The sequence below is a fragment of the Myotis myotis genome, unplaced genomic scaffold (genome assembly GCF_014108235.1).
Source record: "Myotis myotis isolate mMyoMyo1 unplaced genomic scaffold, mMyoMyo1.p scaffold_m19_p_6, whole genome shotgun sequence".
Taxonomy (NCBI): Eukaryota; Metazoa; Chordata; class Mammalia; order Chiroptera; family Vespertilionidae; genus Myotis; species Myotis myotis.
Window position 1 is genome coordinate 5,334,985 of NW_023416368.1, and position 570,802 is coordinate 5,905,786.

Here is a 570,802-nt window from a genome sequence, read left to right on the forward strand (position 1 = left end):
TCCTTCACCGCCCCCTCTCAGGCTCACCGAACCTGGCTGAGCTGGCTCAGCACATATGGCACCCAATGTGGGGCTGAGTATGCCATGGCAGTGCCTGCTCACCACACTTTCCAAGGCAGGTGGGCGTGAAGTCTCGTACCCATTTTACAGAGAGGAAAGGAGAGGCCTAGAGAAGTGAGGTGGCCATTCCATGTGTTGGGCCAGGGGTTGGAATCCAGGCCTGAGCCCTTGAAATCAGCAGATGCTTCCTGGTGACTGTGTTCATGATCTTGTGTCCCAGCCTGCTCGCTGCAGGGGACAGGTGTGCATGCAGCCATTCTAAACACGGTGAAAGGGAGAGGCCAGCCGGGCCCCGAGAGGGGATGGGACAGAGCCGGGCTGAGACCCCGGGAGCAATGCCCCAGAGCCTTAGAAATGAAGCTGAAAAGACCTGACTTATAAATGGAAAGCATTCCCGAGTCCCGTAATCATCCTCCCGCTTTTCCTCTCTGTGTGGGTGTTGGCGATTCCCAAAAGCAGGCTGCTGGGGGCCGCGGCCAGCTTTGGAGGCTCCTACTCTGCCCCTTTCCTGGCCAGGGGCCTGGGCCGGGCTCCCCCTTACACTCAGCCTCAGAGAACAGACGCCCCCTCAGGCCCAGGGTCGGTTCTGCCGTGGGCTCCTGAGCTGCCCGCTCTGGGCTCTCCCCTGGATACGCTGCATATATGAGTGAGTGGATGGTTGGACACAAGGACGGAGGGACAGGTTTTTCACAAGCCCCCTTCCCAGGGGGACCTCCCCTGGCCACCCCAGTGGGATTGCCGCACCTCCCCCATCTTGGCGGCCCCCGTCTCTGCGCTTTCCTCCTTACACTGTCCACACCCCGCGGGACTCTCAGACCTTCTCACCATCACTGCCTCCCCCCCCCTCCCCACCCCACCCCCGGCATCAGCGCACGGGCTCCCTGAGGGCAGCGAGCTCGGTATATTTCATTCGCCGCTGGGTCCAGCACAAGCCTGGCCCCAGGCAGGCACGATGGTGCATGAGTGAGCCTGTCTGCTGCTTAGTCTATCCTCCTGGGCTTCAGGCGGTCATCCCCACAGGATGTCCACAGCCACCCCGTTTTCCAGCCATCTGCCTCCCCCAGAGCTGATCTCCCACATCCTCCCGGGAGCAGGAAACGGCTGCCACCTCCTGGCCGTGCCCCTCCTCCCTCCTTCCCCACTGGCCTCCTCTCTGGTCCCCCTCCCCCTCCCCCCCACCTCCCACCGACCTCAGCATCCTCTCTGAGCCCCCAGTGCTCTTCTGAAGACACCAGCCTGACCTTGTCCGGCGCTGAAGGAAACACTCTCAGCCTGGAAGGAAGCCTGGGTTCCTTAGCGTCTTTGCAAAGCCCTTTGTGACCTGGCCCTGCTGACCTCTGCAGCTGTCCCCTGAGCCTGCCCCACACTGAGTCCACCCCCAGCACTGCACCCTTTCCGTCCCCCTTCCAGGGCATCTAACCCCTCCGTAGCCCCAGGCCCAGACCCTCCCGCCCAGGGAGCCTTTCTCAGCCCATGGCTCAGTGAATAGCTCCTGGACCCCCCAAACGATGAACAGTGTGTCCACCTCCCTGTGGTCCCTGTGGTACCGTGGGGCAGGGACACCTCTCTGCCCCTTTCTGAAGCCGCTGACCCGACAAAAGCCTGGCACTCAGAGAGGCTCAGGTCATGGCTATTGATCTGAAAGCAGATGCAATAAATCGAACTGAGCCCAATGAGCCAATCTAAGTGATTGGCCCCATGAGAAAGCAATAGAAGGCAGTTTTAATCCTCATTTTGGATCCTCATGGCATCCAAGCCCCTCCTTTACAGATGGGGAGACTGAGGCCCAGAGATATTAAATATCAGAGTTCAGATTTCATCCTAGAACCTGATTCTCCCAGCTCACGACCTTTTCCTTCCTTCCTCCTTCCTTTCTTTCTTGACTGTGGCTGCAAGGACCGGCTGCCTCCTGACCTTGGGAAGACCCTGAGGCAGCATGGGGGAGGGAACGAAGCTCAGAGAAGTGAAGTGACCTGCCCAGTATCACACAGGCCCCCCCTCCCACCCCCCCACCCCGCCCCCCACCCCCAGACTCCAGAGCCCTTCTAGGGGCTGTGAAATGAGGCTCAGATCAAGGGGTAGGAGGTTGACCTAAAATAGCATTTTTCCTAGATTCTGCCTTCAGCCTGTGTTTACTTCCCAGTCCAAGCCACGTCCAGGTCTGGCTCGTGGCAGGACAGGCTAGTCCCCTGCTGGCCCGTCAGTCAGGTTCTGCTGCCTCCACGCTGGGCGCAGGCACCTTCAGAAGCCCCCCGGGTGTGCACGAGGCCGCGATGCTTGTCTGATGTCCCAGTCAGGCTAGCTTCAGGCAGAGACGCTTTTTTCTTTTTTTAAACAAACTTTAAATGGATATAGAGCTCTTTTAGACAACCAGTAGAAAATGGAGCAAAGGCATACACAGGGAAGTCACAAAATCAGACACCAATGGCTAATAAAAGCCTGGAGACGGCTCACCGGCACTGAGAATTGAGTAGCGGTTAATGACATTTTCAAGCAGTTGTCATTTTAAACCCATCAAAGCAGCAAAGATTAAAACCAGAGTTTGCAAACTCAGAACCTGCGGAGGCCAGGTGGGTCTCACAAACCGGGGGGTGGGAGGACCAGGAGGGCACAGGAGACCCAGCTGCCAGAGGGAGCCGCCCCCGCAGCTGGCAACTGGCAGCTGTCATAGGCTCCGGGAAGGGGCCGAGCAGCCAGATTGCCCCTCTTGTCAATCACAGATTGCCCCACTTGTCAATCACAGACTGCCTCACTTGTCAATCACAGATTGCCCCACTTGTCAATCACAGATTGCCCCACTTGTCAATCACAGATTGCCCCACTTGTCAATCACAGATTGCCCCACTTGTCAATCACAGTCGGATATCAGGTTTTCTTTATGGGTGGCAATTGCTTCAAAACCAGACCTAGTAAATCTCGCTCTCAGAACGAGCTGGATGAGTGCGCAAAGACGCGGGTGTGAGGGTATGCACCGCAGCACTGACTACAATCATGCCACGCAATAAGGCAAGCGTTACATAAAATGGAATACATCCCGACGACGGAACACGGGGAGCCCCTATAAAGGCGGATGTGTCCCCCAAGGTTAGTGCCAATGCCACCCGTCTCCATGGTGGATAAGGAAGAGAAGTTGCAGCGTCAGTAACCAAAAGCTTTAGACTTATCCAAATCGGACCAGGCCCCGTTCGCGGAAAGCAGTTACAAAATAAAACCAGGCAGGCTGCATAATATAAGAAAGAAAGGCCCTGGAAAGTAACCGTCTCTGCCGATGCAGCACTCAGAACCAAAGTGGCAAAGATGGCATCCACTAGTGATCAGGCAATGTGAGCAACCGTCCCTTTGAGAAAAAGGTTGTAAAAAAAAAAAATCTAAATGAATCAGCTTTGCCGGGGCAACGATGGGGACACTTTTTTTTTTTTTTAGCGCTATTGATTCTTTCCGTGAACATGGGGTGTCTTTCCATTGATCTGTATCTTCTTCAAGTTCCTTCATCAATGTTTTATCATTTTCAGTGTCCAAGTATTTCGTCTCTTTGGTTAACTTTATTCCTATATGTTTTATTCTTTTCATTTCTATTGTGAAGGGTGTTTTTCTTACTTTCCTTTTCAAATAGTTGGTTGTTTGGATATAGAAACACGACCGATGTCTGTACGTTGATTTTGCATTCTGAAAATTTACAAATTTTTTTCTAGTTGAGTCTTCAGGACTTTCTACATGTACGATCCTGTCATCAGCAAGCAGAGATAACTGTACTTCTTTTCCTGTTTGGATGCCTTTATTTCCTTTTTCTTGTCTAACTTCTCTGGCTGGGACTGCCAGTTCTATGTTGAATAGAAGTGGCGAGAGGGAGCCCTCTGGCTTGCACTGGGTCTTAGGGCGAAAGCTTTTCATTTCCCTCATTGATTTGAATATCAGCTGTGGGTAGCAGATGCCCTTTATTGTGTTCCTTCTAGACCTATTCTGTGGAGAGGTTTTTGTGTGTTTTTATGGCGAATGGTTGTTGGATTTTATCACAGTCATTTCCCACATCTATTGAGATGAACATGTGTTTTTCTCCTTTCATCCTGTTAGAATGACTGTTATCGAAAGGACAAAAGATAACAAGTGTTGGCAAGGATGCTGAAAGGAAGCCCTGTGCACCGCTGGCGGGAATGTAAATTGGTGCAGCTATTACGGACCACCGTATGGAGGTTCCTAAAATATTAAAAATAGAAGTGCCTTTCGATGTAGCGATTCCACTCCTGGGTATTGATCTGAAGGAAATGAAACCAGGATCTTAAAGAGATATCTATCTACACTCCCATGTTGATTGCATCATAATGTACACAACCCCCAAGTCCACCGGTGGATAAATGGATAAAGAAAATACGGTGTATGGGTATACAGTGGGATGCTATTCCGATTATTCCGATTATTTTCAAAGAAGGAAATCTCGCCATTTGCAACAGGGATGATCCTGCAGGATGTAATGCTAAGTGGCATGGACCAGACACAGAAGGACGAACGCCGCACGACCTCCCTCACATGTACGGTCTCTAAGAGTAGGACTCGGAGAAGCGGAGAGTGGAATGGTGGCTGCCAGGGGCTGGGAGGAGGGGCAACAGGGAGATGTCGGTGAAGGGGCACCATGTTTCGAGCATAGGTACGCAAGATGAGTAAGTTCCGGAGCGCTCCTGTAAGCGTGGGGACCAGTGGTTCTCAACCTTCCGGCCCTTTAAATACAGTTCCTCATGTTGTGACCCAACCATAAAATTATTTTCGTTGCTACTTCATCACTGTCATGTTGCTACTGTTATGAATCGTCATGGAAATATCTGATATGCAGGATGGTCTTAGGTGACCCCTGTGAAAGGGTCGCTCGACCGCCAAAGGGGTCGCGACCCACAGGTTGAGAACCGCTGGTGGGGACTCAGTCAGCAATATGTATACTTGGAATTTCCAGAGGAGATCGTAAGCATTCTCACCACACACGTGAAGGGAAGTATGAGAGGGGATGAGCATGGTCCTTCGCTGGATTGTGGTGACGCTTTCACGGTGTCTGTATATCAAAACACCAAGGTGTACACCTTAAATATATACAGGTTGTATTTGTTCATTTTACCTCAATAAGGATGGGGGGGGCCTCAAAAGGCCCACACCCTCTGAACCGACCATCGAATTTCCAGGATATGCATGCAAAACAGTCATGGGATACAGCCCTTGAGAGTTTGGCTCAGTGGATAGAGCGCTGGCCCGCGAACTGAAGGGCCCCAGGTTCTATTCCCATCAAGGGCCCATACGTACTCTGGTTGCAGGCTCAATCCCGGGCCCTGGTCGGAGTGCATGTGGGAGGCAACCAAGATACGTGTCTCTCTCACATCCATGTTTCTCTCTCTTTCCCCCTCCTTTCCACTCTCTCTAAAAATCAATAGAAAAAATATCCTCGGGTAAGGATTAACAACAACAACAAAAGCAGCCATGGGATGCAGTCACCTCTCTTTATTCACAACAGTCTGGTTTCCTACAACCACCCTGAACACATGCTGAATTAGCAAATACTGAACCCGCGCTCCCTGGGAAATACGGGGTTGGGGTCCTGTGAGCCGCTGGTCGCCACATTTTACCATGTGTGTAAAGACACCTTATTTAACAGGTAGTGCTAGTCATTAACAATGAGCGGCCAGAGGCACCCAATGAAGCTCACTAACACTTGTGTTTTCTCCTTCAGGCCCAGCCCAGCCCTCCGGAGCTTAGGATCAGTAGCCAGCATTTCAGTATGAGGGTGGGGCCATTTCAAGCAGCAAAACCACTGAAGCACAAAAATGTAGAAACCACGGCACTAAACAGGCCACAAAACGGACACTTGCTCACAGCGTGAGAGCCAAACCTCGAAGCCGGGTGTCGCCTGGTTCGTCCTCAGCAGGACTGTGTGCGCGCGCAGGTGACTCGCATTTGGGCTGCTCTGTGAATGTCCAACAAGGAGCGTAGCACACAGTAGGCCCTCAATCAACGGTAGCTTATGGGGTTTCCATCGGGGGTGATGCAAAGTTCTGGAACTGGATGGGGGATGGTTGCACCACATCGTGTACGTCCTTGCTGCCACTGAGCCACGCACTCTGAAAGGGTTAAACGGCCATGTTTATGTGGGTGTGTGCTTTACCGCAGTCGATCAGTCTGTGTGGCTCCCTCCCAGCTGCTGTTCGGTCTTTCTCTCCGGCCTGTCCAGCCCTAATCGTGGGATGCCTTTGCCTCTTCTTCCAGCTGCTCCTTAGGAAACTGCCCTGACCTTGAAGCTGACTAAGACAACTTGTTTTTTCCTCTTCCTGAAAGGCCCTCCCCCCACCCCTGACCTTCCACAGGGGCGGGGAAGGGCCAGAGGAGGCACGCTGACCCGCCACCGAACTTCACGTCCTGTAACTACGGTCAGCAGCCGGGGAAGGGAGGACCCCACTCAGCCCAGGAGTTTAAAGGAGCCCTTTGTCTCTCAGGGGAGGGGGGTGGTCAGCAGCCTGGGGTCCTTCTCGGGGTCTGAGCTAAGCCTGGCTATTGAACTGCCCCACCCCGGCCCCGGCACAGACTCTCCTCTGTCCAGTCATTCAAGGCAGCTGCCTAAGCCAAGTTCATCTCCCACTCCTGCCTCTTCCTTTTCCCCGGGTTTCCATGCCCAGGAGTGGCCCTGTCCCTTCAGCTGTCCACGTCAGAAACCCTGAGGCCACAACCTTACGGCCTCAGTCCAGATCCAGGACCCAGAACTCTCTGCCCAAATGCCCGGGGCCCACGCAGATGGCCCGAGTCCATCCTCCCGAGGGCAGACTGGACCGCTGGCCTGTGTGCATCCCCAGGCCCGAGGGGTGGACATTGCTTAGAACTTGGAAGCGCAGGCTGGTCATGACACAGGGGTGGCAAAGAGAGGAGGGCCAGCAGCCTCCAGGAGAGATGGGGTGGGCCTGCCTCCGCCATTCCCGGCTGCCCAACCTTCGAGAGCAGGAGGCAGGGCTGGTCCCCATCTCCCGGCCTCTGAAGGGCTTCCTGTCAGCTCCCGAGTGTTTCATCCTGTGTGTCCAGGACGTTCATCACACCACTTATCTCTGTGCCTTCCCGTGGCGAGGAGCCAGGCTTCCCACCAGGAGGTCTCCTGCCAAGAAGAACGAATGGCAGGAGATGCCCCCGGGCAGCTGTCAGCTGGGGCTGACGGGACCACCCAAGGGACAGCTCACACGTCAGCTTCCTGCACAAACTGAGGGAGCAACTATGGATCCTCCCGGCCGGACTCTGCCTTCTCGTACAACTGGTCAACCTGCCCCCCTTTCTCCCTGGTGTCTCTGCCCCAGCCAGCCTTCCCGGCCCATCCTCCAGCCCGAAGCCAGAGCGAACTTTCCAAAGCACTGGCTCGCTCCCCGCTGACACATCTTCAGGGGCTCCTACTGCTCTTTGGACAACGCCTGGACTTCCCGCCAGCCGGCCACAGCCCCCGCTGACCTCTCCCTGCCACCGCCTGCCCCACACACTAAACAACAACCATCAGCGCGTGCTCCCTCCCTGGGAGAGCCGGCCGTGCTCTCATGCCCTTGCATCTAGCATAGCCGTCACCTGCTTTTTCACCTGGAAGGTTCGCCTTCATGCACATCCATTGAAACCTGCAAGGGGAATCGTAGCAGCACTCCTGACGTCATAATGCGTGTGCTCCCCTAAAGAAGGCAGCTGCGAGTGTGATCTGCTCTCAGATGGGCCTGGGTGCAAATCCCAATGTACTGATTATTGGCTGTGTGACTCAGGCAAGGCGCTTAACCTCTCTGAATCTGTTCCTTCATCTACAAAGTGAGGCCTTGATATTGACTCACACGAGTGGTCATGAAATTTACATTGACCTGAGCTGTGCATGGACTTGACCCTCCTGCCATTGCAATGGCCCCGCAAGCGGTAAAGCTGTAGCTGTGACCACATCAGTGTTCTCTTCTGCACCCAGAAGGAAACATAGGTGGTGGATTCCTCCCTGCAACAGGGAAGATGTAATCCGGGGCATGAAAAACAGTGATGAGAAGAGGCACTATTTTCGTATCAGGTGAAATCAATAAATCCCAATGCTGAGCCCAGGATAATGGAATTTTCAAAGAAACAATTGCCGGGAGCCGGTCCATGCTTGCTGTTTTAAGGGACCTGGCATATATGGCATACTGTTCTTAATATGTTTGCTCACCTTCTTGGCACTATGTGTTTTAACCAAGGTCTCTGAGAAAGGGTGTTTCCCCAGGTAGGGATTTTCCCCTGAAGTTAGGGAGGGAATAAAACCTCTTAACTAAGTACCAGGCGGGTAATTAATCACTTTAACTACGAACAATCATGCTTAAGCTACATAATCTTTACTCCCTGGAATGGAGATAAGAAACGCCCTAACCTTTGGAATAGAGATTGATAGGATTGGAATCAACTGGTATAAATACAGATGTAAGAACACAGAACTTAGAATACAGAGCTTAGAACACAGAACTAAGAAGACAGAACCTACACAGAACCTACAGACAGAAGAACTTCGCTGGAGAGAACATGGCAAAAGATCCTGGACTGAACCTGACTACAGAAATTGGCAAGAGAACCTAACTAGAACCTGGTGACTGAACCTGGCTGGAGAACCTGGACAGAACCTGGCTGGAGAACCTAGCGAGGGAACATGGCTACAGAACCTGGCTGGAGAACCTAGCAAGGGAACATGGCTACAGAACCTGGCTGGAGAACTGGCTACAGAACCTGGCTGGAGATCCTAACCAGAACCTCTCTGGAGATCCAGACCAGAATTTGGCTGGAGATCCTGGCTGGAGGTCCTAGCTAGGCTGCTTATCAACTGAACACTGTCTCCGTGTCCTTCCTTCTTCACCAACTCCGTCTACGCCTTTGGGAACCCCTGGACCTGCTGGGGTTGGACCCCGGCAAACAATAACATATTTTTTAAGGTTTTATTGAGAGATAGAGAGATAGAAACATCAATGAGAGAGAAACATCAATCAGCTGCTTCATGCATGCCCCCTACTGGGGATCAAGCCTGCAACCCGGGCATGTGCCCTGACCAGGAATCAAACTGGTGAATTCTTGGTTCATGGGTCAATGCTCAACCACTGAGCCACACCATTTATTTACTACTTATCTATATTTTCTATATTTTTTCCTATAACAAGTATTGGGGGTTGAATTGCATTCCCCTAAAAGGTATTTTGAAGTCCTAACCCCCGACCCGGGGGTTGTGAATGCGATCTTATTTGGAAATAGTTGTGTTTTCAGATGTAATTGAAAGTTAAGATGAGTCATACTCGGCGAGGGTGGACCCTAATCCAATGTGACAGGCGTCCTTATTAGAAGAGAGGAGACACACGGAGAATGCCATGTGGCGGTGGAGGCTGGGATTGGGGAGCACAGCCAGGGAGCTCCCAGGACTGCCAGCAACGCCAAGAACCAGAGGGAAGCAAGGATGGTTCCCCCCAGAGCCTCCAGGGAGTTTACGGCCGGCTGCCCCCGCGCTCAGACTCCCAGCCTCTGCATCCGTAAGAAAATGTATGCCTGTTGCTGTGAGCCACCTGGTTTTCGGTCATTTGTTCTGGCAGCTCTTGGACTTGCCTGACTTGTGTATGAGAAAGCGCCGAAAGAGTTTTGTAAAAGGAGGGGGAGGAGGAGGAGAAGCTTGAAGTGTGTCTGTCTGCTCAGGGCTCAGCCTCGATATGCGGACAGACATAAATGTCTCCTTCGTGCCTCCTATGTTCCCTTTGTGCGAATTGTCCTTCCCTTGGTCCTGTCTCCCGTCCTCCCTGGTCAGCTGGGAACTGTGAAGGAGTCCCCTAGCTGGGGCAGCCAGCCCCAGGGGCGGGGGGTGGGGAGCTGGAGGACCTGGAGGTCATCTCCATGCCCTCTGCCCGTGACCAACCCACCACAGCCATTGGTAAGTCCTTCCTGCTGCTCCCAGCACAGTTTTCTAAAACACAGGACAGACCATGCCACCCCAAGCCCCTTCACAGATCGCCAATGGCGCCCAGTTCCTTGGCACTCCTTCAAGGCCACTCTCTAGTGCAAGCCAGTTTCTGGTTTATCCCCTAGTCTTCCACCCAGTGAGTCCTACAGCCCACTCCCCGCCGTCCCCCGCGCTCTCCACACGCCCCCCCCCACGCTCCCCCCCCCCCACTCCTGCCCGGCCACACCTCCCCGCTGGCCCAGCCACAGCCCAGGCCTCTCTAAGCCTCAAATGACCGGCAGGGGCCCAGGAGGACGGAGGGCGGGTCTTGCTCAGCTCTCCTTCCAGAAACAGGGAAAAGAGTGGGAGCTTTTCTGGGCTGACGGGGACTCTGTCTCCAGCAGGGGAGCAACATGCGTGGCTTCTGCTCCTCCGAGTGACCCCGACAACCTGGAAGAATCGCAGGAAGGGCTCTGGGATCCGCTAATTAGCTTTGGACGTCTTCCCTCAGGCCTGGCCCGGGACTGGCGCCCTTGGGTCCCCCTTGATTAGACACTGTGGCCCTTCCTCTGCCTTCCAAGTGCCTCCGCCCTTTCCTTCTCCAGGAGCAGGACGCGTGGTGACGAGGCTCCAGGTATGGGGGGGGGGCGGGGTAGGCCGGCAGAGGAGGCCCCATTTGCTCTTCTTTGGGGTTTGCTCCTCCGTTTGTCCAATTGGGTCGTGTTCTTTTTTTAAAATATATTTGTATTGATTTCAGAGAGGAAGGGAGAGGGGGAGAGAGAGAGAAACATCAATAATGAGAGAGAATCATGGATTGGCTGCCTCCTGCATGCTTCACACTGGGGATCGAGCTCGCAATCCAGGCATGTGCCCTGACCGGGAATCGAACTGTGGCCTCCTGGTTCATAGGTTGATGCTCAACCACTGAGCCACGCCAGCTGGGCGAGGGATCCAGTTGTTGAGCAGGGTTTTCAGGACGCCTTGGCTTGCTTCTCAGGAGCGGAAAGCTCAGCTGAGATCATGAAAATTACTAGGAAGGTGGGGAGCAGCGTGGGACACGGGACACTAAGCCCGAGGGAACTGTCGCAGGGGTGCTGCTCTCTGTCTCTCCATCCGGCCCGCCCTCCCGCCCACTGGAGCCGTTTCTCTGATGTGCTACGGGGATCTTCTCTCTCTGTTTGCCCCTCAGGACCCCTCATGGCAGCCTCTGTTCTCAAACCTCACCCGGCCCCCAGGCCCAGCAACCAACCCGGTCTCTTCATACCTGGACGCAAGAATGACCACCGACAGCGACCATGTGCACCCGTGGCCGAAGGTCTTTACGTGGGTTTTCCCATTTAATTCTCAAAATCACCCTCCATGGCCGGGTGTCTGTTATGCTCATCATAGAAGGGAATAGAAGCTCTGAGTGATGAACTAGTGGAGACGTCAGGATTTGAGCTCGGGCAGCCCAGTTCCAGGGCCTGAGAACGACTGGCCGCGCTCAGCTTCCGGATTGCTTCTCCTGGACGGGTGACCCTGCCTGGCCTGGCAGCGATGGCACAGGGTGGGAAGGCTCACACAGCACCCAGGGCTGCGGAGGGAGGGGCAGGCAGGGCTCTCGCTGGAACAGAAGCTCCTCCAGGACATGGGTTTTGTCTGTTTTGTGCTCTGATACATCCCAGGCCTAGAACAGCACCTGGCACACAGCAGGCACTCGGGGCTGCTTGCGGAATGAACGAACCCCAACATCTGGGCTTGTCCTTGCCCAATGAAGAGGTGGAGTTAGATGTAGCCTTCGGAGGCCACCTATGACCACCTCACCCTCTGCAGGGGCCGCCTCGGTCCAGTCCGGGAACACCCACCTACTCTGCTCAAGGCTGTGCCGCAGGATGCTAACAGCCATCGAGGCCGCGGCCCTGTGCTCCATATGGTGCACGGGCCGGGCCGCCGGCGTTAAATAAGACGAGGCCTGTTTCTTCTCAGGGGCTCTGGCCACCTACGGAGCCCTGTGACTTGCAGACGGCTCTTCCCTAAGGATCTGCCACGCTCCCGTCTTTTCCGAGAGCATCTCATGGGGCTAGCCGGGTGCACACTGTGCTCTGGGGAATGAAATGCCAGTCCGTGTTGTTGCCCTGAGTTCACCGAACATACAAGGCCCTGCTGTGTGCGCGGGGATGCAGCCTCGGCTCTCCCTGCTCCTCTGGGTTTAGAAGGGCCTCGCGGGCTGCCCGCCCTCATTACCCTCCCTGACGGTGGGAACTCTCCCGGGGAGCCATGGAGCCGCCAGGCCTCCTCCTCCGCCTCTGGTTGGTCTGGGAGATGGCGCTCCTTCCCACACTTGGGCCGTCCGGCCTCACCTTCTTTCACGCTGTGGTTTCAAGTGCAATTACATTTCCCTCCGCAGGTTCCAGGCAGAATGTTAAGCCCGACGACAATGGCGGGAGAGGGCACTCGTTGTCTTCATCGCGTGTTGCGAATCGGGAGGTCGGGCCTTGGACAAGGCCGTGTGAATGAATGGCAGTGAGACAGCCTCTGCCCCTTCGGGGTTCCTTCTGTGCCCCGGAGACTACACCCTCAAAGCCTTTCCTGGGTCCCTCTCAGCTGTCTGACACATGGTATCATCTTCCAGAACCTTCCAGGGCATGCTCTTGGACTTGGCTAGTTTTTGTGTTGTGTTTTTTTTTTTTTTCCTAAAGGGCATATGTTATTATAAAGAATTAAATCCGTTATTATTAAAAATTGCTTCTTTGTGCTCATTTGTTCGTGACCATTTACGCAAGCAAAAATGGTGAAGGTCTGAGTGTCCCGGTCACTAGAGTGTCCTGGTTTGCATGTCTGGTCTCCGTCTCTCCAGGGCCCCCTTCCCTCCCTGCCCAGCTGCCCCATCTGGACCTCATCAGGGGCCCTTCATGCCCTTGGACTTCCAGCTGGGTGGCCCAATGGGCAGCGCTGGCAGGGGGGCAGGAGCGTGAGGTCGGGACGGGTTGCCTTGGTTCTCTCCTGGCTGAAGGTCACACCCCCTCTTGGTGGCCCTCCCCACGCACCCTCTGAGCTCCACCCTGGTTCCCTCCCCTCGGCCTGAGGCTCAGACCCTGTGGTGTCCAGCACCTTGCCCGCACCATTGCAAACAGGGACTGTATTCACTCCTCTTTGGAGACCCTCTTCCTTGTACCATGTTTCCTAGGCCGGCACTGAAAGAGCCACTCAGCTTTCCCCTCCTGCCCACCCTCTCCCTCTCCCCTCCCCACCCCTCCCCGCCCCTCCTGGGAAGGGCCTGCTGCTGTCAGTTCCAGGGGGGTTCGTGATGCCGACTTGGGGGCAAGGGGGAGAGAGGGGAGACCCAGGGGATCTGTGCAGCATCGAGGAGACGGGGAAAAGAGGATTTGGAGAAATCCTCAAAATCACACACTAGGAACTCCCGTTATGGGGCTCGAGAAATACGAGTCAAGAAGTTCAGCTACTCTGAGGACCTGTCTGGGCTGCGTGGGGCTTCGGCCTCACCAGCGGGCCTGGGCCGTGTGGGCACAGCCCAGCCCTAACCCCAGGCGGGGCTTACCTTCCGCCCTCTCCGGAATGGCCGAATCTCTGAACCCCCCATCGTTATCCCGCTGCAACCAGAATAGAACCCCTCAAGCTAAACCTGACCCTAAGGTGGACCCAAGCCAGTGGCGTGTCCCCTCCGCAGCTGCGGGCAGTTCTCAGGGTCATGGGAAAGGCTGCCAGCTCTGCACCCTGCCAGGCCCGGCCTGGCCACACGCCTTCTCACTCGCCCCCACAGCGATGGGCAGGGCGCGAGCCGCGCCTCCCAGACGTGGGAAACGGCTGCGGGCACCCAGCGCTAAGTGCTGAGGCTGGATTTGAACTCCCCTCTGCCTGACTCTCAAGTCTGACCCCTTGACCACGTGCTGTGCAGAGACCGAGGCTGCCCGAGCAGGGACACAGGGACTGCCACAAGGCACCAGACACAGCCGGGGTTGGCGCACCGTGTCCTTGGCGAGCCCGACTCAGGAGAGAGGGGCTGGGAAGAACCTGGGGGGCCAAGGGGGGCCAGGACCAGCGTGGCCCGTGGTCCACAGAGTGGGTGCAGGCCCAGCCTGGGTGAGGGCTGGGGTGCAGGGAGAGGGAGGAGAGGCCGGCTCAGCACTCGCCCTCTCTCTGTCTGTCTGCCCTCCCTCCCCTTATCTCTCCCTCTTCCTGCCTTTTTTTCTCCCTCCCCACCCCCTTCTTGGAAACTGCTCTTCTGAGCCTCCTCAGAGCCCCCGTTCCCCTTCCAGGGTGGATCCCAAAGCCCCAAAGGACACCCATCAGAGAGTTGACTCCCAGGCCACATTTAGTGGTTTTTTTTTGGGGGGGGGGTGGCGAGGCCCCGGGGCCCCCCCCCCCCCAGGTGCTCTGCACAGTCACAAAGGCCTCCTTCCAGCAGAGCCAGGAAAAGCAGGGCTCCCAATCCCCCACAGACTAAACCTAGCAACAGTCAGGGTTCCCATGGCAACCCGCGATTTATTTTTAGTCCCACTTTAACATTAACATGATGTGAGGGGATCTGAGACTTACATTACTCTCTTTTAAACAGCACCCAAAAAAAGGAAAGAAAGAACGCGACTCTTTGTAAGGCGGTATGAACCCCTGGGGGGCGGGGGCGGGGGGGGCGGACTTGTCTTCGGGAAAGTCAGCGCTGGGGTGGCCAGCCAGGTCAGCCTAACCCGATGGAAACAGCTGCAGCCCCCCCACCCCCACCCCACCCCGCAGCTTCGTGGCCAGAGTGGGGCACAGCACGTACAGAGCCCCGTCACTCTGTGAAGGGCCTCAGCCTCCAGCTTCCCAGACGAGCAGAAAAAAGGAAAAGCATCATCAGGCAGGCGAAGTGACCATGGGACCTGGGATGGCAGCCCCTCGAGGCTTCCAGGCAGATCCTCGGGACGCAGGAGGGAGGAAGGGCTGGGCGTCTGCCCCGTCCCGATCCCGATCCTGAGGACACAGCGCTCAGATGTCCCCAAGGAGAAGGCAGGGCTGGGGTGGGCGGAGAAAGGGGCGGGGTAGGATGGAGGCCATGGAGGGGATGCAGGATGCTGGCTCTGAAGACGGGTTCAGCTGCTGCCCTATGTCCAGCCCAGGCTGGGCATCAGGCCACGGGGGTGCGGAGTCCGGTTCTGTCTCACGGATCTTGGAGGCAGGGCCGGCTCATTGTGGAAGGTGCTGTCCGGGGCCAGGGGTGCCCAGAGACAGAGGGACACCTGAGCTGGTTATAGAAGGGAGAATTGAGGATGAGTAGCTGCATACAGCAGGGAAGGCTTTACTAGGTGTCCAGCTGAATAGCTTGGGCCCCTCTCTTATAAAATTATCCTGAATCGGTTGTTTTTCCTGTCCAGTGAGGGCTCCTTATTCTTCTGATCATTATCAGTACCGCTATGGCCATAGTTCTGGCCATTTAAAATACTCTACCCCAGGCCAGTGTGATTGGCCAAGGAATGAGCACATGACCTAAGCACGGCCAATCAAAGCCCTTCCCTGGGACTGAGCTTCAGTCACCAGGGAGAGAGTGGCTTTCTCTCCCCAGGTGGTGAGCAGGGGCTTCTGAGACCCTCCATCCTGGCCTCTGGGAGATGCTACAGCAGCAGGAAGAGAAAACAAGGTCAACGGATAAAGAGGAAGAGACAGAAAGTTCACTGGCCAGCACCCACTTTGCTTCCTTCAGTGCTGGGCCCTTTGGCAGCAGCCTCTTCCGTTTAAGGACAAGCCAGTTGAGTTGGCTTCTATCTCTGATGATTAAGCCAACCTGGCTAATTCATATGGTTACTGTGATTTCTCTAACAAAAGGGGACAAACGCCAAAGACAGGAATGATGTTACTTGTGCTTCTTCTGTATCAGGCATCACAACTGGTGATGCTTTCCTGAGCTTCTAACCACCTTGGAAATGAAACATCAGTATTACCTGCAAGGAGCCTGGAGCACAGAGAGGCAAAGCAACTTGCCCGAGGCACACAGCCAGCCAATGCCACCGCGGGACTGGCACCCAGGGTCTTTCCGACTCCATGTTGAGCTATACCATCTTTTCTCCCTGGCCCCGGACCAGGGCCCCAGGGCCAGTTGTCTGAATATAGCCCGTGATTTCCAAAGTGTAAGCCATGGACAACCCATCTGGGAAACACCTGGGTGCTGACTTGAAACAGACCCCGGTGCTCTGAGTCCCAGACGTCCTGAAGCGGAAGCCAGTCCCTCCAGCATCCCTCTGGCCCCCCTACCACCTCCACACCCCCTAGCCCCACCCACACCCCTGCACCCACAGTTCCCCAAACACACCACCAGCTCTCCGGTTGCCGTGCCTCTGCTATGCTGTTCCTTCTGCCTGGAGTGCCCTCCCCTCTTTGTCCACCAATTCAGCTTGAGGCTTTGTCCGTCTTACCTCTCTTAACTCAGTTTTCCGTGACTCCCAACATGCCCCTCCCCAATACACACCTGCCTGGTCCTTAACCCAGGGCCGAATCCCTGGCTCCTTGCTCTGGTCAAGGATGTCGACTCTAAAGGGCCATATAGGGCTAAGGCGGTGATTACGCCCCCCTCCCCCTCCCGGTACAAACCCTCAGAGCCTCAGCGTCCCCATGCTGCCCAGGCGCTTGGCCACAGTGAAAGCCGATCTGACACAGCCATTCACTTCTTTGCCTTTAAAGGAAATGCCCTGGAAACAGGCTTTCTGATGGAGCGAGTGGTGGGGTTTTAGGCACTTGAGGTGGACGTCTCCAGGTCAGGGTGCCTCTGAGAAGTCTCCCCATCCCTGCACACAGTGAGAGCCCGCCCCCGGCCCCAGCCGGAGGGGGCCTGGCTCCAGCTGTGTGAGCAGGACAGGTGGGAGGGGGCTGAGGGGGGTGGGCGGGGAGCAGGAGAGAAAGCAGATCTCTGACCCCAGGGGAGTGTTCCCAGCGGGGCCTGGGCTGCAGTGCGCCTGCCTCCAATAGTTGCCTGAGCAAGGAGCTCCTCCGCCAAGAACAGGGGGACTTTTCCATCTGGACAATGTCAGGTTCTTGTCTAGTTCGGGCCCGGCGTGGAGGAGGTGGAGTGGGAGTGGGAGCCCAAGGAGCATCGGGAGCTGGGGGAGGGCTCGTCTCAGCCCCGTCCTCCAGCCCTGCACCCCAAGCGGCACTCCCCAGGCTGAGCCTCGAGGCCCATCTGTAAAGTGAGCCCGTGGACCGTATAGTCCCTCAGGAAGGTCCCCCCCAGTGCTGCCCATTAGACGGCCCGTGGTGTGAAGAGGGCGACCGCATTGTTGGGGGGGCAGGAGGTAGAGAAGGGGGCTGTCTACCAATTCCAGACCACGGGGACCCAGACATCTGAGGCTTCAATGAAGACTGAAGCATGGCCCAGCCGGTGTGGCTCAGTGGGTGAGTGTCAACCTATGAACCAGGGGGGTCACGGTTTAATCCCCGGTCAGGGCACATGCCCAGGTTTCGGGCTTGATCCCCTCTAGGGGGTGTGCAGGAGGCAGCCGATCAATGATTCTCTCTCATCATTGATGTTTCTAACTCCCTCGCCCTTCCTCTCTGAAATCAATAAAAAATGTATATTTTTAAAAAGACTGGAACATGGAGGTTTGATAAGCCCCTTGGAGAAAACTACCCACCCACAAACAAGGACTTCGGGGGCCAGGTGGTCCCGTGTTCAAATCCCAGCCCCAGCACCCAGTTTCTATGCGGCTTTGGGCGGCTCAGGTCTGAGCCTCAGTGTTCGTTTTCTCTCCCACAACTGGCCTGGGCCCTCCGTGGTCAGGGCCACATCATGACTTTTGTCTTTGTGACCCTTTACTCCATAAAAATGTATTCAAAAATGTATTTATGACGGCACTGGTGTAAAGATGAATGGGTCCAGAGTAGATGGTATATACACAATTTTACAAGAAATGGGGACATTTTTGTGGGCCCTACAGGTCCGGTGGGTCTGGGATGTCAGCCCTGGGTCCCGTGATGTTTCTAACAAGCAGTTGCAAGACTTCACATCAGCTATTGAATCAAGCTCCACACACCTGAGAGAACACCTCGTCCCTGTTTCTGGGGGAGCCCTATTGGTACCAGCGTTGCCCACAGCTGGACAGCATGTGGAGGGAGCTGGATGAAGTCAGGCGAGACAGGGGCTGCTGACGCTCAGTCCCATTAGACCCGGGAAGCCAGGCAGCGTGTGTTCTGGAGAACCACAACCTGGCTCAGGCACACATGGAGATGGGTCCAGGACCGGGGCCCTGCACGTGCCAGGTGACGCCAACTCTCGTTTGTCAACAGCCTTCCCTGGGCCAGGTCAGGGCCATACCAAGTGCCTCCTGTGCATGATCTCATTCTGCGATTGCTATCACAGCGTCCCGATGGGAAGCGAAGGCTCAGAGCGCGCTTACCCGCCCATCCTTATCCCTGGCTGCTCTTTGAGTCCAACAGGTCCTGACACTTCCTAGCAGTCCCACCTCTGGGCCTTCGCACATGCCAGGAATTCCCTTCCATCCACTGCATGCAAGCCAAGGTCAAGTCCCACCTCCTCCAGGAAGCCTTCCCTGACTGCTTTGGCTCCTATGACCACCCTTTCCTTTGAATTCCCTGGACACTTGGCATCTGTACCTTCATTTAATCCAGCAAAGTGTTTACCCTGCACCCACCCTGGGTCAAGCCCTGTGTTGAGCTCAAGGTGACTGGGTCATGGGCTGGACTGGCTGGAGCTCTCATCCTGCCGCCTGGGGGAGACAGGCACCTCATCTACAGAATGTGACAGTGCAGAGAGCCAGGGTTCAGGGGACGGGGACCCAGATGCTTGGAGGCTGAGAGGAAAGAGCCCCCACCTCTCAGGGGCTGTGACCTAGGTAGAGGAGGCTTGTCATTCGCCGCCTGGAAGAGAGGAAGGATGAGGGGACAACTGAGGCAAAGGCCCGGGGAGGAAGCCACACCGCTCTTTGTGAAGGTCACACTGACCTTGATTCTGTTCCTCAGGCTCACCGAGCTCACCCTGCCTCAGCATCCCCTCAGCGTCCAGCCCGCACCCCCTGCTCAGAGAGGCTTCCCTGACCCCCGCGACAGCACCTCTGCCTCACCTCGCTCTCTCTGAAACGGTATTTATGTATTTGCAGGTTCCTCGTCTGTCTCCCCCTAAAATGTAACTGGCACGGAGGAGCGGAGGCCTTGGCTATTCACTGCTGTGTCTGTGCTGCCTGAGCACATAATAGGTGCTCAATACATGTTTGTTAAAGAGGGATGGGGGCGAGTGGCCGGCAGGAAAGGAAGGGATGGGGAGAGAGAGGGGAGGGGGAGGGGGAAAGGCAAGGAGGGAGGAAGTGGGGTTGAAGGTGGTGTACCCGGGAAGATCCAGGAGGGAGCCGAAGATCCACTCACGCTGGGTGATTTGAGGATGTTTTCAGGGGCATGGGCCGGTGTGGGGAGCCAGCTGGCCTGGCGCTGGCAGAGGGGCAGCAGCTCAGCTGGAGGAGTAAGGGGACAGGGGTGCTGTGGGAGAGGCCGCCTGGGTGGAGGCGCTGTAGGGAGGCAGCTGGGGAAGCTGACCTCCTGGGGTCAGGTCCGGGGCGGACGGGGGAGAGGGGGCCAGAGTGGCCAGGGGAGCATGGCGGGCAAGGAGGTGAGCCAGAGAGCCCACAGGGCCCCGTCCGCAGGCCTTGTTCCAATGTTCGGCCAAAGCCCAGCTCAGGGCCACGCTGGGTCAGCGACCCCCCCGCCTTCCCTGCCCATCAATCCTTGGATCCTTGGGAGGAAAGGGTGGTTTGCCAGGTCCTATCTCAGTCCAGCATTGTTAAGATGTCACTCCGTGTCATCTGAAAATAGCAACGCCGCCTGGCCTGCCATGGAAACGCGCTGGCCTCCCCAGAGCTGCGCAGGCCGCCCGCATCCGCGCGCCAGGAAAGAGCCTGTGTGGTTTCCTGAGCGCCTGTGGGCCAGGCTCCACGGTAAGCTCATTCCAGAGGTGTTCACCGTCTGATTCTCGCACCAACTCTAGGGGGCGCCCTCTCCTTCTTCTCATCTTACAGATGGGAAGCTGAGGGTCAGGATGGTCATCACCTGCCCAGCATTGGAAAGTAGGGACAACTCTTACCTCCATTTTATCCGTCATGAACTGAGGTTCAGAGAGGTTAAACAACTTGCCCAAAGGCACACAGCGATAGAGAGGCAGGACCAGGACTTGAAGGCCAAAGCGCCTCACGCTCACAGCCAGGCCCTGTGTCAGACAGACGTGACCAACGTCTAGTCCAGTGATGGCGAACCTTTTGAGCTCGGCGTGTCAGCATTTTGAAAAACCCTAACTTAACTCTGGTGCCGTGTCACATAGAGAATTTTTTTGATATTTGCAACCATAGTAAAACAAAGACTTCTATTTTTGATATTTATTTTATATATTTAAATGCCATTTCACAAAGAAAAATCAACCAAAAAAATGAGTTCGCGTGTCACCTCTGACACGCGTGTCATAGGTTCACCATCACTGGTCTAGGGCCTGCCTTCTAGGTGCTCCTGGGGAGAATGGGGAGGCCTTTTTCTGGAAGGTGTTCCAGAAAGCTCAGGCTCGGCCACCCCTTTCCGTACACGTCCAGGCCTGCTGAGCCAGGTGTTCAGAGAGGTGAGGGTCTGGGCCTGGGTCAGACTCTCCCTCCCAGTCCTCATGGAACAGCCCTGGCCACACCTCCGTCTCGGACTTCACCTGCGGGCAGCACATCTCTGTGGCTGAAACCGCTCGGCCACCTCCCCTGCGAGGGACGGTCCTTGTTTGCCAGCCGCCTGGGCCTTCCACCGGGGGAGAGCTGCTGTGTCGTCGCCCGCCCCATCATTATTACTGTTATCCCATTTATGATAAGTACCCACCCAGGTGGCAAACACAGGTGGAGAAGGACAAGATCACACACCAGGGTCCGAACCCAGCTCCGGGTGACTGGACAAGCCCCCAGCTCTCCCAGCCGGTGTACCCTGTACGGGGCGGATGGAGATCCTCGCCCCAACGGGCAGGAGGCACTGGCTGAGGGGACGTGTATGAAGCTGCCCGGGAGCTGGTTGGAATGAACAAACAAACAAAGAGCGTGTCCCGCTGCCAAGCTGCTCCCCGACTTCCATGGGGCAACATATCAAAGGGAACAATGCAGAGAGGCCGGCACCTGGCAGGTGCTCTGTCCGCCCTGGAGCCTGAACAGACAAGCCGCTGTTTGTCTCAGACGAGTGTGGTGTTGGTGTTACACGTGCCTGCGGGTATCTAGGTGACGCCATCCTCGGGCCCAGCTCACTTGGGGTCACCGCCATTGTGGCAAATGCCGTGTTCGCTCGGGGGGTAGGTTAGGAAAGGGATCCAGCTTATCTCTCGGGCGTGGCGTGGCCCCTCCCGGGCCCTGTCTGCCAGCAGCAGCCCCAAAACAAACCTCAAAGGGATCTGCCAGCCCACCTTGGACACGTAAGTCACCGCAGCGCAATCAGCGGATCTGGGACCAGATCAGCAGCCCGGCCCAACCGCACTGCTGGCTGGTGAGAGAGGACAGAGACATGATTGTTGTTTTAAGCCAGCGGTCGGCAAACCGCGGCTCGCGAGCCACATGAGGCTCTTTGGCCCCTTGAGTGTGGGTGGCTCTTCCACAAAATACCACGTGTGGGCACGCACGTATAGTGCGATTGAAACTTTATTAAGTTAATTTTAGGGAACGTTGTGGAGTGAAAGAAGATGTAGTGTCGAGGATGGAGAAAGGTATGTTGAGATGGTTTGGACATACAGAGAGGATGAACGAAAGGAGATAGAGAAACAAGCATACAAGTGTGGATGGGAGAGTTGGAAGGGGTCGACCTCAGCGAACGTACCTCAATCAGATTGAAGACGTTTTTAACAAAGGCCAGCTTAGGAGCACCCTAATTAAGTTAATAACAATGTACCTACCTATATAGTTTAAGTTTAAAAAATTTGGCTCTCAAAAGAAATTTCAGTCTTTGATATTTGGCTCTATTGGCTAATGAGTTTGCCGACCACTGTTTTAAGCCATGTCGTCTCGAGTTGTTTGTTAGGCGGCATTACCGAGGCCGTGGATAGCTGATACAACACCTCATGGCTCCCTCCTGGGAATCTGCCTTCAGAAGCACTCACCAGCCACACAAGGGGCAAGGACAGGATGGTCTTTGTACCACTGTTTGTTACAGCAAAACAGCAAACTTAAATATCCAGCAGCAAGGAAATCGATTTACAAACCATGACGCGTCCTTATGGCGGAATTGTAGGCAACGAGGCGGAACAGGGCAGACGCCCACGTGGTGACATCACAAGGCCTCTGAGGCAGCTTTACGACTGGAAAAGCGAGCTGGAGAAGGGCTTGCAGAGTTTTGTGCCATTTATGTGAGAGCACGTGTAAAAATAAACGCTGGCTGCTTTCTACGAGAACCTGTCTGCAAATACAAAGACTGACCTCTTAGGAGGGAGCAGGGGAGGAGGGAGGAGGCCCTGGTGCCGTCGAGGAGGTCTGAAGTCTGACACAAAACGTCTTGCTATTCTCATCCTGTGGATTACTCATGTGAAGAACAATTCAAGTTTAAAAAGTTAGGCCCAGAGACAACGGGATGATGGACATGGTCCTCCAGTCCCCTCCCAACTTCCCAACATCTCCGCGTGAGAAGGTAAAGGGCCTGATTCAGGACTCCCCGCATTTAATTTTCAAAATCCCATGAAAGATGTACACCTGTGAACAGGTGCTTCACGTCCTTTTAAAAAATATATATTCTTATTGATTTCAGAGAGGAAGGGAGAGGGAGAGAAACATCAGTGATGAGAGAATCATTGATCAGCTGCCTCCTGCACGCCCCCTACTGGAGATTGAGCCCACAACCCGGGCATGTGCTTTTGACCAGAATTGAACCTGGGACCCTTCAGTCCACAGGCTGACACTCTATCCACTGAGCCAAACCGGCTAGGGCTGCTCCACAGTATGACTCACCAGAGAAATACAAATGTGAAGCCACAAAATGATATCACTACCTACTACTCCGATGGCTGAAAGGTAAAAGATGGCCAAGATCACGTGTTGGCGAGGAAATGGGACACCTGGAACCTGGAGACGTAGCTGATGGGAACGTTAAGTGGTGCAACCATGTTGAGAAAAAGTCTGGAAGTTTCTTTATAAAACTGTACCTACCCTGATCATGTGACCCAGCATCTCCACTTCCTGGGATTTGCCCCTGAGAAGTGGAAGCAAGCGCTCGCCTGCAGACCTGTACAACCTTCACAGCAGCTCTGTTCCTGGAGGCCCCACACTGGAGCAGCCTAACCTGTTTGCCAGCAAGTGAACGGTGGGTGAGACGTGCCATGTCCACACAGTGGGCACAGCTCAGCACTCAGGGGGAGCGGGCCACTGACCCGCATAGCAAAGCAGATGGCACCCGAGTCCTTTGGTCGCGTGAAAGCAGGTCCGAGCGGGAGAGGTCCATTTCTGTGGCGTTTTAGAAAAGGCGAAGCTAACTCCAAGCGGCTGAGGGGGTGTAGCCGTTACTCGGGGCAGAGGTGGGGGGACTGGCACGTAGGGGGCAGCAGGAAACTCCATTCGGAGAAGGAGATGTCCTGTATCTTGATGGGGTTGATGGTTTTATGAGCCGATGGGGGTTTGTGCAAACCCACTGAGCCGAACTCTTAAAACTTACACATGTGATTGTATGTTAATTATTTCCCAGTAAAGCTGAGGGCATGTGAAAGACTTAACCCGTCTGTCCCATCCCAGCTGCCTCCTTAACACGGAGAAAAGCAGCGCCCAGCACTTCCCTCGCCCGAGACACGGAGGAATTGTCCTCGCAGGAGTCTCGGATATGGAGCCAAAAACAACAGCCGTGTCCTATCCCAGGCCAAGACGTCTGGGGCTGAGAGCTGAGCTCAGCTCCCCTCCCCGCCCCGCCCTGCCCCCCAGCCACAGCCACAGCCACAGCCACAGCCACAGCCAAGCCAAGGGACACAGCCTGTGGGCTGCCTCTCTCCTCCCTGGGTCGGCCTGGCCTTCGGGGTCCTGCCCCTGACGGAGCCTAGGAGGTTCTCAGCATCGTGGCGGCTCACGCTGGTAACAGGCTTCCCTGGGTGCCAGGCACAGTGCTAGGTCCTTTCCACATTCCACTTCGTTTCCTTCTCCTGCCAGGCCCACATTACAGGTGGGGAAGCTGAGGCTCGGAGAAGTGCATGGCCCCCCGGGCAGGAATCTGGAGCTGCCTGACCCCCTCCCTCTCGCCCCAGCCCCGGGTCCACCTCCTCTCAACTGTCCCTAAGCTCCCTCTCCTCAAACCTGCCTGCGCTCCGATGCCCCCCACCTTCCCCGGTGCGGCAGGGGGACCAGGCCAGGTTGGGCTCCAAGTCCCCCCAGGCTGGCCGACCACCCTCCTGAGGCAGCACCCTTCTCTCACAAGCACCCCTGCTGAGGGAGGCCCTGGAGGAGGAAGGGAAAGGTGTGGGGATTTCTGGCCGCAGGGAGGAGGGTGCAGGGAGGAGGGTTCTGGAGGCCTTGGCGTCACATCCTGCCCTTCTCAGAGGCCAGGGGTGAGCAGTGTGACGTGAGCGTGGCAGGGTGTGGGGCGTGGTCGGGAGAGTCAGGCTCCCTGCATGGAGTGGGGGCCACTGGGGCCGCAGGGAGGAGGGTGCGAGGAGGAAGGTGTCTGGAGGCCTTGGCGTCACACCCACCTGATCTCGCCCAAGCTCCTGAGCAAACCCTCGCCCCCAACATCGGAGCCCAGAACTAGCCCCTGAGGAGGCCCAGCGTGAAGTGTGGCTGTGGCACGTGCTATCCGAAGGCAGCAAGCCCGGTAGTTACCTACGAGAGTAGGAATCCTGAGCAGCCTCCTGTGTGTCCTTAGGCAACTCACTCACCCTCCCTGATCTCGGGAATGGGCACCGTGATAGGGCCTGGGTGACTGAGTACTCAGTGGGATTCGCAGGTGCCTTTCTTGGCTCACGCTGGTCCTTCTGCCCCAAATCCCTTCCCACCTGTCTAGTGGCCGCTCAGCCCCATGAGGCCCAATCCAGTGTTGTCTTCCTGGAAAGCCGCGGGACCCGGGGCCGCTGGGTTATACCCGCTCTGTCGCCACAGCCCTGCCTTGCTGGGCTGCTCTGAGGTTTAAATGTGTCAATGCTCACAGGTACTGGAACGGCCCCAGCTCCTAGGGAGGTCTCGTCAGTACTATAGCAACCTTTGTCCTGGGTTCAGGTGGTCAGCCTCCCACTAGCCTGCCAGCTCTGTTAGGGGGCGGGAAGCTTTCGTCCATCCGCCTGCATCCCTGTGCGTCACCTGGCCCCCTGCGGGTCTCCTCAGTGTGTGTGTGTGGGTGGGGGGGGTGCTGGGGTCAGGGATAGCGGCGCTCATGGTCCCCCGAGGGCTCCCCATTTAGACCAAGTCGGTTTGTGTCAACGTAACCCTGGCTGGGCTTCGGCCTGTCAGACTCTGGGGGTGAGAAGAACAGACCACCGTCCTGAAAACACCCGATCATTCGTGTTTCCGGGACGCGCGGGACAGGCGGGGATAAATACGGTGGTTTATCGCAGGAAGGCGCGCTCGGCGGGGGAGTGAGCCACGTGCGTGCACAGCCCGCTAATTTATGGGGACCCGACCCAAGCGCCCGACTGAGCGAGGCCATTTATCTATTCAGTTGGAGGAGGGGTCAAGAGAGAGAAGTCGGAGATGAAGCTAAACATGGGGCTTGAGTGGAGACAGGAGCCCAGCGCCTCAGTGAACTCCCAGGGTGTCTTCATTCCCCGTGCTCTTAGGGGACGCCGCCGTGAGCCCCTTGGCGACTAGAAGGCTGGGGACGCTTGCCCAGAACAAAGTCCAAAGTGCAGCGAACGCCACCCAAACCTGCCCCGTGGAAACTCCGTTCGTCATGGGTCCCCTGCCTCAACTCAGACTCTTTTAACATTTCAGCGGCTTTCAATACCAAAATCTCGTATTTTATATGCCTGACTACCTTGCATTCCACTCGCAGCATTATGGGGAGGTTTAACTGTAGCCCCCAGCTGCCCCAACCCCTTTATTCTCTGGTCTATTCTCTCCCCCTCACTCACTGTGCTCCAGCCACACTGGCCTCCTGGCCAAGCACACATGCACCTCAGGACCTTTGCACGTGCTGTTTCCTCTGCTGGGGATGCTCTTCCAGATAGGTAGGCTTGCTTCTCCTCATCCTCAAGTCTCTCTATATATACTTGATATATATATATATATATATATATATATATATATATATATATATGTATATATGTATATATATATATATTTTACTAGCAAAGTCTGTTGAGACAAATCTAGTTTTATTACCTTTTTATATGTCTCTATTGATTTTAGAGAGAGGAAGCGAGCAGGGTAGACAGATAGAAACACTGATGAGAGAGAAACATTGATCAGCTGCCTCCTGCACGCCCCCTACTGGGGATCGAGCCCGCAACCTGGGCATGTGCCCTGACTGGGAATTGAACCAGTGGCCCAAGCATGTCAAACTCAAAGGCTAACATGGGCCAAATAAACAAGGTTTGAGTTTATGTGGGCTGCAAAAAAAACCGCAAGCTTCAATTTTCATAGAAACGTAGGTTTCTTTCGAAAAGTACAGTATAAAATAGAACAAGAGCAATGATAAAATTAATGCCTTCTTACATACCGTTATATTGGCTGGGCCGAAAAAATACTCGTTGTGGGCCACATGCGGCCCGCGGGCCACGAGTTTGACATGCTTGCAGTGACCTCTTGGTTCATGGGTCGATGCTCAACCACTGAGCCACACTAGCCAGGCACTGCTCTATTTTCAATAAGGACTTCCTGGAGCGTCCTAGTTAGACTAGCGCCCGCCCTAGTACCCCATCCAACCCTGCTTTGTCTCCAAAGTAACGAATGCCACCATATCTCTGTATTAATCTATTCCCTTATTGTTAGACCTGTTTGGGATTCACTGCTCGATTCCTAGTGTGGGATCCAACATGTGACACGTTGCAAGCGCTCACTAAATGCCTAGTCATGAATGGCTAGTGCTGGTAACTAATATTCCATGATGGCTTCATGTGTGCCGAGGTCAGCTTTGCATATCTACGTATATTGGGCGCCTCAATAAGACTATGTATGACGTAGACACTGTCTTCGGGCTCAGAGAGGTGAAATAGCTCGCCCGCCCGCGGTCACACAGCCGGCATCAGCGTTCAAACCCACCTTGGGCCATAGCCCGAGCTCTCAGCCACCCTCCAAGGGTGGATTTGGCCATGGACTTTGTTTTGAGAAGAACTAATCACACCCAGCCCAGGGCGTCCTGGGGGAAAGGGACTTTGATCTGAAAAGAAATACAGAAACCGGAGTTTAGGAATATGTTTTCCTGGAAGCGAAATGACTCGGGTGATTAAAGGGAAACTAAATCGCAGAAGCAGATTCCAGCTAAAACGAAATCATTGCCGTTGACAGGACCACCGTGTGCCGGGCATCCATCCGCTAAGAGCTGCACAGGCGCGACCCTGTTTAATCCTCCCAGTGCCCCGAGCGGCCCTCGCTGTTATTGTAACCGTTTACAGTTGAGGAAAACGCGACTCAGAGAGGCGCAGTCATTTACGGGAGGTCGCGGAGTTATGGAGCCACTTGTCTGTCTCGTTCCAAAGCCTGGGTCATCTCCTCTTTAACCTGCAGCCTCCAATACCTCGTCCTGTTAGACATCGAGCCCGAGGCTCCCAGATCTTACCATGCGCTTGGCGAGGGGGTGGTCAGAGTCGGGCTTATCTCTTTATTCTCAGCATGATGGCCAGGAGGGGTGGTGCTCAGTAAGCTCCTGCTGGCTGGCTCGATGAATGAATGAATGAATGAATGAATGAATGAATGAGTGAATGAATGAATGAATGAATGAATGAAGTGAAAGGGAGAGTGGATTCCAGCTGATCTAAAGCGTGGGGTAATGTCTCTGCTCCTTCAGGGGCCCGTGTGGGATTCTTTAAAACTTCAGATTCCTGGACCCCCTGGCAGCCCCTGAGTCAGAAAGGCTGAGGCCCAGAAACTGCATTTTTAACACATTTCCCAGCGGATGCTGACGCTCCCCAAAGCTTTGAGAGCCGCAGCTCTGAGGTGAGCTCAGCACCCATCGGAGCTGAAGCCCCTCTCCCACGGAGCCCCGGACTCTCCCGACGGGCATCTGCCCACTGCGCACACACAGGCCAGCTGGAGGCGGCCCAGGGAAACGCGCGAGAGATTACCAAGGAGGAGGAAGATGACTTATTAGGAAAGATGGAAGGAACCGAGGGGCAGCGCTGGTGTGAGGGAAAGCAGGAGCCACTCATAAATCCTGGGGGACGGCCTGCCGCCCCGCTGGGAGGCATCATATATCCTGGGCGCGGGCATTACGGGCCTAATGGGGGCAGGGATTACCCACGGGCAACTCGAGGGAGACATTTATAATGGACGACTTAAAGCGCTCGCCCATTAGGGTTCTGCAGCAAGATCCAATCTCTCCCGGAGGCCCTGAGGGAACGTCTCGTCCACTTGTACTTAAGCTTTCTTAAAGCTCTTGTTAAAGCACTGGATTCCTTTGTTCCGATGAAATCGCAAAGTTATCCTGTCTATAAGACAAGTGAAAATAAAGGGGCTCAGTTTGGTCCTCCCAGGAGCATCCCCACAGAACCCCAGGGCGGAAACCGCTGAGCTGAGCCACACTTGCACAAGGAGGGGCCCAGACTCCGAAGCATTGGAGCGGCTGTGCCAGCCTCTGGCGGCAAAGGGCCTGGCCGACGGGCACACGGCAAGGCGGCTCCAGGCTGCGGGAGGCCCAGAGGAGAACAGGCGAGTGTCCGGTCCGAGAGGTGCACGCGGCCAAATGGCGCAGACAACAACAACAGCAGTAATAATAACTGACACGCATTGCGTGTTTCCCTGTGCCGAGCCCTGCTCTCCCTCCTTTTCTGGCATGACCGTGTTTCATCTTCACCACAGCCCCGTGAGGGACTACTATGACTCGCATTTTAGAGGTGAGGAAGCCCGGCACAGAGAGGTTGAACCTGTAACCAAGATCACACAGCTAATCAGAAGAGGAGATGGAATTTGAGGCAAGGCTGTGGGCCTCTGGGACGTGTTTTTTCACCACCCCGTCGGGCTGCGGCTCCGAGAGCACAGAGTCTCGGTGAAGCGAGTTGGAGCTGCTCTCTTGCCTCCTTCGCATCCTCCTCCCGAGAGAAGCCGGGCTGTCCTCTTTAGAGCACGAATCTGACGGAGCCCCTCTCCTGCTCAAATACCTTCAGTGCCAGGCACTTTCCTCCCCTGTCCAGGTAGGAGGCCCTCAGACTGGAGACCGCACATCATTCTGGCCTGACCTCGTTTGTTAATACATGACCAATACTTGTCTATCCCCACAACCCTATGAACACTCCCACATGCCCATTTCACAGCTGTGAAAACGGAGGTCCGGGAAGTTGGACGGAGAGGTTGCGAGGTTGCCAAGTTCCCCCCAGTTTGAGAAACAGCAGTTCTGGGACTGGTCCCCTGATCTTGCGGACACTGTATCCCACTCACCTCCTGGTCCTCTCAGAAGGCACTCAGGTCCCTTCCTTGGGACAGAAAGCTCTGCCCAAGAGGGAAGGCACCACTTTTCCTCCCACAGCTCGGAGCTAACGCATAGGGTGTAACCTCGGTGGCTAAATAGTGAGGCAAGGAAAAGACCTTTGCCCCACTGTCTGTGACCATCAGGCTCTGCCCCAATGAGAAAGTAAGAGAGTGATGGAGAGGGAAATGGAGAGGGAGAGGGAGAAGGAGGGGGAGGGGGAGGGGAAGGGGGAGGGAGAGGGGGAGAGAGCAGATAAAAGCAGCTCCTCTGTGTCTGGTTGAACTCTCCTGGCCCTTAGAGCACAGTTCCAATGCCCTCTCCTCCAGGAAGGCCTCTCTGCAATCAGCCAGGCCAGCCGCGCCCTCCTCCTGCGTTGCCATTTCTCAGGGCGCCTCTGGTCCCCCACACGAGATCAGACCAGCCAAAATGGTTAGGGTTGCAAGTGGCAGAGCCTGACTCAGCTGGCTTCACCCAGAGCGGCATCCATTGGCTCCCAAGCCCGAAAAGCCCAAGGTGGGAGTTGGCCTCAGGGGCTCGACCACGTCATCTGAAACGGCACCCGGAGCTCTGGGGGCCTCTGTGCTGGCTCCAGCCTCAGGAGCCCACCCCCAGGGGGAAGATGGCCACAGCCCCCGGGCCCACCCTGTTCCCTGGCAGACAGAGCCCGTCTTCTCCAGGCCCTGCTTGTCTCTAGCATCCACTCCTGAACCAGCCACCAGGGGTGGGCACGGTGAGTGGCCAAGCCTGGGTCACACGCACAGAGGAAGGGACCTCCCCGAAGGCCAGTGGAGGTCCTCTCACCCGAGGAAGAGAGCAGAGACTCTCTCCAGGGCCTGCACCCGGCTTCCACCCTCGCCTCTGCTGTGTGACCTTGGACAAGTCACGCATGTCCCCTCCCGGTTCGCAGTTTCCTCGTTTACACAATGGGGGTGACACCCGGCCTCTGAGGACCGCTGGAGAGGAGTTAGGAAGTTACGGCGCATAAAACGCCTGGTGCAGGGCCTGGCACACCGGAGGCACCACGCTTGGCCGCCCCTTCCTGCTTTGGACACCCCGTCCCAGGCAGGGAAGCTCACGTCCAGAGCAAGGACGCTCCTGAAGGCCGGCTGCTGACTGCACAACACGCTCCCTGCTGGCAGCATCCGCACGTGTGAGCTGTTCCATCTGTCCTTTCTCCCAGGAAGCTCCCCCAGGGCGATGCAGCTCTAAGTGGAGGCCCCCAGAGGCGGGCGATCGCTGTAACTATTTTTTAAATGCGTGCTCACCGAGCCCCCGTGAGGACCTGTTGGAGGCGCCAGGGAACGGCAGGGAGCGAGGCAGACCAGGGCCTGCCCTCACCGGGTTCGCTCTCCCTCACAGATGCACCCCAGACGGTGCATGTGTGTGATCGCCTTTAATCCTCCCCAGGGTGAAGTGAAATGTCATCTCCTGGACGCCTTCCAATGTTATCATGCTCACTTCACAGGGGAGGAGACTAAGGCAGTGAAACCCCATCAGGTAGGCAAGCGAGTGGCAGAAATGAGGGATCTCTTCGCAACTCCCTCCCGCACGGAGCCCGAGTCAGAACTCAGGGAAGGTTAATTAAGTGGCAGCACCTACAACAATCAGATGGGCCGTCTTCCAGGAAGCTGGAGGGGAGCGGGAAAAGGACATCTGTGTGCAAAGTCAGCCCGCAGTCCGGACGAGCCGTGTCCAGTCCATACATGGAAATCCCAAAGCATGGGCCGCCCGGGAGGCCGGCGAGGGGCCCGGCGGTGCCCTGAGTGTCGGGAGGAACTGAGCCATCCACACCCAGCCTGGGGCTGAGAGCAGCCAGCGGTGTTGGCACAGGGGCCGAGCTGCCACCAGGCCTACACCTGCGCTTTGGGACAGGCCCTGAGGCCACAGAGAAGTCCCGCATCCCTTACCCAGCCCACCAGCCATCACCAGCCCGGTCAACAGGGAGTGTGAGGCTATACCACTCGCTTAGCTCCAATCCCTGAGCAGCTATGAAGGCCCAGCAGCTCACCTGGCTGATGTCCCAGGCAGGGATTGCCGTTAGCAGGGACTTCGGATCGCGGCAGAGCTAATTTCCTGGCTGCATGGCTTCCCCTCTGAGCCTCAGCATTCTCATCTGTATAGTGGGCATGTCTAATCCCTACCTCATAGAGTGAGGAAGGAATGGGGTGATCACGCAGCCACGCTGCACACATTACAACACACAATGCATGCAATTCGCGATTCGGTGCACATGAGGAAACAGGCTCAGCAACGGCGAGTCCCTGGCCCCACATCACACAGCCCGTCAGCAGGGCACAGTTCTATCTGACTCCACGGCAGGGCTCTGGCCAACTTCCCCAACACACAGTAGGTCCTCACTGCGTGCCAGGTGCTTGCTCTGTACACTTCCATCCCTAGCAGCTTCCGGCTTAATCCTGCCCGTGTCCTGTTGGAGTGCGAGTTCTGAACGTGTGGCTTGTGTTTGCTCCTGGAATGCCTTGAAAGACTTGGGAATTCAAATATACTTGTGAAATCCAAACAGGGGCCTTTATTAATGGCCCACGATTAGCGGAACAAATAGACAATAAAGTAGACAATAAAGGCCTTCCTGCCGTGCAGGAAGAAGGAAGAAATACAGGCTCTTTCTAGCTGCTAGAGGCTGCGTGGCAGCCCTGCGCTCAGGGGGAGGACAGGTATTCTTGGTGGACAGCCCCGGCTGACACATCTGTTCAAGACACAGGGTCCAGACAGAGAAGTTCTCATTGCACAACCTCCCCCCCTCCGCCACCCCCCTGCATGTTCTCTCTGCAACCACACAGCTTACCTTGCTCGGAGGTGAGAGCTTCCGAGAGCAGGCAGTGCAGCAGCCTTGCACCTGGCAAGGCCCAGAGAGTGAAGGTACCGGGACCAAGCAGAGGCTGCCTGCCCACATTCACCATCCGCCCAGAAGGCCGGAGCCCCACCCCTCCCGTGCATGGGGAAGGACTTGCGTTAAGTGCTAGGAGGGCGACAGAGAGAGCTGACCAGGACCAACTTTCCAAGGAGCGCAGTGGGTGTGCTGCCTCGGTTTCCCCAGAGTGATCAGCCGTGGGGACGCCCAAAGCAAGTTCAAGGTTTCCTGGCCACGTGCTATCTATCCCCTACCTGGTGGTTCCTGAGCCTGGCTCCATTCAGAAGGGGCATTTGCTGCCAGGGTTCTTTGAAAATGGTAGCACCCACCTTCGTAGCCCGAGGGGGTAAGCATTTAACTGGCCGGCCCATCTCCAGCTTAAGCCTTGAAGGGTCCCTGGTGACCCTGCAGACCCGGGTTCAAATCCCAGCTCGGCCTTTTCTTCCCTGATGACCCTGGGCAGCTCAGTTCTCTTTGCTGAGCCTCCCTGTCTCCTTCTACAGAAGGGGGACGGGGACAGTGGTGGCTCAGGGTGCGTGGGGGACACCAGACAGAATGTGCGTACAGGGCTGAGCCCGGGCCTGGAGCAGGACAGTCGTTTGAGAGACCGCGCTCTTTACGATGGCCACCCTGAGCCCTCCTGGTGGAGAGGACACCCTTGTCCCAGGTGGACAGAAAGGACGTGGGATGGAGACCCTCACACTTCGCCCTCGAGGCTGGACCTCTCCCCTGAAAATGGCTCATCTGTCCCACCGCTCCCCTGGACATTCCTCCTTGGTTGTTTAATAAGCAACTCACACTTGATATACACCAGGCTCAGCTCTCAGTTTCACCCCCACGCCCGCCCGACCTGCCCCTCCTACACCCTTCCCGTCCTGGTCCACGGTGCCCGGACTCCCACTCAGGCCAACACTCGAGACCACCCTTGGTTTTTCTCTCCAACCCATTTCTAATTCCCTTCCAGCTGTGTCCAGAATCCGGCCACCCCTGCCCCCCTTCATGTCCACCACCCTGGCCCAAGCGCGCACGTCTCTCTGGGGGATGATTGAAATGCCTCCGGACGGGCCTTTCTGCTTCTGACACCCCCTCTGGTTTAGCCTCTGCAGGGGGGCCGCAGCCAAATGAGGTCATAGGGTGGAGCCCTGAGCCCATAGGGTTGGCGTCCTTGTAAGAGACACCGGAGAGTCCACCAGAGAAGAGGCCGCAGGGGGAGGGGGTCACAGCGAGAAGGCGGCCGCCTACAAGCCAGGAAGCGGGCTCTCCCCAGAAATGGGCCTGAATCGGTGGTTCCAGCCCCTGGGACTGTGAGAAAATCCATTTCTGAACTTCCAGCCTCCCGGCCGAGGTGCTTGGCTATGGCAGCCCCAGCAGGCGGACACAGGCGCGGTGCATTTGAATTGTGGAATACAGATCTGGTTTGGGGCACCTGTTTGTTTGTTTGTTTGTTTGTTTTTAATTTTTTCCTTTAAGTGTTCGGTGCTCCTGTTTTTAAAAGGAGGGTTTGAATGTCCTAACCCCTGCTGGTTGGCCTCCCCCTCAGCATCCCTTGTTTCCTGCTCAGCCCAGGGACCCGGTTGGCGACTCTATTGAGATGGGCAGAGGCTTCAGCACAGGCCAGGCCGAGGCAGGGCCGGCTCCACGTGCAGGGCAGGGGCAGATGGAGTTAAACAAGTGGTCCCTCTCTTGGCCCCCAGAGAGCCCCCCACTATTTCCCCCCAGGGTGTGTGCTGGGGAGGGCTCGCTGGGCCGGGAAGGCCTCTCCTACCTTGCAGCCGATGGCAGCTCCGGGTCTTCAGCCCGCTCCTCAGGGACAGGGCCTCGAGACCCACCCGTGGCCTCTGGAGAGAGGGTCTCTGGATACAGGGTCTCTGGAGACACGCTCTCTCCATGGTGGCCTCGGTCAAGGCCCCCCAGCTCGGCCGCACCCTGGGCCTGGGAGCAGCAGGGCGCAGTGCCGGCTCTGCCCGTGTCTCCGGCCCCCGACGCCCACCCAGTGCGGAGCCTGGTGAGCGAGGAAATCCAAGAGGGTAACCAGAGTGGCTGCCAATGCCCAGGGGACAGGCTCGCCCCTCAGCCACCTGGCCCGCGGAGCCCAGCTGCCGCCCTCACCGTCCTGCCACAAAGCACAGGCGGGGAGCAGCGGGCCCGACGAACGCCAGCAGGCCCGTGGCCTCTCCACTGGGGTGGGCAGTTAGGGGTGTGGAGACAAAGCAGTTACCAGCCACCCTGGACCAGGAGGCAACCCCTTGGTTTTCGCCCCCGTAAAGTAGGGAGAGAAGGCCCTCACTTAAGTCACCCTCACCCTGGCCCTGGGGAGAGCACCCCAGCTCTGGATACGGAGCAAATGTGGGAATCAGGGGCGAGACGGCCAAGACACAAAGAGGTTAGATTGGATCTGAGTGATTAAGTGCCTGAAGGTGACATGGGACACTTCTGCAGGCAGTTCCCAGCCCAACAGCCACCACAAGTCATGTGGCCCCATCCAATCACAGGGAGGCCGAACACGCAATCCTACTGGGTGCACAGAAGGCAGACAGCCACACAGCCAGACCAGTATTAACCGTGTTCTAACCTAGAGCCCGTTCTCACTGGACAACACCAGCCCCTGAGGCTTTGGGGGTGACGGAAGTTGTGTAGCAGAGGTTACACAACTATATACGCTTATCAAAACTTATCAAATGGTACAAAAGTGTGAATTTTACTTTATATACATTATGCTTCAATAGACCTGACTTAGAGATGCGCACCAAACAAAACATTCATTTGACAACAAAATGCACTGGGCATCTGCTCCACAGGATGGACGAGCGTCTTCCTGCCACAAGCTGTGTCCCTCTGCAATGCAGGCGCGTGTGTGCATGCGGGTCGCAGGCAGTAGGTTTGCCGTTTTCATGGGTTGAAATCCCTTAGTTTTTGTCTGCTTTTGTTTGCTCTCTGGCATCTTTGAATAGTTGCTCAAAAATTTGTCCGGAGTTTATCATTGCCGTGAGTGGAAGGATTCATCTGATACAAGCTACGCCGGCAGGACCAGAGCCGGGTGTGCAGCGAGATGAGAAGGCGGCTGCTGAGAAAACGGCGCTGCCTGCAGACAGGTGGCGGATGAAGCCACAATAGGCAGCCAGGACTCCTGAGCACTCCCCTTGTTCAGATCTCCTCACATCGCACAACCTGCCGGCAACCCCGCTGGCACCCCGCCTCGTCGGAAATAGGAGATAATGAGTGTGTCCCACTTTTTGATAAAAATGCTTATTTATTTAGCCTTTCATTCCGCAAACATGAGCCGGGGCAGAGCCAGTGCAAGACGAAAACGCACAGCTCCTTGTTTAAAGAGTAGGAAAAAGGTCCTGTTAAAGAAAGGCACATAGTCAGTCTCGTCTTTCTTTGTGGTCTCTCTCTTGACATATTACGGTGCTTTTCATTTGCTGTTTGGTGTCACCCTCAGGGAAGAAATATGCAAAATTTTTTAAAATGCACTTTTTAAATTATTAGCATGAATTTGCTGTTCATCTTATAGTGTGTACCTCCGGTTTTAAATGTATACACCAGGGCATTAGCGTATAAATAAAATCACTGCAATTACATCATTTGTATTTTGTGGCTCATCCCAGGAGGGTGCCTAGAGTGAGCCACAGAGATCAACAAGTCACACATGGAGGTTGAAAGCAGAAAAAGAGGATTCTGAGCCCTCCCGCTACACACTCACCCTCTGCTCCCCCAGGCACTGGGCCAGCTGTGGAGTGCTCTGGGTCAGGGTTACCGCAGGGCGAGCACAGGAACTCACAGCGCCTGCATCCTTATTTGGGTCTGGTGACGTCCAGCCGGGCATCTCTCCTTCTCACAGTCCACTGCCCGACCCCACAGCAGAGGGGCAATCCTTGAGGATCAGGCTAACCTTGTTGAGACACAGCCACTGACCAGACTACTGTTGTGCTTAACCCAGGGTGGAGACCATGCCCACTGCAAGATACTACCAAGAGGGCAGGGATGAGAGGGGGAGGCTGGGCAGTGTCCTGGAGTGTCCTGGGCACCATGGGGCTGAGGAGGAAGTGCCCAAGAACCCCTCCTGAGAAGGTGACGGAAGGTGGGACTGCACATGAGTGGGACTCCGGTGCATGCACCCTCGTCCCCTGCACTTCACTTACAAACCACACATTCAAAGATACAATCAGCCCTTGCCGGTTTAGCTCAGTGGATAGAGCCTCAGCCTGAGGACTGAAGGGTCCTGGGTTTGATTTCGGTCAAGGGCACACGCCTAGGTTGCAGGCTCAATCCCCAGTACGGGGCGTGCAAGATGCAGCCTATGAACGATTCTCTCTCATCATTGGTGTTTCTCTCTCACTCTCCCTCTTTAACGCTGCAGCGCAGGGCTCTTCCGAGCACAGAGTCCCGTGTGACTGCGATGGTCATAGGCGAGACCTCAAAGGCAGGCGTCCTTGACCTTGAGCAGCTCCAGCCGGGCTGCAAGGCAGGCTGACCTCTGCTTGGTAGAGGGGACCCACGGGATGTGGGTGGAGACTTCCAGCCCAGCCTTGGGGTCCAAGGGAGGCCTCCCAGACAAGAGGCACCTTCGCTGAGACCCGGATGGTGCAGTGGCAAGAGCATGCCAGGTGGAGAACGGGGTGAGCCGAGGTGGGAGGCTGGAGCGAGCCTGGCAGGCTGGCCACCTGGAAAGAACGCGTCCTTATTGAGGGTGCTGTCCCCGCCCCGTCCCACGAGGAGTCCACTCTGCTTGCTGACTGCAGTCAGTCTCCTACTTATTACTGTGACATTAAATGCAGTCGCCTGATGACCCATGGGGGACGCTGGCCGGCGGTTGTTAGGGAAAGTACAGGCAGTGCTGCTTCTCCCGGCCGCATATTGCATGGTCCTCGGGAAACAGAACCCTTGGTCTCCCCACACACAGATGGGCTCTGCTTGCCAGGCTCAGGCAGGGGCACTGGGGCCACCAGATGCCCATGCGTTGGGTGCGTTAGTTCTCCCACCCCTACATCTGCAGCCCTGGCAGCTCAAGACCATCGTCACAGCCCTAGCCATTTCCTCCCCGACCAGATCTTCAGCCCCAGCCCTCCCAGTTCAGGGCTGGCAGGAATAAAGCCTCTTTCCAAAGAAGCACCTTTTCAAAGCCCAGATCTCACTCTGATTGGACTAGCGTGGGTCACATGCCCACATCTGAGCCAATTGTTGTGGGAGGGAGGGTCAGTATAGTGACTGGCAGGTCAGGAGCAGGGGGCTGGTCCCATTGCTGTTCATTTCCGGCCACAGGGCTGGTGTCGTGGGAAGAACACCGTTTGGGGATGAGCCAGACCTGGGTTCTAGTTCTGGCTTCTCTACTGCCGGTGGGTCTGAGGGCCACACCTCCCTGAGCCTCAGGCCCCTCTATAAAAACCCAAACAATAACATATAACAAGCTGTGAGGATTACATACATGACAAGTGCCTGCTAATTAGCAGCTATACAAACAGCAGTGTCTTGCACCCACACAGATACACAGCCTTTAAAAGCGCTGGCTCATGTTTCTGGAATGTCCTCCTCTTATCAGCACATCGCCTCCAACCCCACTTTCCCCACGTCAGCCCTAGTGGCTGCCTCCTCTGTGTGCCCTTGAATAGCAAAGGCCCAAGTTCAAATCTGCTTAACGGCTTTGCGCTCCAATTTCTTCGTTTGTAAAGTGGGCATCACGATACCCGTCTCACAGGGCTGTTAGGAGAACCCAGTGAGATCCTGCAGGCACAGCCCCCCACGTGGTGCTCAATGGAGATCAGTCTTTACACTCTCTGCCTCCCTCCATTGTGAGGCTCGCTGTCCGACGCCAGGCTTTTACAGGGAGTCCGAGCTTCTGCAGGGCACGGGCTCTCCTGGCCTCCCTGCATTCACCCACGAGCCCCAACCAGAGCCTGGTTTCAAACATGTTTGCGGGGGTGCTTGGCGGAAGGCCAGTGCTCACTGCAGGAAAGCTGCCTGCCTGCTGTGAGGAGGCGAAGCGGGCCATTCTCTGCCCTTCCCACTCACCCCCTTTCTCACCTGCCAGCTGCTGCCACCGACTGCCCTGGGATGGGATGGGCATGTCAGGAGAACCGTCTCCCCTCACTTCTGTGAGCCCTAATTCTTCCCCCTTCTCTATAAAAGTCCATTTCCGTGGCTTCCAGTCAGGACCCCTGACTCTACCACCAATCGTTTGGTGTTGGCTTTAGGAGCTACAAGTGAAAACCACAGCTGGTAATTACTGAGCCTTTTCTGTGTTTCGGGCCCTGGGTACAATGGGAGCCATTTTCTCTCTGATTCCTCATAACCACCGGGTGAGCCTGGATACCCTGACCAGCACCACTTTGCAGGAAGGTGCTGTAACGTGATCATCCTGCTAAGAGCTGCTGGGACCGAGATTTGAACTGCAGTCACCCAATAAGAGATCCCTCTTTTAACAAATACGCTCTATGCCTGGCAACATGCAATATGCATTCGACTGCACGGAGCATCCTGATTTCAGAAACATGAAACCCCACGCATCCTAACATGCGGTACACACACGTGCTACAGCCTTTCGCTCTGGGGGTTTGCTGGGGAGGAAAGGCTTCGCCCCGCCGTTCCCCTGCTCCTTCTGCCTGCTGACCACCTGGTGCTTCCCCATGCAGCCGGCATGGCGGGCAGCCCCTGCTGTGTCCAGGGATCTGGGAGCGTAAACTGCTTCTTTCGTGACAATGGTTTCTGTGTCTGCGTTTCTTACTATGCCCAGTGAAGACAAATCCCGGGTACATCTGAGGGTAGCAGGCCTGGATTCCACTCCCAGCCTTGCCACTCACGGGTAGTGGGACCTGTGCAATCATGTTCTCTTTCTTTTTTAAAAAAATAAATAAATAAACATTTTATTGGTTTTTTACAGAGAGGAAGGGAGAGGGATAGAGAGTTAGAAACATCGATGAGAGAGAAATATCGATCAGCTGCCTCCTGCACACCCCCTACTGGGGATGTGCCCGCTACCCAGGTACATGCCCTTGACCAGAATCAAACCTGGGACCCTTCAGTCCGCAGGCCAACGCTCTATCCACTGAGCCAAACCAGTCAGGGCAATCATATTCTCTTTCTGAGCCTCAGGCGCTGCAGTGAGAAAAATCGGGGTGAGGTTAATAAAAACTGCATCTTCGAGGGGCTGCTTAGAGGAATAATGTAAAGCCCGAACAAAAGAAAGCCCACAGACTCTAAATGCGGGACCGCTCCCCCATATGAGCTATTACTGCGTTCGCCCTCACTAGGAGCAGAGAATGCCCCAGTTAGAGCATAAAGCACATGTGGCTTTAGGTCAAGGCCTGACGGGATCACACGCCTGAGTCCTTAAAAATCAGGGATGTGGCAAAAGGGAGACCAAGGAACGTTTCCAACCAAATGGAGAGAACCACAGGGTGGGGGAGCCCCTGTCTGTCCCCCAAGTTCCCCTCACCCGCCCTGGCCTGTCTGAGGACTCCACAAGGATGGGGGTTGGAAGGTGGGAGGTGGGGGGCCAGGAGAGGAGACAAAATTGAGCTCCAGCAGTGTTATATCAACTCCCAGCATTCAATTGCCAAGGAGAACCGTCCGCGCTTAGCTGTGAGCACTCCTGGCTATTCTCTGCGGGCGCTTACGAAAATCCTCTCGCAGGTGAAGACCATTAATAACATCCAGAGTGGGCGAAGGGGCAGCGAGATGGGCACTCCTGGGCCCTGCCAGACATTGTGTAAATGAATGTTCCTCTTCAAGTGGCATGGAGTATCAAACGTCCTAAAAGGGCATGTTATTCTCCGCTCAGCAACTCCACTCCTAGAATTTATCTTAAGGATTTGCTCAGACAAGCACACTAAGATGTATATACAAGGCCATTCATCACAGTCGTGTTTATAATAGCAAAATACTGGAAATGATCTAAATATCCCATCAATAAGGGGTTGTCTAAATAAAGTGTTACATCCCTACTATGGAATGCCACACTGACGTCTAAAAGGGATGCTGCAAATCTACATGTGTTGACAGTGGAAAGATGCCCGGGGTACGTTGCTGAGTGAAAAGGGGGGGTGGCGGTTGCAGAACAGCACGTATAGCCACAGCGCCGTTCGAGCAGTTTGTGCACGTCCATAAATCTAGGCCGAAATGTGCAGCGAGAGGACGCTGCAGGGAAGATCACCAAAACGCAGACTGCCGTTGTCTCTGGGTAGTGATATTTGGGGGTTTTGCTTTCTTCTTTCTGTTTTTGTTGAAGATATAGACCATTTTATTCAGCAAAATTCCTGAAATGGAATCTTGAACCTCGGCACTGGAAAATTCTTTATGGGGCTGGAAAGTTTTTGGATGCGCAGAGCGGTGCTGTGCATTGTAGGATGTTTAGCAGCATCCTCACCTCTGCCCATCGTTGCCAGTACGGAGCCCCTGCCCCGCCCGGATGTGGCCCAGACCTGGCCAAAGGTCCCCTGGGAGGCGGGATCACGCCCGGTTGGGAACCGTTGTCCTAGGAGGCGGGGTGGTTGGCAGCCTGCTCCAAGGGAAGACTTGGGAGGGAGAGCAGGAGACACTGCCCACACTCCCATCGGCCCCCCTACAGGGCTTCCGTGGGGTTCAGAATCCTGAGCGAGCCTGGATGTACCTGGGGAAATTGTGATGAGGCCAAAGGATGCAGGCTCGATGCAGGAACAGGGACTTGGGGACCAGTAGGAACTCGGCCGAGAGATGGCAACATCGCGAGAGCGCTAAACTCACCGGCCTGTGAACTTGAGGCTCTGGCCCGTGATGTGGGGGCTGCTGAAGGAGAGCCTGAACAGCGTCCCGAGCCTTTAATAACCACACCGCTTGGTTACTTAGCTGTCCCAGGTGAGCCGTGTCTCCATCTGAAACCGGGCTCTGGCGTTCGTCAGGGCTCCGTGCCACCAGGGCCCTCTGACTAATAAAAATCACTAACACTTATTCAGATGTGCCAGGCCCTGCTCATTAGAAACCTTTATGTGTTACTTCCGTCATCTTCACAGCAACCCTGTGAAGCTGTGTCCATGCCCGTGGTACCCACGGGGAAACTGAGGCACGGAGCAATAAAGGAAGGCCCCGAGGCCCCTGCCTAATACGTGCCAGACTGTTTTCAGGCTCAATCGGGCTTCAGAACCTGCGTCTGAAGAATATTGGGGGGCTGCTGGAACCCCAGAGCAGGAGTGACAGCACCATCGGCCACTTGGCTGAACTGCCCCTTTAATGAGGACACTTGCCATTAATTAGTCCAGGGCTCTACAGGGCCCGGTACAACAGAAGGTGTTTCACATTCACTTTTTTAAATATATACATATTTTTTTAATTGATTTCAGAGAGGAAAGGGAGAAGGAGAGATATAGTAGAAACATCAATAATGAGAATCATTGATCAGCTGCCTCCTGCACGCCCCCAACTGGGGATCAAGCCCACAACCCGGGCACGTACCCTTGACTGGAATTGAACCTGGGACCCTTCAGTCCACAGGTTGACGCTTTATCCACTGAGCCAAACCAGCTAGGGCTTCACTATTTTTTAAAATATTTTTTTATTGATTTCAGAGAAGAAAGGAGAGGGAGAGAGAGATAGAAACATCAATGATGAGAGAGAATCATTGATCGGCTGCCTCCTGCACGTCCCCTACTGGGGATGGAGCCCGCAACCCAGGCATGTGCCCTGACCGGGAATCGAATCATGACCTCTTGCTTCATAGGTCAACCCTCAACCAATGAGCCACACCGGCCAGGCTACATACACTATTTTTTTTTAGCTTAAATTCTTTATTGTTGAAAGTATTACATATGTCTCCTTTTTCCTCCATTGACCTCTCCCTGGCTGCTCCCACCCCCCCACCCCCAGCACATGCCCTCAACCCCCTATTGTCTGTGTCCATTGGTTATACTTATGTGCATGCATACAAGTCCTTTGGTTGATCTCTTACCCCACCACCTCCCACCCTCCCCTGCCTTACCTCTGAGGTTTGACGGTCTGTTTGAAGTTTCTATGTCTCTGGATCTACTTTTACATTCACTATCTTTAACCTCAAACAGCCACATGAGACAAGCACTATCATTACCACTCACATATTACAGGTGGGGAAACTGAGGCCAGATCCACTGTTTCCTCCTTTATGCTAACACTGTGGCCCTTTGATCTCTATGTTGCCATTTTTCATGCCTCTGTTGTCCCATCTGATGACGGGGGCCAGGCCTGACTCGCCCCTCCCCTCAGTGCCCAACACTGGATGTGTGACCCTGCAGCGTGTCTTCATCACGTTGTTGGCTGCCCGGCACCTGAGCCTCTTTCCTGGGTTTGGAGACATGGCCACCGTGTGGTCCTGTGAGCCCTACCTCTCTGTACAGAAGCCGAAAGCCCCCCACATGTGTTTCCCGGCCCCTACAGCTCCACCAGCCTGTCTGATGACCCCACCTGGAGCAAAGGTATGAGTGAGGGACAGAGACCAGAAGTCCTTCCGACTTCATCTCATCACCAGGGTGGTGGCACCGGGGATTCGAGTGCTGGGCGGCAGTGGCATGGAGTTGAGAGCCTGGCAGTCCAGCGCCCCGTGCAGTCAGGGCGGCAGCCACGCTCTAACCAGCCGCGCCCTTGGGATGGCCCATCTGTGCCATTCTGCAGGCTGCCTACCCGTCCGTATCCTTGTGAGAAACCCCTTTTCTGCTTCAGCAAGCCAAGGTTTATTTCTGTGGTTTGCAAGAGAAGAGCCTTGGGTGGACAACATTAGGAGGAGGGGGAAGGAGGGAGGAGGAAATTCACGCCTCACCTTCATTCTGCAAGAACCACTAGGCCAAGTAAAACGTCGCAGTCACTTCCACTCTTACCACTTGCGGCGTCAGGAAGTGGCCGGCAGGTGGTCTGCGTGCAAGCGCTCACCTGTAGGAATCCCTAACCTGCGCAGATGTGGCCACAGCAGACCCAGGCGAGGGTGCGTGCGGCCGCTCTGGGGGACTGAGTTGGAGCTATTGATGGGAGATCCAGGTCCCATCAAACACCCATTCCAAGCTGACTTAATTGAATCATCTCCTTGCAGGTGTTCATGGGGGCCCCTTACTCCACGCACTTGAGTGGAAACTGCCCTCAACACCCTCAGTTCCGCGGGCTGTGGCCTGCATGGCCCAGAGCTTGCGGTGTGTCGGCCAGCTGGGAGTAAGGATCATGTGACCCTGGACATGGCCACCCCGCCCACAGGACAGCCCAAGGAGGTCCCCAGCACTGACACATCGGGCCGGACAGCTCAGGCCAGGAGGTGGAGAGGGCCCTGTTCTCTCCTTTCTTGCTCCGTCCTCATCACCCCATCCCTTGGGCCCTGGCCCGCCCTTGGCAAGGAGTGGTCAGGGAAGCCTCAAATTGAGGCCCGTCCTGGCCTCAGAAGTTCCCCTCCTTGCCCTGGTCCCTCATTACCATGGGCAGAGCCTCGACCCGTCCAGATATAGAAGCCGGTGCCCAACTGGAAAGGCTGCGACCTCACCCCAGCAAGGGCGGCTCAGCATGGGGGCTGGGGGAGGGCTGCCAGGGGCCCCCCCAGCTGGGAGGGGTTTCCAGATGACAATCTGAAGGGGGTCTTAGGGGGGAACTGTATGGAACACACTGGAGCAGGACCTGCCCTTTCCTGCTCCGTCCGGGGAGGAACGCGTCCCTCGCCTGCCTGTTGCCTCCCAGTGCTGAGGCAGCACCCTGGCAGCAGGAAGTAGGTCACAGAGCCAGTCCCCAAAAAGGAAACTGCCACCTCCATTGTGACAGGGTGCGAAACAGCCGCCTCCGCTGCTCCCCACGTGCCCAGGGGCAGAGCTCCCTGGGGTCCGCTATGCCCCAAGCAGCTTGCCTCTGCCTGCCCCGTGCAGGAGCCACCAGGAGCATCATTACAGGCCCCGGAGCTGGCCCCAAACGGGGGGGGGGGGGGGGGGGAGGGCGGGGGGGACAATGGGGACAGCAGGCAGCTGGCCTGGGAGGTGGCTTTTCCCAGAAGAAAGCTCAGGCAGGGAACCTCACAAAGACGCGTTATTGAGCCCTACTGGCGGGGCTCAGTGGTTGAGCATCAGCTTATGAACCAACCAGGAGCTCACGGTTCGATTCCTGGTCAGGGCACATGCCCAGGTTGCGGGCTCGATCCCCGGTAGAGGGCGTGCAGGAGGCAGCGGATCCATGGTTCACTCTCATCATTGATGATTCCATCTCTCTCCCTCTCCCTGCCTCTATGAAATCAATAAAATTATATATTTTTTAAAAAGAAGTGTTATTGCGAGCTCCAGGCCTTGCCCGGGACCTACTCGCATTCATGTCCTTCCTTCAGGAGCTGCTGAGACTCCGGATGAGAGTCGGCCTAAGCCTGGCATCCGTGCTGCCCTGCCCCCCCGAGCTGCCACAGAAATGACTGAGCCGTGGCAGGAGCTGGGCCGCAGCCGGCAGGAGCCGCTGCCACACGTCAGGTTCAGGCGGAGGATGCCAAGTTGTCTGGGGAAGCGCCCGCCGCGGTGGGAACGGTGTGGGTTGGGAGGCAGACTGTGGCAGCAGGCAGAGCTGTCGGAAGGGCCCACAATCTCGTTCTGCATCGTCCGAGCAATGGGCTATGGAGGGCAGCCTGCTCCCAACAGCCACTGCTCCCGAGCCCCAGTTCCACCGAGAGGAACTGCAACGTCCCACCGGCCTCAAAGGCCCCAGGGGCCCTGGCGCTGGCCGTCAGCGTCCGAGACAAGCCCTGTAGACCGCAGGCACCCGACTCCCGCCACCAGGTTCCAATTGCCTGCGGTCGCCCACCGACTGGGCCATCTCTCACGGTGCTGGGTACAGTGGCAGCCACGACCAGCCTAATCCCTGCGCTCCCAGGGCCTACGTTCTAGTGGCAGAAGACGCGGTGTATAACCGAATGGCACATGGGACCATGGAGACAAGCGTAGCAGGAAAAGGGGGCAGAGAGGAGCGTGCTGGGCTGGGGAGGTAGGACGCAAACAGGGAGGTGTGCCTGAGGGCTGACGACAGAGGCAGGATGCTGGAGCGGACGGAGGCAGGGTGCCGGGGTGGGCGGAGGCAGGGTGCCGGAGCGGGCGGACAGGCTGAGGGCGTGCTGGGGGAAGGCAGGCAGCGGGAGGGTGCTTTTTCTCCGGGTGCAAGGACAGCCACGGAGGCCCAGCGTGGGGAGACATGCGCTTTGTAAGAGCTCCCTGTGGGAGGAAATATAGGACGAGCCCCACCTGAGGGACCTGCCCCAAAATAACCGGACGGGACTTCTCAGGAACGCAAGGTCATGGCGGACACAGACAGACAGAGAGCGGTCCACGTGAAAGGGGACTAAAGTGGCCACGGAATGCAGTGCATGTTCTAGAGTCTAGACCTTTCTTTTGAGACGGTAGGCAGAACTCGAATGAGGTCTGTAGATTCCATAACAGTACCGTAGCGGTAGCCTTTGACCATCATCCTGTAGTGACGTGAGAGGGAGCCCCAATTTATAGGAAATGCCCACTGGAATGCTTAGGGGGAAAGGTGTGGTAGGCCGATGAGCAGAGCAAGGGCCATGGGCCAGCTAAGAAGGTCGCCAGGTGGAAAGCCCTGGGTGCCCAGCAAAGCACAGTTGTAGGGGGGACCTCGCCCCCAGGGTGACTCTTCCTCCCCTAGCAGATCGCTGGTCAAACATTGGGCCCCCTGACCTTTCCTCCCGAAGGTAACATCTAGGCTCCAGTTGTAGTTCAGCTCCAGGCCCGGAAAAGCTGCAAAACCAGACACGCAATGCCATGGCTGCCCTCAGGACCAGCTGCTCTGAATAGTGACCCCCTGCCCTGGCCCCAACCAGCCAGTCAGTGGAGATCTGAAAGGACACACCTGGAAAGCTGCTAAGTAGTCTATTAAGATCTCCCCCTGGGACCTCCCCTCAAATTTCCTGCCTTAAAACCCTTAGGATGGAGGACCCCATGCCTCTCCCTCCCGGGAGCACTCCCTCCCTCAGCGCCTTTCTCTTCCCTTCCCCGTCCTCTTCCCCTCCCCCTCCCCCCTCCCCCAGGCACGTTACCATCAACCCCCTCACTCCCAAGCTCCAAAGGCCCCTCCTTTACCTCTAGAACTTGTCCTAATCCCATTTCTTCTAGGAATTGCTTCTTCTACCTCTGAGATTTTCTAAGTAAACTAGAGGCCTGGTGCACGAATTCGTGCATGGGTGGGGTCCGGCTGGCCCACCCCAATCGGGGTTGCATTGGGGGGGGGGGCGATCGGGGGCAGGGCCAGTTGGGGGGAGGGGCCTCAGGCGGTTGGCCAGACAACCCCACCCCCTGATAGAACTCCTGATTGAACTCCCGGTTGAGGGGACACTTTGCATATTAGCCTTTTATTATATAGGATGTTCTCTTACCGTGTGAGTCTTGGCTCTGAATTCTTTCCTAGGTCTGGCCTGGTCCCACTGGGCTCACCCCCAGTGCTGTTCCTGCCTCCTACAACAAAGGGACATTGTGTCTGTAATGTACTCTCATATTTTTAAGAGAGAACCAAGATGGCGGCATAGGTTAACGCCGGAGTTTGCTGCCTTGAACAACTACTTCAAAAGTGAAACTAAAAAACGGAAGGGACATCACCCAGAACCACAGGAACGCTGGCTGAGTGGAAGTCCTACAACTAGGAGGAAAGAGAAATGCATACGGACACTCAGAGGAGGCGCAGTGCTGAAGTCAAATTCTGAGGTGCGGAGTGCGCGAAGCGGGCTGGCGGCGGAGGGCGCGGTTGGCGTTTTCAATCGGGAGGGAGTCGCAGACTCTGAGCTCCAGATACAGGCGAGTCTTTAGGGACCCAGACTCAAACGGGAGAAGCGGGACTGTCTGGCTTCGGTCAGAGCGAGTGCAGCTTTCTCTCCGAGGTTTGCAGCGGGTGCTGGGACTCAGAGAGGCAGAGCCCCTGGGGACAGGACTGAGAGCCGCCATAACTGCTCTCTCCGACCCACCCTGTTGATCCTGTGCGACCCGCCCCGCCCAAGCCCTGCACACAGGCATTTGCCGGATAGCCTCAGGCAAAGGCTAGATTAGCACCTCCCTAGAGGACAGAAGTTCTCTCACTGCTGACACAGCTGATTCTCATAGCCACTTGGCCTGGAGGTCAAACCCTCCCTGGTATTAGCTACAACAATCAAGGTTTAACTATAAGACTGCACACAAAGACCACTAGGGGGTGCACCAAGGAAGCATAACAAAATGCGGAGACAAAGAAACAGGACAAAATTGTCAATGGAAGATATAGAGTTCAGAACCACACTTTTAAGGTCTCTCAAGAACTGTTTAGAAGCCGCCGATAAACTTGATGAGATCTACAAGAAAACTAATGAGACCCTTGATGTTATATTGGGGAACCAACTAGAAATTAAGCATACACGGACTGAAATAACGAATATTATACAGACTCCCGACAGCAGACCAGAGGAGAGCAAGAATCAAGTCAATGATTTGAAATGCGAGGAAGCAAAAAACACCCAACCAGAAAAGCAAAATGAAAAAAGCATCCAAAAATGCGAGGATAGTGTAAGGAGCCTCTGGGACAGCTTCAAGCGTACCAACATCAGAATTATAGGGGTGCCAGAAGATGAGAGAGAGCAAGATATTGAAAACCTATTTGAAGAAATAATGACAGAAAACTTCCCCCACCTGGTGAAAGAAATGGACTTACAGGTCCAAGAAGCGTGGAGAACCCCAAACAAAAGGAATCCAAAGAGGACCACACCAAGACACATCATAATTAAAATGCCAAGAGCAAAAGATAAAGAGAGAATCTTAAAAACAGCAAGAGAAAGAAACTCAGTTACCTACAAGGGAATACCCATATGACTGTCAGCTGATTTCTCAACAGAAACTTTGCAGGCCAGAAGGGAGTGGCAAGAAATATTCAAAGTGATGAATACCAAGAACCTACAACCAAGATTACTTTATCCAGCAAAGCTATCATTCAGAATTGAAGGTCAGATAAAGAGCTTCACAGATAAGGAAAAGCTAAAGTAGTTCATCACCACCAAACCAGGATTATATGAAATGCTGAAAGGTATCCTTTAAGAAGAGGAAGAGGAAGAAAAAGGTAAAGATAGAAATTATGAACAACAAATATGCATCTATCAACAAGTGAATCTAAGAATCAAGTGAATAAATAATCTGATGAACAGAATGAACTGTTGATTATAATAGAATCAGGGACATAGAAAGGGAATGGACTGACTATTCCTGGTGGGGAAAGGGGTGTGGGAGATGCAGGAAGAGACTGGACAAAAATCGTGCACCTATGGATGAGGACAGTGGGTGGGGAGTGAGGGCGGAGGGTGGGGCGGGAACTGGGAGGAGGGGAGTTATGGGGGGGAAAAAAGAGGAACAAATGTAATAATCTGAACAATAAAGATTTAATAAAAAAAAATAAAAAAAAAAATAAATGCCTCCAGGGGCAGAAGATGCCTGTTGATTAATTAAACTCTGTAACCAGCCAAAAATAAAAATAAAAAATAAAAAATAAAAAATAAAAAAAAGTGTGTGTGTGTGTGTGTCTGTGTGTCTGTGTGACAAGAATGATGAATAAATATGGGGAACTGAAGAGCATACGAAAAATCTTTGTATTGTTCTTACAATTTTTCTGTAAATCTAGGATTTATGTCAAAATAAAGAGTTAAAAGGAAAAGGGGAGGCTGCTGTGGAGAGCTGGCTGTAGGGGAGGCCAGGGAGGGGCAGGGGGGCGTGGGGAGGGGCTGCACAGCAGAGCAGGAGGGAAAGGCGGCGTGGACCATGGGGTGGCAGTGGAGGTAGGGGGAGATGGCAAGGACTTGGGGGCTGAGGGAGGGAATAATCAAGCTGCATGGAGGTTCTTCCCAAAACGGGAGAGGCTGGGGGTGGGGGTGCAGCTTAGGGGGACATCAAGAATCCGTGACCTCGCCCTAACCGGTTTGGCTCAGTGGATAGAGCGTTGGCCTGCAGACTGAAGGGTCCCAGGTTCGATTCCAGTCAAGGGCATGTACCTTGGTTGCGGGCACATCCCCAGTGGGGAGTGTGCAGGAGGCAGCTGAATCGATGTTTCTCTCTCATCGATGTTTCTAACTCTCTATCCCTCTCCCTTCCTCTCTCTAAAAAATCAATAAAATATATTTTAAAAAACACACAAAAGAATCCATGACCACCCAGCCGGCCTGGCTCAGTGGTTGAGCATCAACCTATGAACCAGGAGGTCACGGTTCGCTTCCCAGTCAAGGCACATGCCCGGGTTGTGGGCTCCATCCCCAGTGTGGGACGTGCAGGAGGCAGCTGATCCATGATGCTCTCTCATCATTGATGTTTCTATCTCGCTCCCTCTCCCTTCCTCTCTGAAATCAATAAAAATAGATTTTTTTAAAAAAAGAATCCGTGGCCAACAATAGCACGGGCACCATAGCTTCGAATGCCATCTGCATGGCGATGTCCCGGGAGTGGGTTTAATGCTGTGGAGGAGGATGGCCCACACAGAGTCAACACGGAAGAGGAGAGGGGACGGGGCACCTCGAACATTTAGCAGTGGCCTGAGCGGAGGAGGGGAGTCTCAATGAGGGGTTTGCAATGGCCTTTTCGTGGCTGCTTCCCGTGTGTCAGGCACCGGGCAAGGCAGTTTGGACCATTATCTTTTCATCTTCTCACCACAGCCTTGTGGGGTGAGCATCACTAGCCCCTTTGGTCACACAGCCAGGAGCCCAGTCCCTTGAACCCCGTCTATCCCTCCCGGGAGAACCTGCCTGGGGGCTCTGTTCACCATCCTGTCTTGCCCTTCTCCCCGTGGGGCCGCAGCTGCTTTTTCCTGGCAGCTGGGAGGCCGTCTCCAAGGGAGGAAGCACTCTGTGAACGGCCCAGCCCCTCCCAGGACAGAGCCCCTGAGGGCAGGATCCCACCCACCCTCGCCCCTCTGATCTGGCCACTCCCGGAGAAAGCCATTTGGCTCCCGCCTCCTCCGTTTCTCCTGGTCTGGAAACTGCTCCCACGAGGGTGGGGCCCAGCATCCTCCCGCCGGGAACCAACCCCTGGATGGGTGCCTGCTCCCGCTCCCTGCCCTTATCGCTGTTGTTAGCAGATCAGTCGTCACCTCTGTGCGTCATCCAGACTGGGTGCCAGGCTCCCATCGCGGCCGGTGTTCCCCGGGCCTGGGGAGGATGACATTTCCATCCTCATCGTCAATAGGGGGACTGAGGCTCAGAGGGGAAAGGGACTCTGGCCCAGGCCACAGCCGGCAGTGGCTAAGCCGGGCTCCGGCCCACCCTGCATCCCCGTGCCAGGCACAGACTGGCCCACCGGGCTCCATCACACAGACGTTCTGAGTGGACTCGCCCCCCACCCCCAGGTCTGACCACAAACCTCCGTCCTCCTCTGTGCTTCAGGGTCATGAACTCAGGCCAAGCCGAAAGGCCCCCAGCCTTCGCTCCCCCCGCAACACCCCAGGCCCAGCCCCTGCTGCTAAGCTCTGGGTTTCCAGCATCCATCCTCTGCCTGCTCGGTTCCAGCCTCGCCCCACCACACCCGGCCTCACCCAATCCAGGGAATGGCCGGAAAGCTCTCGAATCCTGATTCCACCTACGGTCTGCTTCCCCTCCGGGCAGCCCAGGGCCTGGAGGGAGGAAGAAGTGGGAGGCAGGGGCCCTGGGGTGGGCGGGTGCGGCTGGGTGCAGCTGGGCCAGAGAACAAAGAGAACTACTTCTCAGAGAGAGAAGAGACTTGGTTTCGTGCTGCTCCAGGCCCAGACACATTCATCTGCGCTGCGGTCAGAAAAACAGGTCCGTTCAGCTCAATTCCACCGCCCGGGGCCGAGTGTCCACCCGGTAGTCAGGGCCAACTGCCCGGCAAACGGCCAGAGGGTGTGTGGAATTTCATTTTGTTGTGTCTTTTTGCATGTCTGGGAATTACTGTAAAAGCTCCAGCAACCGTCCGGCTGGTGTGGCTCAGCGGTTGAACGCCAACCCAGGAACCAAGAGGTGGCCGGTTGGATTCCTGGTCAGGGCACAGGCCGGGGTTGCGGGCTCCGTCCCCAGTAGGGGTGCTTGCAGGAAGCAGCCGATCCATGATGTTCCTCTCTCATCGATGTTTCTATCTCTCTACCCCTCTCCTTTCCTCTCTCTCTAAAAATCAATAAAAACGTTAAAAAAAAAAAAAAAAAAAAACTCCAGCAAACAATTTTGGAAATCAGGCGAGAGTCGGGAATGGAAGAAGACTGGGAACATGATAATGTCAAAGCTGAACGATGGGTGCACCAAGTGGGTTGTTGTACTGCGCTCCCTGCTTCTCTGGTATATTTGAAACATGGACGGATGTTTATTTCTCACTCATACAACGCCCAGTGCTCATGCTCCTGGTCCCTGCACCCCTGGGGGGCTTTTCTCGGATGGTGGTTCCAGGACACGGGCCCCTTCCTTCCTTCCTTCCTTCCTTCCTTCCTTCCCTCCTTCCTTCCTTCCTTCCGTGGCTCCTCGGCCGCCGTGTGGTCTCCAGGTTGTCCTGGAGTCATCCGAACACCACACTGGCAGAAGCAGAGGGTGGCTTTGCCACTACTTAGCGCCTAACCCTGGGAGTGCGAGCATCACATTGCATTGGTGGGAACGAGTCACATGACCACCAAGGGCTGTTGTCGCGTGTAAAGTGGTCACACTCATGCTGCTGCTACTACTGTCCTGACCCACCCCCACCCCACCACTCACCCCGTTTCACTTAGTCAGTCACTTTTATTATATGGGATGTATAATAAAGTCTCCACAGTAACTTCTGCCGGCACAGGAAACCCTCTCTTATAATCTTCCCTTTACAGTTTTTTTCTTAATATCGGCTTTTTTATTTTTCAGATAAATTCAGTGTAGGTGCATCTTAGATAAATAAATAATTTTACATAACAAGTTATCTTAAAGACCATAGACATGGCTGACTTTGAAATGCAGTTGATTGAATTTCAGCGTAGCTCAATTTGGAAGCAGACATTTATTGACCTTAGAGTTGACTTGGAAAACATTGAAAAAAAGCGATTAGAGACAGGAGTGCCAGAGAGAAGTGTTGAAAACGAACTATTGAGGACTTGGAATGCCTTTCCAGAAAATGGTTTCTGCTTAAAAACTTTGCAACAGCGTTACTCTCCCTGTTTTCACCCACATACGCTTGTGAATCTTTGTTCTCAGCGATGAATTTTCTTAAGTCTCGTCATAGGAGTAGCCTGACGGATGAAAGGAGTAGCTCGTGCAGATCTCTGAAGGTCACGAAATATAAACCTGATGTAAACTCTCTGTCATCAGTGATGCAGCAGCAGAAGTCCCACTGATCATATCACACGGAGTCATAAAGTTTTCTGTCGGACTAGCAGTGTACATGTATACACTAAAAAATAAATGTATTTTTCATCATCATTTACTGTGTTTTTGTCACTCGAATGAATTTTATTATTTCTTCAAGGTTCTTCACAGACGTACACCTTAAGAGATATCAAAGAGGCGTAACATGTTCTCAAAAAATTAGGGTTGGCACGCAGAAGAATTTTGAGTCAGAGATTTTGCTGGTTTTGGCACGCACTCACAAAAAGGTTGCCCACCCCTGTTCTAGGTCCTGGCCAGGCATGGGTGTATAGGGGAGACAAGGAACTTTGCAATTAGGGAGACATAGGTCAGACACAGGTCTAGCTGTGTGTTCGTGGAGAGACCCCTGAGCCTCCATTTTCTCTCCTGTAAAATGGAAGCAGTCGCCGTCCCTCCCAGGGTTGGTAGGAGGGTTGCAGGAGGACCCCTGTGAGCATGCCTGGTGCAGCCCAGTGAACGTTGGTTCCCATCCCAGAAAGCCCCTCCTCTTGCCGCCCAGTGATCCTGCTTTCCCTGCCTTTGAATCTTTTTTTTAAATACTTTATTTATTGTTTTTAATCCTCAACTGTGGATATTTTTTCCATCGACTTTCAGAAATGGTAAGGAAAAGGAGGGAGAGAGAGAGAGACATTGATGAGAGAGACACCCATTGGTTATCTCCTGCACGTGCCCCGACAGGAGCTGGATATTGAACCTGCAACCCAGGTACATGCCCTTGACCGGGCATCAAACCTGAGACCCTTTGGTGGGTGAGCCGACACTCCAACCACTCAGCCACACCAGCCAGGGCTAAATACTTTTTTTTTTTAGAGCAGTTTTACAACAAAATTGAGAGGGAGGTACAGAGATTTCCCATGTACCCCCTCCCCCACACATGCACAGCCTCCCCCATTATCAGTATCACCAGAATGATACATTTCTCACCAAGGACGAGCCTACATTGACACATTATTATCACCAAAAGCCTGGAGTTTACCTTAGGGTTCACTGTGGGTGCTGTATATCCCAGGGGCTTGGACAAATACTAATACATGGCATCCAGCCATCATTACAGCGTCATACATAATACCCTCACTCCCCCAGGAATCCCCTGTGCCCCGCCCATGTGCTCTCCCCACCCCATCCCCAGCCCTGGCAGCGCTGATCTCTTCGCTGTCTCCGCGTCTGCCTTTCCCAGGGTGCCATGCAGTTGGAATCTTCCGGTGCGTGCACTGCTCAGGCTAAGCCCGTCACTCAGCCATGTGCACTGAGGTTTCCTGCACGGCTTTTCCGGGGTCTGGAGGTGCCACGGTGTCCTTATCCATTCACCTCCGGCAGGACAGCTCGGTGCTTCCAAGCTTTGGCAAGTATAGATAAAGCTGCCACCAACATCCACGTTCAGGTTTCTGGGGGACACAGTTTGCAATTCATTTGGATAAATTCCGAGGAGCATGATGGCTGGATCGTGCGCTAAGCGTACGTTTGGTTTTGTCAGAAGCTGTCCCGCGAAGTGGCTGTACCGTTTCGCACCCCCACCCGCAATGAGTGAGGGCTCCCTTTCCCCGTGGGACGCGTGAACGGTGACTCTGCATCATCCATGGCGGTGGCCCCGGTTCCTTGGGCGGATTATTAAATCCTGGAGAGCAAAGGCCTACACAGTGGGTGCCCCCCTCTTCCGACCACCTCCCCCTTTCCGGGGCACAGCCCAAAGCTCGTGGTGAAAAGACAACCAGCTACCACCTTTGAGCCCCTACTGTGAGCTTTGCATTGTACATATATAGGGTGTCCCCCCAAAAATACATGCACACTTTTTTCTGATCACTCCATTGCTATTTCTTTTCAGATTTAACCCATTGGAGTTAATAATTATTCAAAGTGTGTATACATTTTTGGGGACACCCTATATTTTCTCATTTAATCCTAATTACAATTTTTTAAAGGACTCTATCGCCACTCCTCGGCTTTGCAGAATAGCCACCGACGCACTCAGGGGCCACCCCTTCATTCTGTCACCCCAGCATCTGCCTTCCTGTGCACCCTCGGCCACCCACTGTCCAGGCGCCCCTGAGAACTCTGAATCGCGTTTTTATCTCTTTGCAGCCTCCCCGCCCTCCAGCCCTTCCCCCTGCCCGCTTTCCCCAGAGGCTCCCTAACCCCAAAGGCCAGGAGGACGGATGACATCATCTGCGCTCCGGACCTCAGGGCCTAGTTTTCAGGCTATAAGTGGAAACGCTGACACTTTCCCACAGGAAAGCGCCCGCCTCGCGCCTGGGGATCTTGGCAGAGTCCACGGGCTCCCCGTGGACACACCATTCAGGTGCCCTTTTTAACCCACGGCAGACCCTCCCCCGGCTTCTTCCAACCCGGCAGTTTGGGAACCTGACGGACCTCAATCCATGTCCTGCTCCCCGTCTCTCCTCCTGCGTGGGCTGGGGCACGTAGCTTCCTGTGCACTTGGATCCTATGTCTGGACGGACCATGGTGTCTTTATCCATTCTCCTGTCTCACTGTTAAGTGGGGAAAATAACAGACGTCACCTCATGAAATCCTCTTAACAGTCTTCTGAGGTGCACGCACGGTCCCCATCTTACAGATGAGTAAGCAGGCACCGAGAGAGGTAAATAGTTGTCCAAGGTCAAGGTTAGTGAACGGTGGAGCCGGGCCTGGCTGAGAGCTCGTGGTCAGCAGGGCTCTGAACTGCCCTAGAGTGGCCGAGAGGCGGAGAGGCTTCCTGCAGCCCAGACAAGGCCAACCTGGGGGTTAGGGGGGAGGGTCGGGTCAGGTGTCAGGGGACGCCCAGCTTCCAGAACTGGCTTGGCCCTTACCAGGGGTGGGGCAAAGGGAAAGCTTATTTCTTGGGACTCAGATTTCCTGGCTGTAAAATGGGGGTGGCAGTCCCCACTCCAGCGCTGTCAGGAGGTACGCTTCCCAGACCCCCGCCATCCCCCTGTCACAGGCCGGGATTCAGCACCCCCACATCTCCTCTGTGCTGTTCACTCGTGGGGGTTTTTTTTTCTTTAAAGGGATCCCGATTTAACATTCAAATATATTTACTGGAAATATATTGAAACTACCTTCCGAGCTCTGCCTTCAGAAGAAAACCAGACACGCTCGCCGTACATGGAAGGTAGTTTGTACAGTGACTCCTGCAACTGAGTGTTAAAGACCCATTTTTGCTGACGGCCTCGCTGGCACTCACCCCGTCCTGACCTGAGGTTGGGGTATCTAAGGCCAGGTCAGGGAGCACTGTGCATCCTGCCACCTCCTTTTGAGCACAGAGCATGGGTGCTCGAACCCTGAGCTCCGCCTCCGCCCCACTGCCCTGAGCTGGTACCCAGTGGGTGCTCGAACCCTGAGCTCCACCCCGGCCCCCCTGCCCGGAACAGACATCTCCCAGGACACAGTGGCCGCAGCAGCAACCTCCAATTACACTCCATCCCTTCCCAGCACCGCTGACTTCGGCGGGAGGGCTGAGGTTGCTGCTGCCGTGAGGGAACGTGGCATGTGGCGTGGCAGGCCGCGTCCTGTCGTCCCTGGCAACTGTCATCAGCCTTCTGACACCAGGAAACTGCTGTGCTCTGAGACCTCTGTGGCTCCCTATTCCCCAGACGAGCAGGGCCACCTCATCTCCAACATCCTCCTGGCCCCCAGGGGTCTCCTCTGCCACACGCCCTGGATCGGAACCCTGCCTCAGCTTCATGCCCCTGGGCAGCGCACGCAGCCTCCCTGAGGGCCGGCCGGGAGGGCAGAGCCTCTGCTTCAGTGGCTTGTTGGGATCCTACAACAAAGCGTGCTTCCTGGCGGGCCCTCATGGCCGCCGCTCTCCCTCTGGCCGTCCTCGCCCGCACTTCTCCAGGCTGCGCTGGTGTCCAGCACGCCACCCTCCTTCCTGGCACCCCTCTCCCTCCCACCCCCCTGCTCAGAGTGCTCTTCCTCCACCTCCAGGCCCAGTGACCACCTTCATGCCCAGCTGTCAGTTTAGAATTGCCTCCTCCAGGAAGCCTTCCCTGACTTCAGAGAAGCCCCCTCAGAGCGCCTCTCAGATTATCTGAGCTCCAGTCCCACCCCAGGGCTCTCTCTATGCGGCCAGGAACGGTGTCCCTTGCCTTGCCTCTGTGGTCCCAGAACTTTGTACTGAGCCCGGCACAGGGCAGGAGCTGAAGGATTAGCACCCCCCAGCCTGGGAGGAGCAGCTGGGGCGTTCTCCCCTCCAACCCTTGCTCCTGCCGGTGCCCCTACAGTGCACGTCCTTCTCTTTCCTCTTCCCGAAGACGCACACCCCATTTGGTCCCATTTACAAGGCTTTTTTGTCACAATGGAAATTTTGAACAACAGAAAAAAAAACGTAAAGAAGGAAATAAAAGTCACCAACATCAAGAGATATGAATATCTCTTTAATGGATATGACAAAAACGACATATTAGGAATAGTACAGATCTGAAACCTTAAGTAGAAATGTCAGGAAGTCACAGATCTATAAATCGGATGTATAAATCGTAAGGTGAGTGCACTGGTATTTTTAGGCCAAAAGTTGACCAAAGGAGCTTACAGTGTCTTTAGCATCACACTCTTAATTTCATTACATACAATCATTTAAGGCTACGTTTTTCAAACTTCTTTGGAAAACAACATGTATGTGAGTCTCTCTCCGATTGTCCTAGTGCAGTGGTCGGCAAACTGCGGCTCGCGAGCCACATGCGGCTCTTTGGCCCCTGGAGTGTGGTTCTTCTACAAAATACCGACTTCTGCGCACGGGCCACGAAGTTCCAATCGCACTGTACATGTGCGCCCGCACGTGGTATTTTGTGGAAGAGCCACACACAAGGGGCCAAAGAGCCGCATGTGGCTCGCGAGCCGCAGTTTGCCGGCCACTGTCCTAGTGTCCTACAGCATGTGACACACGTCTTCCTAGTTTGCTCTCTTGGCTGACTCTCCCCTATGGTTGACCGTTTTCCTTGTGCAATTTGTATTTTTTTATTGGAAGCTCATGGGTTCCCAGGGCTGTGGTTTCTAGGGGAGTCGCATGCACCCCGGGCTGGAGAAATGCCTTCAGAAACCAGTTTTCCATTTGCTCTTTCTGGAGCGGCTGGGTTTTCGAGAGACCGATTTTCCGTGTTGTCTCGGTCCGGGCGTCCTGTATCCGTTGGATGGTGTAAGCTCAGTCTTCACTCACTCACAGGGTACAGGCCCGCGATGTCACTTTCTCAGGAATGCTTTCTTATTTTTACCCGGAGCCTGGAGTTGAGACCATATTTGGAGTGAGGTTTCCCAAGCCCCCTCCCCCCATGGAGGGCGGAGGCCTCAGGATAGGCGAGGTTATATTGGGGCAATAAACAAGCCCAAACTCTCAGTGGCTTCCCAGCTTTATTTCTTACTTCCTCTCCATGTCTGTGAGGGAACAGTGGGGAATTCTGCTGCGCGCGTCCTCATTCAGGGGCCCAGGCGACGGAGCAGCCGCTCTCTGCACAGACATTTAGATGCTCTGGAAAGATCTGAGGAGCCATATGAGCGAGACTGCAAAGGAAACGCCTCGCGGAGGTCCCTACTTTGTCAAGGCCTCTCAGTCCCCCGCCCCCGCCCCACCCCCACACACCACATGCGTGTCAAGCCACGTCTTGCATCCCAAAGGGGGTTTCCCTGTATTTAAGTTGAGCGCCGTGTTTTTAATACTTCTGTTGTGCATGATCCAGCACTTCTAGATGTTTCCATTGGTTGGGCTGAGGAAGGAGGTGTCAGCTCAGCGTGCCGGGTTGTCAGAATCAGAAAAATGGACACAGATTTCTTCAAGATTGGGAGCATGCTGTTTCATAACCCTTTTTCATTTAATAATCCTATATGATAAAAGGCTAATATGCAAAAATGACCAAGCGATGAAACGACCAGTCGCTATGATGTGCACTGACCACCAGGGGGCAGACACTCAACACAGGAGGTGCCCCCTGGTGGTCAGTGTGCTCCCACAGGGGGAGCACTGCTCAGCCAGAAGCCCTCAGCTGGGCTTCTGGCTGGCGAGCGCAGCGGGTGGTGGGAGCCTCTCCCGTCTCTTTGACAGCGCTAAGGATGTCCAACTGACGGCTTAGGCCAAGGGGAGCAGGCCTAAGCCATCAGTCGGACATCCCCTGAGGGCTCCTGGACTGCTAAAGGGCACAGGAGGACTGAGGGACACTCCCCCCGCCCCCGTGCACAAATTTCATGCACTGGGCCTCTAGTAGGTTATAATGATTTTCCCATAACCTTATACATTCTTTAGGAGCGTCATTTTTCATTGCTGTGCATTTAAAATTATGCACATACCACTCATTTAGCCAATCCCTCATATTGGACACTTAGGTTGTTTCCGGTTTCTCCCTATTTACATTAGGGACGCAATGAGCATCGTTATATGTAGAGGTGACTTTCAAACGCTAACACCTGGAGGGGCTGGATTTGGAATGGACAGTGGTCACAAAGGGCGTGTGGCCACAGCATTGTCCCCACTGCGTGTACATCCGTCTTCACACACACCCGAGATTTCTCCTGGCGAAGCTCCAACAGGCAGGATTCCTGGGTGGCCCAAAGGATAAGAGAGCATTTGAAGACTTTTGACACCTACTTTTAAATGGCTGTAGCCTGGCTCTCGCTCTAAGGGATCCCGGGTTCCATCCTCACAGCTGCTCACATAGTGGTGGGTCAGGAAGGCGCTGGGACGGACTTTCTCACCAGAAACTCCCTGGGCGGCAGGCTTGGTGGTTCCCTATCAGAGCTGATAATGCGAATGGCTAATGGGGTGTGGAGATCTCTGCAGAAGTCTGAGAAGGGGAAGCTGGAGATTGGAGCATCCAGTGCTGTGCCAGAGCAGGGAGGGGGTGTGGAGCCCACGGTCTGGGTAGGGGTGGAGGTAGGGGACCAGAAGCAGCCGGGTCAGGGTCCTCAAAGACCTGCCTGAGTTAAAAGCAGGTCTCATCTCTCCTATCAGGGCTCAGATCGGCTCCACTTTCAGCTGTGTGGCTTAAGGAAGTCCGCCCTGTTGAGCCTCAGTTTTCCATCTGTAACATAGGGGCGCCTCTTCCCAGAATTGCCGCGAAACACACTTTCAAGTAGAGAATGTGCTTACCCCCCAGGCCCGGGCCCGGCAGCCACGCCGAGGAAATGGTAGGCGCGAGGCAGAGGATGGTGGCAGCGGCTCTTATGGTGGGGAAGACAGACTTGTGAACGCCGGATGTTCTTCTGCAGGCTGAGCCTTCCTGCTTCCTTCATGGTGCTCAGAGGGAGGGACATTGTGGGGAGTAGAATTCCATAGTATTCATCCATAAATATCTGTCCTTGCCATGGCTTTCAAGGTACCCCACGTTCTGGTCCTGTCTCCCCCTCTGACCCTGTCTCCTACCACCCTGCCCTCCCTGCACAACACTAGCCTTCTTGCAATGCTTTGAACACATCAAGTACTCGTCAGCCCCAGGGCCTTTGCACGTGCTGTTCTCCCCAGCAGGAATGCTTTTCTGGATCTGTACAAGGTTCAACTCAAATGTCACCTCCTCAGGCCTTCCAGGCCTCTCCGTCTAAAATGGCAGCCGGTCCCTGCACACCATCCTGTCTCTCATTCTCTATTCCCTCAGTCCCATTGGTTTTACTTCATAGCACACATATCCTTATGCAAAATTATTTCACACATTTCTTTATTGATTGTTTATTGCATGTCACCACACAAATAAAAAGCACCCAGTAGAGTAGATGCTCAACAAATATTGATCCCCTTTCACATCTGATTTCCTTTCATTCATCCCTGGTTTGGCCGGTTCATAGCAGTGTGACCTTGGGCAAGTCCCTTCTCTCTGCCCCTCAGTTTTCTCATCCATATAATGGGGCTAACCATCCGTCATACCCGTGAGGGCGGATGGCCACAGCACAACGGTTGTGGAAAGGCCTGCTGCCAGTGGACCTGCCACTGCTTGCCCCTCCCCATGCAAATCCTCTGGATTGGGCGACACGAGTCACCTCAGAGCCTTAGCTTAGCATATCCCAGGCTGGGGAGGGGCTGCCATGGCCTGAGGCCTCTCCTACTTCTTACCCCATCACTCCACCCTGCTCCCCAGTTGGGCTGTCCACGGGGTTTCTTCAGGCCCCATGAATAATGAATGAAGCCTGGGTCTCTTTCGGAGCTTCTCACGATCCCTGGGGGGAAAGAAGTCTTTCTCCCTCTTGTTTTGATCCCCAGTCTTGGCCTCCCTCTCTGCCATGAGTCACCCCGTCTTTATCCTGCAGCTCATCTCGGCGGCAGCCTAAGGCCTCCCCGCGGAGCCCCAGAGGCAGGGCTGGGAAGAGTCTGCCCAGAGTGTGGGTGGCCAGTGGGCAGAACGGGCCTCGGAGTGGTGTGCCCAGGCTGGCCTGGATCATTCTAGAAGCAAGTCCAGCCCCCCTGCAGAGGCCAGGCAGAACCCAGTCCTCCCTAGAGGAAGCCTGGAGACGAAGCCTGGAGTGCAAACGTGTGCCCCGGGATGGTCCCTCCGTTACCCCACTGGGAGCCACGCACGGCTACTGGGTACTGGCCATGGGAGGGCATCATGCCGGACACTTCACACCTCTTATCTCATCCCTTCCTCTCGACCCCCTGGAGAGGTAGGGGTGGGTGGTCTCCTTATACAGCTCAGGAGGCAGCAAGCAGCAGATCTGTCTGGCTCCCCTTCCTCGTTCTTCCTATGGCACCAGATAGACAACACCAAGAATTCGGAGAAAGTTTATGGGGCTGCCCCCTGGGGAGTCACCGGGAGTCTCTCAGGCCAGGGCCTGGGGCGACATCAGACTAGAGAGGACCCAGCCTGCTCCCCATACCCTCCCCAGCCCACCAGGACCACGAAAAGACACGCCAGGGGTGATCCCACGGCACACACCCCACTCACCCCCACTTAGGAGCATTTATCCACCGCCCCAACTCCATGGGGCGCTACCTCTCATCGCCGCTGGGGGCGGTGCTCCCACCAGCCTTGCCTCCAGGGCTCGGGAATTTCCTGGAGATGAGACCTCATGAGAACAAGCATCTTCTCACGGCCTTTGGGCAAAGGGAGTGTGTGGGTGTCTTCATTAGCATTTTCATCTTTTTTTTTTTTTTTTTTTTTGGTATTTTACAAAATTCAACAACACATGGTGGGGGTAGGGAGAGGAAGCTCCAGGAAGAGAGGTCAGGTTTTATGAGGTCTGATACCCAAAAGAGAGATGTTTTTTAGACAAATCCAACCCCGGGGTCAAAGAAACTTTTCATAATGTTTTTAAAAACATTTTTATTCTGGCCCTAGCCAGCCTGGCTCAGTGGCTAGAGCATCGGCCTGTGGACTGAAGGGTCCCAGGTTTGATTGTGGCCAAGGGCACATGCCTGGGTAGCGGGCTCGATCCCCAGTAGGGGGCGTGCAGGAGGCAGCCGATCAGTGATTCTCTCTCATCACTGATGTTTCTATCTCTCTCTCCCTCTCCCCTTCCTCTCTGAAACCAGTAAAGAAACATATATTTTTAAAAATATTTTTATTCTGTGTTTTAATTACACAAGTAACATAGGAAAAGATTCACTTAGAACTTCAGACAGTCCTGAGGACACGGAGGTTCTGCCCACAGTCCCTCTCTAGGGCGCTGGGAGCCAGCCCATCCTGCTGGCCTTGATGAGCATCCATCCGGTGGGCTTTGGTGATTTTAACCATTTCCTCTGCCCTGTGAGCATGGCCCCGCTGGGGTCCGCCGTTTCCTCTGGTTTCCCCTTCAACTTGGGCTTTCCTGGGGTCTTCGTGAGAATCAGCGGGCGGAGGGTCCTCTCCCCTCCCCCAGCCCCTTGGCCGCCCCAGCTCCTCTGACAAGCCTGTGACAAGAGAGCACGCAGCACCCGGAGCTCCTCAGCGGCCTTAAAATAGGAGCTTTGTGTCCCTCGCGTGAAGCAGTCACGCTTGGTTTTGTCTGGAAACGGAGACAATGGGCCCTGCACACCGTTTCCCACTCTCGGGAACTAGGGGTCTCACACCCAAGGACGAATACTAAAGGTCCCTTCTGATCAGTGCCGAGGAGGGGGACTCGGGCAGAAGAGGGAGGCCTGACTGCACGCTCCCACCTCCCGCAGGGCATGGTCACCCTCCCCCGTCCCGGCTGCCCCCCAGGGCTGCCCCCCACAGGGCTGCCCTCCCGAGGTACCCAGTGTGGTTTGCCTGTGCACAGCTCCATTCCCCACAAGGTAACACCTCATATGTTCTAAGTGCTTTACATCCACAAGTTCGTTTATGACACAGAAACCCTATGAGGTGGCTTCCGCTATTATCCCCATTTGGCAGATGGGGAGACTGAAATAAGTCCCCAGGTGAGCACAGCTACTTGGTGGCAGAACCAGGACCAGGCAGGCTGTTCTCCAAACCACGACGGTCTACACTCCCCATGAGCACCCCTTGGAGGGGATGGGAGAACTTTTCATATTGATAGTGGTGTTAGCAATGAGGACTTACCCCACAGGACAAGAGAAGAGCCATTTATGAAGACTAAGAGGCATGGGCTCCAATCACAAGCTTTTCCTCACCCCAGGACCTTTGCACATGCTGTGCCTGGAATATTTCTCCCATCCTACCCACCCTTCCGCCTTTTGCCCTGGTGCCTAATTCTTCCCATGGTTAACTTCCTTTTACCTTTTTTTAAAATACATTTTTATTGTTTTCAGAGAGGAAGGGAGGGGGAGAGATAGAAACATCAATGATGAGAGAGAATCATTGATTGGCTGCCTCCTGCACGCCCCCTACTGGGGCTCAAGCGCACAACCCAGGCATGTGCCCTGACCAGGGATGGAACTGTGATGCTCAACCACTGAGCAACACTGTTGGGTTCCTTTTATCTTTTATGTAAGGAGTCAGAGTCACTCACTCTCGTTTTATTTATTCTTTCATTCACAAAATGCACATGACGACTATGCGCCAGGCACAATGTTATCGACAAGACAGACACAGCATCTGCCCTCATGAGGCTTATAGACCAGAGATGGGCCGAAAACGGTCAGCTAAGAGACCTGCACATAGTAGGTGTTCAGTAAACAAAAGGCGGATTTGGAGGAGCAGCTGAGCCCATGGCAATGAGAGGGCTGGGTGCCTGGGAGTGCATCGAGCTGGCCAGGGTGCTCGTCTGCCTCCCCCAGCCGCCCCCGTGCTTCCGGTGTCCTCTTTGCAAGATGCTGAGAACAGAAGCTGCCTTCCCCTTCCTGAGTCATTTCACAGAAAAATTACTTCCCCACTTCCCAGCTCCTCAGAGGGGCCAGGCTGCTCAGAGTTCTCTCCGCTCCAGTTGCCATGGCAGCCAAGGGGGTTTCACCCGCCCAGCATCCTATGAATTCCATAGATTCCCTCCATATTCTCTGAGGTCACTTTGTGCGGAGGCCCGTGCCAGCCCCGGGCACACAGAGGACACGAGGCGCTCCTGAGTCCCCGGAGAGCCCGTAGCAAGGAGCCTGGCAGGAGAAGGCTGGAGACTCTACTCACACGCTAGACCCCTGAGCCTGGGCCAGTGGAAAACCAGGCATTCACTAGCCTGGGGGCGGGAGCAGCAGACAGGCCATCACCCCTGCCCTATGGTATTGGTCACGTGGACAACCAGTGCGCGAGAGGGGGCTACACAGGCGTGCATGCCAGCAGGTGGGATCACTGGGGCACCTCAGAGGCCCACACTCAGTAATAACCTTTCCTCCTCCCCTGCTGGCAAAAACCCAGTTTCAATCGGACGATTCCTCACTAACTCCAGCAAGGGAGTCTGATTGATTGGAGTGCCTCAGGTAATCCCCTATTCCTTACCTGGAACTGTTTTATTTATTTTTAATATATTTTATTGATTTCCTTTATTGAAAGGAGAGGGAGAGAGAGATAGAAACATCAGTGATGAGAGAGTTCACTGACCCGCCGCCTCCTGCACCCTCCACGCTGGGAACTGAGCCCACAAGCCAGGCCTGTGCCCGGACCGGGAATGGAACCATGACCTCCGGGTTCATAGGTCGACACCCAACCACTGAGCCACACCGGCCGGCTGGAATTGTTTTAGGACCTGCAGATGACCCAATCCTGGCCAAGGGAACCTCAGGGGCTCTTGATAAAGTACCAATTCTAGAACTGCCCTATTTCCACACTGCCGCTTGCTCCATGAAATACATTTCTCATTGCTTCGCCTGCTTTTAGTTGAGTATTCGGTTACGTTCTGCCAAGCGTACACCCATAGAAACGGGCACCTTGGCAAGCATCGGGAAATCAGGGCAGGCTTCTGAGAGGAAGTGCTTTTAAGCTGGGCCTCAATGCATGATTAGGAGTTCACTAGATCAGCCAGAGGCAGGGAAGAGCAGGACAAAGGCCCAGAGGTCTGACAGAACAGGGTCCCTTGGTTCCCGGACCGGGAGGCACGTGAGCGTAAGTGACAGGGGCAAGGGGCGACGCTGGGGGGTGAGCAGGCCCTGGGTCATGGGGGCCCCACCGACCAGGCTAAAGTGGCTGGACTTTATCCGGGGGGGTGATGGGAGCCGCAGGGAGGGGTGCCGCTACTTTTCACCAGGGCCCCTCTGGAGGCGGCCTGGGGGGTGCAAAGGAGGCAGTGGGCAGGAGGGACGCGCCGTCCAGACCAGAAGGGGGCTCACTGTGGATGGTGGGCACCAGGGCGACATCAAGGTCCCCGGCTGGGTACCGAGCCCCCACGCCCGAGAGCTCAGAAAGTGGCGAGTTCGGATCACCTCGTGACACCTCGTGCTCGATTCATGCGGTGGTTTGTCCTTGCACTAACAGTCCTTGCACTCCCAATCGCCCCTGGCCTCACAGCCCCCCGGGGACCGGGCCTTGGCCCAAGATGCTCCCGACCTCACCTTGCAGCCGGCCTTCCTCACCCAGCATGCTCCAGGTACACTGGCCCTGCGGGCACCGTCGTAAATTGTGAATGACTCGCTAAGGCTGGGGCTGAATCCTTCCGCACCCACGGGCTCAGGGAGCCGGAGGCAGATGAATGGGCTGAGTGCGCCCCCTTGACTCTGCAGCTTCCTGCTCAGCGCTGCCGCCAGCTGACTTCCCTTTCGCATGGAGTATCTGGCGGAGCAGGGGGCCTGGGGTGGGGGGCCAGCCCCACCACGGGGACCTTAAAGCGATGGACCCTCTGACCCAGGGGTGGGCAAACTTTTTGACTCGAGGGCCACAATGGGTTCTTAAACTGGACCGGAGGGCCGGAACCAAAGCATGGATGGAGTGTTTGTGTGAACTAATATAAATTCAAAGTAAACATCATTACATAAAAGGGTACGGTCTTTTTTTTTTTTTTTTTTAGTCTTATTCATTTCAAACGGGCCGGATTCGGCCCGCGGGCCGTAGTCTGACCCCTCGTATCAGATGAGGAAGCAATTGATTGAGAAGCAAATCAGAATCTGATAGGTTCGCCTTGTATTGGGGACTCTGTCTGTCTGTCCACCCAAGGTTTTTTTTAATATATTTTATTGATTTTTTACAGAGAGAAAGGGAGAGGGATAGAGAGTTAGAAACATCGATGAGAGAGAAGCATCGATCAGCTGCTTCCTGCGCACCCCTACTGGGAATATGCCCTCAACCAAGGTACATGCCCTTGACCGGAATCGAACCTGGGACCCTTGAGTCCACAGGCCGACACTCTATCCACTGAGCCAAACCAGTTAGGGCCAAGGATGCTTTTAAGAGAGGTGACAAGCACTCTGGTGGCAAGTCAGCCCGCTGCTGGAGAAGGTGTTCCCCAGCGCGTGGGGAATAAGAAAGCAGAGGCTGCCCCCATCTGGCAGGAGTCGGGAATATAGGGTTCGTTAAAGAGCCCAGAGCCCGAACAGAACAGCCCCAAGCGGACACACCAGCTAGTGAAGCCACCTTTAATGACCACCTGCCCGGGCCAGGCTCTTTTCACAGACCATCGCATCTCATCCTCAGAATAACCCTGTGAGGGTCCGTGAGGCTCCGAGGGGGTTGCCACTCCGGCCAAGGTCACTGGGTCATTCAGTAGCAGAGCCAGGGTCAAACCCAGACCTAAAGCCCAGGGTCCCAGAGCCCAGGCTTTTAACTTTCATCTCTGAGCATCATATGAGTTTGAGCTTCTCATGGATGACCTTTGTTATGTTGAACTACGTTCCTTATGTACCCAATTTGTTGAGAGCTTTTATCATGAAAGGATGTTGAATTTTGTCAAATGCTGCTTCGATAGCTATTGAGATGATCATATGCCTGTTATATTTCACTAGAGGCCCAGTGCACGGGATTCGTGCCTTGGTGGGGGGTGTGGCCTGCGGGGATCGGCCACTGTGGGAGCAGCCACTCATCCCGGTCAGCCCAGCGGCACTCTCATTGTGGGAGCGCACTGACCACCAAGGGGCAGCTCCTGCATTGAGCGTCTGCCCCCTGGTGGTCAGTGTGTGTCATAGCCACTGGTCGACCGGTTGTTCTGGTTGTTCTGTCGTTTGGTCGCTGGGCTTTTATTATATAGGATTCTATTAATGTGACGTAGCACATTTATTGATTTCTGCATGTTGAACTATCCTTGCATCACAGAGATTAACCCCACTTGATCATGCTGTGTGATCCATTTAATGTGCCGTTTAATTTGGTTTGCTGGTATTTTGTTCAGAATTTTTTCGACTGTATTTATCAGGGACCTTGCCTGTAGTTTTCTTCCCTTGCGGTGTGATCATGTGGCTTGGGTCTCGAGGTAATGCTGCCTCACAAGGTGAGTTTGGGAGTGTCCCCTCCTCTTCGATTTTTTGGGGATAATCTGAAAAAGATTGGTATCAATTATACGTTAAATGTTTGGTATAATTCACCAGTGAAACCAGATCAGTGGAACCATCTGGCCCTGGACTTTTCTTGTTAGAATTTTTTGTAATTATTATTCCATTTCAATCTTCTTTGTCATCATTAGTCTGTTCACATTTTCTATTTCTCCATTATTCAATGTTGGTAGGTTGTCTGATTCTAAAAATGTGTTAATTTCTTCTAAGTTGTCCAAGTTGTTGGCATATAATTATTCATTGTAGTCTTTTATGAGACTTTGTGTATCTGTGATAGTCATTGTAATGTCTCCTCTTTTATTTATAATTTTATTTACCAGAGTCTCTTTTTTTCTCCGTCTAACTAAAGATTTGTCAATTTTGTTTACCTTCTCAAGGAACCACCTCTTTGTTTTGTTCATCTTTTCTATTTTTTTTTGTTCCCTATTTCACTTATATCTGCTCTAATCATATTATTTTCTTTCTTCTGCTAACTTTGGTCTTAGTTTGTTCTTTTTCTAGTTCTTTGAGGTGTAATGTTAGGTTGTTTATTTAAATTATACATTTTATTGCTATAAACTATCCTCTTAAAACAGTTTTTGTTGCATCCCTTATAAGTTCTGGTATCTAGTGTTTCCATTTCCATTTGTCTCAAGATTTTTTTTTATTTTCCTTTTGATTTCTTCTTTGATCCATTGGTTGTTCATTGATGTGCTATTTAATTTACATGTGTTTGTGAAATTTTCACCTTTCCTTCTGTTGCTAATTTCTAGTTTCTTACTATTATGATCAGAAAAGATAGTTGATATGATGTCTATCTTTTAGAATTTGTCGAGACATGTCTTGTGGCCTGATGTATGCTCAGGCTTAGAGAGCGTTCTGTGTGTGCTTGAGAAACAGGAGTCTTCTACTGCTGTTCAGTGGAATGTTCTGCATCTATCTGCCAGGTTCGTTTGCTGGGCCGTGTGGACCAAATCCTCTGCTTCCCTATTACTCTCTGTCGGGGCGGCCTATCCACACTGCGAGAGGAGTAGTAACATCCCCAACTATTACTGTGTTGCTGTTTATTTCTCCTTTCAGTTCTGTTAGTATTTGCTTTACATATTTTGGTGCCTTTCTTATGTGAAAAAAGTACACAGTATTTAATATATGTATATTTCTGTGCATATATTTATACATTTATATATTTATACACATTATATTTACATAACATATATAGGCTATCTATATCATAAAAGGCCTGTGGTCGTGATGCCTGTGGTCGGGACTCACCAGGAGATGCATTGATGGGTCCCGCGGTGGCCGCGGTGGGCGGGACTTCTGGAGCGTCGCGGGGTGCCGGCAGTGTCAGCGGAGTGTGCGAGGCTTCATGGGGCGGCGGACATGGCCCTGATGGCAGGTTAGGCCTAGGGGACCCTACACGTGCAGGATGTAATCATGTGCTGAGCCTCTACTTATATATAATAGCTTACCATATAGACTACATATACACACATGTATATGAGTACAAATGCATATATGTATATATAGTACAGTGTGTAAATAGTGTGTTATATGGTATATGTATACATATTATGTATAAATATGTTATAGACTACATATACTATATTATATATGTATACATATCCTATATAATAAAAGGGTAATATGCAAATTGACCCTAACAGTGGAATGACTGCTGGACCAGTCACAATGAGGGGCACTGACCACCTCTCGGTCCCTTTCCCCGACTGGCAGGCTCCGATCGCCTGATGGCAAATGAGGAACCGGGGGTGGATGGCAGGGGACGTGGGGAGTGCCAGGCCAAGGCCCCCATCCTGCTGGTAGCCCCTCACACAGAGCGCAAACCGGCGGCAGGGACGGGGCCAGTGAGCAGTGGGAACAACCCATCTCTCAGTCCCTTCCCCCGGCCGTCAGACACCGGTCACCGATGGAGAAGAGGGATGGGTGGCAGTGGAGGGCAGGGCCAGCTGCGGGCAGCCAGGGAAGTGGCCCTGATCGCAGACCAGGCCTAGAGACCATACCCATGCACGAATTTCGTGCGCCAAGCCTCTAGTATATAACAAAATACTATTTCTAGAAGAATATATATAACACTGGTAACTGTTGTTGCCTCCAGGAAGAGAATCAAGTGCTGGGACTTAACTTTCACAATATACATTTTCTGTTCTTCTTAAATTTTGTATCACATACTACCTATGCAAGAAAAATATTTAAATGTAAGGGATACCTCTGCTTCATAGAATGTCAGGAGATAGAAATAGAGTCACGTGCCCCCCTTTCCAAAAAATTGTGAAAAGAAGCAACTATGCAAGAGAATTGGCTCAAACAATGAAGTGTCCAGTAAAACCCACTATCGTGCACAAAGGGTCCCCCTGGCCGTGTCTGAGAGCAGAGGCGTTAGGCCCAGTCCCCTGCCCAGAGCATGGCCACATCCCTCCCCTTTGTGGGTGCCACGCTCGGATCACAGGCGCTGCAGGCCCAGCACCCCAGGAACAGCTCAGGCAGAATGCAAGCCTTGCCGGGCAGAGCCAAGGCTGGCCCTCGCGTGCGCGGGGCCGAGCTGATGTCCAGAATGCCTCGGGCACATTTACACTGCCCTGTGTCCCTGACTGGAGGTCAGAATAGCCCTGGTTTGATGCCATTTCATTCTTGCAGGTTGGTCTCTTTCAACCCGTAGCCATCCTTATTTCAACTTCCTTCCCATTTGTTCCAGCCCCTTCCTATGCTGGCTTTTAAATACAACTCAATTATTAATCTTTCTCTAATTGAAGCGTTCCTTTTTCCTTTCTAACTTCATAATACATTTATTCTCACCGCTCCCCCGCCCCCTCCAACTTTCCCATTTTCTATCTTATCTCTATTTGCTTTTCATGCAGAATCTTGATGTTCTGGGCCCAATTCCACTCTTGCTTCCTGGCCTGTTCAATTGAAAGCAACAAATATTGATCTCCACGCCACAGAGCACTTCCCAGTTGTCCCCAGCGCCGTTTAATGTGTCCATTTGTAAAGCTTCTGTCTTCCTGAATCCATTTCCCGTCTGATTAACTTCACAATAAGGGCCCGTTGCCACAGTCCCAGCCATCCTGCTCCTGGCTCTGCTCCCGGTGGCTCTTCTCCCCTGGCCTTTGTGCCCAGGTCCTTCTGTGCCTCTCAGGGCCGCAGGAGCCTCCGCCACCTGTCCTTAGCCCTGCTGAGAAAAGGAGATGGCCCTGGGAAACCGAGGCACCCCTAGGCACTGGGACATGAGGCAGGGATGTCGACAGCTTCTTAATCACAAAAGAGCACATTGATTGATTTCCTCCTGGGTCCAAAACCTATGTAAGAGAATGGCTTTTGTTTTCTGGTTGTTGTTGTTTCAGAATGTGAGAAGGCATTAGCAAATCATGTAGATGAGAAGGGACTTATATCTAGAATATATATTAAAAAAAAAAACAAAAAACCCCTACAATTCAACAAGACCAACAAAGCAAATCTTAAATGGACAAAGAATCTGAACACACATACACTAACCAAGCCCATGAGAAGATGCTCAGCATCATTCATCGTTAGGGAAATGCAAATCAAAACCACAAAGATACCATGACACAGACTCTATGATCATAACTTTTTAATATATTTTTTTTCTCTGGCTCTATTTTTGTTCATCAGTTTATGTTGTTCAGTATATTTTTATATAGGCCAATGCTCTATCCACTGAGTCAATCCGGCTAGGGCTAATCATAACGTTTTTAAAAATATTTTTTATTGCTTTTCAAGGGAGACGGAGAAAGAGATAGAAACATCAATGAACTGATGTTTCTGGCTGAGCAGCGTTCCCCCTGTGGGAGCGCACTGACCATCAGGGGGCAGCTCCTGCATTGAGCTCCTGCCCCCTGGTGGTCAGTGCACATCATAGTGACCAGTCGTTCCACTCTTCGGTCAATTTGCATATTAGCCTTTTATTATATAGGATTGATTTCAGAGAGGAAGGGAGAGGGAGAGAGAGATAAAAACATCAATGATGAGAGAGAATCATTGATCAGCTGCCTCCTGCACTCCCCCTACTGGGGATGGAGCCTGAAACCTGGGCATGTGCCCTTGACCAGAATGGAACCTGGGACCTTTCAGTCCATAGGCCACACTCTATCCACTGAGCCAAACCAGCTAGGGCTAATCATAATGTTTTTAAAAATATTTTTTATTGCTTTTCAAGGGAGACGGAGAAAGAGATTGAAACATCAATGAGAAACATTGATGGGCCGCCTCCTGCTTGCCCCCCACTGGTGATTGGGCCCCCAACCTGGGCACGTGCCCCAACTTGGAATCGAACCAGTGACCTCTTGGTGCATGAGACAACGCCCAATCAACTGAGCCACACTGGCCAGGCGATCATAACTTTTTAAAATGGAAAATAATAGATGTTAGCAAAGATATGGAGAAAGTGGACATCTCATGCATTGTGATGGAGAGAAATGCAAAACGGTGCAGCCCCTGGGAAAACAGTGCAGCGGCTGCTCGATAACTTAAGCATAGAATTACCATGTGACCCAGCAGCTCCCCTCCCGGGTATATACGCCAACAGAATTAAAAACAGGTGCGCAGACAAACACGTATACTCCTATGCTCACAGCGGCACTGCTCACGGTAGCCAAAAGGTGGAAACAGCCCAATGCCCAACACCTGATGAGTGATTAAACATTCATTCCTATGTGCCCAGGCCATTGGAATATCGGGGACACCTATCAGAACGGCTAAAATTTAAAATAGTGGCAATAAAATGCTGGAGAAGATGTGGAGAAATTGGATCTCTCATTCATTACTGGTGAGAATGCAAAAGGGTACAGCCGCCACTCTGGAAAACAGCAGGCAGTTTCCGCAATAGGTTCAACACTTATCCGACTCAGAAGGTATTTCAATATCCTTGAACTGAACGTTTCTAGTGGAAAATGAGATTGCAGACGTAGTTAGACATCTGGGGGCCCCGAGCAGAAACTTCCCAAAGACCTTCTCTCCCCAAGGGAAGCGAGTAGAAAGGAGGAAAGCGAGGTCTGGAAATTTACTCCAAGGAGGGGGAGGGAGGCAGCCGGCTGTGGCTGCCTCATTTCTGGCTCCGACTTGAGCTGGCCGCTCGCTGCACCTGGGATATTAAAGGAGCCGGACTCACTAGGAGACAAGCAGGATGCAACCGACTTCCTCCCACTTAGGTCTTCAAACCCACCGTCTGGCCTCGACCCACCGCCCAGCCATATCTCTGGAAGATCCGTAGCGATTTCTCTCAGCGTAAGCTTTGCAGGGTCTTCTAAGGCTCCCTCCCCTAACGAGGCCCTTTTCTGCCCGTCCCTGGCAGTGGTCTCTTTATGACTCCCCTGGGAGCCCTGCTCTGAAGGCCTCCCGACCCCTCAGCCTCTATCCAGTGGGAGTGACCGGACACAGAGCCCTCAGAGGCCTTTGACGCTGGGCAGGGGGCAATATAATATTTGTGTAAATAAGCAAACAAATAAAAATACAATTATGACATTAATGGCTCAGTGGTTGGGCACAGTTCCGTGCACCCAAAGGTTGCCAGTTCGATTCCCAGTCAGGGCACATGCCCAGGTTGCAGGCTGTCCCTAGGAGGGGGTGTTCAGGAGGCAGCCAATCAATGTTTTTCTCTCACATGGATGTTTCTCTCCCTCTCCCTTCCTCTCTCTCTAAAAATCAATAAAAAATATTTTTAAAAATAAAATCTATAATAATAAAAGCACAATATGCTAATTAGACCAGACATCCTTCCGGACAACCTTCTGGATGAAGCCAGGGCTGCGAGGGAAGCCCGGGTCGCCGGTGCCAGTGGGAAGCTGGTGCTGGAAGCCAGGGGAAGGAAGGCCTACTCTTGCACAAATTTCGTGCATCAGGCCTCTAGTAAATAAATAAAAAGCTAGAAATACTTTAAATCTTCCCCCAAAGCAGTGGTCGGCAAACCGCGGCTCCCGGGCCACATGCGGCTCTTTGGCCCCTTGAGTGTGGCTCTTCCACAAAATACCACGTGCGGGCGCGCACGTACAGTGCGATGGAAACTTCATGGTCCATGTGCAGAAGTCGGTTTTCGGCCTGGGCGAGTCTATTTTGAAGAAGTGGCGTTAGAAGAAGTGGGGGGTGTGGGTCGGTTGGGCGACGGGAGACACGGCGCAGGCGGGCCGCGGGATACACAGCATGGGGGAGGCCTGCGATTCATGCCCGAGTTGAGTGAGCCAGTCAGGCGGCAGTCCCATTGTGCAGTGGTTAGTGCTAATCGCGTCAGCAAATCGCGCGCGGGTGACAAAAGTACCTACTCGAAGCATAAAGTTACCTGTACTTTTCCAACCAGCTGCAAATCCTACAGGTATTTTTGTCATCAATTTAAGAATTGTAATTCTTTTGTGTTGGTGGCTTTATTATTATAAAATGAAACATTTTTTTAGGTGCCCCGTTTGAGATGGCTACAAAGAAGAAGCAAAGAAAAACAGAAGACGAAAACTGTGAATTTAAAATTGAATGTACCTACCTATATAGTTTAAGTTTAAAAAATTTGACTCTCAAAAGAAATTTCAATCGTTGTACTGTTGATAGATATTTGGCTCTGTTGACTAATGAGTTTTCCAACCACTGCCCCCAAAGCATCAAAGATCTAACAGTGTAAGTGTCCCCAGGCCCAGGTGACTAAAATCTCAGGACCAGCTGTACCCTGGAGGCGTTTGCTAATCTGAGTAGCTGGGAGTCGGAATTGCCCTTTTGTCAGCCACAAAGTGCTAGGCTTGCACAGTGTAGGATCGGTCTGCCTCGGGCAGGGAGTTGAGTAAGCCACCTTCGGTCTGAGACTCAGAGAGGCTGCCTTGTAGTAATCAGGGTGAAGCAGAAGGAAGCCAGCTATGGGATAAACTGCGGCCCGATTCTGTAGCACCAAGCCTGGAACTTAGGCTAAACGACCCCAAAATACTACATGAAGGAAGATAATGTCATGTTAAGCCTCAAACTATTTCTACAATTACTTTCTCAAATAAGGTGTAGAGGGGAGGTAAATCAAAGATATGAGGAGACAAGACAGAATGAACTAGAAACAGCAGAAACAACAGACTACAGAAATAGACCCGATGATTTCCAGATGCTGGAGTTCTCAGATACAGGCTGTGAAATACTGTATTTTATCAACTCCAAAGTGCCATTCATTGTAAAAAAAAAAAAAGAAAGAAAAAAGAAAAAAAGAAAAAGACATCATCTGATGCTCTATTAAATTAGGCTGCCAACCGTCACAGTAGCCTCTCATTGCTTTGACACTTGTTTCACTTTTCCCTGATTTCCGTTGCATTGCTTGGTGAATGGAGGGCAATCCTTCACATGATTTCAGTATCAAAATGTAATGCAGGCCAAGACACAATCACAGAGACCAGATTTACCCTCCCATCCGCAACAATTAAAAAATAGGCCAAAATGTAGGAAACAATGGCAGTCAAGACAATGAACACCAACAACAAAGGACCGTGGCTCTTAAGGGACAAGACACAAATGAGAGGAGCCCTGCAATGCCCTGACCGCAGTTCGGGGAGAGAAACCCTGGCCGCCTTTCTGAGGTGCAGGAAAGCAGCTGGGAGTAGAGTAGAAGCCAAGACAGCTGTTGCTTGCAGGACAAAGAACCGGAGAGGAGAAAGATTCTCAGAGAGAACTCTAGAGATCTGCAGAAGGGCCCCTCTGGGTAATGCAGCTCAGTGTTATCAGCATGTGCACCTGAAGACCCCCTGGCTGGGGAAAGCATCACCTTGAAAGATTACAGGGAATGGGCACAGAGCTCACACAGGGCTGGGAGTGGTGCCCATTTCCAGCAGCAAGAGTGGAAAACCTCATCACTCACAGAGCATCATGTGAATGTCTAAGAAGGCTCTTGCCTCGGTAGCAGGGGAAATTAACCCCAGATTCAATGCAGCCTGGTACTGCCTGAGACACATAAAGACAAGATCTGAAAGGATCAAACTGTTTCCAAGTAGCTGTATCCCAGAACGAAGCTCAAAAACATTTTATTTTTTAAATCTTTTTTTTTTTATTGATTTCAGAGAGGAAGGGAGAGGAGAGAGAGAGAGAGAGAGAGAGAGAGAGAGAGAGAGAGAGAGAGAGAGAGAGAGAAACATCAATGATGAGAGAGAATCATTGATCGGCTGCCTCCTGCGTGCCCCACACTGGGGATCAAGCCCACAACCCGGGCATATTCCCTGACTGGGAATCGAACTGTGACCTCCTGGTTCATAGGTCGATGCTCAATCACTGAGCCACCGACCAGGCTGCTCAAGAACATTTTAATGAACTTGACAATAGCCAGCACCCAACAAGGTAAAATTCATCACATCCAGGACCCACCTTCCTCAGCATCCCCACTGCTAACACCCCACCTGGGCCACCATCTTGACTACAGTAACACTTACAGTCGGTCTTCTCCTTCTCTCCTTGCTCCTAGCAGTCAGGACAGGACAGGTTATGCCGCAGTAACAAATAATACCAAAAACCCTAGTCACTTAACCAGCAAAGGCTTTGCCCCACACTCACCTCCAACACAGGCCTGGAGAGGGGCTGTGCTCATCTCAGCCCAATTGGCCTGAGATAACAAAATATCACACGTCGGGTAGCTGATAAATAACAGAAATTTATTTCTCACAGCCCTAGAGACTGGGGAGTCCAAGACCAGGGGGCCGGCATGGTCAGGAGACTTGTGTCCTCACATGGTCGAAGGGACCAGGGGACTGTCGGGAGCCTCTTTTATTTGGGCTCTAATCCTATTCCTGGGCACTCTGCCCTCATGACGCATCGCCTTCCAAAGGCCCACCTCCTAATACCATCAGCTTGCGGGGTAGGTTTCAACATGTGAATGGGAGAAGTTCACGCCATAGCATCATCATGATGGTTCCACGCCCCAGGCTGGCAGAGCAGCCTGGAGCATTGCCAGGCAGCGCGGGGCCCAATTGCCCTTTGGCCCTTCTGCCGAATGAACCTTCACTTCTGTTCACATTTCCATGGCCAAGCAAGTCACATGACCCACTCTGAACTCTAGCGGGTGGAAGGCTGCCATCCAAGCACGTGCCCCGGAGCTAGAAATTAATCTCAGCCCAGCGGACAGGGAGATGCCTGTAAAACATCCATCAGCTCCGGCTGCCCCTGTCCATTTTCTCAGGGCCAAAGCCAGAGCTCCCAGGGTCCCTACGAGGCCCTGTGCACCCTGGGGCGCATTACCTCTCTGATCCCACCTGTCCTGCTTCTATTCCCTTTCCCACTCCCCTGCAGCCACACTGACCTCCTTTCCGTCCTCAGACAGGCCGATCCCGCTGCTCCCACCTTCGCACTGCTGCTCCCTCCTGGAGGGTTCTTCCCCCAGGCACCCGCGGCTCACTGCCTCACCTGCTTCAAGTCTTTACTCAAAGTCACCTTCTCAATGAAGCCTACCTGTACCATCTTATTTAAAACTAGAGGCCTGGTGCACAGATTCATGCACAGGTGGGGTCCCTCGGCCTGGCCTGTGGGGGTCAGGCCGAAACTGGCTCTCCGACAAGCCCTGAGGGGTCCCAGATTTCGAGAAGGTGGTTCTCAGGTGACGCACCCCCGGAATCGGGCTTCCTCCTCTCTGGTTCTGGGTGTGTCACCCAAGAACCGCAGCTGCCAAGTCACTGCAGCTCGGCAGCCCCTGCGTTGAGCATCTGCGCCCTGGTGGTCATTGTGCATCATAGCTACTGGTCGAACAGTCGGATGGTCTCTTAGGCTTTTATATATATAGATTGCCACCCACCCTAGCCGGTTTGGCTCAGTGGATAGAGCATAGGCCTGGGGACTGAAGGGTCCCTAGTTTGATTCCAGTCAAGGGCATGTACCTTGGTTGCAGGTTCCTCCCCAGCCCAGGCCCTGGTCAGGGGCATGCAGGAGGCAACCAATCGATGTGTTTCTCTCGCATTGATGTTTCTCTCTGTCTTTCCCTCTCTCTTCTACTCTCTCTAAAAATCAATGGAAAAATATCCTCAGATGAGGATTAAAAATAATAATAATTAAATGAAATAAATAAATAAATGAAATTGCCTCTGCTCCCCCCCACCCCCGGCCTCCCCCTCACCCCTGGCCTCCCAGGCCCCATTAGCTTGTGTTACTTCTATTTTGTTCATAACACTTTTTGCCTTCTAACCTGCTGTACAGTTTCTTTATATCCTATGTTTTTGCTGATTGTCTACTTTCCCACTGGAATGTGAGCCACAAGGAAAAGGAGCTTTACCTGTTTAGCTCACTAATGTATCGCAAGCACTTCGTACAGTCCCTGGCACATATTAGTTGCTCAATAAACACTTATTTATACACGTGATCAATACTTATGTAAATAGATGCTAGTGAACACCTAACGCTCCCTGCACTTTGGGATTACACTCTGATAGACTTTATCTGAGTAGGCAAGGCCGAATGAACCATGACCTTCATCTCCAACACAACACACTGACGGGGTAACTAAGCAGTTAGACTCACTTGGGAACATGGTCAGTGGGAGGCACTGGAGATGATGAAACAATAATTGTTGCTCCTTGGGGACGGAGTGGGGGGGTATATAGGGGGCAGCCAGGACAGGCTGCCACCTTGTGGTTCAATGAGGAAGTGCACCCAATCTGACCAGAAAACTGTTCATTGACAGTATCCTCTACCTTTGGACACACTGAGGTTTTCCGCGAGTCTCTCCAGGCTTCTGTGAACAAGAAGGGCGTCACCCTGCGTGGCCCTCTCAGAGTCCTGCGGAGCATGTGCCCATGGACCTGAAATGTAACCCGAAGATTTTTGTGACCAACATGATCTTTCATAGATAGACTCAGGCAGCCACTCATTCCTTCAACAAACACTTGCCCAGCAGTTACGAGGGGGCCGGACATTCTGAGCAGGACGAGGCCCTGCCTCTTGGAGGGATGGGAAAACAGCACCCACTGCTTCAGCAACTATTTCCTAAGAGCCCGCTGCACGGAGCTGGCCTTGGCGGTGGTAATCAAAGGGACAGATAGGACTGCCCGCAGGGAGCCGACGTTCTGGCTGACAGATAAATAAGAGGGTGGCAACCCCTGTGTGAAGAAAGACACGTGGGAGAGAGATGACATTTCCACTGTAGAGAAGGCCTGGGTAGATAGGGATGGGCCAGTGGGGAGAACCGCACTCCGGGGAGAGGAAGCAGATGTGCTAAGTGCTGAGTGTTCTAGGAATGGAGAGGCCAGAGTGGCTGGAAGGCCGTGTGCCTGGGGGAGGAGGACAGGGGGAGGTCAAGAGGTCAGCAGAGGCCGGATCCTGCTGGGCCCTGAGGGCTGTGGAGAGGACTTGGCCTTCATAGATATGACCTAATTTGCCTTTCTAAAGACCCATCTAGCTGCAGATAGGGAATGGCTTCAGAGGGTAGCTTTGCGGGTTTGGGCTGCTATGACAGAATGTTACAGACCAGCTGGCTTATAAACAGCAGAAACTTATTTCTCACAGTTCTGGAGACGAGGAATTCCAAGATCGAGGGGCCGGCAATTTTGAAATTCAGGGGGAGCCCGTTCCCTGGCTTACAAATGATCCTCTTTTCGCTGTGTCCTCTCTCACCTGTGGAAGGGGCAAGGGAGCCCTATGGAGTCTTATAAGGGCACTAATCCCACCCAGGAGGTCTGCACCCTCATGACCTAATCACCTCCCGGAGACCCCCACCTCCTAACACCATCACATCAGGGGTTAGATTTTAACATGCAATTTGGGACGATGCCAGCATTCCGTCTATAGCAGAGGGGCGCCTACATATGGAGGGGAGCGAATGCAAACATTTAGAAGACAACAGTCCAGGCCTCAGGGGGCTCTTGTTCCAGTGGAAAGGTCATGGGTCAGGCAGCCCAGTCCATCTGAGTTCAGATTCTGGCTTCACCACTTTCCCGTATCATGACCCTGGGCAACTTCTCCAAGCTTTGCTTTTCTCACTTAAAAATAAGAAAAATAGCCCTGACCAGTTTTGCTCAGTGGCTAGCGTCGGCCTGCGGACTGAAGAGTCCCAGGTTCGATTCCGCTCAAGGGCATGTACCTTGGTTGCGGGCACATCCCCAGTAGGGGGTGTGCGGGAGGCAGCTGATCGATGTTTCTCTCTCATTGATGTTTCTAACTCTCTATCCCTCTCCCTTCCTCTCTGTAAAAAATCAATAAAATATATTTTAAAAAAATAAGGAAAATAATACATTGCAGATGGACTAGGCAAATTAGATAGAGAAATAAATATGGACTGTCTGGTGCTGTACATGGTAGGTGCTCAATAGAAGTCATATTATAACACACACACACACACACACACACACACACACCCCTTTCCAAAGGAGGAAAAAGACAGATGTGTCCCCACTGGATAAACACAAAGTAGAGATGGAGGCAGTAGCAAAGGGACCGGGCTGTGGTGGCCTTGAATGCCGACCTAAATCACAGGAGCCTCTGTGAGCAGTGGGAGCCAGTGGGAGCCATTGAGGGCTTCTGAGCAGAGAAGGATCATGAACAGAGCTTCCTTTTCACTTTTAATCCTCACCTGAGCATATATTTTCCATCGGTTTTAGGGAGATTGGAAGAGGGAGGGAAGGACAGAGAGAATCATCAGTGTGAGAGAAACACATCGATTGGTTGCCTCCTGCACGAGCCCCGACCAGGACCCGGACCAGGGAGTAGCCTGCAACCAAGGTCCATGCCCTTGACCGGAATCGAACCCGGAACCCTTTGGCCCACAGGCCGACGCTCTATCCATTGAGACAAGCCGGCTAGAGCAAACAGAGCTTCCTTTTAGGAGGAAGATGCTGTGGGCAGCCAGGGAAAGGGAGGAGCTAGAAGGAAGAAGGGCGTGCTCTCCTCTGAGATGCCACTTCTCTCACCCTCCTCCCCGCCCCCGAGCTCTGTCCTGCAGCCCGGGCACCTGGAACCTCGCTTGAAGGCCCGCTCGCTTACAGCCATGATCTATTTCACAGGCCCTGGTGTGCCCTGCCACTAAGCGTTTCCAGGTTCGGCCGTGCTAATTACGAGCATCTTGCCAAGCCAGCCGACCAGACAGCAGTCTTGGAGGGAACGCGTCTCGTTCCAAGTCCCCTGCCTTCGTCCTGGAAGGCAGCCTGGTTCCTTCTAGAGGCAGCGGGTGGGGAGCGGCAGGGAAGGATAGGCCTCAGCTTGCTGGGCTTGGCCACCATCCTGGGAACCTGGGATTTGGGAGCAGTGCAGCCGGCCAGCCGGGCAGACACCAGAAATCACAAAAAGACCAGGACCTAACTCAGGTTGATGGGTGCAGTGCCCCGCGGACATGCAGCCCTCCTCCCTTTGTCAACTCCGGTATTGATTTCCTAGGACAGTGATGGCAAACCTATGACACGCGTGTCAGAGGTGACACGCGAACTCATTTTTTTGGTTGATTTTTCTTTGTTAAATGGCATTTAAATATATAAAGTAAATATCAAAAATAGAAGTCTTTGTTTTACTATGGTTGCAAAGGTCAAAAAATGTCTATATGTGACACGGCACCAGAGTGAAGTTAGGGTTTTTCAAAATGCTGACACGCCGAGCTCAAAAGGTTCGCCATCACTGCCCTAGGGCCTGCCGCTCTCCGGCTTGCACAATGCACCTCTAGAACAGGGTTTCAGAATAAATCATCGAAGGCAGAGATGTGCCTCCTTCTCTGCTCTGTCTTCTCCTCGCCCCAATCGCGGAGAACGCCACGTTCCCAGAAGCATTTTGGACACAGCGACGCTTGGTGTGACGAGATCCCTGGGGAAGAGGTAGGGACAAGCACAAGCCCACCAGCGAGGACTTAGGTCCGAGAAATGGAGACGCAGATGGAGATGGGTTCATTCATCTCACACGCCTTTCCCTGGGGCCTCTCCACACTAGTCTGTGCCACACGCCAGGGGATTTGAGACAAAGAAGACCCATTCATGCTCCTTGGGAGCTCAGAGTCCGGCAGAGGAGCCAGCTCAATGACAAGGCAATAATGGCTGCGATGAGGCACGGTGATAGCCAGGGAAGAAGCATACCTGGGATGAGGGCTTCCTGGAGGAAGTGACATCCACGCTGGGCTTTGAAGGCTGAATAGGAGGTCACCGGCAGGCAGAGCAGGGAAATGACTAGCTTATGGCAAGGCATGTAGGTAGGGAAAATACAGAAGGTATTTTTCTCTGGAGATCACAGGTCGTTTCTATTGTTGGTACGGGAGGAAAGTGGAGGCAACTGAAGGGAGATGAGGCGGCACACACCAGCAAGGGCTACAATGGCCAGGACTCAGAAAGAGTGGATGTGCTTTAAGGCAGAATTAGGGTGAAATTAGGTTTGGGATTTGAATGCAGTTAAAGAAAACGTTAGATCGACTAATAGCAGAATAACAAAAATGTGCCCTGGCTGGGTGGCTCAGTTGACTGGAGCGTCGTCCCATCACCAGAAGGTTGCAGGTTCGATTCCCCATCAGGGCACGTAGGGAGGTTGGGGGTTCAATCCCCGGTCAGGGCACATGCTGGAGGCAGACGATCAATGTTTCTCTCTTCATTCTCTCTTTCTATCTCTCTCCTCTTCTCTCTTTAAAATCAATAGACATATCCTTGGGTGAGGATTTTTTTAAAAACCCATAATAATAAGGAAAAATAAAATGCATGTGCTTTACCTGTATTATCTCATTCAGACCTCAGAACAAGCCTAAGAGGTCGGGGTAATTCTTATCCATCTTACCGATGGGGAGGTGGAGGTACAGAGAGGTCAGTGACGTGGCCGAGGTCACACACTTGGCAGGCGGCAGTTGCCAGGGGCAGGAAGGGTGGGAAGGGGGTTAATGTTTACCGGGTACAGAGTTTCCATTTGAGAAGATCAAAAAAGCTCCAGAGAGGGACGGTGGTGACGGTTGCACAACGATGTGAATGTACTTGATGCCACTGAACTGTACACTGAAACAGGGGCTAAAACAGTAACGTTTAAGTCATGTATATTTTATTGCAATTTAAAAAGAAAGACAAAGGGAGGGTCTGGAAACCTGTAGCGGTTGCATCTTCACCTACGGCCGGCGGGGAGGGCAGTTTGGCTTTTGGCTTCGAAGGCCAGGCCTGCTGCAGGGAGGAGGTGAGCACCTGGGGGCACAGGACCGGCTGTGCTGCCGGGTGCCCCCGGGGGGCAGGTCTCCGTGCCTTGCCTTTCTGGGAAAGCCAAGGAAGCCGGCTGATTCACAGATTTCCTCTAGTGTCTGCCTGCTGCGGTCCTGCCTTATTAGGAAGGCTGGGCTCATGCAGAGGGTGAGGTAAAAGGCACAGCAAAGCCAGGCCTTTGTCACCCTTGACATTTCCAATCCTTTGACTTACAGACGTGAGTCAGGAGAATGTGCGGTGCAGGAAGTCACTCCGTGAGGGTCCTGGCGATGCTCAGATACCATGCGCCCACTGGTCAGCAAGGAAACTTCACTAAGAGGCTGTTACACAGGTGCAGGCAGGGCTGGGGGACCCAAAGGGATGATGGAGCAGGGCTGTTCGCACCCTCAGCGGGGAAAGTGGGTGAGGGAACCCTGAGGGAGCCAGCGTGGGGAAGTGCCGTTGGTAAGGATGCCCCCGCAGGAAGGGAGCTGGGGAAACGAATACCCAGACCTCTCCCCTGCCATGGGCCAAACCCAGCGGGCAGCCAGAGGACAGGGAGCCTGTCAACGAAACCCACACAGGCCAGCCTCGAATCAGAACAGGGTGGTGATGGGGTAGGTGCGAAGACAGACAGGAGCAGAGCAAGGGCCATGGGCCAGGTAAGAAGGTGGAAAGCCCTGGGTGCCCAGCAAAGCACAGTTGTAGGGGGGACCTCGCCCCCAGGGTGACTCTTCCTCCCCTAGCAGATCGCTGGTCAAACATTGGGCCCCCTGACCTTTCCTCCCGAAGGTAACATCTAGGCTCCAGTTGTAGTTCAGCTCCAGGCCCGGAAAAGCTGCAAAACCAGACACGCAATGCCATGGCTGCCCTCGGGCCCAGCTGCTCTGCGGCGAGCGCTCCTTCCTGGGAGCAGGGCTCACCTTTCCCCTCCTCCTCTGCCTCCCCCCAGGCCCATCACCTTGACCTTCCTCACTTCTAAGCTCCAAGGGCCCTTCCTCTGCCTCTATAATTTGTTTCCTAAGCCCATTTGCTTCTACAAATTACTCCTTCTACCTCTGTGATTTTCCAAGTAAATGTTCTCTTATAGTTTGAATCTGGGCTCTGGATTCTTTCCTAGCCAGAACTCAAGTACCGAGGCCGCTGAACCCAGGTCCAGTCTGACCCCACCTGTCTAACACCTGGTGCCACTCCCACTGCCCCCGCCAACAGTTAGACCTGGCAGAGACGTCAGTCCGAGGGGCAAATGGAGGAACTCATCCAAAGACAATCAAACCAAACTACGCCTCGGTCTGGCCAGGGCTGCGGAGCAGCGTCCTCTCCTGGATGACCCCACCCTCGTCCAAAGGCTGACCTTGGAACCCGGGTTAGAGGGAGCCCCCCCCCCCACCTTTCAGGCAGGGAGGGGAGCTATGTGACTTGTTGGAAAGAGCCCTGCTTACCAGTGTGTGAGCCTCGGCCAGAGCCCCAACCCTCCTGTCCGCCTGGTGACCGTACCTTCATTCGGCCCTTGGTTCAGCTACCCTCGCCTGAAACGGACTCATCAGGACTAGAAGGCACAGGATGGAGTGGGGAGCAGCCCAGCACCCCGAACTGCTGCCTGTGAAACACGCCTCCACCGCTGGGGGAGTCCTGAGACCCCTCTCACAGCCTGGAGGCCCCTGCTCTGTAAATTGGGTCGGTCAGCAACCTTTCCCTCCAGGAGTTGCCCTGAGGATTCAAAGAGCATTCCTGAAAAGAGGGAGACACTGCACCTGGCCGGGAGGAAGCTCCACGTTTGAGGCTGATGGCTTTGCGTTGTAACAAGCACCCACTGGCCCCCATTCATTCACACACACACACACACACACACACACACACACACACACACCCCTTACCCTGCCTCGCACTATTGTTGCAGATATTTTGTTCTTGCCTTTGCTGCGGTTTTTCTCTCCCTGTCTCCCCGCTCTCTGCCTGTAAGCCCAGAAGCCCCCCACCCCCACCCCGCTGCCCCCCGAGTCCCGAGGGCGTGGGCTGGGTTTACAAATGTCAACCCGTACGCATGGCCACGGGCTTCGCGTGCGCTTTCTGGCCAGAGCAGCCCTGGTTGGCGGGCAGTCCCGCCAGGCCCGTTTCACAGATGGGGAACGGAACCCAGAGAGGTTCGGCGACCGGCCCCAGGTGACCGAGCCGGAACTGGACCCGGGAAGTCCCCTTCCATCAGGCGCCGGGCCGCGGCTCCCGGAGCCAGGGGAGCGCCGCGCGCCCAGGAGTCCACCGGCGAACGCGCGGGGGGTGCGCGCCGGCCCCTCCCCGTCGCGGCGGCTGGGCGCGCGGACAAAGGCCCGGCGGAGGCCGGACGTGGGCCCGCCGGGCCGCGGCGGGGCCGGGCCCTTTAAGCGGGGCGGGCCGGCGGCGCGGGGGGCGGGCCGGGGGCGGGGGGCGGGCCGGGCCGGCGGGCGCGCTGAGCTCAGGGCGGCGGCGGCGGGGACTCGTGCTCGGCCCGGGCTCCCGCTCGCACTCGGCCCCCGGCTCCCGACCCGCGGCGGCGCGCCCCCCGCAGCCCCCGCCCCCCGCGCCCCGCGCGCGCTCGGCCCCGCGAGCCGCAGCCATGCCGCCGCGGCGCAGCATCGTGGAGGTGAAGGTGCTGGACGTGCAGAAGCGGCGGGTGCCCAACAAGCATTATGTGAGTGCGCGCGGCCCGACGCCCCCCGCGCCCGCGCCCGCGCCCCCGGGCGACCGGGAGCCCCCGGCCCCGGAACTTCTGCCCCCGCGCTCTCCCCACCTCGCCGCGCCGCCGGGTCTCCGGCGCCTCCCTCTCCCCTCCCCCCTCCCCTGTGCCGGGTTCTCGTCCGGCGCCCCATCCTCCCTCCTCGCCCCCGGGCCGCTTCTCTCACCCTGTCCATCTCCCCGGCCCCCTCCACTCGTGTCCTGCGCATCCGTGGAAGTCGGGCCCGGCCCCAGGCGACGTAGGGACAGAGGGAGAGGAGCGCCTGCCCTCGGGCCCCTCCGGGCCCTCTGGCCCTCGGACCGCAGGGACCAGCCACAGGTAGCCCCCCGGGATCGCCGGGTTCGGCCGCGCCCTTTCAGGGGAGCCGGCCTGAGCGGTGCAGGAGGTCTCTCTGAGAATGGGTGCTTGGAGCGCCTGCACCCTAAAAAGGTGAAAAAAGAAAGCAGCACCCCCCTCCCCCCAATAACTTCTGTTTTAGAATGTGGGAAAGTTTCTCCTGGTGTCTCCCTCTGCGCAATGCGACTCTTGCTTAGGGCTGGTGAGGAACTGGGGAAATGGGCCAGTGGGTCCATCCTGCAGATGGGAAGGCTGAGGTTCCAAGAGGCTGCGGGTTCTAGAAGGTGGAGCTGAATTCAGGCCTTCCCCGCCGCTGGAAGGCGTCCCTGGGGCGGACAGGGACCCGCAGGTGGGAAATGGCTTTCACAGCAGCCTAGGAGCTGAATCTGGGGGGGTCCAAGGGGCCCTGGGCCCACCTCAGAGGTTTGGGTAGAGGGATAATGGGGCTGTGGGAGGCCCCCCCGCCAGCTTTGGGGAGGCCTCCCTACTGGAGAGAAGGGGGCTGTGGTGTCTGGTGGTGAGAAGGGGGCCGTAGCTGTGCTAGCTGCAGAGTTCACCAGGAAGGAAAAAAGAGCGAGAGGGAGGAAAAAACCCTAACAAAGAGAAGTGGAACAATGAATAGCAAAGGGCGTTGGCTGCCAAATTCGGCTCCTTGGCCTCCCGGAGAGTCAAGTCGTCTTTGGATCCGTTTTCTTCAGAGGCTCATTCCTGCCAGGCAGACCCGCGTGCCCTCCGCGCTCGCCTGTGAAATTCTGAGAGGCGATAGCGGGGTGCACTGCGAGAAGGGGTGTGCTGTGTGCGTCTGTATTGTTATTGGCTGGGCAGCTGGTTATTCAGCCCTTCTCCCGGCGGTGGGAAGCTATTTCCTGGACCTGTGGCATCTTTAAATAGAGTAAAGTTTCCCTAGGCTCCAGGACTGGGCTAAACTGTCTGTTTCCCCCTCCCCCTTTGTGTGTGTGAACTGTTCCACATGCTGCCAGATCCTGGGTTTCTTGTTGGAGCCTGTTAGGTGTATAACCCGCCTTGCCTCTCTGGGTTAGGCAACGGTTTCACCCACATGGCAACAGGCGGACGTCTGACACGCACCGTGCTGCCTCCCACCAGACCTGTGAGCTGGCGAAACCGGAAAAGAAACAGCCACCAAGAGCTGGCACCAGCGGCCGCGCGCTCTCTCCCGTGCTTTCCCGTCCCGTGCCTGTCAGATGGGTCCTTGAGCCCCTTTTACAGATGGAGAAACTAAGGCTCAGGAAGGTGAGGTCCTGCGCCTGAGCTCACAGCCGGGGCAGAGCAGGTATCTAAATCCCAGTCTGTCGGGCCCCAAAAGTGATATTCCACCAGCGGACACCACTTCCCAGGCCCCACACCCGCACAGCTCCCCTAAAACGCCGGGAAGTCTGCCATCTCCTGTGACCACCCCGAGCTTTCCGTCTCTGCTTAGTCAGATCCCTTCCTGCCAGGTTTTTTTGAAGCTTCGGCAGCTTTGAGAGGCGTCTTTCTAAGCTTTCAGCCACTTTTTAGGGGCCTCTCAGGACAAGCCTCTAAATGTTCGAATGTGGATTGGGGTTCCAATCTTGGCCTCACAACTGGCTCGCTGTGTGGCCTCTCAGAGCCTCAGTTTCCTCCCCTGTCGGCTTGGTGGGGTGAGGGTGCCCACTTCCTAGGGGGAGGGACCATGTGACTGGTCGGCTGGCTTTCCCTAACAGTTAGATGCCTGCCTCCCCGCCCCGTGGCGTCCCTGTCACTCTGATTGGAACCATGCTGAAGTCACATGGGGAGGGCTGTCACCGGGAGCTTGTTTTTCTGTATGTGGTGTGGGTTTAGTCACTCGTATCGTGATTCAAGGTGGCCTCCCCTCCCTTCTGTCCAGCCCTTGGGTTCCCCGGATGAAGAGAGGCGATGGGTTGAACTGCGGTTTGAGTCATTCATCCGCAAGAATGGGGCAGATTTAATGCCGTGACGGCCGGGGGTTTGAACCCACCAGAAACTTCCACGGCCCCCACTCCTGTTCCCAGGCCATACCCACCCCACCGCCCTGGAAGGAGTGGGTGTGGGGGCCGCTGTTGGCATGGGTCTGCGCTTTCATTCCATGCCGTAGCCTCCTTTCTGAACCTGGCCCAGCCGCCCGGAGAGAGTGTGAGCAGGGCGTTGAACAGCCCTGGGCTCCGCTACCATCCTGCTGTGGGACCTGGGGCTGGTGAACGTACCTTTCTTGGCTCCATCGCCGATAATCTGTAAATTGTAGACACGGCACCTTGCCTCAAGGGCAGAATTTCTCAACCTCGACACGGCGGACATTGTAGACCAGGTAATTTTCTTGCCGTGCGGCTGTCCGGTGCGCTGCAGGATTACAACCGGCCCATCAGTGGGCCCGCGCTGCCTGTCACTGCTTGAGCCGATTCAGCAGAGACAGGGTTGAATCATCATGAGGGTTTATTCCAGTCCTGCCGGCAGCGTGGGAGAGCAGCGGGTCACCCACAAATACCTGCTCTGCCCCCCACCATGAGCCAGCTGCTTATCTTGGGTAGAAAGACAAAAATCTTTGTCCCAGGGGGAAGGGTATGCCAAATGGGCAGTTTATAGGTAATGGGGGTTGGAGATTTGCAATGGCCCGCAGGTATGCAAGGGCTGGGGGTCTTCGGAGGGCTGGTGGCTCTGGTTTCTGCAACAAGGTTGTTCATCTGTCCACCCTAATGGGCAGCTCCCTGATGGGGAGGATGGGCTGCATTTCCAGGTGAGCTCCCAGGTCCCAGCCAGACTAGAATGTGCCTTTTTAATCAGAACAAAACAGTCGCAGTTAACAGAGCGTGATTAAGGTTTCTTACAATTATAGCTGGTCCCCAGTGTCCTATTTCTGCCCCTATCGGGGTGTTTAGTAGCATCTCTGGCTTCCACCCACTAGATCAGCGGTTCTCAACCTGTGGGTCGCGACCCCTTTGGGGGTCCAACGACCCTTTCACAGGGGTCGCCTAAGACCATCGGAAAACACATATGTAATTACATATTGTTTTTGTGATTAATTGCTATGCTTTAATGATGTTCAATTTGTACCAATGAAATTGGGGGTCACCACAGCATGAGGAACTGTATTGAAGGGTCGCGGCGTTAGGAAGGTTGAGAACCACTGCACTAGCGGGTAGGAGCATCCCCCTCCCCAGCTGGGACAACCAAAAATGAGTCTAGTAGACGTGTTCCCAGGGGTCAGAATCACACTCCTCCCTACCTGCAGCCACTGTATGAGAACGGATAGGTCCGGCATGGAGCGCTCCAGGCGCCAAGACCCTTAATCCCCCAGCCCGCCCCCCCTTGTGGCTAGTCCGGCCGCCACCCCCTGCTCATCACCCGGCTGCCTCGGAGGGAACAGGTCACCGGTTCTGGAGATAATCATTGAAGAACTGGAGCTTGGGGCTGCCCACCGGGGCCGGGCCACCTCTTCCTCCTGAAATGGCATCGTTTCATGATCGGGGTGGCCTCCCTCCCATGCCCTGCCCCAGCCTCACCCACCTGTGGGCCCAGCCACAGGCCAGGTCTGAAGGTCGCAGGGGCCGAAGTTCCTCTGGCCTCTGAGATCCCAGAGGTTGGGTGGCGTTACTGTTGGCGATAAAATCAATGGTATTATTTGGAGAGGCTCCTCGGAGCCGCGGCCTTTCTCTGCCGGCACCTTTCCTGCCCAGAGCCAGGGCTTTCCGAGGGAATGGAGAGAACCTCCTGGCTGGGCTATCTTCTGGCTTGAGGGGAGGGGGAAGGGCCCCCTGTGGGTTTTGCGGGTTTTGCGGTTTTATTTGATTGCCCCATTTCCTGCACTGGAGTCGGGTAGCCGAAGCCTTGGCTTTAGAAGAGGCTTAGTCATCAGGGCCCCAGGTGCTGGCTCGCTCTGTCATGAGTTCCTTGGATGTTAAGAAGAGCATGGTGGCCCCATCTGTGGAGCTCATCTGTGGAGCTTCGACCCAGCAACCCAGAAGTCACTGGTTCATTTCCCGGTTAAGGCATGTGTGGGCAGGAAATGGGGGGGATCCTGCAGGAGGCAGCTGATCAGTATTTCTCTCTCATTGATGTTTCTACCTCTCTCCCTTCCTCTCTCTCTAAAAAATCAATAGGAACATTTAATTTAAAAACAAAAAAAGAAGAGCATGCTGGTAGTAGTTAGAGCAGCAATATTTATAATAGCTGAAATCGGATCAGTTGTTGTGGGCCAGACACTGGGTCAAGCTCTCTGTGTATTTAGTCATCACAACAGCCCTTTAGTTACATTGATACACTCTTTTATTTTTATTTTTTTTCAAAAAAATATATATATACACACACTAGAGGTACGGAGCACAATATTTGTGCACAGATAGGGTCCCTAGGCCTGGCCGGAGATCAGGGCCAATCTGGGCCTTCTGGCTGCCGGCTGGGGCCTCAGGGGCCTTCCTTCCCTGGCTGCTGGCTGGTGCTTTCCTTCATTCCCTGCCGCCCCCTAGTGGTCAGCACATGTCATAGCGAGCGCTAGAACTCCTGGTCTCCCAGTTGAACTCCCGCAAGGACACTTTGCATGTTAGCCTTTTATATATCTAGATTTTAAATCCTCACCCGAGGATATTTTTCCACTGGTTTTTAGAGAGTGAAAGGGAGACAGAAAGACAGAGAAATATCAATGTGAGAGAAACACAGCGATTGGTTGCCTCCTGCACAAGCCCTGAGGGCCCGGGTCAGGGAGGAGCCTGCAACCAAGGTACATGCCCTTGACTGGAATCGAACTCGGGACCTTTCACTTCACAGTCCGACTGCCCTGTCCACTGAGCCAAACTAGCTAGGCAGGGCAATACACTATTTTAAACATATGGGTACATAGAATAAATACCTACCCATCATCCAGCTGTGAGATCTTTTACATTTTGCCTTATTTGTTTCAGATCATTTTTGTTTTTTAAGAAGTAAAACATTGCGGATGCAAAGCCCCATGTGTACCCTCCACAACACTACCCCCCCCCCCCCATAAAAACAACAACAATGTCCTGCCTTTGCTGTTTATCAGTCCCATGCATTTTTTAAAAATCCTCACCAGAGGACATGCTTAGGGAGAGAGGGAGGGAGAGAGACCGGGGATCCAACTTACAATCCAGGTATGGTGCCCTGACAGAATCAAACCCACAACCTTGCGATGCCCACTCAACCAGCTGAGCCATTCAGGCTGGGTCCATGTACTTTTTTAAATAAATTATTAGCCCTGGCTGGTTTGATTCAGTGGATAGAGCGTCAGCCTCCGACTAAAGGGTCCCAAGTTTGATTCCGGTCAAGGGCACATGCCCAGGTTGCAGCTCGATCCCTGGTAGGGGATGTGCAGGCGGCAGCCGATCAATGATTCTCATCATTGATGTTTCTATCTCTCTCTCCCTCTCCCCTCCTCTCTGAAATCACTAAAAATATATTTTAAAAACATAGACCTTAGCTAGGATTTTTTTCTTTAACAACTTTATTGAGGCGTAATTACCATAACTTAAAATTCATCCATTATAAGTGTACAGTTTGCTGATTTTTTAGTAAATTCATAGAGCTGTGCATCCATCAGCACAGTTTTATAACATTTCCATCACCCCCCCCCCAAAAAAAATCCCTTGTGTCTGTTTGCAATCAATCCCCCCTCTCCCCACCTCCATACCTTTTCACGTTTTTGCCTTTTTAACGCTTCCAAAAGTCTTGTGGCGGATGTTTTAAAACTACATAAAAACATTACACTTTTGAGATCGATGTTGCTCCTGTGGCTCCAGCTCCTTTCAACTGCTGTTTAATATTCCACCCTGACTATGCGGCTACTTATTGGCGCTCCTATTGGGTGTTCTCAGCGGCTCGCTTCCTTGGAGCTGCTTCCGGGCACTGTTGCTGGGGGGAGGGGGGGTGCAGGGGGGGCTGCTGGGTCCTGGGGTTTGCATGTTCACCTCATTTACATACATCGCCAGGAACAGGTCTGTGGGTGCCTTTGCTCTGTGTCCTTGCTAACACTCTTGAGTTGTCAGACTTTTTATTTAGTTTTTGCCAATCTGGGGGGTGCAGGATAGTATCTGGTGGTGTTTGCTTTTCACACCTGTATCAGCCATTTGAGTGTCTTATCTTTTGCCCCCTATTTTGGGATATTGAGTCATTTGTGTTCTCTTAATTTGTGCGGATGTATTTATGCATTCAGGGCCCTGATCCTTCAGGGCGTTGCGTTAGCATTCCCACTTCCCCACTGTGACTGGAGGCTCAGAGAGGTGCGGGCACTGCCTGCGGTCACTCGGCGAGGAATGGCAGTGTGGGGACTGAGCGAGAGAGCTGTGTGTCTGGGAGAGGCAGCAGCCCTGGGACCCCCCCTCTGAGCCATGTGACCTTCAGTGGGTCACGTAAGCTTCCGGGCGCCAGTTTCCCCCTCCTGGCCCTTCCCTCACCCCCTGTTCCCTGAGCCTGGATGGGTGAAACGGAAGCCGCCGCCGCCGTCATCCTTTAGTCATTCTTGTTTCCGGGGAGCTCTGGGTTGATTGTGCCCCTGGAGTGATGGGTTGGCAGGCCCTGTATCTCCGACCTTGAAGCCTCCCTCCTCCCTTGGTCAGGCTCTGAGCAGCTGAGATTTGCAGGGCCGGTCACACCTTCTTAGGCATGAGTGGAATTCTCTACTGGTCTGTGGGGGGCCCCTGGCTGGCGAGCTCACGGGTCTGGAACAGACGTGAATCTGCCGCCACCTTAGCTGCCTTCTGTTTCCCAGCCACCAGTTGCCTCTCCCGGGCACCCCTGGCACCCCCTTTTGCAGCAAACTTGAGTGGAGAGAACTTGGGCATTAGAGACAAATATATCTGGGCACTTAACCCTGAGACTTAGTTTCTGTGTGTGTAGCATGAGTACAGGGTCTTCCTTCTAACACTGCTGTGTGCTTCTTCTTTGTTTTGTTTTTAGTATATTTTTCTTGATTTCAGAGAGGAAGGGAGAGGGAGAGAGAGATAGAAACATCAGTGATGAGAGAGAATCACTGATCGGCTGCCTCCTGCACGCTCTCCACTGGCGATCGAGCCTGCAACCCAGGCATGTGCCTTGACCGGAATCGAACCTCAGTCCACAGGCCGACACTCTGTCCACTGAGCCAGACCGGCTGGGGCTGTGTGCTGCTTCTTTGATAACATAGGCCCTCAATCTGTACTCTGTCCCACCTGCTAGGGGCATGGATGCCAGCTACTAGCACAGGTCTTAGGACCCACCGTGACCTTCAGGATGAAAGGCCTGGCTGTGTGTCCTCTAACAGCGCCCCTGAGCTGGCTGACCTGGCTGGGGGCCTGTGAGATGGAGCTGGTCATAGTGCTTACCTGCAAGTCTAGGGCGCTGCGAGGGTTGACTCATATCCCACAGAACCGCGCGTGAGGCCTCCTGTGTAAAAGGCACTCGGGCCTGGCCTGCGTGGCTCAATGGCTGAGCGTCGACCTATGAACCAGGAGGTCATGGTTCGATTCCTGGTCACGGCACAAGCCCGGGTTGCAGGCTCGATCCCCAGTGGGGGGCGTGCAGGAGGCAGCTGGTTAATGATTCTCTCTCATCATTGATGTTTCTCTCTTTCCCGCTCTCTCGGAAATCAATAAAAATATAAAAATAAATAAATAAAAATAAATTAATTAAAGGCCCTCAGTGGTGGTAGTCCTGAAAAGTAAAGGGTGTCCCAAAATTCACGCAAGATTTGAATTTTGCGTGAGCATTAACAACAACAACAAAATAAAGGCCTAATTTTACTTGGTTTATTGAATCAGATTCTAATATCTGTTGCCCTTTGATTTCAATCCCTTCAATTTGATAAGCATTACCAAGTACCAATGATGGCCCAGGAGCAGGGACAATGAAGACCAGTGAAGACCACGGCTTTGCGTATGTGCCAGCAAAGCCGTGGAAGCCATTTACCCGATGTGCTATTCCATACATAACCCTATACTGTATACTTTATGAATCAATAAAAAATGTACAATTTTTAATTATAAACCTGTGTTTTCTATCAAAATTACTTCTTGCGTGAATTTTGGGACACCCTTTAGTATTAATGACAATGGTAGCCATGATGCGAATCTCTGCCCCCTTCCTGCCGTCTGCCTTGGGGGTGTGCTAGGGGTTTCCATGTGCTTCCGTTTGAGAAGCCTTTATGGAGTGCCTGCCCCTCGCTGGATACACTGGGGGGTTGGGGGGGGGCGGGGGAGGGGGCGGGTAAGCCGTTAGCAAGGCAGAGCCTGTCCGCCTGCCCCACAGGTGTGTTCCTATCTGTGCTGTGTCACAGAGATGGTGCCCTCAGGGGACGGGAAGGCCCCACAGGCAGGTTTTTTAACAAAGGGTTATTTAATGCTGCTTTGTGCTTGAAAAATAGTGGACCTTCTCAGTCGTATATGCCACCCTGGTCCCTTGGGCTGTGGGTGCAAGGAGCCAGGCCCAACCCCACCTGATGGGTCGTCTCAGCAGATGTCCCAGCTGCTTCTCTTGCGCTCTGGGCACCTGCAGTTGTCTCACGATCAGATGGAGTAGGCCTTTCATATCGTCCGATTACCAAAATGTCACTTTAGTTCAAACTTTCGTGTGCCATTCCTGCTTCTGAAAAGCAGAGAAAGTGCGCCGGACAGCCGGTTCAAACCCCTGCTCTGCTACCTACCAGCAGCGACCTCAGACAAATTACTCACCTCTCTGTGCCTCAGTTTCCTCACCTGTAAAATGGGAATAAAAATACAGTAAAATCTCAATATAAGGGAGTAATTCAGGCGAGGGGGTGTCTCTTAAAGCTGAAAGTCTGTTATATCATAAAGTAGTTTTTCTGAATGCATATGTTAAAAAGTTGACAAATTACTTATGTAGACACGTTTTTTACTTATTGTAGACACGTTTGTGTAAGTAAAATTAAGTATGATATGAAAAGTTTAATTTCACAGGAAAGTTTTCTGTATGTATTGCTGTCATTTTAAATTTATACTGAATGGGTCTAGTAACTGTGTTCATTCACCAGTCACCGCAAGTAAACAGATGCACACGGCTGGGGTGTGGCTTAGCGTGTGTGGGGACATCGGCCGGCACGCGTTAAAACTGCTGCAGAAAGTCACACCACGCGACCGCAGAACCAGGTAGCTCACGCGACGTGGCGTGATCGTGTGCTCATCACTGGCCGAGCAGTGCTTACAAGAGGTGACTCCTGGGTTTAAATATGTAGGCTATCGTTGTAGATGTGTAATATTTATGTATGTCAGCAAAATTGCTCCATGCCCTAACCAGTTTGGTTCAGTGGATAGAGCGTCAGCCTGTAGATTCAAAGGTCCCGGATTCGATTACCGCCAAGGGCACATGCCCGGTTGCGGGCTCGATCCCCAGTCTGGGACACGCCGGAGGCAGCCGATCAGTGATTCTCTGCCATCATTGATGTTCTCTCTCTCCCTCTCCTTTCCTCTCTGAAATCAATAAAAAATAAATTAACCACAGTATTTTTTTTCAACATATGGCCTATTTGCTAAAATTTGTTAAAAATGACAGTGAATTAGTAACAACAACAAAAATAACCTGTTAATTTAATTAAAAGCAAATCTTGGTTAAAAGCACTTTAAAATTAACAGGGTGTTAATTTTCACATAGGACACACCAGACCAGAAATGTTGTCCATTAAATTCAAAGTCCGTTAAACCGAGGTCCGCAAAATCGAAGGCTTACTGTAATTCCAGTTTCATGGGGCTGATGGGAGGGTGAAATAGGCCTCCCGTATGGTAAGGGCCGATAACTGTGCGCTGTTCTAAGGCAGTGTAGTTGCACACTGAGGTGGTGTGCAAGCACAGGATCATCTGCCATAGTAAAGAATGGGTAACGGCTGACACGCCCATCAGTAGAGAAGAAGTGAAATGAAGTATGCTGCCGCATCCTATCGCCACAGCTAGAATGCCATCCGACGGTGAAGGTGGCTTCCGGCTCCTGTCATGGGAATAGTAACAGTAAGGGCTGGTTGCAAAGCGCCAGACAGGCTGGTTCCCGCCTGATGACAAATGAAGGGTGGAAATCTGCCTCCGTGAGCACAGACATATAGCTGAGAAAATATGTCACTTTTTTTTTTTTTGCTTGTCTGTGCTTTTCTGTTTTCCAAACGTTCTGTGAAGACACATTCCTGTTTTTAGTAAAAATAAAAATAAAAAAACCGCGTGCTCATCTGAAAAAAGCAGCGGTGTCAGGCTGTGGGCCCAGCCCGTCCACATCCTGTCCCCAGGCCTGCCCTGAAGCGGGGCTGGTCCGGCTCCTCCCGGGCCCGCCTCCCGGGCCCTCCCCCACTCCTGCCGCAGAGGGAGGTCTCTGCCTGTGGCTTTCCCATCTCAGAGCCCCAGGAGTGGAAAGAAATGAGTTTAAAATACCACGAGGGAAGGGCTGAGCAGATGCTTTTCCAGCTCAAATGCTCCCTGCTCAGCGGGCCCAGGCCCTCGTCTCACGGCCCCTGCAGCTCAATAGCGTTGGAAAGAATTGCATGCCTGAGTTCAATGCTCTTCAACGCCAAGGTCAGAGGGGCACCAGAAAGGTGGTCCAGGGTAGAGCTGTGTCCCACACCCCACATCCCTAGGCGTTTCATACGTCCTCTTCTCACCCACCCGGGGGTGCACGGAGTCAGCCAGCAGCACACCCTGCCCGCAGACGAGGGACCGCAGCAGTCACTGGACTTCACGTCCAGGACGCGCATATCCTGGGGCCATTGTGCCTGCTCTTTCCTCGGAGAAGACGCTGTGTTGATTTGCGTGACTCAGTTTCCTCCTTCCCCTGGGAGGGGAGGGCCAGCTGTGGGTCACTGCAGCTTCAGGACCCGCCAAGCATCCTGTCAGCCTGGTGGGTGCGGGCTGAGTCGCGAGCACCCGCCTGGCCGAGGGAGAGAAGGCGGGTCTATTAGGGAGGCCATGTGGCCGGAGCGTTGGAAGCGTGGCTCCTGCCCTCAGAGACTAGGTTCTGTTCTGGCTCCGTCATTCCCTCGCTGTTGGCCCTGAGCCGTCTCCTCTGGGAAGTGGGTGGCGTGAGTGGGGACAGTAAATGAGCTTTTGTGCAGAAGGCCTGAGGGAGGGTAATGCCCCGGGGACCCTGTGGTGGGGTCAGCCAGAGCCTGGGTGGTGCTGGCAGCCCTGCCCCCTGTCGGGACATGGGAACTGGCCGCGGTGATGGGCTCAGAAGGCGCGGTGTTCCCGCAGCTGGCCCGTGGGCAGGGGCTGGTGTGGCTCCCTCCTCCCGGATGCTGCCCCTGCCAGGAGCCCGCGGGCCCGAGCTTTGCCACAGCCATTGGCCCTCGCCCCGTTCTCCAAACTGCGGGGTGTCCTCTCCCCGTGCCTGCGGGCCCACGTGCAAGCCTGCGGGGGGTGAGCCAAGCCCAGGCCCTCTTCACGTAGTGAGGGGAGAAGGGGCTGGAGGTGCGTGTCCCGGGCGTGTGGGCAGCAGGGCTCAGGGTTGCCAGACTTACCAAAGGAAAATGCGGCAAGCCCAGTTACATCTGAATTTCGGATAAGCGTGCAGTATTAGGGACGTACACTAAAAACAAGTAGTCATTGTTTATCTGAAATTCAGATTCCCCTGGACATCCTATACTCCCAGAACCACCGCTTTCAAAAAATCAACAACAGCCAAGAAACTTTGTACTTTTTAACATCAGTGATGTTCCGGGAGAATTGACTGTACGAACAGAAGTCCCTCCAGGGCCAGGCACTTTCAGCAGAGGGGTGATCCGGGGATTCAGACCTCAGGTCCGCGGTCTGAAGGAGGCAGGTAGACGGGGCATTAGGTGCAGGGCTGGGCTGGAACTGGGGAAGGGAGCTGAGGCCGGTGCCCTTGGGTTCTGGGACGTAGGACTTGGAGAAGGTGGCACGGCAGAGGTGACGCCAAGCGGGTCACAGTCCCGGGAGGATGTTGCCAAGTGGAGAAAGGTGAAGGAGTTTCCCGGAGGGAGAACATGAGGACAGAGAAGCGGGAACCTTGGCATGTGGCCTGTTTGAAACGAGCAGAAGAGACTGGAGTGGTAGAGGTGAAGCTTGCTGGGTAGGTGGGGCCTGAAGGATCTAGAGCAGTGGTTCTCAACCTTCCTAACGCCGCGACCCTTTAATACAGTTCCTCATGTGGTGACCCCCAATTTCATTGTTACAACTTGAACATCATTAAAGCATAGTGATTAATCACAAAACAATATGTAATTATATATGTGTTTTCCGGTGATCTTAGGCGACCCCTGTGAAAGGGTCGTTGGACCCCCAAAGGGGTCGCGACCCAAAGGTTGAGAACCGCTGATCTAGGGGCTCCTGACTGAGCCAAGAACCACAAAAGAGTACAAAGCACGGACCCCACCCTCAGGAGATCCGTGGCCCCAGTACATGTGGGGACTGGGCTCAGGACCAGAGGTGTCCAAGATGGAAGTGCCTGGAGTAGTTGGGAGAAGCTGGTTCTCAGGGTACGCACCCGCCCCCTCACCCCTTGGGTGGGTAAGAAGGCCTTTCACGGGGAAGTGGAGGGGGCAGAGCACAGACCAACAGGGGAGGCTGGAGGAAGAGAGCACCTGTCCGTGTGGGGACAGAGAAAATCAGGATTCGAAAGAAAGAGGAGACTATGAAATCCAGCAGGCATTCTCAAATGTGGGAGGGATTGAATTACTCCAGACTTGTTTTGTTCTGGCCCTACGCCAGAGAGAGGCTGCGATGACCAGGAAGGCTTAATAATAATTCTTATTATTATTACTAACTTGCTATTCTTTATTTGATTGTTATTATGTGCTCAAGGCCATTCATGCATATGTCACTGAATCCACTCCGCAGCTCTCAGATAAAAAACACTAGTCAGGATTCTTGGGTTGTAAGTGACAGAAACAGACCTGGTTAACGTAAGCCGTGGGGAATGTGTTGGAGCGCCAGCTATGACAGGATCCAGGGGAAACTCAGCGCCCAGTCAGGGAAAGGACCTGGGCAGCTGGCCCCATCCAGGGAGTCAGAACACCACCAGAGGCAGGCGGCTGCTCCATCCCTCAGTCCTCACGGCCAGGCACAAAAGAGCCCAATTCTCTGTGTGGCCCAGCAAGAGTGGGATGTTTTGATAGACAGTCCACGTCGCAGGAGGGAGGGATAGTCCTTGCGGGAGATTCAGGGCACTATTGTTGGAAAGGGCGTGGAGCCTGGACAGGTGGAAAAAATGGATGCCTGCAACATGGGTACCATTATTAGCCCATTTCACAGATGTGGAGACTGAGGCTCAGAAAGGTGAATTTGCCCAGGTTCACACTTGGCTCTGCTGCCTGTTGTTGACTATAAATAGGGTACAGTCAGCCAACCCCAAAACTCGAAGGGAAACATTGCCTTAAAGCACATAAGGATAATAGTTTCTGTTCTGCTTAATTAAGCAGAATTGCACGGACCCCCTGCTTACTGCTCTGGCAAAGAAAACTAGGAACCCAGCAGTGGCGTCACCATTTCCTCCTCCCCAGCCAAGGTGTGAATCAGCAGCCTGTGGCTTCGGGCCACCCTTGGCTGCCAGTCAATTGCACAGATGTGGGGTTTTTGTTCGCGGCCAGGCCTGGCCCTAAGCCAGAGAGGCTGTGATGACCAGGAAGCCTCTGACCTCATAGAGGTCACCATCTGGAATGTGTCACCATAGCATAAGGCTGTACCGGGGCCTAGCATGGGGCTGTGGGGACAGGGCAGGGGTCTGAGCCCGGGACTGTCCATTTCCTGCTGGGACAGAGGTGTGCTCTGAGCCGGGCTCCAGAGCAGATGGTGGTTCTGGGGATGGGAAAGCTGACTGGTAAAGGGCTTCTTAATATGGGTGGAATTCAGAGGCTCCTTGAACTGGCAGGGGGAAGAGTATATATTTAGTCTAACCTCCAGCAGTAACTTAGCATAACCTTCGTTATAAATGGAGGCAACACCTCGGTGGTACTAGTGATACCTGTGACTTTGTCACCAATAGAAATTCACCAATATTTTCATGTCATTTTATGGTTGTTTCGTAAATCCCAGAAGATCATTTATACTCATCACTACTTCAGAATTGTGATGCTACTTGACCAACTGCTAGGTTTTGTTACTTATTGCAGTAATAAATGTGTACATATTTTTAAAATGTGTTTTTATTCATTTTTAGAGCAGAGAGAGGGGGGAAGAGAGAGAGAGAGAGAGAGAGAGAGAGAGAGAGAGAGAGAGAGAGAGAGAAATATTGATGTGCAAGGGATATATCCATTGGCTACCTCTTTCCCATATGCACCCTGCCTGGGGGTTGAACCCACGATCTGGGTATGTACCCTGACTGGGAATTGAACTGGCAACGTTTTGGTGCATGGGACAATGCCCAGCCAACTGAGCCACACTGACCAGGATGGTGTACATCTATATATATAAAAGCCGAAGTGACCGTTATGACTGGTCAACTGAATGACCGGTCGACCAGTCGCTATGACGCGCACTGACCGTGAGGGGGCAGACGCTCAATGCAGGAGCTGCCCCTGGTGGTCAGTGCTCTCCCACAGCCAAGTTCCAGCAGTCGGCCAACTTTCTGCAGTCCCTCCCCCCTCGGCTCCAGTCAGGACTGGGCGAGACAGCCTCGATCGGCCCCAATTGCCAGCCAGGCCTAGGGACCCCATCCGTGCACGAATTCGTGCACCAGGCCTCTAGTATATTTATAATTTTATTTTTTGAAACATTTTTATTATAATTCAGCATAATCAGTTTCACTTAAAATCCCAAGAGCTTTATTTTATCCATTTTAAATGATTCTGAGGAAGGGTCCGTGGGTTTCGTCAGATGCCAGAAGGGTGTGCGACAGAGGAAATAGATGAGACTTCTGGGTAGAAGTTCAGAATTGGGGCTTGGAAGCCAGGTGGCAGGGGTTTGGCCTGGCTCTGCCGGTTACCGGCTGAGTGTGGGACCGATTAAGTGACTTAACTTCTCTGTGCCTCAATTTCTTCGTCTGTAAAGTGAGGGTAAGAATAGTACCCGCTAGGCGTTATTTCACAGAAAGGGTTTAGAGCAGAGCCTGGCACATAAAAGTGCTGAGTAAATGTTACCTATTAGTCCTGCCTTTACCATCATCATCACCATTACACGGCTAATGGTGTGCATTTTAAGATATATATATATTTTTTTTATTGATTTCAGAGAGGAAGGAAGAGGGAGAGAGAGATAGAAACATCAGTGATGAGAGAGAATCATTGATCGGCTGCCTCCTGCAGGTCCCACATTGGAGATCGAGCCCGCAACCCGGGAATGTGCCCTGACCGGGAATCGAACCGTGACCTCCTGGTTCATAGGTCGATGTTCAACCATCGAGCCACGCCGGCCAGGCATGATGTGCTTTTTTAAAGGCAGCTCCAGATGCTCTGACACGGTGGTCTGGAACGACCACATGTTGAGAAACATACAGGGACTGGCCCAGGATGCACCCCTAAGATTTTAAGCTGTTTCCACCGAAGATTTACATATTTGGATATTTGGTGATTAAAACAATGTTGAAAATAGCCTACATGTGTAGGCTGTTGGGGACATGATTAAATAAATGATATATAGCCCAACCAATGTGGCACAGTGGTTGAGCATCGACCCATGAAACAAGGTCAGGGCTCGATTCCAGGTCGGGGCACATGCCTGGTTGCGGTTGCTGGCTTGATCCCCAGTAGGGAGCGTGCAGGAGGCAGCTGATCAATGACTCTCTCTCATCATTGATGTTTCTCTCTCCCTTTCCCTTCCTCTCTGAAATGAATAAAAATATATTTTTAAAAAGTAAATGATATATAGCCTTACAGTGGACTATTAAGGATCCTTTAAAAATGGTTTGTCAAAGAAATTTTTAATGAAATGGGGAAATACAGGTGAAAAAGACAAATCGTATGTACAATGTGATCTTAATCTCGAAAAATACCTCACTACTGGGCAGTCCTCGAGTTACGTCGGACTCGACATACGTCGTTTCATGGTTACGTTGCCATCTCCCATTTATTTATAAAAAAAAAAAAAAGTTCCGTCATTTCGACGTATGTACATAGGTGCTTTATGTTTTTTATTTATTTACCACAAGTAAAGGTCTGGAATTGTTATCTTTCTTTTAAATTTTTTTTACGGTTTCACTTCATTACTGCTGTGTCTGTGCTCCCTGTGAGTGACGTAGGTGCTTCTGTAGGTGGGTTCCGACTACAGCGAAAATCGCGTTATGTTGCGGTAGGAACGGATCTCCCACGTAACCAGAGGACCTACTGTGTGTAGAAAAGGGGTCTGGGAAGAAATCTGCCCAGAGTGCCTTCTCAGGTGGTGGAAACGTGGACCGTGGACCGTGGGTAGGGCCTTGGCTGCTGGTCACCCGCTGGGTTGAACTCCTACCTCGACCTCCCAGGGCCTGCATTTCCGCTCTGCAGCGTGGCTTGATAGGAAGCTCAGGTAGACAGTTGGTCATTGTGAGCAGTTGCATTGCTTTGAATTGTATTTTCATGGATTACCCCAGGTGTCTCTAGGCAGGAGAGGATGGGGGGGGGGGGGGGAGCGGAGTCAGGAACGCCCAAGAGGGAAGGAGGAAGGGACCTGCTTCCCTTGCCCCCACCCCCACCCCCCCACGCCATCTCAGGCTTGTGTATGGAGCTTGAGACGCCAGCAGAAAGTCCACACAGGGGCTCAGATTGGGGTGGGAGGAGCAGCCTCTGCCAGGTGAGGAGCCCGGCAGGCTATGGGTGCAGGGGTGGGCGGCCAAGGTCCCCGCAGAACCTGACCCCCTGGAACCATGTATGATTTCCTGCACCAAAAGGGGCTCCTTGGCTGTACAGAGTTTGGGACCCGTTTATGCAGCCCCCCTACTTTGTCTGGTGCAGGAATCCCTATCCCCCGATGACACCTCGACTAGGTAGCCGTCCTAGGATCTTAGAGCTCAGTCCGGTGCATTCACATCCACTTCTTTTCTCCTCCTTCTTCTGTCCCCAAGCCCCGACGGCAGAAAGACGAGGCTGGACTTGGGGGAGGGGTGGTTGTTTAGTGAGGATCCAAGACCATCTTAGCTGGCCTCTTTCTGCCTGTCACCCAGCGGGGGCACCGTCCTGCTCACCCCTCAGGACCCAGAGTGTTGTTTTTCCTCGAGCCTCTCCGAGCTCCACCCGCAGAAACAGCCCCTCTCAACCCCGCGCTCCCGTGGTGTCTCTGAAGTGCTGTTCGGGGACCTGTGGCCTGTGAGAGAATTCTAATGTCTTCTCTCAAGTACCTACTATGCGCCAGGCACTGTGCTGGGCCCTTTAGGTGAGAGCCGTATCCTGGGCTTTTCCCACCATGTCGCAGCCTGGGCTAGTTTTTGGCTGTTACATGCTGGCTGTGTGGCCTTGGGTAAGCCAGCCACCCTTTCTGAGTCTCAGGTCCTGTGACATAACATAAATGAAGTCCTTAGTGTAGTGTCCTATCAGCCCTAGTGATGTGGCCCATTTTGACTCTTTTTTTTTTATGTTTATTGTTGAAAGTATTACATAGGTCCTCCTTTCCCCCTCATTCACCTCCTTTGATTCTCTTTCATTACTTGGACAGCTTTACCCCTGCCACCTGTCTGCCTTGCACACAGTGGGTGCTCCTGTTGGCTGCCCAGTTCTCCCTGGGCAGCGCTGTTAACACAGACACAGGCGAGGCCCCGACTTAAAATCTCTCAGCTGTTTCCTGTGTTGTCCTGGGCTCCTGGGAGGGAGGCCTGGCAGCCTTGGAGGTCTCCGCAAGCCCTGAGTGCCTGCCCTGGAGGCTTTCCTAGAAAGCCAGCCTGCAGGTTGGTTTCGGCCGAGCCTGGGTCCCAGCTGCCAGCACCTCTGCTTGCCATTGGAAAGTTCCCGTGCCGCTTTGGGCCAGATGTGCGCGAGGACGGGAGTTGGCAGCCAGAGGTCCCGGCGGAGCTGCACGCCCGGACCCGGGTGTGTTTCCACCAGTTCCATGTTTAGAAGGATGGACGTGCTCGGCCGGCCTGCCCTGGAAGTGGTTCCCGCCGCCCGCCATCTGCATAAGACTCTGGCAGCGAGGGCTCCAAGGGCGGGCAGCCCTGTATGTGCGGGTACACAGGTGGGGCAGCCGATCGGCATCACAGCGTGGCAGTCCTGACTCTGCCTGTTAACACAGCTCATCTTGAAAGACTTGCGTTGGCCCAGGGGAGACACACACCCTCCGAGCCTCAGGTGCGCCGCCTGTGACTCGGGGTCACCAGTGACGGCCCTGCCAGCTGCCGGAGTCGGACAGCGTGCCCATCGCCTGGCGTGCACTCGCTCGCTTCCTCCTCGGCCAGCCCGAGAGAGCGGGTACTGTTTGTTCTGTCCATTGCGCAGATGAGAGAGTGGAGGCCCGGGCCGTGAAGTGACCTGCGACGTCACGCAGACTCTTCAAGCGACAGAGCCGAGGTACCCAACGACTCTGGAGCTAGTGCCTGCCCCCCCCCCCCCCCATGACATTAAAGAATGAGCATTATTTCAATTTTTGATTGACATGCGTTCAGGAACATTCCCGTTTCGGTTCAGCGTTGGAGGAGGTTTTATGCGCACAGAGGCTCTGTGGCCACCAGCACAGCCGGGGTGCAGGACCGTCCCGTCACCCCCAAGACCTCCCTGGGCGGCCTGGCTTAACGCAGTGGCTGATGCTTCCTCTTGGAGCTGCAGTGGCCCCCATGCCGCCCTTTTCTCCTCTGCCGTTCAGAGCAGCCCCGGGGGGGCAGGGGGGACATGGACTTGCCTCCCAGGGTCGGCCCTGCCTGTGTCCTCTGTCACAAAGCGGTTCTGTCTCCGGCGCCCTGGCAGCTGAGCTGTTCACGCAGCCGTTTCAAGAGCATTGTCACTCCAGACACCAGAAGACTCCGGGGAGGTCGTCGCCTTGATGTCGGACTGTGTGGCCCTGTCTTGGCTCTTTGTCCATCTGCCTGTCTGTCCATCTGCCAGTTTGTTTTCCACCAGACATTTCCTGAGGGCCCAGCGTCAACAGGCCCTGGGAGGACGGTGGCAAACTAGGCAGACCCAGTCCCTGCCCCTTGCGGGCTCCCAGGGGAGGGGTGCCAGTCCCAGGTAGAACAGCACAGCAGAGGAATGCGCGCCGAAAGGAGCTGACACCTGAGAAGTGAAGGGCTAAGCGGGCCAAGAGGGAGGCATTCCCGCCCGAGGCGTGGTGTGGTGGTGTGTGCAGGCACGGCGGCGGGCGGCACAGGAGATCCTGGCCAGGTCGGGGCAGGAAGAGGCCCCTTTAGCCCCGTGTGTGCCTCTGTGTCTTCCCCCGACAAGGCTGAAAGCTCCAGAAGGGCAGGGCTTCTGTCTTCCTCATTCACAGCCACGTCCCCACCCCTCGGGAGGGAGCCTGGCACGCAGTAGGCGCTCTGCCTGTTGGCTGAACGAATGAAATGTTTCCGTGAGCACCGAGACGCAGTTCGATTTTCACTTTAGAGAAAGCGCTCCCCCTCCCACTCCCAGCCTGGCTCCCCTCTGCACGGTCAGCCCCCCGCTCCACCGTCCACCTGCGCGTTCTCTGCGTGCCCCACGGACAAGGAGCCGAGAGACACGGCCCTAAACCGCAGCACCCCCTCTGCCACTCGCACCGCAAGCACTTGTGTGTGGGCCGCATTCCAAGCATTCACTTAATTGAAAAGATTGAGAGAAAAAAAGGAAAAGTTGGCAGCTGGCCACCCCCAGTGTGTCACTTGCTATGGCGCCCGAGCTTGGTGCTTCCTGAGGCTGACGTGGGGGCAGGAACGTCTGGCCTGGGGCCCGGGCACCCAGGGCCTGGCCTCGGGGAGCTGGGAGGGGGAGAGGGCATCTCAGAGGCTGAAGGGGCTGGGATTGACTCTGAAGTCACCCGCTTCCCAGCTGCATGACCTCAGGCCTGGCCCCGCCGCCCGCTCTGTGCCTGGGTCTCCTCCTCGCCACCCTGAGGGTGGCCCTCTGTCTCCATAAAGCACCCAGCACAGCGCCCGCGTGGCTGCACGTTCCCCAGCGTGCTCGCTGATTCTGTCTCGCGTCCTCCGTCACCTCGGCCCCACCTCACTCTGGCGCCCCGTGATTCCCTCCCAGGCCCCCCAAGGCGCCTTGGCACTTGGCAGCATGTCTCCGGGAATATCTCTAAAAGGCAAACACGTGCTCTCCAGCACTTCCGGCGGCAGCGGCGGGCTCTGCGGCGGTGGGAACTCAAACTCAGCAGGGGTGTTGCAATTCCTAAAAGAGATGGGGAGCACTGACGTACACAGGCCAGATGTTGGGCAGACAGCTGGGGAGACCGACAGATGGAACCGAGGGACCTCGTGGGCGCCACGGGACCCGCAGAATCATGTTTCCCATTAGTTAAGCCTGCAGAGCCCGTCCAACTGCCAGTGCTCTCGGCTCCTTCTCTCTCTCCTCCTCCTCCTCCTCCTCCCGCTCTTCCCCGTCCTCCCCGCCTCCCACCCCCTCAGTCCGCTCTCCCCGACCTTCGCCGGAGCAGCATATTGCAGGGAGGGGATCTGGAGCCCCGCCAGTCATTCACAGGCTGCTCCCAGGATCTGCCAACCGGACACCCAGCCAGCCCGGGACCTGATTGGGATGGGGCGGGATGGCACCTGCCGTGTAAATGGGTCTTTTTAAACTCCTGGGCACCCTGGGAGGGATTCCCGGGAGCCTTCTCTGCAGGAAGTGGGTGCATCGGGATCTTGTAGCTGCTGCTGCTGGCTCCGGGGCTGCACGTGCTGTGGTGTTGACGTCGCTTTGGCTATAGAGAAGGACAGCATTAGTTGTCCTGGGCTAGGGTCCTGCTGCAGGAACTGCGAGGCCTGGGAGCAGCTGCTGCCCCTCCGTGTGCTGCACGAGAGCCCGTTTTCCTCCCTCCGAATAGAAAGGGCGCTGCTGTTTCTCAGGCCCGGTTCCAGGCCTCCTCCCTGCTTGCTGCCTGGCCTCCCTGACCTCATCATCCAGCTATAAAATGAGCAACGGTCTAGAGCAGGGTTTTCACATATTTTTAAGTCCTGGAACCCTGCTGTCGGCCTGTGCAGGCCGAGGAGGACTGTGGGCGATGGAGGAGACCAGGCTCTGTCTTCAGGCTCCGCCGATGGCTGCTACGGCCATGGGGACCCCCGGGGTCTGGCGGTGGGGCCGGCAGGCTGCTGGGTGACACCCTCTTCCACATACAGAAGAGCTCAAAGTGGTGCTCCCAGTGGAAACCAGGGAAGAGGGCCAGCCACCTACCCGCCTCACCGGGCTCCTGGGCCTTCCTACAGGCAGGCCAGCTCAATTGCCGGCCTGATCATCCTAAGACAGCGGTGCTCAACCTGTGGGTCACGACCCCTTTGGCGGTCGAACGACCCTTTCACAGTGATCGCCTAAGACCATCCTGCATATCAGATATTGACATGACGATTCATAACAGTAGCAACATTACAGTTATGAAGTAGCAACGAAAATAATTTTATGGTTGGGTCACAACATGAGGAACTGTATTTAAAGGGCCAGAAGGTTGAGAACCACTGTCCTAAGAACTCTCCCAGCTTAAAGTCATGTGGGCAAGTCCTTGTGTGGGTGGTCCGGAGGGGCAGAGGATCTTGCCAGGAAATGTGGACACTGTCGTGGACGTAGAAAGTGCACCTCTGAGTGAGTCACTGTACCTCTCGGCCCCTCTGCTTCCCCATTTGTAAAATGGGGGGGTTGCCCGGTCATGGTGGCTCAGTGGTTGAGCGTCGACCTATGAACCAGGAGGTCACAGTTCGATTCCCCAGTGAGGGCACTTGCCCGGGTTACAAGCTCAATCTCCAGTGTAGGGCGTGCAGGAGACAGCCAATCAATGATTCTCTCTCATCATTGATGTTGCCGTCTCTCCCTCTCCCTTCCTCTATGAAAGCAATTAAAAAATATTTTTAAATAAATAAATAAAATGGGATTGATTTGGGTCAGGGCTGCTGGGTATTGAGTACACATCCTGCCATTCTGCTGCCCGTGACAGACATGGCTAATGGATCACAGAACTCTGTCTTGCTGATGCTCTTTCTCACAGCCCCAGCCCTGCTGCCCCACTGGTGCCCTCTCTAGGTGTTTTCTTCTGTCTCCCAGGTCATTCCAGGCCGCTGCCAGCACTGTAGAGCCAGGAGAGGGCTGGCATCTTGAGACTGTTGTGGGCTCATTGGCCTGTAAACAACAGAACTCCAGATGGAGTGAGAAGGGCAAGGAATTCCACTGCAGCAGCGCTGTCCTGGTTCCCGAGCCTCCTCCCGGCGCCATCTCGGCATCTTGGCATTTGGCATATCTGGGAACCCCCTGGACTCTATATTCTTTTTTTTTTTTAATATATTTTATTGATTTTTTACAGAGAAGAAAGGAGAGGGATAGAGAGTTAGAAACATCGATGAGAGAGAAATATCGATATGCTGCCTCCTGCACACCCCCTACTGGGGATGTGCCTGCAACCAAGGTACATGCCCTTGACCGGAATCGAACCTGGGACCCTTCAGTCCGTAGGCCGACGCTCTATCCACTGAGCCAAACCGGTTTCGGCGACTCTATATTCTTAATTTAGTGTTCTTGTTCAAATAGATTCGCTTTTTTAACTTAAATTATCTTAAAGGGAAACGAGCCGTCTACCGTACATGGAAAGCCAATAGCCCTTGCTAGAAACAGAAGGAAACTAAATACAAAGAAGAAAGAAAGTCAATGTGCTAACGCTCTTCCTCACTCGTGTTGCCTGCCCCGGGGCCTTCTGTTCATTCTTTTTTTATATATATTTTTATTGATTTCAGAGAGGGAGGGAGAGAGAGAGAGAAACGTCAATGATGAGAGAGAACCATTGATCGGCTGCCTCCTGCACACCCCACACTGGGGATCAAGCCCCCGACCCGGGCATGTGCCCTGACCAGGAATCAAACCGTGACCTCCTGGTTCATAGGTCGACGCTCAACCACTGAGCCGCGCCGGTTGGGCCTTCTGTCCCTTTAAGAAAAGAGACCAGCACGCGGCGGAGTGGGTGTTGAAAGGCCATTCTTGCCTCCTCTCCGAGGACAGAAGGGATGGCAGCAGCTCTCACTATGGACTCCCTGCATTTAGTGCCGAGTCCCTGTGTCACCTAACACCAGCTCCCGTGCCCCGAGCTCCCGCATTCCTAGACACATGGGGATTAAGGAAAGAACATCACCCTGAAAAGCCCTTGGACCGGACCCTTCCGCACCCCCACTCCCAACCCTCCCCCCAAACCAAACCTCTGGCCCCTGCAGCAGGGACCAAACTGTGATCCGTTGTCACGTGACCCACGCAGCGGCCCCACCCCTCCTTACTCACAGCACCTGGGAATTTCAGTCGGTCCTTTGCCAACCCTAGAAGCCCCACCAAATAGATTTGCAAAGCAGGGAGGTTGGAGGGCACTCCCCGGGGCCTCAGAGATTTCACTCACGGGCAGCAACACCTTCTCGTGTTTCCAAGTTCACATGATGAAAGCATATGAGGTCACCAGAGGTGGGGCCGCAGCTGTGTCATGGTCTCCTGCCCTGGGGGCCTGTATCCGTGGAGTTCCAGGGCCTCTCCCAGGGCTGCGGCCGTGGGCAGAGATCTGGGTCTGCAGGCACAGGGCATATTCGTTTATCAGAATCAGGATCTTGGTCCATTTCTGGCCCATCCACCGCTTCGCTTGGCCCAGGCCTGGCTGCTGGTGCTTTTCAAGGGCCTCCGAGCTCTGTTCTGGTTTAAATCTTTCTTTGTGGATGAGCTGCCCCCTTGGCTGTTGGAAATGGGACCTACGGTCCCCCGTGCTTAAAAGGGGACCGGACCTAAGGGCAGTGGAAGCCCCCATCCCATCGGGTTGGGTTGGACCTGCCAAGGGAGCTGAGAATGAAGGGTTGGGATGCATTCATGGGACATTCTCCCTGCAGTCCGGCCATAAGCCGAGATCCTAACCAATGTGGATTCCATTTCTGGAGCTTTAAAAATCATCTCATTGGTCTTTACACACACACACACACACACACACACACACACACACACGTGCGGCAGGAAGGACAAGCATCCCATTGTCCTGAGAAGGCAGAAGCTCAGAGTCAGAGGACTTACCCCAACGCAGAATGAGGTCAGGGCCAGGCCCCACTGCCGCTCCCTTCCTCCCACCCCCACACTCCCACCTCGTCATCAGCGGGGCAGACCAGGCGGTGCAGTCATCAGCTGTGACTGCGCCCAGTAGGTGCTCTGTGACCTGGAAGGATAGTGCAGAGGGACAGCCCCATGACTGAGCCAGGGCAGCGAGAGAAGGTGGCCTGGGGTTCAAGGCCACAGACATGTTTCTTCCTGTCCTCTTAGGAAAGTGACTTTTTTTTTTTTCTGATTGTAAAATACACTGTAGAAAATCTGGGAAATACAAGAAAGCTTCAAGAACAGAATTTTTTTAAAGTCCTACTTATTCTTAGTAACCCAGAGCAAACCATATATATATAGATCCCGGTGATTTATATACATACGCACATATATACAGTACAGTCAGTCTGCGTTGTTCGCCGATTCCGTGTTTGGGAACTTGCCTGCTTGCTAAAATCCATTTGTAATCCAGCATCAATCCTGTCACTTGTGGACACGGCATGTGCAAAGCAGCGAAACACTGGTATGGCCCACTGTGCGTGTTCCCCGCTGAGGCCGAGCAGGCGACGCTCTGCCCTCCTGTTTCAGCGCTTATGCTCTGAACAAGTGTCTTTTCCGTGCTCTCTGTTCTGCCACCTTTATCTTTACATGGTTGTGCTTTTTGTCGGTCGTTGCACTGTTTTAAACGGCCCCCAGATGTAGCCCTGAGTGCTGTCTATTCCCAAGCTCAGAGGGGCTGGGCTGGGCCTCACAGAGAAATACGTGTGTTAGATGAGCTTCGTTCAGGCGTGAGTTGTAGTACCGCTGGCCGTGAGGTCAGTGTTACTGGATTAACATACATTAAATGAGGTGTCTTCAGACAGGCGCCTGACACCCTCTTTCCCCTAGAAGCGTGGTCCAGTGTTCACTAAGTCAGTGTTTGTCAGACTCTATAGAACATAGCCGCACACGCACTTACATTTACATACAATGTGTATAATTTGCTTGAGATTGAGGTTACACTGTATTAGCCTGTCCCTTTTACCTGCTACAGTGCCTGAACTATAGGAGAATGAGCAGGCATCTCCTGCTGGCCCCAGTCCAGCTGTGCCCAGCTGCTGGGGCAGGGGTACGATGCCTGGTGCAGCAAGGCTGGCAAGGTTCGAGGGAACCTCGGTCAGGTGCCTGCACTCCTGGGCCTCCATCTGTCCCCAGGAAAATGTGGGGAGTGTTCGGCTGGCCTGGGGGTTTGGGCTCAGCCCCACCCCACAGCCCACCCCTCGCCACCAGTCCATCTCCAGGACTCAGAGGAGAAAGAAACCCAGACTTCTGGCCCTGGAGGCACCGAGCCTGAGAAGGAAACACGGGCTGGAGTCTGAGCTTTGAAAATCACACAGGCCTCACGGCCGAGGTGTAGGAAGGGGTTTCAGTGGTGGCTAATTCCTGTCAAAGCCTCCTTGCGGGGGGCCGGGGAGGGTGTGAAGCGGGGAACAGGAGGAAAACCTCCGAGGCCTGCAGACACCCTGTGGTCTGGGTGCTTCCTCTTTCCCAGAGGCAGTCCCAGCTGCTCCCTGGGACTCGCTGCTCTGGGCGGAGGTGGGGGTGGTGGGGAAGCAGGACAGTGGGCAGAGAGGACAGGCCACGGGGTGGGACGACCTGAGAGATACTGTCCGGCTCCCTTCCCACAGACCTCAGGCCTGCCTCCTATCTGCAAGGGCTTGACGTGGCGTCTGGGTTTCTTCCTCATGAATTCATTCACAAAGCATAGATTTTTCCGCCACGCTCAGCGCTGGGCGTACAGCACTCGGTGAATAAGACAGGCGTGGGTTCTGCTCTCACGAAACATAGAGCCTCGTGGAAAGCAGACTCTCAGGCAGTTGCAGTAAAGTGTACTTGACCTTGTGATGGGGAAGTGGGTGCCAAGGAGACATGCAGCAATGTTGGTGGGGAGGGAGCAGTCCTGGAGGGCTTTCTGGAGGAAGTAGCATCTGAGCTATGCCCTGTTAGTGGACTTGTGGAACGTCCCACATTCTGGATTTGTCTGATTGTTTCTTTCTGGTGCCATTTAGCCCATTCCTCTACCTCCTTTACTTCCAGTAAATTGGAACTTAGGTCAAGAGGCTCGCCGAAACTGGTTTGGCTCAGTGGATAGAGCGTCGGCTTGTGGACTGAGAGGTCCCAGGTTCGATTCCGGTCAAGGGCATGTATCTGGGTTGCGGGCACATCCCCAGTGGCAGATGTGCAGAAGGCAGCTGATCGATGTTTCTCTCTCATCGATGTTTCTAACTCTCTCTCTCTCTCCCTTCCTCTCTGTAAAAAATCAAAAAAATATATTTTTTTTAGTAAAGAGGCTTGAGATTCAGGGTAAACATTTTGTTGACAATATTTGTCAGAAGATGATGTATATTTCTGTCTCTATGAATCTGACTAGTCTGGGTATCTCATGTAAGTGGGATCACACAGTATTTGTCTCTTTGAGATGGGCCTGTTTCCCTTAGCGCAATGCCCTCCGGCTTCATTCGTGGCGTAGCATGTGTCAGCATCTCCTTCCTTTTTGAGACTGAATCATATTCCCTTGTATGGATGTACCACATTGTGCTTACTCATCCATCCATCAGTGGACACCCGTTAGTCCCACCTTTTGGCTATTGTGCATGAGGCTGCCATGAAGAAGCCTGCGTTACATTTCTTAACACCAGGCCGCTGAGCATCAGCTTGGGTTGAGCTGTTATCTGAAAGCCAGGGTTGCTGTGTTAACGATGGCTTTGGTGACAAATAACAGACGCCAACTCTGATCGGCTTAAACAGGAAAGCGAAGGTTCTGGCTTGTGTGGTGACACGTCCAGGATGCTGGATCGGGGCTCAGATGATGTCCCAGGACTCGGCCCCTCTGTCCCTCTCACCCTGCTTGCTTCTGGGTGCAGGTGCTTCCCACACAGTAACTCCTGGGCGGGGGGCCTTCTCCTCCCAGCAGCCATTGCGATGGGAAAGGGGTCTCTGCCCTGATCACGCCATCTGGAGTCCCAGAATGCAGTCTCCTCGGCCCATCCCTGAACCATCGCGTGCCAGCGACAGGCAGTGCTCTGGTTGGCCAGCCCTGGGTCACGTTCCTACCCCCTCCTGCGAAGATGGGAAGAGGGCGAGGGGTGGCCTCCAAGGAAATCAGGCGCTCTTACCAACAGAAGGGGACGGGGGACCAGATGAGCAGGAGCAACTGCTATCAGGGCGAGTGTGGCGGGCCCTGGGCAAGGCCCCATGGACGTTAGTCGTGGCGCTGAATTAGGGGAGGTCATTGTCCCCGTTTTAGAGAAAGGGACACTGTGTCCAGAGCGGTCGGTGCCCTGTGAGTCTCGCCCAGCAGCAGAACTGGCGTTGGAACCCGGTGAGTGTGCTCCGTCACCAGCCCCCACACCCCGGGCAGAGCCAAAGCCCTGGTCGGGACAATTCTCATTTAAAAAATTAGGTCTGGGCTTCAAAATGCAGACCATCGACTTGTGCTCAGAGGCGGGTTCCAGTAAACCAATTAGACCTGTGCTGTACGTGCAGGACTTTAATTTTGTAAACAGGGATCAGGAATGAGCTGTGTGAGCAGAATTTCCCCGTTTATGGGTGTGTGCTTTTTATTGGTTTTAAGAAAAAAATAAAAATCTTTGATGATGTCTTCTCTTTTTTTTCACTTTTTTTAATATATTTTTTTAAATCCTTACCCGAGGATATGTTTTCATTGATTTAAAGGAAAGAGGAAGGGGGCGGGGAGGGGCAGGGGGAGAGAGAGTGCACGGCTCCCATGGGTTGCCTCCCATACATGCCCCGACCTAGGATTGAACCCACAACCTTTTCACTGTACAGGACGAATCCACATTGGCTTTGTTCTTGACAGAGGGTCACCCAAGCTTTGCTTAAACACCCCCCGGGGATGGCAACCTCTGATAGGCTGGTTTCTGGCTGCTCTCCTGAGAGCTGGAACTGAAGTCCAGGGCTGACTCTGACTGGCTCTGACTGGCCTAGCTCAGGTCATGTGCTCACTCTTCAGCCACTTCCCGTGGATGAGGAATAGTGCCCACCTCCCCATCTAAGAAACTGTCGCCGAGATGGGCGAGGAGGTTCCGGGGAGAAAGAAACGGTGCTCCGAGTGGAAGAAAAATTAATCCATACCGGCAAAAAATAACATATCCACTGCACACGTGTTATTTATCTTCGTTCATGTATGTGTTGTCTTTCCAGCTGACCCTCAGCTCGTGGAGGGCCAGGGCCCCCCGTGGCCTCTAACAACACTGAACCCCTCCTTTTTAATCAGCACTTCTCTGTTTCCAAAGAACGTTCACATATATACATGTTTTGTCGTTGTCAGAACTACCCTATAACCACAGATAATTTGTGTGAGCTGGGACTGGGTTATGGGTGCTGATCCCTTAGCCCACGCGTGTCCAGGGCCACCAGAGTCCCCAGCCAGGCGCCCTTGGCCTCCTGCTGCCACCTCAGTTTGCCCGGGTGCGTCGTCAGTGCATTTTTTCCGTGAGTGCCGTGACTTGTGACCAAGGTTGGAACGTGGCCCTGCGGTTTACACAGTGGCTCCCCTCCTCAGCCCTCACACTGTCACACCGAGCAGACGCTGGTGGCCCACTTCACAGATGGAGAAACTGACACGCAGGGAGGAAATGATCGAACCCTAACTGGAGGACATGGTGTCATGGCTTAGCTTATGAGAAATATAAGGAGGCTAAGGCTCCTGTGCCTTCAATCAAAACCAAAGTTTTAAGAATGACTCTCATAGCCCGGCTGGCGTGGCTCAGTGGTCGAGCGTCGACTTATGAACCAGAAGGAAAGGGTTCAATTCCCGGTCAGGGCACATGCCTGGGTTGCAGGCTCGATCCCCAATAGGGGGTGTGCAGGAGGCAGCCCATCAATGATTCTCTCTCATCATTGATGTTTCTATGTCTCTCCCTCACCCTCTCCCTTCCTCTCTCTCTAAAAATAAATAAAAACATATATTTAAAAAAATAAAAAAGAATGACTCTGACAAAAAGAGCCAGCCCCATGGCTCTCTGAATCGAGCGGGGAGCAGGAAATCCTTGCACTGCCAACATTAACAGCACCTCCTGCGCTGAGCTGGGTGCTAACGCTTTCCCGTGCTTGGTGTCATTTAACTCTTTGCACAGCACTCAGAGGTGGAGGTCATTATACCCATTTTATTGAGGAGGAAGCTGAGGCTCAGAGAGAACAAGTAACCTGTGTCACGTCATACAGCCGGTCGGTGGCAGAGCTGAGATTCAAGCCCGGGTCTTTCTGACTCTGAACCTTGTGCTTTGCTCCCGAGTCCCTTGGTGTTAACACCTGTCTCCCCTGCTCCTCTCTGCAGGTCTACATCATCCGGGTCACGTGGTCCAGCGGCTCCACCGAAGCCATCTATCGGCGCTACAGCAAGTTCTTTGACCTCCAGGTACGGACTCGGGGCGTCCAGGGAGCTGCGGGGAGGAAAGACTGTCATTGGACTTACTTTCCGTTTGGACTTCAGAGCCCAGCCCCTCACCCACAGTGGGCGTACAGTGCTCTTTTTTCCCCCTAGAATTAAAAATGCCGTCCATGCGCCCGCCTCGGCAGCACATACACTAAAATTAGCACGATATAGAAAAGGTCAGCGTGGCTCCTGCACAAGGGTGACATGCAAATGTGTGGACATTCCTCCTTAAAAAAGAAAAAAGATGTCCATCACTTTGGGGACATATTGCTTTAGGCTTTGATCGTCAGTATTTCCCACATAAAAGAAGGGCTGCGTGCGGATGGCTCCAGAGCAGAGCATGACCTGGACGTCGGTGTGGCTTTGGCGTGCAGATCTTGAACTTGTGTTTTCTTCAAGGACTCGGATGTGTCCAGTCACATTTGGTGAATGAATGAATGAATGAATGAATAAATGAACCCACAACCGCGAGTGCCGCAAGTCCCATAGGGCACCCGGCCAATGTGGACAGCTCGGTGTCAGCTCAAAATGCAGTTCTTCAGAAAACACAGGCCCCAAGAACTTATCCAGCTTCCTGAACCAGCAAGTGCTCCCTGCTGGGTAGTGAGGGACCCCTGCTGAGCTGAGTGTCTCCCTTTCCTCTGTGCCTGGTAGGGTCCTTCAGTTGCAGGAAACCCTACTCAAACTGGCTTAAGTCAGTGGGGAGTTCTGGGCTGGTGTAACTGCATGTCCCAGGAGAAGAAGCCATGTGGGCTTCAGGCACCGCTTGATCCAGGGTTTTCCACTGTGTCCTTTCACCCAGCTCTTTCCTCTCGTTCTGCATTTCTGCTTCCATCGCGTTGGCTTTATCCTCAGATCCCACGTGGTTGCAAAATGCTCTGGGCACACCGTCAGCAGGAAAGAGGGAAAGGTCACTTCCCAGAAGTTCCAGCGAACACGGGGTTGTGTTTCATAGGCTCATCTCTAAGCCTGTCAAGATGGTGAAAGAATGTGATGGCCTGCACCACCCCTGGCGTCGGGGGTGGGGACTGGGAGCCGGAGAGAACAGTTGTGATCCGGTGTCAAGTAGGCATTGTTGGGCCGTCAGGAGAGAGCCCTTGTCCTCCACACACCAGCCCGTCTCCTGGCCTCACATGTTCTCTGGAAGTTGGGTGATGTTAACCACAGGCATCCTTGGTTGCACGGACCTCATCTGTCCCTGAAAATGGCAAACAGAACAGTCGGAGCCTGTGTTCATTCTTTCCAAGGGGGAGCAGGGATAGCCAAGTTCTCCTGGCCTGTTTCCGTAACTGCCAGAGTCACATGTGCTGAGAAGCAATGGAGACACCAGTGACCTCCGTGTTTGACATGTAATGCATGTGGTGATGTTTTGTGTTCACTGTGTAACGAAATCAAACAGGATCATACACAGATGATGTGTTTCTTCTGGTCCGCAGCAAGCATGCTCCGAATGTAAATAGACATGTGCGTAAAAGAGGGTCAGATTCCATCCACCATGGACTTGGCAGGAGCAGACGTGGGGCGGGGAAGGCAGACGATGGCGGTGATGCCCGGCGCCAGAAGCAGGAGGCACGGTCCTGTGTGATAATGACTGAGAGCCGCACCCTCGTACCCAGACCGCGGGTGTTTATGCAGATCCATTGCGGCAGGTCTTCGGTTCAGAGAGTGAGAATCGAGTCCACGTTTTGCAAGTGACGGACTTCTCACGCCCTGAGGGTCTGCATAGGGAGAGCTCTGGCCTGCGTGATGCCTCCAAGAGAGGACACAGGCGGGGGGCGGGAGGCGGGGGGCAGAGAACAGGGGCAGGCATGATGGCTCGCTTAGGGGTCACTGACACCCACAGCGCAAACACCACTCAGCCAGCTCAGACAGGAAGAGAGGAGGGGGCGGATTGATGGCAAGAGGCAGGTGAGCCCCATGGACCAGCAGGACGTGCAGCCCGGCCCGCTGGGGCTCAGGACCCGCAGCAGGGGACCCTGTGCAGGCCTGGCGGCTCCCGGCCGCGTGTCACTGTGGCCACAGGACCTGCCATCGAGCCTGCTTCCTTTTCCCAACGACCTCTCCAGCCCAGCTTCCTCCACTTGCCTGTTGGCCCACATCCCCCACACAGCACCTTCGGCCCCCGAGTGGAAGTGTCCTCCCCTGTTGTCAACGCACTGGGGTTTCTAGGTGCCGATTCCGGGCTCCGGGGTTGAGAATCCGATTGTCAGAGACCCGGGTCCGTCCACCTGACCTGGCGGCTGCGGCGGGAGAGGTGGAGTTGCTGGTGCAGCAGGAGCTGGAGGAGGAGGGCGGAGCAGAGGCGCGAGGAGGCCCTGGGAGCACCAGGGAAGAGGCAGGAGCGGAGGAGGTTGGCTGTCGTCAGCTCCCTGTTCCAGGAGAGCCCCGGCTTCAGACCTCGACTTCAGGGTGAGACAGGCTGGCTTCCGATCTCAGCCTTTTGCCCCTTTAGGTTTCAGCCTGGTGACGCCTCTGTATGTGTCTGAGCCTCAGTTTCCCCGTCTGCACATTAAGAATGAAAGCCCGTTCCGCGTGCACCTGGTATGACCCAGTTGTGCCTGGCCTGTCAGCTGTCATCTGCTGTCCCTCCGCTCAGACGGGACTTGCCCGAGGGGACCGTTTGGGAATGCTGGCCAGGGTCGGACCGCAGGCGCCCTGCCCCAGAGCCTGTGCTCCCTGCACCCTCCTGTTGTGACTCAACTTGCGGATTTCTACCAGAACTTCAAAGTGAAGTTTTTCCGCCCCACTCAGCATAACCGGTAATAATTGGGGGTTTGCTGTAGCGTGTATAACGGCCTCAGACTGCCCTCCTGAAAGGAAGTCGTCGAAAGACGGCTTCAGCCGCCTTTAAAGAGTCCCAGATGGGCAGCTGGACGGGAAAGGCGTGGAATTCCAGAGGGTCCCCTCTCCTGGACCCGCCGGCCTCCGGCCCCCGCAGCGCAGAGGGGGCAGCTGGAAGGAGTTAGGGCAGGAGTCAGCTGTTCCCAGGCCCAGGCGGGGAGGCCAGCCCGTGTGGGGCTGCAACACCCTCAGTTCGATGATTTCATGATTCCGTCCTCCCTTCCCCTCCCTCCTGTCTGGCGAGTAGCCTTGGTTTTTTGTGTTTTTTTTTCAAAAGAAACTTGGCTCTCGCAGACATCATCACTTCAAAAAAAAAGTATGGGGAGGGCCGAGCTTTCGCGGAGGAACAGCTAAGCCAGTGTGGGGCAATGGAAAAAGTCAGGAGACTTGGGGCCCAGCCACCTGTGCTGTGTGGCCTTAGGCAGGCCCCTTAACCCCTCTGTGCCTGGTGGCTCTCATCAGCCGCCTGGGGTGATGATCACAGAAACAGCCGGCTTTCTAGAGCTCGGCCTGCTCGGCCTCTGGATGCGTGACTCATGTAATCCTCGTGTCAAGCGTAGCACCTCGTGCAGATGGAGAAACCCAGCCTGGGAGAGGCCACAGGGTTTGCCCCAGGTCACACAGCCAGTGGGCGTCGGAGCTGGGATTTGAAGCCGGGCAGGCGACAGCACAGACCACAGGCTCAGCCGCTCTGCTGTCTGGGCTCCTAGTGGCTCCTTCACAAGGTTCCTATGGAGTTAAAAGCGATGATGTGTGTTGGGAAGAGGCAAAGCCACAGAGCCAGAGCAGATTAGTGGTTGCCAGGCGCTGGGAGGAGGGGAGAGTGGGAGAGACGGATGGGTACAGGGTTTCTCTCCGGGTGGATGAAAACGTTCCGGAATTAGATGGGGGGATGGTTGCACAACCTTCTGAATATACCAAAAACCATTGAATTGTATGCTTTAAAGGGTGAATTTTCTAGTATGTGAAGGGTATCTGAATTTTTTTTTGAAGTGATGATGTGTGTGAGAGCAGTTTCTGGGCTGTGGAGCCCTGAGCAAATGTCAGCTGTTGGGATTATCGGTAATTGGCAGGGTTTAGAGCAGGGGATGGTGCCAGTTTAATAGAGTGGGTAAGATCCTGGGCGTGGGTCCAAATGCTGCCACTTTCTGGTCAGGAGATCTTGTTTTAGTCAGAACTGTTTTAGTCGCAGATGACAGAAACCCAGTTAAGATGGATTATTCAGAAAGAACATGGATGAGCTAAACGCACCTGAGAGACCAAGGGGAGTTGGCGTCAGGTCTGGCTGGATCTAGGGGCCACCGTGTCAATCAGGACCTGCTGTTCTCCACTTGACTTTCTTCGTGTCCAGGCACGTGGTGGCCACCGGTCCAAGCTGTACCCGTGAGTTCCGTTCAGCGCCTTCAGGGAAAAGAGAATACCCTGACAGTTTAAGCAAAAGTCTCATTGATTCATCATGGGTCAGTCAGGGCCATCCCAGGGACGAGTGAAAATCAGCATCCCGCCAAAGTGTGTCACTGACAGAGAAGGCTCCCCAGAAGAAAGCAGAGAACTGCTTCCAAGGAAGGGCGGGTAGCTGTGGGTAACGGAGAACAGTCACTGTCCCCTCCGGTGCGGGCAGGGCACTCAGGCAGAGGGAACAGCCTACAGAGAGGCCGCCCGGGGTAAGAAAGGAGCTGGGCTCAGGCTCCTTTGTGGGGAAAGAGCCTTAAAATCAAACACTAGCAAACATGCCCCCTTTACAACAGTTCACTTTCTGATGTGATTGCCTGACTCTTGTCTCAGAAAACCTGGACCCTGATAGTCAGCCGTCACTACTGGTTGGCATCTGGCCACACGTGTCATGCACATGAGGGCGTAGACCATCGAGCCCCGGGCATGGGATGGGAAGCCCTGGGGTCAGGTCCCAGCTGCCTGTCTTGCTAGCTGTGTGGCCTCGGCGGGCCTCTCTGCCCCTCCCTGTCTGCCCTCGCCGGGGCCATCAGAGTGTGGCAGAGGGCGCTGGGGGTGATGGGGATGCCGCGGATTGAGGGCATCGCCTGGAGGTAACGGGGCTGGTTGAGTGATGTCGTTAAAGGTGTGGGTGACCATTTGCTGAAATGAAATGCACGGGGCCCGTTTTACGTCCTCTTGTTCGGTCCTCGCAAGCAGGAAGCGAGTATTGTGTCCACACCACAGACGGGAAGCTGGTGCTCAGAGGGCCACACGCGCCCGGGGAGCAGCGTGGCTGGGATGTAAGCCACGTGGGGCCGAGTCGGAAGCTGCGCCCGCTGTGTTCTTGAGGTCCAGTACTGCCTGCGAATCGCTTTTCAAAGATCGATTTGCCTCCTGGAGTTCTGCCTGGAGCTGCCCTCTGAAGGCTCATGCGGCATCCCCTGTCAGATGCGGGCAGTCTGCCCTACAGGGGGCTGCCCCGCGCCGTACACGATCCCTTCACGAAGGGGCCTCGGTGCCCGAGGGTCTCCTGTGCTCTGTGCCAGGCGACCTCTGCCCTCTGAGTTTTCCCACTGGCGCAGTGTGTTCCCAGGCCGAGGGGCATGGCCGCCACTGGGGCCAGGGCTTCCCTGGGGAAGCACAGCTAAGCATTTGCTGAGCCTGAGCGACTCCAGGGGCTCCGAAAGGGACGTCTGTCCTGGCCAGGGAGCTCAGGCTGGGCTTGCTTCCTGGAGGAGGTGATACTTAAGCAGGGTCTAGACCAGTAGTTCTCAACCTTCCTAATGCCGCGACCCTTTAATACAGTTCCTCCTGTTGTGGTGACCCCCAACCATAAAATTATTTTCGTTGCTACTTCATAACTGTAATGTTGCTACTGTTATGAGTCGTAATGTAAATATCTGATAGGCAGGATGTATTTTCATTGTTACAAATTCAACATAATTAAAGCATAGTGATTAATCACCAAAACAATATGTAATTATATGTGTTTTCCGATGGTCTTAGGCGACCCCTGTGAAAGGGTCATTCGACCCCCAAAGGGGTCGCGACCCACAGGTTGAGAACCGCTGGTCTCGAGTAAGGAGCTGACGCACAGACAGGGTGGGGGCAGGTGTGCGGAGGTGCAGAGGTGTGAGGGAGCGGGACGCAGCTCCGCATCTTGCAGAATTCCGACAGCGGGGGCACGGAGCCAGCTGGGTCGCTGCGCCTGGCAGGGGGCCCTCGGAGAAGCGCCAGCGTGTCCTGCAAGCGGGAACACTGCGAGCTGTGGGGACTCAGAGGGATGCTTCTTTTGGGAGGAGCCGTTTCTTAGGTCAGCGATTCTTCAGCCTTTTTCATCTCCTGGCACACAGAGGCTAATTACTAAAATTATGAGGCACACCAAAAAATATTTTTTTGCCGATCAGACAAAAAAAAATAGGTATAATTTTGATCTATTCATACCAGACGGCTATTGTTGTGTTGGCTATTGTTGTGTGTGTGTGTGTGTGTGTGTGTGTGTGTGTGTAAGCACACACTATTGGTAAAAAATATATATATATTGTTTTCAGAGAAGAGGGGGGAGGGAGAGAGAGATAGAAATATCAATGATGAGAGAGAATTACTGATCGGCTGCCTCCTGCACACCCCCCACTGGGGATCAAGCCCGCAACCCGGGCATGTGCCCTGACTGAGAAGGAAACCGTGACCTCCTGGTTCATAGGTCGATGCTCAACCACTGAGCCACATGGCTGGGCTGTTGTAATTTTTTTTTTAATTGGAAAATCTAAGGGAAAAGAGGTAAGTGTCCCTGACTAAATAGTCAGGTATCACACGTTTTAAAAGTTGTTGGGGCACGCTGCTTGAATATCGCTGTCCTAGACTCATCAGTTCACAGAGCCTACGCCGTGCTGCAGGCAGCGTTTTGATCTGCTCCTTCCTTTCTCCCCAGAGGAGGGACTGAGATGTGGAGACGGGAGAGGCTGTCCCAAGTTGCACTGTAAATATCCTTTGTTTCCAGTTTCGATTGAGATAGGACCGACCTGTCTCGCTCAGGCGAGTTCGACGACCATAGTGCACTTGTGAGCTTTGGGGACTGTCTGCCCAGAAGCCCCCGTGCTCCACCGCAGAAGCCAAAGGGAAGGGAGTGTGTCCTCCCGTCCCTTCTGGAGGCAGGTATAGGGCTGGCAGAACTGCAGAGTTCTCACTCCCCCACGCAGGTTCCCAGCAAGGCCCTGGCCAACACCTGCTCAGGGCGCACCAACCATATTTCTCCAAACACTGCCTTTGCCGGACCCTCCGACAGTCTTTTCGCCAGACGTTACCTTCTGAAATTGGGGTGTTCTACACGCTTCATGGAATGTGTCTTCCCTCCCTGGTGAAGAGCTGTGGCCATGGTGATGGCGTGTCACTGAGAAAATGCTGTCGTGGTCTTTTCCCACAGTTAGCAGTTCCTTAGTTTGTAAAGTAGGAAAAGGCAGTTCTGTCTGAGCCCCAACCCAGGTCCTGGGGCTGCCTCCTAGAATGTAATGGCTCTGCTCTTAGACAGTGGCTGGCTGTGTCAGCGAACCCCCTTTTCTCATGCATGTCTCATTCATTGATTCATCCCTTCTTTGCACAGATACCTACCAAGTACCTACCATGGACCAATGAGGAGGTGGTGGAAGGGGTCGGGCTGGGACAGTGCTGACCTGGCCTGGGGAGGGGCAGGAAGGATGAGAGAAGTGGACAGACTGGAGGGGTGCACGCGTGGCACAGGACACCAGGGCGTGCGTGCCCACAGTGAGACAGAGCAGCTCCTCATGGGGACGGAATCTCCACAGACACCCCGCCACGGATGTAGAGCCGGGCCAGGTGCATCGCCACGCCCGGCTCTGAGGACCCCCTGGCTCCCCAGCGCCCGCAGCTGTGTATGACGGTCCCCCAGCCTTCTCCACCGCCTGCCCTGGCCACCCGGGGACACGGGGCTTTGGGAGCCCGAGGGAACCACGTCCAGTCCGCCGCGGGCATGAACCACGTGCGGGCCCCACGGCAGCCTCCACGGTGTTTTCCTTGGAGAGACGTCTCCTTTCCCTCCGCCACAGGCTGGGGTCTTGAAAACCGCTGACGGAGCGTCCTCTCGTTCCTGCTGGAGGCTTGGGCTGTGTCCGTTTGACGCGGCTCCGTCTCCCCTCCCCCCTCCCCCCAGCCCCCACACTGACTCACTTCCTCCCAGGTTTCCAGTCCTCCTCACCCTGAGTGCTGCTTCCTTTTATCGTGTTGGAAGAGGCGCGTGGGATTTCTGGTTTCCAAGGACGGCGTCTGTGGTCGGACGTGGCGGGGCGTGCCTCTGTTCCTGCCGCTGCAGACAGCCTGGGGCTGGGGCCCCCAGGGAGGGGACGGGGTCCCCGGGGAGGGGCTGGTCTGTCGTAAAGCCTGTGGCTGCCGATGTGACAGTCCCCTGGATAGAAGCAGCGTGTGGCCTGTGAACCTGGACACACTGAGAGCAAAAGCAGAAGAGCTCCCAGGCCTCTGATCGCCCGTCCTTGCGAGCAGCGGGCCCCATTGGTTGGATGATACAGAAAATGAGGTGAGACCGGGTCTGGCGAACAGAGAGAATAAATGTCAGAGTCCAGCCCAGCGTGTTCACCACGATTAGCACAGGAGGCTAAATGGATGCAGGTGTAAAGTCATCAAAATTACGTGAAATTAACAGTTGAGTGCCTCAGCGGCAGGAGCCACATTTCACGTGCTCAGTAGCCCCTGGGGCCTGGTGGTCCCGTCAGGGACAGCGGAGGTAGGACGTGTCCATCGCGACAGCCAGTCCTATGGGACAGCCCAGCGCCGGCCACCGGGGGGCTCGGATAGCTGAGTGTTGCCAATCATAACATGCAGGCTTCTCGTGGAATGTTATTCGGCCTTAAAAGGGAAGCACATTCCAACACGTGATACAACGTGGATGAACCTTGGAGACACGCCAAGTCACAAAGACCAAACCCTGGGGGATCCCACTCACTCGCGACCGAGAATAGATGCTGGAGACAGAGTGGAAGGGTGGCTGCCCGGGGCTGGGTTTCACGGATAGAGAGCTTCAGTGTGGAGTGAGGAAGAGGTTCGGAGGTGACGGTGCTGATGGCTGCGTAACAACGTGAATGTACGTAACACCACTTACCACGTAAGATGGTTGAGGGCATGAACTTTATGTTTTGGATACTTAACAGTACAAAACCCACCCAGCCTCACAAACGACTCAAACTTGTTCCCAAATGACTTTCCGAAGAAGAAATCTATTCTGCACAATACACAGTACGGAGGATGTGTTACAGAATTGTCCACCTGAAACGGAAATCATTTTATTAACCAATGTCAGCCCAATACATTCAATTAGAAAACACAGATTTCTTATGGGCAGAGCACAAGGCGATTTCTCCTTGAGCCCCTAGGACAGTGGTCAGCAAACTCATTCGTCAACAGAGCCAAATATCAACAGGACAATGACTGAAATTTCTTTTGAGAGCCAAATTTTTTAAACTTAAACTATATAGGTAGGTACAATGTTATTAACTTAATTAGGGGACTCCTAAGCTGGCCTTTGCTAAAAATATCCTCAATCTGATTGAGGTACGTTCGCTGAGGTCGCCCCCTTCCAACTCTCCCATCCACACCCATCTTGTATACTTGTTTTGTCTATGTCCTTTCTGAAAACCGACTTCTGCGCATGGGCCACGAAGTTCCAATCGCACTGTACGTGCGCACCCGCACGTGGCATTTTGTGGAAGAGCCACACTCAAGGGGCCAAAGAGCCGCATGTGGCTTGCGAGCCGTAGTTTGCTGACCACTGCCCTAGGATGTCCCGGAGAGCTCCCCCCAGCATTCACTGCCACAGCACCCTGCCAGCGGGCTGTGCCTCGCTCTCCGGATGGGATCCGGCCAAGGACACGCTGGCATGAGGAGGCACCGGGTGAAGCTCAGGGCTGTCTGGCTCCCGGGGTAGAATCGCTGTGGTTAGACGCTGCAGCATTAACCCAGATCTGCTGCCTCAAATTAACAAGTAACCCTTCTGCGCTTCGGGCCACACTTCTGTGGGGAAAAGCAAGTCAGGACAAGGCGTGAGAGTCCTAGTGCACTTTCATGGTGCTCCATGTTGGCAAACATCGTCTTCAGTAAAATTAAGAAGGGAAAAGAAGATAGTGTTAGACAAATCCTCCAAACACTCCAGCAGAGACCAGTTTATCACCCTGCTGCTCACCTGTGTGTGGAATAGTGAACGTTCCTTATTTCAAGCCAATTTTTCCTGTTCACGTGACTCCAAAACTGTTTAAGAGCGTGGTCCCGGGGAAAGAGAAGGGCATTTAGATCAAGGTACTTGAACTAGCCAGATTCCCACTGGGCCGTGTGACCTGAGGCAGTTCACTGTCCCTCTCTGCTCCCCAGTCTCCCCATCTGTGACATGGGGATCATACATTTATTTCACAGGGTTATGAAGGTCAGAGAGAGCCATGTGTAGGAGAAGGCTTGTTAACAGCTGCCAGTCAGATGTCAGTAGGTATTGCTCATTATTATTCAAGACTAGAGGCCCGGTGCATGAAAATTTTTGCATTGGGGGTGGGGAAGGGGGGTGCTCCCCTGGGAATCAGACCTAAGCTGGCAGTCAGACATTACTCTGGCAGCCCAGGGGGAGCGGGCCTAAGCTGTTAGTTGGACATCCTTAGCACTGCCACCACTGCTGTGCTGGCCAGCCATGAGCCAGCTTCTGACTGAGCAGTACTCCCGCTGTGGAAGCACGCTGACCACCAGGGGTCAGCTCCTGCATTGAGCGTCTGCCTCCTGGTGGTCAGTACTCACCATAGCGACTGGTTGTTCTGCTGTTAGGGTCAATTTGCATATTACCCTTTTATTATATAGGATTAGTAATACAAATGTTATTAATCAGGGGTACTTGGCAAACATCTCCTAAAGCTGCCCCCCCACCCAATTTTACTCAGTTGCATTCATTGCTTTAGTCGGTTTTTATTGAGTGCCCAGTAGGTGCTGGTGTTGAAAAGTCAGGTCGGGTTAGGATATGCTGCTATGATAAACAGCCTCACTGTGCAATAACAGTAAAAAATGTTTATTTCTCACTTGGGCTACATGTCCATCAAAGGTTGTTGGGACCCTCCAGGACCCGCACAGGCAGAGAAGCCACTGTCTGGAGTGTGGCCAGTCACCAGGGCAGAAGGAAGTGGACAGTGGTAAATCACGCACCATTCACGGCTCTTCCGCCCCGAGTGACACCTGTCTCGGCTGCTCACATTTACTTGACGACTTCCCACCTCAAGGGGGTGGGGACGTTCACATCTGCCAGGTGCCCAGGAGAAGGAGGACCAGGTACCTGATGGCAGCGCTAATGACCCCACAGCCCAGCTTTAACCTAGAAGTCACCCTGCAAGTTGGTGTCACTTCCCCGGGACCCCGAGCAGTGATCTCGGTGATTTTGTAGATCAGATCAGATCTTTCCCGTTCATTCCTTCAAAGGTCAGAGAGGCGGCTCTTGTGCTCTGAGAGGTTTTTGTTTCGGGACCTCTGTTTCTGTTCCTCCTCTGTCCCACGGCAGCCCACGCCTTCCTCTCGCCGTGCTTCCGACACCACCCTGTAATGGTCCATTTCCTCTTCAGCCGCCTCTCTAATTGCTATACGCCCCGGGCCAGCAGCGCCGAGCACAGAGCTGTCTGTAGAGCCAACCTGGGGAACTCTCAGTGGGGCGGTGGGCGGTGTCATGATTGGGTCTCAGTGGCTTGGTCCTTAACACCACCCAGCAATTCTTAGGAAACAGGGTGGCCCGCCGTCCATGGACTTCCGGTGGCCCCGGGGGTGTTGTCACATTTCAGGTGCTGTGGCTGGAGACCCCTGGGAGAACCTGGAGTGGCCACGCCCAGCTCTGAGCCTTCACAGGTCGGGCAGCTGTGGGCGTGAGGAATGGCTTCGTGGAAACCCTCGGTCCCCTTGACACAGACTTACCCCGTTAGTGTGGGCCTCTGAGAAGCTGAGCAGAGCGAGCTTTAGGATGTCCAGTCTCACGTGTCAGGTAATTCCTTCAAATGTCAGAGGTGCGCGCATCATATTTTTTGGTATTTTTCTCCCTTGACAGATGCAGATGTTGGACAAGTTTCCCATGGAAGGAGGACAGAAGGACCCCAAGCAGCGGATCATCCCCTTCCTGCCAGGTGGGTGAGGCGCAAACCCTGAGACGGGCTGGGGGGGGTCCAGCGTTGCTCCCGGATCTCTCGGCGTGTCCTCCTTGGGGCACTGTCCCAGTGACCAGACACCTCACCTCTGGGAGCCTCAGTTTCTCCTACCTCTAAAATGGGAATAATGAAGCGCGTGAAGTTTTAAAACGAGTGGCATCTCTTATGGCTACTGTGTCATTTTTCTGTTGTTCCTTAACAAATTGCCACCAATTTAGCAGCTTAAAACGGCACCCACTCATTGTCTCACAGTTCTTTCGGTCGGAGGTTGCAGAGGCCTCCGCTGGGTACTCTGTTTTAGGGTCTCACAAGGCAAAATCAAGGTCTTGTCCGGGCCCAGGTCTTACCTGGAGGATCGGGGGGCAGAGTTCAGTTCCTGCCGCTCCAGGACTGAGGTGCCCGTGTCCTTGCTCGTGTCAGCCAGGCTGCCTGCATCCCCGTTCTGTGGCCCCTCCATCCTCAGGCCAGCAGTGAGGCATCGAGTCTTTCTTGGGCTTTAAATGTCTCCGACTGCCCCGGCTGCTCCCGCAGTGGGAGCTGCCTGCTTTGAGGGACTCATGTGATTGCGTCGTCCCCACCTGACTGACGCAGGATAATCTTGTAAAGAAACGGTGGCCTGTAGAGATCCCATCGTAGTCACAGGCTCAGGGGTCAGGTGGGCCATCTTGGGAGGAGGGGAGCATTATAGAAATTCCACCTGCCTACCCATCACAGACTTTCTGATGCCAGGTACCACTCCAGGCACTGGGGAGGCGTTAATGTAATAAAGGCATGCATGTCCCTTTCCTCCTGAAAAAATTCCTTACCAAAGGAGTAGCCTCAGGCCTCAGCTCAGAAAGTAGGGTATATCCCTCGCTGGTGTGGCTCAGTGGATAGAGCGTCGGCCTGCGGACTGAAGGGTCTCGGGTTCGATTCCGGACAGGGGCACGTACCTCGGTTGCAGGCTCCTCCCTGGCCCTGGTCGGGACACGTGCAGGAGGCAACCAATCGATGTGCCTCTCTCACATGGATGTTTCTCTCTGTCTTTCCTTCTCTCTTCCACTCTCTCTCACAATCAGTGGGAAATGCCCTCGGGTGAGGATTAACAAAAGAAAAGAAAGTGGGTTACACCCAAGCCAGTGTTATTGTCTCAGTAGCTACTCCTGGTTGGATGTCTGCTGTGCCAGGCGCTGGGCTAAGCACTTTACATTCATTACTTCATTTCGTCCTCAGAGCAACCTGGCAGGGTGGGCACTGTGTGCCCTTTCTCAGCTGCACACACCGAGGCTCCGCCCCTCTGTTATCTCGGTGAACTACCTCAGCACACGAAGTTCCATTTCTTCCTTTGCACATGGAGATAATCATGGCACTCCAATAACAGAGCTGTCACGAGGGTGAGGTGCGAGCCTGGCACAGACCTGGCAGCAGTCGGCACTCACCGTCATTTTTATGTACAGACCTTCAGCGAGTTGACACCACCCGAAATCACACGTACTTCGAGCTGAAGGGACCCTTCCGATCTTCCTCGTTGCAGAAGAGGGGGCAGGCCACACAGTGGGGGAGACTCCCGGGTCACCCAGGCGCCCAGCTCCGCCCCCCCCCCCAGGGTCCTGCCGTGGGCACAGGAGTGGGTTCTCCCAGATGCCGTCATGTCCAGTGGGCTTAGAGGCTGAGCAGAGGCATTTGCCAGACCCCGTCCACTGGGAGGATCACGTGCCTAGAACAGCGAATGTTTTCGTTCCTCCGTGGGGAGAGAGTGCAATCACACTGGAATTTTCTTTCCTATTGGAGAAAACGCGGAGTGCCAGCCGCAGCAGCCAAGAGTCCGGGTTCCAGCCCTGTGACAGGCGGACGACACCCACCCCGTCCCCGCTGGGCCTCCGGGTCCCCATCCATAAAACGGGGCGTGCCCCCTGCCTCACAGCTTCTCTCCCGGACACAGTAGGCTCTCAGTAAAGGCAGAAACAGGGTCCTGTGACATTCCTTCGGAATTTCTTGGTATTTCTTATCTTGGAGGCGTTACTTTTAAATGCTCAGCCTGAACACTCAAGTTGAACTGGGCTCTGAAATGTAGGTTTTTCTCGCCCCAGCCAGTGTGGCTCAGTGGAGAGAGCGTTGGCCCGTGGACTGAAGGATCCCAGGTTCCATTCCAGTCAAGGGCACGTGTCTTGGTTGCAGGCTCGGTCCCCAGCCCTGGTCCGGCGCATGCAGGAGGCAGCCAGTCGATGTGTCTCTCACACTGATGTTTCTCTCTCTCTGTCTCTCCCCCTCCCTTCCACTCTCTCTCTAAATATCAATGGAAAAATATCCTCGGGTGAGGATTAACAACAACAAAAAATTAAATGTAGGTTTCTCTCCAGAGCAGTGAGTTATACGTCTTACTGTCGGATGAAAGGCAAAACCAGCTCCGGAAAAGCTTCCCAGGACGGGGGAGAACGTGAGCCCACCCTCCCCCAAGCACTGAAAGCTTTCGTGCTTACGTAATCCTCTTCCACCCACGAATTCATGAAAATGCTGCTCTCAGGGCCTCGGCCCCGTGTCCCCGCTCACGGCACCCACTGCAGCTTGGAGAGGTCCCGCTGGGCCCCAGGACGCCAGGGGCATCCCTTCCCAGGCCACCTCTTCGCTTTTCCTCGACGCCCGCCCGCCGGGGTGGGGCAGGGACCTGTGGGAGCGGCGGCCCCTCTCCAGGGGTCACTTTCTGCCAAGCTGGCCACGTCAGCACAACAAAGCAAGTCTCCCGTGAGCACAAAGGCAGGGGGAGGGGGGCCGCCCTGTTCAGTCCTCCTCCCCGGCCGGAGCTGGGCCGGCCAACTTGGCAGAGGACGCAGCTTGAAAATTAAAAATTACAGTCTGGCCTGCTCCGCCGCGGAAAACAAAAGGCTGTTCTCTGCCCCAGCACCCCGTCCGCCCCGGGCGGGCTGGCCTGCAGCGAGGGAGGGGTGCACGTTCGCCCTCTTCCCGGTGACTCAGCCCAGAAACACGTCACATCAGATGCAGACGAGGGGTCAGGCGCCCTCAGCCTTTCACCCGGGAGGTACCAGCCACAGACGTGCTGGTCACAGCCCTGACCTGCGCCCGGCCCAAGCAGGAACTCCAGCTCTGCTGCCCATCCATGGCGACTTAGCTGGCGGGTGGCAGGTCTCAAGAAACAGAGCTGGGGCCCTAGCCTGTTTGGCTCAGTGGGTAGCGCATCGACCTGCGGACTGAAGAGTCCCAGGTTAGATTCCAGTCAAGGGCACATACCTAGGTTGCAGGCTCCATCCCTGGCCCTGGTCAGGGCTCATGCGGGAGGCAACCAATCCATGGGTCTCTTCTCAGATCAATGTTTCTCTCTGTGTGTCTCTCCCCCTCCCTTCCACTCTCTTTAAAAATCAATGGGAAAATATCCTCAGGTGAGGATTAGCAGAAAAACAAAACAAAACAAGAAAACAGAAGAAAAGAAACAGCTGGGTGCAGAGTGTAATGCAGTAGCACCTAAAACAGTGGTTCTCAACCTTGGCTGCACATTAGAATCACCTGGGAATCTTTTTAAAATCCTGATTTCTGGGCCTCCTCCTCCAGAAATTCTGTTTGTTATGGGGTGGGGCCACAACATTAGTAACAAAGAAACAGAATTTTCCAACAACTTATATTTTTGATATTTATTCTATATATTTAGATGCCATTTAACAAAGAAAAATCAACCAAAAAAATGAATTCGCGTGTCACCTCTGACACGCGTGTCATAGGTTCGCCATCACGGCGCTAAGCCCTGCGCTGGGTTGTAATGGAGATTGTCACTGTGAAGAGATGTGGCTACCCATTTCCCAGGGCAGCACGATTGGCACAGACTCCCCATCTCCCTCGCTGGCCACACACCTGACATGTGCCCAGAGACTCCTGTCCCACGGCCGCTGCACAGGGAGAGGAGTGAGGCCTCTGTCATTGTGTCACACACACCCCCTCCCGGGGACACTGGCGGAGCCTGCGCCTGTCCTTAGCTGTCAGCCCACGGTGAGGACACAAAGTCGGTCCCTATTGGTGCAGAGCCCACGCCTGCTGGGGAAGAAGACGTAAATCAATAGCGTGATGTGTGCCGTCAGAAATGACAGGAGCTCTCAATCCGGTGAAGTGGCCCTGAGTTTCCCCCCGGGGATGGTGGGTGAGGTTGGAATTTCCAGGCAGAGGGAAGGGGCAGAATCATGAGACAGCGTGGTGTGCTGGGCATGTAGACGAGAGCAGAAAGAAGGTGGAGGAGGCAGGAGGAGGAAGGGAGCCTGAGCTGTTGGGTTAGGGCTTAGCTGCGGTTCGCTGCACTGCCCAGGCAGCCTGAGAATCCCAGCGCTGGACAGAGGACCTCAGGCCCTCCGGTCTTCCTTCTCCACCGGGCAGGAGCACCTTCCTTCCACGGATTGGTCCCTGCCTCCTTTAACTCATCAGAACATTCCACCGGGCCCCCCTCCCCCAGCCTTTGCACTAGAACTGTGAGCCGGGCTTTGGGGGACCACGCCTGGGGTCATCAGGCCCCAGGGGGCAGTGATGATAGCCAGGGGTTTGGGTACCACTCTGGCCTACCAGAGGCATGCACCTCACACCCTCCAGTTTGCCGCGAGCTGGTCGCCGCTCCCTGCCAATGCCATGTGTGCTCTCATTCTCTGCAGGCAAAATCCTCTTCCGACGAAGCCACATCCGGGACGTGGCCGTCAAACGCCTGATACCAATCGATGAATACTGCAAGGTAAGCCCGAGAGCTGCCAACTTCCCCTGCCTGCGTCTGCCCTATGGGCAGGTTTTTTTCTTTTCCTTTCCTGGCTATAAGCTGCTTATTATGAAAATCTGTACAGTTGAAAGGAATGTAAAGAAATTAGAAAAAAACAGCCATCCGTGATCTTTCAACTCAGAGGCAACAAGGATGAAGGTTTGTCCATATTTTCAGAGCACATGCCCAGGTTATAGCCTTGATTCCCAGTAGGGGGTGTGCAGGAGGCAGCTAATCATTGATTCTCTCTCATCATGGATGTTTCTATCCCTTTCTCCCTCTCCCTTCCTCTCTCTGAAATCAATAAAAACATATTTTTAAAAAAAGAAAATAATTCCACTCACAGTAACATAGAAAAGAATAAGCTACTTAGGAATAAATTAACAGAAGAAGTTCGAGGTTTGTGCACTGAAATTATAGAACATTGCTGAGCAGAAGCAGCTCTGAGTGAATGGAGAGACGTGCCATATTAGGGAATAGAAGCCTCAGTAGTGTTAAAATGGCAATTCTCCCCTATTGCTCTACAGAGTCAATACAATCTCCGTAAAAAATCATAGTAGATGTTTTTTGTAGAAATTAACAAATTGATCCTAAAGTGTATGGGGAAATGCAGGGGACCCAACACAGCAAAAACAGTTTTGAAAAAGAGCAAGCCCAGCTGGCGTGACTCAGTGGTTGAGTGTCGACCTATGAACCAGGAGGTCACAGTTTGATTCCTGGTCAGGGCACATGCCCGGGTTGTGGGCTCAACCCCCAGTGTGGGGCGTGCAGGAGGCAGCCCATCAATGATTCTCTCTCATCGTTGATGTTTCTATCTCTCCCTCTCTCTTCCTCTCTGAAATCAATAAAAATATATGTTTTTTAAAAAGTAAGAACGAAATTGGAGGCCTAAACTTCCTACAAAGCTGCAGTAATCGAGACTGTGGTGCTGTCAGGAGGGTCGGCATACAGTCACTGGAACAGAATTGAGAGTCTAAATTCTTGCGAATTTATAGGCAACTGGTTTGCAGCAAAGGCACCATGAAATTCAATAGGAAAGAATAATCTTTTTAACAGTGTGGGTTAATGCGATATCCATATGCAAAAAAGCAGGAAGTTGGACCCTTACCTCACATCATGCAGACAGCATCAACTCACAGTGGATCACAGACCTAAACATAAGAGCGAAAACTATAAAACTTCTGGAAGGAAACAGGAGAAAACCTTCGTGACCTTAGTTTAGGCAAAGAGTTCTTAGATGTGACAGCAAAAGACAAAAATGGATAAATTTACAAACTTCTGTACTTCAGTGCCATGAAGCAAATGAGATGTGCCACAAGTTAGGAGAAAATGTTTACAAATCCTATTATCTGATAAGGGACTTGTATTGAGACGAGATAAGGAACTCTTGCAACTCCTAATAAAAAGACAACCCAGCTTATAAATGGACAAAAGCCTTGAATAGAAGGAAGCTATCCAGTGGTTAATAAGCACGAGAAAAGGGGTTCCGCATCATTAGTCATTCGGGCAACACAAAATAAAACCATAGGAAATACCTGCACAGCCACTAGATGGGCCGTAATCAGCAAGACAGACAAGACCAGGAGTGACTGAGGCGCAGAAACTGGAGCCTTCGTTCTGTGGGAAGCCACTTTGAAAAACAGCTTGTCAGTTTCTTCAGAAGGGAAATTTATCACATGACCCCCCCTAGGTGTATCCTCCAGAGAATGAAAAACTTATATCCCCAAGGAGACTTGGATGCAAATGTTCCTAGCAGTATTAATCCCTGATAACCCACAACTGGATGCAATCCAAATGTCCATCATTAGGTGACTAGATAAAACGCAGTGAAATACAGATCAAATGTTGCAAAGTGGGTGAGTCTCAAAAAACATGACGCTCAGTGGGAAAAGCCTAAATGTGGAAGAGTGCAGAGTGTATGACTTCATTCGTGTGAAATGTGCAGAGAAGGCAAAATGGGGGAGACGAGAGAGCCGATCGGTGGTTTCCTGGGCTGGGCGGTAGAAGTGGAGACCCGTTGCGAATGAGGTTGAGGGAAGTTTTTGAGGTGATGGGAGGTCCTGAAACTAGACTGTGGTGATGGTTGCACAACTCTGTAATTTACTAAATATCACTGAATTTAGCGTGCTTATAGCGGGTGGTTTTTATGGTACATAAATTATACATAAATTGGGGCTCAGCCCGTCTGGTTTCCCAGATGACCTAATAAATTTATAATCCCTTACCAAAAAAAATTTTTTTTAATAAATAATAATAAAAATTTTAAAAATGTGAAGGGGGGCAGGGAAGGGATCGATCCCCTCTCATGGCCAGAGACGTGGTGGGAGGGTAGACAGTCACTCTCGATTGCCTATCTGCTCTTTGCCAGTCACGACCTCGTTTCATCTCTCCGGAGCCTGGACAGGTAGGTTTTATTGTTCCAGCGCGTAGATGAGGAGACGGAGGCCCAGCAGAGTTACTCACAGTCCCAGTATTGGCGGGCTTGGGCGATGAATCGGGCCTTTTAGGCCTTCGCACTCACATACCACTTGCGGCCTCTCTAGAAAGTGAAAATTCAAGAGGCCAAAATATTTAAGCATGTATTTTATAGAGGCCGATATGCTCCGACTCCACTCTCCTTGGGAAGGGGTTGGGGGTGGGGGAGAGGGACAGGGACAGTCACTCAGGTGCAAGGACACTCCTCCCAGCTCAGAGACAAGTTCCCCCTCTTCGTCTTTGGACCCTTGAGCCACCTCAAACAGCCGGGAAGCTCCAGCTGGTACCCTCCCACGAAACTGGTCTCCGAGCCCAGCGTGCACTCTCCTGCTGCTCCCCCAGCCCACGCAGCTTCTCTCCGGAGTCCCGGTTCCCCCACCCAGGGCATCAGGAGCTCCGGACATTTGATTTGGGAAAGGAAGTGTAGAATCCGGAAGCGGTGAGGGATAGCAGCAGCTGCCTGCATCGGACTGATCCTGGGGCCCGACCGAGATCACGAATTCGCCGGGACCCACCGCAGGGCAGAAACTGCTGTTCTGGGAGCCACGTGGAAGTTACCACCCCTGGCTGTTGATGACGTGTAAGAGGCAGGGCCAATATTTTGGGATTTTGGTTTTGGCCAAATTCCCTGGGCTTGGCTGCAAGGGAACTGCCTTCCTGGAAGGAGGTGAAACAGTCCCTTTTGTCACAAGGTCTGCAAAGTCTGCATGGGCTTTCCCATAGCATTTGGTATCTGTTAATGCCATTGCTGTCGGCTGACTGGAGCCAACTCGATCTGTCACCGTTGCCTTCATTGACTAGAAGTGGGCGGTCTCCGGTAGGTCAAGGTGGATGAGGGCTGTAGATGTCGCAACAGCCAGCTGCCAGGTGTAGCTCACAATGGAAGAAACGCTCTGCTCCACCAGACCTATTAGGAAGTTACGGTAATTAACAGAGCGTGGTGTGGGCACACGGATAGGTAAGCCAATGGAGCAAAATGGAGAACCCAGCTCAGCTGGTGTGGTTCAGTGGTTGGGCATCCACCTATGAACCAGAAGGTATGGGCGTGCGGGTGGCAGCCGATCCATGATTCTCTCATCATTGATGTTTCTCTCTCTCCCTCCCTCCCCCTTCCTCTCTAAAAATAAAAATAAAAAAATAATGTGTTGTGTGTTTTGTTTTTTTTAAATATATATTTTATTGATTTTTTATAGAGAGGAAGGGAGAGAGATAGAGAGTTAGAAACATCGATGAGAGAGAAACATCGATCAGCCGCCTCCTGTACATCTCCTACTGGGGATATGCCCGCAACCCAGGTATATGCCCTTGGCCGGAATCAAACCTGGGACCTCTCAGTCCGCAGGCCGACGCTCTATCCACTGAGCCAAACCGGTTTCGGCGTGTTGTGTTTTTTTTAAAAAAAAAAAGGAGAACCCAGAGAGAGCCCCATGTGTGTTTGGACACTGATACTGACCAAGGCAGCCTCGCAGTCACTGAGGAGAGGTCGGGCGCCTTAGCAAGTGGGCCTCCACATGAGAGAAAACAAAACAAAGAACTAACCTCTCCCTCACCCACACACGTAATTCCAAGGAAATGAAAGGCCTGCCTGTGAGAGGCAGTGCCATAAACGGTTCTGAAGGAGTGAAGTAGGGAGATGGCTTCATAACCTCTAGGTACAGAAGGATTCCTAAAGACACAAAAGGCACCCACCACAAAATGATTGACTTCCGTGACTCCATTAAATTTAAGAACCTCTGTTCATCCAAAAGCCATGAGAACAAGACTCGGCCAGGTCCTGCCGCACCTGCAAGCATTTATCCTCCAGCAGCAACCTGAACAGCCCCTCCGGCGGTTCTGTAAGCACGCGACCTAGCCGCTGCCCATCTGACGCCGCTTCGCATGGACGTTTCCTGGCGACGGACGCAGTGATACGCTTGTGGCAGGATCAGGGAATCCTGACCGAGGTCCGGCAGGGAGACCTCAAGCAGAGGCAGAACTCGGAGGATTCGGGGTCCTAGACCCGGGGCAGCAGCCTGCGGGGCGTGTGCTGCTGGGCTCGCCACGTTCTGGTCCTGCCAGGGCCAGAGCATGAGAAGAGTTCCAGAACACCCCTCCTTCGCCAGTGAAGAAAATCACTTCTCACAGCTGAGATGCTGGTGGAGGAAGGCTCTGAAGGAGACTTTTCCGAAGTGAGGACTTGTGGTGAGAGTCTTACTTGCTAACGTGCTCATTCCCCATGAGGGGACTGCAGCATTAACTAGCCATCACTGGAGTGCAGCTTAAAGCTCACACGCTCACACACACACACACACACACACACACACGATTGTATGCCCATGCCTTAGTATTTTGATGATTTTTTTTCTAATTTCAGAAAGAGGAAGGGAGAGGGAGAGAGAGATAGAAACATCAGTATGAGAGAAAATCATTGATTGGCAGTGCCTCCTGCACTCCCCACACTGGGAATCAAAAACGACTGACCACGCCGGTCAGGCTGTCATAATATTTTAAAGTAAACTATAGCCAATAGAATAGTGTTTATCAGACTCCAGTCACTTGCGACCTCCTTTCAAGATTTTTTACCATATGCTACCACCTGTCTTATTAATATTTTTCTTTAACTTCTTGCAAAATATATCTTGTAGAGGACATTTTATATTAGGACCGTAAGAGAAAACTGGTGTCATGAGCCGTAAAAGTAGGAAGAAATAAAAATGAAACCATAGGAACAAAAGTTTTCGAATCCAGCCCCCTGCTGTTGCCGCGGCTCTAGCGCCTGGTCCTGTTCGCGGGCAGCGAGTTGGAGCGGTGTTTTCTCCTGGGGATTTGACGGTTCCGGGTCTCATGTGTAAGTCTGTCGTCCACGCTGAGGTGGTTTTGTGGGTGTGGTATAAAACGGGGGCCCAGTTTTACTCTTCTCTGTGGATGTCCAGCTCCCGCACCGATTGTTGCAGAGACTGGTCTCCCCCATATGCCTTCCTGGCGCCTTTGTTAACGATCCGTTGAGCATATGCGTGGATTTACTTCTGGGCTCTCGGCGGTGATTTTGTGGATGTGATAGCAGTACAGGCAACCAAAATAAAAACAAACAAGTGGGACTCCATCAAACTAAGGCTCAGCACAGCAGAGGAAGCCATCACAGTGACAGGGCGGCCTGTGGCATGGGAGAGAGCCCTTCTGCATCTGAAAGGCGTTCATCTCTAAGATGTCTAAGGAACTCCTGCATCTCAACAGCACAAACACTAACCACTGGATTAAAAAATGGACTAAAGAATCAAATAGACATTCTCACTATAAGAAGGTATACAAGTGACCAGCAGGTACCCATACCTGAACATGAGAAAGCTCTGTGCCACCCGTCACCCGGAAAGTGTAAATCAATAGCACAATGACTGTGACCTCACACCTGTTAGAATGGCTGTCTCTTTAAAGTGTTGGTGAGCACGTGGGGAGACTGGAGCCCTTGCTCACTGTTGGCGGGAATGCACCGCGGTACAGCTGCTATGAAAAACAGCACGGAGGTGCCTCCGAAAGTTAAAAGCAGACTCCCCTACAGCCCAGCAATCCCACTTCTGGCTGTTTATCCAAAAGAACTGAAATCAGCGTCTCGAGGAGAAACTGTTTGCTGAGGGCGATGCTAAAAGGTCCGACAGATCCGGCTCCTGATTCTGGCTCGGCCCTATCCCACTGCCTGTGGCTCTCCGTGAGCTCATTGTGCAATTCTCTGTAGCATTGTCCCCTACAGCCAGGATGTGGGAGCAACCTAAACATGCCATGTGCATGCACTCACATACTGCTCAGCCTTTAAAATGAAGGAAATTCCCTGGCCGGGTGGTTCAGTTGCTTGAAGCATCGTCCTGTACACCAAAAGGTCTCGGGTTCAATCCCCGGTCAGGGCACATACCCAGACTTCTGGTTCCATGATCCCTGGTCGAGGCACCTATGGGAAGCAGCCAATCCAATCAATGTTTCTCTCTCCCTCTCCCCTCTCCCTTCTCCCTTCCTCTCTCTCTAAAATCAATGGAAACATATCCTTGGATGAGGATGAAATAATAACAATAATTTTTTTTTTTTAAGAGAAGGGAATCCTGCCACATGTGACAACATGGGTGGCTCTTGAGGACGTTATGCTAAGTGAAATGAGCCAGTCACAGAAACACAAATGCTGTGGGATTCTGCTTGCCTGTGGTTTCTAAAAGAGTCCGATTCATAGGATGCAGGCGTGGAATGTGGGTGGGGGCTGATCGAGGGGACAACGGGAGTTACTAACCAACAGGCATAGTGCTTCAGGCAGCAAGATGAATAAGCTGAGAGATTTTCAGTGCAACAGTGCTGTGTACTTAAAAATTTGTTAATTTTTTAAGCACTCATATGAAGTGCTCTTACCCAGTAGCGTAAGATTTTCGGCTATAAAGAGAGAGCAGTGTTAACTATCTGGGGCATTCCTTTTGAAGTTAAAGAGGATGGAGAGAGCTCTGGAAACCCCGAGCCCAGGCCTTTTGTTTAACACAATCATCTTGCTGACTCGAGAGCCGTCCCTGGAAATCACCACAGTGCCGCACTCGCTACAGTACAGAAAGCCAGAGGGTTATCGGACTGTTCACCGAGCAGCCTGCGTATGATAGAATCCGCACCGCCACTTCCTCACCTGATCTAGCACAACCCCGAGGTGGGTTAGTTATTTCCATTTTACAGATGAGCACACTGAGGTCAGAGAGGCGATGGCAATGGCCAGAGCCAGGATCAGGCGCTGGATCTGTCTGACCTTCCGTATCACCCTCGGCCAGTAAGACGTGTTCTCCTCTCCTCCCGGCACCGACCAGCCCCCTCTGCCCGCGGGGCCAGCATCCCACCCAGGACAGAGCGTTTTCCTGGGAAGGTGGTGGTTCGCTGACCAACCACAAGACAGAAGCACGATTCTTTCCCTGCCCCGGGTCATGTTTTTCTGTCGGCCTGTCCTTCCAACATGGAAGGGGCACACCAAAGCGCTCAGTGCTGCCTTGCATTAGTGACTTGGCCTATTTTATGGTTTGGGGGTTTGGTTTGGCTTTTACTTCCTAGGAATTGCTCAAAACCAAAAGAGAACTTGGCGCCATTGGGAGGTTTCCGCGGGCCTCGCTGTGCCATTCAGGGCCTCCGCCTGTTTCAGCCTGGAGCACCCTGGGAGGACCCCTCTGGGCGGCGACCCTGGCCACCTCAGGGCCCACCCAGCTGGCCCCAAACAGGGCCGCATGACCACATCCAGGCCTCTTCCCCATGTCGTTTATCCAGTCAATTCTTTCGGCCGGTTATCAGGGTCTCCCCAGCAGTGTCTGGACATGTAGGGGAGGTGTGAGGAGCAGCCACATGTCCCTGCCCTCTGTGGACTTGGGGGAGGCGTCCTGGGCAGGTCACGAGAGCCTGCATTTCCCCGTCTCTAAGATGGGCCAGCCCTCCCAGGAGCTCATGAAGCAGCACAGGCGACCGCATTTCAGGGCCACCGAGTGCTGAGCCAACGTAAAGGATGTTGTTACTGCCGTCTGGGGGCAGCCGCACGATTTCTGCCCACGAAGCAGCCGGGACGCACCCCAGTCCAGCGTGTAATCAGCGCCTTCATTATGTGGCTCCGACTGCAAGGGCTGCCGGATTTCAGAGGACAGACACCCCCGGGGCCTGGGATGCAGCTCAACCTCAGCGGGAGAGCGAGCACAGGCTGCTCTGAGCCAGAAAGAGAGGGGCTCGGAAGCCGGAGGCGGTCAGAAGGGGGGCAGTTAGGAGGGGGGCGGGGGGGGGGCGCAGATAGGAGGGGGTCAGAAGGGGGGGGCAGGAAGGAGAAGGACAAAAGCTCTCTCCCTCTTGGGCTCTCCCCCACTGGCCTGGAAAAGCTGGGTGCCTGGGGGTTTGCTGCAGAACAGGAATCACTACGAAGTTAATAAAAAAAGTGAATGAGCCACACATACCGGCTCCACATCATTCACTCCAGGATTGAGTCGACAGTGACCAGGAAAGGCACCCCCCTAAAACACGTCCCCGCAGCTCACAGGTTTTCCCACTTGAGGTCTGGGGCAGATCACACATGGAGGTAGGAGGGGCTTAAATTCAGAGCCTGACTCAGAGGTCATATGGGGTCAGCAACCCAAAGTGTGATGTATCCATACAACGGAATAATGTTCAGCCTTGAAAAGAGGACATTCCAGCTGCGACAACGATGAGCCCGAGGACATGACCATGACTCAGTGAAACAGGCTGGTCGCCAGAGGACAAATACTGTAGGATCCCACTTCCTGAGGTTCCCAGAGTTGTCAGGTTTATACCCAGTGGGGTGGTGGGTGCCAGGGGCTGGGGGAGGGGAACGGAGAGTTGTTAAATGGGGACAGAGTTTCCGTTTTGCGAGATGAAAAGTGGTCTAAAGATGATGGTGGCGATGGCTGCATAATGTGAATGTATTTAAAAACTGGGAAAATAAATTGTAAAGGGTCAGGACACCCCTGGGTCCTGTAGAAGGTGCCACATTGGAGACCCCTCCATCTCTCCGTTGGTCCATCTTAGCCTAGTCGCAGGGTTGGAGAATCACTCTTCAGGGAGGGGATGGGAGGGGATGGGAGGGGAGGGGAGGGGAGGGGAGGGGAGCTCTTATAGGCTCATTATATAGAAAATACAGGCCTTGCCTTTTCCGACCCAGGCTCACACTGAGCATGGCAGAAAGGTACATGGGAGGTGCCAGGGACCGAGGCCTTCGGGGGGGGGGGGGGCAGGTCCCACCCCACTCCCGAGCACCAGCCGGTGGGGGGCATGGCTGGCAGAGACGCCTCTGCTGGTGAAATGTGTGCACACGCACAGGCGTGTCCCCACCCAGAAGTGTGTAATGAAGTGTGTGCATGAGACAACCCTGCTGCTCAGATCTGCGTCCTTGGGCCCCGGGCCAGAGGGGCCCTCGGTGGACATTTGTTGACCTGAGCTGTGGCTTCATCGTGGAGCCATGCCGGACTCCCATCCTTTCGTGATCGCGTGCTTCTCTCCCATTTGGCACAGCAATGTGCGGTGCTGGGCGCCAGGAAATTGACCCCTGAACCACTGAGTGAATGAAAACCCGTTGGGAGATAAACAGCACAGGAATGCCTGGTCCCGCCCTGTGCCCCCCCCTCCCCCCTCCTCGTCCTCCTTATGGCAGAGATGGCCGAGGCTCCCTTCACCGAGGAGCCGAGGTGGCAGAAGAGCAGGGACTTGGGCAGTGGGAGGTCCTGGGGGTTTCAACCTCATTAACCTGGGGCCTTCTAGCCTCTGCCTAACCCGCAAAACAGCCCCCCCCGCCCCCGACGTTAGCACTGTACACCCGGGAGCTGGGACGGACTCGCGGGCACGTCAGAAACAACCGGAATGGTCTCCGTGGGCAGCGAGCGGAGTCAAGTGTGATATCGTCTAAGCAGTGACACCCACCACCCAGGGGAGCTGGGGTGGGGGAAGAACAAGGTCATGGCGCGACGTTCACGGTTTATGGTTCTGTCTAAATATGTGCGCATTATGTGTGCAAACATGCCTGTAATGTGCATGTGCATACACGGGGTGGGGCAACAGTAGGGTTACAGTTGTTTGGATGGAACATAATATAATAATTAATAAATAATAATGGAAAAAAACGGAAAAAATAATAGAAGAATAAACTGTTTTGCGTGGTCACAACTGTAAACCCCCTTTGCCCTCACCCTGTACACCAGCAGCAGCAGCATCACCAGGGACCGTTGGAAATGCACATTCTCAGGCCCTGCCCCAGACTTGAATCAGGAAATCTGGGGGTGAAGCCCTCGCGATCTGTGCTTTAACGAGCACCCCCCTTCCTCGCGGCTTCTGCTGCCTGCCAAGGGGAGTCCCCCGGCCTAGAGCATGCCCGACACCCTCTCCTTCCTTCGCACTCACCCGTGTCTCCTCCCCAGGCCCTCATCCAGCTGCCCCCCTACATCTCCCAGTGTGACGAGGTGCTGCAGTTCTTTGAGACGAGACCCGAGGACCTGAATCCCCCCAAAGAGTAAGTTGGTTTGGGGACCTCCCGGCGTGTGCCCAGCCGGCCCCAGGCGGAACCGGAGGAGAGCAAAGGAGAAATCAGACTGCTCCTGTGGCTTGAGCCCCCACGGGGCCTCACTTCGCGCAGCCGTCACTCGCACCCAGTGGGCAGTGACAGTCAGGGTTCACGCGGAGGAAGCCGGCTGCGGGCACCTGGGCCCCTAACTCCTCCCTCCCTTTCTGCCTCAGTTGCTTCATCTGTGCAATGAGGTCACGTCCCTGGCCCCACCCACATCATGGGGTGTTGGAGGCTGCAATGAGAGAATTGGGAATCCCTGAGCTTGGAGCTGACAACATGCTGACACCCCCACCCCGGCTGTCATGTTTGATAATTCCGCTTCCTGGCGGTGGAGTTTTATTCTGATGGTTTTCAGGAGAGTCCACGTCCTCACTTCCTACGTGGGAATAACAGTAATACGAACTTCACAGGGTCACAGTGAGGCTTGGGTATGTGTGTGTGAAGTCCTCGGCACAGGGCCTGGCACACAGCCAGATTCCGCAGCTCCTGGGCTGGCGGGACAGCTCCTCCCTGTCACCCTGAGGGAGATGTGCTGCGTTCACTGCTATCCAGGCTGCTACCCCGTCTCAGCATGTTCTGCTGCCACTTACCACCGAGGCTTTCCCTCCGCGTCTACGTCTCGGGGCCCGAGCCCGGGGCAGGGCCTCTGTGCCTGGCCAGGTGGCCACCGGCTCGGGGCAAGGGGAGGCCTGGCTACTGTTTTCAGACTGAGTCCCCTCCACCCATCAGCTCCTCCCCAGGGCGCGGAGCACTTCTCCAAGAAAGGGAGAAAATGAAGAGGAATCCATTCTTTTTTTTTCTTTTTTCTTTTTTTTTTTTTTTTTTAAGGAATCTGGGTCCCTGGGGCTGGCTTAAATGTTATTCATTGCCTGGAGATATTGTAAGATGGAGAATCTCAGTTTTCTAATAGACTAACTTATGTCAATACACAACAGGTGCTGACTCTCTTTCCCATCCCCATTCTTTCCTGTACAGGGAGCATGTTGGGAAAAAGAAATCTGGTAAGAATATTTTCCATTTTCTCCTATTCATTCCACGTTCACCCTACTGAGCACCTGTGATGTGTGTGCCAGGCCCTGGGCTCCACATTGGGGATGCGGCCATATCGATGGATGGATGGATGCTGGATGGATGGATGGATGGATGGATGCACTCCACATGGGGGATGTGGCCATATTGATGGATGGATGGATGGATGCCTTCCACATGGGGGATGCGGCCATATCGATGGATGGATGGATGGATGGATGCTGGATGGATGGATGGATGTTAGATGGGTGGTTGGATACTTGATTGCTTGATTGATTGTTTGATACCACATACTGTTTCTCCTCCCCCCTCCCCCCCCAAAAAATGATTGGAGGGTGTTTCATCTTTTGGGGTTTTTTTATTTATTTATTTTTATTGATTTTAGACAGGAGAGAGAGAGAAACATTGATGTGAGAGAGAAATGTCGACTGGCTGTCTCCTACCCGCCCCCTACTGGGGATTGAACCTATAACCCAGGCATCAAACCGGGACTCGACCCAGCGAACTTTTGGTGCATGGAACGATGCTCAATCAACTGAGCCACACCAGCCAGAGTGGCTTCATCTTATACAAAAAAATTACTAAGTGGATGAGACCTATCTTTCCCAGAGAACACCTTGGAGGGGTAGGGGAGACAGCTTCTAATATTCTGTAGTGTGTTAACTGCCCCAAAACTGCACAGGCCCAGCCACACCACACCTGGGCCAGCGTGTTCTTCAGAGCTCCCAGAATCCTAAGTTATTTTATTTGAGACTCCAGGAAGCTTGAGGAGGTTGATAAAAATGGGGAAGGGGCCCTAACTGGATTGGCTCGGTGGATAAGAGTGTCAGCCTGCAGACTGAGGGGTCCCAGGTTCGATTCTGGTCAAAGGCATGTACCTTGATTGTGGGCACATCCCCAGTGAGGGGTGTGCAGGAGGCAGCTGATCAATGTTTCTAACTCTCTGTCCCTCTCCCTTCTTCTCTGTGAAAAATCAATAAAATATATATATTTTTTTTAAATGGGGGAAGGGGGCCCAGCAGAGGTCCTAGAAGTAAAAAAGGATGCCTCCTTCCATGGGCCTCAGTTTCCTCATCTGAAAAATGGGTTTAATAATATTCATCTACCTAATAGGATTATCATATTCTAATAACACATCTAAAGCACTCAGAACAGTGCCCGGCATGTGGTAGCTGACACGTGTTTGCTGCTGCCTTTATTCTGCTGCTATTAATTCAGAGTCCAAGGGTGTCCTTCAGAGCAGCATCAGTAGCAATTTCAACAGCTCTGGCCCCGGTGCAGGCCCCGACGCCGTTCTTGCCAGGGAGAGTGGAGAGGGGTGTTCTCGTTGCCTCGAGGTCTGGCTGTGGCATGAACTCTGGCCTCTTCCCCCGCAGCCTGTTTACCGCTCCTGTCTGCTTTAATAGGTACTGGCCAGCCCGTGGCATCTGCTCCGGCTGCAAATAGCCCCAGAGCCTGAGGGTAATGACATGTTTCCTAGACAAGAGCGGAGCGGCCGCTCTCGGGCGGGTCACAGAGTTCCTGGCTCCCAGTGTGCAGACCTTTCCTGGGAGGGCGGGCGGGCGGGCGGGCGGCGGCAGAGAGGAGAGACAGCGCTGGCCTGTGGAAACAGAAGTGTCCCGTCAGGCGGGCCTGATGAGGGGACTGGTCTGGAAGTCGGAGAAGAAGCTCTAATTTGCGGCAGCCGCTGCCACATCACCCCCCTGCAGTGACGGGGCCGGGTTATTTATGGTCCCGCCGGGTGGGAAGAGCATCTTTCTCCCTTCAGACAAAGAACCCATGCTGGCTTAGCCTTGTTTTCCGGCTGACCTTTCTGTTAGACCCAGCCTTCTTGCTGCAATTTGAAAGGGACTGAAGATTGACAGCCAGGCTCTGAGATTTCTGGGCCTGAACTGAGCTGGAGAAGGCTTACCTGTCTCCAGAATTTCCCAGGCCCTGGCTGGCTTGGCCGGCTCCTGCAGACTTTGGCTCATGTGGTCTCCATTTCTGCTCATCCTGCAAAAAAAATCCTCCACCAACATGTAACAGGTCGTGTGATTGTCTAAGGAGCATCTTTCTTCCTGATTTTTCTACCCTCTTCTTACTTATTTTATTTTTATTTTTTTGGTTAAACCTCACCCAGGGATATTTTTTTCATTGATTTTTAGAGAGAGTGGAAGGGAGGGGGAAAGACAGAGAGAAAGAAATATTGATGTGAGAGAGAGATATATCAATTCGTTGTGTCCCACATGAGCCTGACCTGAGCTGGGGATTGAGCCTGCAGCTGAGGTACATGCCCTTGACCAGAATCGAACCCGGGACCCTTCAGTCCCCAGGCCAACGCTATCCACTGAGCAGAACCGGCTGGGGCTCTACCCTCTCCTTACTGAGGTATTCTCTCATTTACCGACGTGGAGCAAGACTGGCAGTGTTATGTTGTAGTTCTGGAAAGAACATTCTGCTCTGCTGTTTATTGCTCATTGTATTGGTGTGCTGGGGCCTCTTAGAGAGCAGAAACTTACCCTCTCACAGATGTGAAGGGTATGGATGGGGTCTGGAGAGAGGCCTCTTAGAGGGAAGCCTGCTGCCTTCTCGCTGTGTCCTCACACGTAGAGACGGAGAACACGCTCCCTGGTCTCTTCTTACAAGGGCACAAACCCCAGCATGAGGTCATGACCTCATTTAACCTAATTACCTCCTGTACCATCAGATAGACCTTCAATGGGTGGCTTTGGAGGGGTGCAGTTTTATCCACAGCGGTTATTTTTAAATTTCAAAACATGTCACCTTGAATCAAAGCATGGCCAACGAGGCCCAGCCAGTGTGGCTCAGTGGTTGAGTGTCAACCTGTGAACCAGGAGACCACGGTTCGATTCCCGGTCAGGGCACAGGCCCGGGTTGCGGGCTCGATCCCCAGTGTGGGACGTGCAGGAGGCAGCCAATTGATGATTCTCTCTCATCATTGATGTTTCTCTCTCCCTCCCCCTCTCTGAAATCAATAAAAATATATTTAAAAACAAAACAAAAACATGGCCAACTAGGAAATTCTGTGGTAGATGAGGCATCTGCCTCTTGAGAATATTTCATACACTTCCTCGATGATAAAATCGCCCTTCCTCTGTGGAATCTCCTCCTCTCTGCTAACCTCTTCCTTCTCTCCTGTGTCCTGTGGGACCACAAGAATGACAAGGCTTACCTAGGAATACTTGCTCTCACACTTGCAGCTCCTAGGACTTACGCCCTTACTGTGCGTCATAGAGCTTGGCTGCAGTCTCGCAGTCCACCAGCAGGTGTCTCTGCACAACACCTAAATGGCCTGGAGCCTCGTTTGAGAAGCTGGTATGTCAAATCCGGGTGTGCCTGGTTTTGATAGGTTGAGCGCTGAGCGCTGTGGGTGAAATGCAGGCAGCAGCTCTGGGAGAGCTGGTGTAGAAAAAGCAGCCCCATGCACCCTCGTCTGAGCCACTCATTGGCAGGGAACCACTCTCTTGTTCACAGTGAGTCCCGTAATTCCCCGATTTTGTCACTGCTTGTAGTTATGCCAGATCCCGTTGGCAGCCCAGTTAGGAGAGTTGGTGCAGAATGGAGAGTTTCTAGAATTTTCCATTTGCCCTTTGTCCATTCACTTCACAAATGTCCATTGAATATGTCTGTGCTAAGTGCTGAGTGAACAAGACGACCATGGTTATTCATTCCACTAGAGGCCCAGTGCACGAATTCATGCACATGTGCAGTCCCTAGGCCTGGCCAGCGATCAAAGCGCGAGTGTCTAGCATGGAAGGGCAGGTCCCAGCTGACCTCTGGGCCCTAGGCAGCACCAGGGCCCCCTGGCCCCCACGCATCCCCCTCTGCCTGAGTCACAGCGCCCGAGTCCCCATGTGGAGATGCAGTGAGCACAGCTGGATGCCGTGGGCCTCTGGGCTGCCCAGCAGCGCCACACGTAAGCCGGGCGGGCAGTGCGGTCTCTCCCAGCCGGCCTTGAAAACCAGCTCCTGCACAAACCCATGGGGAGCCTGACCGGTCCCTGCAGTCCTGGCGGCTATGGCTTGGCTCACCTGGAAGCCTATTGGGGCCGGCAGCACCTCCACTTCCTACCGCTGCCAGTGCCTCATCACCTACACCCGCCATGTTCCACGCCGCCCCCTGGTGGTCAGCGCTGGTCATGGCGAGCAGTCAAACTCCTGGTCGAGGGGACAATTTGCTTATTAGGCTTTTATTATATAGGATGTTTATTAAGCACCTACTGTGTGCCTGAAGGTACTCTAGGTCCCCGGGGAATATGAAGGTGAACAAGATGTGGGAAGTTCTCTCCCACCCTGTAGGACAGAGAGCGGTGACCCTTCACCGGGCTAGCATGCCCTGCCCTGGTTTTCCACGTCAAGAATCCGCGGTGCCTGGCTCTAACAAAGGGCTTTTGTGCTGCTCTGGGCGCCCGGGGCTGGAGCGCAGGGGCGTGCTGGGAACGACTTCACAAGCAGCTTTCTGTGGTCACCCCTGCTTTGTAGCGTTTGCCAGCTCCGTGGTACAAATGCTCCCACCGTGGCCCGTTTCAAGCGACCAACAGGATGCCACCCGAGAGAGTTGGGAAGAGGAGCACGAAATCGGCTCGGTGTGAGCCAGCCCTCACACACATACCCCCCGCCCCCTCCACTACTGGGAGTGTTTGGAACAGAACTGTGGGGTTTCCTGGATGTTCCTGTTGTTTATGGAAACAATAGGAGGGAATGTTTTGAATCAGAATGTGCAGGCCATGAGGGTCCGGCGGCACAAATGTCACGCTGCCCTCCCACCACGTCCAGCCTGCTGCTCTAAAAGTGCTGTCCCCTTCTCTCGGGAGCGTCTGAACTCGTCTGATCTTTTACATCCCTCGTATTCTGTGGCCTCTTTCCATTTATTTATCCGCTTGTCTTAGACCTTAAGCAGGGCTGCCCAGCTCACCATCCACTGAGCCAAACCGGCGAGGACTGGTCTGCTTTCTTCTTTGCCAGCCTCTAACCCATTCTCCATGAGGCAGCCAATGTGATCTTTTTAAAGATGCAGATCTTCACGTGTTACTCCCTTCTTAAGTCCCTTTCGAGGTTCTACTTCACGGGTTTTAAAAAAAAGTGTTTTGAGGTCCTCAGTTCTGGGCGTCAGCCACCCTGGCCTCCCTCCCGGTCCTAGAAGGCTCCAGGCCTCCTCCCACCTCCCGGTCGGCCTGCACCGTTCTTTCCCCATTGTCCTCCTGGCTCTGCTTTAGGTTGCTTCCCGGGGAGGTCTTGCTGACCATCCCATTAACGTAGCATCCCCTGTCTTGTTTGTTCTGTTTCCAGAAATGCATGTATCCAAAAGGAATACTTTCTTCCTATATGCTTATGGATCACATGTACTGAATATGTGTCTCTCGCCCCAACTAGGATGCTGGGAGCCACATCTGTTTCATCCACTTTAGCACCCCCAACCAGCACCTAATAGAGTGTCTGGAATGTCATTGGTGATTTCATGTATTAATAAATGAGTAAATTTGGATGGCTTACTGGTTGGTGAATGTATGGGTAAATGAGTGGATGGATGATCGATGGATATATGTTTGGTTAGATGAATGACAGATGGGTGAATAGTGGCTGATGCTGGATGGGTATCTATGAATGAATGAACTTTCCCACTAGGCTGTCTGCTTCTTCAGGGCAAGTACCATATCTTACTCTGAACCTCCAGTGCCTAGCACAGTGCCTGCACAGGACAGGCACGTGATAAATTGTGCTGGTCGAGTGAGCAAATGAATAAAAGAATGAATGGATGAGACCGTTCCTCTAGCAGCTTCTCTCTCTATTTAGAATGCCCTCCTGACCTCCCCTCCTCCCCGGCTCCTGCTCCTTTACACCGAGCGGTGGCCAGATGTGACAGCTGATGGTGTTTTCCATCCACAGGGAGCGACCCGACCTCGGTGGACCCCATGGTCCTGGAGCAGTACGTGGTGGTGGCCGACTACCAGAAGCAGGAGAGCTCGGAGATCAGCCTCAGCGTGGGCCAGGTGGTGGACATCATCGAGAAGAATGAGTCAGGTGGGCAACCCAGACCACCTCCTTCCCCGCCCAACACTCTCACCAAGCCCCTCGGTCAGGAACACGGGGCAGCGCAGCAACGGCCGTCGCCGATCAGGCTGGTCCGTTTCCGCAGGTCCGGCGGGTGACCCCTGTTTGGTCCGAGTGCTCAGATCTCCTGCTTGGTCCCAACCCACCAAGCATCCTGTTGGGTCAGATGTTACCGACTGGCTTTGAGGTTCACATTTCATGAACGTTCTTCTGGCTTCAGAGCACCTGGAGACACAGAGTAGCATTCCCCTGAGAATTTGCCCTGTTGATTTTCTTTGATGACTATGGGCGTCTCCAGCTGTGGGCTCTGGTGTGGACTGTTCATACCGCCTGTCTCCCCCGTGCACCTGCCCCTCGCAGCGACCACTGGTCATGTGCACTGGCCACTGGTCATGTGCACTGGCCAGGTCCGGGACAGATGGGGTACGATTGAGACACTTGGCCTGGGCCTCCACCTGAAGTCTGCATTTCACAGCAGTCCAGGTGGCTGCTTCCCTCTCACCACCAATTCTCTCATCTGTAAAGAGAAAAATGAGATAATATATGGAGCGTGTCTGAGCCTGTGTTGGGCACACAGTAGGTACTTAAAAATGTGAGCTTCCTTCCCTTTTGCCTCCCTTAGCCACAAAGCAGCCATTGGCACCGTTAAAGGCAAAGAGTGGGGAGCAGGAGGCGAGTGGATCCTCTCTAGGAAAAAGTGACATAAATCTCCTGGCTTTGTTGTGACTAAAATGTGACATTGGCTATAATATCAACAGCAGACCAGTCTCTGTGATACCCCGATGGCTAGTTAAAGTCCAAAAAATAATGGAAAGGCTCTGCTTCTAGCAGCATGTGGATTCCATTCCCATTCGCCATGAGGTCCGGGTTAGCCAACCAAAAGTTCTTAATTATTCAATCTCACGATTGTGACCCCTGCCTCACAGCTGAAGGGACAGAGTCCAAGTGACTTGGTCGCTCACCCAAAACCTCCCGACAGGATTCAGAGCTGGAATTCCCATCCAGTGCCAGCTGGCCACAGGCCATGTGGCTTTCTCGATCCTGGGAATGAGTTTATGCAGATTATCGGTGTGGCTGGGGTGCTCCTGGGGACCAAGGAACGGCACACCCACTCCCCCGGGCCACCTGCTTGAGTGAAGTCAGAACAAAGGCATTGCAGGAGAAGAGTGGGGGCCGGGATGGGGTTGGAGACAAGCCTGGTGTGTCCAGAGGGCAGCGGAAGGGGGGAAAGGCAGGTAGTCAAATCTTCAAGTAAGATTTATTACTTATCCAAGTGGTACATGGATACATTCTTCTTGAAGCATTCATGACAAAGTGAAAGCCTATTTTTCCCACCAGCTTCAAACCCCAGAGAGCCCTTCTATCGGGTTGGTATGAATTCTTCTATGATCATTGTATGCACACAGCGCACGTATGTGTGCCTGTGTGCGTGCGTAAGGTCACACCTTCGCCATACTGCGTGTGTGGTTCTACACCCCCGCAGTAAAGCAAATACCTCAAATATCACAGTAAAGCGAATCGCACAAATTGGTTTCCCAAGGCACGTGAAAGTTACGTTGACACTATAGTCAATAGATAACATTATGCCTTAAAAATGTACACACCTCGATTTAAAAATCATCTATTGCTAGAAAATGCTAACCATCACCTGAGCCTTCAGCGAGCACGTAATATTTTTGCTGGTGGAGGGTCTTCCCCTTCAATTTGTAAAAAAAAATGCACTGTCTGCAAAGTGCAATAAAGTGAAGCGTACAGCGAGGTGTGCCTCTGTGTGTGGGGGGGTGTGTAAGTGGCAGCCCTTCCTCCATCCTCCCAGCTAGCAGTGTGGTGCCTCTTCCGTAGCCATGGCTCCCCCTGCCTCCTCTGCCTCCCTCTTCCATAGTTCCCGGCCCTGGCGATGACATGGGCCACCCAGATAATCCAGGACCGTCTCCCTGTTTGAAGGTCATCTGATTAGCAACTTTAATCCCATCTGCAACCTTTCACATAGTCACAGGTTCCGGGGATTATGTGGGTTATCTCCGGTGGGTCGTAATTCCGCCCACCACTAGCTCCCTGAGACTTTTCTCTGAAGAGGGAGGGCCTGGGTCTGGGGGAGCAGCCTCTCAAGCAGTTACACCTGCAGCCCCTTGACCTTGACATGAACAGATAGACAGCCCGGAGAGTTACGAGGGCAGTGGCGTCAGCATCAGACAGCCCGCTGCACAGTGCAGCCCTGCCATCGCCGGGAGAACTTGGGCAAGTCTGTTCGCCTCTTGGAGCCTCGGTTTCCTCCTCTAAGCAGTGAGGACGATCACGTGACGATGCTGGAAGACGATGCAAGTACAGTGACTCGTACCCGGCACACCTTAGTGAGGGACTCCCACCATTCAGGACGGCCTGGCTCTCCCTGTCCCCTCCCCAGCAGTCAGTTGACACGGCTAGCTGTGTTTCACCAATAGGACGGCGCCTGTCGGCCTTAGCCTGAGTGTGACGCACACAGTGCCTGAATGTGTCATTCTACGCCGACGCCCAGACCTCACACCTGACCCCCTAACGTCCATCTGCTCTCGTCTTCACAGGTTGGTGGTTCGTCAGCACCGCTGAAGAGCAAGGCTGGGTGCCCGCCACCTGCCTCGAAGGGCAGGACGGTGGGCAGGACGAGTTTTCCTTGGAGCCCGAGGAAGGTAAGGGGAGCCCTGTGCTGGCCGTCACCACGTGGGGCCGCTGCCCCCAGAACCTTCTCTTCACACCTGCCTCCGAGAGGGCACCTAGCAAGCCCGCCCTTCCTCGGGGCCTTAGGGAGCTGGGCCCTGACCCCTCCGTGGAACCCCGGGAGGCCCCAGCCTGGTTGCTGTCAACAGGGTCACTTTTCCTCCCTGGAATGATCCTGGCGGCCAAGGTCCTCAGGCTGCTTCCAGCTCATCTGCAGGCCGTCTGAGGCCGTCTGCAAAGGGCTCTGCTTTCTCCGCTGGCATAACAGCCCTGACTGGGCGTCGGGGTTAGGGCAGACCGCCTTCACTCACCCACACACGCTTCCATTTCCCGGAGAACTTTCCCCACGGGTGTCCCGAAGTGTGGCTCCTGCCGTGTCAGAAATGCTGAGGCCCCCTGACTCCCTTCCCCCCGAAAACATTTCTAAAACGAGAGGATGCGTGCATCTTAGCTGATAGACAGAGGATGGGAGGGTCGGACAGACCGGAATTCGAACCCCAGCTGCTCCACTAACTGACTGAGGGGACGGGGCCAGCAACCTAACCTCTGCCGCTCAGCCACCTCCTCCAACAACGGGAGTGATGTCCCCGTCATGAGGTTTTTTGGTTTTTTTATTATTAAATGAGACCCATATGCAAAGCCCTTGACAAAGAGCCTCAACCAATAATAAAAAACGAGGACCCGTTGTTATCATCTAGCTATGCCTTGCCTTAGGGCCGAACACTTGGGGCTTAGTTGACTGTTTTGAGAAGCGCAGCCTCTTCAGTGTACACTTGCCAGAACACAGGGTGAGGAGAAGCGGCATATTTCTGTGCTCAAAGGTGAGCAACAAGAATTACATGTAGCAACAACAGCCCACAGCCGTCAGAGTAAAATTAAAATGTCTGTTGGATTGCCCTGTGTTTGTGGGCCCGGGAGGCACTGGGGACCAGGCTAGCCTGGGAACACTGCAGAATCAGCCCAGGCTCGGGGGCAGTGGTGCCCTGCGTGGAAATTCCAGCTCCCGTACACAGTGATGATGGCCACACGGCAAGCGTCTGCCAGGGGCTGGTCGTTATCCCATTTCACAGATGGAAAAACAGGCTCAGAAAGGTGGAAACGCCTGCCTGGGGTCACACAGCTAGTAAGAGGGAGAGAGAGGCCACATTTTCCCAAGGATTTGTACCTTGTTCTTCCCTCTGCCATCAGGACCTCTCTTCGGGCCTCGTTGTAATCATGCCAGGGATAGAATTATGTCTACTGGGCGCCTCTTCACTCAGCTGTAGGGTTAATACTCAGGACCGTGGGCCTTTGGCGACACCTGGGCTGGCGTGGACTCAGAAATCAGTGTTCTTAAATGGGAAGGCGCGCTTGGTGGCCTTTCTGCCTGGAGACACTGGGAGTGCTGTCTTCTCACCTCTGCCTTCTGCCCTTCACCTCCACATGCTGCCCATCCAGTCTCGTGGAGGTACTGGTCTTTGCCCCGGCCCATGGGCCGCCGCCGGACCCTGGGGGACTTGTATGCCATCAGCTGGCGTCAAGGTTGTCTACATCGGTGTTTTCTTCCCCGTTCGGGGTTGGGAGCCGGGTCCTTGCGTCTGCATGCACCTCCTGCTCTGGGCGGCCTGTGCCTGCTGCATGTGAGAAAGGGATCGTGTCTGTGCCATGTGTGTGTTGGCATGCAGGTTTGGGAGGAGGGAGCCTGGGGCTTAAAGTTTCCCGGGTTAAGAAAGGATGTCTGGGGCCTTCTACGATGCTGAGCTGTTCCTTTCCTCAGGCACATTTGAGTGCGAGGAAAAGAAATCCACGTCACACTGGCTTAAACTAAAAGGAAAGTATATTGACTTGTCGCTGAAAAGCCCAGGGTAGGGCTAGCTTCAGGCATGGCTGGATCCAGGGGCTGGAAAACATCCTGGGGTGCCGAGACTCACTCTTGCCACCTCTCTGCTCTGCTCTCTACCTGGCTGAAGCCATTCTCTCACGGCGAGCGTGGTTCCAGGCACCCTCCAGGGACACCCACCGAAGAAGGTGCTTCTCCTTCAACACTAACCCAGGGAGGGTTCCATCTGGTCCACGTGGGTCATACACCGTCCTTGTATCAGTCACAGTGGTCAGGGGATGCCAGGCCAGGGTCACACCCTCCTCTCCCTCCAGGAGGTGGCGCAGTCAGCTCACCCAAACCCTGTGGATGGAGTTGGTAGGAAGGGTGGGTGGGTGCCAAGCAGCAGTGCCACCGGGCGCCACCATTCAGTCTCGAAGGTCTACCTTAAGCTTTGTCAGGGCTCACTGAGTGTCCCATGGGGCCCACGGAGGCTCTGGGGGCTAGAGAACCCCCGTGTGCGATTCAGCTCACTCTGGGTGCCGGCCCCTGGAGTCCAGGGCCCGCAGGACTAACTGCACTGAGTCTGGGACCCAACCAAGCAGGAGGTCTGTGCACAGACAGGGTCGAGTTACCCCGCCCCCACCCGCAGCCGCCCGCCCTGAGAGAGGGGAACAGCTGACTCTGCTGTGCACAGGATATGTGCAACTCGAGTCAGCCAGCCCCGTGGAGCAGGTCAGTGGGCCAGATCAATAAATAAATAAACGCCCTGTGCGTCTTCCGCCTCCCTCTGCACCAGCTGGGCAGGCCCCAGGCCGACCGCGGTGTTTTCCCAAAGGCAGAGTCAGCGCCCACGCTAACCGTCCCCACCAGCCCACAGCTGGCTCGCCACTCCCCGGGGGCCGGGATGTAACCAAGACCGGAAAGCCCTCTCCTCGGGGCTCCCCTGGCGCTCAGCTGTCGCCTGGCTCAGCAGCCATCTGAGCCGTGGCCCACAGTGTTGGGGACGGAAGCTATTCTCTTGCTCTCTGGAGGGCCTGCCCGAGTGTGACAAAAGCAACTCTTGGGGGGGTGGGGGCACGAGGAGGGGAGAGGGAGGGGACCCCCAAGGATGGTCCCTTGCTTTGGGGGAGGGAGCAGGAAACCACCAGAGAGTGGGGTGGAAGGCGCCCCAGTCATAGTAATGAAAGTTGAAGCAGGCAGTCATTTCTCGAGATATGTGTGTCCGTAGGTCTAGATCTGATCATTGTGATGTACACCTGAAACTAACAGTGTTAGATGTCAATTATATCTTAATAAAAATATGAATTTAAAAAGTGAAATTGAACTTCAGGCATGGTCGGTTTCGGAGGCTGAACAGAATGAATAGGAAATGAAGATCAGTTCCCAGCTTGGTAATGAAAATTACTGGCCGTCTCCTTGGTAGTGATCTCAGCCTGAGATCAGGAGCTGCCAGATCTGCCCACCCCTGACCCTTCGCGGCGAGAACTGCGGAGGAGCCACAGGCGGTTTGACCCCCTCTGGCGTGAGCAGGTGGCTCCCGCCAGGCCTCCGGGACCCGTTCACCTACTAACCAGTTACTAAGTGTTCCTGGTGTCAGACTCAGTGTTGGGAGACAGAGGAATGAGCAAGACAGACACACGATCACTGCCTTCAAGGGCATTCGTATTCTAGCAGGGCAGACAGACCCAAAACACAATAAAGGAGTAAGTTTATGGTTAGAACGGAATTCCTTGTATGGGGGGAAACAGACCTGGGTAAGAGGGAAGAGGATGCAGTGGGTCTGAATATTGCATGAGGCAAGGTCATGGGAGGTGACCTTGGAGCGCAGATTTGAAGAAGGCGAGAGGCATGTGTGACGCTAAGGGATTTGGACCTGCCCTTGGTCCTGGGTCCTGTGGCTGCATGTACAGGGTCATCTGGGGCTAAGTGAGGGCCTGGGGATGCACAGTAATCTCTGGAGGAAATCTTTCCCCCTGATGGGCAAGGACATCTCACGGATCACAGCCTTGACCTTCAGTGTCCTTGACTTGCCCCATCATCCCTTTGTCCCCGCAGAGGAGAAGTACTCAGTCATCTACCCGTACACGGCGCGCGACCAGGATGAAATGAACCTGGAGAGAGGGGCCGTGGTGGAGGTCATTCAGAAAAACCTGGAAGGCTGGTGGAAGATCAGGTACCCACTGCGGCTGGGTGGGCTCCAGGTCACGTGGGCTCCAGCTGCACAGAGGCCTGGGAACCGGTGCAGATGGGGTGAGGTTTTGGCCTGAGCCATGAAAGGATGTTTCTCCTCTGTGCTGTTTGGCCTCCCTCCCTCCTCCAATCCTTCTCTAAAAACTCATCATAAGCAAAACCTTCTCCAAGTAGAACGAACCGCAGAGAGCAATAGCCCTGTTGAGCAAGACCGGTCTCCACCTCCAGCTGTTCCTCTTCACAAGTAACGGGAGGCTGAGCCGCCGTGTGTGGGATTTCCCCTTCAGCCCCACACGGACGGAAACGCATCCTAGAGCCCATCGTTGGCCCTCATCTCTGAGTCCAGGATGGGAGGCATTGCAAACACATCGTCCCAGCTCCTTCGCCAGTGTGACAACGTCAGAACCCATGGGCGGGGAGAGTGGCCAGCGTGTGCTGAGCTGCCTGGTACTTTCCCGGGTTTGGTAATGAGTCCTGGGAACCCCCTCCTTGCTCACCCTAGAAGCCAGGCTGTGACCACAGGAAATATGGACCAGAGAGGAAGTCTGAGGTCCCTGTGACCCCGCGTCTGTGCTGGGATGTGAGGCGGGACATTAGGGCTGCTCACGTGGGGCTGAGTGTGGGGCACTTTCTTCATTCATTCCACGAACACACACCAAGAATCTGTTCTGGGCCAAGCACCGTTCTGGGCGTTGGGGAGTCGGCAATGAGAACGACACTGTACTTCCCACCAGCAGGTGCGGGGGTGGAGGGGGCAGACGCAGGCCAGGGTGGTGCAGGTGTGCTGGAGAGACGCACGGGGGAGTGTGGAGCACAGAACAAGGGCTTCCTGGGGGAGGGAAACCTCGGAACTGAGGTCTGGGGCAGTAATGGCCGCGGTATGGAACATCTTGAGTGTATATGCGCTCTGACTGCATGACAAATAGTCCCAACACCCGGTAGCTCTGGAATTCAGGGATGGCTGGCTGGCTCCGGGTCCTTCCTGAGGCTGCCGCAGGATGCCAGCACAGGCTGCGGTCATCTGAAGGTTTCACCGAAGCTAGAAAGGGACAGTCGGGATTTGAACCCGTACCTCCCTCGCCCCAGAGCCCACTTGCCACTGCATGTGTTGCCTCTCCGCTGTGGCTTGGTGCCCTCAAATGAACCGCCTCGTGCTGAGGGTGAGGACTGTATGTAGCGTGACATTTTCCAGCTCAGACAGGAATTATTCCTGCTCAAAGGGAAGGGATTTTAAAATTGGCGGACACCCAGCTCTGCAGGTTTCTATGTCCTTACAAATGTGCTTTCAGTCATAAAGGACCTTTTTTCATTGAAACATAGTTCTGTTTCGTTCTTACAGTAATTTTGTCGTTGTTGTTGTTAATCCTCACCCGAGGATATTTTTTCATTGATTTTTTTAGAGAGATTGGAAGGGAGAGGGAGACACAGAAACATCGATGTGAGAGAGACACATCAATTGGTTGCCTCCTGCATGCACTCCGACCAGGGCCATGAAACCTGCAACCAAGGTTTGTGCCCTTGACCGGAATCGAACCTGGGACCCTTCAGTCCGCAGGCTGACAGTCTATCCACTGAGCCATACTGGCTAGGGCCTTACTGTAATTCTTTTTTTTTATATATATAGTAATTCTTGATAAGATACTTGGCCCTGTCATCTATCATTGCTGGTCAGTTAGGTGTGTTAATTCCCCCAAAGGTGTGGGCACCTAATTTCCACTGACCAGACCAGTGCGTGCAGGGAGATGTTTAACAATCGGCTCTCCAAGGAGAAAGTGCTCTTGAGTTGTATGCTGATTTCCGTAGTATAAATACTCCCACCGTGGTCCGTTTCAAGCACCCAGTGTGATGTCACTGAACGTGGAGTTCAGAGGAGACGGGCACAGGTGACCTTGTGGTCCAGACCAACCAACCCCTTGGGTCCTGCCATTAAACTGAGTTCCACGCAGAGAATTAAGTGATTCTGAAGAGAAATCTGTGAGCTGGTCTGTCAGGGTCTCCGTCGCTCTGCAGTCCAGTGACACCCAGCCGACCCCTGGTGACCCGGAACCAGCCCCCACTTGCTTCATCCCCCTGGGAATGCGGGAATGCATGTGCTCCCGGCGGGAACGGAGCCCGCCCTCCCTGGGCCCGGAGCTGGAGCTGCTGGAAGAGGCCGCAGAGCATGGAAGTTAGGGGCACGGCCAGGTGCCGGCCGCCCAGGTCTGAGAGCCTGTCGGCCACCTCCCAGCATCGGCTGGACGAGATCCATCGACAGCTCTGAAGTACACAGAACAGGACAGTCAGTGCCTCTGACTCCCAGTTATCATTATTGTTATTGCTGTCACCACAGTGATGGCTGTGAGGGGACAGCCACATAGTGGAGGCCACTTCCCCTTGCCAAGCCCATTTGCAGTTTTTCCGTCTATTTATTCACCTCACTGGCACTGAGACCCTGGGCACACAGAGATGGATCCAACATCGCCCCGCCCAGAGCTCGCGTTCTAACTGGGAGACAGACCAAGTGCGGTTGTGTTATAGGCATTGGGATTGTGGTATGTGCAGGCCACTGGGCAGCGTGGCGGGAGGGAGGGAGGGCTTCGTTCTCCGTGAAGCTCAGGGAAGGCTTGGGAGAGGACATGGTGTGAAGCAGAGCTGGGAAAGAGGAGCAGGGAGGGGCGGGGGCAGGGGCTTTGCAGGCAGAGGGTCTCCAGGAGCGGGGGCACGGAGGTTGAAAGCGCGTTTGGGAGGCTGCAGGCCGAGTAGGGTGGGTGGGACATGGGGGTGGCTGTGAGAGAAGAGGCCAAGTTAGAAAGGCCTTGAATGCCGAGCTCTGAGGGCTTAGGCTTCGCCAGGGGGCAGCAAGCAGTGTGCCAGCCTCTGGCCCCGAGCACTTGTGCCCCTTCGTTCCTGCCATCTGGGCCGGAAATGTGATTCACAGTAGGCATGTGGCTTCTTCACATGCGCCTGGCAGAACAGCCTGACCAGCATCCTCCCTCCTCCTCCCAGGTACCAGGGCAAAGAGGGCTGGGCCCCGGCCTCGTACCTGAAGAAGAGCAGTGGGGAGCCCTTATCCCTGAAGCTGGGCCCCGGCTCCCCTGCCCACACGGGCATCCTTGACCTGGATGGAGTTTCTCGGCCGCAGAACTTGGGGGGCCGGGAGAAGGAGCCGCTCAGCAGCCAGCGGGACGGCCGCTGTGAAGGCCGCCCAGTGCCGGACGGCGACATCAAGCAGAGTGAGTGACGCCCACCGCATCCCGGAGGCTGGGGCCTAGCGGGCGAGGCTCTGGGCTCGGTGCTCCTCATGCACTGTCCCTCCTCCTGTAGATAAGAAAGCAGAGCCTCAGAAACCCCAGGGGACTTGTTCCAGATCATTCGGCCAGCAAGTTGCAGAACCGAGTGGAGAAACACCGCTTTCCTACTCCAGATCCTGTTTTTCCGCTGTTTCTCAAGCCCCTCCTGTGTGCCCGGGATCTGCCCATTAGTCTCATGGACTCCACATAGCCACCTTTGAGGGACTTCCTACTTTATTTTTTAAATAATTCTTTAAATACATTGTTATTGATTTCAGAGAGAGGAAGGGAGAGGGGAAGAGAAAGAGAAACATCAATGATGATCGATTGGCTTCGTCTTGCACGCCCCCTTCTGGGAATCAAGCCTGCAACCTGGGCATGTGCCCTAACCGGGAATTGAACCGTGACTTCCTGGTTCATGGGTCAATGCTCAACCACTGAGCAACCCCAGCCGGGCACTAACTTTTATTTTACAGATTAGAAAGCAGAGATTCAGCAGTTTGTCCAAGGCCCCCCAGCTAGTAAACGGTGGGGCTGGGACTTGAACCCAGGCCCATCTGGCTCCACACCAGTGCTCTCTCTACACAGCCCCATTTCTTTTTTTTTTTTTAATTTTTTTTTAAATATATTTTATTGATTCTTTACAGAGAGGAAGGGAGAGGGATATAGAGTTAGAAACATCCATGAGAGAGAAACATCGATCAGCTGCCTCTTGCACATCCCCACTGGGGATGTGCCCGCAGCCAAGGTACATGCCCTTGACTGGAATCGAACGCAGGCCGATGCTCTATCCACTGAGCCAAACCACTTAGGGCTACACAGCCCCATTTCTGAGCTAGAGGAAGAAAAAGCTGACCCTTTTAGGTTGGGTTTACTCCAACAACATTTCTTTATCCATCTTGCTTTCCGAAGCCTCCCCATATATATTTTACCATTTAATATTCCCAGCACACCCGAGAGCAGGGCTCATTGCTGTCTGCCGCATCCCTAGGGCTCCACCCGCACGCATGTGGCTCTGTCCTGGTGTTCAGAGCAGAAGGCATCTGTCTGCTGGGAAAAGACTTCCTGTTAGCTGTAGGGCTGAAGTCACTTGTTCCTGGCTGGCTTCTCCAGCTGTTTATAGTGACTCTTTTAGCCCCAGAACTTCTTGAGTTCCACATTCTCTGCTTAACCGCTCTGAGAAGCACTGACAAGCTCTGGCAGGGTTCTGTCCAGCACCTGGCTTCTGTGATTCTGTTCTTTCATGGCCAGAGCACAGGATTCCCATTAACCTAGAGGAGCAAACGGAATCTGAAACCTCGTGTTGAGACAGGTTCAGGTGCTCAAGACACCCCCACCACCACCACAAACATACACCCTATAACAGTGGCTCAGATAATTTAGATGTGTGTTTCTTTTTTTAAATATTTTTTTTGGGGGGGGTGGGGGGATGTTTATGTATTTCTTAAAAAAGAGTTCAGATATACGTCCAGGGCTGCAATAACAGCTGCATGCAGTCAAGAATCTTATTACACTGCATCTATTGTGTGTTGCCCTCATCCCTCTAGTCTAGGATGGTTCACCACTAGTCCAACCAATGAAAAGAGGCAGAAAGAAGTGGCAGACTTGACTCAGAAGCTACCTTATTCCCATTCTCTCACATTCTATTGACCAGAACTTAGTCACATGGCAATACCTAGCTGCAAGGGAGTCTGGGAAATGTAGTCCTGATATAGTCAGCTAAGTGTCTGGCTAACACTCTTGCTATTTATTCTAATAGAAGACAGAGGAGATGGTTGTTTAAGAGGTGAGCAGTCATCTCCACATCCCAACTGCCAAACTACCCCTCCGTGTAGACCCAGGCTAAACCAGCTCTGGCAACACATGGGGTGCCTTTCTCAATAGTCTGCCTTTAGCCAGGAGCCTTGGACCATTGCAAAGGCACCTCGTCCTGACCCTGAGGCCCAGAGTGAGGGCAACACCAACTCCAGAGTAAAAATCCCTGAAATCATCAGCCCCAGTTGGTTTGGTTCTGTTTACGTGTTTAAAGTGGGTTTGTTCTAGAGCACCAAGCCAGGGGCAGTGACATGTATGGCATGTCTGCCATGTGCCAGGAGCCTCACGCGTATTTACTTTCACCCCCACCGCTGCCCTGGGAGGCAGGCCTTACGCCCCTTCTGCAGGTGAGGTTCCTGTGGCTCCGTGAGTCATATGACTCACTGCAGCCGCCTCTGCATTATTCTGAAGCCTACACGCCTGCCCTTCCTAGAAAGCTTTCCAGTGCTCCAGCACACGGCTGTCCTGAGCCAAGTCTGACCAGCCCCTTCCGAACCCAGCTCTTCTCACGGGAAGGGTCACGGCAGCTCACTAACGCCTGTGCGGACCATTATGGCTTATCTTGTGTAGGACGGAACACATCTTCTCCTGGTGTCCCCCTCGGGAATTTTATCTGTAGAATTCTGCACGTGTGTGAAACGAGATCTCCTCTCTTTATAGGATCGCCCAAGATGAGGCAGAGACCCCCTCCTCGCCGGGATATGACCATAGTAAGTGGCCCCTTGCTTCTGGGGAGCCAGCCAGCCCCTGACCTGAAACTAGCCCCTCACACGTACCTCGCCCTTTCCAAAGACGCTTTCTTCCTGTGCACATAGCGGCCTGGTGACGCAGGCTGCACAGGTGGAAAGTGCCATTAACAGGTGGAAAGACAAGTTGCCCGTGGCTTTTGCCCTCCACTTCCTGAGCCCTTTGTCTTGTCGGTCTCCTCAAACACGGTCACTTGAGACCAGAACTGTGAAGAGGTACAAATACTGTTTGTGGTGCCATTGTGATATTTTACTTGCATACATTTTTTATTCTTTCGGTATCTTTCTAACCAATACATTGAAAAATGGGCCGTCTTTTTTTAAAGCCTGCCATTCAGTGAGCACCTGGTGGGTGCCATGCAGTGCGCTGGGTGCTTCGCTCCCTTCACTTGTGGAATGTTTGCAGTGACCCCACCAGGTTGACCCTGATATTATCCCCATTCCACAGGAGATGAAACTGAGGCCCCAGAGGGGGAGTGGTTTGTGCACCGTCACACCCATAATCAGTATGAGATTCTAACCCAGATGGGTCTGACCTGCAAACCTGTGTTCTTTCCACAACCCTCGCTGCCTCTTCAGTTCAGAGAATATCGTCTTGCCTCACATTTTCGTGATTGTTGGCAAATGTTTCTTCTCTTTGCTCTCAAGCCAAAGGGCCAGTGACCCATCTAGGAGATAATGATTTGAGTGGTCCTCTTCGTTTAGTCCCATGGGTCCACCCGCGCCCCTTGAGGATGATTGTGTGCCCGAGTCCCTTAGCACCCCCGTCTCCCCTCCTTCAGCGCCATGGTAATGGACTCCATGGGACTTAGCACTGTGTTTAATCATACCAGCCTCGAGGTCTCAACCTGCCCAAGCCCCCCATCCCACCCCAAGTGGAGGAAGAGTATTACACCATTGCCGAATTCCAGACAACCATCCCAGATGGCATCAGCTTCCAGGCGGGCCTCAAGGTCGAGGTGAGTGAGCCTGCTGTCCTACCTGTGATTCTTTTCTTTTTTTTAATTTATTGTAACATTGGTTAATAACATTATATAAAGTTTTTGGCTTAACCAAGTTTTTTGGGTGTTTTTTTGTCTTATGATAAATTCTACATCCTCTATTTTCCTCTTCTCTCATTTTGCTTCCTGGTTCATTTCAGTATCGCATTAGCCTTCAGAATTCATGAGCAGAACCACATTGTGCCAGCAGTGGAGCTACCAGGCACTCCCAACTCCTTGCCTGGCCTAGGTATCTTCATAGCATGTGCAATGATGATAATATAGGCACCTCTCTGTGCCCGGTGCGTTCCATACTGATCTGCACAGAAGTTCCGGGAGAAGTCAGTATCTTCAGCCCATTTTACAGATGTACCTGAGACAAAGCGAGGTTAGGTAAATTGCTCATGGTTACATCGCTAGTAGATAGTGAAGCTGGGATTTGAGCCTAGGTATCTTTGGTTTTGAAGACCAGGCTCTTTTCTTTCCTCCGCATTCTTTTGATTTTGAATTTGCTTTTATTCACAATAGCTCTTAGCTTCTCTCTAGTAAATGAAAACTCCCACAGGTCATAATTAAGAGCACACATGTTTAGAGCTTTCACAATAGTACTTTGTAAAGTGTAAGCTTAGCAGATCCTCATTGATGTATTTCATTTTGATTATTCTTCGTATGTTGAATTCACGGATGCGCCCACAATGACTGGTACTAGTATGCCCAGAATTGCCTTTAATTGTTACCATAGCTACCAAGTGTTGGAAAAATGCCAGTCACCCTCAGGTGAAGGGCCTACATTTACCAGCGCCCTTTTCTGGAGAGCGTCCAATGGGACTTAAGTATATGCCTGTCACGTGCACCCTGCTCTTTCAGTAATCTCTGCTGTAATTTAATAATAGGTAACGTTTACCTTTCAGCATCAGCCACCTGCTGTACGCATTAGCGTGTGTGGCCATCGGGAAAACCTGCAGCGGGTGTCATTGTTCTTACCGTTACCTCTTTTGTGTGGTGTGGAACCTCAGGAATGTGGTTTGTGCAGGGCCATTTGGGCAGTAAGTGGTGAAGCCAGAACTAGAACCCAGGACTGCAGGCCCCGGAGCCCAGCCTCTGCCCCCTCTCCGAGCTGGGCGCCGAGTGCAGCAGCAGAACTATGCCCGCCGCCTCTTTTACCTGCGTTTTATTACCCCAGGCACGGCTCCTCTCAGGCAGGGTCCCCTTTCCGGGACAGGGTCAGAGAGTGGGAAAGGCTCAGGCTCTGGAGCCCACCAGCCTGCCTTTAACTCCCGCCTCCACCTCTTGACCGTCTGCGCGTCCTCAGCTGTCCTGAGGCTCGGTTCCGCACCTGTGAAGTGGAATCATAACCCCCATCTCATGGGGCAGTTGTGAGCACGAGTCAGATGGCATGCACGGAGCCTGCCAGAGAACTGCAGGTATGTATTAGCTCGGGCTGCCGTCTCAGAATACCACAGTCTGGGTATCGCCAACCTCTGGTGGTCCCTGAGGTCTGAAAGGTTGGCGACCGCTAGTTTAAAATACAGGGATTTATTTTCTCACAGTTCTGGAGGCTGGAAGGCCAAGGTCACAGTGTCAGCAGGGTTGGTTTCTCTTGGGGCTTCTCCCCTTAGCTGCCCATGGCCATCTTCTCACTGTGTCCTCACATGGTTGTCCCTCTTTCTGTATGTTCTCCTGTGTCCTAATTTCTTGTTATAAGGACACCAGTCGTATGGGACATGGGCCCACCCTGATGAGCCCATTTAACTTAATTACCTTTTAAAGGCTCCATCTCCAACTAGAGTCCCATTCTAAGGCACAGGGCTTCAGCATGAGTTTTGGGCAGATCCAGCTCAGCTCACAGCATGCAGCCTGGGTACCTTTCACCCATGTCACTTTAGATACATGGTCCTGAATGAAAGGCAACAGGTAACATAAGATCTTAAATACAGAGGGGGATTGCACCCACCGTTCCATTCAGTGGGTGTGTATCCCAGAGGGAGAAGGCGGTGCGATGAAAGTTTGTTTTGCCTCCTTCATCACCAGTTCCCCTGTGTGTACACGTGAGCTGAGTGAGGTGCCCCCATTTAAGGATACACGTTTCTCATGCCGCATGCCGTAAGCACCCGTCAGCCACTTTATCTGTGCTCAGCCAAAGGAGCAGCGACCAGGGCTACTTTGGGCTGCCCATGCATTTCACCTTGTACTTTAGAATTGTAGCAGACACTGCGGGGGCCCGTCCTGCGTCCCAACCACCTGAGTTGACTTGCAGCTGCATACAGGTCCCCTACCTCCCATGTAGCCCGAGGGCACCACCCGGAAACAGGAGAGTTAACCCCTGGGAGAAAGGTCTGTGAGTCTCGGGGTAACTGCCCCCACCCCCACTGGGGAGGTCTGGCTGCGCTTGGTCTCTCAGAGGGTCCCTGGTGGATGAAGCCCCCGTGGCCCAGAGCAATACCTGCTCATAGTAGGCCCTCACCTTCCCTGTTTCCTCACTGTCACTTCCTGAAGTCATCCCCCAAATTCACCGCCTGTGCTCGTGTCCGTGTGTCAGGGACTGCTTCTGGGGAAACCCAGGGCTAGACTGGAGCCCACCCGCCTGAGAGGCGCTCCTGTAGCCTCCATCGGCTGTCCACCATCGATGTCTGGGAACCTGCTGAGTGCCAGTCCCGCTTCCGGGACTCAGGTGCACGTGGGTCTCCTACTCCGCCCTGGTCCACTGGCTCTGGAACCACGCCGACTAAGTGCTTTCCTCTTCCTCCCGCCCAGGTGATCGAGAAGAACTTGAGTGGCTGGTGGTACATTCAGATCGAAGATAAGGAAGGCTGGGCCCCAGCAACCTTCATCGACAAGTATAAGAAGACCAGCAATGCCTCCAGACCCAACTTCCTGGCTCCCTTGCCCAACGAGATGGCCCAGCTCCGGCTGGGGGAGGCAGCGATGGAGAACAGCATGGGCGGTGAAGCAGGCGGCCCCTCTCGGCCCCTGCCCGATGCTCCACTCGGTGCCGCGGACCCTGGGATACCGAGGTCCAAAGACTGGAAGGGCGGAAAGGACGTCCTGAGAAAGGCGTCTCCCGACGTGCCGTGCACAGGCTACGAGGAGATCTCCGACCTCAACCAGGAGGAGAAGCCCAGCCTCCCTCCCCGGAAGGAATCCATCATCAAGTCGGAAGGGGAGCTGCAGGAGCGGGAGCGGCAGAGGCTGGAGCAGCTCAGGGGCTCCTCGCCCAAGCCTCCGGGCGTGATTTTGCCAATGATTCCAGCTAAACACAGCCCCCCGACCCGGGACGGCAAGAAGCCAGAGCCCAAGCCTGACAAAAGCAAGGTGTTCCAGCTGAAAAATGAGATGGGGCTGGAGTGTGGCCATAAAGTGTTGGCCAAGGAAGTGAAGAAGCCCAACCTCCGGCCCATCTCCAAATCCAAAGCCGACCCGCCGGAGGAGAAGCCGGAAGCCGTGCCCCAGAACCCCTTCCTAAAGTCCAAACCTCAGGTGAGGCCGAAACCAGCTTCCTCCCCCAGGATCGAGGCACCTCAGGGCGAAGAGCAGGTGGATATCTGCAACCTCAGGAGCAAGCTCAGGCCCGCCAAGCCCCACGAGAAGCCCTTGCTGGATGGAGAGAGCATCCACCAGGCTGTCGGGGGCCAAGACGCGGCCTTCAGCCGCAGCTTCCTCCCAGGGGAGGGGCCTGGGCGCCCTCCGGACAGGACGGGCAAGCAGGACGGGCTCAGCCCCAAGGAGATACCCTGCAGACCCCCTCCGAAGCCAGCCAAGACCACGGATCCTGCGCCTAAGAACGTGCCCGTGCCTCTCAAGGAGGCTCCCCAAGAGGCTCCCCAGCAGAGACCCGTGATCCCGCCCCGCAGACCACCGCCCCCCAAGAAGACCTCCTCCTCACCCAGGCCCCTCCCGGAGCCCATGGGGCTGCAGCGGGAGGCCAACGAAGGCAGGGCAGCCCCTGCCCCAGGCCGGGCCCTGCTGGTCCCTCCAAAAGCCAAACCTTTTCTGGCCAACTCCTCAGGGGGCCAAGATGACATCCGAGGGAGAGGCGGGCTGGGCCCACGGCTGGCGGGCAAGATGGGAGAAAACAGGGAGAAAACGGCGGCGCCCCCCTTCCCCAATGCCGACAGCCCGAAGGACCTGTACGTGGCCGTGGCCAACTTCGAAGGGGATGAAGACACCAGCAGCTTCCAGGAGGGGACGGTGTTCGAGGTCCGGGAGAAGAACAGCAGTGGCTGGTGGTTCTGCCAGGTGCTCAGCGGGGCGCCCTCCTGGGAAGGCTGGATTCCTTCCAACTATCTCCGCAAGAAGCCCTAGCCTCCCCGCGGGGAGGTCCCGCGCGTCCCCGCTGGTTTTGCCCACATATTTAATATGCCTCTTAATTTATCATTCTCCACGTGGCTGCGAAGGAAGGCAGGCTCTGGAGGACTGTGGTTTCCTCCCTCCCGTGGGTGGAGCCAGCCCTGGAGGCGCAGCAGCCACGCCCTGGCTTTCTCTCCACTTGGTATCCCTGCCTTCAGGCCTGCGGCATCGCTGCCCGCTTCCCTGCCCACCCGGCGGCAGACCGTGACTCTCCAGGCCTCCAGGAGCGGAACCCACCACGTGGAGAACCTGCAGGAGGATTTCTCTTTGCTGGGACGGGACCCGGCGCAGTGAGGGGAGCCCGTCCCTGGCAGCCCATCCGGCCTGTGGCTGCTTGCTCCAACCTCTCCATGTCTAAAAGCCGGTGACTTTATTCACCCCCTTTCCCAAATGCCTGGTACCAAGAAGGACTGTGCCCTATGGAAGTGGGCTCCGTGGGCTCCTCTCCGAGGCCTCAGGCCCCTGGGCCTCTCAGGTTTGACCAGATGCAACTGCCCCACGAGTGAGTGGGCCTGGAGGTCCACTTGGCCGGCCCTCTGCCTCCCAGCTTCTGTCTTGGGAACCTGATCCGTCCTGAAGGGGCAGGTCCAGCCTGGAGCAAGTGCCGGCCTCCGGGCAATCCCCGCCCCACCCTGGGGCCCTTCGCTTCTGTCCACTTAGAGCAAGAATCTCCACGTTTGCTTGAAAAAAGAGGACCATTAACAAGCCATGCTCCGTTCTGAGCACCCCTTTGCCGAGTAGCCAGTCGGTCCCAAACTGTGTACAAGGCACTTTGCGTTCGTGTTTAACCCTCACAACAACCCTCTCTTGTAATATTATACCCATTTCATAGATGAGGAAACTTGGCGCCGTGTGCCCCAGGCACCCTAGCGAGGAAGAGGGGGAAGAGGACTTGAATCCAGGCCTGCCTGGCTCCCACCCCTGTGCCCTTTCCGTTGGAAGAGGCAAACCAGGCAGGGGAGGGAGAGAGAGCTGAGGGAGCAGAGGGAGCTGAGGTGGTCTCACATGCCAGCCTTGAGGGGCCCAGGTGGCTCAAAGACCAGCAGCTGGTTCTCCATCAGGCTGAGCGTAGCGAGCAGTGGCCCCCTCAGATGACAGGGCCAGGCAGCGCCTCCTGTCGCTCTGCTGCTGCTTCCCACTCCTCTCTGGCTCTCACAGTCCCCTTCCACACACACACACACACACGCACACGCACACGCACACACACCCCGCACGCTCCCCCTCTCTGTCTCCCTGGATGGAACCCAGGGCAGTGCTCCCACCCATTTGATGGTGTGGTTCACGGCCACGTACGGGACTAGAACCAGGACCCTGGGTTTCCAGCTCCAGGCCCAGAGCTCCTGCCTGTGGGCTGGGCTGCCTGGGGGTGAGAGAGCAGTCCCCCCCACACACACCCCCACCCTGCAGGAGAGGACCTGGCCCTGTCCTGCCCCAGAGGCTCTGAGTCAGTGTTCATTGGCTGCCATGCCTTTGGAACCCCAAAGCCAGCTTTCCTGGGGGTGCTCGCTGTCCACCTGCAGTGCCAAAGGCCCTCCCCCACCACCTGGGCTCTGGATGTGTCTGCGGGAGAAGGAGCCTCCTCAGACCCCAGACCGTCTCCTTCCTTCCGTCCGCCTGTAAGTCCCATCCCGCCAACCCGGGGGCAGGGCCCAAGGTTACTCCCTGCCCCTGCTCGCCCTTGGCCCCTGCCCAGAACCCTGGGGGGAGAAGGGAGGCAGCTGGAAGAGGGCCACCCCCCTCTTCCCGGCCCCAGAGCACGTTTCCCTGAGTGTTTGCTCCCCTTTGGTTTACGCCACCTTCATGAAGCTGTTATGCAGGATTTGACTACATTTCAAGACAGAACTCTAAATTTTTTTTCCTGGTTCCCTTTCTGCTTTCAAAGACCTTTTCAAGCTTTTCCTGAGCTCCTACTGTGTGCCAGGCGCGGGGCAGGCCAGGCTGCGCGCGGCCCCCTGCCGCCCCCTGCCCGGCTGGCTGTGGGAGCTTTGCTTTCCATTTGCTGACTCCACTGAAGGTGCTTGTCTTTGACCTCAGACCCTCCTCCGGGGATCAGCCGGGTGAGGAGGGACTCGTTCTTTCTCTGGGCAGAATGTTTTTCTGCGAATGAAAGGACTTGCCTTTATTATTATTATTTTTATTATTGTTGTTGTTATTATTCTGACGGGAACTGAAGGTACTAAAGCCACTTTCCTCTCTGTTCACTGTTCTTTCCGCGGGATACACTGGTGTCCCACGGCCCCTCCCTCAGCACCGTTTGCCACAGGGTGGGCACGTCCCCAGCCACCTGGAAGTGGGGGTCTTAGTGGCAGTGGCTCTCCCTCGCTGTCCTTGACTGTGGACTTAGGTTCACACCCTCCAGGACTGTGGCCTCTATTCGGTGAGCAATTGACAGAGCAAACGCAGAACTCCCCTGGCGTTCCCGCCACAGTGGGAATTGGCCTCCGGCTGTAGGAACGGCCCCCACACCAAGCTCCGGCAGGCCCCCGGGGCTCAGACACGCTCCCCGCTTTAGCGTGGCCCTCGAGGTAGCCCTGGGAGGGGCATGAGGTCAGTCCCAATCTGTAGTGAGAAAATCGGGGTTCAGGGGGTGAGGTCGCATTCCTGTCTTCATCCAAATAGTGACAGTGACCGAGCAGAGACGGGACCCCGGGGGTTTTCTCCCTGCGCCCGTGACCTACTCTGCCCCCAGCAGTGAAGTGTGTGTGGGCTTCCAGGGGAGCAGGGGGCCCTCGAGTTTCTCCTCCTCCTGCCCCACGATGACAGGTCCGTGGGTCACAGGTAAATGCGACTCTGGAAGGCAGACAATGACACCGCCACCCCTCTTCCTTCCTGTATTTCACCCTACATCTTAGGGTAAAACTACAGCTCGTGGTGCCACCAAATCTTAGGAAAATCTGAGTTTGGGGGTTACCGCTTGATAGAATAGGCCTTTGCTGAAATTCTTCCGCTCAGAATTTCTTTGCCATTCGGTGGGGTTATGTCCTTGTCCCGGGCTGAGGCGTGGGGAGGGCTGGAGCCGCTTTTACTACCCTCGCCTTCTGAGGACTCCGAGGGCCCAGTCGGGCTTCCAGCCTTTGTGAGCCCCCGCCACGCTTTCTCAGGCTGTGTTCTCAGCCTTAAAATATTCCTGAGCCCACGGGGGATTTCACTCCCAGGTGGAAGAGGAAAACAAAGGCCACATTCAAGGGCAAGTGCCCGATCTCCCAGGGTCTGGAAGACCTTAGGGATGGGCAGTCTTGTGTTTATTCAGCCCGTACCAGGTACCAGCACTGAGCGCTCCCGCCCTCACATAGCTGAACTGGACACCAAGAAAGAGCAGGTCTCGGGCTTGGCCTTCATCCTGTCCTTGTGCCAAGTCTCTAACTGTTGGGTCCACCCCCTCCTGGGAGGTCTTGCCTTGTCTTGGGACTGTGACAGTGGGCACACAACAGCCTCAGCCATCCATGGGCCATCTTGCGCCCCCTTGGTCATCCAGGCCCATCCTTCCGGGCTTTTGCTGCAAGCAGCCATACCATGCCATAGACCAAAGACGACCTAGTGTCAAGTTGTGGCCCAAGGAGTGGTCATTGGCTCACACAGAGGCCTGAGGGTTCAGCTCCAAACGTAGACACAGTTCTGACTTTGCAGTTAAAGCCAGGAGGTTCCACAGCCCACTCAGACCACCTGCTGAGGACCCTTCCCACCACCGCGACCGTCCGGCTCCGTGGGGTGATGTTTGTTTCTGGCGCTACCCTGCGGGTTCCTGAGCCCCGCCTCGTGCTTCAACATTCCATCCTCCTTCCCCTTTCTACCCTGTTCTCCGGAGGAGGCCTCCCTGGTTCCAACCAGGGACAAGGGGGCTCCATCTCTCTCCTGGAAGAAGCCAAACCCAGTGCCACAGCCAGCGCTTTTCGGGTCCTCTGTGGACTCGAGGTGCCCTGCCAGGCTTGTTGCAGCAATAAGCAATTCTGCGGCCACAGAGGTGTCCACACCTCACCCCTCTGTATACCTGTCCATGCCTTTGGGCCCATCTCACTGTTCATGGTGCCCCTTTCACTTCCAGGGGGTGGTGAGGAGCAATGGTCACCTTCGCCACAGCCCCCGTGTCCTGCATCAGGGAGCAGCCACGTCAGCGGCCATGCCTACATCCCTCCAGGAGCAGCGGGCTCTGGCGCCGTTGCCCCGCCACCTCGTGTCCGCTCACAGGATGATGCTGGCGATCTCTGGACACTCAGCACTCCTACACCCTCGGCAAATGGACAAATTCTGGTGGTGGTTTTTGTTTTAACACAAAAAAATACATGAGGATATATAATGTGAGGGGGGTGGTGGTGAACAATTAGCTGTAGCATGTATAGACTATATACTTACCATTAGACTTTTTTCTTTCTTTTTTTTTTTTAATAAAAAAATAGTGCTTGACTGGTTTCAAGCTTCATTGTGAAGATGCCGTGTCTGTGCATTTATTGGGCTGCGGAGCGGGCGCACGGCTTTTGCCCTGGCATCTGGGCCTGCCGTTCTGAGGTCCGAGAATAGAAGTGAATGTGAGTGCTTAGGTTTGGGCATTGCCCAGAAATAGGGCTGGCTTCTCTCTCTGGGCCCTAGTGCACCTTGATTCTCCCAACTTCATTGTCCAGAAACCCCGGGAAAGCTGTGTCTCCCACATGTTAGCTTCGCCTGAGCCAGAGCACGTCACATGGCCTGGGAGATGAGGTCTCCTGTTGCCTGACAGGCAGGTGTGAGTGGTGCGGGCTGGGGGCTCTGCAGGGACCGCCCAGGCCATCTGCTCCCAAGGAGGTGGAGGGCATTGCCTGAGCTTGTATGACTTTCCCAGGGGCAGAGCCAAGACAAAACCAACCCCGATGTGCAGCCTTCTTGTTCCAGATGAGTCTTAAACTAAAAGACACCCGCCTTCCTAGAGCAAGAAGAGTAGGACCAGCAGAGTCCTGAGCAGAACTGCCAGCGGGGTTTACACACACTGTCTGTTCTCCCTCGGAGGGAGCATTGCAAAGAGACCCGTGCCTGCTGGCAGACCTTGCTGAGGGACAGTGGTCATTCATTGAGGTGTTATCTCTGTCCTCATAAGAAGGAAAAGCATTAGGGGGTTCAGGTCGCCCTGGGAAGCGTTTTCTCCCAAACCTTCCAAACCAGGAGTGCTTGGCCATCAGGATACAAGCAGCCTGGGCTTCCCTGGCAGGTGGAGAGGGGTGCAGGGCCTCCTGAGATGGGGACCGGACCATGGCCAGGAACCAGACCTGACCTATTCTCAGGGGGAGCTCATCCCCCCACCTCCTGCAGGTCTCGCTTGGAACCAGCGCCCACCATGCTGTCCTCTGCTCCGGGAATGCCACACCACACGCCAGCCAGCTCTCAGTCACCCTCCCAGGAGGCGGAGGGCATTGGCAAACCCGTGGGTCCACAACACACCGTGGGGCTATTCCTCTGGGTCCAGGGTCCTTCATGTCCGTCCCTTCTCCAGTTCCCTGTCCATCTGGTCCTCACATTCTTGCCACCCAGGCTTCCCAGCCAGTGATTCTCAGATTTTAGTGACCCTGGAATGAGCCAGGGAGCTTGTCACAGTGCCCGTTCCTGGGCTGCACCCCTCAAAGTCCGAATCAGCGGGAATCTGTACCGTTTAAGAAGTACATTGTGAGGAAGTAGTCCATGTGCTCCTTCTGAGAAGCGGACGGGCTCGGCACCTTGCCTGGCGGCATCGAGGGTGTTCAAGGGTGGTGCTTTGTCCTACTCGTATCAGCGTCACCTGTCATTTCCTGGGCATGTGCTGTGTTCCGGGCCTGTGAGACACACTACATACACTCACTTCACCCTCAAAGTGCTCCATGAAGTCGACACCTGCATTGGACATGTGAAGAAGGCACTGATGGGGTCAGGGTCTCCCAGTGTGTGGTGTGTGCTTCTATGCAAGCTCTTGTACCGCACACTGGGTCCCTCCCAAGTGCTAATCCAAGCACAGATCTCACCCTGGTGCAATTAGCTCCTGGGTTCAAGATGGTCCTCAAGAAATACTTCCTTTTCCAAAAACCCAAGTCCGTAAAAAGGAAAAGGTCTAACTTCCCTTGAGCACATGCTATTGGCTGGGAACCTTGTAGCTATATCTGTTTAATCTTCACTACGGCAGTTCTAGGTAGGCATTCTTTATACCCATTTTATGGATGGAAGTTAATAGTCCAAGGCTAAGTTTACCCATGGTCATAGCTAATCTGAGGATGAGCTCAGGTGTCCAACTCCAAAGCCCCTCACATTAAAAAGATCTGGAATCTCCCCAGTCTACCTCTCCACTCAGCACTTTCCAAAGTGTGTTTCCCGGAACAAATGCCAGCGGATACTTGGAAGGAAGTGTTCCGTGGGCATGTTCGTTTGGGAAATAAACAGTTTCTTTATTGCAGGGCTTCTCGAAGCCTATTATATAATAACAAGCAGTTTCAACTTGGTTGCCCAGACGTACTTGACCATGAAGCCATTCACAGGAGCAGTGTTTCATGTAATATAAAAGCTGGAAAATGTCACATTTCACATTTCAACTCTACCATGAATTCTCTCTGAACCACGACCCTTAGCCAATCCCTCCCCCTAATTCCAGCTGCAACTCTCCCCCCTCAGGGAAATCCAGTCTTTAATACTAACATTCACAGCATCACAGGACACTGTCCTTCTCCGAAGGGACGGCTGCACATGAACTTGGGTGCCTCCTATTCACTATTGGCCTGACTCGGAGAAATCCGAATGGATTTCCCCGTTGTCTGCTGGCTGCTGACTAGGCTCATTTTAGCTGATTTCTTGTAATAAGATATATATACAAAATTAAAAGTGTCATAAGCTAAAAAATGTATAATGAAAAGATCTAATTTTTCACTGTGCTTCCGTGGCAAGCCTTATGCGTCCCCCTAGGGCGCACGGACCCCGCTTTGTAAACCACTGAGGAAAGAACGGTGGTGGGCTCTGGGGCTGCTAGACAGAGCTGGGTTTGAGTTCTGGCTCTGATAAAACACGACCTCTGTGAGGCTGAGCATCCTCATCTGTAAAACGGAGACCAGAAAGCCTTCCCCACAGCATTGCGAAGAGGACTAGAAGTCATGTGTGCCTCACACACAGAATTCATAGTCTTCAAACGCGTTCATTGCCTGGTGCAGGAGTTGGCAAACTGCTTAAAGAGTCAGATAGTAAATATTTTGGGCTTCGGGAGCCAGGAGGCAAAACCAGAATGTTATGCAAGGACTTACATAACTCCTTAAAATGTAACCAGTTAGCCTGTAAAAGCCATTCTTAGCTCTGTACAAAAACAGGCAGCTGGCGGGATTAGGCCCTGGGGCGGTAGTTTGCCAACCCCCCTGGCCCAGGGTCGCTTCATCTCCTATTTTATTACTACTTTTCTCTAAATGGAAGTTTTTCCACCGTGTGTTTATGGAACATCAGCCCCTCACATGACCGTGGCACAGCATCGTGTGGTCAAACCCACTTGGCAGCCACCGCGCGAGCCTCTTCCAAGCCTCCTCCTTGGGGATCCGTGTCACACGCTGCGTGTGAAAGGCCCTGAGAAGCCTGCCATCACGAACCCGTTTACCCTGTGTTAACCCAGTGTCTCCAAATTGTATTTGACAACAGAGTTCTTTTTTTCCCACATAACGTTCAAGGAACATCCCACAGAACAGACTTCGGAACATGCCGTTGTAGACCCCAGAATTTAATCGTTACTCAGAATGTCGCGGTGTTAAATTGAGTCCAGGCCCCATCAAGCGAGCCTCTGAGGACTGTGACTTGGATGGTGCGTCTTAGGATCTTCAGCGGAGTAGCCAGGCCAACTCGGTCTTCCTTCAGAAGGAACTGCATTTTTCTCCCCGGGTGTGCCTCGGAATCACGTGGAGGGCCGCGGGAAGTCCCTCCGAGAAGGGTCGAGGTGGCTGAGAGGTGGCTTGCACCGTGGGAAGTAAGCAGCAGCCACTGGGTGTCCTTGGAGGGGATTTGAGAACCAGGTCATGTCCTTGCTGTTGAGAACATGGACTTGCTAAGCTACTTCCAGTGTATTTTTTCACTGGTCAAATGCAGTGCTTCCGTACCAGTACCATCTTAGTCCATTCGGGCTGCTCTAACAAAGTGCCGGCGACTGGGTGGCTTACACACAACGAAAATTGATTTCTCACAGTTCTGGAGGTTGGGAGTCTGAGACCAGGGCGCCAGCATGGTCGGGTTTGGGGAGAGCCCTCTTGTGGGTTGCACACTGCTCACTTCTTGTTGTATCTTCACGGGGTGGAAAGAGACCAAATTGGCTCTCTGGCCTCTTCTTATAAGAGCACTCCTCTCGCCCTAACCGGTTTGGCTCAATGGATAGACCGTCGGCCTGCGGACTCAAGGGTCCCAGGTTCGATTCCGGTCAAGGGCATGTACCTTGGTTGCGGGCACACCCCCAGTGGGGAGTGTGCAGGAGGCAGCTGATCGATGTTTCTCTCTCATCGATGTTTCTAACTCTCTATCCCTCTCCCCTCCTCTCTGTAAAAAATCAGTAAAATATATTTTAAAAAAATAATAAAAAATATCACCAAAATGGAAATGCAAAGTGAAAACGTTCTCATAGAGAAGTTTTATACCCAAGTTAAGAAACACTGTTTCCCTGTTTCCTCATAACCCTCCTCTTCACTGTGCCAGGCCCTGGGGCTGAGCAGACAGACATTCTCAATCGGAAAGTCTTTTTGCTGCCCGCCTCTCCACTTCCCGTCAGCACCCTGGGCGCGGGGAGGAGGGTGCACGGAAGCTCTGGGTTTGTTCTGGAAGGCGCTCAGAAGTGCCGGGATCACCCAGTGACTCACGTCCACGCCGGGGCTGGCTCCTGTGGGGCACACAGCAGCAGTGTGTTGAGAGACACCCGAAGCTTCTTCTGGAACTTCATTTCTACCCAAAAATTCGTTAGGGGGGAGGGAGGGAGGGAACTGGGAGTCAAGATTTAAGCAATTTAACCAGCAAGTTATTTGACACATGTTTATGTTAAACAGGGACATGTTGTGCAATAGACTATAAAGCTTGCCTGTGCTTTTAAGAGAAAACTGCAGACTTTGAAGAAATGGTTTCACTGGGCTGCTCGGGGTCAGCCCCGGGCCCTGGGCCCCGGGCCCCTGAGGGAACTTGAGTAGGTCAAGTTTGAGAAGCTACGTGATTCATCAGCAAGGAACACAGAGCCCTTCAGACCTCCTTCCAAGAAGGTCTTATTTCCGATCCAAACCAGATGCCCCATGGAGCAGGGAGGAGCTGTAGAGCGTCTCCAAGAAACAGGACACTCCATGTTAGTGCTTATTGTTTCTGAAAGCAAATGCTTTGGAGAACTTCCTGCTTTTCAAAACTTTCAGTTCTTCTGGTCACTTCATGGGGAGTGTCCATATTAAGTTGTGTCTCTATTTAATTACCTTAAAGAAAACAACTTGGGCCCCGCTGGCGTGGCTCAGTGGCTGAGAGTTGACCTGTCCACCAGGAGGTCACAGTTCGATTCCAGTCTTGGCCTTTTCCCCGGGTTGGGCTCCATCCCCAGTGTAGGGCGAGCAGGAGGCAGCCGATCAATGATTCTCTCTCATCATTGATGTTTCTATCTCTTTTTTTTAAATATATTTTATTGATTTTTTACAGAGAGGAAGGGAGAGAGATAGTTAGAAACATCGATGAGAGAGAAACATCAATCAGCTGCCTCCTGCACACTGCCTACTGGGGATGTGCCCGCAACCAAGGTACATGCCCTTGACTGGAATCGAACCCGGGACCTTTCAGTCCACAGGCCGACACTCTATCCACTGAGCCAAACCCGTTACGGCGATGTTTCTATCTCTTTCTCCTTCTCCCTTCCTCTCTGAAATCAATGAAAAAATGTATTTTTTTTTAAAAGAAAACAACTTGTTCATTTTTCAGCTAAGGAGTACCAGTTTGGGGGTGGGGTGGGGTGGGGTGGGGTGGGGTGGGAAGGGAACACCTGAATTCCCACAGGTGCACGTCCAATATTTAGCATGAGGGCCTGGGACTCATGTAAGACCAAGTGACATTCAGGTACTACCTCACCATCCGCTGCCTATCCTCACCCACTCACAGGCCCGAGTTTAGGGAAAAGGCTAAGGGTTCCCACCTCTATGCTTCCCACTCATCGTCGAAAGCCGGATAGTCCGACAATAACTAAAATGTCCCTTCTGTGTGGGCAAAAACACAGCTGCCCTGTGGTAGGCTGGCAAGTGGCTTTGTGGCAGGAAGAAGAGAGCTAGCATCCCCTCAGACTGCTCTCCTTCAGTCTAGAGGGGCAGTGTGCTCCCTGCAGAGCCAAAGTCCACCCATCACCTCCAACAGTGGGTCAGTAACATCACCAAAGAACACACACACTCGCCACTCACGTCAGTTATGAATCCAACGTGCCTGGCCGAGGTGCCTGCACAGGCATCCCTGTGGCCCCCAGCAGACCCATGACAGGGAGACTTCCAAGGGACAGAACTGCCTTGGCACAAGATGACTGAGCCTAGCGCCCGTATGGACATCCTGAAACCATCTTCATGTGTGAGATCCCGGGAACGACCACCAGAATCCTGGGGCCTGCTCTGGGCCAGGCGTGGTGCTGGGAGCTGAGGATGGAGATATGACTAAGAGAAGTGTCGTCTAGCCAAGAGGGCTGACCTGCAAACAACTGCAGGGAACTGGGGAGAAACCTAAGAGAGCAGCTACACAAAATGTTGGAAGGGAAACTGGCCTCCAGGGTGAGGATTAGGAAAAGCTTCCTGAAAGGCCCAAAATAGAGGACCCACAAGGTGAGGGCAGTGTTCCCAACACCTGAGCTGTGTGAGGAGCACCCTTGCAAATGTTGCCATGCCCACATCCCACCTGTTTCAGCATTTACTTAATATTTTACTTTAAGTTGATTAATTCAACCCAGCCAGAGCGGCTCAGTGGTTGAGCGTCCACCTATGAACCAGGAGGTCATGGTTTGATTCCTGGTCAGGACACATGCCCAGGTAGCAGGCTTAATCCCCAGTGTGGGGCGTGCAGGAGGCAGCTGATTAATGATTCTCTCTTATCATGGATGTTTCTATCTCTCTCCCTCTCCCTTCCTCTCTGAAATCAATAAACATGTATTAAAAATAAATAAATAAATAAATAAATAAATAAATAAATAAATAAATAAACTCAAAAGTTAAATATACTTCTTTGAAGGGAAGCATTCTATCCTGACAATAAATTAAAAAGCTGTATAGTTTTCCATTATTAGTAAGTAACTCTAAAAGTAATGAGTAGAAGTGAAATGGTGTCACTGAGTTCCAGCGAGGTCCAGTTAGTTACCTATGGAAAGTTCTGACCTTGAGTTCTCTCTCTCTCTCTCTCTCTCTCTCTCTCTCTCTCTCTCTCTCTCAATAGATTAGCATGTGTTAAGGAGGTGTCAAAGACAAGCTAACACCAAACTGAGATTTTATAGTCCTAAAAGGAAAAGAATTGCAGTACAAAAAATGGTACTAACTTGTACACTGTAATTTGATGTCATTTCATGCATCTGAAAATACCACCCAAATCGCCTTTCCCACACTGGATTAATTTGAATGCTTTTGTTAGGTCTAGGGGGCATGAGACAATTTAACCCAAACGTAGACCAGCCAGGACGGGAGAAATGTGGAAGGGTAATTATGGCACTCTGGACGCTGGGAAGCAGTACATTTCCATAACTGCAAAGTGAAATCAGAACAGGACCACCCCATTTGATTACCCTTTTCAGGATCTCATAATGCTCTAATAATGCTAGAGATAATTTTGATTTTAATTAAAATTCTTTTGTTGGCAGTGATAATGGCATCAGGCATTAGAACGGTGGAGTCAGACTGGACCTCAGTTCAGCAACCTAAGTACTTGAGTTCTGGCTAAGAAAGAATTCAGAGCCCAGACTCAAACTATAAGAGAAATTTATTTAGAAAGGTGAGAGACAGGCAGGGGCGGGAGGAGGGGAAGCGGGGGGGGGGGGGGGGGGGGACCAGAGGAGAGGAGAGGAGAGGAGGGGAGAGGAGAGGAGAGGAGTGGGGAGGGAAGGGGAGGAGGGGAGAGGAGAGGAGAGGAGTGGGGAGGGGAGGGAGGGAGGGGAGGGGAGGGGAGGAGAGGAGAGGAGAGAGGAGAGGGGAGGGGAGAGTTTTCCTGGGCCTGGAGCTGAAACACAACTGAGACCTAGATGTATTTGATTCTGGTCAGAACCTCACGTCCTGGGGGCTTAATGCTTAAGGGTTATGTTCTGCCCAGTCCCCTTGTTCATTTCCCCTTTAAAGGGGTATAACCTGCATGACTAGCAACATGGCAGAGGAGGAAAGGTCAGGAGAGGGTCTGAACCACATGACCTTTAGGAAAGGTCACGGGGTAAAAGCATGACCAGGGATATGCTAGGGGAGGAAAGGTCACCCTGGGGGCGAGGTTCCAGCCCAGTTTTGCCCATTGCTAGGGGCCCAGGGCTCTCCACCCTGGTGACCTTCCATACCTGGCCTGTTGTCCTTGCTATGCTCACGCTGCCTAACTGCCTACCACTCGCTGAGCCTCTTTTCAAGGCACCACTGAATTATAATAAGATGTTTTAAACCCTTTGTGTGGAAGGAAACAAAAGCAAGGATTCCTTATAGAGAATGTTGCTATAACACTTACCACATTGCACAGTAATTTTGTGTTTATGTGTCTGTCTCCCCACCAGGCTGGCACCCCTGTGGGCAAGGGATCTGTTGCTTTTCCGTCTCCTGAGTATGTGGTAAAGATGGGGGTGGGGGTGCATTATTACAGTGCTCAGTGTCAGCTGTCTGAATGCGCCCACCCAGTTAGGGTGGTGGGAGGCGAAGAAAAAAAACACCAAACAAATACTCTAGTATGTGGCTGTTTTCTTCATGTGAGGCAATGTAGCGTGGTAATTAATTTGGGTTTAGACAGAACTGAATTCTCACCTCTAAAGTGAGAATAATAGCACCTGCCTCACAGGGTTGGTGTAAGGATTAAATGAGTTGATAGATGTGGAGCCATTAGCATGGTGCTAGCACATAGTAAACACTCCGTTGTTGGTAACTATCATTATTTTGTTGTTTTTATTGACATAATTACACACACAAGTTATCATCGTTGTTTGTGGTTTTTTAAAGTATATTTTTATTGATTTCAGAGAGGAAGGGAGAGGGAGCGAGAGAAACATCCATGATGAGAACCAGTGATGGGCAGCCTCCTGCACGCCCCCTACTGGGGATCAAGCCCGCAACCTGGGCATGTGTCCTGACCCGGAATCAATCTAACCGTGACCTCCTGGTTCTTAGGTGGAAGCTCAATGAGTGGGCCACGCCGGCGGGGCCCAATTATCATGTTTGAATGGCGTGGACATTGTGCGTTTCAGCTGCCGGGAACCCACTTTCCTTTCTCCATTTTCTAAAATTAAATGAAGAAAGGAAAGTGGGTTCCCGGCAGCTGAAACTAAATTAGGGGAACCAATTTTCCCTTCCCCTCCATCCTCGTGATTAGAAAGAGACGGGCTTCGCTCATTGGCTACAGCAATAGGCACATGACCCAGGCCTGGCCAATCAGGACAGCCCAGACTGCCGGCTCCCATTGGCTCAAAGCCAAGCCAATGAGACGCCACCTCGGGCGCTTGGCCGGCCATTTTGAGGAAGAGGAAGTGGTCTCTGCCTGGCAGTCTGGCCGCGTGGGCCCAGTCCTCTGCGGGGTGCAGTTTTGGGTGGGGCGGCGTTTCCGGCCACTAACCAAACGGAGGCCCGATCTCGCACGTATCCGTAGAGGGAGCAGTTCTGGCTCCGTCTTCCTGTCGTCAGAAGGTATTTTTTTTAAATCTTTATTGTTGAAAGTATCACAGAATACCCCCCCCCCCCCCCCGAGGGAATGTTAATTTCAGCTGGTGGGCTGTGAGGTGAGGGTGTAGCGGTCAGCACTGCTGGCGTTAAATGCGGCAGAAATGCCACGCTGCACCCCCCTGTAGCCCTGGCGCTCGGATGCTCGCGTGGCTGCTGCTTGAAGCCCCACAGTCAGGCCGCACCTGCCGGGCCTACAGGCTAAGCCCCTTCGCGGCTCACGGTTCCTCCCCGGTGCGCCGAGCATTGTGCTAGAGGCTCGCGGGAGGCAAAGTCAAATAAAACTGCTTCCCGCCCCCTCAAGCCAGAGAAACGCAACTCAGACCGGCCTGCAGGGATGACCAGGGAAAAGTGTTGATCTAAGGAACTGGGCATTCCCAGGGAGCAGGTTCAGGCGTCGCTGGGTCCAGCTCCGATGATTGTCGGGGTTTGGGTGTTTCCTCTTCCTCAGCTGTATTTCCCTCCGCGCTGACTTCCCCTCTGGGTAGGCTCTCTCCTTTTGCAGAGTGGCCCCAATTTTCCCCTCCTGGAGGGCTCTCAGACGCTCCAAATTTACAACACCCCCCTCCAATTCATGCTCAGAAAAAAAAAAAAGATAATTTCTTCTAAAAAAGTAAAAAAAAAAGAAGGCCCTGACTCTGACCATGATTGGTCACGTGCGCATCCTAAACCCATCATGTGTTTGGAATCACGCTGAGGGGCTCACGCTCATGGGCTCACGCCTGGCCGTCAGGACCACCTGGAGTCGGGGGTGGCGTGGGCTCCGTCGGAATCCTACGGGCTGAGTCCTGTTGCCAAACGTGACGCCAGCAGAGGGCTCAGCCTGTGCTTGTGCAGTCGGCTGTCTTCTTGCACCACTGCCTGGGCCACGAAAAGAATGTACCTGTTCAGCATGTTGCTCGGAGGAGAATGAGAGACATCCGAGACAACCCCTGGCTCGGCCCTCAGCCAGGAGTGACGCCGGCTTGGCCCCAGCTGACCCGAAGACACGTGGGAACCACCAGTTACTTGGAAATGATTTTCAAACATGTGGAAAAGGTGCAGGAGAAGGCCGAAGAGCATCTTTACGTGGCTGTGCCTGTTGTTAACATTTGCGCCATTTACTTTATCATTTGCCCTCCTTATATGTAATTTTTCCTGAAACATTTGAAAGGAAGTTATGTGTTCCGTATCTTTTTTTTTTTTTTTTTTTCAAATCCTCACCTGAGGATATGTTCTCTGGATTTTTAGAGGAAGGAAGGAAGGGAGAAACATTGATGTGAAAGGGAAACATCTATCGGTTGCCTCCCATCTGGGGATGGAACCCACAGCCTGATCAGGAATCGGACTCCAAAACTTTAGGTGCGTGGGACGACACTCCAGCCAACTGAGCCACCCGGCCAGGGCTATATCATATGCTTTTGCACCTAAATCCACGACTGTGTTTTACCTAAGAATAAAAATGTTCTTTTATAATCACAGAGCAACTTTTCACTGCAGGAAATTGGACATTGATAATTTTATCTACTCTGTCATTCATATTCTAATTTTATCAGTTGGCCCAATAATGTCCTTTATAGAATCATGTCTCTTTGTTCTCCTGTAATCTGGAGCAGTTTCTCAGCTGTTCTTTGGCTTTAATGACATTGATTTTTTTTTTTTAACATCGCCTCCCTCTTTTTATGATCATATGTCCTCCATTTGTATTTGACTGACTTTTCCTCATGATTCCATTCATCTCCAGTCAGAGTTCTACAGAAGAAGCATTGTCATTCTCAAGGAATCCCATTTGGAGTCAGACAATGTCCACTTGGTCATTTGGTCAAGGTATTGTGCATTTTTTCCTTTGTTACTATTTTCTGCTTGCAGTGTCTGTGGGGTGATAGTTTAAGATAATGCAAATATCCATTCACTCCTCATCAGAATTTCTTCATATATTTCACATTCATTGGGGATTTTTGCCTGAACCAGTCTTTACTAATGTATTAGTCAGATCAGGCTGCTACAACAGAATATCATAGACTGAGTGGTTTAAACAGCAAACATTTATTTCTACTTCTGGGGGCTGGAAATCTGAGATCAGGGTGCCAGCATGGTCAGGTTCTGGAGGGAGAGAGGAGGGGGGAGAGAGAGGGAGGGAGGACAGGCTCTCTTCCTCTTATAAGGGCACTAATAACATCACGGGAGCTCCACTCTCATGACCCAGTTACCTCCCAACAGCACCACCTCCAAATACTGTCACGTTAGAGTTTCTACATATGACTGGGGGGAGGGGCAGAGGCATTCAGTCCATCGCAACTACCGTGGTTGACAAATGATGATTTTCCCACTCCAGCGCTTCCTTCCGACCCCACTCTTCATTGCCTGCGCTGTGAAAATGGACATGGGCCCTTTAAATATTGTGCCTTGGCCAGTTGGCACCATGTTTGGCTTTGACAGTAGAGGGCACTGGAGAGACACTGCACGAGGAATAACCATTTGCTCGCTCAATGGGCTCCCACAGCATGGGCAGCTCCTCCAGGGCCAGGCTCCTGGGCTGTGTGCAGCCTGCCCATTGCCCAGCCTCTGCAGCACAGACAGCTGCTCTTGGGGAGCAACCTCAGGATACAGGGCTGCCCTGGCTGCAGGCTCCTGCAGCGGCTTCTCCAAGGCCCAGAGCCCCGCAGGTAGCTTTATGGCGTCATAGCTCTGGTGAGACTGCCTCTGCTCTCTCTCCAGCACCCTACAGCATGGATTTCCAGCCATTTCACTGATGTCTCGCTACTGTTCACCAAAGCAGGGCCATGTCCTCTTTGAGGAGGTCCGGCTCTTAACTCTAGAGCAAGCATGTCAAACTCAAAGGCTAACATGGGCCAAATAAATAAGGTTTAAGTGTATGTGGGCTGCAAAAAAAAAAACACAGAAGCTTCAGTTTTCATAGAAATGTAGGTTTGTTTGGATAGAAACGTGCTGAATACAAAGGGCTGAAATAAATGAGTAATCATTAACATAAAATAATAGAACATTTATTTTATTTTTTTAAAATATATTTTATTGATTTTTTACAGAGAGGAAGGGAGAGAGAGAGAGAGTTAGAAACATCGATGAGAGAGAAACATCGATCAGCTGCCTCCTGCACACCTCCTACTGGGGATATGCCCACAACCCAGGTACATGCCCTTGACCGGAATCGAACCTGGGACCCTTCAGTCCGCAGGCCGACGCTCTATCCACTGAGCCAAACCGGTTTCGGCTAATAGAACATTTTAATAACAATATTTTTTCTTCAGTATTCACTTACCAGACACTGAATAACTGCACAAATTAATAAGTGTAACGCAAATAAACCTATTTTTATTGTTCTCCGAAAGCAAAATATTTCCTGTTGTGCACACTAAACAAGTCAGTCCAAGACTAATGACGTGGCCATCGGCTGCTAAAATATTCGCTGCTGGTATTAGTGGAGGGAAATGGTGTACCTGTGCGTAAGGGAAATGAATGCAACACGATTATAGTAATCAGTCATTAGCAAATGTTGTAGTTCGTTATTAATAATTATGTATAACAGGATATTGTAAAAATTAAGTTACGAAATTTTTATTAAAACGTTTCTTAGATACCATTATATTGGCTGGGCCGCAGAAATATTCGTTGTGGGCCACATGTCCGCGGGCCCGAGTTTGACATGCTTGCCCTAGAGCAGTGATGGCGAACCTTTTGAGCTCGGCATGTCAGCATTTTGAAAAACCCTAACTTAACTCTGGTGCCGTGTCACATATAGAAATTTTTTGATATTTGCAACCATAGTAAGACAAAGATTTATATTTTTGATATTTATTTTATATATTTAAATGCCATTTAACAAAGAAAAATCAACCAAAAAAATGAGTTCGCGTGTCACCTCTGACACGGGTGTCATAAGTTCGCTATCACTGCCCTAGAGGCACCTCTCCCTTAGTGTACCGTCTTAGCCCTGGGGCATGGCTGCTTCTTAGTCAGCCACCGTCTATACTTCAGAGTTCCTTTTCCCTCTCATGAAATTGAAATACCGAAACTAAAGAAAGAATTTTAAAGAAAAACAACTATAGACAAATATCCCCCATAAATGTAGATGCAAACATTCTGAACAAATTTTTGGCAAATTGAATGCAAAAGCGTATTAAAAAGGACAAACATGGTCAAGTCAGATTTATCCAAGGAATTCAAGATTAGTTTAATATTTGAAAATCCATCAGTGTAATTCATCATAGTAACAAATTAAAATGAAAAGGCCATATCACCTTAGTATATGCACAGTCATTTTTCAGAACATTTCGTCTTCTTGATGCAAAAAGGCATTGGCAAAATCCAAATCCATTCTTGATTTTTTAGAAACAACTCAATAAACTAGGAAAGAGAAATTTCTCAGTCTAATAAAGGACATCTATAAAGACCTACATCTAACTCTTACAACAGAACAAAAAAAGAAAAGCCAATTAAAAATGGGTAAAGGTACTTAAATAGACATTTCCCCAAAGAAGATATGCAAAAGGCCAGCAAGCACATGTACAGATGCCCAACATCATTAGTCACTAGGAAATGCAAATCAACACCACAGTGAAGTACTACTGCATACTCAACAAGGTGGCCATAGCAAAAGTAATAACAATTCAGAAAATATCAAGTGTTTTCGAAAATACGGAGAGGAAAAAAAAAAAAAGAAAATATGGAGAAATTGGAACCCTCATATATTGCTATTGGAAAGGTAAAGTGATATAGCTCCTGTGGAAAACAGTTTGGTGGTTTTTTCCATACATTAAACATTGAATTACCATATGACCCATCAATTCTACTCCCAAAAGAATTGGAAGCAGGTGTTCAAACAAATGTTTGTACACAAATGTTTATAACAGCACTATTCACAATAGTGAAAAGGTAGAAACAACCCAAATGCCCATCAGTTGATGAATGGGTAAATAAAATGTAGTCTGGCCACACGGTGGAATATTATTCAGCCATGAAAAGGAATGAAGGACTGATTGATGCTGCAAAATGGATGAACCTTGAAAACATGATGCTGTTAACATTATAACCAGTCACAAAAGGCCACATAGGATTCTGTTTAGACAAAATGTCCAGACTAGGCAGATCTATAGAGACAAAAATAGATTAGGGCTGGGGCTGGGTGTTGGTAGAAAGTGGGGAGTGACTGCTAATAGGATGGGATTTATTTTTGGGGTGATGAAATGTTCTGAAAGTGACAGATTCTGCATTACTAAAAACCATCGAAATATACACTTTAAATTGATGAAATATATGGCACATGAATTATATCTCAATAAAGATATTATAAATAATAGAAAAGTGCACATACACCAAGAAGGCACTCTCTGTGGAAGGTTTTAAGTGGATTAGGCCTCACCATAAGTTTAGATAAGTGAAGCTCGACATAAAGAGCCCCCACAGTTTGGATCATTGTTATGGCCGAAGTTTACAGGAGAAACCGAGCTACCCGGAAATTTAAGGTCCTATAGCCGGCACAGGATGGAAGACAGGCCAGGCTCGGAACTAGATGCCAGAGTTTGTGTCCCTGCTCTCAGCTAACAGCAGAATGGAGAACATCCCTGGCTGCGAAGCTCCGTGAGATTGCTCTCTCCCCCTGCCGCCAACTCCACAGTGCTCATCAGAAAGCACTCATCACTTGGGTGCCTACCATCTGTTTAATAGACATCCCAGAAGTCTTGGTTTCAGCAATTTCTAGAGCAAAAATCAGGACATAGCAATCCCTTTGAAGATATTCAGCATGCAGCTTCTCTCCTCCAGGGAAGTGATGTCTGCCTACAGGAATACTCAGCTGAGAATAAGGAAGAAGGCTGTGTGACATAGTGCCTGAATGTCAGAGCACCCTGTGCAAACTCCGAAAAACAGCCACCTGGAGGCTCTTTTGAATGTTCATGACTATCCAGGACAACACTCATTCATCAGGATAAATTTAATATAGCAGACTTTTAGCTCACAAGATATTTCTCTGCTTTAGGTATACGGGTTGGTTGGTTTGTTGAGCCCTCATTTTTATCTGATCATCAAATGAATACAAGGACCAACATCTCTGTCTGCATTTTGGATTATTTCTGTGGGATAGATTCCCATATATGAAATAATCCCAAGTCAAAGAGTGTGAACATTTATAAAGGTTCTTGAACCTCATTGCCAAATTGCTTTGCAAAAAGATTGAACCAATTTACACTCCCACCAGCAGTGTATGAAAATATATTTAAATGCAAATTCCAAACTGCAGAGAGGTTCCTTCTTGGGTATTTCACTTAAAATTTTGTTTAATGCTAAGCAAAAACTGACCTAGGATATTAAAAAAAAAAGGAAGTCGGCTATAAAAGTGGAGCAGAAGTTAAAACAGCTCTCAGGCAGACAAGCTTTAGAAAGGCCCAAGCAGGACGATGAAAATGTTCAGGCATCATCACAAGAAGCACAGTTCCGAAGGGACCATTAACAGTTTGGCTTGGGTTGCGATAGCAGCCGCCAAGAATGTCGGGTGTGGTCAATGTACCAAATTCTAGTTTAGAAAAAGGAGTGTATTTTATTTATTTGTACTTCACGTTGTTCCAGAGACAATTTAAGATACCGAAAGGCAGGAGAAGGAGCATTGTGCATGAATAGTCAAACGTGCAAGTGAAACAAACCCACGCCCCTTGAACTACTGTCAAGTCTTATCTCTCCCTGTGCGCGATGCCTCCCGCGGCAAATCTTGGGTTCAGTTTGCAACCACAGTGACCGCCTCTTCTAATGGGGCACCGCGATTTTAGGGGGCATGAGGGCGGGGCGGGCAAGGGAAAGCCCCGATCGGGGCACCGGCCCACTGAGTTCTACACAAATTCCTACGGTGCTGGGGCCTCAACCTTCAGCCAGGGTCCCCGTTTGCCAGTTACTTGGGAACCGCCCGGTCCCTGCCTGCGAGTCTCCCCTGACTTCTGCGCCCCCACCAGGAAAAGCTGACTCCCGAGGGGGAGCCGGAAACTCGACGGCGCCCCTTTTCACTTTCTCGCTGTGCTCCTCCTTTCCTGCGCCCGCCCTCCCTTTTCTTCTTCGCGTCTTCCCTTCTCCCTCCTCCTCGCCTCCTACCCTGCCCCTTCCCCCGGACCGGCCCTCCCCCTCCGCCCGCTCCCCTGGCTTCCGAGCCCCTTCTCCCGCCCCGCCTTCCCTCCGCCCTCTCTCCGCTCGCCGCCCGCTCCCAGCCAATCAGCGCGCAGCGCCCCGAGGCCCCGCCCCCCGGCGGTTCCGGGCGGGCCTGGCTGAGCCCAGGCCGCGGGTGCGGAGGGCGGCGCCGCGGGGTGGGGGCGGATGGGGCCTGGCGGGCGGGGGGCGCGGGCGCGGGGCTCGCCGGGGCGCCGGTGCCCGGGGCTGTGAGGGGCGAGGCGGGCGCGGCGGCCGCCCGGCATGGGCGAGCCCCGGCCTGGCGGGGCAGAGCCGGAGGGGCGAGCGGCGCGCGGGCCAGGCCTGCGGGGCGGGCGGCCCGCCGGGGACTGAGGTAGAAGTGGGCGCGGAGGAAGGGGCCGAGCCAAGACGGTGGGTGGAGCGGCGAGGGGGGCGGAGGCTGGGCCGCGGCGGGCGAGCGGAGCGGCGCGCCTGTCCGGAGCTCGGCAGCGGCAGCGGCGCCTGAGGAGGCGGCGGCGGCGGCGGGCCCTGACGAGCGCCCGGAGGTGGCGGACGCGGCGCCGGGGGCCCCCATGGGCGGGTGTGTGGGCGCCCAGCACGACTCCTCGGGCAGCCTCAACGAGAACTCGGAGGGCACCGGAGGTAGGTGAGCGCCAGGGGGCAGCCTCGGCCCCCCATTGTTCCCGGCCCAGGCCTGGCCACCTGTCCCGGGCCCGCGGGGAGCGCGGCCGGGGTCCCCGCGCCCCTTTGTCATCCCCTCCTCCACGTCACTCTCCGCGCCCCGTTTCCGGCCGCCCCGCAGGCCGCGGGGTCGCCCCCTTCTCTCCGCCCCGGGAGAAAAGTCCTCCGCGCGCGGGCAGGTCGCCCTCGGCCTCCCGACCCCAGCGCCTCGGCCCGGGAAACTCGGCCAAGAAACTGCCTCCCCGGCCACCGCACTCCCCCTCCGGCCGCTTAATTATTCAGGAGCGGGATGGCGGCGCCGGGCTGCGGGAGCGCGGCGCTGGGGGCGGGGAGGGGAGCCTGCCTTCCCCCGACGGGCCCCGCGAGCGAGCTCCCCGCACCCTTCCTCGTGCGGCCGAGCTGGCGGGGCTCAGCTTTCCTGAGTTTCGGGTGACAGCTGCCCTGGTTGGTTCCAGTTTGGCCATTGAAACCTGCAAGTTTCTGGAGCTCGGCCGGGGCGTCTCCGGCGGCCACAGGATGATTTGAACGAGGGTGGGGGTTCGGGCTGCGGCTGGGGGTGTCGGGCCGCCTGCCTCCGGGGTGGGCTAGTCACATTCCTCTCCGGCTGACGCAAAGGGAAATCTGTAGGATGAAGGCACGGTGCCCAGGTCCGGCTTCCCGAGGATCGGCGCCTTCAAAGTTCTCCAACGGGACGCGCTTCTGCTTCGCTGTCTCCCTAACTAGTTTGCCGAGGAAAGGCGCTTTAATGCCGTGGGCACTATAACAACATTAGCTCTGCCTTTACTCAAGCGACCCGTCACCGAATTCATTCTACGGCTGTGTGCAGGCTGGGATGTTTTCCTTCAGGAGGAACGTCTCCGAGGAGGAACGAAGGTGACAGTGTTGGTTTTGGTGGAGGCTTATGGTAGATGTCTCACATGTGGGGCATGTGTATAATCACTAAATTCAGTCGTTTGGGGATCAGAGAGTTTACAGCTTTTTCTTAGACTGAAAGTTGTCGCTTGCCCTGTCACTTAGCTCCGTCTGGAACCCATGCACACACCTAACTCGGTTCGTGAACTTCCTGAATTGCCTGACGCTTAGCCTCGCCCCTTCATGAAAAGCTGCGGGTCTCCTGTATGATGGCGAAATGCTGGGCAAACAGTTGGAAAGGTCAGAGGAGCGTTTCTGAAAAAATGGTCCAGGAAAACTACTTTGGAGTCCATTTCAGTCATACCAGTCTCTTGGTGGCATATTAACAGCGATCCTCAGGGACAACGAAGCAGGAAGATAGAAAGGGTGGGATTTAAACCATAGAACAGCCTTGGGTTGAGGTCAGTTGGGGGTCACAGTGATTCTTCCTGCCATTACAGTGGTACTTGGTATAGGTGCCGTTTAGTTTTAATTAAATTGTTTTACACTGATGTTGAAATTGAAATAAACATTTTTTTTCTTCTTGGTAATAAACTTGAGCCAATGTATTTCTTTTGATAGTGTGACTTAATGACCAGCCTTCCATATTAGTGTGGGCTTTTAAAAACATGAAGTCTTGGGTTTGGGCTATTTATTATCAGTGGTATCTAGTTAGAATCTAGATAGTGATAGTATCAGTTTCTTTGAAAACTGAGTTCTCTGGACCTTAAGCAGTGCCATATTTTTCCAAATTAAAGTTTAGGAAAAAAAAGGAACATAAACCTTTCTTTTCTTCTGGAGAGCAGGCATGGCCTTGGGTGGAGGAAGGAGCTGTGTGGGATAAAGGACTATTTCTGGAATTTAATTTTGGAAGCCTCTATTCTCCATTATTGTCCTAATAGTTAAGAGTTAATTGTGGTTTAAAGGAATCAGTTCAGGTGAGTGCTTCAGGTTAACAAATTAAACAGTTCTTGCTTATTATAGTAGGTTTTTGTTGGGAAAGGAAAGACTATTTTTTCTAAGGGTGTTGGCACAGATCCTTTGCATTTCAAACATTCAGTAGTGGTTAGTAGTTGTAATCTGGACATACTGGGTTATGAAAATCTTTTATCAACATGGAATAAAGTACAGTCTTCTGATGCTTTCCACGACAGATTTAAGATTTTCATGACAGATATAATTACATTCAGAGTGTCATGCAAACATCACAGAATGGCAAATAATTGTATATCGAGAAAAACTTTCTTACTAGGTGCATTACTTGTTTGAAGGAATTTGAGAAATTTTTGCAAAAGACTGTAGAATGTGGAAATGACTTAATTCATGCAAGATTTGTGTTATCTGAAATCATTTCTAGGATCTTCCTTTGGCATACCTTGCCTAGAATTCAGTTTTTGAGTTTTATCTACTTTGACCATCTTTTAATGCCTAATGTTAGTCAAGACAGGTATATTTTGATAGTTATTTAACAGTTCTCTCCACGATTTCATGCTCCTAGGATTTTCTGTTGTTTTGACATTTTTAGATAGCATGTTCAGTATGGTTGTCTGCCTTATTATGATGACATTGTGATGTTTAGGACCTCTAGACCAGGTAGGTTTTCGCTCATGGCACTTGCTAAGGAATTAAACCTCTTATGATTTTTAAAAATAAGAACTATGGGGTTGGGGAATAATAAAATGAAATTAGTTGAAGACAGCCAACCAGCTTCTTACTTTGTTCCCTTTAAAGACCACAGTGATGTACAAAGATTTTTACTTGGTGGGTGTGTCATTTATTCCATACATTGTGATATTCCGAAAGGACTCGCCCTGGTGGTCACAAGTTTCCAGGTTTACAGGAGGATAACTGAATAATGGACATTAATTTTTTAATTTATAAAATACATTTTTATTGATTTCGGAGAGGAAGGGAGTGTGAGAGAGAGATAGAAACATCAGTGATGAGAGAATCATAGGTAGGCTGCCTCCTGCACATACTTACCTCCCCACCCCCCACCCCCTGGGGATTAAGCCTGCAACCTAGGCATGTGCCCTGACCAGGAATTGAACTGGTTCATAGGTTGACACTCAACAACTGAGTCACACAGGCTGGGCGCTAGTTTCATTTTTTAATGGTAGTAAATACATAAAATTTGCCATATTAAGCCCTTACCAAAAATATGATTTGCAAATATTTTCTCCCATTTTGTAGGCTGTCGTCTTACTTTCTTGATGCAGAACAGTTTCTAAGTTTAATGAAGTCCAATTTATTTTTCCTTTTGTTACCTGTGCTTCTAGCTTTAGTTTTATATATATTTAATCCTTTACTGATGGGGAAAGAATAGCTCTGTAACCAGTAATTCACAAATCTTTTAAACAACATTTGTAGTCTTAACTATGAATAGAAAGTTATTTTAAGTTTATTTCCTCTGTCTAATCTGGTAAAAAGGTTGATTAGCATTAAAATGGTTTTTTAAAAAGTTGACAAAGGTAATTTATAAACCCACTTCAACTTTTTCTTAAGAGATGATTGTTGTGTTTCCTAGGGAAGCATTTTACTATCAACAAGCATTGAATACCCACAATATGCCTAATGTTGTATTGGTTGCTATTCTAAAAATGAGAATCATGATCCAATTTCTTGAGTATGTAAAAATCGCTTTTTAGGAAAGCATAATAGAAGTGCACACATGAAACAACTATAAAGCACTATACAAACATATAAAAATACCATAGGATAAACTGTGAAAGTGCTGAAGGTGTAAAGGAAAACAAAATTATCTCAGCTGCTTGAAGGTGTGAGGTACGGTTCTTCAACCAGCAGCATTAGCATCAGCTGGGAGCATGTTGGAAATGCAGAATGTCAGGCCCCAACCCCAGCCTACTGAATCAGAATCTGTGTTTTAACAAGATTCCCAATGATTCTTACACAGTCATCTGGGGGAGGTTAACTGAAGGTGTAAAAGTGAATGACTGCTATATATAAGTGAAAAAAGAAGGAAAGTGCTAAGAATTTAGTCATGAAAATTTCATAAAAGGTGGAGAAATGAGAAATCACCTCTCAGGGCCTGACCATGGTAAGTGCCTTAGTAAACTGAATTTTGTTGAAATACCGGGAAACATAACAGGTCTGACTCTGAAACTGATAGATCTGATTGTATTTGAAAAGATCGTTCTTATAATTTCAGAAAATGATTTGTTTTGTTAACTTTTCATTCTAATGTGGTATTTGCAGAAATTCTAACCATAGTTTGTTACTCATGTCCTAATACTAGACTTCTTGGGCATCCAGCCCCAGAATATACCAGTAGCCCTTGTATAGTGAGGTTGATGTCCTTGAGAGAAACACATTCTCTATGAGACATGAGTTACTTTCTTCACCAAGAATATCTTGCTTATCTCTTCCTTATATATTTTCTGTGTCCCATATATTATTTTACGTATCGCCTCACTTGGTTGTTTATTGACTTTTCTTATGCTTCTATTCTTAGGGCTGTGCCTATAATAAAAAAAGAAAGCAGTTTTGAGCAGGAGGAGGGCTGAAATTTGGTCTCATTCTATCCCTAGTGTGACAAGAGAAGTAAAATTATTTTGTATTTTTTGGATTGTTGAGCTCTGGGACTTTGTGAGAGTGATGGCATAAAATTTCATACCATTTGGAGAGAGACATCCTGTGAAATCGGAGGCATTTATTTGATGTAAAGCAGAGGGTGGCTAATTTTACTAGTAGGAGTGGAGTTATGGAGAGCAAACCAAAAGGAAAATAGGCAGCAAGTAGGTATAGGTTGGAAATACAGTGATATCCTGGATGAGTAGATGTGGTTGTATGAGAACTGAATTTTGGTCAGGGAAACTTGAGTTGGAAAATACTGGGATATGTGAAAAGCTGAATCTTCTTTGGGAAGAGATTTAAGCACCTGACTTTACATTGCAAATTGACGTGGGATATTGTGCCCCTGCTTAATAAGCTACCTTCCACTGGGCTAGTCCCACTCTGTTTTTAATTTTCCACCCCCAAATTGGTACTCTTATATTTTCCATGTTTTATATAAAGTATAATGTATTTTTATAACTCTACTAGTGGCCCGGTGCACAGATTCATGCACATTGAAAGGAAATTAGTTGTGCCAATAGTTGGTCTTCAGATACATTCTGTTGATGGTGCCGGCTTCTTTCAGCTTCAGAGATACATTATGCTAATAGTTGGTCTTCAGACATACTTTGTCGATGATGCTGGTTTCTTTCAGCTTCAGAATGTCAACAAAAAACAACCAAATTCATGATCAACAATGACAGATTGAAACACACGCATGCAATTGGTGCCAGCAAGAGCTTTATATGTATTGCACATGTACATATAAATGTTTATTTTTAAATTGCCAGTGCGCGTCATATGTACTGGCCGGTTGGTCGGACGGACGTACAGTTGGTCACTTAGCCTTTTGTATGTATGGATTTCTATATTTTCCACTCTGTTTTATATTTTCCACACAAAGGGTTGAAATCTCTCCCACCTCCTCAACCCCCTGTTAAGATTATCTTGGAATTTATGTTAGAAGGGATTTCAGAGAGGAAAGGAGAGGGAGCGAGATTGAGAGAAAATCATAGATAGTCTGCCTCCTGCACTCCCCCTACTGGGCATGGAGCCTGCAACCTGAGCATGTGCCCTGACTAGGAATTAAACCATATATACCTCCTGGTTCATAGGTTGACGCTCAACCACTGAGCCGTGCTGGCTGAGCTGGAAAGGCATTATTAAAGAAGATTCTTACTATGGATATTAAATGTACTGGTTTTTCTTTTCACTGCTGATTTTATTTAGGAATCAGTTGCTAGTGCTATATACTATGGACAGAAGCTTTAAGCCTTGAGAAATGTTAGGAGTCTTCATTCCTCTGATTTTTTTATAGCTTTAGTCTATAACACCTCTCTTTCTTATGGAGAAATTTTAATAGATTTTATTTTAAAATTCTATTCTCTTACTGTAAATGCAAAACTTTGGCAGCACATTGTGAGTAGTACTGTACTCAGGTGAGTCTCCTAATGAAAATATTATTGAATGTTAATCAATAAGGAACTTTTGCCTTTATGTTAATTTAATGATTAGTTATCTCTGTTGTGGCTTTTGACCAAAACATATTCTTCTCTCATTGCAAGAAAGCAGTAGGTTGGTTTTGGTAAGCAGCATGATCATGTTAATTGGGCATGGTGATCAATTTGCTGATTTAGTGATTCTCTCATTTTCCTTACTGCAGACCACCTCAATGGTTTATCTTCATTTGGTGGACCACTGCACCTGATTATCCCGTCACCCCCTCACCATCCTTACCCAGGTTTCTGCTTCTGCTTATTGGGCAGTACTAAGCTACCAGCAAGGTCATCATGATTCATTGGTAGTTCAAGGACCAGAGGTTCAGACTTGACTCAACGCGTATGTACTTAAAAATGTATGTGTGTTGGCCAAGAACAATCAGCATGTATTCAACTTGCATCAGCTACTTTGACTTGCAGTCAGCAAGAATCAAGTTTGTTTCTGAATATACTCCATCCATATATTGAGCTGAGAGGTTAAATATTGCTGAGTATACATTAGGTATTATAATACCATATTTTTGCATGTTTGCAATAGAACTTGTAGAAGTTTCCATTGTAGTTCAAACATGAAATTTCTGTTGAAGTTAGATGTCAAAGAAAAAAAATTTATGTGTGAAAATTATTTAAAATGAATTTTACTTGTGTGGGGTCTTAATGATGTATATTTGCTGAAGACTTCACTAGGAAATGAACTAGTGACTTTGGGGCTTCTCTGATTAAATTCTTACCCTCACAGGAAACCCTACAGATAATTTTTTGCATTTAATATAATTGGCTTGTAGGTATAAGCAAGTCAGATTGCATTTTTGCATTGGTTCAGATAGTGCTATGTGACAAGAGTATCAAAGGGACAGAGTAACAAATAGTCTAGAACCATGGTTGGCAAACTGCAGCTCGCGAGCCACATGCGGCTCTTTGGCCCCTTGAGTGTGGCTCGTCCTAAGCCTTAGGAGTACCCTAATTAAGTTAATAACAATGTACCTACCTATATAGTTTAAGTTTAAAAAATTTGGCTCTCAAAAGAAATTTCAGTCATTGTACTGTTGATATTTTGGCTCTGTTGACTAATGAGTTTGCTGACCACTGGTCTAGAACATTTAAGTTACAAATCTGCTTCATGATAAACTGTCACACTCAACTTAGGGCAGACACTTTATTTTTTAGGTGAATTGAGATGGTTCTTCTAAAACTTAAAAAATAGCCAGCCTACTGGCAGAAATAATTTTCTGACTTCTCTGTGAAAGCAAATAGTTTGTGGTCTAATGGAGGAATCATACATTTAAATAATTTAGGAAAAGTTTTAAGTCACTATAGCAATATAAAAAGTAGTATGGAAGTTCAAGGAGTAGTAAGGGAGCAGGGCCAGAAAACTTAGCTAAAGAGGTGGCATAAGAAGTTGGTCTTGAAAGAGGGGCAGATGTAGGAAAGGCAGAAGGGCGTTCTATATACAGAGGAAATTACTTGTATAGAAATATGGGGGGAAAAAACATGGCATTTGGGGGGACTTGTAGCTTGTAGCTTGTGCAAGTAGCTTGTGGAGTGGATAGGTGAAATGTGAAGTTATTAAGGTATGTTGTCAACTTTGGAAGGCATAGTTACCATAGTGAGACCAAGTTATGAGACAATATTATCCTATATAATAAAAGCCTAATATACTAAGTGTCCAACTGTTTGACCGGCCGCTATGACATGCACTGACTACCAGGGGACAGACGCTCTGACTGATAGGTTAGTTTGCTGTTGGGGTCCGGCCGATCGGGACTAGGCAGGATGGGCCAGACACGCTCTGGAGCCCTCCCACAGTCCCTCCCCAGCCCCGATCACGCACCTTCTCTCTATATAAAAGCCTAAGTGACCATTCGACCGTCTGACTGATAGCTATGACTCTTAATGACCACCAGGGGGCAGCAGACGCACAGACTGGTAGCTATGACGTGCACTGACCACCGGGGGCAGACGCTCAATGCAGGAGCTGCAGTGACTTGGCAGCTGCGGTTCTCGGGTGATGCACCTGGAACCTGAGAGGAGGGAGCACAATTCCAGGGTCTGTCACCCGAGAACCGCCCTCTCACAATCTGGCACCCTTCAGGGATGTCGGAGAGCCGGTTTCAGCCCAATCCCTGCAGGCCAGGCCAAGGGACCGCACCGGTCACGAATCTGTGCACCAGGCCTCTAGGAGGTAATACTGGTTAAACGCTTTAAATATTTTTTTTTCTTTTTGTATATCTAACAGTTATACTAATTTCCATTCACTGCTACATTCTGAGGTTATTTTATACAAGTTTCTGATGTACTAGGTTGTCATAGTCTTTAACAGATCTTTATTCTTTTGTAATTTTAATGGATTGTCACATATTAAGCATAAAAATTGTTAGATTTTTTTTACATGTACATGTATGTGTTTGTTCCAGATCAGTCTTTGTCTCTTAGGTCCTAGTTTTCTGGCATATGGAAAGAGTTTGGGTTAAGATTCTGCAGCTTGCCTAAGTTTTAATCTCTATTGAGAAATGGCCTGCATTAGCTGTGGTCCTTTGGACCCCGTTCCATCCATTGTTGAAAAAAGAGAATGGATTAGATCTTTTTTTTTTTTAATATGTTTCTGTTTATTTTTTTAGAGGTAGAGTAAGAGAGAGTGAAACATTGATGAGAGAGAAACATTGATTGTCTGCCTCCCAAAAGCCCTCTACTGGGGATCGAGCCCACAACCTGAGCATGTGCCCTGACCAGTGCACATGGTCACTGGTGACCTCTCAGTGTAAGGGACGACACTCAACCAACTGAGACACACCGGCCAGGGAAAAATAGAACATCTTTATCAAGGTTGTTAGACATATTTTTAAGTAATTTTCAAGTATATCGAGAAGTTGAAAGACTAGTACAATAAACACTTGAATATCTGTCACCTAGATTGAACAAACGTGTGTGTGCATACACATATACATTTGCTTAACTGAAAGTGAGCGCAGACATCATGACACTTCAACATGCATCTCTTAAAATTAGGGTTCTCCTACATAACCGCTATCTCCTGCATAACAGCTAAATACCATTATTGCTCCTAAGAAGATTAACTATTATTTCCTAATTTCTAGTCCATAAGCAGAATTCCCCAGTCATCCCAAAACTGTTTTATAACTTTTTTTTTCAAACTAGCATCTAATCAGCATTTAGACATTGCGTCTGTTTGTCTCTCTAATCTTTTAAAATCTAGAACAACTCCTCCCCCTTTCCTTCCCTATGACATTGACTCTTCCACCCCCAACATTGATTTTATGGAGTCTTGTAAAATGTACCACATTCTGGATTTGTTTGATTGTTTCTCTGTGGAATCATTTAGTGTATTCCTCTAGCCTCTGTGTTTTCTTTAAACTGGAAATCAAGTAGATCTAATTCTAATAGAATATGATTCTTTATTTCTAGGTTACAATGGTCCCAAAATGCAAACTTTTTCCAGTTCTTTTCTGCTAACTTTCACAGTAGGATAGCCTTTCATTAGTGAATAAGCCTGAGTCTGAGAAACCATTTGGTCTGGCCCTGCCAGCCATTAGGGGTGAGTTAAATGTTTGACCAAATATAGCAGGCTGATTTTTAAGTTGATAATTTTGTATGACACTCAAATCTATACTAATAAAAGGGTAATATGCTAATTAGACTGGACGTCTTCTGACTATCCAAAAGTCCTTCCTGACAAAGCTGGGCCCGGGTGAAGCCGCCTGGGGTCCTGGGCACCTGCAGCTGGCCTAGGCAAAGCTGCCTGCGGTCCCGGGTGCCTCTTGCCAGCCCAGGCAAAGCCAGCCTGGGTCCCAAGTGCCTGCGGCTGGCCGGAGGAGAGAAGCCTGGGTTCTGGGTGTGGGAGCCAAGGCAGAGGCAGTTAGGTGCAATCAGGCCAGCAGGGGAGAAGTTAGGGGCGATCAGGCAGGCAGGCAGAGGTGATTAGGGGCAATCAGGGAGGCAGGCAGAGGGATTAGGAGCCAGCGGTCCCAGATTGCAAGAGGGATCCCAGATTGGAGAGGGTACAGGCTGGGCTGAGGGACCCCTCCTCCCCCCCTGCATGAATTTCATGCACCAGGTCTCTAGTGATGTTATAAATATCCAAGTGGCCTTGGCAGAGAAAAAGATTCTCTACCCCTGCTAAACTTCCATAGGATTATTCTTCAAGTACTTATTTCCCTTCTCCCATTTTCCCCCAACTGTCAGATTACAGTTTCCTTTAGTGAGGAATAATTGACAAATATAATTGTACTAGTGGCCCGGTGCATGAAATTTGTGCATGGGGGGGTGTCCCTCAGCCTGGCCTGCACCCCCTCCAATCTGGGACCTCTCGGGGGATGTCCAACTGCCAGTGTGGGATTGGGCCTAAACTGGCAGTTGGACATCCCTCTCGGAATCTGGGACCGCTGGCTTATAACTGCTCACCTGCCTGCCTGTCTGATCACCCCTAACCACTCTGCCTGCCGGCCTGATCGCCCCCAACTGCCCCCCGCCCTGCCGGCCTGATGACCCCAAACTGCCCTTCCCTGCTGGCCTGATCTCCCCTAACCGCCTCTGCCTCGTCCCTGCCACCATGGCTTTGTCCGGAAGGACGTCCAAAAGGTCTTCTGGTCTAATTAGCATATTACCCTTTTATTAGTATAGATATTTATATTTAAGTGTATAGCATCATGATTTGATAATAGCTTTTCAGTCATTTAAGGTTTACAAATAGAATTAATAACGTGAGCCGAAACCGGTTTGGCTCAGTGGATAGAGCGTCGGCCTGCGGACTGAAAGGTCCCAGGTTCGATTCCGGTCAAGGGCATGTACCTGGGTTGCGGGCATATCCCCAGTAGGAGATGTGCAGGAGGCAGCTGATCGATGTTTCTCTCTCATCGATGTTTCTAACTCTCTCTCTCCCTTCCTCTCTGTAAAAAATCAATAAAATATATTTTTTAAAAAAATAAAATAACGTGAGAAGAACGGTGATTGTGATGCTTTTTGTTTTTAAAGAGTCTTCAAATTCCTTTTTTAGTTTTTTTTATTACAGTTTCCATACATCACTATATTAGTTTCTTCTGTAGCAACCAACTTGTACTTCTTTTTTTAAAATACATTTTTATTGATTTCAGAAAGGAAGGGAGAGGGAGAGAGAAAAAAACATCAATGATGAGAGAGAAACATTGATCGGCTGCCTCCTGCACGCCCCCTACTGGGGATAGAGCCCGCAACCCAGGCATGTGCCCTTGACTGGAATCAAACCTGGGACCCTTTGTCTGCAGGCCAATGCTCTATCCACTGAGCCAAACCGGCCAGGGCCACATACTTTTTCTCGATTCTTATGAGAAGGACTCTAACCTGAAGGAAGGCTGATGATAATATATCCATATTACAGAGAAGGAAGCTGAGGCATAGAGAAGTTTTCATCTGAGTAAGGAATAAAAAGAGTAGCCCAAACTGTAAGCTCTATCTTCTGTTTTCTAATTCAGGATTCTCTCCACAGATGGTGAGGGGTTTTGGTTGACTTTTCTTTCCTTGCAGCAGAAATGTGCATGGGTGTTTCCCTTCATGGCAGTAAACACAGTTGAGTTGAAGTTAATGGAGTGTGGTTCTTAAGGATTCTTTGTGTTCATACTCCACATGGAGATGGCAGCAGTAAAAAAATGAAGTGGGTAATTGTCTTCAATCTTAGTCAACAAATTATATTGCATCTCACAAGATAGAAATTTTGAACTGAGTTCTTAATTATCTAACTGGAGCAAATGGGGAAAAGTAATAATGTTCATCTTCTTTTGTGTCCCTTTACTCAGTTATCTTCTTTCTCGTCATTACCTCTGCTGCCTCTACCAGACTGAATGTTTTCAGCTTAAAACTCAGTTTATTCAAGCCTGACGAATTTAGTAGTTGAACTGTGTGGGGAAACAAGTTTTCTTGAAGTGCAAGAAGTAAAGACTTTGTCTAATCTGGAGGAAGCTTAATAAAGTTTTTCTAGGCCTGTGCTCATAAACCACACTTAGTGGTGTATTAGAAAAATCCATCTGCCTCGAATCATAAAGTGATGATTGTCCCAAGGGGTGAATTGAAAGAGGTTACATGGAAGTCCTCTCTGGTGTAGCCAGCAGTTAAAGGATGGGGACTAGAACTTGGAAGTGAATGAGTGTCTGTACTTATAATATCAGCATATGGACATTTAGAACCACCTCCTGTTTTATAGCAGATCAAAAGAGCGGACACCCTCCCTCTCCTGGAGTGTGTCATTCAGAAGTGGGGTAGGTTGGGGACCCTATGGTGGTTCCATAATATGGTTTCATTATAATAGCTTGTGCTTTTCTGGCAGTCACCAGTGAATTTCTGCCTTGGATTTCAGTTATCCTGGAAAAAACTAATTTTAACTTGGTGGTGATTAAAATCTTTTGGGCCTTTGATCATTGTTGTGTTTCCCAAAATTAACACAGAAAGCCTGTTGAACAAACCCTTCTGTGAATTTGGCTTTTGCTGCTCTGGGTTTGTGATGGTTGTATCCTGTCACAGATAATTACTCTCTTCCTAAATGACTCAGAGTAGTTTAGATGCCCTTTAAATTCTCATCATTTTGAACTGAAAAAGTGAGGTGTGCTACTACATTTAATAAGCAGGACATATTGAAAAGTAACTTGAGAAACAAAATGATATCTAATACTTCTGGAATGAACATTGAATTTTTTAAAAATATATATTTTATTTTTTTACAGAGAGGAAGGGAGAGGGATAGAGAGTTAGAAACATCGAAGAGAGAGAAACACCGATCAGCTGCCTCCTGCACACCCCCCACTGGGGATGTGTCCACAACCAAGGTACATGCCCTTGACCGGAATTGAACCTGGGACCTTTCAGTCCGCAGGCTGATGCTCTGTCCACTGAGCCAAACCAGTCAGGGCTGAACATTGAATTTTTAAAACATTTAAGCTCTGAGAATGGGGATTGCTTATATGGCTTTTGTTTTGTTTTTTACTCTTTTTTTATTTTTTTATAGAGAGAGGAAACGGGGGCGGGGGGGAGAGAAACTATTGATTGCCCCCCATACCTGTCCCGACGGGGGCACTGGATATCAAACCCAAAACTTGGGTATGTGCCCTGGCTGGGAATTGAACCTGCAACCTTTTGGGATGATACTTCAACCAACTGAGCCACAAATTCAAAAAAGCATATTTAAGAAAATGTACTTATCCTACTACCTAACAAACATTTGGTGTGCACCTTCTGGACTCAGGGTGTAAAGCCGTATGTATAAGAGAGAGTGAACAAAACGGGGTTCGTATGTTCAGCAGAATGGGAAGTGCTTTCTGAGGTCATTGCAGCCACAGCTTCCAGAGCAGTTTGGTTTTTACTGATGCTCTCACTTTGAACTGTAATGGGAATGTCATTGTTAGCTTTTCATTTTTGGAGGGTTGGTTTACCTATTTTTTTCTAAAATTGGCTTGGCTATGTGTTTTAAAGTTAGGAATTAGTACAGACACCACAGTGATGTGAGAGATGCACATCCCCAGGACTTAATCTGATGAATATGGTATAAACTAGAGTGAGGGGACTCCCCGCTGTAATTGGGTAAGTTTCCCAACGCTTTATGTTGGCAGTTTGCAAGAATATAGTGTTTCTTTCTGGTAGTACTTCCTTCTGAAAAGGGCAGTTAAATAACCTAAAACTTAGGCTTCGGATTTTTTTTTTTTTTAATATATATTTTATTGATTTTCTGCAGAGAGGAAGGCAGAGGGACAGAGAATCAGAAACATCCATGAGAGAGAAACATCGACCAGCTGCCTCCCACACACTCCCCATTGGGTATGTGCCCACAACCAAGGCACATGTCCTTGACTGGAATCGAACCTGGGACCCTTGAGTCTGCAGGCCAATGCTCCATCCACTGAGCCAAACCGATTTGGGCTAGGCTTGGGATTTTGTAATGGTGATAACCAAAGATGAAATTTAAAAGTATTAAATGACATCCAAGATATCTCTCTCCTTTCCCATGAATCTAATCCAAGGGCAGTACAGTTCCTGGTAGTTTTTCTGTTGTGATGTTTAAGTTCCATTTCTGCTCTGTGGATTTTGTGTCAAAATCTTGGACAGGCCAAGATACTATTATGTTTTATGGTTCTATTGAACCTACTCTGATTCTTACCTGTTTTGAAAAAAGCAAGAGTGTTTTGACTGCACTTAGAAACCTATTCAAGGAGAAGGACTTGGCAAATGAACAAAATTTTAAGCAAAGTGTGTTTACCCACATTTTTGCCAGGCTCTTTAACCTTAGAATTTCTCAAGCAATGAAGACTTTTCAGATTGATAAGGGAGACCACCTTGAATAAAGAAACTTATGGACTGCTAATGTCTTTCTTAAGAAACACTTAGTACTCCCTTGGCAGTGGGGTTGGGACTGGCACCAACATACTTTCGGTAATTGGTGTATGCTGGGAAATAGTGTGTTGTTTGGGCACTTAGGATCAATACCAACTTGGTATGCCATCTTAAGCACCGGTTCATATCTTTGAAACCTCATGGACACCCAACACCTTACAGATGGATTGATCATGTAGTTTCACTTTGGAAGAGTAGGTCAAAGTCTGGGAGTATGTTGAAAATTTATTCTAGTAACTTTTTTAACGTGGTCTTTTGCAAACCTCAGGGAACAGTTTATTTTTATTTTTTGAATATATGTTTATTGATTTCAGAGAGGAAGAAAGAAGGAGAGAGAGAGAAACATCAGTGATGAGAGTCATTGATTAGCTGTCTCCTGCACCCTACCAGGGATTGAGCCCGCAACCAGCTACTGAGCCAAACCAGCTGGGCTATTCTAGTAACTTAATGCCATGAGGTAGTCCTAGTGGCTAAGAATATGAACCTTGGAGTCAGTCAGTCTGTGTTTGAATCTCAGCTGTACTACTTAGCTGTATGATATTTGGGAGATTTTTTTAGAAATTTTATTCATTTAATAGACATTTAGGTATTGTTTTTTATATAGGCACTGACTTAATTGTATGAGAAGTATTACCTCATTAAATACTTGTACCAATCCTATGGAATACATATTATTGTCATCGCCCTTATCCTCTTCCTAGCTAAGTACTTTACCTTTTTAAGTTTGTCTCTTCATTTTATGATGAAATTATTGGGTGAATTCAATGAGACAGTATATAGATAGCACTCAGCACAATGGCTGGACCATAGTAAATATACTCTGTTGATTATTCTTTTTTTTTCTTCTAAAAACAGCATTTTGTGACAAACTGCTACCCTTTACCCATGATACGCCAGAGTGGTAGGGGTCATTCCCTCTAAGGTATTCTAAATGCTCGCAGAAAGAATCTTGAAGAATTTTGAGTTTATCAAGAAAAGTCTCAAAAGATCTAATTCTCACCAGACACCCTTATGGTGTCCTGGATCTTTGGGACCAAGTTGGATCTAGATTAATATCATAATTGCTCTACCAAACTCAAATCTATATCCAAGGGATTATCAGAGGGTCACAGGCCCCTTTTTATTTTTAATGACTATTATCTAGCCTTTTTAAAAATAGTATATTTTTAAATTTATTGATTTTAGAGAGAGAGATGGGGATGAGAGAGAAGCATCAACGTGTTGTTCCACTTATTTATGCATTCATTGGTTGATGCTTTCAAGTGCCCTGACCAGGGATCGAACCTGCAACCTTGGCATATTGACACTCTAATCTAGTCATATTCAGTTTTATCCAGTTGTTCCAAAATATCTTTTATAACTTTTTCCATACCAGGTTCCAAAGTTCATGTTTTGTTTCATTTATTATAAACTAGTGGTTCTCAACTGGGGATAGTTTTGCCCTCCAGGGTATATTTGGTAATGTCTGAAGATGTTCAAACTTTTCCCTTTATCTTTTGTATTTTCTATAAACAAGAAGATTTACAAGTTTAAATAGATTCAAGTTAAACATTTTGGGTAAGAATGGTTCATGTGCCCTGGCCGGTGTGGCTTAGTTGGTTGGAGCTTTGTCCTGTACACTGAAAGGTAGGGTGTTCAACTCCTAGGTTCAGGAGGCAACCTGTCAATGTTACTTTCTCACATGGATGTTTCTCTCTCTCTCTTCTCCTCTCCCACTTCCCCCTCTCCCACACCCCCTTCCTTCCCTCCCTCTGTCCCTTTCCCTCCCTCCCTTTCTCTCTAAAATCAGTAAATAAAATTTTAAATAGATTATGCTTTAATTGCTTAAATTTTTTTTTTTTTTTTAAATATATATATTTTATTGATTTTTTACAGAGAGGAAGGGAGAGAGATAGAGAGTTAGAAACATCGATGAGAGAGGAACATCGATCAGCTGCCTCCTGCACATCTCCCACTGGGGATGTGCCCGCAACCCAAGTACATGCCCTTGACCGGAATCGAACCTGGGACCCTTCAGTCCGCAGGCCAACGCTCTACCCACTGAGCCAAACCGGTTTTGGCTAATTGCTTAAATTTTATAAACTTGATCAAAGCATAGTAAAGTACTCATTTATATAAAAGCCTAATATGCAAATTGTCCCCTCGGGAGTTCGACCAACTGGAAGTTAGATCGCTCACTATGTTGTGCGCTGACCACCAGGGGACAGCGCAGAACAAATGAAGGCCTGGACCGGCAGCCGGAAGGCCCCAATCAGCCCTGATTGCCAGCCAAGCCTAGGGACCCTTCCCGTGCATGAATTTAATGCACCAGGCCTCTAGTTTCTATTATAAAATCATAGCACTAAAAATAATATATGTAACATCTACACTAATAAAAGGGAAAGATGCAAATTGAGTGTATCTTTGTGACACCCCACAGCCAGTCAGACGTGAGTATGCAAATTAACCCAACTAAGATGGAGGGTTGATTTGCATACACAGGTGCCAAGCGGCTGGGGGCAGGGTGGCCACTTGCGCACGCCAGTACCAAGCAGCCTGGGTCCTGGAGACGGGCATCCTTGGGACCCAGACCCCTCCGGGCCCGCGCGCACAGGCACTGAGCAGCCGGGGATGAGGTGCTTGCATGCGCACTGACACCAAGCGGCCTGCATCCCAGAGACAGGTGTTCTCAGGAACCAGGCTGCTCTGAGCCTGTAGGCCCACGTGTAGGTGCCAAGTGGCCGTGGGCAGGGCGGGAACATCCCCGGGACCCAGGCACTCTGAGCTGGCGCGCGCACAAGCAGCCAGGGGCGGGGCGGGAACGTCCCCTGCAGCGAGCGAGCAGACAGCAGGGTCCTGCTTGCCCCTGGCCGTGGCAGCGAGGGGTAAGCAGCCCTCCGCAGGGCCCCTACAGAGAGCAGACACCAGGGCCCTGCTTGCCTCTGGCTCTGGTGGCGAAAGGCAAGCAGGGCCCCACAGAGAGCAGACACCAGGGCCTGTGGTGGCATCAAGCAGGCAGGTCCACAGAGAGCAGAGAACCATGAGGAGCAGGCCTAAGCCTACAGTAGGACATCCCCTGAGGGCTCCCAGATTCGAGAGGGTGCAGGTCGGGCTGAGGGTCCCCACCCCCCTCCCCCGTGCATGAATTTCATGCACTGGGCCCCTAGTACTTAGATAAATATGCATACATGTAATCTCTAGTACCTAATCTGTTATAGAGGCTGAGTACTTACAAATTGAAGCTGACAGACTAGAAAACTGCATTACCTCCTTCCTTATAATAGGATTCCTCATTGGTGAGCCAGCTACCTCCAAAGAAATGAATTAGATGGTTGATTGGATGGGGTTGGGGAGGTGGTGCTGCTCACTTAGCTTTTCATTTGTCCAATCAGATATTCCATTGGTTATAATGAAGCCCAAAAAGGATGGATCAGTGCTACTAGAGAAAACTCCACACATGCTTTATTTTGAGTGAACCTTTGTTATTGATTGGGTATGTGAAAGAAAACATTTCTCAGCCCAGGTAAGACATGGGGTAATATAAGGATAAGAGAGGCCTGGACTTTGAATCTAGTTATAGGGTCATAGTCTTGCCACTTCTTGATCTTGAGCAAGTCTTTTATCCTTGTTAGCTCTTACATTACTTCCTGTAAAATAGTAAAGGTGGCTTGTACCATCTAAGGTTTCCTCCGCCTCTAAATTCTCAGACAGTAGAGAGGATATCCTATATAATAAAAGCCTAATATGCAAATTGATCGAACGGTGGAACAACTGGTAGCTATGACGGGGGCAGATGCTCAATGCAGGAGCTTCCCCTAGGCCCCAGGCCAGCCAAGACGGGTGCCAGAAGGGGCGCCCTGATCGCCCCGCCGGTTGCCCCACAGATCGGCCCTGATCACCAGCCAGGCCTAGGGACCCTACCCATGCACGAATTTCATGCACCAGGCTTCTAGTGGTTATGATAATAACTGTTGGCATGTTAATGCTTTTATTTTAGGCATTTTAATCTCCATATCCTACTTTTATTTTGGCAGTTCGCTGCTTTAGATTAAGGGAATATATGTTATATGTATGCATGTATAAATAGTGCATTGTGAATTTATATGAGAAATATTTTACGAGTATCTTTTTAGGCTAGCACAATCTGCTATGGAATGGTCTGTAGGATCTACTCTTACCTTTTAGAGTGGCAGGAAAATTTCCCTTTTATTTTCATGATTTTAAGACTCATTTTCTAAAGTGGGAGCATCATCTCAGTCCTAGTCCTTGCTGCTTTACAGTCTTCAGAATTCTTTGAAACAACATTTTGTCTTTGACGGTGATCTCTTTAAATACCCCTTTTTCTTTTCTTCATCTTTTTTTTTTTTTTTTTTCCTCCCTGTCGGCTATTGTGTTAGGGAAAGTGATGCTTTCAGTCTTCAGTCTGCTGAAGTTATTTTGCCTTGAGTTATATCTTGATATTTACCTTATCTATGCATTATGACTTCTTGTTTCTTCATTTGAAGAATTCGATTATTAAATCCCGGTTTTCAAAGTGGGGACAAAAGCAGGAAAATGACTGTAAACACATTTCACTTTGGAAATCACATTGTTTTTAATCAATAAAGTGTCAAAATTAGTTAATGCAAAGTGCATTCAATTGTGGAGTAAAAACATTTAAGATTATGTTGCTATTTAAATCTGAGAAGTAAGCCTTTCTTGTTTTTATTCCATGTTAGAGCTCTTTGTCACAGAGTGGGAAGAAGTGTTGAAAGGTTATAAGGAAAGGTAAGGAGTAGATGAATGTGATTTAAGAGGCTTCTGAGAAGATGAATTTTTGGCAATGTGTCTTGATAAAAACAGGTATTTTTTTAGATGTCTTTTTAAAAATTAGATTTCAGCCCTAGCTGGTTTAGCTAAATGGATAGAGCGTCAGCCTGTGTACTGAAGGGTCCCAGGTTCAATTCTGGCCAAGGGCATGTGCCTGGGTTGTGGGCTCAATCCCCAGTAGGGGGCGTGCAGAAGGTAGCCAATCAATGATTCTCTCTCATCATTGATGTTTCTATCTGTCTCCCTCTTCCTTCCTCTCTAAAATCAATAAAATAATTTTTTTAAAAAAATTAGATTTCTGCCTTAGCCAGTTTTCTCAATGGTTAGAGTGTCAGCCCGAGTGACTCAAGGGTGTCGAGTTGGATTCCAGTCAGGCACAAACCTCAATTGCAGGCACAAACCTCAATTGCAGTCCCTGATCAGGGCACATGCGGGACGCAGCTAATCAATGTATCTCTTTCAAATCAGTGTCTCTCTTCCCTTCCACTCGCTCAAAAAAAATTTTTTTTTTCAATGGAAAAAATATCCTCGGGTGAGACTTAACAAAAAAATTTGTCTCTTTAATCTTTTGTTTCTTTTTTAATATATTTTTATTGATTTCAGAAAGGAAGGGAGAGAGAGAAACATCAATGATGACAGAAAATCATTGATTGGCTGCCTCCTGCACGTCTCCTACTGGGGGGCCTGCAACCTGGACATGTGCTCTTGACGGGAATCAAACCTGGGACCCTTTAGTCCGCAGGCCAACACTCTGCCCAAATGAGCCAAACATACTAGGGCCAATCTTTCGTTTCTTATATGCATGGAATAAAACTAAGTATGGTTACTTGCCTGCAATTTAAAGATTAAGAAACAGCCGAAACTGGTTTGGCTCAGTGGATAGAGCGTCGGCCTGCGGACTGAAAGGTCCCAGGTTCGATTCCGGTCAAGGGCATGTACCTGGGTTGCGGGCACATCCCCAGTAGGAGATGTGCAGGAGGCAGCTGATCGATGTTTCTCTCTCATCAATGTTTCTGACTCTCTATCCCTCTCCCTTCCTCTCTGTAAAAAATCAATAAAATATATTTAAAAAAAAAAAGAAACAAATATGGTGAATAAGAGCTGTTTTCTGTCTTTAAATCAGAGCATAGTACTTAGTCCTATTTTTATGAGTAATATTGAATATCTGTTTTAGTGTCAGGAGTCAGTTGTGTGAAGCAGTTACATCTGAAAGTTTCAGAGCATAAAATATCTAAATGAGTATATTTTATATCTGTTTTTACATAATTAGAAATGGTTTATTTGGTGCAAATAGAGCTACTTAGCTCCTTAGGCTGATTTCTGTGTCCAGCTATTTGAAGAAATGCATTTTTGTGATATCAGCTAAAATCAAAACACAAGATTCAGTGAGCAAATTCTTAGAAAATGTACTCTGATAAATGCACAGGAAGTGCATGACAATCAGAACAATTCTTTTTAAGATTAGGAAGGTTTACTGAAATACTTATTTGTAGTTTTATTATATACCAATCATTATTATATGTGCTTTACAAATACTAACTTTTTAAGTTCTCATAACAACCCTAAATATTTATGTTTTAATAGGAGCATAGTTTGTGTGTGTGTTTTTTTAATTATGTTTTTATTGATTTTAGAGTAGGGGGAGAGAGAGAAACATTGATGAAAAAAGAGAACCACCAATAATGCTGCCTCCTCCACACCCCCTCCTGGGAATCGAGCCTGTAACAAGCTCTCAGTGCATGGGACAACACTCAGCCAACTGAGCCACACTGGCCAGGGTTCATGGGAGCACTAGTTTAAATGCTTTTGCTAAATGTTATTTTTCTTTTTACAGTTAGTTCATCTAACATAAGGTAAGTTAGGTAATAAACTATATTTAGTTTCTTTAACATGAAGCTTTTAGCCTCAGTGAAAATTCTGCACTGCTCATTGGTTTCTCTAAAATAATATTTTATGTTGCAGAGTTTTTAAAGTATTTTAGTAATGGACATTCGATAGTCAGATATTCTGTATTACATATGTTTGTTATATAGGTAAAAATAATGAAGATCCAGACTGATAAAGGCAAGCTTACTTCATGTCACAAACTTAACTTTTCTTTACTTTTGCACAAAGTAATTACTTTGGAACTTTTGACAGCATATAGATTTGAAAATGGATGTGGAATGATCATTATCCTTATGTAGCATAATGTATCATGTATTCTTTTTATGGAACTTTGTTCTTATGGTTTTACAGATCCGGGGATGTGCGATAAAGCTACCTCATATTTGTAAGGAGGGTGCTTTTACTTTTACAAAATATTTTCTACCTTTATTATGAGACTAGAGACCCAGTGCACGAAATTCCTGCACTCAGGGGGTCTCTCAGCCCAGCCTGTGCCTTCTCGCAGTCTGGAAGCCCTCAGGGGATGTCCATCTGACAGGGAGTGGGCCTAAGCCGTCAGTCGGACATCCTTAGCACTGCCGTGGAGATGGGAGAGACTCCCACCACCGCCGCTGTGCTCGCCAGCCATGAGCCTGGCTTCTGGCTGAGCAGCACTCCCCCTGTGGCAGTGCACTGACCACTAGGGGGCAGCTCCTGCATTGAGCATCTGTCCCCTGATGGTCAGTGCGCGTCATAGCGATGGGTCGTTCCGCCATTCGGTCAATTTGCATATTAGCTTTTATTATATAGAATGGGATAGTTTTTCTGTTGGGTTCCTCTGTTTGAGGGCCTCTTTCAAGTTTCTTTGGTATAAGTACTGAGGTTCTGTAGGTTTTGCTGCTGTTTTTGCCTTTTGCCTTGTGATTCTCACAATGACAGACTTATACCAGGTTATCTCTCCAATAGATGTAATACAGTTGAGGCTAGACAATTCTGTGGAACTACTCAGATAGACCCGAAACTTTATTAAAATACGTATCTACCCATCACATCCTGTCTCCCACCTCTTACTCAGTAAACTAATGTTCAGCATACTCTGCAAACTATTTCTGAGTCACCTAAAGATTAATCTAGCATAAAATAAAATTTACCTTTCATTTTACGTTTTTGGTGTAATCAGGGGGTGGATTGTGATTATCTAACACATTTGGGACACCTTTTGGCAAATAATGTTCTACCTGCATTTATCTGTATTTTTTGTAAGATGCAGTGAAAAGTCTTAGTAAATTGTGTTTTTCACATTTGAATTAAACCTGCTGCTAAATAATTTTCCTTCTCTGCTATGTACACCCTTTTAGAACTCAACTGGTTTGCATTTCACCAGGACAAGTTAGAGGGCCAAAAAGCACAGTGAGTCAAAGTATTGAGTGTTTTAAGAGAAAAACAGCTGGCCAGTAGCATGGTGTACTCCTGTGAAGGTGAGAGGATGAGAACTGATGTGTGCTGCCTGGAAATAAAGTGGCCAGATGGGGTAAAGAGAGATGGTTTAATTCAAGTGTTGGACCAGATATACCTTGCAGCATTAGTTGGTCCTATCATCCAGAAACAGTCTGGTATAGGATATAGAGATTGGCCAGGCTGGAGTAATTTTGTTTTCTTTCTATAATGAATAGCCCAAATTTAATTTGGCCCTAGGCCAGTTAGGGAGTGGTTAATTTCATGGATTCCTTAGAACCATTTTGGCAGTAATTTCTTTTAAATTAGTGTTCTTCCTACAATTAAATATAGAACATTGAATTTTGATGTACACCCTCTCCTTCCCACCTGCTCTGTCGTTTATGTCCCACCCACTCTTACCCAACACTTTAGTGAGCTTCAGTCTTCTTACCTATTTTTCCATCTATCAAACTATTTTTTATGTATGGCACTGCATAAGGGAAGATTGGTTCTGTGTGTCAGTGTGAGATCAGTGATTATGGGCCAAGTAAGTATCTGGGTGCAGAGAAGCGGCATGGGGCTTGTTCTGGCATTTCTGCTCTGTAACATTCTCTCAGGAGCTATGCTGCCACTTAGGGCAAAACAGGAGTGGACTCTTATCTTCTTTTTTCTTCTCTTGGATGGAAACTAGAGTAGGGTTTTGTAGTTCTTCTGCTCCTGTGGTTGGTGCGTCTCACCTGTTCCAATCCTAGTTCCTCCAAAGAGTGAAGCACTGATTCTGTCCCTTTCTGTTACCCCTTTCTAAATTAGCTCCTTATGAATTTCAGAGCAAGGCACTCAACAGTTCTTGACTGAAATTCAGAGGGGGGTTCCCTTGTGGATCTGGTAGTTTAGCTGTTCTTCTCTCACCACAAAGCAGTCTTTTCCCTCTGTGCCATTTCTCAGTAGTTCCTACTTACTGGCTTCATATGTCCAGGGGTCCTGAGATTCAAGCTATTGTTGCCATTTGGTTTCCCTAGTATCTCACATCTTAAGGTATCTCTCTTTTGTGGCACCCTTTGACTCTTTTCATTTTTTAAAATATATTCTTACTGATTTCAGAGAGGAAGGGAGAGGGAGAGAGAGATATAAACATCAGTGATGAGAGAGAATCATGAATTGGCTGCCTCCTGCACATCCCCTACTTGGAATCGAGCCTGTAACCGAGGCATATGCCCTTGACCGAAATCGAACCTGGGACCCCCCCCAGTCCGCAGTCCAACACTTTATCCACTGAGTCAACTACCTAAACTCTTTTTAAATCCTGTCGTTATTGTCCCGTGAAACACTTAACACTATTTTTCTAGGTAATTTTTTTAAATCATCCTTTGGAGAAGGAATACCAAGTGGAAAAGAACTCCTAACTTGTCACTGGAGGTTTTGGGTCGAGCCATTTAATGTCTCCATTTGCTCTTACAGTTCTGAATTCGGTTAGGGGGATTTCAGAATGCAAGAAATAGCTAGAGGCAGACTTTTAACTATAATTTGATGAAAGAATCAAAGAGGAATGACCAGATAATTTTTAACACATCTTTTGTAAATTTTGGTTTTGATGTTAGCCTTTTATTCTCAGTTGCTTTAGGTCGCAACCAGCCTTTGAAAAAGGAGAAACCTAAATGGAAAAGCGATTATCCCATGACAGATGGACAGCTGCGCAGCAAAAGGGATGAATTTTGGGATACTGCACCAGCTTTTGAAGGCCGTAAAGAGATTTGGGATGCCTTGAAGGCTGCAGCACATGCTTTTGAGAGCAATGATCATGAACTGGCACAAGCAATCATTGATGGTGCAAACATAACGTTACCACATGGTAGGTGATCCTCAAGGACAACGGGGAACCCAGTGGGTTCATGTCTAATAGTAAGAAACCAAATGGGAAGTGTTCGTTTACTTGCTGTGCATTATTCTACCTTTCTTTTTTTTCCTAAAAGGGAGCGTTTCTCTTTGCTTCTTTGTGTATATTTAACTAGAGGTAGCTTTACTTGATATGTCTATATTCTAATTTTGAAAATATTTTTAATCTCAAGAAATAGAACTGTTGTTTACTTGTTAACTTGTATTTTTTTAGCTTCCATACAACCTAGTTCTCCATCAAGGTCCAATTTCCTAGAGCTTCTACTTCACTGGTTTTCTACTTGCACGAAAGTGGTAGTCTCAAATGTAGATCTCAGAAGTCATAGAGCAGGGGTCCTCAAACTTTTTAAACGGGGCCAGTTCACTGTCCCTCAGACCGTTGGAGGGCCGGACTATAGTTTAAAAAAAAAACTATGAACAAATTCCTGTGCACACTGCATATATCTTATTTTGAAGTAAAAAAACAAAACGGGAACAAATACAATATTTGTATTTGCATGTGGCCCGTGGGCTGTAGTTTGAGGATCCCTGTCATAGAGACTCAGTGGATGCTCCTTTAGTCATTATACTTTTTCATCAGGACTATTTTTAGCATATACTTAGAAATGAATCTCATGTGATCCTAAGGACAGTTTCTTTGATTGTAGCTCTGAGCATTATTAGAAACCTTTGCTTAGAAATGTGAAAGCTGTGGTTTTTTTAAAAATATGTTTTTACTGATTTTTAGAAAAGGGAAGGGAGAGGGTTAGAGGGAGAGAAATATTGGATAAGAGAGGAACATTATCTATCAGCTGCCTCCTGTACACACCCCTGCTGGAGATCGAGCCCCAACCCAGGCATGTACCCTGACCTGGAATCAAACTGGTGACCTCTTGGTTCCTGGGCCAACACTCAACCGCTGAGCCACACCAACTGGACATGGAATGTGAAAGCTTTGAATATTTTCCAGGGACACATATATACTGGACCCATGCGCATCCTCTTGCTCGGTCTCCTTGATTAGATACACGCAAAAATGTTCATGCTATATAAGATTTAGGTGTTAATTTTATCTTCTTTTTTTTATTTCTATATTTATAAATTTATTTTTCTCTTCAGTTTTTCAAGTTAATATTTTTCTAAGTTCCTTTAGCTATATATATATATATATATATATATATATATATATATATATACACACATACATACATATACACACACACATATATGTATACTAGGGGCCCGATGCACTAAATTCGTGCAAGAGCAGGCCTTCCTTCCCCGGCTGCCGGCACTGGCTCCCCTCTGGCACCTAGGACCCAGGCTTCTCTTGCAGCCTTGGCTTCTTCTGGAAGCTCGTCCAGTCTAATTAGCATATTATGCTTTTATCAATATGCTAATTAGACCAGACAGCCGAACAACCTTCTGGACGAAGCCGCGGGGGCCATGGCAGAGGTGGTTAGGGGCGATCAGGCAGGCAGGTGAGCAGTTAGGGGAGATCAGGCAGGCAGGTAGAGTGGTTAGGGGCAATCAGGCAGGCAGGCAAGTAGTTAGGAGCCAGCAGTCCTGGATTGGGAGAAGGATATCCGACTGCCAGTTTAGGCCCGATCCCTGTGGGCCTAAACTGGCAGTTGGACATCCCCTGAGGAGTCCCAGATTGCGAGAGGGTATAGGCCAGGCTGAGGCCTTGGGCCGCCCCCCCGCCCCTGTGCACAAATTTTGTGCACTGGGCCTCTAATAGATGATAAAAGTCTAAGCGACTGTTATGGCGGAACGACCAGTCACTATGATGCACACTGACCACCAGGGAGCAGACGCTCAACACAGGGCTGTCCCCCAGTGGTCAGTGCACTCCCACAGGATGAGCACTGCTCAGCCAGAGATAAGGAACAGCGAGCAGGTGGGTGGTAAGGAGCAAGGGGTCCTGGACTGCAAGAGGGATGTCTGACTGCTGGCTTTGGCCTGATCCCCTCAAACACCCCCCAAGGGCTGCGAGAGGGCACAAGCCAGGCTGAAGTACCGCACCCCATTCCCAGTGCACCGGGCCTCTAGTGTGTGTGTGTGTGTGTGTGTGTGTGTGTATTCAGCTGTATGCATTGTTTCCTATTTTTATTATACCTTCATTGTTCCTTTTTCATTATCTTCCTTTGTTTATATTTTCAGAAGAAGAGTGCCTTTTACTGTTTAATCATCCGCTTTATGTCCTTTGACTCTTTTTAAAATAAAATGTGTTAAACTGTCTTTCCCAATTTTCTAAATATCCATTAATTTTCTGAATGAATTCTCCCAAGAAACTTTGTGCCCTGGCTGGTGTGGCTCAGTTGGTTGGGTCCCATGCATCAAAAGGTTGCTTGTCTGATTTCACAGATTTTTTTTTTTTTTTAAATATATTTTATTGAGTTTTTACAGAGAGGAAAGGTGAGAGATAGAGAGTTAGAAACATCGATGAGAGAGAAACATCAACCAGCCGCCTCCAGCACACTTCCCACTGGGGATGTGCCCGCAACCAAGGTACATGCCCTTGACCGGAATTGAACCTGGGACCTTTCAGTCCGCAGGCCGACGCTCTATCCACTGAGCCAAACCGGTTTCGGCTCACAGATTATTTTTATTGATAATTTATAATCCTGGATATTTAATTTGGATAGAGGATAACCATGAAATGAAATCATATTTGACTTTATGATCTGGATTTTCCCCTCTTTGGTTTTACTTTAAAACTCTAGGACATATTTATAATTCAGTTTATACTTTGTAAGAAAAAGTAAATCAGAAAACTTCGTGTTAAATACTAGTAAACTACAAGTTACCTTTCCTAAAAATGTTGAAATATTGGAGCTTCTGAGCAATACAGAGTCTGGATAACTTATTTCCAGGATCACCGATATGTGCTGTCTACCTTGTACTTCCATGGAATTTTTATTTTCACCCATTTGAGGTCTGAAAACTGAACCCAACTTGTTACTCTGAAGAGCAGAAGGGAAAAGACTCAGCTTCCCATTGTGATGGAGGAGTGAGTATTCAGATCTAGGAAGAGATCAAGTGCCTGTTACAGCCGTGGGCAAACTACAGCCTTCTGCCGGATCCTGCCGTTTGAAATGAATAAGACTAAAAAAAAAAAAAAGACCGTACCCTTTTATGTAATGATGTTTACTTTGAATTTATATTAGTTCACACAAACACTCCATCCATTCTTTTGTTCCGGCCCTCCGGTCCAGTTTAAGAACCCATTGTGGCCCTCGAGTCAAAAAGTTTGCCCACCCCTGGCCTATTAGATTGAACGTTGTGTTGAGGTTGGCACACACTGCTGTTTCAGCATGGTACAAAAGGCTGCCCTGACACCTCTTGTCCTAGTTTCCAGGGAGCCTAAAAATGTTGCCCTTTGACTGCTTTGGTTTGCAATCCTGCTGTTTTCTATCTGTTGTGGTGCATGAAGATAGAGAAGCATCTGTGGGAACCACTTTACAGGTCAGTTTGATCCTGCCTCATTTTGCTGATTGAGAAAGGTATTTTAGGTTAAAGAATGTTGCTCAAGGCTGTTTAGCTAGTTAATAACAAGGTTGGGAACTTCATCTTGGTTTCCTAATTCCAAAGGTAATATTACACAAATACATTCTTATACCTACCAGGCTGTCATGACTGATCCTCCAAAATCAGTGGGATATGTATCTGAAGGTGTTTACTTAATAGAAGTGGTGGGTCTTTAGTGAACTCTCCCCTTTCTTTATTCTTCTGATAGCCAGCCCATCGGAAAAACACTGATAGGTTTCTTTGTCCTAGGACTAAGCTACATAAAGTATATAAACAGTGAAGTTTGCATAACTGACCATACCTCTATTTATAAATAACACTAGTGTCCCGGTGAACGGATTTGTGCACATGGAAAGGAAATTAATTAGAAGAAATTTTTTTTTTTTTTTTTTATTGCTTAAAGTATTACAAAGGGTATTACATATGTGTCCATTTTATCCCCCCGCCCTAGACAGTCCCCTAGCCTCCCCTATCCCCCAATGTCTTATGTCCACTGGTTATGTTTCTATGCATGCATACAAGTCCTTTAGTTGATCTCTTACCCCCCCTACCTCCTGCCCCGCAACCCTCCCCGGCCTTCCTGCTGCAGTTTGACAATCCGTTTGAGGCAGCTCTGCCTCTGTATCTATTATTGTTCAAAAGTTTATAATGGTCTCTATTATCCATGAATGAGTGAGATCATGTGGTATTTTTCCTTCATTGACTGGCTTATTTCACTTAGCATAATGCTCTCCAGTTCCATCCATGACGTTGCAAATGGTAAGAGTTCCTTCCTTTTTAGAGCAGCATAGTATTCCATCGTGTAGATGTACCACAGTTTTCTAATCCATTCATCTACTGATGGGCACTTAGGCTGTTTCCAGATCTTAGCTATGGTGAATTGTGCTGCTATGAACATAGGGGTGCATATATCCTTTCTGATTGGTGTTTCTGGTTTCTTGGGATATATTCCTAGAAGTGGGATCACAGGGTCAAATGGGAGTTCCATTTTCAGTTTTTTAAGGAAACTCCATACTGTCTTCCATAGTGGCTGCACCAGTCTGCATTCCCACCAGCAGTGCACAAGTGTTCCTTTTTCTCCACATCCTCTCCAGCACTTGTCGTTTGTTGATTTGTTGATGATAGCCAGTCTGACAGGTGTGAGATGGTACCTCATTGTTGTTTTGATTTGCATCTCTCGGATGATTAGTGACTTTGAGCATGTTTTCATATGTCTCTTGGCTTTCTGAATGTCCTCTTTTGAAAGGTGTCTATTTAGGTCCTTTGCCCATTTTTTGATTGGATTGTTTATCTTCCTTTTGTTAAGTTGTATGAGTTCCCTATAAATTTTGGAGATTAGGCCCTTATCAGATATGACATTGGCAAATATGTTTTCCCACACAGTGGGTTTTCTCGTTGTTTTGTTGATGGTTTCTTTTGCTGTGCAGAAGCTTTTTATTTTGATGTAGTCCCATTTGTTCATTTTCTCTTTCGTTTCAAGTGCCCTAGGAGCTGTATCAGTGAAGAAATTGCTTCGGCATATGTCTGAGATTTTGTTGCCTTTGGATTCTTCTAGAATTTTTATGGTTTCGTGTCATACATTTAAGTCCTTTATCCATTTTGAGTTTATTTTTGTGTATGGTGTAAGTTGGTGGTCTAGTTTCATTTTCTTGCATATATCTGTCCAATTTTCCCAGCACCATTTATTGAAGAGACTATCTTGGCTCCATTGTATGTTCTTGCCTCCTTTGTCAAATATTAATTGAGCATATTGGTTCAGGCCGATTTCTGGGCTCTCTATTCTATTCCATTGATCTATATGCCTGTTCTTGTGCCAGTACCAGGCAGTTTTGAGAACAGTGGCTTTGTAATACATCTTGATATCTGGTATTGAGATCCCACCTACTTTGGTCTTTTTCAGGATTGCTGCAGCTATTCGAGGTCTTTTTTTATTCCAGATGAATTTTTGGAGAGTTCGTTCTAGATCTCTGAAGTATGCCGTTGGTATTTTAATGGGAAGTGCGTTGAATTTATAGATTGCTTTGGGTAGTATGGACATTTTAATGATGTTGATTCTACCAATCCATGAACACGGTATGTTCTTCCATCTGTTGATGTCTTCCTCTATATCTTTTTTCAACGTCCTGTAGTTTTCTGAGTAGAGGTCTTTTACCTCTTTAGTTAAGTTTATTCCTAGGTAGCTTAATTTTTTTGGTGCGATGGTAAACGGGATTGTTTTTATAATCTCTCTTTCTGAAAGTTCACTATTGGTGTATAGAAATGCCTCGGATTTCTTGGGGTTAATTTTGTATCCTGCTACATTGCCAAATTCATGTATTAAGTCCAGTAGCTTTTTGATGGAGTCTCTAGGGTTTTGTATGTATAATATCATGTCGTCTGCAAATAAGGACAGTTTTACTTCCTCTTTTCCAATTTGGATGCCTTTTATTTCTTCTTCTTGCCGAATTGCAATGGCTAACACTTCCAGTACTATGTTGAACAGGAGTGGTGAGAGGGGGCATCCCTGTCTTGTTCCTGTTCTTAGGGGAAATGGTGTTAGTTTTTGTCCATTGAGTATGATGTTGGCTGTGGGCCTGTCATATATGGCTTTTATTATGTTGAGGTATGATCCTTCTACTCCCACCTTGCTGAGAGCTTTTATCAAAAATGGGTGTTGAATTTTGTCAAATGCTTTTTCTGCATCAATTGATATGACCATGTGGTTTTTTTCTTTCAATTTGTTTATGTGATGTATCACGTTTATTGATTTGCGGATATTGTACCATCCTTGCATCCCTGGGATAAATCCTACTTGGTCATGGTGTATGATCTTTCTGATGTACTGCTGGATCCGATTTGCTAAGATTTTGTTGAGGATTTTGGCATCTATGTTCATGAGGGATATTGGCCTGTAATTCTCTTTCATTGTGTTGTCTTTACCTGGTTTTGGTATTAGGGTGATGCTGGCTTCATAGAATGAGCTTGGAAGTGTTCCTTCCTCTTGAATTTTTTGTAGTAGTCTGAGGAGGATAGGTTTTAGTTCTTCCTTGAATGTTTGGTAAAACTCCCCTGTGAAGCCGTCTGGTCCTGGGCTTTTGTTTGCTGGAAGCTTTTTGATGACTGCTTCAATTTCTTCCATAGTTATTGGCCTGTTGAGATTTTTAGATTCTTCCTGATTGAGTTTTGGAATGTTGTATTTTTCTAGGAATTTGTCCATTTCCTCCAGGTTGTCTAGTTTGTTGGAGTAGAGCTGTCCATAGTATTTTTTAACAATCATTTGTATTTCTGTGGGGTCTGTTGTTATTTCGCCTCTATCGTTTCTGATTTTGTTTATTTGGGTCCTCTCTCTTTGCTTCTTGGTGAGTCTGGCTAGAGGTTTGTCAATCTTGTTTATCCTTTCAAAGAACCAGCTCTTGGTTTTATTGATTTTCTGTATTGTTTTTTTGGTCTCTATGTCATTTATTTCTGCTCTAATCTTTATTATCTCCTTCCTTCTGCTCACTCTGGGGTTTTCTTGTTGCTCTCTTTCTAATTCTTTGAGTTGTAGAGTTAGATGATTTACTACCATTTTTTCTTGTTTGTTGAGATAGGCCTGTAGAGCTATAAACTTCCCTCTCAGGACTGCTTTCATTGTGTCCCATAGGTTTTGGATTCTTGTGTTTTCATTGTCATTAGTTTCCAGGATGTTTCGAATTTCTTCTTTGATTTCATTGGTAACCCAATCAATATTTAATAGCATGCTATTCAGCTTCCAGGTGTTTGAGTATTTTGGGTTGTTTTTATTGTAGTTTATTTCTAATATTATGCCATCGTGGTCTGCGAAGACGCTTTTTATGATTTCAATTTTCTTGAATTTGGGGATACTTTGCTTGTGACCCAATATATGGTCTATTTTTGAATATGTCTTATGAGCATTTGAGAGAATGTATATTCCCTGGCTTTCGGGTGAAGTGTTCTGAAGATGTCTATTAAGTCCATCTGATCTAGTGAGTCATTTAGGATTGCTGTATCTTTGCTGATTGTTTGTCTAGAGGACTTATCCAGTGCTGTCAGTGGTGTATTAAAGTCCCCTACTATGATTGTATTGTTGTCGATGTCTCCTTTGATATCTTCCAGGAGTTTTTTTATGAATTTGGGTGCTCCTGCATTGGGTGCATATATGTTTACCAGGATTATATCTTCTTGTTGTATTGATCCCTTTAGTATTATGAAGTGGCCTTCCTTATCTCTTGTTATGGCCTTCACTTTGAGGTCTATTTTGTCCGATATAAGTATTGCTACCCCAGCTTTCTTTTCCTTTCCATTTGCCTGAAAGATATTTTTCCATCCTTTCACTTTCAGTCTGTGTGAGTCCCTTCTAATGAGGTGGGTTTCTTGTAGACAGCAGATGTATGGGTCATGTTTTTTTATCCATTCAGCCACTCGATGTCTTTTATTTGGAGCATTTAGTCCGTTTACGTTTAAAGTTATTATTGAAAGGTACTTGTTTGTAGGCATTTCTGTTTTTGTGTGGCTGTTTTCTTTCTGAGCTTTTTATTATTTTTATACCAGTCCCTTTAGCATTCCTTGCATTGCTGGCTTGGTGGTGATAAACTCCCTTAGCCTTTTTTTGTCTGTGAAGCTTCTTATTTCCCCTTCAAGTTTGAATGATAGCCTTGCTGGATAGAGTATTCTTGGATTCAGTCCTTTGCTTTGCATCACTTTGTAAATTTCCGTCCATTATTTTCTGGCCTGATGTGTTTCTGTTGAGAAATCATTTGACAATCTAATGGGAGATCCCTTGTATGTAACTTTCCGTCTCTCTCTTGCAGCCTGTAAGATTCTCTCTTTGTCCTGAACATTTGCCATGGTAATTATGATGTGTCTTGGTGTGGGTCTTTTTGGGTTCACCTTGTTTGGGACTCTCTGGGCTTGTGTGACTTTTTTCTTCCCCACCTCAGGGAAGTTTTCTGATATTATTTCTTCTAATAGGTTTTCTAATCCTTGTTCATCCTTCTGTTGTTCTGGTACCCCTATTATTCGTATGTGTTTCGTTTCATGTTGTCCCAAAGCTCCCTTAGGCTCTCCTCCTGTCTTTTCATTTTTTTCTCCAATTGCAGTACGTTTTGGGTGTGTTTTGCTTCCTTGTCTTTTAAATCACTAATTCGGTCCTCCGCTTCTCCTAGTCTACTGTTGATACTTTCAATGGAGTTTTTCATTGCAGCTATATCACTCTTCATTTCTACTTGGGTCTTACTTAAGTTGTTGATTTTTTCATCTGTTTCTTCTAGCTTCTTCCATATGTTATCGATTTTTTCATCTGTTTCTTCTTGCTTCTTGCTGAGGTTGTCGATTTTTTCCTCCATCCGGTTTATGCACTCTAGGACCCTTATTCTGAATTCTTTTTCTGTCATGTTGCATGCCTCTGTATTACTTAGCTGCTTTTCTGGAGAGTCCTCCTTCTCTTTCCTTTGGGGGTTTCTTTGTCTACCCATGTTTGATCTCACTGACATATCTAGACGTTGAGTCGTTCAGTGGCTGCTCCCTTGGTGGCAGTGACTCCTTGGTCTGCGGTTGCTCTTCGGGCGGTTGCGGTAGCAGCTGCTCTTCAGTTGGCAGCAACTCCTCTGGTGGGTTCTGTTCACAGCTGTGGTGGCTCTTCTGGCTGGTGGGGCGAGGTTTCACATACAGCTGCTGTTCCTCAGCAGAGGGTGTGGTGCTCAGGAGGTTGCTGTTGCTTGGATCTGCTGCGTTGATTTAAAGGCACAAAATACAACACAACAAGGCACCACGTACCAGGCACTATACACAAATATATTCACGATATTAATAACCCCAAATAAAGGTGACCACCTGAATTAAGAGAATTAGGGGATAAGGAAGAAGGAAGAGAAAAAGAGAAAAGAGAAAGAAGAAAAGAAAATTAGGGACCAAAAAAAGGAGTGCAAAAATGAAATTGGGAAAAAGGAGGGGGGAAAGTAAAAGCAAGAAAAGAAAGGAAAAGAGAAAAAAAAAGAGCAAAAAGAGAGAATGAAGTGGAAGAGAGGAAGAGACTTTTTTATATGAGGAGAATACTCCTATATAACAGCCATTAATCCCAACAAATTCCAGCAACAGCTCCCTGGAGATGAATGCAAACTAGAAACAACCAATAATATAACGATGAAAATAGAATGGAGAACACTAATCCCAAAATAAAATAAAGAGAAAATAAAATGGCACTTTAAAAAAAAATGGTAAAATGGTAGCAGTAATAATAATGGTTAAAAGTAAGAAGGTAGTAATTAAAAGGGTAAAATCAGGTGATGGAAAAAAGAAGAAAAAAAAAAGAAGAAGAGGAAAAGAAAAAAAATTGGTTTCTTAGTTAAAAGGTGAAAAAAGAAAAAAAAAAAATATTGCAGTAGTGAAGGTCCTTCGGTTCTTCTATTCTTCAGTGTGGCTCGCCTTAGACCTGCCAGGTATTCAGGAGAGTGTTGAGTTTCCCTGCGATACACTGTTCCTCTGTGTTGTAAACCACAGTACTTATTTTAAAGCAAGCCGCATTTGTTTCCCAGACTGCCTTATTTTGTGTTTAGCAAAGAGTCAGTTTGTGGGTCAGCCTCTGGGTGGCAGTGTTCTGGGGTTGGCCTCTGAGGCTACAGGGCCTCTCTGTCCAGTGGAAGTTCACTGCCCAGAGCTGGCTGCGTAAGAGTTACCAGTGCTGTGTTGTTGCTGGGATTGAAAATCCCTCTATAGAAGAAATATTTTAATATCACTATTTGCCCTTTCTCTATAATAGACGTGTCAACCAAATTTACAGTCGACAATGACAGATCGAAACACACACGTGCCATTGGCGCCAGCGAGAGCTTTATGTGTATCGTGCATGCACGAGTCAACTTAGCCTTTTTATATATATAGATAAACTTGCTTAATTAGACCTGCTGTTTGATTTAGCTAAACTTCTTCCAGCCCAGTGAAGCACCCCAACTTCTCTTTCAGGTAATTGTCAGCAGCACAGCAGTAAATAATCAACATAAGTAGATTATTATTGTAGATCACACAGGGAGAACAAAGGGTAAAATATTTAACTGCAGCAGTGTTTGATTGTATTCTGCACAGTGAGAAAACCTGAAGTCATTTTTAAGTTCCAGCATTTCTTCTTTTCAGTTGGGTCAGGTTTCTAAACTTTCTAAATCTCCGTTTTCCGGCTAATGAAAAGAAAATAAGATTCTACTGAGTCTCCTATCTACCTACTCCAGGACTTCTGTGAGGATCAAATGAGATGAGACATGTGAAAACGCTTCACAAACATTTGGTTAAAGTGTAAAATGTTGCCCTAACCGGTTTGGCTCAGTGGATAGAGCGTCAGCCTGCGGACTCAAGGGTCCCAGGTTCGATTCAGGTCAAGGGCATGTACCTTGGTTGCAGGCACATTCCCAGTAGGGAGTGTGCAGGAGGCAGCTGATCAATGTTTCTCTCTCATCGATGTTTCTAACTCTCTATCCCTCTCCCTTCCTATCTGTAAGAAATCAATAAAATATATTTTAAAAATAAAAAAATAAAGTGTAAAATGTTTGCACCTGGATATAAAGCAAGTCAGGTTCCTGGGCTGAAGAAACTCCAAGGAAGCTAGTCGCAAGGGAGAGGAAGCGGGGCGTTGCTCTGTGATGTCATTACCAAGTGCCCACAGCAACCGTTTCTGGGCTGGGCTGTGGTCCACATTTTGCGCCATGGGGTCTTGGCAGCATAAGCTGCGATTTGGTGAGTTGCTCCAGGGAGGGGGCAGGGCCTGTGTCCCACTTGGGAGAAGTCAAGTGTTGGTTTGTGGGCACCAGGTCGGTGGTGCCGCTTATTTTTAAATGGCCAGTGCATGTCACGGCATCTCCTGCATTAAGCATCTTCCCCCTGGTGGTCAGCACGCATCATAGCTACCGGTGGGACGAACGGACACTTAGCCTTTTATATATATAGGTTGTTACTGGAATGTGATGGTTACTAAAGGGTGTCCCAAAATTCACGCAAGAAGTAATTTTGATGGAAAACACAGGTTTATAATTAAAAATTGTAAATTTTCTATTGATTCATAAAGTATACAGTATAGGGTTATGTATGGAATAGCATATCAGGTAAATGGCCTCCACAGCTTTGCTGGCATATATGCACTCTTTTGTTATTGCCTGAGCAGCCACATTTTCAAAGAAGAATGATCCGATGATGCCTCCAGCCCAAAATCCGCACCAAACAGTGACACGTTGTGGATGCATTTGTTTCTCAACAATCACTCGTGGATTTTCTGAACCCCAAATGCGACAATTTTGTCGATTAACCAAGCCATCAAGATGAAAATGAGCCTCATCGAAATTCAGCCACATTTATGCAAAACGGTCATGGAAAATTTCAACAAAAGAGTGCGTATGTGCCTGCAAAGCCATGGAGGCCATTTACCCAATATGCTATTCCATACATAACCCTATACTGTATACTTTATGAATCAATAAAAAATTTACAATTTTTAATTATAAACCTGTGTTTTCTATCAAAATTACTTACTGCGTGAATTTTGGGACAACCTTTAGTTACTAGTGTGGGGAACTGCTGGTGATCACAACTGTGCTTGGAGTATATCCATTTCTACAATGTAATAGCAGTGTTCAGATTCATTAGTAAACAGCACAGGCTGAACAATGTCGTTAAACAGAGGAAAGGGTGCAGACATGGGTGTTATGCTTGGTGACTTAGTGCTCACCTCAGCTCATATTCTGTAACTAGAAGACAGACCCGATCGAACCCATGGTAGGTTGGTGACTGTTGAGGTCTCATTTCCGATGCTTTGTATTTTCAGCCTGTTGATGTGACCATAAAGATCAGCTTACTAACTCACTTGTTCATTGATAACCATTTCTCAGTGTGCCACTCCCCATATTTATTAACTTGTCTATAAGTGTTTTGAGTATGGTAGATGTTTTTTATCCACATTGAAAATCAGCTAACATTAATGTTTCAGTTTGCATAAAGGACACATTATGAGTAGCCTTACAATGAAACATTTATTGAGTATGCTTTCAAGCTTCCCCTAAGGAGAAGTCCTAGTAATTATAATGCAGTTCATGTGTTATTAAAAAAATTAGTCATTAATACTTTCTTTTAAACCATAAATACTTTTTTCCTCCTTCTGAGCGCCAGCTGGTTATAAACTTAATACCCATTTTGTTCTTTCTTTTTAACCCGTAGCTTCTCTGTAACATTGACTAATTGGGGTTAATAAAACACCTCCATTATTCCTTTGGTAATTGTGCTAATGAGATTCGTATATAAGCCATGAGCCAGTGGCATCTCGAGTTTGTGATCTCCTTGGACTATAAGGGCTCTGGCCAAGTACTTTGATTTAGAAAGTCTAGGCAATAAGAAAACCACTCTAGCCGAAACCGGTTTGGCTCCGTGGATAGAGCATCGGCCTGCGGACTGAGGGGTCCCAGGTTCGATTCCGGTCAAGGGCATGTACCTGGGTTGCGGGCATATCCCCAGTGGGAGATGTGCAGGAGGCAGCTGATCGATGATTCTCTCTCATCGATGTTTCTAGCTCTCTATCTCTCTCCCTTTCTCTCTGTAAAAAATCAATAAAATATATTAAAAAAAAAAACAAAGAAAAGAAAACCACTCTAGAATTCTACTGTGTTGTAGTGAATTAGATTTAGAGATCCTTTTATTTTGCTTTTCCTTTTTTTAAGGTAGCTGATTCTTTCTGGAAAAGATATCCCAGTGCAATTTGAATCTCTCCCTTAATTTGGCCTAAGCATTAATGATATTAGTAAATTTGAATTTTGTGTGCTCTCTTTTCCTTTATCCTTTAATGAACGTGTGAATTAGGTATGAAATGACCTGAAAGAAATGAGGCCGAAACCGGTTTGGCTCAGTGGATAGAGCGTCGGCCTGCGGACTGAAAGGTCCTAGGTTCGATTCCGGTCAAGGGCATGTACCTGGGTTGCGGGCACATCCCCAGTAGGAGATGTGCAGGAGGCGGCTGATGTTTCTAACTCTCTATCTCTCTCCCTTCCTCTCTGTAAAAAATCAATAAAATATATTAAAAAAAAAAAAATGAGGGTAAGGAGCTAGAGCCCTGGTTAATGTAAAATTAGATAAACATTCAAAAAATTGGTGATGGGACGTTATTATTGATGGTCAGTTGACAGTGACTGCCATTATTTTAGTGTTTTTCTCTATAATGGCAGGAGATGCTTGAGCATTTTGCAAGGTATAAAAAAAAACTGCGTTTATTTAGATTAAATTCTTACTCATATCTTCTTCCTGAAGGTTCACTTACAGAGTGCTACGATGAACTGGGAAACAGATACCAGCTTCCAGTCTATTGCCTGGCACCACCTATCAACATGATAGAGGAAAAGAGCGACATAGAGACTCTAGATATTCCTGAGCCACCTCCTAATTCTGGATATGAATGTCAGCTCCGTTTGCGCCTTTCTACTGGCAAAGACCTCAAACTTGTAGTCCGCAGCACAGACACAGTGTACCACATGAAGAGGCGGCTCCACTCAGCAGAGGGAGTGGAACCAAGCAGTCAGCGGTGGTTCTTTTCTGGCAGACCTCTCACCGACAAAATGAAGTTAGAAGAGCTGAAGATCCCAAAGGACTACGTTGTACAGGTTATAATGAGCCAACCTTTGCAAAACCCAACACCAGTTGAGAACTGATCTGGTCCTATTGGCTGGTTCCCAGATCCCTCCCACTCCTTTGTATTGTTGTTTCCTACTCTGTGGCGTGAAATTTATTTTCACTGCTCTGAATTCCGTATAATGGATTTAGTTCTGAGGAATTACCAGTGAAAAATTCCATCTGTGATGGAGACCAACAAAAATAATTAATAAAACACAAAGAGCTAGCATTTGAGACTCATGTAATTACAATTTCTAATTTGAGGGGCAGTTAAGAAATAGATAACCATTTATTTTCAAACACTCAGCAACTATGTAATGGCTGTATTTAAATGATTTGGACTGTACATAGAACATCGCATCAATGAACAGCACCAAGCACCTTGTGAATACAGAGTTTTTATAAAAATAAAATATAACTTCCAAAAATCATCAATAACAATGATAAAACTTGAGCATTTTAGCATGGAAACTGGAAAGAGCAGTATTTGAGGTTTGCTTCTATTCTGGTCTTAATTCTTTGCTTAATTAATATTTAGTCATTAAGGATTAGAGATTGGCAAATTTTGTCTCAGTATTGCTTTCCTCATCCCCATATGTTGAGTTTTTTATTTACATTCACACTAAATTTTGATGCCTTCCAGCACATTGGTGGCAGGCGTCCTCTGGAACACTAGGCAATAATTTAGTCAGTGCAATCAGATCTCTGATTTTCAACTGATACTCAGTTGAAAAGTCTCTTTTCTCTTGCTACATAGGTATTTTAAAATGTGTGTATAACAAAGTGGTTTTCCTATCCAGGCATAGAAGGTCACTACTATTTAATACCTTAAATTGTTCTCTCCACTCTGCTTGGAACTTTTCAGAACTGTGTTTCCCAAATGCATGGGTACTGGGCCAGGGAATGCAGGGAACCAAGCACAGCTGTTTCCACTGTAGGATAATAAAGTCATTCTCCTTCTCCTCCAATTTGCAGGAAGGGTGTGAGGAAACCCATTCCATCTGTGCCTAGGAGAATTGTGCCTATGTTCAGTCATTTAAAGAAAATTTCGACTCATAAATTCTAATATGAAAGGTTTACTGATGTCACTTTAACATCAGCGGTGAGACCAAATGATGAAACATTGCTTTATACTTTAGTGCTTTCCTGTTCACTGTTACCTGAGTTATGCTGGATGACCGTTTTCCTCTCTCCTCTTGCCTAGCAAAGAGGCAAATTAAGAACCATCCACAGATTTGATTATAGAGGACTGAAAAATCCAGTGAGATAACCTGATTCTATTGTACTGTGACTGAATAAAGCTGCCAAGGATTATATTTAACTTGGAGCCTTTTCAAGGTTGGTTCCATCAGTGAGAGAAGGGGCTACCACATGATCACTGTACCCCTGAGAATCCATGAGATGGAAAATTAGAGGAAGAAGGTACTTATGCTGTTTGCAGCAGGGAAATAATCAAACCTCCACACCTATTTGGATGTGAAGCACCATTATTAATTTCAGTGGCAAAATGAAACTGCTAATTAGTCTAAAGGTAATGTTCAAAATGGTATTAAACTTCCTATAGCCTGCTAGATCCTATATAATAAAAGCCTAATATGCTAAGCGTCCAGTTGACCTGTTGGCCGTTCAACCAACCAAAGTGTAATATGCTAATGATATGCTAAGGCCGCTCAACCACTCGCTATGACATGCATTGACCACCAGGAGGCATACAGTCAACCAGTCACTATGACGTGCACTGACCCCCAGGGGGCAGATGCTCCAACTGGTAGGTTAGCTTGCTGCTGGGGTCCAGCCGATAGGGACTGAACGAGACAGGCTAGACATGCCCTGAAACCTTCCTGCGGTCCCTCCCTGGCCCCAACCATGCACCCGTGGGGTCCCTCGACCTGGCCTGCGCCCTCTCACAATCTGGGACCCCTTGGGATGTTGGAGAGCTGGTTTCGGCGCAATCCTGCAGGCCAGGCCAAGGGACCCCACTGGTGCACGAATTTGTGCACCAGGCCCCTAGTATAATATTTATCATTGTAACACGTGTTTCTGAGAGCTTTAACTACTTCCCTTTTTAATGAAATTATTTGAATGATTGTGGCTACATTTAATTTGAGTTTGCTGATAATTGAATCTAAATCCAACAGGATGCAGCAGCATTAATTCCAAAGGAGTCTTTATATATGGAGTTGGAGGTATGTGAATGCCCCATCATTAAATAGTTTTCGTTCATTTGTGTGCCACATTGAATCAGCAACATCTCTCAAAATTTGTCAATTGGGAAAAAAGTGTTCAAACCTATTTTTCTTAAGTAAATCTGGTGATATCATTAATAATCTATGGTTGGTGGAAGGTCTTTTTTGTTTGTTGAAGATTTAAGCTCTCAAGAGTTTATTTTAAAGGAACATATACTTTGAATAACAAATACTGGGCATGTTTAACTAACCTAGGTGAGAAAACTATGGTGCTGTTTAATTGTAAATAGATTGATATAAGATTGGACCAATACTTGATGTGTACAATTTTAGTATGTAGGATTTTGTGCTTTTTTAAAAAAAAAGTTCAAATTTTCTCTTTGTCTTTGCCTTTTTTCTGTGTGTGTGTGTGTTTTTATTGTTACTCTCTACAATAAGGGTAATTTACCTCATTCTAATAAAACCTCTAAAAAGCTTTTCCTCTTTTTTAAAACTTCAACTCAATAAATAACTTCATTATCATCAGACTTAGAATCTGCTATGCCAAACCATGTGTGGTCACTTATAGATATGCTTTATCTTCAGCATTGAAATCTTGGTCTAAAATAGGTTATTTTAAGAATCGTGCTGTAAGTCAAAACTCCTAATTCAGTTTTTCAGAAGCCCTGAGCTCATTTCTTACCCATCTTGGACCAAATTTGCAGGTTTTGACTGTTAAATTTTTATTTAAAATTAGTGGCATGAATTCTCGTGCACTTTGAAGGGAAATTGATTAGAAGAAATATTTTAATATTGCTATTTTCCTTTTCTCTATAATAGAAGTGTCAGAGATGAAAGAAAATTAGTAAAATGTATATGAAAATAATATATAAATTTATTTAATAAACAAAAACAAAGACGTGACATAAAAACAACATTGATAAAAACAATGACTGATAAATTGATTAAACTTATTCTGATATCTCCCTGAATACCACATTAAGAGTAAAAACACTCGCCCTAACCGGTTTGGCTCAGTGGATAGGGCGTCGGCCTGCGGATTGAAAGGTCCCAGGTTCAATTCCAGTCAAGGGCATGTACCTTGGTTGTGGGCATATCCCCAGTAGCGGATGTGCAGGAGGCAGCTTATCGATGTTTCTCTCTCATTGATGTTTCTAACTCTATCCCTCTCCCTTCCTCTCTGTAAAATGTCAATAAAATATTTTTTAAAAAGTAAAATCACAATACATTCCGTCGACGACGCCGGCTTCTTTTTGCTTCATGGGTACATCATGCCAATAGTTAGTCTTCAGACATACTCTGTTGATGATGCTGCTTTCAGCTTCAGAATGTCAACAAAAACAACCAAATTCACAATTGACAATGACAGATCAAAACACACATGAGCAATTGGTGCCAGCAAACAACCAAATTCACAATTGACCATTGATAGATCAAAACACACATGAGCAACTGGTGCCAGCAAGAGCTTTATATGTATCTTGCATGTGCGAGTCAGCGTTTATTTTTAAATTGCCAGTGCGCGTCATATGTACTGGGTGGTTGGGCGGTCAGAGGTACATACAGTCAGTCAGCCTTTTATATATATAGATATAGATAGGTGACACATAGGCATGGGGGAGAGGGGTGGAATCCAAACACCAAAGTGAGGAGTCTCACTCCGGCCCCTCTCCTATTTATTCTCCCAGAGGTAACACCTGTTCCAGTTTTCTGGGTGTCTTTAAAGATCCTCTAGCACTGTGGTTCTCAAACCTGAGCATGCATCAGTATTACCTGGAAGGCTATTAAAACAGATTGCTGGACTCTTTCCCCCAGACGCTCATGTTAGTAGGTCTGAGTGGGGCCCAATAATTTGTATTTCTGTAAGTTCCCAGGTGCTGCTGGTCTGATGTATATGAGTATATTCATCCACCTTACCCTGTTTTCTTCCATAAATACATGTATGACTCTACACCTTTGATTTTTCTTTAAAATGGTGACTAGTAGGTTGTCCATATAAGTAGAGTTAGATTTGCTCCATTTCCTCTTACAGCTGCAGTAATGTTCCATTGTGGAATATCATGGTGATTTCAGACACTTGATTCTGGTGAGTGTGGCTGTTTCCAGTCGTTTGCCACTGTGAACCGCCTGCCATGAAATGTCCGTTTCTACAGAACATGTTTGTGACTACATCTATTGAATATACTCCTGAAGAGGCTGATTTGCTAGATCAACGAGTATATGCATATAGGGAGTAGATGCTGAACTGCCCCGCAAATAGATTTGACCAGTTTAATACTATAGCAGTTTGACTGCTCTTATTTCCCTGACTGATCATTTGGTCTTTGACAATCTAAGTGAAAATCTATGTCCTCTAGTTTTTAATTTGTGTTTTTTTCTTTGGGTAAAGGTTAGCATTTTACTGTATATTTTAAGACCATTGGTATTTTTTCCTGTGAATTCTCTTTATGTTTGCCCATTTCCTAGTGCATTTTGGTCTTTACCCTCCTGATTTGCAAGAACTCTTTCTATATTAATGAAATTAGTCATTTTCTATCACATTGATTTTTCTTTTTATGTAATTGATCATGTGCAAATTTTAAGTGTTTTATGGTCAGATCTATTAGTCTTATGTTTTATGACTTTTGGGTTTTCATAACTTCCAAAGGTCTTACCTACTCTGAGATTTTACCAGTTTTATTCCCATGTATTTATTTTATGGTTTTATTCTGGTGCAAGGAAGGAAGTAGCAACTCAGGTTTACTTTTTCCCAGCTTTCTACCCTACTTTTCTTGATACTACTTATTGAATAATTGTCATCTCTTTTCCCCATTGATGTTTGAAAATCACTATGACAGTTTTTAAGACTACTATTTCAGTAGTCTTTTCTTGTTGATTAGTAAATAAGTAAAATTAGTAATAGGACAAATTAGTAAATAATACCTGTGTCCACCTCCAACTCTCAAATGCTATGTTTTAGTATTTTTACTTATGGAAGAAGAGAAGCGTAGAGTGCAGCTGCGAACCTCCCTTGTTGTAGCCAGTCTCCCGTAATTTCTGTCCTCTGGCTCGGTCCCGGCTGTTCACAATGGTGACTGCCCATCTCAGCAGGTGTCAGCAATTTTGATGTGGCCTTTCTAGTCCTTTGTTTTTGGCATGAGCCACCAGATAACACAGGAGAACTAAGAACTAATAGAAATGATTTCACTTTGCTTAATTAGCTACCTCTAAAATTCTTCCCTTTTGTGGCTGGTCCTGGACTGAAACTAGTCATCTCCTCAGTCAAGCCTGCCATTCACCTGCCCCTGCAACTGCTGCCCCTTGCCACCCACTGCTCAGGCCCCTGAGCAGACTTGCTTTGTCGACCCAGGAATTCTTTTTTTTTTTTTTTTTAAATATATATATTTTATTGATTTTTTACAGAGAGGAAGGGAGAGGGATAGAGAGTTAGAAACATCGATGAGAGAGAAACATCGATCAGCTGCCTCCTGCACACCCCCTACGGGGATGTGGCCGCAACCAAGGTACATGCCCTTGACCGGAATCAAACCTGGGACCTTTCAGTTCGCAGGCCGACGCTCTATCCACTGAGCCAAACCGGCTTCGGCGACCCAGGAATTCTAATGTAACTATGACATAGTCATAATACAGTGTTACTACCATCCAAAGCGTGTTAAAGGTACTTGGTCTAATAAGCTCTATCCTTAAAAGCAGTGGGTTGACTCAATGTGAAAATAATGAAACTTAATTTTAAGTATACCTACAAATACATTTAAAAAGTTTTTTTAGTTTTTTTTTTATAGGTTGGTACTTCATGGTTGAGTGTTGTGGGCTCAATCCCCAGTGTGGGGTGTGCAGGAGGCAGCTAATCAATGATTCCCTCTCGTCATTGATGTTTCTATCTCTTTCTCTCTCCCCCTTGCTCTCTGAAATTAACACATTGTATGCAGGAAACGTATTTATACGTATTACGTTGACTGGTAGTAGAGCGCAGGACACGTATTAATACGTTTTTTATAGACTAGCAGTAGAATGCGGGTAACGTATAAATACGTTTATTTTTATACTTTTTTATTGCTCTAAAGGGATGCTAACATGCAGATATACGAGTTCCAAAGGACAAAATTTGGGTCTCTAACACACACAATGGTGAATTATGTATGTACTTCCAGGTATAACGGTAATCTATTCAACTGCGTAGAGTCATCCCTTCACACAATTCTCTGCCTCGCCACTAATTCAGTGCAATTCTAAGAAAAATAATTCAGTATACATTTTAAAGTAAATCACAAAAAGTTTCATTGAAAAAAAAATGTAAAACTAAAGTTATCTTAATTTTACTGAATGTTGCCATTTGCACAAAAAATTAGCAAAAATGGCCCGCGCCACCTGTTAGCGCGCGATAAAAACTACCCACAAACAATGTGTTAATAAAAATATCCTATATAATAAAAGCCTAATATGCTAAGTGTCTGGTCATCCAGTCAGGCATTCAACCAGTCAAAGCATAATATGCTAATGATATGCTAAGGCCGCTAAACTGCTCACTATGACATGCACTGACCAGAGGGCAGATGCTCCGACCAGTGGGTTAGCTTGCTGCTGGGGTCTGGCCGATCGGGACTAAGCGAGACAGGCTGGACACGCCCTGGAGCCCTCCCGTGGCCCTTCCCTGGCTGGCCAACCTCCTGCGTCCCTCCCCAGCCCCGATTGTGCACTGGCAGGGTCCTTCGGCCTGGCCTGCACCCTCTCACAATCCAGGACACCTAGGGGGATGTCAGAGCTGGTTTCAGCCTGAGGGCGGAACAACTGGTCGCCATGATGTGCAATGACCACCAGGGGGCAGATGCTCAACGCAGGAGTTGCCCCCTGGTGGTCAGTGCGCTCCCACAGAGGGAGCACCGCTCAGTCAGAAGCTGGGCTCATGGCTGGCCAGCACAGCGGCGGTGGTGGGAGCTTCTGCCTCCGCCACAGCATTAAGGATGTCTGACTGCCAGCTTAGGTCCGCTCACCACAGAGCTGTCATTCGGACATCCCCCAAGGGCTCCTGGACTGTGAGAGAGCACAGGCCTAGCTGAGGGGAGCCCCCCCCCCCCCGCCCCGAGTGCAGAATTTCGATAAGCCCACAACCCAGGCATGTGCCCCAACTGGGAATGGAGTTGTGACCTGGTTCAGTTGATGCTCAACTACTGAGCCACACCATCCGGGCTACCCTAGCAGATGTGATCCATTTGCTTAAGCATCTGACTCAGAGAGTAATTCACATTCTAGGAAAAACACAGCCCCAGTATCCTTAAAAGTCAGTTTCCCTTGTGGTTGGAGGCACTTCACCATTTGCCGTTTTGAAGTGTTGCATCCAGGTAGTTTTAGCCTAAGGATTGGGAGACTAGAAAGGGTCTTGAAGTGTTGGACCACTAGGGACTAATACTGGGGAAGCACTGCCTTGTTTCAACTGCTCAGCCCCTGGAAGTGTTGGTAATTATTTGGATACACAGGGACCTAATGAACAGGGTTGATGTGAAAAGCAGCAGCAGAACTGGGACATGTGGATGGATAAAGAGAGTGGTTACTTCACATGACATTCTTGTACCGAATGTGAGGTCAATAGGTTATCAAAGTTAAGAACTTTCTGTTTGAGGAACACTCATTTGGACCCTTCATATATCAAAGTGAATGTGTAGACATACCACTTTGGTGTTCACATTTATTTTTAAACATGCTAACAGTTATAATTACTTGTATTTTTAGATTAATTTCTTTCAAGAAGTTTCTCGTTTGCCTTCCCCTTAACTTTGTGTGGCATATTCTTTTTCAAGCAGAGCCTTCTGTTCCTCCTTCTTATTCTCTGCTTTCTGCTTCTCCTGGTATTTGTCCATGGTGAAGATCGTAAACAGCTTAAATTCCTTGTAATTCAGGAGCTTTTGTTGGGGGATAAAAAGAAAAATTATTTCAGGGAGGACTTGATACTTTGTTTCAGGTGACAGCAGGATTATAAGCATTTCTCACTTAAAAACTTGGAAACTTAAAGAGGCTCAGTAATTAGGACAAAATTATCATCTGATTGTAGTCTAGGAGCCAGGGATAGAGCGTCTATTGTAGATTCTAAAGCAGTGGTTCTCAACCTTCCTAATGCCGGACCCTTTAATACAGTTCCTCCTGTGGTGGTGACCCCCAATTTCATTGTTACAAATTGAACATAATTAAAGCATAGCGATTAATCACAAAAACAATATTTAATTATATATGTGTTTTCCGATGGTCCTAGGCGACCCCTGTGAAAGGGTCGTTTGACCCCCAAAGGGGTCGCGAGCCACAGGTTGAGAACCACTGCTCTAAAGGAACCGAGAGTCGCTTTCTTTTACTTCAAGTCTAGATGCTTCAGGCTGGCATCTGAGGTTCAGATGTGATCCACCTTTCTCAGCCTCACCTCCTCCTTGCTTCACCTCCTCCTGGACTTCCTCGTTAAATAGGCAGAATTCACAGTCTTCACCATAGTGGTCTCTTAGGATTTTGCTCCTGTGTTTCCATCACAGAATTTCTTCTTCCTACTTACTCAGCTCTCTATGTCCTTCCCCAACACCAACTCCCACCATATCCTATATAATAAAAGCCTAATATGCAAATCGACCGAACGGAGGAACGCCTGGTGGAATGACCAGTTGCTATGACGTGCACTGACCACCAGGAGGCAGATGCTCAACACAGGAGCTGCCCCCAGCCCACAGGCCCCAGGCCAGCCAAGGTGTGTGCCAGCAGAGGCCCCCCCACATCGCCCCACCAGTTGCCTCCTGCAGAGGGAGGCATCTGGCAGCATGGCAATTGGGGCAGGGCCGGCAAGCAGGCGGCACCAGACGGGCCAAGGCGGGTGCCAGCAGGGGGACCCAATCATCCCGCCAATTGCCCCACAGATTGGTCCTGATTGCCGGCCAGGCCTAGGGACCCTACCCATGCACTAATTTCGTGCACCGGGCCTCTAGTTAATATATATCCTTCTCTAAGCTTCTGTGATTTTGTATCCATATTCTCGTATGTAGCACTTATTCAGTCCTCTCTCTTCCATGGGCCTATGAATCTCCAGTTTTTCTGACCCCAGTGCCATGGCATGCTGGAGCAGGTTTTATTTCTTTTCTTTTTTTTTTTTTCCCTCACCTGAGGATATTTTTTCCATTGATTTTCAGAGAGAGGGAAAGACAAAGAGAAACACCGATGTGAGAGAAACACATTGATTGGTTGCCTCCTGCATGCACACCGACCAGGACCCTGGCCAGGGAGGAGCCTGCAACCTAGGTATACGCTCTTGACTGGAATCAAACCCAGGACCTTTCTGACTGCCGGCCGAGGTCCTATGGCCTGAGCAAACCGGCTATGTCTGGAGCAGGTTTTCTCACCCCCCTCCTCACCTGTCTACTAGGTCGAAGGACATTGCCCTCCACCTCAGGACAGAGAGGCTGCCAGGCCATCCCTGAGGGATCTGCACTTACACAGTCACCGGTGATGTCAAAGTCTTGGTAGAACTCTCGGAGGTTGTGTTTTTTAATATTGAAGAGAAAGTCGTACTTTTCGAAGCTCTCTGCCCCGATTCTCAGCGCCCCATCCAGGTCCAGCAGCTCAAAGACCGGCCGGGAATGGCGGAAGATAAATTGCTCTTCCAAGTGGTTCTGTTTGGAGAGAAATGGGTCCGCCAAGAAACAGCATTGTTGGTGCTGCTTCCTCAACTTGCCACATCAAGACTCCTCCTCTGCGCCCTAGTCCATTCCCCAGAGAGCGAAAGGCAAAAGGGGAAATCACAGAAGCTCAGGGGCGAAAGGGTGCCGTGGTCAGTGCTCCGGGTCCTGCTCCGGCATCTGTCCTCAAGGGGAACTGAGCCGTCTGTAGTGATTAGGCTGCTAGACCAGTGGTTCTCAACCTTCTGGCCCTTTAAATACAGTTCCTCATGTTGTAAACCAACAATAAAATTATTTTCATGGCTACTTCATAACTGTAATGTTGCTACTGTTATGAATCGTCATGTAAATATCTGATATGCAGGATGGTCTTAGGCGACCCCTGTGAAAGGGTTGTTCGACTGCCAAAGGGGTCGCGACCCACAGGTTGAGAACCGCTGTGCTGGACAGACCCCTGGCCACTAGAACGCCTGTCCTCACCTTGACTGCAAACCTACTTGTGAAGCGTCAGGACACTGGTGGTAACGAGCGGGAGGTAAACACACACCAGAAGTGTGTGCAGGTCAGGCGGGAACCCATTCCACCACCCATCCCTCTGGGAAAGTCTCCGAGAAGGGGGAGGTGGCGGGGGAGAGGCTGGTAACAACTGGGAGTGTCTAGGTTATGGATGGACCACTTGGGAACCAGAAGTAGTTCTTCCCCACATTTTTTTCCTTCCTGTTTTGAGTGAAAGGAAAGAAAATGTTGGGTGTACTCTTAATTCAGGGCTACCTTTAGCAAGATGGTGGCAGCTGCCACAGGGCCCGGCCCGATACTCGCCTCGTGTGCCAGTAGTATGCACACCAGCATGTAGAACTGGTCAAAACTGATCGCGCCCGCCGCCTCCCAGTCCAGCATGTTGAACACACTCGTGATCTGTTTCCGATTGCAGTTAGTCACGTGATGAAGGAAGTGGTAGAACATCATATCTGTTGGGTGGGGGGAAATGAGGAGATGGATTATTCAGAAACAGCTCCAAAGGCTAACAAACTGGGAGTCGCCTCGATGGTACTGATATTGGAAGCCTGTGACCTGGGAAAAGCAACAATTTTCTTTTTTTCAAAATCTTTTTTTTTTTAAAATATATATATATTTCAGAGAGGAAGGGAGAGATGGAAATATCAATGATGAGAGAGAATCAGTGATTGGCTGCCTCCTGCACGCACCCCCAATTGGGATCGAGCCCACAACCCAGGCATGTGCCCTTGACCGGAATCAAACCCAGGACCCTTCAGTCTGCAGGTGGACGCTCTATCCACTGAGCCAAACCAGCTAGGGCTCAAAATCTTTTTTTAAAAAAACATTTTATTGATTTCAGAGAGGAAGAGAGAGAAACATCAATGATGAGAGAGAATCACTTATTGGCTGCCTCCTGCACACCCCACACTGGGGATCGAGCCCTCAACTTGGACATGTGCCCTGACCAGGAATTGAACTGTGACCTGGTTCAGAGGTCAACACTCAACCACTGAGCAGGGCTAGCAATGATACTATTTTGTTTCTGGCTTTGCCACTGCACCTTCCACGATTTCTTAACCCTTAATTGCCCTTGAGCTGTGTGGAAAAGGATGCACCGGAGGCGAGAGAGCCAGGGCAGAGAGGACTTGGTTCCTGACCCAGCTCACGCACTCCTCGTGCGGACAGGTGTGTAGCAGTGACCAGTGAAAGGCGCATGCTCCCCGTACATGGAAGGAAGAGCTAATTCTCACTGGGGACCTGGGACACTTCCATAGAGAAGCTGATCTTTCACCTGGGCCTTTCATTGGAGGAGACAATTCAAACAGGAGAAATTTAAAAAATCATTCCCCTTCCATAAAAGCATCAATATGCCTTGTGCTTCTCTGAAAGTGAGTGCATTTGGCTACGAGGGGAAGGCACCGCTGCTGGTGAAGCCGTTAGGGCTCAGCGTTGAAAGTCCACCTCTCCTGGAACGCACAGCCCTGCAGGGAGAGGGGCACCACACCCTCTCATAAGGAGCCTCAGAGAGGAACTGGTCTATGCAGCGCTGCTACGACGGTAGCAACACCAGTCACCAGAGGGTCTTGTGGAAGCACAGACTCTGATGCGGGAAACTCGGCGTGCAACCTGGCCTGGGACCTGGCGTGCATCTCTGACCAGCTCCAGGTGATGCCGCGGCTGCTGACCACCCTTAGGGGCCACGCTGGGATCTGAACGTGACCTGATGCCACAGCCTTGCTGGTGCCAGGGTGGAGCCGTTAAGGCATACTCAGTCCTACAAGCAGAGACAACAATCCTGTAACGTAAAGAACAGGGAAGGTCAGCGCTGAAATTCCACTCACTAATCATCGCTTTTGGGGTCGAAGATGAAAGGAACAAGTGTGGTGATAGGTTTATCCGGTGCCGGGGGGCTCTGCGGCGGCGCACACGCATCACCCAGGGTCACGGAGGGCGTCTCACGGGTCACTGTCTACATGCGATTTCCCCGAGCCCACGGGCTACAGAGCTTCCTCCTACAGGAGACAGGGCTCCCCTACACACAGAGCATCTCCAGTTTGGAGTCCCAGTGGAAGCTTGCTAAGGTCACAGTGAGCCAGTCACATGTCCTGGTTCGGGGGCTTCTGATGGTCTCTTGAAGATCCTTCCCAGTCCTCTCCAGGTATGAGCATGTGGGAGCAACACACTATATAGATATCCTATATAATAAAAGGCTGATATGCCAATAGACCAAATGGTGGAACAATCAAACTGAACAACCAGTCGCTGTGACGTGTGCTGACCACCAGGGGGCACGCATGGAACATGGCAGGCATCAACCACAGCGGGATGGTGGAGCAGGTGAGTGGGGGCGCCAGACCAAGGCAGGGTGCTGGTTGCTGTCATCAGGGCGAGCCTCTGGTGGTTACTGAAAATTCTTTGCTCCCATGAGCTACGGTCCCACCTGGTGCTTGCACCCGCGGCGGACCCCAATCACTCGGTGCCATCAGTCAGTAGGTGTGAGCGGTGCCTGCCAGCCCCCATCACCCATGAGGACTTCTCCACCTCCCCCTGCTCCTGAGAGGCAATAGGGGCAGCAGCTGCCACTCGCACCCGCTGATGGTGCCGGCCCCAATCGCTCTGTGCCATCAGCAGGTGGGAGCCGTGTCGTCTGCGGGTGGGAGAGGCAGCAGTGGGAATGGGGCAGCCAGCAAACAGGGGACCAGGGGCCACGGTGGGAGGGGTCAGGCAGGGATGCAGAGGATGGGCTGAGACCCGCCCCTGTGCCCACCACAGCCTCTCGGCCCACAGTTCCTTTCAAGGTGCATGAATTTGTGCACTGGACCCCTACTGTGTGTGTGTGTGTGTGTGTGTGTGTGTGTGTATTTCCAATGATGTTTGTGCAGTTGCTTCTTGAGAGTTGTTTTTGTGTGGGACTTAGTAGCTACTTTCTTTTTTTTTTTTTATTTAATATATTTTTATTGATTTCAAAGAGAAAGGGAGAGGGGGAGAGAGAGAGAAACATCAATGATGAGAGAGAATCATTGATCAGCTGCCTGTTGCATACCCCCTACCAGGGATGGATCCCACAACCTGGGCATGTGCCCTGACTGGGAATCGAATCGGGGATTTCTTGGTTCATGGGTTGATGTTCAACCACTGAGCCTCACCGACTGGGCAACAAATGCTGTTTTTAAAGCAGCTGGCTCTGGCCCACTCAAGTCTCCAGGGCCTTAAGTCAATGATGACAATGACAGCCAACACTAAGTCCTCACCAGGTGCTATGCATTTCCCATAAGTCACACCCCCTGCCTGGAAGGCAGTACTCAGGGCTGTGTCTCACGCTTTCAGGTCACTATCCAGTCCCTTGGCGACCAGAAGACGCAGCCTGCCCTCTTGGGTATTGCATCATCAGGGAGGGAGGGAGTTGCCAGGGAGACCAGACTCAGCAGACATTCCGGTGAGACTAAGAGTGGGCTTTGGAGTCCGAACGCCATGGGCTTCAGTCCCAGGTTTTCTGTTTACAGCTTGGTGCCCTGCAGCTGCGTGATCACGGACTGGGTTTTTGCAAAGAAAAATCTATGCGTAACGAGAAACACTGAGGCAGGAAATGATGAGAAAATGAAGGTGTCCTTTTATTATATTTTAAAGATTGAATGAACTCTTAAAAATCTTTATGGAAGAAACCCCTTAGAATTAGAAGGGACCTTGCATATCATTTATTTGATACAAACATCCCATTTGTCAGATGAGAAGTCTTGCTGATGAGGGGGGTTGACCTCCAGGAATAATTACAATGACAGTGAATGCCAAGTCCTCACCAGGTACCATGCATTTTCCATAATTGCCTCATGTAATTATATTCTCCCCCAACCATGAGATGGACTCCATTATTAGAATCCTCATTCACAGAGGAGGAAAGTGAGACTTAAACAGGGTGCTGAGCCCAGCTGCTGTGGCTCAGTGGTTGAGCATTGACCTATGAACCAGGGGGTCCTGATTCCATCCCCGGTCAGGGCACATACTTGGATTGCGGGCTTGATCCTTGGTAGCGGATGTGCAGGAGGCAGCTGATCGATGATTCTCATCATTGATGTTTCTCTCTCTCTCTCTCTCTCCCTCTCCCTTCCTCTCTGAAATTGAAGAAAAAATCCTATATAGTAAAAGCCTAATATGCTAAGTGTCTGGTCGTCTGGTTATCCATTCAACCAATCAAAGTGTAATATGCTAATGATATGCTAAGGCTGCTCAACCACTTGCTATGACATGCACTGACCACCAGGGGGGCAGATAGTCAACCAGTCACTATGACCTGCACTGACCACCAGGGGGCAGACACTCAGACTGGTAGGTTAGCTTGCTGCTGGGATCCGGCCAATTAGGACTGAGCAAGATGGGCTGGACACGCTCTGGAGCCCTCCCGTGGTCCCTCCCTGGCTGGCCAACCTCCCATGTCTCTTCTGGCCCCGATGGTGCACCTGGGGGTCCCTTGGCCTGGCCTGCACCCTCTTGCAATCTGGGACCCCTTGGGGAATGTCAGAGAGCTGGTTTTGGCTCAATCCCGCTCAATGCAGGAGCTGCCCCCTGGTGGTCAGTGTGCTTCCACAGGGGGAGCGCCACTCAGCCAGAAGCTGGGCTCAAGGCTGGCGAGCACAGCGGCAGTGGCGGGAGCCTTTCCCACCTCCACGGCAGCGCTAAGGATGTCTGACTGACAGCTTGGGCCTAAGCCGTCAGTCGGACATCTCCCTAAGAGTTTCTGGTCTGCGAGAGAGGGCGCAGGCTGGGCTGAGGGACCCCCCACTCCCCTCCCCTCCAGTGCATGAATTTTGTGCACCGGGCCTCTGGTAAATAAATAATAAAGAGGGTGATGACACTCTCCAGATCTCCAAGGGGTAAGGGGCAGAGCCAGGATTTAAACCCAGAGCCTGCAGTTGTGTCCTCCTCACTGAGCTGCCACCAGTCTTCAGTGTGAGTTGGTGACTAGACACCAGGTCACGACCCCGCGGAGACGTTTCTGACAGCACTGACCGTTCATGGTGCTGAGGTGGTGTGGGTCGAGGAGGCCGAAGTACTCCACCAAGGCCCTCACGTTCCTCACGGACAGCAGGCAGTAGAGCTTGTCCAGGTAGAGGCACCACAGAAACGAGCCTGTCTTCAGTTTCATCTTGGAGCTCCTCATGCCCATGGCGCTGGCAACCGGCAATGGAGCAGAGAATGCAGCTTCGGAACTAGAATGTTGGACACCAAGAAGCTCTGGCGGGAGGTCTTCCTCGATAAAACAGTGTAGGAAATACTAGTAGTCACTAAAAAATGTCTAGCCAGCCCGGCCGGCATGGCTCTGTGGCTGAGCATCGACCTATGAACCAGGAGGTCATGGTTCGATTCCTGGTCAGGGCACATGCCCGGGTTGCCCAGTGTGGGGTGTGCAGGAGGCAGCCAATCAATGATTCTCTCTCATCATTGATGTTTCTATCTCTCTCTTCCTCTCCCTTCCTCTCTGAAATCAATAAAAATATATTTTAAAAAGAATAATAAATTATGAGGGCTTCCTCTCAGTTTTCCAGCCTTGCCCTCACCTCCCGTTAACCTGGTTACCCCTCCTTCACTAAAACACGACCAGCTCTAAACGCAAAGCACACACTGGAAAGGAACGAGAAACTGCACACGTATGAGAACATGTTACACGGCCAGGGTGATTCTCAGAGGAATATTTATAGCCTAAATGTGTTTATTAGAAAACAAGCAATGAACAATGCACATAATTCTAAAAGAACCCAGAAAATTAAGTAACATAAAACCAGAGAAAGAAAGAAATGTTTACAGACCAAAACACACATAAGTGAACCAGAAAACAAAACAGTAAGCTTGATTAGTATAAACAGGATCTTTTTTTCTTCACGTTTTTTATAACAAAACATTTCAACCCTGTCCCAAAGCGGGTTAGTGTGATACACCTGCATGTAACCACCTAGCTTCAATAATGATCAACTCAGGGCCAATCTTGATTCATCGATACTCCACCCACCCACTACCACCATCTCTGTGTTATTTTGAAGCAAATCTAAGCTATGACTTCTCACCTGTAAAAATTTCAATATTGCAAAAAGAGTGACTTTAAAAAAATATATAACCATATACTTTTATACCTAAAAAGAAACAATGACTATCTCTTAATGTTATCAAATATCCAGTCAGCATGAAAATGTCGCTGTTTGTTAAAATTTGTTTTTAAATATGATTGACATATAATATTAGATTCAGGTGCAGAACAGAGACTAGACATTTATATACCTTTTTACATTTTTTTATTGTTTAAAGTATTACATATGTCTCCTTTCTCCCCAATTGCTCCCCCCCCCCACCTTTTATGGTATATTTTTAACAGATAAATTATTCAACTCAGGACTCCAAACAGATCTACATGTTACCTTTAGACCACTTCATAAGTATTGTGAAGTTCCCCCTTTCTATCTTTCTTACTCTTTTTGCAATTTATTTGTTGGAGAATCCAGATTGTCATGTGGAGGAAAACACTCTTGATTTGTGCAGATTTTATCTCCAATGTGTTAACATGTCCTTCTGTCTCCCCTATTTTATATAAACTAGTAGTTAAAAAGCTGGTTTTAGGAAAAGATCAATAAGAACAGACAATTTTTTTTGGCAAGTATGATAAAAGATTTTAAAAAAGTAAGAATGAGGCCCTAGCTGGTTTGGCTCAATGGATAGAACGTCGGCCTGCGTTGGTCCTGGGTTTGATTCCGGTCAAGGGCCTGTACCTCAGTTGCAGGCTCTTCCCTGGCCCAGGCCCTGGTCGGGGCTCTTGCAGGAGGCAACCAATTGATGTGCTTTTCTCACATAGGTATTTCTCTGAGTCTTTCCCTCTCTCTTCTACTCTCCCTAAAAATCAATGGAAACATATCCTTGGGTGAGGATTAACAAAACCAAACAACAAAAAAGTAATGAGAAAGGAAGCTATTGATAAGGAAGAGATTAAAATATATATAAGAATACTATGCACAACTCTATACCAATACTTTGGAAATCTAAATGAGCTCCATCCAAAAAATATATAACACAAGCTACAAATACATCACACATGTAGCTTTAAATTTTCTGGTGTATACGTTTAAAAAATGAAACTAGTTTTGATAATTTTATTTAATCCAATGTATCCAAAATATTTCAATTTGTAATCAATATATTCTAAAATTCTTTTAGAATCCTTTCCCCCCCCCCCCAGCTTTATTGGGATATGATTGACATATAACATCGTGTAAGTTTAAGATGTACAATGGGATCATTTGACATAGGTTCATATTGTGAAATGCTTACCACAATAAGGTTATGAACACATCTATCACCTCATATTTATTTGTTTGTCTCTGGTGAGAACTTTCCAGATCTATTCTTTTAGCAACTTTCATGTGTACAATACAGTATTGTTAAGTGTAGGGAACAGCTCTAGGGTCAGGCCTCGGGCTGGCCTGTGGCAGGGCCACAAACAAGTCCCAGTCTGGAGGGCAGAGCTCTCCCAGCAGAATGAAGCCTGACGCCCTCCCTAATTCCTTCCTAAGTAGCTAATGGGCTGTGGGAGGTGCAACAAGTGCTGCCAAAACAAGAACATTTGTATGCATGTTAATCTACCCTTGTTTTAATCAGACTATAAATAAAGCATTGGCTTGCAGGCGGGGTCTTTGGTGTCCTCGTCCAGGCAGGGGAGATCCACCGAGCCCCAGCTGTATTCCCTGTCTCTTCTTCAATCCTTCACCGCCCCTCCTCAGGTTCACCCTTGGCCGTGCTGGCACGGCACAGTTAAGTGTAGTCACCATGCTGTACATTAGATGCCCAGAACTTATTCATTTTACAACTGGAAGTTGTGCCCTTTGACCACCTTCACCATTTCCCCATTCCTCGAAACCAGTCTGCTCTCTGAGTTCAGGTTTATGCTTTTTTTTTTCTTTTCGATTCCATATATAAGTGAAATTGTACAATCCATTTTATAGTAACTCTGAAACCCAGTGTGTATTTTATACTTATAGCACATCTCTATTTGGGCTAGTTACATATTGGGTGCTTTCTTTTTTTTTATTTTTAGTTTCTGTTAATCCTCCCCCTAGGATATTTTTCCATTTTTAGAGAGTGGAAGGAGGGGGAGAGACAGAGAGAAACATGGATGTTGATTGATTGCCTTCTGCTAGGGATGTTGCCTGAAACTGAGGTAGGAGGTAGGTGCCTTGGACTGGAATCAAACCTCAGACCCTTCAGTCTGCTGGCCCACACTCTATCCACTGAGCCAAACAGGCTAGGGCCATGTTGAATGCTTAATAGCGACATCTAGTTAGTGGTTACCTGCCGGAAGCCGGTCCACCCTTGCTGCTTGACACATTCGCTGCAGAGAAGAAACATCTGCACAGCTTATGTTCCAAGGGACCTGGCATATAAGGCATATGTTTGCTCCCCTTCTTAGCGCTTTGTGTTTTAACCAAGGTCACCTCTCTGAGAAAGTTTGTTTCCCCAGGTGGGGATTTTCCCCTGGAGTTAGGGATTAACAGGACTAAGGAAGGGAATAAATCAGTAAAACCCCTTAACTAAGTGCCAGGTGGGTAGTTAATCACTTTAACTATGAACAATCACGCTTAAGCTACATAATCTTTACTTAGGATAATCTCCTTCAGTTACTTCCTTGTAGCTTAACAGAACAATAGAGTAGTGACCTTGGAATGGAGACAACAAACGCCATAACCTTTGGAATAGAATGGATAGGATTAAAATCAACTGGTATAAATACAGATGTAACAGGAGAATAAAGAGAGAACCTGGCTAGGCTGCTGATCAACTGAACGCTGTCTCTGTCCACACCTTTGGGAACCCCTGGACCTGCTGGGGTTGGACCCCAACAGTTACCATATTGGACAGCACAGACTTAGATAAATAGAAGTTACTTTATGAAAACTGACTTACGAAGGAGTTAAAAATGTGAATCAATCAATAACCATAACCAATAACCAGAAAGTAATCAATGACGAAACGCTAAGAAAAGATATCTGGCTCAGGTGGTTTTATGGGGAGGTTTCTCAAAACCATTAAGGAACAAATCATGTCTATGTTATATAAACTGTTTCAAAGCAGTTCTAATTTAGAAATATCATAGGAGTGCTATATGGATCAACTTCCGTACAATTAACGAATTTAGGGATGAAATCCTTGCAGCTCTGAAGAGCTGAGAAGGAATCAGGCAGGAACTTAGAGGAGTAACTGGTTTGCATTGAGGGTTGGGGAACAAGAGAACGCCTGTGAGTATAGTGGTTACCAGAGGGAAGCGGGGCAGAGGGCAGGTACAAGAGGGTACAGTGGGGGTAAGCGGTGATGGAAGGAGACCTGGCTGCGGGTGGTAAACACACAATACATACAGATGGTGTATGATAGACTGTGCACCTGAAACATAATTTTATCAGCCAATGTCACCCCATTAAATTCAATACAAAGGTTAAAAAAAGATTTGAGAACTTCTCCAAACTCACTTTCAAAGTACACATTTTTATTCACATTGACAAGGTGTGAGCATGGCGCTGGGCATTATCATTGAGAGAGAGAGAGAGAGAGAGAGAGAGAGAGAGAGAGAGAGAGAGAGACCTTAGCCGGTTCTGCTCAGTGGCTAGAGCCTCGCCCTGAGGACTGAAGGGTCCCAGGTTCACTTCAAGTCAAGGGCACATGCCCGGTGGGCGGGCTCAATCCCCAGTAGGGGGCGTGCAGGAGGCAGAAGATCAGTGGTTCTCATCATTGATATTTCTATCTCTCCCTCTTCTTTCCTCTCTGAAATCAATAAAACATATTTGAGAGAGAGAGAGAGAAGAAAATAGCTCAGTAAAAGCGGGGAGTGTAACAGGAAGCTCACCATGGAAGGAGCTGCATACAGGACACTTTATTTAAACTGGGAAATTAAGAACCAGAAGCTTTTAACTTAATATGCAGACACATCTGGAGATCCACCGTGAAGCCTGTGATGAGTCCCCAGGGGCCCTTTCTCCCAGGCTCCGACGCCGGCCGGCTCTGGGTCTGGTCCGGGAGCGCCTGGGAAGCAGGAAACGATCCGGGAAGCCGGGGCCTCCGGGGACCGCCCGCGGCCGCGGGGGCGCAGCATTGCGCGCGGTAGGAGGCGGCACCGCGCCGAGGATCCCGCACCGGACCCGCCGGCGGAAGGGTAGCCCCGGGCCGGTGCTTCCCCAGCCGGGCGCCACCACCTGAAAAGCGGGCGCGAGCAGCGCAACCTCGAGGGCGGGTCGGGGGCGGATTCAATGCTTAAAGCCGGTTCACCTTCTTGGCCCTCGGACGACAATCGGGGCGCTCTCAGGAAAGGCCAATTCCCTCCCCGTCTCGTTGGCAAAGAAACTTGGGGCGCCACAAGGCGCGGCTGGTCTCCCAGACTCAGGACGGCTCCGTCCGGGGGTTCCCTAGAACCCCCCAGGACCCACCCTGAGCTCGCGGGCGCGCGGCGGACTACAGCCTCCAGAGTGCCCTGCGGCGGCGGGCGGAGCCGGGAGCGCCCCAGCCAATTAGGGGGTCTGCGGGCGCAGCCGGGAGCGGCAGGTGGAGCCGGGCCGGTGGGCGGGCGCGGGCGGGTCCCAGGCCGCGTCCCACGGCTCGCGGGCAGGGTGTGGGCGCGGCGCCAGCGGGGCCGGCACGCGGGAGGCGTCCCTGGAGACGGGACCGAGCGGGGGCGGGGCCCGCGGCCGCCCGAGAGGTTCCGGGTGCTCCCGCCGCGCGCAGCCCCGGGCGCACTTGACCGGGGTCGGGCTGCGGGGAAGGGCGGGTCTGGGGAGAACCCCCGAGCGCCGCGGCGTCCGGCAGCCCCTCCTCCTCGCGGCCGCCGAGCCGCAGCCCGAGCCCGAGCCCGAGCCGGCGCCACCTCGCCCCCGGGCTCGCGCGCCCCCGGCCATGGCTTTCGCCAATTTCCGCCGCATCCTGCGCCTGTCCACCTTCGAGAAGAGAAAGTCCCGCGAATATGAGCACGTCCGGCGGGACCTGGATCCCAACGAGGTGTGGGAGATCGTGGGCGAGCTGGGCGACGGTGCCTTCGGCAAGGTCTACAAGGTGAGGGCGCCGGGGGCGGGTGGCCCGGGCTCCGCTCAGCCGGCGTCAGGGCGTCACGGCTCGGGAGGGCGCAGAGGGGCTGCCCCGACTTAAACTCGGGGTTCGGGGCTCCTGTCGCGGGGACCCTTGTTCTTTGGAGGGACCCTCGCTGAGCCCCGCGCGCTGGGCGCCCCCTCTGGACACGGATCCTGCTCCCTCCCGGCTCAGTGTCAGCACTTCCTGTGCGTCTGGCACCGCGCTCGGCGCCGGAGGGGGAGACAAAGGGGCGCTTATGGGACCTTAGCTTCCGAGGGGCCCCCCGAGGCGGGCACGCAATACTGTGATGCGAGGAGACTGGAAGCAGCGCCCACACACGCCGTGGGAATGACTGCCCCGGCGAGGGTTAGGGACTCGGCTGCGTCTGGAAGGGTTGGGACCGTGGCATTGGGGACACACCTGAGAGAGGAAACGGCGCGCGGGACGGGGCTGGGGCGGTCTAGAGGGAGAGGGTGGGTTTGGAGAAGCGAGCTGGGGCTGCCCTGCGGGGTCATATTTGATTCTGTGGGTGAGTCACCGCCGGGGAGTCTCGCGGCCTCAGTCACCTTTCCCCTGGAGGAGGACAGCGGGGCGTTTGTGCAGCGCGGCTGGCAGAGCTGATTAATTCTAGGCATGTTTGCAGCAGGGCATGGTCCGGTTCCCGCTCCTGTGAACCAGTTCCGAGTGGCCGAGTTGTACTGGGACCCAAACACTTCGGGCTTGACGCCACCCTTTCCCTGCGGGGCCTCCCTTTCCCCAGGAAACGGGAGAGAATCCTCCAGGACGTGCCTCCTTCGTCAGCCGCCAGCCCCCTCCCCTCCAGCTTGTAGACCACTCCGACCCCAGGACTGCCCTTTAGGAGGCCGGGCCTCAGAAGGGGCTTCTCTTACCGCCCCCCTTCTCACCAGACCCCTCTCAGAACCTGCTCTCTTTGGGTGTAGCGTCTTTTAGGAAGAACCCCAGGTGAGCCTGGCCGGGTACCGTAGTTGGTTAGAGTGTCGTCCGGATATGTCCAGGTTTCCGGCTCAATCTCTAGTGGGCACATGCGGGAATCAACCAATGAATGCGTAAGTAAGTGGACAACAAATCGATGTTTCTCTCTCCCGTCTTCTCTCTCTAAAATCGATTAAAAAAGAAATCCCAGGTGGTAGCTAAGCACATCACAGTTTGACAAGCACTGCTCTGGAGGCAATTTTGAGGCAACGAGGCCCATCTGGGTTGGGTGCCTGTTTTGTTACCTTCGCACCTCCCCAGTGAGCCGGCACTTCCTGTTACAGGGTGGAACCCTCGCTGGAGCAAAGGTTCTGTGGTTGCAGGGGCGGGCCTCTGAGCCGTCACTCACACTCTCACTCACACTCGTGGCAGCCTCTCGGGCTGCCTTGCTTCGCTGCCCTTCGCTGCCCGTATTGTATTTGAGGGCTGTGGGCACCTTCTCTCCTGGCAGCACATCTTTTCTTTACCCTTCTCAGAGCTGCATCTTTGTCCTCGTGGCACCAGGAAACTGTCCTGAGCCTGTGGCTCCCCCGGGGCCCATGCCGTTGTCCTGTCTTCCCAGGCCGGAGCCCGTGCTTCCAAATGCGCTCTGACCACCAGGAGAGCAGCTGGACCCTGGGTCAGCTCGCCACACCCTTCGCTTTTCTCCCGAAGGCTCCGAGGGCCTTCTTAGCGCTTGCTGTTGGCTCCCAGGGATGTTTTTTCTCCGGGAGGGGCTGGCTTTCCATTGCAGTCTTGTCTCTCTCCCCCAGTGCATCCTGGCCTCATAGCCTGGTTCGTTTTCTTTCAAACCTAAATGCAGAACTTTGCTTTTATGCTGCTAAGATTTCCCCTTGTCAGTTTCAGTTGTCATTTCCTCCTGCTTCGGCCCTGAAAAAACTCCCTGCTACCCTGGAAGTTTCATACCAAGGGGCTACTCTGGCTCAGGAGCTATTTTATCTCCTCCCGGCTCTTCAGAGCCGGTGGACCCCTTTTTAAAGTGAGTCTAGTTCTCCAAGCTGTGGACTGGCTGCAGGCCACCCCCCCCTCTAAACCCCTGATTTGCTCATCAAGACAAGGGAACGCTAGACCACACGGGCTGTGTGAGGGCTGACACACCCGGACGATGTATCGAATCACCTGCCGGACATGAGTGTGTGACCCTGTGCTCTAACCCAACCCTGTGTTATGTGTGGGGATAGTAGGGTCCAGGGAGAGGAAGGGACTGGAGCCCGTGGCTCTGGGCTTCAGTTGAACACTTCCCTGAGTTGCTCCCTAAGGAGACCCATCCTGGGTCAGAGGTCCCTGTCACTCAGGCCCCCAGTCCTGGAAAAGTGCTGCTGAGTCCCTGAGAGCTGAAGTGGAAGCAGGTGTTGCTTTACTGAAGGCGAACCTGGGGCCATAACTCCTTCCCACTTCATTCTTTCCTGGCGTGGCCACCAGGGCAGCGCTGGGGAGAGGTTCAGTCTAGGTCAGGGGTCGGCAAACTGCGGCTCGCGAGCCACATGCGGCTCTTTGGCCCCTTGAGTGTGGCCATGAAGTTTCAATCGCACTGTACGTGCGCGCCCGCACGTGGTATTTTGTGGAACAGCCACACTCAAGGGGCCACAGTTTGCCGACCGCTGGTCTAGGTGTTATGGCGGAGACCAGAACTTGCATTTTGTCGTGGTGCCTGGGGAACCAGTTGGCCGGGAGCTGGACAGGTGGTGGCCGGCACCATTTCTCTCCCTGGCCTAGAACCAGCAGGTCCTGACGGCTTTCTTGAAGCCTTTGCTAATTTGTTGGACACCGTCAGGAGAGGACTCTGACAACAGGCCTGATGGCTCAAAGCCCAGGCATTGGCAGTCCGCATCCCCTTTCCTCCTCTTCTCCCCGATAAGCCATCGGGCGGCCTCAGGAGAACAAAGAAGAGGGCAGCATTGATTTTTGAGCAAAGTCAAGCTCATTCTTACCTAATCCTCATGCAGTTGCAAGTTAATTTCAAAACAAAGTCACTTTCTAGTTCATTACTAGATACAAAGTAAAGGTCACAAGCTACATGATTTAAACATTCTTGCTCTTAAAAGTAGTCTTTATTTTGAAGACATGAAAGGGGAGGAAGTGATTGGTGCTTGCTGTCATAGCATCGGATGAAACAGATACACACTCCCATGCTGAACACAGGCAGAGTGGGCCCACCCTAAGCTGGATTAGCAGGCTGAGGTGATTTTCTGCTTCTTGAAAATTGCTTGGGTTTGGGTCTTAGGTTGTCTTTAAGATTTTAAAAGGTTTATGAGTTTGCAAAATTGGGGGGTAAACGGAAATAGACAACCACTCTAAGTCCCTTCAATTGCTGTTGACTTGTTGGTTTATTTCCTTCCAGACTTTATAGGTTTTTATGGTGAAAAAAATGTTAGTGCAGGGTTGTACTCATACCCACCTAGGGTGTTTTATGTCAGCCTTCATTCCTGACGTCTCTTCCTGTATTCTAAATGCTCACGCGTTCCTCCGGGGATGGCTCAGTGCCCCTAGATCTTAGCTCATTAGATGTGTAAGTAAACTCTCTCGCTCTCTCTTTCTCCTTTTTAGTATTAACAAGTTACAGTTGATTCAGTGCTTATCACGTGCCAGGCGCTGTGCTGAGCACTTTACATAATATTAATGCTGTAATACGCACTTGCACTCCCATGACTCCTGAGCTGTGCAGAGCCATGCAGTGAACGCCAGGGGCCTTGTTAGAACACAGGGCTAAGGACACAATACCCAGAAGCCTCACTGGAGCATGTTTGATGTTTTTGTTTTTAAGAATTTAAAATAAAATCTAATTTATTGATTTGAGGGGTGGGGGGAGGGGTGGGAGGGAGGCAGAGAGAAAGAGGGAAACATCGATTGGTTGTTCCACTTACTCATTGCTTGACCCTTGTATGTGCCCTGACCTGGGGTCGAACCTGAAACCTTGGCGTGTCAGGACGATGCTCTAACCAGCGGAGCTACCTATCTGGCCAGGGTGAAGCACATTTAAAAAGAAAGATAAGAACCTTAAAAAACAGTTGTACAAGTGTTGTGGATAAGAAATTTTAAAAAAAGGACAACAAATACGGTTCCTGTGTACTGCCGGGTGCATGTGGCGGTGGGCGTGGGGGGGTTGCAGGGGAGGAGGGAGGGGGGACGTCTGAGGTTGGGTGGGAAGTCGGCCGCAGATGTGGATGGGTGCGGCTCAGAGCGCAGACAGATGTCGTGTGTGCCTTCTGGGCCTCCTTCGCCGCTAGGTCCAGCTGAGCGCAGTTTTCGGCATCCACCCTGTGTTTCTGGAAGACGGAACTGCACGCCCGCAAGGGTGCGTTTAGTACGCGGGTGGCATTGTTCCCCGTACACCCGTGGTGCCGGGACGGAGCTGGGTTTGCAGAGTTTGTGTTCTAGCCACGGTGGCTGCACTGGTGGACAGCGCCGCCCTCCCAGGGGGGCCTCAGGTGCCCGCCGGCGGCTCCCTGTTAGTTAACCCACATCCTCCAAGGGCCACATCCTGCCCGCTTCAGACAAAGCAGAAGTCAGCGCCGGGGAGGCCTCCCTCCCGGCCAGGCCCTCCCTCCACCGCCTCTCCTGCCTCATAGTTTTCAAGGCCGGTTTCAGTCCAGGGCGCCCCCTCCTCCTCCGGAAAGAGATCTGGCCCCAGCCAGTAACCTTATTTCCGCTCAGCCTGGTGTTTTTAAACTGAAGTCCGTGCTATTGTGAGTGGGTTCCTGGCTCGGGCCTGAGACCAAGGTGGCCTGAGCTTCCTGGGGATGTCGCCTGCCGGGGGCTGGGCTTGGGCGCCAAGAGGCTGCTCGGGCACTTGCCGCCCCAGACTTTCTCTGGCTGCTCCGGAGCCGCCAGGGTGGAGTGAGTGAAACTGCTACCCGGAGTCCCAGCCACATGCTCACCAGGGCACCCTGGCTCCTGAGGTTCCCTGGGCTGAGGGGGGATCCCCAGGGAACCTGGGCCAGAGCGAGATGGGCCCCCAGAAAACAGCCCTGGAGGGGCTCCCCCAGGCCCAGCAGGGGAATTAAGGGAAGAAGTTTGGGGCTTAGTCAGATCTGGGTTTCAACCCCAAGCAGGTGGCCTCCCCCCTGAGCCTCAGTCTCTTGACTAAATGGAGGTGAGACTTGGGAGGATGAGGGAGGGCTGAGCGGAGCTGAGGAGGTGGTACAGGGGGCACCTGACCCGCACCAGGAAGTGGGCAGGAAAGGAAGGCCTTTAGGACTGTTGATGCACTTGGTATCACGGGAGAAGGTCCCGCCAGTTACTGCTAACGGGGGTGGGGGTAGGGTGGGGGGTAGGGGGGCACAAAGACTGATGTTTGTAGCTCGTTCCTTATACCAGGCCTTCCCCACCTTGGCACTGTGTGGGGCGGTGACCCTAACCCTGCCCCTAACGCTGACCCTGACCTTAACCCTGTGCAATGTAGGACGTTAGCAGCATCCCTCCCTCTACCCACTAGAAGTACCGCCAGTGCCAGCACCCCCTCGCCCTCCACCTCTCCCTGTGACAGCCAGGAATGTCTCCAGACGTGGCCACGTGTCCCCTGGGGAGCAGAATCGCACCCGTCCAGCGCCACTGCCACTGCCTCATACAAATGAGCGTGCCTCCGTTCAGTTCAGCAGACAGTGCTCGCTCGCCTGCGTGTTGGTCCCTGGGTGTATGATCGGACTCGGGCCCGTGGCCAGACAGACCAGGGTTCGAATCCCCGCTGTCCCGCTCAGCACCGCTGCGTGATGTCAGGCGAGTGGCTTGTCTCTGAGCCTCAGGGTCCTGGTGTGTACGGTGGGGGCGAGACTGCTGCTCACCCCACCAAGATGCTGTGAGAATTAACCCAGCAACTCACACCAAGAGGGTAGAGATGGCTATAGGAGGTGCTCAGAGGTGCTCTGCATGGGCCATCGGCCCCCCCTGCTGCTCTCAGTGCCACCAGGGAGGACAGAGGAAGGTCAAAGTCGGCTGGGATGAGGGGTGTGTCGGACAGAGACAGGGCTTGCGTGAGCAGGGAAGGCTTCCTTCCACTTGGCAGGGCTGGTGGCTGGTGACAGAGCTGGAGGGAAGGAAGCCTGGGCCAGGAGAGAGACAGAGATGGACAGTGAGGTCTGAGGTTACCAGTGGGTGGCCCTTGAGCCTGGAATGACCTGTGACGGGTTTGGGTGGCTCCCAGGTGGCGGAGCCAGGTTCGCAGTGACTGCCAGCATTTTGACATCAGGGGATTCCACGTACAGGCCCAGATTTCCATCTTCTCAGGAGAGGTCAGATCAGCCGGTACCGCCGGCTCGCGTGGCCGCGGCTGCATCTGCCGGGACTGAGGAGCCGCCTTCCGGGCCGGAACTGTCCAGCGAAACGGAACACGAGCCTCACACACATGCAGTTAACGGTTTTCTGTAGCCTCGTTCCAACCAGGAAAGAAACAGGAGAGATGAATTTCAGTGTGTGCTGAGGCTTGGGATGTCTGAAATAGTATCATTTTAGTATGTAACCGATATGGAATGCCAGGAAGACTTAATATTCTTGTTTTGTAGCGAATCTTTGAAATCCGAATGTGTTTTGCTGTTATCATACATCTTAGTCTAGACAAGCCACTTTTCAGGGGCTCAGAAGGCACATGTGGCTACTGTCCTGGGCAGTGCAGATCTGGCGTCTACTGGTCACCGCCACCTGTGCGCGCCCCCAGGCCCACTCTACACATATCTGCTGCCTCCTGGAGCCCCGGGGTGTGGAGGCTGGGCTTGGCCTGGGGGGCTGGCCAGGCAGGGCCAGATCTAGATGAGTGTTTGAGGCCAAGTCAAGGAGAGCCGTGAATGCCAAGCCGGGCATTTCGATGTCATAGTTTTAAGCTCCGCTAATGGCCTGCCTGCCCCAAGCCCCAGGCCTGACCAGGTCCCCTCCCTCCCCAGTGGTGATGGAGAGGAGCTCTCTTTGGGTGATCACCAGAGGGAGGAGGGGCTTGCCCAGATAATCGGAGGATGCCAGGTTTCCTGGCTGCTCAGGCATCGATGAGTGCGGGCTGGGTCAGAGCGGCCGTCCTGGTGGCCGGGCGGACAGCGGTGGGAGGAAAGGCCACAGCTGTGGTTGGGGCCGAGTCAGGGCCCAGGGAGGGGAAGTGATGATGGAAGGCCACCGCCCGAGAGATGTGGTACGTGGGTGGGAGGCATGGAAGATTCTGGAGAGCTAGGCGTGATACCCAGGGGAGGGGAGAAAGCAGAGAAGGTGAGACGGGAAGGGAAGCTCATGTTGGTCAGGGTGGGATCGTGGGTCCTGTGATCCTGAGAAAATGACTTACCGGTGCCTCAGTTTCCTTAGCTGCAGAGTGGCTTTAGGGATGGTACTACTCATCGGGTTGCTTACCTAGTAACCTAGGTAAGCCACTTTGGTCCATGGCGTTGGAAAAGCTCATCTAAGTGTTAGTCATTAGAATGATTAGTTGAGCACCGACTGTGTGCCCGGCACTGTGGGTTCCAAGGTGAACGAGATAGTAAAGGAACAGGCCGTTGACTTTTGCTCCAGTCTTTTTTTTTTTTTAATATATTTTATTGATTTTTCACAGAGAGGAAGGAGAGGGATAGAGAGTTAGAAACATCGATGAGAGAGAAACATGGATCAGCTGCCTCCTGCACACCTCGTACTGGGGATGTGCCCGCAACTGAGGTGCATGCCCTTGACCGGAATCGAACCTGGGACCTTTCAGTCCGCAGGCCGATGCTCTATCCACTGAGCCAAACTGGCTAGGGCATTTTTGCTCCGTTCTTATCTGTTCATCATTTAACTTCCAGCCCCAGGAAAGGTAGGGGTTAGTATCCTCGCTTCACGCCTGGTGAAGCAGAGGCCAGAGAGGGACTGTGACGTGCAGAGGTCACACAGCTGTTCTGTGGCGAGGCTCAGAATGAGCCAGATCTCTGTAGCCAGGAGCCCTGGCCTTTCCTAGGACAGAATGGAGGGAAAGCCCTGCCCGGGCAGCTCAGCTGGGTGGAGCATCGTCCCCATACGCCAAGGCTGCAGGTTCGATCCCCGGTCTGGGCACACACAAGAACCAGCCAAGGAATACACACATAAGTGGAACAGCAAATGGACATCTCTCGCTCTCTCTCTCTCTCTCTCTCTCTCAATGAAAAAAGAAAAACGGAATGGAGCGAGTAAGAAGGGCTCAGTGTGAGGAGAGGGTCCAGGTCGCTTCGTGTGGCGCCCCCTGCGGCTCGGTGCTGGTGCTTCTGTGCCCAGGATTGCGCCCTTCCTGCCAGGCCGCTCGCTGCAGCTCACAGGCCGAGCCCCTGGTGGCGAGGGTGGCCCCTCGGGCGGAGGAAGTGGTGACAGTGCAGGCTGGCAGAGGAAGTGGCCGAGGGAGGGGCGGGCGCCCGGGTGGGGGCCTGGGTGCTCCCGGGGCCCTGGGGGGTGTGGGCTGCTGGTGCCCCAGCCTCTAGGTGCTGAGCACTCCTGGGTGTGCCCGCAGGGCAGGGGGGAGCAGACCCACACAGCCTCCTCCTGCCTCCCCTTCCCACCCCTTCTCCATCCCTCACTGCCCTCAGTGGGGAAGGAGGAAGAGGAGGAGGAGGAGGAGGAGGGGGATGAGGGGGAGGGGGAGGGGGCAGAGTCAAGGAAGCCCCGCCCCTTTCTGCCTGTCTTCTACCTGCCACTCTCTTCCTTCCGGTGACTCTGCACAGCTGGGGCCCAGCCCACACGTCCCCTCCCCCCCCATATCCCCTCCCCCCCACACATCCCCTCCCCCCCACACATCCCCTCCCCAGAGCGGCCTGTCCTGCCCCTTTGCTGACCACGGGGCAGCTCTGCCCGATGGGTTTTCCTGTGTGTCTCCTTGTTTATTTTCTTTCCTCTGTGCAGGCTAGGTCCCCCGGCGGGAGTTACCAGCTTCCCATCTTTTGTGAATGAGGGGCCTGCTCCTGGTGGTTTCTGCTGAATGAATAGAAGGATGACTGAGCAGATGCCAGGCCCGCCTCCCTCCCGTGCCCGGTGCTGCGGTTCTGGGCGCAGGCCCTGGAGTCTGTTCTGAGCTTCGCCCTGGCTTCACCGCCTTCTTCCTGTGTGACCTTGGGGACGTCACCTCACTTCTCTGAGCGTCAGTACCTTTAGCTGTAAAATGAAGAGCAAAGCAGTGTTTTCCTGCCCTGGCTGGTTGCTCAGTGGTGAGAGCGCTGGCCCTGGCACCCCTGGGTCTCGGATTCGATTCCTGGTCAAGGCCACGCACCTGGTTGTCGGTTCAGTCCCCGGCACCCATCAGGGTGCGTGCAGGAGGCAGCCGGTGGACGCACCTCTCTCACACGGGTAGTTCTCCCCCCCCCCCCTTCCTCCCACTCTCTCTAAAAGTCAATGGAAAAATATGCTGGGGGAGGATTAACAAAAAAACAAACAACAAACAAAACAAAAAGCCGCAGTGATTTCCTCAGAGAATGTAAAGGCTGAGGCCTGTAGGCGCCTGGACGGTGCCCGGCACAGCGGGAGGCCGAGGGGAGGTGACTGATCAGCCGAAGCTTCTCCCTCTCGCTGTGTTCGGGTGCCCGTGATGGAGCCTGGGGAGGGCAGTCCCAGCTCTGTGCCCGCCCGTGGACGGCCAGTCCGGGGGTAGCCGGGCCACTGGGGGTGGCCGTGCCCTGGAGGGAGACAGCTGGGGGCCTCGCTCCCCTCGCCCTTCCCTTCGCCCGCCCGTGAGAGCGGCTTTGACCCGCTGAGCGTGACCCGGCAGGACCGGCAGGTGCCCCGTTGGTCCAGGACGCCTCCCGCCGCTGACCGGCCCCTGGGGGGCCCGGGAGCCACGCAGGGAGCCCGAGCTCTTTCACGCCTCCCCCTTCCTCGGCACCCCACTACCCGCCCCCCCTGGAGGTGACAGGAAACCCGCCGCTGGGGGAGGAGAGGCGACCGGCGTGCCTCCGTTACTGAGGGACGTGGGCCTGTGCCACCCTGGTCTGTGCGGGCCCGTCCACCGTGGCCAGCACGGTGCCCCCAGCCGGTCCCCGAAGCGCCCACGCCGCCCACAGGCGCCACCTGGGCTGGGTGATGCTCTTGTCCCACGGGGCCCAGCTCGGCCACGGTCTCTGCCGCGTGGCCTCGGTCACGTGACGCCCCCCTTCTAGAGGGGCCTCGGCGTCCTCTTCTGCAAAGTGGGGTAACACAGCAGCTCCCACAAGCGGGGCATCAGTGTCTTTCAAATTTTATTTTTTTAAATTGACTTTAGAGAGAGAGAGAGGGAAGCATTGACCCGTTGCTCCACCTGTCCATGCGCCCACTGGTTGCTCCTTGTGTGTGTCCTGACTGGGGATCGAACCCGCAACCTTGGCATATTGAGGCGACACTGCAACCAACTGAGCCTCCGGGCCAGGGCCAGACACAGGTGTCTTTCCACCTGGGATCCTCGGAGGCCAGGGCCCGCGGACACACAGCTGGGAGGCGGGGAACTGGCGAGCTCAGCGCCACATCTGCCTCACACCGTGCCAGCGGGGGCCCAGGGAGAGGGGACCCGCCCCTGTGGCCAGCCGTTTGGAGAGCCGCCTGGCACAGGCCGCTCACGGTCCAGGCTTCTGGACGCAGAGCCACGTGACCAGTGCCGGGGCCCGACCGTGGGGCCTGGTGAGCTCCGGGGTGGACCCGCCGTTCGGGGGCACAGCCCGCAGCTGCGGCAGGCGGGGCTGTGAGGTGCTTTGCAGCAGCTGCTAAGTAACAGGAAAACAAGTCGGTGTGAACCGGGGAACCCCATTTTATAGCGTTTGGAGAGGACGAGAGTGAGCGAGCGATGGTGGGGCGCTCACCCCGGCCCAGCCCCGTTCTGGCAGCTTTCACAGGTTCACTCAGCGAGGTTTTGCGCCAGCCCTCGACGCAGCAACTGCTTGCGTCTTCATCGTACAAGGGAGGAAAGTCAAGGCCTGAGAGGTGACGGAGGTCCCCTGGGGTCAGACAGCTGGGACGCGTAGGGCCGGGTTGCTGTACAGGTTTGGGTACGTCCACAGGAGGAATATTGGGAGCATCTACCTACCCATCATCCCACTATCCATCTGTCTACCCATGGTCCTTCCACACATCCATCCCCCTATCTACCCATTCCCACCTGTCCATCTGTCCATCTGTCTCTCCACCGTCCTCCCACACATCCATCCCCCATCCCCCCATCCCCACCTGTCCATCTGTCTATCCACTGTCCTCCCACCCATCCATCCTCCAGCATGCTCCAAGGACTCCGGGTGGTTTTTCTTTTTGTCCCATCCTATTTTGCAGGCTCTCTTAATGAGGACATGTTGTTTCATAGAACAATAAAAAGCAGGACAAAAAGTACTGCTGATGGGAAACACTGAGCAACCTTAATCCCTGAGGTTGGGACGGTCTGCATTCAGGGCTGCCGAGATCCCTGCCCCAGGGGTGGTGAGGACTGGGGTGAGGCCCAGGGGTGCCTGGATGGTGCGGGGAGCAGAGGAGGCCTGGATGGGGTGCTTCCTCCTCTTTGCCCTGGACCCCAGGCCGCCCTCCTGCGCGATGACTCAGCGCCTTCCTCTGGCTGGAGGGAACCTTGGGCAGGTGGGAGCTCGCTCTCACCTCCTTTATCAGCGATACGCAGGCTTGGGTTCCTCATCGCTGTGGAAGAGCTGAGATCTGCAGGCTCCCACATCCCCGGCCAGTTGGACAGGTTGTCTGGGTTTTCGGCCAAGGCCGGGACGCGATATCTTTGGGGCCGGTCCTGCTTGGGTTTTCTTTTTTAGTTGCCGGCCCCGAAGGGCTCTGAGGCTGGCATGTCCCCGCTGGGCACGCTGGCTGGCCAGGCTTCTGGGGGTGGGGGGAGTATTAAATACCCGTCTTTGGAAGCCCTGTCACTCCTCTGCTTTTGTGCTCCGTAATCTTTGTCATCCTTAAGTGTCGCTTTTTCTGAAAGGCAGCCTTCTTGTTTGTCGTTTGTCGGTTGTCTTTCGGTGCTGAAACTTGGCCCTGGGGTTATTGATCCGGTGGTTTCTGTCACTGGGCCGGGCTATTAACTATGTGTGTCCTGGCCCCTGTCAAAGCCTTTGGCTTCTCCAAGATAAAGAGGGCCCATCTTCCAAAACCAGCCAGCAGCTAGGGACGCAGGAACCCAGATGCGCTGAGGGGACAATACACTTCTTGTCACTTTTCTTTCTCGTCTTATGTGGAGGGCATCATTTCTCTGTTTGCAAGGGGGTACAAACCCCAGTTCACTCATCCACCCACCTGTGTGTCCACCTCCCACCTGCTCATCCACCTTCCTGCTTACCCATCTGCCCGCCCGCCCACCCATTCTCCCACCTCACCCCGGACCCCCTTCCCATGCCCCGCTCTACCCACTGGCTCGGTGCCAGGCTGGTGGGGTAGCCTAAAGTGAATCGGACATGGGCTTAGCTTTTCTGAGCTCACAGCCAGGTCAGAGAGAAAATTCGAACTCAAAGACCTGAGCCCCAGGTGGTCTGCGATAAAGGTGTGAAGCCTAATGAAGTGTGAGGAAGTTCCCGTGCGGGCTGGAGGGGGAGGAGTCTGGGACCATCTCCTGGGTCGACTCTGTGAGTTAGACTCTGTGTGTGGTGTGGGGGGGGTTGTTAAGCACAGGTGTGGGGGAGGCAATCCAGGTGGGGAGGGAGCGTAAGGAAAGGCGGGAAGGAGGGTGCAGGAGGGCACACGTGGAGCGGGGGAGGGGTCACGGTGGGGCGAGGGGCGTGGAAACCCGGAAAAGTAGAGGTGGGCAGGGCGTCAGGCTGTGAGCGCCCGCCAGGGAGCTTGGGCTTTCTCATGTGGGCAGCTGGGAACCGCGGGAAGCCAGTGTTTCTGGTGGAAGGCAGTGGGGGGAGAGCTGGGGAGGGAGGGCAGGCACATGCAGCCTGTGGTGGGCAGGGAACCCCTGGGATGCTTGGTCTCATGGGCTGCGGAGGGGAAGGAGCACTGGCCAGAGAGCCAGACCTGAGTTCGAGTTCCGGCAGCCGCTTTTCAGCTGTGGGACCTGGGCCCAGCCGCCTTCTCTGCCCTGCCGCGGTTTCTCTTCAGGAGGAGAAGCTGGCGGGCGGTGCCTCTGCACACCATGGGTGGTGCTGGGTAAAGGTAGGGTGCCCCTCATCCTGCCCCAGAGGCCACAGGGGGCCTGGCAGGCCTTCTGCTCCTTGGCCCACAAGGACTCCCGCCCCGGGGAGGCCGTGCTGTGGTGCACACGCGGCCCCCCTCCGTGCCCGCCTCGCCCGCCAGCCGGGGCGCTCTGGGAACCGGGGATCTGAACCGCGGCCACATGGCCGCCCGCCCCGGCTCTGCGCTGCTTGAATCTGTGTCGGTCTGCTGTGACCCGGTTCCCTCTGGGGCCAGATTTCCTCCTTCCTTCGTAGAGTCCAAGCCTTTCCCGCAATTGTCCCGGCGCAAGGACACCACCTCTGTATATCTTGGGGCCCAGACCAAGCCCTCCCCTCCCCGGTTCCAGTGGCCTGACCCGCATTGGACACATGCCTGGCACAGCCGCCCGGAGTCAAGAGGACGGGAAAACGGAAACCTTTAGCCCCGACTGCTCCATTCTCTGGCTCCGACCCACACGCCCAGGCCGCATGGCTGGCGGTCAGCTGGGAGCCGTCCCTCACGCAGGGTTGCTAGGAGATATCCCTGCAAGTGAACCCGCCTGAGCCGCCGCCTCCTCTCTGTCCCCAGTCTGTGCTTCCCCCTGGACCAGAAAGCCCTGTGGTTGGGGCTGGGGCACAGGAGCGGGTGCCAGACGCCCCCTTACCTGTGAGAAGGCGTTTTCTGGCAGGTGCAGCCGGCGGGCAGAGCTGCCTCCCAGAGCGTTGCAGGAGGGAGGGTTCTGTGCCTGCTCTATTCCGTGTGGTCGCCACCAACCACTCATGGGCACTCAGCACTTGAAATGCGGCTAATGCAACCCGGGGACTCCGATTTTCATTTCAGGTAATTTACTCGGCCACAGTGTGGCCTGGAGCTACCTACTGGACAGCACGGCCCAAGTGGGTTCCTGAGGGGACAGACAAGGTCAGGATGAAGTGGCCACTTTCTGGGCACCAGCCCAGTCCTCACGGGGACCCCTGTGGCTAACGGCCAGGTGGCGCTGGGTGAAGCCAACTCCTAAAAACACTCGCGTTCCTGATGCTGTGTTTTCAGCTCGTCCCTGTCCGCAGACGCAGACGGCTTTCTCAGAGTTGTCACGCAGCCATAGTTTTATTACCCTGCTTTGTTGACTTATTATCATGGCTAAGTTATTTTTCCTCATTCCTGTGTCATCTTCCTATTTATCATTTTAAGGGGTTGCTTCATCGCCCACCAAGTCAATCCCGCCATTGTCTTACAGTTGAGCATAAAGGTTATTTCCACTTTTTTGCCATCATTATGGACTAGCGTGAACATGGCCCTGGTACGTTTCTTTTGTTGCCCTTTTTTGCAATCATGTCCTGGCCTGAACTGACCAGGAATGAGGGCCAGATAAGAATAGGCCTCACGGGTATTTCCAAGGCTCTTACAACCTCGTGCTATTTCTGCCTGTGAGCGATAATCTGTTGACACTCCCGCAGAGCACGGGAGGTTGTCGCTGTCCCTTACATTATCGATTTAATACGTGTAAGATGATCCCCACGTTCTGGGAGGAAGGTTCTTTTGTGGCCTATTAGTGAGTGTCCTGGGTTTTCCCTCGGCCCCTCTGAGAGGTCCCAGGGAAGGGCCCTTTGCAGATCACAGTGCACGTAGGAGGGGAGGTGCCCTTGTCACACCGTCTGCACAGAAGCCGCCCTCAGCTTCCATAGAGGAGCACTTTTGTAGATATTTGCAGAACGCCGCCAAAGATTGGGGGCTCGTTTCCGTTTTGGTGGACGGCGATCCAAGTCCAGAAAGGAGCTGATTGACTCATATAACTGAAAAGTCTGAGGGCAGGGCAGCCTTCAGGAACAGCTGGCTCCAGGTGTTTGCAGGCTCTCGGCATCGGCCCTCGTCCACGTGTAGGCCCCACTTCCCTGTCTTGGCTGCGTCTTCAGGCAGGGTCTCTGAAGGAGTGGCCGGATGGGCTTCACGGCCCTCCAGCCTTCATCCTAATAGCGTAGCAACCCAGGAAAGAGAGAGCCTCTTTCCTGATAACTTTAGCAAAACCCCCCAAGACCCCCAGACAAACCAAAGAACTGACAGGTACAACAAGCTTGCTTGCCTGCGTTGGGTCACATGGCATGTCCGAACCATGGGCGGGGACTGAGGGTCCAGACTCAGTGGTTGGGCCTGGGCCGTGCACCTGGGCCAGGTGAGCTCAGCCCCTCAGGAATCCCTTGCACCGAGAGCGAGGGAGAGGAACCTGGAGTTGTGAGTCACTGAGGGGGATGGATGCTGCCCAGTTCCCCTGCTGCTTTCTTTGGACTCATCTCAGGGTGCCTCCACCGGCTCCCAGGACTGAAGTGCCCCTGGGATCCGCCCTGCGGGCTCCTGGCTCCTGTGTGCTCTGTAACTGCTGGGGCAGGTGGTGTTCTGTCCTGCAGATAAGACGCTCCCACAGCTTGGACCCTGGTCCCTGCATTCACCTTTGTGGACTCTGTTTCCTCATCTGCAGAGTGGGGGTGGGGAATGGGGCTTAGGAGTGTGGCCAGTGTTCTTTCTGGTCCCTGAGTTCTGTGGTCTCAGCTCTTTCCTTGGGGGAGGAGGCAGGGGACACAGAGATCAGCCTGGAGGGGAGGGGAGGGGAGGGGAGGGGTGGGGTGGGAAAAGGAGGCCCTGGGCTGTCCCCTACCGTCTGCCTGCCACTGCGGTTGACTTTCAGGAAGCCTCCAGCCCTGGCTGGCTGGGCCCCTTGGGTGGGGCAGGGCTACCCGCAGGCAGGGCTGTCCCCACCTCCTCCAGGCTGGGCCCCGAGCAGCACAAGGGGGAGGATTGTTCCCACCGAGGTGCCTGGGCCAGAAAACACAAGCGGCCACTGTGTGTGCTCTCGAGGGTGTGGGCTGAGGCGTTCGTCACTGCTGGCCCGCAGTGAGGGCTGGGTGCGAGCTCCCCCATCCTTCCCTGGACCCCAGCCCTGCCTCCGCCGGTGGGAGAGACGGACGTCAGAGGGCACAGACAGCACTTGTTCTTTATGCCTGTCCCCTCCCACAGGCGCCCTGCCCACTGGGACCACCCTTAGCTTCCCCAGACCCACCCAGTCTCCACGATGCCCTCACATCAGACCACAGAGGCCCAGGGCATCACTGCCCCACCCTGTGCAGAGAGGGAAACCGAGGCCCAGAGAGGACAAAGCAGTCAGGAACATGGGCTTCACAGCCACACCGGCCTGAATTCAGCTCCCAGCCCTGTGTGACCTCGGGCAGGTGACTTGACCTCTCTGGGCATCAGTTTTCTCACAGGTTAGCTCTTAATAGTACCTCCTTGGTGTGGAAACGAATGGAAGGGCTCAGTGTCCTCCCTAGGCTCCGTGCTTCAGTTCTAGGCTCAGCTAGCTTCATTCCCAGGCCCCCCTGGGGCCGGGCTGGCCCAGCAGCAGGCCATCTCAGCAATGGTTCCAGGTTGCGGTTCATTGGCTGACTCGATCACCTCCCCAGCCCTGAGCCAGTCCCTGTGTGCTGATTGGCTGAGTCAGCCACCCACTTCCCGAGATAGGGGCGGAATTCCCTCTTGCCTCCATTGCATCTGGGGCCTGGGAATGTGGGCGGGTTAGCTCTGCTGCAGAAAAATCCGGGAAGTGTGAGTCCTGCGATGGGAGGGCCATGACTCTGACCCACAGGCCTGCGTCAGGCAGACACTGCCTTGTTCACTAGCAAAGCGCCTCACACTAGCGCGGGCTCAGGAAATAATGGCTGAGAGAAGGAATAGGGAACGAGTGAGCGCGGCAGCCTGGTGCAGAGGGCACACGGGGTGGGGGTGGGGGTGGCGGTGGGGGCTCTGCATCAGGTCCATCCTGGGCGGGCCCGGTACCCCTCTGAGCCTCGGCCAGATGGCTCGCACCTGCCCTAATGGCCTGTGGGCAGCTGCGTCCTGGCAGCGTGGTGGTCCCCAGCTGCCAACTTGCTATTGGCCGTGGTTGTCATTTATCTTTAGCAAACGGAGCCGGAGCGGGAACTGGGCTCTCGCCAAGCAGGGCCTGTTGGGAAGTGATTCAGAGCTCAGGCAGCCTGTGTTTGGACCCAGCCGTCACCTCCCACTGGCTGTGTGACCTCAGGCAAATCTCTGTGCGTCTCTGAGTCACAGCTGCCCACCTGTCCGTTGGGAATGCTGGTGTTTGTCTCCGAGCGCTGGCCGAGGAGGCGAGAGAGTCCGAGTCAGGCCGGCCCTGGCGCCCGGTGAGAGCGCACGGAGGTCGCTGTTTTCACCGTCGGCCTCGGTTCTGGCCTTGGTGGCCTCGGGTGATGGATCGCGGCCTCAGCCAGGCTGTAAAAGACGTTCATTTTGGCCCAGTCGCTGTGTGCCATGGCTGCTGCTCACCCTTCTTGGCAGGCGCCGGCCGCTGGAGTCCGAGCCAGGTGCTGGGCAGCGCGGTCCGCCTGTGTGGACACGGCAGCCCTGCCGGCCCTGTGGCCAGTGCTGCCTTTCGGGGTGGCGGGTGGGCGGGTTTTGTGCCATCCTGGAAAACGGACCCTGCCTGGGCCTCCCCCACCCCCAGGAGAACACGTCCCTTGTAAGGAAACCCAGAGAAAGGTGGCAGGCGGCGTCCCCCTCCCGCCAGCCCTCGGGAGTGAAAGGCGATGGGCGGCCTTTGCCCAGCTCAGCCCCGTGCCGTCCTCTGGGCCCCCGCGAGCCCTCCGCCTTCCTCTCTGAGAAGGAGCCGTGGCTGACGCTCTCCTGGGTCCGGAGAGGACTTTGAACGTTGTGGAGGGATGTTTCTATGGTGCTCTGGAGCAGCGGTTCTCAACCTGTGGGTCGCGACCCCTTTGGGGGTCGAACGACCCTTTCACAGCGGTCGCCTAAGACCATTGGAAAACACATATATAATTACATATTGTTTTTGTGATTAATTACTATGCTTTAATGATGTTCAATTTGTAACAATGAAATCGGGGGGCACCACAACATGAGGACCTGTATTGAAGGGTCGCAGCATTAGGAAGGAGAAAATCAGAAAGAGATGGAAGGGCGGGTACATAATCAATTAAGGGAGAGAGATGGGGGGAATCTAACTGCTTAATTGATGGGGGTTTAAGGTGTTCTGAACAAGTTTTCAAAATCTGAATTAGGGGCGAGGACGCCACCCAGGTAGGGCCGAGCGAGCAGGGGGGTGAATGTAGGACTGAGCCCGGGGAATGGCCCCACATGAAATGCTGATCCCTGAGCTGGGCGCCTGGCCAGGTGGGGCGGTCTCGTAGGCCCTGTGACGGAGGAACACGGTGGCTGCAGACTCAGGAGCAGGTCGGCCGGCAGGCCAGGCCCGGCTTTGTCACCAGGTGGCCGCCGCCTGTACACAAGGGAGGTACAGCACCCGCACCGTAGGGCTCTGAGGCGATAATGCATGAGCCCGTGTGGCAGTGTAGACCGAGGCCCACGCACAGTGGGTCCGTGATAAATGTGGATTTTGCAGCTCAGTGAACAGAAACACGTACCTAAATGGAGAATAAATTTACAGACGAGTGTAAGATTTGCCTATTGGCACGACCCCCTTTGAGAAGGCTCCCTGGTGGGATTCAGCACCCCCCCACCCCCCGCAGTGCCCACTCCACCTCCAGAAGTGCGCTGTCTCCCTGCTGGCCGAGAGGGTGGGTCTCTCTCCAGCTGGCCCGGAGCCCTCATCCGGCAGGGAAAGTGCACAGCCACTTGGAAGGCAGAGGACCCAGATTCAAATTCTGATGCCACTACCTGGGTCCAGCCATGCCGCCTCTGCCTCGACTTGCCCGTCTGTGGAATGGGGACACTGTGGTGCTGGTTACTGTGGGGAGTATAGGAGGTGACGTGCATACCTGTTGTTGCCCTCGGGGAGCCAGGTGGGCAGGTGGGCGTTTCCAGTGGATGGGGCTGCACAGCGTTTGTCAGGCCAGAGAGAGCGAGAGCCCTCTGCCTCTCCCGCCGGGCTGCTCCCCCCAGCTCAGGCAGCACCGTCCCATGCACTGACATGCGTGTGAGCGTTGATGAAAGTGTCTTTTTTTCTTTGTATGAAAGTATCTGACCACATGAATCCAGTGGCTTGGCGTTTTTCCTGAACACTCGCCAGTCTTCCATGTTGGTATTTGCAGAGCGATGCCAAGCTGGTATTTTTATTGGTCTCATATGTGTTGGGCTTTTAAAATACGATATGATTAAGCTTAGAACGTTGTTTCTCACGCATGCCGTGAGCCCCGGCCATGGTCCAGGTCTGCGTCGCTCCCGCTACAGCCCTCAGTGCGCCCTGGGCACCCGGCCTCTGTTTCCACGCCACGCGGCCTCGGAGCCGGCGGCCAGGGGTCCCTTTCCGCCGGGCACGCCTCGCTCACCCTCTGTGTCTCTGCTCTGCAGGCCAAGAACAAGGAGACGGGTGCCCTGGCCGCCGCCAAAGTCATTGAGACCAAGAGCGAGGAGGAGCTGGAGGACTACATTGTGGAGATTGAGATCCTGGCCACCTGCGACCACCCCTACATCGTGAAGCTCCTGGGGGCCTACTACTACGACGGCATGCTGTGGGTAAGCCGCCGCCGCCCCTCGCCCCATGGCCCGGTCCTGAGGGCCTCAGCGTTTTTCAGCATCTGCCTGGAGGGCAAGGGCCAGGTGAAGGAGAAAGGGAAGTAGGGGGGCCTGGATCCCTGGCCCTCCCTTTCTGCACAGCCTCCCCACTTTTCAGGGTGGCGACAGTGGCTCAGAGCCAGAAGGAACTATAGCCCTGGCCGGTGTTGCCCAGTGGTTAGAGCGTTGCGCATCACCCCCCCCCCCCACCTGAAGGGTCTCAGGTTTGATTCTTGGTCAAAGGCATGTACCTGGGGTTGCAGATTGATCCCTGGCCCCGGTCAGGGTATGTGCAGGAGGCAGCTGGTTGATATGCCTCTCTCACATCAATGTTTCTCTCTCTCTCTCTCTCTCTCTCTCTCTCAAATCAATTTTTAAAAACGAGTCAACTGTGATATATATATGATCATCAGAAAAAAATGAGAGTATGTAGAAAAGCAAAAGAGAAGAAAAGGTTAATACCATCCACATTTTCATACTAGAGATAACCACCGATAATGCTTGGAATGTGTTTTGATTTTTTTTGTATATACACACTCCCATTTCCACAGTTTTGTTTTTTTTTTAAAAACAAATTTGTACCATACCTGTTACTTTTTTTTTACCTTTTACTTTTTATGTAAGCTGTATTAAGAAGACTTTCGTGTCAGTAGAGTAGGGAAATTCCTGCATCTCCGTGTTGTGTTCTGTAGAACCCATCTTCTGACTGCTGTTCTCTGCTGATGGGTATGTAGGCACTTCCTTGTTGTGGTTTGGGCTGTGAACAACTCTGATGGACGTCTCTGGGTTTCTGTGTTGTCGCCTGAGAACCTCTTTAGAAGGTTTTTGAAGATTTTAAGTGTCTGTCGCCAAGCCGGCCTCCCAGAGCCACGTTCGATAATAGACAGAGGTATTTTCCCATCCACTGACCTGTCCATCTGTCCTGCGGTCCATCCATACAGGCTTGCCGGGACTGAGGATCATGTACCCATTAAGGAAAACATCTTTTCTGTGTCCGTGCCCATTGCCGATTGTGGCTGGGCACCAAGTTCGCTGCGTTCTCAGGGCCAAACAAAGATAACATAAGAACGGCCGACGTGTATCGAGGGTGCACTGGGTGCGAGCCCTTGTGTGAGTCTCACTTGTGTTGTGTCATCTCTTGTGCGTGCTGTGGGGCTGTCCTCCGCATCCCACAGGAAAATGAGACACACAGAGGCTCAGGGCCTCCGGCCCCCAAGGCCGCGCTGCTGGGAAGGGGCAGAGCCGGAAACCCAGATGGAGAGAAAGCACATTTTGTCACGAGGCTGTGGCTGTCTGAGGTTGTCTAAGTAGATACAAGTCGTCACTTTAGGCGGGTGTTTGCTCATCCCGGGCTGCTGCTGTCGCCGCCCACCCGTTTCCTACCCTCCCGCCTTGTAGCCGCCCCACAGCCTACATTCTGCTGCTTTGTAAACCTTGAAAGGTGCCGCCTTCTCATTTTGGGGACGTGGGTTTCAGACATGAAATCGAGGAGGTGGCCCTAGAACTGGGTGGATCGACAGGGACAAAGGGTTTCAGGCAGAAAGGACAGCAGGGCAGTGGTGTGGAGGCGGGGAAGGATGAGATGTTTGGATGATGGGTGGGTTAGGGTTCGGCCGCACGTGGTGGAAGGCGAGGGCAGCGGAGTAATTGGAGGCTGTGTTGTGCAGGGCCGTCTATCTGTTCTCAGAGTGCAGCCGGGACCAGCAGCCCCACCTGGGGCCTTGGTAGAGATACCAAGTATCAGGCCCAGCCCAGCCAGCTGAGTCAGGCCCTCTGGGTGGGGCCCAGCTCCTGCTTGCCGTTCAGGGCACCTTCTCAGTGACTCTGGTGCTTAAGTTTGAGAGCTACTGTTTCAGGGATGGGGACCCAGTGGCAGTTTTCCCAGGGGAGAGACACGTACTGTGTGTTTTGGAAAGAAATCGCGCTGGAGGGCGTAAGAGTAAAAGCATTGAGACTGATGAGGAAGTGGTAAGAATGGACGCGGCCAGAAGCCCAGGGGTGTGGGACCGTCAGTGGGTCAGGAAAGCCCTCAGCGGAAGGGTCATTTGAACTGGATCTTGAAGGATGCATAGGAGTTCTCCCGAGGGAGAAGGGAAGGAAGAGAAGGCTAAGGAGAGGGACAGACTGTGGCCCTAGCGTCCTGGGCCCCCTCCCCTCCCCAGCCATGGCATCCAGGACAGACTTTCCCCCTTGATGGGCGGGGCTCACTCACCGCCCCAAGGATTAACTCATTTTCTTCCAGGATTTGTAATCTTAGCAGAATCCTTCCAGTGGTCTCTTGGGACCACTTCTGCTTTGGAATATCAAATGGTACAAGGGCTGGGGGCGGGGGGGGGCCCAAATTATTCTAGACCAGTGTCACCCCGTAGAAAGATAATGTGAGCCACATATGTAATTATACATTTTCTAATGGCCACCTTAAAAAGAGCAAAACTAAACAGATGAAATTAATTTCAGTAATATAATTTACTTAACCCAGTACACAAAAATGTCATTGGCATGTAAAAATTATTAACAAAATAATTTACTTTTTAAAAATTTTTTATTCTAAATCTTCAAATCCAGTGTGTATTTTACACTAACAGCACATCTCAATGCAGGAGCTAAATTTCCATCAGAAATCTTTGTTTATTCATTCATCCATTCCTCACCCAAGGACATGCTTAGAGAGAGAAACGGGGAGGGGGAGAGAGAGAAACATCCAGTGAGAGAGAAACATCAATCGGTTGCCTCCCATTTGTGCCCTGAGCAGGAATCAAACCTGCAACCCAGGCATGTGCCCTGCCCAAGAATCTAACTGGCAACCTTTTGGTGCACAAGATGACGTTCAACCAACTGAGCCACTCCGGCCAGGCAGAAATCTATATTTAGATGCCATAAAATTTACAGTGGTCATAAAATTGATCTATAATTAGATGTCATAAAATTTATAGTTGACAAAAGAGATTCATATCCCCGGTGGTTCCAACATTCTTAAATGTTTCCCAGTAACAGAATCTTGTGTCAGGTTTCCAATAAGTTAATTAAAAGTGAATAAGATGATCAATTTTCAGCACTGGCCCATTTCATGGGCTCAGTAGCCCCAGGTGGTTTGTGGCTGCTGTACGGGCAGTGCGGGCAGTGCAGCTGGGGATGCGCACCCAGGCCCGGAAAGGGAGCGAGTGCTGAAACCCTGGGCCGACATCGCCCATCTGCCCCCAGCACCCCCAGCACCCAGCCCCGAGCCCGACTCCGGTCTCTCGGAAAGTCTGGCAAGGGCTGGTGCCTTGTGCTACATGTATTGTGGGAGTGAGAGAGAGTGGCATGTATGGTACATGTTTCACAGTCCACCCTCTGTGAACAGCCCTGGTTTATAGCATCTGCCAGTTTCTGAGATGTAGGTATCCCCACCACTGTCAATTTCAGGCTACAGAGGCATGTCACTCACAGAGTGGGGAGGGGTACCCTCCTTGATGGCCTGTTTCAGAGACGGTAGATGTAAATCACTCCAGCAGTATAGGTGACAGGAGACTGCCGTAAATCATTAGGAAAGCAATGTGGGTTTGAGTATTTTATCATCTTTGTATTTAATACTACAGGCCCAGTGCATGAAATTCTTGCATGGGTAGGGTCCCTAGGCCTGGCCGGCAATCAGGGCCGATCGGGGACTTCCGGCTGCTGGCGGGGGCCTCCCTTCCCCAGTTGCTGGCTGCTGGCTGGGGCCTTCCTTCATTCTGCGCCGCCCCCCGGTGGTCAGCGCATGTCATAGTGAGTGATCGAACTCCCAGTTTCCTGGTCGGACTCTGGAGGGGACACTTTGCATATTAGCCTTTTATATATATAGATGATTTTTAAAACTAAATTTAAGTTGTAATAATGGCTGTATTTAACAACTGGCTTACAGAAATCCCTGAAAATGTCACAGTTGGCTCTCATAGGCTGGCGACTGATGTCTCCGGGAGATCACGGAGCCAGACGAGAGGAATGGGGCTGGCCCAGAGGCTGCTGCTGGGTGTCACACAGCCAGCCCCTCATTTGCAAGATGAGCCAGCTGGTTCCAGAGAGGGTCTGGGGTTTACCCAAGGTCACACAGCAAATTCATCATAAGGCCAGAGGCACAGAGGTCCTCAGTGACCTTGGAGGACAGACCTACTCGTGTCCACCGCCCAAAGGACACCCTCCACAGCTTGCGCTGTTAAGGAAAGAACGTCCAAACCTACAGGAAGTTTTTATTTATTTCTCGATTAATCCTCACCCGAGGATGTGTTTTCCATTGACTTTTAGAGAGAGTAGGAGGGAGGGGGGCGGGGAGAGAGAGACAAACAGAAGCATCGATTAGTTGCCTGCTATACACGCCTGGATTGAACCTGAAACCCAGGTATGTGCCCTTGACCAGGAATTGAACCCAAGACCCTTCATGTGCGGGCTGATGCTCTACCACTGAGCCACACTGGCCAGTGCCCTACAGAACATTTTTAGGAGAATTTATCTGGGCCAGCCCAGGTTGAGGGCGCCGGAGCCACCAGGCCTTTTGCTCAATTTTTCCTCTTGCCCCCCTGCTCCCTGGTCTGTGCTCTCAAAGGGGACTCCATGCTGAGGTTGTGGACTCTGCAGTGAGGTTGGGGACTCCACACTGAGATTATCTAAAGCAGGGGCGGGGGACCTTTTTTCTGCCAAGGGCCATTTGGATATTTATGACACCATTCGAGGGCCATACAGAATTATCAACTTAAACATTAGCCGGCTATCGTTGGTCAAGCATTTCATTAACTCATGCCTTATGCCTTGGCAGGGCCAGACCGAATGATTTTGTGGGCCCTATATGGCCCGAGGGCCGGACGTTCCCCACCCCTGGAAGCCGCAGGGAAACTGGTGGAAAATTCACTGAGTCCGTTGCCAGAAAGAGCCATTTATGGCTTTGTTCATTTCTTAAGGGGCCAGTTTGGCTTCATACTGTATCTCGTGTGGGCAGTTTATTCCTGAATCTTGGCTAAACTCCTTGGGCTTAACCTATTGGCCTCACAAGTATTGGGCAGTTGCATCGCCCGTCTGCCCTCACTCCGATAGTCATCGGGTAAGTACGTACTCTTATGTGGAGTGAACATGAAGAGCAAGGACCTCACCACCCACCTCCATTCACACAGTCACAGAGAACTGTGCTAAGAATCATCAGCAGCAGAAATACCAAGCGGTCATCCCAGCCTTAGCGGGTAGCCCTGTTAGTGCAGGTAACCAACTGTTCCTGCTTACTGCCAGAGGGCTCTGCTCCAAGAATGAAACTGTATGCAGACTGCCATCAAACATTCAGAATGGGTTTTGACATAACAAGTGTGACCATAATTATCTCTCTTATTAAGATCCAGTGTTGAACTATTTTGAAAAGTGTAAGTTGAACATCTCTTAGATTAAGTTCTATTAATATTGTAAATGTCCTCAAATATTGGTTATTAATTGCCAGAAGCCAGTTCCAGCATGTCAGCCGGGCTGAATCATGTTGGAATTGGCTACCGGCATCTCACCCTTTTTGATTTTATAAATTTAACAAGAATGTATGTTTTAAGATTTTTAAATTCAATGGAAAGGACAGAGTTCTATCAGTCCGATTTCAGATTTTAGAGTTTTGAGATGGAAATAAAGAGAGGTTTCTGATTCAGCCCTGCTGATAGGCTGGAACTGGCTTCCAGCAATTAATGGGCAGAATAAGTAAAACAGTGCATTACCATAAAAAAAAATGGCCCTGGCCAGTGTTGCTTAGTGGTTAGAGTGTTGGCCCCATGCAGAAAAGGGTCCTGGGTTCAATTCCTGGTCAAGGGCATGTACCTGGGTTGCAGGCTCGATTCCTGGCTCTGGTTGGGAGGCAACCAATCCATGTGTCTCCCTCACATTGATGTTTTCTCTCTCCTATCTACCCTTCCACGCTCTCTAAAAAGTAAATAAATAAAAACCAGTAGAAAAAATATCCTCAGGTGAGGATTAACCAAAACAAAAAAACCAACAAACAAAAAAGGAATTTATCTGAGCCAAAATTTTGAGGACATGCCCCAAAGCAAGAGATCAAGGGATTGAGAAAAATGCTGGGGAGAATGGCAGTTTTATAGCTTTATTTTATATGTTAGAATCAAAGGAGAAAACAAAGGAAGGTGCATGAAATCCATTGGTCATGGATTAAGGAGGCAGGAGAAAGCAAAGTGGGGACACCTCTAGGACTGGACATAAAGTGAACTGGAGGAGTGCATTCTTTTTAAAAAAAATATATTTTATTGATTTTTTACAGAGAGGAAGGGTGAGGGATACAGAGTTAGAAACATTGATGAGAGAGAAACATCGATCAGTTGCCTCCTGCACACCCCCTACTGGGGATGTGCCCGCAACCAAGGTACATGCCCTTGACCGGAATCGAACCTGGGACCCTTGAGTCCGCAGGCCGACGCTCTATCCACAGAGCCAAACCGGTCAGGGCAGGAGGAGTGCATACTTCTTGTGCATTGGTGGGTGCAGGATGGTTACTGATGAGCAGTTCCGCACCTAGAGATGGTATGCGGGGAGCAGGTAACACTGAGGGGTTCTGTGGTCTCATGCCCTGTGCCTTCGAGGGCCTAGAAAGGAAAACGGCTCTGCCATTTCCCCCGATGTCATCCTAGACGCGTAAGAACAACGGACAGAGCGACCTGAAGGTGAGGGCTGACCTTTGCCAGGGGCCGTGACTGCCGCCGTGACCTGCCCTGCTAGGAATTTGTGGTCTGAGCGTGTGAGGCCTGCCGCGCTTGTGGGGTCTGCTCTGTTGTCCCTTTTGCTCCCGTGTTCTAGACCTGTTCCCTGGCGCCCAGGCTGATCACAGCCTGCGTCCTCACCTTCCCGGCCTCTTCTCCAGCTCTTCTGGGCCACGTATGGGACCCCCCAGGGCTGGGCCCTCTAGTGCCTTCTTCCAGGCAGCCCTCCCTGCTGGCTTCTCCGCCTGTCCTCAGGCTCCGCTGTGAACATGCCACCCCCACAGGAAGACAGATGGCAGCAGGCGGGTGAGTGAGGGAAGGCCTGCCCTGGAGATGTGCACAGGGCAAAAGTCCGCCTTCAGGACGTTTCTCTGCCCAGCAATCTCTTTGTTGGCTACCAAACAACAGCAAAGCGGTGACTCCATGGAGTGCCCCCCCCCCCCCCCCATGAAGGTACTGGTTTTGGTTCTGGGTAGCCACAGTCTTTATTAACATGGTGCTCTTGGTAGGGCTGCCTCTCCCAACCTCATTCATTCTGCTCCCTCTCCAATAGTTAATATACTTTCTTTTAAATAAAGAAATCATTTATTTATTCACTTTTAATTCTCACCTGAGGATATTTTTCCATTAATTTTTAGAGAGAGTGGAAGAGCGAGGGAAAGACAGAAATATCGATGTGAGAGAAACACATCAGTTGGTTGCCTCCTGCATGCGCCTGCACCAGGGCCTGGGCTGGGGAGGAGCCTGCAACCAAGGTAGGTGCCCTTGACCAGAATCAAACCCGGGACCCTTAGGTCCGCAGGCTGATGCTCTATCCACTGAGCCAAGCCGGCTAGGGCAAGAAATGTTTCATTTAAAAGTAAACTGTTTTTAGAAGAAAACTTGAGTCTGACATCCCTAAATGGGAAATAGGACCCACTTGCCCTACAAACTCATAGAACAGACACCAGTCCAGTTGGTCCCAGCCCAGCCCCTTTGCCTTTAGCCTGAGCGCCGCGCTCGCCTCCACCCACCAGATGCCAGTAGATGCCACCTCCCCGCTCGGTTGTGACAGCCAAAGCCTCCAGGTGTTGCCAGGTGTCCCCCCCGGGGGGCAGAACCGCAGGTCTCTCCCGCTCAGCCGTTGCTGTTGGGGGTGGGAGGGCATCTCTCAGGCCAGGCTCCCCCCTCCCCCCCTCCCCTTGCAGTAAACCTGAGAGCAGGGTGCAGACTGGTGATCTTGGCCAGATTGGGCCCATGGACACATTTTGTTGGGCGTGTGTGATGCTTTTATACGTTTGTCGCTAGCGTGTTGTCAGGAGATGTCGCACAGAATTCTGGCCTCTGGCTGTTCTTGAACAGCCAGCCTACCTTTCTGCATGGCCACAGTTGCCTGGCTTGAGCTGCAGCTGCCCCCCCCACCTCCCCCCGGCAGGATGGGCCTCCCAGTTAGCCTCAGACCTCACCACTCCCTAACGCACCGTGAGACTGAGGGCTGTTTGCCATTGGCGTGTGGCACTGCTCTTCTTAAAGGAGAATTGCGAGGAAGTGTTTCCCTCCCCAGGTCTCTGTCAGAACAGAAGAAAATAAAGATAACCAAGAGGATTGAGTTCCCGGAAGTGTGTGAGGGGACATTGTTTTCATCGGTACAGCCTGCTTAGCTGCCCAGATGCTGTGGGCATGTGACGCCAGGCCACCTGGCCCAGGGAGGTGAGGGGTCTGTGAGCTTCCTGTACACGTGTACCAAGCTGCGTGTGTGTGTGTGTGTGTGTGTGTGTGTGTGAGTGTGTGTGAGTGTGTCCCTGATGGAGTGACCGTGTGCCTTTCAGGGTGTGGCTTCTTATCTGAAAGTGAACGTTTAGCAAAGAGGAAGAGCAGGTCCCAGGGCCAAAGCAGGGTGTGGGCGGGCGGGCCCGCTGGCCACATGTGTCCATGTGACCACACGTCACCCACCAGGGTTTCTGTGGCTGGTCCCCTCGGGCTCAGAAGCCAGCTGTTGGCCACCGACAGAGGTTGCATCTCTGCCCTGAAAAAGCCGGACTGTGAAGGGACTGGCAGTAGGAGGCAGCCCGCCCGCAAGCCCGGCCGGCGTGGCTCAGTGATTGAGCGTCCACCTATGAACCAGGAGGTCACGGTTTGATTCCCGGTCAGGGCACGTGCTGGGTTGCAGGCTTGATCCCTGGTGGGGGGTGTGCAGGAGGCAGCCCATCAATGATTCTCTCTCTCCCTTTCCCTTCTTCTCTTTGAAATCAATAAAAAACACATTTAAAATAAATAAATTAAAAAAAAAAGAAAGTAGCTGGCAACACTGTGCGTGGTGAAAGCCACAGTGTGCAGAGGGGCGCTGGGCGGGAGCGGGGACCCGAGCTCTCCCCGGATCTGGGACTCACTGGCTGGGTGACCCTGGGTGACCGCCCGGTTTAGGCAGTGTCCCCGGCTGGGAGCAGGCGGAGACCCACAGATGTGACAGGCAGGCCGGGTGACTGGGGGTTTGCCTGGGACCCCGCCGTTGGAGTGGCCGCACTGGGGTCTCTGTGTCACGTCCACAGGGGCAGGGGTGGCTCTGTGGTCCGGCCACATTCCCAAGCATGTCCACGTGGGTTTAGTGAGCCACCTGACCCTGCCCCCAATGTCACCGGGCACACTCCTCCTGTTGTCACTCACATCCCATTTACTCACCACCTAGGAGGCAGGCCCTACAGGTACACCCACTTGACAGGTGAGTAGACTGAGGCTCGGATCTCTGAACTTGTCTCAAAGCTGTTCCGTTAGTGCCAGGAGAATGGGAGCCAGGCTGTCTGACCCCAGTGTTCACCTCATTTACTCAGGCATATGGGTTCCTTGGAGGCCTGTGCCCTCAGGGAATGAGTTGAGCAGCGCTGGGGGCTGCCCTAGGGGTGCAAAAGGCATGAACACCCACCCCGAGCCACCTTCCTGGCCCCGCTGCCACGCCCATATCTCCACGTCGTCACCCCCTCCGTCTCTTCCCCGTCAAATCCTGCTTGTCCCTCAAGGACCATGTCAGCTGCCACAAACCTTGAGCAGCTGGAGTTGAAAACGCCGTCTCCTTGCAGGTGTGTCTGCATTTCCCGTGACCCCGCTCACTCCGTACGGATCAGTCCATCTCCTGGCCCCTCCCCGGGTCCTGTCCCTCAGGCACAGAGTGGCCAGCTCGAGCCTCAGCACAGCTGGCTTTAGGGAATGGTGGCGGGACAGACACGCTCAAGCCGATCAAAAATGTGCGGCCACAGAGCTGCCCAGGGGCTGGAAGTTCAGTTTGCATCTCCCTGGAATCTGGTCTCAACCCTAACGGTGGTGGTGATCGCCAGGATGATGGCGGTGACTGCCTGTCTGCCTTGGGCTCCGTGTCCCGCTCTGGCTAGGGGTCCCCTCTGGCTAAGTATCCCCTCGGGCTAGATGTCCCCCTTGGGCTAGGGGGCCCCCTCTGGCTCGGTGTCCCCTTTGGCTAGGGGTCTCCTCTGGCTAGGAGTCCCCTTGGGCTAGGAGTACCCTCAGTCTAGGAGTCCCCTCGGGCTAGGGGTCCCCTCTGGCTAGGTGTCCCCTTTGGCTAGGAGTCTCCCCTGGCTAGGAGTCCCCTCTGGCTCGGTGTCCCCTTTGGCTAGGAGTCCCCTCTGGCTCGGTGTCCCCTCTGGCTAGGTGTCCCCTTTGGCTAGGAGTCCCCTCTGGCTAGGAGTCCTCTTGGGCTAGGGGTCCCCTCTGATTCGGTGTCCCCCTCTGGCTAGGGGTCCCCTCTGGCTAGGAGTGTCTGTTGTGTTTCCACATGCTGTCCCCCAGACCCTCAGGGCAGGACTGTGTTGTTCCCAGGTCACAGATGAGGACATGGAGGCTCAGAGAGGTTAGGCATGTGCCCACAGTCACCCGGGGCAGCCTTTGGACATAAGGTCAGGGGATGCTGACCCAGGGCCAGTGCTCCTGCCCTCTGGGCTGGACAGTGTCGGAGGAGGTGTAGGCAACGGAATCTGAGTCGCCTCAGGGCCACCCCAGAGATGCCCTGGGACTTGCCCATGTGGGGAGGGGGGAGGGGAATGCGGAACCAGGCCAGCGTTCCTGGGCGGCCTGTGGGTGTGGGCAGCCCTCAATGGCCACATTGTTGGGACTCCTCCTCCAGGGAAGGCTGCTGAGAAGCGGAGGCGTTTGTGTGCTGACCGCTGTGTGTTTTGGGGTGACTCTGGGCTCCTTTCTGCAGGCCTCTGGAGCAGCAGGAGCCTGTCTGCTGATGGGCGGGGGCAGTGCTCTCTGGGAGGGAGGCCTGGGCGACTGCAGTAGATGCCCGGCTTCCCCTGGAAGGAGCGGCCCAGAGGGAAGGGGTCTGCTCCAGGCTGCACCCCTCAGTGTCCTCGTGCCTTGGAGTCAGGCTGACCGGGGTTTGTCACCTAGAAGCTGAGCGGCTTTGGGGGAGCCCTTTCCCACCAAACCTGAGTTTGCCCCACAGCTGCTCACAGGGGTGCATAAGGGAGCGCTTAGAGAATGCTGAGCACAGGGCCAGGCCCGCATCAGGCTCAGCGATGGCAGCCGCGTCGCGTCTCGTGGGGGACGGAGGAGGCGGGGCAGGCTTGCCGAGTCTGGCTGTCTTTGCAGAAGCCGATCGTCAGCTCTGTTAGTCACCTTCTGGCTGTTTGCCCTGATTTCTGAGCATCTTAAGGTCACTGAAACGCTGCATTCACATCCATTCATTCATCCACCCATCCGTCACACACTTACTGGTCATGTACTGGTCCCAGGCTCTGAGAGTGGGTATGAATGGACTTTCGTAAATATAAACTGCCCAGTCAGTGATAAAGTGACTTCAGTCACCTTGAACCCTACAATGTCGTTGTTGCAAATGACTTTACAGCTGCTGAAAGCTTCCAGGTGGGGAAACTGAGGCTCAAGCAGGAAAGGGGCTGTGACCGGCCCACAGAAGGACGGTGGCAGATCTGGGACCGTGTCCAGACCCCCCGGCTGCACTGACTTAATTTAGTTCCAGGAGCGCTGCCCACGTGGACTCACTGAGCACCTTCCTGTCCCCGGTGCCCCTGCGGCTTCGGGAAAGGCTGGGAGGGAGGGACCCGTGCCCAGAGCGCGTGTGGTCGCAGGATGTGGACGCCTCGCCGCCGGCTTGGCCGTGCTTCGGTTGTCTCTCGGGGACCGCGGCTTTGGCATTGCTGACCCAGGTCTGCCGCTTGGTCCTGCGGCCTGCGGGCTGTAAAGCTTCATGTTTGGACCTTTGGGTGGCCCCAGGGTGCTGTTATCTGGGCCGGGACATCCCAGCTCCCTTATCTCTGGGTGAGCAAGCTCACTCGGTGTGCGTGAGCTGATCAGGGGCCCGGTGAGGGCTGAAGGAAGGAGGCGGAGGGGCCCTTGCTGTCACCACCCGGGGGCTGTGCGCGACTCCCGCACTCTGCTTCCTCCTGGAGGCACAGGGAAGGCACGATGGGGTCCCCGGGTCTCTTTCATCAGGCAGAGGCCGGAGCCCAGACTTGGCACCCACATAGGCCCAGGCCAGATCCTGGCTCTGCCGCGTAGCGGTTGTGTCACCTTTTGAGCCTCAGTTTCCCCGTCTGCAAAATAGGAATAAGGTGTCACCGAATGCTGACAGTAGTTTGTAACGTTTCTCAAGCAGTGACTGACTGTGTGCCGGGGGCTGTCCTAAGTGGCCGGAACACATTATCCTGGTTAATCCTCACAATAAACCCCACGGCGCACAGGCACTTTTTTAGGATTCCCACCTCAAATGGTGAGAGTGAGATGATCCACGCACAGCACGCCGCATGGGGCCTGGCCCAGGGTGCACTTTCCATCCCGTTAAATGTCACGGCGGGGAAACGGAGGCTGACCCTGGTGAAGCGGCCTGGCCACCGCTTCCCCTGTGAGAGGTGGCAGCTGCCGCGTGGGGCTCTGTGTGATTGAGGTGGACGCCAGCTGGGCGCAGCACCCTTGTCAGCGTTTAGTCCTGCAGCGTCCATCTGGTAAAGAGGAGAGATGAGACATCCTGGGGCGCCCCGTCCTGGGGGGTGTTGAGCTGGGCCCTCCTTTGCACAGCTCCAGAGGAGGGTAGAGGGACCTGTCCCAGGGCCCGGGGCGGAGAGCGAGCTTGCTGAATGGGGCTGTGTGCACAGTGCTATCGTCCCCATGGCGGCTGCAGCGCAGTCCAGGGAAGGTGCCTGGGGAACCCACGAATGAATGAATGAATGAATGATCGGAGGGGGATGTGGCCGCCAGGATCATGTGGCCGGGCCCTGTCCCTCAGGCTGCCCTGACAGCTGCTTAGTCTAAACGGACGGGGTTGGAGGCAAACACAGGTTTCAGTTTCCTTTGGCCCCCAGCCCGAGAGGAAAGTCGAGTGCAGGCTGCCTTCGTCCCCATCTGCACCCCCTCCCCCGTCGGGCACGTAGGAGCGTGTCTGTGGGCCGAGGTCTCAGGGACACCGAGCTCCGAGAGCCGGGGAGGGTCCTGGGCTGAGAAGGGGGCCCGGGGAAAGCCAGCGCCCCCCGTACTGGGACGCGCTTCCCGAATCCAAGCTCAGGCTGACCGCCTGGTTGTTTTTCCAAGATGCTCGTTGAAAAGGGCCATCTGTTTCCGTCTACCCTGTTTCCTAATGCGAATCCCTAAAGCCTCTTTGCCGCTGCCCAGGGCTTCTCCACCCCCCGCTGGGGAGGCTCAGTGGGGGATCGCGGCTCCCGCCCCGGCCCTCGCTCTGGGTCAGAGCCGGGAGAAGTGAGAGAAGCACCGATGAGGAAGTTGAGCTACTGAGAGGCGACAGTCCGCCGGTTTGTCTCCAGGAGTCAGTCCTCTTCCGGCCTCTTGCTCCTCTGTGAATGCCTATCCAGCGGTGGTTCTCAAAGTGTGGTCCGGGGACCAGCAGCAGCACCCCCGGGTCATTAGTTAGAAACACAGACTCGTGGGCTCCACCCCAGACCCCCCATAGCAGAAACTCTGGGGTGGGACCCGTCTTTGTGTGTTTGTTTTTAATTTATTTAATATATTTGTTGATTTCAGAGAGGAAGGGAGAGGGAGAGAGAGAAAAAGAGAGAAACACCAATGACGAGATGGAATCATGGATCGGCTGCCTCCTGCACGCCCCACATGGGGGGATCGAGCCTGCAGTCCGGGCAGGTGCCCTGACTGGGAATCGAATCGTGACCTCCGGGTTCATAGGTCGACGCTCGACCACTGAGCCACGCGGGCCGCCCGTCGGTGGTTTAACAAGCCCCCGGGGGGTTCTGTGCCTGCTCAGGCTTCAGGGCCCCTGTGCAGTGTTGTCCGCGGGTCGCACCAGAGATTCCTGGGAAATCGCCCTTGCCCCACGGGATAGCGTCCTTGGCCTCCTCCCGTTGCCCAGTTCAGCCTCAGTACCTCTTGCCAAATGTGCGATTGGATACTTTCCGTGACAAGTAACAGAGAAGTGTCAACTCAGACGAACTTGAACAACAGGAGACATTCACTGGCTTGCGTGTCCTGATTGAAAAGTCCGGAGGGAGGTCAGGTTTGAGGGGGAGTTGGAGCAGGGCTGTCACCCTTATTCTCTCTGCCCTCCTCTTTGTATCAGCTGCCTTCACACTGGCTTCCCTCGTGGTGCCAGGTGGCTGCCTGCACCCATCAGGGCCCTGCGCTTCCTAACTCACCAGAACTCACCAGCGCCGCCCTGGCTGGTTTGCTCAGTGGATAGAGCATCAGACTGAGGGGTCTTGGGTTCGATTCTGGTCTGGGCACATACCTGAGTTGTGAGCTCGATCCCCAGTGGGGTGTGTGTGTGTATGTGTGTCTGTGTGTGTGTGTAGGAGGCAGCTGATCAATGATTCTCTCTTATCATTGATGTTTCTATCTCTCTCCCTCTCCCTCCCTCTCTGAAATCATCAATAAAAATATATATTAAAAAAAAACACACCCACCCCCTCAAAACCTCACCAGCTTTGTTGTGATCAGACCAGCCCTGAACCAGCCATCAGGGCAAAGGCAGAGAGTCCCCCTGATGGGGGGGTGAGGTGTGTCCCATCCCGCTCTCATGGCTGTTTCAGGAAGGGAAAGGTTTGCTGTTTGCCCTAAATCCACCGTTCCCTGCTTTCCCAGCTTCCAGAGTTAACACATCCGGGGTGTCCCTGAAGCAGAAACCTGAGTGCAGCACCCCTTGTTAAAACCCTTCAGCGCCTCTCCCCAGACACACGCACAGGCTCTCAGGGTCCAGTTCATGCCTTGGGATGTTCCAGTTCCAGTCCACCTTTGCAGCCTGCTCTCTTCCTATCCTTCCAGCCTCGTGGAACACTTCCCCCTCCCCCTTTCCTCTTCCCCCTTCCACAGGCTTCCAGGCGGCCACCCTCTGCACGTGTTGTGTTCTGCCTGGAATGTTGTTGTCTTTCTTCACCTGGTAAATTTGCCTTTCAGAAACCAGCCTGGATGTCTCCTCCTCTGGGAAGCCCTCCAGGGTAGCTCCAGGCCTGGTTACCACTTCAACCATAGGCTTCCCTGAAATGCATCACCACGGCTCATCTCTGTGTCTGCCTCTGCCTGTGGCCGTGGGGCAGGGACCTGTCTGATTTGTCCTAGGTCACCAGTCCCCAGGCTTGTCACACACTAGCAGCCCAGATAGTGTTTGTTGATTGAATACTACTTTTATGGCCCCTGGTTCGCCCTGAGTGATAGTTGTCCATGGGTCGGACTGATCACAAGCCTCCCTTCTCCAGGTCCTGAGAAAACCCGAGCCACAGCTGCTTGCCGCCCTCTTGAGGGAGCAGGAAGGACCAGCGTCCGTGGGGTCGAGGAGTCGGTCCTTGGTCCCGGGAGCCGTTGGAGTTGGGGCTTGTGGAAGGAGGGCTCGGAGGCCTGAGCTTGCACCCAGGAACCCTGGATCCCCCGGAGCCTCCTTTCACCCCAGGGCGCCGTGGGCACAGGCACCCCCGCTCTCAGATGAATACGTACATCTGCAACCTGGGGTTATGTTAGGCCAGTTCTTTCCAGTAAAAAAAAAAGTTTATTTCTAATATAAAATTTTATTTTTTAAAAATATACTTTTTATTGATTTCAGAGAGGAAGGGATAGGGAGAGAGAATCATTGATCGGCTGCCTCCTGCACGCCCCCTACTGGGGATGGAGCCCGCAACCCGGGCATGTGCCCTTGACCGGAATCGAACCCAGGCCCTCCAGTCCACAGGCTGACACTCCATCCACTGAGCCAAACTGGCCAGGGCTCTAATATAAAATTTTATGTTCATTGACTAAAATGTGGAGCGTACAAGTACAGACCCCTTGCAGTCCTCCCCTGGGTACTGATGTATGTGCTTTCTCTTTCCTAAGCATGCATATTTAGTAACTTCCTAAGGCATGAAGGTGACTATTTTAGGTATAATTACTTATTGCGGTTATTGTTTTGCGAATCAAATCCCCTGCATTTCTGAGAGTCCCCTGCAGCCCTAGCCCTGAGGAGCTGAGAGGGAGGTGTTGAGACCCATGTGATGGGCCCTGGCCAGTGGCTCAGTTGGTTGAGCATCGTCCTGTGCACTGAAGGGGCTGCTGGTCAATTTTTTTTTTCATCATCACTACAAAAGGCATGAAGCCTTGAAGCATTTAAAACGAACAGGAGGAAAGAAAAACACTTTCAAAAAAAGAAGGAAAAGCTAACCACTTTACTGGGCAATGTTTACGAAGAGGATGCCGGATCCTCACCCTGACCCACGCCCTGATTCACGTGGGGACTGCTGTGTCAGAGAGCGCTTCCAGCTTCGTACGTGCGGGTGGGGGGCAGCGATTTCCTAAAAGCACGGTGTCGCGGTCAACACACAAATTGTGAAATAGCGTGGGTTCAGTCCTGGCGTACAGCCAAGGATTGGTGCCTTTATTTATGGGAATAAAACCGAAGCTAAGCTCAGAGCGTCCCAGCAGCCAAGGCGCAAAAGTCAAAGAAGAAAAGGGAAGCAGCAGGGGCTGCAGAAGAGGAAGGAGCCAGGCTGGTGGGAAGCTCTGCTTTCCTGGCGCGAACCCGGGAGGAGGTCGTGGGCTGGGGTGAGGGCGGGTCGTGGACTGGGGTGAGGGCGTGGTGTGTGGGAACTTCCCCTGAACCAGGCGGGAACCGCTGGGTTTGGCCACTGCTCCCACGGACTCTTGGTAATAACTGGGTGTGTTGATAAGCTAGTTCTCGGAGAGCGTATTTTTGTAGGAAGCTAAGGAACATCGTCCAAGCGTGACAAGTGTGGCGCTTTCTGGTGACTCCGATTGCTAGAGGTTTAACAAGTCCATGCTAGTTGGTGTGTTGTTCACTTGACTGTCTTGATGCTGTTGGAGGGAGAGGTGGTGAGGACGTTCGCTTGGGGAGAGGCTGTGGCTGACCCAACCAGGGGCACACTGCCAGGCCAGTGGCACTGCCAGGACGTGGGCCGTCTACCGCCCTTTCCTTTTGGGCTGTGCCCAGTTAGACTCAGGAGCTGTCTGCCCTTCTGACCGCCCCTGGGGCCGTGTGTGTGCCTCTGGGTTGGAGGGACTTCCCAGCCAGCAGGGGCCAGGAGCCGAAGGAGGGAGAGATTCTGGAGCATCTTGAAGTTTGTGTCACTTTCCACCCTTCCCACCCAACTGAATCTGCGCTTCAAGCAAAAAGAGAAAGCATGTTTACAAATAGGGGCCCAGAGGGGGTGGGAGTGAAGATGGGAGGAGACCAGAGGGGGAGCCTGTGTGGGTACTCAGGGCACTTTTTACTCTAATTGCCCTTTTCCATCCCCTGCACTGGGCTGGGAGCCCCTGGGGCCTGGGTCTCGTGATTCTCCTAGGGCCTGCTCCCAGGGGTGTGTGTTGAATGAATGATGTGTAAGTGAATGAATGAATGAATGAGTGAATGAGTGAATGAAGGATGAATGAGTGAGTGAATTGATGAATGAGTGAGTGAGTGGTTGAATGAGTGAGTGAATGAATGAGCAAGTGAGTGATTGAATGAGTGAGTAAATGAGTGAGTGAGTGAATTATTGAGTGAGTGAGTGAGTGAGTGATAAATGAGTGAGTGGTTGAATGAGTGAGTGAATGAATGAGCAAGTGAGTGATTGAATGAGTGAGTAAATGAGTGAGTGAGTGAGTGAGTGAATTATTGAGTGAGTGAGTGAGGAGTGAAGGAATGAGTGAGTGAATGAATGAGTGAGTGAGTGAAGGAATGAACGAGTGAGTGAGTGAAGGAATGAATGAGTGAGTGAGTGAATGAATGAGTGAGTGAGTGAGTTATTGAGTGAGTGAGTGAATGAGTGAGTGAGTGAGTGAGTGAGTTATTGAGTGAGTGAGTTATTGAGTGAGTGGGTGAGTGAGGAGCGAAGGAATGCTTGCCTGAGTGACCTGCGGGTTAGTAAACCTGCTTTCCAGTCTGGGACCTGCCGCTGACAGTCTGTGTCCTTGGTCATCACATCCATCCCCTTTCTGGCCTTGGTTTCTCCCTGAGCCGCCCCTCCAGGCCCGAGGCAGCCGGAGCCCCAGGCTCTGGGAGACGAAGAGGCCGAGAGACAGGTGCTGGGACTCGGGGGACGTGGACAGCTTGCATGTGGGCTGAGGTGTCCTCTGATACCTGCTGTCACGCACAGAAATGGGGCAGCTGGGCGGCGGGGAAGCGTGAGCACCACAGGCTGAGGGGGAAGGGAGGGTGTGGGCTCGGCTGGACCTGGGGTGCCCATGGCAACCTGGCTTCTTTTTCTGATAAATGAGGTGCCCCAGCAGCTCCTCTGGGTGTTGGAGCCTCCTGTGAGGGTTTGGGGTGGGGGTGGTGGTGGTACAGACGGCACAGTCCCTGGGGCAGGAGGAGGAGAGGCGGGAGCTGGGATCCCCCCATCTCGTCAGCTGCGCCCTGCTCATCCTTGCCTTGCTGTGTTCTCTGCAGATCATGATCGAGTTCTGTGCGGGGGGAGCTGTGGATGCCATCATGCTGGGTGAGTCTTCCTTGGTCCAGGGTGTGGGGGTTGGCTCTGTCTAGGGCAGGCGTCCTTCACGCCCACCCCAGTGATTCCCCGGACCTGTGAGCACCGCCCGCTCTGTCCCCTTTCGGGGGCAGGGGTTAGGGTCAGGTAGAGAAGCAGGACTCTGGTGGGAAGACCAACCCATTCTGCTCACTTGCCCCCTTGAGCCTTCTCGGCCATAAGACGGATGTGACGATGCCTTGGCCCAACCCCACAGCACTCTTAGGAGGTGACGAGGAGACACCTGAGGGAAGTTCTTTGAAAAGTGGGGATCCCCACCCCCCATTTTGTAAAAGCTGAATGGGGATGTTGTCTTTTTTAAAAAATTAAAAAATATTTTCTTACATGAGGATATGCTTTTTATTGATTTAGAGAGCGGAAAGGGGGAGAGTTGGGGAGGGAATGGGAGAGCAACATCAATGTGTGAGAGAAATATTGATGAGTTGCCTTCCGTATGCTCTCCATACCTGCCCCAACCGACCAGGGATCAAACCTGCAATCCAGGCATGTATGTGCCCTGCCTGGGAATTGAACCCTTCACCTTTCAGTGTATGGGATGACCCTCCAACCCAGCCACACTGGCCAGGGCGGTTGTCAAGTCTCTCTCTCTCTGTCTTTTTATAATCCTCACTTGAGACTATTTTTCCATTCATGTTTAGAGAGAATGGAAGGGAGGGAGGGAGAAGGGAGAGAGAGAGAGAAACATCAGTGTGAAAGAGACACATTTATTGGTTGGCCTCCTACACTCGCCCAGATTGGGGCCAAGGATCGAACCTGTAAACCCAGGTATGTGACCTTGACCAGGAGTGGAACCCACGAGCCTTCAGTGCGTGGGCCAACACTCTAATCACTGAGCAACACCAGCCAGGGCTGTTGTCAAGTCTTGATGTCCCCAGCAAGCTTGGGCAATAACAAAAAAATACAGTAGTCATCACCGCTGTTTTGTGACCTTGAGCAAGTGACCTGACCTCGGAGGCTCAGTTTCTTCATCTGTAGAATGGGGAGATAATTGTGCCCGCGCCAGAAGGCTGCTGTGAGGAGGGCACAGGTAACAAGGGAGGTGCTTAGAGGTGAGCCTGGCACACAGTCACTGCTCGCGGTGTTGATGGTGTTAGATTTCGTGCACCTGCTGTGGGCCTGACCTTGAGGTGCCCGCAGCGAGCGCTTGCAGAATTGACAGTAGATCTCTCTGTTCCAGAGCTGGACCGAGGCCTCACCGAGCCCCAGATTCAGGTCGTTTGCCGCCAGATGCTAGAAGCCCTCCACTTCCTGCACGGCAAGAAGATCATCCACCGGGACCTGAAGGCCGGCAACGTGCTGATGACCCTGGAGGGCGACATCCGGCTGGGTAAGGGCGGCTGCCGGCGGAGTGCGGGGCCGAGCCCCACGGCCTCTGCGGGCAGGAGGGGCGAGTGTGGGAGCCTCGCTGCCAGGCCCCCAGGACATGACAGCCCTCCTCACCTGCTCTGGACCCCTGGGCCCCTGCGGTTCCCGTGGGCTCTCGGTTGATGGTGATTTTGTCCCCCGGGGACGCCTGTGGTTGTCACAACCAGGGGAGGGACACTGGCACCTGGTGTGTAGAGGTGGGGACACTCAGCATCCAGCACACAGGACGGCCCTCGGCCCCTCCAGACAAAGAGCAGCCCTGCCCCAAGGCCCGCAGTGGAGGTGGGCGGGGGGCTGGTCTCGCCCTTTGCTGTTGCGTCCAATCGCAAGAATTTCAGTGAGAGTGACAGGTGGAGGCCAGCCCTGCGTCCCTCCCGGAGAGAAAGGCGTGCATCAGGCACACGTGTCACAGCCGTGTTTGTTTATGTCTTTTCTCTCACTGGATTTTTTATTGTCGATAGTATTACAGCTATCTCCCACTTCCCCCCCTTTACCTCCCTCGTCTCAGCCCCTAGTCACCCCCCAGACCTCCACCACCTTGTTGCCCGTGTCCATGGGCAGTATATGTGAGCATGTAAGTTCCTTCCTTATCTCTTCTCATCCCCCCAACCCCGCATCGAGGTATGTCCGCCTGCTCCAGGCCTCTCTGCTTCGGGTCTTGTTTTTGTTGGTCAGTTCGTTCTGTTCATTAGATTCCACAAATAGGTGAGATCATGTGATATTTATCTTTTGCAGATTGGATTATTTCACTTCTCATAATATTAAATTACATAAATAATGTAAATATAAATAATTTAAATGCTGTAAATAAACACATCTGAGCCGTGGGTAGCGAATTCCTAACTGTTTTATCTCCACCAGATTATGGAGACTTTATAACAAGGGTCCTCAAACTTTTTAAGCAGGGGGCCAGTTCACTGTCCCTCAGACCGTTGGAGGGCTGGACTATAGGTTAAAAAAAGCTATGAACAAGTTCCTATGCACACTGCACATATCTTATTTTGAAGTAAAAAAACAAAACGGGAACAAATACAATATTTGTATTTGCATGTGGCCCGCGGGCTGTAGTTTGAGGACCCCTGCTTTATAATCAGTTAAACGTTTGAGTTTTTTATAAGCAGTACTAGAGGCCCAGTGCACGAATTCATGCATGGTTGGGGTCCGGCTGCCCCACCCCTATTGGGGCTGATCGGGGCCAGGCTGGCCAGGGGGCGGGACCATGGGAGGTTGGCCGGCTGGTCCCACCCCCGATCCGGCCTGTTGGCCGGCCGTAGTGCGTGACATAGGGACCAGTCATTCTGGTTGTTCTGGTCTCTTGGCTTTTATATATATAGATTGCCTTGTTAATCAGGGGGGAAATGTGTGTATAAGTGAGTATAGAGATAGAGTTTGGAATGGGTGGACCCACAGAGAAGGAAGAGCTGGTTACAAGTTACTTAGTCCCTAACTTCAGTTTTCTCATCTGTAAATTGGGTATAATAAGTTTTCCCCGCCCACAGGGTCCTAGATCAGATTACCGTGCATAGGAATATATATGCAGATGTATGCAAATGACACACCAAGGCAGATATAAATGAGAGGCATGAATCTCTTTGCATGGTGCTACACACCAGTAAGGTCTCAATAAATACTAGCTTTTATTAGATAAATATGTATTTTTTTTAGAAGAATTTTTGTTTATTTTTTAAAATATATTCTATTGATTTTTTACAGAGAGGAAGGGTAAGGGATAGAGAGTTAGAAACATCGATGAGAGAGAAACATCGATCAGCTGCCTCCTGCACACCCCCTGCTGGGGATGTGTCCGCAACCAAGGTACATGCCCTTGGCCAGAATCGAACATGGGACCCTTCAGCCCGCAGGCCGGCGCTCTATCCACTGAGCCACACCGGTTAGGGCAGATAAATATGTATTTTTTTTAAAGTTGGGATTGTAGTGCATATATAGTTTTCCAGTCTGATTTTTTTTTCTAATTGAACAATATCAGGACGTTTTCTCCTGCACCTTAAATATTTCTCAGAAACGTGGTTAATGTTTTCCTTGCCTTCGGCCACGTGCGTAAACCGTGATTTACCTATGGAGCCCCTCAAGTTGGATTTGTAGGTTTCTCCTCCCCTGGTTTCCTCTAACGGAGGCGGCGAGGAACACGTCTGCTCGCGTCTGAGTCTCTGTGCGAGCACCTTTAGGAGCTCTCAGAGCGAATGTGGGCTTTGGGCGGCGTTTCAGGCTTTCGTTAAAACCTGGGTCGGGTGCCCTGCACACTGGTGGTTCCCGTCCCCTCCCCCTCACCACCCCTCCCGGATGGAGAAGTTCTTTCACCACATCCTGGCCCGCTCCCGCTGGGTTTTAAAAAAAGAAAGAACAAAAGTAAAGACCCCAAAACTCCAAAATCTTTGCCATATGCCTGCCAGCTTTTGAAACCATAAAAGCGATGTGTACTCTTCATTAAAGAGCCCGGCCGGTGTGGCTCAGTGGTTGAGAACTCGTGAACCAGGAGGTCCCTGGTCAGCACACATGCCCGGGTTGCAGGCTCGATCCCCAGTAGGGGGCGTGCAGGAGGCATCTGATCAATGATGTTTCTCTCTCATCAATGTTTATTTATCCCTCTTCCTCTTTCTCTAAAAATCAACAAAAACACATTAAAAAGAAAAAAAGTATAAAAAAAAGAATAAAAGTTCATGAAGTAAAAACGTAAGGCCTCTCAGTGCACTGCCCACACCCACTCTCACTCCTGGGGAGGGAGTCACTAGTGAGGGTTCGGTGCCGCCTCCAGACCCGTTTCCGGGTGTGTGGGCCCTGGGCACATACAACACGCGTGTGCCGTTCCTGAGGGCCCTTCCGGAAGCGTGCTGTCCACTGTGATGTGCACTGGTCGGGCAGCAGCTTGTTATGGAGACACGCCCAGTTAGTATGTGCGGTCACGGCCTCGTTCTTCTTCAGGGCTGCGTACTACTCCCCGGTCTGGGGACCACAGTTTATCTTACTGTTCCCCAACCGGGTTCCAGCAGCGACGGACTTTTCTTTCGGTTTCTCACTCCCTTGAATATTGCTTCGTCTTATAAATCTGGTTTCGAGGATCTGTTTCTAGAAGTAGAATTGCCGTCGAACACGCTTCTTAAGCCCCGCGTGGCCATGTTTTCCTGAAGGTTCCCGAGGAAAGGCGTTCTAGCCCCGTCTGGGTTCCCTAACCCTGGCGTGCGGCGCGGGCCAGCTGCGGGCCTGGCGCTGTGGACAGAGCAGGAGTGACTGGCCTCTTTTTTAAAATATATTTTTATGGATTTCAGGGAGGAAGGGATAGGGAGAGAGAGAAACATCAGTGATGAGAGAGAATCGTGGATCGCAGGGAATTGAACTGTGATCTCCTGGTTCATAGGTCGATGCTCAGCGTCTGAGTCACGCTGGCCGGCGGCCGGGCTGGTCTGTTCCTATGGAAATGTCAGTTGATGAAGCGAATCCCTACCTGCCCGCTGCCCTGTCTCTGATGCTTGTTTCCAAATGGGAGGAGGAGGCGGTTTTCAGCAGAAGAGAAACCCCCTTGAATTGTCAGAGGGCAGCCACCCACCCATCAGAGAGCAAACTGCATTCAGGGCGCAGACGGCTGGGGCCACCCTGGCTGCGGGAGGGGCCGCCCCCCTCCTGACGGGCCTTCTTGTGGGACCGAAGGGGAAGGAGCAGCTACCCAAGAGCCATCGCACTCCTCGCTGGCTCTGGGGACCAAGTGGTGTCACCGCGAAAGCTGGTGGTTTCTGCTGTTCTGTCCCTTCTTTGGAAGGGACCGGCAGGGCGGGGGGCGGGGGTGTGAGTGGGTGGGGGGGAGCCTCAGTGGGTCTGCGAGAAAGATTCCCCGGGATGACGCGCCCTCCGCTGTGGTGTTTGCAGGGGAGCTGGGCCCGGGGGCACCCAGCGGGCAGGTGAGCCTCTGCCCATTCCTACCAGGAGCCCAGAGGGGCGGGGAGCAGCAGCGCTGGGTCCTCACCTGGGTTGGTACCTCCCCCCGCAGCAGCTGGGTGGTGGCAGGCCCCGGCCCTCCTCCCTCTCAGGCCAGACTGTCCCTGCCAGGGTCAAGGGTCGTCATCAGCTGAGCCACTGCTGTCTGTCTGAGCAGCTGGGGTCAGAGGCCAGCTCTCCTAACCTCAGCCTTGCCCCAGCCTCCAAATCTCAGGCTCCTGGCTCGGGGGCCGGAGCCGAGTGCTCTCCCGTGTCATTTAATCCTCCCGACAACGTAGTTCCACGGTGCCGTGTCACCATCCCCGTCACAGGCCGGGAAACCGAGGGTCGGGCTTGGGAACTGCCCCGCTCCCTGCCTGCTCCCCCTTCTCTGCTGCCCGTGAAACACAAGAGCCAAGACCGGAGCCCCGCTTCCTGGCGCTCAGGCCCACTCGGCGCTGTGCTCCCCCCTGGTTTGCAGGGGATTGAATTCCGCGGTGTCACCTGCTGGGGTTCGGGGCGGCTCATTCTGAGACTCAGGCCGAGGCCCCAGGAGTGGCTGCGGTTGTAACAACTTAGCAGTTTCTTGTGACAAAGCTACGCTGACCATTGCCCGCTCTCTCAGGGTGTTGCTTCCTCCTGAGTTTATTTTTTAATCAAGATGAAACTTAGTCCCAAAGTCCAGGGCGCTGGGGAGATTCCCTGGCCCCACTGGATTCTGCTCGGTGCACTGGTGGCGCTGGGTGTGGGGCTTAAAGAGAAACGGTTTGCCCTGCTGGTAGCTCAGTTGGTTAGAGCATCTGCCCAGTGCACCAAGGTTTCAGGTTCCATCCCTGGTCAGGGCACATACAAGAATCAACCAGTGACTGCATAATCGATGTTCCTCTCTTTCTCTCTCTCTCTCTCTAAATCAATAAAAAACAAAACAAAAAGATAAGTTATATTCATTTTTTGTTAGTCCTGAAAATCATACATGCTCACCATAGCAAATGTGAGGAATTCAGAAAGACAGAAGAAACCTGTCTGGTCTCACCACCCACCGACAACCATGTACACATTTTGGTTATGTCCTCCACGTCAGGTCAATGTACATCCTTGCCCTTTTTTGGGAGATGGGCATAATTTTGACCATACAATATAGTCACCTGTGCATCTCCCCTTTCCCACCCAGCTTATAAGTATAAACATAAAATATCTTCATATTGTTAAGTGTTAAAGTATTTACATAGTAAATGTTAATATTAAATACATAGTAAATGTTTAATATTGATATGTATTAATGTGCATAATTTAGTATTAAAGTATGGAATAAAATACTTACATACTAATTTTAAAGACTGTAAAACACTCGATCATATGGGGTTTATAAACTTTTCTTAACCTGTCTGATTGTTTACCATTTACCTTACCTTACCTCTCCTAATTTCTCCATTTACGCATGCGTGTGTATGAGAGAGAGAGAGAGAGCATCTTAAATATTTGTGGAAAGCACAGGGTGTGTTATGTAATGTATGTGAAACATTTAAAATTACTCCCGAAGCTTGCTTAGTGACAGTACCATAGCCATTGGGGTGTACCCAAGGTGCGATCATCGCTAATTAAAACTGCTCCCTGAAAGCTAAGCAGTTATGCTTGCTTTTAATTTTTCCGTAACAGTAGCACTTTGGTGAACATCAGTGTGCACAGTTTTTGTTTTATGTAGGATGATTTTATTAGGGTAGATGTCACGATTTGGAATTACTGGCTCAGAGAGTCTGGGTATTTTGAAGATTCTTGTGATTTGTTGTCAAACTGCTTTTCTAGAAGAAGGCTCTTCAGTTATTCTCTCATTAGCAAGTAGGAAGTTCATGTCTTAGTACATCCTGACAACAGATGCATTTTTATTTATTTTTATTTTATTTTTAAAAATATATTTTATTGATTTTTTTTACAGAGAAGAAGGGAGAGGGATAGAGAGCTAGAAACATCGATGAGAGAGAAACATCGATCAGCTGCCTCCTGCACACCCCCTACTGGGAATGTGCCCGCAACCAAGGTACATGCCCTTGACCGGAATCGAAGCTGGGACCCTTGAGTCCGCAGGCCGACGCTCTATCCACTGAGCCAAACCGGTTAGGGCAGCAGATGCGTTTTTAATGATCACTAGTTTGCGAGGTAGAAGTTGGCATTTGGTGGCTGATCTGGAGCGGGTGTCTCCGAAACCACACCCAGGCTGTGGATGGAGAATGTGCGCCAAATACTCTATCTGAGGTTTGTGTCTTGCAGCTGACTTTGGTGTGTCTGCCAAGAATCTGAAAACTCTGCAGAAACGAGATTCCTTCATCGGAACGCCTTACTGGTGAGTCAGGTGGCTTCTGGAAAGGGAATGGTGGACACAGTGTGAAGCCTCAGACTCCCCACGGTGACCTGTGGCTGGTGACCTCCGGACAGGAGGTCTGAGCCCGGTCCCCACCACATGCTCGTGCCTAGCATCCCTGTGCCTGTTTGCTGACCTGTAAAATCGGACACATAATGGCACCCACTTAGGGAGTAATTGTGAGGGTTACATGGGCTGGTGCACGGAGGACAGGCTCCATCAACAGCACTGTAACTGGAATTCCCCCCAAAATGGTTCAGCAAGTAGCGATTGAGGGCCCGGGCTGGGGCTGGAGGTGAGTAACCCAGCTCAGTGCCTGCCCCCGCGTGAAGTCTCCCTGGACTCCTCTAGTCCTTGGCATTTCCTGCTTTTCCGAAACTATCCCTTTGGGGAAAAAAACCCACAGCTAACTACTCTATTTTTCATGTGCATTAATTCCCATTGTGGGGTTAGGTTCCTTCTTGCTTATTACTCACCCTTTTATTCTCTCTCTCTGCCCTTTCATTCCTCTTCCTCCTCCTGTCTCCTGTCCCTTCTCTCCGGCTGTTGTATTCTCTCCACTGCCCTTCCTGTGCTGTCTTTTCTGGGCCCCTTCCCCTCTGCCCCCACCCACCCTCCCCAGGACTGTGTTCTGGATTGTGGCTGCCACCTTGTGGCAGGCATCGGGAACTGCAGCAGGCCGTGGCCAGGAGCCGCTTGGAGGGCGTCTTTCTGTATGAAGACATCTCAGCAAGACAGTGGGATGGACAGTGATGCAAACTGTGACTCGGGAAGTGCTGGCCCTTGACCCCGAGTCTCTGAGAAGCGCCGGCGGAGGCCAGGTGCTTAGCCCTCTGTTGTCGCTTGGTTGGTTCAGGATGGCCCCCGAGGTGGTGATGTGCGAGACCATGAAGGACACCCCGTACGACTGCAAAGCCGACATCTGGTCCCTGGGCATCACTCTCATCGAGATGGCCCAGATCGAGCCCCCGCACCATGAGCTCAACCCCATGCGGGTCCTGCTCAAGATCGCCAAGTCGGACCCCCCCACGCTGCTCACCCCTTCCAAGTGGTAAGGAGCAGGGGTGTTGCTGGAGGGCCGGTGGCCGGGAGCGGGGCTGCGGGGTGCGGGGAGGTGGGGACCTGGGCCCTCCTGGCCTCTTGCTCCCCTCTGTGCTCTCCCCACGGGCGCGCCCTCCCAGCAGACTGTGACTCAGCGACACGGGTCCCACGGTGGGAACAAGAGCCCAGGGGAGCCCAGCGGCCACCGGGCACGACCTTGGGCCAGGGTCTGGGGCTCGGCCTTGAACCCGAGTACGGCTGTGCCTGGGGCAAGTCCCCGCGCCTCTGATTTCCACGTCCCGTCGGCACAGTGATGTCCATGACAAGGTCATCGCGCCGGCCCCGCCGCCTCCGCCTGTCAGCCCGTGAAGGCGCCCTTTGTCCCTTGGCGGGCGTGTGTGGGAAGCACAGACCCCGGGAGTGGAGCCTGACATGGGGAGTCTGAGCTGACTGCTGCCCCCGCCCCCCAGGTCCGCGGAGTTCCGAGACTTCCTGAAGACGGCGCTGGACAAGAACCCGGAGACGCGGCCCAGCGCGGCGCAGCTCCTGGAGGTGAGGCCCCCCTCCCGGGGCCGCCCTGCCGCCTGGCCTTCCTTGGGGGGCAGATGGCAGAGATCGGCCATGACCTGGGAGCCGATGCCTTCCTCACCCGGCCCAGGTGGCCGCGTGCACACCACTCACTCAGCGACCCACGCTCCTGGGCGCCTCCTAAACGCCGGCTCCCGTGCGGGAAGGGCGGCCGGGAAGGGGGCCCCCAGCCCGGTCCTCATGGATCTGGTGTCCTGTGGGGGCGCCGGGCAGACGGGCAGAGTTGGGCACTTGGCAGGGGAGACGAAGGCTCTGGAGAGAACAGCACGGGCGGGGGCGGCCGGAGGGGTGGCGCTCCTGCAGAGGGAGGACACAGCGGGCTTTCTGTGTGAGCAACACCCAGAGGCGGCGAGGGCCGGCCAGCGCGGAGGCCAAGGTCGGGGGTGAGCACGCGTGGCATGAGCCGGGAAGAGCCAGGAGGCCTGGCGAGGAGCCGGGTGAGCGCAGGGGGCTGGAGATGAGAGTGGAGTGGTGTGTCCACCCTGGATTCGATGGTTCCCACGAGGACACGCAGGACTCAGGCCGCGTGCTCTCCACCGTGACCTGTTAGAGCAGCGGGAGGCGGAGAGAAGGCGCGAGGGCACACGCGGCTCAGGCTGCCGGTCACACGGACACGCTGAGGCCCCCAGCGCCGAGCCGGGACAGGCGTGAGACGCCCGCGCTCCTCTGGGAGGAAGGCACCGTGGGGACGGTGTGTGGGCCGCAGTGGGAAGCCCTGGTTCACATCCCTTCCTGCCGGGCCTCCCGGGGCGAGTGGCTTGCCCTCTCTGACTTGGTTCTTGCTCTGAGGTGGGGATGACAGCCATGTCCCCTTGGCAGGGTGGCTGTGAGGATTAAGCGAGAAGGTTCTAGAAAGAGCGTAGCCTCACGATGAAGCACTAGGCTCGTCGATGTTTGACGGGTTGAAGAGAATTACTGACCAAATGGAGAGAGACCAGGTGGGACAGTGGGGCCTGTGTGTTGGGGGCCCGGCTGCCCCCGCAGGTCCCTGTGGTGTATTTGACCGGAGGCCTCCTTTCCTGGGCCTGTGGGGCCAGGTGGGACAGTGGGGCCCATGTGTTGGAGGCCCGGCTGCCCCCGCAGGTCCCCGTGGTGTATTTGACCAGAGGCCCCTTTCCTGGGCCTGTGGGGTCAGGTGGGACAGTGGGGCCCGTGTGTTGGAGGCCCGGCCGCCCCGGCAGGTCCCCGTGGTGTATTTGACCAGAGGCCCCTTTCCTGGGCCTGTGGGGTCAGGTGGGGCAGTGGGGCCCGTGTGTTGGAGGCCCGGCCGCCCCCGCAGGTCCCCGTGGTGTATTTGACCAGAGGCCCCTTTCCTGGGCCTGTGGGGTCAGGTGGGGCAGTGCTGGGAGGCGGCGGGCGGTCCAGCCAGAGGGGGCGGGCCTGTGTCACAGGAGCTCCGGCCGCTGGGGGCCAGCTGTTTCCTGTGAGCCGGCACCTCCGGCCTCCAGGACATTCCTCTGGGAAGGGACAGCTGTCCTCCATCCCCGCCTGGCAGACGCGGAGCCCTGAGCTGAGCCGGGAATTTCCGTTCCGCGGCTGGAAAATGTCCTGCCGGAGGGACTCGGCGGGAGACAGAAAAGGCCGCAGGAGAGATGGGCGATCGCTGAGATACAGAAGACACGTCAGGGCTGAGCTTAGCGCAGGCCGCCGGGGCTCACTGCCTCTTCCCCAGCGGGAGGGGTGGGGCACACCCCCTGCCCCGGTGAGGACGCCCAGGTGCAGGCAGGCTTGGGGGGTCACCCGGCTGGGAGACACAGGTCGTTCCATATCGTGGCTTCCCAGCGCCCCCGCAGAACTGGTGGTGCTCCCCCCCCCCCGCCCTCCAGCCCCCCCTCCAGCCCGCCCGCCTCGGGACTGGACGTCTGCTGAGGCCCCAGCAGCTTCGGTGTTTTGCAAGGCCTGTGAGAGACGTGACATTTCTGTGAGCCGCGGAGGGGAATGCACACACGGCCACACACTTCTGCAGACACACATGTCCACTGCAGACACGTGTCAGTGTGTTCTTGGCAGCTTTACTCACAGGCACCCCAAACAGGAAGCAACACACATGTCCGTCCGCAGCGGAACGAACGCACGCACGAGCTGACATAGTCACGCAGTCAAAACACTGCACAGGGTTACAAAAGGGACAGTTCGCCAGTGCACACGACAGGGAGGGGACACGAGTTTCAGCCACGGGGGGTGGCGTACTGGCGGACTCTGTTCATGTGACGCTGAAGAGCGGGCGGGCAGGACGCCTCTGAGCTGGGCAGGGGGGTCTGGTGCTGACTGCCGGGGTACAGGGACCTTTTCCAGGTGAGGGGAGTGTTCTCTCTGGAGTGGTGGTCACTCCAAGTCTTAGATATGTGAAAAATATGGGGAATACTGGCGATTTGTGACCCTGGCCCCTCTTTTTAAAAGAAAATAAGCAATGTGCAAACAGACCGCCCCCCCGCATTGCTTCAGCTCCTGCTTCGGCCGCGCACCTCTGTAGGCGTTAGCTTTTTTTTTTTTTAATATATTTTATTGATTTTTTACAGAGAGGAACGGAGAGGGATAGAGAGTTAGAAACATAGATGAGAGAGAAACACCGATCAGTTGCCTCCTGCACACTCCCCACTGGGGATGTGCCCGCAACCAAGGTACATGCCCTTGACCGGAATTGAACCCGGGACCCTTGAGTCCGCAGGCCGATGCTCTATCCACTGAGCCAAACCGGTTAGGGCAGGCGTTATCTTTTTAATGGCCATGACCTCCTGGTGGGTTTGGCAGCATCGTCTCTACTGCAGAGGTGAGGTGTCTGCCGCCCAGAGAGGGTAAGTGACTCGCTCAGTGTCACACAGCCGGTGACGGGCAGTCGGGATTTGCCCTCTTTCCGCCACACACAGGACTTTCTGAGCTTCCTCTGGGTCTCCCTCTGCCTGCCCTCCTTGCCCAGCCGGGCTAATCTGTGTCCTGTCCCCGCAGCATCCCTTCGTCAGCGGCGTCACCAGTAACAAGGCTCTGCGGGAGCTGGTGGCCGAGGCCAAGGCCGAGGTGATGGAGGAGATTGAAGACGGCCGGGAGGAGGGGGAGGAGGAGGACTCCGTGGACGCCACCTCGGTAAGGCCCGGAAGAATGGGTGCTGGGGAGGGACAGGCCCCCCGCAGGCCTTGGCTCCTGTGAGGGGGGCGCCCAGAGGAGCAGGAAGGATTCCTTTCTGTGTCTCCCCAGCTTGGAGGTCACCGGCTCCCATGCCACAGGTTACGTAAGCTGGCACGTGGGCCAGGGCGTGTTGGCGGGTCCCGTCAATTTTCAGGAAAGACCAGAATCTAGATTTCCACGAGATACCAATTTGTAACAGGTGGCTGCTGCTCTTGCTTCCCAGCCTTTCCCGTGGTGGCTCACATCCACAACGAGCCTGCCTTGAGTGTCCTGTGTGGGGATCGGGTACGGGCTGCACGTGGTCAGAGGCGGCAGGCCCCGCCCGACCTCCCCGAGTGCCCAGGGGACCCGTGTCTGGGCACGGTGGTAACCCACCTGCAGTGTCAGCACTTGGCTGGACTTAAATTTAAAGGAAAGCTAATTTAAATATTAAAACCATGTGAGCCAGTGAACATGCCTGTGGGCGGGGCCTGTCCTGCGTTGTTGGATGGCGGGTCCAGTCGGCTGGGGAGGGCCTCTGGGAGGACATTCACTCCCCAATACAGATGGCGCCTTGGACCTCGTGAGGCAGGAGCTGGGCGTTGGTGTGGGAGGACAGGATCAGATCTGAGCTTCTGAGCCCTTGCTCTGGGTGCTGAAGAAGTTGGGTTAGAGTTGCTTCTGGAAGCTTCCATATGCAAGGTCAAAACAACGGTTGTCAGGACCCAAGGGAATTGTGAGTGCATCAGTATCAAGTCTAAAAACAGGCAGACCGACCAACAGCACTTAGAGACCGGAGTCAGGACAGCGATTATGTCAAGGGGAAGGGTTGGCCCGGCAGGGGTTCCCTGGGGCGGGGCACGGTTCCACTCCTCACCTGGATGGTGGCTGTGTGGTGCTCACTTTATGCGTTAGGCTGAACACTGAGGTTTTATTTAGATAAATGAGTGTTCTGTTTCTTAATAGCAAAATTTCCGATACTTTCCACCCCCCAAAAGTTCCAAAAATGAAACGAAACTTGAGTGGCTGGCCCGGCCAGTGTAGCTCAGTGGTTGAGCATCAACCCATGAACCAAGAGGTCACAGGTTTGATTCCCAGTCAGGGCATATGCCTGGGTTGGGGGCTTGACCCCCAGTTGGGGGCGTGCAAGAGGCAGCCAATCAATGATTCTCGTTGTTTCTATCCTTCTCTCCCTCTCCCTTCCTCTCTCTGAAATCAAAAGAAAAAATAAGTTAGTGGCTGGCAGGTGGAATCTAGTCTTGGGTAAGTTTATTTTGGATTTTATGCAATTTTAAAAAAGCCTTTAACTAGTTGCCATCTGAAAATCAGGAGCTGTCATGTGAAAGTCAGATTCTGGCTTGTCCTGAAAAATTTGGAAGGTCTGGCCAGAGGGGACCCATTTTCCCACACTGTCACATTGGCTGGAGCTGAGCAGCCGCTGGCCACAGTTGCCTGCACTCCTAGGAAGAATAACAGGCATTAAACTAAGATTTGAGACAATCAGAAGACTCCTGTTCCTCAGAACAAGTAGTACTGTGGCTGCTGGTTAGGCAGTCGGGAGTGGTGAGGACTGTGGCTTGCTGGAAGTGATACCTACTCATCTCCTCAGCCTGGGCCCACGTCACCCTGTCGGCGTCTGTGTTTCTGGCTGTTGCCTTGTACAGACAGCGGCGTGGCCTTGACTGTCTTTTCTTTTCCTCTAGCCCCTAGGGGACCACACTCGCACCTCTTCTGAGGTGAGTCAGGTGAGCCTTGATGCCAACAAGCCTCTCCAGGAGCCACCTGTCACTCCAGTGCCACCCGGCCAGCCTCAGGACCGGGAGAACGGGCCCAGCCTGCCCTCTGGGGACAGTTCCCTCCAGACCACGAAGCCCCCGGATGTGGCCGCTGGGAATGAGAATGGCCTCGCCGTGCCCGTGCCTCTCCGCAAGTCCCGGCCAGTGTCGATGGGCGCCAGAATTCAGGTGCCCGAGGAGAAGCAGGGGGCTGACCAGGCTGGGGACCTCAGTCCCACAGCCAACCGGCCCCGGAAGACAAGCCAGAGCCGCCCCATCAGCAGCGCCCTGGAGACCTTGGGCAGCGAGAAGCTGGCCAACGGCAGCCTGGAGCTCCCCACCCCGGCCTCTCCTTCCAAGAGGGACTCGGACTGTGGCAGCCTGTCCACCTCCGAGAGCATGGACTACAGCACCTCCCTGTCAGCTGACCTGTCCCTGAACAGAGAGACGGGCTCTCTGTCCATCAAGGTAACATCCCGTGTGGCGCGCAGGCCGGGAGCAGGCTGTTCGGCTCCGTTTGGGTTTCTGAGAGCAGTTGGTGGCTGCCTTTCGTTTCTAAGTGGCTCACAAGGATTGCTCTTTCCTTTTTTAAAAAGATATTTTTATTGCCCGGCTGGCGTGGCTCAGTGGTTGAGCGTCAACACAGGAACCAGGAGTTCACAGTTTGATTCCGGTCAGGGCACGTGCCTGGGTCGCGGGCTCGCTTCTCAGTGTGGGGCGTGCAGGAAGCAGCCGATGGACGGTTCTCTCTCGCCACTGATGTTTCCGACTCTCTCCCTGGAATGGGGCTTTTAGTTCGACTCAGTTTAATTTTCAAAATATCCGAGTTCATCTGGGATTTAGTCATAGCAAACAGTTCGTTTGGGTTTAAGTTTCAACTTGGTTTCCATTTAAATTGGGTTTGGTTAGAGGCCCTGGTGAAATCGGGGAGAGGATTCTAGAAGTGGAAGTTCTCTTGTTTGTGGTGGCGATGGAGTCAGTGAAAGGGAGTGGGCTCGGGCCGTCTCCCAGCTCAGCGGCCTTTCTGGGAGGAACTCTGTGAACGACAGGACCGCTGTGCTGAGGGCCTGGCACTGCAAAGTGCTTTTAAAAACAACATAAAGCGAAAGAGGCCCCTTCATCCGTGTGCAGATGAGCAGACGGAGGCTCAGGTGGGCACTGGGGGCTGGGGAGACCCACGCTCTGGGCTCTGAGCCCCGCATGCCGTTCTGCCTTCCCGTTGGGGCCGTGGCCTCGTGCTTGTCCTCCGGTGGCCGGAGGGCTGGCGGCTCCGACAGATCTCGGGATGCTCTCGCCCTCACTGTCACCGCCGGTCACTTCCTTGCCTGGGCCACACTGAGGGTCCCACTCCCAACCAAGGCCGAGGTTAGGGAAGTTCCTGTATCTTTCTGGTTTTTCCTTTCATTGTTTACTTGGTGAAAACACACAGTAGAGAGTCAGAAGTACTTGCCAACGGGAAGGGACTGAAGCAGCCACTGCACACGGGCTCTGCGGCAGGAGAAGGCGCAGTGCTGAGGCCGCCAGGACGGGCAGGCAGCAGCTCCGATGGGTCACTGCCTCGGGCCCATCCTAGGACAGGAGCCTGTCTCCCCTCCTCTTAAAGCAGCGGTTCTCCACCTGTGGGTCGCGACCCCTTTGGGGGTCGAACGACCCTTTCACCGGGGTCGCCTAAGACCATCGGAAAACACATATATACTTACATACTGTTTTTGTGATGAATCACTGTGCTTTAATGATGTTCACTTTGTACCAATGGAATTGGGGTCCCCACAGCATGAGGAGCTGTATGAAAGGGCCCGGCGTCAGGAAGGCTGAGAACCGCTGTTAAAGAGACTGAAGGAGTGGAGAAGAGGGGCCCGCCCCTTCCCCAGGACAAGGACGCTGCGAACGCTCCCGCTGGCTGATGGCAGGGAGTCGGGCGTGGCTGTTCTGATGAGTCCACCGGGGCTGCCTTGCCTCAGACGGGCGGCCCTGTGACCATCGTGAATTGAGTCCTAGGACACGTGAGCCGGACACAGCGGGGAGAGGGGTCGGGGTGGCTGTTCAGGGTGATGATGTCCAGAACCCCTGCGTCCCGACAGCAGGAGCCGGGTCCGAGCGACCGAGGGCACCGGGACTGACTGAGGGGAGCACCGGGCCCTCCGCTCCCCCTCTGGGCTGGGGGCCCCAGGCCAGGTGGAAAGGCAGGGCTGGGCACAGCAGGAGCGCGGAAGCCAGCTGAGAGGTTAGAGAGGGAGCGACCTGCGGGCTCCAGTGCAGGCGCCGGGCGGCATGGGACTCGGGAGAACTGGCCGAGGGCCGTGAGCAGCTCCCGGAGTCTGGGCGGTGCTCTGCAAGCCTGAGAAATGCTGATTATTCACAGGAAAAGATAAAGATTATGAATAAGCTCCTGGTGCCTCCAGACGGGTGTGGCCCAGTGGAGTTCAGGTCAGATCAGGCTTGGCTGCCAAATCCCTTATGCACGTGGTTTTCCGGGCTCTGGGTTTTGGCGTTGTGCACACCAGACTGTGCCTGCAAACACCAAGTGCTGCACAGTTGCCAAGAGCCGGCCCGCGTTTTCTCACTGAACCACCTGGGAGGCAAGCACTGCTTTTCTCCTCCGACAAGACCAGGAAGCTGAGGCTGCCGGGACAAGGGACCTGCCCAGGGTCATAGAGCCAGTAGGTGGTAGAGGATTAGAAATGTCCCGTGTGTGGGAGTGCTGGCCGCTAGGGGGCGCGGCATGGGGCAGTGTCTGAAGGCCAAGGTCAGGGAGCGGAATGGGGGTAATAAGTTCAGACACTCACACCCCTGCTTGAAGCAAAGGGAAGGTGGGCAGCCGCGCCCTCCCTGGGCGTGCGGCCACACTGCGCCACCCGCGGACTCTTAGCTGAAAGGCTGAGCTTTGCCTAATGATTGCCCCTGCCAGGACTCCAGGCTGCACAATAAAACCCTCAAGAGGACGCGCAAGTTTGTGGTGGACGGTGTGGAGGTGAGCATCACCACCTCCAAGATCATCAGCGAAGATGAGAAGAAGGACGAGGAGATGAGATTCCTCAGGCAAGCTGGGGAAGGGGTGCTGAGGGAGCTAACGGGGTGGGGTGGGGTGGAGGGACGGGCCTGGGGTGGGTGAGAGAGCTGTCTACGGCATGAAGTGAAGGATCAATGAGACAAAAGGAAACTGCTTTAGCTTGAGATGCTGCACTCCCCAGCCCACCCATTCCCTCACCCATCTATCTATTCCACCTACCCACCCTTCTATCCATTCATCTGTCCGTCCTCAGTCCACCCATGCATGTATCCACCCACCCACCCTTCTATCCATTCATCTGTCCGTCCTCAGTCCACCCATGCATGTATCCACCCACCCACCCTTCTATCCATTCATCTGTCCGTCATCAGCACCCATGCGTGTATCCACCCACCCACCAGGTTGAGGGACATGGTGACCCATATGGTTGGGGCTGTTGGCTTTGTAGAACTTATACCTGATGGGCCAACACCCGACACACAAAGGTAATTCCCCGTTGTGGTTCATGTGAAGGAAGTAAGGGGTGATGACAGTGAGCGCCGGGGCTGGGGGAGGCTGCTCCGAGGGAACCCCCTGAACAGAACCTGCAGGGGGAGAGGAGCTGGCCACCAGCAGCCCGCGGGCTGACCGCTCGGCTGGCTCGGGAGCTGAGAGGACAGGGCTGGGTGTGGTCCCGGAGTCCTCAGGGCCTGTGGGTCGGGGCGGGGGAGTGTGGGTGTTACCCCAGCGGGAGTGAAACAGCTGGAGAGTGCGCAGCTCTCGTGCCCCTTCTGGAAGGTGGCTCTGGCTGGGGGGTGAGGCTGGGCTGTAGAGGAGACCCCTTCAGGACAGCGGCCTGGAAGAGGTGGTCAGACTTCACGTACATTTTGGAGCAAAACCCATGAGACTGGTGTGGGGAGGAGGGTGCGAGGCGAAGCCATCTGCTAGGAGCCATCTCTGCACTTCTAAGGTGTTCAGGCCCCGAAAGCCTTCCTCAGGGAGACCCCGTCTCGCCATTTTGTAAACGAGGAGACTGCTTCTTGGCAGGCCAGTCACCGACCCCGGTCACCCAGGGGAGAGGGGTGGAGCTGAGGCTGTCGTGAGGCCTGGCGGAGGGAGGATTCTGGAGGCTTCCGCCACCGGCCGGCCGTGCAGCTTCCTGGGGCTGCTGAACATGGGGCGGGGGCTTAGCAGGCAGGCAGCCTGGTGCCCTGGAGCCCCCTTGGGGCCAGGCCTGGGCAGGTAAATTCACTTTTGGTTTAGAGAACAGTTCTAGAACGTCAAACACATTCATGTTTTTAAAAAGCACCAACTGCCCAAAGCCACAGGCGAGCAGTTCGGGCTGCCTGGGGTCACTTGTCCCTTGTAGGAAGCAGGAGACGGAGGCAGACAGGCAGACGTCACTGGGGCGTAGCTGTGTACACGCGTGTGCACTTTGGTGTCATCTGTGTGGGTTGGGCCAGTGGGGAGGGACCGGCTGCTGTCAGGGGATGCCCCCTCCTGTTTGAATGGTCCCCTGGGAGGTGACTTGCACTCCTCCGGCTTCAGACCTCAGGGGCTGGCTCTCCATCTCCCCTCCGGGAACTTTAGGTTTCTGGGGTTGAAACTGCAGACTCGCCACCCCATCGAGAAGCGATGCCGCCTGGCCTGAACAGAGGAGCTGTGTGCTTGCTGCTCAGGCTCGGAAGGGGAGACCTGGCCGAGGCGGAGGAGAGGTGCTCTCGAGCAACAAGGCTTTCTTGTTTGCCTGTGGTCCTGAGGCCGGAGCAGCCGGCAAGCGTGGCCAGGCCGCCAGGCCGCAGGGGTGGAAGGCGCCGGTCATCCCCAGCTGGCCACAGCCCTTGTCACCCCTGGGTCCCAGCATTTCCGGAGGACTGGGCAGGCAGGCGTCAGGACCATGGGACTGACTCACACTCTCCCAGATCGAGGCTTCTAGGCCCGTGTTCTTTCTGTTTTCCCCCAAAACTGCGGGCGCTGGTTGTTTCCTTCCTCCGCCACCTGCCTGTCTGCCCGCCTTCCCTGTGAGAGAGGGCGGGGCAGGAGGGGAGGTCAGAAGCTGGCTGTTGATCCCTTTGTCTTTTGGTCAGTTGTTCTGGGAGCCTGTTTCTCTTGAGGCAAGATTTCCATTTCTTTGTTGAGACTCTCAGAGCCGCCTCCTGCCTTCTCCTTCCCGGAGGGCGGGCAGAGGCTCAGCCGAAGCTCTTCTAGGTGGCTGTACATTAAATGTCTCTGCTTTTCCCAGAGGCCTTTGGCTCTGCTTCCTCATCGTCATTTGAGAAGTTACCATTAGGGCGTGTGTGCTGTGTGCCAGGCAGGGCAGTGCAGGTATCACCTCATTTAACCCTCCAAGAACCTGAGAGGTGGAGATGATCTGCCCCATGTGACAGCCGCCTGCAAGGCTGAGCGAGGCTGACGGCGCCCAGCTGCAGAGTCGGCAGAGCTAAGATTCGAACTCGGTCCCTCGGACCCCAGATGTGGCCTCTCCTCCTGCAGCTGTTGGCGGGCTCCCCGAGCAGCTCTACCTTCTCCGAGCTGCGAGGAAGGGGTCACAGTGGGGACCCCGTGGAGCAGCCTGCAGACCCTGGGCGAGAACAGGACACAGCTGCCGGAGAGCCCCATTCAGTCGCAGGCCCCATTCAGTCGCAGGCCCAATTCTTCCCCCATCATTTTAATTTCTTCTTCTTTTCTGATTATATAAACAACATATATCAGTTTTCAATGGACTTGCTCAGAAAGAGCCACAGTAAACATTTTGGGGTTTATCCTGCCAGTGTTTTCTGTGAATATATACACTGGCAATACACAGGTTACAAATTAAGGTGTACATTCTAAATAGGAAATATGATATAGTTCAAAACTCAAAAAAGAGGGTAAACAGTGAAAAATCTCCCTCGTTCACTTTCCTGCCAGGCGCCCAGTCCCCTCCTGGTGTTGCTGCTTTTTGCTGTAATCCTTCCAGAAATACAGTGTGTAGATAGGAAAGTAAACTCACATACCCCTGTGCACACACATACACTCTTTCCCCCATCCAGATGGTAGGGTTGCCTAATAGATCCACCTGTCAACAGAGCTCATCCCGTCTCTCTCATAAAGAATTGTTGCATTTTAAATACATGGTTTTCCACGTAATTGTCTTCTAAAACCTGATTTTTAATTACATCAGATGGCTATGTTTTCATTTAATTAGACCTATACTGAGGGACTGTTACTGATATCCTTGTTCACTGTTGTTGTGCATGTGTGAATGCTGCTTTAGAATATTATCCCCAAGTGGAACTCTTATCTCAAAGGGCACAAACTTATTGCCAAACTGTCCTCTAGGAATGTTGTACCAGTTTATACCTCAGCAGGTTACAAAAGTATCGATTTCCCCTATAATCTCACCTGTGTAGTTCATCAGAATGGCATTCCTTTTTAATTTACATTTCATATCTATATACATTATTTAAACATTTCTTGTCTTTTGTTTCATGTCCACGTTCTGTGACTGTTTAAATTTAGGATATTCCTGTTTTACTGATTTGTAAGTACTCTTTACATATTAAGGTTGTGAATGTTTTGTCCGCCCATAAATGTCAAATGGAGCCCGAGTTCTAACCCTGCCTCTGCCCCAGTGTGGTGCTGCTCCACCTCCAGCCTTCAGTGCCCCTCGCTGTGAGTTCTGGGATCTCTGAGGCCACGTTCTGACTGCGGTGTCCACACCATTTAACCCTCAGGCGCCAGGAACTCCGAGAGCTTCGGCTGCTCCAGAAAGAGGAGCATCGGAACCAGAACCAGCTGAGCAGAAAGCACGAGCTGCAGCTGGAGCAGATGCATAAACGTTTTGAACAAGAAATCAACGTGAGTGCGAGGAAAGATGGGCCCCGGTAGGGCTTCTTGCCAGTTTTTCTTTAAGCAGAAGCTGCAGAGTGGGGGCGGTCGCGCAGCGGAGAGTAACCCACCGTTGTCCAGTTCCCCTGCTTTCCTGGTCTCATTAGGCTTTGACGTGTACCATAGAATCACATGAAGGGCACAGAGCCTCTCTGAGTCACACCAGAGCATCTCTAGAGGGAAACTAGTCTGTGCTGAGCACCAGGCAAGAACCTGCAAGGTAGATGGTCTGTCCCCCTTTTGCACATGAGGAAAGAGAGACTCAGAGAGGTCAAGCGACTTGTCTCAGGTCACACAGTGAAGAGGTGACGGAGCTGGGATTTAAGCCCAGGCCTGAGGACAAGTTCCGGGCTCTTCCCATCCTGCTCCCCATCTTCCTCCCAGCGACTTATAAAGTGACTTTGCTGAACTCCTCTTCCTGCTCCTTGCAGGCCAAGAAGAAGTTCTTTGACACGGAGCTGGAGAACCTGGAGCGTCAGCAGAAGCAGCAAGTAGAGAAGATGGAGCAGGACCACGCTGTGCGCCGCCGGGACGAGGCCAAGCGGATCCGCCTGGAGCAGGAGCGGGACTACACCAGGTTCCAGGAGCAGCTCAAGCTGATGAAGAAGGAGGTGAGTGAGTGTTGGGCGGAGGCCGGGTGTCCAGGCAGACGAGGACCCTCTCGGTTATAAGCAATTCAAACCTTAGCTCAGCCTCGCCCCAGCACAGAGGGAATTTGGGGGAGCTCGTTTTCCTGCAGAGCCCCCGTCCAGGTATGTCTGGATCGACGTGCCCCGGCCGCACCAGGAGGAGCCGCTCCTGTGTCACCGGGCTCTGCTTTCCTGTGTGGACTCGGCTCCCAGGCTGGCCCTCGCCACGTGGTCTCGGGCAGTTGCCTATGCCCCTCCAGCTTCCCAACTCCCAGCTGAGAGAGCAGGGGAGAAGGAAGGATGGTGACCCGGGGAATTTGAGATGCTGTCACCAGCAGGGGGCGTGGGTGCTGGGTGGGCAAACGCACGTGTCCTCCATGCCCCCCCCTCTCTTTTCTCCCAGAAGAGCAGTTCCTGAGTTTGTACCCATGCAGCCTCTCCCTTTCCCCCCACCCAGCTGGAAGGGGGAGGTGGCCCAGAGGGAGATGGTCCTGAGGCAAGGGGAGGGAGGGGGCTTTCAGCCTGCCCCGGGGTCCCTAAGAACAGCCCCCACCCCCACCCCCCTGGGTGAGCCAGACACCGGGAGGCTGCGACACTTGTGCTTTCCTAGGCTCTCAGGAGGGAGGAGGGAGACGGGAGGTGGAAGCCCCCAGGGTGGGCACACCAATCCAGGCCATTCCCAATCTCCAGATGGGAGCAGTGGGTGGACGGCCTCTAGGGGTAGTCCACTGTACGGGCCAGGGCAGGTCGGGGGCTCAAAGCCCAGCTCCCAGACTGCACTGTGATGGGCATGGCATTTGGTGTCGCCAAGGGACCTGAGGGAGCAGGGCTGGGGCTGGGGTAAGACCCGCGAGGCACTCACCTCAGGCACGCAGTTTAAGAGGGTGCCAAACAAACTCGGAAATCAAGGCATAATATTCTAATGCAGTGGTTTAAAATAAAAATTCGAGCAACATCTTCATAATGAACAGAATGTCGGCTATTTAAAATAAAAACAGGATCCGACAGGACCAGGATTAAGGTGAGGCAGTGAGGCGGAGTCCTTCGAGTGTAGGGCTGGATCTTGTCTGCACTTAAAATTTTGACATTTTGTTCATGATTTCTTGTCTTGGATGTTGTTTTTAAGATGCTATTTATCTTGCTTACTGAGTTTTTTGGCGTTCCCTTCTGTGCCCGAGGCGAGTACCTTAGTCTCCTTACCCTGGAACGTGGCGGGTGGAGGGAGAAGCGGGGGCTAAGCATGTCCCCAGTCCAGTGCCGGGGGCACGGGCTTGGCTTCAGTGAAAGCTTTGGTAGCTTCTTTCAAGGAATTGGTCTGTTTCGTCTAAGCGGTTACATTTATTGGCACAAAGCTATCCGTAGTATTCCGTAGTACCCTTTAAGTAGCTGCAGGATCTGTAGTGATGTTCTCTTTCATCCTCTTGTGATAATGTGTGCCCTAGTCTCTTCTTCCTCCTCCTCCTCCTCCCTCTTCTCTTTCTGTCCATCTGGCTAAAGGTTTGTTTGTTTTATGGACCTTTTCCAAGAGCCAGCTTTTGGTTTCATTGATTTTCTGTTTTCAGTGTCAGGGATTTCTGCTTTCCTATCTGGTTTGGGTTTAAATTGCTCTTCTTTTTATAGTGTCTTCATGTTGAAGCTTAGCTCATTGGTTTGAGCCTATGCTCTTCTGATGTCAGCATGTGATGCTATGTGTCCCTGTAAGCACTGCCTTAGCCTCGTTCCACAAATTGCGATATGTTGCATCTTTTTTTATTCAATTTGATTAATATCTTTTTTTTTTTTTAAATATATTTTATTGATTTTTTACAGAGAGGAAGGGAGAGAGATAGAGAGTTAGAAACATCGATGGGAGAGAAACATCGATCAGCCGCCTCCTGCACATCTCCTACTGGGGATGTGCCCGCAACCCAGGCACATGCCCTTGACCGGAATCGAACCCGGGACCTTTCAGTCCGCAGGCCAACGCTCTATCCACTGAGCCAAACCGGTTTCGGCAATTTGATTAATATCTTAATTCCTATGTAACTTCCTCTTTGATCTGTGGGTTAAGGTTTGCTTCAAAGTTTAATTTTGAAATGTTTTTGGATTTTCATATCTTTCTGTTAATTATTTTGAGCTTAACTTCATTTTAAATAATATATTTTTTTAAATTTCAGCTTTTAAAAATGTACGTACATTTGTTTATGGCCCAGGATGTGGTCTGTGTCGATGAATGTTCCATGTGCATTTGAGGGGATGTCTGTTGTTGCTGCTGGGCGGTGCTCCATACGTGTCCAGTAGGTCCAGCGGATGGACAGTGTGGTTCCGGCCTTCTACAGCCGTACCCACTTTCCATCCACCCGCTCTGTTGGCTACTGAGGAAGGAGTGTAATGTCTCCCGCTATAACTAGGGCTTTATCTATTTCTCCTTCCGTTTGTCCCTTTTTGTTTGCTTTTGAAGTTCTTTGTTATTTAAAATTGTCCTATCTGCTTAGTGAACTGACCTGTCCTTTTTATGTAATGTCCCTCTTTATTGCTGATAATACTCCATGTTCTGAAGTCTGCTTTGTCTGATAGCCAGTCCTGCTTTCTGTTGATTGGTGTTTGAGTAGAATCTTTTCCCATCCTTTTAATTTAACCGTCTATATGTTTAATGCCGGTTTCTTAGAGACAGCATATAGTTGGCATTGTTCCCGGTGTTAATTTTTTCAGGCAGACCCCTCCAGGGTGGCCCACCTTGGCCTCCATCCTCCCAGCTTAGCAATCCCAGAGGCCGGAGAGCAAGCAGCTTTTCTCTGATGGTTCCAGCAAACATCCTGAAGCTCTCACTGGCCCAGAGAGGGCCACATGTCCACTGTGCACCATGCTGATTGACAGCGTAGACCATATACCCAGCCTAGAGCCAGATGGGATGGGGTGTCAGTGCCACCTGCACCTCAGAAACGGAGGAGGAAGTACCTAAAGCACGCACTCCCTGCTGGGGTGACACCCCCACCAAGGGGGTTAAAAACAGCTTCAATATTATAATGGTTTAAGAGATGGACAGTGTATCTGTGGGATTCATATTTTGGAGGGAGTCTGGAAACTGAGTCAGCAGTCAGGAATGTGCCAGTAGGTGCCACCTGTCAGAGTGGCTTGCAGGAGGGGGTGGGCAGTGCCTAGAAGCCTGAGCCTACTCTTCGGTGTCCCTGGCCCAGGAGTTAGGGAGTGTGAGGCGGTACCCTGACCCAGCCACTGTCTGCAGGTCAAGAATGAGGTGGAGAAGCTCCCCAGGCAGCAGCGGAAGGAGAGCATGAAGCAGAAGATGGAGGAGCATGCGCAGAAAAAGCAGCATCTTGTGAGTCCTTGCCCCTCGCTCAGGGAGTGGAGGGGCTCGGGAGTCCCAGGTTGAGACTCTGAACGGTGACCAGGTCCTCTCTGTTATGCCTACACCCTACCCCTCGAATACGCGTCTATGATTCTGAATACCTAAATCCAGCCCGCCGTCTCGTCATCCCTGTTATCACCTCTCCCCTGCAGCCTTCCTTGATTGCCCTCACTCCAGCTGGACGTGAGTTCTCCCATCTCTTGATACCCCAGCCCTTCACATCCCCCTCTCCCAAAGCCTTACATGCCTCCTGCCTTGTTTTAGGGCTGTTGGTATGTCATAGCTCCTTGATCAACCCAGTCCATCCACCCGTCCACTTGGCATCTTGGAGTCTCAACGACATCAAACCCACGATCTCCCAGACCCGGTCCCATTCTCGTCTTTTGAGAGCGCACCATCCTGCACCTGGCTGTCAGGCCAGAAGCCGGAACTCCTGGCACCTCCTTTTCCTCCAGTCCCTCATCACCTCCTGAAACATGGTTTCCTTTTTTCCAATCTCCAAACTCTCTCTGGATCCATCAACTTGTCCACATCTCTGCGGCTCCCTAGCCATTGTCATCTTTTGCCGGAACTGCTACCGCCTCCTCCCAGCCAGTCTCCCTGCTTCCTCTCATGTTCCTCTGCAGTTCTGTCACCAGCAAGTGTGACTGTGTCACCCTCCCCCACAGCCCTGCCTTGAGAACTTCAGTGGCTCCGCCTTTGTCTATAAGACCGGCTTCCTCATGTGCTTACGAGGCCCTGCAGGTCTGGCCCGGCCCCTGCCAGCCTCTCCCCCTTGACTTTTTCCCTCTGCCCCAGCCCTACCAGCCTGTCGGCCATGCTCTCACTTTCTTGGTACATCCTGTCTCCTCTGCGCCCAAATGCGGATAAATTGAGCGTCAGCACTGACAAAGGCTTTGTATATGATCTGGTTGAGCTTCATCCTCCCTTTGCAGAGGAGGGAATTAGAGGTGACTCTGAAGAGTTAACAGTGGGGGCCGAGGCCCCAAACTCAGTCTGACGCCAGACTTCATGTTCTGCCCAGGACACCCTCACGTTCCCACAACCGTGCACGAGGGTTCCTTTTTCTCCGCATCCTCGCCAGCACTTGCCGTTTGTTGGTTTGTTGATGGTAGCCATTCTGACAGGTGTGAGATGGTACCGCACTGTCGTTTTGATTTGCATCTCTCGGATGATTAATGACTTTGAGCATGTTTTCATTAAAATTTTTTTTAAAACTCTGGTAAAATAGACATAATGTAAAATTGCCATCTTAACTATTTTCAAGTGTAGAGTTCATTTGGCATTAAGCACATTCACACTGTTGTGCAACCAGCACCATCCTCTGCAGAATTCTCTCATCTTATAAAACTGAAACTCTACACCCATGAAACACTAACTTCCCATTCCTCCTCCCCAGCCTGGGCACCCACCATTCTACCTTCTGTCTCTACAAATTTAACCTCATGTAAGTGGAATGATACAGTATTTGTTCTTTTGTGACTGGCTTATTTCACTTAACATAGTGTCCTCAAGATTCATTTATGTGGTAGCATGTGTCAGAATTTCCTTCCTTTTTACAACTGAATAATATTCCACATTTATCCATTCATCTGTCTAAGGACACTAGAGAGGTTTCCATCCATGGCTATTGTGAATAATGCTGCTATGTATATAGGTATAAAAATCTCATGTAGCTCTAAAAAAATAACCACAATACCGTAAACACCCCCCCAAATTTAAATACTTCACAAAAGTTGCTTAACACCCTTCGCAGTCAGGTCAGTGTTCACATTTCCAGTTGTCTCAGACACCCCTTTTCTTACTTGTGGTTTGAACCCGGGTCCATACAAAGCCCGCACATCACCATTGGCTGCTCTGCTCTAAGTCTCGTTTCCCTGCTGGACATGCCCTAAGTTTTCTTTGGGGTCACGCCGACTTCTCTTCTGTCATAAGAATAAAAGCCGGCACTGAGCAGAGGTCTGTCCTCCCACTGCCCACAGGACCGGGACTTCCTAGCCAAGCAGAAGGAGGACCTGGAGCAGGCGATGAAGAAGATCACGGCCGACAACAGGCGGGAGATCTGTGACAAGGAGCGCGAGTGCCTGACTCGGAAGCAGGAGCTCCTTCGAGGTGGGTGCTGGAGCGGGTGCTGGAGCGGGTGCTGGAGCGGGCGGGCCCAGGGTGGCCTAGAATCTGTCGGTGGACATCCAGCCTTGGGTCTTCTCCATCCTAAAACTAACCATCGCGGTGAAGCGTGAGGAAAACCCCCGCTGAAGTCAGGCGCGAGGCAGAGATGCCCGTCATCATCGGCGCTACTTGAAGTGATTCCAGACGTCGAGGGGCAAACAAGGCGCTGGTGGGGATGGGTGAAACTACGTGAGCTGGATGCCTGGGGTGGCAGGGGGCGCGGACAGCACTGAGCGCCTCTTATGACAGCCGTCCCGTACTGAGCGACTGCTCCGCCAGCCCATTTTCATGCCTTACTCGCACTGACTCCTCACCTCACCCCCTACAAGGCACACAAGGCAGGTCCACTGTTCCCCCAGGTTTATAGATGAGCAAACAGGCTTAGCGAGTGACTGTTCTTTGGCCGAGGCTGCAGTTCATGGGTCGGGTTGGCCTTGAATGCAGATCTCGCCTGGAAGGCGAGCCCTTTACTCTTGTGCGCAGGCGTTCTGACAGGTTTGCATGCTGGCAAGTCCCTCGTAGCATGAGACCTTCCAGGGACAACTGTGTGGGTCCCAGCCAGAGGGAGGAGGCAGGGGGAGCAGCGGGGAAGAGGGATCAGGACGGAGCGCGTGCCTGGCTGAGGCAGCTCAGAGGGGGAGTCTCTGGTGTAGGGAGCTCTGAAGGGCAACGGCTCTTTCAGAACCATGGGTTTTATCTTTTTTTCGGGGAGCAGAGGTTGGGTGCAGTTCTGAGGGGCGTGCAAAGCAAGCGAGCTCTAAATGCCTAGAAATCTGTGACGTGAACCACATTGAAAACAACTGGGTGGGTGAAAAGTGAGTTTGGAGCCCGTGGGCTTTCGTGAAGAAGTAAACACGGTGCCATCTCCGGCTCACTGACGGGCGGGTGCCACAGCCGGGCTCTGGTGGCTCGGTACTCGGTGTGGACCGGAAAAATGGTCCTCGATGTTCCCACGCTCTGAATAGAGCACGGATGTCTCCGAGAGCCCCGTTCGCTTTGTCCCGTGATGTGCATAAGAACCATGTTACCGGTGGGCGGTGGGGTTGACTGTTCCCATGGACCCTGGGCAGACTGGTTTCACACGACGGGAATGCAGTGAAGCAGACGGTCCGTTTGCAGCGGGCTGAGCACCACCTGCTCTGTGACTCGTAGGCCATGAAGTGCTCTGTCTGACACCAGCTCCCCGCCCTGTGGCAGAGCAGAGTGTTGACTAATAGACCTCAGGGATAAGATGCCGTGTTATTGCCCGCGTAATGCATATACTGGACAGGGAGGGTCTCACCCATTTCCCGAGGGTTTTCCATTTGCCTGTTCGGAGAGCAGAGTGCCGTGTAGATGGAACATAAATGTCTCCCAAAGACAATTCTCCCTCTGTGGTACGGGTTGTGCCCATTTGGCAGAGGTGGAAGCTGAGGCCTGGGGCCGCCTTTTTTCCTGTGTTAAATCCATGATGGAGCTGGGTTTCAGCCCAGGTCTCGGCTTCTCAGGCTCCTGATTCCGAACACGTCTTGCTGTAGCAAGCTCTCACCCGTAGGTATTAAGGAAGTTTCCAGGAGTTGGCCCAGTCAACTCTCCCACGTAGTCTGATGAGGTGGCACAGTCATCAGCTGGGCTGTGGCAGGGGAGGGAGAGGAGGGCCCGGTGGGGCTCTGCCCTCAGCAGCTCACCAGGCAGTGTGTCCTCCGCAGACCGGGAGGCGGCCCTGTGGGACATGGAGGAGCATCACCTGCAGGAGAGGCACCAGTTGGTCAAGCAGCAGCTCAAGGACCAGTACTTCCTCCAGCGGCACGAGCTGGTGCGCAAGCACGAGAAGGTGAGGCTCCGGGTGGGAGAGTGGGAGCCCGCACCGTGATGGGGCACCACTCGGGTACCATCTGCTCCCAGAGGAGTGAGGCTGGCCACGGGGAGGCCTGGGGAGGTTCTGGGGGACGTCTTGCCTTGGCTCAAGGGGCCAGAAATAGGGGAGACCATGCAGGGCAGCGATGGTCCAAGCAGCTCCCTCGCTGACTCTGACACCTATGTCCCTTTCATGCCCTTTTCTCTTTCCTCTCTCCTTTTGCCCCGCCTTTCTTTCCTTTGTCTCTTCCCCATGGGTTCCTTCAGAATACTTCCAGGTATCAACTTAAACATGTCCTCTGCCAGGAAGCCTTCCCTCACCTCCCCAGACCAGGTGAGACCCAGCTCTGTGTGGCCAGTGCACCCTCTACGTCTGGGTAGTCGTCTGTCCCGGTTTAGTCCCCTTAGTGGGGACACACACAGATAACAGGTCTGGCTGCACAGCTGCTGTGGGTAATTCCTGACCTAAGCCACTGTGGCGGCTCCGAATCGGGTGCTCAGTCCGGCTAGGAAGTCAGGGGAGGCTTCTTGCTGGAGGTGACACTGAAATACAAATATGTGTCAGGTGAAGGAATTTAGCAAGACTTCTAAAAATAAGAATTGGCCAAACCGGTTTGGCTCAGTGGATAGAGCGTCGGCCTGTGGACTCGGGGGTCCCGGGTTCGGTTCCGGTCAAGGGCATGTGCCTTGGTTGTGGGCATACCCCCACTGGGGGGCGTGCAGGAGGCAGCTGATCGATTTCTCTCATCGATGTTTCTGGCTCTCTGTCCCTCTCCCTTCTTCTCTGTAAAAAATCAATAAAAAAAAAAATCAATAAAAAATATATTAAAAATAAGAATTGACACCTGCCACCAAAATGATAAACCATCCGTTTCAGTGTACATTTTGCTTTGAGATGTGAGCTTTGAAACGGCATGCCAGCATTGATTAGATGGCAGGGCATTTAGAAGAATCCACACTATTAACAATTTTTAAAGTGAGAACAGACAATGTTACTTAGCAGCAGGTGTGAAATGACACAGCCTCGCTCCGCTGAGCATTCTGGGCCAGGTGGGTCCTGGGCTCCTGATGACACCCCGTCACCCTGTGCCCGGAGCGCACTGACCTGGCCCGCCGCCTGTCCCCCTCCAGGAGCGGGAGCAGATGCAGCGCTACAACCAGCGCATGGTGGAGCAGCTGAAGGCGCGGCAGCAGCAGGAGAAGGCGCGGCTGCCCAAGATCCAGAGGAGCGAGGGCAAGACGCGCATGGCCATGTACAAGAAGAGCCTGCACATCAGCGGGGCGGGCAGCGCTGCCGAGCAGCGCGAGAAGATCAAGCAGGTAGGCCCGTGGTGTGCGGGGCGGGCACAGGTCAGCTTTACCTTTCAAGGTTGGGGAACATAAAGTAGAAGGTGCCGCAGAGGGTCTTGGAAAGAGGTGTGCCAGTCACACAGCTCAGGACCCTATAACCTCCCCGGGACCCCTCTCTGGTGGACAGAGGAAGCTTGGCGAGACCTGCTCATGCCTGCTCCCTCACACTGCAGTGCCTCTACCCTGCAGCTTCCCCTGCTGCTGAACCCCCTCTCATCCACCACGACCCCACTCGCACGTCACCAGTGTGGCTCAGAGACCGGAGGCGCTCCTGTGGCTCCTAGCACACGTCACAGCACAGTGTCCTGTCCCCGCCAGCCTCGAGGGCAGGGGCTGGGTCTCAGCTCAGAGGGAGAACTTAAAACGGGGGAGGGGGCACAGCCTGAGAGCTGTGGGGTACTAGCCCCTCTGACAGGGCCTCCCTGGAACGGCCTGAGGTGGCCCCCAGCCCAGCCTGAGGTCCCTGAGGCACCCGCCCCTCTCTCCGTTGCAGTTTTCCCAGCAAGAGGAGAAGAGGCAGAAGGCAGAGCGGCTGCAGCAGCAGCAGAAACATGAGAACCAGATGCGGGACATGGCGGCCCAGTGCGAGAGTAACATGAGTGAGCTGCAGCAGCTGCAGGTACCGGCCTTCCGCTGCCCCCTTGCCTCACATTCCCCCAGGGCAGTGAGCTCAGGGACAGAGACCCTGCTAAGAGGGAAGGCTTCTCATCTGATGACCCAGGGTGCCACAGAGTTGGCCAGATCACTCCCCCTTCCCCAGCCATAGTTCCCACATCCATAAAACGGGCGTGGGTGACAAGTCCCATTTTGCAGGATGGGAGTAAAGCTCTGACATGAGCTGGAAGTGCCTTGCCCGGGCCTCACAGTGGGCAGCCTGCTGGATTTCTCAGTCATCACTGTGTTTTGGGAAAGGGTGTCCTAATTACCCTAATACCAGAACCAGATGCAGACAAGAAAGGAAAACTGCAGACCGGTATCGCTAATGAACACAGATGCACAAATCCGCAACAAACTATTAGCAAACTGAATCCCAGAATTATACACCATGACCAGGTGGGATTTATCCCAGGCTGGTTCAACATCTGAAAATCAATTAATGTAATCCTTGACATTGGCATCCTTTTTTAGGCTGATCAGATGCAGAAAAAGCATTTGACAAAAGCCAACACCTGTTCATGATAAATACTCGCAGCAAACTAGGAGTAAGGGGACCTTCCTCAACGTGATAAAGAACGTCTACAAAACACCTACAGCTCATCGCCATCCTTGTGGGGAGAAGCTCAAAGCTTTCCCACAAAGAACAGCACCAGGTGTCCTGGTGCTGCCAAGCCCTTTGGTGGCCCCTTTCCCTAGGGAGACCCCTGACCACCCCCACCCCCCACCCCTTCCTGGCTCCTGAGATTCTTACCTGTTCTGCCTGGGATTTGTTCCAGAATGAGAAGTGTCACCTCCTGGTAGAACATGAAACCCAGAAGCTGAAGGCCCTGGACGAGAGCCATAACCAGAACCTGAAGGAATGGCGGGACAGGCTTCGGCCACGCAAAAAGGTAACCGTGTCTGGGCTGGGGGCTCAGAGGTAGGCTGTGCTCCATGCTGTGCCACAGGTGTCTGCCTAGGAGGTGCATACAGATAAGACACACATTTATAGGTTTATTATAAGGAACCGGTTCACACAGTTGTAGGGGCTGGTAAGCCTGAAGTCTGCAGGGCAGGTCACGTCAACCTAGGGACGAGCTGGTGTTGCAGTCTTGAGCCCTCGAGTAGTCTGGAGGCAGAATTGCTTTTTCCTTATGGGGCCCTCAACTGGTTGGATGAGGCCCACCCACGATGTAGAGCAGCGGTTCTCAACCTGTGCGTCGCCAACCTGTGTGTGGGTAGCGACCCCTTTGGGGGTCGAACAACCCTTTCACAGGGGTCGCCTAAGACCATCGGAAAACACATATATAATTACATATTGTTTTTGTGATTAATCGCTATGCTCTAATTATGTTCAATTTGTAACAATGAAAATACATCCTGCATATCAGATATTTACATTACGATTCAGAACAGTAGCAGAATTACAGTTATGAAGTAGCAACGAAAATAATTTTATGGTTGGGGGTCACCACAACAGGAGGAACTGCATAAAAGGGTCGCAGCATTAGGAAGGTTGAGAACCACTGATATAGAGGGTGATCTGCTTTACTCAGAGCCTACTGAGTTAAATGTTAATCACATCTAAATAATTCCTTCACAATGACATCTAAACTGGTGTTTGACCAAACAGCTGGGTACCACGGCCGTACCCGGTTGGCAAGTAAATTAACCCTCACAGAATCTCAGTGTGGTCACTTCAGATGTACAAAATGAATATTGTACAGTGTTATGTGGAAAGTCACCAACCCATGGTACAGCCCAAGGACATGCTCACTTCCTTACACTCGCCTAATCTCTCTGAAGAGAGCGCTGCCTGGTTCTCTTTGGTGCTGTGGCCGGAAGCCCTGAGGTTTGTCCTGCCATCACAAATCAACTCCGCTTGCTATAACTGTGGTCTGGACAGGAGGCCGCTGCTCACCTCAGCTATGTAATGGCCTTGGAAGTCCTTGAATTGAGGCTGCCCTCCCTGTGCTAATGGAGCTTTCTGGCTGGAAGCTGGCCAGGGTCCCAGCACTTCCTTTTTGCAGGCCCACACGCATCAGTTTCTGTAACGACAGCCTGCTGAGACTTTCAATACTTGACACTCAAATCAGTAATGCTCCTGCATAGGTTGACTCTGGAAAGGAAATAAATATTAACCTGCTTTTTTAAAAAATATATTTTATTGATTTTTTACAGAGAGGAAGGGAGAGGGATAGAGAGTTAGAAACATCGATGAGACAGAAACATCGATCAGCTGCCTCCTGCACACTCCCTACTGGGGATGTGCCCGCAACCAGGGTACATGCCCTTGCCCGGAATCGAACCTGGGACCCTTCAGTCCGCAGGCCAAATCGGTTAGGGCTTAACCTGCTTTCTTACCTGCGGGTTCTATATACCCTTGGCACTTCCTGAGAAAGTTAGAAAAGGAATGGGTTACGTTGCCTCTAGCAACTGCCTCATATCCCAGATTGCTCCATGGGGATACCTGGGCTTCGGGGAGAAATTACAAGTGTGTTTGAGGAGCTGGCATTGCATTTTGCTGAGGGGGCTGCCTCTCCAGAATTCCCTATAGAATTGTTATATCATTAGCGACCTGGGTTGCTGCTAGAACACTGACCCAGAGGTGATTTCCATTCTGGAACAAATGTCCTTTAACCCTCTTGCGTTACAGTCAGCAGCCTTGAGATGCTGTCTGTGTATGGGTTCAGGGGAGATGACTGTGCATTGTGGAATATTTTTAGAAAAATTTTGATTTCTTTTGGTAAATACAGAATATCTTGTAGGGTCAATGAAGTGTTGCTTAGGTCATAGTTTGCAACCTCAGACAAGTCGGGTCTTCCCCCCTGAGCCTTGCTTTTTGGGGCTGTAAATGTGAATGACAAGTAGTCCCTAAAAGCAGGTGTTTGTAAACTACTGCCCATGGGCCATATCTAACCTACTCCCCGTATTTGAAAGTAAGAGTGTATTGGAACATAGCTATGCATGCTCATGGATACATTGTCTGTGGTGGATACTGCACTGTAACTGCAGTGAAGCCGTGCCAGAGAGCTCACAGCCTGCCTGCAGAGCCAAAAATATTTCCAGTTTGGCCCCTTACAGATACAGGGCTGTCACCTCCCGCCTTAGGTTACATAGAGGAAGAGATGTGGTTGGTAGAATGGAACAGTGTGTAAGAGGCTTGGAAGTGAGAGCGACGTAGGATAAAGTCCTAGCTCTCCCGTTACTACCTGTGAGACCCTGGGCAAGTTACTAAACTCTCTGTGGTAGTTGTTAGAATCAAGCTGGTATTCCTATAGCAGAGGTCCCAAACTGATGGCCTATGGGCTAAAATTGGCTTACAGATCTTAGATTTGGCCAATACATAGCAATTTAAGTTTTTTTGAAAGTTACCAACTAAATTTTACATTAAAATCTGGATTTTGCCCTGAGTAGCTCAGTTGGTTAGAGCACTGACCCACTACGCCAAAGTTGTGGGTTCGGTCCCTGGTCAGGGCCCACACAAGAACCAACCGATGACTGCATAAATAAGTGGAACAACAGGCTGATGTTTCTTTCGCCCCCTTTCTCTTTCTCTCTAAAATCAATCAATAAAAATTAAAAAAAAAAAATCTGGACTTCCAGTTTCTTTTGAAAACCTAGGAACTCTGGTCACACTGGACCCATCAAACTACATGACAGCCGTCAGCTAGAACAGAAAAACGGCCCTCTTCAGACATGGCTGGTGCTCGTCACCGCAGCACAGCCCCCACCACTCCCTACCGTCCCACGGCCAGCTCTCTCCACTCCTGTGATCATTGGCTGGCTCCCGCGGGCACTGGGTTTGTAACTTCTGTTGCAGGCGCTTAAGCAGTACTCCTTTTAGCTGCATATGTTTGCTGGCCACGAACACTTGGAGATTAATACATCCAGCAAAGGAGAACTTGAGCCAAGAGTCTGTGTGAATTACCAGAAATTTCAAAGCACTCCTGTCCGCGGCAGTTTGAACACGTGCTGGCCCATGTTCCCGAGTGAGCTGAGGCACGCCCCGGCTAAGTGCATCTGTTCACTTGCGGTGACTGGGAACGCACACATTTACGAGACCTGCTTAGTAGATGTAAAATTACAGAAATACATATAGAAAATTTTTCTGTGAATTAAACTCTTCACACATGCTTAATTTTAATTACGCGTATGTGCCTACATAAGTAAAAACAGGTAAATTAATTTGTCAATTTTTTTAACATGCATTCAGAAAACCTACTCTATTATATCATGGATTTTTGGCTTTAACAGACACCCCTCCCCCTGAATTACTTCATTTTATCAAGGTTTTACTGTGCTTTGAAAACAGCTGGTGATTTCTGTGGGGCAGGGCCCTGGCTAGGAACACTGTATAACTCAGACATTGCTGCTCCTATTAAATCTCCCTCCCCATCTCCTACCTCAGGCTGTCCTCTGCTCCTCTGGCTGTTTTCCTGCCAGCAGATTTGCACCTGCTCTCCCCACACCCCGTGCAGACTGGCATTGCCCCAAACTGTAGCCCTGGGCCCACAGGAAACTCCTGTGTGGCTGTGGCAGGAGGATGGAGGAGGTGGTGTTTACTTTCTGGGTGATAAGCTCTAGGGAAGGAAAGAGGGAAGACCAAGTGACCCAGGCACCAAGGCCCAGGAGGGAAATTCCCAGAGAAGGCCACCTTGTGGGGGTCCTGAGGTTGGAAGACCTGTGTCCGATGGGATCTGAGCTCCATCTACCCTCTCTCTGTCTTAGGCTCTGGAAGAAGATCTGAACCAGAAGAAGCGGGAGCAGGAGATGTTCTTCAAACTGAACGAGGAGACGGAGTGCCCGAACCCCACCACCCCAAACAAGGCCACCAAGTTCTTCCCCTATAGCTCTGCTGATGCTTCCTAACAGCCATGCGGGCTGTGGCTGGCAGGCTGGCGGGCCTCTGGCACCCCCCCTCTCTGTGAGCAAGTAACTCAGGGCCCCTCCCTCTTGCTTCCACACCAGCTCGAATCCAGCCCCTTGCCCGAGTGACCCGTGTTCCTGACTTCGCGCTCACTCATGGAGGATCGCCTAATTTTAATATATGTTCTCTTTGAACCCCAGGCCCCTTCAAGCAGTCAGTGATTCGGGTTGTGGGTGTGGTCAGGGTCCTAGAGGAACGAGTGTGCCGTAGCCTCGAGGCCCCTCCTGTTTGCCAAAACACCAGTTTTCGCTGTCTGTGGGTGCAAAGTGCTGCCGCTGACGTCACCATGGGCTCGTCCAAATGCTGTAATTCTTGGTGGCTTTTCAGCCATTGCCTGCAGCGTCAGACAAGAATCATGGCTCCTCACAGCCAGCTGCTCAGGGGGTGCCCTCATTTCTCCACTTTCCCCGATCTGCTTTCCTCTTGAGGCCATGTCTGCAATGGGAAAGCCAGAACTGTTCATTCTCCTGGCCCCAGGTCTTTTCATGCCATCTTGTGCCTCCCACTTCCTGCACACACACTCACATACACACACAGGGCTTGGGCCCCTGGGCCTCTCGTACCAGGTGGGTTGGAACACATTTGCTGCCTGAGCCGCTGAGTATGTTAGGTGGAGCCGCTGGTATGGGGCATGTTGGCACGAGAGGCACAAGATGGTACGGGGTGAACTGTCTGGTTCCTTTTGGCCCCCATGTGGTAGTGTGTGTTCAGGGACAAATGGGTGTGTTCACCACCCAGCACTTCCACAACCCAGTCTGTTTCCATCTCACATTTGCCCGGGTGAAATGGGAAGCTGTCTGCCTCTGCCCTGTGCTCCTCCTATTCCAGGAGCCTGGCCTTATACTTCAGAGGTCTGGCAGTCCTCAGGAAGCAAAAGCATCAGGGAGAAACTAATGCTTTTTGCCCCCCGGAACATGGCAGAAGCAAAGCTTCTGTAGCTCAGACAGAATCCTGGCCTCCCAGATTCTGATCCCCAAGGCTGCAGTGTCGATAACCCAATGAAGGCAAATGCTCAAACTGGCATTGGGCTTATTTACAAAAAAAACTTTTAACCTTGGTTTCTAACTTGAAACAAATGTAAATGAATGGCTTCTTCAGGAAGATACCTGCTTTAAAGAAACAAGACAGAAAACTGAAGGTGATTTTGAGAAATCATATGGGCACATTGAGTCTGGGTGCTAATCTGCTAGTGACAGAGTGAATGCCGCCCCCAGGAGGACTTTCTCCTTCTTCATTCCTTATGGTTAGGTTCGAAGCTTTGTCTTTCTAAAGCAAAGTCTTAGCACTGGCTGTAATCCTCTCCTGGATCTTGCAAAGGGAGAGTTGCCATTCAAAAGAAGGGACTTGGGGTGCCCAAGTCTCACAGATGCAGTAAAGATGCTCTGGAGGCCGTGGGAAGGCGATGGTCCTCTTAGGTTAGTGAGCATCCAGCTCGCCTGCTTCGGGACTTGACCCACATGGGACACTGGTCAGGTATCAACAAATGAAACAATTGTCCCTTTTGACTCTTAGGTGCACAGGTGCTGGAAAATGTGAACCAGCAGCAGTGTAACTACAGAGCGGAGGCCCAGTTCTGCCCGGGCAGGCCAGTACTGGCGAATGGCCAGGTGGGGCTGATGTGGGTTTTGTTTACAGCACATTGCCTTTTGCAGCCTGGGGTGTGAGAATGAGTATTAGGTTTTATGACTCAGGCAAGTCTTTGGTCCTTCCCTTACGTGACTTGCCATTCACGTTGGAATCGTGTTCGAGTTGCTGTTTCCCTGCTCAGTGCCACCGGAGCCCTAACAGGTTCCCTGTTCTTTCTGGACGGGGTCTGGTTGGCCTTCCAGCCTCACAGCTGAGCCAGTGTGCACTGCCCATCGCAGAGAAGGCCCACGCAGTGTTCCCAGGCCCTGTGCTAACGTTTCCTCTGTGAGGGACAGAAGAAACTGTCCCTCCTTTTCAGTCCATTTATGGCAGAGTATATATAACTAACTTATATGTTCCCTTTTTGAAGGATAGAAGTTATTTTTATGTAGTTTCCAAACTTTATACAAAGCTTTTGTAAAATGTTCTTTGCAAAGTTAACTGCAAGAATGTAAATATGCTTCTAATAAAATAACAAAGGGAGAAACTCTTTGCCTTTGGGGTCCTTCTCTCGGGCTGGAGCGGGAAAAGCAGGGCACACTTCTCCACGTTGGCCAGACAAGGCTTACCAGCTCCTGAGTACACTGGCCATACCGCAGGTGTGACTTTAGGTTATCTGTTCTGAAAGTCACGCCCGGCTCTGTGTGTGTGTTTTCTCTCTACAGACATTAGCTATTATTCTCATTTAACAACATTCAACCACCGAGAGTTTTCACATATTAATTGAAACCTTTCAATAACCCATGAGGAAGACACCGTCATTCCCATTTTATAGCTGAGGAAATGGGAACTCAATTCAATCAATTTTGTTAAGAACAAAATATTGGGCCCTGACCGGTTTGGTTCACTGGATAGAGCGTCGGCTTGGGGACTGACGGGTCCCAGGTTCGATTGCGGTCAAGGGCATGTACCTTAGTTGCAGGCACATCCCCAGTGGGGGGCGTGCAGGAGGCAGCTGATCGATGCTTCTCTCTCATCGATGTTTCTGACTCTCTATCCCTCTCCCTTCCTCTCTGTAAAAAATCAATAAAATATATTTAAAAAAAAACACAAAAAACAACAACAAAATATTGGGAACCACCTGACTACTAAAAGGATTTTTTATATTGTCACTGGAGAAACTCAGTTTCTCGGAGCATGCCAGAGACTCTTTACCGGGATTTAATAAGTGAATATTAATCATACCTGCATAGCAGAGCTCATCCTACTTGTTCAGCGAATTCTACTTCACTTCTTTTTTAGTCACACAGGAGAGCACATCCTTTAGCAGCCCTTCCAGCCTCTCAGGACTGAGTGAGTGGGCACTGACCAATGAACAGTGAGCAGGAACGACTTTCTGAGATAAGGCAGTTAATAGCTAGTGCACCTCCCCTCTATCCCATTAATACCGGAGACCATGAATTGCAGATGGTCTAACTCTAAGATAGAGAGCTGGCTGACCACTTTGGACTTCACACAAACAGATATGTGTATTAAGGTGTGAAAACTTCGTAATGGGTCAGCTTGGCTAGGAAACTACATTCCCTGAATTCTGTTCTTGTCTGTTTCTGCTTGGGTGGGCCACAAGGCAGATTCCTGTGACGGATTTGGGTGGAAGTGAAACTGCAGTCATTTTGTAGCCCAAATACATCTCGTCGATCAGCTCACTCACCTCCGTGGTGTGAGGAGTGGCTGGTTCTGCAATGGCTCCACATGCCCTTAGACTTAGAGCCTCCTTTCGACTTCTCTGATTCCTGGGCCAGGTGTGGGTGGGTGTTCAGCGCTGTGACACAGGCTCCCGCCCCTGCAGGACATCCATAGCACCAAGGTCAGGGCACTAAGAACCGACAGGTTTCAGTCTGACCCCAGTTCACCTATGCTTCTCTCCCCAACCTTCCACCCATCTCCCCTTCCTGACTTGCTTGCCCCGTGGACTTTAAGATCCACTATTGCCCAGGAAGACAACAGCCTTAGAGATTGCTTAACTAGTTTTGACAATTATATAACAACTCGTTGTAAAATATTCCTTAACTCACTCTTACTGGTTCTGCGTCTCTGATACACAGGATGATCTGCTCATGTGGCATAGTGTATTCTGACTATACACTTTACTTTTCCAATTGCAGGTGTCCTATTTAACCTAAGTTTAAAAGGGGCAGGGGAAAACACAAATATTAATTTCAATATGTTTGCCAATAAGTGAACTGATGTTTGTACTTATGTGCTTTAAATATATTTTCCACACAATCATGGAACTAAAGATTTAACTAATCTAACAACCCATTATTGGCAATGCCAATCCTATCAAACCAGTCAATCAAATTAGACTGTCAGAAAGGCTGGCTTTTTCAATCCAAATAAATGTGCAAATATATATAGTTCATGATATCTTTTCCCCCCCCGAATTCTACAGATAGATCGATAAGGCAGGAAGCCTTGTCATGTGGATAAAATACAGAGCTGCTACCTTCAATACAATCTTACCAACACCTTTATGATTTCACAAGATTCTCCCTCGAAAGACCTGCCTTCTTTGACATTAGTGGAAATGAGTTGCCACAATTCAGTGAGCTCTCCTCCTAACTCATCATCACAGGTGAAAGTACATCGTTTGAACATGCCACAGGCTGGGGCTGGCATGCAGCAAAGTGCCTGCTGAGGTGCCACTGAACTCACTGGGAAGCCGCCTCCTGGGTATCCCTGCCACCGGCGTGTGCCTGTGAGTTACAGTTCTGCAAACTGCTGCTGTGTGCCACGGAGGCCAGAAGGAAGAGGATGTGTACTCAGCCAGGAAGAGTCCTTTCATTCAGCCGTGTCCCCTGTGGTGCTCTATTGACAGTTAATCACTGTGCCAGCTGGCGGGGCAGAAATAGTTACAGGGTTCCACTCCAGTCTCCCCCCGCCCCCCCCCCCCCCCCCCCGACACACAAGAGATTCTTTTATTTTCATCAATGTTTATTTTGTTGTTAATTCTCACCCAAGGATATTTTTCCATTGATTTTTAGGGAGAGTGGAGGAAGAGAAGGAAACACAGAGAGAAACATCAATGTGAGAGAAACACATTGACTGGTTGTCTCCTGCACAAGCCCCGATCAGGGTCCAGGCCAGGGAGGACCCTGCAACCAAAGCATGTACCCTTGACCGGAATCGAACCCGGGAACCTTTGGTCCATAGGCCGACGCTCTATCCACTAAGCCAAACCGGCTAGGGCTCCCACTCCAGTCTTAAAAAAAAAAAAAGTTTCTATTAATTTTAGAGAGAGGAAGGGAGAGCCAGAGAGGCATCGATGTGAGAGATAAACTTGGATGGGTTGCCTCCCGTACACACCCTGACCGGAGATCAAACCTGCAACCTGGGTATGTGCCCTGACCAAGAACCTAAACACTGACACTCCAACCGCCGGCCAGAACAGAGGGTTTAATTTTTGAGAGAAGCTGGAGATTCAGATTTTAAAATGTGAAAGTGTCAAATTTTAAAATAGAAAAGACAGTGTGATACACATATGTCTTGAGGGATATATTCAGCTCGTGACTCCTGCCCTAACCCTATGTGCTAGGCCCTGTGGAAAGTGCCGGGGCCTCAGAAGTCTGGTTGGCTGACACCCTGGTGGCTCCCAACGAACCTGGACTCTGTCCCTTCCCACACCGACTCTGGGCTGGGTCATATGACTTGCTTTGGCCAATGAGACAATGGCAAAGGTTTAATAAGCATTTGCTCATTGGGGCCATGTCCTCTAGAGCAGCAGCCACCACTGCTCTAGGGCCTCCCTTTCCAACTGGGTTATCATCAGTCCGGCTTCTGCAGCAGTCACCAACCTGCAACCTGGGTATGTGCCCTGACCAAGAACCTAAACACTGACACTCCAACCGCCAGCCAGAACAGAGGGTCCGCGGACCACTGGTGGTCCGTGAGGTCCGAAAGGTTGGTGACCACTGCTCTAGAACCTAGCTAATTATCCTGCAGAAGCTGGACTGATGATAACCCAGTTGGAAAGGGCGGCCCTAGAGCAGTGGTTCTCAACCTTGGCTGCACACATAGAATCACCTGGGAATCTTATTAAAATCCTGATTTCTGGGCCTCATCCTCCAGAAATTCTCTTTCTTTGTTACTAATGTTGTGACCCCACCCCATAACAAAGAAACAGAATTTCCGGAGGATGAGGCCCAGAAATCAGGATTTAAAAAAGATTCCCAGGTGATTCTAAGGTGCAGCCAAGGTTGAGGACCACTGCCCTAGAGCAGGGGTGGGCAAACTTTTTGACTCGAGGGCCACAATGGGTTCTTAAACTGGACCGGAGGGCCGGAACAAAAGCATGGATGGAGTGTTTGTGTGAACTAATATAAATTCAAAGTAAACATCATTACATAAAAGGGTACGGTCTTTTATTTCAATAGTTTTATTCATTTCAAATCCGGCCGCGGGCCAGTTTGCCCACGGCTGCCCTAGAGGCTGTTTTGATGATTTCCCAACTGATTTCAGTCCCAGGAGCAATTGGAGCTTATACTATGTGGGCTCAGCTGACGCCAGTCAACCCACACAGTTGTGAAAAATACTCTAATATTTTAAGCTACTAAGTCTTGGGGGTGTTTTATGATGATGCGATAGGTCACTGAAACACGGGTCATTTATTGCAACCGATTTGTTTTACTAACGAACGTCCCGAGGCCCAGACAGGGGAGGGGGTCCGATGAAATTCGGATAGCACGTTAATGGCAATCACCGTCCAATCCTATTGCTTTTCTCTCAGTTCCCCTGGTGGAAAGCACGAGACAGGGGTCACGGAACTTTAAATGCCGACTGCGAGGAGCTTACAAGGTGTCCTGCATGCACAAAAACAACCAATATCCTGGACCTTAGAAGTGGGATTTCTAGCTCATTTAGTCCCCTCACTGTACAGGTGCAGAGAATGCAAAAAAAAAACCATCACGTGAGAAAGAGAAGGCAGCCTCTGACATTTGGATGCTGGCCTGATACCTTAGAGCAGTGGTTCTCAACCTTCTGGCCCTTTAAAGACAGTGCCTCATGTTGTGACCCAACCATAAAATTATTTTCGTTGCTACCTCATAACTGTCATGTTGCTACTGTTAGGAATCGTCATGTAAATATCTGATATGCAGGATGGTCTTAGGCGACCCCTGTGAAAGGGTCGCTCGACCGCCAAAGGGGTCGCGACCCACAGGTTGAGAACCGCCGCCTTGGAGCCAGGCCGCTCTATTACTACATGACACAGCCTCGCCTTCTTAGCCGGGCCCGCGCTCCCGTTGAACAGAGGCATTTCACAGAACACAGACACCAGACCAGGCCGTTCTGTAACCCCGCCAGGTCAAGACCAGAACAAGACCGCTCCTCAATATCTGAACATACACACTGTCCGACCCCACCCGCTCCCAAACGACCACACTCCTCCTCCCTCACACTAATGGCCCTTCCAGGCCAGAGTGACGGAGACCCCCAACCAGAGGCCCACGCCTGCCTCCCGGCACCATCTAATCCGGGTAGAGCCTCACTTCCTCAAACCCGCTCCCAAGCCACCTAAGGGCCCCCCCTGCGCCGTCCCAGCGCCCCCCAGGGGGAGTGTTCGTCCTCCTCGCAGCGACCAGCAGGAAACCCAGCTGGCTCGGCCACCGGGGCGTCCCTGGCGGTTTCGGATGGGAAGACGCTGATGACACAGTTCGCAGAGCCGGTGACGGAGTTCGCGAGGCGTCTCCAGGTCTCCAGCCGCGTTCTCTCTCAGCGCCCGTCACTGTCGGTTAATGCCCGCCCCCCGACGCCCCTAGAATTAAGCTCCACGAGAACAGAGGCCTTGTGTGTGATGTTCAGAGCTGACTCCGTGTCTAGACTGGTAACCCGCAGTGGCTGGAAGTTTTCTGAACGAATAAGTGAGTAAGAGGGGCTCAATGTACGCAGATTCCCTTGCATCTCTCGGCTCCTCCCAGTTCGTGGTGCAAACAGACAGCGAGCGCCGCAGCTCATCCTCACCTAAACCTCCAAACACCTCACCGGATGCCCGGGAGGGATGCCCCTTGTCGACCCTCCTCCCTTGCCGAGCTTCTCTCGCCGGCCCGCCCTCTCCCCCACCTGAGCCCTAAGCCCATCCCCTTCCAAAGTACCTAGAACCCACCTGTCTCCAACACGTGTCCCTACCACCAGACGCCCGCTGACCAGCCTAGCCCCTACCTAGGCGTCGAATGGGCGCCGCGGACACTCACCGCGCATGTGCGGAAATGGGTCGCCTACGCAGAATCTCTGACAAGTGAATAGTGGGCCTCGGACTTTCCGTTCCGGTCTGAGTGGCCTGTAGCTCCCAGGAAGTCAGGAGGAAGCAGCGGAAGGAGAACCCGCGCGCAGGGTTTTCTGGGACATGTAGTCATGGAACTCCCGAGGCTCTATCTGGAGGGAACCCTTAAGTCTGCACTTCTCGCATTCACTACCCAGTGCTGCTTTCGGCTCAGAATTCAGCTCCGAGCTGCCAGGAGAGGTCGGCTTCCCGTTCCCACAACGCTCTGCGGAGCACGCGGCGCCTGTTGGGAGCTGTAGTTCTCGCTCTGCGTGCTGCGTCCACCGAGGGGGAGGGCGGAGCTGCCGGCGGCCCGGGCGGGCTGGCAGCTAGAGTGGGTGCGATTACCGCCTCCGCCTCTGCCGCCTCCGCCGTCGCCTCCTCCGCACGGGCGGTTCGCTGCTGCGCGGGGAGAGCGAGGCGGGGCCGCCGGGGCCGCCATGGAGCCCGACTCGGTGATTGAGGACAAGACCATCGAGCTCATGGTGAGTGCGGCCCGCTGGACCGTCTGTTCTTCCGTCCGCCCGGCCCCGGGCGGGCCTGCCCACATCAGCGTCCGGCCCCGGCCCTTCCCCGCCGTCTCGGCCCCGACCTCCTTCCCCCCTCCCCTCGCCGCCTTCCCTGGCCTCGGGCCCGGCGCGGTCCCTTCGGATCCCTCGAGATCTCAGGCCGGAGGTGGCCCGGCCCCTCGGCTCTCCTCCCTCCCCCAGTCCTGTCTCGGGGCCCATCTCTCGAACGACCCTCGCTCGCTAATGCTGTGGCCTTAGCTCACACTCGCTCTAGCATCTCCTCCCGCTCTGAGAAGTGGATTTATTTTTTCTCTATTTCTCCGGTCCTGGCCTGCACCGCTCTTGCAAGCCCCACTTAGGCCGAGTGAGGTGGTGATGGGAGGGGGGACGGAGGAGATCGGCCGGGGCCTCGGGCCTCCGCGCCCTAGCAGGGGTCTCCCACCTTCTCCCCAGCCTAGAGCCGTGTAGGTGCCGGGATTGGCCCTGCGGGGCGGGGGTGGGAAGCTCCGGGGTGTGAGGCTGTGGCGGATGAAGGGCCTCTTTCCCGGACCTCGGTGATGTCCGGCTTCTCGGACAAAGGGTTTCCTACTGGGCCGAGAGGGAGGTTTGCATAGCGAGGCCCCAGGTACTCCGGGTTCCGTCTCCCAGGAGTAACTTCACGTTGCCAGAGCCGCTTTAGGAAATGGGGGAGGCGGGGGGAGGGTTGTCCTCATGACTGCCGCCCGCCTGTTCTTTCTTCTCCAAAAAGAAAAGAAAAAAAAAGAAAAGAAAAGAATCATCAGCCCCTGGGGGAGCGATCACTCTTCTGTTGAAAACCATTTCTAGCCAGACCGGACCTCGTCCCCGCGGACACCCCGATCCCTTTCCCCCTTAGGACTTGGAGCCAGAAGGGGTTTTATTTTATTTTATTTTATTTTTTATTTTAGAAACGGGACCATGAGAGATTGGCTACTTGGTGGATGATTGGGTGGGAGAAATAAAACATGGCAGCGATTACCTGCCAATTTGAACGTTAGGGAAATCAAACTGGGCTGGGGAGGAAGTCAGTGCCTCAGCAAATGGACAAGCCCGGGGTTCCTTCCTGTGGAAACCTTGACAGTTTCTCCGTATCTCTCCCGACACGGTAACAGCTTCCACCCGGGGAGGGCTGAGGGGAAAGGTGAAAGAGGCTGCCTAACCCAGCCGCATGTTTCCCAGCCAGATGGTCTCCAGCGTGAAAAACGCTTATTGAGTCAGTGATTCCACCGGGCAGGGTCGGTGACATCAGAGCTACTTCCCCCGTTGAACGCTATAAATAATAAATGGTGACACTGAAAGTCTGATGGAGGGCTGCATGGTTTCCGTGGACGATGGTGTCTGGGGAGTGGAGAAGCATGTTTTAAAAATGGAAGTACAGTAGCGTCAATAGGGAGGCCGCTTAATATTTGCTGTCCCTTGCCTAATTCACAGGACTAGACTTCTCCAGCATTCTTGAGTACTATGGAAAAAAAAAAAAAAGCTGTAGTAGTTTCTAATTTGTGTGTGTGTGTGTGTGTGTGTGTGTGTGTGCGCGCGCGCACACGTGTGGTTGCTTTGTAAGGGATACTGTCACTTGTGGATTTTTATTTGATTTTCATTTGTTAAGTAATTTTTTCCTCCTCCGTATAATTTATGGAGCTGTTGTAGTCAAGCCTTTGGCATTCTGCAACCCTGTAGGTTACTTTGGTAAAATGTCTTGGGTAGAATGATGAATGCGGTACATAGTCCTGCGGGTGTCTTTACAGTACTTCACAGTAGAAAACGTGGGTCTTGGTACCTCTTTGACGTTGGCTGTTCTGTGCTCCTTTCATTTCTAATGATTTGAAAAATAACTAAGTGTCTTTATTTTCAGAAGAATTATAAGAAACACAGTGTAATCTGCGTAGTGTTTTCGGGTGTATGGTTAAGAAAGTCCTCAGCCTAAATTTCCTGTCTTTTTAAGCTCAGAACTTAAAAATGTCTTGATTTTACAAGATTGTGCTGGTCTCTGGTCAGAAAGGATATGTCAGCCTTTAAAGACATTATAATCTGGGACTCTTAGAAAATTTAATATAGAATTTAGTAGTTAATCTAGATCAATTTTGAAATGGCTTTTTATATACAGATTTTGATATTCCCTCAAAGGGATAGCCGTTAAGACTTTTAGGCAATGCTTTTCATAAACGTATATGTATTTATTTTAGTGTAGTAGACACAGCTACTTAACTGATCCAGTAAATCCAGGATCAGATGTAGGAATGATAAAGCCTTAAAATCTAATTGCATGTGGCTTTCTGTGTTCACCACATTTTAATTACAGTTTTCAGAAGTAGGTTCAAAATATTTTTTACATTGGCTTCCAAAGAACATGACTGAAGGAGTGGAAGAGGTTAAACTTACGCTATTTTGAAAGCCTAAAGTATGAAATATTTTTAGATTTTTATGAGTCAGCTTCAGTGCTCAAATATTTGTGATTGTGCTGCCTGTACCAGTTTGGCACTTAATGGTTAACAGGATAACTTCCATTTGGTGTTTCAGAGCATGCTATATTAAAGTGAGGAGACGGACTTCTTGGCTGTCTCCAACTTCTTAATCTTCATCCCTCTACTTTCTTTCTTTGTGACTCTCCTTTTTTCCTTGCACTTTTATTTATTTTAAAAAATATATTATTATTGATTTCAGGGAGGAAGGGAGAGGGAGAGAGAGAGAGAGAGACATCAACGATAAGAGAGAATCATTGATCGGCTGCCTCCTGCACACCCCCTACTGAGGATCGAGCCTGCAACCCGGGCATGTGCCCATGACTGGAATCGAACCCGGGACCCTTCAGTCTGTGGGTCAGTGCTCTATCCACTGGGCCAAACTGGCTAGGGCTCTTGCACTTTTTTAGTTTACTCTGGTGACAGAGTAATTAAAATCTACAAAATATAGCTCTGTTGTGATTTCCACCCCTGCCTGAGGCTGGGTCCACAAAGAATGCTTCTCCAACAGACCTACCTCATCAGGTTCAGTCTTTAATATCGACTATATACTCTTTTTTAAAAAAATGTGTTTTGTTTTGTTTTAATAAAATTGATTCTAGAGAAAGAGACAAAAGGAGAGGGGGAGAGAGAAACATCAATGAGAGAAACATTGATTGGCTGCCTCCTGCACACCCCCTAGTGGAGATTGAGCCTGCAACCCAGGCATGTGTCTTGATGGTAATGGAACCGGAGACCTTTTGGTGCATGGGATGGCCCTCAACCAACTGAGCCACACCAGCCAGGGCTCAACTATATACTCTTGATTGTGACAATTATATTTACAATTGCTGATGGTGAATAATTTAGCCACCTAATAACTTTTATGACCTTATATTGGCCCAATGCTACACCTGTTTATGGGACTGTATTTCAAACTTCTGGATTTGGTAAAATCAGCTTTATTATTATTAACTAGAGGCCCAATGCACGAAATTCGTGCACTGGTAGGGTCCCTAGTGGCTGCTGACCAGGGCCTCCCTCCCTTTCCCCGGCGGGCTCTGCCCCCTGGTTGAACTCCCAGATGAACTCCTACTCGAGGGGACAATTTGCATATTATGCTTTTATCATATAGGACTAGAGGCCGGGTGCACCACATTCATGCACTGGGGCAGGAAGGGGGTCCCTCAGCCTGGTCTGCACCTTCTCACAGTCCAGGACCCCTTGGGGGATGTCCACTTGCTGGCCAGGGATTGGGCCTAAGCCAGCAGTCAGATATCCCTCTTGCAGTCCGGGGCTCTTGCAGTCCAGAACCCCTTGCTCCTTACTGCCCACCTGCAGCGGCACTCCCCCTGTGGGAGCACACTGACCACCAGGGGGAAGCTCCTGCGTTGAGCGTCTGCCCCCTGGTGGTCAATGCACGTCATAGCGACCAGTCATTCTGCCGTTCGGTCCATTTGCATATTAGGGTTTTATTTTATAGGATGAGGTAGAAAAATAGTAACCATTTAAAAATATACCAAATTCACCGGGCTATGTCTAGTGCAGTGGACTTCACTGGAAAAAATGAGAGTTGTGCATATGTATCACATGATATTTATTAACACCTGAGTTAGGATATGAAGCCCTCATTACTAGAAAGCACTCACAGAGCTGCTAACTGGCAGAGAAAGATGGATAATCCTCTGTTAGAAGATGGCAGAAGTTGATGCTAAAAGATTAGGAAGCTAATTCTGCCTGCTCTGTGGGTGTGAACTCATCCCTTCCCCAAACTTTACATCAATAACGGGCAGTTTGTACTCTATTGCTAGCTGTTGAATGGTTCCCCTCTTTGCTAAGGGACTTTACGTGAGCCATTCCTTGTTCTCTCTTGAATATAGTAATATAAGTAAAATGCATCGGTGTGATATCGATGCTTTTTTAGAGCTGTTGAAGAAGGGCCACAAGGCCATGGAGATGAAAGAAACAAGTGAAGATATTGGAGCATTTCCTTTTTTTTCTTTTTGGATTTTCTCCCTTCCTGTCATTGGCTTCTAAGTAGAGTAAGTGGGTTGTTTAGTAACTCCTTTAAGAAATTGGATCCTGAGTCTAGCGGTGTGCTGTTTTCCATATGCAGATTAAATAGACAAAGTAATGTTTAAGTGGGGTTCAAATGAAATAAACAATATGCATATTCATAGGCCTCATTGACTTGCCTCAAGAGGCTGTGGCTCACATATATTATTTTTTGCCCCCGATTTTGAAGTAGGTAACAAGTCCTTTCAGATTTGACAAAAAAACAAACAAACAAACCATGACCTAGCACACGAGTCTTGGCACCCTTGGCCCCTGATGCTATACCCTGAAAATTGAGAGAGTTGGCACAGGAGCCCATTACATAGGTTCACAGAATAGCACATATGTCCCTCTGAGTCGTGCTGTTTGATTCTATGAATTCTAGAAACAAACTTTCTGTGCTGGGAGGTGTCTGGGATCCTGAGTTCCAGCTGGTGATATTTACACTTTTAAGGGAAAGCAAGCATTTCAAGTCCTATTAATTCCAGTTCCAGCCTCCCTTCTGGCTTTTCTTCCCACACCCCTCAGCCCGTTTTCCAGCCAAAGCATGAAGGACCCGAGTTCTGATTGTGCTCACACGGTTTCCTTTGTGAGCACCAATGTGAACTGACCGAAGCCCCTGTGTTGAAGGCTGATGCCATGGGAAGGACCTAACAGCTGGCTCTCTGGCTACATTGGCTTAGGTCAGATTTCAGCAATCCTCTCATAAAGTCCTGTCCCTTCAAAACAATTTAGATGTCACCTCTGATGTCAGTGTATGTTATGGTGGCAGATACCACTTTGGTTTCTTCCCTATAGCACTGCCCACATCAGCGGTCGCCAGCCTTTCGGACCTCACGGACCACCAGTCGGTGACCGCTGGCCTACATGATAGTCACTATTCAATGAAATGAATCCATTCTGGCTTTTTGCATTTATTTTGTGGCACTTCGCACATTCCGGGCTTGTATTCTAGTTTCCTGTTTGTGTTCGCTATTAAATGATAAACAGGCTCCTCACAGTGCCTTCTTGTAGGTGTTGGTAAATGTCCCATTGAATTTTTTGGCTGATTGTTTACATGCATTATTGCTGTCTGCCTATATCTTAACCATCCTCTTTTCTGAAAATTCTCACCTATCTCACTAATTCTCATAATAATCTGTTCCTAACGCTTAAAATATTAACCATCCTTCCTGTTTATTATAAAAGCCTGTGATCGTGTTCAGTGGCTCTGTCTTATTGTCCTTTGAATACTTCATAATGCTTAGAACTTAGGTGTGTAGTTGTTTTTTTAATTTAAATTGTTAGGTGTGTTTTTTTAAAATATATTTCTATTGATTTCAGAGAGGAAGGGAGAGGGAGAGAGAGAGAAACATCAATGATGAGAGAGAATCATTGATTGGCTGCCTCCTGCATGCCCCACACTGGGGATTGAGCCTGCAACCTGGGCATGTGTCCTGACCTGGAATCAAACCGTGACCTCCTGCTTAATAGGTCGACACTCAACCACTGAGCTAAGGCAAGGTTAGGTTTTTGTTTGTTTTCTTCCTGTTGCGAAACCTTTTTAAGATTTCCTTTTGATAACCTTAAGCCAAGGGTGGAGATGAATAGAGGAGAAAAGACGTAAGGGGAAGAGGAGGGTGGTGTGTCACAGACATCCATAGACATTGTCACCATATTTACAGAACTTGACACAGATACACATTGGTATCTGCACATCCCGAGTGTGGTTGATAGAGTATTGAGGAAACCCAGATTCCTCTCGTATCTGTTGACGTGAACTCGCCAGTCGATAAGTTCTGAGCGTTCTCTGACCTTAGGGAAGCATGCCGGAGCAGAAAGGGTGTGGGCTTGAGAGTGACTCCTGATTTGTAGCCTGGCTCTGTCTCTTGCCAGCTGTGTGACCTGAAGAAAGCTAACCTTTCTGTGGTGTGGATTTATTATCTGGAAGAAGAAGAAAATGTAGGTATTGTTCGACTTACTGGGAGGATTGTGTGAGAGGCTTGTCTCAGCACCCGTCGGCCACACTAACATCCCCCACAAGTACGTACAGGGACTGTATTTGTCAAGGACAGTCAGGGTAGTTGGTGTGAAGAGGTTTGCACCCCTCCCCCCGAGTTGTGCATCTGTTTATTTGTGAAGCTTTACAGAGGCCTAAAATTCAGTTGTTTTTAGCCATTTTGGGGGAAAGTGATGAAATCATACAGAATCGGTATTATCTTGGAAATCTGGGAAGTAGTGTTAAAATGACTAAGAACTACCAATTAGACACAATTAGACCTGCACTCTAACTTCAGAGAAGTCCTGTTGGGGTTTTCAGGTAGAGAGACTGGTGATTAGTCACATTGACATCGAATATTGTGATTTACGTTCGAATGGTTTAGGATTTTGATTCTTGTTTTAGCAAAGCTGATGATTTGACCTTTAACAGACTAAGCAGTGAGTTTCATACAAGATTTCCTCCTGAGTTGCATTTGAGTTGTTCATTGAATTAGTTGACAAAGGGGGAAAACCTGTTGGTCAAGAATGTGCTTGTTCCCCTCAGTTAAGTTTCTGCTAATCACAATTGCCTAACAGGAAGTTTGTCTTTGTAGGCAAATGAGAGACAAACCAGGGACCTGACAGCCCAGTAGGGTATCTCTAACCTGGATCTTACTCTTATTTTAACAAAATTCAAAGATTGCAGAGTTCTGTGATGTCAGCAGGAAGTATTTCAGGACATTCCCTCTCAGGGTTAGTTAACAATGAACGCTTTCGAGCTGTGAAGTAGAAACCGGGGGACATTAACATGTAAAAGTCTGCGAGTAGAGAGATGTGCAAATACTATAAGTGTAATGAATATAGGAATCATTCTCTTAATAGCAAGCTTCTGGTTCACAGAAGGAAAAGGAGAATTAAATGAGAGTTCTACTGAGAAAAAAGGAACTTGAGTAATTTTTACATTTTTAAGAGTTAAATTGAGAACACTTACCCACTTGTGAGAACTAATAATAAAATACATTTGGTTCTGTGAAAGGGTCACTTGGGGACTCAGAGAGGAAGGGGCAGAGGACAGGGGGACCTCAGTCTTTACACTCCTGGTCTGGCAGCTATTGATCTTTATGTCTCTAGCCTAAGCCCTTCCACCAGTTAGGCATTCAGTAAATGTTCATTTGAAGGGAAGAGGGGAAAATTAACTCCCTGACACGGGGAAAAGGCCTGACAGTTCTAGAGGTTCAGAAGTGAGTTCCTTAGCCAAATTGTTCTGGTTGTGTTTTGCTACAGTTGTTCAGCGTATTTGTCGTAGCACTAAGTTATACTCTGAAAAGCAGACTCCTATCACGTTGCCTTAGCAGTCGGCTACTAACCATAGCTCGCTATGGCTGCTTTTATCAAGTCGGGGTGCTCTTATGCTCTTCGGCTCCAGAGCAATCTCACTGATGGGAAAACCCTGAGCACCGTTCTTGAGATTTTGCTTACTAGCGTGTGATCTCTTTTAAGTTTTGGGTATGAAGATATTTCATCTGACTGTTCTGGGGAGGCGAATCATCGGCTGGTATTTCGGTCACTTCAGCTGCTTTGCCTACAACCTGAAAACTCCAAACATCTTTAGTCATTGCCTATGATTTATGAACAAACCTAGGAATTTAAACATTCTTCAGTTTCAACTAGATTTGAGATTCTCGGTCAGAGACACAGTCTTTGCTTATAAACAAAGACTAGTTGGGCAACGTTACACTGTGTTCTGTCTTAACGGTAATACTGTAGGCCTTAGAATTACATGGCTCTTTGTTAATGAAATGCTTTCTTAAGTGGCAAGACCTCGGGCATTAGCTGTTCAGGATGGCTCATCTGGTTCAGTTGTATTTTCGTTCAGCTAGGCTGAAATATTTCCTCTTCTACACTGTTTTAGTTCTCCATTGGTGTTAATTAACTTAGGGACCTTTGAGAGGAAAGCTTCGTTTCATCTGCTCCGGAATCCTGGCCTTTCTAATCCTTGGACTTGGGTGCAGCTGTGCTCTGCGAAAAGGGCTTCGGCCATACTAACTAGTGGATGTGGGAGTTTGGCAAGTTATTTCTTCTCACCTTTTTTGAGAATTAAATGAGTAATGAGTGTAAAGGGCTTGGCCCATTAGTAGTCCTTCAATAAAGCTAGGTATTTTAATTACTGCAGGGATATTTTGGCAATAGTGTGGCAATTGAAGTAGAAAATTTATGTGCAATATGTTCACATTCTTTGATTTTTAAGTGTTTATCTATGTCCTTCTGTTGAATGCCTTTCTCTTTCTCCCTTACAGTTTGTTTAGAATTTCCAGTCTAATGGAAAAGTTGGTGTGGTAGTAAAAGAATGCTCATAAAATGTGGACTGGACTTATGTTTTTAAAGGTGTCAGCTAGTAAATTATTTATTAGTGTTCTTTACTATTTCCCTTAGTTTACTCAATGACTGCCTATTGTAGGGATTGACCTTTATTGAATCAAAGTACACTCTTAAAATTATGCCATGTGTTTTAAAAAGCCCATATTTTATTTGAGGGTTGAAGATTTGGGTAATGTGTAGATTTGATGTCTTATGTAGCAAACGAAAAGATTTCTTGTTAGTTGCTTAAGTAAGTATCTTTAATGGGAGGTATTTGAGCCCTTCCTGATCGTTAGTTTTGGCTGACAAACTTTGTAATGGTGGAGGAGCTGTCTTAGAAAATGGAGAAAGAAGTTCATTGTAGCTGAATGGTCTGGCACAGTTTCTGTGGATGATAGTGTAACCAGTTAGCTGCTCTCATTTGGAAATTGCGTGCTATTTATCAGAGTAAATATTGATATTAGGGATGTAAGCCTTTGCCATGTAGAATTTCTTACCCTTCTCTCAGCTCAGAGGCGAGGAATGCTGCTGCAGACCTTTTATGCCAAATAGCTTACTCCGGTTGTAACTCTGTGCCTCAGATCCACCGCTCCATTACCCTTCCTTCCATTTCTTGGTGGCTGTCCTTTGCCACTGGTGCCATGGTGGGTGTATGGATTGCTTTCTGTCTTTCAACAGTTACCGAAGTGCATGTTTGGGATTTTGTTGAAGAAAGCTGGATACAGTAAGCGGAAAGGATCTTGGAAGCTGCTTGACTGCTGTCTTTTCTCAGACTAGTCTGAAAGGGAACCCCCCCATTCATTCTGGATTGGTGGATCTGAAGTACAAAATATTGTCCAGGTAAGCAATTACCCTGTATTGTTTTGTTTTGTGGAACTCAACTTTCTGAAAGAAACTTAAAAACATTTTTTTTTTTTTTTTTTACTTTTTGCATTCATAGGGAAAGGAAGAAATGTAGCTACGTGTGCTTAGTACTCAGCCTGTGTTTGGATGTGGATCAGTGAAGGTGCATGTGGCAGAAGCGCTAGTAAAAACTTTGTTGCAACATAAGAAGTGCAGTTATTTTTATTATAGGCTTGAATGGTTTATGGTAATGGTCCTACAGGGAATTTTGCTTAAGGAATAGCTTGTAAAATATGGACAATAAATGATAATTTTGGGGCATTATCTCATAATTTATAGTTAAAACCTGGTCAAAATAGTTTCTGTAGTTACCACGGAAAGTAGTCTTTTATTCTCAGGACTGTTGGAGGGTCTTCTCAGGAAGATGGATTAACTGGTTGCTGCCAAGTGCCAGGTACTGTTGTGGGCATGTGCTGTTTTGTACTCAGCTGGCACATGCTGTACCTGTAGGTTACAGATGTGACATGGAGCCCAGAAGCATCAAGTGCAAGTAGCCCAGGGTCCCACAGCAAGTAAATGGCAGAGCCAAGCTTTCGGCTTGGGGCTGTGTAGGTGCCTCTCCGCCTGACTACATTTGCTGAATGAAGCTTGTACTTCAGCTTTGGGTTTTCAGATTGCCTGTCCGCAAGAGCAAGGTTTTACACTCGGTTTCCACTAGAAAGAACACAGGGTCGGTCATTGTGTGGGAAGGTATTTTCATTATATCTGGTGCTCTCCCCGCTTAATGAGAAAATTAGAAAACCTCAGTCAGTTCATCAAGCAAACACAAAGGTAACGTAGGGAGTATAAGGGAGGCAATGAATTTAAACGTCACAACAGTTCTATATAGGGAAGTATCATTTGGTCCAGTGAACTCAAACTTGTTTTTATTTCAGTTCCTCTTTAGTTGTTATTGGTTATTTAAATAGCTCGGTAGCTTATTATGCAGACTTCTTTTGGACCTCTGCTTTGTTAGCCTTACAAGTGAGACATTGTCAGGCAACTCTCTTGACAACATGAGTTTTTTGGGTCCTTAAGGTTCTCTCCAGGTTACTTTCATCTTTACAAAGTTCTTTTTATTGTAAGCTGACACTCTGACTTTGTAATCCTTCTTCTAGTTTAATTCTTTATGTTTGCTAGCATGTCTCCTAGGTGGGCATTTTTATCACTTGTCATCCAAAGAGCTATCAGGGTGGTGGTGGTGGTAGAGATAATAGCAGTTAATACTTACTGGGCACTGACTCTGTCCTGAGCACAATTCTAGACACTTTCTATGTCTAAACTCATTTTATTTTCATAGTAACCCAGTGAGGTGGGTACCATTATTTGTATTTACTGATGAGGAAACTGAAGCATAGAGAAGTTACACATGTTCAAGGTCACACATTTAGTAAGAGACAAAGATGAGATATGTTTCCAGGCAGTCTGGCTTCAGAGAATATGCTTCTACCAGCTGTGGGCAAACTACGGCCCACGGGCCGGATCCGGCCCGTTTGAAATGAATAAAACTAAAAAAAAAAAAAGACCGTACCCTTTTATGTAATGATGTTTACTTTGAATTTATATTAGTTCACACAAACACTCCATCCATGCTTTTGTTCCGGCCCTCCGGTCCAGTTTAAGAACCCATTGTGGCCCTCGAGTCAAAAAGTTTGCCCATCCCTGTAACCTCTGCTATTCTGCCTCTAGTTTAGACTATCATCCAGCGATAAAAAGGGGCACAAAATCCTGAGGTCTAAACTGTACATTCTGATGTGAAGAAATCATTGCAAAGGGAAAGGAAACAATTGCTGTTGGTATCTCTTAGCTTCTCTAGCACTCCGATTCTGTTAGCCAGCGGGACCAGCTACCAGGCTGTTTCCCAAGAGGGCTCACAGTCGGGCTGCTTCAGGTTACCTTCCAGAGCAGTGCTGTCCCAGAGAACTTGTGGTGACAGTGGCAATGTTCAGTGTCTGTGCTGTTCAGTATGGTAGCGACTAGCCACAGTGGGCTATTTGGAAATGTGTTTCTGTATCCGAGGAACTGAGTTTTTAATTTTAATTTACATTTAAAAAGCCACATGTGCAGTTTTAGAACTTGCCTTCATCTTCGGTCTGGTCCTTGGTTTAACATCCTTAGAAATCTGATCTGGTCAGCATGCTCAAAGCGGCTGTTATCCAGGGGTGGGCTTACCTTAACCAGCTGTGTGGGACTGATGTGGAAAGCCAGAATTCCAGTTTATTATTTTATAATGATATGTGCTTGTTGGCAATTTAATATAAACTTTTCTGATAAGTAGATTTGCTTACTTGGTTCTAGTTAATATTCTGGTTTAATTTTTTCAACTAAGAAACAAGAGGTACCTGAGACTCAAGCCAAATGACTGGAATGTTCTCTCTTCATGTAGGTAGACTTTACCTCCCGCGTCAGAGCATAGCCAGGCAGCCTAGTTAGCGTGGACTCGCCAGGGGAGTGAGACACTTGCTGGGCGGGACTGAAACAGCCTCATTCAGCTTGCTTTAGGGATGGGTGGTTTTCCCTGTGGCAGAACCTCTTCTTTCAGCCTCCCTGCTCGTTTTTACTTTCCAGAATCTTTTCCGATTAGGTATTGGTTTTTAGACCTGTTAATAAATTCAACTTGAATGCACTCTTGACTTCTCGGTCTGGGAAGCCTTTTGTTCTCCGTAAGGTGCCTTTCTCACTGCTGTGGTCCGTTTTGTGTTTATTTGGGACTTCAGAAGGCAGCTGAGTTTTCCTTGCTTCCCTGTAGCCTCTTTCTATCGAAACGCACATTAGCTTATTTAATTTGGTCCTAAAGTATGGGGTAGAATAGGAACGTACTCATAAAAGGTACACCTGGTGACACATGCTCTTTGTATTACATCATGTTATTAAATGTGCTTGTTTTCTGTTTACTACATCATTACTTTGGGACTTGTTCTTGCTCCTTCTGTTCTCAAAGTAGAAAGAGTAACAGAACTGAATTTGTATTTGGCCGCTAGCTTTTCAGGTGTGTGCAAGATGGATGGAGGAGACCAAGGCAGTGAGACCAGTTAGTTCAAATGATCAATGATGAGAAGGTGAACCAAAGCATTGACAGTGGGCGTGATGGGGGAGGGTGGACTTAACAGGGATGTCAGTGGTAGGATTACAGAACTTGGAGATTGCTTATAAGAGTAGAACACAAATGCAATAGAGGATAAATTGTAGATTTTGGCGTGGGCAACAAGATGTATGTTTTTTTCTTTTCCAAGATAGGGAATACTAGAAGAGTAGGAAAGAATGAATTCAGTTTATGATGAATTTGAGTTGCCTAATGGTGAATCCTCTAGGAGAAGTATCTAGTACAGCCGTGGGCAAACTACGACCCGCTTGAAATGAATAAAACTAAAAAAAAAAAAAAGACCGTACCCTTTTATGTAATGATGTTTACTTTGAGTTTATATTAGTTCACACAAACACTCCATCCATGCTTTTGTTCCGGCCTCCGGTCCAGTTTAAGAACCCATTGTGGCCCTCGAGTCAAAAAGTTTGCCCACCCCTGCATTCTAGTAGGAATATTGATCTGGAATTCACCAGAGAGAGCAGGAGTAGAAAGATGGGAGTTTTTATTTAGCCTCAGTGGGAGCTGAGTTTGCCTAGAGTTGTAAGGTTCCTCAGGGCACAGCTTGAGGAATGTGTGTCCTGGCATGGGAACGCCGCTTTAAAGGAACGGGCTGCAACTCAGGTCATAGATCATATTTGATGTTGGTCAAGGGGTCGGTTATCACTCTCTTTCCATCCTGACCCGGGAATTCTGGCCAACCTGTTTCCGGTCAGCAAGTGAGTCCATTTGGCTTGGGTTGTGGTTTTCTTTTCCACTGTAATGGTTTGTTTAATTGATAGAGGTACTGTTTTTGAAATGGTTGTTTTTTTTTTTAAAACTCCATGTTATAGCTATACATCTTCTGTGCATTTATGCAAATTCAATTCTCTGTATCTGGTGATAAAAACAAGGGAAAAATAACCTAAACAGTGAAGGTTCTGGATTAAGAGTGAGGTGGGAATGGAAATCTGCTCTTCCCTCAGCCTGTCTCAGTTCCCCAGTGCTTCTCACCGAGCTGTGATGAGTGTGAGTATGGTATTTTAAAGACACACATTTTTAAACATCACATGAGGCCTGAGTGCTAGCCAGATATTTTATCCACCAGTCAGTGGAAGAAACAGTGAACTGTTCATGTACTGGAGTGAAAATGAGCTGTGTTGGAATTTTTGAGATGGTGTGCGGGTCTAGTGTGGCATATATTTAAGGCCAATTTTTACTATGTGCTATTTTCACCGTATGCACTGACTTCATCCCCTAATTCCCAGGTGAGCTGTAATTCCACTGTAATTAGGTTTGGTAATGAAAGCATGGACAATATGAAGAGTTCATTACAGCTACAGTCAATCACTACTTGAGAAATATTTGGAATACGTTCTGTCTATGGTACAGAATTCATGAGGTACAGGAAGAAGTACACAGGAAAACAGTCTCCCATTCCTTGTATCTCCAGCTACTCAACCACATTATTCTGTACCTTGATTTTTTTTAAATGTAAATTATGATATGGCCATCTTTCATACCAGTTCCCAAAGAGCGCTCATATTTCTTGAGTAGATCATTTAAAAGCTGCATGCTGACTCATAATCTGTGCTGTAATTTGTGAAACCAATCTAGACTGATACACATATGTATAGGCTATTTCCAGTGTTTTGCTATTACCTGTAATGCTGTAAAGAATAATGTAGTGTATATGTCATTTCACATGGAGGGGTATTCAGGACAGATTCCTACCAGTAAGCATCCCTGGATAGGTAGGTGCTCTTCAAAACCTGATAGGCATTACCGCATTGCCCTCCTGTCACCGAGCAACAGTTTCTGCTCTCACAGGCTTTGCTTGCCAGTGCTCAGATCCTGACACTCTCAGGATGTTATATGAATGTTAAGCTAAATGCTTTTTAAATGGTTTTCTCTTTTATACCTCATAACTTTTATTATTAAAAATTTCATGTATGTTGAATTGGAGGAAAAAAACCCCAGTACAACAAACCCTATATACTCTCCATGGAGATTCAATAACTGTTAACATTTTGCCATATTTGGATCGTTTATCTGCCCTTCCCTCCCTCCCTCCCTCCTTTCTATTTATTTATTTATTTATTTATTTATTTATCTTTATTGATTAAGGTATTACATATGTGTCCTTATTCCCCCATTGCCCCCCCCACCCCCACTCATGCCCTTGCCCCCCTGGTGTCTGTGCCCATTGGTTATGCTTATATGCATGCATATAAGTCCTTTGGTTGATCTCTCCCCCTCTTACCCCCACCCTCCCCTACCTTCCCTCTGAGGTTTGACCACCTGATTGATGCTTTGCTGTCTCTGGATCTGTTTTTGTTCATCAGTTTATGTTGTTGATTATATTCCACAAATGAGTGAGATCCTGTGATATTTATCTTTTTCTGACTGGCTTATTTTGCTTAGCATAATGCTCTCCAGTTCCATCCATGCTGTTGCAAAAGGCAAGAGTTCCTTCTTTTTTACCGCAGCATAGTATTCCATTGTGTAGATGTACCACAGTTTTCTAATCCACTCATCTGCTGATGGGCACTTAGGCTATTTCCAAATCTTAGTTATGGTGAATTGTGCTGCTATGGACATAGGGGTGCATATATCCTTTCTGATTGGTGTTTCTGGTTTCTTGGGATATATTCCTAGAAGTGGGATTACTGGGTCAAGGGGAGTTCCATTTTTAGTTGTTTTTTTTTTATTGATTTTTTTTACAGAAAGGAAGGGAGAGAGATAGAGAGTTAGAAACATTGATGAGAGAGAAACATCGATCAGCTGCCTCCTGCACATCTCCCACTGGGGATGTGCCCGCAACCCAGGTATATGCCCTTGACCGGAATCGAACCTGGGACCCCTCAGTCCGCAGGCCGACGCTCTATCCACTGAGCCAAGCCGGTTTCGGCCATTTTTAGTTTTTTGAGGAAACTCCATACTGTTCTCCACAGTGGCTGCACCAGTCTGCATTCCCACCAGCAGTGCACGAGGGTTCCTTTTTCTCCGCATCCTCGCCAGCACTTGTCGTTTGTTGGTTTGTTGATGGTAGCCATTCTGACAGGTGTGAGATGGTACCGCATTGTTTTGATTTGCATCTCACGGATGATTAGTGACTTAGAGTATGTTTTCATATGTCTCTTGGCCTTCCTTATGTCCTCTTTCAAAAAGTATCTATTTAGGTTCGTTGCCCATTTTTTGATTGGGTTGTTTATCTTCCTTTTGTTAAGTTGCATGAGTTCCCTGCAAATGTTGGAGATTAAACCCTTATCGGTGATAACATTTGCAAATATGTTCTCCCATGCAGTGGGCTTTCCTGTTTTATTGATGGTTTCCTTTGCTGTACAAAAGCTTTTTATTTTGATGTAGTCCCATTTGTTTATTTTCTCTTTAGTTTCCATTGCCTAGGAGCTGTGTTGGTGAAGACACATACTGCTTCGGCATATATCTGAGATTTTGCTGCCTGTGGATTTCTCTAATATTTTTATGGTTCCCGTCTCATGTTTAAGTCCTTGAGTTTATTTTTGTGTATGGTGTAAGTTGGTGGTCTAGTTTCATTTTTTTTTGCATGTATATGTCCAATTTTCCCAACACCATTTATTGAAGAGACTGTCTTGACTCCATTGTATGTTCTTGCCTCCTTTGCCAAATATTAATTGAGCATAGTGGTTTGGGTCGATTTCTGGGTTCTCTATTCTATTCCACTGGTCTATCTGTCTGTTTTTGTGCCAGTAGCAGGCAGTTTTGAGAACAGTGGCTTTGTAATATAGCTTGATATCTGGTATTGAGATCCCTCCTACTTTGTTCTTCTTTCTCAGGATTACTGCAGCTATTGGGGGTCTTTTTTTATTCCAGATGAATTTTTGGAGAGTTTGTTCTAGGTCTGTGAAATATGCCGTTGGTATTTCCTTCCCTTCTTTCTTTCCCATCCTTCCTACCCCTTCTGTCTTTCTCTCTCCAAATATATTACCCTCCCCCCCTTTTTTTTTTGTTGTTAAAAATTTGAAAGTAGTCCTAGCTGGTTTGGCTCAGTGGATAGAGTATCAGCCTGCAGACTGAAGGGTCCTGGGTATGATTTCCGTCAAGGGCACATGCCCAGGTTGTGGGCTCGAACCCCAGTGTGGGGTATGCAGGCGGCAGCTGATCAATGATTCTCTCATCCATCTCCTTTCCTCTTTGAGGTCAATTAAAAAAAAATTTTTTTTTAAGTAAGTTGAAAACATATCTCCTAAGAATAAGGACAGTATCTGTCTGTTTCTCTCAAAACCCCCCCCCCCCCACACACACAGCCATAAATATATCTCTTTGTATACTACATATAGCCATATTTTATACACATATAAAACCACAATACTATTTTTACATCTAAGGAAATGAAAGTAATTCCATAATACAATATCAGATATTCAGTTAAATTTAAATTTTCCTAATTGTCCCAAGAATGTCTTCTGGTATCTCCCTCCCCCTTTAATAATAATAATAAAAAAAAACAACCACTAGGAACCAAACAAAACATACCCTTTGTGTTTGGTTGTTTCTTTAATAGAACAGTCCCTCTGCCCTTTTCCTCCTCCTCCTGGCATTGATTTTCTTTCTTTTTTTTAAAAAAATATTTTATTGATTTTTTTACAGAGAGGAAGGGAGAGGGATAGAGAGTTAGAAACATAGATGAGAGAGAAACATCGATCAGCTGCTTCCTGCACACCCCTTACTAGGGATGTGCCCGCCACCAAGGTACATGCCCTTGACCGGAATCGAACCTGGGACCCTTCAGTCGCAGGCTGACGCTCTATCCACTGAGCCAAACCGGTCAGGGCTGATTTTCTTTTTTTGAAGAGTACAGCTCAGTGAGTTGTCCTGTAGGATGTGCAACATTCTTACTTGAGTATTTCCTCATGGTATCATTGAACTTGTTTCTCCAACCCCTGTACTTCCTGTAAACTAGAAATTAGGCGAGAGGCATGATTGCAACTAGGTTAAACATTCTGACGAGAACGCTTCATCAGAGATGAAGTGTACCTCGCTTCAAGTCACACTGGGAGACCCTTAATGACCGGTTGTTTCATTCTCCGTTATAAAGTACCGTTTTATTCTGTGCTATTAGGAAGGAATCTGTGGGATGGCTTGGCACCTTGTGAATATCCTGCTCCATTGCAGCCTTTCACCCAGTGGTTTCAGCGTCCGACCCTGGAATCAATTATTACAGTAGGAGTTACAACAGTGTGGTTTTTCTGTCCTCCCGTCCACATTTCTTAGCTAGCGTGCACAGCCGACCGCCCTTTCTCTCCCTCCTTTTGTGTACCACCATACTCTCATGACCTTTTATTTATTGAGTGTGTTACAGTCCATTATAGTCTTTATTGATGCTCAGATTGTCCAGATTTGGCTAATGAGAACCCCTTCAGGGCAGCTCTTGCTTCCTTTTGACATGATCCCATCAGTATTTGTGTGTCTCTTGGCCTGCATATCAGGAATCAACTATTTCTCCAAGAAGCTTTGGTTCGTTCCTTTTTGAGGGGAATAGTGTTTTAGAAACCAAAGTGATTGCTGTTGGGTTATCTTCCACCTTTACAGTGCATAGAGCTAAGAAGTATATTTAAAAGAATCAGGAGTTCGCCCTGGCTGGCGGCTCAGTTGGTTGGAGCGTCATCCTGATGTGCCAGGGTTGTGGATTCGATCCTGCAGTCGGGGCACATGCAAGAATCTGCCCGTGAGTGCATAAATGAGTGGAACAACAGATCTCTCATTCATTCTCTCTCTCTCTCTCTCTCTCTCTCTCTCTCTCTCTCTCTCTCTCTCTCTCTCTCCCTTCCTCTCAAAAAAAAATAAATCAGTAAAACAAAACCAGGAGTTCATGTTAGTTCTGATTCAAATGTAATATTACAGGGAGATTTTTCTGACCCTGTTAGCCTTTTGATTATCAAAATACTAGTATAAGGGACAATATCTGTGTGATGCCATCAAATTGAGGTACAAATTGTTATGTAAATAGGCAGATAAATAGCTTTATTCACTCATCATTGAGCATGTACTCATATAGGTCCTATTTGGGGATGGGGGAATACAGAATCAGATGTGTATCTTGCTTCCAGAGGCTTGCAGTCTTTCACATAAAAAAGTATTGGATAATATAAAAACTCTTAAGGATCATGAGAGGAGCGTGTAGGAGTTAGGAAAGAAAGGAACTTTCATAAGGGACATTACTTTAAAGTTACCCTTTGACGACTGAGCAGAAATTAGACATGGATGTGGATGTTTTGGGTCAGAGGAGGCTTCATAGCAAAGGTAACCCGTGAACAATGGCTGGCAGGCAGTACTGTGTATGTCTTTCAGGAGGGATGGTAGGTAAGTAGTTCTGTGGATTGTTGGAGGTAGCTTGTGTGAGGGGATTGAGGTAGATACTGTTAGGTTAGGTGGCTCAGGAGGCAGCGCAAGAAATAGAGAGTCCAAGTGAATCAGAAAAGAAAGGAAAGGAAAAGGTTTATTTCTGCGTCCCCGGGAGACCCACGTACCCCAAAGACAGGGCACGTGGATTCACGCCAACAGGGAGGGGGCGCTTTTTTTGTGCTGCGGTTGGGTGAGGGGCGGGGACATGAGCTGAGGAATTCTCTGCTGCAGGGGATGGGCGGGGGTATTCAGAAAGAAGTCAGTATCTGTGTGGGGGTATGTGGATTAAGGGAGAAGAAGCCGGTATCTGTGTCTGGCATGTTGATCTGTGAGAAATTCCAGGGGAAGTCCATTGTCTCATCACATGTCTGCATGTATCCGATCCTGGGCTCTCTCCGACCTAACAGATACATTTGCAAAGATACCAAATCTTGGACTTTATCCTTTAGGTCATAAGTTAACAAGCTAGAAGCCGTGGCTAGATAGAGCTCCACAGATATGTTATTTAGTCTGCATAGATTTTAAAAATTGAGATATTTTATATTAAAACACTTAATTTCTGGTTTCACCTGAAAATTGGAACTAAGCAATGACTGGCTGCCTTTTTGAGTCAGGGCTTGCCCTTTTCCTGGTCAGCATAGCCCTTGTAAGTCCATCTTTATCTACTTTGCCCTACAAACTGAGCTGATACCTGCAGAGACTGGAGGAGGGGTTGAAGATGGAGGGTATGCTTTGGGAAGAGAGGTGGCTATGAAAGTTTGAGCAGGATCTCTGCTTTCATCAGTTTGGAGGGTTGCATTGCTGCAGGGAGACCAGTCAGTAGATTGTTAGAATATTCCAGGGAAGAAAAGACAAGATAGTAACAGATGATGTGAAGATGAGGAAATAAGACATTTTAAATACAGAATGGATGGGTTGTTTTGATAGATATGAGTGTATGTATATATTGACAAGAATGTACATCAGACTAAAAGCATGAAGTTCTGTTTCTAAAAAGCTTTGTATTCCTAAATCAGTTTCTAGATGTTAACCACACGCTTTTGTATTCTCTTGGTTAATTGTGGAAGACAGTGGTCATATTTCATGGTTGTCATTGTGTAAAGTTTAGTTTTGTAATATTCAAATAACATGCTTTGACAGAAAGACTAAGTCTGACTTGGTTTTATTTCTGAAAGTTGTGTATAAAGTGAAAATTTATAGTGATTTAAAAAAAAATCACATTTCTTATGCAGTTATGCACTGCATAATAACGTTTCTGTTAATAATGACTATATATATGATGATGGTGCCATCTATATATATAAAAGGCTAATATGCAAAATGTCCCCTTGGGAGTTTGACCGGGAGACCAGGGTTTGATTGCTCGCTATGACGCGTGCTGACCACCAGGGGGTGTTGCGGAATGAAGGAAGGCCCCAGCCAGCAGCCGGAAGACCCCGATGGGCCCTGATCACTGGCCAGGCCTAGGGACTGTACCCATGCACGAATTTCGTGCACTGGGCCTCTAGTTAGATTATAATGGAGTTGGAAAATTCCTGTCACCTAGTGATGTAGCCTGTGTAATGTAGTGCAATATATTACACAAATACTATGTGTTACAATTACCTACCGTATTCAGTACAGTAATATGCTGAACAGGTTTGTAGCTTAGGAGCTGTAGGGGAACAGAATTTATCACCCCAAAATATGTTTATTTGGCATAAGGTTATTTTAGGCTGATTAATTTCAAGAAGCAGCTCTGAAAACCAAATAGAAGTTACCCTTTGTAAAAGGCATTTACATTTGTAAGGGTGTCTCCATGGCCTTACCTGGAAGATGGGGTTGACTTTATCTCTAGAAAGTCTTAGCAGCAGAAGACAAGGACTTAAATCTGCTTAATAACCTTACCTTGGTTTCCTGTGCTCTCCTGGTAAAACTTCCCCTACTCCCAACATTTTTTTGTCTTCTGATGAAGATGGTACTGTATTTTATTTAAGTTGTGGCTTCAGACATTTTGGTGAGTTACTCAGTTTTCCTGAGTTTTTCCCATTATGTAGGAAGTATACATGTTATTAAACTTTCGTTTTTCTCCTGTTAATCTGCCTTTTATTTCAGGATGTCTCTGGCCAAGAACCCAGAAGGGTAGAAGGAAAATTTTTTTTCCTCCCCTACAGAGCAGTAGGTTATACCATACAGCCTACGTGTGTGTGGGTCCATATACCATCTAGGTTTTTGTAATACATTCTGTGATGTTCACACAATGATGAAATCACCTAATGATGCATTTCTCAGAATGTGTCCCCCTCATTCAGCAGCACACGACTGTAATTATGGATTAAGTTTTCAAGCAAAAATATTAGCAACACTATATACTTAGTTTCAAAGAACTGGCTTTTGTATTTAATTTTTCCTACAATCTCTGCATGAAATTAATTAAAAGGATAGTGAGTTGACAAGGGACTGTCCTATACACTTAAAATTATACCCACATTAAGACTATATGTACTGTTAATAAGTATTTTGGAAATCTTCCCTGTCCGGTTGGGGCATGTCTTTATCCGGTCCCATTGTCAGTGCCATTACTCCAGGTATTTTGTATTGTCACCAGCTCAGACAGTCTGAGAGTCATGAAGAACATGTATATGACTAGACCGGGAGTGAGTGACTCACTGACAGAAGCCGCACCTGGATACTGTATAATCAGCTTTCAGTTTCGAGGGATGAACAGAGATTGGTTAAAGGGCATTTGAGTGTGTGTGTAACTTACATATAGTATAGAACATATATGTGTATACCACACTGTGTAGCTACTGCCCAAATCAAGATACAGAACATTTCCAGAGCCTCTTAAGGGTTTCCTCATGTCTGTTTGTTTGCCTCACTCAGTCAATAAACTCTCCCAGAGATCTATTCTGGCCTCTTTCACTATAGGTTAGTTGGAATCATATAGCACATACGCCTATGTTTACCCCTCCCCCAGTTCATTGTGATATCTATGAAATTCATTTATTTTGTTAACAGTAGTTTCCCCCTATGTATTATCCCATTGTATATATAGTCCATGGTTTGTTTATGTTACTGTTGATGAGTTAGTTGGGTTGTTTCCAACTTTTGGCTGTGGTTAGGAATAACACTTCCAATTTTTGGCTGCTGTTAGGGAGAGGGGAGAGCAGCATCGATGTGAGAAGAGCCATCAATTGGCTGCCTTCTGCATGTCCCCCACCAGGGATCAAGCCCACAACCTGCCATGTGTCCTGACATGAGCAGAGTGGAATGCCTGCGTCATAGGATAGGCATGTTTAACTTCAGTAGATGCTGCTAAACAGTTTTCCAAGTGCTTGTGCCTGCTCACACTGCCTCTGATGTAGGGAGTGCTGCCATCACTTGTTTGGCCAGTCCTTTTAATTTCAGCCATTCTCATGGGGGTGTAGTAGTGTCTCTATTGTGGTTTTGTTCTTTCAGCTTCATTGAGGTACTGTTTACAGGCGATAAACTGCACTCAGTTAAGTGTTCTGTTTGAGTTTTGAGAACTATATATACACTCATATCACCACTACCACAACCAAGAGAGACCATTTCTACTGCCCAAAACTTCCCGCACTCTCTTTTACGGTCCCCACCCCATCCCTGGCCTCCAGCAACCTGCTTTCTATAACTACAGATTTGTTTTGCATGTTCTAGAATTTCATATAGATGGAATTGCACAGCATGCTTATACTTCATGTACTCTTATGATGTTTGGCTTATTTTGCCCAGCATAATGTTTTTGAAATTCATTCTTGTTATATCTGTTCGTTCCTTTTCATTGCTTAGCAGTGTCACTTTACACAGGTATACACCGGTTTTGTTTATCCATTCTTCTGCTCATGACTATTTGGGTTGTTTCCAGTGTTTAGCTGTTAGTGATAAAGCTTGCATGAACATCTGTGCTAAATTGTTTTCATTGATTTTTAAAAAAAATATATTTTATTGATTTATTACAGAGAGGAAGGGAGAGGGATAGAGAGCCAGAAACAACGATGAGAGAGAAACATGGATCAGCTGCCTCCTGCACATCTACTGGGGATGTGCCAGCAACCCAGGTACATGCCCTTGACCGGAATCGAACCTGGGACCTTTTAGTCCACAGGCCAATGCTCTATCCCTGAGCCAAACCGGTTAGGGCTGATTTTTTTTTTTAATAGAGACAGAGGAAGGTAGAGGGAGGGAGAGGGAGAGGGAAAGGGAGAGAAACATCGATGTGAGAACGAGCCATCAATTGCCTGCCTTCTGCATGTCCCCTACCAGGGATTGAGCCACTACCTGCCATGTGCCCTGACCAGGAATAGAACTCCCAACCTTTCGGTGCACAGGACGATGCCCAACAGACTGAGCCACACCAGCCAGGGCTGTGTTCAGTTTTTGTTTAGACTCTTGGGTGTACCTGTTACCGGAAAGGGGACCTGGCCCTGAACAGGGCTGCCTAGGGCCGGCTGGTAGTGTGTGGGTTCTTGACTTCATGCAGGAAAGGGTTCACAGCACGAGTCCAGGTGATTTTTAGAGAAGTTTATTGAAGGTGGGACAGTGAAACAAGGAAGAGCCTAGGATAGAAGAAACCAGGGAGAGAGACTAGGTCGACAGTGAGCCTAGGCTGGGCTGCTTTGGCTCACTAAGTCAGAGAAAAAGGGGTCCTGGGGACAGGGTCGGGGGTTAGCCTGGGATAAGCTGCCACTTCCATTGCTCCCTGGTTGCAAGCCTCATGGGTCCCTTAGAGCTGAGGAGATGCGTGCCTGTGGGGGAAGGGAAAGGCTCAGGCGTGCTCTTGGAGGAGGGGCGGACAGGAAGACCTTAGTTTATGAGGGGTTTTAAAAGCTAGGCCTTTAGGGGAGGATTGCAATAGAATATTCATCAGTTTTATGCCGATAGGCCAAAGTGAGATTTATTCCCTTAACTTCATCTGTCCTTGGGGGTAGTTGGCAAATGGCATGAGTTGGATTCCTGCTCTTTCGCCCTGAGTAGGGGGATTTGAGCTGTTTTCCATCTGGCTGGGGAGGAGTGTAACCGTTTCTCTTAAGGTCCTTGGTGGAGGGAAGATAGGATTTTGCGGTTTACTAAGTAAGATGACTGTAAACTGCTTGGCCATATAACTGTCTGTCTCAGTTCCCCATTCTGCTTGTCCTGGCTCATTGATTAGCCTGGCTCATACCTAGGAGGGGAATTGCTGGGATAGTGTAGATGTATGCTTCCTTTTCCAGAAGCTACCAGATCTTTTCCCAGTGTGGTTGTGCATTCCTATAGTTCCTTCCACAGTATATCAGCGTTCCAGCTGCTATACATCCTCATCAGCACTTGGCACTGTCATTCAATCGTAGCCATTCAGATAGGTGTCAGGTGGTGTCTTATTCTAGTTTCCCTGATGACTGATGATGAGCATTTTTTTCATGTGCCTATTTGCCATTTAGATATTGTCTTTAGAGAAGTGTCTGCCAAATCTTTTGCTCCTTTAAAAAAAAAAATAGAGTTGTCTTTTTCTTACTGATTTGTGGGAGTTCTTTATAATAATCTGGAAATGCGTTCTTTGTCAGATACACATATTGGTTTTCATTGTCTTGATACTGTCTTGATAGACAGATGGTCTTCATACTAATGAAGTCTAATTAATCAATATTTTATAGTTATTGTTTTTTGTGTCTTATCAAAAATTTATTGCTTACCCTAAGGTGTTGAAGATACCCTGTTTTCAACAGTTTTTTAATGTATGTGTAAATAATAGTACTAGGCTCAAGATTCATTCCCCCCATATGGTTGTCCAGTTAGCCTACTACTATTATTTACACATATGTTAAAACATTGTTGAAAATTGTTGAATAAGAAATTTATATTTTCTTTTTACAGAAGTAATCCATGTTTACTATAGAAAAATTAAAAATAATGTAAGTAAGAAAAAAGAATAAAAGGTTCTCCTAATGACTTAATATTTGGTGTACTTCTCTTTCATATACATATTTTTCTTTCATGTATATTTAAAATGTTTTTTACACCTAAAATTGTTTTGCAAGCTGCTTTTAAAACTCACCAATATTTGTGGCATCTTTCTGAATCATTATATATTTCTTTATAATATTTTGAAGGGATGCCTAAATATATGAATGTGCAGATGGCTAACTAGTTAAACTCCTTTATTAGACATTTAAGTTATCTGTAAATTATAGCAACTTAAAGCTGGGTTGCTCTTTCTTGTAATTTTATCTTTGAAAGCACCCTTGGGATAAGTTCTAAGAGGTGGACTTGTTGGGTTGCAAGGTGTACACATTTTTAAGAGCGTGTGTGTTTTATGTTGTTGTTTTTTAAAATTGATTTTAGAGAGGAAGGGAGAGGAAGAGAGAGATAGAAACATCATTGATGCGAAAGAATCATTGATCGGCTGCCTCCTGCACGCCCTACTGTGGATCGAGCCCACAACCCTGGCATGTGCCATGGACTGGAATTGAACCTGGGACCCTTCAGTCTGCAGGCCAACACTCTATCCATTGAGCCAAACTGGCTAGGGTGAGCATGTGTATTTTATATAGCCAAAGCTTTTACCCACTTTCTATTACCTCTATGAACATGACATGACAGACCATATTTTCTCTATGAAAGTGCTGTTTTCTTCATTTTAATGCCAATTTAGGGTATTAATATTTAAAATCCCAATTTGGCTAAACAGATTAAAAATTTGTTTAATTGCTAGTGTCATTGGGCATAGTTCTCTTATGTTTGTGGTTATTTGTATTTCTTTTGTGAAAAAGGGGAATGTTGAGATCAGCTGTTGGTCCTACTCTGCTGATTCTAGATCCAGGTGCCTTTGGGGAGCGAGGAAGTCCCCAGGGTGAGGAGCTTCTGAGTGGGTTGTGGCTGGGCCAGGGCCGCCCTTTAGTGATGGAGGTGGCCATTTCTGTTAGCGGCAGCTGCACAAGGATCTGCTGTGCTCAGCACACACCCCGACCAGCTTCAGCCCTGCGCTGGCCGGGCCCTGGCTCCGAGGCCCTGAGGAAGCACTTCAGGCCCGGTTGGCCTGGCTGGCTGCTTCAAGGACACTCACTCCTACTGGCCTTTGTTGCTTGAGCTCGGAGGTGAGGCTCCGCTGGGAATTCCTGCCACTTCTTAGGTAGGCTTTTTTTGTTCACTTGCAGCGAACCCTATTTCCAGTCCAGGAGGGTAACCTTGTCGGGTTTCCAGCGCCAGCATAGGTGGCCTTGTATTTTGATATGCCTTTGATGATTTTAGTTGCACCAGTCAGAAACCCCAACCTTGACACCTCTGTTTTCTCCCTGAGGCTTGTCTGGTTTTGCTTTTTTCACCTAGTTTTTTGTTCTTCATTCTCAGTGATCCTCCCACCCCACCCCCACCCCTTCCTCCAGGGCACCAGATACTGACCTAACAAGCATTATCTTTATTTGTTATCAGGATGGCTTCACCCTTTCCTCCTCTCTTGCCTGTTAACCTCTGCATGTCCTTCAGAGGTTCGCTCAAGCATGAATTCCTCAGAGGTTGTGTCTGGGGTCCCTGAGTCCCGCTACAGGCTAGATTCCTTTGTCATATTCTTACAGCACGCAGTTCGTTTTCTTTACAGCTGTTAACATCATTGTAATTGATACACGTCTGGCATAATTCCTCACTGAACAGGCAGTTAGTTCCCTTATTAGAAGGCAATCTCCGTGGGGACAGAGATCATGTCTGTCATGTCATGTTTAGTTCACAGCATGTTCTCAGCATCTGGCACAGTGTATGCCAACTGTTGCCCAGTTAAGTGAGGGAATACATTTGGGCAGGCAAATGAGAATTACCATCTTGTATCGGAAGTTTGTATGTGATTGTAAAATGAATACATTCACTCTTTAAACTCTTGGTACTATTTTTCAGTATCCTCTCTTAATTTTAAAATGATTTGATCCTGAAAATTAAGCTTTGGCATTAGAAACTCCTTTCAGATCAAAAAGCATACTTTCTTTCTAACCCTAAACCAGATTTAACCTGTGCAGGTCTCACTAATGCTTTCCCTGTCCTTTTGAAGGAGCTGACATTGCTAATCTTTCTTTTGTTTTCTCCTTCCCTCCCTCCCTCCTTTCTTTCATCCCCCCCCCCCCCCCCAAATGAATATTGGGCCTTTACAGCATGACATCATTACTTCCTTTGTGTGGAAGTTCCAGAGGGTTGTAGTCTGAACCTTATGTGTAGTTGACTTGGTTGCAGCATGTATTTAGCAGTAATTGTCTGCTGTTGAGATTAGGTGCTTTCAAGGGGATACATCCCACCAACACCATGTGAGAGAGGTAGAGGACCTGGTCTAGAAAGACATTTTATGAAGATGGACCAAATGCCTGGCAGGGTCCCTTCCAGCTCCAGAATTTAATGAAATCTCTGGCTTCAAGCGGTGAGAAAACTCCACTTACCAGTTGCCCGCAGGAGACAGACAGTGTGAAGGGAATCAAAGCCGTCCTCGCTGTGCAGCTAGCAGCGGGGCCTACTCAGGCAGCCCGAGCCCCTGGCGGGAAGACAGGCGCATTCATCTGTTCTCAGAGCCCAACGGATTGTGAGCCACAACTTGGTTCTTATTTGAAAACAAGGTCAGCTTAGGATACAGGAACAATGGGCTACAAGAGAAAGTAGAACAAGTGTAAAGTTTACTATAAGTGTAATTGAGGGATGATAAAATGTGCCCCTTTATATCTTAGCATTGACAACTAACTTTTTCATGCTATTCCTAGTTAATGAAGCAAAATTTTGGTTACCACTGTTTTCTAGCCCGCCCCTCTCCCCACCACCGTGCGTGTGCATGTATGTGTGTGTGAAATTTTAAACATTGAGGTTCTACCAACTTAGAATATGTGTTTCTCTGGGATAGGTTTGGTTAAGTCTCTGAAAATGAATATGTATTGGAGAAACGAGCGATGTTTAGAAAATAGTGGAGGGCTTGTTTAAATGTTAGTGTAAAAAAAAAAGATTTTTTTTACCCAGACCAACTTTCATTCTACGGGTGCTTATTAGAGATCATTATGAGATGGAAGTTTTGCAAGTCTGGAAGTGGTTTTTAAAATACCATTAGTTGAGTTTACATTTTAACACTCTTGAAAACAGTGACACTGCATTTTGAAAAATATTTTATACTTTTCGGGAACTTATTCATCTTTCTCCCTTTAGTGAACCAGAAAATAATATAGCTTTATTTCCTGAAATAATTTTTAATACCAGAAAATTTGGTTTTGAGAATTCTTGTGTTATCTATTGAAGCATTTAGTGTACTGACATGTTCAGTAAACTTTTGAATGAAAAAGCATTTAAAATGATGAAGTTAAAATAGGATTATGTGCTCTGACTCTAATGGAGTCAAACCTAATTAAGAGTAGATCCTGTCTAACAAAAGGCTAATATGCAAGTCAACCAAACGGTGGAACAACTGGTCGCTATGATGCACACTGACCATCAGGGGGCAGACTTCTCAACACAGGAGCTGCCCCCTGGTGGTCAGTGCCCTCCCACAGGGGGAGCAACACTCAGCTAGAAGCAGTGTTAAGGATGTCCCACTGCCAGCTTAGTCTGTCAGCTGGACATCCCCCAAGGGCTCCCGGACTGTGAGAGGGCACAAGCTGGGCTGAGAAACCCCCCCCCCCCCCGAGTGCACAAATTTTGTGCACTGGGCCTCTAGTATAATAATATTCCAGAAGTCATCTTCCTGAAAGTGATATCTCTTCCTAGAAAAAATGAGAATGTTTTCACTATGTTGGAGAAAAAAAAACTTTTCACTATGTTCTAATGCTCTTTTTAAAACACGGTACACTGTGCTCTCTCTTACCTGAAAATAGGGTAAGGATTTGGCTCAATATATTACAGGGCAACTAGAGGCCCACTTGGGGGGGGGTCCCTCAGCCCGCCTGTGCCCTCTTGCAGTCCGGGATCCCTCTGGTAGCCCAGGAGCCCTTGGGGGGATGCCCACTTGCTGGCTTAGGCCCTCTGGCAGTCAGACATCCATCTGGCAGCCTGGGAGCTCTTGGGGGATGTCCAACTAGTGGCTTAGGCCCGTGGTTGGCAAAGTGTGGCTCGCAGGCCACATGCAGCTCTTTGGCCCCTTGAGTGTGGCTCTTCCTAAGCCTTAGGAGTACCCTAATTAAGTTAATAACAATGTATCTACCTATATAGTTTAAGTTTAAAAAATTTGGCTCTCAGAAATTTCAATCGTTGTATGTTGATATTTGGCTCTGTTGACTAATGAGTTTGCTGACCACTGGCTTAGGCCCACTCCCTGTGGGGGAATTGGGCCTAAGCCATTAGTCGGACATCCTTAGCTCTGCCACGGAGGTGGGAGAGGCTCCTGCCACTGCTGCTGCGCTGGCCAGCTATGAGCCAGCTTCTGGCTGAGCAGCGCTCTCCCTGTGGAAGTGCAGTGACCACCAGGGGGCGGCTCCCACGTTAAGCATCTGCCCCCTGGTGGTCAGTGCATATCATAGTGACTGGTCGTTCTGCTGTTATGGTCAATTTGCATATCACCTTTTTAGTATATAGGATGATCTTGTACAGACACTTGCAGAAATTCTGCCTACAGTTTTTTGGCTGGTGAGACTGAGTAAGAGGACTAGGAAGGTTTGCAGTCAGCACCTGTGCTGGAATGGTAAGGAAAGGGAAGTCCGACTACCTCAGAGGGGCCAGGAGTCCTGGATGGATAATGAGAGCAGGTGTCTCTTCGTTCTCAGATCATGCCTGAAAAACAAGGTGAGTTTTTAGTTGCCTCCTGGAAGTTCTCTCAGGTGTAATGCAATATGGTATATGGATTGTCAGATATTTAGAAGTTGTAGCCTTATGAGGCAGAACCATTGCTTAAGAGCTCTCTGGCTAGGTACCATCAGTTAGCTATCTAGAAGCCGCAGGCATTGAAATGAATTTGGGCAGTGTCTTTGTCACTTCAGAGTGCAACCAGATTTTGAACAACATTGAAGAACAGCCTAGAATCCAGGGGCAAGGTGCTATGACCAGACCCCCGAGTAACAGTGTGGAAATGCCAGCTACTGTGGAGGTGGCCTGGAGAAGAGAGGATTGAGAAACTTGAGTACTATATTGCCAGTTGTGTACTGGCTGCATCTGAAAAAATATGGTACACAGAAGAATCAATAAAAAAATCACCTGTATTTAATTCTAGATATTTCGTATGTGTTTTTTAGTAAATAAAATGGGGTTATAGTATAAGTCCTGGTTTGTAGCTTTTATTTCATTTAGTGTTTCTTGAACTATTCCAGTGCATTGTAACTTTCTATATATTGCAAACTTCTTCTGGGTCAGTAAATGTACGGATCCTACAACCATGATTTTTATTTGGTGGACACATAATATTCTGTCTTCTGGATAATCTGGGATTTACTTAACCAGCCCCTATTGTTGGGCAGTTTTTCCTTTCTATTATGACAGTGATAAATGTTTAAGCTATATTTTTGTATCTATCTATTTTTTTTCCTTAATATACTTTTCTACACATGAAATTGCTGAGGCAAATGAAATGCCTGTTTTTCAAGGCTTGAATATGTTTTGAGAGGATGCTCGCAAGAGGTTGTACCAGTTACACTTCAATCTGCAGTATAGATGAGTGACTAGTACATGAAATTTGAAAATAAACAGAGGAAATTACTGCTTTGGGGAGTTTAATGTCAAGCGAAGGAAGTGACAGGCAGTGTAGTTCAGGGAAGAATGCAGGGGTTTGGAGTCAGAATTGCAAATCTGCCACTTTTGACCTCTGCAAGTTCATTGGTCCTCAGTTTCTTCCTCTGTGAAATTAAGGCACCTGTCTGGCCAGACATGGTTTGAGCGTTCCTGAGGTCACGATAGCTGTCCAGTGTCTGGCACCTAGTAGGCACTCTGAAAATACCGATTTGCACCCCGTTCCAGTTTACCCTTTTTTGAAAATTTTCATTTACGTTTACCATTTTCATCGAAAATGAGGTTAAACTTACAGTTAAGTGGTCTCCCCGGTCCTGAACAGCATTCCTAATTGGGCCACAGATGTTAACTGACAAAGGCTCAGATGTACTTAATTGAACTGTTGTTTAATTCTCTCCAGTCTCAGGATTTGTGGATCTTGGATAAATCCCATTGGAATTGGGTTCAGACTGATCTAACCCGGGGTTTGCTGGGGGAATCTGTTCCTTCTTGGCAACTGACCCTGAGGTTGGTCCTAGTACAACTGAGGATCCTTGTGTCTATGCCAGAAGCAGATTATTTGTTACATTCTGTTCTCTGTGGTGTTGCTTAGAATAGAGATTCTGCTTCTCGCCCATACCTCTAAGTCCTCCCTCTCTCCCGCTTCTCTGGAGTTCGGAGAAACCTGGTGACATTTTTGATTCGTGGGTGGTGATGCTGAAATGGACAAGGATTTTTCTTTTCTTTCTTTTTTTTTTTTTTTACCTCTTTGGAATTACTCAGGAACAAGCTATTATTATTTTGATCTTCACTGCTGTTTCTGAGAGTTACTAGGTAAAATAATTTTCTAGCATCCAGCGTTTTAACACCTTTAAACTACAGGTGTTTATATAATTAGTTACATAACTAAACAATAAAGCATCACTTAAAATCACACAAGGTAGTATTAAAATATTAACCATAGTAACCGATGTTCATTTGAGAAAAATCATATAATATGGATGAATAAAAATTTAAAAAGAAAAATTACCCTTCATCCTTTACCAAAGATAACTTAACTCCAAAGATCCATTTTAATTTTGTTAACTTTTGGGTTCTGGAATTTTATCTTAGATAATCATCCCAGATAAGATCATTGGAATCAGAAGTTTTGTTTTTTAATTGTAGGGTTTAATGAAAGTTTGGGCTCTGGCTTTGAGTTCAGAATTTCTGTTTGGCTGTGTTTGAATCTCTAAAACTTGACAGATAGTAAACTTCAGTTTTCCTCATTCTTACCCTTTCCCCCTCCTCCTTCCACTGCCTGCTTCTCCCCATGCCCTTTCTTCCTTTAACATACATTCTAGCCTGAAAATACCCCGTGTTGTATTATGTGTGTAGATGTGTATGTGGCGTCCCTGGGTGGGCGCCAGATGTGTAAATATGTATGTGTCCCCCCACGTCCCCCGAGGTTCAGGGTTCAGGATCTGGAAGAGGGGCTGCACACAAATGAAAGAGACGAGACAAGAGATAATTTGGAAATTGGGGGGCCAGGTGAGAGCCCATTCCAAGAGGATGGACTCCGCTTGGGCTCAGGCCTCACCATCATTTTATTCAGTTTGGGGTCCACCCATAGCTCTTAGGCAGGCAAGTTCCAATAACAGGCAGACTCTCTTATCAGTAAGGATTTACATGATAATAGATGGGGAAGTTGCTTCAGCCACCATTGTCTGGACTAAACAGTGGGTGCATAGCCCTGACCTTTGCCAGGGCTCAAGGGTCACCAGCGTTCCGGGCTCCTTGTCCACACTTCCCTGCTAGAGGAGACGATAGGCGGCTTCCCACATTATCTATAACTTAGTCCTATAGTACAGCTGCTAAGAATTATAGCATAGTTCCTTTCTCAGTTTATGTCACATGGTTACTGTCAAATACTGTTACAATAAAATACCGTTATAAGGAAAAGAAAGTCATTTATAAATTAAGGCGGGGGCCACTGTTCAGTTCTTTAAAGGGCTTTGAAAAAATGCCTTTAAATTGTGAATTGACTTTTATTTTACAACCTGATTACTGTATTATCTTTTAGTTTTAAAAAACAAAATAGTGATTTTGGTGAGAGTTTGCTTTCTTATAGGTTGCCATCAAGCATTTAAACAGCAGAAGCCTACATTCTGAATCTTTTTAGAGTTTTGTGGCCCTATTTTCAGTACCACTTGCTACTTCTTGAAAAGCAAGTCTGAGAATTCCGACACAGTAGGACAAATCCCTGATTTGGATTAACTTGAATGCTTTATTTGCGTTGAGCTGAGGACAGCCTCCAGTAGAAAGAAAACAGTTGTTCTGTCGCTTTCACACCTAGGATTAGAGAGCTGCCTTTATATAATCTCCTTGAGCCCACCTACTGTGTGATTCTTCAGCACCAAATCCCCATTCCTGGATAGATTCCCAGTGCAGCTGGTGTAAGCCCAATGGTTGCCAGAAAATGGACCTTTCATTTCACCCCCTCTGTATTCAGTAGCCCCCATTTCACGATCATGGTGTTTTTGGTTGGAAGTGTTATTGGAAAACAGAACCTAGGCCGAGTGTAAAAATGGGCTCTAGACATGTACTTCCAAAGGTAAGCGCTGGCACGTGCTGTGACGTACCCCACAAATCACAGAAGGAGGCCTCAGGAAGTCGAATTAAGGAGTCACATTTATTGCAATCTGGGACTATGAGGGGCCATTTCTCAAATCTCATAGTTATAAGATGGCTGCAAAACCAGATTTATAGAGGCAAAGATCACAAAGGTATTGATTACATCCCAAGGTTTGGAATGAGGAACCTTGTTTACAAAAAAAGCAGTTTACAGAAGCAAAAGTGTTATGCCCAGATTTCAAGATCCCCAAAAAGACCACACCAGGGAGCCAGCCAGTCCGATGCCAAAGCAGAGGGTCCTTTATTTGAGCTAGCTCGACTCCCCCTCCTGGCCGACGCAGTGACAGGAAGCAGAGTGAGACCCCCGTGGGAAAAACAGGGTTTTAATAGGGGGTGGAGTGAGGGGAGGGGAGCTGACTGTGGGCCCTGCCGATTGGCCAGGCGCAAGTCGGGTCTTGTTACACAGGATGTGGTCATCTCTATGGCGCGCACGTCCCTTGATTGTCATTGGTTAGTTTAAAGAAATCCCGGGCGTGGCCAGCAGGGGCCTGGGCTGCCCGGAAGAAGGTACTCTCCTGAGCACATGGCGGCTGCCCCAACATGGAGGGTACGGGGCAAGATGGAGGGCATAGCCCTCGCCCTTTCAGAAGCAGCATGTTATCTAAATTATAGTTTTGGGTCTCCGGATCACTGAATTGACAGAAACACATCATCTAGAGCCCTCGGTCTGGAATGAGGAACCTGGTCAGACTTAAGCATGTTATCTAAATTACAGTTTTTGGGTCTCCGGAACACTGAGTCAACAGAGACACGTTAACTGGAGCCCTCTGACCTTGGGATAACTGTGCTGTCCTTCCCAGGTAAAGGAAAACGTGCTTCCTAAGACCAGTATGACCACAACCAATGGGATATTCACAGTACAATCAATAGGATATTCAATCGAATGGGGTGATTTATATAATTCAGAAAATCAAGATAATTTTTCTATTATTTTAGCAAACAAGTAAGTACAGAAACCAAACTAAAGTTAAACTATAGTCTCTACCTGAGGTGATTGCTGCCATACTTCACACGCAGGTCTGCTCTCTGAAGCCCCGCTAAGAGAAATTGATTGTAAGACAAAAACAAGGGACTGTTTTGTAGTTTCTCTAGGAGACTGACCTCTTTAACAGGCTTCATTCCAGCTGCCAAGGGCCATTCCTCTGCTTCACACAGTTTCATAGTTGTCTCCTCATTGCCTCTCGCAGTGGTTTGAACTGAAAAGCTTTTGATGTCTCACTTGAAGGAATTAAAAGATTCAAAACACTTTATTTCACGACATCTATAAAAACACACATGGTTATTGTACTGCTTACTTCCTCTCGTCGTCATTGGATTGCTGTTGAGCAGACTTCTTTTCTCTCTGTTCTTGCACGTGGCAGGTTTGCCCACATGTCCTGGGAAACATAGGTCTTTGGTGCTGGCTTGAATTGGCACGATTTGGCTTGATAGTCAGCTTTACTCCCTACCTCTTAGTCAGAGAACCTCACCTCCACCTTGCCGGAGTGTTGCATGGCCTTCTCTCCCTCTGACAGCTATTGTTGGAGTGGTGTGTATGCTGAGTTCAGGAATGAAAGTCTTGTGCATGTTGATAAAATATTGACCGCACACCAGGGAAGGATTGGCTGTTTACCGGTGAGCAATAGCATACATTGTAAGAGCTGTTGCCCTTCAGGATGAAGCCCAAGTTCGATAGAATGGTTGGTACAGGAGAGACCTCTGTGATTTGGCTTCTTTTTTTTTTAAAAATAGAAACTCGCAATTTTATTTTATTTTTTAAAAATATATTTTACTGATTTTTTACAGAGAGGAAGGGAGAGGGATAGAGAGTTAGAAACATCGATGAGAGAGAAACATCGATCAGCTGCCTCCTGTACGCCCCCTACTGGGGATGTGCCCTCAACCAAGGTACATGCCCTTGACCGGAATCGAACCTGGGACCCTTGAGTCCGCAGGCTGACGCCCTATCCACTGAGCCAAACCAGTTAGGGTGTGACTTGGCTTCTTTCTCTGTCTGTCTCTCTCTAAACTTTTCCTCCTCTCACATTTAAATACCTTAGTAATGCTAAATTCTTTGCACATCCTTGAACAGGATGCCATTTCTTAGCTCTTTGGCCTTGCTTATGCTATTTATTTCGCCTGGAATGTCTTTCTCTCTTCTTCCCCTGGCTGCCTCCTACTCATAGTTCAGACATCCTATCCTTTGGGTGGGCTAAGTCTATTTGCATGCAAGCATCTCTCTCTCTCTCTCTCTCTCTCTCTCTCTCTCTCTCTCTCTCTCTCTCTCTCTCTCTCTCTCTCTCTCTCTCAGTGTGTGTGTGTATTTACACTGCACATTCTCAAGATTCCCTCCTGAGCTGGGCAGGAGAGAGAATGGAGAGAATGTCTTATTTGCTTTTCTGTCTACAGATAGATGTTAAGTCCAGATAAATGTTTTGTTGAATGGAATAGTATTAAACCATTCAACTTGGTTATCTCAGGCTCGATGAGAAGAGTTAGAAGAGGCTGGTACTGATTCTGTGGGTTTGTAGAAAACCTACAATAAGACATTTCTAAATCAAGAGTGATATTAGAGAGACAATTAACATAAAATACCTCTTTGGTTAGCTTTTAAAAGAATTGCCTCTTTGAGGAGCAATCAGGGCAGAATATTCAAAACAATCCATCTAGAAACAGACCAGCATTAGCTTTTTTGAGTTCTTCTTCAAGCCAGCCAATCAGAAGACAGGGTGCCTGCAACCACATTTTCCTTTTGATTTGTGGTTCCTATGGCAATATGAAGAGAACCTAGGACATTCCTCTCCTGCCTCTTTAGTAACCTTTTGCTTTCGAAAAATGCCAAAAGTTATTCTTCTTCTCGTCCATACTGACTTACAGTGTTTCTCAGCATTGTGGCCCTGATTTTTTTTTAGTTATATAGTAAATATGACAAAATTAATAAACTACTAGTTTCCTTAACTAATGTGATAGTCCTTGACTATAGAACCTATAAATATAGTCTGTGTAATTGGATGTTTGCTAATATTAGGACCCCATGTGAATGGTTTCCTGTTCTCTATGAACAATCCCAAGACAGAATACTGGTCATTACAAGTAGCTAAATGTGAAATTATTATTACTATTATTATTTATATATGTATTTTTTATTGATTTCAGAGAGGAAGGGAGAGGGATAGAGAGATAGAAACATCAATGATGAGAGAGAATCATTGATTGGCCACCTCCTGCACTCCCCCTATTGGGAATCAAGTCTGCAACCCAGGCATGTGCCCTTGATCGGAATCAAACCCGGGACCCTTCAGTCCACAGGCCGACGCTCTATCCACTGAGCCGAACCAGCTAGGGCTAAATGTGAAATTATAACAAACATTTCTTAGGGGCTCTACCCATGAAAGGCCTCCCTTAAGTATGTCCATTGTGATCTCCCTGGGTTTCTCTTGCGCTTGAGGCTGAAGTCTTGAAAGAGGCTTAGTTTGTGTTGTTGTTAGCTTAATAAGTAGGTCAATAAGTATTTGTTAAAATTGGGACACACCCAAGGTATCAGGGTAAGTTCTTCCTAGACTTATTTAACAATGAGATAGTGTTCTGGAAGTTTAAATAAAGACTACTATAAAAATTAGCTTTGAAAGAAAGAGACAATAGTATACATTGTGAATATAGCCATTATGAAGAATTCTTTACATTATTCAGTTAAAGAATGACAGATAATAGTCTGCAATAGTCAACATGGGTTTCCAATTAGGTCTCTAAATTTAAAATTAGAAGCTTCAAGAATCAATTACTGCTGTGGCCCTAGTTGCATTTTAATGCGCTTAGGTTGATAAATGGGGAACTTTTATTTTTATCCTTTATTTTCAAATTAAATCAACATTCTGTTGGGTTATTAGACCTAAGAGAACTCTTGTTCAGACGAGCAGTGTGGCCTTCCTTACTAACAGATGGGTGAGCGGCGTTTTCTGTTGAGAAGACTGTTTGCGGCACTGTGGTTGGTCACTTGGCTGCAAGGTCACGGAGCGTGAAGGTAGGGCAGCTCTAATGCCCTTCATACATACTGGCACCTCTCCACCCCACAGCATTTCCGTGGACAATAGAAAGGTACATTCTTGGAAATTAGACCCTCAAAGTGTCCTTTAAACTTTTTTCCTGAAGTTCAATACCAAGCTTTAAAAAACCCTTGTAATAAACAGTATATTTTTTTTGGAAGAAATTTTTATTTAACACTAAAGGGAAGAGAGAGGAGAGGAAGCAAGCAAAGATAGGTAGGATTGGAGAGAGAGAGAGAGAGAGAGAGAGAGAGAGAGAGAGAGAGAGAGAGAGAGTCAGACCCAGTGTCTGGACTTGAGGAGACGAGAACTTGGTGTTCAGCAGCACCCACATAGCCCTGCTGGAGGGAGACTGCAGCCCAGGTGCCCACAGGCCACAGTGTCTACCTCAGTGAAGTAGCCGTCAATGCCTTGGTTATAACAGTTAATGTTTTGAAATTAAATTCTTAGAACTTTCTTAAGTCTCAAAATTTTCTTTCTATTAATTGCTTTCCATAGTTTTGTGCGCATTGATTAGATCATTAGATGGTTAGAAAACCTTGGGAAGAGTATTATTTTTCTTTGCACTTTAGTGTCTTCACTTCTAATATCAGAGGTGGAAGTTTGGACTAAATAGTCTTCCTGTTTTCATAGTTTATGATTCTTTGATTTGTTGAATGTGAAAATTTATCGACTTTTTTTTTTTTAAGTTTTGGATCCCAAGTTATTAGCAGAATCTAATCAGGGTACAGTATTTTATACCTTCATGGTTTTTAACCTTTGAGGCAAACATTTTTTAAAATTTATATTTATTAATTTGAGAGAGAGAGAGAGAGAGAAAGAAAGGGGTGGGGGGAGAGAAACATCAATTTTGTTGTTCCACCTGTCCATGCATTCACTGGTTGATTCTTGTATGTGCCCCGACTGGGGATCAAACCCATAACCTTGGTATATCTGGATGATGCTCTAACCAACTGAGCTACCCCACAAGGGTCAAGGCAGCTATAGCAAACCTTGCAGAGGGAACCTGACTGTTTTTACTGAATAAATGAACATTGATTTGTAGGCGACTTTGGTGTTAACTTGGAATTAGTTCCTGAATGCACATATAATCCTTAAATTCTATTCTGAGATCCAAATGCTTCTATGACAGTGGTGGGCAACCTTTTTGTGAGTGCGTGCCAAAACCAGCAAAATCTCTGACTCAAAATTCTTCTGCGTGCCAACCTTAATTTTTTGAGAACATGTTACGCCTACTTGGTATCTCTTAAGGTGTACGTCTGTGAAGAACCTTGAAGAAATAATAAAATTCATTCGAGCAACAAAAACACAGTATATGATGATGAAAAATACATTTATTTTTTAGTGTATACATGTACACTGAGAGTCCGACAGAAAACTTTATGACTCCGTGTGATATGATCAGTGGGACTTTTGCTGCTGCATCACTGATGACAGAGATTTTACATCAGGTTTATATTTCGTGACCTTCAGAGATCTGCACGAGCTACTACTTTCATCCGCTAGGCTACTCCTATTACGAGACTTAACAAAATTCATCACTGAGAACAAAGATTCACAAGCGTATGTGGGTGAAACCAAAACACTGGTCGGATCTAGGAAGGCAGGGAGAGTTAAGGCAGAGGCATAGAAAGTGCTCTTCCCCCTCTCGTCAATCCATGTCTATGGTCTTTAAGATAACTTGTTATGGAAAATTATTTATTTATCTAAGATGCACCTACACTGAATTTATCTGAAAAATAAAAAAGTCGATATTAAGAAAAAAATTGTAAATGGAAGATTATAAGAGAGGGTTTCGCATGCCAGCAAAAGTTACTGGCCTGCCATATTTGGCACATGTGCCAGGGGTTGCCCACCTCTGTTCTATGATTTGTATAACTGCAAAGATCCCCCCCATTTTAAATTGAACTATGAGGATGTTGGGAGTTTATTTAAATTTAGTAATCTGTATAGTCTGTGTATAGCTATGTGTTGTTCGGGGCCTTTTCTCTGCCCATTTACTTCTGATTGTGCTGATGTAAGTATTCTTTTAATAAGCATTTGCTACATATCTCTGAATACAGTTGGTTGTAGTGGGAAGAAAGCAAGTTCGCTTAGAGTCAGACAGGATTGATTTGCAGTCCTAATTCTGCCATCAGTTAGCGCTTGTCTCTTGACTTGGACGCGTTGCTACTTCAACAAATCAGGCTCTTCTGACCCTCAGTTTCCTCTTCTGTAAAGTGCATAATACCTGTCTTACAAGGCTTTGTGAGCATTTACTACGTCAGCTGTCTAGCATATTACAGAGCTTGATAAAGGGCAGCTGTTTTCATTATACAAGCATTTATGCAGAATCTTTTGTGGCACTCTATGGAAGTGTTGGGGTGACAGAATATGTCTGCCTGGAGTATCAGCGATACACTTCTAATATATTTGCTATGGTAAGCTTTGGAATAAAGGCACACATTGGAAATGTATGGCATTTTCATTGTTACCAAAAAAAGCTGCTTAATTTTTAAAAAAATTCCATTTGATTCCTCAGTTTTGTATTTTTTCAACTGCCTTTTCAAAATAATCTCAATATTCTAGTTACACTACGGGTGAGATGTCACTAATAAGTGGCCGATGCCGGATAGGAACCAGGTGTATAACAGACTTTGTTTATGTTACTTTTGGGGTAACCATAGAATTTTTCTACCAAACCAGAGCAAAATGTGTGAAAATTATGCTGGAATAACAAGTAGAAACCTGGACTTGTTTATATCCATGAGGATGCTTGACGCTCCTCATTATAGCTAGGGTAAACAGTTTGAGGTCGGGTCTAAGACTTCTGGAGTATTTTAGCTAAACCCAAATACCCACCTTCAAATTTTTTTTGCATGATTATTGATTTTGCCATAGTAAATGAATTGATGTTAGATCTGAAAAAGCACTTATGAATACCATAAGTAATCTAATGGTTTTAAAATACTAACCATAATGCATGTTTATTTTTATATTTTACCTTTTTTCTTAATTCCCTGAAAACCCAGCAAGCTTTTCAAAGAGAATGGAATAGGTAAATGAATAAGCTTTTAATTCTTGCTCATGTCCAATGAGCTTTGTAAACAAAGTCCAAGATGAAAATCATGATATTCCCAAGTTTTTTCTTTAGGAAGGCAAAGTGTGTATGAGACTAAAAATCAGATATGTTTTTAATCAGCTCTTTTTAATTGCCTGTCTCTAGCAATCTCTCACTCATCTTTCTTGTTCCTTTTGCTTAATGTCTCTAGGTTTCCTGTGATTTTACTTAGGGAAGTGCAAAACTAACCACATGATAAAAATTCAGGTGATCAAAGTTTTTACAAAAGAGGCACCAGTCTTGTGGAATGAATGTGGGTTTTAATAACAGACAAACCAAGGTTTGAAATTCTGGCTCTCCCCTCTGCTGTGTGCCCTTGCAAATGACTTAACTAACCTCTCTGAGCCTGTTTCCGTACACTGTGGTGTGGGAATTAGAGAACACAGCGAAAGTGCCTGGCACATAGTAGGTGACGTATTGATGGCAATTATAATTATATGACATAAGCTTACTTTTATGAAGTTGTAGTCATAATCTCACCACTAATCTCGTTTTGCATTCAAACGTTCACAGCTCCCTTTAATGGGTTTTCATTTAATCATTCTCTCTCCCTCTTGATTCAACCGTATCTAGAGGATTAGTGGTTGGCAGCAGCAAGCTTTTAATAGGACAGAAAGTGGGCCCTCTCCCAAGGTTTCAGTAAGTTGCCTGTCACCACCATCCCAGACCTCCAAACTGCCACGGGTGCACCCCCTGCCCAACTAACATTCAAGTTGCCTGTGTGAAGGAGTGATTTGTTGCGGCCTCTAACTGCTTCTTCTCTTCCTTCCTTTTTGTCATCCTGCAGTGTTCTGTGCCAAGGTCTTTGTGGCTAGGCTGCGCCAACCTGGTAGAGAGCATGTGCGCACTGAGTTGCCTGCAGAGCATGCCCAGTGTCAGATGTCTCCAGGTGCCTCTCTTCTTTCTTGTTGTAAATGTGTTTTTACGTATGCCATGAACATTTGTTGAAACTTGCAGTAGTGTGTTTAAGCCAATGTTAAGTCTGCTAAATGTTCTGTGTAACCCTCTGCTTTCCTCCAGCCTGGGTGCCCCGCATGGAGGAGTTAGGACCAAGAGGGGCCCTTCTGAGCAAATGGGTCTTGGGCTGGGCCCTGTTCTGCTCCTCTTTTTCTGCTCCTGCTTTTAATTCTTACCCCGTCCCTTGAAGTTGTGATTCTCATGTTTAACAGTTGTGCATGTGCCCAAAAAACCCTGACATTTTCCATTTGGCTACTTTTAACAGCTCTTTGTTCAATCGGGAGGGTTTTATAATTAAAATGGTGGTTTTTCTATTTTGAAAAGCATCCTTTTGGCTTGCTTTCTCTCCCTCCTTCAAAAAAGGAGTGCGGGAGAGAATCACCAATGGTAGAAAGCCTCAAATTGAAGTTCACAAAGATCACAGCTTTATGCTGCCAACAACTGTCAGTGTGGGCCACTTCCCAAGGCCAGATCTGACACCTGTCCTCTGGTCCACCCAGTGTTCCAGGCCGAGGCCGGCAGAGAATTCCACAGATAAAAGTCAAACTTTTTGGGGGGAGCGGGGAGGGGTTGCTCAGGAAAAAAAAACTGTTTGCAGGAGTGCAGCCTGACTGAGCTCTCTATTGGGACCGATTCTCAGAGTGCCAGGCAGAAGACATTGTGGCTTCCCTGGGGAAGCTCTGGTTAGAGAAAGCATGTGTTTAATTAAGTATGGTTTCAATGGCAGTATTCCGTTTTCATCACGGCATATTCCAGACAGTTTGATATATCTTTAAAACGCATTATTAAATTCCTGGCATCCTGGTGAGACTGCCCTGTTTCAGGGAAATAGTAAAATCCGCAAGTGAGCTAGAAGGCTATGATTAATGGCAGGGGTGACTTGACTGTTCTCAAGGTTATCTTTCTATTCATGTTCGGTCTTTAAATGGAACTGGGGAGCCAGGAAGGAAGAACACTTCCTTCATATTGGGATTGTGCATTTTATTTACTTGTTGGCAAACGTTCTGATTAGCATTTGTGTGGTTATTGATTCAAATTGATTTTTGTAGAAAATGGTACTGCAATTTCACTAACACATTAACTAGAGAGTGGATTCAATATAAGATCCAGTTGTCTTAGAGTCTATATAAAAAGGCGGGCTATAACTCGTAGGGTCCAGGGACTGGGTGTTTCAATGAGGCTGCGTGGTAATGAATATTTATCTGTGGGAAAGCAGCTTCTCTGCATGCGACAGTGCATGTGCTCTTCCTTGGTGCTAAATAATGGATATTTGCATTAGAGTAATAGTGTACATCTTTGTCTCTATTTTTTTTTCCCTGAAAAATGCTTATTACTTGAATGTTACAATTGCTTTTTAGTAGGGGTAGAAATTTACGAAGGGGGAGAATTGTAGTTGTGAGGTTTGGAAGTGCAGAAACTTTTTTTGCACTCAGTTAAAAGTAACTGACCAATGAACGGAAAGGCATCACTCAGTATGTTTTGAACAGGGTTGGGAATTCACAAGGTGGGGTGAGTGGGAGGAAGTATGGGTTCCTACCTTGTTGAAATGGAAACTGAAATGTGTTAAAAGTTTGTCTTTGACTCATCTCTCCCAGTGAAAATCATTTAAGAGAAAAAATGGAAACTTTACCTTGATTGGACTTTGAAATAAGGTGAAATATGGAATGATAGATACTCACTAAAATGTGAATGGAGCAAATATTGTCTTTCCAGGTGTAGAGGGGATTTTGTTAGGTTTTTATTTTCTTTAGTGTATAAAATGAAATATGTACTCATCTGATTGAAATGAGAACATCATGACTCTGCTTTGTTCCATTTGTGAATGAAAAGTAAATGTGTATTAATGAACCTGGGAGACTGCCTTTCTCTTTCTCATTGGTTTTACGTATCATTTTAATACCAGTACTTCCTCTCCATTTCCAGTCTCCAACCTGTGTTAAAAAGTAATGACGGAGCCCTAACCGGTTTGGCTCAGTGGATAGAGTGTCGGCCTGCGGACTCCCGGGTCCCAGGTTCGATTCCGATCAAGGGCATGTACCTTGGTTGCGGGCACATCCCCAGTGGGGAATGTGCAGGAGGCAGCTGATCGATGTTTCTTTCTCATCGATGTTTTCTAACTCACTATCCCTCTCCCTTCCTCTCAATAAAATATATTTTTTTAAAAAAGTAGTGACGGAATTTGGATTTGAGCTTTCAAAGAATGCCTGTTGCTTATGTGCTATATGTTTATCAGAAAGATGACTTGCTTGACATTGCACAGCAAGTCCAGGTGAGCAGTAACAGGCCACCGGGAGAGCCTGGTTGACTTTGCTTTGCTCCTGAGTTGCATGAGAGGGTCCGCCTTAAAATCATCACACTGGACCTATTGACAGTTTAACTTTAGTCAGTTAGCCCATTTACATGACTGAATGAAAGAATTTTCTGAAAAGCAGGAGTAAAGATGTAGATATTGTTAGGCCTAATGCAGTCCCTCTAGTGTCTGCTGTAGATGCGAATAGAAAAGGCATAAAAAATAAAAATCATTTACCTCAATACACCCGTTTTAAAAAACCACTTACCACCAGCTGGGTGCTTCACGTACATGAGCTTTGTGATAACTGTGAGGTAGGCCTTATCCCCATTTGTCAGTGTGGAAGGCGAGTCTCAGAGTGATGTGTGTGATTGGACCACGTTACTATTTGCATAGCTGTGAAGTGCTGGGGCTGGCACAGATTTGTCTGATTCCAAAATTTTACACTGGAATGTTACTATTTCTAGAGTTTTCAATCTTCATTTTGTTCGTGAAACTTGACTATTGATATCTGGTGTATAACTTGTTTAGTCATTATTTCAGAATAAAAAATGAAATACCTGCCAGATGTGTGTAGGAGGGGAAATTGCATTCCCTTTGCCAAAATGAGCTCTCTGAACCTGAAAGCTAGTGAGATTCCTCAGTGGCGTTTCTGCAGTGAGTTCCGTGGCTGTCTACTGACATTTGGCATGTGCAGGGCCTGCCTGGTGCTGGGCAGAGAGAGATGAACAGCACAGACTTGCTACCTGCTCTCAAGAAGCCTATTGTAGTAAGTAGACCTGCGAGCAAAAGTCCAGACCGAACCACAGTGTCCAGTGTGTATGCGTAATAAAACTCGGAAGTTAGCCAGACCTGTATGTGGTTTTAAAAAAATGAGAACCAGTTTAAACTAGGACCGAATCCTCAGCATTTTTTAGGACAGCTGAACTGGAATATCTAGATGTGTTGGCCCAGGCTGAACCGCATTGCCCTGTCAGTTGGTTCAGGCAGCCAGACTCAACCAGCTGGTTGTTCACATCAGACACTCAAGAGTTCAGAGCGTGTAGGGTATTTTCTAAGGCTCCAGGACTTCTGTCGCACAAGAGTGACACCAGTGTTAATACTAGTACAGTGTCGGCCATTTATTTTCCACTCCTTATGGCTGTGCCGAGCTACAGGCACAGGGTTATCTTATTTAATCCTTTGTGGAGAAGTTGTCTGTCATGCCTATTTTGTCTATGAAGTTGAATTGAATTGTCTAAGGCTGCACATTTATTTTAAGTGGCAGAACTGAGCAATAAACCAAAGTCTGGTAACTGCAAAGCTAATGTTTTAGTCCCCATGCTATAGTGACATCAACTTGGCAACTGCCATTTTTAGGTTGAAACAAATTCCTCTCTTTATTTTTAGTGTTAAAAGCCTAAAGCTAGTGGACTCGAATGTAGAGGTTCCACGTTAGTGGGCTGACAGCTTTTCTTGGGAATGCCACGGGCAAGCTCTTACTGGAGCGGCTGTTGATAGCTTTCTGCAGGGGGAGGACAGATTACGCGGAATGACAGCGCGGATCACGAGAATCACGTTTAGTGCCTCCTGCCTAGCTCCAGTGGAGATAGGCTGGACAGTAATATACCTTCTTGGCAGCTGCTTTGCTGTTTCTCTTGACTTTGGATGTGTACAGTGAGCACAGTGGTTTGAGGACACCGCAGTGGGAACTTAGCTACCAACCGGAGAGGATACATTTTAGAGAAGGGAGACGGCTTGGTGGACAGAACCCTGCCTCTGGCGCATACTAACTCGAATTCTACTCTGGTGCCTGCTGCTCTGTAGCTCTGACACTAGGCAAGTTATTTGCCTTCCTGACCCTCAGTTTCCTTATCCCCCAAATGGAGGTAGTTTTATCAACTTCAGAGTTCTGTGAAGTAGAGGAAGGTAACAGCAGCCTCCCTTGCTGATTGCCTACTCTTCCGGGGACAAAAATCTATTTCTTTTCCTGGTTCCCTACTCAAGAAGTGAGAATTCCAGTCTTAGAGTCTCAGATCCAGGGCAGGGTAAGGAAAAGAAAATTAAGACCGTGCACATGATGTGGCCCCTGCTGTCAGGTGTTCTCCTTTGGTTACTAAAAAAAAATCAAAAAAAATCCATTGGTAATCTCCCCACTCATCACCACCCAGAAAGACATTTGGTCTGTCTTCTCTCTGCCTGTTGGGCAGGGAAGAATCCATCAAATCGTGCAGGTTCTCTATGTTGTTATGGTGATGATAATGATTATAACCGTGGTGTTGTGACTGCACCTCGCCCAGAATAACTCTGCATTTATCTGTTTTATATAGCAGAGCTCTTAGAATTTTTTACGTAAAATCTTAACTCCTATGGAAATTTTCACACACACAAAAACAAAGAAACATTCAAGTCAACTTTGAACAAATTTTTAAATTAAACTGTTTTTAGCTCAACTTTTCCTTCTCCAACTTCGAGTTTTAAAGCAAATCTTAGAAAGCTTAAATAAAAAAGGAGTTTGACAAATCACTGTTTTATGTCAGGATTCAAAAATTTTTAAACAAGGTTCAAAGATTTAAAAATAATACAGTTGTACTGAAGGTTATAAAAGACATGTAAAGTTTCCTTCGATCTCAGGTCTCACTTGCCAAAGTATCCCTTACTGGTTTCCCATTATTTCAGAAAAAAAAGCTTTAAAAATTACAAACAGAACCATACTATATATTTATTACTTTTAATTAATAACTTTTTCAATTAATAATATAAGTTGATCATTTTTTCATATCAGCACATAAAACCCTACTGTTTTATAGCTATGTAGTAGTATTTTATCATATGGCTTTGTAATTTTTTAAAAAATATATATTTTTATTGATTTAAGAGAGGAAGGGAGAGGAGAGATAGATAGAAACATTAATAATGAGAATCATTGATTGGCTGCCTCCTGCACACCCCACACTGGGGATTGAGCCCGCACCCAGCATGTGCCCTGACTGGGAATTGAGCCATGACCTCCTGTCTCATAGGTACACGCTCAGCTACTGAGCCACGCCAGCTGGGCTGTAAATTTATTTTTTTGTATTAATATAGCCAGTTCCTTATTTGAGGAACTTTAGGCTTTAGTGTGTGTGTTAAGGAATATCAGTATTTTATTATTAAGTTATCTGTATAGAGACAAGTTTAATAATCTCTCCCACCCCAACAGATGTAAATGGTTTGTTGTCTGCCTTTCTTTGCATATTTGTTCTCTTTGTTCATGGGAGGATATGTAACTCTACGATTACAGGGAGTCCTCCCTCCCCCCTTTGGTCTCACCCTATAATAACCAGAATGCAGCTTTCTTTATTTCCTTTTTTTTTTTTTTTTTTTGCGTTGAGAGAAACATCAATTTGTTGTTCCACTTATTTATGCAATCATTGGTTGATTCTTGTATGTGCCCTGACCTAGGATTCAGCCTGTGACCTTGGTGTATGGGGATGACACTCTAACCAAATGAGCTACCTGACCAGGGCCTTTGTCCTTAATATTGTATTGCAGACCTGTCCCCAGATTCATAGTCTGTAAGCCTTCCACCAATGGCACCTTTATCATTTGTAGGTTGGGAGGAGAGAAGGAGAGGACTGTTATTTTTCTTTTTTGAATTACAACATATGTATAGAAAAGTGCAGAAATCTTAAGTGTATAGCTCAGTGATTTATCACAAAGTAGGCAATGCTTTATTTATGGCTAAATTGTTTTCATGGAGGGTAAACCAGTTTAGTTCAGTCATTGTCATAGCTCTAGATAGCATTTAAAAATATTTAAGTTTTGCTTAAAAGCAAATATGATTAAAAATAACCTGCACTTGTTTACATTTCAATTAATAATAAAAATGACATATTAACATGATGCATTAAGACTTTCAGCCATCATTTTAAATCACTGCATAACACTCTCCTTAATAGATATATTACTGATTTTTTTTTTTTTTTTTTTTGTCAGAGAAGTCGGGGGGTGATGAGTGCCGTGCAGATGGCTGGCGGGTGGTGAGGGTGACCCCTTGAAAACCACTAGGAATCTAGGGTGGATGAAGTGTTGAGGGAGAAAAGGTGGGGTTCTATGTATCATTAGGGGGGTCTGGAAGGATGAGGGCAGAGATGAAGTCAGAGTTGGGGCCAAGGGAGGAGGAGATGGGACTCTATATTACTGATTTTAAGAAACCCTCTCTTCTGTATAAAGACTGCTTTGCTTTTTGAAACATTTTAAGTCATATTGAGTAGATCATTTTTGTACCTAAATATACTTATGTGATGATTTCTTAGGTGAAAGAGTGTGCACAATTAAAACACTTTAGGTGGCTAAATTATACTTTAGAGAGGCTGGCTCAAAAAACCGCCAAACCCCCCAAAAACCAGCCCTAGCTGGTTTGGCTAAGTGGATAGAGCAGGGGTCCTCAAACTTTTTAAACAGGGGGCCAGTTCACTGTCCCTCAGACCTTTGGAGGGTCGGACTATAGTTAAAAAAAACTATGAACAAGTTCCTATGTACACTGCACATATCTTATTTTGAAGTAAAAAAACAAAACGGGAACAAATACAATATTTATATTTGCATGTGGCCGGCGGACTGAGGGGTCCCAGGTTTGATTGTGGTCTGGGGCACATGCCTGGTTGTGGGCTTGATCCCCCTTAGGGGATGTGCAGGAGGCAGCTGATCAGTGGTTCTCTCTCATCATTGATGTTTCTGTCTCTCTTTCCCTCTCCCTTCCTCTCTGAACTCAATAAAGATATATATAAAAAAATAAAATAAGTAAAAGAGGCGCTGGGTCAAGTTATACAATGAAAATAATATAATGTCATAATGTACACTTGTTTGCTTGTTAGTGAGGTGGAATGTACATACATATTTATTGGCATTTCTATTGTTTTATGAGTTATCTCTTCATTCCTTTTCCCTATTTTTTAATTGGTGACTATATTTTTTTTAAAGTATGATTTGTAGGAAATCTTATTGCAAATATTTCCTCCAGCTTGACATTTGCCTTTCAGTTTTGCTTATAATGCTTTTTGCCTTGGAAAAAGTTTTGAAAGAAATTTTACCTTTTATGTAATCATACTCCTTTTCTTTGCTATTCCTTTTATGTCTTTGTTTTGCATGTAATTCTTTCAGTTTCTCTGTCATTTATATTGGTCTATGCTATCTGTTAGGGATCCACATTCTTTCTAAATGGCCAACCTGTTTTCTGATACAGATTTTCTCCAATTGCTTGGAAATTATATGCTCATGTTTCACTTCCTTGTATCCAGTGATGCCCACTCCTAGAAGTCTTTCAAGCTCTTGCTGTTCTTGCTTTCCTTAGGATCATCAGTCAGCACCCTCTGTAGGCCTTTGGTCCCACGCTATGCTGTCTTTTACATATAATCCTAGTTTCAGAGTGTCTTGTTAATGGTGAGGGCTTTGAAAGTTTAGTGCCAAACAAAGATTCGTTTTAACATTTTTCTAAAAGAATAATTTTTATCTGTTCTTGTTATAATTGGAAATTTTTAAAAAATCATTTGCATGTCATATTTTCTGGAGTCAGGGTGACTTGGTGGTCAGCAAGTAAATTCCTATCTTGCTGAAATGAAAGTTCTGATGGTGCCACCATGTCTGCCTAGCATCCAAGAAATCACACGCATTTTCTGTGGAAGAGCCTCTGCCGTGAGAAAATTAAACCTAAAACTGGTTTTACTAACGGTTTTAATTTATGGTTTCCAGAACAATGCGTATGATGGATAAGGTTTAACAGTATAATTTGAGGATAGGGAAGTGAGTAAATGGGGTTCAGACCACATTAAAATATGTCTTTTTACATTTTTCAACAAAAATGTGATATGCCTCATTCTACGCATGTCTGTTATGATGTTTGTAAAACAAATGCTGGTTTTATTTATTTCTATTGCTTTATGTTGTTTTGTTTATGGGAGTAACCCTTTTTCTTTTTTTTTTTTTAATATATTTTATTGATTTTTTACAGAGAGGAAGGGAGAGAGATAGTTAGAAACATGGATGAGAGAGAAACATCGATCAGCTGCCTCCTGCACATCTCCTACTGGGGATGTGCCCGCAACCCAGGTACATGCCCTTGATCAGAATCGAACCTGGGACCTTTCAGTCCGCAGGCTGATGCTCTATCCACTGAGCCAAACCGGTTTCGGCGGAGTAACCCTTTTTCATTGGTATAATCTCCATTGTAGTGTTTTTTGTTGTTTTGTTAATCCTCACCCAAGGATATTTTTCCATTTATCTTTAGAGAGAGGGGAAGAGAGGGGGAGAGACAGAGAGAGAGAAACCTGAGCAAATTCAGAGAGAGAGAAAGAGAGCTTGTGACTTGCCTAAGGGCACACACCTACTAAGGCTTTAACCTAGTCTCTCTAATCCAGTATACCTTACTGCTTCTTAAAGTAGAAACTATTGTCATAGAGATGATTATTTTAAGTTGTAAACAGAGTTTTCTAGATCTTAGAACAATTACACAATAGGAATGCAACTTACTATACCTGTAGCTTACACAATCAAATACCTTTTTCTAGAGGCCTTCTCTAACCACCCAATGTAAAATAACTCTACTTTTCACTCAGTTCTCGCACCCTGCTTTATTTCTGTTTTCTGCATAGCACTTAGCACTGCCTGGAATTATAGTCCATGTTTGTTTTTCTCTCTGTCTTTCTCCCTCACCAGTTCTCTGAGTTCTTCGAGTTTAAGTGTTCATGTGAGTTGAAAGAGTACCTTGAGTATAAATTGTTTGCTTTGAAGGCTAGCTTGTGTTTTCATTTTGCTTAAAGATACTCTTTCTGATTATACAGTACATGCCTATTGTGGAATGTTGGGGGAAAGGTGGAAAGGAAAATGACAAGTGATTTTCAATTTAGGGAGTGCCACTCAGTATTTTGGCATAGCTTTAGTTTTTAATCTGTGCATATGTTTTATTTTATTTGTTTTTAATATCTTTAAGATAACTTAAAAAAACCCTGTGTTTTTATTGATTTTAGAGAGAGAGGAAGAGGGATAGAGAGATAGAAACATTGATCGGCTGCCTCCTGCATGCCCCCTATTGGGAATTGAGCCTGCAACTGGGGCATGTGCCCTGACCAGGAATTGAACTGGTGACCTCTTGGTTCAATGGTTGATGCTCAACCATTGAACTACACAAGCCAGCATATGTTTTATAAGTGGGGATTATTTTAAATATATTTTTATATGTACACATGCACACACATACAGAGTGTGACCCTTGAACAACATAGGTTTTAATTGCACAGGTCCACCTTTACATGGACCCCCCCCCCCCCCCCCCCCCAATACTGTTTTTTCTCCATGGTTTGGAGTTTGCTGATACACAGGGTCAACTGTATACATTGATCTACACCATTTTCTATTTTAATCTTGAGCATCCTCGGATTTGATATTCGAGGAGGTCCTAGAATCAGTCCCCCTGCGAATACTGAGGGACAACTAAGTTTTGGGGGAGTCAGAAGTTATACATGGACATTTGACTGTGCCAGGGGGACAGTGCCCCTACCACCTGCATTTTTCAAGAGTCAACTGTACTTTTATATGCAATATTTTATACTTTATATGCTTTGTGCACTTGTTCAGGATGGTTAAGTTAATGTTCTATTATTAAAAATTTCTCATAACATAATTTGAAAGTACTATATAATGTATTTTACAAACATCCCAAAATGTGTCATTTTTCTGAGTGCTTAGAATCTTCACTTTTTATTACTAAAAAACTAATCACCATCTTTGTGCATAAAATGTTTGCCTGCATTTTGAACTATTTAGGCTCTATGATAGGAGATGGGCTGTATATCTTTTGTCAAACTGTTTTCCAGAGGGTTGACATCTCATTGTACTCTCACTAGGATTGAACAGTATTATTTTGGAAAAGTTTAACAAGCCTTTTTAAAGTGATTCAGTTAAAAAAAAAAAGTGATTCAGTAGTGTAGTCTAAATTCACAAGCCTCTTTGCCAATGGCAACTCCCCTCTCGGAGCAATTTGAGTATATGTTGAGTCAGCTAAGGCCTGGCTTACTAAAAGATCTCATACTACTGGATTGCTTGGCCAAGAAATAGAACTCCAGACACACAACAGCTGTGCCAGCCTGTGCTATCCTTTTGAGTCGCCTGGGTGCTCTGACTAGAGTTCAAAATCAAGATCATTCCATTAGAAAGAGGTTATTCCGAAAATACTTAAAGCATAGAATCACTCATACATCTTGTGCAAATTTCCAACTGCCAACTATGTGCCATGCATTCTGTTAATACAGAGAACCAGCTGTCAACCTCTGTGGGTAGACTGCATGTGAAGACTCATTTCCCTATTGTAGGGAACCTTCCTTCTACCCCACCCTCCATTTAGAAAGCCAGGCGCCACTTGGAGTAAAAGGCAGATGCTAAAGCCTTCACCTTTAAGGCCACAGGAAATGAAAAATTAGGGTCAGAGTAATGGTGGGCAGAAGAAACTGTCACCTAACTAATGACAAGAAAAGACTTTGCCAAAAGCAGCATTGCTCAGGGGCATCTGGCAGAGTCCACAGGAAAGGGTGGGTGTCATCCAGTAGTGAATGGCCTGGGGAAGACACAGGGACCTGTAGTGCCCGAGCTCAGTACTGTGAGATGTTTACTAATATCATCTGATGGTGGTGGTGAAAAGGGGCACAAAAGATTGCAGCACACTTTTTCCTAGGGACTTGATCCCACAATTTGAAGCTTTGGGTGTTAATGTGAACTATCTATTGAAAGATTGCTTTTTATTTCTTTTGAGGCCGTGCCAAGCTTCGTTGTAAGTTACAATACAAAGTGGATTGAATGCTTTCTCATGCTCCAATGTTTCAGTGTGTATTTCCTCCAAAGGAGGGTATTTTACACAATCATAACATGAGAAGCAACTCAGTAAATTAACATCGATGCATCTGCATCCAGCCCTCAGTCTCTGCTCAGTTACGTCTGCGGTCCCAGCAATGTCCATTATAGCAAAGGTATCAGTTCCGCACGACGTGTTGCCTTTACCTGTCAGACTTCTTTAGTTTCTTTCAGTCCGGAAGATTTCCTTCTCAATCTTTGCTGGACTTTTGTGATCTAGATACTTGATTACAGATCATTATTTTGTAGTATGTCTGCCAATTTGGATTTGTCTGTTGCTTCCTTATGATTAGATGTAGGTTATTCATCTTCGATAGAAACATCACAAAAGTAATGCTGGGTTCTCCTTGCATCCTGTCTGGCGGTACATGGTTTTGGTTGATCTCTTTACTAAGAGTGGTCATCTTGATTCCTTGAGCTAGGTGGTATCTAGCAGCTCTCTTCACTGTAAACGTAGGTCTTTTCCCTTTGTAATTAAGTGTTTTGTTTTTGTGGGGAGGTACTTTGAAATGATGTAAATGTTCTCTTTCATGAAAAGTTCATTTTATTCATTTGGTCTATCTGAGCAGACTTATGGTTTCCTATTTTATTCAGTGAGAAGCATCTGTTGTTATCATTTATTTTGATGGTCAAAGTTTGTCCAGTGGGTGCCCTTTCAAGCTGGCTCCTGTATTCTTGTGATCTGGCCTCCTAATTCTTGAAGCACTTCCTTTCTGCTGCAACACAGATGCTCCAGGCTCATCTTGTATTTCCCCCACTCAGCCTTGGAGTCAGTCACTTCTCCAAGGTCCCTGATTCTTTTGGTGAAGAATGGGATTTAGATCTGGGCGGTATGTGTGCTCAGTGTGCTATTTAGGATGTCATTGCTTCCAGGCCTCTTAGCCAGTCGTGTTTGGTAATGTATGTATAGTTCAGTCTCTCTATATTAAAGAAGACTCCCTCCTTTTCTATGTACTAAAAACCAAGTTCCCAATGATGTCTCCATTCTAGCCTTCTATAAGGTAATAACCCTTTTCATATTCATAACTCTCTTTTCTCTAACTGAGAAACCCGGCTCCTATTTTTCACAGTATATATTCTTGAGCAGTTCTAGAATGTATATTAAATAGTTTTAGAATTGCTCACCTATATCACTGAAAAATAAATGTACTAACCACACTGAATTTCTTTACAGTTGAAACATGTTTGTGGCTATATAGTCTAGCTATTGAGTTCAAGAGTCACTTGGATTAGTTTTCTTCTACCATTAAATGTGTTTATGTTATTCATTTGAAATGTATTTAGGTTCATTTATTTCTGTTGATATTCCATCTCTCCTAGTTCTTGTTGATTTTAATTTTATTTGCGTATATAAAGCATTTAATGTAGTTCTCAGAATTAAGTCAACACAAAAAGTAATTCTTTCTGTCATTTCCCCTTCTTCCATTCTTTCCATCCTATTTCCACTTAGCAAATTTCATTAGTTTCTGATTTGTCCTTTCTGGGTTGTTCTTTAAAATATATTTTTATTGATTTCAGAGAGGAAGGGAGAGGGAGAGAGAGAGAGAAACATCAATGATGAGAGAGAATCATTGATTGACTGCCTCCTGCACGTCCCCTATGGGGATTGAGTCACAACTCAGGCATGTGCCCTGACCTGGAATCAAATTGTGACCTCCTGGTTCATAGGTTGATGCTCAACCACTGAGCAACACCAGCTGGGCCTTTCTGGTATTTTTAATGCAATAATGAACAGATACACTCTTTCACACTTTACTTGTTTCACCTAAAAATATACGCTGAAAATGACTCTATTTCAGTCCATAGAGGCCTTCCTTATTCTTGCTTCAGGCTACATAGTTCTCTATTATTTTGATACCATAGTTTACTCAGCCAGTATCTAATGTATGACCATGTGGTTTGTTTCCAGTGTTTTTGTGTTGTTGTAGTTTTAAAAATTACAACCAGTGTTCTAGTGAATAACCTTGTGCATATGTATTTTCTTTTTAAGATATTTTTATTTATTTCTGAGGGAGGGAGCCGGAGAGAGAGATAGAAACATCAATGATGAAAGAGAATCATTGATCGGCTGCCTCCTGCAAGCCCCCAGTCGGGGACCAAGCCCACAATCCGAGCATATGCTCTTGGCTGGAATCGAACCTGGGACCCTTCAGTCTGCAGGCCGACGCTCTATCCACTGAGCCAAACCAGCTAGGGCTGTATTTTCATATTGTTACCTAATTATAGTGTAACTTCAGGGAAAATTCCTGGAAGTGGAATTTAGAATTGCTCATCTATGTCACTGAAAAATAAATGTACTAACCACTCTGAGTTTCTTTACACTGGGGTTGCTGGATCATAAGGTAAATGCAGGATCGAAGGTAGTGCTGGATCAAAGTTTAAAACTACTTAGTAGTTCTGTGGGATACTGCCAAATTCTCCTCTGGGCATGCCTGTTTCCTCCCTGTTCCACAGACAGGGTATTTGCCAGTGTTAGGTAAGAAATGTGTGCATCCTTTTAATTACAAGTATGAAGAGCTTTTACTTAAGGGTCTTTTAAAAAAAATACATATTTTATTGATTTTTTACAGAGAGGAAGGGAGAGGGATAGAAAGTTAGAAACATCGATGAGAGAAACATCGATCAGCTGCCTCCTGTACACCTCCTACTGGGGATGTGCCCGCAACCAAGGTACATGCCCTTGGCCGGAATTGAACCTGGGACCTTTCAGTCCGCAGGCCTACAGCGCTCTATCCACTGAGCCGAACCGGTTAGGGCTAAGGGGCTTTTTTATATCTGTTAAAAGGTCCGTGTATATCTTTTCCTCATTTTCCTATTGGGACTTTGGTAATTTTGACCCCCTCAATTAAAAAAATTTTTTTTTTAGGCATGTAAGTTCTTTTATCTGTGACATACGTTACAAATACTTCTTTCCAGTTTTTCACTTACCTTTTGACTTTGTTCGTGGCGTTTTTAAAGATATTGCTATGTAAAAGTTTAATATTTTTATATAGCCAATTCTTTCTATCTTTTCTTTTATTACATCTGAATTTTGACTCATAGTTAAATAACATTTCCCTGCACCCAGGTTTTAAAGAAATTCACATGTCTTTTCCCAGTACTTATAGTTTCACTCTCTAAATTTCTGAGCAATTTGGACTCTCTTCATGTATATTGTGTTAAGTATGGATCTAATTTTATCTTTTTCCAAATGGCTAACCATTTGCCCCAGAACTTCTTATTAAAAGGTTCCCATGATCTGAGATGTCACTTTTATCATGTACTAAATCTCCATATGTACTTGGATCTATTTATGGACATTCTGTTCCGTTTGACCAGGATTGGCCAAACCCAGCCCTGTTTTTGTAAATAATGTTCGATTGGAGCATGTCCACACGCATTCATTTACATATTGTCTGTGGCTGCTTTTGTGCTACAGCAAAAGAGTTGAGTAGTCGTGGCAGAAACTGTAGGCTTTCACAGCTTAAAATATTTACCCTCTGAATACAGAAAAGGCTTGCCCGACCCCTACGTTGAAGTAATTGTGTATTTACATACCATAAAAGTACCTCATTTTTAGTGTCTTACAGTGCATTTTAATGTCTTGTAGGGCTTAATTTCCCCTTGTAGTTTTTCTTTCTCTGTTTTTTCTTTTTTTCTTTTCTGAGTACTCTTACAACTTGAGTATCAACTTGTCTTTTTCCATAAGGAGCTTTTTGTGTGATTGTTGGTCATGTGTGAAATTTACAAATTAGGGTGACCTATCATTTTTATAAATGTTGAGTTGTCTTGCTGAAGAACAAGTTATGAAGAAAATAATAGAGAAACTTACCAAAGAACTAACCAATCCACAGCATGCATCAAACCAACCTAGTTTCCCAGGGAAGTTGTACCAAATCTTCAGAGGGTACTCAGGCCAGAGCTTCATAAATTGTTCCATAGCATTGAGTTGAAGGAAAACTTTAATTCTTTTTATAGGAATTATTTCTAGTTTATCGTCTTTTGATCAGAGACCATTATTATTTGACTTTTCTCCTTTATGAAAGTTACTAGTTCTTTGTGACCTAATACCTGACCACTTTTAATAAATTTTTCACGTGTGTCTCTGTTAATGGTTGAAGGTTGACATCTTTAAGATCTGCCTACCTTCTTGATTATGTTTATCCTTCTGAACTTTATTTTTTTTTTTTCTCTTGATCTGTCTTATTGGGAGTTTTCTATTAGTATATTTTTAGTCCATGCCATTTTGCATATCCTTCGGTTTCTCTCTTTTCAGGGTGTGTTTTCTTTGCTCTTTTATTTTTGAAATTTCCTTTGAAAATTAGGAAGGTTGTATTTTTGTCCTTTTGATTAGCCTTTACTTAATAATTTTTTAAATGTCTCTAATTCTTAGTTTCTTATTTAATATCTTAACAATTTTATCTATCTTTAATGGTATTCTTTACTTACCACCTATTTCCGATGCAGTAATCAGAGTTTATTTCTTCTTTCTGATCCCTTCTTTCAATTTTTAAGTTGCATTATTTGTACTTTATCAGAATGTATGAAATATTATTCTGCCCTGATTTTCATTTTGCTTTATTCTTAAGTCCATAATTAATTATCTTAAATGTGTACCATTAAATTTTTTGCTAAAGTTTTCCAAGTATTCTCTTTGTTACTTAAGAAGGGCTCAAAAGATACAAAATTCCCTGCCCTGTTACTTATTAAAGACTATTTTCTATTGCCTTTTGATATAAAATCACTGCTGTACACTTTCTTTACTAGTTTTTGCAGCGTGCTGCTCCACTAATGCTTGCTTTGAATGTTGTTTTCAAGTAGTTTGATGCCAGTCTAACTCATTCTCATTCTCATTCTCTCTCTCTCTTAAATTACTTGGGACTGGAGACTGTGAGAAGTTTTTTCTTTATCTTTAAAATCTAATTTTCCTAGGCTATCTCTTGGAGTTTGATGCTGTGAGCCAATTTTTCTTAGTATCTAGAGACCCTTTTTACATATGGTCTGGTTTTAAAGATATTACAGCTTTATTAAGATATAATTTACATACCATACAACTTAGACACTTGAAGAAGTATACAAGTCATTGATTTTTAGTGTATTCACAGAATTGTGCAACTATTAGTGCAGTCAATTTAGAGCATATACATTACCCCCAAAATGAAACCTTTTTAGTTGTCACTCCTCATTTCCTCTCATTCAGCCCTTGGTAACCACTTGGATGATAATTCGAAATGCCATTTCTGTTTCTTTATTTTAGTGCATGCGTGAGTGTGCGAGTGTGTGTGTGTGTGTGTGTGTGTGTGTGTATTTAGAAACTCCAATTGCCGGGGTCCAACCCCAGCAGGTCCAGGGGTCCCCAAAGGTGTGGACGGAGTCGGCGAAGAAGGAATGACACGGAGACAGTGTTCAGTTGATCAGCAGCCTAGCCAGGATCTCCAGCCAAGTTCTGGTCTGGATCTCCAGAGAGGTTCTGCTTCGGATCTCCAGCCAGGTTCTGTGTCCATGTTCTCTTGCTAGGTTCTCCAGCCAGGTTCTGTCCAGGTTCTCCAGCAAGGTTCAGTCACCAGGTTCTAGTCAGGTTCTCTTGCCCATTTCTGTAGTCAGGTTCAGTCCAGGATCTTTTGCCATGTTCTCTCCAGCGAAGTCCTTCTGTCTCTAGTTCTGTCTAGGTTCTGTCTTTCTTGGTTCTGTCTTCTTAGTTCTGTGTTCTAAGTTCTGTATTCTAAGTTCTGTGTCTTGCTGTCTTGTTACGTCTGTATTTATACCAGTTGATTCAATCCTATCAATCTCTATTACAAAGGTTAGGGCGTTTCTTATCTCCATTCCAGGGAGTAAAGATTATGTAGCTTAAGCATGATTGTTCATAGTTAAAGTGATTAATTACCCGCCTGGCACTTAGTTAAGAGGTTTTATTCCCTCCCTAACTTCAGGGGAAAATCCATACTTGGGGAAACAACCTTTCTCAGAGACCTTGGTTAAAACACATAGTGCCAAGAAGGTGAGCAAACATTTTAAGGACAGTATGCCATATATGCCAGGTCCTTTGAAACAGCAAGGATGGACCAGCTCCCGGCATCCAATTATACATAGGATCTTCTTTGTCTTCCATGTCAACTACTTTATCTCTGTCCTATTTTGCTTCTTTATCTCATTTTTATTCTCTTACGTTATTTTCCTGCTTTTCGTCAATGCCTTTTTATATTTTTCATTTGAATTTATCATTCTTGGGCATTGTAATTTACTTTCATTTATTTTGTAACTAGAGGCCTGGTGCACAAAATTCGTGCACGGGTAGGGTCCCTAGGCCTGGCTGGCGATCAGGGCTGATCGGGGCCTTCTGGCTGCTGGCTGGGGCCTTCCTTTGTTCTATGCCACCCTGGTGGTCAGCGCACATCATAGCAAGTGATTGAACTCCTGGTCGAACTCCCGAGGGGACACTTTACATATTAGCCTTTTATATATATGTGTGTGTGTGTGTGTGTGTGTGTGTGTGTGTGTGTGTGTGTATATCCCTTTTAATTATTTATTTGAGCTAAACCTTTTTTTTTCATTTCTTTTTGCAAATTTTGGTAGATTTCTGTTCTTAAATTTTGAATATATGATTCAAGGCATCTATATCTATCTATCTATCTATCTATCTATCTATCTATCTATCTGTCTATCTATATAAAAGGCTAATATGCTAAGTGTCCCTCTGACCGTCTGGTCGCTATGATGTGCACTGACCACCACGGGCAGACACTCAACTCAGGAGCTGCCGTGACATGCACTGGCCATTTACAAAGAAATGGGACTGCAGACCTGGCGCCGACAAAGTAACACTCGGCTTCCCCCAAGTGGGACACAGGCCCCACCACCACCCTGGAGCAACACCCACCAAATCGCAGCCAAGGCTGCCAAGACCCCATGGCACAAGATGCAGCCCACTGCCCAGTCCAGCCTGGAAATGGTGGCTGTGGGCGCCGGGTAATGACGTCATATAGCAATGCCCGGCTTCCTCTCCCTAGCAACTAGCCTCCTTGGGGTTTCTTCAGCCCAGGAACGCGACTTGCTTTATAGCCAGGTGCAAACATTTTACACTTTAACCAAAAGTCTGAAACGTTTTCACATGCCTCATCTCATTTGATCCTCACAGAAGTGAGTAGGTAGATTAGAGATTCAGTAGAATCCTATTTTCTTTTCATTAGCTGGAAAACGGAGATTTAGAAAGTTTAGAAACTTGACTGAAAAGAAGTAAGAAATGGTGGGACTTGAAAATGACTTCAGGTTTTCTCACTTCACAGAATATAGTCAAACACTGCTGCAGCTAAATATTTTAGCTTTTGTTCTCCCTGCATGATCTATAATAATAATCTGCTTCATGTTGATATTTACTGCTGTGTTGCTGACAACTACCTGAAAGAGAAGTTGGGGTGCTTCACTGGGCTGGGAAAAGTTTACCTAAATTAGAAAGCAGGTCTAATTAAGCAAGTTTATCTAAATATATATAAAGCTCTCGCTGGTGCCAATCGCATGCATGTGTTTCAATTGGTCATTGTTGATCGTAAATTTGGTTGACACTTCTATTATAGAAAAAGGGCGATAGTGATATTAAAATATGTCTTCTAATTAATTTCCTTTCAACGTGCACAAATTTATGCACCAGGCATTTAGTTTAAAAATAACATTGAATGCTTGCTGGAACATATTTAATTCAGTTTGGAGTAACTCTTTTTGATCAGATTCAGTAAAAGCAGAATGATGCACTAAGGCATACATTGTATACAATAAGATCACTTCTCTCACACAGAACTATCATGATAGCATCTATTACTGTCCTTAGGAAAATTAAGGAAATAGTTATCGAAGTCCTCTTAATTATTTTGCTGCTACATGATTTTTATGATGGATTTAAATGTAATAATTTTTATTCTTATTACATTGTAGAAAGAAAACAACTGTTTTTCTCCCCTATAATAGTATTCGTGTGGAGGGAGGAGAAGAGATTTCTGATGAAGTTTAATGGTAGCCAGAGCTATTGTATTAAAAAATCAGGTGTACATAGGTGCATTCATGGCTCTCTTCCTTCTTGAGTTGCAAGATTAGTATTAGAGCTAGGGGCTGCTTATTTGTCTAAGCTCGTCCCTTCTTTTTCCAAATGAATGCTTTGGCTTTCTAATGATCTCATTTATCTCGGCAATATGTTGGTAAGGTTTAGTTGTAAGGGGAAAGAATTTTAGGCTAGATTAGGGGCCTTGGTGCAATTAATAAGAACAAAACAAAGGTGTTCACTTTGCCTCTGCCTGTCATTATTCTATGTACTTATCTTTGGCGGTTATGGCAAGTTGTAATTGGCAAACTGGATTTAGACTTTTCTGCTTCGCCTGATCTTAAATATATAATAATCTCTACCTGACTTCTAATTATATTTGAGATCTCCTCTGTATCCTAATGCTCTGTCAATTTTTTAAAAAAATGGAAAATCAGATAGTTTGGTCTACTTGATTAGTCCAATATGAAAAGGTGTTAAAATTTTGTTTTTCCTTAATATACTGTGTGGTATGTTATTAAGTACATAAAAGCACTCATTATCCTTTTTATACATTTTGCCTTTTAGTGATTTTAAATCACTTTTTAGGTTTTTTATTCAATGGTTTGACTTGAATAAGGTTCTCCTTGCAATGATGACTGCTTTCCTTTTAATTTGAATTTTCCTGTATATTTTTGCTCATTTCTTTTAGCCTTTTGGTGTAATTTGTTTCATGCTTATCTTTGTGGGCAGGGGAATGCCCAGATTCAATTTCATTTTATTTAAAAATGTTGGTTGCTGCCTGTTAAATTGATTTCGTAGGCTATAGCCAGCAGTTGGAAAACACCTAGATGTGTTTTTCTATATGGAAAGTACAGTGAGTTCTGAGTCAAACCAACCTAGAACTTGAGTGTCACGCCTCTCATTTACTAACTGTGTGACTCTTAACCAGTTACTTACTTCTCTGTTTCTTCTGTAAATTTGGAATATTTACTTATATATATTGTCTGAAGATTAAAAGACAATGTATTAAACAAGCCTAGTACAGATACTCAATAAAGTTAGCTAGTAGCACTTTTCATTATGTATCTGCCATCCTTAATGTCTTAAATCCCAACATTTACAAACACGGGAGAACGGCAGAGTGCCTCCATGGCTTCCAGATCCTGTGTAGGTTTCTTTCTGCTTCCTCTCAGGAGTAAAGCTTTTTGTATGAAAAATTTTACATTTATATGCATTTCTCATCATGAAACTCAAAATACAGACTTTGTAGCATTTTAAAAGTAGGAAATTTATTCCTCTTATATAGCTCTTCAAGTACATAATTTTCTAAATGAGATGTAGTCTGTGTTAGTTGGTGGCACCTACTGGCAGAAATAGATCACTGCTTAGAGCTGTTCTGCCTACACGCACACTAACCCACATAGCAGCCGGGGAAGGAGGATGGGGAATAGGAAAGATATATCTGGTATTTACCAAACGCGGGCGTTTCCTTTGTCTCCGAGAGTATTTATTTGTCTGGTCAAGTGGGAGGAGGAAGGAATTCTACCATGCTGTTGCCCTAGTCCAGTGTTTGCCAATATGTGCCGAGCTGTTAATTAAGAGATATTATAAGAAGGGGGTGTCCATCTCCAACAAACTTGGGAAAGCGAGGCTCAGCCAACGTAACCTGACTGTAATTATGAGATGTGACAGAGCCTTTGCTGTAAAGTATACTTAGGGAAGTATATTACAAATGAGGTGGGGATGGGCTTGGTCAGGGGCGGGAGAGCACTCACCCAGCACACAGCATTTGTCAAACTTAATGAGACCCTGGGACCCTTTTTCCTCGGAACATTTCTGTGTCACCTGGAATTCCTTTGGAAACGATCCTCTGATCAGTGTAGCTTGAGGATCCCATGGGCATCTCCTCCTGAAGGCTCGGCAAGAGAAGGAGCAGGCATTCGTTCTCGTGGCATTTGGTAGTTAAGTATCGTGCATGGGCTGGAGTCTGTCGTTATGGTACCGGTGCAGATTCCTTACTTAGGATGGTGCCACTACATGGACCACAGCATCTGGCCATCGTAGTGATTTCAAAGTAGATATTATAGTGCATAGATTTCCTGGGGAACTTAAAAGGAGCAGCAGACATGCCTCGGCTCTGTCCACTCAGGTCTGCTGTTTGGTCACAGACATGCTTTGCTATCTCATCGCATTTGGAATACCTTTGAGAATCTAGTGAAAGCTCTGGATTGTCTTTCTAAAGGCATGTTTGTTCGTGACTTGATGATATTTATAGCCCTCACCCACACCCCAAGCCCACGGATCTCTAGTAAGAACTCCTGAATTAAATTTCCCCAAATATGAATATAATGGTAAGCAGGACTTTAGCCCAGGATTTAGATATCTGTGCACTCCATGCATTGCTTGGCCATGGTGAGATCAGACTGTATTTGAAGAAGTTGCAGACTGTCACAGGCCAGAGAAGCCTGGAGAGGAAGAACGGCCAGTCCTGAGATGGTGGCGATTTAGTGTATCTTCCCAAGGAGGCAAGTTAAGGAGCTGATACCCTGACAGTAGTGGCTCTCAAGGGAAGGGGCGAGGTCCTCCCCCCTCCTCCGACATTTGCCAACTGGAGACATTTTTGGTTGTCACCATTAGGGCGGGGGCAGGGTGGGTAGCTTCTTGTAGGTAGAAGCCAGGGGTGCTGCTAAACATCCTATAGTGCATATGAGAGCCCCCGCACAACAGAGAATGATGGTACTGAGGTTGATCTGCCTTGGAGCCTAGCTGCTTCCGCCTGGACTGTGCCTCTCATCAGCAGGAGTGTCCGAATAAGGAGATCTGCATGTTTATTGACACGTGATGCTTCTTGGTAGAGATGGAGGAGGAAGGAGATGATGAGAGGGGTAGGAAGTGCAGACGCCAGGTTGGTTTTTCAGAGAACTTTCCTTTCCCAGAAGTGCTGGAGGCTTAAAGAGGACGTCAGCGCTCAGACCGGCATAGCTCATGGCTCCATGTGGGAAGGTAGATGTAGGAAACCACCTGCTTTTTTGCGTGGAAAGCTTATTGTTTTCTCTTACCTCACTCCTGACCTGTGACCTTTTGTCAGTTGTACCTGTCAAGAGTAAATGCCAAAGTGATTTTAAAAAGTGTGGCTTCTCTAAGGGACTTTTTTATTTTTGCCACTTCTCCTTATTCCCACAACCTCATATAGCAATTTGGGAAAGATGATGGGTTTAGAAAAGGTATATATTTTATTTACCAAAAGCGGGCTTTTCTTTTGTTTTCCAGAAGTATTTGTCCTGTGAAGTGGGAGGAGGAAGGAATTCTGCCCTGCTATTGCCCCAGTCCAGTGTTGGCCAATATATGCCGAGCTATTATTAAGAGATATTATTATAAAAGGGGGGCCCATAGCCAACAACTCAGGAAAGCTAGGTTCAACTAACTTGAGCTGATTGTTAAACGATGAGGCTTCCAGAACCTTTAGCATCCTAGTGAAGTGTATTGGGGGGCATGGGAGAGGGGCGTGCACATAAGTACCTGGCATGTCTTAAATGTAATTAGACCCTTTTTTCTTTGAGCATCTCTTGTGTCACATGGAGTTCTCTGGAGATGATGCTCTGACCAGTGTCGCTTGAGAGCAGCATTTCCCTGTGGCATCATCTCCTGAAGGTTCTGTGAGAGAAGTTGAGAAGATCTCTATAATGAAGGAACTCTTCCAGCCCCACGGGCTTTATTAAATACAGTTCTGTTGCATTGTATATCTTTAGCCCTGGCTGGTTTGGTTCAGTGGTTAGAGTGTTGGCCTCCGGAACGAAGGGTCTTAGGCTCGATTACCGGTCAAGGACTCATACCTTGGTTGCAGGTTCCCCAGCCCTGGTCAGGGCACACGCAGGAGGCAACCAATCGATGTCTCTTACATGGATGTTTCTCTCTCTCTTCCCCCTTCCCTCCTTCCTCCCCCTCTCTCTAGAAACCAATGGAAAAAATATCCTTGGGTGAGGATTTTTAAAAAAATTGTATATATTTATCCACTTTTATCAAGTCTTATGAAAATAGTTGCAGTTTTTGTCAGAGGGGTTGTTTCCTTCTCCACTATATAAATACAAACCATTAATCTGTTTTGGAATGAATGAGAGGAAGAACTAAATTTTCTCACGGCAAAAACAGTTGTTTCTTGTGTTTTCTCATGGCAAAAACAGTTGTTTCTAAAGGGTCTTCTGACTTTTTTTGTTTTCTCCCTGAGGAAATTACTAAGGTGGCTTAGGTCAGAATTGCTCTGGCTTATTCAGGCTCCTATTTCAGAAGTTTTTAGTTGAAAACATTATACATGTATACGTATATCTTGTACATTTCTTGGGGTCCCTGGCGACATGGGGGCGGGACCTTCTCACACTTCTTCCACTTCACATGCTCAACTCTTCATGTCTAGCCATTCTTTCTTCAGGCCACTCTCTTAGAACCCAGGACATTGTGACATTGCAAGGATGGCATTGTAACTACCGGTCAGACTGAGGAGCTGATGTACTGAGTCACTGTCCCTCTTTATTCATTTCCATAATGAAACCTGCCAGCTTCATTAATCTCCGGACCCTTCAAGCTAGCAGTAAAAGGAAAATTACATGGAGAGAGAAATACTACGTCGGTTACCCTATTCTCCACCTCCTTCTCATTCAGGATCACTTCTTGCTGCCACCACTCTAGACCCGTTTTGGACACTTGGACACACTGCCTTCCTCACTAGCTCATGGTTGGTTTCACATATGGAGCCCTGCCCTCCTGCCCCCTCCCCCACTGCAGACCTTGGTGCTTTGGGCTTATACTAGTAAGTACTTATTGAGGAAGTAGTGGGTTTTCTCTATTGACAGCCGTCTGGAGCGAGCCATTCTGTCAAAGTGTGAAGTTAGAAAAGCATTAGAAGGTACCACTTGGGGGCAAGTAGCTCTTCAGAGCAGGGCATGTCCAGATTTAATATCTGTTCAACATGCCAGCTCTGTGCTGGGTAGCCTCAGCCCCCACAACAACTCTGTGGTGTTTGTCCATGGCTAGCACAACTTGCTCTGGATCCCCCTTCTCTCTCTCTCTCTCTCTCTCTCTCTCTCTCTCTCTCTCTCTCTCTCTCTCTCACACACACACACACACACACACACACACACACACACACACACGGAGTGAGTGAGTGAGCAGATCTACCTTCTCTCTGGTTTTCAGAGCCTTTGGCCTTCCCTTGATCTCGAACTCCATTCCTGCCCAGAACCAGCTGTGTGACCTGCAGAGCGGAGCACCACTTTTCAGTGCTGACCCTGCATTGGGCATGTTTGGAAATACTGTATGGGTCCAAACATTTTACAGCTTGAACATAAAGGGAAAATCTTAGGCTTCTCCCCTAAAGGCAGTAGTAAATAGGATCTTGTAAATATTGATAACTTAGATCTATAGGATCCTTTGCAATAATACTATGGTACAGATATTGTAGTTTAAATGTTATACCCCAATCTTCTAATTTATAGGTTGCACCTATAAATGAGTTGTTACTCCTTTCTGAGCACAACTCTCCCATTTCCCCATCTCATTAAGTTTCCATTTAGCTATTAGATAGGAGCTTCAAAAGGGAAAATCCAATCATGTATAATCTCCAGTTAATGGGCATCTATTGAGCGACTAGGTCACCAGAAAGAATAATTACACAGTGCCTCTTTGTGCAGTAAACACAAAACCAAAAGCTAATGCATTCCTAAGGCAAGCCAGATTGTTATTGGCGCGCTGCATCCTCCCTTCAGGGAAAAGGTTGGGGCCCCCACCATGCTTGCTGGGGGAGATTGCGAAGCCATTCCAGAAAAACAAGGCCATCAGGGGAGGAAAGAGGAAGGCTGGGGGCTGGGGGCGCACCTCCAGGGTTTTGTCAGCTCTAATTGCTCATGTTGGGATGGGTTAGTGAGCAGCAGACATTCTAGGAAATGTTTTGTGCAACCATCAGGAACTTAGTGGGTCTCTGGGGCTTCTAGCCAGCAGTAAGAGAGTAACAGTGATGACGGAGGTGGAGCTTCAGCCACTGCCATAAGTCAGCCTGTTCTCAGTCGGCCCACCTTCACCTAAGTAAGACTTTATGCTTACTTTTCTGCATTGATTTATGAAAGATGAGCACAGCCCCCTTGGGCCAAAATAGTACATTAGCCACAAGCCACACTAGCTCTTGGGTTTGTTGGTACACTCTAGTTTGGGTTTTCAAAATTACATTTTGGTGTAGTTATTTAGGATTTGCAAAACTTGGCATAATTCAAATACTCTGTTTTTCCCCCTTAGAACACTTCAGTTATGGAGGATCAAAATGAAGATGAGTCCCCCAAGAAAAATACTCTTTGGCAGGTAGGAATGACTGCGCACAGATCAGAGAGCAGTTGACTCACTCTAGACAAGATGCCCCTCGGCTCATGCCCTCAGGAAAACAAGAGCCAAGCAGTTCTGTGTTTTTGCATGTAATTTTACTGGTTTCAGAGCTCACCCTGATTTATCCTCTGATCCTTAGGGAAGTGTCATTATGATGAATAGTAAAGATTTTGGAATTTTCACAAAGATGCTGAAGTGACTGTGGCCTAAAATGTTCTGTGCCCACTGTCTGAGTCAGAGATGGACAGTGGTGGTGTTCTGTCAGCAGCATGGCACCTACCGCACACCCGTTTATATGCACTGAGACTTGTGTCTCCCTGGTCCCATCCTTCTTCGTCATTTCCTATTGGTTTGCCCTTTTCTTCTAAACTCAGTCTCCTTCTCTCCGGGCTCTATCTCCGTTTGCCAGTTTTCCTCCCAACCCCATAGTTTTTTGTGGTGAGGTAAAGGGGACGGGGCATGATTTGAGGATTCCATCAGTCATGATGGTACAAATCATTTTTCCCTTCATGAGGGCACAAAGGCACAACAAATCTAAATCTGAAGAGAGTAATGTTTACAAAATTCTCTAGGTTCATTTGATCTGAAACAAAAGGGTAGATTAGTTAGGAAGAGTGAAGTATCCCCAACACATTTAAGGTGAAACGAAACAAAATAGAACAAGGCCAGGAAGCTCTTCTGGGCCCGCAGGTGGTTCGGAGTCTTGCCGGAGTCTTGCCGCTGGTTTGGGGACTGTGTGCAGACTGCCTTCTGTTTCCTCCTTCACATCTGTATCTGCAATAGGATTATCTTCACTTATTATTGATTTTGCAATTCAGTGTTAATACTGGCTTTCAGTTGTTCATTTGTCTGTCTTTTAGTCAACTAGTTAATGGTATACCAATGCTAGGGAGGGTAGATGGTTGGGAGCCTTTCTATAAATGAAATAACCCGTTTGCTTATCAAATGAGGTAACGGTTATGAAAGTATTTTGTAAAGTATAAAGCAGTACATAAATGCATTTCATCCTTATATTTAACCTGTTGGGAAAGCAATTATTTGGCAAGTTATTATGAAAAAGTATAGTAAAGGAGGGGAAGGAAAACATATATCGTTTTCTTTCTCAAGATTAGGCACTTTTAACATATTCATAAATATTCTTAACTTTTCCCTGGTGTGTTCACGTAAATTATTGTGATTATGCTATATAAAATTCTGCATCTCATCTTTTGTTCCTTAATATTATTTATAAAAGTGTTCTCTTGTTATTAAAATCTTATTTTATAAACTAATTTTAATGGCTACCTTATAGCACTTGCTGTAGATATATTATAATTTGCTTAAACCTGTTGCCTGTAATTGGGCAGTTCTAATTTTTCTGGATTATAAACATTATGGTGAACATCCTTATGCTTAAAAGTATCAAAGATGCTCCTTATATCAGTCAATATTGACCACAGAGAAGAATTTCACTTCATTTGATCGTTTTTGAGTGTTGATTTTTGTTCTGAATGTCTTACTAAAAGCAACATCAAAAACTTCTGTGTAAGGCTGCCCTCTGGTGGTGCCCAGTGTCAGTGAGCTGTCCCTCACCCAGTTTACAAGGGGAAAACATTCCTAGACGAGGTGGTTAAGATAAATGAGATGGGAGGTAAATGCCTTCTGACTTCATACCCCTGAAGGCGGACATAGGAACTTTCTTATTACAGGAAAGGTTTCTAAGATTTTATCAAGGATCTGGCCTTCCTTGGAAATTTACAAAGGATGTCTTTCTGGAATGGGTTCAGTCGACTTTCTTTTAGGGCACAAACTGTAACAAAAGCTCTTGCTTCTTTCTATGAAAGACTTCCGAGGGAAGCTCCTAATGGCATGATGGGTGTTTGTAATGCAGCTCTGCGGTTTTCAAGGTTCTCTTATGTTAATCCTTCTGGTATTGCACATGAAGGCGGCCATCAGAGGAGTGATGGGCAGATAGCTTGGCCAATGTTTGACAGAAGGGTTGAGGTTACTTTGTTTTTAAACAGGGAAGTTACTGAGCCTCATAGATCAGTAGCAGTTGTGGCTTCAGTCTAGGGATTTAGATGTTTTTATGTTATTGTCCAGGTGCATTGCATTTAATTTCAATTTTTAAAAAACATACTCGTTTTTCACCGTAGCCGGTTTGGCTCAGTGGATAGAGTGTTGGCCTGCGGACTGAAGGGTCCTGGGTTCAATTCCGGTCAAGGGTTTATGCCCAGGCTCCATCCCTAGTAGGGGGCATGCAGGAGACAGCCATCATTGATGTTTCTTTTCTTTTCTTTTTTTTTTTTAATATATTTTATTGATTTTTTACAGAGAGGAAGGGAGATAGAGAGTTAGAAACATCGATGAGAGAGAAACATCGATCAGCTGCCTCCTGCACACCTCCTACTGGGGATGTGCCCACAACCAAGGCATACCAAACTGGTTACAGCCATCATTGATGTTTCTATCTCTTTCTCCCTCTCCCTTCCTTTCTGAAATCAATAAAAATATATTTTAAAAATACTGGTTTTATACTAGGACTGTGTAGATTTGATGAGAAATGCAGTTAGTATAGGAGTATGGGATATCCATAAGCCTACTATATAAGGGAAAGAACCTTCTGAGTAGGTGAACAAAAGAAGGGAGTGAAAGTCTAAAGTTTTGCCGGCAGTTTTTAGGCCTGGCAACAATATGGAGATCCAAACTGTTTGGTAGAACAAAACTTTTTAACCTTGTATGCATATATGCATAACCCATGGACACAGACAATAGGGTAGTGCAGGCTGGGGTGGGGGGCGGGGCGGGCTGGAGGGGGGAAATGGGGACATATGTAATACTTTGAGCAATAAAAATTAAGACAAAATAAATAAAATGAAGCTTTTTAGATGCCATTGTTTCATGTTTCTCCGTTTGATAGACCAGCGGTTTTCAGAGCATGGTCCTCAGTGTCAGCATCACTGGGAGCTTGTTGGCAATGCAGATGTTGGGCTCCACTCCGGACCCAGGAGTCAGAACGTCTCTGGTGGGGCCGCCAGTCTGCATGCTAACAAGCCCTTTGTTATTCTGATGAACACCCAAGTGTGGGAACCTTTGGCATAGACCAGTGATGGCGAACCTATGACACGCGTGTCAGAGGTGACACGCGAACTCATTTTTTTGGTTGATTTTTCTTTGTTAAATGGCTTTTAAATATATAAAATAAATAGCAAAAATATAAATCTTTGTTTTACTATGGTTGCAAAGATCAAAAAATTTCTATATGTGACACGGCACCAGAGTTAAGTTAGGGTTTTTCAAAATGCTGACACGCCGAGCTCAAAAGGTTCGCCATCACTGGCCTAGACCAATCAAGCATTAACTTTCAGCTTTGAGGAAGTAAAACTATTAATAGTCAATCAGTTGCCACTTTGCCAAGTGGAGCAGTTCCCTAAAATGGTCATCTCTAACATTAGTTGTCTGATAACAGCGTGGTTTGGGAATAAGCACTAGAGAATGATGATTTAAGGCACCATTGAGCGTTAGCAGTAGCTGTAACGTTGGCATTTACCTTTGAGACTCCTTAGAGGACACGGGCTCTGAATACAGTTTTAATTATTTTCTGAGTGAATTAATAAAGGATTGAGTGGCTTTAGGGTAAAACTGGCATTTTAAGATTAAATACACAGAGTGAAAAATGTTTCTAATGAAATACCCATTAGATTTCTTTTCCTTGTCAAACTAATTATGTTTGTGTGTGTATTTCTAAAATAGATAAGTAATGGAACATCGTCTGTGATCGTCTCCAGAAAGAGGCCATCAGAAGGAAACTATCAAAAAGAAAAAGACTTGTGTATTAAATATTTTGACCAGTGGTCGGAATCGGATCAAGTGGAATTTGTGGAGCACCTGATTTCCCGGATGTGTCATTACCAGCATGGACATATTAACTCCTACCTGAAGCCCATGTTGCAGAGGGACTTCATTACCGCGTTACCAGGTAACTGCCTGTCTTCCCCGTGGAGGGGCGCCGGCCCGGGGCCCGGGCAGCTCTGCCAGGGCATCTGTGGGACGAGAGGATGACAGAGGACAGTGTGAGGCAGCACTGCGGGGGCCACTGTGTTTTCCTCTGTGGCATTTGAAGACCCGTTCAGATCTAGCGTCTCTAGGAAATGAAGGCAGTGTCTGTGATGAGTGGTGTGGATCATGGTCAACAGTATGTTTCCTTGAACTTGTTTAATGATTAATGCTGTGATATTTATTTTGATGTAGTCTAGATATAATCTGCATTCTGTCTTTATAACTAATTTGTTCTTAAAGGAACAGTTTGTCCCATACTCTGTGTTTGGGAAGTTTAGGATGTTCACTGGCATCTAAAGTGACACTGAGGACCCTGGCCAGTGTGGCTCAGTTGGTTGGAACATTGTCTAGGACGCAGAAAGGTCTTGGATTCCATTCCCGGTCAGGGCACATACTCAGGCTGCAGGTTCGATCCCAGACGTGAGACAGCTGATCGATGTTTCTCTCTCACATTGGTGTTTCTCTCGCCCTCTCCCTCCCTCCCTCCCTCCCTCCCTCTCTCCCTCTCTCCCTCTCTCCCTTCCTTTTCCTCTCTCTAAAATCAATAAAAGCATGTCCTCGGGTGAGTATTAAAAATAAATGAATAAAGTAACACTTCGGGAATGTCAAAACATATTGGGAAAACTGATAGCATGTCTCCATTACATTTCTCAAAACTTATTTCTGCATCCTTACTCAACACCCTGCTTGCTTGTGTGCACGCTCCCCACCCCTGCTCTTCCGGTTAGGTTTACTTTGAATTTTTTAGAAATAGACTCCTTTTTTTTTTTTTTTTTTTTAAATAATAAGAGCTCTTTCAAATCGTTTTAATAACGTGGCAGTCAAAATATGAAAAAGTCAAACTTGTTCCCTTTAAGGGGGGTGCTGCCATGATTGCTTCACAGAAGCATGATGAAAGGTAATGACACCGATTTCAGCGGCAGGCAGCCAGGGAGGAGCCTAAGCCCAGGCTTGGGCCAGGCACCACTCCTGCTAATCCAGGCCGCGCTGCGCCTGCCACCGCAACTCAACTCGGTAGTGCTGCGGCGGAGGCAGGAGAGGCTCACGCTCGCCAGTCGCGAGCCCGGCGTCTGGCGCCCATCGGTCAGCTGAGTGGCGCTTCCACTGTGGGAGTGCACTGACCACCAGGAGGCAGCTCATGCATTGATCATCTGCCCCCTGGTGGTTAGTGCACGTCATAGCGACTGGTCGACCGGTCGTTCGGTCATTTGGTCACTTAGGCTTTTATGTATATAGATGGAGACTCACAGGCCCCACCCCAGACCTGCTGGATCAGAGTCTGCATTTCCACAAGACCACAATGTGCGCTTCCAAATTTGAGAAGCACTCCTCTAGAAGAGCACGGCATGCGTGCGTGCGTGCGCACGCACAAACACATATACACAAACCTTTAAATAAAATATCAACAGAAAAAACTCATAAAACCAGGCCTCCCACATGGAACAATGATCAAATCCCGCCTTACTATAAAAAAAAAAAAAAAAAAAAAAGAAGAAAGGACACCGATTCCAAAGAGCCAGGGTGGTAAGAAGGCTTCAAGGCTCACAGACTGAAAAACTTGGTGTCAGGGGTCACAGGTGGCAGGAGAGACATGAAATTTAAGGGACCTTCACAGTACGGGGTGCGGTCGCTGGGTCATCAGCACCTTGAAACGTTTCTTGATGGTGATTCGGTGTCAAGAGTATTTATCACCTGGGTGAGCAGGATGGGCCGAGCAGGTCTGTTGCCCCACAGGATCAGACTCCTTCAGGGTACAGACCGGTCTCCTGTTCATTGAGGTGATACTGGAGACACACGATCTCGCTGAAGCAGGAGGTTCCAATCCCGTCTGCAGCCCAGTCTACTGAGGGCCTCCAGAAACAGACTGCTTTTTAGAATAGTTTCAGGTACAGAGAGTTCGCGTATCTTCACCTTCCTCCACCGCCTGCGCCTGCGCCTGCGCCTGCGCGCGCACGCACGCGCGCACACACACACACACACACACACACACACACACACACACAGCCTTCACCACTGTCAGCATCCCACACCACAGTCGTACATTTGTTCCAATACAGGGACCTATACGAGCACGTCATTGTCACCCACAGTCCATACCTGACATTAGGATTTACTCTTGGTGTTTTAATCGGGTGGGTTTTGATAAATGTACACTGACATGTATCTACCATTATAGTATCATACAGAACAGTCTCCCTGCTATGAAAATCGCTCTCTGCCTGTTCAATCCCCTTTGATTTTCTATTTCTCATTCATTCATTCATTCATCTCATTCATTCATTCACTTCTATTTTTTTTCTCTCCGTCTCTTTCTCTCGTCTTCATCTTCATCTTCATTTTTAAATTTATGTCTGGCTAGGTAAGATAGAAATATTTCATTCCTGAAGAGAATGCTGGCCAGAGCGTTTTCCTCTACCATGGTCATTGTAGTCTGGAAGTTACAACTGCCATACCAGGGCAAGCCTAGAAATAGCCAGGGTTAACCAGTGCCATTGCCACCACTTCTGCCCTGTCAGAGCTTCCGGGTGGCCCCTCAAGGAGCAGCTCCTTGCTTAGCCTGACTGTGGTGTGAGTGCATCCGGACTCCATGTTCCAGGCATGGTCCCAGCAAACAGGACCTGGGCTTACGTCTCAGACCTGACACCTGGGGCTGCACATTGGCAGGCCAGCTTCTGATTTCTAATCCCTCTTCCAAAGCTTGTACCATGGGTGTGTTTAAGGGGAAAGGGACTCTGTTGTTTTTATGCTGAAATATAGCACTGTTTGCCCCGTTTCACTCATTTGTATTCCTAAAAAGCAAAATATGACCCCTCTCTTTCTAGAATTGTAGTACTTCTTAGTAGAAAGGAATCTTAGCCATCACTGAGTCCCCTTTCTCCTTGTGTAGACTAGGAAGCCAAGGATCAGAGGAAATGGTAAAATGCCCAAGATCTTACTTACATCTGATCTTGGTCATTGTGGTGAGTGGGCAGGTGATGGTACAGGTTGGTCCCAAAGTTAGTGCAAAGGCTGAAATAAGGTATAGCTAAGGTTACTTTGGAAAATTCCTTAAATTTGCCTAAAGTGTAGAATACAACACAATTCAGTAATATTTGTTGTTAATTATGGGAGAGAAAGAAAAAGGTAAGCCTTTAATTGTATGAGACGGAGGGATTTGAATATTACAGGTGTGTTTAGGTACGATGAATGGACATGTGACACAGGTCTCTGTAGGGGCAGTGCCAGATCTCAGAACCCCCGTCGTCCAAGCCTTCCTACTGACTCAGGCTGCTGCTCTCAGCAAGAGAAGTCAGGGTGATTCTAAAGTTGGTGATTGTGCTTATTCCTCATCAGTGCTTTCAACTAAACGAAGCTATGCCTCCATTTTTCTTAAGCAAATCTTTTTATTGATTATTTTTTGTTTGCTTTCTACTGGTTGGGTCTTATTTTATTTTCCCCTATAATTTACTTCTCAAACATGTTTACAGAATATCCACGAGGTGGCACTGTTGTTCTCCTGATTTGTAGAGTCTAGTTCAGAGGCAGCTCCTTTCCTTGAGGAGTGTGCAGTCTTGGAGAAGAGACAGAACAGATGAACATGTGTTACGTGTATAGCTATGGTTAGTATAATTGCACACGATCTAGTTTTCATTACAGCAAATTTTAAGGTATTGTCCATTTTCTGTTAAAGTGGAATTTTGTGGTATTGACTATTACATGAAATGAATGGGCCATTGGCTGGGACATGGAAATATTTTTGTTAAAATACTATTTGTTTTTGTTTTAACAGGATTTGATCTGAACATATATACATATGTCAGTATATATCATACGCAGGACTCTAATAGCTGGGGACAAGCTGGCCCAGTAGATTGTGTTAGTTAGTGTCTGGTAGACTTGAATTAAACCTGGCATTAGTTCCTTAACACAGACCCAAACTTAAGAGCATTGTGGGAGAAACAGGTCCACATATATGTTCATACTTGGATTTAATAATGTGTGGAGCAACTTATTATTCTACTTTGGTCTTTAACTTTTATGTAGATGATTTTGAGTTTGAATTTTTACTCTGCTGACATTGACAGCCACCTTAAGACTTCTTTTGATTGTCAGAATTCTGTAAAAAATTGCCTGTCATTTTAACTTTTTGATGCTTATGTGAATAACATACCTGTTAGTATAGAGAAAATGGAAAAATGTTTGTGGTTTCTGGCTCCTTTTGGTTCAGTGGAAAAAGTGATAATTATGATATGCTTTTCTAAAAATCATGGTAAATGTTTAGTCTGCAATGTCAATTTCTGCAGGCTAAGTTTGTGGTTTGTAAGAACTGTTGTTAAAGGGGAATTTTATACCGTTTGAAGTAGAGGCAGATTGTACTTAAAGGATGATAAGCATTGGTGATCCCTTTGGTGAGGTGTCTGAGCAATTAAGACTTTTGAAACATTTCACTTCTTGGCTGTGGTTTGTTCATTTGTTTTATCCCCAAGGAAGGATGATAAATCAGTGTGGACAGAGACTAGATCTAAGGTCTCTGGGGATGTGGAAGAACCAGAGTGAAGCTAAGGCTTTGGGCTGGAAGCAGGGCCAGAGAACCAGCCCGACCCAGTGAAACAGCTGTGGTCATTGGCTTGAGAGAGCCTCTTAGTAGGCGTGTGAGCCCACTTGTCAGAACCTCAGTTTCCTTATCTGTGTGGGAATAATGCTCCTGTATAATAAAAGCCTAATATGCTAAGTGTCTGACGTTCATTCGGCCGTTCGACCAGTTGCTATGACGCACCCTGACCACCAGGGGGGCAGATGCTCCGACCGGTAGGTTAGCTTGCTGCTGGGGTCCAGCGATTGGGACTGGGCGAGATGGGCCGGACACGCCCTGGAGGTCCCCCCTCCCCCCGCAGTCCCTACCCTGCCCCGATCATGCACCAGGCCTCTAGTAATAATAATAACAATAATACTTTATGGGATATTGTGAAGATGAAAGAATGTATATAATATGCCTGGCATCTGGTGGGTATTCTGAGGATGGCAGCTTGAAAAAAATAGAAAAAGAAAAAGCCCAGAGACAGGAAACACCTGCTTCTCTGGTAATAAGATTTATTGCCAGGAAGTTTTAATTATTCACCCACTAATTTCCGTATTGATTCATCCTGACATCATATAGGTAGGTGTGTGTGGCACTTTGTTGAAACAACAGAACGTTGGACTTTGTGACCTGAGCATAATTTCTCTTCATTTCTGCCTGGATCCTTAGGTCACTATATTCCAGGTTAAAGGCTCCCAGTGACGGACTGCTGTTAGCAGTTGCATTGTTTTTTTTGTTTTGGTTTATAACTTCAGATTTCACAAGGACGAAGATCTGTGATTGGGAAGGGGGAAGGGACAGCAGGGGTGGGTGGGGACCAAGCTTCTTTGCAGCTGTTCTTTGAAATACGTTTCTAAAATAATAAAAGTTTCTGTAATTGTATGATCTAAGCAGCTGTGTTAGAACTGGCTGTAGTCAAGGGCATTGAACTGACATTTCACATTTGAGTTTCATTTTGATACAGTGTTATTTATATATTGAGCTTTGAAATTTGTGCCTTTTAATTGTTTTAATTTATTGTTGAAATTTTTCCAGACCTTCATCTGGTGCCTATAATTAGCCACAGCAGCACTTCTTCAGCTTTGTGAGCGCAGTGCTCTGGCCTCACTTTCTGGGGCCCGAATGTGTTGTTGCCTCGGGAAGGGGGTGGTGGTGGGAGATGGGAAGTCTCAGCAGGATAGGGGGAGGGAGAGGCAGACAGCGGGTCAGAGAATGCTTCGTTTAACACCTCCAGGCACACGGACCGCCTTCCTCACCTGACTAGGCTGGAGCCAGAAAGTGACAAGGTCTGCGTGGCTGCTGGGGGTGGCCAGGATATTAGAGGGGGCTTAGCACTTTGCTGGAGGGGATGTGTAATATTTTCTCTCAGAAAATAACAAGGAAGGGAACACTGCTTAGCTGCCTTGACCGGCAATATCAGCCTCATAAGCCTTTGGGGACTTGGGGATGAGAGGAGGAATACAGTCTGACACTTACTGAGTACCTGTTCTGTATCTGGCTCCTTTTTAACCTCTTACTAGCCTTCCCAACCTAAGTTTATTAGCCCATGGGTCAAGATTCTAAAAGGAAATACGGTTAAAGCCGGCTAAGAGATTCTGATGAATACTTTGTCAGTCCTAGAAGTGAAGAGGCACAAGGAGAAGCCCATGTGATTACCCGTGGATTTATGTCCCTGATTATAAACAAGCTAGAGGCCTGATGCACGAAAATTTGTGCAAGAGTAGGCCTTCCTTCTCCTGGCTGCCAGCACCGGCTTCCCTCTGGCACCCAGGACCTGGGACCCGGGCTTCACTGTGGCTGCCGCTGGCAGGCGCCTGGAACCCGGGCTGCTTTCCTCTGGCCACCACCGGCAGGCGCCCGGGACCCGGGCTGCTTTCCTCTGGCCACCACCGGCAGGCGCCCGGGACCCGGGCTTCGCTCCGGCCCTGGCTTCATCCGGAATGACAATGACATTTGGTCTAATTAGCATATCACCCTTTCATTATTATAGATGTGGTCAGAAAGATGGAAAAAAGGGACATGGTCACAAAAAAAGTAGCCAGAACCTTTGAGAATGGTATCAAGAAGGCAAAAACCCTGAATAATGTAAAATTGTCCAAAATGGTTAAGTAATCTGGGAGAGTTGGAACAAACAAAATAAAGTATTTGGAGCATCAGTATGAAGAATGAAGGGACTGTCTGTCTCCTTGGGATAGATTGTGTAGTAAAAATACAGCATATTTTCACTTATCTTTTTTTCTTCCCCACTAAGAATAATGGATTGAAAACCAGAAAGGATAGAACAATTGTAGTCCCAGAAAGCTAGGAAGATACTTAGGAAGCACACGGCTCCTGTAAACGAGTCGCCAGAGAAGTCATTGCTCGGCAGGAGCGCGGCAGAGCCTGGAGTTTGGCTCTCAGAATGGCAGGACAGTGAGAGCCACCGGCGAGCTCCTGGCAGAGCGGCCCTTTCCAGCTGTCAGCTGTGCTTGGTAATCCTGCATGGCTGTACCCTGAAGCGATTGATGTGCAGATTGCCTGGTTTTAAGAACTGGAGACGGTGTATTTGGGGGATATGGACAGATAAATTTGCTGTTATACTCAGGCAGAATTCTTAAATGGATTAACAAATGTTAATTAGCACTGAGAAGACTGTAGGTTTGTGTAAGCCTAGAAGGATGTACACAGAATGTTAAAAACTGTTGCCTCTGAGAGGTGGGATTTAGAGATTTAAATGTTTATAATATTTCTGAAATGAACTTGGTATCCTATATAATCTATAATAATAAAAGCGTAATATGCCAATTAGACTGGACAACCTTCTGGACGAAGCCGTGGTGGCAGGGACCCAGGCAGCTGTGGCGGTGGGGGCCGAGCCCCTTGCACCATTTTCGTGCATCGGGCTTCTAGTAAAAGCATAATATGCAAATCAACCAAATGGCAGAATGACTGGTTGCTATGATGCACACTGACCACCAGGGTGCAAACGCTCAATGCAGGAGCTGTCCCCTGGTGGTCAGTGTGCTCCCACAGAGGGAGCACCGCTCAGCCAGAAGCTGGGCTCATGGCTGGCGAGCGCAGTGGCAGTGGCGGGAGCCTCTCCCACCTCTGCTGCAGATAGGTGGTAAGGAGTAAGGGGTCCCAGACTGTGAGAAAGATGTCCGACTGATGTCCCCTGGAGGGATCGGGCCTAAGCCAGCAGTTGGACATCCCCCAAGGGGTCCTGGACTTCGAGAGGGCACAGGCCAGGATGAGGGCTCCCCCCCCCCCCCCATGCACGAATCTCGTGCACTGGGCCTCTAGTTGTTATATATGTTAAAAAAGGACACAAAGCAGCTAGTGCCAACTTGTAAACAAAAAATGCAATCCCAACTTTATGTGGTAAGCATCAGCAAGGGAATACAGGGTAACCATACCAAAGTCACCCATTTCCTTTTTGATAAGGTTTTACCAGACTAGTAAGTAGTGCAGAAAAATGATGTAGAGGTGGTCCTGTCGTCATGGGGCAGAGTTTCTCCAAATATCCCTGGAGACTAAATAGAGAGATGTGGACTGGACAGTAGTACACCCAGGAGGTTATATTGTCTCACTGTGGGTACCTTGTGATAATTTACAACTGGGTCAAGGACAGCCTGGAGGGAAATAGGTAGACTTATGGGTGCTGTCCTTGGTTCTGACCCATTTAACATGGTCACCCACCAACTTGAGGTAAAGACTTACTACATTTGCCCAGCATGCAGACCTAGTGTGGAACACCCACTCTTGTTGGTTGTCTTTAAGAGGACCCTTGCATTGTATTGGATAAACCTCTTAAGATTCTAGAATTTGTAGACATGGGGCTCTTTTGAGAATTTTACCTCCACCAGAAGGAGATGAAGAAATTATTGACAAAAATACATCTAAGTACAACCAACTTTAAGCTTCTTAAGCTGTCAGCATTTTACTTTTTGTCTCCTTAGCTCCAAGGGATTCACATAATTGCGGATTAATAGGATGGAGGTTACAAGAGAGTAGATCAGGGGGGCAAGGCCACAAGCTTTGGGGAAAGAGCTCCGGGTTCCAGTCTTGGCTCTACTCCTGTGTGGCTGTGAGACCTGGAGTCTTCCCTCTCTGTGCCTCATCTGTAAAGTCTGGAGAGCCATCATCCCATAGTGATTTTAAAATTTCAGTTATGTCAAAGTATCTTGTCATATTACCTGACAGATAGAGAATGGTCCAGGTTCAGCTGTTGCCCTGAATTGCTTTCTCTTAAAAAAATCAGAACCAAAAAGAAGTGTGTCTTTGTGTGCACATGTGTACCTGCAGAACTACCAATGATACTCAAGCGTGGGATCTGGTTCAGGGTTTCTTTGTTCCTCTCATCCTTACGGAAGGACGGTCCATTTCCATTTCCCTTCCCATCTCTTCATTGCCTTTTCTGTTTTGTAGAGCAAGGCTTAGATCACATAGCAGAAAACATTCTTTCCTACCTGGATGCCAGGTCTCTGTGCGCGGCAGAGCTGGTCTGTAAAGAATGGCAGCGCGTGATCTCCGAGGGAATGCTGTGGAAGAAGCTGATTGAGCGAATGGTGCGCACGGACCCCCTGTGGAAGGGACTTTCCGAAAGAAGAGGGTGGTGAGTACTGGGGTCGCTTGTTCCCTTGGAAAAAGGTGTCTCGGACCTGGGGTCACTTTGATGACTCAAGAAAGCAGTTACACTTGCCTAATGCATCGGCCTATTTTAAACAAGCGCGAAAAGACGAGTGGTCAGGGGTTGGGTGGGGGAGTTAAAGCCGTTAGAATTTTTCCTGCTGAGATGTACATTTGCTCTGTATTTATTAACTGATAGGAAGTTTGTATTGTTTGAGTGATTTGGCTTTTCAAAGCTTGTATGTATGCTTTTCCTTTCACATTTTTCTTAAGTGATAATACCATTACCAAGAGATAGATAAGAAGAAAGGAGATAGGAGAAAATCGAACAATGCCGTCTTGCTGCTGGTTATTGTTCCAGATGAAAGATAATGGGAAGCACGGCAGGCAGGCTTTTTTTTTTTTTTTTTTTTTTTAGAGAAATTAACTGAAATATATCTCTGTCTCCTAGTACTCGTCAGGAGCCTGGCCTAGTGAGCACAGAGAAGGAGCTACAGACGCACGATGGGTGGCAGTGGTGTGAGCGAGGGTTAAGGCTGTGTTTTCTTTGTGGGAGGAAGTTTGATGTGTACCAAGTTAGGTTTTTCACAAAGCGACATTAGCACTTTTTGTTAAACTATAGCAAGAAAGGCTAGATTATTGTGCGTTGGCTGTTCAGGAACTAAAAGTGCAGGATCATGTTAGAAAGCTGTAAATCGAAGTAGACTTTTGTTTCACACATTCAGACTCAGAAATCCTGCTTTTGAACTGTTAAAGCTCAATGCGTGTCAAAAGACTTGAATGATACAACATCTTTGTAAGCACCACATTTAAGTAAAATTCACCCTCTTATGTGCAAAAATGTAACATCTGTTTGTTTTTATTTGCCAGGGATCAGTACCTGTTTAAAAACAGACCCACAGATGGCCCTCCCAATTCATTTTATAGGTCATTATACCCAAAGATTATCCAGGATATAGAGGTAACTTTATGATTTATCTTTTTTTTATGGGCTCTCTGTGTCTTGTTCTCAACTTTTTATGTTGTCTTAGTGTTCTGTTGATCTAAAATCATGGGACAAATAATTTTTTTTAAGGTGAACTCTTAGAACAAATGTGTCACACTCAATGTAGAATCTGTAGCTTTCTTCAGAACATGTCACGTCTTCTTGTAAAAAAGATCTGACTTTTCTCAGCCTTGAAACGCTTCTGCAGGGCTGCCACCATTAAAACCATAATCCAGAGTCAATTTTTCATTCTAATTTGAGAAAATTTCCAAAACCCAAGGCCCAGATTTTTAGGCAAGCAGTTTTATATTTTTGAGCCACATCTCGAGAACTAGAGAGGGCATGGTCTCAGTTTCCTCTGTAAATTTCCCATATTTTTTCATAAAAAGGACTCAGAGATGATTGTGAGCAACAATTAAGTGAGTTTTATAGAGCAAATTACGCTGCCGGACCATTTGGATGTGAGTGGGACTTCACCAGCTCAGTAAAACTCTGTAAACTTGACGAGCACCACTGGAGGCGTTTGATATTGGTCATGTGTTCTAATTGGTTCAGTTTTATTATTTAGCCCTTTTCCTTGAACCAGGAAAGACACGCACAGGCATTTCTCATTAACTCTTTCACATGTGTTCTTGGCAGGTCCTGGTTACTTCACTATTTCCTCCTTGGCAGAAACCGTAGCCTTCTCTGGGCAGTGCTGTATCACCCATAAAGTTATACTCGGGTTCCCAAACGTGAAGTAATCCTCTCCCCCAGGTGATAGACATAAAAGTTATTGTGCCAAAATTCATTAATGGAGAAACATGTGCTTTTTTGGAGGTTCCCCCCCCCCCCCCCTTTTGAGGCAGATGTGAACTAATGGAATCATTCAGTTAATGGTAAATCTGAATGTGACTGGAATGTCATTATTTAAAGCACAAACCCTTGTCTTGCTCCCTAAAATGAGCTGTAAAGTAACCTTTTAGGGAGGCTTAAGTAATTCAAACTGCTGCTGGACAGTCAAAGTGTTTAGGAATTAATTGATCCATTGGCAGAACTTAAAATAAATTGCCCCTACAGTGTTAGGTGCTAAGACAGTGTTAACTTGAATCTTAGGTTGGTGTGTGTTCAAGGGAGAGGGGCTGTCTCTTACCCTTAGATAGTTATGCTAAGACAATGCTTTTTCAAACATCTTAGGAACTATATTACTTTTTGTCCCTTCCCAATTATTGTTTCTTTCTTTATTTTTTAAATATATTTTTATTGATTTCAGAGAGAAATGGAGTGGGAGAGATAGAAACATCAATGATGAGAGAGAATTGTTGATCAACTGCCTCCTACAAGGGATTGAACCTGCAACCCAGGCATGGGCCCCTGACTGGAATCGAACCTGGGACTCTTCAGTCTGCAGGCCAATGCTCTATTCACTGAGCCAAACCAGTTAGGGCCCATTTATTCTTTACAAAGTAGCTCTAGATTTCCTTGAGTAATTTAGTAAATCCTTTATTATGAGAAGCATGATGTTTAAGGTCAGTCATTGATAAGTAGGCATTTTGGAAGAGCTATGATCAGGTTGAAGATTTGGTGACATGGGTTATTTTATTTACCCCCCATGAGTACTATTGTAATTGACAGCATGAACTTGACATTCTGTGGTGTGACAGTATGTGACACCACCTAGCATATCCATTTCCTCAGGCTGAAATAATATTTTTTTATGTTATTTAGTAGAGGAGGCAGATGTGAGGGAATAGAGCTATGGGGGAAAACCCTATTTGACACAAAACCTCTACATCATGGTGGTCTGCCCAGTGGTTCTTAAAGTGTGGTTTGGAAAAATCCACTGGTTGGCCACAAGGGTCTCCTCCAGATTTCTGTGGGCTAGATCTCTTAGCGTAAGGGACAGTGTTTTATACTGGCATATCCCTAATAGTAATAATAATAAAAATAATACATGTGCTAGACCCTTTGTTAAGCATTTAACACTGCACAATACCTGAAAGTAGTGAGTAGCTGTGACCAACCATTTAGTCTGCATTTCATCCAGCTTTCGGTACTAACCCCATCACAATAGAGTTTTTTACCTCTCTTTTGGGAGTATATTTAATTCTGTTCTGGGTGGACACACAGGCTGAGAATTTTGTCCGTGATCCATGGACCAAACAAATGAGAGACTCACAGGCTTGGCTCCTGCCCATATGGTTAATATGAAACCTCCATAAGCAGAATATAATAGTTACACGTTCCTTTTTTGATTGAGCCTTTGCCGTGTCCTGTGAACTATGTTGTGTGACTTACGTAGGTTATTGCATTTAATTTCTACAAGGTACATATCCCCATCTGTAATAAGGGGAAAATTGAGACTAAGAGAAATTTTAGACTTGCTACCTAGTTACGTAGGAGAAGTGGGCTCAGTGTTGTCATTTCAAACTGGAAAACTCAAGAAGTGAAGGAGAAAGATGTATGTTGTTAGATACCTACAGACTTCAGGGTGAACGCGTCTTCCTCCAGTTGTGAGTGCTCCGTGTCCTTGCGTGTCTCTTGAAAGGGGCAGGAGTGGATGGGATCAGCTGGTCTTGTTTTAGTCGTCACATTTTGGTGTCCTGAACTGGGATGTGTCTCCTGCATCTCTGAGTAGAGGCAGCCCTTTCATGTACATGCCTTTCCCTCTTTCCTCGCTGGGTGAAGGCCTTTGCAGCGCTCTCCTTGGAACAGCCCACGGGTGAAATGATGGTGTGTCGTGTCGCACCTTTTAATAAACCGCATTTTATTCAGGGAAAGTGGGGAGCTTTTTTGTGGTTTGCAAACTTGATATTAACATTGTCCTGACCAGAGAATGCTGAAACTTGCCCACCCACCCAGTTGTGTTTAGGCTTCTAAAAATAATGTTATCCCTCCATATTCAGACATCTGTTTTCACTCTATTGCCAATTTAAATGCCGCTGTATACTCTGTGTATCATGGCTACTTTCCCAGTATTTTGAAAATTTGCACAGGGTAAGGGGATTTTACAAGTTCTCAGAAATACGAAATATTCCTCTACAGTAGCCACACCACATGATGTCCAAGTGACATGGCAGGTATCTGTGTAAGGAGGAGGTGCACCTGTGTGTCCTGTACGCCTGCTGCTGAGATGGAGAGGAGTTGAACGGCATTAGAAGGCTGAGCCCCCTTCCTGGGTGCGGTTGACGGGGAGGGGGGCTCAGGGTTATCAGGAGTAGCTAGCAGCCTAGACTGAGACCGCCGATCCTGGCAATTGGGTGGGGAGATTTTTTTGGGTCAGAGCCTACTCCTCTTGGCCCCTGTTCAGCGCAGACGAGGAAGAGGGTCAGTGCTGCCGTTTGTAGGCACTGTGACGAACCCCTACCCGTGTCATCTCAGCTGATCCCCTCAGCAGTTTGGAGGAAGTAGATATTATTTTCCCCTTTTTTACAGAGGAGCAGACTACAGCTCAGATGGCCCAAATCATTTGCCTAAGCTGCTAATTGACCTAGGCATTTTCTACCGCAATGGCTGCCTTCTGTTTCTAAGGGTCTAGTTTTTCTAGAAAGACCTGGCTTACAAGCATTCTAGTAAGAGTTGAGGTCGTCAGATAAGTGGCAGGCACAGTCAGCAGCATGTCTGCCTGCTTCTGTGGGTGGCCTCGGGCCTGGGAAGCGGAGTTAGAACCAGGGCGGTGTGCAGCAGGCAGTCCACTCCCTGGGCTGCTTTCGTGTTGCTCTCCTGGCATTTTGAAACAAACACTTGTTTGGGGATTAAGAAACCTAATAATTTTGGAAACAGCTCGAAGTGGGGCTTCCTAAAATGATCCACCAAGAATATTTGGCAGACTTTTTCTCTTAAAATTCAGATGTGTGGGTTAGAAAATGAGGCTCTTCCCAAGCACTGAGCAGCAGAGCTGTTTTCTGACTTCCATTCGGCTTAGAATGTGAGCTTTCGAGAGGCCTGGCGTCTGCCTCTTGTGTGAGGCTCGGAGATAGAGAACGAGGCTCAGCCTTTCCTGTCGGGTGTGCCCTGGCCAGGCGTAGGCCGACCGTATAGTATAGCCTCACCCCAGCTCCTCTCTGTGGTGTGGCTTTAGGTACAAAGATTGTAACCACGTTGCCCAGTCTTAGAAAGCGTTATAGAGTAAAGGGAGAACGTAACATGCCGAAATTCTTTTGGGTTTGAGGAGCCCCCCACTCCCTTTTTAAAAAAACTGTTTTCCAAATTCCCACGTGACGGTAAATGTGCTTTTTCATCCATTGAAATATAGAGCAACAAAGCTACGTATTGATTCAATAATATTTTAAAAATTGTGTATATTTTGAACTAAGAACAGCTATATGAATTTTTAAAATAACACCTGGGGTATGTGTGTGTGTGTGTGTGTGTGTGTGTGTGTGTGAGAGAGAGAGAGAGAGAGAGAGAGAGAGAGAGAGAGAGAGAGAGAGATATTACATATTCATCTCTGGAATACTTGGGTTCATATGGAGTAATGCATTCTGCCACAGCTCTGAGCCCATGGGGTGTAGCCTGAACACGGTAACCACTGCTGGGAGTCACTGGCCATGGATAAGGCTTGTTGCCAGTACACCTGCCTCCTAGTCAGCATTGTCCTGGTCTGCTTTAGCATGCCGAGGTGGCTCAGTCACATCTGAAAAGACACGATTTCTCTAAATGATTCCAAGCACTGAGTTCAGGGTAAGAAATTCTTTATCTTCTGGGCCCCCTTTTTAAAAGGTTGCTTACACAGATAGAACTGTTGTCTACCTTGATAGCAGTGGCAGAAGTTTGGTTTGGGCATGTGCTCTTATGTCTGACACTACAAACTCACTAGAGGTGATGCTGCCGGCTCAGGATTGGTTGCCTCCCGCATGCACTCCTACTGGGGCTGGGGAACCTGCAACTGAGGTATGTGCCCTTGACCAGGAATCGAACCCACGATCCTTTGGTCTGCAGGCTGACACTATAACCACTGAGCAACACCGGCCAGGGCTGCATATCTTAGCGGGAAAAGCGTGGACTTAGAGTCAGGAAGAATGGGTGTGATTTCCAGCTCATCCCATTACTAGTTTTATGGGCTCAAGCAAATTAAACTCCTTCCTTGTTTAAAAAAGGGAAATAATAAGAATTTCCTTCCAAGGCCAATTCGTGGATCATTTAACCAAATAAACATGTTTGGAGTATACCCAGTTCCAGATCCTGTGCCCAGGTCCTGGCACAGTGCCGCTCTTGAAAGCAGAGTGCTTCCTGTTGATCATTTAGTGCCTAGGGCCTAGCACAGCTAGTACCTGGAATACACTGGCCTATTGGTAAGTGCGGCGTGAATGATGAAAGATGAGAGCTCAGGGCTGCAATGTGCCGTTCTTGTTTGAAGGAGCTTCAGCCTGGTGGAAGATTAAAAATGGAAAACATGCATTTTCTCGATAATAGTTGGCCTGTAGTAGCTTTCAATATCTTTTCTCAATGATCAAGACGATGCTTTGGATGGATACACAGATTTCTCAGTATAAGCTTAATATTGTTGGGGTCTTCCGCCAAATATTTTAATTGGTATTAGAGAGGGATCCAATGGGTTACTATTTATTTGTATGTTTTGGATGCAAATGGCATTCTTGAAACATTCCGAGTTCTGTCTAGGCCTTTTTCTTTTTTTTAAAATCCAACCCAAACTCATTGGAAATCCTGTGATAGTTGCCAGAAGGGCAGGGAACATTTGAGAAAAAACATTGTTGGGCTAATGTCTTACTTGGAAAAGAACATGATTCCTATCCACAGACAGTTACGCAAACCAAGATGGGTAGTGGTGGTATGCCGTTTCTGGAAGCAGTGCCAGAGCCCGGAGCCTAATAGAATAGTTGATTCACAAAAACTCATTTGTTGCCTCCTTTCTCCCCCAGACTATAGAATCTAACTGGCGGTGTGGACGACACAACTTGCAGAGGATTCAGTGCCGCTCTGAAAATAGTAAAGGCGTCTACTGCTTACAGTACGATGATGAAAAGATTATCAGTGGGCTACGAGACAATTCTATTAAGGTGAATAACTATTTTGTATGCATTATCTGTAGAATTGTGATTACACGTTAGACACTAGAAGTGACAATCTCTTCATTTATTCCAGACTATGGTTCTAGGGAACTAGAAGCAGAGCATTTTCCTGCACTCACACTAGACCCCTGGGCTCTCTCACTTCCTACCCTTCTCTACGCACATGTATGTTCTCTATTCTGTATTAGGGCACCTGGGAAAAGTCCTCAGTAGTTCAGGGCTCTTGGTGACTGTGTGTGCTAGCGAAAGTGTTGCTAATTTGCCTGGAAATCAGTCATTTCCTTTTATGACTTCTGAGAAAGGCTCAGATGATAACACAGAAGAATGATAGAGCAATTTAGATTGCCTTTCAATAGATAAGCTGGATTATAGCTGTGTTTAATGTTGGGCGGCTGATCTGACAGCTTTTGTTTTACATTGGTTATAGCTTATTTTCTCATTTAAGGAAACACTGCAGGGTTGTTGGGTGTTGTTTTTAGTTCTGATTTATCTACAGGAAAATGCACTTGTTTTGGTGTGAAGCTGTTTGACAGCAGAAGTAATTGTGTAACCACAACAATATGCAAGATCCAGAACAGTTTCACCCTCCCCAGACGTTCCCTTGTCCTGCCCTTTGTGTCTGACTCTTCCCATTCTTCCCCTAGGCCCGTGGTCGGCAAACTGCGGCTCGCAAGCCACATGCGGCTCTTTGGCCCCTTGAGTCTGGCTCTTCCTAAGCCTTAGGAGTACCCTAATTAAGTTAATAACAATGTACCTACCTATATAGTTTAAGTTTAAAAAATTTGGCTCTCAAAAGAAATTCCAATCGTTGTACTATTGATATTGACTAAACTGTTGACTAATGAGTTTGCCGACCACTGCCCTAGGCACTGGCCACCATTGGTGTTTCTGTCCCTGTAATTTTGCCTTTTCAGGAATATCCTCTAAGTGGACTACAGAGTGTATAACCTTTTGAGTGTGGCTTCTTACACCTGGCGTAGTGCATTGAAGTTCCATCTGCGTTGCTGCACTTAGTGGTGGTTGATTGCTTGTCATTGCGGGTGGGGCTCCATTTTGTGGGCGTATCGCAGTGAGCTTATCCATTTACCTGGTGAAGGGCATTTGTGTGTCTCGTTTCTCACAGTTATGAGGAAAGTCACCGTAAACATGCAGGTAAGTTTGTGAGAGCGTTAAGTGTTCACTTCATTTGAGGAAAATCCTAGGAGTGAGATTGCCGACTCAGATGCTAAGTGTGATGTTTTACTTGCTAAGGAACTGCTGCGCTGTTTTCCTTCCGGCAGCGATGCCGTCGCACGTTCCGGCAGCGCTGTGGGAGCTCCTTTGCTCTGCTCCTGTCAGCGCTTGGCGGCCTCACTTTCTGACACTAGCCCTTCTCATAGGTGTGTGTCGGCCTCGTCTGCTTGCCCAGTGGCTGATGAGAAAGGGCATCTTCTCGCTTATTGGTGCTTTTTTGCCATCCATCTAGTCATTGGTAAAGTTTCTGTTCAGATCTTTTCTCTCTCTTTTATTTTTTTTCTCTCTCTTTTAAATGGTTTTTTTGACTTCATATTGAGTTTTGAGAGTTCTCTACATATTCTGCATGCAAGTCCTTGTCAGATATATTTTGCAAATATTTTCTTACAATCAGGGACTTATCTTTTCATTTTCTTAATGATAGATTTTAATTTTGATGAAATCCAGTTTTATCAATTTTTTTCTCTTATGAATCGTGCTAAGAAGTCTTCCACTGAGCTTTTTGAATCTGTAAATTTATATATTTCAGTCACCAAATTTCAGAAGTTTTTGGCTCTTGCCTTTTCAAATATCTTTTCTTCACCAGTAGTTTCTGTTTCTTTGCTGAGAGCGTCTCTCCTGTCATTCACATCGAACATGTTACTGTGCCTCATGAGAAGAGTTCCAGTAGCTGCTTGGAAGTCTTGGCTGTGACATCTGGGTGATCTCCAGCCTGTTATTTGTGGTTGATTGTCTCTTCCCCTGAGAATCCATCACTTTGCTTGGTGTTTGTAAGATACTAATTTTGGATTGTAGCTTGGACAGTATGGGTGTTACATTGTGAAGACTTTGCAGCCTGTTACAAGCCTCTGGAGAAAATGTCTGGGTGTGATTGAAGCAGGTGGTTAACCTCGTCAGCCTCAGAACACGAACTGAATTTCGTTGTGACTTCAGCAGAGAGGGAGTTAGAAGGTTGGGAAGGATTCAAATATCTTCTCTGCTTCTCAAAGCCTTTATCACTTACCACTGGGGTCTGTCTTGGGCTTGCACTACCCAGAGTTTGGTCTGAGACTTCAGCAGCAGCTTCGTATCAGTTCACTTCTCGCAGCCTTGCTGCGCTGTGTAGTCTGTCCTATGTATGCACAGCTCCATGCGTGGTGGATTAAAGGGCCCTTTCTTTCCAGATCTTTTCTCTCTCTTCTGCCCACAGGGATCCTTTTTCCCTTTTACTCTGGCTAGAAAATGGGGTTTCTCTTGGAATTTTAGTTACCTGTGCCACTGCTCTGTGGTGCGTCTTCATGACGGGGGCCTGTTCTTGAAGCGAAGCCACGTGCGAAGAGGGGAAAATGGGGCCTCCACACATGCTTTGGCCCCAGGGATCCCTTTCTCCACTCCTCTGTTTAGAAAGAAGGGTTTCGCTCAAAGTTGAACGGCCTCTGCTGCTAGTTCACGTGCAGCCCCCGACCCAGGGAAGTTACTCAGTGCTGCCTCTTTCCCTCCTGCATGTCCCACCTGTTTGATGGTTAACTCCCTTATTTGCTGTAACAGGTTTGTTTTATTTTATGATTCAAGAAATAAGGTGAGACAGAAACACTGATCTGATCTTATCTCAATAGATTTGGGACAAAACCAGCCTGGAATGTTTGAAAGTGTTGACGGGGCACACGGGCTCCGTCCTTTGTCTGCAGTACGATGAACGTGTCATTGTGACCGGCTCCTCGGACTCCACAGTGAGGTGAGTGCCTGGCTCGGCAGTCTGAGCCTGAGCTCCTCCCAGGAGCAGACAGAGCCGCACCTCCTCCCCGTATGCTCTGTGCTGTAGTTCAGGACCACTTTGGGTGTGGGTGTAGCTGCATTTTGGGAAGTAGGTCCTGTCCCCGTCGCCACATAGTATAGAGATGGCACCATGCTTTCCTACAGAGCACACTGCCTGCTGCAGGCCGGCTCCCCCCGGGGCGGTGCTCCAGAGCAGAGAGGAGGCAGGGGCTCCCCGAGGGGCTGTGGTGGGAATAGCCTACAAAGTGAAAGAATCAGCAACAGCTGTTCGCGGAACCTTTCCAGGGCCACAGAGAGTGCTGGGTGTTTTGTGGACTCTTATCCTATTGAATTCTCACATCAACCTTTCTAGTAGGTAGATACTGTCTTCTTTATTTGTAGATGTACAAGGAAACAGATCAGAGAGGTTAAGCAGTTTGCTCAGAGTCACATAGTTAATCTGAACTTTGGATTTATATCATTTAAGACTGTCTTCATATTGCGTAGACTTTCCAGTAATGGCAACACTTGTTTTCAGATGCCACCCCCGGGGCAGAGTAGCGAGGCTGGTAATGGCAGTGCTTCCTCTCAGAAGGGAAGTGGTGATTGCTGGTTGGACGTTGGGAGAGTAGAAAGGAAACGTGTTGGGATCCACTCCTAAACCACTGGGACAAGGACGTTTCCACACCCAGTGGCTGTGGGCTGGGGGTGGGAGGGCTCGTCAGGGGAAAGCCCGGCTGCGGCTGGTGGCTGGGGAGCACGCCCTCTGAGGGCAGGGCACAGCTCTCCTGAAGTCGTGGCGCCTCATCCATCCCACACCATCTCTCACCCAGCAACTTGGAGTCAGAGACTGGAAGAGGATGTGTCCCAGAGACACCCAAGGGACTGGAGCAGCTACCTGATGCCTAGTGCCCTCTCCCTGGCCCGTGCTTCCAGGCCCCTGTTTCTGCTCTAGGTCACGTTTCAGCCTGAGAAACCCAAGTTTTTCCTCCTGCTCTACATCAGCTTGATCTCTTGGGAGACCGTGGCTACAGAAAAGCTATGATGTGAAAGGGCTGCCCCTAAGCACCCCATATCTCAAGGGTGAACCAACTGGGAGACACTGGCTTTGTCCATAAAGCCATTGGGTGAATAGATGGTTGTGGGATTGATGAGACTCCATGACTTATAGTCCATTAGGTTCAAGGCCTCTCAAAGGTCAAAAAGAACGTTAACTGTCCTCAGTTCTCCATCCACCAAGCCCCTTCCCTGTCATCTCAGACTCACCAACGCCCACTTATTTAATAGAAAAGAGTCATTTTTTTTACCATCAGTACAAACCTGCAGGCACAATCCGTAAACACCCGACTGTGACATAAACCTACACCTGAGCCGAGCCGACTTGGCCGCCTTCTCCTGAAACACTTCTCAGCAAACAGAGAAATTGCTCCTTTTAGCTGGTACTTAGGTGTCAGGTCCCAGTCACCAAATACAAGTCGAGTCCACACTCCCAGCCTGCTACAGGAATGGGCCCAGAGCGCGGGTGCACGCGCTCTCCCGGTTGTCTCCGTCGGTAAGCACTGTGCTTTCTGTTCTCGTCTAGAGTCTGGGATGTGAACACGGGCGAGGTTCTGAACACGCTGATCCACCACAATGAGGCTGTCCTGCACTTACGCTTCAGCAACGGACTGATGGTGACCTGCTCCAAGGACCGCTCCATCGCGGTGTGGGACATGGCTTCTGCCACCGACATCACTTTGCGCCGTGTCCTGGTTGGCCACCGCGCTGCTGTCAATGTAGTGGACTTTGATGATAAGTACATCGTGTCTGCCTCTGGTGACAGAACCATCAAAGTAAGTGTATCCGCTTCCTTCTGTCTCTTAGAATGGAGGGAGAGCAGGAGTGGCTACCCCAGCTGGTGCTTCTCAAGATCTTTATTCTCCTCCATTGCGCTTCGCAGCCCCTGAAGCCACCCCATTCTCCATGCTCCTTTAGTTATAGGACGGGAGGAGGAAAGGGTCATGGGACCAGGAAAGAGAGCAGTCCTCTATTTCATGAAGTGACTCTGCCGGTGGCCTTTATAAGGGGACAAGAACTAACCTATTGAACATGTCCCATGTGCTCGGAGCTTGTACGTCACCACCTCGTGTCGCCCTCCTGGCACACTGTTGAGGAGGTATCGCCTCCATTGTACGGATGTGGCTCAGTGAGTGAAGAACTACACCGGAGACCACGCAGCTGGCTAGCGGCAGAGCTGAGATTGGATTCAGTCACCTGATTGTGAGAGCCAAGCCTGTCATGCCGCAGACCTGGGCCGGCTGCTGGAGATGTGATGGGAACAGCACATGTCCCTGTCTTCAGAAAGCTCGGCATGCGGGCGGCAGACATGTGACAAGCAGCTGCTGTAGTCTAGGGTGACCCACAGGATCGATATCCATTTAATTTTTAAAAAATCTAGCTTTCTTAGGTTTTTATAACAATTTTATTAAAATAATTCACATACCGTGGGATTCATAATTTTAAAGCACACAGTTCAGTGGCCTTCAGTATATTTACAGTGTTGTGTAACCATAACTAGTTCCGGGACATTTCAGTCGCCTCCAAAAGAGCTCAGACCCATTAGCGGTCAACCCCTCTTTCCTTCCCTCGTCCCTGGCCGCCTCGAGTCTACTTTCCGTCCATGGATTTGCTGTCTGGGCATTTCTTACAAATGGAATCATACAATATGGGGCCTTTTGTGTCTGGCTTCTTTCACTTAGTGTATTGCTATCAAGGTCCACCCATAGACATTGTACATGTAACAGTATTTCATTTCTTCTGACGACTGAATAAAATTTCATTGGATGGATGTGCCACATTTTGTTTATCCATTCATCAGTAGATGGGCATTTTGTTGTTTAAACATTATCTATTATGAATAATGCTGCCATAAACATTTGTGCAGACATATATTTTCAATTCTCTTGGGATGATAACTCTGTGTTTAAGTTTTGCCGAACGGTTTTCCAAAATGGCTATACCAGTTTACAATCTCACCAGCAATATATGAATATTTGAAATTGGCTAAAAACCAACCAAACAAAAAACCCCCTTTTTATGACCTGCACTAAACAGCATTCTAGTATGTGTCACCCCACAGATCACAGCCTAGGTCACATCATACGTTAGATTGTGTGAACAGCTAGGATTTGTACGAGGTAATTCACTCACTGCTCAGCCACACCATTGGTACAAGACCAGTGCCTGGAAGTCAAGAGGGCCTGGGCCTTAATCAGCGCTTGAATAATAGCAGCCTGGAGGAATTCTCCATATCGGGTCAACACTTGGTATTGTCTGTCTTTTTATTACAGTTATCCTAGTGCAGCAGCTCTCAACCTGTGGGTCGTGACCCCTTTGGCGGTCAAACGACCCTTTCACAGGGGTCCCCTAAGACCATCCTGCATATCAGATATTTACATTATGATTCATAACAGTAGCAACATTACAGTTATGAAGTAGCAACGAAAATAATTTTATGGTTGGGTCACAACATGAGGAACTGTATTTAAAGGGCCAGAAGGTTGAGAACCACTGTCCTAGTAGGTGTGTGGTGGTATCTCTATTAATTTTGTTTTCCATTTCCCTAATGCCTAATGAGGTTGAGCATCTTTTCATGTGCTTGTTGGGGCCATTTTTGTGTCTTTGGAGAAACATCTATTTAAATCTTTTGTTCATTTAACAAATTGGATTATTTGTCTTTCTATTGTTTAGTTGCAGTAGTTCTTTATATGCTCTGATAATAAGGTCCTTAGATAAATATTTGCAAATATTTTATTTAATCTTGTGGGTTGTGTTTTCACTTTCCTTTTTTTAATGGTTTTACTTTCTTTCTTTTTTTAATATATTTTATTGATTTTTTACAGAGAGGAAGGGAGAGGGATAGAGAGATACACACATCCATGAGAGAGAAACATTGATCAGCTGCATCCTGCACACCCCCTCTTGGGGATGTGCCTGCAACCAAGGTACATGCCCTTGACCGGCATCGAACCCGGGACCCTTCAGTCCGCAGGCCGGCGCTCTATCCACTGAGCCAAAACCGGTCAGGGGGTTTTACTTTCTTGATAGTTGTTTTTGAAACATAGAACTATTTTAATTTTGATGAAGTACATTTTATCAATATTTTCCTTTTGTTGCTTGTGTTGTTACATCTAAGAAACCATTGCCTAATCCAGTGTCACAGAGATTTACTCCTGTGTTTTCTTCTAAGAGCTTTATAGTTTGAGTCCTTACATTTTGGTCTTTGATCCATTTTGAATTAAATTTTTATATATAGTGTGAGGTAGGGATTCAACTTCATTCTTTGCACATGGATATCTAGTTAACCCATTCAACTACAAGTGCAGCTGGTAAAATAATTCAGGCACTGTGCTCGCTTTGTGTCTCCTTATTTGGCTGGTAATGTGTGGCTATGAACATCTAAGTCTTGCAGATGGTTTCACAAAAGGGGGATTATTCATTCCACATTCATAATATTAGGAGTGATGTGTGGAAACAAATAGAGCTGTTCAAGAAACTATGCTGAGAAGAGGAGGGTGTGAAAGGTGGAGCTTGTTCAGATCTGTTACATTGGGTTTGACATGTCAGCTGGTGTAAACCATAAAATCTGGCCCGGGCTCTTCCCTCTGGGCAGCTGAGTGTCTGAACCCTCCAGGAGATGGTCTCTTTGTGAAGATCCCAAGGCTTGGAGACCTCACCGCCTCCCTTTGTATTTCATTCCAGTTTTATCACTCAGCAGCCAAGAAAGCTTGATTCTGTCTAATCTGCCCCCCCCCCCCCCAGCGCTGTCTCATAGTCAAGTAGTTTGATCCTTCCTGGAGCCCTGACTTTCTGAGAAAGGTATATTGTGCGGGGACTTTTCTGTACTCATTCTGTTGCTAATTTGTTACAGGTCTGGAGTACGAGTACCTGTGAATTTGTTCGTACTCTGAATGGGCACAAGCGAGGCATTGCCTGTCTCCAGTACAGGGACCGGCTGGTTGTTAGTGGATCATCAGATAACACCATCAGGTGGGTAGAAGCTCGGTGCCAACAGGGCGGGCGGGGTGGCTTCTGCCATAGTGTTGACTCATCTCCCACTCCGAAAGCTCCAAAGACGCAGAGGCTTTGGGATGCTTCAGATAAGAAAACTTTAACTTTTTATTCATCTGTTTGGCTCTCTCACTGACGTGGGTCAACTGTCTTCTCCCAAGATTCCCCCGCTGCACAGGGCTTTGTGACCTTAGCTCCACGAGATCACCTAACACCAGGACACTCAGACAGAGCGTGGGCCGCCAGCCTGCCCCGCTTGCCCTGCCTCAGCGACTGCCTCCCTCCCCACTCGTGGGCGTACTTCCTGGCTCTCCCAGGACGGCGATACAGAATCATCCACTCCTGTTTGGTCATCTATTCATTTCCTTTTTTCTTCCCAACACTCAGTGTCTTTGCTTTCTAATAAGTCTGACCATCCTTTATATCTTATTAGAGCTTGTCTTAAATATCTATTTAAGTATCCCAAGTCATTTCCCCCTGCCCCAGTTTATGCTATAGCAATATGTGTGTGAAATTATCTAATGTTTGGGCAAAATAAAGGTTGGGCTCGATTATTTGAGAAAGGGAAGGAGGGGAGGGAAAAAGGGCGGGGCTCTAACTGCTATCAGTTTTTTTTTTTTAAAGATTTTTAAAAAATTGATTTTTACAGAAAGAGGAAGGGAAAGGTTGGGGTTGGGGGGGGGAGAGAGACAGAGAGAGACAGAGAGACACATCAGTGTGAGAGCAGAACATGTCTCCTGCGTGCGCCCTACTGGGGATTGAGCCTGCAACCCGGGCCTGTGCCCTGACCAGGAACCAACCTGGCCACCTTTTAGTGCATCGGACAAAGCCCAAGCAGCTGAGCCACACGGGCCAGGGCTGCTCTAAGTCTTCTTTTAAGCTTTAAGATGTCACAAAAGTCATTTTAGTACTTGAATCTTGGTCCTGTTGTATTAATGGTGCTTTCTAGTAGCATTTCAGCAATAAACAATCCTTAGCGTCCTCATTGGAATCTCAGGTTTTACAAAATAGCATGTGTATTGCACTGCAGTTCCCAGGAGGGAACCACTTTGGACTTGGTGGCAGTGCTCACAGTAGGTTCAAGAAGCCACCGTCACTGACACTGATGGAGAGATTGGCTGAGGGTGGCTGTGGTGAAATGTTCACTAGAAGTTCATTACGGAATTTATTTGCTACCTTTGTTTTGTGTGTGTTCCATTGCTGTGATTTCTTTTTGCAAATAATGCAGAAAAATCAATGATCATAGAAACAAATTTTATTTCCAGAGCTGTTATCTGATTTATATACAGAAAAAAGGCTAACTGTATATTTATATACTGGGTTTGTATTTCCAAGGCACTGCATGTAGCTCATGAGTCTCCCACTTTGCCCTTGAATCTGGGCAGCCCCAGTATGCAGTACATCCCGAGACGGGGTCCCTGAGCTCGTCGGGAGACGGGGACCACCGTGCTGGTGCTCGCCTCCCTGGGCCTCGTGGACTCCGGGCTGGGAGTGCCTGTGGTGGAATTCTCTTATTTGTTTAGTAACATACGCATGTGATTTTAAAAGTTTCAAACTGTGTAAAAGGAAATATAATGAAAAGTAAGGCTTCCTCCCAAGTTAGTGCTTAAAAACACACCAATGGCCTAAGTGCACATTAATGTGTAGCGTGGGCTGGGAGTGAGATAGAAATAAGAATTCCAGAGGAGGGAAGTCATATGTGGACAGATACGAAGACCGTGCGGGCGGTGCGGTCACGTGCGAGGGTTTCACGGAGCTCTTTTCCTTCAAGGCTATGGGACATTGAATGTGGCGCCTGCTTAAGAGTCCTCGAGGGACACGAAGAGCTGGTGCGGTGCATCCGGTTCGACAACAAGAGGATTGTCAGCGGAGCCTATGACGGGTGGGTATTTCACATTGCAGTGCTCTGCTGTGCCTGCGGCAGGGGGGAAAGGGCTGCCCCTCACGCAGCTGTGTGTGCAGGTCCTGGGCGGGGCAGGTTCTGTGTATGTAGGGTGGCAGTTGTTATTACACCACTTGGTCAAGTGAGGCCACTCAGGCCCCAGATCCCACAGCGGCAGAGCTCCGAGGCTCCTACACGCATGCCTGTCACCATTATTGTAAACCAGGAGTAGCTTAGGTTGTGCAGGAATTCCGTTCTTAGCCCTTACACCAGGCGTGGGGTCCCCTCTCCTCCCCCCAGTTCGGGGGTACATTTCTTTTGCCCTTTTGGTGAATTGAACAGATCCTCTTTTAAAAGCTTCACGACTTTTTAAATGAGCAAATGGCAACTGTTAACCTTTCAAGATGACCTGCTATATACTTCACAAGTGGGTCAGGTGGTCTGTTTACGCTCCTGTTATTAACTGGGAGCATTTGCCTCGTTGGCAGAAAGGCATCCTTGGAATGTCACAGCCCCAGCTCCATCCGCAGCACCCACTCAGCCCAGAGGGCCCTGGTTAATGCCTTTGCTGACATAGAGGATCAAGTCAGGGGCTGAATTGAGATAACTGGAAGTAGTTTCTTGTCGCCCTTAAAAATACTTCTGTGCCATTCCCGCAAGTCTGGGACCGTGTGGTGGTTTGAATAACTTGTAAGGACATAAGCATGCTCCCCATTAACGTTCCCAATGGGCAATTCAAAGGCACTCCGCTGTCGAGGAAACGCTTGACGGTATTTAAAATGTTCGCTTTTCCACTCATCGCAATCTCATTGTCCTTTCCAGGAAAATTAAAGTTTGGGACTTGCAAGCTGCTCTCGACCCGCGAGCCCCAGCAAGCACGCTGTGTTTGCGCACCTTGGTGGTAGGTGACCTGCCGACGTGGGAAGTGGTTCCCTGAGCTGGGGGCCGGCCGCCTGCACAGAGCCGCCTGGGTAGCACCAGGAAGCTGTGTCTTCAGAGAAAGGCACCCTTCTGTTCATTGGTCTGGCCCACATCAGAGAGTTTGACATTGACATTCCCATTGCAGCGAGCCCTCCCCTAAGGAGCTTTCCTACGGCCTGCGCTGTGAAGCAGGTTCCTCCTTTATGGGTGGACTGATCTCCTCGCAGAGCAAAATCTGGTTCCTACCTGAGGTGTGGGGGGTGTGCATGTGGGTCCTTGGTTATGTTACCCTTTTCAGACAGCACATTTTTGTACTGTTAGGATGGAATTCCCCTCAGTCTACATTCTATGGATTATTGCTTTGACATACAGGAGCACTTTATTTTTATATGTTAATCTTATCTTTGCAGTTTTTCCAAGCACATTATTTCTCATAGTCTGCTCACCTTTGTTGTATTTTTTGAGAGAGAGTTGCTTGAAAATACTGATATTTTCCCTATTTTCAATAGTTCCCCCTTTGATTTTTGTATCTTCCCTTCGGGCACTGACTGGAGCATGCAGAACTGTAGTAGGGCCATTCTCATCTTGGTTTTCATGGGAATGCTTCTCCTATTTCACCATCAACTCTGACGTTGGCTGTGGTTGGAGTAGTCCCGGTCCCGTTCACACCACTCTCCTGGTCCTAGTTTGCACCATGTTCAAGAACGGGCATTGCACATTATCGCTCACCTTCCTGACCTTCTAAGGCCCGCTGTGCACGATCACTGATGTACTAATGGGCGGGGACCTGGGATACAGAGTCTGGTTAAAGGAAAGGCCGAGAAGGGGAAGCAGTGAGGGTGTGAGGGCGAGGACAGCACTTCGTGGGCTCGGGGGACCTGTTAGGAGCCTGGATACGGAGCTGCCTTCCCACCTGTGCCGTCCCTGCTGGGGTTCTGAGGGACGGGAAGGCCTCACCTTCCTCATCCAGTGTTCTCTTTCACAGGAACATTCTGGACGTGTGTTTCGGCTACAGTTTGATGAATTTCAGATCATCAGCAGCTCTCACGATGACACTATTTTGATTTGGGATTTCTTAAATGTGCCTCCCAGTGCCCAGAATGAGACCCGTTCTCCCTCCAGAACATACACTTACATCTCCAGATAACAGTCTGCACTTTACCCGTTTCAGGTGAGTGCTCCTCCAGGTAATGCTGCTGATTGGAATAACCGTGGGGTGGGGGGGGTGGGGGGTGAGGTTGGGGGGAGGGGAGAGAATTGTGTGGCTTGGCTCCTTTCTCAGTGACAGGAACCAAGGTGAAATGCCAGTGAGTGCAGGTAGTCGCTTCAGCAAACGAAGACAAAACTCAGTAAGCAGTCGGAACAAACTGTCCAAACTGGCACCGCCAGCCACGACATCTGCGTCCCTCACCCAGACGGGTGCCCGGGTGTGCACGTCCCTCGCCCGGCCCTTCCACCTCTGCTCGGCCTCTCGTGGGTTTTTAATCAAGTTTGCTGAGGGGTGATTTCTGTAAAGCAGACTGTACTGTTTGACACGTTTTTACAAATGTGTGCATTTCTGCAGCTGCCTCCACAGTCAAGATAGAGACATTCCTGTGACCCCAGATAGTTCCCCGTGTCCTGACCTTACCCCAGACTTGGCCCCGCTGGCCTGCTCTCTCACTAGCCACAGCTCTCCACATGTAGCCCGGACGACTTGGGAACGGAATTTTAAATTATATTTTAATTGGATTTTTAATTATGTTTAATTGTACTTTATTTAAACTCATATTTAAATAGTTACATGTAGCTAGTGACTGTTTTTGGACCAGTGTAGTTTTATATTTAGCTTTTACATGTAGGTCTCTGTCCCAGTTAGTTACCATTGGTGTGTGGTGTGAGGTGAGATGGTGGTTCTTGTTTTTACGCAGTTAGCTAGCTGTCCCCGCGCTATCTGAGTAAAGACGTTCCTCTTCCCACTGAATTGCTTTGGCACCTGGGTCCCAAAATCAGGTGACCACTGACCTGTACTCCTGTTTCTGGACTCTATTCTCTTGTGTGGCTGTGTGGCTCTCCTTTTGCCAATACCACATTATGTAATACATCTTCCAACTTAAAAAAAACCCCACTGTTTTAACTATTCTAGGTCCTTTAGGGTTTCACATTCAATTTTGAATTGGATTGTCAAATCCTATGAAAATGGCTGCTGGGGTTATGATTAGGACTGCATTGACTCTAAAGATCATTTTGGGGGATAATTTTCATCTTAACACTTTATTGAGTCTTCCAACCCGTACACGGTATAGCTCTGTTATTTAGGTCTTCTTCGGTTTCCTTAAGCAGTGTTTTGCAGTTTGTTTTCTGTGGAAGTCTTGCACATGTTGTTAGACTTACTCCGTTCTTAATTTTTCCTTCTGTCGGCTGTGCATTCCCCTCCAGCACCGCTTTCCGGCAGCCAGCCTCTGCTGGTTTTCCCACGTGAAATAGAACCTGGTCAGCAGTAGCTGTAGCTGAGCTTCTGCGGTGGATAGACTCAGGCGAGTGGGGGTGTCACAGAATAGCCTCAGGGCACCTGTGTTATATCTTGGATATGTGTTTAAAGAGGCACATGATAAAATTCAAGACATCCCTAGTATGTCGTCTCCTACCCTTCACCCCCACCTGGCATATTTAATTGATGTAGAACATAGTAAACATTCATAAGTTGGACAACTTTTACATCTCACGTAAAAGGGTCCTGAACCAGATTCCTTTGGTTGAGGGATGAATAATGATCAGCAGTGCTGGCCTCTCATTGGCCGAGGCTGACGGAAACTGGTGGCACTGCTTCCAGGCCCTCCTCCCAGCCCTTTTAGGGACTAAGCAGCTGCCTTGTTATGCTCCACAATTATAAGTCAATGGAAAAATCTTATCTGCTTTCTGAGCAGCACAAGCAACGAAACCTCAAATGTGTTTGTCTCTTCAAAGTGAATTACTTTTGACAACCTTGGCAGTCAACTTCATGGTTTTTATTGCTCTTTTCCAAATTCTTTTCACTTATTGTAACATGAAAAAAATTATTACCATGTGATACTGTAAGATTTATGCATAATAAGAAACACTACCCTAATGATGATTTAACCTTGCAGTAAAATACTCACCCCTAAAACATTAGGTAAGAGTGTTTCTATGTCAGGAAAGCTAGCAATAGATTTATTTGCCGAGTCATTTTTAAAAATCACTAACTCGTAAGAGCTAAAGAGGCAATAGCTCTCGTTTTTCTTATAACAAGACAATATAAGATCATTTAAGAAATTAAAAAACAGGTAAACCAAAAGATGAAAATAAAACCCTACTCATGGTTCACCATTGTTAACTCCTCTGTGTACATACTGCACATGTTTGTAAATGCTCTTTTTCTCTTTGTTGTGAAGTTATTGCATGCCTGAATTATATCATTCATAATGGCAAAATAATATTTGATTATCTGGATATGTCCTGTTCCCCACCCCCCCCTTTTAGCTTTTCGCCATTATAAAATAAAGCACATTACTGATTTTTTTTTGGGGGGGGGGCTTAATCTTTGCCCATCCCTTTATTACCTTTGAATGTAATTTTAGAAATGTCTAGAGTGTCTGGATTAGAAGGTGTGGCATTTATAGACTTCGGGTACGTACAGTCGTGTTGCCCTCCAGAGGAGTCCAGTTGTTTCTACTCCCCCAGCAGCCTGTGAGGACCTGCTCATCTCTGGGCGTTCCTATAAAATGAATGCAGGGACTCCGAATTATCCTTTGTGGGGAGAGAGTGGCAAATGAATCTTGAATTCATTGAGAAAACTTATTTGAATTCTTGATCTTTATGAAAATTGACAACATTTTAGGAAAGTTCCCTTTAAAAAAGCAGACAAGCTAAAGAAACCACACTAACTCTAACATCCTCTCCCCCCCCCTCCTTCTCTCCATGTACATGTCTCTCTCTCTCTCTCTCTCTCTCTCTCTCTCTCTCTCTCCTCTCTCTCCCTCCTCCCCAATAGAATTTTAGACCTAAAGGAGACTTTTAGATCTTCTAACCAATAGTTTAGTGCAGTGTTTGGAAAGGTTGTGACGCAGTAGTGATTGTGAAATCATTTTAATGGAATTTGACTTTGACGAAATTTTGAATAGGAAATGCCAGCCTGCATTGTACACACTAATGATAAGCCTTGTTTCATGAATGTTCTGCTCTGGGGGGTGTGGGTGGGTGCGTATATCATTTATATACATGGATGAATGTAAAGGTTATGATTGAAATGTGTACTTGACTCAAAATCATGGTCAAACAATAAGAACCATTTAGTAGTCTTTTTCTCTACACTGTTGTCCTTTTATTAATGATTTATTTCACAGAGAAGTGGTTTCTGATGATTAGCATTCTACTTAGAACCCTTGCCTTATTTACTAGCTTTGCATATTTTGTTTCCCAGGGACAGATAGTGCCTTCAGGAGGGCGGTGACAGGCCCTTGTAGGTTCTGGATGCCATAAAAGATGATGCTAAATGTAAATCTGACATTAGCGTATTTGTGATAGGCATCATTTTTAGCAGGAGCACTGAAAGAGGATGGGCTGTAGGGTCAGGCGTCCCTGTGAGCCCCCACTCCCTTAGTGACTACTGCGTGAACGGAGCCTTCGTGGTCCGACGAGGCGTGGGCATGAGTGAGTGTGATCCCTGGCATGTAGCACACTCACAACCGCTGCAGCTTGTTGCTTATTTGAAAACCAGTCATGTGTTGCGTGTGGACCAGTGTGTGTCTGTGGATGGGCTGTGCTGCATTAACCAGTGTCCCCATCCACACTTGCTTGCGTTTGTTTTCTTTCCAGGGTTTCCTATTTTTGAACTACTGGCTACATGGCTACCACATGCCTAAGGAGTTCTTCGCAGCTGAGTTATGAAGCTGGAATTGGTTCTAGAGACGCTGGGTAGATGCAAAGCAGCCAACAAGTACCGACATTTCTCACCTCCGGTTCCGGCCTCCGCTCTGAGAAGGGTACCTTAGCTTCACCGACTTCAAGTAGGACCGAAGCCCATTTCCTCCCCCAGCAGTGAACAGATCTCATGCTTCAAATGTAAATTGGTCAGATAAAAGGAACATCCGGTCTGTTTTCCAGAAGTAAATCGTCAGAGAAGACTTGACCTCTAATTTATATTGCTTTGCACTTTGGTCTGCTACTAAGAAACAGCATTCTTTGGTGAGATTTTGGGTGCCAAACACCTACCCAGAATGACCAGGGCTTTCCTTTGCAGAAGTTTCCTTTTGACTGTCCACATCATTCTGAATTCTGACTTGTATTAGGAATATGTTGGACAATGGAAAAATTTCTCTGGATTGTTTTAGTAATATTTTTTGGATTCTACTTCCTTTCGGTATCATTTCTCTTAATTTAAAGAACTGTAAGCCGGTTATATTATCTCCCGACAGGTAATATAGCTCTTTTCTTTTATTAACTGTTCTTTGTACCCAACCCGCGCCTGATACTCGGTAGAGGAACACCTTTACACATGTGCTTGCCTCCTAATTTAAATACTGTACCCGCATGTAGATATGATGTACATAACAGTTTAACCTCAAGGTTGCTGGAGTCGGCCCTGTGCCTGAGACACTAATACAGAGTGTGTTCCCACGTAGCCATGGGCTGGGCTCAAGAAACCGATGCCAGGGTTACTGTGGATTCCCTAGACCCTCCTGCAGTATTCATACGGTGTTTTTATTTTGTCATTGTCGTGTGTGTGTGTGTGTGTGTGTGTGTGTGTGTGTGTGGTGTTTTTAATGGGAATCTTGTTTTAAAATGTAATTTCTAAAGTTTAACACAGAATGTTTTCTTTGTGGTGTAGTATATACAATAGAGAGGTACCTGAGAATTTTTTTGTTCTTTTCCTCATAAGAACTCCTGAGTACTAGTGGTCCCTTCCCATGGTATTCATTTGACTTCACTGTCAAAAACCAGGATTCTGTGCGCTAGTAACCCTGGGCAGGGAAGAACGGGAAGGCCCTACTGACGGGCCCCGGAAATCGTGCATCTGGCTCATGGGGACGTGGCAGGCCCCGCGTGTGAGCTGGCGTCCGCGCACCAGGTCAGGCTGGTGCCGAGGCCTGTCCAGCGGAAGGTACTCCTACCTGGTGCAAAGCCTCAGACTCACCAGGCCCACCCGTCGCCTCCGGGGGCGTTGGCTGCTGTGGCCCCGGCAGGTTCACAGGCTCTCGCGTGTGCTCGGCAGCCGACTGCGAATGGCTCGATCATGCTGACTGCGAGGGAAGGACTGGGGCGCCCAGCTGTCGCCCCTCCCCTTGCTCCAGACTAGGTTTTGATTTGCCCCTCGCCATTGTGTCCAAAGATCAAGGAACGTCAATAACATTTGAAGGACCAATAGAACCTCCTGGCGATGAAACCTCTTCCCGTGGAAGCACACTGCTCCGACAGGAGGTCCCTGGGCGCGGTGTCTTCGGTGGGGACGGTGTGGGGATCAACGCGTGTGTGATTTGTTTATCGGGTTGGCTTGGCTTTTCCTTTTTTTAATACATCCGTCCCTCCCACATTACTAAATTTCTGTTCTTGAGAAATTGAGCCTCAAAGTGTAAAAAAATTGCCTCCATTCATAAGGTAGATGTTGTAAGCTTGACAGAGGTTGTGAAAGTGATGTAACTTTTACCGCTCTTCATCTTACAGCGCTCCTAGCGGACAGGCTGGGAGAGCCGGGGCGGGGGCGGGGGCGGGTGGGGAGGAGGCAGTTGTGAACGAATGGACTTTCTGTTGTTTTTGCATGTTTAATATAAAGTTCTTGTTCCTTGGGAGATCATGGCCTTTGAACATGCACACGACCTTTGAATTGTGCCTACCAAATTATAGCAGGGACTTTGGCAGCCAAGGAATCCTGACTCTCTGGGAGTATAGTCATAATTCCCAGCCATACTCTGGACTTTATTTTGCTAACCCATAATTGAGCAACTGTAAATTACTGCTATATTAATGTTTGAAAGCACTGGTTTAGTCTAATTCTAACTTGTAATTAATTATGTTTGCCAATTATCTGTTTGAAATAAATTTGTGTCTGGACAGCTATTGAAACTGTTAAATTGTACAGATATTATTCATGACAGCTTTGTACTGTGGAATGTGCTTAATAAAAAACAAAAAGTTGACCTTTGTCCAATAAATTGCTAAGTAATGTCAATAAATCAAGTATGAGTATTATGCAGTACATCTAACCTGGCTTCATGCAACTGTTACTTCAGCTACTAATTCAAAGCCAATACTCTTAATAAAGTGTTGCAATGCTCTGATGTTCTGTTAAGAAATTTTTCAAGAAAAACACAAAAAGCAAACCTGTCATGTGCTATATTAGTAACTCAGTGACATACAATTAAAGTTTGCAGATTTAAAGAATCATCTGCTCTGTAAAATGAGATTGAAAGCAAATTGCTTTTGGCCTGAGAACGTGGATGACATCACACCAGCCCGTGCCTTGGGGGCTGTGCTGAGAGCTAATGGGAACCTCAGGAGCTGGGGCTGGTTCCGACTGCTCCCCAGCTGTCTGCTTCCCACAGTGCTGCTTCCCAACGTACTGAACAGTGGAGAGGTGGCCCCTGCCGCGTGCCCAGGGCCTCCCTGTGGGTGGATGTCTGGTTCCCGAAGAAGGGGGTGGAGGTGTGAGAAGGACACTTACAGCAGCAGCATCAGACGTGCAGTCGTGTGATTTTCACGTTGGCAGATTCACACATCGCGGTTCGAGTTCTAAGTCAGAAAGAATACCGCCAGTGCCTGCAGGTTCTGCTCAGAAAGTCCTGAGAAGTAGCAAGAGCTCTCCGGGTAACTAGGTTCCCCCCATTAGTCAACTGAATTGGTACTGTGGACTTTGGGGATGAAATTAGAGTATTTCTATACAGTATTGCCCCCCACCCATTTTTTTTTTAAGTTTTTAAAATTGATTTAGAGATAGAGGAAGGGGAGAGTGAAAGAGAAACTTGATTTGTTCCAATTATTTATGCATTCATTCATTGCTTCTTGTATGTGCCCTGACTGGGGATTGAACCCATAACCGTGGTGTATCGGGACAATGCTCTAACCAACTGAGCTACCTGGCCAGGGGCCCACCCATGTTTTTGTAAAAATGTTAAAAAATATGTAACATGCATATGGTTAAGAAAACCAACCAATTTACTAGTCTAAACCATAACAAGATGGATAAAAAGGGATTCTCTTTTTTGCCCTTGACGCTCAGTCCTCAGTTATTGTTAACTAGTTGATGGCATATCCTGCACCGAATGTTACCCTGTATGGAAGAGTGTGTGTGTGTAGGTGTGTGTGTGTGTGTAGGTGTGTGGGTGGGGGTTTGTGTAGGGGTGTGTGTGTGTGCGTGTAGGTGTGTGTGTGTATGTGTGTGTGTAGGGGTGTGTGTGTGTGTGTAGGTTGTGTGTGTGTAGGTTGTGTGTGTAGGGGTGTGTGTAGGTGTGGGTGTAGGGGTGTGTGTGTGTGTAGGTGTGTGTGTGTGTGTGTGTGTGTGTGTGTGTAGGTGTGTGTGTGTGTAGGGGTGTGTGTAGGGGTGTGTGTGTGTAGGTGTGTGTGTAGGTGTGTGTGTGTAGGTGTGTAGGTGTGTAGGTGTGTGTAGGTGTGTGGGTGGGGGTAGGGGTGTGTGTGTAGGTGTGTGTGTGTGTGTAGGTGTGTGTAGGTGTGTGTAGGTGTGTGTGTGTGTGTGTAGGTGTGTGTGTGTAGGTGTGTGTGTGTGTAGGTGTGTAGGTGTGTGTGTAGGTGTAGGCCTTCATGCTCAGAACTTGATTTGGGCCCATGTTCCACACGCTGCTGGGCGGGAGGACTCTCGGGTGGGGCTGGGCCTGCATCTCCCCAGTGGGCTCCTACCCTCACATAGTGGGGGTTCAGTACATACTAGTGATCTTCCTCGATACAGGAGGTGTTAACTGCAAGGAATTCACAGCTCTGAATGCATCCCATCATAATGGAGGTTCCGAGAGGTTGTGCAGAACTTGGATGTATAATCAGAGAGCCGTGTCGGCCTATTTGTTTTCCCGTTACTAAGGAGAAAGGAAGTTGGGCCGTCTGGCTGATACTCCGGTTACTAATCAGCTGTGGGCAATAACCCCCTTTGGGTCTTAGCAGTCCCGAGTCTGAAGCTTCCCCGTTTCACTAGGTCAGTCCTGGAGGGCTCAGGCCCCTGCTCGGGGTCATCCGCTGCCCTGCAGGCATGCAGGCCCAGGCAGGTCTGCGTTTTCAAGAAAAGGCGGAAGTCCACACGAGGTGGACACCCCTTTTAGAAAAGCTGGGATTTAGAAAAATGAGTCGCTGGGCACCGGTTTGCCATCTCTGAACTAACGCGGTCTCAGCATTTCAGCAGTGACCTGTTGAAGCCTTGTGCCCGAGTTTGGTGACGGAACGCTAAGGACGGGAGAGGTTCCGGGGAAACGGGACAAGTGACCTGCCTGTGACCAAGTGGCCAGCGCGCACTCACCACTCAATGCCCGTTCATGAAAGGCCACCTAAAAGGGGAGGCGATTGGAAAGGCGAGGAGGAGGCGGAGCCGGGAGCTGGCCGCCCTGTGCGCAGCGCAGGGGTGCAGCCCAGCTGCCTGCTGTTGTGGGAATTGATCTCGCATTGACGCCAGGCAGGCGTTAGGCCTGAAGCGACCAGGTCGTCCGGCTGCAGGGAACGCTGGGAGCGCCGAGCCCTGAGCTCCAGCTTGTGTCTTGCACGAAGCTGGGTCTGAAACCGTACAGATAACCGAGAAGCACCGTGGGATGACGAGTAGGTGGCCATCCAGGTGTTCCCCTGCTGGTGGGCCCCGCGCACCAAATGCACTGTTTTTCTCCGAGTAGGTATGTTCGTGTTGGGCTGGGAGGACCTGGGAGTAGCAAAGCCAAAGACACCGTAGCCGGGAAGGCCTCAGGAACAGCTTAAAGCCGTGTCTGCTGAGATCTGAGTGCGGACAACTTAAGCTCCCTCCGCCCTTCACCTCTGTCTTCTGTCCAAGCGACCTTTCCGTTCTCAAGGGCTGTTTCGCTCCCAACACTCAGCAGCTGGGGGTGGGGGGTGGGGGGGCGTTGGGAAGGAACGCTCTCAGAACACGCAGCCTTTGTGTCTTGGTTGAGACCATGGTTGGGGGGGGGGGGGCTGGTCTGCTGGATGGCAGAGAGGAAGGAGCATGAGCATTGGGGGTGCCAACTTAGCTCAGGACTGGACTCGGCCATCTGGTGGGCAGCAGGCCCCACGGGCAGGGCATTCCCGCCCTGAAATTGAGCTCCCTCATCTAGGGAGTGGAGACCACATTTTAAGATCAATGTAAGGATTAAATGGCATAATCCACAGCGCCTAGCACAGCCTGCACTTGGTGGTATTAAAACAGATGGAACAGAATGTCCTGGCCAGAGGAAGTTATTAGTAGGGTTGGGGGCGTGTGAGATGAGACAACCTGAAGCTCCTCAGCTTCTCCTGGGAAAACAGAGGAGCGGAAACCCCAGGGAGGACTCGCGTTAGTAACCAGGGCCTGGGCCGCTCAGCGGGAGGAACAGAGGGACGTGGGCCGGTGAACAGTGTTTTTACCGAGTTATTTTCGTTAATTTACTAAGAGTGATTCAGTTTTAAAAGCAGTCAACCAACCATATCCCCGAGGGGAGTTTCTGGGAAGGGAATGAGACCTCAACATGCCAGGAGAGACATTCATGTCCTCGGCGTGTGTGTAGGTGGCGGGCGGGGCGGGTGGGGGGTATGTGTGGGGGGCGGATGGTGCAGGGAAGCGTGCTCCATGGGCATCATGATGCCAGCGGGCAGCCTCTGGCAGGTTTTCAGCTGGGAGTGACCAGGTAGGAAGCTGGCGTGGAGATTCAGGAGAGAAATGTTGGGATTCGGAAGCCGGGCGGCACTGAGGGGTGTTGCTGGAGGGCGCAGGGGGCTGGGTTCAGTGTGAGTCTCCCACGCGCCACTAGGGGGGGCTGTGGCGGGCAGGGGCTCCCAGCCCTGCTCTCAGGATGCTTCCATTCCCGCAGAAACAGGTGATGCTAGTGCAGCCAGGCTGCGCCCAGACGCCACAAATCTGCAGATAAACAGGCTGTGACACGGGCTGTGAGGGGAGGACGCGGGCGGCGGGTTGCAGCGGCCTGGGGGCCGTCTGTGCCAAGGCTGCGCCGAAAAGCAGAAGCCGGCCGTGCGGTGCCAGGCGGCGGGGGACGGAGGCACAGAGGCCTGGAGGTGGGATGCCCTGGACCACAGTGGCCGGCCCGGAGGGAGCTTGGTCCCCGCGATGGGGGGAGGAGGGTGGGGTCAGCGACGGACGGTGATGCGTGGGGGTTGGACATTGCAGGTGCCCGGGAGGTGGATCATGCAAGTGGCGCTGACGGGCCTGCTGCTGCTGCTGAGGCCAGAAGGACGTCGAGGGCCTTAGGAAGCGGCTGGGCCCACAGCCTGCGTCGCAGGAGGCGGAGCAGCAGCGGAAAGGTAGGGACGTGGTCCTCTGCAGACTTGGCGGGCCCGGGTGGCGCTGCCAGAACTTGGAAAACCGTCCTTTCCAAACCCTTGCCTCCCAGCTGCCGGGGCCTCCCGGGGGACAATGCCTGTCCACTCATCGCGGCCGCCGGACACCTCACCCGCTCCCACGCCCCTTCCCAGCCAGCGCCGCCCCCCCTCGCCGCCGCCCCTGCCCCTGCCCCTCCGTCCTTGGGCGCACTCCCGGCCGCCCATCTGCACAAACAGACCCGGGCCAGGTCTGCGCCTCAGGAATGAGGAGATAAAAGGGACCATCGGGGCTTTTTCCAGCAAAGGCGAAGGCATTTTATAGAACGGGCTGTGAGTTTTTGTTTCAGGAAATTTCATCATGTCTCCAAGAAGGGGAGGGGAAAGGCAGAGGGGTGGGGGCAGGGAGAGGGGGCGAGCGGGGAGGGTAATTGGCCTCAGGTTTTCTCACTCCCTTTTCATGTTGGTAACAGGAGGCGGCCCAGGTCAGCCTCGGGTCAGCCGCGCTCTGGCTCTTTAGTGCCCCTCTGTGAATACCTCGGTTCTGTAATAGTTTTTCCTTTAAAAACAGCTCGGCCTCCGTTGGCAGATGGTGACATTCCATTAGCATATGGAATATTTTTCAAAACACATCCGAAGGCATGTCTCTGACGGAGGAGACTGGGCAGCCGCGAGCGAATGTTTGGAAAGTATGTTGGGAGCAACTCAACATTTAACAGAAGGCTCCCACTCCGCCGCCCCCACCTGCCCCACCTTATCTCCCTGCCCGGGTTGTAACGGGAATCAGGAGGAGAGGGATTCCCCCCAGAGCGGGGTCTCCTGGCTCTGCTCTGACCATCACGGCTCGCAGGGGGAGCTAGAGCCCAGACCCATGTCTTGGCCCCAAACAGACCATGATGGACAGATGTGAACCCGGGAGCCCTTTGTGGGTGTAGCAATCAGACGAGGGGTGGGTGCCTCTTGTTTGCTGAACACCTTTGTGTGCCAGATGCGGGTGTGACATGCGTTGCCTTTCCTGCTGAAATCCATCTACCACACAGAGGGCAGGGAGATGGCTTGAACACATCAGTCAGATCGTATCACTCCCATAGTTGCCCGTTGTGCTTAGTTAAATCAAGTTCAGACTCCTTGCTATTGTTTGCAGTGACCCAGCCCCTGTCTGCCTCTCCGACGTCATTTTGTATCTCGCTTCCCTCTGTCGCTCCCATGCCAGCTAGCTGGCTTTCTTTTCAGTCTTTATTTCTGCCCCAGGACCTTTGCATGTGCTACCCTCTGCCTAGAATGCATTGCCCCAGCTATTTGCATGGCTGCTTCCTCCTCATGCAGGTCTCAGCTCTGACTGGCCAGGCCCAGGTCACATGGCCACCCTAGAGCCAGGGGTTGGCATCCACTCCACACAAAACACATGAGAAGAGAAGGGAGGTAGATCCCCAAAGGAAGATCCCCAAAGGGTCTGAGGTCCACAAAGAAGAGGAACGGAGACTGGGAAGACAAAACCCAGTGTCCACTGCTCCGGGCGCCAGACATGCCTTTTCCCGACGGGAAATGACTAATTTTGCATATCCTCCCAGACGCAGTTCCAACGGCACCTCCTCCCTGATCCACTGAGCAGGCCCTACATCCGCCATGCCGAGCGCCTCCCAGGCCTCCTCACCTTTCCTCAGCGTGGCAGCCATTCGTGTGCGCATTTGAGGACCCCCAGGTGGAGAGGGAGGGTTTGGGTTCAAATCTCATCTCTGCTCTTCATTGGTCGGGTAACTATAGATGAGGCACTTCTTTCTAATCACTGCTCCCTCCTGGGCCTGGGCTGAGCATTGAGATAGGATCTACCCTGTCATGGCAGCCAGGTTCCAAGGCCAGCAGTTCAGTAAAAAAATCACAGCGTCAAAGACTCTTGAAAACCCCTGAAGTGTGAATGGCGTACAGTACACAGGGTGTGCGCGCCCCGCCCCGGCGCTGTGTTCCTACACCCCTTCAGAGTGTCAGAACCACCCCCTGGCCAAGTCTAAAGCACACACTCGGCCATTCAAATGCTGCTGCTGCTCTTTAAATAACGATCGGAAGGTGAGAGGGAAGGAGGAGAAGAGAGAACGGTAAATCCTGGATTCTCGGTTGCCTGCAAGGTTCACTCCGTTCCGGCTTACTACGCAGCCTTATTCTATAATTTTAACATGTGTCAAGAGACTCGCTTGTTACGGGAGAACGAAAGTGATCCTAGCGCGAGCGCGGCGGACAGTGTGCAGCTCGGAGTGGGGCTCCGTGCGTGCGGGGGATGGAACCCGTCTTGCTCGGTGGTCTGACAGACACGATTCCCTGGGTTGCTGCGCCGGAGGTCTGGCCTGCTGCCGCTGTCTCCCAGCGTCAGCTGTACAAACTGCCTTTCACACTCAGGGCCCAGCGCTGACCGCTGCCGCGTAGGTCCCAAAGCCTGGGGTGCGATTCAAGGGCCGGCGATGCAGTTCTGCTGCTCCCTGTTGGCTGCAGGATAGAATTCAGGCAAGTGACCTTGACCTTGGCCCCCTTTTCCTGAGTCTTGGTTAGCATGATTTCATTTTCAAGACAGGTACATAACCTTGGCCATCCCTTCTCCCCTTGTCCCCCAAAAGCCTCCCAATCCTAAATTGAGAGCACTGCAGCATTGTTATTTCAGGAGCAAGGCTTTGTATATTGTCTTAAAAAAAAAATATATATATATATTTTTTTATTGACTTCAGAGAGGAAGGGAGAGGGAGAGAGAGAAACACCAATGATGAGAGAGAATCATTGATCGGCTGCCTCCTGCACGCCCTTTCCTGGGGATTCAGCCCGCAACCCAGGCATGTGCCCTTGACCAGAACTGAACCCGGGACCCTTCAGTCCACAGGCCGACGCTCTATCCACTGAGCCAAACTGGCTAGGGCTGTATTTTGTAATGCCCTCCATATGATTCCTGGCACAGTCATGTCAACCCCCTGGGGGGTGACTTAGCTATAATGTGTCATGACTGCAGAGTCTCTCTCTCTCTCTCTCTCTCTTTCTCTTTTGTTAATCCTCACCCATTTTTTCCCCATTGATAATTTTTTAGAGAGAGTGGGAGGGAGGGGGGAGAGGGAGGAAGAGAGAGAGAGAGAACATCCACACGAGACAGACACGTTGATTGGTCGCCTCCCGCACATGCCAGGGACCGAACTTGCAACTCAGGTACAAGTACTTGACTGGGAATCAAACCGGAGATGGCTGCCCCCCCCCCCCGCCCCCCGCCCCCCCCAACCCCCCAACCCTCAGCCATCGGACACTCTAACCACCGAACACACGGGGCAGAGCTAGAGTCTCTCTTGGGAAGAAAGAGAAAATGAGGCTCAAATGGCCCTCGAGTCCAAAGGTGCCTCTGGAGGCAGAGTCTTCCCGCTGGAGGCCAGGCCGGGCCCTGCCAGCGCTCGGGTCCCGCGGCCGCCGTCCCCGCACCAGGGCACTGGCTGCAGCGGGCTCTGGAGCTGCCTCTCCGTGGGCGAGGCCGGGCTGAGGCCAGAATAGCAGAGTCCCGCCCGGCCTCCCTGTGCCCGCTGCTCCCTGGAGCCAGGACCCTGGGTCACGGCCGGGGCTGCCCCTGCCGCCGCCTGTAGCGCTGAGCGCTGAGGTCAGGAGCCGGGCAGGCCTTTGCCTCCGGATCCGTTCACATGGGCGCTCACCGGTCTTCCCTCCACCGCTCCTGTCACCTGTTCTTCTGCCGCCACCTGCCGCGCCGCTGTAGTTTCCCACTGAAGTCCCAGAGGCGCAGGGCCCGCTCAGCTCCACGACTGAAACTGCTCCCTGCTGGGGACACCTTTGGTCTGTCCGTCCCCACTCAGCCAGTGGGTGGGCTGCTCTTGAGTCAGGTGCCCATCTTCTGTCCAATCCGTGGTGGTTCCTCGTTCAGCCCAACGTGATTTCCCTCCACGGGGGCCTTGGGTGGGGTGATTCCCCCTACGAGGGCGCTTCGATGGGGCTCCCCCCAACCCCCAACCCTGCCCAGCTCCTCAGTGAACTTGGACGAGGTCAATATAACTGACTGATGTGTAGGAGTTTCACGCTCCAGAGGATTCGAGGGGCAAAGGCCCCCCTTCTTCACTGCATGCGACGGGTCCCCAGGAAGGCTTGGCTCCCGTCACTGCGCAACTCCATCCTCTGCCCCGGCTCCTCCAAGTCCCGCCCCTCCCTGCAGCGTCTCCTGGAGTCCGACTTTTCTCTAAAGCAGTGGTTCTCAACCTTCTGGCCCTTTCAATACAGTTCCTCATGTTGTGACCCAACCATAAAATTATTTTTGTTGCTACTGCATAACTGTCATGTTGCTACTGTTATGAATCGTCATGTAAATATCTGATATGCAGGATGGTCTGAGGCGACCCCTGTGAAAGGGTTGTTCAACCGACAAAGGGGTCGCGACCCACAGGTTGAGAACCGCTGCTCTAAAGCCTGGTACCTAGCCCAGGGCCTGGCACGTGGTCCACCTTTAAGAGACACTTTTGAAGAAGCCATAAACATGAAGGGCTGCTCAAATGACATTAGGAAGAGCCGCACTGAAAACTTGAAGGCAGAATCCTTGGCCAAAGGGCTTTGGTCTATTTCCACTATTACCTGGTTTCCCCGGCATCAGTTTACATCTCACTGGCATCTCCTCCTCCCTCTTTCTGTCGTTCCCCTGCAGGACAATAGTTCCCTGGAACATTAAATAAGTGTCGTAAGTAGCATAAGTGGGAAAGGATTCTACGATCAAGTGAGTTTGGGAAATACCCAGTTAAAACACCAGTTAAACAAGTTTTGTTGTGTGTTTTGCTCTTTTGTGTTAACTGCTGGACTTATCAGAGCCTTTAATGTGCTACTACTGCGTGCTGTTAAGTAATGGAGGCATTTGCGTTTGACCTTGGAATCATTTTTCCCCCCATGAGGGTCTCACAGGACCAGAGTTCTGAGGAGCAACACGTGAGAAATGCTCCCCTAGACAGAAAGGGGGTGCTGTCTCCCCCTTTATTGCACATGCGAGTTTGATGTGATTTGCCTACATATCTGATCCATTTTTCCTGGACGTGGGAGGCCATGCATGTGTCACCGGAGGAGACTGCTTATCTGCAGGCAGGTTGCCTGTTCTTCCCGTTGGTCCCCTAGTGATGGGCTGTGGTTCTTATGGTGATGGGAGGCGGCTGCAGACCCAGGAGGGGCTCACGCAGAGCCCATATATAACCTTTGGGCAGCTTCCCTGAACTGTGGTGGAGACAGAGCATTGCCTCCTCCAAGAGAACATGAAGTATATGAAGTTCCCGAACAGCCTGGGTCTGGTCTCGAGTGTGATGTACTTTCAGACCCCAGGGAAGCGATGGTTGCAGAAGAAGGGGCTGGAGGAGTAAAACATGGGATGATGTATTCCTTCTGGGTGTCTCAACCTCTCTTGTTGACGTTCGGGTGGGATTGCGTCTTGCCGGGAGGGGAGGCTGTCCCGTGCGTTGTCGATGTCCGGCATCCTCCTGGCCCTGACTCACTAGAGCAGTGGCACAGGCTCCCTTGCCCCTGCCCCACTGTGACAACCAGAACTGCCTCCAGACATGGCCCAGTACCCTCTGGCGGCACATGGCCCCGGCTGAGAGCCACTGCTCTAAGCAGACTTGACTAAAGGCTTTAGAGCAGCGGTTCTCAACCTGTGGGTCACGACCCCTTTGGGGGTCGAACGACCCTTTCACAGGGGTCGCCTAAGACCATGGGAAAACACATATATAATTACATATTGTTTTTGTGATTAATCACTATGCTTTATGTTCAATTTGTAACAATGAAAATACATCCTGCGTATCAGATATTGACATGACGATTCATAACAGTAGCAACATTACAGTTATGAAGTAGCAACGAAAATAGTTTTATGGTTGGGGGCCACCACAACATGAGGAACTGTATTAAAGGGTCCCGGCATTAGGAAGGTTGAGAACCGCTGCTTTAGAGTATGTACCATGCCCTTGGGAGGAGGAGATGGTGCGGTCGTGCTCGGATGAAGCACTGAGCCTTGGGGCGGTAAGGCCACCGGCAGATGGGAGAGGTGGGGTGTGAATCCAGGCACCCCATTGCCTTTACCAGGACACAGGGCTCCAGCATCTGCAAACCCGTGGCCTGTCGGTCAAATTTGGCTTATGGATGTATTTCGTTTGGCCCACAGAATACCTCAGAAAACATTTGTATTAGGTGCCAATGTTTACAAATTGGGAACCTACCCATTAAAAAATAAAATCCATTCTTTTCTACTTCTCTTGAAAAAAAAAAAAAAATCCCAAGCTTGGCCACACTGACCTGGCAGAGAGTGGCAGGAGCTGGCGGCTCCGTCCCAGCGCCACAGTCTCCATCACTCCCTATTGCCTTCCCCACGCCGAAGCTGGGTCGTTTGCGTGGCTCAGTGGGTGTGTTCTGTTTCCTTTATGCTCTCTTGCTTTCCCTGCAGGGCCCCAGGGATTCTCCAATGAGAATGGAGGGAGGTGCCCTCCCAGCTGCTGATCAGAGGTTTCGGGTGGGGGCGGCCTTTCTCCACAAATTTAGCGGGCCCATCTCTCACTGGTGAAGGTCTGACGTAGGCAGCAGAAGACTTGGACAGAGCACCCCTTTTCCTTCCCTCCAGAGCCCCACTCTCCTCCCTCCCTCCCCCCCATCTATGGTTTATTGACCATCTGGGGCCACTTTCTTGGCAGCGCTTGCCTGGGGTACACGGCCGGTTTTCCCTCCCCTCCTAATCCTCCTCGGGAGAGCCATCCCCGGATTATCAGGAAACCTGAGCCCGGGAGCGTGAGGCGCAGCCCTTCACAGCCCACGGCCCGTTTTGCTCGCTCCTGCCGGCGGCTCTGTTTGTTTAAACTCTCCGCTGGCACTGCCCGGCCCGGCCTGGGCAGCGTGAGTCTCAGGCAGCTGTTCTGGCCTGCTGCAGGGACCGGCGTTGAGAGCCAGGACGGGGACGCCGGTGGCTGCAGTCCCGGCTGTGGGGGTGGGGGTGGGGGTGGGGGGCACCCACAGGTGTGCTGAGGGAGGAGAGAAATCGGGGATACAAACAACAGCTTACCGCACATTCGCAGTGAGACCTGCAGGCCCGCCTGATGCAGAACATTGCAGAGGGATGAGAAACGAGCTTCGTATGTTTACGGCATAAGGATGGGCCCAGGGTCCTGGTGGTGAGGACGGCAGCCGAAAGGCTCCATGGGGCCCTGCAGATCTGGGGCGCGGACCCTGTAACCCGGCGGAGTGTTACCCGGCTTCCGCCACACTTGACCCCTCCCCTGGAGTCGTGGAGTGGTTGGGCGTGAGGACATCGGCACCTGCAGACTGAGGCCAGGCCCTGCTGCTGACCAGCTGAGGGGCCCCTCGTGAGTCCTGGGTGAGCTTCATGGCCTCAGTTTGCTCATCTGCACAATGGGAGGCAGGTGGGGCGAGGGGGGAGCCGTGATGGGAACTTTGTGAGGAGTCGACGACAGGAAGCGCGGGCGCGGCCTGCAGTACTCGCTGGGTTCGTGGCTAACTTGTTCTGTGTCGCTGTGAGGCCTGGGCAGGAGGCCTTGCAAACGCCACCCGCGTCCCTGTTGGGAGGCAGTGGCCAGAGGCCGGGTTCGAACTCCAGCCCGTCCGCTTCGGGCCTGAGTGGCCTGGGGACCATCCGCCCAGGATGCGCTCCCGCTGCGGGTGGGAAAGGGGTGGGTGGATGGGGTGACACTCCCCTCGCAGGTCAGCGGCCATCACAGAGGGCTGTTCTTAGTACTGAGGATGTGCCTCCTGCCCGGCTGGGGCTGGACCCGGAGGGTCAGGACCACACCCCGTCTCCTCTCCTCCAGGAAATCCGTGGATGGGACGAGGGCCTCGCACACGCTGACGGCAGCCTGTGTGCGTGATCGGGAGCTAATTCCACGGAGAGAAGCAGAGCGCGGGGCAGGCCCCCTCTCAGGGCCGCTGGGTCCATGGGCGTGGCCTCCCTCGGGGCACTGATGTCCCAGGCTCCGACTCGCCCGCGGAAATGCAGCCTGTTCCTGGGAACGGGCGACCTCTCTGCCTCCACAGACCCCTCACTCTAGTCCCGGGGTCGGCAAACCGCGGCTCGCGAGCCACATGCGGCTCTTTGGCCCCATTCAGTGTGGCTCTTCCACAAAATACCACGTGCAGGCGCGCACGTACAGTGCGATGGAAACTTCGTGGCCCATGCGCAGAAGTCGGGATTTTGTGGAAGAGCCGGTATTTTGTGGAAGAGCCACACTGAAGGGGCCAAAGGGCCACATGTGGCTCGCGAGCCGCGGTTTGCCAAGCCACAGTTTGCCGACCACGGCGTCCTTTCCCGGCCTCACTCCAGGACGGGGCTCAGCTTTGTGCATCGGGATAACAAACCAGTCTGTCCCAGGTCCTGGTGGAGGTTCTGGGGGCAGGTCCGCCCTCTCCCAGCGTCTGGCCACTTCTCTCCAGCTGGTGACTCTGCTACCGGAGGGTGGCCTTGCCCGGCAGCTGGCGCGGACCCTGGAGCCCCTGGAGGTGGCAGAGGCCTGCTGGAGCCGCTCAGGAGCACCGGGGGCCTGGCCGTCTCCTCTGCTTCCTCAGGGTGACAGCCAGCACGGCCCCCCTGTGCCCCTGGCGCGGGGACACGTCGCCTTCACATATTCCTGGAAAGCTGTCGCCCGTGTGCCCACAGCAGGGTTTCCCGCTGGCCACAGCCTGGGGCTGTCTTCTGCAGAACTAAGTGCTCAGGGAGGTGGTGACTGGCTTCAGTCATTCAGGTGGGAGTCGGCCCTCGGACCCTGGGCTGTCTGATCCTAACACTTATTTCTAGTTGGTAGCAGCAGTGCCTCGAACCTCCTGTGAGCAAGCAACCCAAGTTCTGATCAGAGGAGAACCCTTGTCTGCTTAAAAAAAGGCTTTTGGAATCCCTCCACTTTCCTGGAGGAAACCGGCCCCTGGAGGGCAGTGACCAGCCTACCAGGGCACACAGCTTGGAGGTGGGGCCAGGCTGAGAGCTGACCGTCCCGGGGCTCCGTCCACGGCTCCCTGCTCCAGCCCTGCTCCTCCCCGGCTAGAGGCCACTCCGAGTCTGAGGATGACGCGGCTGTCCACTGGATGTCATTATTTCTCTACCAAAAGCTAGCGAGGCCTCCTGGCAGGAAAGTACTAGGAAGCGTCCCCACTTTCCTGGGCAAGGAAGTCGCACATGGGAGGCTCAGGTGTGGACACCCCCTCCTGTGGCTCCAAGACAGGACCTGGTGCCCGCTTCCTGCTTGTCTAGGAGGGAAGGTCTGTGGGCTCCCTGAGTCCCCTCCCTCCTGGAGACCACGGCACTGCAGTCCTTCTGCATCTCTACGCCCTCCCCGCAGCCTCGGCCCAGCCCTCTCTCTCCCGTCCCCCAATCTCTAGGAAATATCCTTCCAGGACATGCCCTCTGCGGCCCGCCTCTAGGGCTCAGTGTCGGTTCAGAGCCATGTTCCGGGGCAGCGAGGCTCTGCCAAGCCCTGTCCTGCCGGGGCCGAGGGCACAGAGCAACAGGAATGCTCCTGGCCCGCGGGGGCCTCAGGAGCTGAGCAGCATTAACTCCTTGAGGTCAGGACGGTGCAGGGAGATGACAGGGAAAGGGGTGGAGGCAATGCTGGGGGGTCGTGAAGACTGGGAGGATGTAGGGAAGGGCCTTCTCGCAGAGGCACGGTCCGTCAAAATGAGAGGACAGTGCTGGGAAGCATATGGTTGGAGCGTGACGTGAAAGGCGGGGCGGGGGGAGGGGGGTGGGAGATGGCAGAGGCAGCCACAGAGAAGAGCTTCCTGGGAGGAGAGGCCTGGGGTCCCTGCCATCACCCACCCCTTGCTCCCCTCTTTCCCCCCACCCCCGCCCACACACACATACACACCAGGCAGTGTGGAGAGGCCAGAGGTCATGGTCAGAAGCCTTTTGTCCTTTGATCCATCGATTAGCAAATGACCTTGGGGAAGTCAGGTGACCTCGCTAAGCGTTTGTTTCCTCGCATGGGAAATAAGATCACCACCAAGGAGGCAGTGAGATCATAGACACGGGAAAAAGCAAAAAAGGGCTGTTCTGGAGTTCGTCACGTGAATGTTATAAGATTTATCAAAATAATCTCCATCAAACACCCCAAAGGGGCCCAGGTGACCTGCAGAGAGCGGAGAAAACATCCAGCGAGAGCCCGTGGAACACATTGGGCAAATAACCAATTGTTATGGGTGGATTGTGTCCCCTCTCCCCAGATTCAGTGTTCCAGCCCTGACCCCCGTATCTAAGAAGGGGACTGTATTTGGAGACGGGGTCTTTAAAGAGGTGGCTACGTTAAAACGGGGACCTTATTCCAATGACCAGTGTCCTCGTAAGAAAAGGAAACTTGGACACACAGAGGGACAGGCTTGCAAGCCCACAGAAGGAAGACCATGTGCAAGTCAAGGAAGGGGCCTCGGAAGAAACGAACCCGCTAACACCTTGACCTCGGCCATCCAGCCTCCAGAACGTGAGAAAACGGACTTGTGTGGTTTCGGCCGCCCAGTCTGCGGAAACCTCGCCGCACCAGAGGGAAGGGAAGGAATCGATCCCTTTGTTCAACAGCAGTTCGTTGCACGCCTTCCACGTGCTCCATTCCATGTGCCTCTGCCTGCGAGGGGAAGTGGAGCGAACAAGACAGGCGGGCGGCGGGCAGGCAGGACGTGTGTCCGGCACTTTCACATCCGGTCTCCCTGTCATCGTTACAGCAGCCCAGGGAGGACACGGGCTTCGAGAGGGAGGCACAACTTCCCAAGAGTGCTTGGCAGGTACACGTTCGAACCCAAGATGAAGGCCAGGGTCCTTGTACTCGAACGCAGGCCTTCTTTTCACAACCTCCTGTGGTCACTCCAGGACTGAACTTCCGTGTGTTGTGTTTATACCTGTTGTGTTAAGTTGGGATGGATTCAGGATGTAGATTCTATTGCTTGCAGGCATGTACGCAGTAAAGGCGTCTTGCACTAGATATCTGCAGGCATAGCTCTATGTCCCAGGTTGATTCAGTGAGTCAAAGTCAACATCAAGGACTCGCTCTTTATGTTGCCATCCTCCACGTGTTCCTTTAAGAACCCAGCCTTGTCACCTCATAGTCGCAAGGTGGCTGCCAGAGCTCCGAGCATCGTGTCTTCACGATGGTCAAGGCAGGAAGTAGGGAGGGGCTTTCCATTTCTTAGGGAGATTTGCACGCATCTCTTTGACCAGAAGTAGGTCACATGACCAGCCTTACCTACAAGGGATGGGAAAGTGAGTATTTAATAAAATACGGGGTGCTGGGGGCACCCTGGCTTGCTTAGATCCATCTTGTGTCCCCTAGGGCTGGGCACATCCGACCAGACGGGGGTTCAGTTAGCAATGGTAACCGGGAGCCTGGCTACTGGGGGTGGGGAGCAGCTAGGTGCGTGGGCTGCTCCGGCCCCGTCTTCTCTCCCAGTGCCTACGTTCCGGAAGTGAGGCAGGAAGTGCGATCTGGTCCCAGTGCTATCCTGGATGCTTCTGATGGGTGGATGGAGGTGACCCCGGAGGAGTGGGCCCGCTCAGGGCTGGGGTGGAGGGAGAGACCCGGACGCCCAGGGCAGCCGGGAGTGTGTCGTGGCCTCTCTGTGGCCCTGGACCCCGCAGGTGGGCTCAGCAGGTGTTTGCTCTGCGAGTGAAGGAACCCCCTGTGGGGACAAATGAAACCGCAGCTGCGGGCTCACTGCCCTGTCACCCAGTGTCCTTTATCCCCGCAGCGACCCAATACATTCCTGCCGGAGCCTGGTTCCAGCACAAATGTTGTCTCTGCCGAGGTTTGAACATGCTTTCTGTTGTCGGAAAATGAAAACTATGCAACCCGATGTGTTTCTCTTTCTGCCTTCGCTGCCAGGAGCCGGAGCCAAATGTGTCGCCCAAGTGCTGGGGGCCCTGCTCCCGGGTTTCTCAGTGCCTCTTTGGCCTTCCTCCAGGGGGCGCTGTTCAGGCTCACCTGCCCAGGGCAGCACCCCTGGGCACCTCCAGGCCCAGCTTCCTGGGAAGGGGGCAGGTCAGGGAAAAACTCACCTGGGGGAACACAAAGCCCTCAAACCTGTCCAGGTGTCTTCGGAGGGTCCGCCCATCTGATCTCCGAAGACAAACGGGGGAGAGGACCGGTTCCGCCAGGAAAGCACACGTGTTGGCTATCTGACGACCACTGAATCACCGCGTCCACCGTACTTTTCCACTGTCAAGTTGTTTCTGGGCTGCCGTGGAGCCACACCCTTCCTGGGTTTAATGGCCTCGCTGTCCGGCGGTGGGGAGGAGGCGTGTGTGCTTTTCGCAGGGAAAATAGTGGTTAACGGGGGACGGGTGGACTAGGTTAGTAATCGGGTGATTTATCCGACGAACATTCTTGGGTTTTCCTGGTAGTTTGCACTTGAACTTCATCTGACGGAAGCAGGAGGAGGGGGTGGGAGGAAAAGGGCTTGGAGAGGGAACGGGCCGGGTTGGCTCAGAGGGGAGCCCCATTCATTCCAGGGACAGGTGGTGGTTTGCGCAGGAGGGAGGATGGCGTTCCGTTGTGTGAGGATCTTCCTCCGTGTGCATTCACTCGCTCGCTCGCTCCCTTGCTCCCTCCCTCACTTCTGCATCCAGAGCTTTGAAATTCAGAAGACCTTCTCTGTGCTGGGGACATGGCACACCTACCCAGTCCCAGGGCAGAAGACCTTCTCTGTGCTGGGGACACGGCACACCTACCCAGTCTCAGGGCAGAAGACCTTCTCTGTGCTGGGGACACGGCACACCTACCCAGTCCCAGGGCAGAAGACCTTCTCCGTGCTGGGGACACGGCATACCTACCCAGTCTCAGTGCAGAAGACCTTCTCTGTGCTGGGGACACGGCACACCTACCCAGTCTCAGGGCAGAAGACCTTCTCTGTGCTGGGGACACGGCACACCTACCCAGTCCCAGGGCAGAAGACCTTCTCCGTGCTGGGGACACGGCATACCTACCCAGTCTCAGGGCAGAAGACCTTCTCTGTGCTGGGGACACGGCACACCTGCCCAGTCCCAGGGCAGAAGACCTTCTCCGTGCTGGGGACACGGCATACCTACCCAGTCTCAGGGCAGAAGACCTTCTCTGTGCTGGGGACACGGCACACCTACCCAGTCTCAGGGCAGAAGACCTTCTCTGTGCTGGGGACACAGCACACCTACCCAGTCCCAGGGCAGAAGACCTTCTCTGTGCTGGGGACATGGCACACCTGCCCAGTCCCAGGGCAGAAGACCTTCTCTGTGCTGGGGACATGGCACACCTACCCAGTCCCAGGGCAGAAGACCTTCTCCGTGCTGGGGACACGGCACACCTACCCAGTCCCAGGGCAGAAGACCTTCTCTGTGCTGGGGACACGGCACACCTGCCCAGTCCCAGGGCAGAAGACCTTCTCCGTGCTGGGGACACGGCACACCTGCCCAGTCCCAGGGCAGAAGACCTTCTCCGTGCTGGGGACATGGCACACCTACCCAGTCCCAGGGCAGAAGACCTTCTCTGTGCTGGGGACACGGCACACCTACCCAGTCCCAGGGCAGAAGACCTTCTCTGTGCTGGGGACACGGCACACCTACCCAGTCCCAGGGCAGAAGACCTTCTCTGTGCTGGGGACACGGCACACCTACCCAGTCCCAGGGCAGAAGACCTTCTCTGTGCTGGGGACACGGCACACCTGCCCAGTCCCAGGGACCCACAGGGACGAATAGGAATAGGCATCCCCTCCTCTGAGGAGGGCCCAGGTTCCCAGGGGTTCCCCGTAGGGTGTGTCCAGCCACGTGATTGTAGTTAGCACTCACTAGGATGTCCTCCATGTACCAGGCGCTGTTCCAAGTGCTTCCGACGTATGAAGTTGTTTGTTTCTGCCCACAATCCCAGGAGTGAGGGCCTGGGCAGATGAAGGCACAGAAATGCCGCTTCCCTGAGGTCACCCAGCAAAGGGGTTTGCACCGAGACAGTCTGTCTCCGGCCCGACTTCGGAAACGAGGTGGGTCTGCCTCAGCAGGGAGAGTGTCCCAGAGAGGGATTTTAAAAATCTGGGTTTTGAGGAGGAAGGAGGGGAGTTTTTGAAGTAGAGGAAGAGGCGCCCCAAGGCCTCAAGGTTGAGGGTGCCTGCCACGTGCCAAGAGCTGCCGGGGTGGGTGTGTCCTGAGAGGGGAAGTGAAGGAGAGGCAGGCAGGGCCGGATAAGGAAACTTGATCGCGGGAGGGGATGATATGGTCTGGTTTTAAATGAAGTCGGAGCTCTCGGGGAGCTGAGTGGAGAATGGATTGTTGGGTGGGTTAGAGCAAGCAGAATGGATACCTGCTGTTTCACCTGCTGGCCCTGATCCTCCCAGGGGACGGCCGCCCACCCTTGCTCTCAGGCCATGTGGTTTGGGGGACTCCAGCTAGACCTCAGAGGTGGGCACATGACTCAGGGTCTGGCCCATCAGCCTCTTCCACGCCCCTGGCCCCAGGGATTGGCTCAGGAGTGTACATGTGACCCAAGTCAGGCCAATGAAACTCCGTCCTGGGATTCTCGTTAGTCTTGTGAGGGAAAGAGACTCTTTCCACTGAGGGTGCTGAGCTGGGGTATGCCTGGGGCTGCAGGGGCCACACTGTGGCTGTGTGAGACGAGTCTGCCAGAGAGGGAAGCTGTGCTGGTTTGCCAAGGCAGCCATAACAGAGCCCCGCAGACTGGGGGCCTGAACCCGCAGGACTTCATTTCCTCCCAGTTCTGGAGGCTGGAAGTCTGAGATGATCAAGATCAAGAAGGCTGGTTTCCTCTGAGCCCTCTCTCCTTGGCTTAGCGATGGCTGTCTTTCTTCCAGTTTCTTCCCAGGCCATCCCTCTGCCTGTCTGTGTTCTACTCTCCTCTTGTAAGGACACCAGTCCTATTGGACGAGGGCCCACCCGTGTGAGCTCATTGTGCCTGAATTACCTCTTTAAAGACTCCCCTCACAAAGTACTTTCTGAGGTCCTGGGGATTAGGACTTCAACCTATGAATTTTGGGGGGACACAATTCAGCCCATAACAGGAAAACACATACAGACATAGAGTGAGACATGACTCCTGGCCTTATTTGAGCTCCTGGATCCAGCTGTGCCTGAAGCTGAAGCTAATACTCTCCTGGACTCTTGCGTTCTCTTGAGTTTTATGAGCCAATAAATACCTAAGCCCCACTCCCCCCTTTTTTTTCCTTAAACTAGTTGAGTTGCTTTTCTGTTACTTATTACACCTAGAATTCCTGAGTAATACACAGGGGAACCAGTTAGTAAACTAGTCTGCCTGCAATTAAATTACAACACACAGGATAGTGCCTGTCTGTCCAATTCCAATAGCCAGAGGTAGCAGGCAGGCAGATATGAGCCGAGTGGGAGCCAGCAGCCTCTCATGTGGGCAGGCGGCTCCAGAGCCACGCAGGACTGAGCTGGAGAAACTCCTCTATCACCAACGTTCTCAACACCAGGCTGGGGTGCTGGCAGGTACAGATGAAGGTAGTTTGGGTCTAAAAAGACTTTCAAGAAGAGAAGACATCGTTTCAAAAAGGCTGTGAAAAAAGAGCTGGGATACCACCTCGCAGGCGGGCAGGTGCTGCTGAGAGATGCTCGGCCAGAACGCCAAGGAGCACCTGGCCTGTTTGGCTCAGTAGCTAGAGCATCAGCCCTCGGACTGAAGGGTTGAGGGTCCGATTCCTGGTCAAGGGCATGTACCTCGGTTGCAGGTTTGATCCCCATTCCTGGTTGGGCCCGTGTGGGAGGCAACCAGTTGATGTATCTCTTTCACAATGATTTCTCTCCACTCCCTTTTCCCTCCCTTTCCCTCTCTAAAAATCAATGGAAAAAATATCCTTGGGTGAGGATTAAAATAATAATAATAATAATAATAGTAATAATAATAATAATAACTCGAAGGAGCAGCGGCTTCGTTCCAGCCGTTGACAGGCAGGAGTCGCCAAACACATACTCCTCCGGGCTGGCCTCCTGAGACTTCGTGTGGAGGTGGGGCGGCAGGATGAGGAGGTGCATGGCTGACGGGGGGCCCCTGTCGGCCACCCAAACGCGGGGAGAGAAGTAGAACTGGGTGAGGGGGGCCTGCGGCATGGAGTTCCTCTCGTCCTGAAGCGAACGCTCTGACGCTCCCCCGGCCTTCAGCTCTGCCATTCTCATCGCAGCAGAGTCCCTTCCAACAAAAGAGGGTTTCTGAGGGGCCTGCTCCCTGCCAGGCCACGCGGCCTCGAGTGATGCTGGAGGTGGGCCTTCTGGAAGTGAGGCGAGGGCGCCCCGGATTCAGACACACCGGTGTCCACTCCGGGCTCTGGGCCTCACTCGCCCGGTGACTTGGGGTGAGCGACTCCCCCTGCCTCAGCCTCTCTGCTCCTCCCCGTGGGCAGGTGGTGCCGGTGACCTCAATGTCACAGCCTGCTCACGCAGCTTCAGTGACACCAGCTAGTCATGAAGGGAGGGGCCTGGAGCCTGGGTTTGGATTTCAGCTGACTCACGTACCAAGCTGTGTGCCCTTAGGCAAGTCGCCCGCCCTCTCTGAGGCTCCTTTCCCTAATCTGTAAAATCTGCGCAGCCACGGGACTTGCTGCCTGGGGTGGAAGGGGGATTGGCTGAGATGAAGCATGGAAACCTCACGAGGACAAGGGATTTGGTCATTTTATTTCAGTCCCCACTGCGGTTCCCGGGATGTGAGCTCACTAAACAAATGGGAGCAATTGTTGTTACAGCCCATGCTTGCCGGGCAGTGGCTGCGTGTTCCGTGTGGCATCCATGCGGGGCGGTGGGTGGTCCAGGTAGGGACGACAAGACCACCTCAGCTGGCGCTTAGCAAACTGCCTCCTGGGATGGGGTAAAGTTTGCTTCTGCAAGCGAGGGCCGAGCAGAGGCTAGGGGATGCCCCGGGCATAATTTAAGCACCTCGCCGCCTCCTTCCCATACCCCAAAGCGCGATTCGTTTACTACCTGTGTGTTACAGATGAGAAAGCAGAGGTGCAGAGAGGGACGGTGACGGGGATCACACTGCCAGGGAGCGGAACAGGCAGGGGTCAGACCTGAGTTTGCACTGCCCGCCCCCAAGCTCCTTGCGTTCAGACAGGGTAGCTGTGGTGAGGACGCCAGCATGAGCCGCAAGGACAGGACCCGCCCTTTTGGCGGGTGCTGCACCCCGCCGCTCTGGGCCCCGCTGAATTCTTTAGCACGTGGCTCCATCGACCTGGCTCAGTCACAAGGGGACCCGAGGGGCTCTTTACTGGCGGAGGGTGGAGGGCAGGACCCGCCCTGCCCCTGCCAGCACCGGCCTTCTGAGGCGAATAAAACGCACCGGTGTTGGGATGGCAGCGCCCGGCTGTGCTATAATCCACCCCATAAACGGCCTCTTTCCTTGTGAACCCACAAACAGCAGAGAAGACATGGCCGGGCCAATCAGAAGCACTTAGGCAGCGTGGCTGAGGCCTCTGAGCACGGCCCTCTGGGTGAGGGGCTGGCCCTGCCCCAGGGCGGTGACTGCCCTGGGTGACCATCGGGAACAGGGGTAGTCATGTGCATTTTCTTACGTTTTTCTTTTTTAAACTGAGAAAGGATATACATTTGGGAAAACTACCATTAAAAATACGTGATCAGGAAAAGAATTTCTTGGATGAATCTCAGATAGCTCTGGGAATCAAGAGGAAAGGGAAGGATGAGCCTTGGACAGGAAGAGGGAAACTGAGGCACAGAGAAATGGGTGCCCAGTGATGGTTCCTTTCACACAGGCTGCGGAGTCTAATTCCTCAGGTTATCCAGTTGCATTTGAACCTCAGATTTAAAAGAAAAAAGAAAAAACAGTTTTAGTAGAAAAAATGGTTGTTTACCTGAAATTCAAGTTTAACAGGGCACCCTGAACTTTCCTTTGTCAGCCAGGGGCGGGGCTCCGCCTGAGGCTGCAGGGCAGGCACATCTGTGTCTTCCACTCCTGTGGTTAGCACGCCCGGCTCGGCGATTGGATTCCTTGTGCTGCTGGAAGTGGAATCGCCAGAAAAGCCAAATCCGACTGCAATTCCTCAAAACATCCTCTCTTTAAAAGTCACCTGCCCGGTTTGTTTTCAAAGATGCTTTTACCCAGAGAGGGCCTGGACGGCAGGAATGAGTCACGCCCACGCTCATTCATTTTCCGGGCACACTTTTCATAACACAGCAGACGCCTGCTTCCCACCCTCCTCCCCACCTTCCTCGCTGGGGCATCCTGGAGGCAGAGAACTCAAGGGGCTTTTTATTGACTTTTTAACCCTCACCCGAGGATACGCTTATTGATGAGAGAGAGAGAGAGAGACAGAGAGAGAGAGAGAGAGAGACAGAGACAGAGAGACAGAGAGAGAGAGAGATCATATTGGTTGCTTCCCATATGCACCCCAACCAGGGACGGGACCTGCAACCTAGGTATGGGCCCTGACCGGGAATTGAACCTGCAACCTTTTCTGTTGTACGGGACGATGCTCCAACGAACTGAGCCACCTGGCCAGGGTTCAAGGGTCTTTTTTGAAAGGGCCCTGAGGTCCTTACCAATGAGTCTTTGGGGGCAGGTGAAGGAAGGAGCTACGGTGGAATGGAAATAATCTATGGGCTGACTGTCTAGACAGGGCAGACGGAAGCGGGCTTTGGCCAAAGGTGAAACTCAAGCCCTCACCGCTCATCTTCCCCAAACCATCCTCAGACTCCGCATCTGGGCCACAGCCAGACCCAGCCTGGGGCTGTCTCTTGCTTCGATGTCAAAAGATTGAGCTTCCACCGAAAGAAAAGCTTGACTTTCAGCAAATTTAACAAAAGGTAAGAAAGAGTGGATGCCTCCTTCTCTTTCTTACCTTTGTGCTGAGAGAAAATGATTATTTTTGCTATAAAGCTTGGCCCAAGATCAAGTTTAGAAAGAAAAGCATCTACTAATTGAGAAAAACATCATTTTGGGGGAGTCCTCCAACCAAGGGAAACAGGTGCAGGGTTGTGGTTTTAGAGAAAGTATTTCTTTTGGAAAAAAGAAGGAAAAGTGCCCCAGATAAGGTCCCTCCAAAGGCAGCGGACTTTTACTTCTCAGCCCTTAATTACTGATTGAAAAGATTATCTGAGAACTGAAAAGAAAAATCAATTCTCACCCTTTAGGAAACATTCCAACTTTTCTTTTTTTCCCTTTCTAACACTGAAGAGAGGACAAATGTAGATAGCAATTTTGATAACATTCTCTTACAACGTTGTCCGTTCGTGGGCCTCTCTTCTTAAAAAAAAAAAAAAGGTTTTATTGATTTTAGAGAGAGAGGAAGGGAGAAGGAGAAAGAGAACCATTGATCCGCTCCCTCTTGCACACCACCTACTGGGGATCGAGCCCACAACCTGGGCATGTGCCCTGACCCAGAATTGAACCAGCAACCTCTTGGTGCATGGGACTGTGTTCAACCAACTGAGCCACACCGGCCAGGGCGTCTCTCTTCTTTTCATACAAGCTCAACAGAGCTGGTATGTCCTCTTCCCCATTACAGTGATGCATTATTTGAGTGTTTTCTATGGTTGTGAAGGAGCAGAAATTCCAGGGCCAAGAGAGTCTTGGGAGAAGAGAGTAATATTTCTGTGCCTACTGTGCGTGGGGAGCTTGGACGTGTCAGATATCTCTGCGTCCCCTCAATGCAGCCATGTGAAGTCAGTGAGGGTGGTTTCTTTTTCAATTTCTTTGGACTGTTGAGGAAATGGGGGCTCAGAGAGGAGAAGTGACATGCCTGAGGCGGCCCAGCTGGCAAGTGGCAGAGTTGAACTTGAAAGCCAACTCCACCTGGCCGTCAAGCCCTGGCTCCTCCTGTCTCAGCGTTGCTGCCCATCTTTCTAAACATGGGTGGCAAATCAAGCTAGCGGCTCTGAAAATACGCAGATGCTATTATCTTTGAAATAGCCCACAGCATCTTTATCTTAGGGAACAATTCAACAGGTGTGTTTTCAGTCAAACATACATTATTGCCATGCTTTTAGGGGGAGATTCTGAGTTTCCTGGGTGCTCAGCAGAGCCTGTCTCCTCAGAAATTTATATCGTGTATTAGTTATCTGTGTAGTGTCTCAAGATAATAACATTTCTTATCTCATGGTTTCAATAGGTCAGGAGTCTGGGCACAGTTAGCTGGGTCTTCTGGCTCAGAGCCTCTCACAGGCAGCGTTCGCGGTCTCATCCAGGCTGTAGTCATCAGAAGGCTCGACCGGGGATCTGCTTTCAGGATCACTCATGTGTTGGTGGCGAGTTTCAGCTCTCCCTGTGAAGCAGGGGATCCCTCGGGGGTGAGGACGACGGAGCCCCAACGCGCTAGGGCGTCTGCATGCACGACTCCAGGGACCAGGTTCATTGATGCAAATCCATTTTATTGAGGAACTACAGGGGTATATATAGCATGAGGGGACCAATCAGAGGGAAACACGTTGCTATAGGTGACCAATCAGCGGGAGACACATTGCTATAGGCGACCAATGGCTGAAAGGCTGGGGTACTATGCATGTGGCTCTAGGAGTTAGTTCAGGCGGGCATTGCTACTTCCTGGTGGGCCGAGGAATCATGTCATGGTGGAGTGTGCTCACACCATTGCAACAGCCACAGGGCTGAGACATACTTCCTGAGCTCTACTACATCCCTGGACTGTTGGCCTCTGTTTCTCACTGGCTCATGGCCCAAGGGCACCCTCAGTTCCTCGCCAGGTGGGCCTCTCCAGCAGGGCTGCTTGCTTCATCCAACTGTACAAACCAATGGTAAAGGCAGTGAGAGTGTGTCAGCAAAATGGAAGCCACTGTCTTTTATAGCCTAAGCATGACTGTGATATCCGTCATTTTTTTTTTTTAATTGGGTCGCTTTAAAAAATTTTTTAAATATGTTTTTATTGATTTCAGAGAGAGGAAGGGAGGGGGAGAGAGGGAGAGAGATAGAAACATCAATGATGAGAGAGAATCATTGATCAGCTGCCTCCTGCACACCCCTACTGGGGATCGAGCCCATCACCTGGACATATGCCCTGACTGGGAATCGGACCATAATCTCCTGGTTCATGGGTTGACGCTCAACCACTGAGCAACACCGGCCGGGCTATCCCATCACTTTTGCTGTACTCTCTTCATTAGAAGCAAGTCGCTAGGTCCAGCCCACACTCCAGGAGAGGAGGTTACACAAGGGTGTGAAAACCAAGAGGCGGGGATCGCCGGGAAGCCATGTCAGAGCTGCCCATCCCACATCAGAAAAGTGGAGATGGTAGTCATAACACCAATAACGAGGCTGGCGATGATAGATGGCATTTATTGGGTGCTTTGATGTGCCAGGCACTGGGCTTAGTCCTTTCCATGCACTGTCTCATGTAATCCCCACGCTGCTTTTTGAACCAGGAAGGTTCATTACTTTCCCTGAGTTACTGCAGCAAAGACATCGGGCCCAACCCGGGTGGTTCCCGTTCCCGGGACCCTCCCTTTACATGATGCAGATCCTTGACCTGAACCCGCTGAGCTGCTGGGGCCCAAACAAGTCCCCGCTGAGAGAGGAGTCAGAAAAATGAAGCCAAACTCTCTATGCACCAGCAAATTGCAAGGCAGCACAACCAGAAGCCATTTCTTACACATCGGATTGGAAAAAAAAATTAAGTTGGTGAGAGTGTGGGGAATTCTCATGCATGGCTGAGAGACTATAAATTTGCACTGCCACTTTGGAGGGAAATTTGGCAGGATCTATTAAAAATTTTAAAAGGACATAAAAATAAAAAATGTGCATAGCCTATGACCCAGCTATTACACTTTGGAGTATCTCCCCTAGAGAAATACTTGCACATGTGCACAAAGAGCCGTGGATAAGAGTTTTCATTCCAGTGTTGTTTCTAAGAGCAAGTAGTAAACAGTGAAACACTGGGAACATTCTCAATGTTCATCAGCTTGAAAAATGGCTAACTAAACTGTGGAGCATCCATACTATGGAAAACTGTGAAGCGGGTAAAGAGAATGAGGCAGTTCTATAAGTATGGCGTGAAAATCTCTCCACAATGTATTGTTGAATGAAAACAAGTTGCAGAATGACAATCACAGTCGGAGACCATTTGTGTAACCCCTAACACAACACAGTATTATATGTCATACACACACACACACACACACACACACACACACACACAAATACATATGTTGTATATATACAAACACAAATATATTAAAGTGCGTGGTGCCTGGGAATGGTCTGGAAGGGGGTACATCAAACTGATAACAGGAGAGGAGAGGAGGGTAAAAGGCTAGATTTGAGAGGTGGTCAAAGGAGACTTAGCGTAGTATGTAATATTTTTGATACTTTTCAAAGAAAAAGTTTAATTGCCTTCCATATGTCAGAGGAGTCTGTCTCTTAAAAAGCCTTACTGGAAGTCCAGCCCAATAATTTCGCTTACATTGTATTGGCCAGACTTGGGTCACATGGCCACTGTTAGCTGCAAAGGAGTCTGGCAAGGTGAATTGTTTTTAGTTTTGGTAGAAGAGGAAAGAAGAGAGTTGTAAGTGGCAGTCGGGTGGCCAATTAAAAACATCTTGCTCATGGTTCATATTTTTTGCTGCCCAACCTCCACACATGCCTTTTTTCTCTATATGTTCTATAGTAAAGTAGAGGCCAAACTCCAAAGTCAGTTACTGCATCTCTCTTGAAGTGTGGGATGTCTGAGTGGTGATGGGCAGCCCCCACCAGGTCCAGATGTGGGAGGACACTGCTTGTCTGTTATCTTAGCTACACCTGAGACAGATATTGGGGTGGGTGTCTTTTTGGGGGGCTGCACAGTTATAGCAGCCCATTTCCTCTTGGTGCGAGTTGGACTGCCAAGGATTATGTTTAGGGTTCAACAGTCACAAGCTATCATAGACTAGACTGTTTTGGAAATACACGTCCCTCAAACATGAAATAGAGGTCCCGTCTTTGATTTCAGAGATTTCCATGTGGAAGTAACTGGAGCAGAAGATTTGAGCCTATGTAGTCTCACCTTTTATCTACTCTCTCTGTGTCTGCCCCAGCTCTCCAGCCCTTGCTAGGCTGTTTCTTTGGAGCAATTAAAAATAGTAACCTTGGGGCCCTAGCCTGGTAGCTCAGTTGGTTAGAGCATCGTCCCGATACACCAAGGTTGTAGGCTCAGTCCCCGGTCAGGGAACATACAAGAAGCAACCAATGAACGCATAAATCAGAACAAGAACAAATGGATGTTTTACTCTCTTCCTCTCTTCCTTGCCCCCTCTCTCTAAAACAAAAAAATTAAAAGAGTAACCTGGGGTGGAGGGATACTTCCTTTCACTCGATCTTTGCATGTTGGTGCTTCCCCTGTATTTGACAGAGGACTTGGAAGGGAAGGTTCTAGACCAGTGGTTCTCAACCTTCTGGCCCTTTAAATACAGTCCCTCATGTTGTGACCCAACCATTAAATTATTTTCGTTGCTACTGAATAACTGTAATGTTGCTACTGTTATGGATCGTCATGTAAATATCTGATATGCAGGATGGTCTTAGGCGACCCCTGGGAAAGGGTCGTTCGACCGCCAAAGGGGTCGCAACCCACAGGTTGAGAACCGCTGCTCTAGACAATAACCCGAAGCCCTGACCTCATTTTCTGCTGACACTGTAGCTTCATTTCTGTTATGTGGGTTTTTTCAACTTGTAGGACATACATAGTATATATGCCAAAGATGTTCAAAGGTCACTGGAGATCTAGACAACATGATGAGTCTGCATAACAGCTTTACTTACGGAGGTGTGTCTCATATTTTTCCTGGCGTGGCCCTGGAATTGTTGGGTCCGGGGTTGATTTTACCCTACTTACAAATGAAGGAGAGCTTGTGACTCTTCCATGGATGCCGGCAGAGTACAGGAGACTTCTGAGTCAGGGACAAAAGGCTTTGTTAGTCCTGCCCCAAATGGAATTGGTCTTCCTGCCCCCAAGTCCAATGCAGGCAACGTGATATGGCCCAGATGGATGCATGGCAGTGTGTTTGCATTGTGGCCAAAGAACACTGAGCTTGGGGCATCCGCTGCTTTTACAGCAAGCACTAAGCAAGCCCTCTCTTCATCCTGGAAGGAGACAATACTCATTCTGCAAAGCTGCTCACTGCAAACACAACCCTGAGACAGACCTGGCAAAGAGTGGGCAGATCCTTCCATTCTTAGCACACCAATTAAGATGCAGGAGCCCTAGCTGGTTTGACTCAGTGGATAGAGTGTCAGTCCCTGGACTGAAGGGTCCTGGGTTCAATTCTGGTCGTAAACCTTGGTTGTAGGTTCGATCCCTGGCCCTGGTCCGGGCGTGTACGGGAAACAACCAATTGATGTGTCTCTCTCACTTCACTGTTTCTCTCTCTCTATCTCTCCTCCCCTGCTCCCCGCCCCCCGCTCCGCTCTCTCTAAAAACCAATGGAAAAATACCCTTGGGTGAGGATTAACAACAAAGAAGACTATGCAGGAGTACTCAGGCCTATAGCAAGCTGCCTCTTTCAAGCCACTGCCACCACCCTGTACAGACACACTCTTCACCTTGCTCAGCTCGGAACTCCCCACCCTCCCCTTCCACAGACACCTGCCTTGCTCAGCTACACCTGATGGTTTCTAGACAGAATTCACTAGGAAGGGAAGGGGCGGGGGAAGGACCTAATGATCCTTTTTAATGGCTGCAAACCGCGATGTTAAGTGGAGGCAACCCAGCTTGCTTCACCACCTCCCATCCCCACCGAGGAGAGGTTGTGTGTTTGCTTTCTTTTCTAGGTGCCATTCCAGGAATCAACCCATGGACGTCACCCTCTGTGCATCTCTCCGGGCGCCGCCCTGGCGATTTTATGAGGACAGATTCCTAGAAGGGGGATAATTCCTGGGTCAGAGGGCATGGCCACTCGCCGAGCTCCTGGTCTTCGTAGCCCCGCTTTGGTGTTCATCTTACAATCCTCACGCCCTTGAATAAATAAACAGGCATGGCTGTCCCAGAGACGGCGTAGCGTTCTCTACAGATGACAGTTGTCTCACTGCTGGATGACATCACCTCCCTTTCTACCCCAAGACTGATGTGGGAAATTCTGTATAAATAGCCAGCATCAACAAGCCATTGTGTCACCGGGCCTCTCAAAGATGGGCCGTGGCTGCCGCGCGGCTGGCCCAGCCCGCGCGGGACAGGCGCCGTGATTTATAAGGTCCGAGGGTGAAGTCTTCGGGAAAGTTGGTGAAGTTCTTTATAGGTCACCTGTATTTTTCCTACCATCGGTGTTTTGACTCACGGGTTTCCTTTATGTCACTCTGTCCATAGTCTAGGTATTATTAAATGGAATAAAGAGGTTACTGTGGCAGAGGCTGAGGTGCACGCGGGAGGGAGTTTGTGATTCCAAATGAGAGAAGAAAGAAATAACAGGCGAGGGAATTAATTAGGACAAACATTGGCAGCCAGGCAACCAAGTATTCATTGCAGGAGGGCCACTGGCCCAGCTTTGTGCTGGGAGCTGTTGGGGAGTTCATCTGTTCATTCATGCAGCGAACATCTGCAGGCGCCAGCTCTATCCAGGCCCTGCCCTAGGCACTAGGGAACCAAGAGAGAAGAGACATTGTCCCAGCTCTCAGGGGCTTACCGTCTAGAAGAGGAGGTGCTGAATCTATAGTCTAATATCTGGGGGAGCTCCTGTTCCAGCTGGGGGAGGCTCTGTGAAGGTTTGAACAGGGTGCTTGAAGTCAAAACATACCTCTTTGGTGACTAAGATGGGCAACTTTTCCTGGCAGAGGGACCAGCTTAAGCAAAAGCACACAATTTTGTCAGCTAATCACAAGGATAGTATGCAGGTTCCACAGGCCCACTGTTCCAGGGGCCGAGTAGCAAGTGACTCTCATACTCCAGATGTTAACTGGTAATGCTGCGAGAGGACTGTCTGCATACAATTATTACGTGATTTTCTTCTGCATCCAGGAGGAATTCCAAATGTCTTACCTAAGTGGACAAGGCTGACTGAGCTAGCATTTGCCGTGTAACAAATAGCCACCAAATCTCAGTGATGGACCGCAATAAGCATGTATTGTTCTTGCTCCTGCATCTGTGGGTTGGCTGGGATGTGGCTGATGTTGGCTGGGCCCAAACGGACTTGACTCCAGGTTGTGTGTTGAGTCCCAGGTCTGTCCTATATGTCCCCTCCCTCTTGGGTCCGTGATTGTCTGAAGCATGTTCTTCTCATGGCCAAAGGCAGGACAAGAACATGGTCCTTGTTTGGAAGGCACAGTTCTAGGCTTTGCTCTCCTCACGTCTGCTAGCATCCACAGGTCAAAGCAAGTCACACGGTTAACCCCAGAGTGAAGGGACTCTGAGGGCCATGGCCGAGTGGGCTTGTGGGGTACAGCCACTGCAACCCGGGCCCTGCAGATCTTACCTGTCTCACCTCTCTCTTCTCTCTGGCATCTCTGCTGGAGCTACTCAAGACCACGTGTGTCCCCTGGACATGCCTTGATTTTTCACCCTCTGTATCTATGCACGAGCGATTCTGTGGTCCTGGGATTCTGTTCCCAGCCTCATTCCCCTGGTTGACTTCATCACATCATTTCTGAATAAGCGTGGCCTGCCTCCGGGGGTCAGAGGACATCCTTCTATGTCTTCCTTTTCCTCTTGATGCCTGTTTCTCTCTCTTTCTCTCCCTCCTGTCCCCACTTTGTTCCCCGTCTCTCTTGTACTTATTCTCTGCATGTGTTGAAATGATATTAACATGTTAAGCGCCCAGCCTGTTTCGTCTTCCGGATGGAAAGTATAATGTCAGTCACTGGTGACTGACTGGGCGCTTAACGTGTTAAGGTTTGGAGTAGAGATGGGGCCTTACTTTGTCTGGACTTTGTCTGGGGGGCTCTGCATTTTGTAAGCGTCCCTTGAGACGCTGTTTCTGAAATGGTCCCCCCGCTTCTCTTCTGCTCTCGCTCCCCTGGTTCCCTCAGAGGGAGAGGGTGGTGGTGGGAAAAGGCAGGATCCAGGCATTCCTGGCTCCCCTGCAACCAGACCATCAAATAGTCCCAATTCACCCTTTCCGGATCTCGGGCCTGGAGCAGGGTGCCCACGGCAGCTGTCGACAAGTTTTGGGTGGGAGGGGGACGGAGGGTGGGTGGGTTTCCTCCACGCAGCTCTCTGCTCACTGTCAGGGCCTCAGTTGAGCCTAGCAGTCAGGCTCCCGAAGGCTGGAGGGCTGGAGCGGCCATGAGAAGACAGGGGCCCCCACATCACTGTCAGCGTTGGAAGCTGCCGTCAGCCGCAGCCACAGAAGGCGGTTCTGAGGGGCAGGATGTCTGTCACCAGGCCAGTCGGGATGGGGACTTAGCTTTTAGCATCCTATTCGGAGAGGCTGCGGGAGGTTATGGAGCTCTGGGAGCCCGCCGGGGCCACTCATCGCCCACTCAGTGCGAGTGTTGTCTTTAGTAGCCTCTAATTCCCTTTATAAAGAGCTTTTTATTTTTTTTAATGGAGCCTGGATACTGTTAATATTAATGTTGAGCGGGTCAAGCAGTTCTAGTGATTATTGATAATAAAAAAAGAGATTCTGCAAAGGTAATCGTCAGCCCAGTGCCCCAGTGAGCAGCCTATTTGCTGGTATACATTGTGGATTGTTCTTGCAATTTAAATAGAAAACTGACACTGAGAGAGGTAAAGGGATCCCCTGAGGTCACGGCTAGGACGTGGCCGAAGCGGGCTGGTTCCAGGTTGGCGGGGTGACCGTGTTGACCCTCTGCCTGCAGGCGGTGCCCCTGTGACATAGAAGGACTAGCGGTCTGCTCAGGGCCACCAGGGAGCAGACCTCAGGGAAAGAGCCTGAGGACCGAGGTCAGTCCCCAGCAGGACACTGGGCTCTTGATGGCAGGGGACTCGGCATGGGCGTAGACTGTGGGGTAGGGTCCAAGGCCAGAGCGAGGGCTGCCAATCACGAGTGGGAGCCAGAGACCCGTTTTAAGGGAGTGCCAGGGACGGGTGTGTGAACTTAAAGTGGAAGGGAGTCCGGAGCCTGGCCCGTTTTGCCTCCTCCGTCCCCAGGGCCCCCGCTCTGTTGTAATTCCAATGCCCGCTCCCGCCCCCTCCAAGGCTGACCCGTGGACAACTGTGCTTCTTGGAGCAAAGTGTGGAGACCAGGGGTTCCAGGCAGTTGTGCAGCCCTGGGCCCTTTCCACCGAAACACGGGTCCAGCAGGAGGCCTGGCTACACTGGGGAGGGACGGACTGGTCCGAGCTGCTGTCCGCCTTCAGGGGCCGCAGTGGAAGAATCCGAGCTGTGCGTGTCCAGGCGGGCAAAGCGTCTGACAGCGAGGCGCGCTTGCTGCTCGTGGCTGGCCACCGTCCACCCGCCCCCCTATAATGGCGTGTGCACCCAGCGGGGGCAGCTGGGGCTGTGTCCCACAGTGCTCGCGCCTGAACTTCAAGGGAGGCAGGCCGGGTCCGGGACCCCGGAGTGGATCCTGGCGGGCCCTGAGCTGGGCTCGCAGCTCCGCACCCTGGGCTCCGTGAGGGCAAGTGAGCGGGGGAAGGAAGCCGTTCGTTGCTGTTCTTTCAGGGAAGCGACCTTGGAGGAGCTCTCTTTTCTCCCTGGACTCCTGCTGCTGCCGGCAGCCACCCTGTGGCCCAGAGGGGAGGCAGCCTGGAAGGGGGCAGACGTGGGCGGAAGGGAAAAAAGCCTTCTTAACACGCCACCGAGCTGCTGACCAAGCTTTGCCGAAAGCTGTCCTGCCTCTGGACTCCTCGGTGGCGGGGCCAGGAAGGTCTCTTAATGCGCTGGTTTAGTGCTACTTGGGAACGGGCTCTCCTGGCGACTCAGAGAGCTGCTGCCTCCACCATGTTCTTCTTGTTGGAAGCACTTCCCGGCCGTCTCGCGGATGCAGCTCTGAGTTACACCCCTGCATCGGCCTCAGGGGACACCGTGCGGGGAGGCCATGGATCGCTGCGTGGCTGCCTAGCACCCGCTCATCCCCCTCCTTCGCCACGCTCCTCTGTCATGGTCCACGGGCCAGGCCCACACAGCGACCACGGATGAACGAGACAGCGCCATCTCGGGAACTGGGCGGGGGGGAATGCAGCTTCTGCTGTTTTATTTCAAATAGAATTTTGCCTTGATTTCTTCTCTTGAAACCTCTCTCGCCGTTTTGGGTGAGGTCAGCCATGAGACAGAAGCCCCAGGGGCTGTAAGAATTGAATAGTCAACTGAAAGTTGGCCACGGTGCTCTCTCTGGCCCTTTCCAACTCCGACAAGCTCTGAGTCTGTGGAAGCTGATTCAGTTGTGGCCAGAGGATTCCAAGAGCATCTGCTGGGTGCCAGGCAGCTCCCAGCCACTCTCTCCTTGGATGCCTGGGAGGAGTCCACTAGCATTCCCATTTTGCAGAGGGGGAAACCGAGGCTCTGGGAGGCTATCTGGGTAGCTCAAGACCGCACAGAAGCAGAGCTTGCATTTGGATATGGCTCCCTCTGATACCAAAGCCTCTGTACCTCCCATGCCCCCCGCGTGGTATGTCCTTGCTTCGGGGCATTTTATTCTATAAAGAGGGTTACCCTCCGCTGGACACGGGCAGATGAATCGACACCACTGCAGCCCAGTGGGGAGTGTTTGGAGCAGTTCTTTCTTTTTTTTCTTTTCTTTTCATGAACTCACACAGTTCAGCCAAGGGTGCTTCAAGAGGCCAATTTTCAGCCTCTGTCCCCGCTGAAACCTGGAAGAACGCGAGCCGGCGCCAGCGAGCTCGCCGGGTCATCTTGGAAGCAGCAGAGCCCGTCGGAGCTGGCCGGCCTCGAGCTCCCTGTGTACACGCGGACGGATGTTTCTTGTTTCAGCCACCAAGCAGAACTCGGGGAGAGGGTGCGGAGCGCTCGGAGGCCAAGCATGCTGAGGCTAGGGTGTGTGCACACCACAAACCAACCTCAAAAATACCCGTGATTCAGGGGGGAAAACCCAACCTGACTTCATAGCTCTCCCGATGAATATACACCCGCCCCCGCCCCACCCCCGGAAACCCTCTTTTCTTCGAGACAGTCTGGGTTTTTATGGAACACTCACCGCGTTCCCTGGAGGGAGTTGAGAAGAGAGTAGGTAACTGGAAGGTTTGGAGTAGAGATCGGTGGCCTTGCTTTGACCTTGGATGTGTCTGGGATGCTCTGTCTGGTCCCCTGGGGTGCTGTTTCTAAATGGTTCCTGTGTTTCTCTTCTGCTCCGTCCTCTGGTTTCCTCTGGGGGGAGGGCGGTGGTGGTGAAAGGCAGGGACCCAGGCATTCCTGGGTCCCTGGTGATGACACCATCCAATGGCTCCCAGCTCACCCTACCTCGACCTCAGGCATAGAGCAGATGCAGTGGCCTTCAACAAGTCCTGGGTGGGTGGGTGGGTGGATGCGTTTTCTTGATGCAGCTTTCTGCTCACTGTCAGGGTCTCAGGTGGGCACAGCAGCTGTCCTTTATTTCTTAGGCGATGCCCGTTTTATGGTATATCCGCTCTTGCAAGCTTTAGACCAGCGGTCGCCAAGCTTTCGGTCCTCACGGACCCCAGTGGTCCGCGGACCACCGGTTGGTGACCGCTGCAGACCACAAGATCCCTAACGATTTACCAGCGAAGAGAGTCTCTGAATTTCTGTGAGGTTTCTTTCCCAGCCGTGGGGGCGTTCCTGTGCCTTAGCAAGACCTCCAACACCCTTGCCACTTCTCGCTTACCCCGTCTGATTCACATGCTGTCGTTGGTGCAGTGATATCTGCCGCCAATGAATGGGAGCCTCTGCAAAATGTCCAGATGGTCCGCATCCCTTTGGACTGTGCTGTGAGAAAGGACAGGAGCGTTACGATGGCCCTGGCGTGAGGCTGTGCGTTGACACGGTTGGCTGTTCCGCGGGCAGGCAAACTGCTTTCAGCACTCGTTCGTGACAGGGACAGAAAAGCACACGCTTCCCAGGGCCAGGGCTGCATCCCGTGAAGCTGTGTTAGTCTTCTCTAGCAAAGGCACCACCTCGGGGCCAGCAGCTGTGGGTAAGCTGCTACCTGGTGGGGTCTGGGGAAGTCTACTGGCCTCCTCCAGAATCCATCTGGCTTCCGTGAGGTTCAGGTGGGTGAATTAAGTGGGGATGTTACAGGAACCACCACCTCCGCTTCGTAAGTCATTAAGGGTGGCTCCTTCAAGTTCTTCTTGGGATATGATACTGTTTTTTTTTAAATTTAGTACCTTCGCTGAGGGATGGGGGGCAATTTTAGAGGCTTCCTCTTGGCTTTCTCCACTCAGATGGGCTCCACATGTCAAGAAGCCAATGTGGGGGTTTTCCTAACTGCGATGAATGTCTGTTCCACGTACACGTTTGAGAACCAGAGAAATGACCATTAGGGGGGTCCACTGTGAGCCAGACCTGGCCCAGGCCTCCCCTGATTGCCCGGCTCCCTGCTGCCCCTACACTCCCAGGGGACCATGATGCTGCTGCACCAAAGACCTGGTGTCCCATCGTTTTTGAGATGTCTGGGTATTTTAGGCGAGCAAATGGCTATAGACCCCTTTGTGGAATGACGGGGACGTGGCTGTTGGCTATACTCGCTGCGGTTGCCTGGGGTTCTCCCTCATGGGGACCTGGACTCTCCTTTCATTGACAACTTTCAGATTTGAAAATTGGGCAAGGAATCCTAGCTTCTTATTGACATAGCTTCCCATGGTTCCTGATGCATCATCCTTCGTTTCTTCCCATTGTCTATAAAGGGTGGGAACGCCCGGCCCACGGCCTGAATAAGGCCTAAGAAATCATTTGGCCTGGCCCTGCCAAGGCATTAGGAGCGCATTAATTAAATGTTCGACCAAATATAGCAGGCTAATTTTTAAGCTGATAATTTTGTGCAGCCTGGGAATCCTATATAATAAAAGGCTAATATGCAAATAGACCAAACAGCAGAACAACCGGTCGCTATGACATGCACTGACCACCAGGGGGCAGGAGCACTCAATGCAGGAGCTGCCCCCTGGTGGTCAGTGTGCTCCCACAGGGGGAGCGCTGCTCAGCCAGAAGCTAGGCTCACGGCTGGCCAGCGCAGCAGCTGTGGTGGGAGCTTCTCCGGCCTCCACAGCAGTATTAAGGATGTCCGACTGACAGCGCCATTCCCTGAGGGCTCCCAGACTGCAAGAAGGCACAGGCCAGCCTGAGGGACCTGCCTCCCCACGCCCCCCCCCCCCCCCCGCAGTGCATGAATTTCATGCACCGGGCTTGTAGTGATGTCATAAATATCCAAATGGCCCTTGGCAGAAAAAAGATTCCCAACCCCTGGTTGGAGAACTAGCCTTTGGGGGTGCCTCTGTTTTGCTACTAAAGGCGCTGTATTCCTTCACCACTCCACGTCTCTGCCTGTCTTTCCACTTACTCCTGTGGTCACACCAACCTTGCTTCTGATGGTTCAGCACCACCACCTGGCCCCATTCTTTTGTGAGGCACTCGCTATCACAGAGTCCTGAAACAGCATCCCCTGCCATCAGCCTGGTGCATGAGCACAGCCACCCCGAACTTCATGATGCCTCTGCCCCTCTCACCAGCATGTTACTCATTGTACCGGGAGAGGGAGCGTCCTCCAGGCCACCTGCAGAGCGGAGTTGGAGAGCTCTGTGTGCCTGTGATTCTGAGTCCTTTGATCCATTCTTCCATCATCTAGGCAGGAAGTGCTAGCATTTCTGCTTCACTTCGTGTGGCCATTCTAAAAACCATCGAGTAGTGCAGTGGTCAGCAAACTGCGGCTTGGCAAACCGCGGCTCGCGAGCCACATGCGGCTCTTTGGCCCCTTGACTGTGGCTCTTCCACAAAATACCACGTGCGGGCGCGCACATACAGTGCGATTGAAACTTCGTGGCCCATGTGCAGAAGTCAGTATTTTGTGGAAGGGCCACACTCAAGGGGCCAAAGAGCCGCATGTGGCTCTCGAGCCGCGGTTTGCCAACCACGGGAGTAGTGTGTTTAAGTGCTTTCTCCCGAGCTCCTTGCCAGGCTGTTAAATCCTGATCCGGCCCACATGGTAAACTCTCCCTTTCCATTATGTTCTGTCCCCTTTATCCCATATCTGATTCCTTCTGCTGGCCTATCCATGTTGGCTCCTTCAGGGAGGGTATAGTCCCTTTTCCCCCTTGGCCGTCACCTATATAGAGAGGGAAGCAAGACTAGGCAGACGACAAGTTGACCTGTGATGTGGCTGCAGCGGAGGATCCAGCTGACCCCTCCAGAAACTCTGAAGCTGAGATGGCCCCGTCAGGGCTCATGCGGGAGGCAACCCGTCGATGTAATTCTCTCACATCGATGTTTCTCTCTCTCTATCTCCCCCTCCTTCCACTCTCTCTAAAAATCAGTGGAAAAATATCCTTAGATGAGGATTAAAAAAAAATAAATAAATAAAATTTGGTCAAGGAGAGAATCTGTGTCAAGGGGCAACCCCAGGATGGATCTCAGCTGTGAGCCATCAGCAAGTATGGGGAGTGAGTGCTTGGTCCTGCAGGTAGCATCAGAGCTACCAACGTCTGATGTCACGGTTCTCTCTGCCTCTTGACAGCTTGTCTGGGCCAGGTTGATGAGATCGGTAGGCTGACCTATTTTGGGGACAAGGGTCATTTTCTGGCCTTCACACTTCCCAAATAAACACTACCTGGGTAGAGTCCAGCAGAGGGCTATGAGGCTGAAAGGAAAAGAAACGGGGTCATTGGAATGCTTGAAGCCAGACTGGAAACTTGGTTACTTAAGCCAACTTTCTTTTACGCTACTTGGGCTGTGCGAGTTAATGAATAAATTGAGTTGATTGGTGTCTGAGCCTCTCCCCTGACTGGGAAGCAAAGATAATTGTGCAGCTGGAACAGGCCATGCCAGCGGAGGGCGTCTCTGACCCACTGCTCTGATGCAAAGGGCTGGAGGGAAAAATAAGGCTGGGAGAGGGCAGAGGGTCAGGGAGAGAGGTACCTGGTTCCAAAGGGTCATTAAAGCAAATGGAACCCACTTTTCCTCAGGGCTTCCCAGTTTCATGGTGCACATGCACCCAACTTTCATAGAGCTTCACTGCAATTTACACCATGCAGGACATGGGGCCCGTGGTCACCCCGGGGCGTGTCTTTTTATGTGAACTAACAAATGACTCTTTTAGATGATTCTCTAGTCTGCTTAGTAATGTCTGCTGCCCCCAACCTACTCGAGGGCAGCGCCTTGCTAATGCAGTGCCATCGATGAGTTCTGTGAGGTTGAGATATTTGAGTGAGGACGTGGTACCTTGATTGCTCCTGTAGCCGCAGCCCTCAGGGGCCGATCTGAACAGTGTTCCCTGGGAGCTCACTTAGTGCTGGGGCCAGGATGAGTTCCAGGCAGATGGGAGGGTGCCTCCTGGGGAAAAAAAGGATGCTGACTGTGCTGAGAGGCCGCAGGGAGCCTGGTCTCTTCCTCTCGCAGCAAACCCACTGAGGGCCAGTGGCCATGGCTGCTGTTGCTGGGCAACTCATAGACACAGGGGAACCAGCCTCAAGATGAAGTTGACACTGCGATTGGTGATGGAAAAACAGAAAGACCCAAGTCCTTAATGGCACGTCGAGGCACTGGATCCATTGATTCGGAAGTCCCCTTACTGGCCACAAGACTTGCTGTTGTCTGAACAGATACATGAACTATGTCCAGCCAGTTTGAGCTGGGGTTTCTTTCATTGCTATGTGAATGAAGCATTTTGACATATTCTCGATCGTTCTTAATGTCTGCCTCGGGGGTTGGGAACAGATACAGGTCTAGAATCCGATGTGTGGTTTCAGATCCCAGCTCTACCACTGGGAGACCTGCGGAAGATCATGTTACGTCTCTATGCCTCACTTTTAAATCGGGCTTGAGAATAGCATCTATCCCAAAGCCTTGTGGGGATCGTGTGGGGTCATGTATAGAAGGTGTTGAGGACAGGGCGTGGTATACAGCCAGTGCTTAATAATTGTTACTCATTGTTGGCTGTTCCAATGGGTAAGGTGCTGTGATCCAGGTGAGTAGGGAAGGTGTCTACTAGCTGCCCTGGGGCTCTCAGCTCTTCCTGAGGTGAGGCGAGCTGGGCTAGGCAGCTGGGCTGTGTCTGCTTAAAGGGCCAGAGAAGGAGTGGACGATTGGGTTCCTCTTTGGTGAAATCCTCTGTTGGCTTCCTCTTACTTTGCCCATTGAATCCAAACAATTTAGTGGTGGCGATGGGGTGGGGCGGGAGGAGGTAAGTTCCTGGTTGGTGTTTTTGAGAATACGCCCCTGCCTTCTTCTATGTGAGGAATTTTCTGGATCTGCGTGTTCTGAAGGCCTCAGAAGGTGGCTCACCACAGCTTTAAACTTCTTTTCATCTTGCTTGGCCCCTGTTGCATCCTTATTGGGTTTATAAACTCTCCCCGCACCCCCTTTCTTTTAAAAAATCCCTGTTTATTTGTAGAGCCACTGCTTTTAAAAACTTGTGCAATGTCTTAAATGTCATTTTTGCCCTGGTCCGCTCCAAACGCATGAGCTCGTGCCTCTTACATAATGGACTCAGAGGCCTTTGAGAAGAGCGAGTCCCAGCAAGCCTGTAGCATGGCAGTCGTTACATAACCCGGAGCGAGCACAACTCCCATCATCAAGTTGATCTGGTCTGAAAGGGGAGGAGACGGGCCACGTATAGACCTGCCAACAGCGCTGGTGAATTCAGCTGCTTCGGGCCAGGTTTGCCAAGGGCCTGAAGGTGACCCGGTATAACCAAATTTGCCGGTCGGGGTAGTGAAATAGCCAGCCAGATCCAGTCCTCAACTGGGTCATCTCTCTTAGACAACTGGCTTTGTTTATTTTTCTCTTTCCACTGTATTGGCCAATGGAATTGGATTAATTGGCCTGTTGTTTTGGCATCGGGCACAGACACAATTACAGTCAAATCGCTGGCCAATTCAGTGGGGGAAAAACATCTGTCGACTTGTTGTTCCACTAGCTGATCTGGAAGCCCTGTGTAGGCACCGTTAAGATCCGATGAGAAATATAGGCCCAACGAACATGGTGGTTAGATGCGTTGTTTCCTTTTCACATGGCTGTATAACGTTTATGGCCCGACACCCACTCTTCCTGCATGACGCCTCAGTTTGCTAATCCGTTCCAGATGGTTGGGTAAGTGGCTGCTAGGAGAGGATTTGCTGGGCGGTGTGAGGAGCTTTTAGAGTCAGAGGCATGTTGGTTTGTATCTTGGCTTGGCTATTAATACATAACTTGTGAGACCTTTGGCAGTCACATTCTCTTTCTGAGCCTCAGTGACCTCATCTGTAGAATGGGAATCATTCCAGCACCTGCCTCATGTCATTGGTGGGGAGGGAGACCAAGTATCTTGCTTTGCTGGGGATAGAGGGAGTTCCTGAGATGTGGGACTTGAGTTTGAAACCTGGGACATCCTCAGGAAAAACAGATGAGTTGGTTACCTAGGTTGTGAGGGTTAAATGGAACAGGGCTGGCTGAATTTTTAAGAAACATAGGAAATATGTCTAGTTTTTTGACCAAGTACCTGTTGACTGGGGCCAGTAAAAGATGAGGTGTTCTTTCCTCCAAGAGAGCACGAGTTCCCACTGCAGGGACAGGCCACTCTCCTCTCCATATGTGGTATTTTCCACCCAATTCTTCATCCCCATGAGGTGAGATTGACAAGCATCTTGAGTTTCAAGGACAGTCCATCTCAGGAGGGCCCAGCGTTTCACCATGGTCCAGGCCACTGGCTGCCAAGCCGGGAAGCCTGCAGTGTGCCCTGCTGTCACCCACGAGTGATGCATAGGGGACGGTAGCACTTTCCTTCTGAGTCTCAGTTTCCTCAAAGGGAGAGAAGGGTACAGCTGCCTCCCGGGGCTCTCGCAAGGCTAGAATGGACTCGTGCATGTAGAAGGGCTTTCTGAACAGCGAGCCTTCCTTCAGTGTGAAGTGTTTCATTAAGGGCTTCATTGGGCAGCGCTGACTTAGCCTCAGGAAAGAAGCGATAGCAGAGACTTGGATTTTGTACTTAAGGCCAGAAATGCAATGGTTTGTCATCTTGAGGCACCCCCAGGGCACAGGCCCTGCTACGAGGTGTATGAATCAGTTCTTTCCTCAGGGACTCATGGTCTATGAACAGGTAAGTTCAATGTCATGTGCTGAGATAAGAGAGGGGCTGGGCACTGAGGGAACCTTGTGGAGGGGGACCCTGGTCTGGGTGCAATAGGAGCTCTGAAGAGAGTTCAGAGTTCTCTGAGCGAGGCCGGTAGCTAAAGGTGAGAGGTCAGAGAAGGGCAGGAAAACTGAGGTGAGGAGTGAAAGAAGTGGGTGCTGGTAGAGGGAACAGAGTAGGCAGAGGTGGAGGCGCGGAGCTGCAGAGCTCGCATAGGGGACTCTGAGTGTTTCCGTGTCATTGGGCATAACTTTTGAAGGAAGAACATGATGTCAGGTAGACGGGGGCCATATCAGAAGGGCCTCCTATGCTGTGTTGGTCTGGATTCTTTGCTGTAAGAAGCAACTAAATTAAGGTAAGCAAAAAAGGGGATCTGTTGCAGGACCTGGAGTATTGAAAAATCAGACTTGACAGAACCTGGTCTCTCTCTGTCTCTCTCTCTCTGTGTCTCTCTCTCACTGTCTCTCTCATCCTCAGTTTCCTGCTTTCCTGCTACAGGTGCTAAGATGGTCATCAGCAGCCCAGGGTCACATCTTTCTACACTCATCCCCCAAATTCTTTCCTCCCAGTTCTAGTAGAATAATCCCAGGAGCAGGCTCTGATAGGCTGCGATGGGTCACATGCCAATCTCTGGACCAATCACAGCAGCCAAGGGGATGGGACATTAGGATTGGCTCTGTGTGGTCATGTGCCTGCCCTGTGTTCACTCTGCTCTCAGACAGAATAGGACAAAGAGGTACTGGGCAGGCAATGAATGCTAATAAATATGGTTGATCCTCATCATTTGTGGATTTTGTATTTGCAGATTCACTTACTAAAATTTATTTGTAGTCTCCCCATCAATACAGTGCTTCTAGGACACGTGGAGAGCAATGACGAATGTGAGTCACCCAGTGGATGTGTTCCCAGCTGAGGACGAACAGGGTGGCGCTCTGCCTTCTTGTTTCAGCCCTCATTCCATTAACAGGCTTCCTTTTTTTAATATCCCCACCCGAGGATACGCTTTTATTGATGGTTTTTTTTTTTTAAGAGAAAGAAGAAGGGAGAGAGAAGGAGAGAGAGAGAGAGAGAGAGAGAACCATTGATGTGAGAGAGGAACATCAATCGATTGCCTCCCATACACACCCCGACTGGAGATCAAACCTGCAACCTAGGTGTGTGCCCTGACCTTTGGGTGTGAGGGAGGACACTCCAACCAATGGAGCCACCCAGCCAGGGCAACAGGCGTCCTTTCTGTGATTTATTTAGCGCCACGTTTGTCCCATTGTTGTGCTTTCTGATGGTGATTTCGCTGCTTAAATTGCCCCCAACCACAGCGTTGAAGTCTGCCTACTTTTCATTAGCTCGGGGCGATCACATCCTGAGCCTTACACAGAAAGCAGGCGCCTCAGAGAACCTTCTGCAGGCGTGAGTTATATGGTTCTGTTGGCAGGAGTTCATTGTTAATGAATCAGCAATACATATTAAATAGACGTTAACATTAAACGGAAACACATATACAGCAAGGTTATATGTTGATTGGTTGGTGAGAATATTGTGGCCAGGCGCTTGCAGGATCCTAACCCTGTATTTCCCCTAAGACGAGCGTTTCATGATTCGCTAGTTCCGTGTTTGTGGTGACGTTCTAGACTGCAACTCCTGTGGATATTAAGACGGGGCTGTATCGTGCAAAAGGAGTTCAGGCTGCATTCTGGAAGCAAAACCACCAAAGGCTTTTAATCAGCAGAGAGCCTAGCAGCTTTGGCTCAGTGGATAGAGCATCAGCCTGCGGACTGAAGAGTCCTGAGTTCGATTATGATCAAGGGCATATGCCCGGGTTGTGGGCTCAATCCCCATTAGGGGGCATGCAAGAGGCAGCCAATCAATGGTTCTCATCATTGACGTTTTTCTCTCTCTCTCTCTACCTCTCCGTTCCTCTCTGAAATCAATAAAAATATATTAAAAAAGAAGAATTAGGAGAGAGATGGATGGGATTTGTGTTTGAGAAAGTCCCTCTGACCACTGGGTGGAGACAGGACCGGAGGGGCCAAGACTGAAGGCAGGAGAATGGGTAGAAGGTGGTTATAGACTCTGAGTGGGAGATCACGAGGCCCAGCCGAGGAAATGGCAGCAGGGGAGGAGCCTGAGAGTGGTGCTTAATGGGTAAAGTTGGCGAGAAGGAGAACTCGCTGATGATGGGGGCAGGGAAGGAGAACCCCAAACACCCCAGTCCCTTTAAAAATGTTTACGCATGATTTTTGTCAAAAATTAAAGGCATGTCTCATTGGTCCGAGCCACGTGTTTCCTTCCATGAGAGGTGGTGGGGACCCCCAGCCTTGGGGGCAGGGAGCTGAGCAGCTGTAAGGGCTGGCGTTTGGGGACAGGCACACGTCCCCCCAGCGCGCTCTCGGTAAACGGCCCGAAGGACCAGCTGTGTTTTCTCTGCCTCCTGACATCATCACCAGCCATCAAAGCCCTCCCGAGGGGAACTGCGCTGACGATCTGGGCTGTGATGCATGAGACAAAGGAGTCCGGGGGCTGGTTTCAGACTTTGCACAGTTAGGTTCCTGCCGGTCGGGGGAGGAGGCAGGTTGGACCTGGCATGCCTTGCATTTGACGATCGTCTACGGGTGCTCTCCAGGTCAATAATTTCCTGGCTGTAAGCAGCGCTGGCTGTTTAGTTCGACCCTGGTCCTCTAATACAGCTGGTGTGCCCTGGCAAGGTGCCACGCCGGGGAGGAACACCTCCCGCCCCTCCCCACGCTGCTCCAGCCAACCGCCAGGTCTCCAGCTCCCCGGTTCCAGACGGGCTGCTTTCTTGGCCTTTGGAGTCCTGCTCAGCGCCTCCCTGGCTTCGCCGTCTGCTCCCGGCCCTCTGGGTGACCTGCTGGGATGCCTCACCTGAGGTACACTGGAGTCCTGTGTCTACACGTGTCCCTCAAGAATAAAGAGCTCTCTGATGAGTGAGAAAGGTCCCAGCCCTGCCCCACTGGCACGCGGGCGTTCGTGTGGCCTGCTCTGCCAGTGGGCAGCATCATATGCCTATTTTAGGGGGAAATGCTCGTCGACTGCAGGGGTGGGAACCTTTACTCTGCCAAGGGCTGTTTGGATATTTATAACATCATTCGTGGGCCGTACAAAATTATCAACTTAAAATTAGCCTGCTGTCTTTGGTCAGACATTTCATTAACTCAGCCATCATGCCTGGGCAGGGCCAGACCAAATGATTTTGCGGGCCTATGTGGCCCGCGGGTCAGACGTTCCCCACCCCTGATCGACTGAATTGGACCCTAGCAGGTACTTGTTTAGAACGTGTAGATGTAAAAAGAGAACCTTTATTGTGTGCTCCATGTTAATAACAACTTGCATTTTAGAGTGTTCCCCATGGGCCAGGCCCTGTGCTACGTGCTTTTACCCGATTCCCCTACTCCAATTCCCATGGCCACCTTAATAGGTAGCTTCCATTCCCCCCATTTCATAGCTGAGCAGATGAGGCACAGAGAGGTCAAGGGTGATGTTCTAAGTCCGGCTCTTGTGAGTGGCCGCGTCAGGATATCCATCCAGGCTGGTTTGTCCGAGAACTTGTACTCCACTGGGCCTGAGGTCCCCAGACAGTGTCACCGAGCAGCTGCCGGGACCCGAGTGGACAGCACGCACCACTGGCTGGCCTTTGGCCCAATCAGAGTGAGAGAACATCCAGGGCCTCAGAGCCCAGCAAGTCCCAGGGCTGGGCCTACCCACAGAGGCAGGCGTGGGTTCTTCAGCTTGCAGGATTTAGGGACGTGCCTAGGTGCTGAGACGCCGCCTGTCACACACACACACACACACACACACATGTTCTGTTTTATGTTATTATGGGCATCTCTCGTTACACAGGTGATACACGACTCCATTCTCATTGCACACATTTCAAGCATATTCCAGAGAGGACACGGAAGTCCCTCCTCATCCATCTGCCCCCATTCCCTCCCCGGGGCTGTTGCTGTTAGTAGTTTACTAGTCCTTCTCCTGATCCATTTTCTACGCACCTTCTTGCACAGGTCTGTGCATACCCATGTGCCTTTGCTTCCGCCCCCCCCCCCCGCCCCCCGCTTTTAATAAATGAGGTCTTACCTGTATGGTTTTGCAGCTTGGTCCCCCCTCCCCCACTTGCTATATGTTAGAAGTCTTCCCGGAGAGTCCCTGTCATGCTCCCTGACTCATTTGCATGCTTATGGCAGCCCATATTACAGTTTAATAATCTAATTTATTTAACCCGCTGGCCTGGGCACCATGTTCTAACTACAGCAGATCATTTGGAAAAGTAAATTATCCATAATTACTGAGTGGTAACAAAATAAATACTAAAGTGGGAGAAGATTGTCAAGGTGGAAAGTTCATTAGGGTATAGAAAAAGGTGAACCAGAGCATCACCTGCCCAGGTGCACCTGCTCCCTGCCTGGCTACGGGCTCTGCTCTCTTCCCTTGAAAACACACTCCTTATGCGCCCGGGCCTCCAGCCCTCCCTGACCAGTACCCCAGCATGCCTCCCCACCATCCTCCAAACGAGGCTGGGCCGCAGGGGCCCGAGTTCCAGGACCGTCTTGGCGCCGTCGAGCGCTGCAGGGGCAAGACTTGGTCACAACTTGGCTAAAAGGTGCCAGAAAGTCCGTCTGCAGCAACTCAAATTCCGCGCAGGCATCTCACCCCGTCTGACTCAGTTTTTTTGTTGAGACTTTGACAAGCCCTCGCAAACCCCCGTTTTTTTGTTGAGACTTTGACAAGCCCTCGCAGCCACCGAGGGCCCGGCTGGCCCCGGCACACGTCTGAAATGTGTCAGGCAGGTGTTTCCAAAGGGCTCCTGCTGCGGGAAAATCTATCCTGATGTAATCTGACTAATTCGGCTTTGGCCTTGCTTTCGGGAGGACGGGCTATTTGTAATGGAAACAGTGCGAGGGCCACTTCAGACGCGCTTTGTAATGTGAGCCGCCCCAGCCCTGCAGGTGCTGCGGGCCCTGTTTTCATTTTACATCTCAAGTTTGTTTACTTTCGTGTGTTTCTCTGGGAGGGGGGGGGAAAGTGACCCGGGAGGGGTTTAACAAGCCATTTTTCATTTCAAAAATAGAAATGGTTTTCTATTAAGAAAATTAGTGGCCGAGGGGGCCCGGGAGTCCTGGGGGCGGCGGGAAGTGCCCGTGGCCTGGGAGATGTTTCCCCGAGACGAATTCCCCAAAGACGCCTGTTGGGGAGCCCACAGACCCGGGGCCCTTGGCAGAGGCATCAATTAGAAAGTGGGAAGCCGTGTTTTCCTTGCTAATGCTTGGCTACCGAATAGGGGTTACCGAAAGCTCCCTTTTCCCTCGGAGTTAGGCAGTTTTGAAAAATTGTAAAATTATGAATTCCACCTTGTTTTCAATCGAGGGAGGGGGAGGTGGTTTCCAGGGCGCAAAGCCGGTGCGATGGGTGAAGAGGGCCATGTTTTTAAAGCGCCCGCTGCCAACCATCGGCACTCGCCACGCCCAGGTGAGGGTGCCCTCGCACAAGAGGTCAGTGGGGTGGGGGTGTCAGCCGCAGCTGCTGCAGGCCTGGCCCCACGGCAGGGGTTCCAGCTGGAAAGGAGGGGAGGGGTGTAAGAGCCCTGTGTGTCCCCCAGGTTATTGCATGCAGGTTGAGGGCGGTCACCTGTTTATCCCCTAAGGCTCCTGTGCCCTGGAGATTGGGCTCCATGAAACTCAAGCCCCAGCTCCCTGGCCTCGCTTAGAAAGCTGAGTGCTGCCCAGCTGGCGTGGCTCAGTGGTTGAGCGTCGACCTATGAACCTGGAGGTCACAGTTCAATTCTCGGTCAGGGCACATACCCAGGTTGTGGCCTCGAGCCCACTGGGGATTGTGCAGGAGGCAGCTGATCAATGACTCTCTTTTCTCTCATCATTGATGTTTCCTTCTCTCTTCCTTCCTTTCTGAAATCAATTAAAATATATTAAAAAAATAAAAAGAAAGAAAAGAAAGCTCAGTGCTTATTCCACTGTGTGCCAATCCCCGCGGGCGCTTCCCTCTCACCCTGGCCCAGTGTTTGCTTGAGCTGCCGAGGACTGGCCCAGGTTGGTCTGTGCAGGGAGCTTGGTCCCCGCCTCCGTTTTCACAGGAAAGTCTGCCCCGGCTGTCGTGAACTCGGTGGTGTTGCTGATGATGCTCTAGAGACCACACAGCCTCCCCCCAGCCGGCGGGGCGGTCTGGGCTGCTCTGTCCTCGCTCCTTCCTCTCCCTCTCTGGAGAAGGGAGCGGTTATCTCCTCCCCTCCCCCGGGAGCCCATTCCTCACGCCCTCAGGGGCCCCTCGGGGCTCACTCCCCGGCCAAATGCATGTCCCTCCCCAAGGAGAGTTCTGGCCAATGAAATGTCCCACTCAGCCTGCGTGTGCCCATATGTGCCTCCCGGAGCATTTACAGCTGCGTTACAGAGACCCACAGGATCGTGTGTGACCATAACCAATTCCAAAAGGCCTCGGAGGCCCGCGAATCTAAGCCTTCATTTCACGGGTTAGGAAGCAGAGGCCCAGGGCGAGGAAGGCACTTGCCCAGGTCCCCGTGAGGCAGTGGTCGAGCTGCGCTAAGAAATCAGACCTCTTGGCTCCTGCCCAGGGCTCTCTCCTCCAGGCCACCCCCTCCCCAGCCCCACGGCCGTTTCTCCAAAGGCTGCTCTCAGGAAGGGATTCGGGTGCCACCAGGCCCACTCCGCCATCAGTCCTATCGGGACCCCCTGCACATCTCCCCCGTTCAGCCCTTCCTCTCCGTTCCCACTGCCTTGGTGGGGGCCGGGGGAGTGGAGAGAGTTTGATCTGCATTCACTGTGGCTTGAGATGGGATCACTGTTTGCTGGCATGTTGGACAAAATCAGGTTAAGATGAAGCTAAAGAATGCCTTTGAAGGTGATAACGCTCCGCATTTGGGAAGGATTGGTCGGAATGCTGGCGGGAATTGGCACAATGTTACCTGAAAGTCAAATGATAGGGCGATATGTTTCATAAACTTTAATGACTTTCATATGCTATGTTTTTGCTCAGCATTGAAACTGAAGGATAATGATATAGTTTCATGCACAAACATTAAGTGAAGAGCTTGACAAATTTTTACAAAGTGAATACAAGTGGGTACCCTCCATCCAGTTCAGGAGATAGAATATCACCAGCATCCCAGGGTCTCTTTTATACTCTCTTCTTTTAAAAAAACAAATACTTTTATTGATTTTTAGAGAGAAAGGAAAGGAGATGGAGAGAGAGATAGAAACATCAAAGAGAGAGGAAGTCATCATTTGGCTGCCTCCTGCAGGGCCCCCACTGGGGATCGAGCCCGCAACCTGGGCATGTGCCCTGACTGGGAATTGAACCAGTGACCTCTTGGTTCCTGGGTTGATGATCAACCGCTGAGCCACACCAGCCTGGCTGTACTCTCTTCTGATTATTACCCTCCAGAAGTAGCCAACATCCTCCTGACTTGTATCACTATCGATTCATTTTACCCGATTCTGAATTGCACGTGAATGGGGTCATGGAGAATTGTCCTCTTCCGGTCACTGTGTTTCTGTGAGACGTACCCATGGTTTTGCATGTGCTGGTTGGTCTTTTTCATTGCTGGATAGTGCTCCATTTATGAATAGAATACTATCTGCTTATCCATTCTACTGCTGATGAACTTTTGTTTTTTTTTAGATTTCTTTTTGTTTTTTTTTTTAAATTTTTTATTAAGTTATTACATATGTGTTCTTATCCCCACATTACCCCCCATCACCCCCACTCATGCCCTCACCCCCCTGTTGTCTGTGCCCATTGGTTAGGACTATATGCTTGCATGTAAGTCCTTTGGTTGATCTCTCCCCCTTACCCCCACCCTCCCCTACCTTTCCTCTGAGGTTTGACGGTCTGATCGATGCTTCTCTGTCTCTGGATCTGTTTTTGTTTATCAGTTTATGTTGTTCATTATATTCCATAAATGAGTGAGATCATGTGGTATTTATCTTTGTTTGACTGGCTTATTTCACTTAGCATAGTGCTCTCCAGCTCCATCCATGCTGTTGCAAATGGTAAGAACTCCTTTTTTACTGCAGCATAGTATTCCATTGTGTAGATGTACCACAGTTTTTTAAAAAAATATATTTTATTGATTTTTTTTTACAGAGAGGCAGGGAGAGGGATAGAGAGTCAGAAACATCGATGAGAGAGAAACATCAATCAGCTGCCTCCTGCACACCCCCCACTGGGAATGTGCCCGCAACCAAGGTACATGCCCTTGACTGGAATTGAACCCGAGACCCTTCAGTCCGCAGGCCAACGCTCTATCCACTGAGCCAAACTGGTCAGGGCAAGTACCACAGTTTTCTAATCCACTCATCTACTGACGGGCACTTAGGCTGTTTCCAGATCTTAGCTATGGTGAATGGTGCTGCTATGAACATAGGGTGCATATATCCTTTCTGACTGGTGTTTCTGGCTCCGTGGGATATATTCCTAGAAGTGGGATCACTGGGTCAAATGGGAGTTCCATGTTTAGTTTTCTGAGGAAACGCCATACTGTTCTCCACAGTGGCTGCACCAGTCTGCATGTGCTGATGAACTTTTGAATGGCTTCTAATTCTCAGGTGTTAAAAATCACGCCGTTGTGATGTTTTTGGGGTTGACTTTCTGGATGTGTGCCTGTATGTGCAGCATGGGCCTTTCTGAGAGCACGCGTTTGGAGTGGCACGTTTTCTTGGATCATCAGACACATGTATGTTCAGCTTTAGCTGGGACTGCCCGCCGTGTTCCAAAGCACTTGTACCCATTTGCACTGCATGGAAGTATAGGCGAGTGCCAGGCACTCTGCATCCTTCGTGCCCGTTTTTAAAAATGTAGACTTTCTGATCTCCCCCGGTGAGCAGGGATGTCTCACTGTGGTTCTTGGGGAACCAGTTGTCTGTTGACTATGCCCTTTCGTGAAGAGCCAGTTCAAGATTTTGCCCATTTTATTTTTCTTATTGATTTGTAGGCGTTCTCTTTATACTCAGTGTACAGATTCTTTGTCAGAGACATATATTGAAAACATCTTACCCCGTTCTGTTTACCGTTTTACTCTCCTAATGGTGTCTTTTGATAAAGCAATTCTTGATTTTAAAATGATCTAATCTGAGGATCTTTTCCTTTATGGTTAGTGTTCTTTGTGCTTTGTTTAAGAAGTCTTTGCCGTCTACGGCCATACCACCCTGAACGCACCCGATCTTGTCTGATCTCGGAAGGTAAGCAGGGTTGGGCCTGGTTAGCACTTGGATGGGAGATCGCCTGGGAATACCCGGTGCTGTAGGCTTAAAAAAAAAAAAAAAAAAAAAAAAGAAGTCTTTGCCTATCTGTGGCCATAAATGTATGCTCCTGCGTTTTTTTTCTAGAAGCTTTGTTGTTGTACTTCCCACACTTAGGGCTGTGATTCACCTGAAACAGAATTTTGAGTACGGTATCCGAGGCAAGAGTCAGCATCCATATTTTCCATAAGGTCGGGCAATTGATTTCACACCATTTATGGACAAGACGGTTCTTTCCTCGTTACACTGTTATGGTACCTTTGCCATAAATCAGGTGTCTATATGCGTTTGGGTGGGTGGTGTGATGAAGTTTGTTATTCATGTCATTTAAATCTTTGTATATACTTACTAATTTTTGTATCTGTTGGTATTGTCGGTTAGAGACATTCCGTTATGATTATGGTATTGGTTATTTCTCTTTTTCAGTTCTCACAGTGTTCGAGACTTCCCATTAAGCTCATTTGAATGTAGGGTTGTTATATATTCCTGTTGAATTGACCTCTCTATAATTATGGAATGTTATTCTTTATGTTCAATCTTCTGGTCTTACTGTCAGTTTGATCTGTTAGTAGGCCTATGCCTGCTTTTAACAATAATCTGTTTCTTTTTTAGTGTTTTTATGGATATGGTTTCCCATCCCCTTTCTTTTAAACTTTCTAGGTTCTTTTATTATGTCTCTTGTAAGCAACATGCATTTTAAAAAATCCAAATGAATCGTGTGTTTTAATTGGAATATTTAGTCCACTTCCAGTTCTGGGCTCTTATGCTATGAGTTGCAATAAATATTTCTACATAAGACTTTTTATGGGCATATGCTTTTGTCTTAAGTAAACATCTGGGAGTGAAATTGTTGGGTCATACAGCTGGTGAATAATTTTATTGTTTTTAATTAATGTTATTGAAGTATACTATACATACAATAAAAAATAGGTTGGAAGTGTACAGTCGGATGAATTTCAACAACTGTGCGTGAGGCAGCAGAAGCCCTTTTGTGACAATCGTCAGTGCCCAGCCCCGACTGCGCCAGGTGCCCCGCCTGCAGGGGGCGTCTCCGTGTCCCTCACAGCGCCCGGCGGCCGGTTCTCCTCTCATGCCCGAGGTACCCTGCTGCTGTATGTTACCGGCGCTGAGACTCTCCCGCGCCCCATTTCTCTGACTCCCCCCACCCTGGGAGCCCACGTGGGCAGTGACCGTGTTGGCTCCAATCTCCAAAATGTTTCCACCGTCCGGCGTGGCCCCAGCTCCCCGCGCGGTCAGGAGGGCTGTGCAGTGAGTGAAGGCGTGTGTGGGAGACCCCTCTCTGCTGGACGCGAGTGGACAGGTGGGTTGGGTGTCTGGGTGCAGCCTGCAGTCAGAGGCAGGCTGGGGAGTGCAGCCCAGGCCCGAGTCCCGCGCTGCAGGAACACTCTCTGAATGGTCCAGTCCCCAGGCCCCCGTGGTTTTCATGGCCAGGGCGGGAGGAGAGAAGGAACGGCGGGTGACATTTATACAACGTGGTACAGTTTACACAGCTCTCGCGTGGGCATTACCTCACTTGATCCGGAAGGAGCCCGGGGTGGGGTTTCAGCACGTGGCCCCCGACTCTGCCGGCCTGAGGTGTCCTGGCCCCACCACTCCACTCTGTGACCCGGAACACTGATGCCCCGCGTCCCAGTGTCCGTGCGTGTGCAGTGAAGGCGCCGATAGCACCGACGCAGAGATCTGTTGTGATGGTCCAGTAAGGGAGGTGATGCCCGTAAAACACTCAGAATCGCGCCTGGAGCATAGTAAACACTAAATAAAAGTTGGTTGTTATTACTTAATCCTCTCACTGGGCCCTGGAGACATGTAGGCGTACCCCATTTTACGAGCTGCAGACGGGGGTTCAGGAGCATGGAGGGACCTGTTTGAGGCCACAGTGGGGGCGTGGGGGTGGGGAGGCAGGGCGGGACCAGGCCTGTCCTTGTAGTTCCCCTTCACGCCACGTCCACGGACGTGCACTTTGCCTGGACTCACAGGCGGGGAAGTGAACTCTGCTGTAGCTGGCCATCTCCCGGGTGTTCAAAGGATCGCTTTTCTCCTCTGGATGAGTTAAGAGCCAGATGAGATGGGATAGCGGAGAAGGCGCTTCGTGCCCGCCGGAGGAGGAGGGCATTCGAGGGGATTGCTATTATTATTATTATTATTATTATTATTAATATTATTATTTTATGTTCTTGTTGACAGTATGGCAGATGTCATGTCTCCCATTTCCTCCCTTTTTGCCCCCCTCCACCCAACCCCGCCCCACCCCAGGCCTTCCCCGCGCTGTTGTCTGTGCCCATGAGTTATGCATATATGTTCTTCGGTTAATTTCTTCTCGTGCCATTCCCTCCTCTCCCCTATGAGATCTGTCAGTCTGCTCCACGCATTCACACCTCTGGACCTGTTTTGTCCATCAGTTTATTTTGTTCTTTAGATTCCACGTATGAGTGAGATCATATGATATTTGTCTTTCTCTCACTGGCTTATTTTGCTTAGAACAATAGCCTCCAGGTCCCTCCACACTCTCTCAGAGGGTAAGAGATCCTTCTTTTTTACAGCTGCATGGTATTCCATTGTGTAAACGTACCACAGCTTTTTAATCCACTCGTCTACTGAAGGGCACCTGGGCTGTGTCCAGATCTCAGCTATTGTCAATAGTGCTGCTATGCACAGAGGGTGCACACCTTCCTTCTGATTGGTGTTTCTGGTCTCTTAGGATATATTCTCAGAGGTGGGGTCGCTGGGTGAAACGGCGGTTCCATTTTTAATCTGTGGATTGTTACTATTGATACTTTAGCAAAGTACCTGTATTCCTAGCCCCTGTTTCCCCTGTTCTGGAAACAGCACCCCGACTTCCCCGGGAACCACCCCTCCCTCCTCAGTGCGTGCTTGGGGTTCTCCCTGGCGAGAGGGTTGGGGTGTGAGCATCCCCCTTGAGCGGTGTCCCCTCAGCTGCGAGGACGAGCTCAGAAGTGGACGTGGGGTCTAACCTGAGAGCCACCAGCTCCACGGCGGGATGTGGGGCGGGAGGACCCGTGGGCTTCCTCTGGGAGCTGAGAGGAGAGGACCTCGTATGGAGCTCCCGCAGCCGCCTGGCACCTCAGTGGGGACAGCCTGCCTGAGGGGGGCAGCCCCGGGGCCGGCAGAGCTGAGAGAGGGAGGCGGGAGCCCAGGCCCAGCGGCCCTGGATGTACTAGTACCTGGGCCTGAGTCGGTCTGGGTCTGCCCGGACTTTCCTGTTTCCTCCCTTTTGTGGGCGACCACTAGTGTTCTAAGCACCTGCTTACCACCATTAGTATCCCTCCTAATATCCCAGCTGCTGCTCACAGGAGGGGGTACAGTCCATATGATGGGAGGTCGGGGGGACCGAGGCTCTAGGGGGAAACTGAGGCTCTAGGGAGGATGTGATTTGGCCAAAGCACACAGGTGACCCCAGTCCTTTCTGCTGAGGGCCCAGCCCCTCTGCTGAGAAGGCTGCACGGTGTCTGCGTAAAGCTCTGGTCTCCTCGCTCCCTGCCCTCAGACAGGGACGTGTTCGTGGCCTCGCGGGCATGGCGCCTGGGAAGGGGGTGGCTTCCCAGAGTGGCGGCTCCTGGGCTCCAGCCCTCACCCCCCTCGATTATCCTCCTGACAGCCAGTCTGAACCAAATTGGATGTGGGACATTTCATAATTTTTGTTGAACAAATTTGTGGATTAAGGGAACAAATTAAATCCACATTTTTATTTGACACCATCAAACATGTGACATACAGACTGGAAATGGACCTTCCTTCCTGGTCTTGGAATCATTTCACTGGAGCCCGAATCTCTGCTTCTCAAGGGTATTTTTTAAATATATTTTTATTGATTTCAGAGAAGGAGGGAGGGAGGGGGAGAGATAGAGACATCAATAATGAGAGAGAATCATTGATCAGCTGCCTCCTGCATGCCCCCCTCCTGCATGCCTGCAACTGGGGCATGTGCCCTTGACTGGAATCAGTCCACAGGCTGATGCTCTATCCACTGAGCCAAACCGGCGAGGTCTCAAGGGTATTTTTAAAAATCAGATTCAACCAAAGGCCTTTGGGAAGGAAGCCTGCTCCCTCTCACCTGGGACCTGTGTTTAGGCTGGGCCACAGCACCCATAACTGAGATGCGAGTCTAGCGGGAAGGCCCCTCTCTGCACCCACCCACCCACCCACCCACCCACCCACCATTCATCCCTCTTCAATTCTCCCCACGGTTTCCCCTGGCCATAGCTTAGTTTAAGCTCCAGCCTTTTTCTATAACTGAACTAGCAGCTTTCCATGTTAGTGCCAACTTAAGCACCCTATCACTTCTCTGCACTCTTAGGTCGGCCAGTCAATCTACAGCTCGCTTGGCAATTAGTGAGGTGCCTCTGGCACTTGGCCCAATGGCTCGTAGAACAATGCGGACATTTCATTTTCCCGTCCTCGTTTCTGGGCTTCCCGGTAGAAAGACAGGCTCTATGTGGACAGGGAGCTTCTACTGCTCTCTCCATCTGTACCGACACGTAGTTGCATGCAATGGATATTTACTGTCTTACAAACTTAATTGGAATGTGATTACTTAACAATAAATACAATGAGAATTTCTTGAGAGAGAGAGAAATTGGCTGGGCTTCGTGGAGGCGAGGCTGTAAAGACCGCTGGTCATTGACGCCAGACAGCCTGGGTTTGCATCCTGGCTCTTCACTTACTGAGTATACTAGAGGCCTGGTGCACGAAATTTGTGCAGGGGTGGGGGTCCCTCAGCCTGGCCTGTACCCTCTCCAATCTGGGACCCCTTGGGGGATGTCCGACTTGTAATCCAGGACCACTGGCTCCTAACTGCTCGCCTGCCTGCCTGCCTGATCACCCCTAAGCACTCTACCTGCCTGCCTGATCACCCCTAAGCACTCTATCTGCCTGCCTGATCGCCCCTAACTGCCTTTGCTTGCCGGCCTGATCACCCCTAACTGCTCCCCTGCTGGCCTGGTTGCCCCCTAACTGCCCCCCTGCCAGCCTGGCTGCCCCCTAACTGCTCAACTGCTGGCCTGGCCAACCCCTAGCTGCTCTCCCCTGAAGGCCTGATCGCCCCTAAACACTTCTGCCTCAGCCCCTGCTCCCTCGGATTTGTCTGGAAGGAAGTCGGACATCCGGAAGATGTCTGGTCGACCCGGTCTAATTAGCATATTACCCTTTTATTAGTATAGATGAGCTTAACACTGATGCAAATCCCTCCAAGCCTCAGTTCCCCCTCCGTAAACTGGAAACGACAATAACACTTGGCCAAGCCCTGGAAACAGGAACACGGGGAGCTTTCTTTAAACAATGCAGCTGTTTCCGTGGCCACACTTTCAGGATTTCTTCCCACTAGTCCTTATATTCTTAAGAAGTGCACATGGCGAATACACAGGCGGTCTTTCCTGAATCCAGTTTTTGTCTAGATGATCACATTCTCATCTTTAGCTCATGGGTTATCTGAACGACTGTGTCCCCTTCCCTACCCCCCGCCCCCCCCCCCCCCCGCATTCTATAAGTTGAAGGAACAGAAAGGAAGCTGACCCCAAGCAATACAACAAAATAAAATGCAGAGTGCATCAGTGTTCACCAAGGAGCCTGCGGGAGCATTCGCAAGGCTGCCAAATAGATCTATTAATTAAAAGGGAGAGAAAACCATCAATTAAAATTAATGAAAAGTTATTGTTTGCGATGCTGACCTCATGCTCCAGGTGCCTGAAACATTAGATAATGAGTAGGCGTGACATTTCTCCAGCTGGCCCCTCGCCCCTCGACAAGACCAGGCCTGTCTCCTCCATCTGGCCCTCCTGGGTCCTGGGTTGCTTGGGTCGGGACCGGAATCATGGCTCAGGTTCCTCTCCTCTGAAAGGAGGGGAAGTCCTGAGGCCTGGGGAGCAGCTCTGGGGACCCTTCTCTTCAGCCCCACCCATCAGCACCCGCTCACCGCGCTGTCAGACCAGACGGCGTCCTGATTCTCCCGCTCGGCCCTGCTCCGCCCTCCATGTGCCCCGAAGGCTGCAGCGGCTGGGCACGTGGCCGCCTCGGTTCCCTCTTGCACGTGTCCTTCTCCGAAATGGCCTTGTCCTGACTTTTCCACTTGTTTTTTGTTTTCCCATCAGCCTGTAAACTTCTTGTTCACCAGTGGCTGCGCATGCATGGCCCCATCAGTATCTCTCTTTTTTTTAGTTTAAATTTTTAAATCTTTATTGTTTTAAAAATTTAAAGTAAAAAAAGTATAACATATGTCCCCTTTCTTTCCCCATTGGCCCCTTCCAGCCCGCCCCGCCCCCGCCCCCTGCCCCAGGCCTTCACCATCCTACTGTCTGTGCCCGTGGGCCGTGCATATGTGCATATAAGTCTTTGGGTTGATCTCTGCCCACCCACCCACCCTCCCCTGCCTTCCCTGTGAGGCTCTGCAGTCTGTTCTATGCAACTATGTCTCTGGATCTATTTTGTTTATCTGTTTATTTTGTTCATTAGATTCCACATATGAGTGAGGTCATGTGATACTTGTCTTTCTCTGACTGGCTTATGTCACTTAGCATAATCCTCTCCAGGTCCCTCCATGCGGGCTCAAAAGGTGAGAGATCCTTCTCTTTTCCTGCTGCAAAGTATTCCACGGTGTGAATGTGTCACGGCTTTTTTATCCACTCGTCTGCTGCCCATCAGTATCTCTTGCTGGACAGGAGGGAGCCGGCGTTGCCTTCTCGAGGAGAAGTCGTTCCTCTCTAGAAAGAAATCCACTCTGTGGATACGAAAGGGGGTCCCCCTGGGCGACATTTTGCTAACGTCACTCAAGCGACAACAGGCCTCACAGTTATGAAAGGTCGTCCTCCTCCTCTTACGTGTGGCGTTGTGTCTTTCACACCCAGCCTGCTGGGCTGACTGCGCCCCTGTGGGGACTCCAGTGGTCCAGCAGTTGTGTTCAGCCTTTGAATGTGTATCTCACACAATTCTGTGTCCCGGAAGCAGGAGGAGATGGGCAGACACACAAAGGGGAGCAGCGGCCAGTCCAGGAGAAGGCGGGACGCAGGGGGCAGCTGCCGGCTTCGTGCTGCGAGGGCACCTGGAGCCCCTCGTGGGTGCCTGGGACTCTCCTGTTCCCGCCTCCATCATCCCAGGCCATGGGACGCTCTGATTTCCATGAGATGGTGGCTCCCTTGTTAGGCCACTATGACCCTCACGGCCTGAGCCACCCGGAGTGGCTGGCTGTGCTGATGGGCTCACAGAGCAGTGAAACAAGAGTAACTGGCGTCCGGGGTCGGGGCCACACCAGCATGGGCTGTCCCTGTGTGGGGGCCGCGGCTGGTGGCCGACAGCCCTCGGGGCATTTCCTCCCGGGCTCAAGGCTCTGCTCCTACCCACTGGAGCCGTTGCCCTCCTCAAGGACCCAGGCGTTAGCTTCTTTTTTAATGTAGCCCCTAGTTTATTGGTTATTTTATTAAAAATCTTTATTGTTGCCCGGACCGGCTTGGCTCAGTGGATAGAGCATCGGCCTGCGGATTGAAGGGTCCCAGGTTCAATTCCGGCCAAGGGCACATGCCTGGGTTGTGGGCTTGATCCCCAGTGGGGGACGTGCAGGAGGCAGCCAATCAATGATTCTCTCTCATCATTGATGTTTCTATCTCTCTCCTTTTCCCTTCTTCTCTGAAATCAACAAAGAAATATATTAAAAAAAAATAAAAAATAAAAATCTTTATTGTTGAAGGTATTACATATGTCCCCTTTTTTCTCCCATTGAGCCTCTATAACCCGCCCTCCCCCTCCCCCATTCCCAGGCCTCCACCACCCTATTGTCTGTGTCCATGGGTCATGTATATATGCCTGCAAGTTTTTTGTTGATCTCTTACCTCCCACCCCTCCACCCCCTACCCCTGCCTTCCATCTGAGATTTGACAGTTGTGGCCCCTGGTTTTTATATACATTTTATAAAAACATCTATATACCCTGGCTGGGGTGGCTCAGTTGGTTGGGCATTGTCCCTTGCACTGAAAGGTTGCTGGAGCAATTCCTGATCAGGGCACATGCCCAGGTTGTGGGCTAGATCCCCAGTAGGGGCATGCAGGGGGCGGCCCATCGATGTTCCCCTCTTATATCTATGTTTCCCTCCCTCTCTCTCCCTTGCTCTTCCTCTCTCTAATTAGTTGAAAAACCATTTAAAAGAAATCTATAGCTGTATTTTATATGTAATATAAAATATATACACATATGTAATGTAATATCTAAATATAATATGCACACATGTATACTACTGGGGACCTACACTGTGCCAGACGCACTATATCTATACATGTTTGATCCCCACTGTTACCCTGTGAGGCAGCTTGTTTCCCTGGCTCTCACTAATGAGGCAATTTGTCTGAGGTGTTAAGGAATTTGGCACAAAGTCCCAGGTAAGTGGGAGAGACGGCTCCTGGCCCGGGGCTGGCTCTGAAGCCGCGCTGATCTCCCAGGGCCAGAGTCCTGTAGGAGGGAGGACAGCTCAGCAGAGCCCTGGGTCCTCCTGGTGGTGTTAGCGGTCAGGAAGCAGCAGCACCAACAGCATCTTAGAGTCCCAACTATTCTATTTTTTTTTTGCCCGCCTTGAACTTCAGGGATCACAGCTTAGCCCTACTCAGGGGAGCCCCTGGCAAGCCTTTCCCCTGCCTCCTTGGCCTCCCGCCGGGTCCCAGCCCTGGCCCCTCACAAACGGTTTCTGAAGGAGGAGCAGGATTCCTCGGGGCGCCCCTCGCCCAGAAGGACATCCAGCCACTCTTCCAGGTCCCGCACCAGCTGCTCCAGCTCTCGCACCTCTTTCTCCAGCTTTTCCAGGAAAACTTGCAAGTTCTCCTTCAACCAAGTCCTGACGACCTTTAACGGCTCTTTCGAGGGATCCTTGGTCTGGTGTTCAAACCCCTGAAAGGCAGACACCAAAGTTACATCTGGAGCTTTTCCACGTAGACTCCTTTGCCACTGGTTTCAAAAAGTCCCCTGAGCCTTTGCAGGTGCTACTCCTTCTGCTTGGAATACCCTTCCCCATGGTCTCCAGCTCCTACTTATCCTTCAAGACCCAGCTCACTAATGCCACCTCCAGGAAGCCTTCCCAGATTTCCTCAGCCAGGCTTGTCCTCCCTTCAGGACCTTCCTGAGTATGTTACCTGGGAAGCCACAGGATTCTGGTAGTTACATTCTCTGATCCTTTCTGACATCTCCCAACTTCTTCCTGAAACGGGCACAGACACACCTCTTCACAAGGGCCAACGAATGGCAGTCGACATAAACGTGGTTGGTCCCCCCAGTGGGATGAAGGGCGGTGGGAGAAGGCAAGCGCCGAGACCGCCTTGGCATGCGGCCAGCTCCAGAACACCCCTCACGACTCTGTGTGGCCTTGGCTTCTCCTTTCTCAGACTGCAGAAGGCTCACCTGATATCCCCGAGCTCACGTACAGCACCAAGACCAGCAGCGCCAACAGCGTCTGCGGGCAAGAGGAGGAGGGGGCAGGTAAATTGCTGGGGGGCAGATGGGCACCTGCTTCTCTCGGAGAACTGGGCATGGGGCAGCGATAAGATTGTCTTTCGAGCTTAACGTTTCCCCAGTTACCTAAGTCACATGCTCACTGCAGAACCCCCACGCATTGCAGACACAGCGTGGCAGCTAACCGGCACTTCACTGCTGCTTTCCCGCTCTCCTCGCTGCTGAGAGTGAAGGCCCGCTTCTGTCTCATTCCTCGCCTCACTTTTACACCTTTTGTTTGAAAGGATCTTTAAACGAAATCCACTTTATCGTGGCGTAGTTTACGTGCAATACAATGCATACATTTTAATATATATATTTATCCATTTCAGAGAGGAAGGGAGAGGGAGAGAGAGAGAGAAACATCCATGATGAGAGAATCATTGATGGGCTGCCTTCTTCACGCCCCACTCTGGGGACGGAGCCCGCAACCTGGGCATGTGCCCTGACCAGAAATTGAACCGTGACCTCCAGTTCATGAGCTGATGCCCAGCCACTGAGCCACACTGGCCAGGCTAAAATGCACACCTTTTAAATCTACAGTTTTGACAAACGTCTATACCTGTGGACTCCCACCCCAATCAAGATAAAGAGCATTTCCATCGTTCTAGAACGTTCCTTTATGCCTTTTTGCAGTCAGCTCCCTCCTTCCCCCTGGCACAGGGATTCAGACACACCTGCTTTCACCGGCAGTGAGACTGACGGTGTCAGGGGCAAGCAGACATGGACGGGGGATTGAGGCGGACAGTGTGGGCTGACATCGAATCTTCCTCAAACTCACCAGATGTGGACGGAGCCAGATTTGATCCGACTTGAAACCGTACCAGTATGTTTCTTACGTTCTCGAGTTCGTGAGGCAAGACTTCGCCCCGCTACCACAACAAAGAAGACAAAAGACTGGCCTAAGTTGGCTCTCCCCTGGGTAGTTTTCTTTGGATAGACCAGCAGCTATGTTCTTGTTATTAACTTCAAAACGAACAATAAATCACAACGGGCTGAGCCCGCAGACCCACCGATGAGTGACAGGAGCCAGACACAAAGGTGCGCACTGATTTCATCCCCATGAAATCCTCGCATACGCACAACTCATCGGCGATGAAAGACATCAGAACCCCGCTGTGGGTGGGGCTCTGGCTACGTGGAGGCCTAAGGAGCCATCCGGGTACCAGAATGTTCTGTAGCTTGATCTGGGTGGTGGCTGCCCACGTGGGTACACCCAGTGTGAGAGTCATTGCTCTGTACACTTCGATGAGGTGCTTTTTCTCTTCTCCACAGTATCCCCTGGGAATCTTTTTTCTTTTTCTTAAAATTTTTTAATTGGTTAAGTTATTACATATGTGTCCTTATCCCCACATTACCCCCCATCCTCCCCCACTCATGCCCTCACCCCCCTGTTGTCTGTGTCCATTGGTTAGGCCTATATGCTTGCATATAAGTCCTTTGGTTGATCTCTCCCCCTTACCCCCACCCTCCCCTACCTTCCCTCTGAGGTTTGACAGTCTGATCGATGCTTCTCTGTCTCTGGATCTGTTTTTTTTTTTTATCAGTTTATGTTGTTCATTATATTCCACAAATGAGTGAGATCATGTGGTATTTATCTTTCTCTGACTGGCTTATTTCACTTAGCATAATGCTCTCCAGTTCCATCCATGCTGCTGCAAATTGTAAGAACTCCTTTTTTACTGCAGCATAGTATTCCATTGTGTAGATGTACCACAGTTTTCTAATCCACTCATCTGCTGATGGGCACTTAGGCTGTTTCCAAATCTTAGCTATTGTAAACTGTGCTGCTATGAACATAGGGGTGCATATAGCCTTTCTGATTGGTGTTTCTAGTTTCTTGGGATATACCTAGAAGTGGGATCACTGGGTCAAATGGGATGCCCTGCGAATCTTTTAATGTAAAACACTTAGAACCACCTCATTCTTTAAACTGTCTGGTGAGCGGTCTGAATGCTCTTCCATCTCTTCAACCTCCGACCTTACAGGCTGGCTGTTTCCCATCCGCATTCTCGCTGCTCAGTTTTTATTTTATGTCCCGTGGACGCAGAGGTGAGGAGGTGAGGTGGGCTGGGCCTAGAAGTACATTTTAGTCTCTCTCTTTGTGATGTCCTGGGCCAGAGCCAACTCGTTTCTTCTCTCTGAGCCTCAGTTTCTTTATCTGCAGAATGGGTTTGAAATGTACCTCTTTCAAAAAGGAGGGGTGGGACTCTGATGTGGGAAAGGCCACAGTAAACAGAAGTAAGTGAGTTGCCTTGCTGCGGGACTTCTCAGAGCCTCCGTTATGTGAATGAGCCGCGTAAATCCCTAACCACAGGACTCTTCTAGTGATTCTCCTACAAGGAGCATTCCAGGCTTTGGTATCCGTGGGACGCTTCTTAGGAGGAGCCGCAGTGTGAGGGACCCCTCAAGTCCCATCTTGCCACGAGGCCCCGCATTCAGGAGGTACCGGAGCGCAGATCTTTTGAAGACATGTATAGATCGGTCACCCATCGCGCTGTTTAAAACCTCTCAGTGGTTTCTTATTGATCTCAGAATAGAATCCCACCCCCCCATGGTGGGGGAGGCCCAGCCGCCCTCCCCAGCCCTCCTCACCTCTCCACCTGGGAGGCCGTGGAGTGCAGTGTGGCCCTTGCTAAGGGTCCGGAGTCACATAGACTTGGCTTCAAACCCCAGCGTATCCTGGCTGTATGGCCTTTTTGCCTTTCTGAGCCTCAGTTTACCCATCTGTGAGTGAGATCCACAGCAGCGACCTCTCAGGAATGTTGTAAAATGCCACGAAAGAGAGAGGAGGTGGAAGCACCAGGCTGTGGACAGTGTTTCTATTTTGACAAAAATCCCAGGTGAGGCTTGAATTTCAATCCTAAGAACTAATGCTCCTAGAGCTCTCGAATTCAGGTATATTATCCTATTTATTTCAGTTCGTTCGTTCATTCATTCATTCATTCATTCAGCACCAAACCCCATTCTAGGCACTAGGGATATAGCAGGACACTAAACAAAACCCCCTTGCCCAGACAGTTTGGCTCAGTGGATAGAGTGTCGGCCCATGGACTGAAGGGTCTTGGGTTCAGTTCTGGTCAAGGGCACGTACCTTAGTTGGAGGCAACCAATTGATGTGTCTCTCTCATCGATGTTTCTCTATGTCTCTCTCCCTCCCTTCCGCTCTCTCTAAAAGTCAATTTTAAACTGAAAAAATATCCTCAGTTGAGGATTAACAGCAGCAGCCACAACAAAGACCCCAGCCCTCCCCGAGCATACCCCCTGCCGGCAGCGCTGGGATTAGGCAAGAGCTGGTAACGCTTCTGGAAGGAGCGCCTGAGCCCCCGTGCTGTGTTCCACCGGCTCAGGCTCCAGGCAGAGTGGAGCTGACAGCCTGCGCCTGACGCCATGGGCCTGACAGTGTGTCTGAGCCCAGATGGGGGAGAGCAGGTGCACCGGCCTGGCCTCACCTGCTTCTTGTCCTCACAGCGACTGCCCCTTCTGTGGTTGAGCAGCTCGGCTGCCGCTCGCCCTCCGCTATCCACCTGTTGGGCCACCATGGCCTCCGCTCAGGCTGCCTGGGTGGAGCAAGGTCCCCGCACCTGACAGCAGACAGGCACCCCCAGTGTGCTCTGCTCACCAGGCACCCGTCCCTCAAGCCATGAGGTCTGATGTCACAGAAGGGGGGGCAGCGAGGCCCCCCCCTTGTCACCATCCTGATGTTCAGCCCTGTCCCTCACTTTTTCTTCATATAAATGCAAAAAACAACAAACAAAAACGCCAGGAAGAAATACATCAGAAGATTATATTTCAGGGTGATGATTTTTCTGATCTTTCCCCTCTATACTTGCAAGCTTTTAATAAAATACGCGTTATTAAATACAAAACAATAAAAAGCTTTTTTAAACTGAAATTTTTATGGATATAATTTTAGATTCACGTCAGCAGAGAGAAAAAATAGAGGAGATCCCGTGTGCCCTTCACTCACGTCCCTCCAAGGGCAGCATCGCCGCGTACGGGGTCACAGCCAGGATGTTGCCGCCGACATAACCTAGCCACCTGGCTCAGATCTGTTGTACTGGTCCTCATGCGGGTGTGTGCGCCTTTAATTCCAAATAATGCTGTCACATGGGCAGGTCTGTGTATTCACCAACCACTACAGCCAAGATCCAGAGTTCCAAAACCAGAGGTCCCCGTGTTGCCTGTCATACCGGCCCCCTCCCTCCGGCGCCCTCCCCCACGGTGCCTCACTCCTGGCAACCACTGATCTGTCCTCCATTTCTGAAATGTTACCTTTTCAAAAATGTCACATCAGGGGAATCAAATAGCACGTGAGCTTTGGAGGGTGGCTTTTTGTAGTTAGGATTCCCTGGGGATCCGGGCATCGGGCATCTGCTCCTCCTCGTTGCCGCGTGGCACTCCATGGCGCGCGGGGACCGCAGTTAACTTTAGCTCTTCGCTCTCTGATGGACACCCGGCTGCTTCCAGGTTGGGGCTCTTATGGGTAAAGCTGAGAGGGACAGACTTGTACAGGACTTTGTGTGAACCAAAGCTTCCGTTTCTCTGGAATGCCTAAGAGGGCGGTTGCTGGGTTGTTCCTCCCAGGTAACTGCCTGGGAGTTTGGTAAGAAACTGTCAGTTTTCCAGAACGGCTCTACCGTTGTACATGCCCCTCAGCGGCACATGCGTGATCTGGTTTCTTCTCATCCTCAATCGCACTTGGTGTTCTCGTTGGTTTTTTATTTTAGGCGTTTTGACAGGTGAATGGTGGCATCTCCTTGTGGTTTTAGTTGGCATCTCCCCGAGAGCTAAGGATGTTGACCATCTTTTCATGTGCTTCGTCACCACCTGCAGCTCCTCTTCTGTGCCAAGTCTGTTTATGTCTCCTGCCCATTTTCTAATTGGATTAGTTTTGTTTTTTTTTAGGACAGAGTTTTGTGAGTCCTTTGTCTATCCTTTTGAGGACCTGTGCTTTGTAAATATTTCCTCTCTGCCTGTAGCTTGTCTCCTCATCCTCTTCATGTGGACTTTTGCAAAGAAAAGTTTTCATTTTGAGGAGGTCCAGCTTATCCATTTTTTCTTTTATGTGGGGTGTGTGTGTGTGTTTGAAGTCTAAGAACTTGGTGCCTCGCCCTAGAAACAGAAGATTTTCCTCCTATCTTAAAAAAGAGAGTTTTTTGCTTTACACTTGACAGTCCAGTCCATGATCTATTAGGAGTTAATTTTTGTAGAAGGTGTGAGGTTTGGATCAAAGGGTATTTTTATGTGTGTGGTTTTTTGTTTTTGCTGAGCGATGTCTAGTTGCTCCAGCACCTTTTGTGGAAAACCCTGTCCTTCCTCTTTTGAATTGCTCTCACACCCATGTCAAATCGAGCATATCTGTGTGTGTTTAGTGAATGGGTACTCGACGCTGTTCATTGATCTGTGTATTGATCCCTGCACCAATAGTAACGCGTGATCTTGATATTGAGTAGAGCGATTTCTCCCAAGATGGTTTTAGAACTTCTCGGGCCCATTCCTTTCCAAACTTCAGACTAAGGTGCCTGTGCCTGCAGGAAACCTTGCCGCCTGGGATTTCGATAGGAGTTGCATTAAACCTACAGGTCACTTTGGGGAAATTTGACATCTGTACTATGTGTGTCTTCCATTCTGTGGACACACTATGCCTTTGCAATGGTTTAGTTCCTCTTTGTTTTTTAAATCAGCTTGTTGTAATTTTCAGCAATACAGCTCCTACTTGTTTTGGTAAAGTGTATAATGGGTATTTGATTGCCTTTGGACTTCCCTCATAGTTTCAAAGTCCCCGTCTAACCAACAATTTTCATGGGTTAAGAAATCAATACTTTTTATGAGTTAACGATCTCAAAGTTACGCATCACAGTCTCTGATTATTTGTATTTATTGAGCATCTACCAGGCTAGGCATCTCACTAGTTTATGTACCACACCTTCTCTAGACCCGTGGTCGGCAAACCGCGGCTCGCGAGCCACATGCGGCTCTTTGGCCCCTTCAGTGTGGCTCTTCCACAAAATACCACGTGCAGGTGCGCACGTACAGTGCGATTGAAATTTCGTGGCCCATGTGCAGAAGTCGGTATTTTGTGGAAGAGCCAGTATTTTGTGGAAGAGCCACACTGAAGGGGCTAAAGAGCCGCATGTGGCTTGTGAGCCACGGTTTGCCGAGTCGCAGTTTGCCGACCACTGCTCTAGGCTATGAGTCTGCAGGCAGTTGGGAACTGAATTTGCTTTACTATCCATGGTATCTCTGATGCCCATTGGGCAGCCTGTTACATACTCGGTGTTCAGTAACAATATTTGCTGAAGGGATGGATAGTAAGCAGCAGCAAACTGTGGTTCCTCTTTTGCATTCACAGTCCTTGGCTCAGTGGCTGTTCGTCGAAGGAGTAAAGCAGGTGTATGATTTTAATGTTACCGGGGCAGAAGCTGAGGCCCAGGCAGGCGGAAGAAGGCTGTTGGTCATGGTGGCTGTCAGGTACTGAGCCAGAGCCAGGCTGAATGCTCTCCATGCAGCATCTCATTTAACCCTCAGCACTGCCCTTCAAGTCGGTGCTGTCCGTCTCTCTGTCTGGACCTTACTCTCTTTACTCAGGGTCAGACACCCTCCCGGGGATCTGAGTGCAGGTTCATTTAGCTCCAGAGTCTCTTAGCTTACCCCCAGGAGTATACTAGGATGTCATTTCAGCCAAAAGCAAAGGAAGTTGCCATTCCTGGTATCTTGTGTGGCTTTATCCTGGGTAAGTAGATGTGAGAGCCCCATTAAGCTTTTAGAAATATCAAAAGTAGCTGTATCCCCTCCTCCCCCTCCAACTGCATGACTCCCACAGTTTGGCACCCAGGGATTTCATACAACCTCCATTTCTTCTCTCCCCGCCTTCCCCTCCATATCCTTAATATTATCATCATCGCCAGCTAATGTTTCAAGAAATGACTGAGTACCCAGCACGATGCGAAGTGCTTTGGATATATTGGCTCATTGTGTTATTACAGTTCTAGGTGGTAAATAATATTATGATCCCATTTCACAGATGAGGAGACTGAAGCTCATTCGCAGAGGCTAAGTCACTTCCCCAAAGTCATGCAGCTAGTGAGAGGCAGGGCTGAGCTCTGAACTCTACGGGTCTGATCCCAGCACCCAGGCCCTTGTTTGCCATGAGATACTCGCCCTTTCCGTGGAAAAGTCAAGGCTAGAAAAAGAAGGGAACCAGCCCTGGCTCCATGGTTGAGCATCGTCCCATGCACTAATTCAGTGGTTCTCAACCTTCCTAATGCCATGACCCTTTAATACGGTTCCTCATGTTGTGGTGACCCCCAACTTCATTGTTACAAATTGAACATAATTAAAGCATAGTGATTTTAATCACAAAACAGTATGTAATTATATATGTGTTTTCCAATGGTCTTAGGCGACCCCTGTGAAAGGGTCATTCAACCCCCAAAGGGGTCACGACCCACAGGTTGAGAACCGCTGCACTAAGAGGTAGCTGGTTGGATTCCTGGTCAGGGTACATGCTTGGGTTACAGGCTTGATCCCCCGTAGGGGACATGCAGGAGGCAGCCAATTCATGTTTCTCTCATTGTTTCTCTCTCTCATCAATAAAAACACATTTAAAGAAAGAAATGGACCAGCCCAGTCAGTTGGAGAAAAAGGACCAGGGCTCATCTCTTGCTTCCACCTGGGGGCTCTTCGGACGGCCACCTGCCTCATCCCCATGGCCTTGCCTATGCTACTGGCCTCTCGGGCTTCACATGGCAAAACGTCTCAAATGTCAGCTGTAGATAGACACGCAAGGACTGCCCATTAAACTAATGATGGGCATGGAGAGTAATGAATTGCAGTCACGGACTGAGAAGATGACCAGAAACATTTTCGGGGAAACCCGATGGATTCTTCCAGGAAACTGCTCTGCAGAGCAGCGATGAGTGGTGACGAGTAGGGGAGTTTCTGCGATGAGCTCTGAGGGCCGTTTTCTGGGAATTCAGTCTCAGGACAGGGAAGGGAGGGAGGAGAAGGAGGGACAGCCCTGCCTGGCCCTCACAATGCCTGCCCAGAAGCCTGTGTGGGCAGCGGGCTGGGGGAGGGTCTGCAATGGGCTGGTTGCCCCCCCTCCGCAACTCCCCACCAGCGCCCTGCCTCTAATCTGATGGAAGAAAGACTTGTATTTGTGACAAGGATTGCAAACCCAAATACATAGCGGTACTGAGCAATTAACAGAATGAGAGGAGTGGGCTGGGTGTGCCACAGGAAGGCCTGGTGGGGACTGTGGCAAAGTATGCCACGTAGCTCTACAGGGCAGCCAATTGTCGCCGTGAAACCGTGCGGTCCAGTGTTGTGAAATCTTCTGACTTTTTAAAAGAAAGGCCAGGAATGCAGTCTTTTATGTGCACTCTCCTGACCTTTAAATGTTGGCAACAAATTCAAGTTTAGAAAAAAAAATGCACCGTGTGGGCAAAATGCAGGCCATTGGTCTGTGAACTCTGATTTATTGTGCGTCCATTGGGCCCAAATATGGCTTGTTCCTAACCTTCGTAGCAGTTCCGCCACGTGGGGCTTCTGACGTATGATGCCCAGCCACAGAAGCATCCATGGCCAACTGAGGTCAGGAGAGGCACGCTTAGAGGGATGCCCCACGGGAGTGCCTGGAACTGACGGAGAGGCTGAAGGTCCAGGGAGAGAAGTAGCCACTGGACCTGCACATCAGGGTGCATCGCAGGAGCGGTCTGAGCCCCGGACTGTGAGCTCTGGGTGGCTGGGCTCCAGTGCCACGAAGGAATTCTAAATTCTCTGGGTGTCTGCCGCTGTTACCTAGAGCTTCTGTCACAGATTGTCACGGGGTGGCTTAAAACAACAGAAATGAATTTTCTCACCGTTCTGGAGGCCAGAAGTCCAAAGTCAGGGTCGCTGGGCGGAAATCAGGCACCAGTCCAGCTGCACGCCCTCCGGAGGCGGAGGGGAGAGCCCATTCCGTGTCCGTACCAGCTCTCCTTGGCTTGGGGCCGCATCCCTCTGGTTGCTGCCTCCGTGGTCGCCTTGCTCTCTGTGTGCGTGAACTCTCCCTCTTAATAAAGATGCATTGGGGTCCCCCCAGATAATCCAGGATGATAGCCTCACCTCAAAATTCTGAATCTGGTGACATCTGCAAAGTCCTTTTTTGAAAAATAAAGTAACATTCCCAGGCTCCAGGGATTAGGACGTGGATATGGTTGGGGGACTCCGCAGCCTACCACAGTGCCTTTGGGCAATCCCTGAAGATTCAAAGCTCCAGGCAGGAGCAGCTGCTCGGCTGGGCTTTGTCACAGGCCTGCCCCTGGCTGCCAGGAGGTGCGGCTGCGCATCAGGGCTCCAGCTTCTGCTGTGAGAGGCAGGGCTGTGCCGCCACCCCCCCACGCTCCCCCCTCCCCGGCCCCCTGACACCCACATAACGAGTGATTCCTTCCAGGCAAAGAGGGATTTGGTTTGCGGATCACACCACTGCTTGCTGCCCCCAGAGGTGGAGACCCAGCTTAGATGGCCTGGGACATGTCTGAGCTCTCAGCACCATGAGGACAGGGCCGGCTGCCCCGGGGTCCTCTGTGGCACTCCCACCGCTCAGCACAGGGCCTGGCACTTGGCAAGGGCTCAGTATTGGTTAGCAGCTTGCCGCCTCCAAGCCTGCGTGCTCTCCTGCTCCCGTGGCTGCAGCGAATGGTCCCCGGGATGCCAGGCGTGTGAGGGGGCAAATGTAGACATGCACACACAGCCTTGGCATCTGCCTGCCGCTGGGGGTGAGAGCCACACCAAAAACACCTCCCTCCATGCCCCTTCAACCAGAGGGCCAGGAGGACTGTGAACGGTGGACCAAGAAGGAAAAAAAGAAACGGGATTAATTTATGAGGCGTTCTGCTGCCTGGATGGCTCATTGCATCCCCGTCTTGGCACCGCCGCTCGCAATGTGCTTCTAGACTTACTGTACTCCGACATCCAGCGCTCTTTTGTAAGACGCCAAGTATTCCGCCGTTATTGTTCTAGGCACCTCCTGTTGGTCATTGGGCTAATTTATTTCAGTCGGAATTTCAGGACCAGACACAACTCTTATTACTCACTCCTTCGAAGAGGGAATAAAAGAGCAATTGATATTTGGAAAAATGAAAAATATGTCCAGAATACGCTGGGCCCTGAGGCCAAGAAGGAAAAAGAAAGTGTTGGGGGGGGGGAAGCTGGAGGGGAAAATGAGGCGGGCTCACCTCGTAATGCACTCTGTCATGGCCTGTCTCGGAGACGCGGAGTCTAGAATGTCTGCAGACAAATGAATCAACGACAGGGGAACGCCCCCGACACCTGGTCCCGCACATGACTTCAGCCGCCACCTGCGGGCCGCGCTCGCCTCGGTTACTTGTGTGTGAAGTCGGGCCTGGCGCTGGAGGGTGAGAGAGAAGCCCCCGTGGGGTTGTTGAATTCCTAAGGCCTCTTGCTCCCGAATCCAAGACTCTTCGTGGAAAATTCACACAGGACCCTGGTCTGCAAACTGTGGCTCGCGAGCCACATGCGGCTCTTTGGCCCCTTGAGTGTGGCTCCTCCACAAAATACCGACTTCTGCGCATGGGCCACGAAGTTTCAATCGCACTGTACGTGCGCGCCCGCACGTGGTATTTTGTGGAAGAGCCACACTCAAGGGGCCAAAGAGCCGCATGTGGCTTGTGAGCCGCAGTTTGCCGACCACTGACCCAGGAGAAGAAGTCTGAGATGGGACAGCCCGCCCCTTGCTTCCAGGAGCCATAGGTTGCTAAAGAGCGAGAAGGGCCCTGCTGGTGGGCTGAGTGGTGGCAGAGAGACATCCCTGGGCCCCTGGGAGGGCCTTGGGGATCGGAAGGGCAGAGAGACGTGTGCTCTGCTGTGGGAGGGTCTGCGTGTGCCTGTGTGGGGTCTGTGATCTCGCTGTCCCTGGCGGTCTTGCGTGAACGCCGTGCTGTTGGCCGGCAGGGGCTTCTGCAGGGACAGGGAGAGGGGGACGGAACAGCTGACCACGCAGGGCTGTCTACACTCACCTGGGCTTTCTTTAACTAGCGTTTAACTTGAACTTCCTTGGGCTAGGGGGTAGGGTCCTGGGCTGTAGAGGCAGGCAGCCCTGAGAGCAGATCTCAGGGTCATCCTTCAGGTACCTGGCTGCACATCCGACCTTGCCAGGCCTCAGTGCCCTCATCCGGCGGTGGGAGGAACAGCACGTGCCCCCGGGCTGGTGTAAGGAAAGGAAGGTCACCCACGTAAGCTCTGGGCCTGAGGTGGTAACCATTGCTCCCTCTTTGCACAGTCAGCGCCAGGCGTGGAACTGAGCGAGGCGCCTCGCATGCATTCTCTCGGACCCTCACAGACATCTACCTGGCAGAGGGCACACAGTTGGTGACGCATGAAGCCCGTCTGCCCCAGGGCCTGGGATCTTAACATTCGCTGTGTTACGTGAAGAGTGGGGTCTGAAAGAGAAGCCTGACAGCCGGAAGCGGATGTGGTCACGTGGGAGGGACGGCGTCCTGAAGAGCCCAGCGGCCTCCTTTTCCCGTGGCGCTGGAAGGACCCGGTGTCGATTCGAAGTGGTTGCAGGCACATAATCAACTAACGGGTCCTTTTCACCGGCAGTGCTGCCTCGGGGGGCGACACCCCTCCACGAGGGGCATGCAGCAGCTGGGCCTGAGGGGGGGAGGGAATGCTCAGCCCTGGTGGAGGGGTGCGAGGGCAGCATGGTTTGGTGTGTTCTGGATGGTTCTTTTCCTCTCTGATTGTGTATACAGTTGCCCCTCCCCTTCTCCACAGGGGACACATTCCAAGACCCCCAGTGGATGTCTGAAACCACAGATAGAACCAAACCCTAGATATACTGTGTTTCTTCCTATACTCACCTTCTCACTTAAAGGAAGTACTCGGGCTTCTCTTTGGCATATCCGATTGCCAGCATCACTACTCTGGCGCTTTGGGGTCACTATTAAGTAAAATAAGGGTCGTGATCCCTGCGATACCGTGACAGCCGATCTGATCACTGAGAAGGCACCTAAGGGACTAACAATGTGGAGACACTGGACAGAGGGGTGACTCACGCCCAGGGCGGGACAGAGCCGGATGGCGTGAGACTTCATCACGCTACGCAGAATAGCACGCAACTTAAAACTTGTGAATTGTTGGACATAGAGAAGGCCAAGAGACATATAAAAACACGCTCAAAGTCACTAGTTATCCGAGAGATGCAAATCAAAACGACAATAAAATACCATCTCACACCTGTCAGAATGGCTATCATCAACAAATCAACAAACGACAGGTGCTGGCGAGGATGTGGAGAAAAAGGAACCCCCGTGCACTGCTGGTGGGAATGCAGACTGGTGCAGCCACTGTGGAGAACAGTATGGCGTTTCCTCAAAAAACTAAACATGGAACTCCCATTTGACGCAGTGATCCCACTTCTAGGAATATATCCCAAGAAACTAGAAACACCAATCAGTAAGGATATATGCACCCTATGTTCATAGCACAATTGTAACTATAGTTAAGATCTGGAAACTTCCTAAGTGCCCATTAGCAGCTGAGTGGATTAAAAACTGGTACATCTACACATGGAATGCTACACTGCTGTAAAAAAGAAGGAACTTCTATCATTTGCAGCAGCATGGATGGACCCGGAGAGCATTATGCTAAGTGAAATAAGCCAGTCAGAGAAAGATAATTATCACATGATCTCACTCATTTGTGGAATATAATCAACAACATAAACTGAGGAACAGAAATAGAGCCAGAGTCATAGAAGCATCAAACAGACCATCCAACCTAAGAGGGAAGAGGGGTGGGGTTAGAGATCAGCCAAAGGACTTGTATGCATGCATACGAGTATAACCAATGGACACAGACAGTAGGGGGATGAAGGCATGTGCTGGGGGTGGGAACAGCTGGGGAGAGGTCAATGGGGGAAAAAAGGAGACTTATGTAATACTTTAAACAAAGAATTTTAAAAAAGAATGTATAATAAAAATAAAATAAAACATGAATCGTTCATTTCAGGAGTTTTCCACTTAATAATTGCAGACCGTGGTTGACTGCTGGTTAACTGAAACTGTAGAGAGTGCAACTGTGGACAAGGGGGCACTACTGAACCTGAACTTGAGTGAGGTGGGTAGCGGGGGGTGGTGGGATGGGAAGACGCTGGAAAGGGGCGATACTTACGTGGACTTCCCAGCACACGGGGTGCTCGGTGTCTGTCACGGCGACACGGCTGGGCTTGGCACCCTGCCCTCTGAGCTCCCCCTCAGGTCGCAATGGCTCCGAGATGAGAACGCAGCATCCGTGTCTGGGACTCTGTGGCCCCAGAGTGCTGCTCCAATGGGAACTGCCCTCGGTCCCCAACCCCATGTCCCAGTGTCCCTTCCCCATGGGTCTCCGGAGGAGGGCCGGGTCTGCGTGTGGGAGACCTGCCCCTGATCTGTGGGTTGGGAGCCCCAGACCGAGTCAATAAAAGCAGAGAGAGCGTGTAGACACGGCCTGACACGAGGCTCCCACAGCCCGCCAGCCAGCTTCTCTCTGTGGTGAGCTGTTTGGGCTTCTGGCAGTTGGGACTAGAGGGATCACTGACACAATAGCCGCATGGCAGGTTGTGCTTTTAGAAGGAAAACCATGAAATGCTTTTCTGGGTCCAAGACGCTTCCTGGGCTTTGTGGATGAGCCTCGCAGCCCAGTTCAAAGGCGCCTCTGACGGAAGTGGACGGTGGGGCGGGACAGGGCCGGGGTGGTGTGTCATGGGCCCATGGGAGATGAATCCGCAGGAAGCTTCAGGGCGTGGAGTCCAGTGCACGCGGGGGCACCCGGGGCCATTGTGGAGCAGGCCCTGAGGGTGTGGGTGGAGCGGAAGGGAGGAGAGCTGTGGAGCCAGGAGACTTGGGTTTTCATCGCTTCTCCACGGACTCTCTGTGTAGCCCTGCACGGGCTCTTCACGTCTCCGTGCTGCCTCAGTTTCCTCATCTATGAAATGGGGATAAGGATATTATCGTCCACGTCTCAGGGCCCTTGTGTCAAGACTGGGCAAGCGTGGGCTCTCCGCTGGGACAGGTTGGGGTGGAGGGCGGCAGAGCTGTAGATGCCATTGGTCTCTTCCCTCAGTCAAAACAGCAATTACAACAGCCACGATGGCTGGGACCATAGCAAAGGCTGATGAGACCAGGCTCTTGATCGTGCAAATCCAATGAACTTGACCTCCCTCCATCCTCACTACCACTCTCTGAATAGATGTCACCTTTCTTATTTTGCACGTGAGGAATCAGACACCAAGTCCATAACCACCGAGCCACACCACCTCCTAAGAGGCATTCGCCCCGGTAAAGGCAAATCTAAATTCTACCCCCAAGTCAAGGCGCGGGGTGAGCCCCCCTCCTGGGTGGAGCCCTCCAGCCATGGGGATCTTTGTGGCCAGCAGACGGATGTTTAAACTTTTTAAAACGGTCAATATTTAAAGATTAGGAGGCTCTACATACACATGCAGAGGAATGAGAAATCGGGCCGCGCTGACCCGTGTTCCTGCTGAGGACACTTGCCTGGTGCTGGTGTCCGCCTCCGGACGGGCCGGGCTCCCCTGCGTCTGCGGGACACCGTCAGGCCACCTGGCTGGCCCCGCAGGCATGCGGCGCGGTGTGGCTCCCTCTCCGCGTGGATTTTGAATAACGCTTTGGTTATTAGCAGAGACTTCCTGTGTACTTTCCTGTCTGCCTTGTCTGGCACTAGCTCGAGTGTAGATGAAATGCCTCCTCTATCTTTATTTATTTTTTGACCTTTTAAAAAAATCAATTTCAGACAGGAAGGGAGAGGGAGAGGGAGAGAAACATCAATGATGAAAGAGAATCATTGATCAGCTGCCTCCTGTACTTCCCACACTGGGGGTCGAGCCTGCAACTTGGGCATGTGCCCTGACTGGGAATTGAACAGTAACCTCCTGGTTCATAGGTCGATGCTCAACCACTGAGACACACCAGCCGGGCCCTTTCTTTCTTTCTTTTTTTTTTTTACCTTTTTAAAACTGATTTCAGAGAGGAAGGGAGAGGGAGACAGAGATAGAAACATCACTGATGAGAGAGAAACCCCCTCTATCTTTAGAATCCCTCCAGTCTGAGGCTCTGTGCCAGCCCCATGTCCTGTGATTGTGTATTGATCGGATGAATGAGAGCAGGTCAGGGCCTCCACCTTCTTTGAAGGCCCCAGATGAGGTCCCGGGAGGAATCCTGTGGCCTCACAGAGGTTGCGCGCCTCCATCGTGCCACTAGGGTGGTGGATATGAAACCAACACTTACAAGCCCCTGCTGTCTACCAGGTGTGGTTGGTGGGAATCCCAAAAATTCCATCCCTCTGAGCCCCCACCACCTCCCTGAACTGAGGTTCGCATCCCCATTTTACAGATGAAGAAAGTCAGGCTCAGGAGGAGTGAATTGGCCTCAGGTCAGACGGGTTTGCTGGTGGGAAAGCCAGGATTTGAACCCGGTTCTGTTGACTTCCACGTCTGACTGTTTCCACACACACACCCTGGGCCAGTTCTCCATGCCAGGCTCCTCTGTGCCAAAGAGAAGACCTTTGGGATGTTTTGTGTCCTTGAAGGCAAACCAAAGAATTCCCTACAACTCGCTGCTGGCATTTCAAGTATTGGTTTAGGGTTTTTTTCTTTTCTTTTTCTTTCTTTCTTTCTTTTTTTTTTTTTTTTTTTGGTGAGAATGCATCCAGAGGCCTATCACCCTTATTGAAATAGATACTTTTCCAATCAAAGAGTCAAACCAGAACTTGGCTTCTTAGAAAACCACTTGTCTGGAATGCTTGCCAGCAACCAGATGGTCCCACAGTTCAGGTTTTAAAAACTGTCTCGAATGTATGGAGAGACACCGTAGGGTGTAGGGTGGGAAAGTCGCACGCCTGGCCGCGGAAATATATAGACGCTCACGTCTTCGGGACTCCTCGGCCGGCCAGGGTCAAGTCCGCCCTTTGGTGGCGTCCTTAGGAGCCTCGCCGCCTCCCTGAACCAGAAATGAGCTTCTATTTTATGGGACTTTTCTTTCATGAAACAAAAACAGCAATTAAAGAGAAAAACCTTCTATAAACAAGTGTCTATAGTTCTCGTTTGCTTAACTTTTTCCAACCTTATGAAAAATTGGAACCGAAATCGTCTTCTGAGAGAAGGTTTGGGAAGTATTTTCTTTCAGGTTCATTCAAAATAGTCACACCCCCTTCTCCACCCCTTCCCGAATTCTGCTGTTTCCAATGGTCTCCACCATATCCTGGAGACTAATAATGTGGTGTGTTTTCATTATCTTTCACCACAATTACAGGGATGTGCAAATGACTTTGACTCTACCCTCGCCCCAAGTCTGGATCGAATCTGCGACCCTGAAGGGTTTGACCATTTGGACTGGAGAGGGGGTTCATTTCATCCAAGAACCAGTTATGGGCTGGTTGGGGACTGGTTAATTCATTCCAAACGGTCAACCGAGGATGGTGAGCAGACATAACCTGTGGTTCAGAAAGGTTTCCCTTAACCCTTCCCGAGTTTTGATCTGAGGTTTATACAAACAGAAATTATGTGTGGGGTGGAGTGCAGCCAGGAAGTCTCTGAGAAAACTCCATCTTACACATTTTCTCTGAGACGGCCAGACATAAATCTTTGAGGATATCCGTCTTCCTAACAGAGTGGCTGGATTTTATGGGCACTACACCCTGGTTAGGTTTTAATGGATAAAATATTTTTTTGAGTCCAAGGAAAGGGCTAGTATTCCCTGAATAGCTAATCCAGTTTTTTAACAGAAAGGAACAACCATTTTTTTCAAAAGTCAGAAACTGTATACTACCAAGGGCGAGAAGGGAGTGTGTGTGTGTGTGTGTGTGTGTGTGTGTGTGCGCGCGCGCGCGTGCGCGTCTGAATGGATAAATGAAAAATAGGACTTTGGGGGATAAATTTTCACGTCTTTTCAGGATAAGCAAGTTAATTTTTCTGCCTTGGAACTAACAGATTAAGCGGGGAGAGGTTGGCTGTCTCCAAGGTAAAGTTCGGTAAATACATATTGGTCGACCCAAACTACCGTTCTCTGCGCCCTTTTGAAATCATTAATAGCAATCAAATGCCCATTATCCATCCACAATACTCAGTCTGCTTTTATCATCCCCCCCTTCACCCCTCCTTCCCCTCCTATTCTTTGCTCATTTCTACAAATACTTTTCCGGTACCATTAGAGCCAGACACTGCCCCAGGCTCTGCTGAAGTCCATACAGAGGTCACCAGGGACGTAATGGTCTAACTGGCTGAGCAAAGGGGAGCGCCACCCTGGCGGGTCTCATTGCGTCTCCAAAGGGGACATTAGAGACGGGTACTTACTGGGGATTGGGAGATGGAGGTCTGGGAGAATGTTGTTGGGAACGAGGGGACAAACTGAGTCTGCCGTGGGGGGTGGTGCTGTCGTCAGACCATCACACTGTAGCATAAGTTCTGTGAGGTACCAGGGACCGCAGAGGAGCACCTCCGCCTGAGATCTATGGAGAGGGACTCCAAGGGAGGCCTCGAGAGGAGATAACCCTTCAAGGAACTCACTAGGAGAGAATGGAGTGGGAGGGCGATCCAGGCAAAGGGACAACAGGTGCCACAGCAGGCAGACCGAATGGAGGAGTGCCTGGTGCATTTGAAGAACTGGCTACGGGCAATCAACACGGTCGAGGATTGAGGGGTCAGATCATGCTGGACCCTGGGCGCCAGGTTACACAGCTTGATTTCTGTGCAGGAAGGAGGTGGGGATGGCTTTGGTCCCATGTGAAAGCCAACCGGAAATATGGCTCCTTTCAGAGGAGAGAGGATTGCAGGTGTTCTGTGCTAATCAGGGAGCCCTCCCTGAGAAAGCAGTGTGGGTGCATTTGGAGAAAAAGAAAGAAGACAGTTTGTGTCGTCAGCATAGTTCAAATCCAGAAGACAGAAAGCATGGGAATTCGGAATGGGAGGTGCTCGCCCCTGTGCTGGGTAAACACACTGAAGACACCCCTATCCACCCCTTCAGCTCTTTATTGAGCACCTGTTTGCCAGGCATTATGCACAAATATCTTTTGTGTTTATACTGATATTTTAATTCAAATTAACTACTTTGGAGATCTTAATTATCATCCTATATAATAAAAGGGTAATATGCAAATTGACGCTAATGGCGCAACAACCAGAATGACTGCTCGACCAGTCACTACGAGGTGCACTGACCACCTCTAGGTCCCTCCACCCTGCTGGCAGGCTCCGATCGTCCAATAGCAAAAGGGGAGCTGGGGGTGGGTGTGCCAGGCCTCTAGTCTTTTATGTTATATCTGTTTCTACTTTCTTCCACATGGAGAATTCTGGTTCTTGAGGATACAGGAGATGGTAAAATTAAAATACACAATAATTACTCACTTGCTTTGTCCCACTATATACGCACAGCAATCTCAAAATGCAACATGAATGCTACCACCACTGATTAAGATTACTGAACAGAGTTATTTTTCTCATATACTAGGTCCATTTATTCCTCATTTAAAGAAAGATTGTACTATATCTACATTGTCAGAACGAAGAACCATTTCCTACTATAATCTCTCCCTCCCTCTTACCTCTCATTTATGTGTCAATTAGTTTGACACATAATTTGTCCCATCAGGTGTTTTTATTTTCTGAAGCTTGTTCTCTTATAGATTCTATTATATGCTCATTCATTGAGTTGACAACAGTTTGTGCCCCTTATATCTGAAGGTTAATTTTGCTGGACATAAAATCCTTGACTTGCTATTTCTTTCTTGTGTCTTTTGATATAAAGCACTAGTATCAAATAGTCTGCAATCGCATTTTCTTTCCTTTATAAGTCATGGGATTTTTTTCTTTTTTCTTTTCCAGATGCCCAAAGGGTGTTTTCTTTAAAGTTAAGTAAAAGTTTAGTACTTTTACTAAAATATGACTTAGTATTGGTCATGTTGAGCAAAAAAATTCTTAGGTACATAGTGTCCTCATTCAACAGGCAGTTTCAAATCTTTTTAATTTAGGAAATATTCTTGAAACATAGAGTTTTAGTATTTGTTCTCTTGCTTGGATTTCCTTCTGGGAATTCTTTTATGCATATGTTGGTTCTTCTTTGCCTGTGTTCAGTATTTGTAACTTTCTCTCAAATTATTTTAATCTTTAACCAAAGAACTTATATGTTTAACCCATGGGCACAGACAATACTGTGGTAATCCTAGTGGGGGGCAGGATAGAGGGGATCAATGAGGGAAAAGAAGGGGACATCTGCAATATTTGCAACAATAAAAATATGTATATTTTTTATTTAAAATTTTTTATTTTCCATATTATATTTATCTTAAGGCATTATTTGTTGTATCTGCACTTGTGTTTCCTCCAGTTTAGTCTTCATTTATAAAATGATTTTTCTTTTATTTTTAATTCTGTCTTGAATGCTGTCATTTCATTTCTGAGGTTCTAAAATTTTGCTCTATGTTGTTAATAACTTTTACTTATTTTGAAATAATATCATAGAAATTTTACCACTTTAAAAAAATTTTTCTGATGTGTTCTCATTATATGTAGGAATATTATTCTATTCTCTAATCTCCTTTTTTTTTTTTTTACAGTTACTTTGTATAGGACTTGTTCTTGATACTTTTCCCGTTAATTTGGTCTCCCTAAACTTCCAGTAGGAAAGTTGGTTTATGAAGCTTTTGTAACTTTACACTGCTTTCTTCTGTAATTTTCATGGTGAGTGAAAAAATATAGCATCCTGCTTTCTGATACTTACTGGCTCTTGCTTTTCTCTCTGACTTTATCTTTAGTTTTTTATTCCTTTGTCTCTGTTTTCCTGGTCCTGTTTAATTTTTATTACACTTCCAGAACTTTCTCCTCGGGGCGGAACCCTGACCTAGAAAGGAGCCCTGTGTGTCTGTTTTGAGAGTTCGTAGGAACTAAACTCTACCCGTCTCTTCAGGCCTTCCGCATGCATCCCCTACTGGACTCAGCACCACCCTCCTCCTCTCAGCTGTCATTTTCAAATTGGCCTGCTGCACTTTCTCATGAGTGCCTCTTGGCTATTTGGGGTTCTCTGTATCCGGGGCATCCGATGCCTTGTTGCTTCCTTCTATGTTCTGTCTCAGAGACGTCAGTAACACGCAGGGCGTATGGCTACTGGTGCTCTGGGATTTGTGGGGATTCAATTTTACTTAGTTTGGTTTTAAACGTTATGTACGGGCTTTGGATTTTGCTATTTAGTTGCATTGCCTGTTATTATATGGGATTTTGAGAAATCTGAACTATGCTTCAGTCACCACTGCACCCTGTCCAGAAGCCACACACATGTATGTTACATGTTACATGTGTTAGCTCACAGCAGTCTCGCAGGAGACATATCACTTTCCCTCTCTTAGCAAAGGAGGGGAGCCTTTAACGATGGGAGACTGGCATCTGAATCCAAAGAACCCTATGATTTTCTGTAACAGGACAATTTCTTTGACCATCATTACTCCCTTTCTAAACCATCCAGTGACGAGGTAAATGCCTATTTTGCTCCGGGCCCTGCAGAGTAAGTGAGGACGCAGAATTAAAATAATACTCATGGCGGACAGATACGTAGAGGGAATATATTTCAGGCTTTGTGCTGCGCACTCCACACACGTGGGCGCATTAAAGCCTCATTCCCACCAGCGTTCTAGGTAATTACCGGGGAACAAGCTGAGGTTCAGCCCAGTGAATTAACGTCAATCAGGTCATGTCACACCGGCTTGCTCAGTGCCCTCCAGGGCCCTTACCATTCTGGGGACTAAGATTTAAAATCTTTGCCCTGATTTATGCAAAGCTGGCCTGGTCTCATTTCCCTCCACGTCCCTCTCTTGGACCCCTCTCTTCCCCATCCACAGTTTTTTGCCAAGATCATTGTCATTCCAGGCCTGTGTCCCGGCTGTTCCATCTGCCGCAGACGCTCTCCAAGGGTGGCGTTTCCTTGTGGCTCCAGTGAGGCCACATGGTGTGTGGCCCTTACTTTTCAGTCTCTCCAGTGGGAGCAGAGCAACTAGAGAGACGTAGAAGGCACACACGGAACTAACAGGGTGACTGCTGGAAGGGAAAGGAAGACGAGATGGATTCAGACTGAATGGGGCTTTGGAACAGCTCTTGGGACCATAAGACCAGCTACCTCTTTGCTGAGCACCCACCATTTGTTTGACAAACGATTTCTTTAATTTTGACAACTCTAGAAGAAAAGTATTTTATTCAGGCTTAACCCAGGGCATTAAATAGACTCAGCCCAGGCCTCCAGGCCAGCAGGGGTTTCAGCCCTGGTCTCGCTGGCTCAGAGCTGAGGCGGTCTCCTGAGAGGTGGGAGAGTTTCAAAGAGGATGAGAATGACCCTAACCCCCCCTTCCTCCGCCCGCCCCCCCATCCTGCTCTGAAATCCAGCTCCTGTGGACCAGTCCCAAGGTGGGCAAGTTGTGTCGGGCCAGACTGGTTTTCCTCCTTCTTGTGTTGGGGAATCCCGTGATCCTTACCGGGACACCCCTGTTCCTACTCCAGAGGGGAGGCAAACTGAGGGGGACAAGAGTGCCCTATGGCACATGTTCAACGGGAAGGTCCAGGCACCCCCACTACTGAGCCGGGAGGGGAGGCTCTGGCCCCCACCCCCTACCCCGCCCACGGCGGCTGGTGTGGATGCTGATAAGCATCTGCCCTCTGGGAAGTCCGTTCCGACTGGGTCCAGCCCCTGCCCTGTCTGAGGTCCACCCATCTCTAGTTTTCATATGAGTTACATTAAAGAGTCTGATGGGAAAGTATGTCTTGGTTTAAAAATAGAATAATACAACAATAAATCAAGAAGAAAAAGCAAACTGAAAAAATGCAGAAAACAGATGAAAAGAAAAGGGAAAAAGTGAACGGTGTAAAAATACCCTCAATGCCAGGCCCTTCAGATGCGATTTCCTGTGGCCTGCGCTTTGAACGGCCTGCTGTTGCGCCATGTGCTCCGTCTGAAGGCCAGCGGGGCAGACACAAAGGGGTGTTGAGACTTGCAGGCAAGGGTGACATCTGACCTGCTCGGGCTCCAGACACATCCACCGAGGACACGTCAGAGGATTTTCCGTTTGGTGGAACCGATTCCCGTGGGCCTGCTCCACCCGCCCCGTGCCCACCCAGCTCTGACACACTTCCTGTTATGGGCCGCCGGGCACACAGTGGGGCCACGGGTAGAGGCCAGGGCTCTGGCTTCCCTGTGGGCAGGGGCAGACGACTTCAAAAGCTGCGTCTGGCATGCAGAAAAATGATTTAAAAGTGAACTTGGGTGGCGCCCAATACGACCTTCTCCAAGTAAGTAGAAAGAAAACATACATTATCTCATGTTAAAAAACAGGCTTCTTTTAAGGCACTGCCAACTATTTCTGAAATCCTAACGTATTGTGGAGAAAAGCCTGACAATCTTCGCCGCCACTGGCAAGGCCCGGAGGACATAAACACGATGTCGGGGTGCCAGTTCCTCGTCGGCCAGGACCGCGTGACGGATCTGTAATGCTGATCAATCAGAATCTCGCATGTATGCCCTGGGAATATACTGTCTGCACCAGAGGTGCACTTGTCTGATATTAAATTATGCCACGGCAAAGCAAAATAAATCTTTTCCAACAGGCTGATTTGGGAGGGGTGAGAGGTGGTTGGTATATGAGTGGAAAAAATAACATTTCCATAATACAGGAGAGAAAAAAAAAGCAGACTGACATGACCGATGGGGCCCGCGGACTGTCCAGTTCAGATGTTTGGTGCCGGGGAGCGTGCGGTGCCTCACGGGACGCGGACGGCCGTGTTGGGGGAGAGGGTGGGTGTGGACGGAAAGGGGCTCAGAGCCTTCCGAGCACCTGACACAGAGGGGCCTGAACCTGAGAAGTCCAAGACGGACCGGGATCATATTTATAAACCACTGAAATGTTTCTGGTTTGCCAGGCAAGAAGTTGGCAGCAGGCATCCTCTAAACACGAGTGTGTGTGTGTGTGTGTGTGTGTGTGTGTGTGAGTCCTGGCCGTCAGCTCGAGACCAGCTGCACTTGGTTTGCCGTGCTCAGCACGCCCAGAAACACACATGTGAGTGAGGGGGTAGTGTGCTGTTAAGAAGATGTGATTTGTTGACACCACGCTAGGCGTCTCGGCTACGTTTGCTGTCCCTCTGTGCCTTGGGGGTGCTGTCCTAGAGGGGCGCTGGGCAGACTATTTACTGAGTCTGGGCTTTGGAAGATAGGAAGGGGGAGGAGGGAGAAATGTTCGAAGGACACTGCCCCCCTTCCTGACTGCACTGATCCCACCCCCGGGAGGAATAGAGGGCCCACAGGGCCAGCGGTCCCACCTCAGAAACTCTCAATCTCACGTCCTGGCGCTGCCTTGGACCAGGTACTGACTGCTGAACCTGAACTCTTAACTTCTTGGAAACTGGACAATGGGGGATCATTGCTTCTGTTCCCTTTTTAAAGACAGAATTATTAATGAAGACCAAACAGAAGTGAAATGACAGTGGTAGATGCTACCCGCTTAATCGCGAGTGCTGTTTTTATTGAAGGAAGCAAAAACTTCCCAGCCTGCCCTGCCCTGATGCCTACAATTTTGGGTGTGTATCATTGCCTTGGGTTAGGCATTGCAAGTTCACATTCAAATGCAAATCCAGCCAGAAAGGGGGGAAACTGTGAAGGCATACCATGTATGTGTGGCTGCTCATCTAGCATGCTCTCAGGCAGCATTCTTAAACTTGGGGGGTCATAGGGTTCTCCTGTGCCCTCACAGGGTGCACATTCACACGAAATTTATTTACAATCCCATGGTGTTAATGAATCCACCGAAATGGGCATCCAGGGACCTCATAGTGAAATCCTTTTGCCCTAAAAGCCAGGAACATAGACTAGATACGTTGTGAAGAATGTCAGGGAAGGTCAAGGGCAGTAAGTACGGAGGGGCTGTGGATATGCGGAGGCACAGAGGGGTGGCTGCTGTCCCCGGGTTACAGAGCCTGTGAATGCTAGAGCTAGGACTCGCACCCAGGGCTCCGGGATCCGCTGTCCAGTGGAATCAGGAAGCCTGGGTTCAAGACACCATGAGCCACTGACTTGTGTGTGACCTTGGGCAGGTCATTTAACCTCTCTAATCTTCAACTTCTGCATCTGTAGCCAAGACATAAACACACACTCAGGTTAATTCATCTACGAATAGAGAAACTCATTTTTACCTTACGTACACCATATGACTTTGGGTATTGGTGATGTATGCGGAATATTTCATAACTAGACAGTTCCATACAAAGTATTAGCTATGATTGCTATTGCTGCTGAAAGACAGAGAACTTACATGTATGGTGATTTTTGTTATGGAAACCTTTCGGTCTCAGCCCGGCTGCTGTGGCTCAGTGGTTGAGCGTCAATCCATGAACCAGTGATTGAGCATCAATCCATGATCAATTCCTGGTTCAGGCACATGCCCGGGGTTGTGGATTCAATCTCCAGTCGGGGGCAGTCAATCAATGATTCTCTCTCATCATTGATGTTTCTCTCTCTCTCCCTCTCCCTTCCTCTCTCTGAAATCAATAAAAATATATTTAAGAAAACAAAATAAAATATTCGAGTTCAAACCTGGATAAAGAATGAGAGCAACTGGTACCAGTTCTGCCTCAGCTGCTGTGATGCTAGTGGGCGGGAGAGGGCAGGAAAAGCCTTGGAATGAAGTGGTTAGGAACCTTTCAATCCTGAGTGATAGAGACCCACCTCCGGGTGGCTTAAGTGAAAGGGCAGGTTTATTGGCTCACATAATCATTTCTATTGTCTGTTCCCTCCCCCCTCCTTTTTTCTAGTCATATGGTTTTGTCTTTTGGAATGCCTAATATATATTTTTAAAAACGTATTTTTATTAATTTCAGAGAGGAAGGGAGGAGAGAGAGAGAGAGAGAGAAACATCCATGATGAGAGAGAATCATTGATCGGCTGCCTCCTGCATGCCCCACACCTGGGACCCAGCCCACAATCCGGGCATGTGCCCTGACCGGGAATTGAGCCGTGACCTCCTGGTTCATAGGCTGATGCTCAACCACTGAACCAAGCCGGTGGGTGATAATTTTTGATGGAATATCAGACAATGTGTATGAAATCTTGCAAGTCTCCAGGTGATGGGATCTTCCTTCGGGGAAGGTTTTTTCACCTTTTTCTGTACTAGGAAGGCAGGGTGGGGCGGCTCCCCTTCCTCTAATTCAGTGGTTCTCAACCTTCCTAATGCCGCGACCCTCTACCACAGTTCCTCATGTTGTGGTGACCCCCAATTTCATTGTTACAAATTGAACATAATTAAAGCAGAGTTATTCATCACAAAACCAATATGTAATTATATATGTGTTTTCTGATGGCCTTAGGCGACCCCTGTGAAAGGGTAGTTTGACCCCGCAAAGGGGTCGCGACCCACAGGTTGAGAACCGCTGCTCTAATTAGACTGAGCTGAGCTGAGGCTGGGTTGCAGCTTTGGGAAGCCTCCATATAACTGGTTTTCTCCTGCCCACAGGGCACAGTCCTCCAGGATTTCCAATGGAGGGACTGGTGTGTCCTGGGCCCGCCTCCCCCTGGCTGAGCCTGAACCGGTCCGGTCTCCCCAGCACTGAGATTGCTGAAACCGTGCTTTCAAAAGAGCTTTCTGTTTAGCTTCAGAATTTGACAAATATCTTGAGGGGAAGATGAGTGCCAAGCTCAGATTCCTCCTTCTCGCAGGAATCTCGGTCCCTTTCATCTCTTAAGTTTATCTTTCCAGACCTGCGAGACTTACAAAACCTCTGTGGGTGCCTCTGACCCCGAGGGGGAGCTCTGCCCGGAAAGTCTGCATTCCCATCTTCCTTCCCGGGACCCCGAGTCCGCAGAAGCCCCCCTGGGGAAAGGTGGCTTCAGAATCCCGCTCATCTCCCCACGATTCCTGCTCCCCGAATCTGTTGCCTCTAGGTCTGGTCATGGCCGTGGATTTCCAATGCCTTTAAATAGTGCTTTTTTTTTTTTTTTTAAGTGTATTTTTAGTTCATCCTTTCTAGTTGTTCTCAGCGGGAGTGTCAGTTTGCTGCAATCCACCTCATCCAACTTGGAAATGGAAGTCCCTGGTTTACCTAACTGAGCAGTCTAAGGCAGTGGTTCTCAACCTTCCTAACACCGCGACCCTTTAATACAGTTCCTCATGTTGTGGTGACCCCCGATTTCATTGTTACAAATTGAACATAATTAAAGCATAGTGATTAATCACAGAAACAATATGTAATTATATATGTGTTTTCCGATGGTCTTAGGCGACCCCTGTGAAAGGTCGTTCAACCCCCAAAGGGGTCGCGACCCACAGGTTCAGAACCGCTGCTCTAAGGCTATCCCGGGAACCCCAGGGATGGCCGAATCCGCGTGACCAATGATGGCATCAGGCACTTCTTCTCCCTTTCAGCTCACTTCCCGCCTTACAGACCTGCTCCTCGGACAGGCTTGCCACCATCTTGCTGCGATGGCCTCAGCGGCTTCAGACTCAGAGGGTAGCGGAGCATCCTGGCAGGAAGGGAGCCTCTTTCTAAATACACGCAACCCAAGTCCTAGGAAAGGCGCTCGCCAGCCTCCTTTGGGTCACGTGTCTGCTCTGATCCAATCACTGTGACGGGAGAATGAAAGACAGCAATAATATTCAGGCCTGGTCATGCCCATCACGGAGCCTGGGTGTGGTCAGCCGCTCATGAGTCACATGACAACATGGGGGAGGGGTGGTTTTCTAAAAAAAAAATGAAGGTGTTTTGTTTTTATTTGAAATATATTTTTATTGATTTCAGAGAGGAAGGGAGAGGGAGAGAGACATAGAAACATCAATGATGAGCGAGAATCATTGATTGGATGCCTTCTGCACCCCCCTCCTCCGGGAACTGAGCAATTGGGCATGTGCCCTGTCTGATCAGGAATCTAACGTCGTTCATGGGTTGATGCTCAACCACTGAGCCATGCTGGCCGGGCGATTCCAATCCCTTCTCCTCTTTTCCTTTTCTCTCCAGGATACTTACCTAATCAAATCTCCTGTATTATACAATAATTTTTGTTTCATAATCCTTCCTCTTGTACCATCGAATCTCCTTCTGCTTCTCATACAAAGTTTTCAAAAGAGAGATTGACGACTGTTGTCCGACTTCTGCCCTTTTCCTTTCCTGCTCCATTCTCTGCCGTCCTGTTTGTCTCCCTCCCACCTTTCCACCGTCCGGAGTGGCTTCCTCCCTGCCCTGCAGGGTCACCTCCCATTTCTGAGGAACCTTCCCCAGGCATCCCCAGTCCCCAGCTGCTCAGCTCCCATTGGCCAGGACTGGTCGCCTGCCTATGCCCCAGCTGCAAAGGAGGCTGGGAAAGCAGGTGGCTGGCATCTTATGTTTCCATAAAGGGACATGGGCTCTGCCAGAAAGGACGAAGGGGCAGGACATGAGAGTCGGGAAGGCAGCCCAAAGGGCAGGGCGCTGTGGCCTGGCAGGGGTGGGCATTGGCCTGCTCTGGATGTCAGTCGTGTATCTTACAGAGAGAGGGCTGCTGAGTGTGCCTGAACCTGGGGAGCCGGCTTCGTGGGGCCGATTAGGAGAGGATGTGGCAAAGACTGTGAAAGAAGACGCCCGGCTGTGACTGGTTCATGTAGCAGGGCACTGACCTGGCCAGGGAAGGCGCCCTGTGAAGCCAGATTGGCCTGAGAGCTTAGCGTGGGGACATGGGCCTTGGTGGTGGGTGGTAGGAAGGGTGTTCCAGACAGAGGGAACAGTCTGCGAGAAGGCTCAGAGGAAGGAGAGACCATGGCTGAGCTGGCATGGTTATCTCACTAGCTGGCCGCGTGCTGGGGCCGGCCCCGTGCTCGGCACGGAGGGTTTCGAAAGGAATGGAGAGCTTGGAAAAGTCACTGCCCATTAGGAAGGGTGAAGTGTAACATTCATGACTAGAAATTAAGGGGAATTATGTCTTCAAAATGCCGTGATCCCTTCTCACTCTGGGGACAAAGGAGGCTTCCCGGACAGCTGGTAATAGACAGGACGTGGTGTGCAGGGTTAGCAGGGACATACCTTCGGGGGGTGGGCCCAGCATGAGGAAAGGCCGAAGGCAGGACAGCAGGGCCAGGGGTCAGCCCCTTAGCGGATTGCTGGGCCCAGAGGGGCGCTACAGGAGCCAGCGCTGGGAGTGTGTTGAGGCCGCCGGGGGGGTCAGGCCATCTTTGTCCCAGCTCCCTCCACGGAACCCCAGCCACCAGAGGCCTCAGCTTCGGCTAATCTTCCTGGCAGTGAGTGTGACACAGGGCCTTGGGGGCAGAAGGAGTGATGAGGGCCATGCTGCTCTTTAGCACATTTCCCCCCAATGCAGAGTGACTCCCAGCGGGTCTTTCCCGCGTGGCGCCAGTCTCTCTGGGGAAAGACCAGTCTCTGAGTGGCCAGGGGTCGCTGGTCTCGCGTCTTCCTGGATCTCCCGGGCGTGCTGCCAGGGCCGCACAAGGCTTGCCAGGGACACCCCTAGAGCCAGGCAGTGGTGCTGGGGGCTGGGCATCTGCGGTCCCACGGCTGCTGCTCCCCCAGGCGGGAGAGAGAGTGCAGACAGGACGGGTCACTGTCCTGGCTGGGGAAGCCTCACATGCTTCCAGCAGAAAACTCGTGCTCTGGCTATGTTCAGGCTACTGTCTGACATGAGTTCATTTGGCTGTATTTGGACCAGAGCCTGGGGCAGGATTTCCAGCCAGGACCTGAAAGGTGAAGCCAGGCCCAGGTCGCCGATGGCAGGGAGCGGGAGAGGGAACTGGAGCAGACGTCGTCCCCGACCCCTCAGTGCCAGTGGCGAAGGCTTCGGGGTGAAAGGACTGGACGGCTGGGAGCCGGCCCTTGAAGGAGAACTTTTCTTGGCAGGACTCTGGTGCCTTCCGAAAGGGCAGTTTTTATGCAAGAGGATGACCTTCCGCAGAGGCTGGGGCCCTTTGTGAGTTTGCTTCCCCGGGGAGTTGGGCCTGGGACAAAAGGGCCCTGCACAGCGACTCCGTCCTCTTACCATTCTCACCTCCTCCTCGTCAACAGCCGCGAGTCTCTCTGGAACACTTGGCACCCCTCCAGGTGTTCTGAGGCCCGTCAAGAACAGGCTCTGCCCTTGCAGACCGAAGACATTGAAATGCAAAGGCAAGCTGTCCAAACAGCAATTCAGGAGGCACAATGCGGCGCTAAATATATACTCCAAGGAACGCGTGGCCTCTCCTTGCTCTGAGCCAAGACGCGCACATGCTGCCCGTGCCTTTGCATAACTGTTCCTTTTGCCTTCAGTGCTTCCTGCAGTGGACGCTCGGCCTTGTCTTTGGTCATCCAGTGTCTGAGTGCTCTTCCTATGAGTCTTGGTAGTTGCAGAGCCCACCCTGCAAATAGGAGCTGAGACCACCAAGGCCTACTTTCCCCGCCTCCCTTGCAGCTAGAGCATCACAGGGGACCCAGGCTCTGCCCATCAGATGCACTTGGCCTGACCTTGGCCTTAGGAGCTGTTGAAGCAGAGTAGAAGGGGCCTGGACAAACCCCTCTGGGCTGGTGTTGGGAGCTGTGGTGCTGGGGGGGCGGGGGGAGGAGGGGGGGAAGGTTGTGAGGTCCTCCTTCGACCAGTTCTGTGATATGACTTAGGGCAGTGCTGCCGGCTGTGTTGCCTAGAATGTGGTTCTTCATTCCTCCCGGCAGTTCTTTGTGCTCCTAGCATTTAATGAATTCTCTTTCTATTTAAAAAAGCCCAAGTCAGCACCTGTGCTTGGAACTGTGAAATCTGACTAGTACAGCCTCCCTCTCCATTCTGTCTGTTTGGCAATTCTAACTTATCCTCACATACTTTACTCTAATAACAACCCTTCCCGGAGGTCTTCCTGGATTTCTCAGACAGTTCGTGGCCCAAGCATCTGCCCCCACTGAAAACATTTGGATACTCTCTCAGTCCACTAGGTGGTGGGAAGGGCAGAAGGAATAGGAGGGTGAGATAGTAGAGCTAAGTGGTTACAGCTTGAACTCCGGAGTTCAACTCCTGGCTCGGTCACATGCTTACTGTGTGGTTTTGGGCAAGTTACTTAAAGTTTCTGGGCCTCCGTTTCCTCTCCTGGAAAAGGGGGATTAAAAATAGGACCCATCCTATGGGATTGTTGTGAGTTTGTGTTTGTTTTTTTATAGTAAAGGTAGAAATTTATTGAAGAACAAGTACAGACTCCCACGTGGGGAGGGGAAAGAGTCCCACAGCACAGGCTCCCATGTGGGTAGGGGGAAGAGTCCCACTGAGTCCCTTTTCCCTACGGTTTATAAAGGCTGCAGATCTTTGTGCCTGGATGTCCTCTCTGATTGGTCACTATTCCCTCAGGTTGGTCGCTATAGCAACTCCGGAGCTTAAGCCTCACGTGAAGTACGTGAAGTTCCCTCCTTCTTCTCCCTTATTGTTCTCCCATTCCCTTTGGGCTTTTCCCCTCCTTCTTTATTTTGTAAATATAGACCTTTTGCTACCCCCAGCTCCCTTATCTTATGGAAATATAACTTCTGCCTCACCCAACTCCCTTGTCTTATGGAAGTGTACCCTTTTGCAGTTCGGGAGCCCTGTGCTTTTTTCATGGACCCTTTAATTTTTAAAAAATTTCCTAAACCTACCTATTTCACCCTAAAAACTCCTTTCAGTCCCCCCTCCGATTAGGAAACCCCATTGTTGTGAGGTTTAAACACAGAACAAGTGAAGTGTTAAAGAGGAGTGTCTGGCACTTAGAAATGCTCAATACATATTAGTTATGGTTCTTTGGAGGCAGCAGGGCGCAGCAACAAGTCAGGGATGGAGTTCGGCCCCAGCAGTACCACCAGCATCCTGGGATCATGGCGAGGCTGAAATAAACAGACTCCCACTTCAAACGAAGGTCTTTCATAGAACCCAGGGGTGGAACATACAAAGTCTTATCTACCAAATGCTTTTGTTCTCCTACATGGGAGATGTCTCAGAAGTGGGTTGCTGAGGTGGGTTCCTGGCTCTGCCTAGTCATCAAAAAGCCAGCATCTTGCCTTAGCCAGTTTGGCTCACTGGATAGAGCGTCACCCTGCGGACTGAAGGGTCCCAGGTTCGATTCCGGTCAAGGACATGTACATGGGTTGCGGGCACATCCCCAGTGGGGGGTGTGCAGGAGGCAGCTGATCGATGCTTCTCTCTCATCGATGTTTCTAACTCTCTATCCCTCTCCCTTCCTCTCTGTAAAAAAAAAAAAAATCAATAAAATATATTTTTTTAAAAAGCCAGCATCTTTCCATCCTCCTTCAGCTTTACCATCCTTAGCCTGTTGTCGTTGTTGTTTTTGTCCTTAGGCTTGTCGCTTTGTGGTTGCAAAATGGCTGTGGCAGCTCCAGACATCACACCCTCCCAGGCTACCATGCACAGCAGGAGGCGCCAGGCTGCCCCGCGTGCCCCCATTTCTTTTTATCGAGGCGTCCCTCAGCGAGCGCTCCTGCCATGTTATTGGTCAGCACTCTGTATGCTGTCTCTACCGTTTTCAACGTCTGTTATTGGAACGAGACTTCACTGGGAAGCAAGAGTGGGGAGGGAATAGCTGTTGCCTAAGCAACCAACCGTGGCTGCCATGGCGCGATGTAAAGTGTGGGTCATGTCTAGACAATGCCATTAATTGTCTGGCTAATATAAAGCAATGCTCAGTGCTGTTAGTGCTGATAGAAATCCAGAAAGCATCCACGTGCAAACACGTCCAACAGGCTGTGCTGAAGTCCATTTCTTTCTAGGCCCAAGGAGACATTATATATAAGCTGCCACAGCGTATGTGTCTGTGTAAACTTGAATTTCACAAAGAACCGGTGATGTGCTGGCACGGCTTCTGGCTCTACTGGGTTCTTTTCAGCTCTTCAAAAATGTGTGCAAAGATGTTTTTACTTTGACTTTGTTCTTTTCATGGTAAGAAGACACTTCTTTAAACAGCTCATGGGCCAACACTAATGAATAAGGCGATGGCCAAGACTGAAATGGATGTGCGTGACTGCCCCGCGCCATCTGCGGGGAGCAGGCAGAGTTGGCCTACTTTCCTTTAGTGCATAGCTTTGTTCATATCTGTGAATGTTTGTACGGAGAGGAATTTCAGGGAAGATGTGAAATTGCTTTTGAAATATGGGTGGCTCTTATAATTTGTGTTCTTTTTTTCCCTTTTACAAAAGACGCTTTTCTTTTGTCTGGTGCTCACGATGGTAGAAAGAAGTCCAAAGAAAAAGAGATGAGGTTCCTATATGCAATGGCCCCTTTCCCAATGCACAGGGCAAAGTCACAAAGTCATGGGCACGCTCATTTGCAGGCGCCACAGACGTCCTGTGAGACTGGAGGCGCTCGTCCGTGTGGTGGGAGGCAGAGGCTCTGGTAGAGGGCCCAGGCTCAGAGCTGACCGGCTTGGGTTTCATGCCCATCTTTGCTACTTCTTTGGCTGGGAGACCATGGGCAAGCTCTTCCTCCTTCTGAGCCTCAGTTTCCCCAACTTGGGCTCAGTCCAGTTCTATCCCTTAGCATCTTGGTGCAGGTCACAGGAATTGATGGCCCAGGTGTCTTTCAAAGGTCCTTCCCAAAGGTGAGAATCTGAAGACTAGAGTCCATCCCTAACATTATCATTGTCTCCTCTTCCTCCTCTGTCTTCTTTTCCTCCTCCATCATCATCATCATCACCACCACCATCACCACCATCATCACCGTCACCATCACCATCTCTTGAGTGTCACATTCTACTAGGCATTGCCCTGAGTTGTCTACCCGCATTAACTAATTTGAATACGCATAGCACACCTGCAAGGTGGGTATCTTATTGACATTTCATAGCTTAGGAGATGGAGGCACAGAGAGGGAAGAGGATTTGCTCAAGGTCGCCCATTTGTGAGGTGACAGAGTAAAGAGCAGAACCTCCAGCCTAGAATCTGTCTTGTCTAGAAGACTCTGCCCCTTTGCTTGACTCAGATGCTTCTCAAGATGGAGTCTACGTTCCTCAAATGAATGTGCTCTGGTGCGAAGCAGCTGTGTCCCGAGGACCAGGCCAAGGAGCAGCTACTGTGCAGGTTCTGTTGCCACAACTTTCCTCTAGTGATCAGCCAACCCTCTCGGAGGAGAAGCTTGGGGACTTCTGCCCCGGAGCCTCTGCCTCGAGTGTACTGTACTTTTACGTGGTGTCTGGAGTCTTTGCCTCCTCTGCTCCCTCCCCTCTTCTTTTTTTTCTTTGAGGGATCTATCTCAACACCACTCTTAGTCCATGAGTTTGGAGAGACTGATTCTTTCTTTTTTTCCTTCATCCTCCCACCCACATGGTAGGAATGATCACAAGGTCTGGTCTCCATCAATCAGAGCATTCCTTCTATCAGGCCAAAGTTCAAGGCCAAGTGCCCAAGTCACCTAGTGGTCCTCAATCCTGGGACTTTTGTGGAACTCTTAGGGAAGACAAACTTCTCCTCCGCTGGTAGGGAGGCAAGTCAGGCTGCTGGGCGCCCTGAATGTGAAAGCCTGTCTGAGAAAGGAGCTGAAGCAGAGGGAAGCAGGCCTGAGAGGTGACAAGGCACCCTTGAGCGCCTGCATCCATCCGTTCCCAAAGCCAATGTGAGTTGGGTTTTTGTCTCCTGTGATGGGAGGAGTTATGACTGATACACCTGCTGCCCAGGCAGAGGTCAGGGAGGCCATGAGTCTAGCACAATGTTCAGCATCTCTTTCCTGAAAAAATTCCACAGTGGCTAATGTCTGCAGGACGTTGACACCCCCGCCCTCTCAGTATAAGCTCACACAGATTTTGGATATATAACTTTGGCTTGGAGATTACTTTTAAAAAAATATATTTTTTTATTGATTTCAGAGATCAAGGGGGAAAGAGAGAAAGAATGAAACATCAATGATGAGAGAAGCATTCATTGGCTGCCTTGGAGATTACTTTTTTGATGTAACTGTTAGCTGATATAACTGTTAGTCATTGAAGACTCCCCTTGGTGGGCACTGGGATCGCAGCTCAGGCAGGAGCGAGGCAGCCCTGGGGACATGAGGCTCTCGTGTCTCTCCTCTTGTGGCCACGCTGGTTTAGTTTCATTCACTTCCCATGAGTTCTGCTGCTTCAAATCTCCACAGCAGGTGCCCCATCAAGGCCCAACGTCAGCACATGACATCCTTTCGGCTTCAGTTCTCCCTGGGAAGTCTTGAAGGAGGAATAGGATGGGCCAGCTCATCCTTTCATGATACCCTCAGGGTGGATTCTCAGGTCTGATTCTATCCCAGGTCCTGCCGGCCCTGCCTGGGGTCGTATGAAGGTCTGCTATTCATCCGGTTTCCAGTCAGTCGTGGCGACATGTGACCTGCTGGTGGCTCCTCTTCAGGAGGGGCTGTGAGTGGGCAGGGCTGGAGGTGGTGGCTCCTTGAGAAAGGCTCTATTGGAATCTATCCTGAAGGAGCATTGAGTCATGGTAAGGGGTGTTTCATGTTAGGGTTCAGACTAATAAGTCAGCTCTCCTGGAGCGTATGGCCTAGGTGTGGAGATGGACAATAGACAAGAAAACACTCTAATATATGACTAACACAGTCTGTGCTAAAAGATGGGGTGTTGTCTGAGAGAGCAATGGGAAGGCCCCGTCGTGGACTGTGCAGTCAAAGAAGGCTCCTCGGAGGAGAAGTCATTTGAGTTAACGCTTGAGCAATCAAAGGATGCCGATGAATCAAGAGCTGGAGGAAGGACATTCTTGTGGGCATAACAGCTTATCTGAAGGCTCCAAATGGGAAATAAGACAGTGTATTCCAGGAACTAAAAATAACTTGTGACTAGAACATTCAGGGTGATGGGGTAAGCATTTTACGATGTGTCAGAGATGTCAGATTCTTACAGGTCCTGGTACGATGTTTATGGCTTCTTTGAGGACCAATGAGAAGCCATCTGGTTTTTAGGCGGCACCAGCACACAATCCAGTTAATGCTTTCCAAGTCAATGACCTTGGGAAAGTCATGTTATGTCTCTGAGCTTTAATTCTTCCCTCTTTAAACTGTGGGTGAGACTCGAGCCAATTTTCGAAGGCCCCCGAAAAGATGGAATGAGAAAATGTGCTAAATGAGATAAACCCATTTAAAAATGGGCCGGGCCTTGGCAGACCTCTGCAGAGCGATTCCTTTCTTCTCTTCCTTTTTAATGTGAGAAACTGCACATTGTCACCCACCTGCCAACTCCGTTCTCTCTTGACCAACCTCCATACATTTTGGTCTCACGGTTTCGCTTTTCTACTTGCTTGGCTACCGCCCAGGTTTGGCCACTGTCTGCGCCCGCCTTGCGCGCTTGCTGAGAACTTTGCACATTTACCACTCGGGGTGATTGCATTTCAGACACCTTTCCCACTGTTAATCATTCCCAATCCGGTTTCCATTATTTCATCTCGCTCTCGGGGCCAAGCTGCTTTCCCCGTGTAGCATTTATTTAAATTGTCTTACATAGGCTTTCTCTGGGTTTTATCTGAACCATCCCACTTTACATAGATTTTAGCTGAATGCAGGAGATGGTGATTTTATAATGAACCGGAGGGGGGGGCGTGCGGGGGGCGGGGGGAGGAGAGACGTTATCACATCTGTAAGCGTTATCACATCTGTAAGCGTTATCACATCTGTAAGGGTGTGTTGGAGAGAACCCCAGAGTCAGAGGGAACAGGCCTAAACTCTACATTCCTCCGGTGGCCTTGGGTAAGTGACATCTCCAGTCTGAGCCCCCAGCTTCCTCATCCATTCACTGCGCTGTGAATAGGGCTGACCTCCTGGGGTTGTAGTGCCTAGCACACAGTAGGAGTTCAACAACACTAGCTCATGTCTCTGCCGCCCAGGCTACCCAGGCCTTATTCTTTGGCCTTTGCAATGATGTCTGTGGCCTAGTCCCTGGGCCTGCTCATCAGCGTCTTTCCATGTTCCACGGACTGTGGTCTTTGAGGTCAGAGAGACTTGGGTTCCAATCCCAATCCTACGGCTTCACCAACCCGGTCACTTCAACACTCAGAGACTCACTTTCCTCGTGTGCTCGTGGAATCTACGAAGAGCACCAACCTCCAAAGTCACCACAGATACTAACTGAACTATGTTCTGGAAACCCAGTGTCCCCCCCCTGGTCAATGGGTGCTCGTTGCTGTTGCACATTATGGGAATATTAGACTCTAACCTCCTTGAGAGCAAGGACTGCGCTTTTCTCATCCTTGTTCGCCCTTGGCCTGGCAGAGCGCCTGGCACACAGTGGGTCCAGCACATAGTGGGCCCTCAGCTGGCTTGAGTTCCTTTGGTCTTCCAAGGAACAAAAATAGAGCTGCTTGGCGGCCAACTTGGCCAGAACACAGGCATCCCCATAAAATCCTACCTGTTTACACAAATGTCACTTTCTAAGAGCCTAAGAGGCAGGGCAGGGTCTGCAAAGGCCTCTGGACTTTATTGAGCCATCAGACGCCGGCCGCGGTCCCCGGGGGCGGGCTGGAGGAAGCGTGGCCGCAGGAGGGCTCCTCTGAAGGGAAGGGCCTTGCTCTTTAAGAGCTGCTTGTCTTATGGACGTGTTCTCTCCTCATTATTTTTCTCAGAACCTTTTAAGAATTTCACTGGGAGTCAAAAAACACATTTTGCCAAATTCCGAGGCCTTGTAACCGCAAGGCCTGGTCCCTGTGACCAAACTAAGACCAAACCGTAACCTTCTGGCACTGGCCGCTGTTCACGGCTGGCAAAGGACTTCGGGTTTCACAGGGAAAAGGGTTAGAAAATCGTATGAAAGGGCTCCGAAGGCTCACGGACATCAAACAGCTCTTACAAAACCAATGTTGTAATTAGTTAAGTATAAATGAATCAGAACCATATGGCTTAAAAGTTAAAGGAAAAAGGAGTTGGAGGGGTAAAGGAACTGGAGGAAAAAACATCCTTTGGGATTTAATCAGACAAAAAATGCTGAAAAATCGTTGATGTTCACCAAGCTCAGACCCCAACTGGTCCCTTCAGTCCCCTCCAGTTTTCCCTTTTCCCTGGTTCTCCCACGAGGCAGGGGCGACGTCTGGCCGCCCTCTCTTGATGCTGGGGGTCCCGGGGATGGGGACGGATAGGTGTGACGCAGTGGCGTGGGCGTTACGCTGGAGCGGGCTCTGGGCATCTGGGCAGATTGGGAGCAGCTTCCTGTGGAGGTGGCACTGAGCCAGCCTTAAAGGCAGAAGGGGAATGGGGTGGGGGCGGTTGGGAGGAGGCGGCAGCCTGTGCGCATGCACGAAGGTGGCCCAAGCATCTGGCTATTCACGGAATTCCCAGTCATTTGGAAGGGCCGGTTCTCCACTCGGGTATTGCTGCTGTCCGTGACCACCCGATCGAAAGACACCCAGTCCCTTCCCCGTCCTCTCTAGCCCTCCGCCCTCTTGCATTTTCCTTGTGGGGCTTTTCACGGTCTGAAAGGCGCCTAGTTCTTCTTTTCCCTCAGTGTCATTTCCTTTGCTCTTAGGACATACGCTTTTTAAGAGCAGGGTCTCCTTTGCCCTGTGCCCCGCCGATGGGTCCCTAGCAGCAGACAGAGCATCAGGGCTGGAGGGCTGCCCCATCACGTTCAGGGGATGGATGAATGGCGAACGGATGAGAGAGAGCGTGGGGTAGGCGGCCTGTGGGACAGGAAAGACAGAAAGGCTGGCGTTATGGGCAGGAGCCAGGGTCCCGAGAGACTTCGCAAATTGTGCTAAGAGGCTCCTGAAGGTCATGGGAAGTCAATAAGGGGCTTCAAGCAAGGAAGTGGCACCGTCCGCACTGTGTGCCACTGGAAGCAAACAGGGAGGCCACGGGACCTGGGAGTCTGGAGACTATGAGGGGCAGAGCAACCCCTGCGTGTGTTGTGCCGTGTTTGAGGCGTGTGCCCGCGGGCTCCGTGTAGGAGAGGTCGCAGCACAGGCCGCGGAGCCGACCAGTGATACATGCGCTCGGCCTCCACATCGCTGCACCCAAGCCATTATTTCCTCGTCTAGAGAACAGATCGTGTGGCTCACTGCGGAAAGTCGTCTTCCAGAGAAAAGAGAGAGAGAGATGCACTTGTCTGCTCCGTCTCGAGTGTTTTCCCTGAGCCAGACTTCCTTTCCGGAGGGTGGCGGCCCTTGGCGGCCCTCGGGGTTCCTCTGACATTTCCGCCGCCGGAGTGGGGGGATGGAAAGCTCGGGGCTGGGAAATAGGTAAGTCGCTCAAGTCGCTGGAGGAGCTTGGAGGACAGAGCTGAGTGTTGCGCTGGGAGAGTTTCAGGTGCCGAGCATCCTTGTGCTGGGAGAGAATTACGTACTCCCGTCTCTCAGGGTCGTTAATAACTGTGTGTTATTAACCCGGGAAGCCCCGGGAAAGCCCAGGCTCAGCCCCCTTAGCAGGGGTCAGGCCCCTGTCTGAAGAGCCATGTACTTCCCAGCCCTCATGGCTGGTATGCTCACCCTTGCGGCTCAGCCGTGGGGCCCGGCATTGGGGAGCAGCCTGGCCGCCTCTCTGGGCCCCGGCTCTGCCGTCACCAGAGCTGGCTCGTCCTGTGCTTGCCACGTGCCTGCTCTCGCTCTGGCTGTGTCCTAGGTTGGCTCAGACAGGTCGCCCGGGCAGATCAGAAGAGGCGCGGGCGCTGCCTTCTCAGCTCCCCTTACCCGGGGCATGGAGCTGGCAGAAACCCACATCCCCTTCCCTCCCTGCCACCCAGCCCTCCAGAGGGTCCCCTCCAGAGGGTCCCCTCCAGAGGGTCCCCTCCAGAAGCATCTTGCTCTCTCCTGGATTCACAGGGTAGTACCTGCGGCGAGCGTTTGTGGGTCGGGGGTAGTCAGCAGCCAGCCTGCCTTCTAACAGCACCTCGATTCCCCATGGAGACCCACTCCCCGGGAGAGGGTGTCACCCGCCTCCTGCACGGAGGTGCAAACAGCTAGTTCTCTCTCCGCTCCAGCCTCAACCAGGGGGTGGGCCCACCATCCAGGTGAGGCGACCAGGGTTCCCTCTGGGCCCTGGGCCCTGGAGTGAGTGACTGGGGCTGGGAGGAGGCTGCCGCACTGCAGGTCGCGGTGGCGTGCTGGCCTTCCTGTCCTGTGACCTTGCTAAGGCCTTGCCGCTTAACCCTCAGCAAGGCCTCGCTTTCTGGCCATCTCCCGGCTTCAGCACCACCTGTGCCAATTCCGCCAGCCGCTCATAGCCTTCCAGTACGTTCCGGGTGATTACCACACGACTTGCGATCGGGAACCCTGACTGACACACAACTGCTTATGAAGCGCATGGTGAGCCAGGCACTCTACACGTGACATCGGGTCAGATTCCCAAACGCCCACGGGAGGGGAACGGGAGGGCGTCTGCTCTCCTCATGAGGACACACGGCCGCGGGGAGCCAAGCCCGAAGCCGCACGGAGGGTGGATGGCGGCGCTGGATTCAAATCCAGGTCTTTCGGATTCCGAATTCCATGCTTTCTTATGTCTCCTTTCATCTGCCCTGGCTCCCGGGGCCTCCGAGAGGCGGCGCTTGCTGGCTAACACGCAACCTACACTGCAGGCCTGAGACTTAGGGCAAAAATACTTTCAAAATCTAATTTGCTCACATCCATGAACACCTGCCAGGAAGGAATTTGAGGCGATCGGTCTAAACATGGAAAAGCTGAGTTCACTTACCCCAGAGGGGGCACCTGCAGGGAAAGGGAAAAATATTTTTAACCCTTCAGAGGAGTCAGCAAAGGAGGCCCCCATTTCCTCCTTCGTCCCTCAACCGTCAGAGAGGCCTGGAGAGGACGATGGAGGTCAGGTTCGCTGTAGAATGTGAAGGGGGAAGAATCCGTGGGGACTGACAATTTCTTTATCTTTGTGCCTTTCCTAGTGTCAGTTTGGGGGATGTTGGAAAGACGTTTGAGCTGTGTAAGAGTCCCTTTAACCTCATGCATCTTTCTGGGAGGAATTTTGGGGTTCTTCGGATCTGAGAATTTGGGGATTTCAGGCCTCAGAGAGACCACATCCCTTCCCTCCATCCCCAGTGGCTCCTTAAGGCTTGACTTTCTTGGCGATGTGGACAGACATTTGGGTGGATCTGTAGCTGAGCCTGCAGGGGAAAAAGACCCGACATCCATCTCCTCTGTCCGCACAGGGGCAGGAATCCCGACTCAGACTGGACACACGTGGCCGGCAACTGGAATCAGAGTCTCTTTTGCTGCCTTGACCTCTCTGCCATCACAGGCTTGGAAGGGTCCACAGCGTTTTGTGGACAGGGTCACAATTCAGCCCAACCTCAGGTTTCTCGGGCACCATGATGCTTGGTGAGGGTTTAAGCGACTGCCTTTGCTGTGTGTACCGGGAGATAGGCCTGGAGGGACAGGTGACCGAACTGTGCGTGGGGCTCAGTTTGAAGAGGGCCTGCTAGGGCAGAGTCAAATGAGGCCCATCCTGAAGCCCCAGGGACTGAATCATGGAGGTGGGTGTAAATCCTAGAGCAGTGGTTCTCAACCTTGGCTGCACATTAGAATCCCCTGGGGATCTTTTTAAAAATCCTGATTTCTGGGCCTCATCCTCCGGAAATTCTGTTTCTTTGTGACTAATGTTGTGGCCTCACCCCATAACAAAGAAACAGAATTTCCGGAGGATGAGGCCCAGAAATCAGGATTTTAAAAAGATTCCCAGGTGATTCTAATGTGCAGCCAAGGTTGAGAACCACTGTCCTAGAACAATATCCTGAGATTTCTGGGCATGTGGCCAAGCTCTGGGCAATGGCTAGGCCTATATATGAGTGTGTGTGGAATTTCATTGTTTTTATGGGATTGTCAGCATTGAGATCTAGCTACTACATCATTTGAGGGGTGTCTATAAGGAACAGAAACCCATGTAAAATAGTTTAGAATTGTTCTATGTATTGTTTAGGATTGTCTACATAAACAATGATGTCGCCCTAACCGGTTTGGCTCAGTGGATAGAGTGTTGGCCTGCGGACCGAAAGTTCCCAGGTTCGATTCTGGTCAAAGGCATGAACCTTGGTTGTGGGCAACATCCCCAGTAGGGGAGTGTGCAAGGAGGCGGCTGATCAATGTTTCTCTCTCATCGATGTTTCTAACTATCCCTCTCCCTTCCTCTCTGTAAAAAAATCAATAAAATATATTAAAGAAAACAATGATGTCATCTCCAAACAGGGATTAATTTTGCTTATTTCCTTCCCATCTCTGTGTCTTTTATCACTTTTTCTTGTCTATTGCGCCGATAAAGACTTCCAATAATATGTTGACTATAAATGCTGAGAGCAGAGACATCCCGGTCTTGTCCCTGATCTTTAGGACAAAGGGCTTAGTGTTTCACCATTAAGTTTAATGTTACCTGTAAGTTTTTCATAGACAGCCTTCATCAGAGTAGGCAAATTCTTCTCCATTCTTAGTTTGCTAAGAGTTTTTACAATGAATGGGTGTTAAATTTTGCAAATGCTTTTTTCTTTATCAATTATATACTTTTGAATATTTGAATGGAATGGTTAATTACATTCATTGATTTTGGAATGTTAAGCCAACCTTGCATTCCTGGGGTAGACTTCAGTTAGTTATTATGTAATATCCTCTTTATGTATTGCTGGATTCAATTTGCTAGCATTTTAATAAGAATTTTTACATCAGTGTTCATGAGATACATTGGTGTGTAATATTCTTTTCTTGTAATATCTTGGTCAGATTTTGGTGTGAGGGTTATGCTGACTTTGTAAAAGATGAGATTTGTACAAGACCAATATTACTTTTCCTTAAATAATTGTTAACATTTACTGGTGAAACGATTTCTGCTTCAGGTCTTCCTTTTGGGAAGGTGTTAGTCTAGCATTTAATACAATTAGTGATATGGTTGGATTTTTTTTTTTTTTTACTGTTCTATATTCTTTGCCACTGTTTTTTGTTCCTCTATATTCCTCTCCTGTATTACTTGGACTAGTCAAATACTTTTTTGTTTCTCTGTTGAAGTTTTAATTATATCTCTTTGTATTTTACAAAGATTGCTCTAGAGATTACACTATGCATTCTTATTTTATCAGAGATTGCTTAGAACTAACATTGTACAACCCCACATAAAATATATTATTGCAAGATTACAGTTCAAAGTTGCTTCACTTCTCTGAGTCCAACATCACCAACAACAATTTTTCCTAGGGTTGTTGAGGGATTAAATGAGCCTCTCTATGTAACCACTTGGCACATAGTAGGTACTTATAAATGGCTCCTGTTCTAGCTTAACTGGGGTGGGGGGGGGGGGGATGTGTGTTTGGAGTTAGCAACAAGACAGGATAATTCCTCATGTTTGTTTTGGAAAACAAATCTTAAACTCGCAGCTGTGACAGAGTCTGACATCATCAGACATCAGGCCCTTTAAGAATCACACTCCTAATTGAAAATCAGAATTTGTGAATAATTGCAGTGCTTTTCAGAGCCGTTCCCTGAGAAGTTCATGTTCTCCGCACCCACCCAGGGGTCAGGCTCACAATGTAACTAGTACAATAAATCTCTCACCGAGGATGGCATCTCTCTAGCGCAAGCTGGAGTTGGGCTCATCTGGATTATAAACCCATGCGGCTTGGAGTCACCTGGTGAGGTTTATGTGCAGCAGCTGGGGCCCAGGCTACCTAATTAGGACCAGAGAGTGGTCGCTAAGGGACGGGTGCGTATTCTAGGTGCCCTCCTCCAGTGTCTGTTTCTAATAACAGCAGCAAGTAGCAGAGGCGGCAGGGTGAGTGCAGTGACATCATCCCCCCCCAGCTGTTTTACACATCTGTAACATGGCTCATTAGGACTCTCTTAACACCTCATCCTTCCCTGCTCCACACAGCTCCAGTCGTGTGAGAAGGGGTGCTCTTGCACGTGAGGGGCCCCAGAGATCGGGGCCGACTTCGGGGGGTCAAAGAGTAGTGTGGGCACTCCACCAGTGACCAGGGTTTCCACAAGGACATCCCCCTTCGTTCGTTAACACGTGCTCCTTTAACGTGCTAATGGCTTCAGCATGAGGCTGGCACTCCTTCATGATCACCGAGTCCGGGCCAACTTTGTATTGGGGAGAACATCTGTAGCAGCTGCAGAAGTGTTTTCGCTTATTTTGAGCATTCTCAGCTTTTCCTAGCCATGAATAACAACAATCGAATAAATCATCCCACAGTTTGTGGAGTACGGTTGCTTTTCCAACCAGAACAAAAAAACAGCATGTCGTGCACTATGGATATTGTGCATAACAAATTCCACCGTGTTTGCGAGATGCAGCCGTGAGCTATGTAGATTTAGGCATTTGAAGTTGTATTGAGTCAGATGAATGAGAAAAGCTTCCCAGATTTCACGGGGAAGCTTAAATTACTAAACTGGAAAATAAAAGTGTTATTGCTATGAAGCGTCGTGCATATTCTAAAATGAAAGATACATGATGTTTACAGAGTAAAGAGGTTTTATCGATAGACAGGCTCATGGAATGCAGCAGGGTCTCTACGCTTAGAGCCCTTGGTTTGAGTTCTACACTTTATTGAGGGAGGGGAGGGGGGGGCACGTACCCCTTTAAATGTCCTCGTTTTTAAATGGGGATGATAAAAATGCCTCAGGTTTCCTGAGAGGATTAAAAAATTAAAGTATGGAAATTGCTTGGCATTGTAGCTATCACAAGGTCAATGCTTGAATAGATTAGCCATTATTATTGTTACTCTTACTGTCATTATTTCTCTTGCAGTTCTGGTCTTAGGAAAATGCGAAGTAGGGATGGAGAGATTCATATTTTGTCAGCTGTTACGTGCCGCAGGTAGCATGTTTCACACGAATAGAAAATGATACTGATTGCAAGATGATCAACGTATCACCTCTAAGAAAGAAAAAAGGTTGCCATCAAACTGAGGCACGTTGCTTTCAAGTTAGGATAGAGCAGGTTATGCTGCAGTAACAAGCAATCATGGGGCAAAGTTCATTGTAGCTTATGTTACTTGTCCCGTGCAGAGCGGCGGAGGGCTCTGTTCGCTGTGGTCCTTTGGGGGCGGAAATTATTTTCTCTCATAAGAAGTCCCACAGACAGACCAGGTGGCTTCAGCAACAGAATTTATTGTCTCACGGTTATGGAAGTCCAAGGTCAAGGGCCAGCAGGGTTGGTTCCCACGCAGGCCCCTCCTCGTGGCGTGTAGACGGCTGTCCGTTCCCTGTGTCTCCGCACAGCCTTCTATCCGTGCATGCCCGTGGCCGAGTCCCCTCCTTACTAGGACATGGGGCATGTTGGACGACGGCACACCTTCACGGCCTTATTTTAACTTAACTTCCTCTTGAAAGACCCTCTTTCCAAATGTGGTCCCCTTCTGAGGGAGTAGGGGTTAGGCATTCAACATGTGAATGTTGAGGGGACACAGCTTTGGCCATAATGGGACTCAGACCAGTGGAGGCTCCATCTCGCCATGTGCTCCCGTGACTGTTGGGCAGGGACAGAGGAACATGGCAAACTGCACAGGCTCATCAAGGCTTCCCCTCAGACACCACGCCGGTGACCAGAGCACATGTCATGGACTCATCTAACTGCAAGGGCCCTGGGGCCCGAGGAGAGAGAACGGACGCGCTGTTTGCTAGCTTACTGATGACCACACAGCGCAATTGCGGAGACGATAACGCACAGAGGAGTATCTTAGAACCAGTAAGACAAAAGCTATGAGAGGGTGTAATGACTGCATGGCAAGGGTGATAGTCAAGCCACCCTCTCTGGGCCTCAGTTTTCCTTTTCTTCTTTTATAAAAAAACATATTTGAAAAAAATATATGTATTGATTTCAGAGAGGAAGAGTGAGGAAGAGAGAGAAACATCAATGATGAGAGAGAATCATTGATCGGCTGCCTCCTGCACACCCCACATTAGGGATCGAGCCCACAACTCAGGCATGTGCCCTGACCTGAATTCGAACCATGGCCTCCTGGTTCATAGGTCGACGCTCAACCACTGAGCCACACCGGCCGGAAGGCCTCAGTTTTTCCATCTGGAAATGGATTGGCTGGTTCTCTAAACATCAGTAAATTTAACGACCGTAAATTTGAATGGCCATTAAAAGTACAAGAAATAAAATTCTGGAAGGAGGCAGTAATCTTTGAAAATAATCTGATTTTGTCGACTGAGGCCTCTTTTCTTCCAAGCAGGTCCATGAACTCAGGAAGCATGTGTTGTACGCATGGCTGTTTTCTCCTCCTCACCCATTTCGCTGTCTTCTGTGGCTCTCAAGGTGTGTGGTCAGGTTAAGGGACGGAAACTTAAGCTGGGTAGGTGTCATGTTCCTCTTGCCACCATCAAGGGTGCTCTCATGACAAAACCTGAGACAGTGAAAAGTAAGTAGATTCTTTTCGTCCGGAGGCCACCGGCACAGTCCGGGAGGCGGGGGGGTGGGGGGTGGGGGGCGGAGGGCGCAGCTCTCTCTCCCCCTGGGCACAGAGCAGATCAGATAGAAGGTTCAAAGCTGCAGCAACCGTTTGCCAGCACAGGAATCCTGAGAATGAAGCCAGCATGATGCTGAGGGCGGTGGAGGAAGCAGCCGCACCTGACCTTGTGTAAGCCCTTGGATCTCGCTGGGCCTGCCGCCAGAATTTCTCAATGACATGAATCACAAATCTTCTCTTTTGGATAAAACACTTTGGAGTTGGGTTTTCTTTCACTGGCACCTGAAAAGATCCTCCCTGCGATGTAGTGAAGTGATGATTCTGAGCATTTAACTGAATGTGAACCGAAATACTGTGCCAGAGATGATTCGTGCGACCTTCTAGCGGACAGAAAGGGCCATTTCTAGCCAATTTCTGCAGTCCTCATCAGAATTCCTGCCTCGGAATTTTGTTCTATGAGTTAAGCTTTACTGTCATACGTGGATACTCCTATGAAATTCACGAATGTGTTTATTACCGAAAATGTCACTGACGATGTCTTATATATGACGCTGTGATGTCTTCATAAGTAAATTTCTTTTAGAATTCGGTGTTAGGGGAAACCGAGGGTAGGGTGTGCCTGCCTCCTCTTCTGAAAAGACGTGGCTAACGAATCTTGTGTTCCTTTTTGCTTTGGCTGCCAGGAAGCTCAGCACTAGATTCCAAGCTCCATCTCCAGTGATTGCATACCACCTTGTGATAGAGACGTTCCCCTTTTCCCAGGTTCTTGTGATTTGTCTGTCATCTTTTGTAAATGTTTTTGTTTTGCGCCGACCCAAATTCCTTAATGGAAGAAGCATGTTATAAACAAGTTCGTAATTATGCTACATGGTCCCTCTGAGTGGAGGCCTGAGAGCCTGGGCAGATATGGATGGGAATTGCAGGAGCCGTGCGTGTGCATGTTCCTGTCCCACACGGCCTGCTGGTTCTGACGTGATAGTTGAGGCCCCCTGAAGAGTGGGTTGCTTCTCCGTGTGGCCTAGGGGAGAGGGAATTGACCTGACTCAGACACGCTTTGGTTGCTAACTAGCCATGGGCCCGTGGGCAAGTCACGTGACTCCTTCGGGTTGCAGTTTTCTTTCATGTGAAGGAGGAAGGGCCCATCGGGAGGAACCTTCGTGGAGTGGCAGGAGATTCCGATGCCTGGTGCCCAGCCCCGTGCCTGGCGGACGGAGGCCTCCCCACGGCGGCCACGTCTGCTCTTTCAGGGCAGCACCCCGGCTTCTTGTACCAGAGATCTCTGCCCACATCCTGCAGTTTCCCGTCTGCCTGTGTCTGTCAAGCTTGGCCCCGTCCCCTTCATCCGGGGCAGCCCAGGGCCTTTCCATGTGTCTAGGGCAGGGTTGGGCAACCCCTGGCACACGTGCCAAACATGGCACGCCAGTAACTTTTGCCGGCACGTGAAACCCTCTCTTATAATCTTCCCTTTACAGTTTTTTTCTTAATATTGACTTTTTTATTTTTCAGATAAATTCAGTGTAGGTGCATCTTAGATAAATAAATAATTTTCCATAACAAGTTCTCTTAAAGACCATAGACATGGCTGACTTTGACATGCAGTTGATTGAATTTCAGAGTAGATCAATTTGGAAGCAGAAATTTATTGACCTTAGAGTTGACTTGGAAAACATTGGAAAAAAAGCGATTAGAGACAGGAGTGCCAGAGAGAAGTGTCGAAAACCAACTATGGAGGACTTGGAATGCCATTCCAGAAAATGGTTTCTGCTTAAAAACTTTGCAGCAGCGTTACTCTCCCTGTTTTCACCCACATACGCTTGTGAATCTTTGTTCTCAGCGATGAATTTTGTTAAGTCTCGTAATAGGAGTAGCCTGACGGATGAAAGTAGTAGCTCGTGCAGATCTCTGAAGGTCACGAAATATAAACCTGATGTAAACTCTCTGCCATCAGTGATGCAGCAGCAAAAGTCCCACTGATCATATCACACGGAGTCATAAAGTTTTCTGTCGGACTAGCAGTGTACATGTATACACTAAAAAATAAATGTATTTTTCATCATCATATACTGTGTTTTTGTCGCTCGAGTGAATTTTATTATTTCTTCAAGGCTCTTCACATATGTACACCTTAAGAGATATCAAGTAGGCGTAACATGTTCTCAAAAAATTAGGGTTGGCACGCAGAAGAATTTTGAGTCAGAGATTTTGCTGGTTTTGGCACGCACTCACAAAAAGGCTGCCCACCCCTGGTCTAGGCATTTGGTGCAGGTAGGGATGCGGGAGACAGACGTTGCCTTTCGCTGAGATCCACGCGCCTGGGAGTTCCCCAAACGCGGGGAAGGAGATCAGATCTGGGCACTAAACACAGGAAGAAACATGTCCGCTGGACAGGATCCTTCGAAACGCTGTCCCACGAGTCAGAAGATGCTTTCGAAGGCGGCCTGTGCGACCCAGCGGCAGCTTCGCCCGCAGCTGCTCGGCAGCCCGGGCGGCTCTTCAGAGGCTGCGCTGCCTCCGGACGGAGCAGAGCCAGGGGCCGCTCCACGCACGTGCTCTAGCCGCCCTGGAAACGGGGGGTGGGGGGGCGTGGGCTGCGCACCTCTCAGGGGTAACCCAGAAACTGAACAGAGCGACCAGCCAGGCTGACGAGATGACTTCAAAAGCAGAGCCTCTCGGCGACGGAGCCATCAGCGGGAGAACATTGCAGCCCAGCGCCGAAGGCGGACAACTCATTAAAGGGATCGCCCTCCGCGATGAAAGCCATGCGGGTGGAGAGACCCAGCGGGCCGGGCCGGGCCGGGCCGGGCCGGGCCAGCCCCGTGCGGCCCCGAGTGCAAGTGCAGACGCTTCGCCCCGGCTTCCAACCGGGAGGCACACTCGGCTTCTCTTCTGGCACCTCCTTCTCCGAACTTGTTCATGATCCCTGCTGCCTTCCCTTGCCCGGAGGCTAGCGCTTCACAAGATGCTTCCGCACCCAGAATCCGTGTCCTCGCGTGTAAAGGGCGCTCATTGTGCGTACGAGGTGGGGCTGTATCGCAAGGTTGAAGACATTCTGGGGGCCAGGTGTCACAGGTCCGTCTGAGGATCTGATGGAAGAGCCCCTTTCTAGGGAAAAAGACACCCAAACCCAGGTGTGTATGCAGTGGAATGACTATGCTGACCTCCTCCATGGGCATCTGGGGGCTGGCGCATGAGCCGCCGTGGCTCTCGCAGGAATCCAACACCCCCCGGAGGAAAGGCAGGGCGCTAACCGGTAGGAAGTGCCTCCACTCTTTGGTAGTGACAGGGAATAAGAGAGAGATTTTTCTTTTGTAAAGGAATCCAGAGATAGGCGGTTCCATGAGCTGATGTTCCCATCCCAGAAGATTTTCTCTCTCAGCTCCCCATCCTTGGTACCTAAGTCCATCACCAACATCTCCTCCCGGCCACCAGGTGGCCACTGCTGCTCCAGCCATCACCTCCACACTCCAGACCGGAGGCAAGAGGGCTGGGAAGGAGGAAGTCCAAAGGGCACCCCAGCTGAGTCAACCCTGTAAGTGAGTGTACTTTCCTGAAAGCCCCACCCGGTGACTCCCGCCCCCGGCTGTCGGACACAACTGAGACAGGAATCCAGAAGGGGCTGGGCAACGTCTCCTTTGGACCCGTTGCCAATCTCACCAAAATCAGGGGCCTTCCCTAAGGGCGCGGAGGCGGATGGGTCTTGGGTAGGAGGGGTGGGAGAATTAGGAGCAGGGATGCGGCGAGGCTGCGTGGCCAGCTCGGTGGATGGAGGAGCAAGAGAAGCAGGAGAGGGGGAGGGGGTACAGGAGCCTGAATTCGTCTGGAGGCGGCAGGGATGAGAGAAGCAGATGTGGAGGTGGAATCGACAGGACTTGGTGAAGGAGGAGTTGCGAGGGTGGGACAGAGCAAGTCATCGGGAACACACCCACGGAGCCAAGCCAGGGAGAGAAGCCGGGGGACCGGGGAAAAGGCCGCAGCTCCCGCTCGGCCGGATGGAGACCGAGGGCCCCGAGCATCTGAATGAGCTTCCAGCAAAGCACAGTCACTACAGGGCTGACTCAGCCGGATGCCCACAGGATGACAGTGCCCTCGGCAGTCTCCCCGGGCGCGGAGACCCACCGCATTCTGGGTTTCCCTGTCCCTGGGAATGCTCTCTCAAGCATTAGCCTTAGAGAGCCTCAGCTCACATGCAACACACGCACACGTCTCAGTGCAAGGAGCTTGGTCAACGCGTGTGCCTTGTGCGCAACCACCGCCAGCCAGGGTGGAGACTATCTCATCCGCACACAGCTCCCTGGGCCTCCTGCCCCAGGCAACCACGGACCCACTTCTATCCCCATAGTGGGCCTGTTTTAGGACGTCAGGTAAATGAAATCATTCGAAAAATGCTCTTTTGTGTCTGGCCTCTTCTACTCAGCTGCTGAAAGGAAGACTTTCCCCGAGCCCCGCGTGAGCCTGCCAGGGCCCCGCGTGAGCCCCTCCCACACAGGATTGTTTCTGTTTGCTCCCGCCGGGCTCTCCAGCTCCCAGGGGGCACCTGAAGCACAGCAAACCCTGGCACGTCAGAAGCCCCCAGGGCCTCAAGCACCACCAGCCTCCCACCGGCACCCCGGCAGCTTGAGATGGCACCTCCAGCGTTTTAGGGGTGAAATACCCAAGTGCAATCTCGAGAGGGCATTCGGCAGTTCCAATCAGTGTAAGAAATGCTATCTTTTAAAAACTATTTTTTTTCTTTTTCAGTTACGGTTGGCGTTCAATGTTATCTTAGTCTCAGGCGTAGGACAGTGGTTAGAGATACGGTGTCTTTTGGTTTTGCTTTGCCTACTCTGACCACGTACCTGTTTGCTTATAAGCCAATAAGGCAGTGATGGCGAACCTATGACACGCGTGTCAGAGGTGACATACGAACTCATTTTTTGGGTTGATTTTTCTTTGTTAAATGGCATTTAAATATATAAAATAAATATCAAAAATATAAGTCTTTGTTTTACTATGGTTGCAAATATCAAAAAATTTCTATATGTGACACGGCACCAGAGTTAAGTTAGGGTTTTTCAAAATGCTGACACGCCGAGCTCAAAAGGTTCGCCATCACTGCAATAAGGCTGAGGACAGCCTCGGGCTCCAGGTGAGGTGAGCACAGGTAACAGGGCGGGGTCGCTGGAGAGAGGGATGCAGGAGAGAGCCTCCTCCCTCCCATCGGGCCTCAGCGTGGCCACCGTCTTTCGTCTGGTGCCCGCTTCCAGTCCCACCTCGGCCATGTCCTAGGTGTGGGGCCTTGGCAGGGCTCGGTGCCGGCACTGGGGATACTCCCTGGACACGCCTTGCCCTTGGCTCTTGCTGAATCTGCCCGCGATGCTCACCGCCTGCGTCCTTCAGGCCTCACAAGGCGGCTGCCACAGGGCCAAGCCTCCCGTGCCCTCTGATCGGGTGTCACCTTTCTGGCCAGAGGCCCTTCAGTTGGTCACAAACCCACCCTTGAACCAGTCAGTGTGGCCATGGGTGGAACACACCGACGAGCTTAGGTCTGAGCCATGCCCTCCACCTCTGGGGCTGGCGGGGAGCCTGCCTGGGCCACAGAGATGGAGCGTGGGGGAGGATCCACCCCTCCCGCATCTACACACAGGGGACCTAGAGCTCTCCCGAGAAAATGGGAATGGATGCTGGGAGGTGAATGAGGAAGCCTCCCGGAGGTGGCTGTAAGCCTCCCCCACAACCAATGTTTTAGAGAATGGGGATGAGTGGGAAGAAAGCTCTGGGTTCGAATCCTGCCATGGCCACTTACTCACTGTGTGGACCTAAGCAAGTTTGGCTATTTGAGCGTCAAGTATCTCGGTTATAAAGTAGAGAGCTTACCTCCCCCTCCCTGGCTCTGTGTGCAAATGAGCCATCGGTAAAGGGCCCCATTTGGCACCCCGGCCACGGGCAAGCACTACATGCTAGCGATTTTTATTATAATGACGATCAGTCCCTGGCGTGGCCGCGGGGAGTCCGGAGTGCCTGAGGACCAGCTGCAGATCGTTAGGCCTCACGTGGCTGACATCTGGGCTCGGGGAAGCAAGTGTCGAGAACGTGGCCCTGTCACCCAGACCACAGCGACACAGCCGATGGGGGCCCAGCCACAGGCTGTCCCTGACAAGCACCTGCATGGGGAGGGTGGGCATCTCACGCCTTGTGTCACGTGAGCCTGGGAGCGCCGGGCGCAATCTCGTCGTCATGCACGCGCATGGAGGTGGAGGCTGGTTGCTAGGGTGGAAGCGCGAGGCAGCCCGCACGCTGAGGGGTCGGACGGTGGCAGGTCGAACGTTATCACCGCCGTCTGCGGCGCCCTGCCTGCTGGCCAGGCCGCGTGCTAACTGCTTTCATTGGCGCAGAGGCTGCCGGTGTCTCTAGCGCCCGCACTCCCTTCCCTCTCGCAGATCAGACGCCTTTCTCTCCGGCTCCACTGTGGCTCCACTGTCCTGTGCAGGCTTCCTCATCAGGCAGGTCCCGCCACTGCAGATCAGCCACCAACCAGTTAGCGCCTCCAGCTGAAAGGGAGCGCCACCTTCCCAAGAGCCCCAAGCGCCATGCAGGGTCTACTCCCCATGGACCAGCTCGGGGCCTGTGCCCGTTCCCGGACCATCACCACGTCCAGGGAATGGAACTCTCTGGTTGGCCAGGTCTGGGTCAGGCGCTCAACCCTAGCATGAGTCCCACCTGAGACACAGACAGGTGCAGGCATCCTCTACATGCGAGGAGGAGCGGGAGGCGGGCCGCGGGAAGGGGAGGGACAAGTGTGCCGGGATGAGAGCAGGAGGTGGGAGGCCGAGGCTGGGGCGCTGTGTAGATGAGAAGCTGGGAAGGCGTCAGATGGAACGTGAGGACTCGCTTGAGGGTTTGGACCTGTCTGGGGTGTGGACTGCAAGCAGCACGCGTTCTCTCTGCCCTGAGCACAAAGGGTCCTCGTTCGAAGGGCTCTGGGCACTCCCAGGAGGCAGGAGGCAGGGGAGCTAGGACGGGACGGGGAGCTAGAACCATTAGGTCCGGGATGGCAGGCAGGAGCACATGCTGAACCAGCGGGTCCCCAGCATCGCTGCTGTGGGTCTGACCTGCAGCCGACCCCGTGAATGACATCCCAATGAAGGCATCCCCCTGGCCGGGCCTGTGTCACGGGTCTGCCCCTCACTGCAAGCGGAGATAGAGAATCTGGCCTCTTGGGAGAGAGAGAGAGTCCCCAGCCCCCCCCCCCCCCCCCAGGAAGCACCTAGGAGAGCAGTGGACAGGCAGGGAGGGGTGACTGGGGAGCCAAACAAGTGACAGTGTCAACATAGGTGACAAGTGACAGTGTCAACATAGGTGGGGGGAGGGCCAGGTGAGGTGGTGCGGCTGCTCCACCTCCAGGCAGGATTCTCCTAACACATTCAGGGCTGCTTATGAGGGGAAACGGAGGCTGTGATGGGTGAAGTCACTCGCCCCAGTTGGTATTCCAGAACCAAGGCCTGGCTCTTTCTCTTTCCCCTCCTGGTGGTGCAGGCTGGTCTCTGATCACCACATTCAAATGCCAAAGCCCCTCGGGATGGCTCTCTCTCTGCGTCACCTGGAACTGGTCCCCAAATTGCCTTTCCTGACCGCCTCCCATCCCTGAGCCAAGCCCGGTCACCATCCCCACGGTGGTCCCGGGGAAACGAGGCCACATGCATCCTCAACATTCCCCCAGCCCTGGTGTGTGGCTGTTTGTTTTGTCACATGTTATTTTGTGACAGAATAAGAGCAATAAACATGACAAGGCCTGTGGAGTCCGCTCTGGGAGACGGGTCTGAGTCCCAGGGGTGTGGGCCGGCCAGTAATGACCCAGGCGCCAGGGCCAGGCCCGAGCCCGGCTCCACGGCTCCTGACACCAGAGCCCGTCCCACCCCACGCCCCGGGACAGGGGCTCGGGGCTGTCCTGTGGCCGAGTGGGACAAACACATCCTGGCGGTCCGGAACCGCTTCCTGCTCACTGTCCCCAGCTCTGGGGGAGCCGGCCCCTCACTTTGTGTCCTCTCCAAGAAGGGAACACTTCCTGTTTGCGAAGGAAAAAAGCCCTCCACAAGGCTCGACGGCGCTTGGACATCAAAGTGTTCTTACAAAACAGCGTCCTAATGGCTTAAGTATCAATGAATCAGGGACATATGGATCTCATTTGCCATAAAGTGCACACGGGTTTAAAAATCCAGAGGAAAAATGCCAGGCCAAATATGTTTCAGGTTTTATTGAACCAAAAAAAACTCTAAGAAGATAGATTTTCGACGCTCACCCCACCCCGAAGACAGGTCTGGCTGCCCAGGCTGGCTGCCGCGAAAGCCAGGCCCCCTGAAGCCGCGGTAGCGTACGCCCCGGCCCTCGACACCGGGGACAAATGCAGTTAGCGTGTGACGTAGCTGAGCTCGGAAAGGCTTTCGTGGGATCTTCTCGCTCATAGGAGCGCTCTCCGTGCCTGAGAGGCGCCCGCTGGTCTTCTGGGAGGGCCGGAGGTCTGAAGTGCAGAGGTGACCTGGGGGAGCCATGGTGCTTGGGTGGCCTGTCTTTGCAGTGGACCCCCAGGAAGGGAGACTTCGAGGAAGCACCCCAGAAAGTCTGCTTCCCACTTTAACAATGGAAGGAGAGAGAGAGGGAGGAGAAACAAGGAGAAAGGAAGGACAAGAAAGAAGGCAGGCCGGGAAGGGCCGACGGGAATGACGGAGGGAGGGGAAGGGAAAAGGATGTCTGCAGGTTTGCCTATAACGAAGTTTCCGCGGCGGGAAAAACGGAGTCACACGCGGCTGGATTAGCCGTCGAGCCGTTTCACGCGCAGCGTCCAATCTCTCTCGGCCGGTGCTTCTCCCCGGCTCGCAACCCTGCTCCGTGAGAAGTGCCATAAACCAGTGGTTCTCAACCTGGGCTGCACATGAGAATCACCTGGAAATCTTTTTAAAATCCTGATTTCTGGGCCTCATCCTCCGGAAATTCTGTTTCTTTGTGACTAATGTTGTGGCCCCACCCCATAACAAAGAAACAGAATTTCCGGAGGATGAGGCCCAGAAATCAGGATTTTAAAAAGATCCCCAGGTGATTCTCATGTGCAGCCAAGGTTGAGAACCGCTGCCATAAAGGCACGCTGCGCCGCGAACGGGCCCCGAGTGGGTCAGGTTTCGGGTGGTTCCTCTGCACGACATTATCCCAACGCGAATCCGTGTTCTGTGGCGTGGCCTGCGGAGCCGCTTAGCGGGACGGATAAGAGGGTTGGCACGCGGCCCGCGGCTCCTAATGAAACCGTAGCCCCGACAAGGGCTGAGGAGGAGGCTGTGGTTTGGGGGGGTCTTGGCTCTGCTCGGATGGGTCCCCTACAGCTGACAGATGAGCATCCCTGTCTTAGGGCTTCTTCACCCTCCTTCACCCTGAGGTTCGGGAACCAGCGCCGGCCACAGCGTCTCGTGCTTGCGAACAGCAGATTCCCATTTGGCTTTATTTTCAGGGTTTCGATGGCGTGTGCGTGTGTGCGTGTGTGTGTGTGTATGTGTGTGTGTGTGTTCTTGTCACTTTCAAGTGGAATATGGTATGTTATAAATAAAGCCCCACTCTCTCCCGTCCTGATCACACACCATATGAGCATGTGTGAGGGGTAGGGGCGGGGGACTTGGTGGGGGGGGGGTGCGTATTCCACACGGGTCCACATGCCTCTGAGATTTCCCTTTGAAAATCCTGAGGCCTGGCCCACACTGACATGAAATTATTATGTACTTTTGTTGTACAACAAATTATCATCCTATACTGTTGCAGCAGGCATTTCTACGGAGTGCAGGTTGTAGTAATTTTGTCATATGGAGTAATATGTCACATAGACCATTCTGGATTTAGACCAATATATACAGTTTCTGGCCTAAGCAGTAACACATGTTTGGAGGAGAGACCGGTTCATTTTACTGGAATGGACAGTAAGTAGAAACACATTCCAGATTTCTTTTTTCTTTTTCTCCCCCCCGCCCCCCCCACCCCCCCACCCCCTCAGCCCTGAAATTTGGCAGCCGGAGTCCCCTTTGCACTTGATCTTGGGTTTTCAGCTGCTCACGGGGACGGGGTGCATGGGGCACTGGGCTGCCCGTGCGAGGGCCGCGGCCTAATGGAACCTGCCATCGCCGCCCAGCAGGGTTCCCAGAACCCCGCCTCCAAGAGCCGTTGTTAACGAACGCAAACGGCATCAGACTCAGCCCAGGAACACGCTAGCAGGGGCTCAGGACTTCTCTGAGGCTGACTTTATGCTTTCGAAGCCTGGCCTTGTGGAAACCTTCTCCTTTTTCTTTTTCTTTTATGATTATTTTTGGATGCCTTGTGCTGGAATGAAAAAATGGCAGCCTGGGGAGGATGACGCGTCCACTCCACACCCTGGAGGCTCCCACGCGGACAGGCCTGGGTATCTGTGTGCCTGGGTCCCCAAGGGGCCGCTGTACTCCCTGCTGCTCTGCCCGCATGAGCCGCTGGTCATCTCATGCCCCCCTCCACGTGCCGGCCACTGAACTGCTGCACGTTCCAGCTTCCACTCAGTTTCACCACAGCACCCGGACTAGCCATGGCGGGGACCCCACTGCCTCCTCAGGAGCCCGTTCTGCCCGGGACGCCTGCAGACGCTGGACAGGCAGTGGCGTCTAACTGTGATCGGAGCCTCTCTCCTCGGGAGGGCCGGGAGCTGCTGCTGAGTGGTCCTTGGTCAGGGGTGGACACGGCCGGCGACACGGCATTTAATAAAGCCCAGGGCTGTGTCCGGCTTCGTTCCCTCTCAACCCCCAGGTCCTGCTGAGAAGAGCTCCTTACCCACCTCACTCTGAAGAGAGGTCCTGTCTGGGTGCTTGTGCCTACAAGGTTCTCCCGCCAGGAAAAGTTGTTCCCTCTGCTGACCCTTTCCTCCCTCCCCCCCTCCCCAACCCGCCCGCCATCAGCCTTCCTGCCTCTGAAACCAGTATTTCTGGAGGTTGGAGCCTCAGCGGGAGGGTGACATGGTAGACTTTGGAGCAAGATGGCTCTGGGTTCTAGCCTGGACTCTATTCCTGTGTGGCTGTGAGGCCGTTGGGCCTCGGCTTTCTCATCTGTAAAATGGGCATGGGGTGCCTATCTCACGGGTCCCCTCCAGGGAAATCATTATTCTGTGAATGTAGGTGTTATTTAGTGAATGCTTGGCATGAACACAACATGTTCTATCAGCCCCATCTTACCAGCAAGGAAACAGAGGCCCGGAGAGAAGAGACTTGCTCGAGGCCTCATGGCCAGGAAGTGGTAGCGTCTGTGTGACTCTGTACCGGGACTAACTGCTTTCAGAGACCAGCGCTGCATCACGGGTCCATGTGAATGCCCAGGTTGTGTGTGATCAGTCACTGTCCCTTTCCCCTTTCCAGTTCTGCACTTAAACATGGTCTTGCCTTGCTCTTCGGTCATTTCTTTGACGTTGTCTCGGTTCCTCAAACCACATGTGGGCTCTGAGAGGCCACGACCTCTCCTTTCCTGAGATTGGCGCCCTCCCATCCCCTCCCTCTTTTCGGCACAAGGTGAGGGCGCAGGTGGCATTTGCCGACTTGGAAAAATGTGGAAGGAAGGCGGGATCTTGCCCCTCCTTCCATCACTTCACACAAACACACACATGCAAGATCACACACCAGACTACACATACTCACACTCAGATTCACCCCCCTGCCACACACGCACGGACACACGGACACACTCACAACACACACTGACACCCAGACTCAGACTGCCAAGTGCTCGCACAAGCTCACACACCACGGACTCACACTCACACACACTTACATGCCTACCCTGCCCCTGGGTACCGCGTCCTTGGCGAGTGGGGTCCCAGGTGGGGTCTGCCTGCTGGTTTTCATCACTGTTACAAGCCTGCCTGGGGAGCGAGGCCTCATTTAGAGACGCAATATTAAATGGGCATGCTTTCCGCCGAAATGGTTTTTAAGCATGTACATTTCAAATCCATTTAATTTCCAGCCATCGGTGGAAATCAACCCATTCTGTACATGTCACATACATTCTTGTTCTGGGAAGGCCTGTGTCTGGAGCCGTGGCCGCCACATGTGTGTGCCAGGGGGCAGGGCGCGGGGGCCACGGTGGCGAATGGCTTTTCCATGTGGGGGATTGTGGTCGTGGGGAAAGCATCTCACGGCCGCTTACGCGTTCTCAGTTTACCGAAGGCCGGCATCTGTTCTGAGGCGGGGCCGGGGAGCCCGTGGCCCTCCCCACTGGTGCCAGGAAGACACCTCCCCGCCCCGGCTCTGACTCCAGAGGAAAGAAAAGGAGGCGGTGGGGAGGGGGATGAATAAGCGATGTTGACACATGCTCCGAAGAGGCCAAGGAATTCTGTTTACTCCTCGGTGATATTTCTGCCTTTTGTTGTGGCAAGGACCTGCCTTTTACTGCATTGTTGAAACATCTTCAAAGTCTGGAAATCAGAGGGGCATTCCAATAAAAACCTTTGTTGGGCTGCAGCGGAGCGAACCCCAAATTCCAATCAGGTCCCAGCTCTTGGCAGCAGGAGCCGAGAGTGGGTGGGGAAGGCCCCTGCCCCTGTCATGGTGACCGGTGACCAGAGAGGGGCACAGGGCACTGGCTGGGGAAGGCCAGCCAGCAGGTCCCCCGAAACACTGCGAGGCCAAACACAACCTGGTTGGAATCTGGGGGTTCACCTCCAATTCAGTGTGTTCCCTGGGACCTGCCACTCTGCCTCTCTGAGCCTCAGTTTTCTCGTCTGTAAAATGGGGAGCTGGGAGAGAGATTGCAGATAGAGTGTGTGGCGTTTGGCAGATGGGATGTATTCACAGATTTGAATTCCCTGTCTTTTTGTCAATATAGAAAAATCCACTGTTGTGCCTGAGGGCCAACTCTCTCTACTCTGGGCATCAGGTGTCCCAACACTTCCAGGTGTGGGTAGCACTGGGCATCCCCTGCTCTTCCCGCTTCCCACGATGAAGGAAGACAGGTCTGTGGGGCCCTTAAGCTAGAGGGCCAGGCCTGTGCCCAGCCACCTGGGTTAGCAGGTGTCTAAAATAGGCCGACTCTGCATGACCCACTGTGATGAAATCAAGGATGAAAGCAACCAGTCCCCAGAATCAAGGGACTCCAAGAAGAGAGGTGCCCACCGTGCCCCCACGTGTTGGTCATCTGTAGGCATTTCCCTTCCCAGGCCCTGGCCAGAAGTGGAGATGGCTCGGATGTGGGTCCCTCTAGTCCATCTAAGTTGAGCCGAGGCGGCCACCATGCCCCCAGCCCAGCCTTGGGCATCCTTCAGTTTGAGCAGCTTATTTTGATTTCCGTGTTGATCAGGCCATTCATGGACTCATCAGCCCCACAGGTGCAAGCACCTACCAGGTTCCAGGCTTTGGGCCTGGAGCTCAAGCAGACCCAGCCTAGAGGGAGAGGCGGGCCCCCAACCCAGAGGGATGGCCCTGGTGCTGGAGGAGCCCAGGAGGGACCCGGCCCAGCCCGGCAGGGGAGGAACCTGGTGGGAGGGGGCGCGTCAGTCTTCTTAGAGGGCAAGACCCTGGGCCTGAGTCTTTCCTCCAAGTCTCAAGACAGCACAGTAGCCCAGGCCTAATAATTGTCCACTTCCCTTAAAGAGCTGGTCAGTGATCGGCTCGTTGGACAATTCACTTCTCTAAGACCAGAGGACCCGGTGGATTGGGTGGGGGCGGGGGGGACACTAGTGTGAGTGTGCGGTTGAGGGAGGTGAGTGGGACCGAGGGTGTTCTAAGCAGATGGTGCCACCTCCAAACCCCAATTCAGCTGGATGCCCGGGGCTGCTCCATGTGCTGCGCACCGGGGAGCCGGGTGGGCGAGGCAGAGCTCTGTACCCTTTCTAGAAGCACAACGGACAAGGTCAAAGGAGAGGCGTGGTGCCTGGGGAACAGGCCAGCTCACCAGCTGGGAAGGGGAAGTGGTCAGGGGAGGTTTTCTGAAGAAAGCGACCTTTCCGCCGCTCCTGGCGGCAGAATGCACGTTAGTCAGGCAAAAAGAGCAGCAGCAAGGTGTCTGGGCGGATGCGAGAGGCAGAGACGGACCGGCCAGGGCGGAGCTGAAACCGTTTCTGTGTGGCCAGAGCATCGGTGGAGAGGAGGGGGCCGGGTTGAGGAGCGGCGGTCCCCGGGTCAGGGGGCGACACGGGGCCTGACATTCCCTGGCCTGGCTCGATTTCCTGATGTTACTTCACTCTGTTCTTCCTGTCTGCTTGTATCTGGCCCGTGGTGAGCCTGCTCGTTGCAAATGTGAGCACCTCTTTCTCCTGCTGCGATGCTCTAAGGCCCCCACGGCCCTCAGATAAAATCCGAACTTCTTCCCATGGCTTTCGAGAGCCCCCGGGGTTTGAAGAGGTGGGCAGGGTAGTCAAGACCTTAAAGCTTTAGGGCAGGTGGACTTGGGTGCCGGTCCCAGAGGCCCTACTTCCTGTCAGTTGATCTTGGAGAAACGGCCTTACCTTCCTGAGCCTCAGCTTCCTCATCTGTGAAATGGGCCCAGGAAATGAGATGATGCCCGTGTATCCCAGGAAGCTTCCAGTGAGTAACAGCTCGGTGGCCCCTGAACACCTCCTATGGCCCATCCCTTACAGTTCTTGCAGATCCTGGGAAGCTTGGTGCTATTTCAGGCCTCCCTGCCTTGGCTGATACAGTGCCCTGTGCCTGGGACATCGTCCCTGCGACTGCCTGCGAGACCCAGCTCAGGGGTCACTTCCTCTGAGAAGCCCTCTCTGATTTTCCTCCCCTCCGTGGCTTCGACCCGGGCGCTCCTCAAAATCATCATAAATAGCATCGCTGTGCTTTCCGAGGTCCGTCTCCCTTCCACGCCCCCACTACCTGGAAGGTCAGAGCCAGGTTCTCTTACCTCCGGAACCTCAGGGCCCGGCACGGGGTTGGACACCCACCAGGTGACAAGTGAGAAAGCCGGGGGTCACTCCGCGCTCTCGTCTGACTCCATTCCCTTCGCCTTTCTCTTCCCGGGGGGGGGGGGGGGGGGCGGGGGCGGGGGCGGGGGGCGGCCGGAACTGCGTGCTTGCTCAGCGCCTCTTCCACTGCTGGGCTGCAGCTCAGGTCCCGGCAGGAGGTGGACACAAAGGCACCGTGTGCAGCCCAGCCAGAGCCAGGCCGCTGCCCCCGTCGGGGCCCCAGAGCGCGTTAGCGTTAGTCACTCTCATTTCTCACCGCTCCAGTGATGACGTGTGCCATCAGGCTGGCCGCGAGCTCCAGCCTTCCATTACCTCATGCCCAGGCAACACCTCCCGGGTCATTGGCCAGACTCACGCTCAGGGCGTCAGCTGTCCCTCCCACCAAGGCCCCCCGAGGGGGCAGTGAGAATGGGGGGGCGCCAGCAAGAAGCAGGGCTTTCTACCCCAAGGCTGCAGGGGACCGGGGCCAGGCTCTGGGGGGAGGGGTACTTAGGACCGAGCTGGAAAAGATCGCAGCCAACCTTTCATGTTGGTAAGAATATCTGACATTTACTCGGTGCCTACTGTGTGCCAGGCTGTGGGCTGAATGTGTTACACACGTTAACCTCACTTACCGCTACAACTCTTAAGAAGAAGACAATGGCTGCCCCCATCCCCATTTTACAGAATAAGGGCTCTGAGGCACAGAGAGGGTAAGTGACTGGCCCCAGGTCACACAGGCACAAGTGCTGGAATTTGAGCTGGAAAGTTGGGCACTAGAACATGTGCTCTTGAAGTAGCTTGATGCTCCCCATTTTATAGACGGGGAAGCTGAGGCCAGAGGGGGAAGGGACTGTCCCACGCAGCAGGACACGAGAGAGCGTGTATCCTCTGGTGGGAAAAAGCCCAGTTCTTTCCTGCTTCGTGAATCTGCTGCAGAAAACACACCCTGCCTTCTGTGAGTTTGACTCTGTGGTCCCAGGTCCGCGTGCAATCCTGAGTGACGCTGGCTAAGCCACTTCACCTCTTGGAGCCTCAGTTTTCTTATCTGGGAAATGGCCCACGCCTCCCTCTCGTGCTGTTGTGTGGGGTGGAAAGGGGCCGGGCACAGCGGTGCAAGGGGTGAGTGAGCAAGGGGTGCAGGGGAGCAGTGAGTGTTACTGCGATCACTCCGTCAGCTCCCATGCAGACGGGGAGGCACCGGCCGGCCGTCAGAACACTGAGACAGGGATACGGAGGGAAAGACAAGCACTAACGAGGGACAGGGGCAGCGTCACATCGCAGGCTGGAGCGGAGAGCCATGCTGGCCGGGTCCGCGCCTGGTAGTGTGGTTACGCAGCAGGCTTTGGAGTGAGAGGGCCTCAGCTCAGTTCTCGGCCTCACCACTGGCTACTTCTTGGAATTTGGGCAAATTATTTCACCTCTGTGTCCCCGTCTGCAAAATGGGGCTAAGGATAGCGACTGCCCCGGGGTGGGGGGTGGGGGTGGTGGTGGTTGAAGCCATCTGCGCAGTGCGTGGCTCGGGGTGTGAGTATTGTTACTGAGCCAGTCGTGCCTAGAGAGCCCCGGGCTTAGGGGCAGCAGGGCTGTCCTGGGGCGAGATGCGTTAGGCCTGAACAGCTGGACACTGTTTCCTACGGCACCCAGACGCAAGGATGGGCCCATGTCTGCACCCTTCAAAGTCACGTGACATTCGGCTTCGTCCCCACCTGGCTGGCAGGGTATTTGGTCTCAGCTCCGTGGGGGTGCGGAATGGGAGGGGCTTGTTTTCCCTAAACTCGGACAGGAATTCCCGAAGCCCCAGACAGACCAACGCGGGCCGGGCACCTGGGCTTCCTCAGTTGTCTGAGGCCCCCAGGTCCACTGGGAGCCAAGGGCTTCCCTGCTTGTGGCGGCCACTTTCTTGGTGCCCATGGGAGCCATGGACGCTGCCCTGGGTCTCTGAGGCCGAAGCAAGACCGGGCCGGCCTCACGGGTGTCTGGCCTGTGCGGTTGCCCCGGGCTCAGCCGGGTCCCGCGCCTGGCTGAGTCGCCGTCTTGCCCTTGTGAGGAGTTTCAAACACGGGCTCTGCATTTCCGTTTTGCACTGGGCCCTGCATATTCTTTTTTTAAAAAATATTTTTATTGCACTCACCGGTTTGGCTCAGTGGGCAGAGCGTCGGCCTGCGGACTGAAGGGTCCCAGGTTCGATTCTGGTCAAGGACATGTACCTTGGTTGTGGGCACATCCCCAGTAGGGGGTGTGCAGGAGGCAGCTGATCGATGCTTCTCTCTCATCTATGTTTCTAACTCTATATCCCTCTCCCTTCCTCTCTGTAAAAAAACTCAATAAAATATATTATTTAGATAGATAGATAGATAGATAGATAGATAGATTTCAGAGAGGAAGGGAGAGGGAGAGAGAGATAGAAACATCAATGATGAGAGAGAATCATGGATCAGCTGCCTCCTGCTCGCCTCCTACTGGGGATCGAGCCCATAACCCAGGCATGTGCCCTGTGTGGGAATCCAACCGTGACCTCTGAGTTCGTAGGTTGACACCCAACCATTGGGCCACATCGGCCAGGCGGGCCCTGCATATTACTTAGCTGGTCCTGCTCCGAGGGTCTAGCCGTGTGTCCTTGGAGACTCCCCCCTCCCCGTCCCCGGGCAGTTAAGGGGGTGGAGGTCCCCATCTGCTGATGTGAAGCCCCTACGCTCCAACACAGGCCGCCCCTTGGGAATCCCGCCCCTCTTTCATCTCTTGAATCAGACAAACCAGTTCTTCGTGTCTGCACCCAAACTTTTGAAAATAGTTAAGCCCCTCACCTCTCTCATGAACCAGGGAAGCCTTGGTCCTCTAGGGCACAAAGCCTTCCTTTCCTTCCTGAAAGGGGGGGGGGGGGGACCCTCCTCTTTCATGGCCAGCCTCCTGGAACCCCTCACATAGCTCCTTCCTCCATCAGGAAATACGCCCCTGAGGGCTGGGTAGGTGGTAGCTCCCTTCTGGATCAACAGCCTGAGGTTGGCGAGCATCACGGCTCCCATCTTACAGACGAATGAACTGCGGCCCAGAGAGGTTCAGAGACTTGCTAAAGGTCGCACAGCTGCCCAGCTTCCTACTCTTGTCAGGGTTTCCATAGATCTGGCTAGACAGGGGAGAAAATGGGGGCATCACTGGGCGATGTAGCTTTCAGTTCTCTAAATGGAAAGCCTTGTTTATAAGCCAGGAAAATCTAGACTGTTACGCACCTAACATATGACGGACACAGATACCCGTACCGGGGTATCTCACTGGTTCCTCACCACTGCTCTGTGAGGTGTTGTGCTGATGTGCTTGTAACACTTGACAAAACTGAGGCTCGAAGGAGCTGGGAGTCCCGCAGCGCTGGAGCATGGGGGCTGGGCAGGTAGGGTTGCAGCCCTAGGAGGGACCCTGGCCCTCCACCGGTCGTAAGCAGGGAGTCTGTGAAGTGCTGCTCCGGCCGCTCCCTCCTGCTCACAGCCGGGAAGGGCCACGTGGGAGCTCAGAGGTGCTCGGAGGATGGTTCCAATTTTCCAGCCGTGGTCTGACCACTCATGTTTTTGAACATGAAAAGTTAAGTCTTGGCTTTGAACCGAGAGCAAAGACGTGGTATTGTGCTCTTGGAGGCCTGCCTGCTCACCCCGTGGATTGGGGGTTCTGTGTTGTGAGGGAAACAACAATTCCAGCTGCCAAAGAGTAGGTCATCCGCCCTGGCCGGCTCGGCTCAGTGGACAGAGCGTCGGCCTGAGGACTGAAGGGTCCCGGGTTTGATTCCGGCCAAGGGCATGTGCCCTGGGTGTGGGCTCCATCCCCAGTAGGGGGCGTGCAGGAGGCAGCTGATCAGTGATTCTCTCTCATCATTGATGTTTCTCTTCCTCTCTGAAATCAATAAAAATATATTTTAAAAATATAGAGAGAATAGGCCATCCTCTGCAGCCCGGGACCCACCCAGGGGTGACTGCCGGGGAGAGCGCTGGGCGGCTGGGCCTGGCCTCCATGGACTTGAGAGGCCTTGACCTTCTGGTGTCTTCCAAGACTCTCTGGAGGACCAGGACGGAACTGCCTGGCAGGAGGGGACTTGCCAGTGGACATGGACAGTGAGGTCAGGACCTTCAGGACGGGGCTTAGTCAGGTGAGTCTGCAGCCGGAGCTGGGGGCGTGCCAGGGGTAGAGCTTCCACAGGGACCGCCCCCGATTCTCCCACTTTCCTCTTCTTCTCCCCGACTGAGTGGCTCAGTGGTCGAGCATCGACCTATGAACCAGGAGTTCATGGTTCGATTCCCAGTCAGGGCACATGGCCGGGTTGTGGGCTCAATCCCCAGGGTGGGGCGTGCAGGAGGCAGCCGGTCAATGATTCTCTCTCATCATTGATGGTTCTCTCTCCCTCTCCCTTCCTCTCTGAAATCAATAAAAATATATTAAAGCCCAGTCCTGGCAGGTCTACCTCTGAGTAGCCCTCAGATCCGTTCCCTCGCCCCCTCTGGTTCTCCCTGCCCCTGGTCCTGCGCCCTCCACATGGTAACTGTGCCCACAGGGGGCCCCAGCCACGCCTCTGGCCGCCGGAACCGGACCCCCCTAAGGATTTGGCTGGGGCCTGGCTCTCTCCAGCCTCATCGTCTGCCTCCTTCTCTACTCCAGCCAGGCCACACCACGGGACATGCCCCCATGTTTCATGATCCCTCCCAGCTCTCGGCCTCTGCCTCTGCCGCCCTCTGTCTGGGAGACCCTTCCCCCTGCTTTGCCCGCAAGTGCCCGCTCACCATCCCAGCTCTGCTTCCATCTTCCAGGGCGCTCCAAGCTGGGAGCAGTCCGAGTTGGTGCCCCTATCGGACTAGGGCCTCCCTGAGGGCAAGGCCTCCTCTTTCCAGGCTCTGTGCCCCAGCTTCCAGCTCCATGCGCTCGTCAAATTACAATACAATGAAAATAAATTTGTGTGCACCTCCTTGGATGGCAGTCCAGCTCCCACGGAGTTTAAAGTGCCAGAAATAGAAAACAAAGAAGAGAAATTCGCTCACCAAAACTCTCCTTGAATATCTGAATCCGATGGATACGTTTTGTTCAGTAACTGTTTCTTGAGCCCATTCTGTGTGGCCCAGGCTCGGTGCCAGGCTCTGGGCTAGATGCGGTTTGATCAGATGCTGTAACGTAAGGCACAAAAGAGACCCGGCTTGCTGGGGGGGCACGGATGAGAAGGGGAGAGAGAACCAACCTGGCAGGGAGCAAGTAAACGCATCATGACAAACTGGGGGGAGGCACCCACGGGGTGAAGCCAGGGGTGGAGAGAGAGTGGAGGGCTGTGTGGACCACGTGCCTGGCCTTGGAGTTGGTGTTTTCCTGAGATCACATCTTTGGGAGAAAGGCAGGCGCACCACACCCTGGGGAGCACACAAAGGACTGTTTCAGCCTCCCATGGGGCAGGGTGGCAAGGACAGAGCAGCTCCTCAGACCCCCACCGCCCCCGGGAGGCAGCGGGCCTAGGGGCTCAGAGCCCAGCTGCATCTCGTCACGTAAATAACAGTGATCCTGGGTAACTGACTGACCGTCCTTCACCTCCCTGTCCTGAACTACATAGAAAGGGGAGATAGCACAGAGGGTTGGCATGAGTTTAAATGAGTCAAGCACTTGAACAGCGCCTGGCACAGAGTAACAGTTCCATAGGCTTCATAGATCACCGTTTTTATTATCTATATATATAAAAGCCTAATATGCAAAGTGTCCCCTCGGGAGTTTGACCCACCTGGAGTTCGATTGCTTGCTGTGATGTGCACTGACCACCAGGGGGCGGCGTGGAACAAAGGAAGGCCCTGGCCGGCAGCCTCTAGGGACCGTGCCTGTGTACAAATTTTGCACCGAGCCTCTATTAATTAATAAGCAGGCCTCAGGAGTGTGAGGAACTGCTCACATTTGGCCAGCAGAGAGCGGTGCATGGAAAGGCTGCTAGGCTCCAAGTCCATCGCAGTCGGACATCAGAGCAGCCACGGTGCCCTTGGTCTGTTGTGCCCAGCAGCCGGTTCCCCAGGGAAAATTCTCGCTCAGATTTATGGGGCACAGGGACAGGTAAATGTGCCTGTGTATTCCTTCCTTCCCTCTAGCGTTTCCACCAGGGAAGCTCGGGTGCCGTAATGGAAATCGGAGGTTTATATTCTCATTAAGCTCGATGAGCAACCTGATCCTATCTGTGTCCAACTTCGTGTCAGCCAGCGATCAAGCTCTAGGCCTGGACGAAACCAAAAAATAAAAAGTGCGTGTGTTTTTTTAAAAAAGTCCTTGTATTGTCTGTTTTCCCTACAGCAACTTTCCTCTGATTTAAAATCATGTGATTTCAGTGAAATATGATCCATATGTTTCCGATTCATGTGCTGATCAACGAACGATTGTAAAAATGGCTTTGAAATGACAACATTTAGTACAAAGTTTCAGCATTGTTCTCATTTGCATGTAGACGTCAAATGGCTCTTGTGAAAGATTTTGTGGCTGGGGGGCTTTTCTGGTCAAATGTCTGTTTTCTTGTGAATTTGTGGTGGCTGCTGCTGTTTCTTTTTCTCCTCCCCCCCCCCCCCCCCTCCTGCTTCTCCTCCTCCTCCTCATCTTTCTCTTTCTTATTTATTTCTGGTAAGGACTCATTAGAACTTGAATCCAGAAACTTAGTTGAGATTTAGACTTGTCATGATGAGTGAAGTCGCTTGCAAATTCACCTGAACAAACCCAAGTTCCCATCACACAAAACCCCCGTGGCCTAGGAAACTGGCCGAGCTTCTCAGGTGAGGCCACGGGAGCAGGTGGAACATTCAAAGAACATTCGGGCTGAAAACCAAACTCTTAAGATTTCAAAACTGGGGATCAAATCGTCTGGGGGTATTTTTGTGAGATATTTACTAGTAGCGGGGGAGAGGGGGAGGGGCAGGATAGGATGCCTAGGGAAATTCGTTGAATTTTACTTGAGAAAATTTATTTGTTCAAAAGTGAAAAGTGAAGGGATCCAAGGTCACGGGTAGATTTCTGTCTTCCTGTTTAGTTTTATCCTGCATCCTTCCCTCTCCCCACATCGCAGCCTTTGCCAAGTGCAGAGGAATTTTCTCTCTACCAGCCCTTCCCTGTCTGTCCTGTGTGCTCCATCTCGCACCAGGACCTGAGCCTCACATTCACCTCTCCCCACTGGTCTCCTCCACCCTGTCCCAGGGGATCTTTCTAGAATGTAGATCAGAGCGTGCCCCTCTGATGCTTAAACTCCGTCTGCAGTAGCTCAGCATGGAGCATTTTGCCCTCACTTCGCTTCTATGAAGGCTGTGCCGCAATCTCCCCATTTCACAGACAGGAACACTGAGATCAGAGAGACAGAGTCACCCAGAGAGGAAGGGGCAGTGCAGGAGGTCCAGCCCTGAGCCCTTGCCCTTGACCATCAGGCTCTACCCGCTGGGTGCCTGCAGGAACAAGTGCAAACTCCTGAGCATGATCCCCAGCCCTGCAGGCCCTTGCCCGTGGCCTCCAAAGCCACATCTCCCACTCCCCTCCCGCGTTGGCCTGGCCTCCAGTTCTCCCGAATCATCAGTTCACACAGCCCTGCCCACACAGGTGTTCCTCTGGTGGGAAACGCCCTACCCCTCCCAGCCCCAGCCCTGCCCAACAGGCTTCTGTTAGTCCCTGGGGACCAAGCTCTGGGGTCCCCTTCTGTGAACCTTCCTCGCGTGGCCGACCTTGCTAGGCACCGAGTGTCCTTGCCCACTCAGCATCGGCTGCCCCTTCTCCCTGTGCCAGCACCCAAGGGGGGTGCAGGGAGCCGGCTTCCTCCATAGGCCTGGCCAATAGCCCATCAGTGACCCCACCTCTGGCCATGGCCCTGGAGTGAGGGGTTGGCACGTGACCGCTAACAAATCCACAGTCAATCCTGGGAATTTGGCTGAAGTGAAAAGTAAATGGTCAGCATGTTGACCTTGTGGGGTGTGGACCAGGTGGAGGCAACGTGGCCAAAAGCACAGCCTGAACTGGGGAGACTCCCCATAATGTCCTTCAGTTCCTGGAACCAGCCACGCCTGAAGCTAGTTCCCCACTTGCTCAGATGTAGGAGCCTTTTCCCCCTGAGTCACTTGTCCCCAAGTCACGAAGGACACATTGTCATCCAGGGTGACACCTGTGCCACCTCAGGACCCACCGGACACATCATCATCGTTCCTAGCACCCTCATCCAATTGCAATTTGTCCGTTCGCACGCACGTCTCTGCTCCTGGACTCAGAGCTTCCTGGGAACGAGGACTGTGCCTTCCCGAGCTCTGTCGTCTTGGCACAGGCTAGGGAGCAGCAGAAAGTTGGCATTAAAGTCATGGTCTTTGAGGTCAATCAGACCTGGGTTCGAGTCCCAGCTCTGCCACCTGCAGACAGTGCAGCCTTGGCCAGCTTCCTTCCTCTGCCTCTCCGAGGCTCAGTTCCCTGAATGCTCATTAGAAAGGGTCATTAGAAAGAAGGAGGGAGGGACTCTCCCCGCCCCGAGCACAGGGCCCGCCTGTACTGGCATTAATAAGTGCCGGTCCTCATTATGGGTACGTGTTGGTCTAGTGGAGGCGTCCTGGGAAACCACACAGCCCTGGCAGCGTGCCCGAGGGTGGGGGCAGGTCATACACGCACACCCCCCGTTACCCTGAATGTGGCGGCATTGTTCCTGGGCACGTGGAGACGGGGCTGGGCCAGGCCTTGGAGCGTGGGAAGACATGGGCAGCTCCTCTCAGCCCTGCCCCCGAGGCCATGGCAGTTCTCGGGGTGGGAGTGGGCATGGGAATGTGGGCAGAGGTGAAGCTACCTTCCCAGGGCTCTCCTCTGACCAGCCCCACAGCCTCACACCAGGCTCAGTTTGGGGGTTCTTCGCTCTGGGGGGAGCCGTGCCTGGCTAGAGCTCAGGTGTCGGAGTCAGGCCGTCCTGGGCTACCACCTTGGATCTCCGCTTTTCTAGCTGTGCGTCACTAGGCAAGCTACTTACCTTCTCTGAACGTCTCTAGGCAAGCTACTTACCTTCTTCTTACCTCATTTTCGAAAGGAGTTGTTTAGAAGAAAGATGCGATCGTGTCATTGAAGGTCTTTAACCAGTGCCAACAAATGGTCACTATTATAATCAGAAATTAAAATAAAATCCACGAGGATTCTAGCTCTCTGCTGTCCTGGCACTCCACCTGGCTGTTGGGAGGGTAGCAGGAGCTTGCACTCCAGGAGGGGCCTGCAGGGGCCTGGGCTCAATGGGACGGGATGGACAAACCCAGCCCTGCCCCCTCGGGCATGGCTGAGAGCATGGATGCTGGAGCCTGGCCACCTGCCTTTGGATTCTGGCTCTCCCACTTACTTACCCTGGGCCTCAGTTGTCTCACCTGTAAGATGGGGATAAGAGCAGCATCCTTCTCGTTGGGTGGATTTAAGATGAAATGGCTAATACAAACAATATACCTCGAACTGTGCCTGATCCACTGAGGGTGCTCAGTAAATATTAATTATTAGTAAATCCTCAAATAACGTAGTAACTGCCTATTGCAGCAGGAGACCCCCATCTCAAAAGAAATGAAGGAAGAAGATAAGATAGGCTTGTCCTCAGGACGTGTCTAAATTGGGGCGATCATGATCCATAGCAATCATGGTGGCACTAGTTTTAAAGCAGAAGTAGCCAACTTGCCCTCCCTTGGTGAGGAGCAAAAAGGGCAAGTCTTGAGGTCTTGGGCCAGGCTCCTGGCTGCCCCGAGACACGTGGATCCAGGCCTCGAGATAGCGGACTATTCTCGTGTGATCTGCCCAGAAGAACGGCCTTGAACCTCTGATTCAGTCACGTGGGTCTGGCACTCAGAGCTTCCCACTCCCAGCCACAGGACGGGGCCGAGGCGGAGGCTCAGAAGAGATTGGTGCAGGGGGGGGCATGTGACCCAGTCAAGGCCCATTGCCGGGGCTTTTCTTACTGGAGATGGTGGAGGAAGAGCTGTCTGTTCGGCAAGACGGGCTGCCTGCGCCACGCGTCCAGTTTCGTGGGGGAGCTGAGCCGAGGGGCAAAGCTAAGACCACGGGGAGAAGTAGAGGTGGGAGGGAGAGAGGGAACAGAGAGGAGAGAAATGGGGAGTGGGCCGGGAGGGTGGCAGGGAGGGAGGAAGCCGGGAGAGGGAGGGAAAGAAAAGACGCCAAGTCCTGCAGCCCCCAGTCTCCTAAATGGGCCGATGAACTGTCCATGGGTGGAAGGCCCTGAGCTCCAATGGAGGGTCGGAGGAGAGCGGATGGCCTTGAAGAGACAAAAGCGGTGGATAAACTGGGCTACTGCCTCTCACCAAAGAAAGGCTCCAGTGCACGCACGGTCCTTCCGCTCCACTCTGAAACTCGCCCTGGGCGTGCGTGGGCTGTGGTGCCTCGTCTCCCAGGGCAGAGTTTTGGGAGGAGAAGGCGGGAAGGAAAGCAGCCCGCACGCCTGTGGGAGAAAAGGGGCAGAAATCCTGTCTGAGAAGCAGCGAAGTCGTGTGCTCTGGGCCGGGACACACAGCGTGAAGTCTGAGGAAGCACCGTGTGCTGGGGGTGCTCGTGTTCACATCGACCTGTGGGAGAGCCGTGAGGAGGACAGCCAGGCCTGCTTAGGGTACCTCACTCGGCCACGGTCAGGGAGGAGGGCACCCAGACCGAGGTCCCAACCCTTCCCAAGCCTGTGGCAGGCTTTCCCACTTGCGGCGTGCTGACTCCACGCGTGTGGTCCTAATGACCCGAGACATTGTCAAGCCAGACACGCTCCGGTGAGAAGAGAGAGCAGAAGCGTTACCGAGCAGTGCTGTCCCTGAGTGACCCAGAACATTCTTAGAAACTGGGGCGGGGTCGAGGGCCGGGGGCCAGCCCCTGACCTCCCTCCGTGGCCAGCCCATGTGCGTCTGAATGTCTCCAGGGATGAAGAGAGGATGCAGGTCCTAGGAGGCATCCCTGGGGTCCGGCCGTGGGCTGTCATGGGCACCCCTATGACCTTGGGCATGTCATCACCCTCCCTGGGCCTCAGTTTTCCTCTCTGTGAAATGACAGGGCCAGGCTGGACCAGCTTGCCTTCAAGGGCTCTTCCAGGCCAGATATGAAGCCCCGTTGCTAACTCGGCTTAAGTATTTGACGGTCTGTAAAGATCTCGCTTGCTCCTCTGACCCATCCGTTCTCGACCTCTTTTTCCGTCGGTGCACAGGTAGTTACATATGCGGCATTCTCCCATGCACAATTCCCACGGACTCCTGTCAAACTTTACCCCTTTCCTTCCCACGCAAGAGAGCTTATTAGAATGCAAATAAGAAAGAGTGGCATTGTCAGGGGGCTAACCTTGGACATACTCGAAGTTGTATGATTTTAACCCAAATCATTGGACATACCCCTGCTTTGTCGTTAGCAAATAATTACATTGCCAGGCTGCTCCCAACGCATTCTGACCCGCAAGGTTGTCTAGACACAGCGGATCAAAGCCACAGCCGTAATGAGCCCCGGAGGACACACGCTGGCTTCGGATTCACTTAAGGAGCTAAAGCAAATGGTATTTTAATAGTTGGTGTCAAAATTCCTCCTAAGAAGGGAATTGTATTTTAATATAGACTGAAGTGGGGGAGGGGGGATGCTGAGGCCCTGGGGGCTGGGGAGACGGGCTTGGGCTGTTCTGCACAGACTGCCCAGCAGAGAGGGAGGAGGGGAGGGCAGAGGCGAAGAGCCAGCAAGCGATGGAGGGCTCTGCTGTGCTGAGTGTCTCTCTGCCCTGTGAGTCCCAACATCTCAGATACTCTCCTAACCTCCCCTCCTCGACCCCGCAGGGCGTGTGCGTGTGTGTGTGTGTGTGTGTGTGTGTATGTGTGACAAATTCAGTGAATGGGACTCTCGGACCACACACATATATTCACAGCACAGGAACCAAAAAACATGGCAGAGGATGGACCACTGAAAAGTTTGCAGAAATCTTGGCTGGCTCTAAACCAGCAGTTCTCAACCTGTGGGTCTCGACCCCTTTGGCGGTCAAACGACCCTTTCACAGGGGTCGCCTAAGACCATCCTACTTATCAGATATTTACATTATGATTCATAACAGTAGCAACATTACAGCTATGAAGTAGCAACGAAAATAATTTTGTGGTTGGGTCACAACATGAGGAACTGTATTTAAAGGGCCAGAAGTTGAGAACCACTGTTCTAAACTAAGTCCATGGGACTGGGGGCTTCAGGCAGACCTGCAGCGTTGCCAGGGTTCCATCCGACATGGGTTTTCACCCAGTTTGCAGACCAGGGGCCAAGCAGACTTGTCTTCCTCCTGGGGGCTCTGATTAGACATTTGTTCCCTGCAGGTCTCCTATGCCAGTCCCTCCGTCGTCTTGTCTTCCAAGTCCTAACTTACTCACCAGCTTGGCAAACCCCTGGATAAATCTAGCATCTGCTCTTGCTCAACATTTGCATATTTAGGTTTTTATTTCAAAATGATTTTGAGGTTATAAAAGAGTTAAAAGGCAGCGAGAGAGTTCCCGCATCCCTTTCCCCAGCTTCCCTCACGCCAACATCTTCCATAACATCTGTCTCTGCTAAGAGCCCTGGTGTGACCTTCTTATCTAACCTGCCCAGCGCAGCAACTTTATTTGACTTTCCACTTAGGGGGGCCTCTGGTCACCAGACAGCAGGTTGCGAGGCCCTCAGTCCGATGTCATGAGAAATAGACCCTGCCAGAAACCCCAGTGGGGCCTTTGCTGCCATTGCTCCGCAGCGTGAAGCTACAGCAGAACCCCGAAGTCAGGCGAATAGTAGAGACATCATCATTTCCCGTAACAAGCGCCCAGGTCGGTTCAGAGGCTCAGTCCCGCTGGGTTGATGTCTCTGTGAGTCTCTTTGGCTTGACCCTCATGGTGGTGAGACGGCTGCAGCATCTCCGGGCGTCACACCTTCATCAGCAGAGGCCAAAGGGAATGGTGTGTGAGAGGAAAGGCCCTTTCCCCCGGTGCCTCTGTCTTTTGCCTTTCCGAAAAGCCCCTCTCAAACTTTCCCTTACGTTTCATTGGCCAGAATCATATGTCCCATCCTAGACCAAGCCTGGGTTAGAACAATCCTGACTCAGTTTTGGAGCCGGAACAAACCTGGGCTACAGTTTTCTGTGGAAGAAGAGAGCATGGCTGTAGGAGGAAACCAGCGGGATCTGCCATAGGCGGCTCGGTTGCTTCTGAAGTCTCTCACTGTATAAATAAGACTGCCCTGAATATTCTTTTGCATAAAGATTTTTCCACATTTAAAATATCTCCTTGGTGAGGTGGTTGGAGACAGAGAGACCGACACCCACACACAAATACACACATGCCTCAGTGTTCCCTTAAACACCGTGCTTGATTTTGGGGATGGGGCCTGGTGGGGGGTGGCGGGGGGGGGGCCTGGAGGCACCTGGGCAGAGGAGTTATCTGTCTCCTTGCCCTTGAGCCACGCCCTCCCTCCCAGGCTGGCTGCCTGGGCTCCCTGTTTGAGCCGCTCACCTGGAGTGTGAGAGCAGCTGGCTGGGTTGACGTTTTTTGACCATGTGCCCAGGGACAGACTATTATCAGCTGATACAGACAATCTGATTACTTCCATATTTCCCCTTTTCTACTCTTGCTTTGGCTTCTCCTTTGAATATCTTTTGAGCTCTAGTCTAGTCTAGTCAAAACACTCTTGCCAAGCCCAGCCTCAGAATGTGCAAAATCCAACTTTAACAGTTTAACAAAACCTTAAGTCAAACAACGGGATCTATACTTCGACTAGCCACTCCTCTGGAAATCTTCCAACGTGCACTCTAATTAGTGACACTCCGTTGTCCCCCAGGAGCCAGATTTAATGACCTCCCCCCCCCGCCCAGCCCCCCAACAACGGATTCCCAGAAGTGGACTTTGTTAGTCAACCTGCATAATAGCTATTGGGCACTGTGTTAGTTAGGATGGGTATTGCTAGCTGCTATAATAGATTCTCTAGATCTCCGCGGCTTAACCCAATAGGATTTTGTATCTTATGCACACCAAGTCTCATCAGGGGTTCTTGAGCAGTTTCCCGGGTGGTGACTCAGGGACCCAGGCTTTTTCCATCTTGCATCAGCTTCTTCTATCGTCCTAGATTCTCTCTATTCAGCCAATGGATGGGGAAAGAGAAAGTGGGATTATGCCTGGGAGGCCTAGAAGTATGCTCATCACTTTTACTTGACGTCCAGGGGCCAGAGCGTACTCACGTGGCCATATCAACACAAGCGAGGCAGGGAAGGTGACTTAGCTGCTGGCCCCGGAAGAAAGGAATATTCAGCCACTTCATCAAAGGCACCT

The 570,802-nt window shown here is 50.5% G+C and overlaps 6 protein-coding genes, 1 long non-coding RNA gene, 2 other non-coding genes and 1 pseudogene across 22 annotated transcripts; 6 read left to right on the plus strand and 4 right to left on the minus strand.

The window, feature by feature from the left end:
• Window positions 1-84,957: 84,957 nt before the first annotated feature.
• SH3PXD2B (SH3 and PX domains 2B) lies at window positions 84,958-171,426 on the plus strand. The gene is made up of 13 exons (XM_036313313.1): window positions 84,958-85,081; window positions 114,793-114,873; window positions 126,752-126,827; window positions 131,471-131,547; window positions 141,933-142,024; window positions 143,054-143,079; window positions 148,996-149,130; window positions 151,722-151,826; window positions 155,711-155,828; window positions 158,831-159,057; window positions 161,590-161,639; window positions 162,509-162,634; window positions 165,410-171,426. Exons 1-13 carry the CDS (start codon window positions 85,007-85,009, stop codon window positions 166,955-166,957), a joined length of 2,736 nt encoding a protein of 911 aa, XP_036169206.1. The 5' UTR covers window positions 84,958-85,006; the 3' UTR covers window positions 166,958-171,426.
• LOC118659438 lies at window positions 115,019-115,125 on the plus strand. Its single transcript, XR_004968557.1, has one exon. It is a non-coding gene; the product is annotated as a U6 spliceosomal RNA (small nuclear RNA).
• A 16,774-nt stretch (window positions 171,427-188,200) lies between the features above and the next one.
• On the plus strand, window positions 188,201-229,607 carry UBTD2 (ubiquitin domain containing 2). Of its 3 annotated transcripts, XM_036313292.1 has the most exons (4): window positions 188,201-188,571; window positions 194,738-194,815; window positions 212,644-212,880; window positions 226,686-229,607. In XM_036313292.1, exons 1-4 carry the CDS (start codon window positions 188,502-188,504, stop codon window positions 227,081-227,083), a joined length of 783 nt encoding a protein of 260 aa, XP_036169185.1. In that variant the 5' UTR covers window positions 188,201-188,501; the 3' UTR covers window positions 227,084-229,607. The 3 variants fall into 3 exon arrangements, with proteins under 3 accessions (XP_036169185.1, XP_036169186.1, XP_036169188.1); XM_036313293.1 differs by lacking the exon at window positions 194,738-194,815 and having other exon boundaries at window positions 188,210-188,571; XM_036313295.1 differs by lacking the exons at window positions 188,201-188,571; window positions 194,738-194,815 and adding an exon at window positions 211,039-211,072.
• A 3-nt stretch (window positions 229,608-229,610) lies between these two features.
• EFCAB9 (EF-hand calcium binding domain 9) lies at window positions 229,611-242,533 on the minus strand (the record flags this gene model as incomplete). Its single annotated transcript, XM_036313296.1, has 5 exons — window positions 242,377-242,533; window positions 237,694-237,842; window positions 236,692-236,868; window positions 235,012-235,128; window positions 229,611-229,628 (listed from the first exon to the last, which is right to left on the minus strand). Coding segments are annotated over exons 1-5 (618 nt in total), but the record flags the coding sequence as incomplete, so codon positions are not given.
• A 5,418-nt stretch (window positions 242,534-247,951) lies between these two features.
• On the plus strand, window positions 247,952-324,619 carry STK10 (serine/threonine kinase 10). 2 transcript variants are annotated; one of them, XM_036313270.1, is made up of 19 exons: window positions 247,952-248,439; window positions 267,790-267,954; window positions 286,501-286,549; window positions 287,775-287,924; window positions 294,155-294,227; window positions 295,102-295,296; window positions 295,757-295,838; window positions 298,821-298,955; window positions 300,680-301,219; window positions 303,660-303,790; window positions 307,457-307,580; window positions 308,042-308,221; window positions 311,463-311,555; window positions 313,568-313,697; window positions 315,443-315,567; window positions 316,722-316,910; window positions 317,434-317,559; window positions 318,374-318,487; window positions 322,308-324,619. In XM_036313270.1, the coding sequence occupies exons 1-19, from the start codon at window positions 248,284-248,286 to the stop codon at window positions 322,446-322,448; spliced, it is 2,898 nt and encodes a 965-aa protein (XP_036169163.1). In that variant the 5' UTR covers window positions 247,952-248,283; the 3' UTR covers window positions 322,449-324,619. The 2 variants fall into 2 exon arrangements, with proteins under 2 accessions (XP_036169163.1, XP_036169164.1); XM_036313271.1 differs by lacking the exons at window positions 247,952-248,439; window positions 267,790-267,954 and adding an exon at window positions 276,242-276,371.
• Window positions 318,450-330,553, minus strand: LOC118658169. Of its 4 annotated transcripts, none has more exons than XR_004968232.1 (4): window positions 330,233-330,312; window positions 326,148-326,251; window positions 325,784-325,915; window positions 318,450-318,552 (listed from the first exon to the last, which is right to left on the minus strand). It is a non-coding gene; the product is annotated as an uncharacterized LOC118658169 (long non-coding RNA). The 4 variants fall into 4 exon arrangements; XR_004968231.1 differs by lacking the exons at window positions 318,450-318,552; window positions 330,233-330,312 and adding exons at window positions 322,815-322,941; window positions 330,321-330,553; XR_004968229.1 differs by lacking the exon at window positions 318,450-318,552 and adding an exon at window positions 322,815-322,941.
• Window positions 330,554-330,678: 125 nt separating this feature from the next.
• On the plus strand, window positions 330,679-436,227 carry FBXW11 (F-box and WD repeat domain containing 11). 8 transcript variants are annotated; one of them, XM_036313274.1, is made up of 15 exons: window positions 330,734-330,873; window positions 340,404-340,565; window positions 372,260-372,361; window positions 397,854-397,916; window positions 401,670-401,895; window positions 410,941-411,127; window positions 412,012-412,102; window positions 417,988-418,125; window positions 420,966-421,084; window positions 422,687-422,936; window positions 426,014-426,132; window positions 427,925-428,035; window positions 428,858-428,936; window positions 429,942-430,127; window positions 433,772-436,148. In XM_036313274.1, exons 3-14 carry the CDS (start codon window positions 372,311-372,313, stop codon window positions 430,101-430,103), a joined length of 1,596 nt encoding a protein of 531 aa, XP_036169167.1. In that variant the 5' UTR covers window positions 330,734-330,873; window positions 340,404-340,565; window positions 372,260-372,310; the 3' UTR covers window positions 430,104-430,127; window positions 433,772-436,148. The 8 variants fall into 8 exon arrangements, with proteins under 8 accessions (XP_036169165.1, XP_036169166.1, XP_036169168.1 ...); XM_036313272.1 differs by lacking the exon at window positions 340,404-340,565 and having other exon boundaries at window positions 330,679-330,873; XM_036313279.1 differs by lacking the exon at window positions 397,854-397,916.
• On the minus strand, window positions 403,585-404,931 carry LOC118658987 (annotated as a pseudogene).
• A 50,428-nt stretch (window positions 436,228-486,655) lies between the features above and the next one.
• LOC118659476 lies at window positions 486,656-486,774 on the plus strand. Its single transcript, XR_004968589.1, has one exon. It is a non-coding gene; the product is annotated as a 5S ribosomal RNA (ribosomal RNA).
• Window positions 486,775-495,454: 8,680 nt separating this feature from the next.
• On the minus strand, window positions 495,455-499,806 carry SMIM23 (small integral membrane protein 23). The gene is made up of 4 exons (XM_036313093.1): window positions 499,717-499,806; window positions 496,175-496,226; window positions 495,910-495,974; window positions 495,455-495,667 (listed from the first exon to the last, which is right to left on the minus strand). The coding sequence occupies exons 1-4, from the start codon at window positions 499,804-499,806 to the stop codon at window positions 495,455-495,457; spliced, it is 420 nt and encodes a 139-aa protein (XP_036168986.1).
• Between the last annotated feature and the right edge of the window lie 70,996 nt (window positions 499,807-570,802).

What these genes read in the sequence shown, in the direction of transcription:
- SMIM23 (XM_036313093.1), bottom strand. Translation starts at nt 499,806, where the DNA reads ATGGTGGCCCAACAGGTGGATAGCGGAGGGCGAGCGGCAGCCGAGCTG. An exon ending in GCTGTGAGGACAAGAAGCAG is followed by an intron (nt 496,227 to 499,716) that starts GTGAGGCCAGGC and finishes TCTTGCCCGCAG; the next exon opens with ACGCTGTTGGCGCTGCTGGT. An exon ending in AGAATCCTGTGGCTTCCCAG is followed by an intron (nt 495,668 to 495,909) that starts GTAACATACTCA and finishes TCTGCCTTTCAG; the next exon opens with GGGTTTGAACACCAGACCAA.
- UBTD2 (XM_036313292.1), top strand. Translation starts at nt 188,502, where the DNA reads ATGGGCGGGTGTGTGGGCGCCCAGCACGACTCCTCGGGCAGCCTCAAC. An exon ending in CCCTCACCATCCTTACCCAG is followed by an intron (nt 194,816 to 212,643) that starts GTTTCTGCTTCT and finishes TTTTATTCTCAG; the next exon opens with TTGCTTTAGGTCGCAACCAG. An exon ending in AAACATAACGTTACCACATG is followed by an intron (nt 212,881 to 226,685) that starts GTAGGTGATCCT and finishes TTCTTCCTGAAG; the next exon opens with GTTCACTTACAGAGTGCTAC.
- SH3PXD2B (XM_036313313.1), top strand. Translation starts at nt 85,007, where the DNA reads ATGCCGCCGCGGCGCAGCATCGTGGAGGTGAAGGTGCTGGACGTGCAG. An exon ending in GATCATCCCCTTCCTGCCAG is followed by an intron (nt 126,828 to 131,470) that starts GTGGGTGAGGCG and finishes CATTCTCTGCAG; the next exon opens with GCAAAATCCTCTTCCGACGA. An exon ending in AGGCGGGCCTCAAGGTCGAG is followed by an intron (nt 162,635 to 165,409) that starts GTGAGTGAGCCT and finishes CCTCCCGCCCAG; the next exon opens with GTGATCGAGAAGAACTTGAG.
- STK10 (XM_036313270.1), top strand. Translation starts at nt 248,284, where the DNA reads ATGGCTTTCGCCAATTTCCGCCGCATCCTGCGCCTGTCCACCTTCGAG. An exon ending in CGGGCTCTCTGTCCATCAAG is followed by an intron (nt 301,220 to 303,659) that starts GTAACATCCCGT and finishes TGCCCCTGCCAG; the next exon opens with GACTCCAGGCTGCACAATAA. An exon ending in GGCTTCGGCCACGCAAAAAG is followed by an intron (nt 318,488 to 322,307) that starts GTAACCGTGTCT and finishes TCTCTGTCTTAG; the next exon opens with GCTCTGGAAGAAGATCTGAA.
- FBXW11 (XM_036313272.1), top strand. Translation starts at nt 330,829, where the DNA reads ATGGAGCCCGACTCGGTGATTGAGGACAAGACCATCGAGCTCATG. An exon ending in TCATCAGATAACACCATCAG is followed by an intron (nt 426,133 to 427,924) that starts GTGGGTAGAAGC and finishes TTTTCCTTCAAG; the next exon opens with GCTATGGGACATTGAATGTG. An exon ending in TGTGTTTGCGCACCTTGGTG is followed by an intron (nt 428,937 to 429,941) that starts GTAGGTGACCTG and finishes TCTCTTTCACAG; the next exon opens with GAACATTCTGGACGTGTGTT.